The 576,716-nt window shown below is 33.0% G+C and overlaps 2 protein-coding genes and 1 non-coding gene across 6 annotated transcripts; 2 read left to right on the plus strand and 1 right to left on the minus strand.

Moving 5' to 3' along the window:
* Window positions 1–22,667: 22,667 nt before the first annotated feature.
* LOC115883967 (homeotic protein antennapedia-like) lies at window positions 22,668–472,430 on the plus strand. Of its 4 annotated transcripts, XM_030902387.1 has the most exons (6): window positions 135,833–136,124; window positions 181,383–181,429; window positions 206,699–206,749; window positions 390,428–390,488; window positions 427,621–428,534; window positions 471,617–472,430. In XM_030902387.1, exons 5-6 carry the CDS (start codon window positions 427,820–427,822, stop codon window positions 471,865–471,867), a joined length of 966 nt encoding a protein of 321 aa, XP_030758247.1. In that variant the 5' UTR covers window positions 135,833–136,124; window positions 181,383–181,429; window positions 206,699–206,749; window positions 390,428–390,488; window positions 427,621–427,819; the 3' UTR covers window positions 471,868–472,430. The 4 variants fall into 4 exon arrangements, with proteins under 4 accessions (XP_030758250.1, XP_030758247.1, XP_030758248.1 ...); XM_030902388.1 differs by lacking the exon at window positions 390,428–390,488; XM_030902390.1 differs by lacking the exons at window positions 135,833–136,124; window positions 181,383–181,429; window positions 206,699–206,749; window positions 390,428–390,488 and adding an exon at window positions 22,668–22,942.
* Trnak-cuu lies at window positions 86,799–86,871 on the minus strand. The gene has a single exon. It is a non-coding gene; the product is annotated as a tRNA-Lys (tRNA).
* On the plus strand, window positions 247,500–260,263 carry LOC115883897 (piggyBac transposable element-derived protein 2-like). The gene is made up of 4 exons (XM_030902319.1): window positions 247,500–247,606; window positions 247,680–247,873; window positions 252,088–253,788; window positions 260,115–260,263. The coding sequence occupies exons 1-4, from the start codon at window positions 247,500–247,502 to the stop codon at window positions 260,261–260,263; spliced, it is 2,151 nt and encodes a 716-aa protein (XP_030758179.1).
* Window positions 472,431–576,716: the final 104,286 nt, after the last annotated feature.

The following is a 576,716-nucleotide window of genomic DNA, read 5'->3' on the forward strand; positions in this document are numbered from 1 at the left end:
TCGGTGGTTGGATTTGAACTTGAAAAATTATGATAATATTGAGTGTATTGTTACTCGTACAACCACTTTGATTTCAGCATACAGTGATATAGGTAGAATCTAAATGTGAGTGTATACTGAGTAAATTGGGTCATTTATCCAGTATTTTTGTTGTTTTAAACTCCTGTCCTATTTACACTCCCATTTGCACTAGCTTGATCCTTTCCAGTATGAAAGACTGTATGTAATATATTTTGATTTAAAAATTTTAAGGTTTACAGTAATATACTGCAAGTTAATTTTACACCAATACACTCATTTTGTATCTAATGGCAATTTGTTCCTATTTTGGTTAGACGCAGAATTCCAGTAAGGTTCTTCTAGACAAGAAGAGATGCAATGAGTATATTACTTACATAAGATCTGTTTTGTGACTTTTTATTAACATTTATAATAAATATTATAATTATAAACACGTATTTTATTAAATTTATTAATATTTACTAACGCTTCGAGAATTTACAAAACTAATTATTGTAAATTCACTGTAATAAAATGTCTTAATTTGTTGTTACTCTATAATAATATTGCAAGAAGTTGGCGATTTTAAAAGACAAATTTAGTATGAGATAGACATTTTTTAAATTAATTCACAAAAAATATTAGTGAATATAAATATATATTATAACATCTTTATATACAGGGTGGCCCATCGAAAATGTTCCGCTAGGCAAAACGGCCAGGGTAATTTTTTTTCAAAAAATTCAAAAACACGTCAATTTCGTTTATGAGGGGGACAACGTTTGCCCCAAAAATGATTGCAAAATCTTCAACCCTCTAAGCGGGGGTGTCATCCCCCAATTTTTTTCAAATGGGAAGGGGGTCAAGTGGTACCGCAATGAAAAGGGCTTTCTATTCTCTAAACTTTCCGGCTTCGTTTTTGAGAATCGGTAGTCATTGAGAAGATATGAAGGATTGAAATTTGAAAAGTTTATTTAAACATTTATCAGAGTAAATGGTAAGGATAAATTCCTTCGACCAATTTGCTGTTTTTTTTTATTATTTCTAGATGTTTACGCATTTTTTCACTTGTCACAAGGTTGAACGATCAGGTGCGGTAGTTGCTAGATAGCTGTTCAGTGACTTATGCGTTAAAGTTCTTCATTCGTTTCTTCATATTTTCTCAATGACTCGACCGATTTTCAAAAACGAGGCGGGGAAATATAGAGAATAGAAAGTTCTTTTCATTGCGGTCCCAATTGACCCCCCTTCGCATTTGAAAAAAGTTGGGGGATGACACCCCCGCTTAGAGGGTTGATGATTTTGCAATCATTTTTGGGGCAAAAGTTGTCCCCCTCACAAACAAAATTGACGTGTTTTTGGATTTTTTGAAAAAAAGAATACCTTAGCCGTTATGCCTTGCGGAACGTTTTCGATGGGCCACACTGTATATGCCACAAACTAACTATACATAATATTTTTATTAAATTCTCAAATTAATTTTTTCAGTGTATAGGTCAAAATGAAACAAAATAACGTAAGCTTGAAACTAAAAGAATTTCGTTGACTTCCATTGCCTTTATTTGTTTTAATTAACACAACGTTTTAGTCAGAAAGATCACTAAGAAAGGAATAGTTAAAATCTTATGTTATCAAGCAAACATCATATGCAGTGACCAAGCATCACTAAATGTCCCTCTGCACGTACTATAAATGAATCACATTTAATTCAAGTAAACGGTAAATCGATAAAACAAGAACAGCATGTTAAATTTTTGGGTGTACACTTGGACAATAAGCTTTCTTGGGATGTTCACATAACTGTATAAAAAATTAACATCAATTTCTTATGCTATATACAGATTAAAACAGATGGCAGTCAAGTTATTTGTTCATCAAAATCTTTTAAAATATAAGCAGATCAAAGTATCGTGATTTCAATAGCCCTAACTGACTTAATTTTATATCTAAACCTACATACTTTGCATAAACAGGTATAAATCGTGAAATCTAAAAAAGGCACCGGTGTTTCACAAAAAAAATAACGCCCCTCATCAATCAAACAAGAAAAAAAAACGCTAGCAGCAACGAAATCCAAAGAAAACCTTTAAATCATGATTAAACTCCCGAACGACACTAACCGGAAGGGAGGGCAAAAGACCTCGGACTGTACGCCGGCGCTCAAATAACTGAAAAAAACTCGCATAAATCGTGTTTTCTTTAGCTCGGGCCTGGAACTTGCACAAACTTGAGTTAAGTCCCGCCATCGCTCACTTTGAAGCATGGCCACGGCGTTGCCTCTACGCGGATCCGCATTAATTCCAAACAGTAAATCGGAACGGGGCCTAAGCTAGGGCCCGGACTGGAATAAGCGACGTATGCGGTCTCTAACGTCGCCAAAGATAAACACTAACATTTGTCTTTGGAAAAGGAACGGGTTTCCTCTTGATTAATACCAAAGACATCTAAAAAAAGGGAGACAAAATAATTTACATTTTATCGCGATCACGAACCCTGTTCCGCAAAAATCGACGATAACAGATTTACGCGGTATGTGATAGAATACGGTTCGAGTTCCAAATGTTATTATTGTTATTAATGTTTTTTGGGTACCTACCTAAAAAAACGTTAAACTAAATATTTGTATAGGTATATAACTTTAACCAATATACATAGATTGTGCCAGGATTACACCTTTAAAATTATTTTTAGTTTTCTAATTAAATTATATTAGGGAAATTACAAAGACAACTAGCCGCATCGCTGCGGATTCATTTTTAATACGAAATTGTCAAAATCATTCTACTTATATTTGACAGCGTGCGGTTGTGAGTTTTCTGCGGTAGTTGAAAGTTTTTGTAGTTTTTGAACAACTTTCTAATAATTATTAGTGTTTATTGCAAAGAAACCTATTTAAAGTAGTTTTTAACCATCTACTATGGTCTATATACTCTGTTTTTTTTCTCAGGTAAGATTTCGACAGACGATGACAGAAAAAAAGCAGATGACGTCCCATACCAATCTATTTATTTTACTAAAAATAGTTTCTAATAATTTTTAAGTTATCTATGGATGGGTTTAAATATAAATCCGTCATGCGTCGTATCTTGTTGTTTTTAACCAGTTTTATTGGTTTATTTAAAAAATGACAGATGGTATTTCAATTTTATTGGTTTGACGGAACGATGAACGACAAACGGACGCCGATGCGTACGAACTCGCCTTTGGGTTTTTGTCATTTTTGACGCTTGTCAAAGTCTTGCCAAATTATAGGTTATAATTTTGTGTCAACTTTTGTTAAATACCCTGCGTTTTGGAAGATGATGCATTTTGATTCGTATTATTACGTGTGTTTTGTGTCTTTTGAAATCAAGTGGAGGAAAAATCGAGTGAAAATTAACTGTAGACCCAGAGCACAGTTTATGGTTAATACTCGCTGACAAGGCAGAAAGTCTTATACACCAATGAAGTTGCCATCGATAAAGTTTGTATACCATTTCGTCGTAGATAAGTGCATCTCGTATATGGTAGAAGGATCAAACTAAAACACATACTAAAACTGGAGTAGCTGTAAAATATCGACATCACACGATAGGATAAAAAGAGATTTTAGTACTGCAGAAAAATAATGTCAAAAGGTAATTGGTTTAAAAAAAATTAAGATTAAAGTTAATTAATCAACCTTTAAATTATAAAATTTGGTAGGTGTTATTATTAATAAAATAGTTTGTTTTATTTACCTATCTTGTTTTATTTATTCCCTGTGGAATATTACAAATTTATTATATTGTACAGAAGTTATATTGATAAATATAATCATAAATGCGGGTAGTTTCATAAAAGCTTGAAAGTAAATAATAGTTCTTTTTTTATATTTTTTTTTTGGTATGTAGTGTCTTTGTTCTTTGTTTGTTTTGTATTAACACATACCGTTTTTATTAAATAAAATAACTCGATTACATTTTTTTCAGTTTAATACAGTTTTTTCTCCGCAATATTTTTGAAGTAATCACTTGTCATCTTGTCAATCAAATTTTAAATATATTATCCTGCTATGCGTTCCAGTTGTACCAACTTATTTCTTTGTAAAATAAAATAAACTACTTTGAAATTAAAATGACAGACACATCTATCACTGTCAAGGATCTTCTCGTTGGACAGACTATACTTTGTTCGTATATTTGATATATTGAGTTGATATATATATAGTTTGACCAGTGAAATCACACATGGTAAATAAAACTCATTCGCAACAACTAAACTTTTGACTTTGTTGTACTTTTGTCCTTGCGGTGTGGACAATTTGTCTCAAGTTTGTCTTGTCAGAATTCCCCTTTTTTTGTCGCAAGTTTGTCTTGTTTTTGTCTCAAAATTGTGTTTACTTTTTGTCACCTTTGTCTGGATCCGGAATTATATTCAATTACAATTTAATATGTGTTTGGGTTCCTTTCACTATGTTCCAACTCGCTGGCTCCCTTGCCTCAAAAAATGGATAGATGTCTCGCTCTCGTCTCGTCAGTTCTGGACGCACCTCTATAGGGTGGATAAATAAGTCTGAGACAATCCAGACCCAAATTAACAGAGATGAATATGTTCGTCCAAAAAAAAACATTAATAAACAACGACAAGATTCTTGTTTTCTGGAATTATACCACAACCTCGTGACAAACAAGAACACTGGATTAAAAGCTCGCGATAAGCTTGTTTACGCTTCCACCAAGCTCACTCTGTCTTCGTTGCGACCGAGCGCGATAATTCATTTCCCGGCAAGATTACAATTTCCATTTCGGTGTTTCTTAGCGGCGGCAACTTCTGGAAAGACAATATAAGAAAAAAACTGGATGGAGTGAGGCGGAGCGAGAGGGAGAAACGAAGAAAAAAGAGGAAAGACGAGGCCTGTGAATTATTGTGTGCAAGATAAACGGGGGCCCGCTTCGGCCCGAAATGAAGTCTGGCTGGAAATTTATACGCCAGGCCCGCTGCAATATCTCCCCCGGCCAGGACCGGACTGGCCCGTTGGCGCTGGTGCCCCAGAAAAGGCTAGGGGGGTGCGGGGGCAGAGGGATCGTTTCGAATTAGCTTTTTATTGGGGGGTGGAAGTGGTTTTTAGGCGGAAGTAGTTGGAAAATTGGAGATATCATATAATTTGGAGTGTTCTGGATTAAATAGAACTATAACACACTATTTGTCTTTTATCTTTATTATACAGGGTGTTATTATATGTGTTATGTTTTCGCAACAAATTTTATACAAGATTTTTTGTGAAAGCGGATAATTTGAGATTTTCATGCTATTATTATTAATTATTTTTAAAGATTTTTTAAAATGTTCTGGTAATCGATTTCTAATGCATTGTTTAATGACAAAGTCTGTCAGGTCGACGTCAGTGTTCGTCGCCGTATTTCCTACAAAAATTTTGTGAAAAACGAATGATAATGACGGGTCTTTGGATATTCAACAAGCTGCTGAAACTGCGCTATCCACGTTAGTGCCCAAAATGTCGAAAAACTTATACGAACTACAACAACTTTGAAACCTGGGTCAAAGAAAAGCATGTTGAGAACTTCACAGAAAAGGTATTGCTAGCCTATTTCCTGAAGTTATCCACTACCTTAAAGCCATCAACTCTGTGGAGTAAACTCTGGCTACCCAAGCAGCATTTGGACGTCGGGACAACGTTGTGTCACGCGACCAAACGTCGAGGCGCAACGTCGTCACAACCTCTTGCCAACCCTAGGCTGCACTAGTTTGGGGAATAATTTTTGGGTCGAAACGACGTTGGATACCGACGTTGGCTAGAAGCCTAATTTAGTACAAACTGCAACGTTGTTTAAAATCCTAATTCACAGAAATACAAAACTAATATGGCGTCTAGGTCGCGTTTTATCCTAAATTGGGATAATTATAGTAAAAATATTATTTTTATGATTTAGTTTGAGAGATATGTCAGATGGTAGTGAAGGAAAACAAAACAAAAGTATTTAAGTGTGGAGGATGTTTGAAGATCATAATTATTGAAACACTTTAACCGACTCTGTAACTTGTTACCCAAGGCAAAAAAGTTAAACGCAAACAACTTTATTGATAATTGTATTGTTTCTACTTTGAAAAATACTAATGGGCCTTAAAATTAAAGAAGTTTTAAAAATTTTCTTGATTTCTTTTTTTTAGTAAAATGAAAATAAGTTAAGAATCAATGTCTACCACCTTCAAAGAATCTCCCTAGGTATCTAAAAATAAACCCACAATGTGTGTCCAGTAATTCAGAAAAGAAAAAAAGTAATTGAATCATGAAAAAAATCTAGAAAGGAAAACGCTAAGATTCCGTTTTTCCCCGCAGTGCCATCGAAGCCAAGACCGTCACAAGCAAGTCGGCTTTCCGTTGGGGCCCAAAAGGAACAGTATCGACATCTGACCATGCAAAGGGGAAATATGAGCGACGAGAAAGACGAATTGGCGCAGAGGCCGCGATGGCACCAGCCAACGACTGCTGCCGGTCGACGAAAAAAAAACAATATCTCTTTGCACAATGCAAGAAACGCTACGTTATGGACTTCTAGGATATTCTTAGGGAGTCTTTGTCCTTTTAAATGTTGATTCTCACTATACCTTCCGTTTCCATTCCATATCCGTTCCGTATTTTTTTATTGTATTAATGCTATACGTAAGCTTCCGTTCCGTATCAGTTCCATACTTTTTATTGTACAGGGTGAGTCAACGATAGAGTAAAGTCCATTATCTCATTTGTTTCGAGGTTTACAAAAAAATGTTAAATATAAAAGTTATAGGGAAGGTTAGGATACACATATTAAAATTATTATAGAGTATACAGGGTGCTTCAAAAAAGTGTGGTGGATATAACATATGTTTTTTTAAATGCAACACCCTATTTTTTATTTTATTTTTAGATTCTGTCTAAAATTTCATAACTTTTTTATATATAATGTTATATACTTAAAATTAATAGTTTTTGTAGTATTTAAATTTGTTTAAACAAATGTCAAATTGCAGTGTGATAAAAAATTGTCAGTGGTACCATTGTTTCTGAAGTTGGAATACCAAAATTTGGTATGAGAGTTTTATAAAGATGAAAAAAAAAGATATATGTAAAAATATTGTAGTTAAATGCTACAGGGTGTTCAAAATATACTTATAAATTTCAACTAGTTAAAATTAAAAATCTCAGATTTTTAAATGGTACACCCTATATATTTTTTTTTCTGATAGATTTTGCAAAGCTCTTCAACTTTTATTAAATATGTCATATACCTATTTTTAATAGTTTGCGATTTATTCCAATTTTTTCTATTTTTACCATATCTTTAATACAATTAGGTACGCTATAACATCATAGTTGCCATGAAAAAAAACAATAATGATCAAAATTTCATATGTCTGTTTAGCAAGTTAAGAACAAAACGTGAATTTTAGTGTACTTTGTTGTAATAAGTATAAATGGTAGAGGTAAAGATAATAGTTTTACAGATTTTCCTGAAAATGAATTAGTCAATGTGACTGATATACTCGAACAAGCCAAGATAAACATATTTTTTGGCTCAGTACTATAAGAATAGATGTAGATTATCTAGAAAACATTTTCATATTATATTATATTATTTTCAGTGTGTAATGGGACGGTTTCGCAGCTGTAATATTGGCTTTATGAAATGAATTATAAACCAGAATTACTACGAGAAAAAAACTTTACTGTATGACTGTATGTCGAAAAAAATTCCTATATCGGTAGTCGTCAACAATTAGATAATCTAGTTAGTATTACCCTAATCTGTGGCTATTAGCCCCGACGGAAAAATCCAAGTGTTATCTTTCATAATATAGAAATACACCAAGAAATTCACGATTACGATTTTAGTTGATTTGAGTAAATTTAATTAATCTTAACTAATAATAACAATTATTGCAATTAATTATTAAACTACTTGTTAAATATAAGTAGTAAATACTTTCGTTTTGTCACGGCAACTATGATGTTATAGCGTAATTGTATTAAAAATTAGTGTAAAAATAGAAAAAATTGGAATAAATCGCAAACTATTAAAAATAGATATATGACATACGTAATAAAAGTTGAAGAGCTTTGCAAAATCTATCAGAAAATATATAGGTTTTGAAAAATTTGAGATTTTTTAATTTTAAGTAGTTGAAATTCATAAATATATTTTGAACACCCTGTAGCATTTAACTAAAATATCTTTACATATATCCGTTTTTTCATCTTTATAAAACTCTCATACCAAATTTTGGTATTGCAACTTCAGAAACAATGGTACCACTGACAATTTTTTACCACACTGTAATTTACCATTTGTTTAAACAAATTTAAATATTACAAAAACTATTAATTTTAGGTATATAACGTTATATATAAAAAAGTTATGGAATTTTTCGCAGAATCTAAAAATAAAATAAAAAATAGGGTGTTGCATTTAAAAAAATATATGTTATATCCGCCACACTTTTTTGAAGCACCCTGTATACTCTACAATAATTTTAAAATGTGTATCTTAACCTTCCCGATAACTTTTGTATTAAACATTTTTTTGTAAACCTCGAAACAAATGAGATAATGGACTTTACTCTATCGTTGACTCACCCTGTACAATTTATATTACGAAAGTTTTATTTTAAAAATTTGTATCTTTTGAAAAAGGTAATAGATTTAATTAAGAGGTGAAAGAATAAATAAATACCACCAAATTGTTAACAGAGCTGGTACAAATGTAAGAACTTGACAACGCTGTTTCCGGTTGGCTTCAGTTCGTCCGCCAAAAAAATATATGGAAGGAAAGGATATGAACGGAAGGGAAACGGAACGGATAGTGTGCATTGTCCTGTTCATTTACCTACATGATATAATATTTTATGTAAACGGAAGGGAGCTGATACGAAAGGTATAGTGAGAATCAACTTTAATAGCACAAATAGTCTACATCATATGTTGAAGAAGGATAATGATCATATAAAATTGTTGTTTATGTTTTGGCATCGTTAATTTCACCCCAATCAACACTAACTAAGAATTTTCATTAAAATGTCATTAAGAAGAATTGTCAAGAATGTCATTAAGAAAGATTAAAGATTCTTGTTTTATTGATAATATTTTATTTTCTTTGTACACATTCTTTCTACTTTTTTAATTTAAAAAGTTTGTGAAAGTCTCCAGTCATAAATAATTTTCTTGATTAATAAATTTCATTTAATTTAATATTTTTTTTATTTTTTTATATTTAAAATAGATTTTTAAAGATCACAAACGTTTAGAATAATAATTTGAAAAGAAACAATTATATAGTTTTAAAATACAGGGTGAGTCTTAAATAAGTGCAAATATTTTCAGGTCATCTCGATAAAAGAAACATATTCTCTTTACTGTTTGTCAAATAAATCCAAAATAACTGAGTTACTTTACTTTGAAAATTTCCAAAAAAGATGATTTTTTGCTAAAATTTTGAGAACCAGTGGATCTTTTCTGGATTTTCTTTCTAGTAATTTAATCTACTACCTATGTTGCCATATTAATAATAAATTATGTTTTTTAACTAACAACTAAAAAAAATTCCAATTTTTTCTTCAAAAAATTCCAAATTTAAAAAAAAAAATTGCGGAAAAGCTCATAATTGTGTTTCTGGGATCGAAATATACTACCCCTAAAAATATTTGCACTTATTTAAGACTCACCCTGCATATACTTATTTATCTAAACTAAATTATAGGAAGATTCTCGAACGCATCTCGTCTGATATTTCCTCCAGAACACGAGAAAGAAAGACGCGAGAGGAATACAACTTATATTACGTTTCGCAGCTTTGCACAGATTTATGACGTATATCGGAGTCATGGTATTGTACGTCCTCAGCCCGTATGACAAATGGGTATTTATGGCGGTCGCGGCCGTGCCAGAGCAAACGTGAAAAATTTGTATATTGCTTCATATCGCACAATTATTCGCATTTTTTTCTTTTTCTTGAAAGGAAAGTGGCTTGAATAAGAAGTTGGATTTGTTATAATAGATTATTGGATTTGTTATATATAGAAATATTATATAAATATATATATATATATATATATATATATATATATATATATATATATATATATATATATATATATATATATATATATATATATATATATATATATATATATATATATATATATATATATATATGAAATGAACAAAATTTTACAGCTTTAGTGTATATTAATAAATAATATTTTCTTGCCTTTAGCTGTTTATTTTTTCTAATTTCGAAAAATCGGAAGTAGAGAAAAAATAAAAAAAAAAGTAAAAAGAAAATTGCCTTGCTTGTCGTAAATATATAATATAAATACCATTGACGGGAGATGCACTAATATCTCACCGACACTTTACGACATCGTCTATTGATATAGATGAAGTTTTGCTTGCCGTATCGGTGAGAACCAGCCCCTGGACAGCCCACCTGATGAAGGGTAGGCCCAGAAACCGGTTGTGGGAGTGGAGCTTGGTTCCCCCCTTTACGACAAGCAAGACAATTTTCTTTTTATTTTTTTTTTTTTTTTTTTCTCTACTTTCGATTTTTCGAAATTAGAAAAAATACACAGCTAAAGGCAAGATATTATATATTAATATTATATATATATATATATATATATATATATATATATATATATAATATATATATATATATATATATATATATATATATATATATATATATATAATACCGCTGTTGTCCCGTATCTATAATAGAAGATATGTCCCTCTTTCTCTCAAGGAGGCAATAGCCTCCTTGGATTTGAGGTCAATTCCTATTGTGAGGACCTGACCATGACCCTCCTCCCTCGAGTTGATGACTATAGTCGAAATGAATATGACTTTCAAAACTTTGACCCAAAAGATTGGCGCTTTTCAATAGGGCCAAGAACGGCGTTTCTTTGCCCAAAGCATTAACTATCTTTTCATAAGCTTTAAAAAATTACTTTAGAGAATAGAAGAATCTATCTGTCCAAAGTATTTCACTCTTGACCCAAAATTAAAATGCAAAGAAGTTCTTGCTACAAGAACAATAGTCTATTTGATTCATTCAAAAATTCTTGATTGAAAAGGGACCATTTCTTGATTAAAGAGACACTTTTCTTAAACCAATAGCGAATACCATTGACTCAACTAAAATTTATTTTGATCTAAGAGAAGTCTATACATCATATACAGGCATACAGGCATATTACGAGGTATATTATTTTCTGATAAATTTAAGTTTTCCTAGTCTGTAGTAAGTAAAGTGATATTATTTTCCTCGATAGTAGTTATTTCTGCTTCTTCACTCCTTGGTATTTTTTTGGGGTGGTTCATCACTCTACAAATTACAAAAAATGTTACATCACGATTAATCAAAGTAAAGCAAACAAATTATTAAAATTATAAGCTTTGGTCACATTTTGAATTTTTTAATACGACGACTTGAAATTCTAAAATTTTTGTAATTATTTGCATAAAAAAATCGATACCTATATTCTTATTCTATCTATAGTCAGGCATGCATTATCTAAACAGGTGCATTAGGTAAATGTCTCTTACCTTCAAATAAAGCAAATAAATGCTCTAATTTCCATTTTTTCAGAAACTCCTTTAAAGAATCCATATATCTTAAAATTTGTCCACAAAATATGACAAATACATGTTAATAACGATCACTAATTTGTTATATGATATGCGTTTAAAAAGCAAATTATGCAAAATTCCAAGTGGAAATTCGAAGCAACAAACCCCTTCCTAATATGATTTGCGACCTACGAAATGCGACGTGCCACTGATCGGACTGCCGACTGATTGTATATATCATCCTTCGTCATCGTCTTTGCGTGTCGTTATTATTTTTCATCAAAAGAACTAGCTATTGGAAAAATGGCAATGTTTCTTGAATGAAGTACTTCCTAGCGTATTTTTGTTATTGTCTTAAAACAAAGTAACTTGCACTTGGTTGAATGAAAATAGATTCCAGAAAAATTTTCGAATTTTTCAAGAGAACAAGTTTTCTTGAGTTAAGAGAGTTTTTCTTCGGGGAACATATTTTCTTTTACGCTAAAATAAATTCTCTTGCCACTAAATTTTGTTTTTCAAGAACGATGACGACTTTAGTTCAAGTCTATCTTTTTTATCAGTGTGATACCGGTGGTGTCCCGTATCTATAATAAAGGATATGTCCCTTTTTCTCTATTGCCTCCTTGGATTATTTGAGGTCAATTCCTATTGTGAGGACCTCCTCCCTCGAGTTGATGACTCGCCTACTCGATGTCCTTACATTGAAGTTCTGACCCTGGATAAGGCTCAGCAGGTAGGTTTTTTGCATCTGAGTGTAAGTAGTTATAATGAAGTAAATGAGAAATATTTGCACTTATTTGAGACTCACCCTGTATAATACAATAATAACAATGTCAGAGGGCACCCTTTTTCTTTGGGCGTTAAATTTATTACTGTCATTTTCATGTAATTGCGGTAATACTTTTACAGATTTTTTTCACAGAGATAAAATAAATCATTAACTAGCTCATTACAAATTTAAATTCTGTCAATTTTAAAGACTCCTCTCTATTCTCCGCTACTTAATTTTTATCTAATTATAATATTTTCAACACCCCATTCGTTATATTTTTCCGCTCCAGGCGACATATTCCCGAACATTCGACTTCATTAAAGGGCTATTCTCGCATTTCGGGTGCGTCCAAAGTTCCTTTTCGCCCTTTGTAAATATTTATAAGATCGGCAAAAAAGTGGGGAATAAATTTGGGGTGGTTTTCCTGGAAATCCTTTTGTGCGGCGTCGTGGCTGTTGCGAGCCATATTGAATTGGCCGTGGTGCAATTTTTTTGTCTGGAAATATAAGCGTTGGTTTTTATCCGGTTCGAGTTAAATTCCAACCGCTGGTTAAAATAAATGTTGATGTTAATGAATAGCACAGATCAATAGTGTGTTGCGAAAAAAAGTAGGTATTTCGTAAAAATTTGCTAAATCTTTCAAAACTTCCTAGGATTATGAAAAGTGTCATACCAAAATTAGAAAAAAAAATTGGTCAAGTAATTTAAAAAAAAAGGAAGAAACACATTACTAAAAATTGTATTAATCAATAATAAATAAGTAAAAAGTAAAAATAAATATGTAAAAATACGTAAAAATAAAAAAAAAGATGATTAAAAAAAGTCGCCTTGACTAGGATTCGAACCTGCCTGACTACGGCTCCAACGTCATAGCAGCGTAAAGTCCTAACGCTTTAACCACGCGGCCACCGAGGACTTGAAAGATTCTATGTAAAATTCTTACTTAAAAGATAATGATTAGTGAAAGCACTTTCTTATTTATAAACATTTATTTAATTCTGTTTTTAGTATTTGTTCTTATAGCGGCAACATAGATACATTATCTGTAAAAATTTCAACTGTCTAGCTATAACGGTTCATAAGATATATCTTTGTGACAGACGGACAGACGGACGGATAGCGAAGTCTTAGTAATAGGGCTCCCGTTTTTACCCTTTGGGTACGGAACCCTAAAAAGTCTGCTTTTTTAAATTACAATAACAATGAAATTTAACCGGGGGCTAAGCTAAATCCAACATTCTATAAACGAAAAACTGCCCTTCATATTTCCAAGGGTCTGTCTCGTATACCCTCCCGTCCTTGAGTGTTGTGGAGATCTTTTTTGCCCTTTCAAGATTTATGCTTTCGAATGCTATTGACACATTTGCGATGTAGATTTATTGGAAAAACCTTTATCATGTAAGTTGTTCGCTATAAGTCATGGTATTTGGGAGGGTCGGGTATTTTTTACAAGGGTTTTGAGGTTGGTGACGGAATATGGAGTGCCAAAAAGGGGTGTGTTGGAATAAAAAGATTAAAAATATTGAACTGAGTCTTATTTATTATAATTAGAATAAGTGGGAGGGGGGTTAATCTCTGCGACCTTAGAGATCTATTGTGTCCCCCTTTCTTGAGTAATAACTCATCATACAGTCCCAGGACTTCCTACGGAGACCCGTGTCCTTCACAGTCGAGGAGCTACGACCCAGGCCGGGTAGACGAAACGGTAGCTTGTGTCGCCTGTTGGGTTTAGAAGTAGGAGGTAGGGTCCCGACCCTTGGAGGAGGTGGTAACTTGTATGCCACTTGCGGAGGATGGTCTCACGCAAGTGTCAGCCACCTCTCCTGTAGTTCTCTTTGGGTTTGGCCCCTTGGAACTTTCATTGTTACTGTTCCCAGTGTCGCTAGGGGGTTTCCCCACAGCTTCACCGGTGATGTTTTTATTACTATTATTACCAGATCACATAATGTTCCCATGAGTCGCTAGGGACAGTCGGTCCACTTCTACAGAGCTCCACATGTAGAAGTAAGGGGTAAAATACAATGGGGTGCCCCCCGATGCAGCAAGGTTGAGGCTGTCCGTAGCCCCGCCCGGTATCGTTATATGTCTTGGTACAATTCCCTGACCACGACACTACAGTCAGGGACAAGACGATGAGTGAGATGCTTCTTAGACCAAGCCAAGTGCTAGGGGGGATTCCTCCCAGCACCTGACCAGGAGCTTCCCCATCAACGACAAGGTCTTGCATCTCCTAGGGGAAGAAGGGTGATGATAATAATTATCCTTATCAGAACATTTGATACTTTAGCATAATCAACCACACATGAAAGCATGAAATCAAAATTATTTTACTATAGTAACGCCTTTTGATTTTTAGGACTTCAACAAAATTCAACCATATTTTCATGTTTTTTAAAATTTCCCTAAAAAAATAAACGGTTAACCATTTTAGAACGAACAAACATTTTAATGATGTGGGCGAGTTTTTTTTAATTTTTTTTTTGACTGATTTTTTTAGCTTATACCGAATTTTGATACATCATGCATTAGAAACGACCCCATATACCAGTCCCTAATAATTTTGATTTATTTTACTTAAAAACAATGAACAATTATGCTAATACTCTTTTGATATTATTTCTTTCCCTGAAAGAAACCGTTTTGATACGATCAAAACATTTCGAAACAAGTCCTGAGAAGTAGAAAAATAAGCATTATCACGAGACCCGTAACCTTCCAGATACAAACAAACTCGTACAAGACCAACCACGACAAACGACGGAAAAATTGATAGTCATCGCGATTCTTGTTCCGTCCGTTTTTTTTCGTGGTCGGTAATTTATTTTGTTGTGAAGAATTTTCGGGGTGGAACTAGTGACATGCGAGAAAGATCGTCGCCTATCTCGTCGCGTCGACCAAGAAGGAGCGAGCACAAGGTCAAAGGGTTATCTGGACGGTACTTGTTCACGTCCGGTCCTCAAAATTTACGAGGTCGCCTATAATCCCCATCACACTTCTGTTGTGCTTGGGTGTCTCTCCCTCTTGTCTCTTTAAGACCCTTTCTTTTAAAAAAGACTTTTTAATTCATTTTAAGATTTGAGAGTGGTCCCCAATTAACAAAATAATATTGTTTTTTTCCATAGCAATTGTTAAAATTGCCTTATATCTATCAAAAATAAAAGATAAAATAGTACTTTAACCACAAGGGTAGATTAAATGATACTTTAACAGCGAGGATAGGTTAAAAACTTTATTTCTTCTCGCACGTTTTTTAATTACTTCCATTTCTGAAAATTGTTGTATTCCTTCCCAAGCAGCATTTGGACGTCGGAACAACGTTGTGTCACGCGACCAAACGTTGGGGCGCAACGTCGGCACAACCTCGTGCCAACCCTAGTCTGCACTAGTTTGGAGAATAATTTTTGGGTCGAAACGACGTTGGATACCGACGTTGGCTAGAAACCTAATTTAGTACAAAGTGCAACGTTGTTTAAAATTCTAATTCACAGAAATACAAAACTAATATGGCGTCTAAGTCGCGTTTTATCCTAAATTGGGATAATTATAGTAAAAATATTATTTTTATGATTTAGTTAGAGACATATGTCAGATGGCAGTGGAGGAAAACAAAACAAAAGTATTTAAGTGTGGAGGATGTTTGAAGATCAGAATTATTGATATACTTTAACCGACTCTGTAACTCGTTACCCAAGGCAAAAAGTTAAACGCAAACAACTTTATTGATAAATGTATTGTTTCTACTTTGAAAAATACTAATGGGCCTTAAAATTAAAGAAGTTTTAAAAAATTTTCTTGAATTTTTTTTTAGTAAAATGAGAATAATTTATTCGCAGTCGAAAAAATTGTTTCCGCGTGTTTTTAGGATCAAATATTTCAAGTTAATGTATTCAAAAAGCAGGAATTGCTATTTTAGGAACGAAACATTTTCTTATTTAACAACATGGCGGCTTTCACTTTGTTGTTTTGGAGATTAAGATGGAGTAGTTCGAGTAGTCGCATACTGGACTAATAAAGTCGCAGTTCGGCCTTAACAAGTAGTATACTCGTCGCAAGATTGCCTAATTTAGTCATCCTAGAGTCTAGCTTGTGCCGCACTCTATAATCTAAATAAACGAGGGAGTGGATAAATTATCGGTAATATATGTCGATGTGTATTTAAATTTAGTTTTATATGTACCTTTCTTATGTCCCATTTTAATAAAGTTTTTTTATAATAACAAAAACAGCACTGAACTGTCTGACTGAACAGAACAATGAAGTGAAAATTTAAGATTTAAGGTTATGGTTCAATACAGTTGCAAAAAGGTAGTGACTCGACGTCCTACCAACGTAAGAATAAGGAAATCTAAACAACGTTGGAATTAGTAAAACAAACGACGTTTGCATAACGTTGAATAGGTCCTGAAACTGACGTCGGAAAACTATATATTGTCCAACGTTGTAACTACGTTGTCCGAATCACCTAAAGATCACTTAAGCAAAAAGGTTAAAAGACAACGTTTATTCGACGTCGCAGAAGCTTCTACTTTGCTGTAGTACTAGTCCAACGTCGGCACAACGTTATAAAAACGTTTAAATTTATTTTAATACCCAAGGTAGGGAGCTAACTATTTTTTGTAACTAATCCAACGTTGTGTTTAGTAAACATGTGGTCGCAAGTCGTGAAAATGCTACTTGGGTTTTCATAAGTTATTCGGGATTTAAATGGAAGTAGTTTGGATATGGCGTTTGTCGCCTCAGCCTGAATATCTGTTGGTAATTTCTTCGGGAAGCATTTTAGGGTATATGATCATTGGAATTTTTTGTTTTATTTTTATCTATATTGCGTCTGAATTTTTGAAATTTCTTTCGGAGACACAGTAAATAAAGATTTGGTACTACAAAGATTTCTCTACACCTGCACTGAGTGTAATCAGCGTTTGACTGAACGCTCCCGTCAAAATTCGTTGCATTTAAAAACGGTAACGATTTTTGATTAAGCTCCGGAATGGATTACGTTTCGGAAAATCTAATTTTCCAGCGCCAGCGAACAAATCACCTGAAGATACTGAATTATGCAAGGGCGCGCGGACGCGAACATAATTCAAAAGTCCGAATAGGATTTTGATTTATGGCCGAGCGGGACGGCTTGTTTTGATTATTGGCTAGATAATTGGATGCGGTTTTAATTGGAAATACTATACCGGGCGAATTAAAACACACCGGCAAACTGTCGTGATTGGAGGTTTTTTAATAATTTTTGGTGGGTAAGCAGCTTGGCCGTCCGTGGGGGCAGTAGTGTGTCACCCAGTGTTGTCAGAATTGAAGGATTTTACAGTCAAATTTTGTCGATTGAAGGGCTTATCCAAAAAGAAGATAAAATAAAGGTAGCACAATAAAAATTGTTGACTCTCTAATTGCAGTAGTTTCTGAGATACCCAAAGAGAATATCGTAGAAAATTCACCCTGTAAATTATTTTAACCGAAAAGATATACATATATAGTACTGTGAACTTTTATTATTATTATTATTTTTTCAAACGTCACAAACGTATTAAACAAGCACTTTTATGCCTAAACATAAAAGTACGAAAATATATTGTTAACTAACATAAAGTGTCAAATTCAACGAGCATAACCATAGTTTCTCGATATATATACAAAGAGTTTTAATTTTTTTTATATTATTTGGAACGTTTGAAACTGTTTAAAAACTTTTTTGTGGCGTTTGAAAAAAATAGCATGTTCTATTCGGAGTAAAAATTCCTTTTTGTGTCTCGGCTGTATGTGAAACGTACAGCTTTGCCACAAAAAGTGTCATTTTTACTCCTAATAAAACAAGATTTGTATTAGAAAGGACCACAATTAATATTAGTCATTCACAAAAAAAGTTTCCCAAAAACGATTGGAATCAAGACCGAAGAACTGATATTTTTCCGATTCGAAACGTCATTAAGAACGAATTGAGATGTTGTTTTGGTTCGGGCCCGGTTAAAGTCAGCCCTTTTTCGCAAGGCCCGTTTTTCTCCATTCTGCCACAGATAAAAACGATCCACGGTCCGATGGATCAGCGATCCGCTCGCCGGATTTATTGCCCGCCTATTTTTATATATACGCTCGCGTCTTTTTTCTCCTTTCGATGCGTTTTTTATTATTATATATTAGACGACGTGTGTTTACGCTATACGATTCGTTCGGGCAGATTTATTCACCGACAGAAGGGTTGTGTGTCTGAAAAAATTATTCTTCTTTACTTCCTGATGGTTTCTTTAGTCTTTCGTGATATGGCCTTTAAAGCCATACATTTTAATGCCAAAGCGAATAGTCTAAAATTACTTAATAGCCTTGAAAGAGTACCTTCCACTAGGGTAGAGAGTACTACTGGCTACTGGTAGAGTCCTTTCCAACAAATGAGAATTAAAGCTTCACTGAGAGAAAAAAACGTTGTAAAATCAAAAAAAAATGCTAACAAATCAATTAAAATCAAATATATTTTGGCCTCATTAATGGTCACAATAGAATTAATAAGACATCTATTGATTTTATGCATATACTCGTACATATAAAACATACATGATCATTGTCATTGTTAGTGGTATATCATATTTAAAATAATAATGCTCCCTATTTGATTTAAAGAAATATATATTTGTTTATTAGTGATGTTTTCCTTTTGTTTTTCAAATACATTCCTTATATTTCAAGTCTTTCTCTTTATATTTTGAAATGCAATGCTTAACGATTTATTAATATGTCACTTTGTTTAAAGCTTGAGTCGATTTTAATCGAATAGGATCAGTACTAACAATTTAAATAAAATAAATATCAAATTTATTAGTAAAACAACTTTATTTGGGAATTAATCTTTTGGTGATAAGTGGGTAAATACAATAATTGTATTGAATGTCTTCCAAAATAAAAAATAATAGATACAAGGGTATCCCGGCGAATTTTGTCTAGTGACGAATGGTTTTTGTAATGTCCTGGAATTGATCTGCCTTTATTAGATTCCTTCAAAGGTCACAGAGATTCTAAAAAAAAGAAAGCAACGTTTAGTTAAACATATAGGTACTGTTCTCCATCTTAAAACTGGAGTTAACCTGAAACAGACAATTTTTCTATACAGAGTATACAGGATTTGCAAGTTTTCTAAATCGTATAATTACAAAAAACAGTATTTTTTAGGTTCCTAAGGCCACTATACAGGGTGAGTTTCCTACGATGTTCTCTATGGGTATCTTGGAAACTTGGAAACTTGGATATTTTGAAAAGAACAAATTTCGGCTATTTTAGAAATTGTCCCAATTCTATTATAAGCTATTTTAGACAAAAAAATTTCAGATAAAAGTTGTAGATATTCACATCCTTAATGAGATCGTGTCCTCTGTTTTTTTCTAAAGCCTGTCATTTTTGACATATCACACAAACATATGTTTTTTTAAATGGAAACCATAGTTGGCCCTGACTTCATAAAAACCGGCATTTTTTAAGCTTTCTAGCGATATAAGCTATAATATGTTTTCTTGGAAAAATTACTGAGTTATAGCCAATTTTTATCATTTTTAAACAATTTCACTTAGTTAGCCATGGAAACAAGTTCAATCGCCGTTACTCTCAGAAATGCGAAGCTGTCACATTCAAACTTTGTAAATTAAAATAAACAAAAATTGTAAATATGAATTTCTCAAATGAAGAAAAGCGTGTAGATACTCGCGCATCAATAGAGTGTTTCCAAAATGACTTTCATGGTGAATTTTTTTATTTCTATGGTGAAACCATAGTTGGCCATGACTTTATAAAAAGTTCCATTTTTTAAGCTTTTCAGCGATATAAGCTATAATATGTTTTCTTGGAAAAATTATCGAGTTATAGCCAATTCTTATAATTTTTAAATAATTTCACTTAGTTAGCCATGGAAATAATCGTCTTTGCTCTTATAAATGTGAAGCTGCCACATCCAAACTTTGTAAATTAAAGTAAACAAAAATTGTAAATATGATTTTTTCAAATGAAGAAAAGCGTGTAAGATTATTGGTTCAACTTAGGAACTATCGGAAACAAGAAATAGCCATCTTATCTGATAGTCAAGCAGCATTAAAGGCGATCAACTCAGTATCAATCAATTCGAAATTGGTCAAAGAATGCATAGAGAAGCTGAATAAATTAGCCAAAGAAAACAAAGTCCTCCTACACTGGGTGCCTGCTCACCAAGGGATAGAAGGCAATGAAAAAGCAAATAATCTAGCTAGGAAAGGAGCGAACACTCCACTAACTGGACCAGAACCGTTCTGCTTTCCAAGTGGTAACCAACTCAAGGCGGAACTCAAGAACTTGGAAGATTCCATCCGCAACCTGGAATGGAAATCTTGCAATGGTCTAGGACACTCGAAGAAGTTTCTGAGGGCTTATGATCAAGAAAAATCACAGATCTTCCTGGGTCTGAGTAAGAACAATCTTCGGATTGTCACGGGGTTTTTAACAGGACACTGTCTCCTCAATGAACACCTCAGTAGATTGAAACTAAGAAGAAACGGCAAATGCAGATTCTGTGGGGAAGATGGTGAAACACCAGTACACCTCATCACTGAGTGCGCCGAGACGACAACCATTCGTGCCATGAATTTTGGTACGACTGATTTGGAGATGGAGAACTACCCTCTATAAAACCGTCCCAGATACTGGCTTTTGTCAAAGCCCTGGGACTGTATGATGAGTTATGATTCAAGAAAGGGGGACACAATGGATCTGTAAGGTCGAAGTGATTAACCCCCCTCCCACTCATTCTAAATCTAAATCTAAATTGGTTCAACTTTTCTTGACCATACATTTTCGAGGATACGTTGACCGGTGAATGTTATGTTTTTTAGAGAACAATTTTCAAGACTTGTTAGAAAAGTTACATTTAGTTATAGCCAATTCTTATCTTTCTTGACTAATTTCATTTAGATTCTTATTCTTTTGTGATTTATAACTTACAAAAAGTCAGAATATATTACTAAACGGTTCTTTAGAATTTACATTACACAAACTAAAACTTAAAAAAATAATATCGCTGCAATCACTGCATACACTTTAAGTAATTTTAGAAAATGTTCAAAAAATCCGCAATTACTTTGAGTTACATCTTTTTAAAACTGAATTATTACCTATTCTCACAAAAGGACCGGTTGACTTAATTAAACTTCTCTCGTACCGCCACTTCGAGTGCCTCTCTTAATTCATAAATTCTTTTGTAAACCTTATTTTTAACCATACCGCATAAAAAAATCTAAAATGGATAGGTCAGGTGATCGAGGAGGCCCATGCAATTAGTCCACCCTCTTCCTATCCCTGAGTTTATATTATTATGATATCAATAATTTTTAACATTTCTTTCATTATGCGGGGGGGTTTCCATTTAAAAAAACATATTTTTGTGTCAAATGTCAAAAATGACAAGCTTTAGAAAAAAACGGAGGACACAATCTCATTAAGGTGATTATCGACAACTTTTATCTGAAAACTTATTGTCTAAAATAGCTTATAATGGAATTAGGGACAATTTTTAAAATAGCCGAAATTTGTTTTTTTCTAAATATCTAGTTAGCCATGAATTTTTTCAAAAATCTGAAAGGCGCATATTTATGACGAGAACATCGTAGGAAACTCACCCTGTATAATATATTAAATTCCCTGCTTTACAAAAATTGTTTCTTATGATTAGTCGATTAAATTAACCGTTTAAAAATTATTCATCGTCAAACTTCAATGCACAATAATTTACTACAACTTTGTAGATTATTCTAATAAGTTTTTTTCTCCTTTTTTTATCACTTCCGGTTCGTTTTATTTCCCCAACCACCCCCTCAATCACAACCCCATTTTTTCCCATCTTCCTTATCTCCTTCTTCGATTTCGGCGCATTTTTTTCTCTCCTCGCCGCCGCCGCGACGCCTTCCATCGCCCGCGACGCCTCGCGCCCATGTGCTCGCCGCGTCTTCGCCCGCCGATTGGCGGCGCGCGTCGCGTCACATGGCCGCGTTACGTCACCGGCGGGCCCGAGCGAGAAAGTAACCTCATAAATCGGGTGCGAACGAGAGAGAAGCGCATAAAGCATGGTTAGCGGGCAACGTCAACCATTATCTTGCCTCTGTCTCTCTCGGACCGTTCTTAATAACGGTCGGGAGGAAGAGAGAGGGGAGATCGGGACGAAAGGACACACGGTCCGCCCATAAAGCTTTTCGTCTCCCTCCCCGCAGGGTACGTCACTCTCTGGGAGCGAGCGGCCAGCTCGTAAAGCATTCCTGCAACACTTAACTTACGTATATTGCATGGGACAAGTGTACTAGAGAGCGGTATAGCCGTGCTGCGATTGTTATTTGCGATCATATTGTTCTCGTCCCGAACAAAACCACTCAATTTCTTTTTACTGATTTATTAATAAAAAATATTAATTCATCACAGAGACACACATTAAAAAAAATATTTTTTTTTTCTCGGACGTGGCAAAGACTTTTTCGACGCGTACAAATTTGTGACGTCGGCCCTAAAGAAACCTGTGACCTTCGGATGGACTTCTTCTGTCTTGGCTCCGGCGGCTTGGGAATATAGGGCGACGCATCTGAAAGGTCAGTGTGTCCCTTTCTTTGATTTGAGTAAATAAAAAGCTTTTGTAGGAAACTGTATTTTTTATTTTTCTCTTTTTGGCCTGAGAAATATATATATTTTTTTGCTTTCTTTAGTGTGTTGTTCAAATTTGAAAAGCTTCTAGAATGAAGAGAGAGATCTAATTTGTTTAAAACAAAAATAATATGCCCATCTAGATATCAACTTGATTAATTTTACCAGCATGTGCTGCTTGAGAAGTTCGAAAAATTCTATGTTATTAAGAAATATGGTAAAAACAAACTTGTATTAGTGTGATGAATGTAACCTTAATTCTGTGTCTAGGAACGTTAAATTCTCAAAATTACTTGTATTATGTTCTGTTAGAAATTCTAAAATTCGTATTTGTAGAGTTTTTGAATCTAAAAACGAGTTAGTGTCCAAATAATAAGCTGTTTATGATGTCATAACCTAGCTTTCTCTGCGGCATATTGCTTTATCCGACGGCAAGTTGATTTGTAGGCCGGTCAAAGCGTTGGTTTCAATAAGTTTATTATACACGTTATTATTTGTTTTAAACAAACTTATTTTAAGATATTTATTTAAATAATTTTATACTAAAGTTCTATAAATTAAAATGAACTTATTAAAGTTCTTTAATATTTTAATTGATAACAATATTTGTGTTTTGTTACATACAATAATGATAAATTATATTTCAAAAAATAATATAATATTGTTTATATTTATTAAATATATTTGTTACATTGTCAATAATTTCAAAGGGTATTTTTAATTTGTTTTAAAAAAAAACACTGTATGTAAAGCTTATTAAATTAAAGGTATTAAAGAAATAAAAAGCATATCCTGATGAGTTACTATTTTTTTTTTCATTACTGTTATTACTCAAATTTAAATCATCTTTTTTTTTTTTTGTAAATAATTTAAATATATGTGATTTAAAAATAATAACTGTAAATGTCCAAGATTTACTAAAAGCAAGTGGTAGTAAAAACCAACCAACCCCACCAAATAACCACCTAACCAATGCATTAACACCCCCCAAATAACCAGGCTAACCAATGCATTAACAACCTCCAAATCACCAGGCTAACCAATGCATTAACACCCTCCAAAGAACCAGGCTAACCTAATTAGTTAATGCTTTTGGTAAATCCTACACTGACAAAAAGGATCTCTCAGTCGAAATGAATATGACTTTGACCCAAAAGATTAGCGCTTTTCGATAGGGCCAAGAACGACGTTTCTTTGCCCAAATCATTAACTATCTTTTCATAAGCTTTAAAAAATTACTTTAGAGAATAGAAGAACCTATCTGTCCAAAGTATTTCACTCTTGACCCAAAATTAATATGCAAGGAAATTCTTGCTACAAGAACAATAGTCTCTTTGATTCGTGCAAAAATTCTTGATTGAAAAGGGACATTTCTTGATTAAAGAGACACTTTTCTTAAACCAATAGCGAATACTATTGACTCAACTAAAATTTATTTTGATCTAAGAGAAGTCTATACATCATATACAGGCATATGCAGACATATTGCGAGGTATATTATTTTCTGATAAATTTAGGTTTTCTGGTCTGTAGTAAGTAAAGTGATATTATTTTTTTCGATAGTAGTTGTTTCTGCTTCTTCACTCCTTGGTATTTTTTGGGGTGGTTCATCACTCTACAAATTACAAAAAAATGTTACATCACGGTTAATCAAAGTAAAGCAAACAAATTATTAAAATTATAAGCTTTGGTCACATTTTGAATTTTTTAATACGACGACTTGAAATACTAAAATATTTGTAATTATTTGCATAAAAAAATCGATACCTATATTCTTATTCTATCTATAGTCATGCATGCATTATCTAAACAGGTGCATTATCATGTCTCTTGCCTTCAAATATAGCAAATAAATGCTCTAATTTCCATTTTTTCAGAAACTCCTTTAAAGAATCCATATATCCTAAAATTTGTCCATAAAAAATGACAAATGCATGTTAATAACGATCACTAATTTGTTATACATGCGATATGCGTTTAAAAAGCAAATTATGCAAAGTTCCAAGTGGAAAATTCCAAGCAACAAAACCCGTGCGTACAATAATGTGCGACCTATGAAATGCGACGTACGACTGATCGGACTGTCGACTGATTGTATATACCGTCTTTCGTCATCGTCTTTGCGTGTCGTTATTATTTTTCATCAAAAGAATATTTAGCTATTGGAAAAATGGTCATATTCCTTGAATAAATTACTTTGTAGCGTATTTTCTTATTATCTTAAAACAAAGTAACTTGCACTTGGTTGAATGAAAATAGATTCAAGAGAAATTTTCGAATTTTTCAAGAGAACCAGTTTTCTTGAGTTAAGGGAGTTTTTCTTCAGGCAAAATATTTTCTTTTACGCTAAAATAAATTCTCTTGCCCCTAATTTTTTTTTTCAAGAACGATGACGACTTTAGTTCAAGTCTATCTTTTTTATCAGTGTAGGTTTAGCGCGCTTATCCTAGGTTTTACTGCATTTCGGACATTTACTGTAGCATATATATTAATAATAAATAGTATATTGTTTTTATTAGGAGTAAAAATTACACTTTTTGCGATGAGGCTGTATTACATTTACAGCCGACATACAGCCGAGGCACAAAAGTTATTTTTACTCCGAATAGAACATTCTATTTGTTTTCAAACGCCACAAATAATTTTTTAAGCAATTTCAAACGTTCCAAATAATATAAATATACTTCCTGGATCTTTTGTCCTATCTGCTCTATTCCTTTACAGTCCTTGTTGGTTATTCCCAGCATATTTCGTTCCATTGAGCGTTATGCGGCCTGCAGTTTCCTTATAATGTCCGTTTTTAGTGTCCAGATTAGCCCTGGCAGCAAAAAGGAGACCTTAAGTGAAATCTTTACCTTTTTAGGTAAAGTGGCGTTCTAAATTTAAATATGATTGAGTTTCTTCCATATGTACTCCATGCTAACTTAATTCTTCCGTTGATTTCTGGTAGTAGAGATCCCGAGCTATATTATTAGTTGTCGCAAAGATATATTTTCTTCTACTATTTCCAGTGATGTGTTATTTGTTAGAATGACTTTTCTGTTTACTAGTTCATTGTACATTACTTCAGTTTTTCCTAAATTAATTTTGAGACCTACTTTATTGCTGGTTTGATACACAACTAGTACAAAATAATTATTATTCTAATAGATACATAAATATTAAAATTATAAAATTATGCATACTTTTGCATTATGCATAATTTGCCAATTTGTGACGTATATTTTCTATTTAAGAAATACATGTTTCGAAAAAAAATCACTCTACTACATATTTATTCATAACTTCATAAATTAATTATTAATTAAACCACTGCATAATGCATAATTTGTCATATCATGACGTATTTCTTGTTCACATCAAATATCATTTTTCGGAAAAAAACTAAACTATCTAAGAAAAATTATGCATTCAGCACATTCCATATTAATATATTTTCTTTAAAGAAAAATTTATGCTTGACATTTTAATGATGCCCTCGTGTAAAAAACAAGGCTGGAAATTCTATTCCACCGTGCTTGTTTACATAAGAGAAATTAATGCTTGTTTTGATAGTATATTGGGGCTAATACGACGGCAAATTTGTCATACGATTTGAAGGAATGGGGAGAATTATAAATAGGCGCAGTTCAGAGAAAAAATATTGCGGGTTTTTAATAAGCTTATTACCATGGTGGTGATTTGTACATAATTATTTTATGAGAAGTAAAGTATTTAAAGAATTTAATTAGTAACGTTGAAAAATAAAAGTTAATAGTGCGGAAATTATTTGTATTGTTGTGGTGGGTTTATGATATTTCAAAGTAGAAAAAAAAAACAATCTGTATACTTGGTTTTGATGATATATTTTGTTAATTATTTTATATTTAATTTTCTTCACTTCGCAGTATATGTTTGTTGCTTTATAATCTAAGTTCAGAGAAATATTATACAGGGTGAATCTTAAATAAGTTCAAATATTTTTAGACATATTAACTCTTTACCGTTCTTCAAATAAGTCCAAAATAACAGAGTTATTTTACTTTGAAAATTTCCAAAAATATATATATTTTTTTGTATAAATTTTGAGAACCACAAATTTAATCTACTGCCTATGTTGCTGTATTATCAATAAATTATGTTTTTTTAACTAAAAACTAGCGATGGGAACTATCGAATGAATTAGACAATCGAATGGTTACTGAATGAATGATTTCAACTATCGAATGGTTTTATTCGAATAAAATCATTCATTCATTTGTACACTAAAGCATATGTGACAACCTCGCCGTGCGACTAAATTGTTATCGTTGAGCCACGACTATCGAATGCTTTTGATAAATGAAATTTAGTATTTGTTTGATTTTTGTGTGTCAGTGCATTATTAGTTCTTCCAAATTTTATAACTTCGCCTTATAAATACTGTGCTATTTTTGCGTTTATTAAAAATATTTAAAATACTAAAATTGTAGTTTTTTTTAATTGACGATTGAGTGCCGTGTGCAGGTAGTCAAAATTTTTCCGAAAATTTGTGTGATTTTCCGTAGACCGATCTTTCAATTATTTAATTTTATATGGTATATGGTATATTTTTTAATGGGATATTTTGAGAAGTAGCAATTTTTAAGAGAGATGAGATGAACTTATAATTAATTTTAAAAATACATATTTGTATTTTAGATGTTTTAATAATATGAATTAGTTGAACTTAATAATCATATTTAAGTAATGCGGTTAAGTAAATGGTTATCGAACTCAAACTATGGGGTCAGAAAATTAAATTGAAAGTATTACACTTGCCAATTTAAAAAAAAGTTAACGATGTTTATATTTTGTTTATGCTAATTCTCTTACATGTAGTTTTTTGCGAAGAAATATTTCATTTATTTTTTAAAGTACCTAAATGCCAGTAAAAGTAAATATTACTTTTAAATAGTAATATAAAGTACCTAATATAAATAATTTTCATTTCTAATTTTTTATTTATATTTTCCTTCCATTACACTGCATGCTTAGAAAATTAATAAATGTTTATATTTCATGATTTTAAAATTTGTTAATATAACAAATTAGTTCTGTAATTATTATTATTTAATAAACCAACGTTGCCACAAAAAAATGTAGAGACTATATTATTTTTAAATAGGATCTGATATAAATAATTTTGACATCTAATTTGTTGTTTATATTTTGCTACTACTTAAAAAAATGTTTATATTAAATGATTTTAAATTTTGTGGTTAATAGGTATAACAAATTATTACTGTTATTATTATTTATTAAACCAGTTTTTGCTTAAAAACATTAAAAATCATTTTCCTACATCCAAAATAACAAGTATTATTGCAGTGTAACAACAGAATATTAATAAAAAAATGCAAAATATATAGACATACTATCCCTAACTAACTAAAACCAAACAATAATATTCTTTGCTAATATCAACTAATAGCAAAATATGGCAACAGCGCCCTTCATTATGTATTTTCTGTGTAAATACTAGCATCTCAATAAAAAAAAGAATGTGTTCTTATTTTTATCTGACTCCGCAAAAAATCAAAGATGCCGGCTTCTTTCATAGCATTACCACTAGAATACAATATTTCAAGGCAGATGACGCATCTATTCGATAATTTTTATTGGTATAGTTTTCAACGAATGTTTTCTTACTAGCTATCGAATTATTCGAATGAATTGCAACTATCGAATGTTTCGATAGTATTCATTCGATAGTTCCCACTACTACTAAAAACTAAAAAAAAATCCAAAAAATATTTTCAAAAAATTCCAAATTTTCAGCATTTTTTCGCGAAAAAAACTCCATGCATAACCATGTTTCTGGGGTTGAAATATACTGCCCCTAAGAATATTTGCACTTATTTGAAACTCATCCTGTATAGAAATATACACTCAGAAGCAAAAAAACGCAACGGAAAAGTGTTTAGTCAAGTTTAAAATGTTATATATTTTTGTTTTTAGTCCTATTTCCATGATTTTTTTAGCAAACTGTATATAAAAATATCAACTTTAATTCATATACTCAGTTTATTATAAGACAGACTGGTGCTAGCAAGGCGACTTCAAGAATAAAGTGCCTGATATAGCCCACATGTTGGAGCGAAACGTCGCATAAAAAAATCCTTCATTTTATTTAAAAAAACCTCATATCCAAGAAAAAAGAAAAAAAAAATATGGATATTATCTAAAGGTTTAAGAAGTAAGAAACAATTAAAAAATTTATTATACCTAAACTTTAGTATTTCACTTATTATACAGGGTTAATCAAAGTGTTGTTTTTTATCCTATCTTAACATTTCTTATCCTTGCTTATTTCCTAATATCATGGTCCCATCTCAGGTTTGGTCTTTTTACTTCCTCGTGGATACCATGCTGTCATTTTTGTGGTCCATCTGTGTCCGTTCTTCTTGCCAGGTGTCCAGTGTCTAGCTCATTGCCACTTAAGAGATTTGATTCTGTGGATGACATCTACTATTTGGATTTTTTGGTGTATCCACTCTATTCTTTTATGGTCTTTTACGGTTATTCCCAGCATATTTCGTTCCATTGAGCGTTGTGCAGTCTGTAGTTTCCTTATAATGCCTTTTTAAGTGTCTAGGTAATACACATTGGTCGAATGTTTTCTTTTTAAATTAAGTGGCATTCTAGATTTGAATATGATTGAGTTTCTTCCATAAATACTCCATGCTAACTTAATCCTTCTGTTGATTTCTGGTTGTAGTATCCCGAGCTGTGTATTAATTGTCCCAAATATCTATATTCTTCTACTATTTTCAGTGTTGTGCTATTTAACTGTGATGGGTAACTATTAACTGGGATGTATCTCGTTATATATAATATATGAATGAGGCGGTACTGACTAGGCAATAGTATAAAGCGGGGTGTCCTCCAAAGCAACATATGTCGACGACATTGTCATCAACTTTTGTTACTATTTTCATAAATATTGTCGAGAAATGTAGATCGTACCTACCAAAGAAATATTGTTGCTCGACTTCATGTTTCGACTAAAGAGCGAAAGTTTATTTAGTGTTTATCAACATGTGGAACGAAGAGGATGTAATTATAATCTCAGCCGCAATCCCTTTTATTTCGCGAAATGAGCGTCGTCAAGCCAGACAGCACCGTCGTTTTTGGATACGTGCTAATCTCCGGAAGAGAAATTTATATAGCGGTAGTGACTTGCTCACTGATCTTTGTACAGATGAGTTAAATCCGCTCTACAATGAAATAAGAAGTAGTTTCAAGAATTTTCTAAGAACGAGTTGAGCTGACTTTGAATCATTGCTCCAAATGATTGTCCCAGGATTTGTAAAATTGACAAATTATCGAGATGCAATTCTTGTTCAGGAGCGTCTTCAAACAGATTTCTTGTTTTATCATTGCTCCACTCCATACCAAATTTATTTTTAGCTGCAGAATCAAAAACAGACTGTTGGCCTTGTGAACTACACGAATACAAATGGCAAAGCATATATGATAGGAGTTGATTCGGTGGAGACGTCTTTTGACATGTTTGTAAACATTGTCGTCGACACGAATTTTTGATGTACCGCTCCTCAACCGAAACATGAAACAAAGTCGGCGACTTAAATCTGCGACATAAAATGTCGACGACTTTACTGACTTTTCAGCAACATTGTCGACAACACTAGTCGGCGACACGGTGCCGACAAATGCTGCTTTGGTGGAGACCCGGCTTAAGGCATTCGGTATTGAACAGTCGCACAGTGCTTCGTCCTATGGACAAAAGTAAAAAAAAAGTTAAAATTTACTAATATCTGAATATGTAATTTTACACTTATGGCAACGTTCAACCATCCTATATATTATTTTTCATAAACAGCGTTTTTTGTTAGCAAATATTTTCACTAAAAATAAATTTTGCGATCATTATCTTATCAGTGAAAAGAATAACATTCATAGTATTTCTGTATATTATGGAGTTAAACGGTACGTACTTAATTGAAAGCCACTATGGATATTGTTAAACAAGGTATGTACTTTAAATTTATTTCTAAACAAGTTCGTGATTGTTTAGTTTTTATTTATTTTTTAATATGATTCTTAAATGGATATAAAAATTTTACGTTTTCAAACTTCAAAAAGGCATTTAAAAAAAACATATCAAAACATATCGTAATTATTGAATATTTTTGTTGTCATATTCATACACTTTTAATTTTTGTATAGTTCACTTGCGTCTGCTTGCGATTAACTTTATTTTATAATACTTATCAAATGGGGTAAAATTGATAAGCAATGCCGATCTGGTTAATACTTGGCTTGATCATAAGGACAAGAACTCAAAATTATTTTTATTTCAAAAAATGTATTCTTTATTAGATATTGATGAACCTTCCAGTCAAATGAGACACCCCTTGTGACTGAAAAAGCCCACTACGTCGCATGAAAAAAGTTTCCATCTTTCAATTTATTATAAAACCTCATACCCAAGAAAAGGAAAAAATAATATATGGATATGGTCTATTAAAGAGGTAACTGTAACTATTAACATCCGAACCCCTCATACCAACAAAAAGAACAGCAACAACGCGAAAAAGTAACATATTAGAAAATGATGTATAGAAATATCTTATATGTGAGGATACTTCATCTACCTGTGATTGGGATACTATAAATTTGGAAGATTCTGTCAGCAGTGATTCTTCTGAATCAGAGTAGTTACGATCTTTGCATTTTGTTGTCCTAAAGTAAATTTAGAGTATCTTAAGTTTTTTTAATTAAATATAACATTAATGTTTCTTTTTTCATTAAAGAAAACATTTTTGCTCTTATATTAGGCTTATATTGTAGGAATCATGTTCTAATGTTATTTCAATTCTTTTTTATCACAGGGATTTATTTAATACTTACACCGTTTTCATACTATAAATTATTATTTCCTTAGATGGAACACAACTCCAACATTTTTATTATTTATAAGATTTTTTTTTTCATAAACGTGGGACTAAGAACATCATCATTTATTTGTGTCAAATAAACCTAGTTTGAATAAATTGCCTACAATAAAAGAGAAGTTTTGCATTTTTGTCCTCTAGAGCCATATGTTCGAAGCACTGTGGGTCGTGCTGAATGTATTGCTATGTAACTCTTTGTTTTATTTACAATATCTTTCTAATATTCTATAACTATGATTATAGCAAACACTTCACTAACCTGCTTAGAATATTTACCCTATCAGTAATAATATTTAAAGATCCAAGTCTCTTGTTATTTTCTGTTAAAAAATATAAAGTCAACACTGCAATTAAACTGGCTTACTGCGAGTTATTCATATTGAATTTTCTGCAATTAGTACAATTTGTTTTAATTAAAGACACTCCGAAATCACCTGAACGACTTTTTGTACTAATAAATCTGGCTTTAAACACCAACCACGTAAAAAGTTTGAATTAATATAGGCTTATATTACTAAAAACCGCCTGATAAACCCGATAACAACCTATAATTATAATTAAAAACTCAACTCTCTTGTTTTTCCAAGTCGGATTAGCCTGTAAGTACGAGTCTAAATGTTCTCGGTACAAGAACTAGATTATCGCTCCCTGTAATTATAATATAAGCCATAAATTTTCAGGTGCGGCTACGAATAGCAACTTGCTGCGGCTACCGAACTGGTATTGGTAGTTCTTTGTGCCTTCTTCTTTCTTTTAGCTTCTCGTGCCTCTTCCCTTCTTCGTTTGATTCTTGGATGACTCTATTTTCTCCTTATAAATATATTTGAATGGTTTAAAGCTACACATTGCGTCCTTGGTAATATTATGTACAGGGTGGTCGAAATTGGTCTGTTTTAACAGAGAAAACCTATTTTCTGACTAGATGAAGCAAAACCGACATAGATGTCATGGGCTCGATTTTTGAGAAACGTTTAATGGTGAACGTAAACCGTCTGTTGATATTTTCACTGCCAACCGAGATACGGGGTCTTTTTGATTTTTTTACCATTTGGAAAATTGCCCATAACTTTTGTATTTCGCGGAATAATAAAATTCTCTAAAAACGTTCTTAAGGCACTTTTTTTAACCACAATTCAGTGGCGTAGTCAGTTTTTTTCTATGCTTTCTCTTTTTATCAGAAATAACGAAAAATATATTTTTTTAAATAGAAATCATAGTTGGCTATGAACTTAAAAAAATGCTGGCGTTTAACCCTTTCCAACGATATTAAGGTAAGGGTATCTATTTCTAAGAATGAGAGAAATATTAGGTTTTATATCTTTATATCGAAGGGGGCCTTGATTTTGTGTAGACCTATTTGCCTAATTATTTTTTATCACAATTTAATATTCTATATAATTATTTATCTGCATTTGAAAAGGTAAATCAACATTCTATATTAGTATTACCATTTACAATTAAAAAGCCAGGGTTACAATAAAAACGAAAGATAAAACTAAAATCATGTGTACTTCCCCGGAAAATCACAACAATGCTAAAAATAGGAGAAACACTATTGGAACTATCTTCAGATGCGTGTAAAATACTCGTCAGGGAGTAATGGTAGTAAGTAAGTTTCATGAACGGTTGAAAAACTTTATATTTTTAAAAATCTCAATTTTTGCATAAAATTTATGTTCTCTAAATCAAAAATATAAAGGTCTAGGTGTATCACAAATAATTTGGTTAACTATATAGTAGATAATACCCAGGTTTTTTTTTCAGAATATGTTTGCTGGTATCTATATCCAATTTTAAACAAACCATAACCAGGAAAATAATTTTAAAAACTCTTCAGACACAACTTACATAACAATCGTTTTTTATTTTAATAAATCATGTCCAGAAAACATTAAGTCCTAACATAGTTGTGACACATAATTTTATTCAATACACGCATAAGCTACCACTATCGAATATTAATAATATTTCAATATTCGATGCATCTAACGCTGCATTTATATTATTTTACCTCTATAGACATTTATTTATTAGTCTCACTTAAATATGTTAATTGTAGATATTTTTAGAAACACTATAATCGGAATACAACCATTTCTAACGGTACCTTTCCTATTCTTTTGTACAAATCCGCACAAAACCGAACGTCGCAAATTTTTTAACCTTTTTAAAGCCAAAACCTACCCAAAAATGCGAACAATGCTTGCAAAAATGCGGAAGATTCCCTGCTGTTGGTTATAATTAAAATAGCTTGACCAGAACAAATTGAGGGATTTTTTGACCTTCGTAAAAAATTGCAGAGCTTTGAGAGCCTGTAGCGAAAAAAGGTCTGGTAATAATAGAGTAAAAACCTTCATTTAGGGCCATAAAAAGAACATATATTTTCTTTAAAAAATTGACATCTGTTTCCTTGTTTACTGTTTATTAATTTACTTCAAAGCTACTCAAAATAATGCTTGTAGTACTTAATATCTATTTATATATAATATAACTATTTATTTTAACAGAAATAAACTGTATAAAAACCAGGAAAAATAGCATATTATATAATTATTGTAAACCAGATATTGAAGAAGTACAACTTATGAGCTGGTAACGGTATAAGCGACTTTCTCCTATTTTTAGATATTGATAAATAATTTTGACTAAACGGTCACACATTTTTAAAGTGACTTAGATATACTTTAAATACCACAAATTCCACATATTCTAGAATACTCTTACACGCTTCCATCCAGGCAAATCATTTCACCTATTCAAACAATCCCGTCCACGTGTGTCGCGAATTCAAGTTTTATTTTTAAAATCCGCTTATAACATGATCTGGTACACAACATACAATTTAAAAATTTTCACGCTCTGTTTCTACTAGTTTCGTACACATTTTTTCCTATTTCATATATTTAAATGGAGCTGGTAGTAGAGTTATAAATAGCTAAAGAGCTGACAGGTTTTGATAATTACGCATTGTGGAGTGAACAACGAGTGGATAACGTTTTTTTTTCAATTTAACAAACGCGGGGTATAAATTATTGTTGTTATCAGAGTTATTTCGTGTGATACCTAGTTGATATGTGTTTGTTAGGTGCATGCTAGTTTATAGAATTATTTGCTGTAGCACAATTTATTAATATTTATTAAGTTATTACTTATCTGAAGTCAGTAAACTATTCTGAATGATTTACAATTCTTTCAAGAAATAGCAATAAATAATAATATAAATCATAATATTCAATTTGAATATAAGATACATATGTTTAAGTCTTGTCAAGGGATATGTTTATGTTTAATTCAGTGACAAAAGAACAGAAAATGTGTAACCAAAGAAACAACAAAATTTAATTATTTTTCTAGAACAGATTTCTAGACTCTCTTGAATATTAATAGTATACAGGGTGTCATTGAAATGGTGTAAAAAAAACGGGGGGTGATAGTACTCCTAAACATAGTAAAAAAAGTTCCTATAAGTATAGGGCGGAAAATGAATATTAAGGGAGTTAGGGGCACTGAAAGGGTGAATTTAAAAAACGCTTGTTTTAAAATGGTAGGCTTAAAAAACGAGATAAAATTTCGAAAAAAAATCCTCTGCCATAAATTTTGACCCTAAATCAAATGGTGATACTGAAAAATTATTTGGAAAAATGAAAAGGGTAGTTTTTGCAAGGATAGGGTTTTTTTCGTGAATATCTTTTTTGAGGTTATTTTTTTTGCAACGTGTGTTCATTTTTTGAAAACTACATACTTTTTCCTACAAAAAAGATACTCTTGTTGCATATCGCCCAGAGCGATTTTTTTCGAGAAAATTGAAGACAAAGAGTTTGCTCTGATGGGTTGCTAACTGGTTAATCAACATAAACTTATGAAAGTTATGACGGTTCAAAAGTAACCAAGTAGTTATCAAATAATTAATTGAAAAACCAAAACTTCATGATTTTTAAAACATCTTATTGCTTTAAGAAACGAAATAATCCAATTACCAAAATTCCTTATTAAAATAATGCATTCCTTAATTCATTCATAGTAAATGTTCAAAGTGACCACCATTCATTTCAATGTAGACATCTGATCTTCTTCTTCACGATCTGCGTAGATACCCTGTGGAATATGCTTGGTGTTGTCCGAATTTGATTGGAACAATAATGCGTTGCCGTAGTTGCTTTTCAGTATTAATCGGCATTGAGCAAAACAATTTTTTTTAAAACCAAAAAAAGTTTATTTCGTTTTTAAAGCTATAAGATGTTGTAAAAATCATGAAATTTTGATTTTCCAATGAATTATTTAATTTTAACTACTTGGTTACTTTTTTTATACAAATGAGTTCGTAACATTCTTCGCCGTTTTTTGATTTCCAGTCTCCATTGGTTTCTGTCTGTCCAGAGGTTTTCGTCTATTCCTCTATGTCCCTGTATATTCCTTCTCTCCAACTCCGTCTAGGTCTCCCTCTCTTTCTTTTACCTTGTGTTGTACAATTGAGTACTTTCTTTGGGATTCTGATCTGTTCCATACTTTGTACGTACCCGTACCACCTGAGTTGGTTAATTTCGATGTCTTCTGTTATTACTACATAGTGTTTAACGCCCATGATGTTCTGGATTCTCTTATTTCTCACTCTATCCAGTTTCGATTTTTTATTTGGGACACCCTGTATATTTTTAATTAACTTTACAGACTTTAAAATTCCCTTTCCAAAATATAGCACACATGATATTTTGTTATAACCCTCTTTGAAATACAGAATTTTTAAAAGTTCGCCACTTAACTTAAGTAGGCTTTGGACCCCGTATTAATGATCTGCCCTTAATGGAACTTGAAAATATATTTTTCCAGCAAGACGAGACACCGCCTCAGAAGGCTGAAGTTATCAACAAATTTTTGGAGCCAATGTCGAGGATAATTGAATAGCTAACTAAGATCCCAGCCGTTGGCTGCCGAAGCCGCCGGACTTAGTGGATTTTTATCTTTGTGGAAGAATAAAGGTTCTTATTTTTAAATTGGCCGTATAATCGAAACAAGAATTAGAAGTACTTAGTGGTTATGCAAGGGTATCTTTCACCCCCACTGAATTAATAAATTCCGCGGTCCCACGGTCCCGTCTGTCCATAACAGAAGGTCAACATGTCGAACATCTGTAGCAAAATCTCATGTTTAATTTTTAATGTTATTAGATATTATTTAAATGTGTTGATGTTGTTAAATCTAATTTAAATTGTTATAAAATTCTGCATCTCTCATTCCAAATATTATTTTCGTTTTAGTTGCTGCTCACAGCTGGATTTTTTTTTTGTATTACAGCCGGCGCCGTTCAAAGCATCCTTATTTAAAGTGGGCGAATTTTTAAAAACTCTATATCTCGAAGAGGAATCGAGCAAAATATCAAATATGTTATATTTTTGGAAAGGTAATTTTAAATTCTTCTCAATGAATTAAAAATATACAGGGTGTCCAATATAAAAAATCAAATTTGCTATTGATAATTCTTAAATTATTAATTTAAAAAAAAATTATACTTAAACCATTAAATTCTACGTAAAAAGGTGCTTTGGAAATGTTTTCATAAAAATACAAAATTTTCCGTAGCAAAAAAGTTACAGCGATTTGTTAAAAATACACATTTTTGAAAAACACCCCGTAACTCCGAAACTGTAACAGATATCGATATGCGGTTTTCACCATCATGTTTTTGACAAAAATTGAATTCTAGACACCGATATTAGTTTACGTGTATCTCCTATAGAAAAGAGTGTTTCCCTTTAAAAGCATCCAATTTAGCCCACCCTGTACATTTTCAGCAGTCGCTGACAGTTATAGGCAGTCTTCTTCGCAGTCATTGGCAGTGGCTTGGCGGTAAAGTGAAATTTTGGCAGTGCATATACATTTTTTACACAAGTGAGACACCCTCGAATTTACCAGAGACCCATGAAACACAGCTCAGCGCTCAGCACGGAGATTCCTCGGTAGTTATTGCACAGTCGTCTTTACTTCCTTAGCTACATACATACATACAGCCGTTACTCGCTGACGAGTATTCGACACACATAAAGAACATGGTCACACAAGGCGTTTTCTTTCATGAGCTTTTCTGTGACTGAAAAGCCCGATACGTGATGTTATCTGCCTACCGCACTCCGGACATTCAAAAATCTCATTGCTTTGTTGCCTCTTTACTTTTTGGTTGCCGCTGTTAACTGAGTTTACAGCTCTTCTCCATTGAGTTTTATTATGAGCTGCTTTTTCCCACTCATTCTGCATGTTAATCCCCTTTAAGTTTTCGTGGAAATTGTCCTTGTTCCGTCTACAAGCTCACCGTAAAGCAGAGATTTTGGTATGCGGTTTTCTTGCATTCTGCATACGTGACCAGCCCATCTTAAGCGGGATTTTGTGACCATGACTTCAATACTCTCGCTTTTTCAAGGACCGATACGTTTGAGACATGATGGAACCACCGGATTCTTAAGAGTTTTCTAAGGTGTCTCTGTTGCAACTTGTTCAATGCTTTCATGTGTCGGCGGTACGGCACCCAGGTTTCACACCCATATAATATGGTGGGGATTATAATTGCTCAGTACACTGCAAGTTTTGATTTTGTACTCAAGTCATGAGTGTAGAAAACCCTGTCTTTTAATTTCCAGAATGCTCTTGAGCTCTCTCTAATCCTGTGCTGAATTTCAGAGTCAATATTGGCCTTTTCCGAAATCAAACTGCCGCACAGTAGTTCCCTCCCTTATAAAAATTTGGCCAAAACTCAATATATCGAAAAAAATTATTTTGATCATATATGATCAAATATTTTATAATATATATTTAAAAACATGAAAGGTTTGTTATAAAAATATATTTTGGAAATTCATGCACTTTAGAGCACTTATGTGATAACATTTTATATGCAATAGTCTAAAAAAGCATATATAACTGTTTTTGTATCGACAATGAATAAATTACTCACTTAGTGTTTTCAAAATAATATTAAATAGTGCATTTTATAATTAGACCATACTGCACGTATACTTTCCTCATATAATATCAGTTTTTGACAGATAAAATGAAAAAATAATTTACTAACTACTATTACTAAACTATTTAATAGTACTAACCATTTGAAAATATCAAAATTATATTGTACCTGCGAAATATATTTTATATACATAACTAAATCAAGGATATCGCAGCTGAACTAAGTGATTGTTTTTAACTTAAATGAAACTTCATAATGTCTTTTTTGAGAACCATGTCAAATTAGCTGCTAATATCTGCTATTCAGCATAAATTGTCTTGTAAACAAACGTCTTATATAAATGTTGCATGGTTTATAAATGTGCATTTAAAAATTGAAATAGAGCATTTTAAATATTTCATTGTTAGCCACGCCATAAAAATGACCGGTATAAGATAATGTGAGTTTTTCTTTCACAAATTTATTCTATTTTCTTTGGCGTTAAGAAAATATTGGTAAAGTACAGGGTATTAACATAGTATAGCATTAGATATTAACAAATATAAATTAACCTCAGATTTTAACCAATTTTCGGATATACCTACTATTATTAATGAAAATTTTAATAAATAAGAAATAGCATGGTAACACCGCATAGTTTTTCAAATATAAAATAGTGTCCTATATGCACAATTTTATGCTGAATCAAATTATGTACAGAAAAAAGGGAGTTATGATTTAAAAGCCCAGGATTTTATCATTACTTTGGGACACCCTTTATACAACAAAATATTTTTAGTATATGCACCTTAATAAAACATGCAAATATTTATATAATACTTTTTTCATATTTTCGTCTACGCAACGACGATATTGAACTTTCTCACACTTATGGGCCACCCTGTATCTTTATTAGCTTATCAACGATTTACCGCATATCTTCTAACCATTGTTCATTCTGTTTGTTGTTTTTTAATTTTTCCTAAATATCTTTATAAAGTAATACTTATTAATATTGGTAAATAAATTACGCTTTTAAATTCTAATGAATCATCGTTACTTTACCTGTATAATTGAAAACGTCTAACGATAAAGAACTTTTTTTATATGTTTGGCAACTCCAAACGCCTAAATATTTATAGATTTACTAAAAAATATTAACTGATACATTAATTTTCCCCGATATAATAATATACAGGTTTTGGCCACGTACGTCCATAAGAGCGAACCAGTGTGTGCCGAGGTAATTGAATTCCGGCACATATTCCAATAGTTCTTCTCCGATTTTTATAGCATTGTTGTGATCTTCCGGGGGCGTGCACATGATTTTAGTTTAGTCGATGTTTAGCATAAGGCCCAAAGCCTCGTATGGCCAGGTATATGTGTTCAACATTTCTTGTAATTGTTGTACCGTGTTTGCAACTAGAGCGCAGTCATCAGCGTATTGAAGTTCTGTGATAAATTTTGTACGTGTTTTTGCCCTGAGTCTTTTTATGTTGAACATTCCGCCGTCATATCTGTATCTAATGCCCAATCCTCTCTCCTGTAGTTTGCTGTCCACTATAATGGAGAGCGCTGCCATGAATATGTTGAATAGGAGAGGCGCTAAGACACATCCCTGCCTAACTGTATTTGTTAGGAATGGATCGCTCAGTGATCCATGATATGACACTCTTGACTTGTTGTTGTTATGGAGGCTTTTACACACTGTAAGAAATTTGTTGGGTACTCCGAACTTTTTCATAATTGCCCAAAGTGCATCTCTGTTCATAGAGTCGAAGGCTTTTGTTAGATCGATGAATGCAACATAAAGTTTAGACTGCTGCTCTTTTACTTTTTCCTGTAGTTGGCGGATGGAAAATATGGAATCGACGGTGCCGCGGTTGGTACGAATGTCCTTAGTTATAATCCAAGAAAGAGACACACAATAGATTTTTAAATTCGCAGTGATTAATCCCCATTCCACTCATTCTACATTCTACAAGTCCGGTCTAAATATACCTGTAACCGATTTGCCCCAAGCTACAGGGCAAATTGAAACCGAAAAACTAAAAACCGGTTAGGTCGAGGTCGGCTGAGAGAAAAAAAACGAAGAGAGCGAACAATATCTCCGGCCACAAATAACCAACGTGATGCCGCGCGTCTAGAGCCGTTTCGGCCTCATGTTTACGACGCCGGCCGCGCTTTTGACGCTTACGACTCTCTCTATCTCTATCCCCCTCGCTCTGTCGGCACTTTGAAATCGCTCTGGCTCTTTCCTGCCGGAACTTTATGCGACGTCTGCTGTATTACACACTTCTGGGGAGATTTTACGAAGGGTAAACGGGCCATTATTTCAACGCGCAACGCTTTACGAGATCGGGATATGCCGCCGTGATTTCTACGTGGCTTTTCACCTGGTTTACGTCGTCGTGTCATAATTATCCCCGTGTCCCTTTGTGTCGGATTGGTGTAATCTTGATTTAAAAAGTGTTTTCTGTTTGTATAACCACTTTTTTTTTAATATAAAATTAAAAAAGGATTTTAAGTTAATGTCTTCTGTTACGAATAAATGTCTCAGTACATCAAGAATCAAAATACATCTAATGGACACGTGTAAACTTCAAATTAGTAGTTACACGAGCGATGAAATCGCGAGTTACCCCATACAGCCACGGTACGTACTTACTTGGTACGTACGGTACGTAATGTTGGGACGAACGTCAGGTCCCTGGTACATACAAGTACGTACAGGTACGTACTATGTACGTACTAGGGACGTACATTTCCCAACGCTATGTACGTCTCCGGTACGTCCCTGAGATGTGGTAAAGTACGTACTATGGCGTTGCATGTACGTACATTCCAGGTACGTACATTTTATGTTTTGTTCCGGGCCAAAACTGGATGTAAAATGATCGAAAGTACGTACAATGAACGTACTATGGACGTACATTTTTCAACGACATATACGACCTAGGAATTTAATTAGAAATAATTCAATGGAAGTCAGCTTAAAATATTTATTAATATAAAAACTCAGGTACAGGGTCATCCCTTATGTCTTATATACATACACCCGTGAGTCTGGCTTCGGTCCGGCAACTACACCCTTAGCGCACTCTGTCTTTTATTGGATGTTGATAGATATCTTTTTTTTTCTCGAACTGCTTCTAACTAAAAAATACAAGAAGAAAACTAAGTATTCAAATATCTAATTCTTGCCTCTGTTTTGAAAAAAATGAATGAGCCGATTCTCAATCATTCGAGGTTGTGACTGTGCTAGGTGAAATAGTCACATTATATTATTACACTTTAACTTACCTTGAAACAACGAGCAACGAAGGCAACGACAAAAGAAAACAAGACGGAAGCCAAACAATCTACGGCCACCATGACACATGACACCCACTCTTACAACACAATCGAAAACTGGATCGGAGTAGGTGCGCACTCAGTGTATTGTTGTTTTTAATTTTTACGTTGATTAATAAAAGATGGAACAACCAAACCAATCCAAACCAAACCAATCGAAAACGCCATTAGAAACCGCCCGACTTCCGATTCCGACAAGACTCGAATCTGAACGAATAGCTTAGCGGGACATTTAAACATAGGACTGCATCAAAACCAAACCAAACCTCTGACGCCGTTTTTTTCGATCGTATGGTACCGTATGATCGAAAAAAAAAACGGCGTCCAGTTGGCTGAGAAATGACGATCGATGACATTCCCCATATAAAATGCCAGCGATCTTCATTTCATAGCCATCGCTGAAGCCGTTTTTTCTCGATCATACGGTATTATACCAGATTATACTACCCTTTATGGAGTCTAGCAGTTTATGTTTAGCGTCTAGCAGCAACAGTTTACATCAAAGTAAGCACACAGGATACAGGTATAATTTCTAACACCACACATTCCAGAAAGTCACAATTTAAACACAAAAATAGGATTTCAAATAGATCAATGGGTTTAGGGATAACAAAAATGGGTTTAGGGATAAAGAACAAGCGCTTTTCAATAAATTTGCACCATAATTTTGTTACAAATTTTTCATTGTGAGACCCTGAGTCGTTCGTCGTTTTTCGACATTAGTTGAGGTTAGGACAGAATTTCTGCTAGAACAAGGCTAGAACTATGAGTATAAGAAAAAACTAAGTGAAACTCAACCAGTTTTGTTAGTTTCAGTAATTTTTAAGCCCATTCAATATCGACAAACGACCGAATTCACCTCGAATTTCACTAAATTAAAGAACTGAATAATACACGATGCAAAAACAAACAACTGTCGAGATGGATTGTGGGAAATTTTTTGCGCGGGCGTTTTAAATTCTCTGTATTACTAGGAGTGGCCAAGCTCATAAATATCCAGATTATCCAGAAGATACCAACAGGATATTTTGTTGCCTTGAAGTAATATATATCTATCTGTATGGTTTATTGCATTTTATGTAATATAAAAAGTAGTGCATTATTTATTTTTCCTAAATATCTAGACGATATTGTTAGGATATTTTGTTATCATAAGCATGTTTGGATATCTCAGCTGGATGTACATTAGATACACGACAAATATATCCATAGGATATTCTATTTTGAGACATCTACAGGATTTCAGGATGTCTGGAGGATATCCTATAGATGTCTTTATAAGACGATCTTATAATGGGACATTCCGACATTCTATGACTATCCTGCGGACATTGTGTGTGATATGGGCTGCCCATTGCCACTTGAGGGATTTGATTCTGTGGATGACATCTATTACTTGGGTCTTTTGTCGTATCCACTCTATTCTCAACGCGATTCCCAGCACGTTCGTTCCATTGAGCGTTGTGTGACCTGCAGTTTCCTTATAATGTCCGTTTTAAGTGTCCAGATTCGCATGCAGAGGTCATAACTGGTAGTACACATTGTTCGAATGTTTTCTTCTTTAGATAAAGTGGTATTCTAGATTTGAATATGATTGAGTTTCTTTGATAAGTACTCCACGCTAATTTAATTTTTCTGTTGATTTCTGGTAGTAGAGGTTCCGAACTGTTGTATTGGTTGTCCCAAATATATATATTCTTCTACTATTTCCAGTGTTCTGTTATTTATTAGAATGTCTTTTCTAACTAGTTTGTTGTACATTACTTTAGTTTTTTCTACATTTATTTTGAGACCTACTTTATTGCTGGTTGTATTTAGTTTATTAAAAACAATATCACTACAAAAAGATATTTTGTTTCATAGAGCAAGAGCAAGTCTGAATCACACTAACCGTGGGCGATACGGTAAAATATCGATACCAGCAGTAGTTACGATAATTAGTCTAGTTACAGATCTCGGATCTTGGTTGGTACCACCGACGGGTACCTACGGCGATAGAACCGCCGCAATCGCTAAAACAAGACGTAAAACGATCGGACAACGACAAACCGATCGAAAAAGGCTTACCTCGACTCGGTACTGCCGCCACGGCGCGGCTCTTTAAAATTTATGAACTACTTCCTTTATTCCGTTTACCGACTAACCTAAAAACATTGGTAAATTGTCGGGAATGGCTGTCGTTTGTCCATTACGTACAAATCAATTAAATGGTTCTATAGGATACCGATAGATAACAGAGCGCATCTTCAGAGTAACAAAGACACTCACTTTTTATACTGAAACGACTGGTATGTTAATTACATCAATTTCACTAAACTGATATACTGTGTATCCCAGGCTGAGCGTGCATTAGAAGTGTCTAGAGAACTACAATATCTAGATCCCTGATTTTGTGCACATCATTGTTTCTATCGATTAATAATATACTCAATATGGCGGCACACCCGGAAATACTATTATTATGTTATACTATTATTATAACACTATTATTATGTATATATTCTGTAAAGTTTGCCTACTGCGTGATGGGTTCATTATACTTAATTCAACTTACCTTTATAAATGGATTAGATATGACATATCCCACGATTCTATTAAAGCGTCTATTGATTCTTCCGTCCAAAAGATTATGTATTTTCCATTTCAATCATGAAAACAACGCAACAAAACCACCTAAAAGAATAAGTAAAATATATTTTTAGAAGGCGGTCCTGCCACTACACAATACCAGCAAACATCTGATTCTCCCACTCCATCCAAAAAACACCACAAGTATAGTGTAGTTGTTTAAATAATACTGTAATATTTTGCATGACAGTTAAATAGATGATTCGTTGCAAGGTTAAAAGTGCTAAACTATAGATATATATCGTTTTAATGTAAGCAACGCTTTGATAGAAGTCTCTACTTGCAACAATAATATTAAAATGTCCCTACAAAATATGTAATATTAGCGTTAACTATTAGCAACATTCCATTTAATTAAAGGGATCAGTTTACCATAAATGAATATTTTTATTCGCTGAATATGTAATAATAATAAAACGTTGTTAGTTTTAACAATACCTGTATATTTAAACTAAAATTATTATAATACGTTTGTATGAATGGGTTTGCTCTCAATAATAAGACTATTGTTGAAAATACCTTATTGTTTTTTCTCTTTAAGTAAAGTAAGGTATAAAAAAACATTATTTTCAATTGTTTTGTTCTGCCATTGTAAACAGACCCTTGACCTAGACAAAGCACACGGCCAATTTCAAGAAACTGCAACGATGCCAGGTCGTGTCCCCTTGTTACTCTGAGGGAATTCCCTTTGAACAGGTGGCCAATAACCATAACCGTTATTATTGCTGGCGCACGGACACTGACTGGGGCCGTTCCCGTTCAAATGAGTGGGAATTACGAGGCCGACCGGGATGGTGAACACTCCATTATGACGGCACAGTAGTGGAAGTAGTCGTTGGAAACGCTTTTGCTTTTGAACGGTAGGAAAAAAGAGGACAGTCGACTATGGAGGGCAGTGGTGGCGTATTGAACTAAATGAGAATGTAGTTCTTTAAAGTAGTTATCAAAAATCTCGTATACTTGTTAAATGAAGAAGAATATATATTTAAAAGTCTATTACGCTGTACTGTTCGGATCGCTCTCAGGGGTAGGGTAAAGCGGGTGTGTGGCCGAAGGAAATATATATTATATTTCAGAAATCTGCCTAAGGCTTAACCTGATCCTGTTGTGTTAAGGCATAACCAAAATTCCAAACACACGTGCTTTGATTAGGGCTTGATTAAGATTTGCAGAGCTTCAGCATTTGCTATAAAACAGCGAGCAATTTGTTACAAAACCATATAAATTATATATCACTGTAATCACGAAACTTCAATCTATTTCCGTATTGTAGAAGAAGAAGAAGAAGAATTTTATATAAGCCGCATCAGCTGCTGGGCCATTTAGCGGCATTGATCAAATTAAAGTTAAATTAAACTATATTAATGAACCCAAACCCGATGCCCTAATAAATTGGAACAAAGAATGTAGGTTATCAGCATCAAGAACGGAAGCCAGATCGCCATTCAGACCAAATGATTGTCTTAAGTTATTGAAGGAGGGACATTCTATTAGGAGGTGGTACACTGTTAATTGGTTGCTACAATGAGAGCAGTTAGGCGGGAGGTCGCCTTTTAAAAGGAAAGAATGGGTGAAATAGCAGTGACCCAACCTGAGCCGATTCCAAATGACTTCCTCACTTCTGGACAGTGACCGAGCTACAGAAACTTGATAGAATTGAGGTTTACATTCATATAGCTTATTTGAATCTCCGGTCACTTAATTTCGGTCGCGTAATTTTGACCGTACGCCACTGACTTTTGGAATAGTCTTTTTGCTCTCTACATTTTGTAGCTCCTCCGGTTCGTTAAACAATTAAGCTTATTCTGTGAAAAGTGGTGAGATAATTTGGACAATTTATTGCTTCTTTATTTAGGGAAGAATTTAATTTTTAGCTCTATCATATTTTAAAAATTTAGACTTCAGATTTTAATGAAATTATATATTTTTTTTTTAAAAATATGTATTATTTTTTTGTGAAAAAATATACTGCAATTAAATAAATAAATAAATAACGCTTTATTGTGCAAAAAGCCAAAAATAGCTTCATCTACAAAGCATTTACAAAACAAACAAAAGCACAAAAATATACAAATAATAAAAAATATACAATACAAATCATACAGTTCAAAAAAAAATAAGTCATTAAAATTACAAATAGAACATACCTGGACAATAACTGCAGAACACAAAAAAGGCGTATCAATAAAATTTTACAATAGAAAAATTGTAAATGGATATAATTTTAAGAGTTATAAAATATTAAATACTCGACTTTTGACCAGTGTGTGAGATGATCAAAATTTTAAAATTCAAAATTGTTTATGATTAAACATCAACAAAAACCGCATATAGGGCTCTCTCCAGTAAGTATCATTTTAGAGCTTTGCGAAATGCGGGAAAGAATGAAAGCGACTTGATATTCAAAGGCAGATGATTGTACATTTTTTTGGCATTGTACAGTATTGAACCTTTAACTATTTCTGAGCTCGGGGTTGGCAGATAAAGATCGTGCTCCGCATTCCTAAATGGATAGTTATGAGATGGCCTTTCGGGAATAGCAGGTATGTGCTTGCGGATTAAGCAAACGGATTCAAAAATGAATAAAGAAGGAAGAGTCAGTATAATGAAATTTTTAAAGAAATTCTGGCAGTGAGTTCTACTGTTCAGCCCCAATAAATATCGAACTGTAAAATAAACAACGAATGGTAAAAGGTTAGTTATAGTACTCATAACTAAACTACAATGATTAACGCCTATATTCACAGTTAAAATAAAAGCACCTGTATATGGTATACTAAAGACGAAAACATTTCCTTTCATAAATAACGTTTTTAAATCTACAGATTGTTCGCAAGGAGTTTCACTCAAATATGAGCACACTGTTTTTTTTTCTATTTTTAAATATTTTTTTTTCTTAGATTATTATCAAATATTATGCAGATTCATATTGGATATTCCACTATTTCATATACATGTTTTCAAGATACCATCATATTCCTAGAAGAACAAACTATATTTATAGCTACCTATGTTGTTTACGCTAGCTTGAAAAATTATTCTGACAAAGTGTTTTAGCAAGTCCATAAATAACGGGCAATAATACACCGTCGTTTCGTTTATTCCGATAAATCAATTAGGGAAATAGAAAAATTTCGCTGTGCGCAATGGAAAACGGAGTAAAATGAATTGTTTTTTTCACTATTAATTTATGTGCTGTTTGAAACGGGTTCTTGAGTCAGTTTGCTAGTGATTGTTACAGACCACACATGCACGTTATTGTAGTTTATGTAAAATGCAAGGTTTCGTGATTTTGAATAACGAATGAATGACGATCTTAGTGATGCTGTACATTTTAGTGTGTTAAAATGTGAAATTTTGACAAGTCTGTGTTTTAACGTAAATACTTGAGATACTAAAAAGTTGCTGCTGAATATTATCCAAGCTATAAGGGAAATCTGCCTTTTCCGGAATCAAATTGCCGAGGTAATTAATTCAAAAAATTTTACAATTTCTAGACAAAGGTAAATTAAACAAACAAAAGAGAATACAAAACAAGTATACAAATTACATTGTCAGTCTTAATGTTTAAAATAAACATTTATAAATGTTTACAATGCCAAAAAATAAAAATATATAAATAAGATTCAAAAATATTTACTATATTTATAGTAAATATAGTAATAGTAAATATTAGACCAGTGTTTACAAGATCAAATTCTTGATTTCAAATGGCAGGTGACCGTGCATTTTTTTCGAGTTGTATAATATTGAACTTTTAACTAATTCGGAGCGTGGGGTAGGTAGATAAAGATCTTGCTCCGCGTTCCTGAGTAGATAAGTGTGAGATGGCCTTCCTTGAGAACCTGATACATGCTTACGTATTAGGCAAACGGATTCAAATACAAATAAGGAAGGAAGAGTTAATATTTTTAATTTTTTAAAAAAGTCCAGGCAATGAGTTCTGCTGTTTAGTCCCAGTGAATATCGAACAGCTCTCTTCTGGAGCTTGAAAATGCGGTCAAATTGAGTCGCACAACACGTACCCCAGAATGGAAGGGCATATCTGAGGTGCGACTCAAAAAGTGCATAATAAATAGTTCTAGCCACTGACAAGTTAAGCTCCTTAAAAACAGATCTTAATGCAAAACAGGCAGAGCTTAATTTTTTCGACAAAACATCGATATGCATGTCCAATTTTAGAGAACTGTCTACGACATGCCCTAAGAATTTTAGATGTGGTGTTGTTAAGTACAAAAGGCTGCAGCGAGTTTTTATACGACAAAGCTTTAGTTTTAGAAACGTTGAGACTCAGGAGGTTCGAATCGCACCAAGATTTAATGGTAATTAAGTCATTTGATATAATCCTATGAAGTGCCGTGACGTCCTTGTTGCTCCAGTGTGAAGCTAGTGCCGTCCGCAAATAGACATATTTTACCACTGATGTTTATGTTAGCAATGTCGTTAATAAAAAGAAGAAACAAAATTGTGGTACTCCACATTCTATTGGCTTGCTAAAGAACAACCTGCTATCCACCATCACAAGTTGACTTCTGTTACTCAGATACGAGTTAAACCATTCGAGAGATAATTAATTTTATCGATGTTCAGCTCAAGGTCCAAAGCCTCGTATGCCCGTAGTATTCGAAGTAGTTTCGCTCAACGCTAGATTACTGACCACAACATAAAAAAATAGTATAACCAAAAAAATAGTCGTTTTTGATGCTCGTATACACGTATAAAAGTGTTACAAAAAAACGTCGACTTTTATTTCGGCGCCTGACTCACGTGCACCGCTTCATCCTTCTCTCATATTTAAAAATAACAAATCTGCGAATCTCCACGTGTAATAAATTCTCCGGTCATGAAATATGAAGATTTGTATATTTGCTACGGCTGACACTTTAGTAAAATATATATCTAAAACTCTTTTCGCGAAAACTGAAATATTCAAAGGGTTTCGCGCTGCTTTATGCACGTAGGTGTTAGATTTATGGACATTGTTGTGTAGTTTTATACAAGTGCCAACAGGCCCAAGTGAAATATTATATTCGAAACATGACCTTTGCTGCGATCGGGTTCTTGTTATCTGGTGTCTTTTGTGAACCTGACACTAGTGTTGTAGTATGAAACGTTGAGTAGGGTAACGTACCCTTATAACAGCATCTATGAGTACAAACAATAACGTTTCCAAAATTAATTTTTTAAAGTGATTCTTTACTATTGAATAATTAAATAGTAATTAATTTAATCTAGAATATATATTTCGTGAGTTATAACTACTCAACAGTCTCAGGGTTTTGACAAAAGCCAGTATCTGAGACGGTTTGACAGTGGTTAGTTCTCCTTCTTCGATATCAGTGCTAAAGTTTATGACACGAATGGTTGTCGTCTCGGCACACTCAGTGAAGAGATGTTCTGGTATTACCCCATTTTCCCCACAGAATCTGCATTTGCCGTTCTTTCTTAACTTCTTTCTACTGAAGTGCTCAGTCCCCGAGACAAACCGAAAATTGGTCTTATTTAAACCAAGGAAATCTTTGATTTTTCTTGGTCGTAAGTTCTGAGACATTTATTCGAGACAGGTTTTGGAGGATTTCCATTACAAGTTACGGATTCGGTCTTCCAGGTACTTGAGTTCCGCTTTAAGTTGATTTCCATCTTTGATAAGAAGAACGGTTCTGGTCCAGTTAGTGGGAATGTTCGCCAGTTCTTTTTCCAGCTGGATCATTTGCTTTTATATTGCTTTCTATTCCTTAGTGAGCTGGCACTCAGAGTAGGAGGACTTTATTTTCTTTGCCTAATTTGTTCACTTTCTCCAGACATTCTTTGATCAACTTCCAGTTGATGGTAGAATGTAGAATGAGTAAACGACCTTAAAGATCTATTGTGCCCCCTTCCTTGAGTCATCACACAGTCTATAACCCATCATACCACCATTATACACTGTTGTAGAGGGAACAGGGTATTTCCCATCCTCCTCTGACATCAGTTCAGTCATCACAAGGTCTATAACCCATCATACCCCTGTTGTAGAAGGAACATGGTATTTCCCATCCTCCTCTGGCAACAGTTCTTCCTCCGAGGGTACACACCCTTCCACGGTTAGAGTTTGGCCCTCTGTGCCACCCTTCACAGTCGAGGAGCTTGCTTCCGGCTGAGGAACCCCTGAGGTGGATGCTGGAGGATCCGTCTCCATTTTCTCCACCTCTTTGACTTGGTCTCTCCTTAGACCTGATACCGGTGTTGCCCCTTATCTATAATAGACCATATGTCCCTCTTTCTCTATTGCTTCCATGGATTTGAGGTCACTGTGAGTCTATTGTGAGGACCTGACTTTTTATCTCGAGAAAGAGACGCTGATAGAACATTCTTGGCCGTGGACGCCGTATATGAAGTAAGTAAATTACATATGTGTAATATTCCTATGTACAATACAAATTGATAGCGTTTTTTAATAGTATAGCGAGTTACTGATGCTTAAGAAATAGGAATTTTAACAGTCCAAAGGATTGGAACTAAAGGGATCGTAACTCATGAAGAGTTCAAGAAAAAATGAATAAATGCCGAAAAAAATTGGTCAAGTGCGGGTTCCGTACCATTCATTATCTATACAACATTAGACACTATATTACTTTCCGATTTAGCTGAAATTTTGAATGCGCGTATAAGTAATTTAAAAAAAATGAAGAAACACATTACTAAAAATTGTATTAATCAATAATAAATATGTAAAAAGTAAAAGTAAATATGTAAAAATATGCAAAAATTAAAAAAAAAAACCTGCCTTACTACGGCTCCAACGTCATAGCAGCGTAAAGTCCTAACGTTTTAACCACGCGGCCACCGAGGACTTGAAAGATTCTATGTAAAATTTTTACTTAAAATATAATGTTTAGTGAAACTACTTTTTTATTTATAAACATATATTTAATTCTGTTTTTAGTATTTGTTCTTATAGCGGCAGCGATACATTATCTGTAAAAATTTCAACTGTCTAGCTATAACGGTTCATAAGATAGACCTTTGTGACAGACGGACGGACAGCGAAGTCTTAGTAATAGGGTGCCCGTTTTTACCCTTTGGGTACGGAACCCTAAAAATGGAACACGCTCAATCAATAATAAATTACTTAAAATTTTCTGAACAATATCTATGAACTGATTTCAGGCACACCCTAAAACTCAAATTTGACAAATAATAATGACGTAAAGTAAGACAGTAAGAAAAATTCGAAACCGGAGAGAACCTCCACATAATCCGCATACATATTTCATAGAATATTTACATACTTTTAATAAGCCCTCGTCGCTTGTTACGACGTTATATAACTCACTTAAATCCGCTCCCAATCGCTCATCAGCTACCGGTTACAATTTCCACCAGCTCGATAAACGACAGCTACATAATAAAATACCGTCTCGGACATCATCAATTTCGCCATTTTTGACAGATATATAGATAGATAGATATAACGGAAATCGAACTAAACTCTCCTCGTTTCGTCTCCCCGTGTCGAGTGTCCTCAATAAATATCTCGCAGCGATTTATTAATTAGAGGGAATCGAATAAATCGGGCCAGCGACGAGTATGACAGCGTTTGATTTAGAACGGCAATTTATACTGAGACAAGTTTCTGTGGTGCTTTTCTTCTTGTTTTTTTTAACTGATTTAAGAATAAATTCAGACATACTGCAATGGGGGTGTGTGATAAAAGTGTTTAAAATCTAAAGAGACTCAGAAAAGAGCTACCGATGATCAGTTGATAATACAACAAACAAACAACGCTTTATTATGCAAAAAGCCAAAACAGCTTCATCGACAAAGCACTCACAAAACAAACAAAAGCACAAAAAATATACAAACAACAAAAAATACACAATACAAATCATACAAAAAAAAAAAAATTAAGTCATTAAAATTACAAAAAGACCATACATGGACAATTGCAGAACAGTAAACAGTAAACAGATATACTTTTTAAAACGTTATAAAATATTAAATACTTGACCTTTGACCAGTGCGTGAGATGATCAAAATTTAAAAATTCAAAATTGTTCATATCTAAACATCAACAAAAATGTCGTTTACCGCATATAGGGCTCTCTGCAGTCAGTATGATTTCAGAGCTTTGCGAAATGCGGGAAAGAATGAAAGAGACTTGATATTCAAAGGCAGATGATTGTACATTTTTTTGGCATTGTACAGTATTGAACCTTTAACTAGTTCTGAGCTCGGGGTTGGCATTCCTAAATGGATAGTTATGAGATGGCCTTTCGGGAATAGCAGATATGTGCTTGCGGATTAAGCAAACGGACTAAAAATGAATAAAGAAGGAAGAGTCAGAAAATATTTTGAAATTTTTAAAGAAATTCTGGCAGTGAGTTCTACTGTTCAGTCCCAATAAATATCGAATTGCTCTCTTTTGAAGTCTGAAAATACTGTTACGGATTCCGTTGGTTCACTATTTAAACTCACGATAAAATACTTAACGAATTTATTTGTTTCACTCTGTACACACAACTTATACTATTTACAACACAACTTATGCAACTACTATTACTCTAACGGTATTTCGCGGTATTTTCAAACTTCAGACTATCTTCAGACTTTAGACTTCAAACTTGTCCAACTGTCAAAGCGCGGACCTTATATACCCCTGGCGGTTGTTTCTAGATTTTTCTAAAGAATTCTATAATTTTCTTTACTTTCTGGCGAATGCGCCAGGTTCCTCAATGCACGTTGCGATTTTTTAGCAGTATGCAGTTATGCAACCAGTAATACACCTTGACATTGCCCCCTTCTCAAATTTGATCGTCCCGATCAAGGTTTCCTGTCTGGTATCTCTTCAATCGATCCAGATGAACTACTTTCATCTTACTTCTAGGGCTGCGTTGAATCCGGTACACAACATCATTTATCCTCTTGATGACTGTATAAGGACCTTCCATGCTGGAGTTAACTTTGGGGACCTTCCTTTCTTGCGCTGTGGGTTATACAACCATACCCTATCGTCTTGTTGAAATCCCGTAGAATAAGCTCTGAGGTCGTAACGAGCTTTCATCCGGTCACTGGCTAGCGTAATCTTACTTCTCATGGCCTTATGAATTCCCAGTAACCTTTCCTTCAGTTCATCCGCGTAGTCCTCTACGTTCGTGGTGCTGTCGTCTGGTGTAAACACCAAGTCACAAGGCAACCGTAATTCTCGACCAAATAAAATCTTCGATTGTGAAAGTCCGGTGGTGTTGTGCATTGCACTTCTATATGCCTTACTGTACTTCTGCACTTCTGCACTTCTATATGCCATTAGGAATAGTGGTATATGCTGATCCCAATCTCTTTGATGTTCATCCACCATTTTCGAGAGATGTTCTTCAATGGTCTTATTGAATCTCTCGACCATCCCATCAGACTGCGGATGTAAAGCTGTTGTCCTAGTCTTGTGAATACCAAGCAGATCACATATCTTCTGGAACAGTCTTGACTCGAAGTTCCTTCCTTGGTCAGTGTGAAGCTCTAAAGGAATTCCAAATCTACTGAAGACATTATTGACTAATACTTCAGCAACAGTCGATGCTTCTTGGTTTGGAATGGCAAAAACTTCTGGCCATTTACTGAAATAATCCATCGCCACTAAAACGTACTTGTTGCCCTTGTGCGTTTCAGGGAATGGGCCTGCAATGTCAACAGCGATTCTTTCGAATGGCAGTCCAACGTTATATTGTTTCATTTTCCCCCTAGATCGAGTGCTTGGTCCTTGGCTGGCTGCACAAATTTTACATTGTCGACACCATTTCTTGACATCTTCGCAATAATCCACCCAGTAAAAGCGATCTCTCAGCTTGCTCAAGGTCTTGTTTACCCCAAGATGGGCTCCAGTTTTACCACCGTGAATTTCTTCCAATACCTGGGTAACTTTCTTCCTTGGTACCAGTAACTGAGTTGTTACTGTGCTGCCATCCGCACTTTCCCATGTGCGCTTTAACAATCCATTCTCAATAACCAGTGAATTCCACTGAGCCCAGAGAGCTTTGAAAACGAGCCCTCTATCCGCAATATCCTGCCACGGTGGTCTCTCGCCGTTACCTTCCTTGAGCCGTAGTATTGCTCCGATGTCTGGATCTTCCATTTGATCTTTCCTCAATTGCGTCGTCGTCCACTGTTCATCGGTTCCAAGTTTAAAACTCCTTATCATAACAGGGCCTTCGCGTTGTTCCGTTTTACAGCAGTGCTTACAATCGATTTGACAGGGTCTTCTGGATAAACCAACAAGCATAATTAGTTGCCATATCATCAACAAATTATGCTTTTCAAGTAATTTTTTTTTTCAAAAAATTCCAAATTTTCAAACCTCATAATCGTGTTTCTGGGGTCGAAATAGACTACCCCCTAAAAATATTTACCCTTATTTAAGACTCACCCTCTATAACTTAATATGATACTTTATGCTAACATTGTTTTTACCTTACTGCATCAAACACAATAATTAATTTGTAAGGTATTTTTGCTCAAGCTTGTATTGCATAAATTTTAATAATAATAGGAAACCATATATCTTGAAGAAAGCATTTAAATCAAGCAAAAAAGGACTAACAAATTTTCAGGTATGCACAAAAGAAAAATTAAGAGACTATGAGACGGGTCCCTGCTACAAGGTACCGCTGCAGAACCATATCTCCGATTCGGACATTCTCTCTGGGCTTTAATTTAATTTTTGTTGGGTTCGTTTTTTCGACGCCGGGGTTCATGCGACCGAACGCTGTCGCGCAGCTGTCAAATCGGACCCACGTTACGTGTTCGGTCGTGTCCCCTTTTTGAAACGGTCCTCCGCGACTTTTTGTCCCCCTTTTATTCTTCGTTATTTTTTCGCGTTTTTTGTTGCTGTTATTCTTCGTTCTTTTTTTCTTCTGGTTCTTCGTTTTATTCTTCGACGAATTTGGTTGAGACACCAAAAAGGCCGTGACGCCGGCGTTCGGTATGCGTCTCGATGTTGCCAAAATTTGTATTTTTATATCTTTGCTAGATCCAAGGATTCGACAAGTCGGCTGGATGGTGGGAGTAAATTCCTGAATGGTTGTTTTCTTCGGTATGATAGCGAGTTACGTTTTAAAAAATATTCAGAAATTATTATTTCAAGGAATTTATTACGAGTAGAAAAAAATATTGTGCTGGGTTGGTGTTGGTTTCTAGGTAATTTGACAAATAAATAAAGCTGTCTCTTTAGTTGTCAGTTTTCAGTCAATATTTTTTAATTCTCTTTCGTGTCGATTGCTGATTAAATTGGAGCCAGAAATGGCTCAAAACGAAATAAGTAAATTACCAACCGATATTCAGGCTGAGGCGACAAACGCCATATCCAAACTACTTCCATTTAAATCCCGAATAATTTATGAAAAGGAATACAAAATTTTTCAAAAATGGAAGCAATTAAAAAAAGCGCGAGAAGAAATAAAGTTTTTAACCTATCCTCGCTGTTAAAGTATCATTTAATCTACCCTTGCTGTTAAAGTACTATTTTATCTACTATTTTTGATAGATATATGGCAATTTTGCAACAGTTGCTATGGAAAAAAATATAACTTATTAAAAAAAAATCAAAAATTTTTGAAAATAATTTATTGTCTGGGAATATATAATTAATTACCCTGTTTGAATTTGAAACATTCCAAACAATTTTACAGAACGTGAACCCAGCAATTAAAACAAATCTAATATTCCGCAACGCAATTTATCGATATAATAAAGACATAATATATATCTGAAACAATTTATAACAGAAACGCAGAAAGGAACCCGAGCTATTTAGGTCGTTTGTCGCTTTGGTCGAAACAAAAAACAAACCCCCAGCTATTCTTAGATCAAAGTTAGCGGGTTTCCGTTAACATTGTACCGTGTTAACTGAGTGTAGCGCACATTTTTTAGGCCCCACTCGGCGTAAATAAATGGTATCACGCAAAATTTCCTGAATACGAAATGAGCGTAGCACGCGCGTTTTGATTAAAACGTATGAATGCCATTAAAGAAATTAAAATCTAAAAGCTTTTCGACGCGGGTTCGATATTTCCACCTGATTAGGATGTGGAAAGTCGAAAAACTGTAAAAGGAGAATAAAATTAAAGACAAATGCAGTTTGTGTTTCGTAAGAAAAAGAAAATCGTAAATTAACAACACTCTTGGTGGATAATTAAAATTTATTTGACGTTATCGAAGCTTTTTATAGTTACAGTAAATAAAACCTATTCATATAAATAGTGATGGAATATATTCACGAAGTTTGAGAATTGAAGGTAAATGGATATAGTCCACTTAATACCTTAAGAAGGGCAAGGAGCAGAACAACGAGCAGCAAAAAGAGACACATAAGATTAAATTTTCTCCACATTCTTTATTAATACTTGTGAAACATCTTTTATCTCGTGTGTTTGGTTGGTTTGAGAGAGTTGTTTTTTACCCTATTTTTAATAACCCTGTGCAATAATTTTGTCAGGAAATTTTCCTAAATCATTATTTTTCGGTCAGAACCCAGTCTCCTGAATACTTTGTTTTTTGACTTATTTATATTTTTAAGAGCGAAAGGAACTTGCCACAAACATTTTGTATTTTTTATTTTCAACTATCGTTACTTTTTGATGTTATTCTTCATAATGACGAGGTGGCTTTGGTGATTATTGTTGTATACGATTGAATATGGTTCTCCGTATCGAAGAATGTGCAAAAGTCATTGATCTTGTTGAAGATGACTGATATTATGAATATTCGTTTGGTTCTTGACGAATAATGGGAAAACATAGCACAATCTATTTGCAGCTTCATTAACAGTATGAACCGATGTCTACAGACAGTTATAGCAGCCGGGGAAGGCAATACAAAGTATTAGAGTATTTTATACAAGTTTATTACTTGTTGGTACACTTAGTTATTATAGTTATATTTTTTTATATCCTTAGCTCTGTTAGTGTTACTATTATTTATTAAAACCAATCCTGTATCGTTACTTTTTAACGTTTTTTTTAAATTTTAATGTAGAGTTCTAATCAGTGTCGATATGACATCACGACAATAGTCACCAAAGCCACCACGTGACATTAAAAAATAACGTCATAAAATAATGATAGTTGAAACAATTACAAATTGTTGGTGGCAAGTTTATTTCGGTCTTAAAAAAGATATGGTTCTGATCGAAAAATAATGTTTTAGAAAAAAATACTTACGAACTTATCGCACAGGGTGTTTTAAAGTTAGGTTAAAAAAACAAAATCAATGGTACTAAAATTTATAAAAAACTGAGTTTAAGAATTAAAGTTGATAGATTTAAAAAAGAAAAACGAAATTATCGGGCAAACCCTACAATAAGATTAGCCATGAAAGCATGACTAAAATATGACTACCCGTAGACACAGTGTTTCTGCCTCCTGGCTTCATCAATATGGGAGGAATCAGCAACGATGAACTACTGAACGAGACACGAGGCACCATTTGCAACCTGGTAAAGCAGTAGCTCACAATTCGCGAGCATTACCACCGAAAAACTGCTGCGGTGGTACTCCAACATACCTCGCTGCTATCACCTGGATAGATTGATAGATTGACATACAGTTTGCTAAAAAAATGACGAAAATAGGACTAAAAGTAAATAAATATAACAGTTTAAACTTGACGAAAAAATTCTCCGTTGCGTTTTTTTTGGATCTGAGTGTATTATTTCGCATATAATCCATCTTATCCATTCTCGCGGCACTTATTTAGAACAAAAACGCCCGAAATATACGATCCCAGCGAATCCACCGCATGTATCCGCGCACCAACACAGTCTTCGGTTACTAATTGTTCGTATCTGATACGTATTTACGAGCGGCAATTACGGAGCAGTTTCGAGTTTCTGCCGCCCGTAGTCGCTTCCGCAACGTGTCGGCGTGAATCCGACCATATTCAAGAAGTTTCTTCCGCTTCAGTGTCGTATGGGTATTTCATTAGCGGCGTTGATTTATACGGCGTATTATTTAGTGGAGAGTCGGCGAGATTGTCTCGGGCGATAATTAAAATGAACTCGGGAGATGGCGCGATGATATATAGCTCGCGCTTGTATCGCGGAGGATGTACGAGTATACTGTAGCGTCTGTTTATGTGTTTTAGTTTTTCCTTGTTGAAACTTGCTCATTAATTAGGCAAGTTTTGTGCAAGCACAAGCTTCAGTGATGCTGACTTCTACTGATATTGATCTACTCGCTATATTTTAGCGCCATAGATATTAAACAAGAATTTGTCACCAAGGCGCCGAATATGTTCATGGTTGGCAACAATGAATTTTAAAATCGCGCCCTCGATTAAGTAACTATAAGTTTAATTGATATCAAATATATATTGTTTTATTAGGAGTAAAAATGACACTTTTTGTGACGAGACTACGTTTCACTTGGTGATATACAGGCGAAGCACAAAAAGTCATTTTTGCTCCCAATAGAGCATAGTATTTTTTTTTCAAACGCCACAAATATTTTTTTAAACAATTTTAAATATTCCAAATAATATAAAAATATTTAAAAGTAATACCTTGTATGTAATTATATATCGAGAAACTATGGTTACGCTCGTTGAATTTGACACTTTAAGTTAGTTTAAGAATATATTTTCGTACTTTTATGCTTAAGCATAAAAGTGTTTTACTTTTATGCCTAGACGCTAAAATGACTTTTTTATATATTGTCAATCACGTCGCAAAATTTAATATTTTTGTGACGTTTGAAAAAAGAGTCATATTAAGCACAAACTGAGATAAAGTGTCAAATTCAACGACTCTAACCAGCGTTTCACGATATATAATAATTACTTACAAAGGTATTACTTTTAAATCTTGCTATATTATTTCCAACGTTTGAAAATTGTTTAAAAAATTATTTGTGAAGTTTGAAAAAAGATTGTATATGCTCTATTCGGAGCAAAAATGAATTTTTGTACTTCGCCTGTAGTGTCAAACGTACAGCATAGCTACAAAAGTATAATTTTTACTTCTAATAAAACAATATATTATTATATTATTATTCAATACTTTCAACATATCACAAATATACGTTAGCCAGTCAAAATGAAGAAAAGTACGTAGTTATTATTATATGTAATTAACTAAAGTTATATTGTTGTAGATAAATACATTTTTCAGTTCAGAAAACATTGTGCTTAAAATAGAATAGAAATTATATTTCTATGAAATTAAAAAGACTGAATTGAAAATATACTCCTAGCAAATAATATACAATAATTACTAAATTCCATAGTCAAGGTTTAGATGTGGATTCCTTTTAAATAGAAAGAAACTTCAAAAGTGCTACTTGTTCTTTTGAGTAAAACTGTCAACTAAAACAAGAAACTCTGTTACAAAGACTTTGATTTTTCTTTTTTGTGTAATATCCAATAGTATATAATTACTTATCCTCCAAAAACGAACAAATAAAAAACTCCCTCCCCGAAATCTTCCTCCAAAAAATGCTTAAACCCCTTCCCCATAAATAATACCTTGCACCATACGTACCAACACCGCCGTACGTATGGGGAGCGACATAAATTTTTGCCCACCAAATCCCGGATAATAAATTAACCTGCCGGACAGTTAGTAAAATCCTCAACGGAGGGCGGGAGAACGAATATCCAAAGCAAATAGTCTAATTGAGGGCAACGGACCTCCTGTTGGAGGGAAGGGGATAAAAAGGGATATATTTGAGAACGAAAACTAAAAGCAGTTACCGGGTGAATCGATGGTAATTTTAGATCGATTACTATACTGTAAACCGGGGTAAGTTTGGTTTGGAAAAAATTCTAAGCTGTATTTTAGTATGTGCACTTTAAAGTTGTTCTAATAGATATATGTATATTTCCTTTAAAAAATTGAAAAATGAAGACAACTTTTTTTTACTAAAGCACTAACAAATGCATATAGCAAATAGATAAGATTAGTTTCACAGATTCTAATGATTAAATATCCATCATAAAAATAAAACAATATTTTTCTTAGATAGGTACAACGAAAGTTTACAACTAATTGTCTAAAATATTGCAGCAAAAAAATTGTATTATTTTCAAATAAAATAGCCAATGTATATGCACCCTAATTTGTGGAGGATCCAATAACTCCATCAAAAATATCCTTTGTTTCCTCTTTTGAAAAACTGCTTTAAAAAGAACACTTCAATTAGCATGTCCAACTTTAGTACAGAATGATATTCAGGTTGGGATACATACTAAACAATTCGTAGGGCAACTTTGAGGCCAAACCCAAATTAGCCCGCAAAGATAAAATTTTGTCTAGGAGCAAATATACAGGGTTGTTCACCACATACGACACGGAGTATTGTAGCTAAACGATGAGATTTTTACAAATTGTAAGTTTTGGGTTCGTTGAAGGACTATTAGAGGTACAATTTAAAAATATTTTTACAAGATACAGAGTGTCCCAAATAAATAAAAAATATCAAAGTTGTATTTTTTTAAATGGAACACCCTGTATATTATTACATTTTTAGTTTCTACGATTAAAATAAAGGTAAATTTGATTAAGGTTTATTATACTTAAACCTGACCGTTTTGAAATATTTTCAATTTTGTGAAATTGCAGTAAAAATTTTAAGGCTTCATTTCTCCAAGGGTATCAAAGTTTTTAATACTAAATATTTACTGAAGTTTATTTACTGATCAGTTATTGTGTTGCAATAATAAAAATAATACTACCTTATACAGAGTGTCTAAAAATTTATTTTAAATAATTATTAGCTTCAAACGGCAATAACTTGTTTAATTTTAATGGAACACCCTGTATATTTTATGAGAATCAGATGTACAATTTAATTGTCTATCAAATTATATTATACCATTTTTTACCTATCTCTTTAAGTTTCCGTAGAAAATGCATTTTCTTGTAATTTAGAACTTATTTATCAATATACCCATGGACTATTGACATTTTAGATTATTTTTAAAGATGTACCAAATTTTTAAAAGTACAGATACTAAGATTGTCGATATAATTTCATTAAAAAATAAAAAAAAAACTGTTTAAATATTTGTTAAAGAGGACCAATTAATATGATTCCAGTAATCAAACTACATTAATTGACTGTTTGCGTTGATTAATAATAATTGCTCCAAATACTAAAAAACTGAATTTTGTATGGGCATTAGACAGTGTGATAAAAAGTAACATTCTAAAAATGATATTTCATTTTTTAATAAATGCTTATTTATAACAACAGAGACTTTAATTTGATAACTTATTATTATATTGATTTCTGACTCAAATCCACATTTATTTATAATAATTTATTAACGAACACAATTAAGTATGTAATTTATTAGTATACGGGCGGAAATAATGGTGTTATATTTAATTAATGGTATACTCTTTTATAAAGATTTAAATAGTTTTCTTTTTGCATACAAATGGGCTAGTAATATTATCGTTTTGCTAAAAACGATAATATTACTAGTATGTACATTTTATACATTTGTTGCTTTAAAAACAATCTAAAATATGATAAATTCCATAGATATATTGATAATTGATTGATATATGAGGTCTAAATTATAAGAAAATGCATTTTCTACGAAAACTTGAAGGGATAGGTTAAAAATAGTATAATACAATTTGATAGACAATTTAATTGTGCATCTGATTCTCCTAAAATATACAGGGCATTCCATTTAAATTAAAGAAGTTATTGCCGTTTGAAGCTAATAATTATTTAAAATAAATTTTTAGACGCTATGTATAATGTAGTATTATTTTTATTATTGCAACACAATAACTGATCAATAAATAAACTTCATTAAATATTTAGTATTAAAAACATTGATACCCTTGGAGAAATGAAGCTTTAAAATTTTTACAGCAATTTCACAAAATTGAAAATATTTCAAAAACGGTAAAGTTTAAGTATAATAAACCTTAATCAAATTTACCTTTATTTTAATCGTAGAAACTAAAAATGTAATAATATACAGGGTGTTCCATTAAAAAAAATACAACTTTGATATTTTTTATTTATTTGGGACACTCTGTATCTTATAAAAATATTTTTAAATTGTAGCTCTAATAGTCCTTCAACGAACCCCAAACTTACAATTTGTAAAAATCTCATCGTTTAGCTACAATACTCCGTTTCGTATGTGGTGAACAACCCTGTATAGAGGCACTTTAGTTCCCATTCGTAGAACAGCCACAGTGCCGGAAAAAAGCCATGTGCATATTTTGTCAGTTTAAAAAGAAAGAGCAGAACACATTTTAAGTCGGTGTGATTGGCAAATGTGATGTACTTTGTTTTAGACGATAATAGACCTTTGACAAAGAACTATATGAGTTCAGTTTTCAAGTTCGAAGTGGAACAGGCCAATAATCATATAATGAAAACTTATTAATTATTTTTCAAAGATTTTGTTCTTCCCTGGTATATTATTTAGATGTGCTGGTGGATGGAGGGGACAATGAGAAACACAAACAAATGAAAAGGGCGAGCCTTTACGTGTGCTTGGGGGCGTTAGGGGAAGCGGTGTCCCATGTGCGAGAGTGGACTTAGTAAATTGTCCGGCCGCGAATCGACTGTCCCCTGATATTTATCGTCGGTGGATTTATGAATACGCCGGTAGGGCCAGAGCTCAGTTTGTTTCTTTTGTTTGTCCGGTATTTTTGGAGAACGGACTGTGTATTTCTCTATATGCATATTTTGTTTTATAATTATTTGTATTGAATATGATAAATTTGTTTTAGGCTAGCTAAATTCTTAAATTTACTGGATTTTAAGACTTTAAGACTATACTTATACTTATAGTATAAAAAGGTATTACTTGCAAAATTTTATAATTCTAGGTCAACGGTATATAGCCTATAAATTTTGATTCCCTTGAAAGTGTCAAAATATACGTTCTTTTGTGGCATACATGGTCGTATTTTTTTAACGTTAACTTAGAAATTTGATTTTTTCGCAGCTTCAAGAGATTGTAGATTCCGTATATGGTTTCAATTTCAACTCTCTATACCTGCAAACGTTCCCGAGATAAAGGGTTTTGACAGACAGACAAATGGACGGACAGATAACATAATGATCCTATAAGGGTTCCCATTTCCTTTCGAAGTACCCTAAAAAACTATATTAATTTTTCTAAGTAAAAACTTTGATGACATGACTTTAATAATGATTTTTTCTTTTTTTTACAGGTAAGGGTACTAGTCCTTTCTGCAATAAGTAGGATATGGTAAGACAGTTAAAACAGAAAATGTTTTAAGCACTCAATATTTTTAGTTTGATATTGCGAGTTAAAAAACAGAAGGAACAGAAAAATATATTGGTACCATATTTTGTTTATTTAAAGTAAGGCTCAGCGTGTTTAAGGATCTTTGAAAGGTATAGGTAAATAGGAGTAATCAAAATAATCTAAAATCCTGACGCTATCAACAATAAAATGATTAATCGAAAGTAGTAAGATAATATTCAATAAATCATCGAGTAATTTGTCTCCGGGTATTCCCAACGGATGAAACCGCACTCCTCGGCTCTTAAACCCTAAACCACTTAGAATAATCGCGCACACGGATATATTGTTACAACTAAACATAACGTCGTCGAGGACTTGGCGGAATATTTATGCGACAAACCCATAAAAACCACCAAGACGATGAATAATGCAGCCAACACATATGAGTTTTAATAGCGGCAGCAGCGGTACCGATGGCACGTTGCAAATCTTTTCTTTCCCTCGTTGTCGGTTGCAATTGCGCCGCATAGTACCGCGTCTTCCGTCTACGTACCTAGGTACTGCCTGGACGACGTAATTGACGGTTGAGGGCGGGGACGCAATTCTGGTCTATTCAGGTCTTTAGAATTCGGATGGTACCATCGAGATTGGGGGATAGTGTCAGGTCGGGCAGATTTTATAATTGGTCTGTAGTGTGAAAGATTCAAATAACTTATAATAGATATATTTGCATTACAAGTGTGGTAAATTTACTTCGGCAGTATGAGCGAGATTTTATATGAGTACAGGGTGGGTCAAATTGGATACATTTAAAGGAAATTTTTTCCCTGTTCTATGGGAGATAAAGGAAAACTTACGTCGGTGTCTTGAGCTCAATTTTCATCAAAAACATAATGGTAATAACCGAACATCGATGTCTGTTACCGTTTCGGAGTTACGGGGTGTTTTTCAAAAATATGCATTTTTAACAAATCGCCGTAACTTTTTTGCAATGGAAAATATTGTATTTTTTTGAAAAAATTTGTTTAGGTTATATATAAGATGTTTAAGTATATATTTTTTTAAATTAATAATTTAAGAGTTATGAACAGATAAATTGATTTTTTATTTGGGACACCCTGTATATTTTTAAAATTCACACAAAAGACTTAAAACTTAGGACTAATAATTTAAAATTACTTTTCCAAAAATATAGCACACTTAATATTTTGTTCTAGTACCTACCCTTCGAAATGCAGAATTTTTAAGATTGCCATTTTTAACTAGTAGGCTTTGAATCCCTTGATTGACTGATGCTCTGCCCTTAATGGGATTAGCCCTGTATGGGGTTTGAAGCAGGATAAGGCAGGATTATAGCAGCCAAAGCAGAAACTTGTTTCAGCCATCCTGCTTTTATTGTGTTGCTATGCGTGACGTCACCAATCAGACTTAAACTTGCTGAATCTTAAAAACAGCAAGTGGTGCTGGGATGAAATTTAGAGCAGGATACAGCAGGGGTATAGCAGCGCAAGCAGGAACCAGTTTTGGCGATCCTGCTTCTTATGTGTTGCCAAGTGGGAAGTTAGCAACCAAAATAAAAGTAACTATGGCTTAACATTGGTAGGTGTGGCTGGGTTGGGATTTGAAGCAGGATTGTAGCAGCCCAAGCAGGATCGTATTTTATAATTCCTGCTTTCAATGAGTTGCTAACTTCCCCGCTCGCCGGATCTATAATAGAAGATATATTTCTCTTTCTCTATTGCCTCCTTGGAATTCTCATTGGAATTCTCCAAAACACATTTTTTCCAGCAAGACGAGGCATTGCCTCACAAATTATCAGCATTTTTTTTGGAACCAATTTCGAGACCCAGCCGACTTAGCGCCTATGGATCTTTGAGGCAGACTAAAGAATTTTATTTTTAAATTGCATAAACAGTTCTCGAATAATCCGTTAGACGTTAGATCATTAGGTGCATAGAGAAGAATGCGATATTAAAGTCATATGGGGGCGGGACATATTAGTTAGTTAGGTTATGCCGAGTTACATTATTTTTGTCAATATTATTTTTGTCAATATTTTTGTTAATTATACAAAAATACAGAAATAATTTTGGCAACATTATTTTTGTCAATATGACGAAAAGTTATTACTCTTCAAAACAGTTAAAACACATGTAGGTGGCGCCCCCTACAAATAGGGGTCATTTTGACATCAAAATCAGATTTCTCGCATCACAAAACTCCCAGACACCAATTTTCATCCGTATACTCTTGTACTCGGAGGACCAAACCCCAACTGTGGACGGGTATGTACTCTCGGAGGAGGTAGATGTCCACTCCTCGGAGAAAGAACATTTTTTGTTCCCCTGTCCCCTCTGCAACGGGAAAATCCCCACGCATGATGAGTTATAAGAAACTGCATAATTAGGTATAAGTCACGAAAGGGGGGCACAATAGGTTTTTAAGGTTGCGGTAATTAACCTCCATTCTATTTAAAATCAAAAATTTCAAACAAACAATTTTTACTACCTAAGAATAAAAATATTGTAATTGCATTTTTGGGCCTTTAATTATTTGCATACCAAAACCTACAAAAAATGTCTATGCCTCTGTGGTGGTTTCATCTCTCTAAAAAAGTCCTATGGTTATATCGCCACTGTAAGGAAATCTACAAAATAAAATAGTTATTTTTTGTAGACACTGCCGCGTTAATCCAAAGGAGACCAATTTGTCTGCAGTGATTTACTAATAAACAAATTTGTCTAACGGACAAAAAATGCTTAACGTTTCGGGAAATATATCTCTTCCCATCGTCGAAAGAAAAAAACACAAAGAACAAAGAAAAAAAATTATTTAAAATATCTAAATGCACCAGACTATTCGAGAATACTTTTGGTTTTTTTAAAACAGATAGGTACATCTATAAAAACCGTTGACGTTCTGTTAAAATGACATTACATCAAGTTAAACTTCAAAATTAACAGTTACTAACTGATAACAATTACTTAATAAGGTAAAACCAAAAAGCTTCAAACTTTCTGTACGATTATTTTCTAAATTACAATCTACAATCGACCAAACATTCCGGCTCTTCCATGGTCCATTACGTAACCATCTCCCGAGCAGATTAGCGGCATCACTCGATAACACCAAAACCGGTCCACGCACGATGGATCCTGAGATCCATCGTTTTGCCAATCGACCCGATTCCTGTTTAGTACGGGTCAGAGAGAGATAAAGATAAACAGCGACGAGATGGGCGATCTTTAATTCATACGGGCTGGCCGTTAATTTAATTTCACAGAGATATCGGACGGAGATAGAGAGACGGGACGTGTCATATTTAGTATACATCCGGCAACGCGTAATGGAGATGTCGACGTATCGTGGAGGAATTAAAGATGAATGCGTTTTAAATGGACGTCGACGATATGATGGATAGAGAGCCGAACAAGGCGATGTCGAATTCATAAATACGATTTTTCAGGTTATGTCTTTCTAACGTTCGATGAATGATGGGAAATAGGCTTTAGAAGAAATGCATATCGAAGATTTGAAGACTTGAAGTTGTTTCGCTACAAAAGTAGTTGCAGTGTACCGAGCAATTATAATCCCCATCATGTTATATGGGAGCGAAACCTGGGTGCCGTACCGTCGACTCAAGTTTCGCGGGGGGGCCATGATTGTGTCGCTACGCCACTGCTTTTCAGTCACAGAAAAGCTCATGAAAGAAAACGCATTGCGTGACCATCTTCTGGTGCGTGTCAAATACTCGTCAGCGAGTAATGGCAGTATGTATGTATGTAGTATGTATGTATGGATAGAGAGCCGAACAAGGCAATGTCGAATTAATAAATACGATTTTTCAGGTTGGGTCTTTCTAACGTTTGATAAATGATGAGAAATAGGCTTTAGAAGAACTGAATATCGAAGATTCGAAGTCTCGAAGTTGTTTCGCTACAAAAATTTGTGATATATCGTGTAAAACAAAGTCAGCTATTTTAGTGTCTATGGAAGCACGTATTTAACAACTTTGTTATAAATAATGTCTACACCTCTCAGAGCTGCAACAAGTCAGTTTTAAAAAGACTTAAGTCTTAACTTTTAAGTCAAATTCAACACAATTCAGTCTTTGACTTAAATAATTCACTTGAAAGATTCACTACGCACGCGTAACATGACAAAATAATCAAAACCGGTTCCGAAAAACTAACGTTTTATTTGCTAGTGATACTGAGCATTCTTTTTTTATTCTGTTCTATTATTAAAAAGAATGCTGCTGTTAAAAATGTATCATAAAAATATACAAAAATCTTATTTTTTTTATGACTTGAGTGTTTTGGTTTGGATAAAAAGACGTAAATCTTTTTAATGACTTAAGTCTTTTCGAAAAAGACTTAAATCTTTTTCTATTTCGTAATAAAGATTTAAATGACAAATCATTTTGAAAAAGATTTTCAAAAAGTCAGCTTTCGAATAATGACTTAAAATCAAATGACTTAAGTCATTAAAATGATTTAAATAAAAACAGACAAGAGTGCTTGCAGTTCTGTGTATTCTTATCTTTATTGTTGAGATTTACCAAGTAATCGAATAATAGACTATTCTTTTATAATTATGATGCTATGCGAGAGCCAAGTTATTATAATTATTACAATAATAATTACATTACAAATTAATTCCATGTTAGCCAGATATATTAATATCTAATAAATGCCATATAACATCGCCGTCTTATAACTGACTGCAACCGACTCAGCAAATTCGTTTCCACCAAGAGATTTACGGTCAAGATGACACCACGGCAGGCGGGACGAAATTTAATATATAACAAAAACCACGTCCAGCAAATCGCAACCCTAACTAACCCATCCTTCCCTTACCTCCTACTTCCTTTCGACCCCTCTTCCTGGCTCTCCACTGCCAGAATTTAATATCGCCAGCTTGTAGATTCTCCAACTTTCGGAATTTTTCTATTGCGTCAGTGAGTTCGTTCTCCCCTCTTTCTGTCGGTGGCTCTCAAACGTTTTGTGGTGTCGGAATTAAAAGGAAGTTAAAAGTAAGGGGATACGGTTAAATAAATGGAAAATTAATTATAATTAACAAAAAAAATTTAGTAAACAAAAGGATTAAAAATAACTAGAAGAGTAAGAAGCAGAATATATTGCACGATAAGTCGTTTAAAGATACTTGACAGTATCCCAGTGACTGTCAACTAGCGATGGGAACTATCGAATGAATTAGACTATCGAATGGTTAATGAATGAATGATTTCAACTATCGAATGGTTTTATTCGAATAAAATCATTCATTCATTTGTATACTAAAGCATATAGTCATATGTGACAACCTCGCCGTTCGAATGCTTTTGATAAATGAAATTTAGTATTCGTTTGATTTTTGTATGCGTCAGTGCATTATTAGTTCTTCCAAATTTTGATAACTTCGCCGTATAAATACTGTGATATTTTTGCGTTTTATTAAAATAGTTAAAATACTAAAATAGTAGTTATTTTTTAATGTTATTTATTGACGATTGTGTGCATGTGCAGGTGGTCAAATTTTTTCCAAAAATTTGTGTGGTTTTCCGTAGTCCGATCTTTCAATTATTTAATTTTATATGGTATATGGTCTATTTTTTAATGGTAAATTTTGAGAAGTAGCAATTTTTAAAAGAGATGAGATGAACTTACAATTAATTTTAAAAATACATATTTATATTTTAGATGTTTTAATAATATGAATTAGTTGAACTTAATAATCATATTTAAGTAATGTGGTTGTATAATCATATTTAAGTAAATGGTTATCGAACTCAAACTATGGGGTGAGAAAATTAAAATGAAAGTTTTACACGTGCCAATTTAAAAAAAAAGTTGACGATGTTTGTATTTTATATGTTTGTATTAATTTATGCTAATTCTCTTACATGTAGTTTTTTGCGAAGAAAAAATATTTCATTTATTTTTTAAAGTAAATGCCAGTAAAAGTAAATATAATTTTTAAATAGTAATATAAAGCACCTAATATAAATAATTTTGATTTCTAATTTTTTATTTATATTTTCCTTCCATTACACTGCATGCTTAGAAAATTAATAAATGTTTATATTTCATGATTTTAAAATTTGTTGTTAATATAACAAATTAGTTCTGTAATTATTATTAATTAATAAACCAACGTTGCCAAAAAATTTAGAGACTATATTATTTTTAAATAGGATCTAATATAAATAATTTTGACATCTAATTTGTTGTTTATATTTTGCTACTACTTAAAAGAAAATATTTATATTAAATGATTTTAAATTTTGTTGTTAATAGGTATAACAAATTATTACTGTTATTATTATTTATTAAACCAGTCTTTGCTAAAAAAACATTAAAAATAATTTTCCTACATCCAAAATAACAAGTATTATTGCAGTGTAACAACAGAATATTAATAAAAAAAAATGCAGAATATATAGACATACTATCCCTAATTAACTAAAGCCAAACAATAATATTCTTTGCTAATATCAACTAATACCAAAATATGGCAACAGCGCCTTTCATAATGTATTTTCTGTGTAAATACTAGCACCCCAATAAAAAAAAATAATGTGTCCTTATCTATATCTGACTCCGCAAAAAATCAAAGATGCCGGCTTCTTTCATAGCATTGCCACCGACCGCTGTCGGGTTTCTCGGAAAGAAACCTACTTCGCCGGGCGACAACTAAAATTCAGTTAATATTTTATTATAATCGATCCTGACGAATGAATGAATTTCATAAATGAATGAATTTTATAACTGAATGGTTTTTGCTGCCGAATTACTAGAATACAATATTTCAAGGCAGATGACGGATCTATTCGATAATTTTTATTCGAATAGTTTTCAACGAATGTTTTCTTACTAACTATCGAATTATTCGAATGAATTGCAACTATCGAATCTTCTATCGATAGTATTCATCTTATCTATCGATAGTATTCATCTTATCTATCGATAGTATTCATTCGATAGTTCCCACTACTACTGTCAATAGAACGAGCAAAATTTTTTCATTCGTACCAAAATTTATGACACGAATAAATCTGCATTCGCTGTTGTTTCTTACCTTTAAACTAATGAGCTGCTCATTGAGAAGACAGTGTCCTATTCACACCATTACAATCCGAAAACGATGATTTTATTTGTATTAAAATGTGGTTATATTAAGTTAAAGGACAGGATCACATTTCTAGGGACATTGATCTTTGTGATAACATGTTCGATATACGTCTAAAGACATTACTGGCTTCTTGTATCTTCTCTGTTATACTAAGCAAGAGATTTGTTGTAAAGGATAGTTGAAAATGCGAACTTTTAGATACTGTAACGTTTTAATAAAACGATACCATTGGCAACCCAACATACAGCCTACCGAATTAGTTCTGACTTATTTCGGACACTCTGTTGATCTACTTGCCCTTGTCGGCGCAGAACTAGAGCATCTTTGTGACTATCGGAAGTCACCATTTTTGATTCAGATTTCGTGGCTTAAACATCAATTATACTCATCCGAAAAAGTTTCAACCTTTTTATAATTTTAAACTTTGGAATGTAGTCCTAATGGTTCCTTGCATTTGGGGAAGGAATCAATTTTTACAATGATACTTTTGATGTACTTCTGGCCACCGACAACAACCCTCCTACGATCTTTTTCTGTGCAGTTCTTACAACAGGGAGACCCGTGTTTCCTGTCTGCACCAAGTGTCCCTATAAATTTAGCCGGTGTCCAGCTAGGACATGTTCGCTCCCTTGTAAGTAATTAGATATAAGGGTTTTGCGGGAAAACTAATTTTCTTCGAGTGGAAAATTTATCTGCCGCAAGACGAATGAGCTCGTACATACCAAGAAAATTGGTAGTTTTTCTTGTTTTTCTCGTTCTCTTTGTGCAGTAGCTCAGTTTTTGCTTTCATCTTCCTCGAAAATATCTTCTGTGGCGTGTTTTTTAATAGTGAAAAATTAGGTTGAACCGTATGCTTGGATCTGCGTTAAATTATTTTAAATTTATTAAAAATAACGATTTTATTGTTTTATTTATACTTTATTTAAAATATTTAACAATCTTTGAGGACAATGTTATTGTTTGTTATAAATTTAGAAATGAATTTCCAACAAGTTACAATGCGCAACAGTACAGAATTTGAATTATTTTGTTAAAATTCTGTTTATGATAAAACTATTACTTATTAAAAATAATTAGGGAAACCCAAGCACATGCCATTGTTACTAAATATTTTTAAATAATACGCACATATACATTATGTATACAAAATAGAGTGGATACGACAAAAGACCCAGGTAGGGCCGTTCCTAGGCGGTGTGAAGGTTGTGTTTTGCACAAGGGCGGTAAACCCCCTAGGAACAGTCCTGGCTGAAGAAGTACGTTTCTTGGATTGGGGGGTAAAAATTAATTTTTAAATAACATTATTGTCATCAAAAGAATATATTAAAACCGAAATATAACGAGAAAGCCCTCCTGGACTGGGTCCTTTCGAACTGGATGGCATGTGTCCATCAGTAGTTTACCATAAGCTGAAGAAGTACGTTTCTTGGATTGGGGGGTAAAAATTAATTTTTAAATAACATTATTATCATCACAAGAATATATTAAAACCGAAATATAACGAGAAAGCCCTCCTGGACTGGGTCCTTTCGAACTGGAGGGCATGTGTCCATCAGCAGTTTACCATAAGCTGAAGAAGTACGTTTCTTGGATTGGGGGGTAAAAATTAATTTTTAAATAACATTATTATCATCAAAAGAATATATTAAAACCGAAATATAACGAGAAAACTCTCCTGGACTTGGTCCTTTCGAACTGGATGGCGTGTGTCCATCAGCAGTTTACCATAAGCTGAAGAAGTACGTTTCTTGGATTGGGGGGTAAAAATTAATTTTTAAATAACATTATTATCATCAAAAGAATATATTAAAACCGAAATATAACGAGAAAGCCCTCCTGGACTGGGTCCTTTCGAACTGGATGGCATGTGTCCATCAGCAGTTTACCATAAGCTGAAGAAGTACGTTTCTTGGATTGGGGGGTAAAAATTAATTTTTAAATAACATTATTATCATCAAAAGAATATATTAAAACCGAAATATAACGAGAAAGCCCTCCTGGACTGGGTCCTTTCGAACTGGATGGCATGTGTCCATCAGCAGTTTACCATAAGCTGAAGTAGTACGTTTCTTGGATTGGGGGGCAAAAATTAATTTTTAAATAACATTATTATCATCAAAAGAATATATTAAAACCGAAATATAACGAGAAAGCCCTCCTGGACTGGGTCCTTTCGAACTGGATGGCATGTGTCCATCAGCAGTTTACCATAAGTTGAAGAAGTACGTTTCTTGGATTGGGGGGTAAAAATTAATTTTTAAATAACATTATTATCATCAAATAAATATATTAAAACCGAAATATAACGAGAAAATCTCCTGGACTTGGTCCTTTCGAACTCTATGGCGTGTGTCCATCAACAGTTTACCATAAGCTGAAGAAGTACGTTTATTGGATTTGGGGGTAAAAATTAATTTTTAAATAACATTATTATCATCAAAAGAATATATTAAAACCGAAATATAACGAGAAAACTCTCCTGGACTGGGTCCTTTCGAACTGGATGGCATGTGTCCATCAGCAGTTTACCATAAGCTGAAGAAGTACGTTTCTTGGATTGGGGGTAAAAATTAATTTTTAAATAACATTATTATCATCAAAAGAATATATTAAAACCGAAATATAACGAGAAAGCCCTCCTGGACTGGGTCCTTTCGAACTGGATGGCATGTGTCCATCAGCAGTTTACCATAAGCTGAAGAAGTACGTTTCTTGGATTGGGGGTAAAAATTAATTTTTAAATAACATTATTATAATCAAAAGAATATATTAAAACCGAAATATAACGAGAAAGCCCTCCTGGACTGGGTCCTTTCGAACTGGATGGCATGTGTCCATCAGCAGTTTATCATAAGCTGAAGAAGTACGTTTCTTGGATTGGGGGATAAAAATTAATTTTTAAATAACATTATTATCATCAAAAGAATATATTAAAATCAAAATATAACGAGAAAACTCTCCTGGACTGGATCCCTTCGAACTGGATGGCGTGTGTCCATCAGCAGTTTACCATAAGCTGAAGAAGTACGTTTCTTGGACTGGGGGATAAAAAAAAATTTTTAAATAACATTATTATCATCAAAAGAATATATTAAAACCGAAATATAACGAGAAAACTCTCCTGGACTGGGTCCTTTCGAACCGGATGGCATGTGTCAATCAGCAGTTTACCATAAGCTGAAGAAGTACGTTTCTTGGATTGGGGGGTAAAAATTAATTTTTAAATAACATTATTATCATCAAAAGAATATATTAAAACCGAAATATAACGAGAAAACTCTCCTGGACTGGGTCCTTTCGAACTGGATGGCATGTGTCCATCAGCAGTTTACCAGTTTACAATAAGCTGAAAAAGTACGTTTCTTGGGTTGGGGGGTAAAAATTAATTTTTAAATAACATTATTATCATCAAAAGAATATATTAAAACCGAAATATAACGAGAAAGCCCTCCTGGACTGAGTCCTTTCGAACTGGATGGCATGTGTCCATCAGCAGTTTACCATAAGCTGAAAAAGCCCGTTTCTTGGATTGGGGTTAGCTATCTAGCAACTGCCGCACCTGATCGTTCAACCTTGTGGCAAGTGAAAAAATGCGTAAACATCTAGAAATAATAAGAAAAAACAGCAAATTGGTCGAAGGAATTTATCCTTATCATTTACTCTGATAAATGTTTAAATAAACTTTTCAAATTTCAATCCTTCATATTTTCTCAATGACTCGACCGATTTTCGAAAACTAAGCGGGAAAGTATAGATAATAAAAAGCCCTTTTCATTGCGGTAACACTTGACCCCCCTTTCCATTTGAAAAAAGTTGGGGGATGACACCCCCGCTTAGAGGGTTGAAGATTTTGCAATCATATTTGGGGCAAAAGTCGTCCCCCTCACAAACAAAATTGACGTGTTTTTGGATTTTTTGAAAAAAAAAAATATCCTGGCCGTTATACATTGCGGAACGTTTTCGATGGGCCACCCTGTATATATAGAAAATATAACTTAAGAAAGTTGTATTTTTTTATTGAGTTAAAGTGATTTTTAAATGTTGTAGTTTAAACATCAATTTTTTTGGAGATTGTTTTGTGTGTCTGGTAGCGTTAACAAATTATGTGATAAAATTATTAATCAATTGTCCCTCTCCAGCCCTCTTTGACGCCGTTTTTTCTTCGATTATACGGTACATTTTAAAATCTTTCAGTAAAATGCAAGAAAACTTCGTAATTCCAACGGAGAAGTACTCCCCCGAAAACGAAACTCGAAGAGGTAAACAAGAAAGAGCGCCCGAAACTTGCGAGCCAGATGATTTACTCTCGGGTAATGGCGCTTCATCGATTTTGCATTAGGGGTTTCTTTGTACATTATACTTTGTACAATCTAAAGTTGGATATGCAGCCGGTCGTTGAATTATGGCCCCCTCCCAATCCCCCCCACTCTGCTCCTACTGCCGCCCATCCGACCCCACGACGAAAAAGTCCGGAAACTTCGCAGTCGAAAAGCGAGAAAAAACAGATAATGGGAGATAAATTCGCTCGGGGGAGACTCGCAAGCGATATTTTTCACATTATAATTAGCTTAAGAAGTTGCAATTTTTTCTTTTTATATGGGAGGAGAATATTTAGATGAGTATAATAATTTACGGAATAATATAACTAAAACGAGGAACAGTAAAAGAATAAAGAGGATGCGATAAAAGACATAGGTAATAGATAGTTACCTGGGTCTTTTGTCGATTTTATTGCTTGTGGAATTGTTATGCTGTTTTCTTTGTTGTTTTTTGAAATAGTTATAGTTTTTGTGTTATTGATTTATGGCGTATGTCACTTTAGTTGTATTAATATGTACTTTAATTTCTAATTGGATGTTGGAATTATTTTTAGTAAAATTTTATTCATGAAAAATATTATATTATTATAATGGTGCTCGGTGTCGTAGAGGAACAGCTCTCGTCTACCAATTCAAAGGTTGTGGGTTCGAATCTTACAGCCGGCATTTCAACAGCCGACTATTTTTAATAAAATAAAAATAGTTTGGGTACCTAGGTCGACTCAGCCTTAAATGAGTACTTGGGATTCACAATCCTGAGGTAATAATAAGCGGTTGAAGCGTATTGCTAGCCACATTACCTTCCTTGTATACCGAACGGCTCTAGTATGGCAAGCTGTACCTTACTACCCCCAAGGCGTTAAACGCTATATACGGGAGCTATTATTATTATAAAACGAGTACTTAGTGGTTAATGCGGTGAACTGGGAACATCAATAAAATATGCAAAATTGAAGCCGACGTTGAAAACGAACGGTAGGCGACGTGGTCTGCGTTATATTTTCCGGCGACGATTTAGTGGCGCAGTTCGTTCAAATTAAAATTTTGAGTGGAAGAGTTTTGAGGGGAAATAGCCTCACGTCCCTGCATAATTACTTCCGAAGCAACGAGGGGTAGGTATCCCAGAAACGTAATGGATGTATTTTTAACATCAGCCATTTACTCTCGAGAAATAACTCTTTAAGGATGCATTTTTTTTTAATTTCTTTTTTTCCATAGCAACTGTTAAAATTGTCTTATATCTATCAAAAATAGTAGATAAAATAGCACTTTAATCGCAAGGGTAGATTAAAATGATACTTTAACAGCGAGGATAGGTTAAAAACTTTATTTCTTCTCGCACGTTTTTTAATTGCTTCCATTTTTGAAAATTTTTGTATTCCTTTTCATAAGTTATTCGGGATTTAAATGGAAGTAGTTTGGATATGACGTTTGTCGCCTCAGGCTGAATATCTGTTGGTAATTTACTTGTTTCGTTTTGAGCCATTTCTGGCTCCAATTCAATCAGCAATCGACACGAAAGAGAATGAAAAAATATTGACTCAAAACTGACAACTAAAGAGACAGCTTTATTTATTTGTCAAATTACATAGAAACCAACGCCAACCCAGCACAATATTTTTTCTACTCGTAATAAATTCCTTGAAATAATAATTTCTGAATATTTTTTAAAACGTAACCCTTAAAATGTAATATAGATGCCATTATACAGGGTGAGTTTCCTACGATGTTCTCTATGGGTATCTCGGAAACTACTGGAGATAGAGAGTCAGTTAAATGGGGAAACAATTGCAGTTTTGTGGGGTCATAAATATGTGCTTTTCAGATTTTCGAAAAAGTTCATAGCTTACTAGATATTTCGAAAAAAACAAATTTTGGCTATTTTAAAAATTTTCCCTAATTTCATTATAATCTATTTTAGACAAAATGTTTTCAGATAAAAGTTGTAGGTAATCACATCCCTAATGAGATTGTGTTCTCCGATTTTTTCTAAAGCCTGTCATTTTTGACATATGACACAAACATATGTTTTTTAAATGGAAACCATAGTTGGCCATGACTTCATAAAAAGCGCCGTTTTTTAAGTTTTTCAACGATATAAGCTATAATATGTTTCTTTCACAAAATTACTGAGTTATAACCAATTCTTATCTTTCTTGACTAATTTCACTTAGTTAGTCATGGACACAAGTTCAATCGTCATTGCTCTCAGAAATGTGAAATTGTCACATCCAATCTTTGTAAATTAACATAAACAAAAATTGTAAATAAGAGTTTTTTAAATGAAGAACAGCGTGTAGAATTATTGGTTAAACTTTTCTTTGCCATACAGTTTCGAGGATACGTTGATCGGTGAACGTTACGTTTTTTAGAAAACGGTTTTCAAGACATGTTAGAAAAGTTAAATTTAGATACTCGCGCATTAATACAGTGGTTCCAACATGACTTATGTTGGAACTCTCTTACATGACTTCATTATGACGCACCAGCCGCCCCCCACAATGAAAGAAATGTTATTTAAAAAATTATTTATATCATAATTATGTAGATTCAGGGAGGTGGACCAATTGCATGGGTCTCCTCGGTCACCTGACCTATCCATTTTAGATTTTTTTATGCGGTATGGTTAACAACAAGGTTTAGAAAAAACTTATGAATTAAGAGAGGCACTCGAAGAGGCGGAAGAGGAGAAGTTTAATTAAGTCGACCGGTCGTTCTGTGACAATAGCTAGAAATTCAGATTTAAAAAGATGCATTTATGTACTCAAAATAATTGCGGATTTTTTGAACATTTTCTAAAATAACTTAAAGTGTACGTAGTGATATTATTTTTTTGAGTTTTAGTTTGTGTAATTTAAATTGTAAAGAGCCGTTTAATAACATATTTTGTCTTTTTAGAAGTTATAAATCACAACAAAATTTGAACACCATTGAAAACCGTTCTCTAAAAAACGTAACTAACTTTCACCGGTCAACGTATCCTGTATGATACGATATATTGATACGATATATAAGATTGGATGTGGCACAATTTCACATTTCTGAGAGCAACGACGATTGAACTTGTTTCCATGGCTAACTAAGTGAAATTAGTCAAGAAACATAAGAATTGGCTATAACTCAGTAATTTTGTGAAATAACCATATTATAGCTTATATTGCTGAAAAGCTTAAAAAATGGCGCATTTTATGATGTCATAGCCAACTATGGTTTCCATTCAAAAAAACATATATTTGTGTCATATGTCAAAAATGACAGGTTTTATGAAAAATCGGAGAACACAAACTCATTAGGAATGTGATTATCCACAACTTTTATCTGAACACTTTTAGTCTAAAATAGATTGTAATGGAATTAGGGACAATTTTTAAAATAGCCAAAATTTGTTTTTTTCGAAATATCTAGTAAGCCATGAACTTTTTCAAAAATCTGAAAGGCGCATATTGATGACCCCACAAAACTGCAATTCTTTCCCCATTTAACCGACTCTTTATCTCCGGTAGTTTCCAAGATGCCCATAGAGAACATCGTAGGAAACTCACCCTGTATATAAAGGTGCTCTGTATAAAGATGCAATTTATCTTATCTTCGAACGCGTTCACGTTCACCGCCGCGCCGTACCTATATGTAGTGCGCCATCCTGGTATACATAGGTACAAATTAAAAATGTGAATTATGTATACCGAAAAAAAACATTCTTAAATATTTACCTACAATATTTAAACTTATACAATAAAAATGTATACATATGTACTATTCAATTCAATTGCAACTCCATTTTTATCTCAAACTTATTATTTTTAATTCTATTATTTTTGTAACTTGAATCGGATAAATCATATAGAATTTTGTGTATTTTTACAGCCTTAATTAGTTGCTCTGTTAACTCCGTTTCTAAATTGCAACAAGAAAAAACACAGAAAATAACGGAAAATTCCTGTCAGTTGGGTCGCGATCACGCGATCAAACTCGACAAGTTAAATCTGATCGCCACCGCAGAATAGAACGCCGAGGGGTGGAACTCTGTAACGAAATAGCGATCGGTAGCGATGAAGAATACTGTCGCTTGCCGTTCAGTTTGTACGGCCAAGGCCAGTAGTTCCAGCCCTGGCCGCTTCGTCTCCAAAACTCGATCGCGTCAATGTGAAACGGCTCATATGTATTCTCCAGCTTTGTTCTCCAGCAACTTTTGCCGCGGCCGCGTGGTTATCATGATCGCGGCTGTGATCGCACCAGTATGCGTACAGCTTAACTATTGCACGTTAATGTCGCTCCATGTTAGAGACGACCCGTATAACGGACGCTCTAAGAAAAGAAGAAGTTATTTAGAACATTTTTTCAAGCTAACCCGAACAGAAAATAAATTTTTCGACAGCTCAAACAGGGGCGACCGATAAGACCGAGTCGAAATGAAAAAATTCGAGCGTATCTTAAAAGAAAACGCCCGGGGCAAGATAGAAAAAGAAAATCAGGCGGAAGGGGAGCAGGGGGGTCCCCACGCAGCGGCGTCGCCGAGATAAGAGGCGGTAGCAGATAACCGCATGAAAAATGGGACCCCAAAATGCCCGAAGCTATTTAATATGGTGCCGAGTGGAGAAGTGGGTCGACTAGGAAGGGGAGCAGATAAATAATGTTCTTATTTTGGTCTTGGAAGTGGAGGCGGATTCCCTCCAATGTTTTCTGAGTTTGGAAAATTCAAATTGTTATATTGGAGGACTTTTAAAACGAAAGAATCGTCGTTATACTGTTATTTGCTCTGTGACGAACGCATTGACTAACCGCCTCAACGCATAGTAAGGAACTTTAGGAGAAAACCTCCAAAAAGTAACACATTTATTGCTGGTCATTTCTCTACTACATCAATAACTCGAATTATATTACCTACTAATTGCTGGAAATACGTTACTATATTTTTTTGCTGAACTATAAACTGCTTAGGCAACAAATTCTTTAATTTCAATAGTAGGTACTACTAGTATTTGTTTTTAAATAAATATTCTTATCTAATATACAAGTATAACAAACTTGCATAATGCACATTGCATTAAAATGACTATTAATTGCAAATAATAGTTGTTAATGTGATTGATCCAATTATTAGTTCATTATAGGCCATTTAAATAATTGCCCCTTTTCTATGTACTGAATATTCACTGCTTTCCGAGCATATGTATGAGCTTATTAATAAATAATAATTACAGAAGCATTTAGTGCATTTTTAGCATATATTCATAAGTTGAAAAGTATTATGTGGTAAAAAATGTGGCGGATTCATCTCTCCAAAAAATCCTCTATGGGTATTTCGCCACTGCGCAAGAAAATCTACAAAATAAAATAGTTATTTTTTGTAAACACTTCTGCGTTAATAATCCCAAACGCAGAAGTGTTTATTATGTGGTGTATTTACTTATTTATTACTTACTAAAATAATATAAGCTTATATCGTCTTTTTTTTGTAAATGTTTTTAAAATTTATGAAGAAAAATATGTACATTTTAAAACAATGTTAAAATACTAAATTTATTTACACTTTTCGAAAAATTATTTTTAACTCTGCAGTCCAAAAGAGTTCGTTAATAAATTCAAAAATAATATAATTTGGAAGCTTTTAAAAAAAATTTAAAATTTAAGGTTAATTACTAGGTCAAAGATAGTATTCTGTCGAAAGAGGCGGTTTCGTAATTAAAGTCCATTATAAATTCAAATTAATTTATGTTAATAATGCGAGAAATCGTTTAGAATTATTAATTAGATTTTAATTAAAGCTAAAATTGAGCCGGTAATTTATGGGTTTATTTATGACATTAAAAACAGAATTTATCGCTTTTTGGAATCTGATTGGTTCGTATTGCATTGATCTAATTATGAAAATGCTGATTGATATATTCATTATTTTTTTATTTACTAAAGAACCTTAACGTGATTAAGCTTGACCGGCACAGCGTTGTCCACAAAGAAAAATAAATTGGCTCAACTGTCGTTTAGCTGAAATCTGTTATATAAAAATGACTTTATACAGGGTTTCTCACCGTAGCCGTTCGTTAGGAGTTTTTGAGGTTAGGAAAAACTTAGAAGTTGGAAATTCTGAGACTCTTAGGGTTATTTAAAATTTCCTTTCATTTAAAATATTTTCAAGGTCATACCACTTCCGGTTATACCGGAAGTCGCCGTTAACTTCCTTATTTCAAATGGAACACCCTGTATATTATTTAATTTTTGGATTTCTCAGAAAATTTTATGATGAGTTTCATTAGATTTTCCTATACCTATTTTCAACGGTTTCTCAGATATTTTGATTTATTTGAAAATTTTTACATTTTTACCCCTATTTTTAACAGTGAGTCTTTTACTCATTTTGAATTGGTGATAAACATTTTGAATTGGACTAATACTTTCGAAGTCCATATTGACAACTAATTTATCTCATACAGCGTGTCCAAAATTCGATAACTGATTAGATTATTTTCAAAATATTTTTCGATAGTTGGATGCAGAATTCCAACGGTTTACTTTTTATACTATACCCATTTTCAACGGTTTTCTTTTTAATCCGTATATTTTACTTTAATTCAATTTTTGGCAGAATCGACAATATCGTTTGTGTTTTTTAAAATAAAATAATTATGTTAAAGTGATGAAATTGAATGTAATTAGAACATACAGAGAACAAAACAAAAGTGAAAACGTATAAAATATAACATAACATAACAAAACAAACGTATAACACTAACGGTGAGGCATTAATTATTAACACTGGGCGTTAGTGTATCGCTACCATAATAAAAAAAAGTAAACACAATAATTACAAAAATTATTGTTCGAAGTGACCGCTATGAACGAAAATTTTTGTAATTATTGAGTTAACTTTTTTATTATTGTAGGGATACACTAACGTCTAGTATTAATAGTATTAATAATTAATGCCTCACCGTTACTGTTGAAAATACGTTTGATTTGTTGTGTTATGTTATATTTTATTCGTTTTCACTTTTGTTTTGTTCCTGTTTTGTTCGTATGTTCTAATTACATTCAATTTCTTTACTTCAACATAATTATTTTCTTTTAAAAAACACAAACGATATTGTCGATTCTGCCAAAAATTGAATTAAAGTAAAAAATACGGATTAACAAGAAAACCGTTGAAAATGTGTATCCATAACAAAGAGAATCCTACGAACTACTGAAATGAAGACCTTAAGAATGATAACTGGATACACATTGAGGGACAGACAGAGAAATGTAGACATAAGAGAAAAGTGCCAAACAAACGAGGTTGACAGATGGATAAGGTAGAGAAGAAGAGAATGGAACCAGCATGTCAATAGAATGGGCCCCGACAGAATGGCCATAATAATTCGCAACAACGTACCCCATGGCAGAAGACCTACTGGACGACCACCTAAACGTTGGCAAGACAGTTGGCAGTCAACCTCGCAAGAGTTGCTTAGATGAGGAGGAAACCGGAACTAGACAGGCGATACGCCTTCTAAAAGAAGAAGAAGAAGAAGAAGAAGATTTCAGTTATTCTAAAGTGCGAAATTTGGAAATTACGCATTTCCGCAGGAAAATTTGTGTTTTCCGTGGTTCACAGTAGCTTTTTAAAGACATTTTTTTTTCTAAGAACTGATTTCAGCTAAACGAAAGTTGACCCAATAAATTAATTATAAATATACAAACAGTTAATATTTACGGGAGGGGTCAGATTTCCCCTATTAATCCGGCTGTACCCTTTGGCATGGTTTTCCTCGGACAAATTAGTTTTTTCATCGAAATTTCCACCCAATCCCGTTTTTCGGCCGGAAAAATTCCCGTTCGCCTCTATTTGTGTAACATCTAAAATAGCGTGATGGATGCGGAGCGCGGAGATTGATCGCGTTCCCGTTGCGAGTGCAGCCTGCTCGCGCGTCCGTACGTGTTTGTCGTTATTTATCGGGCGGAATTGTTGAAATATGGCGCCAGTAATTTTATAAACCGTCAGGGCGCATTATTCGGCACGGGCCATTTGTTTTTGTAAGTTCGGTAAATAAATTTGGCAGCGACCGACATGGAAATAGTGGAAAAGTTTTTTTTTCCTCCCCGCGCTCGCACGCTCGTGTCCGTCGAACTAGATTTAGTTGGAAAACGAATTTTTCTAGTCGAATAAAATTAGGATGGATGGGATAGATTCCTTTGGGCGACATGGGATTGTCGAAAAATTTAGGGTTACTGTTTTTCCCATTGTATTTGATTTAAATTGATCTATGATGGAATTAGATCTATACCTGGCCAACAACACACATGATGAGCAAATGAGCAAATAAGTTTGCTGCAAAACACTCTTTTTTTTAATAGATTTTACTAGAAACACTTTCTACATAGAAACTACTTTAAATATACAGGGTGATTCACGGCAATGACACATTAGACGTTTATGGAGAACCGGTGATTTGTTACGAGCAGAAAAAATATTGTGATGGGTTGGCGTTGGTTTCTATGTAATTTGACAAATAAATAAAGCTGTCTCTTTAGTTGTCAGTTTTGAGTCAATATTTTTTAATTATCTTTCGTGTCTATTGCTGATTGAATTGAAGCCAGAAATGGCTAAAAACGATATAAGTAAATTACCAACAGATATTCAGACTACTTCTATTTAAATCCCGAATAACTTATGAAAAGGAATACAAAAATTTGCCTCGCTGTTAAAGTATCATTTAATCTACCTTTGCGGTTAAAGTACTATTTTATCTACTATTTTTGATAGATATAAGACAATATTAACAGTTGCTATGGTAAAAAATTCTAAAATTGTCATGGTAACGAAATTTCATGCATTTTGGTAGCTTAGATTCAAACTGTATTTTTCATCTAGTTATAGAGTTATAATTAATACGACTCATCAGAAAGGAACACTTCAAACAGACCAGTTAATAGAGACATATCAATCCAACTGCTTCTAATTAGCTTAATTAGTAAATGCGCACTCTTCAGACGACATTCATCTACTTTTTATCCCCCTTTTCCCAGTCCTTATTCAAAAGCATAATGGCCTCTTGGAGTCAGTCTTGTTTTTTCTAAAAGATCAAAGAGACAGTCAGGTATATGAGCAAGCCGTGTGAGAGCATCGGCCGTCTCTCTCTTGTATCTTACCTTATCTCCTTTGAAATGCGCATCCCCACCACCTCGGGTGCCAATTAGTATCCGTCTGAAATGAGCTGAAAATTTTCGTGATACAGTCAACTGGTCCTACTCACCGAATTTATAATTCAAAATTACTGTTCTTCTTGTTTAAGGATATATATAAAATATAGGCACCAAAATGTTTGTTTTTCACATTTATCATTTATTTTTTCCATATCAACTGTTAAAATTGCCTTATATCTATCAAAAATAGTAGATAAAATAGTAAAAACTTTATTTCTTCTTGCACGTTTTTTAACTGCTTCCATTTTTGAAAATTTTTGTATTCCTTTTCATGAGTTATTCGGGATTTAAATGGAAGTAGATTGGATATGGCGTTTGTCGCCTCAGCCTGAATATCTGTTGGTAATTTACTTATTTCGTTTTGAGCCATTTCTGGCTCCAATTCAATCAGCAATCGACACGAAAGAGAATTAAAAAATATTGACTGAAAACTGACAACTAAAGAGACAGCTTTATTTATTTGTCAAATTACATAGAAAAATCAAACAAGTTTTTTTTTAATATAATCTTCACATATTTAAATACTAAAAACCTTCTCCAAGAGAATAATCAAGACAAGAATAACATTTGTAATGCCCAACAATATTTGGAGATCTAGGCAGTACCCTCAACGTACAAAACTTAAAATTTTTAATTCAAAAGTCAAGTTAGTAGTGTTGTATGGTCCAGAGACCTGGAAAATTACCCCACCGTTGCTTGAAAAGCTCCAAGTATTCATATACCGCCGTCTGCGAAAAATTATAGGAATATTCTGGCCAGGCACTATTAGAAATGAGCATTTATGGAGCTCAAACAACTAGAGGCAGGTGTAGAATGAGATCAAACTGAGGGAATGGAGGTTGATTAGTGACACATTACGACGAAGACACACAAAGCAAAGAAAACCTATCCAGGTAAGATGTAGAATCAATTTGAAACAACCGAGCCATCTGGAGAGCAGTTACTGAGAGCATTTCCTGAAGCTCTATGCTCCACGTTGAGGTAAAGGACAAATTGAATGGCATTGTGCGTGTTGTTGTCATCGAACTTTCATTCGACCTGAAAAGTCTTTACTAGCCTTATTTTATAACATAAGTGTCCCAGAATTTTGAATATGCCTCCTATATAATCATAATTGGAGAAAATAAATATGTGACTAATCACTTTAAACCTTATCTGTTTACGGTACCAAAATGGTGGCGTATAAGATGGCTTCTTTGACGTTTAATATATTACTATCTCAGGTCCAGTTAGTCGAAGCCCGAAAATAACTGCCGCACAAAACACAGGCCATATTTCATCAACTCTGGCCTATGCTAATTATACCGACGCGACGTATACCCTTTACCGCTTCTTTTTTCACCGAAAACGATATTTCAAAATGAAATTTGACCCAAAAAACACACGAAAGCACGCACATATACACACATAAATTCAGGGACATGAGGATATAACACATTTTTTTAGTTTGTTGCATTTATTTTGCTAATTATTTCATCATATTTAGCTTTATTAAAGTATTGATTTCGTTATTACATACTCAGCATATTCATCTTTAATTTACACCAAAGTGTCTGTCCTATTTGATGACTGCATATTTATTTAAAGTAGTCTAATATTGGATTATGGTCCTATCTGGGTCTTTTTACCCCTCATGGATGTAAGTAATCATGGACTTTTGTGTAGTCGACCTTGTTGCATTTTTAACCTGTGCATTTTTATGTTAGGGACTTAGTTTTGTTTGGTTGAAGGACTGAATTATTTGTATCCAAAATGAACACAATATGAAGGTTTCTGGCAGTTTTGCACAATAATAATTGTTGAAATATGAAGTGGGACTATTTATTGTTTTTCCTACATCTATTTTTTAACTTTAACGGTATTTAATTAAGGATGCCTCAGTTTAAAGCAATTTTGCTTGCCACGCCCTTTTTTTATTTGAAGTTCAATAAAACACAAAGTTTACTTAATTAGGATGAGTTGCATAGAGTATAATCTCGTGGCGCCCTTTTATTAATATCTTTGAACCCCGACCACCCGGCTGTTAAAATTAAAAAGCTAGTGGCCTCTATGCAACTCATTCAGATTAAGTAAACTTTGTGTTTTATTGAACTTCGAATAAGAAAGGGAGTGGCAATTTTGGCGCCCAACGTGGGGCTCGAACCCACGACCCTGAGATTAAGAGTCTCATGCTCTACCGCCTGAGCTAGCCGGGCCCTTTCTTATTCGAAGTTCAATAAAACACAAAGTTTACTTAATCTGAATGAGTTGCATAGAGGCCACCAGCTTTTTAATTTTATCAGCCAGGTGATCGGGGTTCAAAGATATTAATAAAAGGGCGCCACAAGATTATACTCTATGAACTCGGCATAAAAGATGTGACTATTAAGTAGACTTCAACACTAACCTCGAACTGTTGAGTGTAACTACCATGAACTTCAAATATTACTATAACTATTTGTACTTAAGTGACTCTAACTTAACTATGAGACTAGACTGTAAATAATACTACTAAAAATATTTAAGCAATTTATTAAAATATCAAAAAGTTTATATTTAAAGAAATGAAATTGAAGTTAAATGAAATGTAAAGTTAAATGAAATTTAAATCAATAAGTACTAAACCTATGATGTCAAACCCCCTTATCTAACTTAATACTAGATACAAACAGGGTGGTTTACATAAAGCAAATCTAAATCTAAACAGTCTTACTCTAATCGATGTACAATCTTGAAACAACTCGGAAGTTCCTCCGGCTGAGCTACGGTGTATAGCTACAGGGTGGCTACGGCGGTGCACAGCAGCTCGGTGTACTGTCACTGGAGCCCACGGATTTCAGCAGACGTACGGATGCCGGCCAGGTGTAGGACTTCAAAAGGTGAACATAAAAAACCCTAAATAATATTGGTTGTCTTAGAAAAGAGCCTCAATTATAGAACAAGGACTAGCACAACGTGTAGGAGTTAATGAAGGTAATAAAGAAGGACTAATTAAATATGAACTTTACCTCAACGAGGGTTTATGATGTCCAACGGGTAACTCTACACACGGGCAACAGGAACGGATGGAATTCTGGACTGTTCTGTGCTATACGGTCTGGATCGGTCTTCTTGCTCTACAATTACGAACAACCAAATAAGATTTAAGAAAGATAACACTCAACTAATCTTTCTACACCACGTGGGCGTGGAAAAGTCAGAAACTAGACAACAATATGAACAAAAATCAGTTGAGCATTGACTTAGAATAGGCAGAAGAATTATAGCATACCTTGAAACTGTTCGGGGACTTCTTGGGCACGTGGAATCGGAATATCGGTCGGAAAATTTGGCTATTTAATCCCTTACGGAAATTGGTCGGTGGTCCATACAAAATCCAACCACGTCTCTAACCAAATGTGTTTCGGAAGACTTAATCCTTCTCTAGGAAGGCCTGTTAACTACCAACAGGAAATGCTTCACGAAACGGCAGCCAGTTCTTCACGACGACACTCTTCAGTCGGTGGATACACAAGAAGTAATGCAAGGATTCGATTTCCTTCACAAAATCAGATTTCAACCGGAAATCTCCTCCAGGATATAGATAGAGAACTATATATCTCGACTAGTTCAACTCACAAAAGGCATAAATAAAAACGACGTTCTAGAATATTTTTCATTGTCATATTTCATATCCGGTCAATGAACGAACTTATTCACAAATTCCCACCATTAAATGAACGAATTGCACACTGCGATCCACATCAAAATAACCAATTTAACTACGAAATTTTATCTGATAATTATAAAATTTCAATAACCAAAACAAAGGATAAATAAATCCAAAACATCTGATTTGATCTGACAGTGACAAGTGACAAGTGATGACCAAAGATAAAAAGAGGTCGACAAAAATTCTAATGCTGGGCGGCATCCAGTAACAATATTCTGTGGCTCTATAGCGCGGTGTATATCGGGTTGCATAATGGTAAAATTTAAATAAAATAATATTTAACAATAAAATTATAGTAAACATGATGCAAAAATAATAGCTATTTGCGATATTTTATGAGCTAGCACACAGAGGTCGTTGCGAGGAAATTTGACTGTTACATGCTGTAAAAAAAGTCCGCAATTCGAAAGATTTTAATATTTAACAAAAAACTAACAGATACATTTTTATCTTTCAACGCGTCTCATTACACACATACCATAACTAAACCAAAGTTCTTGATGTGGAAAAGAAATAAATGGATAAACGGAAAACATATCTAATAAGTCAGTTGGTCATAGCGTCTTGCACGATTAATTATTCTCGGTTCAAGCAGTCATTGTAAGCGATGAATTTTTTGAAACATACTTTATATTGTTGTCGCAGTGTCTGTCACAGGATTTTGAGCGTGTTATTTTTTTTAATAAAAAAATTATTTAAATAAATCGGTATCATACAAAAATTACCAGAAATAAGTTTTTAAAAATTTTCTCCAGGAAATTTGGTGATTTTTGTCAAGATCTGGAAGGTTTTTGTGAAGTTGAAGAAATACGCTCGTTCAAGAAATTCGCTCGAAAATTGCTGGGAACAAAAGTAAGCAAAAGACACAACGAGCAAATCAGAAGCTAAGCCGTAATTTATACTGTACGTATGTGTGTTTACGGGGGCTTAAAAGAGAACGCGCGTACGCCATATTTATTATTCCGTGTTTATTTTAATAATTAATTAGTATCGGTGTTAACGGGCGCAAGAATATAATTAATTTGAGCGTTTTAATTAGAGATGTGCCTGTGTATGTGTTGCTTCGCGTAATGTGGAACTTAAACAGAAGCGTTTGTTTGTCTACTTTGTTGCGTGTACTTTGTAAGACGCAAAGGAAATGAAGAATAATAAGTTAAATTTGACAAGCAAAATGCAAGAATGCCGTTTACCTATTTACTTCTTTTCGACATCAAGAACTTTGGTTTAGTTATGGCATGTGTGTAATAAGAGGCGTTGAAAGATAAAAATGTATCTAGTATTTTTTTTAAATGTTAAAATATTTCGTATTGCGAACTTTTTGACAGCAACCTTGCTTTAAACTGAGGCATCCCTAATTAAGCACCGCTAAAGTGAAAAAATAGATGTAGGAAAAACAATAAATACTCCTGCTAAAATATCTTAACAATTTTTATTGTGCAAAACTGCCAGAAACCTTCATATTGTCTTCTTTTCTGATAAAAATCATTCGGCCCTTCAATCGAACAAAACTAAGTTCCTAACATAAAAATGCACAGGTTAAAAAGTTTGAAGAAGAAAATTAATTTTATTATATTAATTCACAGTAAACCAATTCAAATCAAACGTTCTATCCTGGGAGACGCGTTCTAAATTCAAGGGGTGCAAGAGCTCGAAGCGAAACAACAAAACTGAAAACGTGTGACCAAAATAGCTAATTAAAATTTGAATTATAAACGAGATTTAATTAAACTCCTCTCGAATCGAGTTTTAATATTAAACTAATTTAAATTCGTTTGGAAACTTTTAAAACATTAAAAAAATGTATGTGTGGAGAGTGTGGTAGATTTATAATAATTTTTTTACAGATTTTTCGACGTCAATGGTGGTGTTGTTAAGTACCCAAGGCTGCAGCGAGTTTTTATACGACAAAGCTTTAGTTTTAGAAACATTGAGACTATTGGTGATTAAGTCATTTGATATAATCCTATGAAGTGCCGTGACGTCCTTGTTGCTCCAAGTGAAGCTGTTGTCGTCCGCAAAAATACATATTTTACCACTGATGTTTATGTTAGCAATGTCGTTAATAAAAAGAAAAAACAAAATAGGGCCTAGTACTGAGCCTTGTGGTACTCGACATTCTATTGGCTTGCTAGAAGACAACGTGGCATCCACTCTTACAAGTTGACTTCTGTTGCTCAGATACGACTTAAACCATTCGAGAGATGAATGATAACTCCAGAAAGGAGGGCACATAATCTGCAACATCCTTCATTGTGAATTGTACGGGAGGATATATCATTCATATTCGATATTTTTTTTTTCGCCGGAAACACGAATTAATGTATTAATGCACCAATTTCCCGGACGTCAGCGAAACAATAAAAAATTCATTTTCCATTTCGGGAGGGGGGCAACGGGTAACGCGCGATATGAAACATGGCGGTTTAAAACCTCGGCCGGCTTGTTCGCGTCGCCGAATATAATATTTTATTATTATTTACGATCGGGCGCCGTATTTTCGATGTATAAATTCTATAATTAAAACAATATAACATTGTTTCGATGCGTTAATTTATATTTACATGGAGCCGGTGGCGGTGGTGGTGCAGTTGCATTAGGACGCGCGTGATTAATTAATTTCCATAAATTCGCGTGTTCGGGAGGGCGGCGTTAGGGGGCGTAATTGATGTCTGCGATGTGGTGACGCGTTTGCAGTTTGTCTATTTTGTGTGTTTTTTTCGGATGGGTATGTTTTTGCGAGGCTACGAGCGCAAAATTGATTAATTTAACACCTGAAAAGGTATAATAAAGGTATTTATAATAATAATAGCTCCCGCATATAGCGTTTAACGTCTTGGGAGTAGCAAGGTACAGTTTGCCATACTAGAGCCGTTCGGTATACAAGGTATTTTCTTTTTTAAAGAAATTTTTTTAAAGATATTTTCTTTTTAAAAGTATTTAAAAATATTATTGCCAGCGTATGTTTATGAAACTTAGAAATCTATCCAGAGATTCCGCAATTTTGCAGGATAAAATAGTAGATTTTGGGCTAAAACAACTACCTTTACTTTCTACAGGGTCATGTCTAGACTAATAAGGTAAGAGAAAAATTAGGTAAAGCATGTAAGAAAATATGATTCTTTTATCGAGATTTATAAGTCCTAAAAATATTTACACTTATTTATAAGTGTAAACATTTTCTTTTATTATAAGACTCACCCTGTATATTCGGAGTATCTAGCAATGTTGCGTTAGCCAGGGTATCGAGGATCAAAAGGATAACGAAAAGCAGATGAAATGACCAATCAAGGCTTATCACAGTCTTCGTGTTATTAGACTTTATTTCGTGTTATTAGAACACGGCAACAGCCACCTCAAAATCTAAAAACTAACAAAATACATCATAAATTATTCAACACTCTGTATAGTTTCTTTTGTCTCAATTAAATTAGGACATAAACGAGACATTAAGTAATCCGGAATTACCAGTTGCTTCCACAACATAAAAGTGACGCTGAAGGAAAAATTTATGGTTCCTCTAATAGTAAAAGTCAATAAAAAGTACATAAAATCAATTGATTTTACGATCCGGCGAATTATTCTTTTTGATTAATGACAATTCAATTGACTGGCATGTTGTTTGTGACGATAAAAAAGTGGTAAACACGATTTTATTACCACAGAATTAGATAGCGTTTTATTTTTATTTGATATAGTAATTTTGGGGGAGACATATTAAAAAATAAGATCTCAAAAATCATGATCTTAAATATGTATTTTATATGTATTTCAATTAAAGAACATATGAAGATTATAAACAAGATATATTTAAAAAAATTGAGAGGTCTCCAATTTGGAGGTTCAAATTCTGCAACTGATGTTTCATCAAAATATTTCATTCAGATCTAGTGCTCTATTATAGTCCTATTCTGTTCTCTATGTTCCTTTCTCCAGTCCTATCCTTTTCAAAAATTCAAATAACTCGGAAAATGAACCCTCCATGTTGCTCAACTCATGAATCAATGCTCAATATCGCTCATCAGTTTCTTTACCGCTAGTTCTGTTGTAGCGTTTTTTTTTTAAACATTACCAATGCGAACGGCAGCTTTTCATCGGAGAGCAGTCGTGGGTAAGGTATTTCACTAGAGAGAAAACTAAGCAATAACAATAAACAAAAAATTACAGATATTGGGCGCCAGGCATGTACAGAGAAAGAAAACGCAGTTGTATATTACTTAAAACTAATGACTATATTTATTCAAGATGGACTGTGATGGTATAAATAGCATTGTACAATTTTAATAATTATTATAGTGGTTATATGTCAACGAAAATGGTGTTAAGAATTGTACTAAATATCTATGAAAACAACTATGATAAAATACAAGACATGTAAAGTTTAAGAGAATATATGAAATGTAGCATTACTTGTAGCTTACAATTTGATATATTTTATATGATGTTAGTGCAATAATAATATCTATAAAAAAGTAATACTATTACATGGCGTAATGTAAGGAAACCTAAAATCTAAATCATATTGTAACTACTAAATCGACATAAATGTTCTTAATAATCTAACCACTAAATATAGTCTGTACGATATTATTTAAAATGTACGTTATTAAGTTAAGACTGAAAATGTTTTAAATGTTAAATGTAAAACTTGAACTTAAATCTACACTCAGCTGTTCTTTATATAATATCTTCAAACAGTAACAGCGTGAGGTGGTCTCGCATCTCTGTACTCGGCCATCCAATACAACAAAAGGGGCCAAAATGAGGACACCATGAATTGATACAGCCGTAACTACTAACTAAGTTATAGATGGGAACGAAGCAGCATGGGGCTCAAGCTACATCGACGCTGGGGCACTTTATATGCAAGAAAAATCATTCCTACTGGGGACACTCGTCCACAGGACATCCGTACATAGGATAATTGTACAAGGGAACACTACCCGTACCTTGGACCATAACTTAGGACTATAGCCTTGGAAATAGTCCGTACCTTGGACCCTAAAAATATGAAACTCTTGTTTAAAACCAAACAAGGTCTAATAAACAAAATAAACCTACCTCGAATTACTTCCGAGGCCTCAATAAAATACAAAGAAACTGTCCTTTCTTCCATGTAACATTCTGGAGGACAAAAGAAAAGGGACGCCAACGTGCCAGCAAAATACAAATACAAGTTAAGTTGGGACATCCAAAACTCTACCCTAAAAATTTGCAGTAATAATATCGAATCTAAAAGGATAATATTTCATTTTTACCTGTTGCTTTGAAATAGCAGCTGAGTCAGATTATACAGCAAGATTTAAATAATCACCATTTCTAAAAGCCAGGATGGTTAGGTTAGGCTACAAAGCGCTAAAAGCAAAAGTGAGTCGACAGCACAGAGAGTTGACAGAAGCGATGTTGAGAGCGCCTCCACAGAGCGATAACAGGGTTGTGTCGATACTAACAATTATTACATATCCAATATACGTAATTTTTGTGTAGCTTCCTTGTTACGATAGGTATTTATTTTCTATATAAAATTTCACACAAAGGCGAATGACCACTAATTTTAAACGCCGCTACGCATATATTGCTCAAAAACCAAATAAAACACGTACCGTTCGGCATTATGCGTGTTTTTTAACACTATATAAATTATTGCGCTCGCCAGACAAGGTTTTGGCTCTGCCATGGCATTCATCACGCCTTTTTTTAGTTAAAATTTTCCTTTTTTATTATTATTTTCCGAGTGACATAGTGCGTTTTGGGCCTGTGCCAGTTTAAAGTTAGTTGAAAGAGATTCGCCTTAGAATATTTTATATTTGATAATTAGTGCATAAACATAAAAATTTCCTCTTGATTTCACAAATCTGTTTCCAAAAAAATGTATTTTAATTTGATATTTATAAAAAAAGACATAATTTTAATTTTTCTTTAAATTTGGTGTCCAAAATGATTCAATATTGACACTGTTAAAGCTTAAAAATGAATGCTTTAGATATACGCTTCAGAAGAAATCACCTGGGAACCTACAATATATTCAAATACGGCAGGGAGACGCGATATCCCCAAAGCTGTTTACAGCAACATTAGAAGAAATCTTCCGTCAACTGGACTGGACCAATAAAGGATTAAAAATAGATGGGGAATATTTTAACCATCTAAGATTCGCTGATAACATAATCATAACTGCCAATAGTCCTGTAGAACTACAAGCACAAATTAACGAACTAAATACAGTCACCAATATAGGTCTCAAAATGAATTTAGCAAAAACTAAAGTAATGTACAACGAACTAGTAGACAGAAAAGGCAGACTAATACATAACACAACACTGATGAATATAACAAAAGAATATATATATATATATATATATATATATATATATATATATATATATATATATATATATATATATATATATATATATATATATATATATATATATATATATATATATATATTTATATATATATATATATATATATATATATATATATATATGGTTAACTAATACACAGCTCGAGATCTCTACTACCAGAATTCTTCTTCTTCTTCCTACTCTATATTAGGCAGAACTGTAGGCATGCCTGTTCATTCTTCACATCATGCCTACAGTTTTAATCGATGCTAAGGTATCACACCATCTTTTTTTTGGCCTTCCCGTACTTCTTCTACCCAGTGGTGATTTGTCTCGAGCTGATCTTACTATTCTTCCCTCATCCATTCGGCTTATCTGTTCATTACATTCGCGTCTTCTGCTCAATTCTTCTTCTTATCACGCTCTCTCCTGCCGAAGGTTGGCGAACCAAATGGCAATTGTAGCTCTGAAAACTGCAGCCCGGAAGATTTCCGCAGACGAGCGTTCAAACCATCTCCTCAAATCTTTTAGCCATGAGTTCTGGCGTCTTCCTACTGATCTTTTCCCTTGCACTTTGCCCTCTCTCATGAGGCGCAGTATTTCGTATCTACCACCTCTCATCACATGACCCAGGTATTGCATTTTTGTTTCCTTGATGGTGTTCAGTATCTCTTTTTGTTTTTGCATGCGCTGGAGTACTTCACTGTTGGTGATCCTTTTTACCCATGAGATTCGCAGTATCCGTCTGTATATATACATTTCGAAGGCTTCTATTCTCTTCTCGGTCTGTGAATCCAGTGTCCAGCTCTCACATCCATAGAGTAACACAGAGAAGACGTAGCATCTGGCCATTCGAGTTCTGAGATCCGCACTGAGATTTCTTGTAAAAAATGATTTCATTCTCACGAAGATTTTTCTCGCTTGCTCAATTCTTGAAAATATTTCTCTTTTCGGGTCGCACTGACTATTGATGTTAGCTCCTAAATACTTTATTGAGGTCACTTGTTCGATTGTTTGTCCCTTGACATGCAGGTGTGCATTTATTGGAGTCTTAGAAAAGGCCAATAGTTTGGTCTTGGAGACACTGAGATGCAGTCCAAACATCTCTCTATAGTGGACTACGGAATCCTATCCTTCTGCTCAATACCCATTCATTAATGCTATCCACCTTGCATGTTTATCTTATGTTGTCGTTTCGTTCTCTATCTAGCAGCGTTTTACTTCTGATTTTGCGCAGAATTTTCATCTCGCCTGTTTCCGAGAATCCTTTTGTTTTTGCTGTATCCGGTCTGGTTTCTGCCGTGTAGGTCATTATTGGTCTGACGACAGCCTTGTATATTCTTGACTTGGCCTCGACACTTATGTATTTATTTTTCCATATGTTATTGTATTTGGATGCTGAGATTATCATGTTATAAGATTTTGCTAATAGATTGAAGCGATATACTAGTCTTTGTAGATCGTCTTCATTTTCTGCAAATAGCACAGCGTCGTCGGCATAACATAGAATTGTCATATTGCGGTCTCCCATTTTATATCCATTTAAATGGCGCACTTGTTTGATTATTTCGTCCATGATTATATTAAAAAGAATTGGTTCAGTAAGATCCCCGTGGATATTAGCCTGGATTTTGTTAGCACTGTATATATTTTCTATGACTTTAAAATTAAGTTATGGGGTATTTGTCTGTCAAAAAGTAAATGAACAACATCTTCTAATTGAACCCGATCAAATGCTTTCTGCAGGTCTATGAAACGCATGTAAGCTGGTCTGTTGTACTCAATCGATTTCTCTGCAATCTGTCTTATAACAAAGAACGCATCATTGCAAGATCTACCCGTTCTAAATCCTTGTTGCTCATCTGATAGATATAATGCTGTTTAATTTGTTCAGAATTCAACGGAAGAATTACATTAGCTTGGAGTACTTATGGAAGAAACTCAATCATATTCAAATCTATAATGCCACTTTATCTAAAGAAGAAAACATTCGACCAATGAGTAGTACCCGTCATAGCCTATGCATACGAAACCTAGACAGTTAAAACGGACATTATAAGGAAACTTTAGGTCGCAAAACGCCCAATGAAACGAAATATGCTAGGAATAACCAAAGAAGACCGTAAAAGAATAGATTGGATACGATAACAGGTACAGGTAGTTGACGTCATCCGCAGAATCAAATTCCTCAAGTGGCAATGCACAGGACACCTGGTAAGAAAGCTGGACAACAGATGGACCACAAAAATGACAGCAAGGTACCCACAAGGAATTAAGAGACCTAGAAGAAGACAAAACCTGAGATGGAATCATGATATTAGGAAATCAGCCAGGGATAACCCATAAACAGAGAGTATCTAAATATGTGAGGGAGGCTATACCATAATCGGAAATGGTTGAATAAGCTGAAAATAATGATGATAATAAAAAATTTACTGGTATTTTTTCCTTTGTTTTCTAACAATCTAATTTAGAAATCAAACATTATACAGTTTTTTTTTCTACAAATATACTCGTATATTATAAAATTAAACCAGTTACCGCCACGCCATGCCACCACCGTATTATCTTGACGTAATCGAACTAATAACGAACAGGCGAGCAGATAATTTAACGGCAGTTTATCCTTTAACCCAACAACAGTCTTCAATTTGCGCTTAAACCCGGCACCAGGAAGCGCCACCTATTGACTCGCTGTCCAGTCCATAAATTCTCGCACAGGCTGCTCGCGTTACGCCACTACATAGATTAAGCGAACGTACTGCGCCCATCATCCGACTCCATTTAGACGTAATTCCTCCTCTAAGTAGATTAATTGTTTATTGATAATTTGTCAACCAGAACATTTAGATTTATTTATTGGATATTATGTTTTCTTTAGGGTCTATTTACGCTATATATTATGTTAGGCTTTAACCGCTAAAGTGTAGTAACGATCAACTTAATAACCATCAATTGGAACTTGCCAAAGAATGCCCAGAGAACATTTCCAAACTTTTTTACAAGGGCTGCCTATAGGGACAGTTGGGATGATGAAGGCCCGCTTTCATACCTACCAACTTACTGGTGGTCGTCCAGGTAACAACGTTACCAGCCCATATAACACACAATATCCGAAGAATATTCATAGAATGTCGGAATGTCCCATTATAAGATCATCTTATAGGATATCCTCCAGACATACTGTAGATCCTGTAGATGTCTCAGAATAGAATAGCCTACCTGTCGTATATCTAATGTACATCCAGCCGAGATATCCAAACATGCTTATGATAATAAAATATCCTAACAATATCGTCTAGATATTTAGGAAAAATAAGTAATGTACAACTTTTTATATTACTTTTAAGATGCAACAAACCATATAGATAGATAAATATTACTTCAAGGCAACAAAATATCCTGTTGGTATCTTCTGGATAATCTGGATATTTATGAGCTTGACCACTCCCAGTAATACAGAGAATTTAAAACGCCCGCGCAAAAAATTTCCCACGATCCATCTCGACAGTTGTTTGTTTTTGCATCGTGTATTATTCAGTTCTTTGATTTAGTGAAATTCGAGATGAATTCGGTCGTTTGTCGATATTAAATGGGCTTAAAAATGACTGAAACTAACAAAACTGGTTGAGGTTTTTTTATACTCATAGTTCTAGCCTTGTTCTACCAGAAATTCTATCCTAACCTCCACTAATGTCGAAAAACGACGAACGACTCGAAAAAAATGAAATAAAAATGAAACTTCTATCTTCTATCTATATTCTGTATCTCCGAAACTAAGGACATCATTTTAGGACATACATTTATACGAACTTTTTTACTGATTTTTATCTGCAAAATATGTTGCCGAAGTTTCCGGGATACAGTTTGGACCACCTTGTATAAGTAAATAATTTGATTATATTTTTAATAAATAAACATTGCAATGTAGATTGATTCGTTAGAATTATTATTTTGTTTAATTCCGAAAAATAAAATCATTTCTCATAAGAAAATTCCATTACCTTAAACAGCCAGGAAATAAAACTAACAGAAACGAAGACATATCACGCAATTTCCACCATCTACCTCTCCCATGGCAATTTATCTCACCTCCCCAACACATCCTCCATCTTTTTATCTCCTCCTTTGCCTCCCTTTTGGAGGCAGAGGCTTTTCCTGGCGCCTACACGTATAAAAACTAATTTTAAACGGTTTGATCCGAATTGCCCGGAATGGAAAGAAGAACGCGCTTTGAACAGTCCAATAAAGCAGAGACATAGTCATAATTCTTTATTCGGAGGATTGTTCTTGGAGTAAGAAATAGGGTTGGGGAGATATATAGTAAAATAAAAGAATGTATATTACCCAATTTACTACCCTAGTTGGTTTTGTTACATTATAATTATCATTAATTTAGGCTTCATATTTAAAATAATTAGTGAAGATTTTATGGAAAGCACTGTTCATCAAAATGTTTTATCCTATGTTATAGGGCTTGTTTCTCCCTACAATTTCCTGTCTTACAATGTACCGTTTGTGTCCGGGAAGGGTTCATAGTTGTCGATTTTCGAGGAATCAGTACATGTATATTATTTCGTATATTTTTCATTTTATTGATTTTATGGAAAGCACTGTTCATCAAAATGTTGTGTCCTATGTTATAGGGCTTGCTTGTCTCTACAATTTCCTGTCTCACAATGTACCGTTTGTGTCCGGGAAGGGTTCATAATTTCATCGTTGTCGTTGAAGAAATCAGTACATGTATATTATTTCGTATATTTTTCATTTTATTGATTTTATGGAAAGAACTGTTCATTAAAATGTTGTATCCTATATTATAGGGTTTTGAACGTGGTTCTTTTAAAACATATAGGGTAATAATTACTTTAAAAGAACTAAATATTAGATATGCGATAAAATAGTATTCACTTTATTTCGAATGCTTTAATTTTTATTATGTATATAAAACAATATTATATTATCAGCAATCGTTTATCAAACAAAATTCCATAGAACGAGTTTATTATTTTAACGTGATTTCTTGTGCATTTTACAATGCATTTTTTTTCTGAATGCAGTATTTTTGTTTCTCTATTATTTTACTGTCCTGTACCAAAAGAAATGAAGAAATTCATCCCCGAAAAGAATCGAAAACTTTTCCCTCCTCTCCTCTCTGATAGGGCACATCCTCAGACAGCGTAGGCGGCAGTGGAGGGCTTCGAGGGGGCCAAAAGGGCCGACTCGAAGGCGAAGGGGGTGGCGATACATCACCGAAGATTTACCGAGCCAGATACGACAGGGAAATTGCAAGAATGGCGCTGGCGGCGATCTATCTTTGTTGAGAGACATCGGGCTTCGGAAAAATAAGATAAAACCGTGAAATTTGTCTCTCAAGTGAGCGGGAATGGGCCTCGCGTATACGTATACACGTTCCGTGTTCGTTATACGGGGGTGCCGGGCCCGTGATTTATGCGCCGGAGAGGGTTGATGGAGAAACAATGTACTGGGAAGCGTCGGGGGATGTAGTGGCGCGGACGCCGAACAGCTTGGAGTGGTTGCAGTGTACGTAACTCAAAATGTTCGCTGTTTGTTGCCGGGGGATGATTTCTAAGTCATATAAAATAGAGACAATAAAGTCTCAAAGTTCTCATGAACGTGATCGAACTAATATCTCTAATAAAAAAAAAAAAAATTGCGTGCGCATATTTGTAGTGAAACTTCTTATTAACAATTGAAGGATTTGAAGAATATACAGGGTAGTCCGAACTGTATTCCGGAAACTTCGCCAGCGTATTCTGCAAATAAAAATAAAAACAGTTTCTGTTGAACTTTTGGCACAAAAATATCTCAAATTTATGATTTCAGTCTAATAACTATTTAAGAAATGCTAACTTCATGTTAAAAAATGGAAACAGACGCCACCTGGTGCAGCCTGGCAGTACTAGCTAAATTGAGGGGAATTGGAGGGGCGGGGCTTAAAAAAGGGGAAATTTTTAAAAAAATATTTTTATAAGTATCACTGTTTTACTGTTTAAAGTTAATAAGCATATTTTTTATTACTTTAATATAATTTAAAGTATTAAAAATATGTCTATTAACTTTACACAGCAAATCAATGATATTATTAAAGACTTATTATTTTCAGAGAAAATTCATAGTACTTAAATAAATTACACATTTAGTAAACAATATCATTTATTTTTTAGAGCTGCGATTTATATTACCATAATATTGAAGTATATATATTTTTTTAACAATGAAAAAGAATATCCCGGAACCTGAAAAAGAAAGATGATCAATTAATGACTTAAATTAGTTCAAATAACATTTTGCAAATAACTAGTGAATTGGAAAGATAAACATACTATTAAAAATACATTTTAGTAGTATGTTATCATCTATTTACTGATAATACATAAGTACATAATAGGTAAATAACAGGCATAAGGCACTATGATAAAACTACCTAGTAGTTGTATCATAATAACACACTATCACAAAAAATATGTGCTAATTTAAATTCCTTTAATGATCTAATGGAACACTATCTAGCCTCAATGCATGCCATTCCAAAGGCAAAAAAAAACTATTATACCAAATAAATATAAGCTGAGTAAAACATAAACCAAGCCAACGTGCATAAACAACCAAAAAATGCATCAAAAAATACTTTTATCAGATCATACCCTTGGATATATTATGTATTTTATATATCGCACATCCTGTTCAAAAGTTTACTAACTCAAAATAGAGAATATAGAGAACATTGTCAAGAGAAGTAAAAGAACCATTACTCGTAGCGATTTTTACCAAGAGACATTTTTTACCTAAAAAACTTCGTGAATGTATATTTATTTACTCAGTAGTTTTATACAGGTACTGGCGAAAAGTTATTACTCTTCAAATCAGTTAAAAATATGTAGGTGGCGCCCTCTACAAGTAGGAGTCATATTGATGTCAAAATCAAATTTCTCATATCAAAAAACTCCCAGACACCAATTTCCATCCAAATGTTGACGTTACTTCATAAATTATTTGGGAAAAATTGAAATAAAAATGAAACTTCTACACCCAATATCTCCGTAACTATGCATTTTAGGACATACATTTATACAAACTTTTTTACTTATTTTTATCTGCAGAATATGCTGCCGAAGTTTCCGAAATACAGTTCGGACCACCCTGTATAATAAACTAATCGTCGTGTCGTAATACACGCGCTACTAGCTCATCCAACCGATTCAGGAAGCTAGACGGACACTCGAAATTCTACGGCAAATACATAGTTTCCAATTTTTGAAAAGTGGGATAGTTTTCGTAAAGTTTACGACAACCCTCCGAGTTCTCCTCCCTTTACCTTATAACATCGAATTTGAAGTCAAAATGAGAGCAAGAAGAAGTACATGGCGTGACGGCGTCGCACATGCCGTCCATTTCCACGCGTCCGTCTACTATTTCTTCTCCTTTTTTCCCTCTACGTCTCCATGGCGAACGGCCAACCGACATTCCTCTTCTTCGACGAAGAAACGCGCGTTTATGCGTCTCCGTCGCCGGCCAGAAATAACCGTAGGCCTCGGTCGCGCCGAGTCACCTGTGTCTGCGTCCTCTCCTGGGACCGGACGGTGTCGTTTACCTGGGCGTGCTGCCGACGATTTCCTGGTGTAGATCGTCGCGCCATTACTATACTGGTCGTCTCGGTCTAAAATTACTTCTAGAAGTCAGGAGAGACCTAAAAAAACTTATATACTATATTCTTTAAAATGTAACGTTAGATTTAGACACTCGCCAAGTGGGTAGGCTATTGAAAATGATATGGCTGAAGCCCGCGGTTCGGATTCCTCGAAAACAAAGTACCTAACTGTGTCCAGATTAGCCTTAGTTCGAAAATGAAGATGTTAACTTAAAATACTTTTATTTTACTTAACATAGAGCTAATACAGGGTGTTCCTTAATGACATGCTAACATTTAAAGGTGTGATTCTTGGACCTATTCTAAGAGAAAAACTTAATATGAATGTATGTTCTAAACATCTTAATTTCTGAAATACAGGGTGGTAAAATTTTCTTAAAAAAAAACATTTTTTTTATAATAACTCTGATTTTATTACAGATATGATTATGTTAAAGTTGTTAGTCAGCATGTCAGTGCCATTAAGGAACAACCTGTAGCTATAGAAGAAAGCGGGTCCGGTGAACTATCCTGACACACGATTTTTGCATTTTTTTTTATCAAAAAGTAACCATTTTTAATAAAAAAATTTTATGTTAGTCATTTATTTCCCCTAAACAAAAAAGATGCATGAAATTCCGGATAACTTACTAGCTGATCTGACAACCATGTATCAATTCGCAATATTTGTCAAAATTCGACCTTCACTACTGTCAGCGTAAACATGGAAACGGACTTTCATTATCGGTTATGGAATTTGTCCTGGAATTTGCTTTTCCGCATCAGATTTTAGTCAAAGAATCCAAGAAGTTCATTTTAAGGTAACATAAACTTCATTTTCTAAGAAAAATCGTGTGTCAGGATAGTTCACCGAAGCCGAAGAAAGCTTCACATTCAATAGTCCCCAAAAAAAGCCTAATTCGATACATAACCGCAATACCTCTCCCCCTAACCCTACTACCCCTTCTGAAACCGTAACGTCCAATTAATTTGGTATCAAAATATCAATAGGAGGCCCTCTGCCGTACGTGTCTTGCATAATGTTAAGGCAATCACTGCGGATTGGCATGGCGGAAAGGGTTGCTCAACACTGTCCTGTAGGACGCACCCCTACGAAAATGGAACAGCTGTGTCTGGAAAAGGGTTTAGGGGATGCTGCAGTCATTATTTCACTCTGCCAGTGGATATTTATACTGGCGCAAAATTTGGCTTATTTTTCTTGAATACATATCAGAATATAATTATTATTGAGTTGATATGTTTAATTTTTGTACTAGGTACTACTTTTGTAACGTATAGAAAGAAAAAAGAAGAAAGAACTATCAAAAATAGAAACTAAGTTCAACAAACAATTATTTTTAGCTACTAGATCACTAGATATTTCAAGCGTGTTTTTGTTTTGCTGTCTAGTTTGTTGCGCAGTGGTATTTTTGGGTTAGCTGGAAATGTCATGTATGTTTTGATGTCTGTCCGTTTAGCCTGCCGTCATGCCGTAGAAATGCGAAGGGTATACGGTACTGCCAGTGAAACTTTCCCGGCAAAAATTCTCTGTTTAAATACCACCGGTAAAAATACATCGGAGATTTTATTTTATAAAGAATTTTCAGTGAGCTGTAGGCTGTATGTATATAGTTTAATTTTTTAATCAGACCGTATATTTTAAAGAATTTTCTTTGTTTACCCAAGAAAAAAAATGTAATATTAAACTACAAAATCTTAAAATAATATTCAGATGTACGGTATTCCGTATATTGATGCACACAGATGTACACTAGAATATACTGTATGATCGAAAAAAAAACGGCTTCAAAGATGGCCACACTGCCATGAAAAAATGCTAATGAATCAAATAAAATCAAACATATTTTGGCCTCATTAATGGTCATAATTGAATTAATAAGATATCTATTGATTTTATGCGTATACTTGTTCAGATCTTGATCAGATTTAGAATAACAATGCTGCATATTTGATTTAAGGAAATATATATTTGTTTATTAGTGTTTTCCTTTTGTTTTTTAAATACATTTCTTTTATTTCAAGCCTTTCTCATTATATTTTGAAGTGCAAGTGATTTATTAATATGTCACTTTGTTTAAAGCTTCAGTCGATTTTAATCGAATATGATCAGTACTAAAAATTTAAATGAAATAAATATCAAATCTATTAGTAAAATAACTTTATTTCGGAATTAATCTTTTGGTGATAAGTAGGTAAATACAATTGTACTGAATGGTATTCTGGTGAATTTTGTCTAATGACGAATGGTTTTTGTAATGTCCTGGAATTGATCTGCCTTTATTAGATTCCTTCAAAGGTCGCAGAGATTCTAAAAAAGAAAGCAACGTTTAGTTAAATAATATGACATACTTTTCTCCATCTTAAAACTGGAGTTAACCTGAAACAGACAATTTTTTTATACAGAGTATACAGGACTTGCAGGTTTTCTAAATCGTATAATTTAAAAAAAAAACAGTATTTTGTTAGGTTCCTAAAGCCACTATAGATGAGAAAACCGCTTTATGTTGAATTTAAAAAAGTGCGGTTCTTAAATAACTCGAAAGACTCGAAAGTCAAAATAATGGAACGAGACAAAAATCATATAAAAATGTGTGGCTGATCGGGCTTATCGCGTCAATCCCACCAAACACCATCTTTCTATGTCTACCTCGAATGACTTTCTATTGGAGAGTATTAATTACGTGGCAAAAGCCTACCAAAAATCTATTTAAACTGTTAGCAATTCTTATAGAAATAAAATACTCTCGTGCTTAAAATATATATATTATAAGGACGTCTTATTGGAATAAATAGACAAGCCACCCTTTCAAAAATAATAAGGCAATGTCAGTTTATTTTGAACGTGGTTCTTTTAAAACATATAGGGTAATTATTATTTTAAAAGGACTAAATATTAGATATCCGATAAAATAGTATTCACTTTATATCGAATGCTTTAATTTTTATTATGTATATAAAACAATATTATATTATCAGCAATCGTTTAATGAAACAAAAAATTAGGTAAATCGAATTCCATAGAACGAGTTTATTATTTCAACGTGATTTATTGCGCATTTTACAATGCATTTTTTTTCTAAGTGTAGGGAACGACAATCGGTGATAATTTTGGCGAGATCAATCTTTAGACTCCATTTACTAAAAATTAACTTAAAATTTGTCAAAAATTAAAGCTAATAATTATTGAAAGATTAAAAAAGGATAGAACGCTACTCTAGGCACACAAATCTATATCCAAAAAATTATTTATTCTCGAATTTTATAACAAAGATTTAGCCAGGTAGTATTAGGTATGTCAAAGCCAAATTATTGTGATTTAATTTTTGAAACAAAATAATACCAAACCAAACCAAAAAATGCAATATAATTTATTTAAATTATATTATATTTCCTGGATGTCCCTACCATTTACCGCGATTGGTTTAAGTGACTTTCTCATAAATATTCACCGCCCTCTTTGATCAGGGACTTTTTCTGAGAGACGAGAAGGGGTCCGTGTCTCTCCCTGTCTCTTACCCCATCTAAAAAGCCACCGACTAATATCTTCGGGGTATTTTTAATATACTGCCGTGTGGTTTATGAAGTGATGACGTATTTAGATTATGATACCGGCGTTCTAATGAAATTGGCATCCTCTCTCAGTGAAGAGGAAGAAAAAAGAGACAAGAGGAAATTACTGTTTTTTTTTATTTACTGAAGTCGTTTGATGATGGTGAAATTTATGTTCAGTAGATGTATTAAGTGTCCGAAGATTTGCTTAATGGTGTTGTTTTTTTAGAACAATTCGAGGTTATTTTGTCAGATTTACTTTGGCGAAATATTCTGCGAATTCTGTCATTATCTGGTAGTTTGAATAATATCCTCACCATTATCTAATAATGCTAATATCCTACTAAAATTGACAGGTAATGTAGAAAATCCAGGAGAAAGTTCGAATAACATTTTCCAAGCAACGTATGTGCTGTACTAGACTTTCTCGTATTACTTGATTTTCGACCAAGGTGCGTGTTTTAACTTATAATTTATCTTCCTGTATATTATTAAAGACGTAGGTACTATACCAAGTATTCGGTACTGAGGATTTAGACGACGATTAATTGGCGGTTTACGTCGATCTAAGAAAGTTCTCTCGTGTTTCACTGATACGTACACAGGTAGAAATCATACACTTTAATGAGCATCATTAAATATTCGAGCTGTGAGTAAAAGAGATTATGTTGCAAGCAGATTAATAAAGACCTCGAATGACTTTTTATAAAATAAAGAACTTAAAAGAATGTGTTCGGGCAAGGGTTAGGTACAAGGCAAGCGATAGTTGCAACACAGGTGCTTGTCCAGAACTGCTACGAGCAGAGAAAGGATGTGTGCATGTGTTTCATAGACTATGAAAAGGCATTCGATCGCGTGCAACAACGCAAATTAATGCAGCTACTCAAAAGACTCGATATAGACCAAAAAAACATATAATGCATCGAAAACTTGTACTGGAACCAAACAGCACAAATAAAATTGGCCAATACCATGTCCAATCCCATACAAGTTAGAAGGGGGGTGCGACAGGGTTGCGTGCTGTCTCCACTCCTATTTAATTTGTACTCAGAGGCTATTTTCCAAGAGGCTCTAGAGGATGTGGAAATGGGAGTCAAAGTTAACGGAGTGTGGATTAATAACATCCGCTACGCCGACGATAAGGTCTTGATTGCAGATAATATACATGATCTACAACAACTGGTACAAGGTTCAGAGATGGGTCAACAAGGTAGGAGAACAGAGTAAAGTAATGGGTTTAAACATAAACATCATGAAAACTAACTTTATGATAATATCCAGAAATCCAGATATGTTTATATTACTTTACTAATTATATTTATCCATTATAACATTTAATACAAGGCCCATAGAGAGGGTAGATAAATTTAAGTACTTGGGCATCTGGCTCTCCGAATAATGGTCATCAGACAAGGAAATTAAATGTCGCATCGAACAAGCTCGGCAGGCATTCTTGAGGTTCCGAAAAGTACTTGTCTGTTCTGATTTTAACCTTAACGTCAGATTAAGATTCGTAAAGTGTTACGTGTGGTCGGTGCTCCTTTATGGTATGGAAGGTTGGACATTGAAAACAGCTGCCACTAATAAACTAGAGGCTTTTGAGATGTGGCTATGTCGCAGAATTCTGAAGATACCTTGGACGGCTAGGTTAACAAAAGAGGAAGTTCTGAGATGTGTGCACAAACAGCGCGAATTGTTTGAATTGATTAAGAAGAAAAAAACCGCATACATGGTGTACATAATGCGAAACCCCAAATATCAATTCTTGCATCTGTTAATCGAAGGCAAGATCGAAGGCCGGAGGGGTATCGGAAGGATTTTATTCCGTCTTGGCTGAGGAATGTTAGACAGTGGACAGGCCTACACGATGTACAGTCGTTAATAAACACCGCCAGGAATAGAGAAGCGATGGAAAATGTTATCGCAAACATCCATTAATGGATTTGCACTAGAAGAAGAAGAAGAAAAGAATGTGGGGGATAATTAAAAGTTTGATGAAATATTTAGGTTTTTAGACCGCTGTTTATAGTGCCCGGTGGCGTAGAGGTACAGCTCTCGTCTACAAATCTCAAGGTTGAGGGTTCGAAGCCTACAGCCGGCATTTCATCAGCCGACTATTTATAATAAAATAAAAATAGTTTGGGTACCTAGGTCGACTCAGCCTTAAATGAGTACTTGGGATTCACAATCCTGAGGTAATAATAGGCGGTTGAAGCGTAGTGCTATCCACATTACCTTCCTTGTATACCGAATGGCTCTAGCATGGCAAGCTGTGCCTTGCTACTCTCAAGACGTTAAACGCTATATACGGGAGCTATTATTATTATTATTATTATACAGCTTATATTAAAATCTATTGACACACCCTGCTCGTTCACTCAAGTTGATGATTTTAAAGTGGCATTTTCTTTAGAATCAAATTGTACCTCTTCGATGAAGCTCGAATTTGGCTCACCCTGTTCATCGCCCATCCAAATACAGTAATTCCCACAGCACAGTACACCTCCAACTCGCATAAATCACCTGGAAACTTTGCGTGTCTATTGCGAAATTAAAAGGAGCGGGAGTTGTGCCGGAGTTGCTCAACTTTGAAATATATCAAAATATTTCTTAATTATGTTGCGTTGGGAAAGTTCGGGAAGTTTCTAAATTAAGAGGTCGCGCCGCAGTGTGGCTACGTAGGAAGGTGCGCAAAAATATGTGTATACCTGCCTGTTCTTGCGTGGTATATTTATTTTTATTTTATTTTGTTGTAATGTCCTAATACGGCTACGTCGCTGTGTGTCACAATTTGGGACTTATGATTTAGATCAGATGTTCCAAAACTTTTTTTTCTCGTAGATCACTTTTAAAATTTTACTGGTTTTGTCAAAAAATATGAAGATTACTTCGAAACTTAGAACTAATAACAATTTAATGAGGTAAAACCAAAAAGCCTCAAACTTTTGGTATATGATTATATTTTATTTGTTTTTAATTTTTACTTATGTTTATTTATGTTATGTCTAATAAAATCAAAGAAACGATAGCCATACATTACTAAATTCCTGAGCAATACATTTATTTATCCTTATTAGACTGTATTAAAAAAGACTCTAAAGAATGCCGATAAATCTTAGGTTTGCAAAAACCGCATTTTTTAAATAATTTTTATGTTCTTTTTTCATCTATCAAAAAGTGTAGATAAAATAGTACTTTAACCGCAAGGATAGATTAAATGATACTTTAACAGCCAGGATAGGTTAAAAACTTTATTTCTTCTCGCACGTTTTTTAATTGCTTCCATTTTTGAAAATGTTTGTATTCCTTTTCATAAGTTATTCGGGATTTAAATGGAAGTAGTTTGGATATGGCGTTTGTCGCCTCAGCCTGAATATCTGTTGGTAATTTACTTATTTTGTTTTGAGCCATTTCTGGCTCCAATTCAATCAGCATTCGACACGAAAGAGAATTAAAAAATATTGACTCAAAACTGACAACTAAAGAGACAGCTTTATTTATTTGTCAAATTACATAGAGACCAACTAATAACAATTTAATAGCCAACCAACCATACCATTTTATCGTCTTGTATAAAAAATAACTATTAATTCGAACATTTAACGGTCTATATAGATGTTTCACCGATATAAAAATTATCACAATCACATGGTATTTTGTATATCACATATTTTGTTTCTTGTTCAGTATTTATTGGCTTAGTGTTGGGACACTAGTGTTAAACTGTGAGACTGTTAGTCTAATATTAGTAAGTAAATATTTTTAATCTAAACTAAATTTAGAGAAACGTTGGTCTTAAGCATGCTTATGCTTATTCATTCCTCTTCCGCTGTACCATGTAACGCAACTCCATCCCCATTCACATTAATTAAAACAACTTGGCTCAGAATTACAGCCGTAATCTTGGAAACCACTTTGGGCAAAGGCCCCGGCCTAAAACTCCAGGCTTTTCCCCAAATAAGAGAAGCGTGTTTCTCCGTTCCGGGAAACTCTGGAGATTGTATTCCAGCGGGAGAACGCGTATCTAGGGGTTTTCCACGACTGAAAGCTGAATTTTCCTTGCTACAGCGAGCTGAATAGGGTTTGGGATTGTTGGTAGTACAAGAAAATAGGACTTTAATTCGAAGTTTTGGTAAAAACTTGAATTTTTTATATAAGTTACTTTGAAAAATCTAAAAACGACTTTTTAAAAACGATTTTTTAATAGTTATTTTTTATACATGACGATAAAATTAGGTATTGCGATTAAATCGCGAGTGAATTAATTTCGGAAGACGATAGGATGCAATTTTATCGTCGTGTATAAAACAATATTTTTTCCCATGGGGCCCGCCCCCCCCCCCCCTAAAATCTATAAATTACGTTAAATATTTGCCTTTTTTGTTAAAAATGGCGCCTAAAAAGCATATTCTATATTACTTTTTATTTGGGCCCCCCCTAAAATAAATTTCTGTATCCGCCCATGAGGTTGCCTACCCCTCACACAAAGATTTTCCTAGATATTTTCATTTACATGATTTGATCGGTGTAGATCTTTGTTATTTGATAAATCTAGGTGGCTGTGTGATATGTCTGGCGTTACATCAACATAGCTGTCTAATTAGTCCTACTTTAACAACAGTTATCATTTTGTGTCAGTTAAAACGAAAAAAATTCTCAGAAATTTGCCGAAAATGCAAACTTATCTTACATCAGAGAAAATTGATATGACCAATTAATAGAATATCATATAAAAAATCACATAAAAATATTATATACTAAGTATGAGTTCTAACTCATACTTATTATACTAATATTTGATTTAAAAATATACTTTTACTTATTAATATTTTATTTTTAAATTTATTACAAATATATTTTGTATTTCTAATTCATTTCTCTTTTTTTCAGGTAAGCCCTTCCTAATTTCTACACCAAGGCCAAAGTAATGAAACCATTTCTTGTAAAGCTTTTACCGCCGTTTACCGTAAGTACCTTTAACCTTTTACCTTAACTTTTCAACTAAAAAATATACCTGTCGGTGTTGTTCATTTCTTACGCAACAACTTGTGATACCAATAATTCACTTTCTTCTACCTACAGGTAAAAAGAACATTTTTTAAACGATATTTTTTCTTAACCATGTTCCACAAAAGAAGCAAATAAGACCTTGGTTTATTCTTTGAACATATAACGGTAACTTCTTTGGAACGAACTTTTTTTTCTTTCTTTAAGTATATTATTCGGAGGTATCAGGTTGATTTATAGACACCTGTCAACTTACTGATAATTCTAAAACATAACACTCTCTGGGACTTGTTCTGAGTGGGACGATGTAACCAGTTTGGGAGTAGAAATATTTAAATCTTAATTTTAGGAAAAGTATCTATTATAATGGTTGATGTAATAAATTATCGAAGTTTTTTGGTCAGCAAAATTTATATCTTTTACAATTAAAAATAACGCTAATAACAAACCATTGTATCTCTGTAAAAATATACCGTAAAAATAAATTCATATGGTTCTTAAACTCTTTTCTAAAGTTAAACCACATAAACTATGAGAATTGTTTGAGGAGTTCTGAAAATATGTAACAGCGAATTTAAAAAGTTACTTTAAAAATATGAGTTCCGTGTGATAGAAATATCAGATTTTATTCTTCTCTACAGGGTGGTCTGGAGTAAAAAAGTTGGATATAGGATGTAGAAGTATCATTTTTATTTCGATTTTTTTCAAATATTTTTTCAACTAAATAATAATAACGTTTATTAAACATTTTCTCTTGAAATTAAAACAGATATAAAATAGTACAGTACAATACAACATAATATGCTACTATATCTAATACACATTATCTAAGTACAATTTAACTAAGACTATATTTAAATTTTAAGAATCAAAATAAATGTTAAAAGAATTACCACAAAGTAATAGAATTACTTGTATGTGGAAAGGAATACAACATAAGGAATATTTTGTTGATGTTTGACCATCAAAATCTTAAAAATAAAGAAGTTGTCTAAAAATGTGCTACAATACAGATATAGTATAATCCTTTATCTTTAATTTCCTTCTTCATTTGTATAAAAATATCTAGCAGTTTTACATAAAACGTTAAATGCCGAACGCTTATTTTTTCGTACTAGAAAATGGACTTAAGAAAGAAAGTTGATGATGACAGTTCAAACACAAAGCATCGGTTTGAAAATCGAATAACAACCTCTTATCCTCTTGTAGAACAAAATAAAAAGCAATGATAATGTAAAACTTATTTTGTTATATATCCATTCAAACAGAGTCATAAAAAAACATAAAATTGAAAATAATCCTTTTTTTTCAAAAATCTTTTTAAGGTACCTAGCATTTTCTTCCGAGATACGAGTGATGAAGCTCGAATTTTGGACACCCTGTACATCGCCCATTCAAATACAATAATTCCCACAGCACAGTACACCTCCAACTCGCATAAAAACAGATATAAAATAGTACAGTACAATACAACATAATATGCTACTATATCTAATACACATTATCTAAGTACAATTTAACTAAGACTATATTTAAATTTTAAGAATCAAAATAAACGTTAAAAGAATTACCACAAAGTAATAGAATTACTTGTATGTGGAAAGGAATACAATTTAATTATGACAATATATAATGTTCACTGGCACTTATGAAAATTTATTTTGTATATTTTAAGTTAACTAGGTCATTAAATATATCTCTACCTCGATCAACCATCCATTTGCATACCCCTTTTTTAAAACCAGAGTAGCTTTTAACATCCTTTAGGAAGGTTGGTTAGATGTTATATAATCGAGGTGCAAAAAACTTTGAAGATCTTTGTCCAACAGTTTTAGAGCATAAACTAGGATAAAACGCCTTATGTCTAGTTTCATATTCATGGTCAACATGTTCAATAGATATTTTCCTCTGATAAATGAATTTTAAAACATCTAGGCAGTATAGCTGACGTATATCCAGTAGATGCGCCTGCTTAAAGAGAACGTTTGAAGAGAAAGTTTTCTTTTAATTATAAATAATTTTTATGAACCATTTTTGAACAGAATACAAGCTCTTTAAATGACATTCAGCCGCACCACCCCACCCTAGAATTCCATATGTCAAATGAGATTGCACAAGGGATGAGTACAGGATTCTAAGCTGTTTGACGTCCAAAAAACTTTTCAAATAATTAAATTTCGGCAACAATCCTCGCAATTTTTTAGTTACATTATTAATATGAATATTCCATTTAAAATGTCTGTCGATTGTAACCCCTAAATATTTTATAAAATCACATTCCGGTATTACTGCCATACATGTTTGGATGAAAATTTGTATCTGAGTGTTTTTTGACATGAGAAATTTAATTTCGATGCCAATTTGGCTCCTACTTGGTGTCACTTACATGTTTATAACTGTTTTAAAGGATTTTTTAACTTTTTATTCTTATCTGTTAAATAACTACTGAGTGAAAAAAATATAGATTTTCGCCATTTTTAACGCAAATTCACATCAATCATATCATAATAATTATAACTGTATATATCTAAAAAAATGTATAGTGGAGATTCGTCTTAAATTCAGATTTTATGTTTGTTAAGCAATGACTAAAAAGTTAACCCATTAAAAATTAATATACGGCTTTATTATATACGGTTTACCGAATGGTTGTTTTTTACCTTAACTTCAAAACACCTTGTGCAATAATTTCGTGAACAAATTTTCCATTATTTATTTTTGATTATATTTGAGCGAAATGCAAGTTCATTTCGCTCTTACAAATTAACCAAGGCATGTATTGAGATGATCCAAAAAATGAAATGCCCAGGAGACATGGTTCTGACCGAAAAATAACGATTTAGAAAAATATGATCACGAAATAATTGCACAGGGTGTTTTAAAGTTACGGTAAAATAACAACCCTTTGTTTAACCCTGTATAATAAGCCAAATAAGTTATTATATTAAAGTTGATATATTTATATACAGTTTACTAAAAAATTTATAAAAATAAAAGAAATATAACACTTTAAATTTGACGAGAAAATTTTCTGTTAAGTTTTTTTTGCATCTGAGTTTATATTAGTTAAGTATTCAATAATAATCGTTAAAATATCATCATTATCCATAAATTTCTGTACTGAATATAAAGCCATTACAGGACAATAAGCACACCATAGACTTAAAATAAAATATAGACTGAGCATCTCATTCATAAATAGCTGGAACATGCGGTCAGACAACGTCTTGTTATTGTTGTGTTATTGTTTTAGGTTATAACGAGTGCGACACGAGCGATAGATAGGTTGTCTCTGTCATAACGGTCGTTCCCTGACGACTCTGCCGAGAAACACAACACTTCTTTCGTTTCTCAAGTACACCTGAACTCTCCGTATCATAGCCGGGTAACTTTTTTATTTTAATGAAGCTATAATTAAATTAAAAATATATCGTATTTAAATATTTTATTAAGATTTAGGACAGGTTTTTTGAATAAAAGTTTAGAAAAAAACGTCTTAGAGTCCAAAAAGGATAAAAATAATAAAATACACGTTATAGAAGAAATTTTATAATCGAAATTACGTAATTTTTGAAATTAATAATAAATTATTAATTTTAGTCAAACATTTACAACCCCTAATATTAATCAAAACAGGATCTATTTCACAGATATAATAGAATCGGCGACAGGGAGAGAAAAAAAAATATGATTTTTGTAATTTTTTTTCTGGTTAAGTGACGTCTTATTATGTAAATTAGAGAAAACATAAATCTGTTCCATTAAAGCAAGGAAGGTGATAGGAAGTGGATAATATAAAAACTACATTTATTTAACACGGTACTGTCTTTATTATAGCGGGTGCGTTCCAAAAGTGGCTCATCCTCAATTTTTTTTTTATATTTTCAAATAGCTATCTTATGTTAGTATATGACATAAATTAGGATTGATTGACGCATTCAATTGTTTTTGGTCACTTCCTGTTTCACCGGAAATGAATATAACTTTTAATTTTTAAACGGCACCCTCGGTATATTTCTACTTTATTCGATAGAAAATGATAACAATTTAATTTTTAATAATAATATTGATTTCTGAATAGAGTGACATAGCATAATATGTCAACTTTTGACATTTTCGCATATGGTTTTATTGTAATTGTAACACGCGGTTCATAACGACAATTTGACTCGAAATACCAAGTGTGTGGTATCAATATATTCATAAAAAAATGATTTTTCCAAATATGCTAATGAGTCTCCCTTGTTTCATTTGAAAAAATTGACATATGTATGATTAAAACTACGATTTGTACATCTTTTAACCAGCCTAAACAAGACACGAAACCCATTAGACGATCAAAACTATTTTTCCAAGGCTCCTTCATTAAAACTTAGTGTTTTTAACAACACCATGGCACCCCAGATTGAAATTTAAAATACGATTTGTTTTTAAGCGACAATGTCAAAAGTTGACATATGATAGTCATTCTATTCAGAGTGTCATTTTTTATCGAATAAAGTAGCAATATACCAAGGGTGCCTTTAAAAATCAAAAGATGTAATCATTTCGGTGAAACAGGAAGAGACCAAAAACAATTGAATACGTCAATAAATCCTAATTTATGTCATATACCTAGTAACATACAATTTTTTTTTGTATCTGAAAAAAATAAAAAGTTATAAGGGTGAGCCACTTTTGAGACGACCCGGTATATTAAAAATATTGTTTCATAATGTAATATCATTTTAAAATTCTTGTATGTTATTTTAGATTCTGAAGATAATTTTAGAATAAACCGGAATATATTTTTAATAAAAACATTATTAATTATTAACAGGGTTATAATTATGGTTTTGTTACAATGTAAGTAAGTCAATATTGTAATGTAAGAGAAAAAATCAGATTTTACATTTTACTAAAATATTATCTAAATAAGCGCCTTTCTACAACAACGCCACTGACACCTAATGGGTTAATTGAGAGTTGCCTACCGGTCGAAAGTCGTTTCAAGACTTAATTGATTATTTAAGTCAAATTTCTTGCAAATTTGGCACTGGCGAACTCATATTTTATAGTTTTGAACAGAAAAAGTCAATAAAATAAACACTTAAGGACTACAAGCTAAGAAAATGCGTTAATACAGCCGGGGAGATAGCGGCAACAAAGGTTTACCACACACGTGCGACACGTACTACAAGGTAATAAATGAATGAATAGGCTCCCTCGCCTCTAATCGGTGTTGTCATATTGTAAAGGACTTATCCTTATTAAACAGTATCCGACTTATAATTTAGTAGTATAAGGACTATTTAATACATCTATGGAATATTAAAACCTACTTTATTAAACTGTAGTATTAATATCTCAATATATGTGTATAACAAGAAAAAAAATATTGATAATATTAAAGACGTGACAACATAGGCTGGATGAGGAAGGCTCGGTCGACTGTACCCAGAAGTAAACATGTGTGCAAAAAAGGTTGTTTGTCCGCGTTGAGATGTAAATAGTGTAGTCTATATTTTATTTTAAGTCTGTGAAGCACACAGATCCTGCCTGGTCCGAAAACGTTGCAACATCGCCTCGACTGCTCTCCCTGTCGATGCCCATTCTGCTATGTGGTAGTCCTTGACTCGTATATTTTCATATCCGTGTCCCATCTTTTATAAAGGCGGTCGTCGGTCGACCAGCTGGTTGCACGACTCACGAACCTCAAGGCTCAAGGCTGACCGAAAGAACAACCGGTCGATCCCCATCGCGAACGGAACACACCACGCGCGCTAAATTATATCAATGTATTTAAAATGGCGTGTTTGAGCTTTACCATCATAATAGACCTTAATCAAAATGCAGTTAATAATTATTTACTATCTTTAAAAAGAGCACCAAAGAGTAAAGAAAAATCATTGGTATTTTTTGTAGGAATTTTTCGATTTAGTTATGATATGCTCGTTGTAATTGGCATGCATCTCTAAAAATATGTCAAGCATGTCATATTTTTTTCCATAGCAACTATTAAAATTGCCTTATATCTATCAAAAAAAGTAGATAAAATAGTACTTTAACCGCAAGGGTAGATTAAATGATACTTTAACAACTAGGATAGGTTAAACACTTTATTTCTTCTCCCACGTTTTTTAATTGCTTCCATTTTTGAAAATTTTTGTATTCCTTTTCATAAGTTATTCGGGATTTAAATGGAAGTAGTTTGGATATGGCGTTTGTTGCCTCAGCCTGAATATCTGTTGGTAATTTACTTAATTTGTTTTGAGCCATTTCTGGCTACAATTCAATCAGTAATCGACACAAAAGAGAATAAAAAAATATTGACTCAAAACTGACAACTAAAGACAGCAAACGGCGTTAGATAATTTCCAAGATATTTATTTATTTATACATTAACTTTTACATCAAGAAAAAAAAAACGCAATACAAGAAATAAATCAACAGTTTTTGCAGCAAGTTCAATAGTACTATAAATATTAACACTGCGCGAGATAATTGCGTGTTAATTATAGACAATCTTTTAATTGCACTCGCTTATGTTAAACTAGTCATTAAATAAATTAATGAGCCACTTTGTCCTGCTAACTTTATTTGAAATCAGTCGGTCGTGTTATGTAAGAGAGATATTAATGATTGTTTTATGTATAACTGTCATGAAATGATTATGTTTTGACACCCGGTTGAAATGTCAGTAACAACCTATTTTACCACACCCAGTGTAGGTAATGAGATTTCGAATGAAACTAGACTCAGGCTAGACGGTTTTTTAATACAGAGTATAGCAGTTGTAGAATAAATAATAAATAACATAAAATAAGCTCAGTATCTACAGACTGGCAAATCCGCAAAATTTAAAATCAAATTCAAATGTGTCAAATGAACCGTCAAACAACTGTCAAGGATCTCCACCCTAGGTCTACCATACATGGATACATAGATAGTTATACTCCTTCCTTAATATTTTTATTTAAAGGTGTCCTTTTATAGTTATTAATGATACAAGTTCGATACGAACATCATAATGAAACGCGTGTAACGTTAAGCCACGAGACGTTGGCCGAGTGGCTTAGTTACACAAGTTTCATTAAAAAGTTCTTATCGAACGTGTATCATTCAAAATTTAATCTACGACGCGACACGTGGGACGATCCAAAGAGATTTGATTTAATTTAAAATATCAGAGATATCCGCATACAAATTAAAATTCAAAATTATCAGGTGCCCATATTAGTCGACGCGACGCCGGCGCCGTGGTAACCGTGCTTGTTGATTGTTTCCATTTTGACTTTGACAACTCAATTATTGATGTTCAATTTTGTGTTAAACGTTCAGTTTTAGCAAAAAGCAAAAAATAATATTAATATGGGTGATTCTGATTCTGAAAGTGTACCTTCGGATATTGAAGGCATTGCGCAAAACGTTGTCGATTCCCTACTTCCCGAAAAATCAAGAAAAACGTACGAGCAAGCCTATGTAAAACTTGAAGATTGGTGTAAAGGGAAAGGAATGAAGAATAGTAGTAACGAAAAGGTTCTCCTGGCATATTTTGAACATCTTTCAAAACATAGGAAGGCTTCATCACTTTGGGTATATTATTCCATGCTACGTTCAGTTATATCAGTGAAGAAAAATAGAGATATTAGTAAGTACGTCCATTTAATTGCATTAAATGGAAAATCGGTCAGGATTTCGGTCAAAAAAATTGAGAATTTTAAGAAAAGAAGACATAAATCGTTTTTTGTTGGAAGCCGATGATAAAACTTATTTCCTGACAAAAGTTTCATTGATAGTGGGACTTGCGGGAGCCTGCCGGCGCCGGCGCGGCGTATCGAGTTGACAAATCTGCAGCTGCAAAATGTTAAAGATTCATTTTTTTCATTCATGTCATTATTCCATTTACGAAAACAAAGATATCACGAGATTTTTTATAACGAAAGGGAATGTTGAAGGCATAAATATGGTGGAAATGGGTCGAAGATATATAGCTATGCGGCCAAGCAACATAGAGCATACTCGATTTTTAGTGGGATACAGAAATGGAAAATGTATTAAGCAACCAGTTGGCATTAATACTTTAGGGAAAATGCCGTAAAAATAGCATTGTTCCTAAGTCTTCCAAATCCACAACAATACACTGGACATTGTTTCCGTAGATCGTCTGCGTCGTTGCTTGCAGATTCGGGAGTGGATTTATTAACTGTTAAAAGACATGGTAGTTGGCGCTCTAACACAGTGACAGAGAGCTATATAGAAAATTCCAAAGAAAATAAAAAAAAAGTGTCATGTAATATTTTGGGTAACATTTGCCACACAATGATGGGTCTCCAACAAGTCCAAGCACCCAGGAAATAAATTTACTTTCTAAAAATTCAACTCACCTGTCATCGTCTGGAATTAATTTAACCAATTGTACTGATATTATAAACAATGTTTACAATAAATAAACGTATTTAGGTACCTTTTTTGCTTGTTTCTTATTTTAAAATTTGCGTGTTATTATGAAAGCCATAATGACATCCAAATGCCAATGTTAAAAGTGTCATAATGGCATTATCGTAGATTAATAATATTAAATGGGACAAAATATACTAAATTAAGGAGTATACCTTTGAATAAGAAGACTAAGGAAGGAGCATATCAAAAATCTTAGGTACACCGCGATGGGCCTCAAATATGGCCGACTTAAATTCCGGTTTATCAGTGTCGTTCACATTTTATTTAAAAAATGTAAAACTATGATGTAGGGTAGACGTGGGGTAGACTCAATAATTTGTTGTTTTATTTTACGTTGTGAATAAATGTTGGTAGTTATTAAAATTGTTATAAAAATATATAATTCTAATAAAAATAGATAAGTTATAATATATATTTATTAACACAAACATCCGATACGCTACTGAAGCAGGTAAGTCAAATTAACGTATATAAATTCTTTGACATCTAATCTTTGACAAGTAATAAATAAAGGCTAAAATGCAAGAAAAATATATAATTTAGTTAATTTAAGTGAATTTCATAAATGATCGGTTTACTACACGTATGTATATTATATAGTCACTTACTAGCGAAAAGTTGTTCCATTATTTCACTCAATTTTTGAGATCTACCGCACGCTACACAACCAACTATTTTAGAGACTTTTTCGATAAATCGCGATAGTGTCACTGTTAATTTAAATTCTGCCACAATTTCCATCTAGATTTACTACCTTTATACAACTATCAGTAGTAGAATAAATAACAAATAACATAAAATAAGCTCCGTAAAGACTGACAAATCCACAAAATTTCAAATCAGATTCAAATGTGTCAAATGAACCGTCAAACAGAACTGTCAAGGATCCCCACCCTAGAGAGCTTTTATGGTGGGTTTTCCGCCCACCATGCATGAATACATGGATAGCATTATGCTCCTTCCTTAGTCTTCTTATTCAAAGGAGTATACAAACAATCTTGGGACATCCTGTATTTTAAGAATAACAGTCAGAAATCGTCATAAACATATCTCAAATATCCAGGAAGCCTGGGCTGTTTAAATCAAACTCACCAAACGCAATCCTTTAATTAACTCTGCACAGTTCTTCCTTCACATATCTTTCGAAAACGCCTCGCAAACACATAACTCATTGACTTATAAACGGAATAGTATTTACATATTATAAAACCGTTGCTTTTTTTCTCCTTTCCGTATCTATAGCCACAGAGCGACGGATGACTCCTCTCCGTGTTTTTCCCGCAATGTTATTCAAATTTTGAGCTCATTATTTAGCTGATTTATCTAGTTTACAAGCCAGCAAACTCATTAATATAAATCATGTTATCGAACGTTTCTGAAAATATTCAGAGATATGTATTTGAATAGGCTGGGTCTGTGCTCGTGTGTGCGTGTAGTGCTTCGGGTCTAGTAGAACCTTCATATTCAAATTAAGTGGTAGCCGATGGTGACATCTGCCGCGCACTTGGGTGGATTAGATGTGTACGTAGTACTTCATTGGGTGCAATTAAGTGACGTGGTACCGATTTACATATATACATATGTAGAACTAGTAGGGATTTAATTAGTTATTTGTTCTATACAAAACGCTTTGTATAAAAGCTGTTAGTGGTTCATGGTTTGTACTGAATGAGAATGTTTTTACCGAAATAGAAACTCAAAATAGATCAAACTTTTTTTGTAAAAACTATTTTTTGTTTAGACTATTTCCGTTCAAAATAAACAACCTTTTTTTGATCACTGGATTTGTAATAGCTTTAGCTAGATGTTCCTTTAGCTAGGTGTCTGACAGCCAACAAGCCATTAAGGGTCTCTAGGGTCGTAAATTATGTAATGTTTTGTTAAAAAAATATTAAATTTATTTCAAAATTATGTTTTTTTAATAACTTTTAAAAAGTTAGAATGATAAATGTGTAGTATCAATATTGGTCTAAAAATTTTATGTTAAGAACTCACACTGTAGCAGCTAGTAAAGCCAGTATAATTTATTCAAATTTGCTTACTGAGTATCGCAGGAAGCAAAATTTATTCAGAAAAATCATTATAAATTCCATGAGCATACGCAAATTGCTATTTATGGCTTCGGTACTGCTGAATATTTTATTATTGTAATTGCTCAATTTTCTGCAAGGGTTCGAAGTGAATCTTAAAAAGTTTAAAATTTAAAGTAAATCTTTGACACTCAAAAATTTTAGAAAAAAAAACACATTTTGAATTCTATTAAATTAGATCCGAACCATGAAAGTTTATTAATATTGTATTTAACATTTGTAGAATCTTCATAAAATAAAAGTATAATTAAATAGGTAGATACTATACTGAGTGATCGAAAACAATTGAATACGTCAATCAATCCTGATTTATGTCATATACTGACGTACCCATAGACTTAAAATAAAATATAGACTGAGCATCTCATTCAAAAATAGCTGGAACATGCGGTCAGATAATGTCTTGTTATTGTTGTGTTATTGTTTTAGGTTACAACTACTGCGACACGAGCGATAGATAGGTTGTCTCTGTCGTAACGGTCGTTCCCTGTCGACTCTGCCGAGAAACACAACACTGTCTTTCGTTTCTCAAGTACACCTGAACTCTCCGTATCATAGCCGGGTAATTTTTTTATTTTGATGAAGCTATAATTAAATTAAAAATATATCGTATTTAAACTTTTATATATTTTATTAAGATTTAGGACAAGTTTTTTAAATAAAAGTTTAGAAAAAACGTCTTAGAGTCCAAAAAGGATAAAAATAATAAAATACACGTTATAGTTATAATCGAAATTACGTAGGTAATTTTTAAATTAATAATAAATTATTAATTTTAGTCAAATATTTACAATCCCTAATATTAATCAAAACAGGATCTATTCCACAGATATAATAGAATCGGCGACAGGGAGAGAAAAAAATATGATTGTTGTAATTTTTGTTCTGGTTAAGTGATGTCTTATTATGTAAATTAGAGAAAACATAAATCTGTTCCATTAAAGCAAGGAAGGTGATAGGAAGTGGATAAAATGAAAACTACATTTATTTAACTTGGTACTGTCTTTATTATACCGGGTGCGTCCCAAAAGTGGCTCATCCCCCATAATTTTTTTATATTTTCAAATAAAAAACAAGATTAAGTATGTTAGTATATGACATAAATTAGGATTGATTGACGCATTCAATTGTTTTTGGTCACTTCCTGTTTCACCGGAAATGACAATAACTTTTAATTTTTAAACGGCACCCTCGGTATATTTCTACTTTATTCGATAGAAAATGACACTCTGAATAGAATGACATATCATATGTCAACTTTTGACATTTTCGCATATGGTTTAATTGTAATTGTAACACGCGGTTCATAACGACAATTTGACTCGAAATACCAAGTGTGTGGTATCAATATATTCATAAAAAAATGCTTTTTCCAAATATGCTAATGAGTCACCCTTGTTCCATTTGAAAAAATTGACATATGTATGATTAAAAATACGATTTGTATATATTTTAATCGGCCTAGACAAGACACGAGACCTATTAGACGATTAAAACTATTTTTCCAAGGCTCCTTGATTAAAACTTAGTGTTTTTAACAAAACCATGTCACCCTGGATTGAAATTCAAAATACGATTTGTTTTTAAGCGACAATGTCAAAAGTTGACATATGATATGTCATTCTATTCAGAGTGTCATTTTTTATCGAATAAAGTAGCAATATACCGAGGGTGCCTTTAAAAATCAAAAGATGTAATCATTTCGGTGAAACAGGAAGAGACCAAAAACAATTGAATACGTCCAATAAATCCTAATTTATGTCATATACCTACTAACATACAAATCTGTTTCTTTTTTATCTGAAAAAATAAAAAAGTTATAGGAATGAGCCACTTTTGAGACGACCCGGTATATTAAAAAATATTGTTTCATAATATAATATCATTTTAAAATTCTTGTATGTTATTTTAGATTCTGAAGGTAATTTTAGAATAAACCGGAATATATTTTTAATAAAAACATTATTAATTATTAACAGGGTTATAATTATGATTTTGTTACAATAATGTAAATAATGTAATGTAAGAGATAACATTCAGATTTTACATTTTACTAAAATATTATCTAAATAAGCGCCTTTCTACAACAACGCCACTGACTCCCAATGGGTAAATTGAGAGTTGCCTACCGGTCGAAAATCGTTTCAAGACAAATGGATTATTTAAGTCAAATTTCTTGCAAATTTAGCACTGGCGAACCATATTTTATAGTTCTTGAAAAGAAAAAGTCAATAAAATAAACACTTAAGGACTACAAGCTAAGAAAATGCGTTAATACAGCCAGGGACATAGCGGCAACAAAGCTTTACCGCACACGTGCGACGCGTACTACAATGTAATAAATGAATGAATAGGCTCCCTCGCCTCTAATCGGTGTTGTCATATTGTAAAGAACTTATCCTTTTTAAACAGTATCCGACTTAGAATTTAGTAGTATAAGGACTATTTAATACATCTACGGAATATTAAAACCTACTTTATTAAACTGTAGTATAACAAGAAAAAAAATATTGATAATATTAAAGACGTGACAACATAGGCTGGACGAGGAAGGCTCGGTCGACTGTACCCAGAAGTAAACATGTGTACAAAAAAGATTGTTTGACCGCGTTGAGAGGTAAATAGTGTAGTCTATATTTTATTTTAAGTCTATGGACGTATCAAATTGATTTTTTTTTATCTGAAGAAATAAATAAGTTATAGGGGGTTATATACCACTTTTGAAAATCACCCGGTATAGATAATATTAGAGCCTTTAGATCTAATTCACTTGAGTATATAAGAAAAATAGTAAAATATAATAAAATGTATGCAATTTAATACAAGCTACCTTAAGCAAGAATACAAGTAAAATTATTATTCTAGTACCGCTTGAATTGTACTCCATTTGATCTGATATCTTTTCTCTAACATAAATAATTATCATCTTCTACGGAGATATAATTGTACAACATGTCTTTTTATGGAAGAGGCTAATAAGGCCAATTGAAGGATAGTTGTACGCGATTACGTGAGGATTAAGTTATTAAGCGTGTTCGCATGTGCTTGCATAGCGATTAAATGCAAAGGATAAGGGTTTTTTTGATTTTATAATGAGAATATACAGAAAAAAATTAAGACTGCTCTATTTATAAGAGCCATAATACATGAAAAATATTTGTATATAGCTCTGAATTAGACAGGCTCAAAAAATCGACTATTTTTTTCAATTTATACTCTGGAAAAAGGTTTGTAGACCCGTCAAAAAAATTCTCTCAAAGTATGAGCTCTTAGTTTTCATAGGAAGGTCCTTCGCCTTTCAGTTTTTTATTTTTTCTTATTATTAGAAAGAAAAATTCATGTCTTGGTATCTAATATTTAGAAAAAAAATTCTCGTTTCATATTTTGTAGGAAATTTAATTTTCTACAAAAAACAAAAAAGGTCTCGTACAATTTTTTTGTAAACCTCACCGTTGGAAAGTTATCAAAGGTTGAAGTTTGATTATTTTAAAGCAGTTTTCTATTTTCTTATGAATTGAACAGCAACAATAACAACAACAATAACGACAAAAAATCATTTCAGGAAATTCACTGCTCTATAAAAATGCTTTGAATTTAGAGATCTTTTTTGTATAAAATTCAATTTTTTACAAATATGAGACCAGCTATTTTTCCAAATAGTTTGATACCGAGATATGAATTTTTCTTTCTAATAAAAGGAAAAAATAGAAAACTAGAAGGCGGAGGAATTTTTTGAGGTGTCTACCAACTTTTTTTCAAAGCATAAAGTGAAAAAATTATCGATTTTTTTTACCCACTCTAAGGCTGAGTCTTAAATTAGTGCATATATTTTCAGGGCTGGTAGATCTCGATAAAAGAAACATATTTTCTCTTTACCGTTTTACAAATAACTTCAAAATAGTTATTTTACTTTGAAAATTTAAAAAAAATTGCTTTAATTTTAAGGATCTTTTCTGGGTTTTCTTTCTTGTAAATTTAATCTACCATCTATGTTGCCATATTAGCCTTTCTACCCATCAATTTGGATTTCTAAGTAACAGTTGCACAAATGATGCTATGTTCGACCTTTTTAATAACGTATACTCTAGCCTGAACAACCATCACTCTACAGCTACAATTTTTTGTGATTTCTCTAAGGCTTTCGACTGCGTAAATCATAATATCTTAATTAACAAATTGCAATACTATGGATTCAGAGGAGTGCCGCTCGAATGGCTTAAGTCGTATCTTGGCAACAGAAGGCAGTTTGTGAGGATTGATACGTCTATGTCTTCTTGTAATCCTATAGAATGTGGTGTCCCCCAGGGTTCAGTACTTGGCCCTATTTTGTTTCTGGTGTTTATCAACGACATTGCAAATCTAGACATTAGCGGTAAAATCTGCCTCTTTGCGGACGATACTAGTTTCACTTGGAGCGGCCCAGATGTTACGGCACTATATAATACTATATCCAATGACTTACGTTGACCATTAAATCTTGGTGCGATTCTAATCTGCTATGCCTCAACCTTCCAAAAACTAAAGTTTTGTCATATAAAAGTACTATACAAGCTTTTGAACTTAATAACACCACTATTGACGGCGTGGACTCTGTGAGATTCTTAGGACTTGTTGTAGGCAACTCGTTAAAATGGGACTTCGAAGCTTTATCAAAGAAACTAAGCGCTGCCTGTTTTGCGCTAAGATTAGTTTCTAAGGAACTTAACTCATCAACCTCTAGAATGGTTTATTATGCCCTTTTTGAGTCGCATCTTCGTTATGCCCTTCCATTCTGGGGTACTTGCTGCGTGACAAAATTAGATCGTATTTTCAAACTTCAAAAGAGAGCAGTTCGATTCTTATTGGGACTGAACATTAGAACTCACTGCCAGAATTTCTTTAAAAATTTCAAAATACTGACCCTTCCTTCCTTATTCATTTTTGAATCCGTTTGCTTAATCCGCAAGAACATATCTGCTGAGCACGACATTTATCTGCCAACCCCGAGCTCAGAACTAGTTAAGGGCTCAATACTGTACAATGCCAAGAAAATGTACAATCATTTGCCTTCGAATATCAAGTCACTTTCATTCTTCCCCGCATTTCGCAAAGCTCTGAAATCATAGTTACTGGAGAGAACCCTATATGTGGTAAACGACTTTTTAGTTGATTTTAAAATTTTGATCATCTCACACACTGGTTAAAGGTCTAGTAGGTATTTAATATTTAATATTTTATAACTCTTGATTTTATGATATATAACATGATTTTATCCATTTACAGTTTTCCTTTTGTAAAATTTTCTAGATACGCCTGTATTCTGCAATGTCCATATGTATGTTTTATTTGTAATTTTAATGACGTAATTTTTTTTGAATTGATTGTATTGTATGACATTTTTTATTATTTGTATATTTGTTTTGTGAATGCTTTGTCGATGAAGCTGTTTTGGCTTTTTGTACAATAAAGCGTTGTTTTATTATCAAGAAATTATGTTTTTAACTAAAAACTAACAAAAATTTCCAAAAATTTTTCAATTTTTTTTTTGGGAACAAATCCGCATAATCGTGCCCCTAAAAATATTTGCACATATTTAAGACTCGCCCTGTATATTCAACTCATTTTTTATACCGAGCAGATTTAACTGGTTATTAATTAATTTTGACTTAAAGGAATTATTCGCGTATAATTTTTCGATATATCTCCGTTCCGGGACGTGTTTCTGTAATTATTTATGACAAAGTTACGTAATTAACGATCGAAAGCGACTACCGAAGGAAGACCTTCATCCCTCATCCTCAGATTAACTTGAATAAAATGCTTCAAATTGAAATTTATTAGCAAATGTTTACTCCGCGAGATTATAGAATTAATTTATGCAATTAGAGAATCACGAATCTAGAGAGTGAGTCTAATATTTTCACATAGTTCCTTGAAATGTGCTGTACGAATGATTTATTTTGAAGTATTGAAGTTTAAGAAAATTTAGAATAAAAAAAATTGGTAATTATTGCTTTATAGTTAAATATTGTTTTGTATTTCTCCCAAAATTTTGAGCTACTATTATGATTATGGAAATTTTTAGGTACAGAACAATAATTCTAATTCTAAGCTAGCGAATGAGCTAGATGCTTTACCTAGACTTATTCAGAAGCTACAAAACTTATGGATGAAAATTTGCATGAAAATTTCACACCTCTACTTTTCAACCAATAACATGCTTTAATGTTGACTAGTTACCATGGCAACTGAAAAAATTTCCGGAAATTTTTTCGAGGCGCCGCGAAACTTTAGTGGAAATTTTTTGACAGTTGAAAAGGTAAACATAAGATCTACAATCATAATGTGAATGAACTACAATGTCTATATATTGAAATATTACCCATTTGAGTTTTAGCATTTGATGTAACTAAGGTTGGTAATATTTTTTTATTTAAGGAAATATGTTAGATATACCTACATATGAATTTCTTCGAAATTGCCATGTTCTAAAAAATATAGTTCTGCCGCCTTTATTTAACTAAAGCTGGTATTTTTCTATTTAACGAAATATGATGGATATACACTTGATTTTGATTTTCGGGTGTTATCTGGTTTTATATTTTCAATTTCTTCTTTAATGACTTGTTGGTTTACTTTTCCAAATCGCGACATTTCGCTATACACTTCTTACTCTACGTACAGACGTTTTAAAACTAGTAATAGCTTAATGACAGAATCGCAAACAAAATGACAAAACACATAATATGTCAAAAACATCAATACCTTGGCCAACTTAACAAATTGAAATTATTTTAAAATGTCATGTTGGATTAATATTTTTTTTATTTAGGTGTGAAATTTTCTTACCTAATACCATGCAAGCTTAAATTATTCCTGGAAATTTTCTTTCGGGCACGAATATTTTAGGAAAATTATCCCTCGTCTTCGACTCGGGATAATTTTCAAAATATTCGTGCCCTCAAAAAAATTTCCGAAAATAATTTAAGCTTTTGTGATATTATAAGTGAAAATTTACTCCTAGCACACAGCCAGAGGATATTGGTACAGATCAGGTACAGTAGTAAGTTTATTCTAATGATTTTCTTAGCTTTAAATCAAAGATATTTTGGTGTTTGGGCGATCGTGCGATCTTTACCATTTTTCATCTCGCTAGTTCGTGTGTCACGGCCTTGAATTTTTACTCCCATCGCGCGTAAAAAAGTTTCACTTCAAAAAATCTAATATTAGAGTAGGGGGTTGGAACCTTACACGCTCTCTAAGTTTTAACAAGACTACACGCGCCGGACTGTAAGTCCGCACCTGTAAAAGGTGTTTTATTAAAATTAAAATGCCTAAGAATGTGGTAAATAAAAGAAATATTATTGAATAATTTTTAGCCGACCATACCAACAGATATGGTAGGCTATTAAGATCGGCAAAAAAAAGTTTTTTTAATTTCACTCAAAATGAGTTATTTTTATGACCTAAAAATATTTTCCTGGTGTCTGTCTGTCTGTCTGTCCGTCTGTAACACGATAACTCAAAAACCGCTAAACCGATTTTAACCAAATTTGGCACAAAAATACGAGAATCTGGCCATTAGTTTTTGGTGGGGGTGGGCGGTTGGTAAGGGGGTATGGGAGGGAGTTAAGAATTTAAAAAAATCGTAACTCCAAAATTACAGTAGCTAGCGAAACGCGGTTTTCAATTTAAGATTAGGAATAATATGTTGGAACAAAATTTGTAATAACATCAAAATCAGTCAAAGTCGCAGTTTTTGAGATAAAAAAAATTGGACAAATTCCTTTACTTTGAAACTAAAAGAACTGCCTACCAACTTTTTATTAACATATTTTAGTATAGGCGGCTATACGATACGTGCCTCCCGGCGCCAATTTTTATTTCGTCAGTTTCATTTAAAACTCATTCTATGCAGTTCTAAGAGCAATTTTGTAAGCACATCAATTTTCCACATATAATATAGGAGTAGGCACTAGGTTGCACGGTTTTTTTTTCCGGTCGCAGTAGCTACAACGACCCTTTTTTCTAAATGTGCCTCTGCCTATTTCCAGCCGTCCCACAGTAGGGTATTTTACACTGATAGTTGATCGAAATTTTTTTATGTAGACCTTATATAAATTATTGCTATTTTTAATTAAAGAGGAAATAATATGAACAAAATAAAGGATAATTCGTCGATTCTAAAAAAAGAAAGAAAAATCACTGTTCCAGTGTTTCCATGGTCAGTGCCAGTAGTAATATCGCAACTACTACTACTAATGCTACAACTGATCCGCGAGCAATGCCCATACCACTAAAGTCGCTACTAATGCCAAATTGTGCTATACTGCTAAGGGCACTAATGCGATCGCTTTGTACACAACAATGCCATCGCGGTTTACACCTCGCATTAGTATATCACTGATTGGCAAATTAGAGGAAACCAAGAATGTTTTTCTCATTTTATCAGCAAGATCGCAAAAAGTCGCAGTATTTTATTTTACTGTATGATTACTGCCCAATGTTTACTAAGTAAAACGTATATAGACAATATGCTGAATTCTTCGAAATGCGCAACGTAATATCTCTAAGTATAATAAAAATGTCACAAATTTAATCAAATTTTCTGAACGCCTAACTTTTAGTTGCAAAAAAAATCGTTAGTATAGAGAATATCAAAATTAATAATACGTTTTTGTAGAATACATACCTGCAGCTTGCTGAGCCATTTTCAATCAAAACGATAATATAAACGTAAAAAGAGCACAATAACAACAACAATTTATAATTTTAAACATAAAATTTAGCCATTTACCTCTTATATGTGAGAAGTAACAACTTTGACGTTTCGTTGAAACAAATGAATGCAACTAAACACACCCATAGCAACGCCATTCATGGCAGAGATGATTTAACTTATCATTTATCTTTTTTGGGAAATCTTAAACACATTTGCTTTTTCGAATTTCGATCACCTTTTTCATGCTAAATCATGCTTTTAATTTCATGCTTTCATCCGGAAATTCCGGGTAAAAATTTAGTCAATAAGGAAATAGGGATTTTTTTACTTTTGAAGTTCTAAGTTCTGAAGTTACTTCTTTAGGCGCGTTGTGAGTAAAAATTCAAGGCCATGACACACGACCTAGCGATATGAAAAGTGGTGCTGGTCGAACCATCGCGCAAAAACATTTGATTTAAAGCTAAGAAATTTAAAGAAGGAAATTTAATGCACAAAACATGTAAAAAAACAGACCACACGAATTGATGGTTCGGTGAGGTTCAAAATTTCCTCTCTTCCTAAACATACATTTTAAGGGTTGTTAACATTATTAGGCAGTTGCATAAAAGTGTGTATTTGGGTGGTATTCCAGAAAATTTGCAGACTCTAGAGGAAACAGAAAATGTACAGATTACAGAAATAAATTGAAAATAATATTTATATTAAAACAGCATTATATTATGTCACCTTTTCAAACATGTCATTCAAATCCTTCAATTTAATAGCTATCAGTAAGAAGTTTTACTTGAAATAATACGCACATAGTACACACACAATTTTTTTCTTTCTTTACAGTCTAGAAGTTAATTAAAATTCATAATTTGCAGTTTGTGACATGCTCATAGATTCAATTGTGATTCTAATGACTCTATGACTCTAATCTATGGTCTTAAAAGGAAGCCTTTTTAGAAAGTTTCTTTTTACCATCACCTTTGCTAATTTCCACTCTATATCTTAATAAAAATAAAAAGAAACGACTGTAAATCAAGCCTAAGAAAATGTTCAATGATATATCCTGTTTACTCCTTTTAAATCGTTATTTATCGTCGAAGATATTTGGGGTAAATACGGCGTAGTGCACTGATACCGTTAAGAAGGATTATTATCATAATGCCAAAACGTATTACTTTAATATGCAAAATAATAATGGTTTATTTGAGCTCGTTGAAGAATAACAGCTTAAACAATCTTTGTTTTTCAGTTTTCGTTATTGTTTCGGATTTATTCTCGAGCGTTAATCCGGACCGGAGATATAAATATTCTTTTATTGTGTTTATGTGCAACTAGGAGGATAAAGTAGTGTGTACTTACGTATAAAAATAACGGTGGTGTATTTTAGAAAAAGGTATTTTCTGGCTTTAAATGGATTGGAATTAATTTAGGGAATTTTATGAGATTTTGTATTGGTTCAAAATGTTTGTTCCAATTTTGTGATTTAGAATTTAAAATCGTAGATACTTTTGGAATTTTTTACTAGTTACACAATATTGATATAGATTAAAAATATTATTTTTTGTTACTTTTTATTTGCAGTCCCATTTTCATTAATTTTTTATATTAAACATATTTATTTGGAAGAAAAAAACACTTTGTTTTTAAAGTATAGATGCGTATTTCGCTCACTATATTAGCATCATCTACTGATGATGCTAACACGGTGAACAAAACGTGCAACCAGTGTTTAAAAGTAAAGCGTTTTAGTGTATTGTGGTGAATTAATATTTTATTTTGCTGTAGCAACACCAAAAATTCAAACCCCGAGCTATAATCATATTTATTTGGTTTATTATTTGTTTATTTTATGTTTTTTTTTAGTTTTTGTTTCTTTTACATTCAGACATAAAGTCACCAAAAAATTGATTCAACGAATTTTACTATTAATATTTAATTAGGAATATACAGGGTGAGTTTCCTACGATGTTCTCTGTGGGTATCTCGGAAACTACTGGAGATAGAGAGTCGGTTAAACGGGGAAAGAATTGCAGTTTTGTAGGGTCATAAATATGCGCCTTTCAGATTTTTGAAAAAGTTCATGGCTTACTAGATATTTAGAAAAAAACAAATTTCGGCTATTTTAAAAATTGTCCCTAATTCCATTATAAGCTATTTTAGACAAAAAGTTTTCAGATAAAAGTTGTAGATAATCACATCCTTAATGAGATTGTGTCCTCCGTTTTTTTCTAAAGCCTGTCATTTTTGACATTTGACACAAACATATGTTTTTTTAAATAGAAACCATAGTTGGCTGTGACTTTATAAAAAGTGCCATTTTTTAAGCTTTTCAGCGATATAAGCTATAATATGTTTTCTTCGAAAAATTATCGAGTTATAGCCAATTCTTATCATTTTTAAATAATTTCACTTAGTTAGCCATGGAAACAATCGTCTTTACTCTTATAAATGTGAAGCTGCCACATCCAAACTTTCTAAATTAAAGTAAACAAAAATTGTAATTATGAATTTTTCAAATGAAGAAAAGCGTGTAAGATTATTGGTTCAACTTTTCTTGACCATACATTTTCGAGGATACGTTGACCGGTGAATGTTATGTTTTTTAGAGAACGATTTTCAAGACTTGTTAGAAAAGTTAAATTTAGTTATAGCCAATTCTTATCTTTCTTGACTAATTTCACTTAGATTGCATGGCATTCTTATTCTTTTGTGATTTATAACTTATAAAAAGTCAGAATATATTACTAAACGGTTCTTTAGAATTTACATTACACAAACTAAAACTTAAAAAAATATTATCGCTACAGTCACTGCATACACTTTAAGTTATTTTAGAAAATGTTCAAAAAATCCGCTATTGTTTTGAGTTACATCTTTTTAAAACTGAATTATTACCTATTCTCACAAAAGGACCGGTTGACTTAATTAAACTTCTCTCGTACCGCCACTTCGAGTGCCTCTCTTAATTCATAAATTCTTTTGTAAACCTTATTTTTAACCATACCGCATAAAAAAATCTAAAATGGATAGGTCAGGTGATCGAGGAGGCCCATGCAATTAGACCACCTCTTCCTATCCCTGAGTTTATATTATTATGATATCAATAATTTTTAACATTTCTTTCATTATGCGGTGGGGGGGGGCATAATGAAAGTCATTTTGGAAACACTCTATTGATGCGCGAGTATCTACACGCTTTTCTTCATTTGAGAAATTCATATTTACAATTTTTGTTTATTTTAATTTACAAAGTTTGAATGTGACAGCTTCACATTTCTGAGATTAACGGCGATTGAACTTGTTTCCATGGCTAACTAAGTGAAATTGTTTAAAAATGATAAGAATTGGCTATAACTCAGTAATTGTTCGAAGAAAACATATTATAGCTTATATCGCTAAAAAGCTTAAAAAATGCCGCTTTTTATGAAGTCATGGTCAACTATGGTTTCCATTTAAAAAAACATATGTTTGTGTGATATGTCAAAAATGACAGGCTTTAGAAGAAAACAGAGGACACGATCTCATTAAGGATGTAATTATCTACAACTTTTATCTGAAAACTTTTTGTCTTAAATAGCTTATAATAGAATTAAGGACAATTTTTAAAATAGCCGAAATTTGTTTTTTTCAAAATATCTAGTCAGCCATGAATTTTTTCATAAATCTGAAAGGCGCATATTTATGACCCCGTAAAACTGCAATTCTTTCCCCATTTAACGGACTCTCTATCTCCAGTAGTTTCCAAGATACCCATAGAGAACATTGTAGGAAACTCACCCTGTATAAATGGAGATCAAGAACAGTTTTTATTTAATTTTACATATAAAATGACAGCATAGATCTGCATTTCCAACTCAACTCTAACGCTATTTTATCGATAGTATTGTACCTACATATACATATACGGATTAGATACCCACATATTAATAATATATATTATATTAATGGTAGTCTTAAATATTTTCTTTTAATAAAATTCATAAAATATGTGGTAACACACCCAACAAAAAAAAACCTCCTAATATTCTACAGCAACAAAAAGGAAGGCGCACAAAAGAATTTCTCCAGGTAAATTATCATCACAATCCAGCCTAAATTGCAATTCTGTTGTCATACCATACCTTTTATTTAATTTCATCTAAACACCTTCTCAGGTAGTAAAGATATTTTTTTTACTATTGTATTATCTCTTCCACATGTAAGAATCAGTATGGAAACCCATACAAATTAAGACTACAAATACTACTTAATGATTAGAAAATAAAATAGTTAAAATCGGCATATATGTAGGTATTTTGAAAGAAATATAATATTATGAATTACATCAACTTTCCCATCGTTTAAGCGATAAATCTACTTTAGAAAATATGAAATAATATCGTTTAACATAGTTTAATTTTGATAAAATTTGAAATATACAGGGTGAGTCTTAAATAAATGCAAATATTTTTAGGGGTAGTATATTTTGACCCCAGAAACATGAAAATTTGGAATTTTTTGAAATTTTTTTGAATTTTTTTTTAAATTTTTAGTTAAAAAACATAATTTCTTGATAATATGGCAACATAGGTATGTATATTTACTCTGAATAACTATCACAATTCACCCGGTTATGAGACACCTTTTCTACAATTCTTACAAGGCAAGGGATGATCTACTACAATGTATCTGATCTATGTATCTAATATCTAAATAATATTCTTTTGACATGAGTTTTATATGATTATATTTAATTTCTTCTAGAATATTTACTTAAACTGCCCAAAAAAGATTTTATTTTTTCATTTGATAAGTTGCTATTATATTTAAATAATAAACTTCTTGACGGATGTTTTGTAAGTATATTGTTCGTTTATATTTAAAAAATACTTCACAATAAGAACATTTAAAAATAAATTGTTATAATACGTTATAATAATAAAAATTCCCAGAAACGAAAATGTGTGTCTGTAATTTGAATGAAAAGAAATCCGTGTAAACAAAGTAGTAGAGAGTAACTATTATGCTTGCTAGATTTAACATATTTTTTTTAAATTGACAAACACCGAAAAAAGTCATAACAACAACAAAGACACGCAACTAAACTAGATAGAATACAAGAAATAAATTTTTACTTCTTTTTTTATTCAAAAAAAAATCGCAAATCATCACAAACAATTAGCCACACACAAAAAACACCCCTCACAACACCTAAATTACCACCACAAACCATTCCAAATTGCATTCTCATCACCACCTCATATCCATCTCTCTCCCAACCACTTCCGTAGGCAGGTACCACTAGCCTATCTCTCTCCGCAGTCGATGAAAGAACCGACCGACACATCGTTCAGCCGGTCTCCTCTTAAATTACCATGACACCCCCGAAATTCGTGATGTACGAGCTCATTGGTGAACGCGTCCCCCTCCCGGACACCCCCTGCCTTCGCTCCACCCCTCGTCCATCCCCACCACCGGCCCGGCAGTGATATTTCGGGATGTTTACGATGGGTCGCTTCTAATGGTGTCGTATTATTATAGGCGTGCGAGGACGTACGGCGTTCCCCTTAACTTACATCGGGCTACGTCTCTCTATCCCCTCCTACGGGCAGCGCCGTCTAGCGGCCGGCGGAGCGATTAAAGTACCGCTCACTGGGCCGTGCGCGGCAAAATCGGAATGATTTAAATTAGTGGCTGTTCGATAGAGAAACAATAAAGACGCACAATTTACGTGTGTGTACGTCGCTTTAGCCTAATCAGAGGGTTTACGAGGCATTGTTTTTACAAAAAAATTTTGATTAATTTAGTATTTTTTGTGTATTACTTTATTTAAACAAAACGGTGATTGAGTGACAAGACATTATTTCAAATTTTTAGTGTTTTTTTTTCTTGTGTTATAGAATATTAGTTTTTGTTTTGTTCCTTACTGGTGATTATTTTCTGTTGTTGTTGTGATTAGTGAATGTCCACTGAAAGGAGATTGTGAGTAACTTTTTATATTATTCTTATTTTAATAGTTATATTAATTTTAAGTTTAGTTTATTTTAAAAAGGCCAATTTTTTATTAAGGTTTAGATGAAATTGTTACAATATAAATTAAAATTTTATTAGGTTTATCAGTTTATTAAATTTAATTATGAGGATGAAAGTGGGGGTATGAGATATTAACATAAATCTATCATGAACACATATTTGAAAGAAAAATAACACCCACAATCCCACTATATAGTATAGTATGTGTGTTATTTATTCTCAAATTTGTATCCTGTTGAAATATTTATTTTCTTTTTTGTAGTTTCACTCTGTTTAAAAAAAAATAATGATAAAAAGTATCTACATTTGGAAAAAATAGTATATTTTACACTCAAATAAAAAAAACGCAACGGAAATTTTTTTGGTCAAGTTCAAAATGTATTTTTTTTTAATTGCAAACTGTATATAGATATATCAACTTTAATTCGTAAACTCAGTTTATTATAAACTAGTATTTAACTGATTATAGAAGGTTAATCGAAGAGTGGTTTTTTACCCTATTTTTAAAACACTCTGTGCAATAATTTCCCGACCAAATTTTGCTAGAACATTATTTTTGAGTCAGATTTCCATGTCTTCAGAATATTTTGTTTTTTGACTCATGTCAACACATGCCTTGATTTATTTTTAAGAGGAAAATGAACTTGCCACAAACATTTTGCAATTTCTTCAATTATCGTTACTTTTTGATGTTTTCTTCATAATGACGAGGTGGCTTTCTTCATAATGACGTGGTACGATTGATATAGTTTTTAGTATCGTAGATTGTGTAAAAGTCATTGATCATGTTGGAGATGGTCGAAATTATAAATATTCGCTAGTCCTTGAAGAAGAATGGGAAAACATAACACATTATATTTGCAGCCTCATTAACAGTATGCACCGACATCTACAGACCAGTATTAAAGTATTTTTTTATAAGTTTTTTGTTCGTACACTTAGTTATTACAATTATTTTTTTAATATCCTTAGTTCTGTTAGTGTCACTGATATTTATTAAAACCAAGCCTGTATCGCTACTTTTTAGAGTTTTATAAATTTTAATATATAGTTCTAATCAGTGTCGATATGACATTATGACAATAGTTACAAAAGTCACGTGATATTAAAAAATAACATCATAAAATAATGATAGTGGCCAGTTCATTTTACTTTTAAAAATTAACCAAGACATTTGTTGACATGAGTCAAAAAACAAAATGCTCAGGAGACACGGTTCTGATCGAAAAATAATGTTTTAGAAAAAGTTACTTACAAAGTTATTGCACAGGGTGTTTTAAAATTAAGGTAAATTTTTTTTTCATTTTTTTTCATTTCAATTGACTCTATACAATAAGCCAAATACAAAAGTTTATAAAAAACTGAATTGTTAATTAAATTTGATAGATTTTTATACAGTTTGCTAAAAAAAGTCATGAAAATAGGGCTAAAAGTAAAAAAAATATAACACTTTAAAAAATTCTGCGTTGCGTTTTTTTTTGCATCTGAGTGAAGAGTACCCTAATTATTATTATTATTATTATTAGTACCCTTATTATATGTATAAACAAATCATTTCTATACGTCATTATTTATATTTTCCATTCAAAAACTTGAGAAAACTAAAAGAAAAGTTCCAGGAACGACACGGATACTTTACGACGCTCGCGAAACTTGTCCAGTTTGTTTTAATAAAGCCGGAGACAATTTAGAAGCGGACTCGTCTTCCCGATTCGCAACATGTTCTCCGTACTTTTTACGAGCAAAATTAGCGTTTGTCGTAAAGTTACGGCAGAGAAGCTTCTTAATGCAGTCGCTCTCGCTGACGTAATAATTCACGCTCCATAACTTTATGGTCGCTTTTTTTCGCCTTAAAAGGAGCTTCTTCCACTTCTTTTAAAACTTTAACTTCGAGAGAAGGAGAGTTTAAAATTTCGTTAGGAAAGTTTTCGGTTAATGTAGTCAGTCACATATTTGGAACTCTCTAAATCATTTCCCGGATCTGTTTATCGTGTCCTATATCTCAACTTTTACATTATCTTTATTCAAGCGTAGTGCTGTTTTTCTTCCAGTTTTAAGAGGATTTAAGGTTTTTAAATAATGGCCCTAGGTGCCTTCATTTTATTTGTTGTGGTAATGATTTAATGACAATTCATTATTACTTCATTTCAATGACTTACTACTGTGTTACTCTGTAGATTAAATAAAATAAAAAAATTAATAGTTATTTTTTATACAAGTCGACCGAAAAAATTTCCGGAGACGGTAATGCAATTTTATCGTCTTGTATAAAACAATATTTTTTTCCATAGCGAGTTACGTTTTAAAAAATATTCAGAAATTATTATTTCAAGGAATTTATTAAGAGTAGAAAAAATATTGATTTGGGTTGGAGTTGGTTTCTATGTAATTTGACAAATAAATAAAGCTGTCTCTTTAGTTGTCAGTTTTGAGTCAATATTTTTTAATTTCCTTTCGTGTCGATTGCTGATCGAATTGGAGCCAGAAATTGCTCAAAACGAAATAAGTAAATTACCAACAGATATTCGGGCTGAGGTGACAAACGCCATATCCAAGCTACTTCCGTTTAAATCCCGAATAACTTATGAAAAGGAATACAAAAATTTTCAAAAATGGAAGCAATTTAAAATGTGCGAGAAGAAATAAAGTTTTTAACTTATCCTCGCTGTTAAAGTATCATTTAATCTACCCTTGGGGTTAAAGTATTATTGTATCTTCTATTTTTGATAGATATATGGCAATTTTAACACTTGCTATGGAAAAAAAATAATAAAAAATAAATTGCCATTAAATTATTACCACAACAATAAAATGAAGGTACTTAGGGCCATTTTTTATGAACCTTTAATCCTCTTAAAGTGGGAGAAAAACAGCACTACGCTTGAATAAAGATAATGTAAAAGTTGAGATATAGGACACGATAAACAGATCCCGGAGATGATTTAGAGAGTTCCAAATATGTGACTGACTACATTAACCGAAAACTTTCCTAACGAAATTTTAAACTCTCCTTCTCTCGAAGTTAAAGTTTTAAAAGAAGTGGAAGAAGCTCCTTTTAAGGCGAAAAAAAGCGACCATAAAGTTATGGAGCGTGAATTATTACGTCAGCGAGAGCGACTGCATTAAGAAGCTTCTCTGCCGTAACTTTACGACAAACGCTAATTTTGCTCGTAAAAAGTCCGAAGAACATGTTGCGAATCGGGAAGACGAGTCCGCTTCTAAATTGTCTCCGGCTTTATTAAAACAAACTGGACAAGTTTCGCGAGCATCGTAAAGTATCCGTGTCGTTCCTGGAACTTTTCTTTTAGTTTTCTCGAGTTTTTGAATGGAAAATATAAATAATGGTGTATAAAAATGATTTATTTATACATACAATAAGATAATAATTCTATGTTATATGTCTAATTGGGGTTCTCTACACTCAGATGCAAAAAAACGCAGTTTAAAGTGTTATATTTTTGTACTTTTAGTCCAAATTGCATGACTTTTTTAGCAAACTATATATATAATCTATTAACTTTAATTCATAAACTCAGTTTTTTTAAAAACTTTAGTATTTGGCTTATTATACAGAGTTAATTGAAATGTTATTTACCTTAATTTTAAAACACCCTGTGCAATAATTTCGCATCCTAAACGTATCCTAAAACATTATTTTTCGATCATAACCGTGTCTCCTGAGCATTTCGTTTTTTGACTGGTGTCAACACGTGCCTTGGTTAATTTTTGAGACGAACTATTATTATTTTATGATGTTATGTTTGAATATCACGAGGTGGTTTTGATGATTATTGTCATAATGTCATATCGACACTGTATTAGAACTCTATATTAAAATTTAAAAACGTTAAAAAGTTACGATACAGGCTTGGTTTTAATAAATATTAGTAAAACTCACAGAACTAAGAATATTAAAACTATTAAAAAAAAAAACATTGTAAAAAATAGTCTAATACTTTGTAGTGCCCCCCGGTTGTTATAAACAATTTGTAGACGTCGCACGGTGGGGTATTAGCATGAAAAAGGTGATTGAAATTCGAAAAATCAAATGTGTTTAAGATTTCCCAAGAAAAGATAAATGATAAGTTAAATCATGTCTGCAATGAATGGCGTTGCTATGGCTGTGTTTAGTTGCATTCATTTGTTTCAACGAAACGTCAAAGTTGTTACTTCTCACAGATAAGAGGAAAATGGCTAAATTTTATGTCTAAAATTATAAATTGTTTTTGTTCTTGTGCTCTTTTTACGTTTATATTATTGTTTTGATTGAATATGGCTCAGCAAGCTGCAGGTATGTATTCTACAGAAACGTATTATTAATTTTGATATTCTCTATACTAACGATTTTTTTTGGAACTAAAAGTTGGGCGTTCAGAAAATTTGATTAAATTTGTGACATTTTTATTATACTTAGAGGTTTAGTTGCGCATTTTGAAGAATTCAGCATATTGTCTATATACGTTTTACTTAGTAAACATTGGGCTTTCGTACAGTAAAATAAAATACTGCGACTTTTTGCGACTTTGCTGATAAAATGAGAAAAACATTCTTGGTTTCCTCTAATTTGCCAATCAGTGTTATACTAATGCGAGGTGTAAACCGCGATGGAATTGTTGTGTACAAAGCGATCGCATTAGTGCCATTAGCAGTATAACACAATTTGGCATTAGTAGCGACTTTAGTGGATGGGCATTGCTCGCGGATCAGTCGTAGCATGAGTAGTAATAGTTGCGATATTACTACTGGTATTAGTGGCATTGTCCGTGGAAACACTGGAACAGTGATTTTTCTTTCTTTTTTTAGAATCGACGAATTATCCTTTATTTTGTTCATATTATTTCCCCTTTAATTGAAATTAGCAATAATTTATATAAGGTCTACATAAAAAAATTTCGATCAACTATCTGTGTCAAATACCCCACTGTGCGTCGGTTCATACCGCCAATAAGGCTGCAAATATACAGTAGCGTGCAGTGGGTACAAGGGCGGGGTGTGCGAGCTATGTTGAGGGCGCCGGGTACATGCAGAGTAGTTGAAATTGCCGAATTCAAGGTGTTCAGATTATGATTCATTTTACACGATTGGGGCGCTTGGATTATAGGATTATACAGTATTTCGGATTATAGGGGAGTTGTATTGGGATGTATTTATTCATATATTATTACATTACTGTACTATCTATCTATCTATTCAGCCTCTTCGGTCCATCGTTGGACATAGGCCTCCCCCAATCTCTTCCACTCTTCCCTCTCTGTCGCCGTGCTCATCCATCTTGTGCCTGCATGTTTCCTCAGATCGTCCGCCCATCTCATCTGAGGTCTTCCTCTAGTTCTTCTATTCTCCCAGCGCCTCCAGTTTACGATGCATTTGTTCCGTCGATCATCCTTCTGTCTGACATTGTGACCGGCAAACTGCCATTTCAATTTTGCTACTTCACTTCTAACATTACTGTACTACTAGAGAGATATCGGAGAACCGAATAGCGTCATGCAGTATTTACGCGTACCTTATCATGGTTACGATATGCGCGAGTCAATTTTTAACGCAACACCCGCTTACAACGTTACCGCCTGACGTAATTTGCGGATCAATTACACAAAGCGCTATTTTTAAATAACGTTTAAAAATTGCTTAAATGGGCATATGCGGGTATTTGACAACCGGGGCCGGCCGGCGAGATCTTTTATTTTAGGTTATGTTTGAATTGTTTTGAATTATTACTTTAGTTTTATTAGGTAACTTGATATTTAAGTAGCTGGGATTAGTTTTAATTAAATAAATATGGCTCAAAATATGGATTCCACCTCTTCCAATATTAAAGAACCTATAAAGAGTCTTAGGTTTACAGCAGATGACGACTTAGCCCTTCTAAGAGAATTAACCCCACTGGCCCTAAACCCACTGGCAGACGTTGAACAATAAAACACTGGAAATAAGCACTTTAGCCCTTTAGTTTTAAAAAATACCTACTAAACAAAACAATTTCAAAGTTTTAAATTCAAAGTTAGGTTAAGTTTAAATAGCGGACGCGACGCGAACAGAATTCTTTCCGATCCGATAACTATAAATGAACAGAGTTAATACCACCTCACGTAAAGGAAATAACACCTGACCTTATTAACGTCCATGCACGCTATTCGGTTTAGCGATATCTCTCTATTACGCTGTTTATTGTTATTTTACGCGAGTTTATTTTTGCGCACAGGAAATTTTACTCGTTTGCACATCCTCACAAAAAACAATTTTCGTACCACGAATTAGGGATAAGATTTTTATCTGTATACATATAGTATACCTAATCTGAGGTAATGCTAATAATTTTTTATACAAATATACATTTTATATGCCTATAATCAGTATCGATATAATGATACTGATTAAACAGTGGCATTCAAGATTTGAATATGCTAACTTAATTCTTCTCTTGATTTCTGGCAGTAGAGGCAGAGATTTCTAAGCAGTGTGTTTTTATGCACATAATATTATAGATCCAATATGTGTTAAATAGTTTTACCGTTTATTTTTACTGAAATATTTTAGAATACACTACACGTTCGTTCATTTACACCTGTCTCTAGTAAGGTTGACGACTTTTAAAACCGTTTCCTAAAGTTAACAACTATCTGCAGGATAACACCTGCTGTCCAGATACAACCGATACGGCCATCAACGTGGTTTGAAACAGAAAATTATTTTATTTTGCTTCGGAGCAGTTAACATTGTCGCTCGCTAAGAGGCCGTAAAAGACTTTTGCCTTTATATCCTTTTCCAGTCACTTTTTATAGTCCAGTTAATTTTTTTATTTTACTTATTTTTTTCTGAATTAACTTGTATAGGGGTACGGGCTGTTCTGTTTATGAATATTTATGAATGTGTATCAAATATATTATAGGGGACATTAATTAGCTAATAGAATGCAATATGTGTTAAACAGTGCAGTTGATGAAATGAGGAAGCTTTAAAAATAGCAAAAAAGAGAGAAATATATATTTTTTTCCGTAGCAACTATTAAAATTGCTTTATATCTATCAAAAATAGTAGATAAAATAGTATTTTAACCGCAAGGGTAGATTAAATGATACTTTAACAGCGAGGATAGGTTAAAAACTTTATTTCTTCTCGCACGTTTTTTAATTGCTTCCATTTTTGAAATTTTTTTTATTCCTTTTCATAAGTTATTCGGGATTTAAATGGAAGTAGTTTTGATATGGCGTTTGTCGCCTCAGCCTGAATATCTGTTGGTAATTTACTTATTTCGTTTTGTGCCATTTCTGGCTCCAATTCAATCAGCAATCGACAAGAAACCGAATTGAAAAATATTGACTCAAAACTGACAAATAAAGAGACAGCTTTATTTATTTGTCAAATTACATAGAACCAACGCCAACCCAGCACAATATTTTGTCTACTCGTAATAAATTCCTTGAAATAGAATTTTTTTTTTTAGAATTTAGAATGAGTGGGAGGGGGGTTAATCACTTCGACCTTACAGATCCATTGTGTCCCCCTTTCTTGAATCATAACTCATCATACAGTCCCAGGGCTTTGACAAAAGCCAGTATCTGGGACGGTTTTATAGAGGGTAGTTCTCCATCTCCAATATCAGTCGTACCAAAATTCATGGCACGAATGGTTGTCGTCTCGGCGCACTCAGTGATGAGGTGTACTGGTGTTTCACCATCTTCCCCACAGAATCTGCATTCGCCGTTTCTTCTTAGTTTCAATCTACTGAGGTGTTCATTGAGGAGACAGTGTCCTGTTAAAAACCCCGTGACAATCCGAAGATTGTTCTTACTCAGACCCAGGAAGATCTGTGATTTTTCTTGATCATAAGCCCTCAGAAACTTCTTCGAGTGTCCTAGACCATTGCAAGATTTCCATTCCAAGTTGCGGATGGAATCTTCCAAGTTCTTGAGTTCCGCCTTGAGTTGGTTACCACTTGGAAAGCAGAACGGTTCTGGTCCAGTTAGTGGAGTGTTCGCTCCTTTCCTAGCTAGATTATTTGCTTTTTCATCCTTGAAATAATAATTTCTGAATATTTTTTAAAACGTAACTCGCTATGGAAAAAAATATTGTTTTATACACGACGATAAAATTGCATTATCGTCTCCCGAAATTAATTCACTCGCGATTTCATCGCTCGATTAGCTTAGTTAAGTTAGTTAGTTTAGGTTAATTAATCTTGTAGGTCGACGACAAATAACTATTTTATGCATATTTTTATGAACTTTGTTATTATCATTTCTACTCCACATTAATAAAACATATCCCTAAATAGTTTATTAAAAACATGCAAATATTATAGGCGATTCTATTTAATCGACAAATAATTTGAAAACAAATTGACCAATTAATTATTCAATTATAATAATGGATAAATTGTAATTACGAAACAAAATTGAGTACCTACTAATTAAATGTTTAGCAGTGTATTTTATGGCGGAGACAAAGCAAAATCGTGTAAACCTTAAAAAACAATAACGATTGTCTAAATTGTTCGATGTCAACAAGCGTTCCTGCTTGTATAATACTATTCTTAAGGTTGAGGTAGTAAATCTTGGATGTTTAACCAATTAAAAGAAACTTTGTATGCTAATAGCCTTAATAGAAAAATGTTAAATTTAATTTTCGCCCACACTAAAATAGTTAATAAGTTTCATAGTTCATTGCAAGGTATAGACTTTTTTATATTTATATAGATTATTATTAATTACTAGTGGTTAATAGTTTTCTAATATATTTGACAACTAAATTTCTGGCCTTGGGTGCCGATTTTCGTGTGTACGAAGAGTACGGTCAACACGCTTAGTAGGTAAAATAAAATGTACTAAATAAAGACAGAGGGCAAGTATTTTCCCAAAGCCCATGGAATCTAGCGTCAAATTAAGTGGTTAGATAATAAATACTTTGTATTTTTGCTCTCTCCGACTTACTAGATTGCCATAGCGATTCACTCCTAGACATGTAAACGCCTTGCCAGCAGGGTATAAGGGTTCCGTTTTTTTATTTTTAGCTACGACAAACTGTAAAAATTAATTAATAATTTTCTATATCCCCCCAAAATATATTTTTTTTTATATTTTACTATGTAATAATCTTAAAACTCTTTATATCTGAATACAATCACCAGATACCAACCCTGATATAACAGTTAGTTTTTTTTAGTGGGATCCTTTTTGGCATGGTAATGCGGGACAAAAAATAGGGCCAATAAAGCGTTTTTGAGGTTTTTCACTAAAAAGTTGCTCTTTTACCCGTAATTTACGGCACCATAAACCAAGATTGCTTTTTCGACTTTCGGTCATAAATCTTCAACTAGCCAAATAGGCTCGGATATTTTTAAGGGCTTTTTTACCTTTACTTTAACTTTGAAATGTCAAGTCTTATAGTATTGAAAATTATTTTTGTGACCACTTTATATTCACTTAAAAATTATTTTTAATTTGATGAAGACGGCTAGAACATAGTTTGACAACAAATCAGCATAATTAATTCTAATTTAACCCAACAAATGTCTTGTTATAGAATAAGAACATCATCATCATTACTTTCAGCTTATTCAAGCATTTCGAATTATAGAGTAGACTCCCTCACATATCTAGCTACTCTCTTTGTAGTCTTATCCAAGCTATCCCTGCTAATTTCCTAATACATATAGTACCCCATCTCAGGTTCTGTCTTCTTCTAGGTCTCTTAATTACTCGTGGATACTAAGCTGTGTTTTTTGTGGTCCATCTGTTGTCTATCCTTCTTTCCAGGTGTCCTGCCACTTGAGGGATTTGATTCTGTGGATGAAATCTATGACCTGGGTCTTTCGTCGTATCCACTCTATTCTTTTACAGGCTTTCTTGGTTATTCTCAGCATATTTCGTTCCATTGAACGTTGTGCAACCTGCAGTTTCCTTATAATGTCCTTTTTAAGTGTCCAGGTTTGGCATGCAGAATCATGTCTGGTATAGTACACATTAGTCGAATGTTTTCTTCTTTAGATAAAGTGGCATTCAAGATTTGAATATGATTGAGTTTCTTAACTGTCCTCTTCTCTAGAATAAGCAAATATACAAATTTTTATTGCCTGAATATCTCTTAGAGATAATATTAGATAAATTTCTTGAACATCCTTAAAAGTATCTAAGAATAGTATATGTATTCGAATTTTGCATATAACAAAACATTATAATATATAGTCGGGTTGTCAAGGCAATATTTTAAGCTGGACGGATTTAGATAGTGCCGATAAATAATGAGCTTTTACACTTAAATGTAAACTGTCAAAGATCCTCCGCTCAACCATAGTATGGAATGTTTGACCTTCTACCTGAAAATAAATTTAATATATTATAATTTATACCGCATCTCTTTCTTTTCCTTAAAATTTTCTAGAAATAAACAACATACAAAATTTTGAACATATTATATTGAATGCCTTTGTTTCTATGAAACAAGTTATTAAAATATCAATTTTAGGCTTGGTTAAATTATAATTAATTATTAATTAGGATAAAAACTCAACTTCTAAATTTCTTGACAGTAACAACAAATAGGGAGGTACTTGAGATCTTTGTTAAACTCTTTAAAAACAACATATTTTTTTTTCAGACGCATTGGCGTAACTACAGGGGTGACCGGGGGTGCCATGCTCCCCTAGGTACTGCTGGGCACCGACCACAGAAATCTTGAATTTTGACTGAATTATGACTCTTGGCGAAATACCTATTAATTTTATTTGCTTGTGGCGTAGTAAAAATTATTTTTTCCATTTGTATTAAGTTAATATTATTTTTCTGTGATTAAAAATGTTTATTACATTTTCACAGTTTTTACTTTTTTACAAAATTTGTAGGTATTTAAGTAATCCACGGGAACACGGGTTGATATAACCAAGTCTATCAAGTTTATTGATAGAGAAATTCATGTAAATGTTTTATTAAAAAATGTATTTATTTTTAATTATATTATTCTTCATTTTTTAACAAACAAAATACCTAGGCCCCCTGGGTTTAACCCTAGGTCCCCCCAGGATGAATTGCTAGTTACTCTAATGTTCAAACGTCACAAGAGTATTAATATTTACGAGGTGATTGACAATATAAAAAAGTAATTTTAACGCCTAGGCATAAAAGTAAAGCACTTTTACACCTAAGCATAAAAGTAAGAAAATATATTATTAAACTGACATAAAGTGCCAAATTCAACGAGCGTAACCATACTTTCTCGATATATAATTACTTACAAGGTATTACTTTTAAAGCTTTTTATATTATTTGAAACGTTTGAAATTGTTTAAGAAATTATTTGTGACGTTTGAAAAAAATAGAATGTTCTATTCGAAGTAAAAACTATTTCTTGTAAAAATTATTCTCCCCAAAAAAGGGTCTAAATTTTACTACTAACAGAACAATATACTATTTAATATTTTGGTGATGGACAGATTTGATATTATAAATCAGGTAACCTACTGAAAATGGAGTGAAGGCATGGCAACATCGCAAATCACTTAAGCCACTCGGAAACTGCCAGTCTAAACGACACTATCGAGTTTAATGGCGGCCATAAATCGTCTTAAAATTAAACAAACCATAACCACGTCGTATTGGACTTTTATTGAGCTGGCAACAATGATTTTTTTTTCAAAGCTATAAGAAGGTTTACAGGTTGCATGTTGGATTACTCGTAGCAAATTTAATTGTTTCTAAAAAGATATAGAAATAAAGAAGGCAATTAGCGATTATTAAATGATATTTTTTTATATATAAATAGTTAACAATTGAGTTGAACAAATTACTTGATTTGCCATGTCACTTTATTTTTTTGTTTATAAAATTACGATTCAGGAATGGGCTTGTTAAATTTATTCAATCAGTGTAAACAGGACTCATTTGGTATTCATTTCCGTGAAAGTCAATTTAATTCAATTTGTTGGCATCGAATATTACTAAATAGAGTAACCCAATGCAGGAAAACATCGTTTAGCAAACACTTCTTTTAACATGAAGAAAAATACTACTAGAAATGTTTTAAATAATTTTAAAAACTGATAAATCTATAATGAAGTAGTTAGTCTTTATTTTCATATTTTAATATCAGTTTTTAATGTCAGTCCATTTCACTAGTCCTAGACTAGTGTAGTAAACTAGTAAAAAAGTTTAAAAGAGTCAAGTCGGGTGACCGGGGAGGCCACTCAATTGCACCCCTTCGCCCTATCCACCGAACGGGAAAGTTATTATTTAACTAATTATGCACATTTTGAGAGTAATGTGGAGGTGCACCGTCTTGTTGAAATATTAGTTCCGCTTCAACGTATCCAGGATTGTTCTGTGTGATGTCAGTTAGGGCTGGGTCGATGGTATTTTCCAGTAAATCCAAGTACATATCACCTGTTAGATTTCCAGGAAGAAAAAAAGTACTCACAATAGAATTTCTAAAAATACCAGCCCACACGTTCAATTTCTTAGGGTTTTGTCTGTGCACCTCGTAAAAAACCCTGGGGTTGTCCTCAGCCCAGTACCGACAGTTGTGCCGATTAACTACACCTTTCAAAAAGAAAGTACACTCTACCTAACCCGATCGTTCATCCTTGTGGCAAGTGAAAAAATGCGTAAACATATAGAAATAATAAGAAAAAAACAGCAAACTGGTCGAAGTTTAACCGTTAATCCTTTTTTTAAAAAAAAACCGTTTAAATAAACTTTTCAATCCTTCATATTTTCTCAATGGCTCGACCGATTTTCAAAAACGAAGCGGGAAAGTATAGAGAATAGAATGCTGTTTTCAATGCGGTACCACTTGACCCCCTTCCCATTTGAAAAAAATTGGGGGATGACACCCCCGCTTAGAGGGTTGAAGATTTTGCAATCATTTTTGGGGCAAAAATTGTCCCCCTCACAAACAAAATAGACGTGTTTTTGGTTTGGTTCTATTAATAGTCTTTAAACGAATTTTGATCGGTACATATATTATCTATAAATCAATTAAACTGTTAACCGGTTTTCATCTGCTAGGAAGATGTTTTAAAACCAACCTCTTCAATTTTTCTTCCATCCTCTTCGCGTACATAAATTATACAATTAAACAGCAATAAGAATACTGAAAACGTTCAGTTCATCATTTATGCATTAAGATACTGAGCAAAACTGTCTGAATATGCAAACACATGCCAGCTCGAAAAATAGACGGAAAAAAGAACGAGGAAAATAAAAAATGGAGAGTACAAAAACAAACATCAGATGAAAATTAAACCACTTTGCATATTATCCCCTTTTTTAACTCTTCTGGCTTTCTGCTGACATGGCAATAACTCATTCGCTATGCTCTGACGCGTTGTGTAAAAAAACAAGAGAGAAAGAGAGAAAAGACGAACGAAAATATGCGAATTTGTATGAATATGGAACAGTTCTTCAACTCTAGGCCCTCTGTCTTGCCACTTGTTTTGCCGGAATTGCAGAAAAGCCAATTACCATACGCAAATTCAGAAGTGCTACGTTTATTTGTTTCGGGATGGATTATGTGGATAAAGTGAGGCAAATATATAACTCTATATTTAAATAAACGAAATAAATAGTTTTTTTTAGTAATATTTTATAATAAAAATTATTTAAGCAACTTTAATAAGTAGTATAAATACAGGGTGTTCCTTAATGATATGCTAATATTTAAGGGCGTGATTCTTGGACATATTCTAAGAGAGAAACTTCATATGAATGTCCTAAACATCTTAGTTTCCGAGATACAGGGTGGTAAAATTTTCTAAAAAAAATTAATTTAAAAAAAACTCTAATTTAAGCTACTCTGTATATTTATTCTCTCCCGATATCCCAGTGGCGAGAGACGAATTTGAAACACACAGTAGAGACTGGTACACTTTGTATACGTTCCTATTTCCATAAACCACACCTTTTCTTGCTCGTTGCTTTTTCGAGAAATCCAAAAGAGAAGAAAAAACTTGTTTACAAAGTTCTATCCCAAAAATAACAGTCTGTAAAATGCCATGCGTCGCATAAATCAACGGCATCCATCTTCGAGAGGACGCTGGCGCTGCTTCGTTGGGATAATAAATAAACATGGTGACGCTCACTCGCCGTTTGGTGTATTAGTGTTGCGGTGTCGCCGAATGCTAAATTTATCTAATTGAAAGTCCCCAATCATTTTTCCGGTGACTGAATTAAGATGGCGTTGAAATATCGAGGAAGGATACCGGTTGCTTTCTAATTTCGAACAGCTATCTTGAATTTTTGTTGCATTAGTTGATTTTTCGGACGTTTTTTAGTGTCTTGTTAAAAAGAAAGTGTGTCCTTAGCCCTTTAAACAACAGAGAGGAAATCAAAATAGAGATTCCGACTATCAACCATTTAGAAAGAAGAAAAATAATAAAAATAATCTTACAAGACCTGGTGCATCAGCTTTGTATTCTATAGAGAAAATTAGAGATAAAGCTCAATATTGAGGATTAACATCAGATAAACATATTAGAATAAAAATGCTCCGAAGAAAAGTAATAGAAACAATTTTACAAGACCTAGTGCATCAGTTTCGTATACTATAAGGAAAATTTGAGATAAAACTCAATAAAACCACTTTTAGCAAAAAACTGCATGTGTTTCTTGATAATTAACATCAAATAAACAAATTAAAATAGAAATGCCTCGAAGAAAAGTAATAGAAACAATTTTACAAGACCTGGTGCATCAGCTTCGTATACTATAAAGAAAATTCGAGATAAAACTCAATAAAAAACACTTTTAGCAAAAAACGGCGTGCGTTTCTTCATAATTAACATCAGATAAACATATTAGAATAAAAATGCCTCGAAGAAAAGTAATAGAAACAATTTTACAAGACCTGGTGCATCAGATTCGTATACTATAAAGAAAATTAGAGATAAACACAATAAACACTCTCCCAATAAAAAAGATTTTCTTATAGTGGCGAAATATCCTTTGACTTTTTTGAAGAGATGAATCGGCCACAGAGGTATAGACATTTTTTTATAATAGATATTGTTAAGTGCCGTAGACATATTTTCCTGTCAAAGGAAAACTTTCCCACTCCCAGAATAACATATATTTCGCTAGGGAAACCACCGATAAAACACCAATAAAAACAGCCTCCGCAAGATAGGCTTAATTAAACGTCTGAAAGATACAAATTGCCCTCGGCGTTGCCAAGTTTCGTCCCGGCCGAATCCCCGCCAATTAGTTAAATAGGTTAAGTTTCGTACGATTAACTACGAAAAAAATGTTCCTATATATCAAGTCGGTTAATTCGACTTTTGGTTAGTTTGATTGTGTTAATAATATATCAACATAAATTTATTATCTAGAAAAAGTCTACTACTAAGTGGAGAACGTACTAATCTAATTCGTGTTCTTGTGCGAAAAAAATTCTTATAATTTTATCATTCTTTGATTATCTATCTATTCTTTTGTCGTAGATTAACTACTAAAAGCATAGAAATTAATCCCTTCTTCCATAGCAACTGTATTGTAAACTGTAACACGTTTTTTAATTGCTTCCATTTTTGAAATTTTTTGTATTCCTTTTCATAAGTTATTCGGGATTTAAATGGAAGTAGTTTGGATATGGCGTTTGTCGCCTCAGCCAGAATATCTGTTGGAAAATTCTTGACTAATATAGAGGATGGTTTCTCTAGTCTTAGATATTCTACGAGTATAACGTCGATTGAGGATTATGAAGGGAAGAAAATCAACCAAGACTTTTTAGTATATCTGGCAACCCTGTTCTCCTCATATTTCTACTCCTCTATCCATTCGATCGGAAAGGGAAAAGCGGTCTCCAACACTGTGGCCCTCCAGGCGATGCGATGCCGGAGCAAGGCCATCGGTCCACCCCAGGCTTAATTGCCTTGTAATTAATGGTCAGAAACGTAACAACAGTGGACCGGCCAGTGCTTCGAGGGTGTTTTACCACCGCGTGTGCGCACAAAGATGGATGGAAGGAATTATATCACGGTTTGGTAAAAGGTAGCCGGTGTCAGTGACGTCCAGTTCGGGGAGGGGGATTAATATTATATATTATTAAAATCCTCCGATGTTATTTATGGGGAGAGGGGAGATATGAAATGGGGAAGTAATTGATGGGGTTAAATTAATGGTCAGTAGGTTAGTCCAGTTTGGATTAGAGACGGTTCAATGTTTACTGGAAGCGTATTTAAGTAATTATTTATAGACGGTGTTTAAAAAATGGCCAAATTACAGAAGGTGTATCATATTATAAAAAAATATTGGGGAAAATGTTCCTTGGTCTGTATTAATAACAATAATTAAAAAAACGTACTTATATTTTAATTATCTTATGTATATTTTTATTTTATTTACACACTTTCAAGCTCACATATTTAAATCAAGCTATAACAAATTAATTACACTACACGACCCAACTTGCGCAACCTAGCACCGTCTCCATTAATCTCTCCCCGACCAACCGGGCGATAAATCCGAGACTATTCCGATAAATCACCGGAGCAGGCAACGCTGTGCCTTGCAACAATAACAACAGCAACAACGGCATCAGGGGGCGCGCGAAACCGTTTCCTCTCGCGCGATCCTGCGAAATTCATAAATCCGCGGAGGAGGTCATGATTTATTCCTGGACGCGTTCGCTGGAAATGGAAGGCTTTCGGCAGTAATTCAGGGCGAGCCTGGATGAAAGGCGAGAAACGCCGCCGAGGCAGCTGGAGGATTTAAATAAAGACGGTAATAAGTGTGGTTCTTAGGCGAGATTGCTCGGGAAGTATCAAGGAGAGAGATGGAAGGAAAAAAGTCACAAGGAAATTGGGAAGATTAAATTTAATTGAACTGGGGCTATAGTTATAACTGTGTCTCTTGGAGTTCTTCCGCGTTTTCAGATCATCTATCACTTAAACGTCATATAAAAACAGTTTAAGATAATAGAAACTACAGAATTATAACCAGAATTGAAGTATTAATCTTTACTTCTAACATTTTTTCCGCTAAATCCTATATAGAAACATTCAGGGCAAAGAACTAAGATGACTTAAGATCTAAATAGAAAGAACTTACCGCATATGCATCTAAAATAGTGTAGAAACACACAGGAGTAGAGAAAAGTGAAAAAGTTCATTGTTCAACAATTATTGCTAAAATTTAAGGCAGATCTAATAGGCAAAGACTGAAATTGTAGTGGGTCTATTTGTTAATAGACCCACTACAACCCTGTTGGGTATGCAGATTGACTGATTGATTAACGAATGCATGTGCAGATCAATCAAAAAACAAACAATAAAATATGTTTTATGTCAGTGCTATCACTGTCAGTATATCACTGGAAACAGTAGAAGAACTAGAGTGTACCAGCGACTTCGTTCTCCTCGAATTAATAATTTGTGATAGTGATGATAAAGCAAAGCAAGAATTTCCATTAACATACAAACTGGATAAAATTTTTTGACATTTATGTCCGCATAAGAAAACACAATATGGCGATAATATTATATAACTTGGTAATATTTGAGGGGTAGTTTCATCTCGTTGGAATTTGACTTTCGAAAAATCCGTTTGCCAAAAATATGCTTTTTACGTCAAGCAGTTTAAGCAGAATTGTGGTTAAGAAATTACCCAACTTTTTGGAACACCCTGTATGATTTTTTAAAAAATTTCAACGTATGTAAAAAAACCAAATAAATTATGCTTGTCCAAGCGTTTTCCCGAAAGTCTAACCGTTTTTTAAATAACAAATATTGTAATATTTGAGGGGCGTTTTCACCCTCTTGGAATATCAGATTCGAGAAACCCCTCCTTATCGAACCTCTACACCCCACAGTCAATCCGTTTACCAAAAATCAGCTTTAAACGTCAAGCAGTTTAAGCAGAATCGTGATTACTCAATGGTCATATTTTATGAAACACCCTGTATAAATTTATAAAAAATCTTAAAATATGTAAAACAACAAAATAAAATATACGTGTTTAAGAGTTTTTCCGATAAACTCACCGGTTTTTAAATAAAAAAATATTTTAATATTTGAGAGATAGTTTCACCCCCTTAGAATTCGAGTTTCGAAAAATCCCTTCTTATCGAACCTCTACACCCTAAAGTCAATCTGTTTTCCAAGAATCAGCTTTTTACGTCAAGCGCTTTAAGCAGGATCGTGATTAATCAATGACCAGATTTTTCGAAACACCCTGTATACTTTTTAAAAATCTTAAAATATGTAAAAAACAAAATAAAATATACGTGTTTAAGCGTTTTTTTGGAAACTTGACCGTTTTTTAAATAAAAAATATTGTAATATTTGAGGGGTGGTTTCACCCTCTTGAAACTGGAATTTCGAAAAATCCCTTCTTATTGAACCTCTACACCCTAGAATCAACCTGTATGACAACATTGAGCTTCTTACTTTGAGTGGTTTGAGCAGGATTGTGATTAATCAGTATGTCAGTCACTTAAGGATTTTTTATATTAGTATAGATATGTAATAGATAGTTTGGGACAACTAATACACAGCTCTGGATCTCTTCTACCAGAAACCAAGAGAAAAAATAAGTTAACATCGAGTACTTCGAAGAAACTTAATCATATTCAAATCTAGAACGCCATTTTATCTAAAGAAGAATATATTCGAGCAATGTCTACTAGCAGTCATGACCTAAGTATGCGAAACCTGGACACTTAACTGGATTGGCGCGAATCCTGGACTTAAAATGGACATTATAAGGAAACTGCAGGTCACGCAACGCCCAGTGGAACAAAATATCCTTGAAATAACCAAGAAAGACCGTAAAAGAATAGAGTGGATACTACAAAAGACCCATGTAATAGATGGCATCCACAGAGTCAAATCTCTCAAGTGGCAATGGACTACAGTGGCAACATATATAAATATGCTTTGCTTTGCAATAAAGATATGCTTTCCTTTAAAACAGAGTGTGTAAATACGATTTTGTACAAATATTGAAGCAATGATGGGACAAAAAAAGAAAATTATGACGAAAACCATGTCTTAATGCATTTTCCTTGTGCACAACGAAGTGGGCATGTGTCAGTTTTAAACTAATTATTGAAGATAAAGATCAATATTTTAATTTAGGGTTTAGTCTCCAAGCTATTAGACTTTTTGAAAAAGATAAGACTATCGATAATCATCTCATAATAATAGAAACAAATATAAAATTAAATTTTAATAGAAGTAGTACCAAGCTTTCTTAAGCGCCGGATTCCAAGCAGCCGACGGAAGTAAACCGGCTAATCATTCGCATTCTAAGCATCAGCCAACGTCCTCCTTTTATAAATTATAGCGAAAAATAGTCCTTGCTTAGTACCCTGCTGCTGGTACTATGTCCACGACCACACACTAGCCGAGCGACCAAGACGGACGCAGCGTCGGCGATTTACGATGGATGCGATCGGCATAAAAATTGCACAAATTAATTTCGTATAAATAACAAATAGAAGTGATGAAACATAGTGTGTGTGTGTGCCATTTGTTGATTTATTCAGATGAAGTAGTCTTCGATGTGGGAGGTATGGAGTACGTGAATTCTTTGACAACGTTTTGTTGACACTTTTGGTGGTCCCTGGTTGCATAGCGAGCAAATAAGTAGGGTTTTGGTCTAGGAACGATTGCGCTCGCTTGAGTGACAGTTTTGGGTTACTGGGTCTATGGAAATTGGTTGGTAAGATTATGCAACTGGGTATTACTTCTACAGTATGTCCCCGGATTGTCTTTCTTCCTCTTCAAGTACTGTATTCCTAACGGAGGTTGGCAATCATCATAGCTGTTTTGATTTTATTTGCGGCTGCTCTAAATAATACAGTCGACGTCATTCCATATCATTCTCTGAGGTTTTTCAGTCAGAATGTTGAGATGAACCAAAAAATAAACTATTGGGAAGGTACTTAGGTGATAAAACTGTATTCTTTTATTATAAATATGTATTGATAATACACACACTGGAAAAATCTAGGGATATCATTTTATTAAAGTTAAAAATAAATGTTTTGAATAAACAACCACATATTTGTAGGCCGATTCTTTCTACTTCGATTGAAACGATGTAGTCACACTAGTTATTTCTAAATTTGGGATATTTGCAGAAGTGTTTTTGCATTTTTTGTCAAATGTATAAAAAGCACCTAGCATCAATTGTTCGAATTTAACCTGTACTGGCTATGTTTTTATGATAATTGGCCAGAATTCATTCAAATAACTCTGTTTAGTATTAAACGACATTATGGAGCGTAGACATCTTAATAGAGACTAAATGCTAAGGGCCATGGGTATGCTCGAAGCTGGAATGCGCCAAATCGAACCAGCTAGAGCATTAAATACAACGCAAAGTGTATGATCGCGATTAAGTGCACGCTAACGTGAAAGTGGTGATGTTGCTGAAAGGCACACAGGTGCATTACTACCCCTCAGCAAGATCAATTTTTACAATTAAATGCTCGACGCCGACCGACTCTTACAGCACCAGAGCTTAGTTTAATTCTCCAGGAAACACATAATGTAATCGTTAGTCCTGACACTGTTCGCAATAGATTAAGAGAGGTCAACTTAAGAAGCAGACGCCCCTGGAGAGCTCAACCCTTAACGAGAGGAAATCGAGAGGTACGATATTTGTGGGCTCAAGATCATGTTCAGTGGTCGAATGAACAATGGGCCAATGTTCTCTTCACGGATGAGTCACGCTTTGGAATTCATTCGGATTCGAGAAGGCTTAGAGTATGGAGAGAACCGGGAAATCTTATTCGGTTGGATCATGTTCAGGTATTGCACCCTTATCAAGGTGGAACAGTTATGGTCTGGGGAGGAGTCCAGTTAGGCCAAAAATCCGATCTCGTTTTTCTTATAATGTTTCTAACAGGAATCACATATCGTGATTTAATTCTTGAGCCTGTCGTGTTACCATATGCCAATGATTTTGGGAGAAACTTCATTCTCATGTATGACAATGCACGGCCTCATACAGCCAGATTGGTAAGTGAGTTTATCAATGCTCATCAATTCAACATATTACCCTAGCCGGCACAATCTCCTGACCTCAACCCCATCGAGCACGTATGGGACGCGATCCAAAGAAGAATTTTGAGAATGGGTATGCCTCGTGAAACTCGTAGTGATCTGGTTCGGGTCGTGAATGCAGCGTGGCAGGCTGTACCTCAAAGAACAGATCGACAACCTGATCAGGAGCATGGAGAGACGATGTAGGGCTGTAATGAACAGTAGAGGAGGCCATACCCTTTATTAAGTAAAAATGGTTTTATCTTTTTTTTTTAATTCACAGTTTAGAATTAAAAAAAAGGTGTGTATTTTTTGAGTTCAATAAAAATCAAGGTAAATTTGAAAAATTCAGTAAATTTCGCATTTTTATTTCCAATACGTCCTGTAAACTATTGGTTTATTTTAATTTTATTATATCAGAAACGCAAATAATAAAATTACTGACGATGGCTGGATAAAATTGTAATATCCCTAGACTTTTCCGGTGTGTGTATATAAATAAAATTTATTTACTAACATTGACAGCCTTATTAATGATAAAAAATCATTCAGCAAAATCGACTGCTTATTATCAGATCGGCGTAATCGTGTAATTATACTTAGTTATTTTAATATTCGGCTCGTATATCGCCGGGCTTTAAAAATACGATGGCGCCTCGATAGACAGCGCCAAGTTCTTATCTTCAACATCGGTTTTCGATCTGGCTTTCGATTGTTCCTATACGTCTTGTATTTTAATAAGCCAATGTCGTACAGTTATATTTTTACGTTGTCGATTTAACTATAGATAGTACGGAAAAATAAGTGACAGAGGAAGAAAGTATATACGGGTTCATCCAGTCCAATCTTTCAGAAATTACTTTTAGAGTTGCCACAATTCAAGGATTTTCTTCAATATGAAGAATTTTGGTTTGGTTTGGTTGAAGGATTTTTGTCCAAAAAAAACATATTATGAAAGTTTCTGGCAGTTTTGTACAATGAAAATTGTTAAAATATGTAGTAGGAGTAAGAGTATTTATTGTTTTTCCTACATCTATTTTTTCACTTTAACGTTTAAAGCAATGTTGCTGTCAGAAAGTCCGCAATTCGAAATATTTTAACATTTAACAAAAAATTAATAGATACGTCTTTATCTAACACGTCTTATTACACACATACTATATCTAATTACTTGATGTTGAGAAAAGTTACTTGATGTTGAGAAAAGAAATAAGTAGGTAAACAGAAAACATATCTATTAAGTCAGCTGATCGTGGCGTCTTGCACGATTAAATATTTTCGGTTTCAGCAGTCATTGTAAGCAATGAATATTTTGAAACATACTTAATAATCATCACAATTTTGATCGTGCTTTTTTTAATAAAAAGTTTATAAAAAGACATCGGTGTCGTACAAAAATTTCCAGAAATAAGTTTTTAAAAAGTTTCTCCTAATTTTAAAATCGGTAAAATACACGAAATTTGGTGATTTTTCACAAGATCTGGAATTTTTCGTGGAGTTGAAGGAATACGCAGGTTTTTTAAGGCTCTGTTGAAGAAATTCGCTCGAAAATTTCTGGCAACACTGTTATATAATAAGATATCGGTTTAGAACGACTTGCAACGTAGTTCGATTCCTAGACCATGCCTTCCACGTCGCATTGGGTCATTCCATTACCCTTCACTTAGATTTCTGGCACTCATTGCTTTTGATATGTCTTCCCGGGTTTTCTAGGGTCTTCCAACATCCCTCTATTCCTATTCTCTGACGGATTTCTTTATTTCGGACTCCATTTCTTCGGGAAATTCATGAAGTTTTTTCTGTAGGCATATATTTCTACCGCTTCCAGTTTTCTTCGGCTGGCTTCCCCTATTCTCCATTTCTTTGCACCGTAGAATAGACTCTTTACAAGATTCTCAAATATATATCGATCTTTCTTTTTTTTCCTATTTCATTACTCCGAAATACCCCATTCACACAGCCAATTTTTTTCTAGCTGGTGCTATTCGTTTTTTAATCTTTTTGTCATCTTTACTTGTATGAAATATCACTCCTATGTAGGTATAGTAATTGCAGGCTTCTATTTATTTATTTTCTAGATGTATGCTAGGTAATTCTGCGTCAGTATGTAGATATTTAGTTTTCAGTATGAGTTCTGCCTCCTCAATGAATATCTCAGTAGATTGAAGCTAAGAAACAACGACGAATGCAGATTCTGTGGAGAAAATGAAGAATTGCCAGAATACCTCATCACTGAGTGCCCCGATATGACCACCATTCATGCCATAAGCTTTGTTACGACTGATATCGGAGATCGAGAACTAACCTCTGATGTAAAACCATCTCAGATACTGGCTATTGTCAAAGCACTGAGACTTTATAACTCGTTATAACTCAAGGAAGGGGAATACAATAGATTGACATCCATCTCTCATACAATCTACATCTAGGGTTTTTTGTAGTAGGTACTTATGATATCATATCAAACAAATATATAGACAATATTATGTATTTAAAGAATCATATGTTGTGTATTCATCGCGGTGACATTTAGGCCAATTTATATGCCGCGTCCGTGACATTAAAAGGCGTAATAAAATATGTCCGTCAAAACAACATGGTCGACGCCCAAAAAATCGGTTTAATAGACCATTGACCCACTTATGAATAATATGTGTTTATATTTCTTGCGCAAGTGGACACATGTAATAAAGATATAATAATTACATAACGATCCTTAATAGACATGTTACATACTATAAAATGGACTGATCAAGTGACAGGACTTCAATTCACTTGAAGAGATATTTCGTGTTAACACATTTGATATCAAGAACCTTTCGTAGATTGTATCAAGGTTTCCACTATGTCTCAAACGTATCGGTCCTTGAAAAATCTACCTGCGACAACATTGTAAGTCATGGTTACTAAATCCCGCTTAAGATGGGCTAGTCACGTATGCAGGATGCAAGAAAATCGCCTGCCAAAATCTCTTCTTTACGGTGAGCTTGTAGACGGTAAGAGGAAACCAAAAAGTAAAGAAGCGACAACCAAAAAGTAAAGAGGCAACAAAGCAATGAGATTTTTGAATGTCCGGAGTGCGGAAGAGAGATAATATCACGTATCGGGCTTTTCAGTCATAGAAAAGGTCATGAAGAAAACGCCTAGCATAACCAAAGCATAACCATCTTCTGATGCGTGTCAAATACTCGTCAGCGAGTAATGGCAGTAGCAGTAGTAGTATTGTATGTAATTTTTTCTCTCTTAAATCCTGAGTAATTTTGCACTTTTCACAAATATTATTAAACTTAACAGAACTTTATTCTGTGAAAAGCGTATGTTAAAAGTTAAACCGCAGTCAACTGAACAATTGCAATGATTTGTCGGTTTTAGATGGTCATATTAAACTCGAATAAGTAACGTAAATATACGATCTTAAGTCGACTGGCTGTTAAATGGATAGGCTGTGGTTTTGAGAGTTTCATAACTTAATAGATGCGTTTTCACCAGTCTATTTATATTGCGTAACTGTATTCTTTCAGTCTGCGACGTTACGTCCATACCAATATGATTCAATGCGGATTTTCAACAATTATATTATGTGCTTAACGTTCTCGAGGAAAATTTTCGTTTTTTACGTGAACTGTTTCGACTTTAAAATTCATTTAAAATCAGATGGTGTGTAGTATTTTAGAAATTGAGAAGCGACATTAATATTAACGATTAGAACTATAACAATACTTTCCTTCGGTTGTAAAAATTCCGTTAGTTGTATGTAACGTTGGAATTTACAATTGAAATGAGCATAAACATTATGTTAAAAAAATAGTGTGGGCACTATGTGCGCATATTTGAAGTGAAACTTCTTACTATCAACTGTTAAATTGAAGGATATGATTTGAAATTGAAAGAATTTTCATATAAAGGCATCGGTTCGAAACGTCGTGGGCGTCATCCTGTAGCCCGTCGTCAATTATGCCGAAATCGATCCACATTTTTCTTCAATATCAAATCCTTAGTCTCACTCTGATGAAGATGTAAACGAAACGTCGCACAGTGCTTCGAGCATATGGCTCTAGAGGACAAAAATGCAAAACTTCTCTTTTATTGTAGGCAATTTATTCAAACTAGGTTTATTTGACACAAATGATGAGTACTCTCATTGTACTAAATGATGATGTTCTTAGTCCCACGTTTATGAAAAAAAATCTTATAAATAATAAAAATGTTGGAACTGTGTTCCATCTAAGGAAATAATAATTTATAGTATGAAAACGGTGTAAGTATTAAATAAATCCCTGTGATAAAAAATAATTGAAATAACATTAGAACATGATTCCTACAATATAAGCCTAATATAAGATAGAGATGATTTTCTTTAATGAAAAAGAAACATTAATGTTATATTTAATTAAAAAAAAAACTCAAGATACTATAAATTTACTTTAGGACAACAAAATGCATAGATCGTAACTGCTCTGATTCAGGAGAATCACTGCTGACAAAATCTTCCAAATTTATAGTATCCAAATCACAGGTAGATGAAATATCCTCACATATACGATATTTCTGTACATCATTTTCTAATATGTTACTTTTTCGCGTTATTACTGTTCTTTTTGTTGGTATGAGGGGTTCGGATGTTAATAGTTACCTCTTTAATAGACCATGTCCATATATTATTTTTTCCTTTTCTTGGGTATGAGGTTTTATAATAAACTGAAAGATGGAAACTTTTTTTATGCGACGTTTCGCTCCAACATAGTGGGCTTTTTCAGGCACAAGTGATGTCTCATTTGACTAGAAGGTTCATCAATATCTAATAAAGAACACATTTTTTGAAATACAAATAATTTTGAGTTCTTGTCCTTATGATCAAGCTAAGTATTAACCAGATCGGCATTGCTTATTAATTTTACTCCATCTGAAAAGTATTATAAAATAAAGTTCGTCGCAAGCAGACGCAGGTGAACTATACAAAAATTAAAAGTGTATGAATATGACAACAAAAATATTCAATAAATACGATATGTTTTGATATGTTTTTTTTAAATGACTTTTTGAAGTTTGAAAACGTAAAATTTTTATACCCATTAAAGAATCATCTTAAAAAATAAATAAAAACTGAACAATCACGATCTTGTTTAGAAATAAATTTAAAGTACAAGGTGAGTCAAATTCGACGCTTTTAAATGGAAACACCCTTTCCTATAGGAGATAGACGAAAACTAATATCGGTGTCTGGAGCTCAATTTTTGTCAAAAACATGATGGTGAAAACCGCATATCGATATCTGTTGCCGTTTCGGAGATACGGGGTGTTTTTCAAAAATATGCATTTTTAACAAATCGCTCTAACTCTTTTGCTATGGAAAATTTTGTATTTTTGTGAAAACATTTCCAAAGCACTTTTTTACGTAGAATTTAATGGTTTCAGTATAATTTTTTTAAAATTTATAATTTAAGAATTATCAACAAAAAATTTGATTTTTATATGGGACACCCTGTATATTTTTAATTTATTGAAAATAATTTAAAATTACCTTTCCAAAAATATAACACACTTGATATTTTGCTCGATTCCTCTTCGAGATAAAGAGCATATAAAAATTCGCCCGCTTTAAATAAGTAGGCTTTGAAGGGCACCGGCTGTAATGCAAAAAAATTCTAGCTGTGAGCATCAATTAAAACGAAAATAATATTTGCAATGAGAGATACAGAATTTTATAACAATTTAAAATATATTTAACCAACATCAACACATTTAAACTATATCTAATAACAATAAAAATAAATAGCAAACCAAGACATTTTTTCAAGAGATTTTGCTACAGTTCGACAGATCGACCGCCTTCTGTTATGGACAGACGGGGCAGTTTTTGAACATTTCTCGCGGAATTCATTAACTCAGTGGGGGTGAAAGATACCCTCTCATAATTGCTAAGTATTTCTAATTCTTGTCTAGATTATAAGGAAGAATAAGGAACCTTTATTCTTTCGCAAATATATCCATAGGATTAGATCCATGGGCACTAAGTCAGGCGGCATCGACGGCCAACGGCTGGGATCTTGATTAGCTATTGAATTATTCTTGAAATTGGCTGCAAAAATTTGCTGATAACTTCAGCGTTCAGAGGCGGTGCGTCGTCTTGCTGGAAAAATATGTTTTCGAGTTCCCTTAAGGGCATATCATCAGTAAGGGGTCCAAAGCCTACTAGTTAAATGTGGCGAACTTTAGAAAATTCTGTGTTTCAAAGGGGATTATAGCAAAATATCAAGTGTGCTATATTTTTGGAAAGGAAATTTTAAATTCTTTTCAGTTAATTAAAAATATAGAGGGTGTCCCAAATAAAAAATCATATTTTCTGTTGATAACTCTTAAATTATTAATTTTAAAAAAAATTATACTTAAACCATTAAGTTCTACGTAAAAAGGTGCTTTGGAAATGTTTTCATAGAAATACAAAATTTTCCATAACAAAAAAGTTACAGCGATTTGTTAAAAATGCACATTTTTGAAAAACACCCCGTAACTCCGAAACGATAGCAGATGTGCGGTTTTCACCATCATGTTTTTGACAAAAATTGAGCTCCAGGCACCGATATTAGTAGTTTAAAGTCTATGTCCTATAGAAAAGGATGTTTCCATTTAAAAGCTTCGAATTTGACCCACCCTGTACATACCTTGTTTAACAATATCCATAGTGGCTTTCAATTAAGTACGTACAGTTTAACTACATAATATACAGAACTACTATGAATGTTATTCTTTTCACTGATCAAGATAATGATCGCAAAATTTATTTTTAGTGAAAATATTTGCTAACAAGAAACGCTGTTCATGAAAAATAATATACAGGATGGTTGAACATTGCTATAAGTATAAAATTACATATTCAGATATTAGTAAATTTTAACTTTTTTTTCGATTTTTGTCTATGGGACGAAGCACTGTGCATCGGTTCGAAACGTCGAAGACGTCACCCTGTAGCCCGTCCCCTATTATGCCGAAATCGACCCACATTTTTCTTCAATATCAAATCTTTAGTCCCACGTTGATGAAGATGTAAACGAAACGTCGTATTGAACTTTGCAGGGTGGGACCGTATGCACCGTCGCTCACGTAGCCTATCCACCAAATTTGGTTGCGATCGGACGACATCAATTTTGACGTTTCTTACGCTAAAACTAACTGTCGAAGTTAAACGTGTCGTATTCGGTCAAGTTGGCCTTGGTCCATTCTATTGGCATACCAAATTTTATTTAAATCGGACGATTCTTTCGCCATTGATGATGGAGTTTAATAGTGTACGAAACGTAGTCAAAATATCATGCAGAGATGGGGTTCGCGAAGATACTACATTCCAGTTACGACGCTACAAAGACCCATCTCAACATTCTCATTGGCTTACCTATCACTTTTTCAATCGTTACTACTTTTTGTGATGTGTATCGTGACGCTAGCTCGTGTGTCACAGCCTTGAATTTTTACTCACAGCGCGCGTAAAGAAGTTTCACTTCAACAAGAAATTAACATTAACCTGTGCACATTAGAGCGAACAAAAAAATAACCTATGAAATTTATTGGTTAAAATTAACCTAATTACCTAGAAAAAATATCCCCGGAAGGCAGGATTTTTACCTCAATTTAAAAAGGTATCGGTGAACATTCAGAACTTTATTCCTTCTTGCACGTTTTTTAATTGCTTCCATTTTTGAAAATTTCTATATTCCTTTTCATAAGTTATTCGGGATTTAAATAGAAGTAGTTTGGATATGGCGTTTGTCGCCTCAGCCTGAATATCTGTTGGTAATTTACTTATTTCGTTTTGAATCATTTCTGGTTCCAGTTCAACCAGCAATCGACACGAAAGAGAATTTAAAAATAATGACTCAAAACTGACAACTAAAGAGACAGCTTTATTTATTTGTCAAATTACATAGAAACCAACGCCAACCCAGCACAATATTTTTTCTACTCGTAATAAATTCCTTGAAATAATAATTTCTGAATATTTCATAAAACGTAACTGTCTATGGGAAAAAATATTGTTTTATATACACGATGATAAAATTGCATTATCGTCTCCCGAAATTAATAAAACACCATTTTATCGTCTTGTTTAAAAAATAACTATTATCCTATGTATTTTAACAAAGCTTTTTTACACTATCCATACACAAAGCGCCATACAAAACCGCTCCGACTATTTCCATCGTCCATCGCTGCCTTTAACTCGGCCAGCTGTTGACCTGTCAACTCGTTAGATTAGGGTCTGACGCGGGTGAAAGGGGGGTGAAACGATGGTGGTATTAAAGGCACCCATATGCACGGTCGCTGGCAGACATGCCTGGGAAGACGGAGCCAAGGCAGGAGAGTCGTCGGTCTCGCCTGGAGCTAATTTTAGTTCGGCCTTAATCGTTATGGCCGATTTTTTGGGGCGGAGTGGCAAAGGTGTTAGGCTTAATGGCCGTTATTGTATAGGGCGATTAGAGAGAAGAGTTGGGTGGTTTGGTTTGGCATATTATTTTCTAATACTTACTGGAAAGTTCATATATCTTCAAAATACTATTAAGGTTGCCTATCTTTTAAATAACGATTTTTTTGGATATTTTTCATTTTTATGATTTTGCGTCAGTAGATCTTTATTATTTGATAAATCTAGGTGGCTGTGATATACCTTTTGTTAATTTAACAAAAATTTATGTATGTAAAGTAAAATATTCAACGGTAATAAAAAGATACACGTTTAAAACATATTTTAATTATTACAGAATTAAAACTAGATATAAACCTATAATTATGTGACAAAAATTACCTAGTTGAAATCAAATGCTCAAAATACTTCCTTTCCTGTTAACTGCATAAAATTATTGTCTTTTCAAAAGGATCTTTTCATTTTAAAGGGCATATGTGGAGTGCTACCTCGAAAAGCAGCTAACAATAATTTCACCAACTAATAGAATCGTATCAATTTTCTCTGATGTCGGATAAGTTTCATTTTCGGCAAATTTCTGAGAAATTTTTTTGTTTTAACTGACACAAAATGATAACTTGTTGTTAAAGTTGGACTAATTAGACAGCTATATTGAAGTAACGTCAGACATATCACAGCCACCTAGATTCAATAATAAAGATCTACTCAGATCAAATCATGTAAATGAAAATATCTAGAAAAATCTTTGTTTGAGGGGTGGGCAACCTTAATAGTACACACACACCGGAAAAATCTAGGGATATCATTTTATTATAGTTAAAAATAAATGTTTTGAATAACCAACCACATATTTGTAGGCCGATTCTTTCTACTTCGATTGAAACGAAGTAGTCACACTAGTTATTTCTAAATTTGGGATATTTGCAGAAGTGTTTGTGCATTTTTTGTCAAATGTATAAAAAGCACCTAGCATCAATTCGAATTTAACCTGTAGTGGCTATGTTTTTATGATATATATATATATATATATATATATATATATATATATATATATATATATATATATATATATATATATATATATATATATATATATAATATATATATATATATATATATATATATATATATATATATATATATATATATATATATATATATATATATATATATATATATATATATATATATATATATATATATATATATATATATATATATATATATATATATATATATATATATATATATATATATATATATATATATATATATGTGCCCAATCCAGCCCCACTTTCTCTTCTTAATTTCGATATCTATTCGATTTTGTGATGTTCTTCTCCACAAAATGCTCGACGCCGACCGACTCTTACAGCACCAGAGCTTAGTTTAATTCTCCAGGAAACACATAATGCAACCGTTAGTCCTGACACTGTTCGCAATAGATTAAGAGAGGTCAACTTAAGAAGCAGACGCCCCTGGAGAGCTCAACCCTTAACGAGAGGAAATCGAGAGGTACGATATTTGTGGACTCAAGATCGTGTTCAGTGGTCGAATGAACAATGGGCCAATGTTCTCTTCACGGATGAGTCACGCTTTGGAATTCATCCGGATTGGAGAAGGCTTAGGGTATGAAGAGAACCGGGAAATCTTATTCGGTTGGATCGTGTTCAGGAAGTGCACCCTTATCAAGGTGGAACAGTTATGGTCTGGGGAGGAGTCCAGTTAGACCGAAAAACCGATCTCGTTTTCTTTAAAGGTTTCTAACAGGAATCGCATATCGTGATTTAATTCTTGAACCTGTCGTGTTACCATATGCCAATGATTTTGGGAGGAACTTCATTCTCATGCATGACAATGCACGGCCTCATACAGCCAGAGTGGTAAGTGAGTTTATCAATGCTCATCAATTAAATATCCTACCCTGGCCGGCATAATCTCCTGACCTCAACCCCATCGAACACGTATGGGACGAGGTCCAAAGAAAAATTTTGAGAATGGGTATGCCTCGTGAAACTCTTAGGGATCTGGTTCGGGCCGTGAATGCAGCGTGGCAGACTGTACCTCAAGAAGAGATCGACAACCTGATCAGGAGCATGGAGAAACGATGTAGGGCTGTAATGAACAGTAGAGGAGGCCATACCCTTTATTAAGTAAAAATGGTTTTATCTTTTTTTTTCATAGTTTAGAATAAAAAAAACTGTGTTTATTTTTTTTGAGTTCAATAAAAATCAAGGTAAGTTTGAAAAATTTGGTAAATTTCGCATTTCTATTTCCAATACGTCCTGTAAACTGTTTATTTTAATTTTATTATATCAGAAATGCAAATAATAAAATTACTGACGATGCAGAGATGGCTGGATAAAATTGTAATATCCCTAGACTTTTCCGGTGTGTGTGTTTTGAAGAGACATGAATATCGGAGTAATATACTGGGTGTTCCTGTTCCATTTAAAATAAAAGATTAACATGCTTTTAAAGATGACCAATGTTCAATAATAATTTTGTCTCACCCTGTATAACTTTTTGGATCAAGTTTTAATTTGATTTAAAATACAATAGCTAATTTAACTACATATTAGGCTATACCGGGTAAATTCCAATTTAGGTAGCTTGTATTGTAATTTAAAAATTGTTCTGTATTTCTATAAAATGACAAATATGTCAAAAACCTTACATTTTAGTCATATACGTCTCTTATAAAACTCACGTTTATTTTTCTACCAGAATCCGAAAATCAATTAATATATAGGGTGTTCCATTGCAAAAACACAACTTTGATATGTAACTTTTTTGGGGACACCCTGTAGAACTCTCTGTATTTTTAAAAAGTGCTCTGAATTAACTTACATATGCTCACAACATTTTATTTCAATACAGTCGTTCTCCTTGGAGCCTCCCAGTGGCATGAGAGGCACGACCCTATATTTAAACTGAAATGGTTATATTTCTGTTAACTGTACTATGTTTGTATAAATTGGTTTGCTCTCAATAATAAGACCATTGTGGAAAATACCTTATTGTTTTATCTCCGTAGAACTAGAAGAAATAACATAGAGATCAAAAGAGAAACCAAAAGAAAAGGCAAATATTTACGTCAAAAATTTTATTTCCCGATCATCAGTTAATAAACTTATGAATTGCTAATACAAAATAATGATATTTCTAAGTGAACTTTTGCCCTCTTAACTAATTATCATGCCCCATCGTACAAGTTTCTAATGAGACAATAAAAATTCAAACAGTTCCGTCTAGCCTTTGACGAAATTCCTAGGTCTGCGTAGCACACCTGATACGCATCGTATTCAAAAACGCTTAAGTCGTCATTCATAAGAGATACACGTACTATTTTCAATACCGGTACAATAACAAACACGCATCTAAAAATAGTTCGGCCTTTTTCGAAATGGGGAGCCTTCAAAGCCGCACGCGCGCGCCCTCTGTGCGGCGGGCGCTGAACTAACCCACCCTTCGATCCAGGGTTGTTGAGGAGTAGAATTTGTGGTATCTTTTGAAACCACTTTTGTACTGTAATAGGTTAAAAACTATCTATTTTTAAAAGGTTTTATTTAGGTCGACCCGTACGATATTTATTTATTTGTTTGTTTATTTGGGTCAAAATTAGAAATTGAAATTTAAGTACCTTCCTGTTGTCAGATTGATCTGAAATTTGGTACACACCTTTAGTTCCGATAACAATACAATATCGTAATATCAATAACATTGTAAATCTAAGATGGCCGCCGGTACAAAATGGCGGATTTCATATTTTTCCACAACCCCCTCAATATGGGTATCAAATGAAAGGGCTACACTAGTAGAATACTGTGATTATGACAAAATTTAAAATCCAAGGTGGACGTCGTTACAAAATGGCGTATTAGGTGAGGGCATCGGTAGTCGTGTCCAGAACAGTTGTGTCCAAAATTGTGTGACGTTAGAAGGACAGATAAAAAAAAAGGTGATGAATTTGTGAAAATGTTGCGGTCTAACATTGACGTTACAAAAGGATTGGTAAATGGTGCTATAGGCCACATTACAGAAATTGTTTGGCCTCAGTTCCGTCGAACCCAAATGTACGAAACAGATGTACCATCAGTTTGAATTGACTTTGGCAGAGACGGCCTACACGTTATACACCCGAAAGCCATACAGTTTCCAGCAAAATTCAATTGTGGTACGGCTGAAAGAAGGATGTTACCCTTAATTTTGTCATGGGCATCCAGGGCAGCACAGTCGACCATGCAGTAGTGTATTTGGGCTCAAAATTGGTTGAGGAAGGGCAAACGTGGCTCTAAGTCGAGTCAAGTCTTTGGAAGGGCTATGTATTGAGGAATTAGATTGTAATAAATTATCAGGTAAAAAACCATGTAATAATGATGCATTAAATGAATTAAATAGAATGAGGAATATTCGGTAGGCATTTCCGTTAAATACTAAAAACTAGAAAAGAAAAAATCGGTAAAAAAACTTTTAAGTTAAACAGTTTTATCCTATGTGCACTGAAAACTAGAAAATAATAATAACAATTAGGTATTTTGAACTTCTAGTTCAGAAATATTTTAGTACTAGGCAGAATAGCTTTTAGGCATATTAGACTAAAATAAAAACATGGGGCCCCTCTGAAATCCTACCTATGGCAAAGCATATCTTTATACTTTGGTAGATCATGAGCTCGGCGTTCGCTGGTGAAGCCGCCACGGCTGGTTATTGATTGTCAAAATCTCCAGTTACGATTATAGTAAGTCGATGCAATCCACACTTAGTATAGAAGAAAGTATTACAGCAATAGTTAATGAGCCCCACGTTTTTATTTTAGTCTAATATGCCTAAAAGCTATTCTGCCTAGTACTAAAATTTTCTGAACTAGAAGTTCAAAATACCTAATTGTTATTATTATTTTCTAGTTTTCAGTGCACATAAGATAAAACCGTTTAACTTAAAAGTTTTTTTACCGACTTTTTATTATTCGATCATACGGTAGGTACTTATAATACAAAGTACGATTAAAGTGGTTCACCTCTCTTAATGAATAGATAATTCATAATACAGAGTATTTTGAATTGTCTTATTTTTGGATCTATTGGTCAATTACTCGGTCAATTATAACTATTAAATGCATAATTTAATTAATAAAAAAAGTAATAATAATTATTACGTCTATTAATTATTGCTTTGTCAAATGTACAGAGTGAGCCTTGTCAAATGTACAGGGTGAGTGTTAAATAAGTGCAAATATTTTTAGGGGTTGTATATTTCGACTCCAGAAACATGTCTATGAGTTTTTTTTTGAAAGAATTTTTTTTCAGAAAATTTGGATTTTTTGTTTTTGAATTTTCAGTTAAAAAAACATAATTTCTTGATAATATGGCATCATAATAGTAGTAGATTAAAGTTACAAGAAAGAAAACCTAGAAAAGATCCAGATTTAATTAAGATTAACATTAATTATATATATTATGTAAACAGTATCATATAATGTACTAAATTTTGTATAGGCTACAATCGTTACACCACTACACATCCCTGTTCTCCGAAGTATAAAATCAATGCATTGATGTAGTTTTACAACCCTCCGCTAGATGGAGCGCCTACTCAGCGCCCTCTGAGAGCGCTGTGTTACATCCCTTTCCTCCCGCCAAAATCCGATCGATAAAACAGCAGGTTTTCCTTCCTGGGCAACCTAAAAATCGATTTTTAAAAGACACGAATCCTGCAGTTGTTGCAGGATATCGATCTCTTTACATCAGCGTATCGATGCGGCAGAGTGTTTGCCGATGCGCCCGACAGATAGCGCTACGTGCTCCACACGTGCAATTTTATCTAATAAAGATCAAATCCGCGTGCTGCTCGGTCGTTTTCATTGTCTGCTAATTACGGGATAACAATGGATGGTAATTGAGCATATATAATTTATGATATATCGCCTTAGCCTTGGACGTGTGATTTATGGACTTTATCTGGCTTCAGTAGAAAGTGTTACATAATAACTTTGAAGTATTGTCGAAGAATATTTATAGATATTAGAGACTTCTCAGAATAATACGTATATTTATTGATACAAATCAACCCCAGGCATTTATTATTAGTTTTGACATAAGTACTACTTATTATTTTTGAACAAGTTTATTAGGAGAATAATATATGACTATTGATGTGATAAAAAATGTTTATACGTATGTGGCGGATTCATCCCTCCAAAAAAACCTCATATAGGTATTTCGCCACTGCAAAATATATTTTTTGTAAACACTGGTGCGTTAATTCAACTGAAACTATTTGTCAACAATTAGGTTTACAGATACTACTCTTTCCGTCGTCTGAGGCAAAAAAAATACAAAGAATTAAGAAAAAAATATTTAAAATATTTAAATGCAATTATTCGAGAACATTTTAGTTTTTTTTTAACAGATACGTCTACAAAAACCGTTGACGTTCTGTTAAAATGACATTTTATCAAGTTAAACTTCAAAATTGACAATTACTACCTCATAATAATTACTTAATAAGGTAAAACCAAAAAGCCTCAAACTTTCTGTATGATTATTTTTAATTTTTATGTAGGTATGTTATGTTTATTTATGTTATGTTCTTTAAAATCAAAGAAGCGATTGCCATACATTACTCACATCTACAGATGCATGAGCAATACATTTATTTTTATTAGGTTGTATTAAAAAAAGTCTCTTGTGTTTTTTATTTTTTTTTATTGATGTGATTCTATAACTCTTTATTACAGTTGGGGGTTTCAATCTTTGGTGTTACAACAGCAAATTAAAACACTAAATCACCACACTACACAAAAACACTTCTAATTTTGCACTGGACGCGCGTTTCGCTAACCATCAGCAGATGATTAAAATTTTATAAAAAAACCTAAAACCACATTATCAATATATCAGTACTAAATAACTTTAGATCTTGTCATGAATTTTAATATACAGAAGAATTTTTGTGTTATATTTCGACATACACACACCGGAAAAATCTAGGGATATCATTTTATTAAAGTTAAAAATAAATGTTTTGAATAAACAACCACATATTTGTAGGCCGATTCTTTCTACTTCGATTGAAACGAAGTAGTCACACTAGTTATTTCTAAATTTGGGATATTTGCAGAAGTGTTAGAGCAAGAAGCACCTAGCATCAATTGTTCGTATTTTACCTGTACTGGCTATGTTTTTATGATAACTGGCCAGAATTCATTCAAATAACTCTATTTAGTATTAAACGATATTATGGAGCGTAGACATCTTAACAGAGACGAAATGCTAAGGGCCATGGGTATGCTTGAAGCTGGAATGCGCCAAATCGACGTATCTAGAGCATTAAATACAACGCAAAAGTGTAATATCGCGATTAAGTGCACGCTACCGCGAAAGTGGTGATGTTGCTGAAAGACACACAGGGCGACATCGCATTACTACCCCTCAGCAAGATCAATTTCTACAATTAAATGCTCGACGCCTACCGACTCTTACAACACCAGAGCTTAGTTTAATTCTCCAGGAAATACATAATGTAACCGTTAGTCCTGACACTGTTCGCAATAGATTAAGAGAGGTTAACTTAAGAAGCAGACGCCCCTGGAGAGCTCAACCCTTAACGAGAGGAAATCGAGAGGTACGATATTTGTGGGCTCAAGATCATGTTCAGTGGTCGAATGAACAATGGGCCAATGTTCTCTTCACGGATGAGTCACGCTCTGGAATTCATTCCGATTCGAGAAGGCTTAGGGTATGGAGAGAACCGGGAAATCTTATTCGGTTGGATCATGTTCAGGAAGTGCACCCTTATCAAGGTGGAACAGTTATGGCCTGGGGAGGAGTCCAGTTAGGCCGAAAAACCGATCTCGTTTTTCTTGAAAGGTTTCTAACAGGAATCACATATCGTGATTTAATTCTTGAGTCTGTCGTGTTACCATATGCCAATGATTTTGGGAGAAACTTCATTCTCATGCATGACAATGCATGGCCTCATACAGCCAGAGTGGTAAGTGAGTTTATCAATGCTCATCAATTAAACATCTTACCCTGGCCGGCACAATCTCCTGACCTCAACCCCATCGAGCACGTATGGGACGCATTTTAAAGAAGAATTTTGAGAATGGGTATGCCTCGTGAAACTCGTAGGGATCTGGTTCGGGCCGTGAATGAAGGGTGGCAGGCTGTACCTCAAGAAGAGATCGACAACCTGATAAGGAGCATGGAGAGACGATGTAGGGCTGTAATGAACAGTAGAGGAGGCCATACCCATTATTAAGTAAAAATGGTTTTATCTTTATTTTTTAATTCACAGTTTAGAATAAAACAAAATGTGTGTATTGTTTTGAGTTCAATAAAAATCAAGGTAAATTTGAATAATTCGGTAAATTTCGCATTTTTATTTCCAATACGTCCTGTAAACTATTTGTTTATTTTAATTTTATTATATCAGATGTGCAAATAATAAAATTACTGACGATGGCTGGATAAAATTGTAATCTAATAATAAATTGTCTCTAGACTTTTCCGGTGTGTATTTTAATTTAGGAACATGTTTTATTTGAAATTTATCTGATTTTCTCACATTTATACTACCATTTTTATTTACCAAAAATTGGTTGGACCCTTTGGGTGCACCAAAAAAAAATGTTTTATTCTCTTTAATTACCGTGAAAATATTGTTCACGATGATGAAAAAAATCTGGTAAAGTTTGAGCTCTGAATATTAATATTAAGGTCTCATCGTGATTTTCTATTTCCCATTTAAATAACACGGGGATTTGTTTTTTTGGCCGTTTCAATATATATATATATATATATATATATATATATATATATATATATATATATATATATATATATATATATATATATATATATATATATATATATATATATATATATATATATATATATATATATATATATATATAACCAAAACTAAGAAGAAAATTCTTGGGGATATGGTCTAGAAGCAAAAAATTAAACAATTTATTACAAACGCCGAGCTTTCGGAAAATATATTTCCTTTTTCAAGGCTAAAACATCACAAAAGTCAACTGAATATAATATAATATTATATAAACTTACGTGTAAAAAGTTTAATTATAAAAATAGAAAAATATATCAATTTCTATATGGAAGAAAGGAACTAAAATTTTGTATAAAAGTTAAAATCTTCTTAAATATTCATGATTTCTGACATTACTAAAAATTATTTTGACATAGAAAGGTAAATTTAATTATTAATAAAAAAACACGTAAAAAACATATAAGGTTAATCACAAGTTACAAATAAAAATAGAGAAAAAATCAAATTTTAAATATTATTTTTATTTTTAATAAAATGGAGTAAGAAAGAATATATATTACTAGATCCTCAATATCTTTTCTTTTATTAATACAATTATCATTAATGTAAATTTCTTCCATTTCAAGAAAAAGTCTTTTATTAGTATTAAATTCAGTATCCAAAATTTTTGCATTTTTAAAATCAATATTATATATATATATATATATATATATATATATATATATATATATATATATATATATATATATATATATATATATATATATATATATATATATATATATATAGATTTTTGCAATACGCTGATTTGCCAATAAACGCAATAAAATTTTAAAAAAAAAGTTTTCCCGTGTCATTTAAATGGGAAACCGAAAATTAGGAGACACCTTCTAATGTTAATATTAAAGGCTATTTACGCTGACGTTTCGGGTCGCTCTCAGGGGTCGGGTAAAGCGGGTGTGTGGCCGAAGAAAATATATATTATATTTCAAAAATCTGCCTAAGGCTTAGCCCGATCCTGTCGTGTTAAACCACACCCAAAATTCCAGACTCACGTGCTTTAATTAAGGCTTGATTAAGGTTTGCAGAGCTTCGGCATTTACCATAAAATAGCGAGCAATTTGTTACAAAACCATAAAAATTATATATCATTCTAACCACAAAACTTCAATCTATTTTCTTATAGTAACGGAATTTTAAATTATGTCTTTATTTTCGAGAAAATTTATTCCAAACATAAGGAATATTTTGTTGATGTTTCACCATCAAAATCTTAAAAATAAAGAAGTTGTCTAAAAATGTGCTACAATACGGATATAGTATAATCCTTTATCTTTAATTTCCTTCTTCATTTGTGTAAAAGTACCTAGCCATTTTACATAAGACGTTAAATGCTGAACGCTTATTTTGTTACTTTTTCGGGCTTTCATTCTTATAAGAGCTTAATTTTTTAGCTTAGCCCTTTTAGTTGATAAATTAAATAATTCAACATAAACTTATTTTGATAAACAAGTTCCTAAACGTTAGTTTCTTCATTAGATCAGTCCTTATATAGCTCGGTCGTACCGAAGCGTAAAACTAGCGGACTTCACAAATGTGATTGCAACAGAAGAGCAAAGCGATAAATTCGCAAGACACTGGCGTATAGCGGCAAATTACGATACGATACACCTGGCTAACAGTTTAATGGAGAAAACGACAATACGCCGTGTGCACAATATATTTTACATTAGCAGTACTATTAGTGGGTTTCGCGCTTGAATAGATAGATGTATTTGAGTTATTATAGCCGGCAAATACTCAGAGTAGCGAAAAGATAAACAATAGTTGTGTGTTTCTGGTTGAAATTTATAAATTAACTAGCGTGTACCCGCGACTTCGTTCGCGTCGAATTAATCATTTGTAATGGTGATGATAAAGCAAAGCAAGCATTTCCATTAACATGGAACTAACTGGAGCAGAATCGTGGTTAATCAATTACCCAACTTATTGGAACACCCTGTATGATTTTTTAAAAAGTTTCAAAATATGTAAAAAACAAAATAAATTATGCGTGTCCAAGCATTTTCCCGAAAGACTAACCGTTATTTAAATAACAAATATTGTAATATTTGTGGAACGTTTTCACCCACTTCGAATTTTAGATTCGAGAAACCCCTCCTTATCGAACTTCTACGCCCCACAGTCAATCCGTTTGTCAAAAATCAGCTTTAAACGTCAAGCAGTTTAAGCAGAATCGTGATTACTCATTGGTCATGTTTTATGAAACACCCTGTATAAAATTATAAAAAATCTTAAAATATGTAAAACAACAAAATAAAATATGCGTGTTTAAGAGTTTTTCCGAAAAACTCACCGGTTTTTAAATAAAAAATATTCATATTTGAGGGATAGTTTCACCCCCTTAGAATTCGAGTTTCGAAAAATCCCTTCTTATCGAACCTCTACACCCTAAAGTCAATCCGTTTTCCAAAAATCAGCTTTTTACGTCAAGCGCTTTAATCAGGATCGTTATCAATGGCCAGATTTTTCGAAACACCCTGTATACATTTTTCAAAAATCTTAAAATATGTCAAAAAACAAAATAAAATATACGTGTTTAAGCGTTTTTTTTTTCGGAAACTTGACCGTTTTTTAAATAAAAAATATTATAATATTTTAGTGGTGGTTTCACCCCCTTGGAACTGGAATTTCGAAAAATCCCTTCTTATCGAACCTCTACACCCTAGAATTAACCTGTATGCCAAAATTGAGCTTCTTACGTTGAGTGGTTTGAGCAGGATCGTGATTAATCAGTATGTCAGTCACTTAAGGATTTTATATATTAGTATAGATTAGTATTAATTCATTTTTGTTTCCTAAAACTATTGTTTCCCGCAGCTCTGTCTTAGAAAACTAGAACATTTTTTAATCTTCCATTATGACTGTGTGGTAGTATTAATATTACGGAAAAAAACAGTTACAAATCAAACACATTTAACATATTGAAAAATATTTCTAAAATTTCATAACTTATCTGGTTATGAGGTACAAATACTTATTTAATCATAAATTATATTATGCCTCGATGGATTAATATTCTCCCAAAATAAATTCATAACATTTATGATTTTAACAAGAATTTTTGTATCTTTAACAAATAACTATCTTTAAATCATTAGATAACCACTAAAATTGACAAATAAATGCCAAAAAGTAAAGAAAATATATATTAAAAACTAACAAAAATTTACAAACATATTTTTTTGGTAAAGTTATGAAATTATGTCTTCAAATCATTAAAAATAAATGAAATAAACTATTCATAGGAAACAATGCACTATAAACAAAAAATCCAAACTATTTTGTATTTAACTGGAAGTATCATTAAAATATTTTAACTATTATTACCGTTACCTAGAAAATGAAACAATGATCTGTATTTCCTTCAATTAAATAGTGCCTTCCTTCTTGTCTCTCGTTAATAACTTCCTTAACATTTTTTTAAGTCATTAAATTTCTCTATATAAACATTCTAATGTAGTTGAAAGCGTCCGCAAGGAAGATTCCATCATAATAAAAACACATAGATTGGTCTGATATTCTTTTGCAAATCGTATTATTATCAGATTTTGTTAATCGGCTGTCAATGAAGAAAATAACTACAAAAAAGAACTTTAAATTCGTTTTTCTCAAAGGTACGTTTTGTGACATAATATAGTTTGCTTCTGGGGTACAGAAATTAATTTTTTCAGTTTAAATCCAATAAAAATAAACCAAAACAAAACGAAATCAAAACGGAGAAATTATTGCCCACTCGAGTCGGCCAATTACAACAAAGACACCGGCACTCTACCACCGAAAACAAGGACAAACCCGCTCAATAAAGCGGGCGGAACAGAGATGGGGATCGAGGCGCGAGTCCCACGTCGCCTCGCAATCTTTACGAGGCTATAAAGTTGATTTCGTGGCTGCGTAATGCACTAAACACCTCGTAAAAGTCATAAAAGTCAGCTCGGGATGTTTTAATAGTCATTTTCGTTACGTTTTCGTTATCGTCCAATTGAATAATCTACGATTTTGGGTTTTATTGGCCCTGGTAAAGGTCGTGCTTGCCAATTGTTCGGAACCTGTTGATTTTGGTTCTATTTACTTGTTTTTGGTGTAAATAAACAATTAGGTTGATGAAGAAAAATAGTATTTTGAATTGATTTTAAATTTTAAAACATGAATTAGTTGTTTTATCGGAATTTTATAGTTTTGTTGACAATATGGCGAAGGAAAAATTAAAATTAAACTCGAGTTGCAAAATCCGCCTTATCAATTTAAAAAAAATGGCCTAATGATATACATTAATAGTTGACACCGCAATCTACGTAAATATAGTCCCAAACTACAGAAAAAGACGCCTAGGCCTATATAAAATTCACTACAAATTACGTTACTGCAGCAAAATCTGTCTTATCCAGTTATATTTGCTTTTTACTGCATTTTTTTATAGCAAGTATAGTATTACTACTTTTGTCTTATCCATTTCAAATGGATATTTTTGTATTCCTAATTAAAATATTTTGTATTGTTAATTTGTAGCATATAAATATATTGTATTATATCTTTATATTCACTAATGCTTTTTGTGAATTTATTTAAAAAATGTGTATCTCACACTAAATTTACTTGTTCATTGTAAATTTATCTTTTAAAATAACCAACTCTATAGATAACAGACACTATAGTCTTCTTCTTCTTCTTAAAGTGCCGACTTCTTGCGAAGGTTGGTGACCATCATGACTAATTTTATTTTGTTGACTGCTGCCCTGAACAGGTCGTTTGATGTACAGTTGAACCATTCTCTGAGATTTCGAAGCCACGACATCCGTCTTCTTCCTATGCTTCTCTTCCCTATTATTTTACCCTGGATAATTAGTTGTAGAAGCTTGTATCTTGTACCTCTCATTACGTGGCCCATATATTGGAGATTTTCACCTCTTGGAACAATTCTAGATCTTTTGAGACTCTTCGTAATTGATAATTCTGTCAACGTATGATATCCGGCGTACCCTTCTGTAAAGCCACATCTCGAAGGCATCTATCTTTTTAAGCATTTGTTTTGTTAGAGTGGCAGCTTCTATACCATAGAGCATTATTGTAAATATGTAGCCTCTTAGCATTCGTATTTTAATGTGGTTACTTAAAGTTTTGCAACAAAAGAATTGCTTCATTTTAATAAAGGTGTTACGTGCTATTTCAATTCTCGTTTTTAATTCTGATGAGTAATCATTTTTGTCGTTGATCAGGGTTCCTAGATATTTATATTTATAGACTCGCTCTATTATCTGATGGTTTACGATCAGTTGAGTATTTTGATTTGGTGTTTTGGTAAATATCATGAATTTTGTTTTATTAAGGTTCATATTCAAGCCCTAATGGATACTTGTTTCATACACTTTTTGGACCATTCGTTGCAGGTCCTGTATACTTTCTGCTAGCAGTACGGTATCATCTGCGTATCGTATATTGTTTATAGAAACTCCGTTTACTACTACTCCAACTGCTTCATTGTGTAATGCCTCCCTCATGATGACTTCCGAGTACATATTAAACAATAGCGGGGAAAGTATACATCCCGTTTCGTACACCACGTTTGATGTTGCTGTTTTCCATGTATTTATTGTCTATCTTGATGTTTGCTGTTTGGTCGTAATATAAGTTTTCAATAATTCTGACATCTGTGGTATCTATTATCTTTTCTCTCAGAATTTTGATAAGTTGTTCATGACGGACTCTGTCAAATGCTTTTTCATAGTCCACAAAGCAGGCATACACATCCTTGTTAACATCCAAACAGCGCTGAGTCAACACGTTTATACTAAATAATGCTTCTCTCGTGCCAACTCCATTGCGGAAACCGAATAGAATAGAAAGAATAAATAATACTTAGAGATAATATGTTGATATAGAGAGATCATGGAAAAATTATATTTACATTAAAAAATCGCTAAAATTAAGATGCAAATAATTATAATGACTGAAGATTGTATTTTCTAAGAGAGTTGGCTTTATGTTTACAGAACAGACTTGTAAACATAATTAATATAATATACTTACTCTTAAATTATAAAAACACTAATCACCGACGCACTGAGACTCCCACCTGTTCAAAAAACTACTTAGATTAAAAAAATGTTCTTCGTCTTTCCTCTAACTACGTTTTCAATCGATTACTTAATTCGCATCAACTTCACAAGAAGTCACGTGACGTGGCGTCGTTTTTTACTTAATATACTATGGTAAATTCACACAAGTTTCGTGAAAATGTCTAGAAACGTGCAATTTTTTATTTTGATTTAAATTTAATTTTTAAACTTACAAAACTCATTGTGAAAATAATATCGTTAGTAATAATTATTTAATATTAATGAACTGTTTTGCAAAATTAATTTTTTTTGTGAAACTATGGAAAAATATCTTATTTTTACAAGTTTCTTATTAAAAATACTATAATATATCAATATTTTTTTTGGAAAATTACTTACACGTTTTCAGTGTACGGTACTATTAAAAATTATTTAATTATAGATAATAAATTTCGGATAAAATCAAAGTAGTGTTTAAATTAAATTTCTGTTTATTATAAATTTTATATTTTATTTAATCGTAATTATATTTCTATCATATAATATGATCTAAATTCAAATGCATTCATTTTTTTCTTAATCCCGTACGCTTATAATATATCAAATCTAATTGAATCGTACGGTATTTCCACTCCATTTGACAACACTGTTTATGTGTATACCATTATTTATTGCCAATGTGTGTTTATTGTTCTTTAACACAACACATTAATTATAAACCAATGATCTGTATAGGTTTCGCTCTAACATACGATTACGTATATTAATTAATGTATCGCTTTTTTTGTTTGTTTATCTAGATTGCTGTTTGTTTCTTTTACCTGTATTTAGTTCATTAATTATATCTTAGCTCGGTATATTTGTTTTGATTTTAATAACAGTTTGTTTTGTTTCAGGTAATTGCATAAGAGTAGCGATACGAGAATTTTATCTGGGACATTTTGTAAGTACTAATTGCGTACATAGTAATTCTTTATTAGTTCGATAAACAAACGTCGTTAATTATAATTAGTTTAGTATCTGGTAATAGATTTAATTTGTTTCTATGTACAGGGTGGGTCAAATTCGACGCTTTTAAATGGAAAAACCCTTTTCTATAGGAGATAGACGAAAACTAATATCGGTGTCTGGAGCTCAATTTTCATTAAAAACATGATGGTGAAAACTGCACATCAATATCTGTTACCGTTTCGGAGTTACGGGGTGTTTTTCAAAAATGTGCATTTTTAACAAATCGCTGTAACTTTTTTACTATGGAAAATTTTGTATTGCTATGAAAACATTTCCAAAGCACCTTTTTACGTAGAATTTAATGATTTAAGTATAATTTTTTAAAATTAATAATTTAAGAGTTATCAACAGAAAAATTGATTTTTTATTTGGGACACTCTCTATATTTTTAATTAACTGAAAAGAATTTAAAATTACCTTTCCAAAAATATAGCACACTTGATAGTTTGTTATAATCCCCTTCGAAATACAGCATTTTTAAAAGTTCGCCACTTTTAACTAGTAGGCTTTGGACCCCTTATTGATGATATACCCTTAATAGAACTGGAAAACATATTATTTTTCCAGCAAGACGACGCACCGCCTCTGAACGCTGAAGTTATCAGCAAATTTTTGCAGCCTATTTCAAGAATAATTGAATAGCTAACCAAGATCCCAGCCGTTGGCCGTCGAGGCCGCCTGACTTAGTGCTCATGGATCTAATCCTATGGATATATTTGAGGAAGAATAAAGGTTCTTTATTCTTCCGTATAATCTAGACAAGAATTAGAAATACTTAGCAGTTATGAGAGATTATCTTTCACCCCCACTGAGTTAATGAATTCCGCGAGAAATGTTCAAAAACTGCCCCGTCTGTCCATAACAGAAGACGGTCGATATGTCGAACACTTGGAGCAAAATCTCGTGTCTTGGTTTGCTATTTATTTTTATTGTTATTAGATATAGTTTAAATGTGTTGATGTTGGTTAAAATATATTTTAAATTGTTATAAAATTCTGCATCTCTCACAGCAAATATTATTTTCGTTTTAATTGATTCTCACAGCTACAATTTTTTTGCATTACAGCCGGTGCCGTTCAAAACCTACTTATTTAAAGCGGGCGAATTTTATATATAATTTATATACTCTATATCTCGAAGAGGAATCGAGCAAAATAGCAAGTGTGTTATATTGTTAGAAAGGTAATTTTAAATTCTTTTCAATAAATTAAAAATATACAGGGTGTCCCATATAAAGAATCAAATTTTCTGTTGATAATTCTTAAATTATTAATTTTAGAAAAATTATACTTAAACCATTAAATTCTACGTAAAAGGGTGCTTTGGAAATGTTTTCATAAAAATACAAAATTTCCCATAGCAAAAAGTTACAGCGATTTTGTAAGTACTAATTGCGTACATAGTAATTCTTTATTAGTTCGATAAAGAAACGTCGTTAATTATAATTAGTTTAGTATGTGGTAATAGATTTAATATTTTTTCTATGTACAGGGTGGCTCGAATTCGACGCTCATCATTGGGATTTCGGACACCGTAAGAGATACAGGATCGGTTAAATGGAGGCAAAGTTGCGCAATTTGATACTCAATGAAATGCCGTATTGCATTTTTATTTTTTATTTTTTTTGCATAAAATATTTTGATGATGGAATTTTCTGTACGAAACGTCGGCAAATATCAAAGTGACTATATATAGTGTTTTAAGAGCGATGAAAAGATCTAATTAAATTGAAAAAAAAAATCAGGTCCGTATTTAAAAAAATTAAGTTGATGATGGTCGCCAGAAGCCGAAACGTCAGAGTCAATATTTAATCACACAGAGTTAGCAGAAAAAGTGGCCATGAAAATGTGTTTTTCGTTTTAAGTTATCTTAACAAATAAAGCCAGGAAACAATAGAAAACAAAATTGAAAATTCCGTTTTTTTTTCGAATATATTCGGAAGTATTCGGAATTTTTCAAAATGCAATACGGCATTTTATTGAGCATCAAATTGCGCAACTTTGCCTCCATTTAACCGATCCTGTATCTCTTACGGTTTCCGAAATCCCAATGATGAGCGTCGAGTTCGAGCCACCCTGTACACTGGTCACAGCTTATTTACTAGAAAGCCGGTCGTTTTCGCTGGTTTTTTCGTGTATCCGTTCATTTGTTCTATTTTTAAATATGACTCAAATGGGGCCCTTTGTATATATTTTTTTGTTTTATTTGCCTTGTTATGAGCTTTCAAGAAATATGATATTCTCATAACATAACATATTTTCATAAATAAGGTAAAAATGCATTATTCAACTTTTTTCCATAAATCGACCTAGATGAAAAGAATATTATTTTATTTAATTTATTTTAACCTGACAATTTTGTTTTCCATCCCTTAATAAACTGCACTAAAAATGAACTTGTGCAGCTTTTAAATAACACTTCTGTCAATCAGAGTTAGTGATATTTTTGATGCATTTGTGCAATAATTTTACACATAGAAACTAGAGTGGAATAGCCAATATCCACAATTTGACGTACAATAAATTAATTGATTGTTATGATTACCTAATTTAAACTGACCGTATGTTGAAATGGGGCACACCTTAGCCATCTGAGGTTCGCAGACGATATTGTCTTGCTGAGCACCGACATTCAAGAACTAAACACCATGCTAAATGAGCTAAATGAGCAATCCTAGAAAATTGGCCTTAAAATGAAGATAATGAGCAACAATATCCATAACATTACCGTGGACAACGTTATTATTGAAAACGTAGACCATTATATATATTTAGGTCATAAAATCAAGCTGGGCAAGGAAAACCAAAATACGGAGATCAAACGCAGGATCCATTTGGCATGGGTAGCATTTGGAAATATGAGCGATAATTTCAAGGATAAAAAGTTGCCCATGAACCTAAAGAAAAAGGCTTACGACAGCTGCATTCTACCTGTGCTTACGTATGGCTTAGAGACTATGGCAATTACTCGAAAAACAGCAGAACAACTACGAGTAGTACAAAGAGCCATGGAAAGAATCATGTTGGGAGTTACCATTAGGGAAAAAATACGAAATACCCACATACGTCAAAAAACAAAATTAATAGATGTCGTTAAAAGAGTGGCAAGTCTGAAGTGGCAATGGATAGGACATGTGGCAAGACAGGATCCAGACCGATGGCCCCAAAAAATAATCCTATGGAGACCTAGGGGAACAACAAGAAGTGTGGGCCGACCAAAAAAGAGATGGGTCGATGACGTCAGGGCAGTGGCGGGAAGACAATGGATAAGATTGGCTAGAGATCGCGAAGCATGGAAAAACCTAGAAGAGGCCTATATCCAACACTGGATGGAACCAGGCTGAGAAAGAAGTATGTTGAAAAATTAAATAAGCATTATATTATATTTTTAAAAAGTCAATAACAATAACAACAAGACATAAAATAATCATAAACAAATAAAATAAAAAATATATATAGGGTATTCTACTGATCGAATAAAAACGGCGTCAGCGATGGGTATGAAATCAAGATCACTGTCATTTTATATGTAAATTTATATGGGAAATATCATCGATCGTTTTTTCGATATCATTTCCCAGCCAACTGGAAGCCGAATATAAAAAAAAAGTTTGGGTCATAATTCAAGAATGACAGCGGAGAAAAACTAGTTGCGTCAATGAATTCTACCTAAAAAACCTTACGGGACTCCTAAAAAAATAACTTCTCGATAAGTTATAATCAAAATACGAGGGGAATCAAAAAAGCAAAAATTTAAAATTCGCCCAGTATTTTAGGAACTAAGATAGCTAAGTCAAATCTCTATGTAGTATCTTGTTTCATAAAAAAATAACAACGTAATATTAAAACGGCATCTTTGTACTTATACTCATAAACGAGAAACCCTGTAAAACACAGTAAATGGGACACCCTGTACAAAAAAATCAAGTCAAACCACGCAAAGAAGTGGATGATGAAGATAAAGTGTTGTTGGAACAATGTCGAACGATAACTGCACTTCAAACCAGTGGAGTAGATTTTTAATAATTTTAATTTTAATCAAATATTTGAGAAAAATCGAATTTTAAATCGGTGCATTCACCAAATTGTCCTGTTAGAGCCTCTTGTGTAACTTTGGTCTCGGGATTAACTTAAATATCTCAGACCGCCACTTTAAGAAAATATAAATGAAAGAAGAAGATATAAGTTGAATAAGTAGAATTGATTCTTTCTGCACCTAAGCAGTAGGTACTAAAGTAAGTATATAATATAATAAAGATAGGTACACGACGATTCTAATAAAGCATTCATTAATTCTTCTGTCCAAAAGATTATGTCATTTTCCATTTAAATCATCAAAACAACAGAACAAAACCACCAAAAAATAAGTAAAATATTTTTTTTTGGAAGGCGTCCTGCCACTACACAATACCAGCAAACATGTGATTCTCCCACTCCATCCAAAAAGCACCACAAGTATAGTAGAGTCGTATAAACAATAAAAGCGTTGGGCTCACGATAGCATATCATTGAACAAAATTTGCTACGTTCGGTGCAAACCTGCGTTATATTTTACATAACAGTTAAATAATTGATTCCTTACAATGTAAAATGTGCTAAACTATATGTCTAATCGTTGTAATGTAAGCAACGCTTTGATGGAAAAAGAGCATCTCCACTTGCAGCAATGATATTAAAATAGACCTGCAAAATATGTTATATTAGCGTATAACTATTAGTTACATTACATTGAAGGATGGGGGGATCAGTTTTCCATAAATTAATGTTTTTATTCACTGAATATGTTTTGTTCTAAATCGAACAATAAAATGTTGTCAGTTTTAACAATATGTCTATATTTAAACTAAAATGATTATAGTCTGTCCAACGACAAGATCCTTGACAGTGATAGATGTGTCTGTCATTTTAATTTCAAAGTAGTTTATTTTATTTTACAAAGAAATAAGATGGTTGTAGTGTACATTTTTTAGTTAGTATTTTTTTAGTAGTGGGTACATTTTTTAATAAAATAAATAGATTGGTATGGACGTCATCTGCTTTTCTTCTGTCGTCGTCTGTCAAAATCTTACTTGAAAAAAAAAACAGAGTACAGGGTGGCGCCTCTCATACGCCGCGGAAGCTCCAAGAAAAACGACAGTTTATATCGAAATGAAATTTTGGCAGCATATGTAGGATAACTGAAAGCATTTTATAAAAATATATAGAATTATACAGGGTGTCTTCAAAAAAAGTTACACATCAATTACAAATTGAAATTTGACCCAAAAAGTTATACAGGGTGAGACGAAATTAATATGGAAAATTAATCACATTTAAAAGCAAGTTACTCATTTACTTTAAATGAAACACCCAGTATATTTTTCCGGTGTTCAATGGGGAATTTATATATCTTCAAAATATTATTAAGGTTGTCTACCCCTCAGACAAAGATTTTCCCAGATATTTTAATTTTTATGATTTTGCGTCAGTAAATCTTTATTATTTCAAAAAAATCTAGGTGGCTGGGTGATATACCTTTTGTTAATTTAACAAAAATTAAAGATTTTAGAGTAAAATACTCAAGGGTAATAAAAAATAAATGTTTAAAACATATCTTAATTATTACAGAATTAAATCCAGATGTAAACCTATAATTATGCGACAAAAATTAGCTAGATGAAATCAAATGCTCAAAACGCTTCTTTTCCTGTTAACTGCATAAAATGATTGTCTTTTCAAAAGGATCTTTTCATTTTAAAAAGCATATATAGAGTTCTACCTCGAAAAGCAGCTAAATTAATTTCTCACATGTTGTCAACACTAGTTGGTCGAGTTTTGTAAACACTATCTTTAACATATCCCCATAAAAAAAACAGGCTAGATAAAATCAGGAGCATCTAAGTATTCTATCAATTGGTGAATGCAGTGTGCATTCGCGCGCACGCCAATGATCCGGCAACCGTTCCCCCCTCGAGGGCGGAAAGTATCCAAAGGCGCAGTTATTATAATAATAATCACATGCGCGCAAACGGCGGTCAGCAGCGCCGTAAATCATCTTCGGTTGGGTCCCTGCCCCCTCTGTCCCCCCATGCCGCCCTATCGGTCTGTTGTCCAGTCACTCGGCCCTGACTGATTTATCGATCGGACCACGGGGCCTTTTCCATTTCGTCTGACGATTTTCTTCTCTCGGTTTTTCTCTCTGGTCACTTTCCGCGTCGAATTTTTCTTTTCCAGTCTGTGGCATTTTCGGATTATCCTCTTTCTTCGATTCGTCTATTGGTTTAGAAACTTTCCGAAGAAAGGTTATTTTTTTTAACTGTATAAAAATTCGTATAAGAGTCTATTACGCTGTACTGTTCGGATCGCTCTCAGGGGTCGGGTAAAGCGGGTGTGTGGCCGAAGGAAATATATATTATATTTCAGATATCTGCTTAGGGCTTAGCCCAATCTTGTCATGTTGAGCCATACCCAAAATTCCAAACACACGTGCTTTGATTAAGGCTTCATTAAGGTTTGCAAATCTTCAACATTTGCCATAGAATAGCGAGCAATTTGTTACAAAACCACATAAATTGTATATCGCTGTAATCGTAAAACTTCAATCTATTTCCGTATTCTAACGGAATTTTATATTATGTCTTTATTTTCGAGAAAATTTAGTCCAAACATAAGGAAAATTTTGTTGATGTTTGACCATCAAATCTTAAAAATAAAGAAGTTGTCTAAAAATGTGCTACAATACGGATATAGTATAATCCTTTATCTTTAATTTCCTTCTTCATTTGTGTAAAATACCTAGCCAGTTTTACATAAAACGTTAAATGCCGAAGTGTTTCTAAGATTTTTATTAACATTATTAGTTACGCTATGAAAATTTGTAGTGTTTTTTCAGCGCGAAGACAAAATAAGCGGAACTACCCCTGTCTCTCGGGCTCTCCCATAAAAGTATTAACATATTTTTAATAGAATATAGAATTCTGCACACACTAAGTATAGTTTAGATTAACTTGATATCAACTAAAAAAGAAAACTTAACTTTTAATATATACTGATATTTATAACAAATAGTTTTTAATCTGATACGACGTTACGGACATCTAATTTCTTCGTCGGGCGTCACACCAGCCACGTCCTGGAAGTGTCCCTAAAACACCATTCGCTCCATTGTCCTGTCTTCTTGGCCTTTCAAGTCGCTACGTATACGGATATCGGAAATCCGAACGCTATACTATAAGCGGACGGGATACAAAAAGATGTGCCGCGAATTCGCTCGAAGAAAATAAAGCTGCGAGAATGTCAAGCCTTAATTTTCATGGTTTTTGTAGTGTCCTCTTGTCGGATTTACATTTAATTTTTGATTTCTCTTATTTTTGTTTTTCGTTCAATTTTATTTATTGTTATACCCACCTGGCATACCTACCTACATCTGTAGTAGATCCTAGAATAAAAAAACTTGGGAATTTTGTTTAAGTACAAACCTAGAGTATGTACTAGGATGTATTTCAGGAAAATATAATATAAAAGAAAAACTTCATATGAATGTATGTTCTAAATATCTCAATTTCTGAGATACAGGGTTGTAAATTTTTCTAAAAAAAAAAACTTTTTTTCATAATAACTCTGATTTTATTAAAGACATTTTTGACCCACTGACTTCGGCCACTGACTTTTCTTAAAATAAAAATTATTTTCAAAATCTTCATTCATTTCTAAACATTTTTTGTCTCTTCATTTTTTTTCGTTCGACGCATTATTTATATTTATATTTTGCTTAAAAAAAAATCGAGTCAGTTTATTTCAGGGTCAAATAGCTGAAAATATGATGCGGTGACTGTTTCAGGCATCGGCTGGAAGGAAATTAAGAAATAAAACATTTTATTTGTATATCAAAAGAAGCATTTTGGTGTATGGAAGACGTGTATCAAATACACCATCAGAGATATTTTGAAAAAAAATAGAAAATTTTACCACCCTGTAACTGAAAAGTTAAGATAATGTATAGGACGTATATTCATATGAAGTTATTTTTTAGAATAGGACTAAGAATCACTTCCTTAAATATTACCATGTCATTTAGCATTATCACCCTGTATATTATTCAACCTTTTTTAAAAAAAATTATTACAAATACAAAAAGTGTCCTGAAATCAAAACTATATTAGGTATTTACTTTAAATGATCTGTACTTATCTTTGCTATAAATATCGTAATCTTAAATCATACAGGGTGTTCAAAATTCTACGGCAAACTTTCTAAAATAAAAAATAATTTTTCTTCGTTGTTTTAAATAGAACACCCTGTATATGATTTTTTTAATAGATGGAGAATTAAAAAATTAACATTTTCTGTATTTAGAGTATTTCAAAATTTTTTAACAATTTCGCAGATATTCGCGATTTTATATTTAATATGTCATTTTTCATAGTAAATTTTTATCAAAGCTCCTATTTTACCGTTAAAAGAACCATATGAGATAATGCCGCAAGTATTTTATTTTTTGAGAACAATTGAAACAAGATGTAAGCAAAAAAACGGTGTGCCGCCAGCACCAAACCAAACCAAACTATAGCCTATTTGAACGTTGTATAGGCATCGAATTCTTTCCGAACAGAGCGGAGAGCGCGATCTGTGTTGGCCTCGTTTGACAGCCGACTCGCATAGGAAACGCGGCTGTCACTTTGTTCCCCTATCGGCGACACTGTACGCGACAGTCGCAACGCGAAGTCCAATGCGAACCGACACTGATCTGCGGGAGATATCGCGTTGATGAGACAGGGGCGTACGCAGAAAAATAACTAAGGTCAAGAAAAAATATGTGTGAGTCGGACTTGCCCACTGAAGGTTACGTACAAATTTGTAGATATATAAAACAGTTTTTTTTCATTATTTTTCATAAATCAGAAAATAAACATCATACAAATGACCTTTTAGACGATATCCCATACGACATGGTTAACTCAATTCACAATTCAAAAGTCCCTTGCATGAAAACCCTCTTTTTTGGGATTTAATTAAAAATATACGGATTTCAGTGAGTCAGGGATGCATCTTGTCATAAAATCAATAAAATGAATATACGAAATAATGTACATGTTCTGATTTCTTTCGAAAATCGACATCTATGAAATTATGAACCCTTCCTGGTCACAAACGGTACATTGTGAGACTGGAAATTGTAGAGAGAAACAAGCCCTATAACATAGGATACAATATTTTAATGAACAGTGCTTTCCATAAAATCAATAAAATGAAGAATATACGAAATAATGTACATGTTCTGATTTCTTTCGAAAATCGACATCTATGAAATTATGAACCCTTCCTGGTCACAAACGGTACATTGTGAGACTGGAAATTGTAGAGAGACACAAGCCCTATAACATAGGATAAAACATTTTAATGAACAGTGCTTTCCATAAAATCAATAAAATGAAGAATATACGAAATAATGTACATGTTCTGATTTCTTTCGAAAATCGACATCTATGAAATTATGAACCCTTCCTGGTCACAAACGGTACATTGTGAGACTGGAAATTGTAGAGAGAAACAAGCCCTATAACATAGGATACAACATTTTAATGAATAGTGCTTTCCATAAAATCAATAAAATGAAGAATATACGAAATAATATACATGTTCTGATTTCTTTCGAAAATCGACATCTATGAAATTATGAACCCTTCCTGGTTACAAACGGTACATTGTGAGACAGGAAATTGTAGAGAGAAACAAGCCCTATAACATAGGATACAACATTTTAATGAAAGTGAAATTTTCAAAGTGCTTTCTTTTTTTTTCCTCCTTTTCAATAAATATAGTGAGGCCATCTTTCAAGAAGCTTTGGAAGAGAGAGAGTAGGGAATCAAAGTGAATGGTCAACCAATCAACAGTATCAGATACGCTGACGATGCAGTCGTAATTACAGAAAATAGTGAACATCTGCAGAACATACTTCAAAAAATAAATGTATCGTGCAAACAATATGGGCTAAATATGAATTTGAAGAAAACAAAATTCATGATTATTACAAAAGACCAAAATGCAAATACTTCAATATCAATAGACAGCACGCCAATAGAAAAAGTCCAACAATATAAATACTTGGGCACAATAATAAATAAAACTGCCGAACAATTGCAAGAAATAAAGTCCAGGATTGAGATAGTCAGAAATTCTTTTTTAAAACTAAAGAAATTTCTTTGCATTAGAGATATAAACTTAGATTTAAGAATAAGAACGCTCCGATGCTACGTGTTTTCGACCTTATTGTATGTGCCGAAGCATGGACCCTTAAAACAGCCGAAATTAACGAACTGGTGGCTTTCGAAAGGTGGTGTTATTGTCGCATGTTACGGATTTCTTGGATGGATAGAATGAATTTTTTTACAGCTCCTAGGGACTGTAGACCTGAGTATACGGTTTTAATTTCAACGTTTTGCCACACAGAAAACACCTAACGATCGTTGGAATTTATTTTCTAAGGTCATCAAGAATAGACAAGTACAAATACTAAACAAGTATTAGTAGGAAGAGTTCTAGTACTATTCATTAATTACCAACGTCATAAAATACATAAATAATTTATATTTTATGATATATTACTCTTTGAATTATTTCTGGCATTCAAAATGTGTTTACTGCATTTTTAATCTTTATTAATACAAAGGTCATAGTATAAATTTATTTTTTATTAGTATAAATTTACTATCGTACTTCTTTCTGTACATTTTCTGTTTCCTCAATAGCCTGCAAATTTTGTGGAATACCACCCAAAATACACACTTTTATGCAAATGCCTAATAATGTTAACGCCCCTTAAAATGTATATAAGAAGAGAAGACATTTTGAACCTAACCAATAATTTGTGGTTTTTAGTTTACATGTTTTGTTCATTATTTATAGTCATTTACAGTAATTTTGTTAAATTATACCAGTAGTTCCCAAACTTATTTTTCTCGTGGACCACTTTCAAAATTTTACTGGTTTCGGTGGACCCCCTGCTGCTACATTTCTACCACATTCTTAAAGTCGCCAAAAAATAAAAATTGTGTCAATTCTGAGTTCTGTCCCTATATTCCGATATGTAAAATAAAAACGAAAAATGGTACATTTTATATCACTTTATTTATTAAAAGAATAGAATTACAAGAAAAAATATTAAGGTAATATAGGTTCAGGTCATAATTTTAATTAATGGGAAGGATGTATCTGATGGAGTGTCAGCAAACGATCAATGCATTTTGGCGTTTGCGCGATCGTGCGATCCTTACCACTTTTAATCTCGCTAGCTCGTATGTCACTTCAATAAAATATATAAAATAAAATTAATAATGCACATAAATAAGTGAATAAAAAAAGCGAAACCCATTTCTACGCTACTGTATAGCACATAGCGACCACTACCAACAGATTATCATAATAATACAGACAGATGCGTGGGTCGGCAGCTATAAATTATGGAAGATGCCTCGGGCTGTTCTTGAAGATACCGCAACTGAGCTGAAAAAGAAGAAGGAGAAGATCCGCAAGGTCGCCAATCTTCTTTTGTTCTTGTTGTGTTAAGCGCGCCGATGCACAATCGGTCTGAAGACCGACTGGATTTTTATGGTGCATAGCGAGTGCATTAGTCAGGTCTCTTAAAATCTTATAGATATGCATAGTTTTTATTTTATTTATTTCTTACTGGATTAATATTGCCTTGGGTACGCTAATAGAGTTATAACGGTAACATAATAAACCATGCCATAATTCCCTCTGTCCTTTTACCACCCTGTATCCCACAAATTAATATCTTTAGGGTATACATTCATATGAAGTTTTTCTCTTAGAATAGGACCAAGAATCGCCCCCTTAAATATTAGCATGTTATTAAGGAACACCCTGTATAAGGTATTAATTTTAAATATTTTTATATTATTTAAACGCTTGAAATTGTTTGAAAAAATATTTGTAACATTTGAGAAAGAATAACATGTTCTATTCGGAATAAAAATGACTTTTAACATTGAAAATGTTTCTGTTATCCTATATAAGGGAGCCCAAATCGAATTAAAATGCTACATTTGCCACACCATGACGTCATATATACAAGGGTATAGGAAATCTCGGCGCAGGGGCGGCAGTCGGCCAGCGCACGCAAAAACCATTACATCGCTAATTGTTTATTGATATATCTTTATTAGTTTAAAAGCAAAAAATATGGGGTTTGCTTTGATACCTTGTCAAGACATGAGCGAAACTTTTAAATTGTTTCTTTTTTTCATTTAGGCCTTCGTTTTTCGTTAAATGAAAGTTATATTAAAAAAAAATCTCTATTTTTAAACCAAATTTTCGCATGATTGAAATGATTATTCATGTTTAAAGTTTTTTTTTGGTCATAAGCGCTAATGGAAATGTTTTTTTGTAAATAATTATAAAAAATTACTCCCTACGAAGACTTTATTCTGTACTGGATCAAAAAATAAGTATTTGTTTTCTCTATACGGTGGTATTAATATATCGATTTTTGATGATAGTGCCTTTTTACCCTGTTTAATTTTGTACTACTTTCGGAATAAGGGTCCCCATATCATGTACTGTGATGTACTGTACTTCCATCCCTGAAAAATTCAGCTTGTGACACCGAAGTGAGAGGTAACGTCAAAATAAGCTTTAATCTACCTACATCATCATAGGTAGGTGTAGGTACTCTAGGTAAATTCTACCTAGACAGTAGCTGAACTAGCTGACAGTAGTAATTAATTTGTTATCCGATAAGTAGTTGTCATTATATAAGTTTAATCGTCTTATACCTCCTATAACGGTAGGTTTTGGATTTTTCCTGATTGGTTTGTTAAACAAAAATATACTGGGCATATAAATGTCTGTTACAGGTTAATTCGTTAAAGAAATATGTTACACACATATTATTTTAATAATAATAGTATAATAGTAATGGCTATATTATGTTATAACACATTATTGAATTAACAATTGAAAACAGTATTGAATGTACTTATTTTAACCAATGCATTGTTTTGTTTTTTTAATCTCACAAATAAGAAATATTTTATAGTTTTTATTATAAAAAACAGTGATTATACAATTTATTTACACCCCTTACACTGTTTTCTGTAAGGGGTGTAACCAGGAGTATATTTCGTAACCTTTTACGATATAAGAGGGCACAAAGTGTTTTATTACTTAATGCTTAAAATTTAATAATATATTTGTACATAAAATAAAATAGACTAGAAAGTCAATTAATTAATATTGACGTAATTACTAAATAAGTACAAGATTTTTTTTCTAATTATTTTAGTGTATTTTTAGTCACCGAATTATAAAGGAGAGATATCCAACCATTGCATTATTTTACTCACAAATAAATGTTTTATGGTTTTTATTATAAAACAACGATTAATTTATTATACACCCCTTAACCCAAACACTCCAAGGAGGATATTTCGTGACCCCGTATTTAAAGTGGACAAGGTTTATTAGTCAATGTTTTAATTACCCAGCGTCTTTAATAAAAATCTAATGTAATTTTTCATAGAAATGATCTGACATGAAAAGCAAATTTTATCAAAAAACTTTTTGATTATCTACAAGGAGTAAACCGCTGACAAATGTCTGTATACTAATGCCAAAGTAATGCCAAAAATACAAATTAAATACCAAAATTTCTCATATAATGCCCCACTAATGCCAAGCTGATTCCAATATAATACCACTAATACCACGAATAATATGTAACACATTTGTTTCACGAATTAACCTGTAACAATACTGGTAGGTACGTGCACAGATTTTTTCCTAGGTAACTTAAAAGTCGTTAAAAAGTCTAATTATATTTAAAGAAGATATAATTCCAACAAATTACATTATAAGGCCAATAATGCACAAGTAATACCATTAAAATTTTAGCGTTTTTAACTTGTGTAACATATTTCTTTAACGAATTAACCTGTAACAATAGTGGTAGGTACGCGCACAGATTTTTTCGCTAGGTAACTTATTAAGTCGTTAAACAGGCCTATAAAAGCTATAACAACATAGGTAACTAATATTTATAATTTAATTCGAGTTTTAATCTCAAATAATAAATGTTTTTACTGGTGTATTTCTGAAGTGTTCATTATTAAAAGTAGATATTCTTCAAGTTATGCGAAGTAATAAGTAATGTTTCCGGTGAGACCGCGTATATGTCACCGGATTCTGGTTAGTATAAAGACTTTTTCTATAAAAAGAGTTTTTTCTATATTTTCCTTTCAAAATAAGACTAATTTCTTCTTATTCTTTTAAATATTACAGTGTTTCTTTTTCCTAAAATGTTATACTTAATTTTCGCTTAAAATTAAATAATAACAAATGGAGGAAAATATACGTTATTGAATAAAGTTTATACAAATCACTTTACCATAACAAAAAAGTAAAAACATGTCATGGCGGAAGATATTCAGGTGGCATTTCACACATTTATCTATTAAAATCGATATTAAAATAATAAACTTGCGTAACATGTTATACATGAGATAGAAAGTTTCAGAATCGATTAATACGCAAAACGCTACGCAGTCAACTTATTCCTATGCGCAGATGAGCGTCTTCAAGACTCTTCCATCGGCCAGGGTCACGACGCCGCCGAAGAGGAATCGGCCTACGTTTGGCTAAACAGGCTGGACACGGTGGACTACGATATTGGCGAGTCTGAATATTTATAAAAATTTGCAAACTAAAATATGTTGGAAAAATAATTAATCCATACATAAAATCCATACATATAATAAATCCATACATAAAAGCTCAAAGGTTTTTTTTTGTTGCATCCATCCCGCCGAAACCGCTTTACCAATCTTGATGATTCTTTTTTAAATGAAAGGTGTAGATTTGTTATGAAGTTTTTTTTTCGAGGTTTTTTTGCTTGCTTGTTTTACGGATAGGTGCGATCGCATAATTATTATTGATAATGTTATATTTAATGTTAATATTACTACTTTTTCAGTGAATCTTTAAATCTGTTGTTTTTTGTTAAGTTCGTTATTTAAACATATGTATGTAATACACTCATATTAACACTAATCATATTTTTACGTTTTTATTCATCATTTTCAATGCCCCCCGGTTGCATATTTGTAAAGGACTGTGAATTTTTGTGCATCGCCTGTATATCAAACGTACAGCCTTGTCACAAAAAATGTCATTTTTACTCATAATAAAACAATATACTATTATTCATTCCAACAAGTATACAAGTACGATAAAAAATATTACTTTGTAAATTTCATGAAATTAAAGTTTACAAACGAGAAAAAATCAAACATCGCACCAAACAAAACGACTATTACAATAATACCGGTGTATTCCCGAGCATTATTCAGCTTTGTACACGGTCGAAATGGATAAACGCGCCGGGCAAGAATTTACGTGTTTTAAAAATAACGCTCCAACTAAAACAAAAGGGCAAACATCCATAAATTTATTTTTACGTAGGGGCACTTTTTAAAATTATATTTCACGCGTGTGATTTTAGGCTTTGTATGTGCGGTGTTTGTGTTTGAAACGCTGCGCTGTATCAAAAATGTAAAAACACTACTAGCGAATCGTCCCCTTTCTATTTGCTTTTCGCTCTGGGAAAAGATTTATTTTTAATTTACACAATATCGCTGGCTTTCTTTTCTTTTATTTTAAATTTTAGTCAGATTTCTTGTTGTACTTATACAGAGCTCACAGAAAACTTAGTCTTTTTTTATTTAAATAATTTTAATGACATAAGTCATTTGATTTTAAGTCGTATTCCAAAAACTGATTTAAAACTTAAAATATAAGTAATTTTATAAATGATTTGGTGATTTAAATCTTTATTCAAAAACAGAAAAAGGCTTAAGTCATTAAAAAAGATTTAAGTCTTTTTATGGAAGACTTGTACGTAAGAATTTTATAGATTTTTTATGATATATTTTTAACAGCAGAATTTATTTTAATATGTTAGGTGGTAGCTAGGTAGCATAAAAACACACCCAATACCAATAATAATTCTAAAAAATTATACTTAAACCATTAAATTCTACGTAAAAAGATGCTTTGAAAATGTTCTCATAAAAATACAAAATATTTCATAGCAAAAAAGTTACCTGTAGCGATTTGTTAAAAATACACATTTTTGAAAAACACCTCGTAACTCCGAAACGGTAACAGATATCGATGCGTTTTTACAATCATGTTTTTGATAAAAATTGAGCACCCGACATCGATATTCGATATTAGTTTTTTTTTCTATCTACTATAGAAAAGGGTGTTTCCCTTTAAAAGGTTCCAGTTTGGCCTACCCTGTACATTGGCATAATTTTTTTGAAACTGACTTGTTGCAGCTCTGATACATATCCATTACATGTTCGAAAAGGCTAAGAATCCACAACATATAGAGAGATAAAATTACTTTCAATAAACTTGAATTAATTATTGACGTGTTATATTTCAACGATGTTTCACAAAGTACCAACAACAGATTTTTTACTATTTAGTAAAAATAAAGCTATAGAGATGAATTAAAATGAAAAACTATCGAGACAAGATTAATCCAGTTATGAGATTGGATACTTTTGATAGATTCATATAAAACTATAGAATTATTAAATGACTTTGTAAGATACAATAATAACTGCTGAATATAATTTAAAATCCCAAAACCTATTAACGGCAATCTAAAACCAAAAAAAAAAGCAAGAAAATAGTTCAATCAACTAAATTGTTCAAAGCTATGTCCTAACTTCCGCGCCGACCTATTATATATCTGAAACACAGAACGTTTCGAACGACTCTATAAATCAACCTCAACCGTATTATTAAGTTGGAACAAAATGTGGCCCATACAAAATGGACACCCGAAAAATAATCATCTTCTATTAGGACTAGACGCACAACAGTTTTTTTTTTCGTTATGTTTCTAAATTATAGATAAAAGCCGGAATTTAGACGTCGAAAATATGGTGCGGTCAGTAATTAGGGATGCTCGGAGCATATCGTTTTTTTTTTCTCTGTGGTTTTTGGAGCAAAGAAAGAAATAATTATTTTAATTTGTGGGAGGGTACAGTTCTGTATCTGTTTCTGGTTTTGGAAGGCCAATGGAATATAGCTATAGAAAATAGTGGGTTGTGTTTTTGGGGTCATGAGAGTTTCATGTCATATCATTAGAGATGTGTACGGTTCATCGGCATTTCTGAAAAAGACACAAGAAAGTAGGAAAAAGTGGGATTTTTTATGTAATGTAACTTGTTAATTTTCCCCTAGTGGTATCTTCATATTTTATTATTTTATAACTGTAGTCTGTTCAATTGTATCCATAAATATTGATTCTGCCTTTTTTCTGGATGTCGTCTGTCCAAATCTTCCCCGAGTATCAAAAAAACTTATCAGTAGCTCTTACTCCTAAAAAAAAACAGAAAATACTGAGATATAATGCTTTTTTAGAGTATATGCCCCCTATATCGTCAAAGACAATAAATAAAAGTAATAAAAAATAGTATATGGTTTTATTAGGAGTAAAAATGACACACTTTTTGTTGCGAGACTGTAAGTACGACATACATACAGCCGAGGCACAAAAAATCATTTTAACTCCGAATAGACAAGCTATTTTTTCAAACGCCACAAATAAGTTTTTAAACAATATGAAATGTTCCAAATACTATAAATAGTTATTTTTTATACAAAACGATAAAATGCCATTTTATTGACCGAAAAGATTAATTTCGGGAGACGATAATGCAATTTTATCGTCGTGTATAAAACAATATTTTTTTCCATAGCGAGTTACATTTTAAAAAATATTCAGAAATTATTATTTCCAGGAATTTATTACGAGTAGAAAAAATATTATGCTGGGTTGGCGTTGGTTTCTATGTAATTTACAAATAAATAAATCTGTCTCTTTAGTTGTCAGTTTTGAGTCAATATTTTTTAATTCGCTTTCGTATCGATTGCTGATTGAATTGGAGCCAGAAATGGCTCAAAACAAAAATAAAAAACTAAGTAAATTACCAACAGAGATATTCAGGCTGAGGCGGCAAACGCTATATCCAAACTACTTCCATTCAAATCCCGAATAACTTATTTTCAAAAATGAAAGCAATTAATAAACGTGCGAGAAGAAATAAAGTGTTTAACCCAAAGACATTATAAATATAGACCGAACATCTCATTCATAAATACTCGTTGGTAGTGTATCAAACATTCCAATGTGTCAAACAAGGACAGAAGAGACAGAGAAGTCTAAAATTTCCGACCCTGGCAACTAGGCGCATTTGGATTGTTCTAATGGCCAGTGGCGTATCGTTTTTTGGAACGAATTTAATTAGTAAAGAAAATGTAAAGTAATTAGTAAAATGTTTACTCCATACATTAACACTTTTTCGTCAGATGAGTTTTGTTATAAGGTCTAATATAATAATATAATTAATATCCCACATATACTTATGTTGAAACGTTAGTAGGTAGTTTTCGAAAATAGCTCCAACTTCAATTTAAACTTTTAGTTAATTCTATATAAACTTTCAGTTACTTTTAAATATTTACAGGGTGACTCAGGCCGAAACAGTTCTATATTAGGTTTGTGGTTGGTGACTTTTCTTTCAATTTTTTTTTCAGAATATGGAGGCAATGGTAAAGCACATTTTAGACATTTTTGTAAACATAGGTGGCCGGAACATATCTTCAAACTAAAGTTGTAGATTTGCCATTAAATTTCCATTCCAGAAATACCTAGGGTTGCCACCTGTCCTTTTTGAAAAGGACAGTCCTTTTGGAATAACTTGTCCTTTTTTTTTTTACTTAAAAAGTCATTTTTATTACGTATTTTCGCTGAGAAAATTACCTACAGCAAACAGAAATATTATTTTCGTCCAAATTTAATTAGAGATGTTATAAAACTTATAAATACATTTTTCTTGTTTAGAATAGGCAACATTATTTAGAACTTCCCGATTAATCTCAAATGATAATTTAGGTTTTAGTTTTACCTTTTTGATCTTAAAAAGAACTTTTTAAAATTAGTAATTAGTAACGATTTAGTTAGTTCGCAATCAGCTTCCTGTAAAGTACTATGTAATAGTTGTTTAATCTTGTATTATTAATATCTTTTCCTATACCTAAAATCAATATTTAATGAGAAAATTGTGTTTTTTTGAAAATATAAGACAAGATTTGACTTTCGGTCTTCTTCTTGTATTATGATGGCTCTGATTCGAGGCAATTACCTTTTAGTCTCTCAATAGAAGGCATTTATCATTAAAAGTATCAAATCTGTGTGCTACAGTATGGGATTTCTGTCGCATAATAATGAATATTACGTTTATTTACAAATCCATTACTTTTAAAGGTAGCTTCATCAGACAATCAAATTTTAATTAAATGTCCCAATCTTCATGAACTGTATTAAGCATATGTATTGCGGTTTGAATCACCCCGAGAATCACCCTGTATGTTGACAAAAATATTTTGAAAATGTGCGTTACAATGGCCCCCATCTTATGTAAAAAATTGAAATAAAAATTACAAAACTAAAACGTAATAGGTAAAAAGCTTTTTTGGAGGTCTGGGTCACTCTGTATATAGATATGTATAAAACTAGTAGCCTAAGAATTATTTACAGTTCGTCCCATTCTAAAAAAAAGGTAAACACACCGTACAAATAACTCTAGGAAGAGGTATTTGTACGGTGGTAAAAAATTGTTTAAACGAGGCCGAAGGGGCAGATATAATAATGCAATAAAATGTAAAAAAGGGCATGTAAATACCTTTGTTTATTTGTTGAGCAAAATTCCTTTAGAATATCGTATATAATGACCAAAATATGACGCAATTTTAAGAAAAAAAATGTCGCTTTCTGGCTTATAATAAAGTTTCAAATGCAACGTTTATATTCAAATTTGTTATGATCTACAACAGTTAAGTAGTAATTGAGACGAATTAACAAGTCGTAAAGAGTACGTTAAACAAAAGCAAAAACTACTGAAAAACACTGAAAAGTTCACTTCGGACTTGATTCCGACTTCAAACACGCTATAACGGACCAAGGGCCGTGGCGAGGGGAGGTGGGACGGACGGCTCATTTCATTCTGGAAGACTAGCAGCGACGTTGCCAATAGTTCTAGACGTTTCAGCACATTAAACAGTAAACATGTCCTTTAATAGTAACGCATATATCCTCTGGTTAATAACATATTATTACTCATGCTTCTTTAAAAATAAACTATTAATTTAATTAAGAAATTGAGATTTATTGATATCCGGTGAAGGTTTTAAAGTCACCTTTTCTGCAAATCAAACTAAGTAGATAGGCGCAAATTTGAGACGTGGCAATGTTGCCTTCTCTATCTCAGTTGGTTTTTACAGTACGTAGTCAACCTCCGATTGTTTGATCGGGTTAAAATGCACAATGTGATATCTGTTCTTCCTAAATCTATGGTTTAACCTATACTCGCTGTTAAAATATCATTTAATCTACCATTGAGGCTTAAAGTACTATTTTATCTACTATTTTTGATAGATATAAGGCAATTTTAACAGTTGCTATGGAAAAAATATATTTTTTATTCTTTAGATTTTTATTTTCAGTAAGGAAATATGTACCTAGATTTTTTCCAGTTAATTTTTATGACTTATATCAGCGAACATTTCCCTTCTTGTCGATTCCTTAAAAATAATAAAAATTTCCGATATCTCATTTATTTTTTACTCAATCTTCCAATATATTTAGTGAATAAGAAAAGAAAAAAGGAAAAAATCATTCTAAGCTTGACCGACTTGTCCTGCTTGTCACCGTGGAAATACCCGTCCAATTTTCCTTTCCCGAACAGTGTTCGACTTTCTCGGAAAACTGTACGGCCAAGAAATTACGTTGCCTCGCTAGAAGGCGGGGAGGGGGTGGTTAGAACCATCGATCACGTTTGTTTTCCCGTGCCCAATGGACCTAAAAGCTTCGTCGTCCTTTGCAAGGGCTGAAAATGGCGACTTTTCCAAAAAGGGCAGCCGAGTGAAAGGGGGTCGACTCAAGGGGGGGAAGGGCAAAAATATGCTGCGTCACAAACCGGTGAACTTTACAGGGAGAAAAGGTCATGGGCGGGAGTGAGGGTCTGGTAGCATAGGTCAGCTGAACAAGAAATAATTTTGGGATGGAAAATATTTTTTATTATACAATACGATTGAAGAAAAAAACGGCGTCGAAGACTGCTGTGAAATGAAAATCGGTGATAATTTTGGTGAGGTCAAGCCCTAGATGTTATTTACTTGCCCTTTACGATATAACCGAGTGTTTGTCATTATTTATGAGGTTATGGTATGCATATTATAATAAAAAAACAACAGCATACTTGGGTTGGAGTTATTCAAATAATTAGTAATATAAAATGGTATAAAAGTGTATTATTAACATTATTAAAAATGAATTTACTTAATGATAGCAAGCTACAATAATATAAGTAGGAATAAGTATTTTCCTACTATTCTGTTGTTTTCTGTTACTTCCTGTTTCACTCAATGATTTCCGCTACAATTTTTCATTTATAAATGGCACCCTCGGTATATTTTTACTTTATTTTATAGAAAATTACACTCGTTTTGACATTTTCGCATATGGTTTATTTGAACTTGTAATATGAAGTTCATAACGACAATTTGACTCGAAACACCAAGTGTATGGCAACAAATTGTTTACAAAAATTGAGATATGATTAAAAATACGATTTGGGCATGTTTTAACCGGCCAAGACAAGACACGAAAAACATTAGACGATCAAATCTATTTTTCCAAGGCTCCTTGGTTACAAATGAGTGTTTTTATGACACTGGTACTCTAGATAGAAATTTAAAATACGATTTTTTAAGCGAAGATGTCCAAATTTGACATCTTATATGTCAATGTATTCACAGTGTCGCTGTCTCTCGAATAAAGTAGAAATATACCGAGGGTTTCATTTCAAAATCAAAAATTGTAGTCATTTCCTGTGAAACAGGAAGTGACCGAAAACAATTGAATACGTCAATCAATCATAATTTATGTCATAGACTAACATACCCAATCTCGTTTTTTTATCTGAAAATATAAAAAGTTATAAGGGTGAACCACTTTTGAGAAACACCTGGTATAGCAGTGTATTTAAAAATATAAAATATTAGTTTAAAAATATAGTAATCAACATGTATATTGACAAAATATTTTTCTCAAACTGTTTTGAAAATCTCAAACCTGATTAAACCTGATATTGAGCTTTTTTAGAATTTTTTTTACCCTGCATATAGGAAAAACCTTTTTTAATGTAATCACCTTGTATAGGAAGTAACTAGAAGATAGACACAACAGAAAAAATAATGTAATTAATAGACAGATAAAGATTCAGATATTATAAGAAGTATGAATATGAATATTTATACCAGATTTTTTAATCTAATTAATAATTTAATTTAGCACCACAATCGAAACAATAACTCAAACTAAGATCAGCAATAAATATTAATATTTACATGATTTATTTCAGCATCGTATTTCAAAAATTTATTTGTTCCCTTTCCTGCTCATTCAATTAATAAACTCCGCGTTGCATTAGACTTGCAAAAGAAGCTGAATTCGATTCAAAAACCAGTTCTTCATTCTTCTCTCGTCCTTCTTCTGTGTGAGTCAACACCGATAAATTCATTATTTCCAGCCGGCTTAGAAATTAATCAAAAAAGCCACCGAAATATGTCCGTCCTTGTATATCGATCCTTGTTCTCTCACGTGGCGCCCTCTGAATGTGAAGCGGTTGAACTACAACCCCTGGTGGAGGTTTGATAGCTCTCCGCTAGGTGGTGCTGCGATCGGGGATGTTCTGAAAATTATTTCGGTAGGCGATAGAGTGATGAACAGATTTTATTTTGTTTTTTTTAGAGCATTAAAATTAATTTTGATGTGTGTTATTATTAGTGGAATTTTTGTGATTTATTAATAACAATCTACTAATTTATTTATGGAAGTTTCAGAACTTTTTTACAGTATTTTTGATAAATCGCAATAGTGTCACTGTTAATTTAAGTTTTGCCACAAAAAATTTCCTTCTAAATTTACTACCTGCAAACAACTACTATAAATAATAAATAACATAAAATAAACTCAGTACAGACTCACAAAATTTCAATAAATTGTCAAACAGAACTCTCAAGGATTGTCTACCATGCATGAATACATGGATAGCATTTCACTCCTCCCTTCTGGTCTTCATCATAACAATTTATTGTTCTTAAGGAACTCTTGAAGAAAACACAAGAAAAAGAGAATAACACACTAATTTATTAATTAACTAGCGTGTACCCGCGACTTCGTTCGCGTCGAATTAATCATTTATAATGGTGGTAATAAAGCAAAGCAAGAATTTACATACATACAACCATACAATACAAACTGGAGCAGAATCGTGGTTAATCAATTGTCCAGCTTTTTGGAACACCCTGTATGATTTTAAAAAATTTCAAAATATGTTAAAAAACAAAATAAATTATGCGTGTCCAAGCGTTTTCCCGAAAGATTAACCGTTTTTTAAATAACAAATATTGTAATATTTAAGGGGCGTCTTCACCCTCTTGGAATTTGAGATTCGAGAAACCCCTCCTTATCGAACCTCTACACTCCACAGTCAATCCGTCTGCCAAAAATCAGGTTTAAACGTCAAGCAGTTTAAGCAGAATCGTGATTACTCAATGGTCATATTTTCTGAAACACTCTGTATAAATTTTTAAAAAATCTCTGAATATGTAAAACTACAAAATAAAATATACGTGCTTAAGAGTTTTTCCGAGAAACTCACCGGTTTTTAAATAAAAAATATTCTAATATTTGAGGGGTGATTTCACCCCCTTAGAATTCGAGTTTCGAAAAATCCCTTCTCATCAAACCTCTACACTCTAAAGTCAATCCGTTTTTCAAATCAGCTTTAAACGTCAAACGCTTTAAGCAGTATAGTGATTAATCAATGACCAGATTTTTCGAAACACCCTCTATACGTTTTTAAAAAAAATTAAAATATGTAAAAAAACAAAATAAAATATACGTGTTTAAGCGTTTTTTCGGAACCGTTTTTTAAATAAAAAATATTGTAATATTTGAGGGGTGGTTTCACCCCTTTCGAACTGGAATTTCGAAAAATCCCTTCTTATTGAAGCTCTACACCCTAGAATCAACCTATAAGCCAAAATTGAGCTTCTGACGTTGAGTGGTTTGAGCAGGATCGTGATTAATCAGTGAGTCAGTCACTTAATGATTTTGTATATTAGTATAGATTACACTAATAACTCAAAAGAACTTTAATAATCAACAAATAATGAAAAATCAAGAGAAGAAAGAAAAGTACAAACGGTGGAAAAGGGCGAAAACGGGACCACAATAACCCTAAACAGCTAAACTGATTCAGTATAAAGTAGCGCGCCTTTAAGAACCGCTTAAACTACCATAAAATAAATTTTTACGGCTATGTAAGCAAAACCCTCAAGTATATAAATTACCGTTTACGACGTGAAGATGGGAAAGCGCTCCGAAGTTGCCACATCGACACGTTTTCCCCGCGGAAAATTTACCGATATTTTCGGGAAACTCCGCTGTCTTTTACCTCGTTTAATATAAAAGACGTAAAATATTTGTTTACATAATAGTACATCAAAATTAAAGCTTGGGTATTGACAGTGATATACCGTATGATCGACAAAAAAACGGTGTCCAGTTGGCTTGGAAATGACGATCGATGATATTCACCATATCAATCTAATACATAAAATTCTTGTGTCACAGTTTTAGATTGTGATGAAATTTTTTATGTATATTCAATAGGTCTAAGAATAGGTTGTTATCTATTTCTTATACTCCTAAGTGGTCCACCTCATTTTTTTTTTATTTTTTTTACATTAAAAAATACATACAACCCTAAATTTTTACCTTTCTACCGTCAACCCCTATTTTTTATTAGCGATTTCTATTAGATTATTTCTCTAAATAGTGAAATAATTTATCTACAAATTGTCTAAACCAAAATCTGTCTACTAGAACAAAATGTATTGAATTTTAAATTACCTGAAAACTTTAAGGTTCCCTTATTTAGTTGGTAAGGGTATATTTACAGAGGTTATTAATATTTCTTACTAATTACAATTTTGATTTAGACTTAAAGTTTACAGGAAATAAAAATATACGTAACACTAATTGTTTTGTTCTGTTTCAGGTAATGCTGTAAACTAAACATTTAGCATTAATGGCAACAATTTCTTTAATGGTAAGTCTTATTATAATGTTAATTTCGGGAGATGATAATGCAATTTTATCGTCGTGTATAAAACAATATTTTTTCCATAGCGAGTTACGTTTTAAAAAATATTCAGAAATGATTATTTAAAAGAATTTATTACGAGTAGAAAAAATATTGGGCTGGGTTGGCGTTGGTTTCTATGTAATTTTACAAATAAATAACGCTGTCTTTTTAGTCAGTTTTGAGTCAATATTTTTTAATTCTCTTTCGCGTCGATTGCTGATTGAATTGGAGCCAGAAATGGCTCAAAACGAAATACGAAAATTTCCAACAGATATTCAGGCTGAGACGACAAATGTCATATCCAAAATACTTCCATTTAAATCCCGAATAACTTATTAATGTTTATTTTTAAAAACGTTAATTTATTAATTAACGTTTGAAAACAGTTGGAAAAATATATAAAAAAACTATGGAAAAAAACTTTAAAATACATCAAAATTTTAAGGTGCCCGTTCTTCAGTCATCTTATTGTACTGAGTGTAGTGACTGTACTCTTCGTACACACGAAAATCGGGACCTAAAGCCAGACCTTGCCGATCCGGTATAAAATTATTATTGTTATTGTAAAAAAAAATTCAAATCACTAATTTTTTGTTAAACTCATACACTCTTGTTGATGACATTTTTCACAAATTTAAAAAAATGCAAACTTAGTACATACCTCCAGCAAACACACAAAAAACTTTAAAATGATTTATGACGATGAGTAATTAAAAAAAATCTCGGCGAACAGTCGCACAGACAACCATACAATGGACCAAAAAAAAACAAAAAGGGGACAAAACAACCCCCGAGACACGTAGCGGGGAACGGATTTTTCAACAAAAACTTTTCAACTTTTTCCATAGCTCATATTCAGCTGATTTATAGAGCGAGCCGCTCGTTATATTTGCCCGACTCACCGAATCTGTACTCGCGGCGATTTTATTTTTTCAACTCTAGTTTTTCCCGTTTTGTTTCATCTTTTTTCTTCGGTGACTGCCGCGCGACGGGGTTTTTTTTCATTATTTTTCCACCGAAATGAAACGCGTCTGTTTGAATAATTCGCCAGTGACATTATTCTGTTTGAATACAGGGCTACGATTTTTTTGGAGTTATTATTTTCAGCTTACTCAACCATTTCCAATTATGGTGTAGCCCTCCCTCACATACTTAGATACTCTCTTTGTAGTAGGGTCCATTTTTGCCTATTATTGGTTATGCGGATCCAAGTTATCCCTGCTAATTTTCTAATATCATAGTCCCATCTCGGGTTCGGTCTTCTTCTAGGTCTCTTAATTTCTCATGGGTACCATGCTGTAATTTTTATGGTCTATCTGTTAGGCGTCCTTCTTGCCAAGTGTCCTGCCACTTGATGGATTTGATTCTGTGGATGGAGTTCTTCTGGTTTTTCTGTTGGCCTAACCAAAATTGCCATTATATACGTTAGGTTTAGGTTAGAGTCCTGCACTCCGGTCCTCTATTAAATTTGTCCTCCGAAACACAGTCTGGAATAATAAATAATGTACTTAGAGATATGTTGATATAGATATATCACAGACACACATGGAACAATTATATTTACATAAAAGTATCGCTAAAATTATAATGCAAATAATTATAATAAATGGAGGTTGTTTTCTAAGAGTCATCATCATCATCATCATCATCATCATTTAGCTTATACCGTCCACTGCTGAACAAAAGCCTCCCTTAACTCCAGCCATTTCCTTCTATTTTGTGCCACTTGAATCCAGTTTCCAGCCACTCTCTTAATGTCATCTGTCCATCGACTAGGAGGTCGTCCTCTGCTTCTATAGGCCTCGTGTCTCGGTCTCCATTCCACAAGTCTCTTTGTCCACCGTCCATCTGTTATCCTAGCCACATGTCCTGTCCAATTCCATTTAAGATGTAAGACAGATATCACCGCATCTCTTACTCCTGTTCGATTTCGTATTGTAGGATTAGGTATTTTATCTCTGAGTGTAACTCCCAACATAGACCTTTCCCATTTTCCGTTGCATCACCTGTATTCTATGTATGTTCTTTTTTGTCAAAGTAAGCGTTTCAGCTCCATACGTGAGGACAGGCAAGACACACTGGTTAAAGATCTTTCTTCTTAAACATATGGGAATATCAGATCTCAGTATATGCCTTAGTTTGCCAAATGCCGCCCACGACAAACCTATTCTTCGTAGAATTTCGTGGGTATATATATATATATATATATATATATATATATATATATATATATATATATATATATATATATATATATATATATGCACTTGTTCCAAAGGTATGTTATTAATGTTTAAATTTCCACTTAGTACTAGGTTTGTCATGTATTGTGTCTTTGACAAGTTAATTTTCAAACCGACTTTTTCCGAAGCATCATTCAGCATATCCAGCATATTCTGTGCCTCCTGTATGTTGTCTGTTATTAAAATAATGTCATCTGCAAAACAGAGATGATTTATCAATTTGCCATCGATGTCAATTCCTGTTGAATCCCAGTTTATCATTTTTAACATACTTTCTAGCCCAGCAACGAATAGTTTAGGGGACAGTTGTCTGTGCATTGATTTGTCGATATTCTGACGTTTGCCGTGGCATTATTATATATATCTGTCATATGTCTTATGATTGAGGAGTATCGATGATCGATACGACTCTCACTTAGTGTCTCTAGAAGCTTCCACTGGTCTACCGAATCGAAGGCCTTCTCGAAATCCACGAATACAAGCATGAGTGGTCTATTATACTCAATGCATTTCTCGATAAGGACCTTGACTGTTAGAAGATGGTCATTTGTTCCATAACCTGATCGGAAACCTGCTTGTTCGCTCGAAAGAAAAAAGTCTATTTTATTTGTCAAACGCTTGGTGAGTATTTTAGTTAATAATTTGTATACGTGGCTAAGAAGGCTGATGGGCCTATAGTTTTTAAGGTCAGTAACGTCACCTTTCTTGTGTACACTAATGATGGTTGCGTTGTTCCACTGTGATGGGGTTATTTCTTCTTCAATGCATTTATTAAATAGGAGATTTAAAGCTTTGATGATTTTTGGTCCTCCTTCTTTGATTGACTCTATTACCAATCCATCGTCGCCGGCAGCTCTATTGTTTTTCATATCTCTAAGGGCACTGATAATTTCTTCCTCGGTTATTTCTGGAATTTCTTTCGACCCCTGATTTATTACCTTTCGGATGTCGGTTCTGATCCCTTGCTGTTTTGATGTGTAAAGTTCTTGATAGAAAAATTTAATAGAGTGTAGGATTTCCTGTTTGTGTGTTACTATGTTGCCGTGCATGTCCTTGATCTTTTGTATTTCTTTTCTTCCCATTTTACTATTTCTCAATACCTTCAAACTTTGATTCTTCTCTATGACGTTCCTAATTTTATCCGTATTCTGTTGCCTCCTACGCTTTCTGATTTCTTTGGATATCTCTCTGTTTAAAGTTCTATATTCTTGTGTACTCCATATCTCTTCTCTGTTTCATTAAAAGTTTTGTTCTTTGATTCAGTTTTTGTTCTTTTACTTTTTTGGGACAAAATTTTTCGATAGCTGTTTGAGTGGCCCCTTTGATGTTTTCGTATATTTCGTCTATCGTAGTAGTATTTTCATAATTTAGATTTGAGGCTATACATTCCTTATAAGAATCTTTATTTTCAGGGGCTACCCATTTCTTGTGGTTTTTCTTGAGTATCATGTTAGTTCTTTCCTTCTTTATATTTATTTTTAAAGAGTGCTGGCTTTATATTTGCAGAAACTACATACAAACATAATTAATATAATATACTTACCTTTAAATTATAAAAACACTAATCACCCACGCACTGAGACTCCCACCTGTTCAAAAAACTACTTAGATTAAAATGTTCTTGGTCGTTCATCGTTTCCTCTAACTACATCGATTACTTAATACGCATCAGCTTCAGAAGAAGTCGAGTGACGTGGCATCATTTTTTACTAAATATATTATGGTAAATTTACGGAAGAGAAAAAAAAAATGTTCCGGAGAATCCCGAAAGGGAAGTTGGATCTTATGTGCCAACGACCTCACCAAAGAATGGCTGCAGCATACTGTAGCCGGCTTAAACAATCTCTGGGAAGGGGCGGACTTGACTACGGTCAACTCTAAGGACCTTCCTAAGAGACCAAAAGTCCTCGTCTGGATACCAGAGACAGTCGAGGAAAGTGAAGTCAGGACCTGGCTTGGGCGTCAAAACCCTAGCTTAATGTGGGAGACTGGCTTACACTAAGCAGGAAGGTGGAGAAGAATGGCCAAACCATCGCCTTCTCCATCGACTTAGCGTCTTTTAGTGCCCTTGAGCAGACCCAGTTCTAGGCTTACTATAAGCTCGGACGGGTCTTCTTCCGGGCACTGAAGGGCGCTGAGTCTCGAAATGAGGGTCGTCCAGGCGAACCTGCACCACAGTAGGGCAGCTACGGCTGTCCTCTGTAAGGTAATGGAGACCTGTGACATTGCCTTGATACAAGAACCCTGGATAAACCAGGGTCAAATAAAAGACCTCAAGGGAGTCGGGGTGGAACTTATATACAGTAGAACCTCTGACAGACCTAGGACCTGCATACTAATTAAAACACACATAAAAGTACTGCCCTTACTAAAATTCTGTAACAATGATCTGACAGCGGTACACATAAAAACGAACGGAGAAGGGCCGAAGGACATTATAATCGGATCGGCTTATCTTCCTTTCGATGACCCTGATCCACCACCACCAGAGACTGTGGAAGAGCTAGTGAGGTACTGCAGAGGAAATGGATCTCAGTTGATCATTGGCTCGGACGCAAATCCGCACCACACTCTCTGGGGAAGCACAGACACAAACCCTAGAGGCGAAGCTCTGCTGCAATTCTTTATGGCAAATAATTTAGACGTAATGAATAAAGGTAACAGGCCTACTTTTGTGACCACACAAAGGCAGGAAGTTATAGATCTAACATTAGCCACCACTTTTGTTAGCAATTTCATAAAAAACTGGAGTGTGTCAGAGGAGGAGAGTTGCTCGGACCACAAACACATAAGGTTTGAAATCTCGGGAATACAAAGGACCGTAGAAACCTACCGTGATCCTCGGAATGCAAATTGGGAAGCCTTTGGGGCAGACCTAACTAGCAAACTGACGAGTATCAAATCAATGGTAAGGAATGCGACTGAGGTGGAACTGGTCGCGGAGCAATTGACTGACGCGATCAGATCTTCTTTTGAGGAAAACTGCCCCCAGACTGTCAGAAGCCACAAACGGGCAACACCCTGGTGGACCGTCCAGCTAGAGGCAAGGAGAAGGCAGGTAAGGAAAAACTGGAATAGGGCAAAAAGATCCGGCGATTGGGGGGAATATAAGACCTCTTTGACCGAATATAACAAGGAACTGAAGAGAGCAAAGAGATTATCTTGGAGGAGGTACTGCGAGGGCATTGATAGTACCTCAGAATGTGCCAGACTTCAAAAAATACTCTCTAAGGACTCTCAGACCTCAATTAACTCTCTTGTAACTAGTGCAGGAGAATACACATCCACTGGGAAAGAGACGCTGACCGAACTCTTTCGGGTACACTTTCCCAGATCAATAGCCTTGGAGCAATCCCCAGAAACCTGGAAGAGTAGTGGACTTGAGAACTTCACGAGAAGAGCCTCAAGGGAAGACTGGCAGGTTTCAAAAAGGGTGATTGACCAATCAAAGTTAAAATGGGCTATAAGCTCATTTGAGCCATACAAATCACCGGGACCGGACGGTATTTGTCCAATAATGCTCCAGAAAGGACCAGACCTACTGACGAGCAAACTTTGTACATTACTAAGAGCTAGTCTGGCCTTAGGATATATACCGAGAATTTGGAGGCTGACCAGGGTAGCTTTTATACCCAAGAATGGGCGTCTGGACTATTCTACGGCAAAGGCTTTTAGGCCCATCAGTCTTATGTCGTTCGTACTAAAGGCTCTTGAGAAACTAATGGACAGGTATGTTAGGGATGAAATAATGAGGAAAAGACCATTTCACCAAGACCAGCATGCCTATACAGCAGGACGATCAACCGAATCGGCACTCTATCAGCTAGTAAGCAAAGTGGAGTCGACGTTTGAAACAAGAGAAGTGCTTTTAGCGGCATTCCTCGACATAGAAGGGGCGTTTGATAACACCTCATTTCAGTCACTGACGAGAGCTACAAGGAACCTCGGATTAGAGGAGACCTGCTGCAGGTGGATAGACTGCATGCTCAAAAGTCGAGTGGCATATACCACCCTCCTAAATGAGACTGTTGCGGTCCGGGTGGCGGGAGGATGCCCGCAGGGGGAGTTCTCTCCCTCTGCTGTGGAATCTCGTTATGGACGGACTGCTTAATAGTCTCAACAGGGCTGGTTTCAACACTCTGGGATATGCAGACGATTTGGTCGTGTTAGTCAGAGGTAAGTTTAACACAACAGTAAGGGAGCGAATGCAAAGGGCCTTGAAGATTGTGGAATTATGGGTGACACGGGAGGGACTAAATATTAGTCCTACAAAGACCGTAATAATCCCCTTCACCAAGCGCAGAATACTTGAGGGACTAGGCCCTCTAAGACTCTGCGGTGATGAGATTTCTCTCTCGGGGGAGGTCAAGTATCTAGGAATCACGCTTGATACCAAACTGACCTGGAATCGGCATTTGGAAAATGTCACAAGGAGGGCGGTGACTACACTAGCGGTAGTCAGACGCCTTCATGGAAAAATCTGGGGCCTTAGACCACAGATGGTGCACTGGCTGTACACTGGAGTGGTGAGGCCTTCAGTAACATATGCATCCTTGGTATGGTGGCCTAAGGTAATGCAACAAACAACAATGCTCAGCCTCAGCAAGGTGCAAAGACTTGCTTGTCTGAGCAAACAGGGGCGATGAAATCAACGCCCACTGCATCAATGGAGGCGCTTCTGGACCTTCCGCCTCTTCACATAGTGATCCAGGCGGAGGCAAGAATGGGACTCTATCGACAACAAAGTGTCTTGTCTCTGGGAAATAGGACAGAAACAGGACACTCAAAGATGGGAAATCCTATCGGAGGACCTCTACTCCAAATAAGATCGGACCAAATGACCCCTCTTTATCACTATCACAAACCATTCGAGGTGAACAAAATGGATCGAGGAATGTGGACAGATATAACATTCCTTCAGGATGGACTAACCTGGTATACAGACGGGTCAAAGACCGCTGAAGGAACAGGAGCTGGAGTATTTCGGGAAAGACCAAGGGTAAGTTTATCGTTTTCCTTGGGTAAAGACTCAACCGTATTCCAGACAGAAATCTTCGCCATTCTACGATGTGCGAAAGAAAACAATAGAAGAGCTTATTCAGATAAGCTCATCAATATATGCTCAAACAGACAGGCGGCACTTGGGGCGCTTATGAGCCCAAAGGTATCGTCGAGACTCGTCTGGGAATGCCTAGGTGAACTGGAAGCTATGGCTCGACGGAACAGAATTAAATTATTCTAGGTGCCGGGCCACAGCGGCATCCAAGGCAACGAAAAAGCCGATGAGCTAGCTAGGCAAGGATCATCGGCATCTTATCTTGGTCCAGAGCCAGTACTGGGAATACCCAAATGTATGGCCCGTAGTGCACTAAAACTCTGGATCAGGAAAAAGCAGAATGTCCACTGGAGAAACCGACACGGGCACAGGCACAGCAAGGCTTTTATCCAAGGACCTAGCTCCAAAACCGCAAAAGAACTGCTAATGCTTAGCAGGAATAAATTGCGGATTACAACAGTCCTCTTGACAGGACATATGGCTGTCAAGTGTTACCTGAACAAGCTCAATCTGTATCAAGGAAGTCTTTGCTGCAGACTTTGCGCTAAAGATCCTGAAACAGCGGAGCACATAATATGTCACTGCGAGGCTCTGGATCGCAAGCGACACTTTTTATTTGGGAAAGCTAGGCTAGAACCGGAGGAACTATGCTCCCATCCTATCAAGGACCTGCATAAGTTAGTGCAGGGCACAGGGATAGGAGAATGGGTGCAGATATAGAAAGGGGACAAACACAATAGACCTCACAGGTCGCAGTGTTTCCGGCAGAGGACGGCCCCTTATTGTGGAAAAAAAAAAATTATGGTAAATTTACACAAGTTTTGTGAATATATCTAGAGAGATACAATTTTACTACAAAACTATGCAAAAATAACTTATTTTTACAAGTTTCTTATTAAAAATACTCTAATATATGCATATTTTTTTTGTAAAATTACTTATATTTTTATCACTGTAACGGTATTATTTGTCGTTCCTGAGAATTTGTCCAAGCTATGACGAGAGAGATTTTCTTGTCTTTAATATAGTAGTTCTTCCGATGTTATACGTAGTCATTTGACATGTACTCCTTCCAAGATATTTTTGAGGAAATTCGACGAAATTCGACGAAATAACAACATTTCAAAGGCTTCGATCTTCCTCATTGTAGTCACTTCCAGGGTCCAGGATTCCATTCTATATGAAGCACACAATAAGTGTAGTAAGTGTAGCATTAATTCAACACTCAAACAAAACCAGGAATATCGGGTAAAATACAAGTCCCGTTAATAAATAGTCAACGGGTTAAAACAAGCCATCAGCACAACTACCGGCAAAAATACGGATATAAACGCACACATATATTCTCCGGTATAAATCTCGTCATATCAGAACACCGTCACCGCTCCATACTCTCCCAACCTCTCCCACTCTTTCCCGTAACCCCCTCCCACTCCCTCGTAATAAATAAAAGGGAGCGATCGGCGAGGCTGCTTCCTTCCGGTCGGCGCGGCGTCCGGCCGTTCGTTGGAGCGTCGCGACACTGGAATATCGCGTCGAAACGCGTCCCCTGGGAACATCCGTCCGGCTGGCCAGCTCGCGGACGCTAATCGCCGCTGCGTCCTTTGGTTTTATTCTATTTTGTCGCCCGATGAAATAGAGAAAAATAATAGAATAGAGTTTTGGTGGGTGGTTGATAAATTTCATTTCTGTTTGACTATATGGGGTAATTGAACAGTTTTTGAAAAGATCCATTTTTATTTATTACACACTCAAAAAAAATGCATTGTAAAATGCACAATAAATCACGTTAAAATAATTAGATCGTTCTATGGAATTCGATTTACCTAATTATTTGTTTCATAAACGATTGCTGATAATATAATAAAAATTTAATCATTCGAAATAAAGTGAATACTATTTTATCGGGTATCTAATATTTAGTCATTTTAAAGTAATTATTAACCTATATGTTTTACAAGAACCACGTTCAATATAAACTGGCATTGCCTTATTTTTGAAAAGTGTTGCTTGTCTATTTATTCCAATAAGACATTTTAATAAATTTATTTTAGGCACACGAGTATTTTATTTCTATAAGAATTACTAACAATTTGAATACATTTCTGGTAGGCTTTTGCCACATGATTAATACTCTCCAATGGAAAGTCATTCGAAGTGGACATCGAAAGATGGTGTTTGGAGGGATTGACGGGATAAGCCCCCGATCGGGCACACATTTTTATATGAGTTTTGTCGCGCTCCATTATTTTGAATAATACAATGGTATTTATTGCGTATGACAGTTGTTAGTCACAAAAAGGAGAATTGTATCGTTTACAGGTAATGTGTTGTTTTAGTAGTTGTTTAGAATAATCAGATGTTAATATTAATTTAGTAACAATATGGCAGAACCAAAGTTTTTTTTCTTTAAAAGTGATGGAAATGATGCCTGGCCGAGGATATGTGAATTTAACGCTGGACGAATTCAACAATTCAAATTTGCAATGTTTTTTTCAATTCGCTAGATGATGAGAATTCAGATGTAGAGGAATACGAGCTAGCAAAATTGTTAAAAAAGTGGAACTTACTACAGCTCGTACCAATATAAAAGGCAAAAAAAATAGCCTAACCTAACATTACAGTATATTCTACAATAATTTTAAAATGTGTATCTTAACCTTCCCTATAACTTTATACAGGGTGGAAAATTTAATGTATTACGCAACTACAATATTTTTTCGCTAAAGAAGGAATGATTGACTTTCGAGTCTTTCTAGTTAGTTAGTTAAGAACCCCACTTTTTTAAATTCAACATAGCGCGGTTTTCTCATCTGTAGTGGCGTTAGAAACCTAAAAAAATACTTTATTTTGCAATTATACGATTTAGAAAACCTGCAAATCCTGTATACTCTGTATAGAAAAATTGTCTGGTGCAGGTTAACTCCGGTTCTAAGATGGAGAAAAGTATGTCATATATTTAACTAAAGTTGCTTTTTTTCTTTTTGTAGAATCTCTGTGACCTTTGAAGGAATCTAATAAAGGCAGATCAATTCCAGGACATTACAAAAACCATTCGTCAATTTTTCAAAAAATTCTAGCTCCGTTTTATAAACGTCTAACGTGCAATCGCCGTGAATCACCCTATATATTTATATAGAAATATTGCGGGATTGATAGTAAACGTGAAGAAATTGTGAAATTTAAAAATCTTATCATAAATATGAATGAAGTTAATGTGACACACCTCTAGACTAAATATCCCATTACTCTTCCTATACGATTAAGTTCGACATAATGATACCATTAAGGCGTTCTAGGCTAGTTGTAATGATATAAAAGTTAATAAATAATACTTAGTAATAATTACATGATATTAATGCGTAACTGAATGATCGCGGAAAATAAGAAGAGAGACATAGATAATGGAAAACATGTTTTATATTGTATCTCATTAGTATAATAATAAAGCAGTAAAATATTTTAAAGATTTTGAAATAATTTCTATGGTTTATACAGGGTGGTCCGAACTGTAATCTGAAAACTTCGGCATCAGCATATTTTGCAAATAAAAATAAGTAAAAAGTTCGTTTAGTTAGGTTGAGATAGAGGGTATAGAAGTTTCATTTTTATTTCGATTTTTTCCATATAAAAAAATGGTGTCTGGATATATTTCACCCAAATATTGATGTTGCTTCAGAAATTATTTGGAAATAATCGAAACAAAAATGAAACTTCTACATCCTGTATCTCCGAAACTATTTTTTTTAGGACATACATTTATACGAACTTTTTTACTGCCAAAGTTTCCGGAACACAGTTCGGACCACCCTGTATATTTATTTGTCAAACCAAAACCGTAATACAAATAAATAAAACAAGGATGGATTAAAACAGCAGTACCTTCCCCAATTCCAAACTTTAGCAAAAACAAACCTTTAAACAACAAAGAAAAACAACAGCTTCAAAGCATAAATCAAAAAAATTAAATTTTACTTTTACCCTACGATGAATCTCCATCGCTAAGTGGCATGTGTGATTCTGTGCAGCCCTCGAGAGGTCCAAAAAGGGCCTCCCTTCGCGGGGGTAATTAAGAAAAGGGCAGCGGTACCTGGGGATATTTAGCAGCTTTGCGCGAAAGCTTTCGGCAATTAGGGAGCAGGGTTTTGATGGATGACCCTTAAAATAGCCTGGGGTGATGAGAGAGTTGAATGGGATAGCGGAAATTGGGATTGATAACTGTCTTTCAACTGAGTAGGATATTTTACTTTTTTCCATAGAAACACTGAAAAAAAGGATCTCTCAGTCGAAATGAATATGACTTTGACCCTAAAGATTGGCGCTTTTCAATAGGGCCAAGAACGATGTTTCTTTGCCCAAAGCATTAACTATCTTATCATAAATTTTAAAAAAATACTTTAGAGAATAGAAGGATCTATCTGTCCAAAGTATTTCACTCTTGACCCAAAATGAATATGCAAAGAAGTTCTTGCTACAAAAACAATAATCTCTTTGATTCATGCAAAAATTCTTGATTGAAAAGGGACCATTTCTTGATTAAAGAGACACTTTTCTTAAACCAATAGCGAATACTATTGACTCAGCTAAAATATATTTTTACTACTTTACTTATTTAATTTTACTTAATTTATTTATCTAAGAGTATTTAATTTATTTATCCACTATACATCATATATAGCAAATAAATGCTCTAATTTCCATTTTTTTTCAGAAACTCCTTTAAAGAATCCATATATCCTAAAATTTGTCCATAAAAAATGACAAATGCTTGTTAATAACGATCACTAATTTGTTATATGCTATGCGCTTAAAATGCAAATTATGCAAAATTCGAAGTGGAAAATTCCAAGCAACAAAACCCGTGCGTACTATGATGTGCGACCTATGAAATGCGACATACGACTGATCGGACTGCCGACTGATTGTATATACCGTCCTTCGTCATCGTCTTTGCGTGTTGTTATTATTTTTCATCAAAAGAGTATTTAGCTATTGGAAAAATGGCCATGTTTCTTGAATGAAGTACTTCCTAGTGTATTTTTCTTATTATCTTAAAACAAAGTAACTTGCACTTGGTTGAATGAAAATAGATTCAAGAGAAATTTTCGAATTTTTCAAGAGAACCAATTTTCTTGAGTTAAGAGAGTTTTTCTTCAAGCAAAATATTTTCTTTTACACTAAAATATATTCTCTTGCCACTAAATTTTTTTATTCAAGAACGATGACGACTTTAGTTCAAGTCTATCTTTTTTATCAGTGAACTGTTAAAATTGCCTCGTATCTATCAAAAATAGTAGCTAAAATAGTACTTTAACCACAAGGGTAGATTAAATGATACTTTAACAGCGAGGATAGGTTAAAAACTTTATTTCCTCTCGCGCGTTTTTTAATTGCTTCTATTTTTGAAAATGTTTGTATTCCTTTTCATAGCTTATTCGGGATTAAAATGGAAGTAGTTTAGATATGGCGTTTGTCGCCTTAGCCTGAATATCTATTGGTAATTAACTTAATTCCTTTTGAGCCATTTATGGATCCAATTCAATCAGCAATCGACAAGAAAGCGAATTAAAAAATATTGACTCAAAAGTGACAACTAAAGAGACAGCTTTATTCAATGCCAACCCAGCAAAAAAAAACAAAAAAAACATTTTTTTTTCATTAGTAAGAAGTTTCAATTCAAATACTGCCGAAGTTTCCCTAATACAATTCGGACCACCCTGTATATTTATGAAAAAAAAACTTTCTTTTTTGAACCATTTTTTCTTTGAAATCATCTCACAGCAGCTGACCCTAGGGTGCGTACACGAAACCTCTAAAACAACCGTTGTTTCTCGCTTGACGTTTATAGCCCCATAAAATCTGTAACAAGGGACATAGAAGACTAGGTAGGCCCGATTGTCACCATTGCGCAATTTTAAAACTTACCAACCTTAAAAACTTTCACTTCTTTTATCGTTTTTACTGTTTTCAGGTTTCTTTTTGAAGGGAAATAGTTCCAAATATGTCTTCGAGTTAGTAAAATGTTTCTAAAATTCGGTATCATCTATTTTTTTTTAAAATATGAGTCAGTTAGTTTCAAACCAAGTTAAAACTGTGTAAAAATGTAAAGTGTACGTGAGAGATAGTAATATTTCGCGAAATTAAAAATATGTAACGTGTGATTTGGTGTAATTAGTGCAATAATTTTTAATGAGCTTAGACAGTTATTTGGGCAGCCAGACAGGATTACTGTCAACTTTTCTGAGGGTAATTTAATCTTAATTGTTATGTTTAATGGGTCCAATAAAACTAATATAATTGCAACATGGGCATTTTGCGGAATAGTTAGTAAAGTTACTGAGAAAATTATGAATTTTGTATTCTCACAATTTCGGTGATGGTTTTATTATATTTAGTTTTTTTGGAAAGTTGGGGATATATAAAGAAACGTTTATTACATATTTTTAAACAATTAACATAAGTGTTTTATATGTTGTACAGTTTTGTTAAAAACCACAATTTCTTAATATGATTAATTATATGAAAATAACTGGAATGGTGTGAAAAATATAGTTCTTTTTTATAACAATAGTTGACGAGAGCAAAGAGTAGATAAGACAAGAGACGACAGTGAACAAAGAAGTCGAATTTCGCGAGAGAGACGCAGATATATTAAAATTTAAAGGTCCCATCAAGTCCCATTTTGTCTGTTGCCAAGTATATTTCTTTGAAAAATAAACAAGATTTTCAGAAAATAAATTAATAATATAAGAAGGATATAAAGTAACGTATGTTAATACGGAAATGTAAATTTTTAGTTTAGGTTGGTTTAGGTTCTTTTTTCGCAATGTACTGATAATATCAAAGAAACAGAATGACTAAAGTTGGTCGATTTCAAAGATAAACAGATAAAATCTGAAAATCTGACAACTGCGCATTTTATTTATTCGAACCTAAGATTTTAGGACGCTAATCAGCTGTGCTAATCAGGCTTAAACATAAACAAATCTGATTAGTTGTTTTCTTGCATTTTTGCCTTTTTAAAGTGTGTTTTCAGAGTTTTTCGATATATTATCGTTTTGAGAGTTTTTAAGGTTTAATTTTAGTATCGTTTTTATTGCGTTCTAATTTGTAATTATTGTTAAATATGAATACTGAACAGGACACGAGTAGCAGGAAAAGACGAGATGGTGGCATTGTGTGTGCTTATAAAGACTGCAAAAATAGGTCTTGTTCTTCGACAAACATAATATTTCACTCTTTTCCAAAGGATCCTGAAAAGTATTTTTATAGAAATATACTATATAATTATGTTATTAAACTAAATGTAATCCATAGATCGAAGACATGGTTAGAAGCTTGTAATTGCGAGGATTTATTAAATAAAAATTGAGCAACTCTATTTTTTTGTACATAAACTCCACATTGTGATATTACACTTGTTCAAGTCCATATGTAAAAAAAATACACGTAAATAAAACATTTCTTACAAATCGACTTGGTCACTTTCTCTTGTTTACCAACGATATTCAAAATATTGCTTTTATTATCTTTATTCCCCGACAAATATGTTTCTAATTATAATTTATTTTATATAATATTTAGAAAACTCATTTTTTTTTCGTTTCTATTTATCTCTTTACCCACACAGTAACTTTTTATAAGCTATACAGGCAAATTTTAATAATAGTCTATTTCAAATTTCCCGCGAAAAAGTTACGAAAATTTAAAGGGACAAGCGAGACGAGGTCACTCTCCCAACCACTCAAACATGAAAGGTACCGCGCGAACTGTCGTCTCTTGTCTTATCTACTCTTTGACGAGAGTGTAATTTATGAAGAATTAATGTCATGTAGTTAATTATGGTTCTGAGATAATCACTACACTGAAAAAAAGGATCTCTCAGTCGAAATGAATATGACTTTGGCCCAAAAGATTGGCGTTTTTCAATAGGGCCAAGAACGACGTTTCTTTGCCTAAAGCATTAGCTATCTTTTCGTAAGCTTTAAAAAATTACTTTGGAGAATAGAATAATCTATCCGTCCAAAGCATTTCACTCTTGACCCAAAATGAATATGCAAAGAACTTCTTGCTACAATTACAATAGTCTCTTTGATTCATGCCAAAATTCTTGATTGAAAAGGGACCATTTCTTGATTAAAGTGACACTTTTCTTAAACCAATAGCGAATACTATTGACTCAACTAAAATTTATTTTGATCTAAGAGAAGTCTGTACATCATATACAGGCATACTACGAGGTATGTTATTTTCTGATAAATTTAGGTCTTCCTGGTCTGTAGTAAGTAAAGTGATATTATTTTTCTCGATAGTAGCTATTTCTGCTTCTTCTCTCCTTGGTATTTTTGGGGTGGTTCATCACTCTACAAATTACAAAAAAATGTTACATCACGATTAATCAAAGTAAAGCAAATAAATTATTAAAATTATAAGCTTTGGTCACATTTTGAATTTTTTAATACGACGCCGACGACTTGAAATTCTAAAATTTTTGTAATTATTTGCATAAAAAAATTGATACCTATATTCTTATTCTATCTATAGTCACGCATGCATTATCTAAACAGGTGCATTATGTAAATGTCTCTTACCTTCAAATGTAGCAAATAAATGTTCTAATTTTAATTAATTATTATTATTATTATTATTAATGCTTAAAAATATAATTGAGAAAACAGGTTATATTGAAAATCTCGAAAACCTTTTGAGTTAAAGAGCTAAAAATGTAAGTCAATTATTTTGATTCAACACCAAATCGATTCCTTGAGTGCGAGTCAAAGAATTCGCGGGGGTAGATTTTCTGTATTAATCCGGCTATATTCTGATTAGCCCTGTATAATAAGCCAAATATTAAAGTTTATAATAAACTGAGTTTACGAATTAAAGTTGATATATTTATATACAGTTTGCTAAAAAAATCAAGGAAATAGGGCTAAAAATAAAAATATAAAAATACAACACATTAAACTTGACGAATATTTTTTCCGTTGCGTTTTTTTTGCATCTTAGTGTCTTAGAGAGTCCTAAGTGTCACATAGACCTGACATATCAAGGCAAAAAGAGGAATTACTTTTTAAGTACCTACACCGGATTTAAATAAAAAGATAAACGAGGCCTCACAATCGAATGTCTTTTCGGCACGCTACCAAACAAATTTCTCAGTAATTTCGGCCTTTGTATCATTTCGATCGGGTGTTATCGGCGGATCGGCGAGTGAGTCCATTACCGAAGCCACGCGAAACACGTATTCCGATAGTCTCGAACCCATCGGCTGCCGCGGCCGATACTATCTTGATGTCCGATAATCGACAACATGTATACGGCAGGGTTGCGTCAAACAATTTTTTGATGGAGCAGAACTTGACCAAAAAAATGTGAAACATTGTGTAGCCATCCATTACCAATAACTGTATACCCAAGTAGCATAGAAAGGAGAAAAAAAAACATTAACCACGGAAAACTAATCAGTATTTGGTTGAATTTTACTTATACTTAACTTAATAAATTTTTTGGAGGGAATAAAGTGCGAGAAATCTAAAAATGAGGTCGTAAACTAGTTAATGATAACCTAAAATTATGCCTTTGAAAAGTAGCAACGTTGGAGTTAGCTGGCATTGTTAAAATCTAGTTACTGATAACCTATTGAGGGCATTAAGACTACAGGGACTTAAAGTAATAGGTCAAATGTTGCTTTATTATAACCTCAAATTTGTCTCGGGGGTCGAAGGCATAGTTTGGTTTTGAAGTTAGGTTAAAATTTAGTTGTTAATAACTTTAAATAAGACCTTATTTGAAGGAGTTCAAACTAGGTTGAAAATTTAATTTATTTCGACCTCATAAGTCGCTATTATTCTTCAAAGGTAAAAGTAACTTAGTTTTTTGAAAGTTGAAAGAAAAAGAAAAAAAAACACAAAACTTTTAAAAATAATAAGCAAAGAAAACTAATTTAGTTTTCTAGTAAGTTAGTGTTCTAGTTTAGGCCAGTTCCGTAATTGCATCGGCCAGCAAAAGGATAAAAAATTTGACATGTCACGTGACTCTCAACAAAGATTCTCATTTTAGGACACATAATTACTGTCAAAAGTTAATCGGATTGCTCGAAGATATGTAATTACCGAACTTAGCATAAAATGTCATTGTCAACTGCCACTGTCACTCAAAGAAAATAAGTTTTCTGTTTTACTGGCGATACTCCAACAATGTAGTCAAGACTTCAAGAAATGTGAGCTTCGACCTAATATAGCCCATTTTTTATCTTACACCTCGAAGGAAAAATACCTTAAGCAAGAAATCTTTACCTTTGAGGTTATTAAAGAAATCTTAACCTTATACAAAGAAAGCGGACTTTAAGGTTTTAAAATTATGGAAAACCTAACTTCATAGACGAATAGTTAAAAACACCATTTAAATAATAAAAATAAAAATATATTTTTGTGATATCGTTCTAAACTATTGAGAAAAATAAACAGACTTTTATGAATAATACTACCTACCACAAGTTAAATTAACTAATTAAGAACTTTAAAAGTGTACCAAGGAAGTCAGCTGAAAAAAAGTTAGATTAGAATCTAAAAAGTAAAGTAACGATTTATTCTAAAATTAATTGTTGAAAATACATAAAACTTTAATGGCGCATAATTTTTTAGGGCCTGTCATATTTACATCTCACAGAAAAATTTTCTTCGCATACATAATTATCTTACGAATCCAGTAATCCACTTCTTACCAATAACTTATTTACAGTTACTAGGAAGTGCATATATGTAGGTATTTCACCCATATTGGATTAATGTTCAAACGGCCATGCCAGTTATTACTACACTTGTTTGCCTTCCTGGTTCATTATTGGGAAATTCATTTACATACACATATTAAAAAGAAAAATACTTTACCTTATTCGTTCTCTTTCTTTCCCACGTTAAAATGTAGGTAGTATAAATTAGAACTATTTTTAGTAAAATTTACCTCTATTTTACCATGTTATGACCTCAGGTCAGTTATTTTTGACTTGATAGCCCATATTTCATACAAGACGTTATAACCTGTTAACCTGTTTTTAACTTCCAAATTACTTTAGTTTTATTCCCCACTTTGGAAATTTTAACGTCAATTCTTGGAAATTTCGACCAATTTCCAGTGGGTCAATAATAGTCCAGGTGGTTAAATTAACGTAATTTTAACTTCAAATGTTTGTTGGGAAGAGACTGCCAATGACTGAAAAATTATCCAGAAATATATAAAACAAATTTATTATTCCTGGGAAACTAAAGCAAACCTATCAGACCATTTCTTTTTCTCCTAAATTGCCAACTTATTGGATTTCGCTTGTTTTTCTCTCACAAGACTTTCCCATTCTCTAGGGCCATTCGGGAGAAGGAAAACACCCCACCGGAAAACGCACTCGACGATGAGAGAAAAATAAGCGCTCCGTGGACTTTTCCGGGGGGTTAGTTTTGTTGGCCGGTGGGGGAAAACCGGAGTAGGAAAAAAGGAAATGATGATGATTAAGCCTGCCGCTTCCTGGGAAACCGAACGAGGAAAACTATGATTGTCTGAAAACTGGCGAAAAACGAAAGGCCGGGCGCCATAAATAAGCAGGGGAGGGTTCAGGGACAAAGAGAAATGCGAGGGTACGTTTTAGGGGGACGGGAACAGAGGGGGGCATTAATTGAGTGCTTGGGGAATTTGGAAATTGTTTTTCTGTAGTGGGAGAAGCCATTTGGGTGTTTACGAGATAATGATTTCGGTTAAAGTCGCTGTGATAGGGCATTTAGTATTTATTGTGTGTGTGTGAGCTGAGGCGGCTTGTGGTTATTATTGTAGGTAGGTCAATATCTAAAAATATTGCGTCGATTTTTTTTAAGACGCCACCAAATTTATTTGGTTTCTTACAAGGTACTTGTACGTTTAGTTAAAGGAAAATAAATACAAATTATGTTAAAATGAAACCTACTCTTGCATTTTTAAACAGGTGGTCTAGTGTCATTTCACTAAAAATCCAGTCAATGTTCTTTACACAAATTTTCCACGTAGAAAAAAGAGTGTCACAATAATATAAATACACATACACATTTCTAAAAGTGTACCAAGGAAGTCAGCTGAAAAAAGTTAGATTAGAACCTAAAAAGTAAAGTAACGATTTATTCTAAAATTAATTGTTGAAAATACATAAAACTTTAATGGCGCATAATTTTTTAGGGCCTGTCATATTTACATCTCACAGAAAAATTTTCTTCGCATACATAATCATCTTACGAATCCAGTAATCCACTTCTTACCAATAACTTTATGTTCTTTACACAAATTTTCCACGTAGAAAAAAGAGTGTCACAATAATATAAATACACATACACATTTCTAAAAGTTTTATTTCACATTTTTTATATTTTAGGTCAATTCTTTCTCTAAACGTTTTTCGAAATTTAAGCAATTGTTTTCTTTTAACCGCACGAATTTACAAACTAAACACCATAATATGTTGTCTATTTGAAAATATCTATTCCAGAATCAGTCAACAAGAGTTCATCATTTATCCAGAACCAGAAAATTATGAATTATTACCTAGACAAATTTGGCGCTGCATCTCAAACCCTCGGCCACGACAAAGCTACGGCAACGAAAACAATTTTTTTTTTCGATATTAAAAATTTAAATATTGATTTATACTGACTATAAACCAAACATTATACGCGATACGCGATAAACGATACAAAACTCTAGGTTGTTTTATAATTTGAGTTTTTATAAACACGCGGTCAATGGCCAATATAAACTATATCTATCGCACCTTAACCCATATATTTTCGATACGTAGTATACCTTACCTTGTATGAGTCGCGGCACTTGGAGAATACGTGTAAAACATAGCGGGAACGAAGAACAAAATGAAACTTTGACCGGCAGTAGAGAAAATGGGAAAAATATAATGTTCTCAAGAGAAAATTGGACAAATTCGGGATAGTTTTGAATATTTTAGGACGAAAAAAAGTCATTTACAAAAAGTATAATTTAAGTAAGGTTTTCTAATTTTCTCCTGATTTTGATGAGGTATATGATTATTTTTTATTTGTTTTTAATTTTTACTTATGTTTACAAGACATTCTTTAAGTAAATCTTTGCTTTAACTAAAACCCCATCAAAATACAGACAAACACTAATGTTTTTGAAAGACAGTAATTTAACACTATAGATCATGTATCAGATCCTGTGATTAGACCATTATTTTTTCCAACTAAATCATCCTCATCTTGGCGTTCCCTTTTCCGAAATCCCCACTTCGGTCCCCAAGGACACAAACTGACAGGCGGACCCCTGAGTCACGGAGGAAAAAAAATGACGCGCAATCAACGTAATCGACCAATTTTTCAAAACCGATCTCCATGAAACTACCGGAACTGTGTCCGTCCCACTCTGCTCCCCCATCCCCTACTTCATTTCCCGGCCGGCTAAAGTGACGGACCGTAATCCTAGCTTAGAGTGATAAAAGAAATAGAGATTCTTTTAAGGCGGCTACAGAGACACAAACATTCTTTGAGGTATGTACCTGCCAATTCAAAGAGTACGTGCGTTCAGAAATACAGGTATTGACTGAGTAAAAATAATAAATAATATTAAGTAGTTATTTTTTATACAAGACGATAAAATGGTATTTGGTTTGGTCAGGTTAGTCTCCCGAAATTTTTTCCGAATCTATTCGGTCGACGATAATGTAATTTTATCGTCGTGTATAAAACAATATTTTTTTCCATAGCGAGTTACGTTTTAAAAAATATTCAGAAATTACTATTTCAAGGAATTTATTACGAGTATTGTGCTGGGTTGGCGTTGGTTTCTATGTAATTTGACAACTAAATAAAGCTGTATCTTTAGTTGTCAGTTTGGAGTCAATATTTTCTAATTCTCTTTCGGGTCGATTGAATTGGAGCCAGAAATGCCTCAAAACGAAATAAATAAATTACCAATAGATATTTAGGCTGAGGCGACAAACGCCATATCCAAACTACTTCCATTTAAATCCCGAATAACTTAAGAAAAGGAATACAACAATTTTCAAAAAACGGAAGAAATTAAAAAACGTGCGAGAAGAAATAAAGTTTTTAACCTCTACTCGCTGTTAAGGTATCATTTAATCTATCCTTGCGGTTAAAATACTATTTTATCTACTATTTTTGACAGATATAAGGCAATTTTAACAGTTGCTATGGAAAAAATAATATTATTTATTTAAAAACAATTTAAAAGATATTTTAGAATGATGCACGCACGGCAAACTGCTATATTTAGCTTGACAAAAATCCAAATTAATTTTTTTTCGTATATTTATCCACACATTGTTCTTCTTATTACATTTGTAGAGCTAATTTTAAATATTTTAAATGTTTCCATTCAACTAGAGTAATGCAAGCGTTACCGAAAATTGATGCAGTTCGCACCTTTCATGGAGCGCAAAAAAATGTAATTTACACCCAGCACAGCCATTTGAATTTTTTTCTACTGTCAATAATAAATGAAAAAAAGCTTGTAATAAACTTAGAAATTCATAATTTAGAATATCTGTCTTCTTAAAACTAAAAAAATCCTTTCTTGGATATCCTCCAATGAAAATGCGAGTTGTTTAACTTTAATAATTCTAATTTTGAGGTAGCAAACGAGCTAGATGCTTTACCTAGATCTTTATTCAGTAGCTACAAATGGATGAAAATGTGCTTAAAATCTTACTCTCTAGCAGACAACCAGAGGACATTGGTACACAGATACAGAATCAAGGTTATTATAATAATTTTTTCAACTTTAAATCAAATGATTTTTGGTGTTTGTGCGATCGTGCGATCCTTACCACTTTTCATCTCGCTAGCTCGTGTGCCACGACCTTGAATTTTTACTCCCAACCACGTAAAGAAATTTCAGTTCAAAAACTAAATAACTTTTTATCACTCTGGGAATTACTACCACAACCAACCAATAACAGATATATAGTTACGGATTTAAGAAAACGCGAGTTTGTCTCCCTCTCCCTCCCATCTATATACACGGCTACGTCATCAATATAGATTGGATCGGGGGCCAGGGGAACGGTTTAGGTCCGTGTCGTTGTAAGACGCCGAAGGGGGTGCGGAGGGAACACAGGGGATGGCCGGGTTTAAGGGGGCGGGTCCCCCTAACTGATGGATTTCCTCCCTTTGTGCGTAATCAGTCGGCTGTGTGCTGTGCGACCGGATCGGACCGAGTTAAATCAAATCAGCAGTGGCGTAGAGGAGGAATATTTTGCTATGGACCGAGGAAGTCATTGCAATATAAGCAGTAGAAACAGTAAAGGAAGAACAAGAATAGTTTTTGAAGTTAAATTAAAAATTATCAGGTTGTATTTGCGGATTTTGACAAGATTCTGATGTCCAATAGTACCAGAAGCCTTAGTTAAGTTATTCTTAAAAAAGTGCGGTGTTTGCAGAAATTTTGAGACGTACTTTATTGCTGGTTGTATTTAGTTCGTTAATTTGTGCTTGTAGATTTTTAAGACTATTGGTAATTAGGACTATGTGATCAGCGAATCTTAGGTGGTTAAGATATTCTCCGTCTATTTTTAATCCTTTGTTGGTCCAATCCAGTTGACGGAAGATTTCTTCTAGAGTTGTTGTAAACAGCTTTGGGGATATTATTGCGTCTCCTTTCCCAGTTGGGAACTCTGGGATTATTTTATATTGATAAGTATCATTAATCTTACTTTGGCTTTTTTGTATATATTGGCGAGAGTTTTTATACAGTATGTCCCCGGATTGTCTTTTTAAGAGGAAAAACTTTTTTATTATAGACATTTTGAGAAAAATGCAGCCTTCATAAAAAAATTTGGATGTTCTAAAATGGTTAATCTCGTTTATACATTTCCAAATTTCCATACCGTTTAGAGAAAATTCCTAAAAATATCAATCGATTTCATTTTTCGATAGATGGTTATTATTAATTTTGATCAGTGTCATACTCTTTGCTGTTGTTAAAGTATCATATTTTCCGATAACTATCATCACCCTTTCCGTAGCATTGAACTAAATAAATTTTGTTCTACTTTTAACATTTTTAAACAACAAAAACCATTACATTGATTTAAATTCTATGAATAACACAATCTATCAAAGAATGAGAACGAAGTTATTTTACTAAAAATTCAACCATATTTTCATGTTTTTCTTAATTTTCTCTAAAACGGTATGGAAATTTGGAAAAGTATAATAGTTATTTTTTATACAAAACGATAAAATGGTATTTTATTGACGACCGAAAAGATTAATTCACGAGCGATGAAATCTGAGTGAATTAATTTCGGGAGACGATAATGCAATTTTATCGTCGTGTATAGAACAATTTTTTTTCCATAGCGAGTGGTAATTAGCACCATTACTCCCTACGTCACTGACTGATCCGATCCAGAATTTCCAGTTTCCAGTTGTCAGGGCCCAGCCCCCGTCTAATCTCGTTCCCGGCCCGTGACTGTTTTCTCGTTCTCTAGCTACCAGATTCGGGAGCACTGAAAGACCGAAGATGAGGTTTTTGATTTACGAGGATTTAGGATGGTCTTGTTCCGAAGTAAGCAGAAAAGAGAAATGAGGAGGAACAATTATTTTTCATGTGTCGAACGATGCTATTTAAAAATGTGAGGAGCTTTTCATTATCTGTTTTTTTATTAATTTATTCTGATCTGTTTGATTTTCGACTTATCTATTTAGGATGGTCTTGTTCCGAAGTAAGCAGAAAAGAGAAATGAGGAGGAACAATTATTTTTCATATGTCGAACGATGCTATTTAAAAATGTGAGGAGCTTTTCATTATCTGTTTTTTTATTAATTTATTCTGATCTGTTTGATTTTCGACTTATCTATTTAGGATGGTCTTGTTCCGAAGTAAGCAGAAAAGAGAAATGAGGAGGAACAATTATTTTTCATATGTCGAACGATGCTATTTAAAAATGTGAGGAGCTTTTCATTATCTGTTTTTTTATTAATTTATTCTGATCTGTTTGATTTTCGACTTATCTATTTGGTGCTAAAAATAAATATAATGCATTTAAAAAAAAACTGTTTAATCTATGTTTTCCGGAAATAAAATTACCAACGCAATGTATGAATGTAAAATCGATGATAATTTTAGCGATTTCAATCTCTACACATCGTTTACTAAAAATTGACCTAAAACGTGTAAAAAATTAACACTAATTATAGATTAAAAAAGGTTAGAACATTTCTAGACACTCAAAACTATTTCTAAAAAATAATTTTAATTATTATTAATCAACGTAAATAGTCAATTAATGTAGTTTGAATACTGTGGGATCATATTAATTCGTCCTCTTTAACAAAAAATATTTAAACAGTTTTTTTTTAGTTTTTTTTTAATGAAATAAGCGAAATATATCGACAATATTAGTATCTGTACTCTTTAAAAATTTGGTACATCTTTAAAAATAATCTAAAATGTCAATAGTCCATGAGTATAGTGATAAAAATGAGGTCTCAATTATACGAAAATGCATTTTATAGGAAAACTTGAAGAGCTAACCTAACCAAACCAAAAATGGTACAATACAATTTGATAGACAATTAAATTGTGCATCTGATTCTCGTAAAATATACAGGATGTTCCATTTAAATTAAACAAGTTATTGCCGTTTAAAGCTAGTAATTATTAAATATAAATTTTTAGACACTGTGTGTATAAGGTAGTATTTTGTTTATTATTGCATGCATTTTTTGCCCTCTTTGCGCTGTTTTTTGTATAAAGCTAATTGTTTTTTTTATTAATTATAATTGGATAGGAATTTATTCTAACTAACAAAATAATAAATTCTTTCATAGCAAAATCACACCACCTGGATCTACTGTACCGGATATGATTTATTCCTTGGGGCCTGTCGCCGCGCCGTAGGCTTTTTATTTGTTTTTAGTGAATAAGCGCGCGCCATCATCAATATTCAATTGACAATGACTGTCAGCGACAGCGCCGATGCCGATGCGAATTATTATTTATACGCGGCCGATGATAAATCGGCTTTAATGAAAAATTTTTAAAATCGTCCTCGTTGATAAATTATTAATGGCTGGGCGCTGAGCCGGACATTTTTTTCACTTTGGGCGAATATAATAATAAATTCGTATTGGTCTCTGTCAATGATGGCCTTAATATTAAATTTCGCAGAGCGGAACAAAGCGGGGATTTTATTTATTTTTTGTCTATTGACAAATATTTTATTAGCTTAATATATTGGATTTAGTACAGTGTTGCCAGAATTGAAGGATTTACTTTAATATGAAGGATTTTACACTCTATTGAAGGGCTGAAGGCTTTTTATCGAAAAAAAAAACAATATAAAGGTTTCTGGCAGTTTTGCACAACAAAAATTGTTAAAATATGCAATAGGAGTATTTATTGTTTCTCCTACATCTATTTTTGTCACTTTAACGGTGTTTAATTAAGGATGCCATAGTTGTCGATTTACGAAAGAAATCAGTACATGTATATTATTTCGTATATTTTTCATTTTATTGATTTTATGGAAAGCACTGTTCATTAAAATGTTGTATCCTGTGTTATAGGGCTTGTTTCTCTCTACAATTTACTGTCTCACAATGTACCGTTTGTGTCGGGGAAGGGATCATAGTTTCCTGGTTATCGATTTTTGAAAGAAATCAGTACATGATATTATTTCACATATTTTTCATTTCATTCATTTTATGAAAAACACTGTTCATTACATTGTTGTATCCTATATTATAGGGCTTGTTAGTCTCTACAATTTCCTGTCTCACAATGTACCGTTTGTGTCGGGGAAAGGTTCATAGTTTCCTAGTTGTCGATTTTCGAAAGACATCAGTACATGTATACTATTTGGTATATTTTTCATTTCATTCATTTTATGGAAAGCACTGTTCACTAAAATGGTGTATCCTATGTTAGACGGCTTGTTTCTCTCTACAATTTCCTGTCTCACAATCTACCGTTTAGGGAAGGGATCATAGTTTCCTGGTTGTCGATTTTTGAAAGAAATCAGTACATGATATTATTTCATATATTTTTCATTTCATTCATTTTATGGAAAGCACTGTTCATTAAAATGTTGTATCCTATATTATAGGGCTTGTTTCTGTCTACAATTTCCTGTCTCACAATGTACCGTTTGTGTCGGGGAAAGGTTCATAGTTTCCTAGTTGTCGATTTTCGAAAGACATCAGTACATGTATACTATTTGGTATATTTTTCATTTCATTCATTTTATGGAAAGCACTGTTCACTAAAATGTTGGATCCTATGTTAGAGGGCTTGTTTCTCTCTACAATTTCCTGTCTCACAATCTACCGTAGTACACTGTATCAAAGGATATATTATCAAAAATTATTATTATTATTTAAGTTTACCCAATAAACACAGAAACCTTAGAAAACAAGCTGCTGATATCAATTCCAGACCTAATCTAAAAAAGAACCAACGCCCATTTGACAAATAATGAGGGCAATTAATAATTTATGTCAAGCCACACACACACAACCACTCTTATCTCAATATTCCTCGTTAAAGCTGATGGTAGATGATTCATTAATTACGAGCACATTCCTAAACGGACTTTTATCGAAGATAATCTCTATTTTTATCAGACACACTGGTGAACGCCTCCATTTGTAAACAAATCGAGGTTATCTCTAGATTATTTTTTTCCGTCGGATAAAAATGTATTTTTCTTAACCGTTCCGGTTCTTGATTTGATAATTTGAGCGCTTTATCTAAAGGCGATTAATTCGTTATTTAAAGAGGTAGGCATTAGATGCTGTATCTCTCCGATGGATAGTGTAATCTTAATATAAATTAATTAAAGACTATTATACTATCTATACAGGATGGCTCATCGAAAACGTTCCGCAAGGCAAAACGGCCAGGGTATTCTTTTTTTCAAAAAATCCAAAAACACGTCAATTTTGTTTGTGAGGGGGACAAGTTTTGCCCCAAAAATGATTGCGAAATCTTCAACCCTCTAAGCGGGGGTGTCATCCCCCTACTTTTTTCAAATGGGAAGGGAGGTCAAGTGGCACCGCAATGAAAAGACCTTTCTATTCTTTATATTTCCCCGCCTCGTTTTTGAAAATCCGTCAAGTCATTGAGAAAATATGAAGGATTGAAATTTGAAAAGTTTATTGAAACGTTTATCAGAGTAAAGGATAAGAATAAATTCTTTCGACCAATTTGAGGTTTTTTCTTATTATTTCTAGATGTTTACGCATTTTTCACTTGCCACAAGGTTGAACGATCAGGTGCGGTATAGTTGCTAGATAGCTATTCTGTGACTTGTGCGTTGAAGTTCTTCTCAATATCGTTAAACTTACTCACAATAGAATTTCCAAAAATACCAGCCCAACCGTTCAATTTATGAGGGTTTTGTGTGTGCACCTCGTGAAAAACCCTGGGGTTGTCTTCAGCCCAGTACCGACCAGTTGTGCCGATTAACTACACCGTTCAAAAAGAAAGTACACTCGTCCAAAAAACACACATTACACTGTAAAAAATCAGCCTGAGTGAACACATATTTCTCAGGGAGTGAATTTTTTGAGTGAAATAATTGAGTACATTTTTATCTAAAATAGAGTAAATTCATCATTTTACTCAAATATGATCTCTATTTAATCAATAGCTATTGAATAAGCTCATGTTCGAGTTATAACCCCTATCTTTGAGTAATGGAATAGAAAAAATCACTTAAAAACTCATGTTATAGTTTTACACAATAAAAATTTGAGTGAAATCACCCAGTTTAGAGTATTTTCGCTCATTACTAATCATACGTCATACGCGCTTCTTCGATACCGAATAAGCTATTTCCCTGTTCCTCAGTTTTTAATTATCTGTTCGAGTCGTAGGTTGTCTTGTTCCTTCGAAGGTGCCCAGGTTACAAGTCCATAGTGTATGTGTGTGTGATGTAAAGTGTGACAGTGGCCGCGTGGCGTGGTGAAGCGAATACGAACTCATAACTCCTAAATATGTTTTATGTTAAGAACATTTTTTTTCACATCGCAGAAATCCGCCTAACATATATTCAAATTCGACTGCGTCTACTGATTGCCGCAATGCTCGGATGTTTCCTGGACTAATTAGCGTAGCGAAAATCTAGGTACTTTCCCTCAATCTGGAACTGGGAACTGGAACATTTGGCAGAATAACATTTTTTTTTAATTTTCAGGAGGAAAAGTATCTGGATTTTCCGGAGGATTTTCGTTATTAAAAGTTAGTTTAGAAATTAGAAATATTCGAGAATGTTGGTAGCCGAGCTGACGAATGCTCTTAATAAAGCGGATTTTTGCGATGTGATGCAACTTTTCTAGACATCTAGCTTAAAAAGTTCCTGTATTTTTTCCAAAAAGAGTTGAAAACTTTTTAAAATGTTTTTGATATTATAATAATAGTGTTATATTTGGTTTTATTTGTTTTTTTGTCAAATAAAAATGACAAATAAAAATATTTTTGAAGGTTCTACAGTTTTTTATTTGGTTTGTTAAAAAAAACGAAATATTCTAAATGATTTTTTTAAAAGCTATGTAAGCTAACTTGTTATTTTATTACAAGTGACCAGATGCCTCCCAAAAGTGAATTTTAGGAAATGGACATGTTCGAGACCATGTCCTAAACTGAAACTTACCTTTGAAAGGCACCTGCCCACCTGTTATAAAATAACAAGTTAGCTTACATATAGCTTTTAAAAAAATAATTTAGAATATATTTCTCAATACTGAGTGAAATTAATACTCAGATATGAGTACTAATCGAGTTAAGTGTAACACAAATTTGAGTAAAAGTCACTCAATAAAAGGTGTCTTGAACTCAACACTTAGTGAGTTCACTCATTTTAAAGTGAATAAATTATCAAAATCGATCAAAATCCTACTCAAGGTAAACAATAATGAATAAAAAAGGAGTCTTTCGTCTAATTTCGATTGAGTGAAAACACTCAGTGCTTTTCACTCTGAGAATTGAAGATTCACTCGGTTCTGTAGAGTGGAAATTTCACTCAATCGGGTGTGGACAGAAATTGAGAAAGTATTGAGTGAAATCTGAGTGAAATTTCACTCATTTTTTTTTACAGTGTAAATAGCAAATTATTGTTAATCGCCACTCGTTTACTCATAGTTTCACAAAATTGCAAGCGACGATCAAAATCGTTTTCGTTGAGTTCTTGTACCAACTGAATTTTGTACGGGTGGAACTTCCGTTTTTTTAATATCTTTTGGACACTTTGCTACTACTAACTCGCGAACAATTTTGCCATAAAGGTGGTTGTCAGGATGGCGTTCATTGAAGATCTGCGCAGCCCGATTGTCACATTCATTATTTTTAAAATAAAGTTCGATTATTTCCACTTTTTCTGCAAGTGAGTACACCATATTAATTGTTAAAAAATTTAACGATATCGAGAAGAACTTCAACGTATAAGTCACAGAACAGCTATCTAGCAACTACCGCACCTGATCGTTCAACCTTGTGGCAAGTGAAAAAATGCGTAAAGCTCGAGTCTCATGCATCCGATATCCGATGGTACGACATCCGAAATTTGAAGTTACCCTGTGAAATAAAAATGGCCTGTCACATACATCCGAAAGTTCGTTCCGAAATTTGACACTTTTGTTAAAGTTAAAAACACACGATATCGTACAAAAGTTAAACAAAATTTAACTTTATACGACGTCGGACGATTAGTTATAAAAGTATCGGATAAAAATTGGTGTCAAAATATTTCGACCAATAGGAGCACCGTCGGATCGTCGTGTCATCGGATTTCGGATGCATGAGACTCCGGCTTAAACATCTAGAAATAATAAGAAAAAACGGCAAATTGATCGAAGAAATTTATCCTTATCATTTACTCGGATAAAAAATTGTCAAAGCTATCCTTTACTAAATACATGTGTACTAATAATGTGCGAAAGCAGCATCCACCTTGTTCCGGTCGGGGCTATTTGCACTTAAACCAAGGACTTTTTGTTACCATTTTGTGAACAACTTTTTTTTAAAAATACAGTGACAGTTTGAAAAATTAGGCTACAGGTTGGAAGAAAAAAATAAAATGTAATATACTTGTATTCATTTAAAACTTCCCAATATGGCGGACTTCAGTATGGGAGGCTTAAAAAACGAAAATCTCTAAACTGGAATCGACTGTACTTCAAATCGTTCAAATTGATAATCTGTGGTAAATCCAATTGAACTCTGACACTTGACTGGCATTGACGTTTACGGTTCCTTTTTCTAAATATTTTCATTATTTTTTGAGTTTTTATTCACAAATTCTACTTGATTTTGTTCTTTTATTTAACCTGCAACCTGCAGTACTAATTATATAGTTATATATAATCTTTTCACCGATCAAGAATTGTATTATTAGAAAACATTGACTCGTTCACAAATTCGTGAAAATAAATTAGTCCAGATGTTTGTAAAAAGGTCTCTAATTATTATTAAGTTTCATGGTATCATTAATTTTCAGGTTTGTAATATGTACTATATGATAATAAAAATTAAAACTTATATTTCAGGGAACAGCGCGGGCATTACAGATTGTTGTAAATCAGTTTTAAAATATAAAGAAGGTTTAAAACAGGTTTAAAAGTTGAGTTAGTAGAGAAGACCTAAATAAGGTAATGTTGGTAATGGGACCAAACATCAAATAACACTTGAAATATATAATTATGTACAATAATTGTAAGTAGTTTTTATGAATCTGTTTGATATCTACTGCATTGTTTTTATATATTTCTTGAAATATATATTTTTTTATTTTACAGAATACACAAAGAATAATAAAAAATACAGTTACTCACTAAAAGCACTTAAGATTTGAAATAGATGTAGTTAGAATATCAAACACCAAACCAAACCAAAAATTTTGTTTTATTTTACTGGTATTATTCACATTTGAAGGGAAAGTCAGTTCATAAATAAGCAGGACATTGTATAGTACACTCTATATTAATAATTGTTTTTTATCCTATACTTGTTAGTTAACGCATCACTTACTAGGTATAAAATTTAGTACTGATTAACCTATAGTTGTGGTTGTGATATATTCTGATGTGTTTCTGGCAATTTAAAATAAGTTAATATTTAAACAAACATTTCTGGCTTTCCTGACAGGAGTGTGGACACATATTTAATAAAGGTATAATGTGGATAATGTTCTGATTATTACAGTTTGCATGGATGTTTTTGTGTCTTGTTATTTTTAATAAAGTATATTTAATGAGATTTTGAGTATTTCTTTTTCCTTCAGAGGATTGTGTTTTAATCTTTATATATTATAAATTTTCATAAATTATATCTACAAAATTTATTACCTTATAATTTTTTGCTAAATACTTTGTAGTTGATACAGTTTAACAGTATATAAAAGAACTATTTAAATAAGATGTTTGAAAATATATAGCTGTTTTTGCACACATCAATTCAATTTGTGATTAACTGTACTGAAATAAAAACAAATTAAGAGAAATCAACTATAACATGAATCTATCAACTATAACATGAAACGCATCATCCTATTTCCAAGTCTTCTATTAATTTCACTTATTGAACAACTATAATTATTCAATAATTTTGATAATTCTAGGAACTCTCAGATATCGTCAAAACATGAAAACAAAAATTCACTTCCTATAGTTCTTACGTCCCTTTAACTGAAATATAAGAAACAGGGGAGTTAATATTCTTACTGAGAAAGTTTATAGAATACCTTTAAGTAAAATCTCTTCGGATCTGCGGTAAAATACCTTTATTCTTATTAAATAATTTCAATAATCTATGTTTTTATTTATGACAACCACCTAATAACCTAACTTTAACGTCAACTTGACAATCCGGAAAAATATTATTGTTAACCAAAGAGTAAATCAATTTCTGAATTCGCTAACGCCAACTTATTTTTCATTAAAAAAAAATTACCAATTTTCGTAACTAGGTCGGCCATATTGAGGAACTTTTAAAAGAATAGTACTATAAACTACTTGCGAATGTCTTTTTGACATAAATATCATGTACGATCTTAGCCTAAGAACTTAACACTTTTTCATTATGATAAATACATTATAAACATACCCCTACAAATCGAATAACAATAATTCAAATTATGACCATTTTAATAAAAATGTGTTACCAACTTGTAACCTAACTTTTCAAACTGTCATCTCTAGAAAAAAAATAGAAATTTACAATTTTATTCGATTTGGTTTGGTTTGGTTATATGATTTAATCTGCTGGTCTATATTCTTGTGTCAGTGTCACGTAATTTTTAAAAAATGCCTTTAACTTCAGAGCAAAAATCGATTATATTTATGCAATTAAGGGATGGGGTTCCCATAAGGGACATTGCAGAGGCATTAGGGATAAACAAAAAAACAGTGTTGTTGGCTAAATCCAAAAAATTCAATATAACTCAAATATCCTTATAGACCAGGAGTTCCATCTGGGACTACTAATTCTTGTACTTCTTTTTTTTTTATCGCAATGGTACATAGTTTATTATATCCAGATTTGCAATTACAGTAAATCATTTTCAATACAAATTCTGGTGCCACTGCGTTTGACATTATTGTTGGAACTAAGGTATCCGTTTTTTTACTCCATCCACATTCTGTTGCCTCTTCTCCGTTATTTAGCCAATACTGCATTTATAAATAGGTCCTATAATAATGATTTTCAGCTGCGTTAGTTGTTGGAGGTAAGGTAGCTAAATCAAAATTTTACTATAAGTACCTGACGAAATGTAAGGGCTTTATATTTAAAATACCTCAACTGATCTAAATCTTTTGCTAGCCTATGTCGACCATATAATGAAAATAAGAATGTATTTCCAGCTTCGACTAGCTCAGATTTTTGTGCTGCGGGATCTAAAAAAACGGATGTAATTTGTCGCAGATGAGGATCTTTTTGCAACGTTTTGAAAGTCGCCAGCTTACATTACATTTTATTTTTTTCTTCCAACCTGTAGCCTAATTTTTCAAACTGTCACTGTATTTTTAAAAATACGGTGTTTACAAAATGGTAACAATAAGACCTTGGTTTAAGTGCAAATAGCCCCGACCGGGACAAGGTGGAGACTGCTTTCGCACATTATTAGTATACATGTATTTAGTAAAGGATAGCTTTTACAATTTTTGTTAATTTTGAAATATTATTAACCCACCAATAAAAAATATTTCTTGAAAATGTCACGAGGATTGTATTTCAGTTGAATTGATGCTAAATATCCATGTTATTTGTTAATAAGCTTAAAAAATTAGTAATTTGCATTTCGGTGATTCCTTTTAAAAATTGCTCGATTTTCGTACGCCATTGCGTTAGGATAATAAACTATTTTTTATTGATTCTAATAGAGTTTTTTATTCTCTTTAATTTTTACCTCTTGAAGTTTTTCGTTATAATAAACCGTTTTCGAGTTATTTACATTTTTTCCAAAAAAGTACCAAAATTCAAGATGGCGGTCGATTTTTTTTGATGACGCACACATCAGACAAATGGGGACTTTTAATATGTTAATAAGGGTTAATTAATTTTAATTAGTTTTTGCAATTTCAACATGGTGAATGTCATAACTGCATCGGGGTATATATTGTAAACAGTGTTAAAATAACAAGCTTTTTATAAAATCTCTTCATCATGTATTTTAAACTGAAAAAAAATTGGGGACCCCAGCACGCCATAAGTGTTACAAAAATTCACAAGGCCGGTTGAGGGTTAAGAAAAGGGGACACAAAAAAGAACTCCCTTCCATACATTTTACATTCTCCATCATCTGGAATATAATTGAGTCAAACTGATAACTGTTCCACTCGTACAATCATGGCATGGCATTAACTGGGAAATTTTAATCTGCCGATATCGCGCTAAACGAAAGAATCAATAAAATACAGATCGGCTCCGGCTTAAACAAAATAAATTATACCGCTCGCATGTTGTTATTAGGTAGTCTTATATCAGAGATTATCGCATGCAGCGATCTCGCGTACGCCGAAGATTGTGGTTAGATAATCGAGGTACCACTTACCGATTGATTGCCGCCAATGCAGCAATTTAATCCTGCGTTTCTCTGCAAAAAAAGTTTTTTGGTTCGTATGAAAAATCTTCATAAATATACAGGGTGTGACTGAAATGGTGTAAAAAAATAATAAGATACAGGGTGTCATTGAAATGGTGTAAAAAAATAATAGAAAAGCAATAAGATGTTTTTAAAATCATGAAATTTTGATTTTCCAATTAATTATTTAATAACTACTTGGTTACTTTTGAACCGCCATAACTTTCATAAGTTTATGTCGAGTTAGCAACCCACCAGAGCAAACTCTTTGCCCTCAATTTTCTCGAAAACCATCGCTCTGGGCGATGTGCAACAAGAGTACCTTTTTGTAGAAAAAAGTATGTAGTTTTAAAAAAATGAACCCACGTTGCAAAAAAATTAATCTCAAAAAAGTTATTCACAAAACAACCCCATTCCCTCGCCCCCTTTTTTAAATTCACCCTTTCAGTGCCCCTAACACCCTTAATATGCATTTTCCGCCCTCTACTTATAGGAACTTTTTTTACTATTTTTAGGACTACTATCACCCCCCGATTTTTTTACACTATTTCAATGACACTCTGCATTGTATGCAGATATGTGGTTATATTATATTTTTGATAGTCTTTACATGTACAGGGTGTATAATAATATGGATATGGGTATTTACAGAGTCTTTCTTCGTGAGGTTTGCATTTATTATTGAGAAGTTGATTAGTTTTTTCGAATTGGTTTGAATCTTCCTTTTTGGATATATTGTGGTACTCTTCTGATACATTCTCCAGTCTTATGATTTTCAAAACGTCTAATAACTTAGAGACTGAACCCTCCATATATATTTCATATCGTGTTTTAAAGTTATCTACTTTTTTCCTCTACCTCTATATATGCAAAATATAAAAGTAATCTCTCGTATTTTACAAGAGGCATTGTTTTTATAAAATTGGGAATTAATATGAACACGATTGAGTATCGATTGAGTATGTTATGCCAGGCAAGGAGGAGATAAGCCTAAATATCGACTAAGTAGCGTAAACAAAGATAGAGAGCAGCGCTGCTTGTTCCATACCCTCAGAGACGTACATGGTAGGGGGAAAATAAACACAAAAGTTTCGTGCCACCGCCATAATTCATCTTCGCGACACAAAGGGCGGCTGACGAGGGGTCTTTCCGAATATATATGGTGGTGTAATATGGTAAAATGGTGGCGGATTGATCGATTATCAAGTCTATTTTGTTTGGTCTAGTTGATACCAATTTTATTTATGTTGGTGTTTGAATTTATTATTTTCTTGTCTAAGTTTGAGTATATTCATGTCAATCAATGAGGACATTTAATTCCAATTTTTAAATATTTCAATTTTAATTGTTAAGGGTTTTGTAAAGTGTATAATTTTTTGTAAGGGCTACAATTGGACTGTAGAAGACAAAAATGTTAATTTTTGCGACATGATTGACAATATAAAGAAGTCATTTTAACTCCTAGGCATTAAAGTAAAGCACTTTAACGCCTAAGCACAAAAGTAAAAGATAAAATGGTATTTTATTGTCGTATTGTTACGTTTTAAAAAATATTCAGAAATTATTATTTGAAGGAATTTATTACGAGTAGAAAAAATATTGTGCTGGGTTGGCGTTGGTTTCTATGTAATTTGACAAATAAATAAAGCTGTCTCTTTAGTTGTCAGTTTTGAGTCAATATTTTTTAATTCTGTTTCGTGTCGATTGCTTATTGAATTGGAGGCAGAAATAGCTCAAAACGAAATAAGTAAATTACCAACAGATATTTAGGCTGAGCCGACAAACGCCATATCCAAACTACTTCCATTTGAATCCTGGATAACTTATGAAAAGAAATACAAAAATTTTCAAAAATGGAAGCAATTAAAAAACGTGCTAGAAGAAATAAAGTTTTTACCCTATCCTCGCTGTTAAAGTATCATTTAATCCACCCTTGCGGTTAAAGTACTATTTTATCTACTATTTTTGATAGATATAAGGCAATTTTAACAGTTCCTATAGAAAAAATATACAAAATAACAGTGCACCATCTTAAACCAGTTTGATTATCGCGCGGATCTGAGAGACTAGCGTGAAACACTTAAAACGAGCTTGTAGAAGGAAAGAGCGGGAACTGTCCTGGAAGACAAACGGTGTGAAAAAGTCTCGGAAAAGCTGGGCGACCTTTACCCGAGAGAATTTTCCGAGAAAAACAGACTGGAGGAGAATTAGAAATATATCCTCGTGGCGCGGTTGCCGCGATTTCTCTTTTGTCTCGGTATTTTTCAGAGGTTTTTTTCTTTTACTTTACCTACTCTCGCAATGTATTGAAAAACTATTGTTGGCTAACTTTTTATTGGCTAACTATTAAAGAGTATCTTTCATAACATAAAAATAAATATTTTTCGAGAAATTTTAAATTATTTTAAAGATATTTCTGGTTAAAAGTTACGGAAAATTGAAAAATATCTCTTTTGTTGATTTATTCATATTATCATAGAACTCTTTTAGATATCATAGTTTTCTGTTTTTTTTTCACCACTAGAAGAAAATCTACACAATAAACCCAATAAAACCAATTCACGAGCAATGAAATCGCGAGTGAATTAATTTCGGGAGACGATAATGCAATTTTATCGTCGTGTATAAAACAATATTTTTTTTCCATAGCGAGTTACGTTTTACAAAATATTCAGAATTTATTATTTCAAGGAATTTATTACGAGTAGGGAAAATATAGTGCTGGGTTGGTGTTGGTTTCTATGTGATTTGACAAATAAATAAAGCTGTCTCTTTAGTTGTCAGTTTTGAGTCAATATTTTTTAATTCTCTTTCGTGTCGATTGCTGATTGAATTGGAGCCAGAATTGGCTCAAAACGAAATAAGTAAATTACCAACAGATATTCAGGCTAAGGCGACAAACGCCATATCCAAACTACTTCCATTTAAATCCCGAATATGTATATATATATATATATATATATATATATATATATATATATATATATATATATATATATATATATATATATATATATATATATATATATATATATATATATATATATATATATATATATATATATATATATATATATATATATATATATATATATATATATATATATATATATATATATATATATATATATATATATATATATATATATATATATATATATATATATATATATATATATATATATATATATATATGTATATATATATATATATATATATATTAGTCGGTTTAGAACGTTTTTCTACGTTGTCCGATACCCAATTTCCAGCCTGTTCTATTCGTACAATCCTCTGTTGACAGGTTTCTTTCACTCATCGCTTTGTGTACGCTTTTTTGCCATTCCACTTTTGGTCTTCCCTGTTTTCTTCTGCCCTTTGGTTGCCAATTGATTATTTTCTTGGGTCATCTAGTGTCCTTCATTCGCTCTACATGTCCGTACCAGATCAGCTGCTTTTTCTCTATATCCTGTGTTATCGTACCTTCTATACCCATTTGTTGTTTTTTTCAAAATAAATCCCGAATAACTTATGAAAAGGAATACAAAAAATTTCAAAAATGGAAGCAATTAAAAAACGTGCGAGAAGAAATAAAGTTTTTAACCTATCCTCGCTTTTAAAGTATTATTTCATCTACTCTTGCGGTTAAAGTACTCTTTTATCTACTATTTTTGATAGATATAAGGCAATTTTAACAGTTGCTATGGAAAAAAGATTAAAACAATTTTACCTCAAACCTAGCCTGGCTTAAACACCCTAAATATTTATATAATATTTCCTTGAAACAACTAATATAACCAATCTATTTCTCATGTTTTATACGCCAAAGAACGGACGTAGAGTCGTGACATCGGTTCAAGTTCACACGCAAGGCACTGCGTTCTGTTCGTGCCTAAAAATTCCCATCCTGTTATTATATTTTCGAACTGCCCAGCTGTCCTTTCTCATCAACTCGTTTCCTCCGCGTCGTTCTGTTTCTGTTTCACTCTATCCTATGAAGCTAGCTCTTCTTTGTCTTTACTTCGCGAGGTTTCTTCCTATAGGTCTATAAGGAGCTTAATTTTTTTATTCGTCGGTAAAATTGTTTAAAATTCAGAGCGTAATAAGGAGCCTTTAATACATAGAGGCCAATACTATCTATCTATTTCTTCTTCTTTTTTTACTTATTTAACATCTAGTCGATCTGTTAATTTTAAAGTTGCCTCTGTAGGAGTTCTTGGGAGATGGACTGCCAACTGTCTTTCCATTTTTTTCCATCTTTTACATGGGTCTCTCTTCAAGAGCTATGCGTGGTAGAAGTTTTTCTTCCATGCGTTTTACATGTGCGAACCACTGTCTTTTTCTTTGCCTACCCCATCTCACTACGTCCTGTATTCCACATTGTTCTCTGATATGTGTGTGTATAATTCTGTCTCTTCTAGTCTTCCCCATTATGATTCTTAGGTTATTCATTTCAGCGACTCTTAACATGCTTTTGGTCTTGTTTCTTTCCTCTCGGATTTCTATGCCATATGTCATTATTGGTCTGATGCAGATCTTATAAATTTTAATTTTGCTGTCTGTTCGCATAAAGGGGTTAGTCCACACTGTTTGCCTCAGACATCCTGACATGGCCGTTGCTTTGTTTATCTGGCTTCTCAGATCTTTCTCTGAATCATGGTAGTGCGACATATCTATTCCTAGGTATCTGAACTGTGATACTTGCTCGACAATTTTGTTTTCTACTACCAGTTTGCATCTTACCGGCTTCTTTTTTAAGAAAGTTAAGGATTTAGTTTTTTTTTCTGTAGAGATAATCATACTTAATTCTCGGCTTACTTGAGAGAATTTATGAAGCTGTATCGTCATCTATTTATTAAAACTATTATTACTACAATATTCATATTAAATAACTGCGTACCTTAACACACATTAAATACTTACACTAAAATGTCAACAGATATGTGAAATTAATATTTAAATTGAATTGAATTGATTGGTTTAAAAAAATTAATTTTTGATTTGTTACCTGCATAGATACTTATCGATTTTGCTGCCTCAACAGCCAACAAAATCTTGCGTAGAAACATCGTTTTTTTCTACCAAGTAAATGCTTTTTGATAAAGATTTATAGCAATTTTAAGTTTTATTTTCAATACAACATTATTATTTTCTGTTTCACTTAAATCCTTGTTTCCAATGCCTAGTATTATCTCTTCAATTTGTCTCTACCTTATTATACTCTTCAGTCAGAGCAGAGACAAATTCTTCTCCTTAAGTTCATTTACAGTATTATTTTTATTTTGTGCATGGTTTGATTTTTTTTTCAACTGACGACACAAAATGATAACTAGTTGCTAAAGTTGAACTAATTTGACAGCTATGTTGAAGTAACGTCAGACATATCACAGCCACCCTAGATTTTATCAAATAATACAGATCTATTCACACTAAATCATAGAAATGAAAATATCTAGGAAAATCTTTGGTTGAGGGGTAGGCCGGCAACCTTAATAGTATTTGGAAGTGACATGAATTTCCCATTGAATATCGGAATAATATTCTGGGTGATTCAATTAAACTAAAGGAGTTATACAGGGTGGGTATTAAAGGAGTTATACAGGTTATACCAATGTTCAGCATTAATTTTGCCCCACCCTGTATAACTTTATGGGTCAGGTTTTAATATTTGTTCTTGGTAGATATGATTTCTTTGTTCTTTTTATGTCTGATTTTTTTAAATCTGAAATATTAAATTTTGGAACAGCAAAAAATGGAATGTTACGTATCATTCCTTCCTTGCCAACGCAATAAAATCTTGTATTTTTTCAGAGTCGTCTAGATGCTCTATTTTTTTTAATTTCAATATACGATAGGGGAAACCGGGAGAATCTCGCGCACGGGGGAATACCGCGCACGCCGCTGTAGAAAAAACTACAACTAGTAATACACAGGTGTGAGGCTGGAAGTGTTGCATAAGCAATATGAAGTTTGCTCCAAAACTTTGTAATAACTGCCGGCAGTCGTTAACCAATAACGAATATTTTAGTGCTAGCTCTGTTTTTTATCTATCTTTTCGGCAATTTAATCGGTTGATAATTAGTAGTTCCTGTGATTATTAAAAGCAGCTTGATTTTATTTCTACTTACCAGTGCAACTATAAGTGTTATCATAAACGATCACCATTAAAATGTAAGTACTTTTGCTAAAATAAATTTTTAGGTAAAAAAGCGGCTCCCGGGGAAATACCGCGGAAAAACAAAACAAACAATAACGCGCTGCGCGGTATTACACCTAATGTACACTCTTCTTGTTTATTTTTTTATTGCTTGTTTCTTTTGGTTCATGATGCCCAGAACATACCAAAGGGCATCAGAGAAAGGCAAATGGTCAGCGGATGCACTTAAATCAGAATTGGAAACTATGGAAGAAAAAAGAAGAGAGAAAAAAGAAAAGTAATGTAAATTTGAAGGAAAAGAGAATAGATAAAAGGCAGAAAAGAGAAGCAAATATTGTGTTGAAAAAAAGAAAACTCTCAACAACTTTAGAAAGTAAAAAAATCAACAAGAAGCCAAAGCACATTCGCAATATTAAGTTTGATGACGATGATACTGAACCTGAGAGTTATTCTGAAAGCGAGCTTTGTGTTGATGATGACATAGACGAAGTTGATCCTTTCCCAACCCATGAAGATGACATCTGTTTAATTTGCGGAGAGTTTGGTAGGGACAACGAGGTCTGGTATCGCTATAATTCCTGCTCAAAGTGGGCCCATGCTACTTGTTGTGGAAAGGAGCAAGGAAAAATCTACCTTTGTGATATAAATGTGTTTTTTATGTTAATATACAATAATGTATTTTTACCTTTGTTCTCAATATCATCTTTTTTATTATTTGTGTTATCTATATACCTGTATTTTATGTACAATAAAGTCTTAGTTAAACTGCCTCAATGCGTGCCATTCCCCCAGACCATGCGCGGTATTACCCAAAAGCCCGGGTAATACTGCGCAGTCACACATTTTTATTTTTTTGTGTTAATAAGTACAATAAAACAAAATTGTTTAATTTTCGATGTTGCGATAGTTTGTATATTGTAGCAATACTTCTCATACAAAAAATTACCTCATAAAAAAAATTAACATCAATCTCGGAGCTATTTTGCTTATGTGCGCGGAATTCCCCCGGCTTCCCCTACTCATGACTCCTGTACTACAAAGAATAGACTACATACTGTATCTAACCTTCCACCGTCCAAGAAAATGCGGACTTTCATTCATTGGCATTTAAATTTTGTTGGTATCCAAATAAAGATTGATTCTCACTATACCCTTTGCACCCTTTTGTTTCCATTCCATATCCGTTCCGCATTTTTTATATATATATCATTACGAAAGTTTAGTTTTAAAAATTTATATCTTTTGAAAAAGGTAATAGATTTAATTAAGAGGTGAAAGAATAAATAAATATCAGCAAAATTTTAACAGAGCTGGTACAAATGTAAGAACTTGAGAACGCTCTTTCCAATACGCTTCAGTTCGTCCGCCAAAAATAATGTATGGAAGGAAAAGATATGGAACGGAAGGGAAACGGAACGGATAGTGTGCATTGTCCTATTCATTTACATTTTTTTTTTCTTATATTTTATTTTTTACAATATATTTTGGACGCATTTAATAGCCACCAGATCACCAAAATATAGTTACATTACATAAAAAATGCTAAGTAGAGTTTTTTTTTCTAAAATTGACTCCGCACATGCGTTGTTCGTGTACGACATAATAATAATAATAATAATAATAATAAACTTTATTAACTTTTAGATTAGTACATAAAATAACAGCTAACATGATATAATATTTTATGTAAACGGAAGAGAAACGGAAGGGGGCTGATATGGAAGGTATAGTAAGAATCAACCTTTAGTGAAGTTTTACTGTAGTTCTGTAAGGTCGCGATGAATTAACCCCTTTCCATACATTCTGTATATTTTATGTTGATCGATATATGTATTTCTGTGTCCTAGATCAAGTATCAATATAGGAGTATATCAACGACACCGTGAATGCACGTGGTCATATATTTTTCTCGTGCTCAAAAAGATGCCAATAAGAAACACGGCCTGGGACGACAAAGACGATCGATTTATGTCGTTGGCGCAAATTCCTTTTACGTTGTTTATCAGATCGGGGCGGATCAATTTTAATTTAATTCCGCCAGAACCGTGGGGGGAAGGAGGTTGGAAACACGGACTCCTGCCAACTTCCTGTTAAAGCAAGGGGGGCTGAAGGGGAAGATCGTAGGATAGAGGCACTTCCTCCGTTCGGGAGTTTGATTCGAATCGATGCGACGTTTACATGTTTTTGTTTGGTAATTTCGAGAAAAATCGGCTATGGATTTTCGGAAAACAGCACGGATTTATTGGTGTCATTGTTGAAAAATTGGGGAGTTAGGTGGATATCGAAGCGGGCTTGTTTGTTAGAAATTCGCGAACATGGCTTAATTCGAGCTACGGGGGACGTTTGTTTTCAAGAGATATTTTTACTTTTAAGGAAGAATAGTATCTAACAAAGATAATCAGCGAAATCTCTTAGAGTATTAAAATACTTAGTTTAATGTTATTAATTTTAAATTGAGCATATATTAGAATTGTATATATTCAAGTAAATATCTTTTTAAATGTAGAATATGCAATTCTTGATCAGAATTGCTTAAATACATTTTTGTCTTGAAAATATAGCTACATCATTTCGAGAAATGAAATCGCTTGCTCCAAAATGATGTAGTATTGAATTATGCGTTTGGCAAATTTAACTTGAATTTTCAAATTGGCAAGCCCGATATTATTTAATGAAAGATTAGATATTCTCGAGGATATTCTCAAAGCAAGAATACGTTTGAGGTTAGAAGCTATTCTCCTTTATTTTAGAAAGAATACGATGGACGATAATGTTACATAGACACGTTCAAAAATTTATGACGTCATTTTTTTTAAGAAAACGTCCAAACTTAAACGTTTTGATATTTTGACGTAACCAATTTTGTTTCCTAGCCTACTACTATAATTTTTAGAACATAATATATTCCTAAGCGGCAGCCTAACATGATTTGTTCTCTTAATATCTCCGGTTAGAGAGAAGATAGAAAGTTGCGGTTTGCGCTAATTTTTTGGAAATTTTGTTCTCTATTTAACTGTCTAAAGAGAAATATAGCCTCCTATTTAAATTTCTTATGCAAAAGCGCAAAATCTGTTATGATGTCAAACAGCGCCCTCTAGCTACCACGAAAAAAATGATGGAAACAAAATTTACAGTGGAGATCATTAAGAAAGAAAAGCTCTTTTAAACGAGCCCTAGTTTGTTTAAATCGGCTAACCGAAACCAGAGTTATCCATATTTTAATAAAAGTAAGTTTAACCTTCCCCCACCACTTTATTTTATGAGATAGAGGAAAATACTCTATATCAAAAAAATTACAAATTTCTCGATGATTACAATAGTAATACTTAAAATACCTGTTCAAGTGCATATTTTTTAGAAAAACCCTGTTTTTCGATTGGCTCTCAGAGAAACGCCCCCTAGCGGACATTTTTCGAACTTGAAAATAATTTCCAGCGATTTCTCTTGGTCGATTTACTAGTTAGAATTTTTTTCACAAAGTTATACGATAAGAAGTTTCTGAGATACAGCCGGCGTCCATTTTTAGTTGGCCACCCGATACATACTCTTCTTCTATTGTTTGACATCTTACTTATACGAGTGTATCTCAATGTAAAGATTCTTCTTCTCCTACTCTACTTCAAATTTCACTTCCATCGGATCTGCGCGCGAGTTAATCTGAAAGAGATGAATTAATCCGAGAAGTTTGCGTCAGCCAGGACGCGAAGCCATAACTCACCCAACCGAAAAGGAAACGAAATTTTGGCAGGGTTTTATCTAAATTTAAAATCTGTGCTCGTCGGTTGCTGGATCCTCTTCCTGCTACCCTTCTTCTCATTTTCTCTATATCCATCCGCGTACAACAGTCCTACTTCATTTTCAATTTTCTCATTTTGGGGGTATATCAAACGATTTTGAACCATAAACTATTATTTTTGTCTTTTATCATTATTTATTATTATCAACATCAGCTATTTATGGTCATTCAGTCAAGTCATTATAACTATTATAACAGAAATAAAAATCTCTAATATTGTTACTAACAATTTATAACAAAATTTTTGAATAGATGCTTCAATAAAAACTGAATAAAAAAACTTGACTTGGTTTTACAGGAAATCTCACAACTTTTTGAAGCGAATCTTCTTTACGCGAGCTGGCAGTTAAAATTCAAGGCCGTGACACACGAGCTACCGAGATGAAAAGTGGCACAAACACCAAAAAACATTTGATTTAAAGCTAAAAAATCATTATAATAAACTTGATTCTGTACCTGTATACCAATGTCCTCTGGTTGTTTGCTAGGAAGTAAATTTATTAATGGATAGGTTTGTAGCTTCTGAATAACGGTCTAGTTAACCCATTAACGCCCGCCGTACTCAAATGAGTACAGTTATTTTGGACAAACTCTGCCATCTGATGGGCAATATATTAAGTTGTTAGCTATCGCGCCATATTTTATTAATCTCTGGGCAGTGTTTACTGATAGTTGACAGGTATTGGTGTGTTTTGAAAAGATTAGTTACAGTTTTAAAATATGACTTATTTTTTGAACCTGGTAAGTAAAGTGAATATAATATATTTAGGAGGCTATTTGTATAATTATTGACAAATTACGCCAAATATCTATTTTATATGTATTAAACAAGTGGTAAAAATTAGCCATAGATTCATAACCTCATTTCCTGAAACGTGAATCAGCGCCAAACACGGATGTACTCAAATGAGTACAGTGGGCTCAAGTATGAATTTTTAATTTCAAGCTACGTTTTGTTTCAGAAATGGATGACGACTTTCAACCAATAACGACCACAAGTTTTTATGGTCGAAAAATATTTTCTACATTGCAAGAAGCTGCGGATGCAATTGAGAGTCACGAAGACGAGGCTGATGTAATAGTCCTGCCACCAGAACCGGATGTTCTCACCGATCAAGAAGAGTTTGATGATGATAATATTATGGAAAGCCATATTCCAAACGATGTGCCCGGATATATTGAAGTAAATTTTGGCAATACAGACGAATGGAGTGACAGTGACGACGAGCCATTATCAATATTTGTCAGCAAGCGTCCTCGTGCCGAAGAGAGAAATCCTGTATGGGAGAAAATTGAGCCGGTTTATGTTTTCTCACGTGACACAGAAAATGGCGCTAATGATCGTTTAGAAAAAGTAAAGGAAAGTTTACGTGGCTATAATCCAGTGCAAATTTTTGAGAAACTGTTTGACGATAATGTGTTCCAACTTATGATAGAGCAATCAATTATTTACTCTCGACAGAAAAATAATCATGATTTTTTTGCTACCATGGAAGAAATGAAAATTTTCATTGGAATTTTGTTGCTCTCTGGGTATCACAAATTGCCACAACAGAGGATGTATTGGTCTTTAGATGAAGATTTAGGTGTCAAAATTGTTTCGGGATCTATCTCACGCAATAGATTTCTAGAAATAAAAAGATACCTACATTTTGCAGATAATGATAAAATAAATAAAAATGATAAAATGTTCAAGTTACGGCCCCTTATGGACATTTTGAACAAAAATTTTAGACAGTGGGGATTTTTTCATAAATCTCTGAGCGTGGATGAAGCAATGGTGAAATATTTTGGGCACCACTCCGCCAAACAATTTATCCGCGGAAAACCAGTCCGCTTCGGATTCAAGGATTGGATGTTGTGCAGTTCAACCGGGTATTGCTACGCGTTTGACACCTATTGTGGCAAAAACAGTGAGAAGAAGGGGCAATCACTTGGTCTTGGTGCTGATGTGGTAATTTCATTGCTAGAACATCTAGACAACCCAGCTGACCACATAGTGTACTTTGACAATTTTTTTACCACTCTTCGTCTCATGAACCAATTGACAGCTAAAGGTATACGTGCTACAGGCACTATTCGTGAAAATCGGCAGAAGAATTGTAACATTCAGTCTTCTAAAATGATGGACAAAGAGGAAAGGGGCACATACGACTATAGATTTAACTGTGAGAATAACTTACTGATTGTGAAATGGAAAGACAATAGTGTTTGCTCAATGGCTAGTAATCACGATTTTATTGAACCTCTCAACTACGTCAAGCGATGGTCGCGAGCCAAAAAGGAGATAACTACGGTCCAACAACCTTTGGTTTTTCAAAATTATAATGCTGGAATGGGCGGCGTTGACTTGAATGACCAGGCAACAAATACTTACAGAATAAGCATAAGGGGCAAGAAATGGTGGTGGTGTTTATTCACTCATATGGTCAATGTAACCATGACAAATTCCTGGAAGTTACATCAAATTTGTGCCTCGCCGGAAGAAAAAATTAGCCTTCTTGACTTTACAAGATATGTTGCTCGGTATTATCTCCGCTTGAACAATAAAACTCGTAAAACTAATCGACCATGTCAAGTTCCTGGTGCTGTGAGATATGACAATGTTGGTCACTTCCCAGAGAAGATTGAGAAACAGCTTAGATGTAGCGTGTGCCATTTGCGTATTAGATGGCGTTGTAAAAAGTGCATTGTTACACTTTGCGTAGAAAGAGAGTGTTTTGAGAAATATCATACTTAAAAATATTTTATTTATGACCTAAGTTTTTTATTTGTATAGGTATAACAAAAATAACTAGTATATTTTCACTTATTTTGTTAAAAATACTTTAAATAGATATAGTTTTGTAGTATTAAAGGAGTAGTATTTTTATACACCCATTAGCCCAGTGTACTTATTTGAGTACGGCGCCATATTGCATTCCTAAAAGCCCAGATTGCCATTTTTTTATATTTCTAACTATTACTTACACCCAACTGAGTTACTTTTTCTAATAAAATTGGGTATTTTATTATTAATTTGCATTTGGGCCTTAATGGGTTAAAGCATCTAGCTCAGAATTAGAATTATTAGAATTAAGCAACTCGCATTTTCATTGGAGGACTTTATCATATTTATTTCAAACCAATAATCAACGAGAATATTCGTATATTTTTACAAAATTACTGTAAATCACTATAAATATTGAACATAACATGTAAACAAAAACAGACCACACGAATTGTTGGTTAGGTTCAAAATTTCTTCTCCTCTTAAATAAATTTTAAGGGGCGTTAACATTATTAGGCATCTGCATAAAATTTGCAGGCTATTGAGGAAACAGAAAATATACAGATTACAGAGATAAATTGAAAATAATATTTATATTAAAACAGTATTATACAGGGTGTTTCAAAACAAATGCGAAAAACTTTAGGGGGTGATTCGTTGTTCAAAATAAAGGGTAGTTTGCTTTATAAACGTTGGGTCAAAAGTCAACCATTAGGAAGATATCGCGGTACAAAGATGGCGGAAAAATAATGTTTTTATTATTTATCTTGAAATAGATATAGATAGACTAATGAAATTTTATGGAAGCATTACTGTTATGAAAACACACTTTCAGGTAATTTGTTTACTTTTTTAAAATGAATGGAAGGGCTTGAAATAAACTACCCCTATCATTCTTGTTAACGAAATTTAAAGAAAACTCTTATCAAACACATGCAAATACTTTAATTTGGATAGTTTAGTTTGTTTAGAAACTTTTTTACCTCTTGTGTTTTTTTTTGATAAAACTCACCGATTGGAAATTAAAAAATAAAATGTAAAGCATTACATGTCAGGACAAAAAACATTCTTAGATTAAGAATCTAGTGATAATAACGATAATAATAATCATCTAGATAATAACGTATTGCAGTAGAGTAATGTCAAATAAAATAATATTAGGGACATCCTAAAAAGTAACAGCGGCCGACTAGATTTTTTCCTAAAAAATTACAGCAGCCCACCAGATTCTTTATCAGAAAATGTTTTTTGTCCTGGCATGTAATGCTTTACATTTTATTTTTTAATTTCAAAACGGTGAGTTTTATCAAAAAAATACAAGAGATAAAAAAGTTTCTAAACAAGCTAAACTATCCAAATTAATTTTTTTGTATGTGTTTGATAAGATTTTTCTTTAAATTTCGTTAACAAGAATGATAGGGGTAGTTTATTTCAACCCCTTCCACTCATTTTAAAAAAGTGAAAAAATTACCAGAAAGTGTGTTTTCATAACAGTAATGCTTCCATAAAATTTTATTAGTCTATCTCTTTTCGTTTTCAAGATAAAAAATAAAAACATTATTTTTCCGCCATCTTTGTACCGTAATATCTCCCTAATGGTTGACTTTTGACCCAACGTTTATGAAGCAAACTACCCTTTATTTTGAACAAGGAATCACCCCCTGAAGTTTTTCGCATTTGTTCTGAAACACCCTGAATGTCATTTTTTCAAACATGTCCTTGAAATCCTTCAATTTAGTAGCTGTTTGAGAAGTTTGACTTCCTAATCAAATGTTTTGTGTTTTGTAGTGGAAAAATTGCGTTGCGAGACTCGGTATTTTTTACATTCTATGTTTTTCATGGAATTGTATTTACTATAGTCTTCTAAACATGTAGGTCTCAAAATATAATAGATTAATCAAGGTTTATCACCTACATGGAACGTCCAAACCAAACATTTCTCTACAAAGATTAAAACTAGACTCCAACACCTAGATTTTCTTTCACTTCGTTTTTTTCGTCTCTTTCGTAACAAAAACGCAGCTGTCTCATTCTCGTCACCCGAAGTCCCTAGGGCGCTTCTATCCCGTCACCCTCCTACTCCCCTAGCCTTCCTCTTTGTCACGGCCTGGATAGCTCGTCTACGACGCCATATATAATACGTCGTTGCCCCCTCCACAGCGTATCCGTCTATCTTGTATTTACAAGGTTGGGTCCGTAGTGTAAATTACTGGATTATATTTTACTAAAGTAATTTGATTGGTAAAATAAAAATTGTTATATATTTTATAGTTATAAGCTGATAGGATTGATGTACGAAGTCATGTGCAGGTTTTCTCAGCAGAGGAAGGAAGCATTATATCAGTACCATAGCCTAGAAAATATGTGGCTCTTTGTAGTGATGGGAATATCGGTTCCACATTAGTCGCGTTACAATATATGGGTATTTCGCCACTGTAAGAAAATCTACAAAATAAAATAGTTATTTTTTAACACTTCTAACTTATTTTATTAGTTATATTTGTAACACTTCTGCGATAATCCGAACGGAAATTACATCTCAGAAGATAAGTTTACAGATACAAATTTGCCTAATGATCAAAAAAATGCTTAACGCACAGTTAGCCTGGGCCAAGATGTCAAGAAAAAAAATATATAAACTTTGAGTACTTAATTTTTTAAATGCCGATACCACTTCAAAAAAATATAAAAATTAAAATCGCTGACGTACAATTGGGGTCTCTACACAAATTTAAAGAAAAACTTTTTCAACCAAAGTAAAAAGCGCGCAAGAAGTTTTGTTAATAATAAATAACGACCATCATCACCAAAAGGTATGTTTACTGTTGCCCCCCTCCCTGTTTCTAAATCCAGGAGGTTGGGTCTCTGAACAAATTTAAATAAAAATAGACTTTAATCTAATGGAAAAAGCAAAAAAAAAATTTTTTTTCTAATATTTTAGTGATAAAATTTTACTTTATGATCATAAGTATTATTAAACAAGTAAAACTACAAACTAACAATTAAGGAAGTACAATTAATAACTTTAACACACACTGAATATAGTCTAAACAGGAAGAAAATAATTAGGTACTAGCTATAAGTAAATAAATAAATTTTAAACGTGGTTACTGTTGTAGGAAGCAACACTCCTAAGGAGATTATTTTGACCAATTTGCCTGCCTTGCCAGGTGGAAATACCATTAGTTTAAAAAACGTGAACTTAGTGATGATTTCCATTTAAAACTGGGCATAGATAACGTTTCGGAAAGTTTATCTCTTTCCGTCGTAGGAAGCAAAAAAATACAAAGAATAAAGAAAAGAACTATTTAAAATTTTTAAATTGAACTATTCGAAAACACTTTTTTTAAAACAGATACGTCTACAAAAACCGGTGACGTTCTGTTAAAATGACAATAATGACATTATATCAAGTTAAACTTCAAAATTAACAATTACTACCTGATAACAATTACTTAAGAAGGTAAAACCAAAAAGCATTTTTCAAAACATCAATGGATTATGAAAAGTGTTTTCTTGTATCATGAAATGTGTGTCTTGTAAAAATACAATATTCTTGTTAGACGATAATAAGTACTCGATGTAAAATAATTAAATTTCACGACATCTACTACCCATCCCTGTTCTTCTGCCTCTTCGGGACTTCCAGTACGAGATCCAGGCGGCATAGCCGAGCTCTTAAATCAATACCGGGGTCCGATTCTCTACACTACCCCCTCGTCTACCCACCCTGTCCCCTCCTGCCCCCGCTTCCGCCATAACTAGCTCGACCCCGTCGGTCTTCTGTTCTTGGGGGCCTTATTGGGGCTAGTCATAATGGCCCACGGCTCATCGCACCAAATCGGCCAAATTGAATGTTTCTACCGTATCGGCAGGAGAAAGTTGTGAAGGTTATTTTGTTCCTATTATTTAAAAGGAATTTTGTTTTTTGTGGAAGTGCTACTTTACTTATTACAGGTGTTTTAACACAGACCTGTAATAAGTAAGTTAAGACAGGGTGGTCTGGTAGACACTGCCACGCCCTTTCTAATTCGAAGTTCAATAAAACACAAGTTTACTTAATGCAGAATGAGTTACATAGAGGCCACTAGCTTTTTAATTTTAACAGCCGGGTGGTCGGGGTTCAAAGATATTAATAAAAGGGCGCCACGAGATTATACTCTATGAACTCGGCAATAAAGATGTAACTATTAAGTAGACTTCAACACTAACCTCGAACTGTTGAGTGCAACTACCATGAACTTCAAATATGCTATAACTCGTTAAACTTAAGTGACTCTAACTTAACTATGAGACTAGACTGTAAATAATACTACTAAAAATATTTAAGCAATTTATTAAAATATTAAAAAGTTAAATAATAAAACGAATGAAATGTAAAATGTAATATGTTAAGAAATTATTTAAATCGAAAGGTTGGAAAACAAAATGGAATTTTAAATTAAATGCAATAACTAAACCTATGACGTAAAACCCCCTTATCTAACTTAATACTAGATACAAACAAGGTGGTTTACACAAATGAAATCTATATTGTACTAATCTAAACTGTCTTACTCTACTCGATATGATATACTTGAAAACTTCCTCCGGCTGAGCTACGGCGTATAGCTACAGGGTTGCTAAGGCGGTGTACAGCAGCTCGGTGTACTGTCACTGGAGCCCACGGATGTTAGCAGAGGTACAGGTGAAAGGTAGGTGTTGATATTTCAAATGGTGAACATAAAAACCCTAAATAATATTGGTTGTCTTAGAATAGAGCCTCAATTATAGAACAAGAACTAGCACAACGTGTAGGAGTTAATAAAGGTAATAAAGAAGGACTAATCAAATCTGAACTTTACCTCAACGAGGGTTTATGATGTCCAACGGGTACCTCTACACGGACAACAGGAACGGATGGAATTCTGGACTGTTCTGTGCTTTACGGCCTGGATCGGTCTTCTTGCTCTACAATTACGAACAACCAAAAAAGACTTAAGAAAGATAACACTCAGCTAATCTTTCTACACCACGTGGGCGTGGAAATGTCGAAAACCAGACAACAATATGAACAAAAATCATTTGAGCATTGACTTAGAATAGGCAGAAGAATTATAGCATACCTTGGAACTGTTCGGGGACTTCTTGGGCACGTGGAATCGGAATATCGGTCGGAAAAATTTGGCTATTTTAATCCCATTGCGGAAATTGGTCGGTGGTCCATAAAAATCCACAAAATCCAACCACGTCTCTGACCAAATGTGTTTCGGAAGCCTTAATCCTTCTTTACGAAGACCTGCTATTCACCAACAGGGAATGCTTCACGAAACAGCAGCCAGTTCTTCACGACGATATTCTCGGTCGGGGAGTACACAAGAAGTGATGCAAGGATTCAATTTCCTTCACAAAATCAGATTTCAACCGGAAATCTCCCTCCAGGATATAGATAGAGAACTATATCTCTCGACTAGTCCAACTCACAAAAAGGTATAAATAAAAAAACGATGTTCTAGATTATTTTTCAACAGCCATATTTCATATCCGGTCAATGAACGAACTAAACTCAGAAATTCCACAATTAAAATGAACGAATTGCACACTGCGATCCACATCAAAAATAAAGGATTTAACTACGAAATTTTATCTGATAATTATAAAATTTCAATAACCAAAACAAAGGATAAATAAATCTAAAAACATCTGATTTGATCCGACAGTGACAAGTGACGAACAGGTGATGATCAAAGATATAGAGAGACGGACAAAAAGCCTACTGCTGGTGGGCATCAGTGACAGTGGAGCTGAAGCTGTATAATCTAGCGGTGTATATCGGGTTGCATAATGGTAAAATACTAAATAAAATAATATTTAACAATAAAATTATAGTAAACATGCAAAAATGACAGTTATTTGCGATAATTTATGAGCTAGCACACAGAGGTCGTAGCGATGAAATTTAACTGTTACAACACCTCTATTAAATTACATAATTTTGTAGAAAATAAAATGTCTTTGTATCTCTCTATACTTTTATGAGCTTACATGAGTTAGTTAAAAATATATACATAATAGAAACAATTGTGAATCGGTGATCAAACATTATTTAAAAAAATACGTGGGGACCACATAAAAAAGGAATAATTGCAGTGCAGTGGTGAAATACCCATAAAGGATTTTTTTGGAAAGATAAAAAAGGACTATTTTCACATATTATAATGTTTCTTTTTATTTTGTAAGAGCACGTAGAGCAAAAACTTCTCATTCCTAGTCACTCCTCTTCAGCTGTTGTTTCGAATATCATAGTAGCTTTGAATATTGGATTTCTAATAGCTTTGGCTAGATGTTTAAGAAAACCTATACATCCTATTTTGAACGAATTTGTATAGCTTTGGTGTATAATATACAGGGTGGCCCATCGAAATGGTTCCGCAAGGCATAACGGCCAGGATATTTTTTTTAAATCCAAAAACACGTCAATTTTGTTTGTGACGGGGACAACTTTTGCCCCAAAAATGATTGCAAAATCTTCAACCCTCTAAGCGGGGGTGTCATCCCCCAGCTTTTTTCAAATGGGAAGGGGGGTCAAGTGGTACCGCAATGAAAAGGGCTTTTTATTCTCTATACTTTCCCTCTTGGTTTTTGAAAATCGGTCGAGTCATTGAGAAAATATGAAGGATTGAAATTTGAAAAGTTTATTTAAACATTTATCAGAGTAAATGATAAGGATAAATTCCTTCGACCAATTTGCTGTTTTTTCTTATTATTTCTAGATGTTTACGCATTTTTTCACTTGCTACAAGGTTGAACGATCAGGTGCGGTAATTGCTAGATAGCTGTTCTGTGACTTGTGCGTAACCACGTTTTTTTTTTACTAAATATGAATATTTTTAATCTATAAACACTAAAACTGATTGATTTTTGGTTGAAAATTGATTTTTTTACTTTTCAAAGCTTTCAAATATACGAATTATTGAATTGAAAAATATAAAGGATTTTTTTCCTTTTGTGGTATATTTGGATTTTGCAGAATGGATATCTTTAATGGATAATAGGAAAATCTACAAAACTTAACTGCTTAACGTTTTCAGTAGGTACATATTATATCTCTTCCCGTCGTAGGTCGGAAGCGAAAACTCACAAAGAACGAATAAAAAAACTATTTAAAATATCTAAATACAACTATTCAAGAACACTTTAGTTTTTTTTCAACAGATACGTTTATAAAAACAGTTGACGTTCTGTTAAAATGGCACTATATCAAGTTAAGTTACAACTACTTAATGAGGTAAAACCAAAAAGCCTCAAACTTTCTGAATATGATAATTTTTTATTTGTTTTTAATTTTTACTTATGTTATGTATATTAAAATCAAAGACGCGATAGCCATACATTTCTAACCTCTACAGATGCCTGAACAATACATTTATTTTTACTAGATTGTATTAAAAACTCTTTTATTTTTCGTTTCTTTTATCTATCGCTTCTTTCATAATAATTTTTGCGTTGTTAGTATCTACTCTGTGCTCCGTGTCTCATGAACGCTGACAAATCTTAGATTTGCGAAAATCGCCCTTTTTAAAGAAACTTTATGTCCTTTAATTCGAACATTTAACGGTCTAGATGCTTCACCAATATAATATATATCATATTCACACGGTATTTTGTATATTACATTTTTGTTTGTTGTTCATTGGTTTAGTGTGGATTAATATTGATCTAATGATATTAGACTATTACTCCTATACATACTTCACCGATCGATAAACAATTAAGACGTCACTTACTCTGACACAAACACGACGCTACAAATAGATTTTCTGATTTGCGATTAAATCATTTAGTGATCTGTGTGGACGAGGAACGGCCAGAGAGAGAGCGTGTGCCGGTAAATCACTCGGGCGAATGCCGGCCGCTCGGACACAAGTAAACCAATAGGTAATGGTCAAACAGGACTGCATTATTCAACTGAGCCGTCGCCGTGTGTGCCGGCGGAATGCACCGCGCATCGGGGAGAGGCGAATGGAATGCGTGTAATTGTGCGAAGGGAAATTCAGTCGGAGCAGTTTGTTAGCCTAAATGGAAACGTTTGTTGCATAGGAGTCTAAGTAATTTTATGTCCTAATAATAAAATAACTGTGTTTTTTCTAATTTTAATAATTCTTTAAGTCTAGTTGGTTTGGGTTGGAGTCGGTACTTGGAGCAAATGAACCGAATGCTGCTATACAGGGTGTTATCAAAATTCCGTGAACTACTACGTTTTTTTTGGAATAAATTTATTGGACACAATTTACCTCTATACAAAAGTGCTTTGTATGCCCGCTAGAGGGAATCAAGCTTTAAAAAATAAACACATTTTTCAGATACTTCAAGAACCGTTATTCCGATTTGAATGAGATTTTGGGTGTCTATGTTTTGCCATTAGTGCTTTAACTTTTGACTTTCGCAAAAATCACGAGAAACTACAGGAAGGGTGGTTCAAAGGAAAGGTTTTTTCAAAAAATTCCAATTTCTTTTCGCGAATAAAAACACTAATAGACGTATTTCTGAGATTGAAATATACCACTTCTAAACATATTTGCACTTATTGCACATCGAAGCTTTATCAAAGAAAGTAAGCGCTGCTTGTTTTGCGCTAGGATCAGTTTCTAAGGAACCTAACTTATCAACCTCTAGAATAGCCTATTATGCCCTTTTTGAGTCACATCTCCGTTATGCCCTTCCATTCTGGGGTAGTTGCTGCGCGACAAAATTTGATCGTATTTTCAAACTTCAAAAGAGAGCAGTTCGATATTTATTGGGACTGAGCAGTAGAACTAGACTGCCAGAAATTCTTTAAAAATTTCAAAATACTGACTCTTCCTTCTTTATTCATTTTTGAATCCGTTTGCTTAATCCGCAAGCAACTATCCACTTAGGTATGCGGAGCACGATCTTTATCTGCCAACCTCGACCTCAGAACTAGTTAAAGACTCAATACTGTACAATGCCAAAAAAATGTACAATCATCTGCCTTTGAATATCAAGTCGCTTTCATTCTTTCCCGCCATTTCGCAAATCTCTGAAATCATACTTACTGGAGAGAGCCCTATATACGGTGAACGACTTTTTTGTTATGTTTAATCATGAACAATTTTGAATTTTAAAATTTTGATCATCTCACACACTGGTCAAAAGTCGAGTATTTAATATTTTATAACTCTTAAAATTACATCCATTTACAATTTTCCTATTGTAAAATTTTATTGATACGCCTTTTTTGTGTTCTGCAATTGTCCAAGTATGTTCTATTTGTAATTTTAATGACTTCAATTTTTTGAATTGTATGATTTGTATTGTATATGTTTTATTATTTGTATATTTCTTGTGGTTTTGTTTGTTTTGTAAATGCTTTGTCGATGAAGCTATTTTGGCTTTTTGCACAATAAAGCGTTATATTATTATTTAAGGCACGCCCTGTATAAACCCATAGTTAACTTAAAAAATATTAGAAACTTTCTTTAGTGAAATAAATGGATTGATATGTACATCATCTGCCTTTCTTCTGTCATTGTCTGTAGAAATTTACCATGATTCATAAAACAGAGTATACTTCTGCTCATTCTAGTATGTAAATTATTGAAGGAGCAGGTTAATCACTATTGAGGAACAGTCATCGCCAAACTAACAATTACATCACAAACATATATATCTACTAACCAACAAAACAATTTGAATTGCCTAACTTTTTACCTACATAACAGTAGTAGGTACAGATAAAAGAACAACAGCTTTTTTAATGCGTAAGAGTAAAATAGCCACGCATACCACTGTCTCTAGGCAACGCGGAAAAAAAAACTTTAATTGGATCTATAAATTACAGCCGAGCTAGACGTGGTGCGTTAATTATTTCATTATCATATAGTTTTAATTAACTCGGTGGGAATTAACAGAATTTGGTAATTTCGCATAGATCACTGTTGCGTTCGGCCTGCCCGGGCTTGATTATAACCTCGAAAAGAACGTTATTTATAATGTTGTTCGTGTCGGTATGTAAATACCGTATTTTGTTTTGGGTCAATTTCTAAAACAGACGAAGAAAGAATAACCTTTTTTCCATAGCAACTGTTAAAATTGCCTTATATCTATCAAAAATAGTAGATAAAATAGTAGTTTAACCACAAGGGTAGATTAAATGATACTTTAACAGCGAGGATAGGTTGAAAACTTTATTTCTTCTCGCACGTTTTTTAATTGCATTTTGAAAATGTTAGTATTCCTTTTCATAAGTTATTCGGGATTTAAATGGAAGTAGTTTGGACATGGCGCACGATGGGGCCGATTGAAGAATCGTTGGCATCAACCAAAAATATATAGAATTTAACAGTTTTCGCTTAATTGAATTTCTAGCTAGTCAATCTTCAAAATTTTAGTTAATTAAATTATAGTTCACGTATACACCCAGCATATTAGCTCATCAATATAATGTGAGAAAAAATACCCGGATGGCAAAACTTTTACACTTTTGCGTTGCAAGCCAATAATTATTTTCAATCATGGTCTCACATGTCTTAAAATGAGTAGTCGGCACGTAATCAAGAAAGTATGGGCTAGATTTTTCGAGTACCTATTACAGGCAAGCATCTAAAAATTAATTTCGGATGATGAGGGGGTCCAAAAATTTTAATATCCAATTCGGGGGAAGGGTGGTTTTGGGTGTCGGAATTTTTTTTTCTCCTTCTATTTTTGGATTAGATTGTCAAATTTAGTCTAAAACGTAATATTTTTAAACATATTGCCTTACTTCAAATCTCCATGTTGTTCCATTATAAAGATAAAAAAGGAGTGGGGACATTGTATATTATCTAAGCCTCGATCTAAGCATTAATTCAGTTAAAACCCACAAAATTTGTAGATTTGAGGTGGGGTGGGACTTAAGTGTCTAGGACCCTTGGACCCCCTAACTATGTGCTTGATTACATGCGATTCATGAGTCTCAGATTTTATTAAAATCACACGAACTTAATCTAAATAAATCATAAAGACCTATAGTATCTATTACTCAAAGTACCAGGGACATACTTACATTTAAACATATTTTTTTTTAAAGTTGCGCAAAGTTGCGCAAGATGGTAACAAATACATGAAGGGTAATGTCCAATCTTTCAAAAAACATCAGCCAATAAATTAGGTAACTTTGGGCACTCAACAAAAGTCAAGGTTAAATAGCATATTCTATTATTTATATTATACTAATTTATTAATTAATTTAGTATGCATCAGTGAAAAAGTTTTTTTTTTCAAAATCTAGCTAGAAATAGTCAAGTAGTATTGTACTTCTATAAAAAATGCAAAAAATTAATTGTATTTAAAAATTAACCAAGAAATTTTACTTATTATTCGGGCCCTACAAATTGCAATTATTATACACGGTAGAACTTCGACATTACTGCCCTTCACTGGTTACAGATCTGCGTCCAAAAATGTTTTCTGTGCATAATATAATATTTAGGTCTTTTCTGTATTCTATGGTCATCAAGACTTGTTGAAAAAGCAACATCTGTTTTATAAGGTTCTGGCCGCAAAAATGGCAATCGGCCCCACTGTGTGGCGTTTGTCGCCTCAGCCTGAATATCTGTTGGTAATTTACTTATTTCATTCTGAGCCATTTCTGACTCCAATTCAATCAGCAATCGACACGAAATAGAATTAAAAAATATTGACTCAAAACGACAACTGACAACTAAAGAGACTGCTTTATTTCTTTGTCAAATTACGTAGAAATTAACGCCAACCCAGTACAATATTTTTTCTATACTCGTAATAAATTCCTTGAAATATTAATTTCTGAATATTTTTTAAAACGTAACACGGTATGGAAAAAATATTGTTTTATACACGACGATAAAATTGCATTATCGTCTCCCGAAATTAAAAAATCTTTTCGGTCGACTATAAAATACCATTTTATCGTCTTGTATAAAAAATAACTATAAGTTTGGTGCGTGTAATTAACAAAATTATAATCTTCAAAAAATCACAGCTGGAAACATCTAGATCTTTCAATTTCTTAAGATTTGTCAATGCTCATGCGAGGTGGATGCTCAGAAGAGGATCGCCATAGATTTATATAGGGTTATTCACCTCATTTTTGCCAAATAATTAGATTTTTAGAAATTTTGAGTGATGGGAAGACATTGGATTTTATATTTCTTTAAAATCTACTAATGCACAAAATGGACTGATGCTAAAAACCATAATATTGCTAGCCTATTTGTTTACAAATAGAAAACTATTTAAATCTTAGTTAAATTCGACACATTTTTTTTTGGTTGGCTATATTTAAAATGACTAACCTTTAACTTCAAAAGATCGGATTCGAATTCGTTTCTATATGTCGGCTTGTATCTGTCTAGGGTCCTACGTCAGATTTCTTGCAGCCCTAAACAGGAAGGTAATTCTGTGTCGCAGGGTGGTCTTGCGGCACGACAGCAGAGGTCTCTGATGGTCTCCGATCACGAAACCGTTTCCGACTGGCGGAAAATTAACCTAGGTAGTAGCAAGGCAAAACTTTTCCCGGAAACGGTGTTCTGTTTTCTTTATTATTTTTTGGTTAATAAAAGAGGAAAATGGCTGAAAATGCGGCAAATTTCAGTTTGAACTATGAACACACTCAAAAGTGTTTATGATTAAAGCTTCAAATATTCACAATAGTTAGGTATACTATTCAGAAACATGATTATAATAGTAACATTGGTAGAGGAATCCCAAAGGGATCAATCTCAAGGGGATCATTGGGGACCTCAAATCCCTCCATAATGCTCTTTTTCCTGATGTTATTCTAAATATTTTTGACAAATTATTTTATTAATTTTTTTCATTATTTATGATATTTTCTGTAATTTCTGTTCTTTGATTTATTAACTAATATTTGTTTCTGTTTTGTTTCCAGGTAAGCACATTTGAACGACAACATACAAATGCAGTTAATTAGTTAATCGTAAGTAAATTAATTATTACACAATCTAAAACAATCCGCTTCTGTTTGCTTGATTACGCCATTTAAATAGCGAACCAAATTTATAGCTAATCAGTGCAACTTGTTCGAAATAACTTAAAAAAGTCAGTTAGCAAATTAATTTGTCTGAAGTAATTTACGTTGTGGCGTGTCCCATAAATCTCTGTACTATAATTTATATTTATCTATTAATTACAGCGTATATTTTCATATTTTTCTGGTATTATTTATTATAGAATACTTTCTGTAAACTTAAATTTCGGATTTTTAACGATTTTTTTTATTATACTCAGGTGCTCTTTTTAGATTTGATAAAATAAGTTTTTATGTTGATTTACATTTTAAAGATGCTTTTGTTTTATTTGACAGGAGTTACTGTACTAACTAGTATCTATTAAAACACAGGAAACAAGTTATTGTGTTGGATTAATATATACACTGAGCGATACAAAAGACGGGCACTGTAATTTTTTTATGTCTTTTAAGGTACAATAGTATTAATTTACTATCTATATTGCCATAAAATCAAGATATTGTTTTTTAACGGAAAATTTCACACCTCTACTTTTCAACCAATAACATGCTTTAATGTTGACTAGTTACCATGGCAACTGAAAAAATTTCCGGAAATTTTTTCGAGGCGCCACGAAACTTTTGTGGAAATTTTTTGACAGTTGAAAAGGTAAACATAAGATCTACAATCATAATGTGAATGAACTACAATGTCTATATATTGAAATATTACCCATTTGAGTTTTAGCATTTGATGTAACTAAGGTTGGTAATATTTTTTATTTAAGGAAATATGTTAGATATACCTACATATGAATTTCTTCGAAATTGCCATGTTCTAAAAAATATAGTTCTGCCGCCTTTATTTAACTAAAGCTGGTATTTTTCTATTTAACGAAATATGACGGATATACACTTGATTTTGATTTTCGGGTGTTATCTGGTTTTATATTTTCAATTTCTTCTTTAATGACTTGTTGGTTTACTTTTCCAAATCGCGACATTTCGCTATACACTTCTTACTCTACGTACAGACGTTTTAAAACTAGTAATAGCTTAATGACAGAATCGCAAACAAAAATGACAAAACACATATGTCAAAAACATCAATACCTTGGCCAACTTAACAAATTGAAATTATTTTAAAATGTCATGTTGGATTAATATTTTTTTTTTTCAAATTTAGGTGTGAAATTTTCTTACCGAATACCACGCAAGCTTAAATTATTCCTGGAAATTTTCTTTCGGGCACGAATATTTTAGGAAAATTATCCCAAGTCGAAGACGACAAAATATTCGTGCCCTCAAAAAAATTTCCGAAAATAATTTAAGCTCTTGTGATATTATAAGTGAAAATTAGAAAATGTTTCTATTGTACTAAATGACCTCTCTTTATACATTCAAGGTTGTTGTCAATTCAGTTCAGTTTTTTGTGCCCAAAAAAGGCTTTGGCATTCAGCACACATTGGAGTACTTTTCCATTAACATGGAGGAAGTATTAAAAAAGCTGGCAATGCACGACAAGCGTTCTTCTTCTTCGGGTTCCATCTCCAATGGAGATTGGAAATCATCATGGCAATTCTAACTTTCTTAACGGCTGCTCTGAATAACTGGTTTGAAGTCATTCCAAACCATTGTCTCAAATTCTTGAGCCATGATGTTCTTCTTCTTCCTTATCTCTTTCTGCCCTTTATCTTTCCTTCTATTATGTTCTGCAGCAGGGCATATTTAGGTCCTCTCATTATGTGTCTAAAGTACTCAAGTTTTCTCTTTTTAAGGGTGTTAGTTACCTCTTCATCCTTCTGAATTCTACGTCGCAGTTCTACATTTGTAACCTTATCAGTCCATGCAATCCTCAGCATACGCCGATAACACCATCTTTTGAATGCCTGAAGCTTCTTCATTTCGGTCTTTTTAAGTGTCCAAGCCTCTGAACCATAGAGTAGAGTTGCAAATACCTAACCACTTAGCATTCTTAATCTAAGCTTTAAGTTGATGTCTCCACTGCAGAGACATTTTTTGAGTTTTACAAAGGCTGCTCTGGCTATTACTATTCGATCAACCAACTGTTTAGATATTTGTATTTTTGTACTCTCTCCATAGGTGTATCATCTATTAGAACATTGGCTTGGACATCTTCTCTCTTAGTGATTATCACAAATTTAGTTTTCTTAGGGTTCATTTTCAGGCCATAGACTCTACACGTGTTGTTTAGTCTTTGTAGAAGTGTTTGGAGACCCTCCACGTTGTCTGCTATAACGACGGTATTGTCCGCGTTACTTCTACCTAAAAATGAATCCATTTACCAAAAGGAATATGTTAGTACATTTAGTGCCTGAGACAGCAAAATAGTGTAGCAATCACCCTGTGCTTTTTAGGGTTCCGTACCCAAAAGGTAAAAACGGGAACACTATTACTAAGATTTCGCTGTCCGTCCGTCCGTCCGTCTGTCACAAAGGTCTATCTTAGGAACCGTTATAGCTAGACAGTTGAAATTTTTACAGATAATGTATCTATGTTGCCGCTATAAAAACAAATACTAAAAACAGAATTAAATAAATGTTTATAAATAAAAAAGTACTTTCACCAAACATTATCTTTTAAGTAAGAATTTTACATAGAATCTTTCAAGTCCTCGGTGGCCGCGTGGTTAAAGCCTTAGGACTTTACGCTGCTATGACGTTGGAGCCGTAGTAAGGCAGGTTCGAATCCTAGTCAAGGCGACTTTTTTTAATCGTTTTTTTTTATTTTTTACATATTTTTACATATTTATTATTAATTAATACAATTTTTAGTAATGTGTTTCTTCATTTTTTTTAAATTACTTATACGCTCGCTCTTGACCAATTTCTTTAACTCTTATCAAAGGATTTACCTATACATTTAGATGTTTCTCTTTGTCCTCAATACAGACAATTCGAAAAAAATGTATATTGCCTGGCTCGATTGAAGCAAAAACCAATACGAGACACATCCGACTTAATATTTTGCCGTGCAATTAGTAGACCATGAAAACGGTTTCCTTGTTCGCGATAACGAGCGGCAAAAATCGCTTCTCTCTAGCTGGACTTCCTATATTGATACCGAGTCCGATTCTAACGGTCATCTACGAACGTACCGTTAAGAAATTTGCCAATTTTTTCCAAGCAGAAATCGGGTTTCTCTGGGAACCGGCCAAGTGGCAAGGTTCTCCTGTTCTGGTGGTCTTAAAACGGTTTACATTCGGTTTATTTTAGATAAGATTTATTATAGTTATGTATATTGGAAATAGTAGAAGAATGCATATATTTGGACAATTAATACACAGCTCGGGGTTTCTACTACCAGAAATCAACAGAAGAATTAAGTTAGCATGGAGTAATTATGGAAGAGACTCAATCATGTTCAAATCTAGAATACCACTTTATCTAAAGAAGCAAACATTCGACAAATGTACTACAAGTCATGACCTATGCATGCGAAACCTGGACCTTTAAAACGGACATTATAAAGAAACTACAGGTCGTACAACGCTCAATGGGCAAAAGAGAAGGGAGACACTCAGTTGGAAAAAGAAGGACGTCCTAGCTCAAGAACTTGCGGGAGTGGTACGAAGTAAATACCAACACGCTCTTTTATAAAGCCGTGAATAAACAAGGGTCATTGATGCACTGAAAAAAAAGATCTCTCATTCGAAATGAATATGACTTTGACCCAAAAGATTAGCGCTTTTCAATAGGACCAAGAACGACGTTTCTTTACCCAAAGCATTAACTCTTTTCATAAGCTTTAAAAAATTACTTTAGAGAATAGAAGAATCTATCTGACAAAATATTTCACTCTTGACCCAAAATGAATATGCAAAGAAGTTATTGCTACAAGAACAATAGTCTCTTTTATTCATACAAAAATTCTTGATTGAAAAGGGACATTTCTTGATTAAAGATACACTTTTCTTAAACCAATAGCGAATAGTATTGACTCAACTAAAATTTATTTTGATCTAAGAGAAGTCTATACATCATATACAGGCATATTACGAGGTATATTATTTTCTGATTTAATTTAGGTTTTCCTGGTGTGTAGTAAGTAAAGTGATATTATTTTCCTCGATAGTAGTTATCTCTGCTTCTTCACTCCTTGGTATTTTTTGGGGTGGTTCATCACTCTACAAATTACAAAAAAATGTTACATCACGATTAATCAAAGTAAAGCAAATAAATTATTAAAATTATAAGCTTTGGTCACATTTTGAATTTTTTAATATACGGCGACTTGAAATGCTAAAATTTTTGTAATCGATACCTATATTCTTATTCTATCCATAGTCACGCATGCATTATCTAAACAGGTGCATTAGGTAAATGTCTCTTACCTTCAAATATAGCAAATAAATGCTCTAATTTCCATTTTTTCAGAAACTCCTTTAAATAATCCATATATCCTAAAATTTGTCCATAAAAAATGACAAATGCATGTTAATAACGATCACTAATTTGTTATACGATATGCGTTTAAAAAGCAAATTATGCAAAATTCCAAGTGGAAAATTCCAAGCAACAAAACCCGTGCGTACTATGATGTGCGACCTATGAAATGCGACGTACGACTGATCGGACTGCCGACTGATTGTATATACCGTCCTTCGTCATCGTCTTTGCGTGTCGTTATTATTTTTCATCAAAAGAGTATTTAGCTATTGGAAAAATGACCATGTTTCTTGAGTGAAGTACTTCCTAGCGTATTTTTCTTATTATCTTAAAACAAAGTAACTTGCACTTGGTTGAATGAAAATAGATTCAGGAGAAATTTTCGAATTTTTCAAGAGAACCAGTTTTCTTGAGTTAAGAGAGTTTTTCTTCAGTCAAAATATTTTCTTTTACGCTAAAATAAATTCCCTTGCCACTAATTTTTTTCTCAAGAACGATGACGACTTTAGTTCAAGTCTATCTTTTTTATCAGTGTGCGGTAGCCAACAAAGACATCTAAATGGGTAGACAGAACACTCCATTCATAAAACTCAATTTTTTAGAATCATATACGGTTTGACAATTTTATGAGAGTTAAAAAGAGATGGCTAAATAAATATGAGAACACGGTTGAGTTTCGTCTATCTTTCTGTCATTTGACTCTATCAGTGGCGTGATATTTTTTTTATCAAAAATTAATGAATGTTATCAAAAATTGATTTGGTTGCCTCAGACCAATTTTCTAGTTTTGCCTGAGGTCTAACTGAAGGTAACTCTAATTTCACAATCGGAAGCACCAACAAATAAGAAAATATACGTATTTTTGTAATAATCTACTTATAACTAAAAGTATCTAAATACGTTACAGTAAGCATGGCTAAAGATAAAAAAAACGTAATGACACTTACCGTCGAAATATCAATTCCGGGTTAGAATAGTCCACCTTTTTACAAACTATGCACTGGCGAACCATCGTAGATAGTTAAAAACTACTTTAAATAGTTTTCTTTGGAGTAAGCACTAATAATTATTAGAAAGTTGTTTAAAACAAATGTCAGCGTAATTCCTACATATTTCGACAATTTCGTAGTAAAGATGAATCCACAGCGATGCCGCTAGTTGTCATTGTAATTTCCCTAATATAATTTAGTTAGAAAACTAAAAATAATTTCAAAGATATTATCCTGGCACAATCTATGTATATTAATTAAAGTTATATACCTATACAAATATTGAGTTGAACGTTTCTATAGGTACCCAAAAATCATTAATAACAATAATAACATTTGGAATTCGAACCGTATTCTATCACATACCGTGTAAATCTGTCATCATCGACTTTTGCGGAACACGGTTCATGATCGCGATAAAATGTAAATTGTTTTGTCTCCCTTTATTTAAATGTCTTTGGTAGCCAACGTTCCTCGAGGAAGAGGCACATAAATCATCAAATATCTCGGTTATAGATAGTTTGGTTCTCTACGAAAACATGTTCCCATCTGTTTTTTCTTCATTGGATGGTAGAATATGTTAAAAATTTTATACTCCTATTAATAACAATAAAAAAACAAAGCTGCAACTAGCCATAGAAACTACTGGCAGCTCGTTTCTCGTTTTGTGCCGTCCCGTTCAAAGATACGTATATAGATATATAAAAAGCCGGTCTAATCTATATTACAATCAACACCTTTTTCGTCTCACGACTAACCCAAATACGGCAGACCGTCGTATATTGAGCCGTAAAACCGTTTTTACAACTTCCTCGACGGTCGCTGCCTCGCGCGGATGGCTGACTTTATTACTCTCCGAACTCGTTCCGTTTTAAACGAAAACCAGAGAAAAAATGGGTACTACGACGGTTTATCCGACGCCATCTCGGGTGCTTTCCTCGTGTTCGCGTTTTTTTTTTCGTTGCTAATTGTATCGCACCTGTTGTGTTCAGTTGAGCAAGCGCGCTTTGGATGGGTTTGGTAAACTGGCTTTCTGTTTTCGATTCAGTTTACAATAATTAGATGTAGGTAAACGATGTTTTTCTTGATCTTTTCTCAGACAAATAATACGACCATCATCATAATTATGGCAAGGGCCGGAACTGGTTGCAGTGAAGGGAGAAAACATCCCTAAAGGGGCGGCCATAGCGGTCTTTCTGCCGAGGAGCAAGTGGAAAGACACCACCTACTTTCTGAGCCTTATCCAAGGTCAGAACTGCAATGTAAGGACATCGAATTGGCGAGTCAACTCGAGGGAGGAGGGTCATCGTCAGGTCCTCACAATAGGAATTGACGTCAAATCCAAGAAGGCAATAGAGAAAGAGGGACATATCCTCTATTATAGATACGGGACAACACCGGTGTCAGGTCTAAAGAGAGACCAAATTAAAGAGGTGGAGAAAATGGAGACAGATCCTCCAGCCTCCAGTTCACGGGTTCCTCAGCCGGAGGCAAGCTCCTCGACTGTGAAGAGAGGCAAGGAGGGCCGAACTCCAACCGTGGAAGGGTTTGTACCCTCGGAGGAAGAACTGTTGTCAGAGGAGGATGGGAAATACCCCTGACCCCTCTACAACAGGGGTATGATGGGTTATAGATTGTGTGATGACTCAAGGAAGGGGGGCACACAATAGATCTTTAAGGTCGCAGTGATTAACCCCCCCCCCCTCTTACTAATTCTACATTCTACATCATAATTATTCTCAACTTATTCAACCATTTCCAATTATAGTGTAGCCTTCCTCATATATTCAAATACTTTCTTTGTAGTTGGGCCCATTGTTGTCTATTTTTGGCTATGCGGGTCCAAGTTATCCCTGCTAATTTCCTAATATCATGGTCCCATCTCTGGTTCGGTCTTCTTCTAGGTCTCTTAATTCCTCGTGGGTACCATGCTGCAATTTTTGTGGCCCATCTGTTGTCCGCTCTTTTTGCAAGGTGTCCTACCCATTGCCACTTGAGGGATATGATTCTGTGGATGCCTTCTATTACCTGGGTCTTTTGTCGTATCCACTCTATTCTTTTACGGTCTTTCTTGGTTATTTCCAGCATATTTCGTTCCATTGAGCGTTGTGCGACCCGAAGTTTCTTTATAATGTCCGTTTTAAGTGTCCAGGTTTCGCATGCAAAAGTCATGACTTGGTAGTACACATTGGTCGAATGATTTCTTTTTTAGATAAAGTGGCATTCTTGATTTGAATATGATTGAGGTTCTTCCATAAGTACTCCATGCTAACCTAATTATACTGTTGATTTCTGGTAGTAGAGATCGCGAGCTTTGTATTAGTTGTTCCAAATATATATATTCTTCTACTATTTCCAGTGTTGTGGTATTTATTAGTGATGTGTCGGTATTTGAGTAACGCGATTTTGGAGCGGTATTTTTTTCTAACGTCGTGTCGCGTTCCACAACGAATCAGGAACCTGTTACGACGATCATAATGACGACAAAATTATAAATTATTTATAATTTGCAAATAAATTATTTATAATCGCTCTTGAAGTTAGCTGGAACCGACGTAACCGCATAGCGACGTGTTTAGCTCCAGCCGTCGCGATTTCGTCGGTCGCCAACAGTAGTAACCGGCACTGGTATGTACATAGCGCCGCGCGTGTTCCGCCTGTCGCGAACAGAAGTAACTGGTAACTGCTGTAACTGATTATCGACGCTCGACCTCGACGGCGACGGTACTTCGTTCCAGCAGTCGTTGGAGCGCTTCTAAGGTTCCGGTTTTGCCTGTCGCGATTTGGTCGGTTACTATTGGCGCTGGTGCTCCCGTCGCTACGTTAATTTCGAAATAGCGATTTTTGGTATGTACTAGGCATAGTATAAAATAGCGTTGTTGGGGAAAGATAAAACCGCAAAAGAAAATAAAATAAAATGAAAATATTTTATTTGCTTTTATACATTTATATGTTTTATTGTTTATATCTATTTTTAAGGTTAAGTTAGGCCAATATATTTTTTTTGATAGTGGTTTGGACTTTTGTCTTCTCTTTTTGATTTTAACATTAAATAATTATATTGCAATACACATAAATATGAGCCGTTGATTTTATTTAAACGAAAATTGATGGAAAATAACAAGGAATGTCATCGTTTTTCTAAAAATAAGATAGATTGGCTATTCACAATTATAAACTCGATATTTGGAAAATGAGTGGCGGATAAAAGTTACATTAATCTACAAATATAGATAAGTTAGATATATTTTTAGCGATGACCGCGACACTTTGGAAGTCGGAACTTCGGTTACAAAATCGCGGTATTTTGTCGCGGTGTTTTACTGGAACGGTCGCTATTGTAACGCGACTCATGTGGAACCGGTATTCCGATCACTATTGTTTATTAGACTGTTTTTTTCTGTCTGCTAGTTCATTGTACATTATTTTAGTTTTTGTTAAATTAATTTTGAGACCTACTTTATTGCTGGCTGTATTTAGTTCGTTAATTTGTTATTGTAGTTCTTCAGGACTATTAACAATTAGGACTACGTTATCAGCGAATCTTAGATAGTTAAGATATTCTCCATCTATTTCAATACTTTGTTGGCCCAGTCCAGTTGACTGCACATCCATTTAGAAATTCAAAAACGCTAGCTAATTCCTGAATAAAATGATGGAAATCATACATCATTCTCGTGACGTCTCCACGCACCTAAACTCCGACGCTAAAACCGTCAACGACGCTCGTAAACCTGTCAATTGCAGATTCGTTTCTCGACTCTTCCCGAAACTCTCCGACGCCATCGTACATTATCTAAAAAATATTTATTGTCCAATATTTCTTCGTCTATCTCGCTCCTTATTCTGGCACAGTGTATCCGTCTGTATCTTCTCCATCTCGCTCTTTTTTCCTACCGGTCCGTATCTATTTCGTATACCAGGATATGCGGAATGATTTACGATTTGTTTGTTTCTGGTCGAACAGTTATGGTGAAAGAAACGGGATTTTATTTGAACGTATTAATAGATCATTAGTTCGTAAGCTTTATTTGAGGAAGCTTCGTAGAAAAATAAGGTGTTTGGAATAGGGATGAGCGATACGGTGGGTTTTAAATCACACTGAAACACTACTGCTCTAAAAAATGTCAAGTTGCCGCATTTATTTTTTTATTTCCTGTCATTCTCTCTTCGTTTTGACACTTCAGTTTTGTATTACGAGTTGTTCGTTTAAATAAATAGTGTTATGATACTTTAAGCGTGAAAATGTTTACTAGCAGACCTTGCAGCCGAACATTGTTCTTTTTAGAACCTCTTTTAGTGCGAAGTATACAAGATAGCCCGTAAAAAACTCATCGCAACTTTATCAGAGTATTTTGAACGGAAAAGCGGTAGTAATGGCTCTTTATGTCCCTTAAGTTAATAATAACCGTTTATATATTTATAACTAATTTATTTTTCTTCTTCTTCTTCCTTCTTCATACTAGGCGAATCGCCTGTTTGGTCTCGTCGTCTCTACCGGTTAGACTGACAAGTTGTCGGTCCATCGTTCCTTCTGCGACCTAGCGGTGATTTGTGGCGTGCAACTTTCACTAGTTGGAAAATGAGTCTAGTTTTAACGATAATAAGGAGTTGAGAAGGATAGAGTTATTTCGTGGTGGGTTGATTTTGTTTTAAGTACTGAGAGTTGAAAAATGAAACATGAGTTGTGGAGAATGCGAAATAATATACAAGAAAATGCGTGCACCAATATCTTGAATGACGCCGCAAAATGTTCTCGTCGTCTCTACCGGTTAGACTGACAAGTTGTCGGTCCATCGTTCCTTCTGCGACCTAGCGGTGATTTGTGGCGTGCAACTTTCACTATCCTTCGGTTGTCCATTATGCTGATATGGTCGTTCCATTCTTCCTTTCTGCTGAGTACCCACTCATTTACGTTTTCCACCTTGCACGCTCTTCTTATGCTTTCATTTCTCTCCCTGTCCAGAAGCGTCTTTCCAGCTATTCTGCGTAGTACTCTCATTTCGGTTGTCTCTAGTAGTTGTTTAGTTTTCGCTGTATCAGGTCGAGTTTCTGCAGTGTATGTCATTATTGGTCCTACCGTTGCCGTGTAAATTCTCGCTTTAGTTTCCACCTCAATGTTCTTATTTCGCCATATTGTATCATTCAGGCATCCTGCTATTCTGGTTGCCTTCGTTGTCCGTTCTCGCACCTCTGCTTCTACATCACCGTATCCTGAGATTTCTATGCCTAGATACTTAAACTTCATCTCTTGCTGGATAACATTGCCCTCGACTTCCAGTTTGCATCTTAGTGGTACTTTTGATGTCGTCATGCATTTAGTTTTCTGGGTCGATATTGTCATATTAAGTGATTTGGCAGTGCAATTAAATCGATGTAATAAGCGCTGTAGATCGTTCTCATTTTCAGCTACCAATACGGCGTCGTCGGCATAGCATAGAATAGTAATTTCCTGGTCGCACATACTGTATCCCTTGAGTAAACGTACATTTCCTATTATTTCGTCCATAATGATGTTGAAAAGAAGAGGGCTCAGGGAGTCACCTTGTCGGATACCACGGCCTACATTTGTTGGTTCGGTCAGGACCCCGTTAATTTTAGCTTGAATTTAGTTCGCTTCATATAGGTTTTGTATGGTTTTAACGAGGTTGTGTGGGATTTGCCTATTGTAAAGAAGATGTATAACGTCTCTTAGCTGCACACGGTCGAATGCTTTTTCTAAATCAATAAAACACATATACGCTGGTTTGTTATATTCGATTGATTTTTCTGTTATCTGTCTTATGACAAAAACCGCGTCTGTGCATGATCTGCCCGATCTGAAACCTTGCTGTTCATCTGCTAAGCATGTTAAGTCGTTAATTCTGGTTGTTATCACTTTTGTCGTAAGTTTTAGTGTGGTGCTTAGAAGATTTATGCCTCTATAGTTTGAGGGCAGCTTCTTATCTCCTCTTTTAAACATCAAGATAGTAGTGCTGGTTCGCCATTTATCGGGTATCCTGTGTTGGTAAAGGATTTTTTGAATCAGGGATGTTAGCTGCTGTATGAGACTTTGGCCGGCATATTTAAGTAATTCGTTTGGGATATCATCTTGCCCTGGGCTCTTCCTATTCTTTAACTTTCGAAAGGATGTAATTATATCGGCTGCCTCAATCTGTACGTTGTCGTTGGTCATTATTTCGGGTGTATTTAGTTCAACCTCTATTTCTTCTGATTTGTATAGTTCTGACAAATAATCAATCCAGGATTCCCTTGCTATGTGATTTGTTTCAACTAATTCGTTAATCTCTTTTTTTTTGAGTTCCTATAAAGTGCCAAATTTGTTTTTGAAGTCCGTAGAAGTCACTCTCCATTCGTTTAGAGAAAATTTCCCAATGTTGTTTTTTTGTTTGTCTTACTAGTGCTGTTGTCTCGTTTCGGATTCGTCCATATGTTTCGAATGATTCTCGTGTGCGTAATGTTCTGTAGTTGAGGTATGCTATTTTGTTCTCTCTACATTTTTCTTTAATTTCTGGGCGGAACCACGAAGTTTTATTTATTTTGGTGCTATTATTTCTTCACATGCGGCCTCTTTGATGTTGTTCTTTAGTTTCTCCCAGGAGGTATTTATGCTATCCTCTGCTTTTATTGGGTTTACTTGGATTTAGCTGGTCTGTTCTGTTAGTCTATTCTCATATAGTTGTTTAATCGACAAGTCCCATAGCGATTCGATGTTTATCTTTATTTTATAATTTATTTTTGTTTCCTAGAATATTTTGATTAAAAGAAAATATATAAAAGCGTGCAACGCTGTACCGGCTAAGCATAATCACGTGACTAAAAGTTTATTTGACATGAACTGTAAATTTTTTTTTATTCAAATGTTTTTATTTTCAGTATAAGATCGTAAGTCAAATATTAATATAAAAATATCTTTTACGATTTTGACAATTCACGGCATCGGCCACTTAAATCTGTCAATCTATCCACCAAGAAAAGACCGCAAAAGACGGCTCACCGTAAGAGACCCGACCAAACCACCACCGCCAACACAAGAGAAAGAGACGAACTCTCAGCGAGATGAAAAATAAGAACGACGAAGAGACGCATGAGCAGCAGGACGCGCTCCTGCCACCGTCGGCGTCGCGACGCCGTACGGCAAGTGCGGGTTTGGACGCGGCGCCGTTGGTCCAGCAGCAGCATCCAGAGGCAGACAACTCTGGCACGGGCGTCGGAGGAATAAGCGTGACGTCAGCGGTGTGCGACGTCGGTCGTCGTCGGGAGTGTTTGTTGTTTTCGACGGGTTTCGGAAAACGTGCTTCATGAATAGTGAAAAAAATGTATAGATAGATCGGAAAATGAGTCTAGTTTTAACGATAATAAGGAGTTGTGAGGGATAGAGTTATTTCGTGGTGGGTTGATTTTGTTTTAAGTACTGAGAGTTGAAAAATGAAACATGAGTTGTGGAGAATGCGAAATAATATACAAGAAAATGCGTGCACCAATATCTTGAATGACGCCGCAAAATGTTACGATTTTTCCTGTTATAACACAAGTTTATATCAAATAATTATAGTTAAAATTAGTTTGAAGGATAACGAATTAAATACATTTTTGAAGCATATTTTGGAACGCTTTTTTGTCATTTTTCTAAAGCAGAAGATTTTTATCGAAACCTTGAAAATTTGTTTTTTTTTTCTGATATTCATTCAAGAACAAAAAAGAAATTAAATTAATTTTTAGAATGTATATGATTGAACGCTAATTTGCTATTTTCCTGAAACAGAAAATTCAATTTGATATTTTAGAAATATTCTTGCACCTGAACAAATATTTTTATCATAACTTTATTACAAGTTTGGTTTTGGAGTATATTTTTTTGACTTTTTTGTCATTTTTCTAAAACAGAATATTTATATCGGAACTTTTAGATATTCTATGAATTCAGAATCCGATGAGTATTTTTTGGTTGTGTTTGTTACTTCATTTAAGAAACTAGTGATTTTTTCTGTCATACACATATATTTATTTTTTATAAAATTATTGTGTAACTAAATCATCTAAGAACAGAAAGAGTTAACCATATTTTTGGAGCGTAGTGTGTTTGGCTTGGTTAGGTTATTTGTCTAACGAACAAAAAAATGCTTAACGTTTCTGGAAGTATATCTGTTCCAATCGTCGGAAGCACAACTATTCAAGAACATTTCAGTTTTTTTCAACAGATACGTTTATAAAAACCGTTGACGTTCTGTTAAAATGACCTTATATTATCAAATCAAACTTCAAAATTAACAATTACTACCTGATCACAATTACTTAGTCAGGTTAAACCAAAAAGCCTCAAACTTTCTGTATATGATTATTTTTTATTTGTTTTAAATGTTTTACTTATGTTATTTTTATTTGTGTTTTGTCCATTAAAATCAAAGAAGCGATAGCCATACATTACTAACTTCTACAGATGCCTGAGCAATATATTTATTTAGATTAGATTGTATTTAAAAAGCCTCCTTTATTTTTCGTTTATGTTTTTTTTATTATTTAATGAATATTCTTATAGATTTACTGTTATGAACTTTAAGCTTAAGTTTCTACAAAAATCATCAAGTTAAAAATTATTAAATTCACTTAAAAAGTATTAAATTTATCACACTAATAAATTTTTATAATTCGTTAAATGCACATAATTTTCTAATAATTTTTGGTATCTATTTTTAATACTCAAATCATTGGAAAAAGATAAAATATTTAATATTAACTTTCAGTCAGCCAAATTGTTTCGATTACATCCCGTGGCAACCCGTGGTATGGAATAAACAAACTCAGCATGCATGTGTGTGGCGTCATTCAAGATGTGATTTACGATAGCTTAGGTGAAAATTCGTAGAATATATTTTTACTATCGCAGTCTCTATTTTTATTAAATTTGCTATAATTAGAATTATATTTATACATAAGATAAAGTTATTGAACAATAAAAAAAAATTAAGTCGGAACTTACCCTGAACTGATTATACCGTGTGGTGCATCGGAACGCGGGACATAGGAAATTCCATGTATATATATATATATATATATATATATATATATATATATATATATATATATATATATATATATATATATATATATATATATATATATAATCAAAAACCTTTCTACCCGAAGGTGCAAGGTATACTAAATTAAATAAATTCACTTAATTGCTACACTATATACAAATTGTTTCCATTTATTTTTGTCTTTTGCTAAACTTTTCGCTTCTGTTAATGTTAGTCCTCTATCCTGCACTATCTTCTCTATTGTGTCATTCCATGTTTTAGTTGGTCTTCCCCTTGGTCTCTTTCCCTACATCTTAGTTTCCCACACGCTTTTTACTGGTATGTCGTTGTTCATTTTGATCAAATGTCCATACCACCTAAGCTGACATTGCTCAATTTTATTCAGGATCGAATCTATTTTTAGTTCCTCTCTTATAAAGCTGTTCCTTAGTCTATCTTTCCTTGTTACCCCAAGTACTCTTCGTAGATATAATATCTCCATTCTTTGGATCTTCAAAATCAACGTCGGTATGAATAATGTCTTCTATACACTCTCCTCACTGCTCTCGAAATTTCTTTTATATTTAAGAAACTGTTCTTAATGGCTTGATACAAGCGGGACGTGTTGCCAATTCTTTCGATGATTTTCATCTCTTGTTCTCCTGTGCTACTGATGTTCACTCCCAAATATTTATATGAATCGACTTGATCCAAATTGATGTCATTTATCTCAATATTCATTTCAATTTCATGTAAATTTTGAAAATGTGAAATATTATCTCACCAGATGATTTTATGCAAAAATTGTATTAGACTTTTTTGAAGGGGCGTTAAAGTTGTACTGTCGTCTAGAATTTCGTTTTATTTGTAATAGGGATCTACAAGTTATTTGCAAAAATTCAAAATATGATTTTGTCGTTGTCAAATTCAATATCACATTTTTTTTGTTTCCAAGAATTTATGTGGTTTGAAAAGAGTGGTTAATTTTTTTCTCAATTTCTGATCATCTTCAAAAAGAATTAGTCGAACTGAGAATAGATTTCCTATGTTCCGATACCACCACACGTTACCTATTTTTTTTAATCTCGCAACTTTATATTATTACAGAGCTACGAAATTACGCCAGTACCACTTTCCAGTACCACTTTAACCAATCCAAACCAAGAATAATATATGTGGTATTCGCCATGTTCGGAGTGATTTAACATTACCTAATACATCAACGACCAGTTCTTCTTCGTCTCTTACTTCTTTTTACGCCATTTCTCGAAAAGACAGACGGACAGGACATACGAAAATTTGTCATTCGCGTCAGCCTCGCGATATCCCATCGAAAAAAGTTGCTCGGCGAGCGAAATAGAGACGTCAAAAGCCGGTACGTTTTTTAAAGCCAGCAAACGTGAGAAGAAAGTACAAAAATATGAGCGAAAAGAATGTAGAAAAACTGCATCTGTCCTCGATCGATTATTTGTAAATCAAAAGGAGGAAAAAGAGTAAAAATTGTTGATTCGATGGTTGTAACGGGTCGGGTTTTTCGATGGTCAGGTGACGGGTGACGATTTCGGTGACGTTTCTATGTGACTGATCGATGCCGGACGGGTCGTTTAAAGACTGGAGACGTTGTTGTTTTGTGTTTATGAAGATGCGACGCAGGAAACATCATCATCGTTATCATCGATAATCCTTTCGTTCGAGTGTTTTCTTTCAGGTGAGTAACAACAGTTCATTCATGGAGCTACCTCTTCTTGTAAATGAGGGTTTACACTCTTTATAAGTAGCCTGTATGTACGCAAACCATTTTGTTTGTTGTAATATAATTAATTCGTTTACATTCTCAGTTATCTGAAGATTTGATGGAATTTTTTTTGTCAAGTTTAAAGTGTTATATTTTTTTCCATAGCAACAACTGTTAAAACTGCCTTATATCTATCAAAAATAGTAGATAAAATAGTACTTTAACCGCAAGGGTAGATTAAATGATACTTTAACAGCGAGGATAGGTTAAAAACTGTTTATTCTGCAATCCTGTATTAAAAATATTCAAATTACAAAGAATCATCATTATTATTTGTATTCATGTAAATTTTTATAGTGCAATTGACATTACCGGAAATATGTAATGGAAAGGAAGGATCATATTTTTGTTTCGTTAGGGATACAGATGTATTGGATTCAATGGTTCGATCTTCCACACTATTAAGTATGCATTCTGATACAGCAATCTTCTTGGACACCAATAATTCTTCAATGTATATCTCTGCTACAGAAGAAGACTGCCAACCACCCAACGGCTTTACTGTGACCAAGTCTGCTCCAGAATTTGCAACTAATTCAATCAGCAATCGACACGAAGGAGAATTAAAAAATATTTAGTCAAAACTGACACCTAAAGAGACAGCTTTATTTATTTGTCAAATTACATAGAAACCAACGCCAACCCAGCACAACATTTTTTCTACTCGTAATAAATTCCTTGAAATAATAATTTCTGAATATTTTTTAAAACGTAACTCGCTATGGAAAAAAAATATTGTTTTATACACGACGATAAAATTGCGTTATCGTCTCCCGAAATTAATTCACTGGCTATTTCATCGTTCGTGAATTAATCTTTTCGGTCGACGATAAAATATAATTTTATCGTCTTGTATAACGGGTATTTTATTTATATCAAAATAGGCGATCAAGAACTGAACATAAAATTTGTCGAAGAGGTTAAGAAACACGAAGAACTCTATAAATATAAAATTCCTGGGTACTCAAGGAAATACATGACAGATAAAGCATGTATAGATGACCCAGTACTCCTGCCATGTCCTGCATTTTCTGCTGTATTGATAATCATTTATCTCCTCGTCTTATAATTCTGAATAATCGGAATTTTCGACACTGAAAAAATTATTTAATTCAACTACTACACCAACTGATTGAAACTGAGTCAAAATGAATTACATCCGTGAGCGTACTGCAGTTTCATTTTAGTAAGGTCCGACCGAACCTGGATTTTTAGTCTCGGCCGAGACCGAGACCGAGAGAAAAAGAAATTCTCGGCCGAGAACGAGACCGAGACCGAGACACGATGCAATATTTATTTAATAGTCTATTTTATGCAAAAACATCTGATAATAATGTAATAAAAACGTTATTTTCATGCAGAAACGGGTTTATCGGGATTCAGTACTATAAAATTACTAATATTAATAAAATTACTCTTTTTAGTCTATGCTAAACAATGTAATTTTTCAGCATTACATCCTTTTAAAGTATGCAGTGTTTCATCATATTCTTTCTAAATAGTTGTTTGCTAGAGAAGCTTGTTGGTGGTGCAGACTAAAAATTTATATAAGCTGCTGGTTTCTGAACTCTGTATACAGATGAATAATTATACACAACAATTTTACTTTACTTAAAGTAATAAGACACTAACGTCTAACATTTCGTTCATTGGAAATCCCCTTCGTGATTCGATCAGATCATATATGGATCAGATATAAAAGCGCGACTTTGGACGAGTAATTCATTCATCCAATTATTAGGCTCAAAAATAAGCTTATGCTGGGTCCAGACCCAGGTGACAAAAAGTAAACACGATTTTGAGAGAAAAACAAGACAAACTTGCGACAAAAAATGGGGAATTCTGGCAAGACAAACTTGAGACAAATTGTCCACAACGCAAGGACAAAAGTACACAAAGTCAAAAGTTTAGTTGTTGCTAATGAGTTTTATTAACCATGTGTGATTTCCCTGGTCTCCTACTGTTGGCAGCACACGCCATCCACACTGCGGCGACAACTTGTCTTAAAATATACGGACAAAACATAGACACTTTGATCTTTACCGACTCGAGACGGGACACTGAAAAGTCTCCGAATTTTGAAACAAAACAAAAATGAGATAAAAATATCGCAGAAATGGATTGGATTTGTCGCAGTTTTGTTGTAAAACATCAATGTTTCTGTCTTGTCGTTGTTTTGTCTGCTTGGTCTGGACCCGACATTACATTTTTAGTTGGAAACTGATTGTAGAGTAAACTAGTTTGCAACTTTTGTTTGGAACCGTGAGTTTCGCGCTGGGTTTTAAAGGTTAAAATCTTTAACGTGTATGAAATCCAGAACTGGAATTTTGTCGCGGTTTTGATCGTGCGACCCCCCAAAAAAGCCGTCCGCAGTCATCCTCTCCGGACCGAATAATACCGTCGTTCCGCATTTTGTCAGACAATGGCCCTCGCGCGGCCGTTAATCAATCCGAAATATTTAATTAAAACACGCGGACAACGGATTCATAAAGATTTATGCGCGGCGCGCATTTCATAGGCGGCGCTTATGAAAATTGATTTAATTAAATTTTCGCACCGACCGCTCACCCGCTCGCCACATTCCTACCTCGCCCGATAAATTTCACCCGACCGTCGCTTGTTTTCTTCTTTCGATATGTGGTGGTGGTGGCTTGATGCTATATATCGAAATGCTGCTGCTTTTGTCGCCATTTCATTTTCTACAGTCGAATTTAAATGGGGTGTTTAAACACAAAGTGTCCCAATATTCCGTGGACATAAAACTACTACGTATTTTTGGAATTACAATAAATTCACTAAAACATAATTTACCTCTATATAATAGTATATTAAAAAACGAGTTTTGAAAACGACGTTTTGCACACGAGTTCGACAGTTTGTTGGCTCGAGCCGCAGGCAAGAGCCACAAGTCAAGAGTGTTCAAAGAAGCTTTCGAACGAGTTTTTTACGCTATTTTTTCTACGACTACAAATTAGCAGCAGACTCACTCAGTTTTTGCCAGTTTTGTGAAATAATTTGCGATGTAACGATGACACTTTTCTGACGGCTGCGTTGCGTTTGGCCTTTTAGCTAAACATTGGAGGTTAAAAATGTTAAAATTGGCACATGTCGTGTGCAAAATGACACATGTCGTGCGCTAAATCCTTAGCACACAACAGTTTGCAAAACGCCAATTTCAGATCGAGCTTTCCGTGTGTCAAACTGCATTTTCTAGGCTAGTCGTAGAAAAAAGTGCTTTGTTTGACCGTTAGAGGGTATAAAACTTAAAAACGAAAAAATACACATATTTTTTCAGTTATTTTAAGTACCGTTATTCCGATTTGAATAAGATTTGGGGGTCCTATGTTTTGCTAAGTGCTTTAACATTTGATTTTCAGAAAAATCAAGAAAAAGTACGGGAAGGTTCAAAACTACACCCAACTGTACATAAATTTTAGTAGAAATAATTTGCAATTCCACCAACGACCGATTTTTTTTCATAAAATGATCCTTTATTTTATGAAAAAAAATTCTTCTCTTTTTTTTATTTTATGAAATGATTTTTTATGTAAAAAATGACGGAATTGTATATTTTTTTACTCAAGAGTTTTATACAGGTTCGGACGAAAAGTTATTACTCTTCAAAACAGTTAGAACACATGTAGGTGGCGCCCCCTACAAATAGGAGTCATATTGACATCAAAATCAAATTTCTCATATCAAAAAAGTCCCAGACACAAATTTTCATCCAAATATTGGTATAACTTCATAAATTGTTTGGAAAAAATCGAAATAAAAATGAAACTTCTACTCCCTGTATCTCCGAAACTAAGCATTTTAGGACATACATTCATACGAACTTTTTTACATATTTTTATTTGCAGAATATGCTGCCGAAGTTTCCGGAATACAGTTCGGACGACCCTGTGTAAGGGGTAAAAAATTCAATGTCTTTTCTTTAAGTAGATCCTGAAGAAATCTGAAGCCATACATATAAAAAATAAATGTATTTAAATGCCCGAAATCTTGCTCTATACAGAAGAATCCTTAATGGTATACATTGCCAGCAGGGAGAGAAAAAGATTACGAGCGTCTCACGCGGGGTGAAAGTTGCCTTAAAGACGAACAAGAAGAGAGACCGCTCCTTTACGCAAATTTTTGATTTATTGCGCAACTTTCGAAAGTTTTTCGCCGTAGTAATAGACGGAACAAGGTGGTCTCTCGATCAATATCGTACCGAGAAATGGTTTTTCGATGCCCGGGGCTTTTCAACTATTCAAATACGAGTAAGTTCATTTGAATAGTTTGGAGAATAATAATTGTCAAACCTGTACAGTGCCAGTCTTAAAGAGTAGGTATAATCAAAAATTGGAAATTTTAGAGGAAATTGTTTTTCGAAAATTTAGAAACAGTTTTTTTTCAGATGTGTGTCACAATAGTATTATTTTTGCGACGTGATTGACAATATAAAAAAAAGTGTGTGCATTATGTGCGCATATTTGATGTGAAACTTCTTACTAACAGCTATTAAATTGATTTGAAGGACATGTTTGAAAAAGACTTATAATGCTGTTTTAATAAAAAATATTATTTGCAATTTATTTCTGTAATCGGCACATTTTCGGTTTACTCAATAGCCAGCAAATTTTGTGGAATACCACCCAAAATACACACCTTTATGCAAATGCCTAATAATGTTAACACGTCTTAAGATTTATTTAAGAAAATAAAAAAAATTGAACCTAACCAACAACTTGTATTTATAGTGATTTACAGTTTACAGTAATTTTGTTAAATTATACGAATATTCTCGTTGATTATTGGTTTGAAATAAATTTGACAATGTCCTCTAATGAAAATGCTAGTTGCTTAATTCTAACAATTCTAATTCTGAGCTAGCAAATGAGCTAGATACTTTACCGTTACCAGAAGCTAAAAGCTACAAATCCATCGATATTCACAAATATGCATGAAAATTTACTTCCTAGCACACAACTTGAGTATATTGGTACACAGGTTAAAGGTTAAACAGTCTCAAGTTTATTATAGTGATTTTCTTAGTCGCGTATGGCACCGATCGTTACCCAGAGCGAGTTAAATTGTTTTACAAAGGAGTAGATCTACCTCGAATAGCGTAGCTGTGGCCACCACTGGTTGCCGTTACCACTTTTCTTGACGCTAGCTCGTGTGTCACGGCCTTGAATTTTTACCCCCAACGCGCATAAAGTACACTGATAAAAAAGATAGACTTGAACTCAAGTCGTCATCGTTCTTGAAAAAAAAATTAGTGGCAAAAGAATTTATTTTAGCGTAAAAGAAAATATTTTGCCTGAAGAAAAACTCTCTTAACTCAAGAAAATTGGTTCTCTTGAAAAATTCGAAAATTTCTCTTGAATCTATTTTCATTCAACCAAGTGCAAGTTACTTTGTTTTAAGATAATAAGAAAAATACGCTAGGAAGTACTTCATTCAAGAAACATGGTCATTTTTCCAATAGCTAAATACTCTTTTGATGAAAAATAATAACACGTAAAGACGATGACGAGGGACGGTATATACAATCAGTCGGCAGTCCGATCAGTCGTACATCATAGTTCGCGCGGGTTTTGTTGCTTGGAATTTTGCATAATTTGCCTTTTAAACGCATATCGTATAACAAATTAGTGATCGTTATTAACATGCATTTGTCATTTTTTATGGACAAATTTTAGGATATATGGATTCTTTAAAGGAGTTTCTGAAAAAATGGAAATTAGAGCATTTATTTGCTATATTTGAAGGTAAGAGACATTTACCTAATGCACCTGTTTAGATAATGCATGTGTGACTATAGATAGAATAAGAATATAGGTATCGATTTTTTTATGCAAATAATTACAAAAATTTTAACATTTCAAGTCGTCGTATTAAAAAATTCAAAATGTGACCAAAGCTTATAATTTTAATAATTTATTTGCTTTACTTTGATTAATCGTGATGTAACATTTCTTTGTAATTTGTAGAGTTATGAACCACCCCAAAAAATACCAAGGAGTGAAGAAGCAGAAATAACTACTATCGAGGAAAATAATATCACTTTACTTACTACAGACCAGGAAAACCTAAATTTATTAGAAAATAATATACCTCGTAATATGCCTGTATATGCTGTATAAACTTCTCTTAGATCAAAATAAATTTTAGTTCAGTCAATAGTATTCGCTATTTGTTTAAGAAAAGTGTCTCTTTAATCAAGAAATGTCCCTTTTCAATCAAGAATTTTTGCATGAATCACAGAGGCTATTGTTCTTGAAGCAAGAACTTCTTTGCATATTCATTTTGGGTCAGGAGTGAAATACTTTGGATAGATAGATTCTTCTTTTCACTAAAGTAATTTTTTAAAGCTTATGAAAAGATAGTTAATGGTTTGGGTAAAGAAACGTCGTTCTTGGCCCTATTGAAAACCGCCAATCTTTTAGGTCAAAGTCATATTCATTTCGACTGAGAGATCCTTTTTTTCAGTGTAGCCTCACTTCAAAAAAGTCATTTTAACGCCTAGGCATAAAGCAAAGCACTTTTACGCCTAAGCACAAAAGTACGAAAATATATTATTTAAATAACTGTGTCAAATTACTTCAACATATTTTTTTATAACGTTTGAAGTGAATGAAAATACAAAAAAAAGAAACATAAATTTCTTTCAAAACAAAAGACACACCAAACAATGTAAACTCTAACTACACAAAAAGAAAAATCCACTTATTAATACAAATTGTCCCCTGTCTTCCGAAACGATAAATCATAACTCGAAAAAAAAACTGTACCTAGTTTTGCCCCCGGGCCGGGAATAGTAAAATTTATATTTATTTCCCGGCAACGTGAAAAGGAAATAAAACGAAATAAAATGAAATAAAACAAAATAAAAAAAAGAGAACGACAGACAGGCAGAGTAGGAGCAGGACGCCGGCGGTGGAGGGGGGTGGGAGGGAATACCGAATCCCCCCGAAAACGAATAAATCAAGCGGGAGCCGGCGCTTAAAAGGAATAAAGCAAACAAAAGAGCGCCGCCTGCAGTATTTTATTAATCGATAGCGACGTTATTAAAACCTGGCAAAACCGAAAAATTGATAAAACTTTTTTCGGTAGAAACGACGACACGAAAGGTAAAAGTGTAAACTAAACTTAAAGGAGAGAAAATTAAAAACATTAGACTAAAATTATCTATATTTGTCATTTTTATTACGTGAATTTATTCTAACTTTAATTATAACTCTTTACTTTTTATATAGACTTTATTAAGTTTAACACGTAAATTTGATAATTACTTAATTAGGCAAAGAAAATGAAGTACTCCTACTCTGGGTACCAGCTCACCAAGGGACAGAACGTAATGAATAAGCAAACGATCTAGCTAGACAAGAAGCGAACACTCAAGGCAAGTGTGCTTCATCATTGTATTTAGTAGATCACAAGCGTAAATAAATAAAATAAAAAATCCCAAAAGTGTTGTTTCGAGATAATATTCAAAAATTGTTTTAGCAAATATTTGAAGCGTTATTTTACAAAAATCGTGCCAATTGAGTGGAAGCATTGATTTGCATCTCGTTTTTCTAGAAATAAAAATTAATATTGAATTTTTAGAGAGAACACTGATAAAAAAGATAGACTTGAACTAAAGTCGTCATCGTTCTTGAAAAAAAAAATTTAGTGGCAAGAGAATTTATTTTAGCGTAAAAGAAAATATTTTGCCTGAAGAATAACTCTTTTAACTCAAGAAAACTGGTTCTCTTGAAAAATTCGAAAATTTCTCTTGAATCTATTTTCATTCAACCAAGTGCAAGTTACTTTGTTTTAAGATAATAACAAAAATACGCTAGGAAGTACTTCATTCAAGAAACATGGCCATTTTTCCAACAGCTAAATACTCTTTTGATGAAAAATAATAACGACACGCAAAGACTATGACGAAGGACGGTATATACAATCAGTCGTACGTCGCATTTCATAGGTCGCACATCATAGTACGCACGGGTTTTGTTGCTTGGAATTTTTCACTTGGAATTTTGCATAATTTGCTTTTTAAACGCATATCATATAACAAATTAGTGATCGTTATTAACATGCATTTGTCATTTTTTATAGACAAATTTTAGGTTATATGGATCCTTTAAAGGAGTTTCTGAAAAAAATGGAAATTAGAGCATTTATTTGCTATATTTGAAGGTAAGATACATTTACCTAATGCACCTGTTTAGATAATGCATGAGTGACTATAGATAGAATAAGAATATAGGTATATCAATTTTTTATGCAAATAATTACAAAAATTTTAGAATTTCAAGTCGTCGGCGTCGTATTAAAAAATTGAAAACGTGATCAAAGCTTATAATTTTAATAATTTGTTTGCTTTACTTAGATTAATCGTAATGTAACATTTTTTTGTAATTTGTAGAGTGTTGAACCACCCCAAAAAATACCAAGAAGTGAAGAAGCAAAAATAACTACTATCGAGGAAAACAAAATCACTTTACTTACTACAGACCAGGAAAACCTAAATTTATCAGAAAATAATATACCTCGTAAAAATCAAAATAAATTTTAGTTGAGTCAATGGTATTCGCTATTGGTTTAAGAAAAGTGTATCTTTAATCAAGAAATGTCCCATTTCAATCAAGAATTTTTGCATGAATCAAAGAGACTATTGTTCTTGTAGCAAGAACTTCTTTGCATATTAATTTTGGGTGAAGAGTGAAATACTTTGGACAGATAGATTCTTCTATTCTCTAAAGTAATGTTTTAAAGCTTATGAAAAGATAGTTAATGCTTTGGGCAAAGAAACGTCATTCTTGACCCTATTGAAAAGCGCCAATCTTATGGGTCAAAGTCATATTCATTTCGACTGAGAGATCCTTTTTTTCAGTGAAGAAATACAAAATAATTCGGATAAGACGAGTTTTGTTGTACTGTGATGCATATTACGGGTTTTGCTTCCTAACTTGATTTATTACATATGCTATTTTATTAAAATTAGGTTAGAATTTGAAATGGATAATACTTCAATAGTGATATCATACTTGTATAAGAAAAATGCGAGGTTTGTAATAATCAATAGAAAGCAAAATATAAGTGGATAAGACGGATTTTGCTGTAGTAACCTTATTTATAGTGAATTTTATATAGGAATAGGTGACTTTTGGTGCAGCTTGGGACTATGCTTATGTAGATTTCAGGTACCATTATTAACCTGAGCACGTTATGTGTACCTGCCCCGCTGGGGGCAGGACCAGGTTTGAGGTGTTTGGCAAACCCACGCTAGACCTATCAGACCTAGAAGACATATCACCCTCGGACATAACGGCCTATTACTTTAGAACTAGAACTTTAATGCTCTTTTTCTATTAAAGAGCTTGTAGAACCTGAGCCACAATAAGCCCTCGCGGCCGCAGTGGAGGGTCCCACCTGGGACCCGCTCTTAGTCAAATACAATACCATTATTAATATATGTCATTAGGCCACTTTTTTTTAAACGGATAAGGCGGGTTTTGCAATTTGATGCCTCATTTATATCATAGATACCAAAAATTTGAATTTCCTAATTTTTAAAACGACTTTTTATGGAACTAAAAATTGCAAAACTGCTATAATTTGACCTCCTTTATTCGTAACACTCTGTACAACATAGAACCAAAAGTTATAAATATCGTTATCGATTCATATCCCGAGATTCCAAGAACTTATTGTTTAATTATGCGTTTTAATCCCAGCCAGTGTCACCAAACCAAACAAAATCCTCAATTTACATCCCGAAGGGAAGTGCTAAGTCCTGCGAAACTTCATATTTGCTTATTAGCGCTCCGCTTCCAATTAACAGTTCTCTATGCCCAACGGGATTAAATGCAAAAATCCCTGGAAACTTCGGCAACGATGGATCCCCCTAGCGGTTAGACCATATCCGACGACCTAGCTAGATGTTGTCAGCGACCAACATTTATACATAAGTCATGGTATATCGTAAATTTGCTAATATAATACACTTGTTGCGTTTCATTAATCATTTATACAGGGTGGCCCATCGAAAACATTCCGCAAGGCATGACGTCCAGGGTCATTTTTTTTTCAGAAAATTCAAAAACACGTCAATTTTGTTTGTAAGGGCGGCTACTTTTGTCCCAAAAATGATTGCAAAATCTTCAACCCTCTAAGCGGGGGTGTCATCCCCCAACTTTTTTCAAATAGGAAGGGAGGTCAAGTGGCGCCGCAATGAAAAGAGCTTTCTATTCTCTATATTTCTTCGTTTCGTTTTTGAAAATCGGTCGAGTATTTGAGAAAATACGAAGGATTGAAATTTGAAAAGTTTATTTAAACATTTATCAGAGTAAGTGATAAGGATAAATTCCTTCGACCTATTTGCTGTTTTACCTTATTATTTCTAGATGTTTACGCATTTTTTCACTTGCCACAAGGTTGAACGATCATGTGCCGTATAGTTGCTAGATAGCTGTTCTGTGACTTGTGCGTTGAAGTTCTTCTCAATATCGTTAAACTGACCCACAACAGAATTGTCAAAAATACCAGACCCCACGTTCAATTGCTGAGGGTTTTGTTTGTGCACGTCGTGAAAAACTCTGGGGTTGTCCTCAGCCCAGTACCGACAGTTGTGCCGATTAACTACACCGTTCAAAAAGAAAGTACACTCATCGGAAAAACACACATTAAATAGGAAATTATTATCATTCGCCACTCGTTCACTCATAGTTTCACAAAATTGCAAGCGACGATCAAAATCATCTTCATTGAGTTCTTGTACCAACTGAATTTTGTACGGGTGGGTTTTTTTAATATCCTTTGGACACTTGTACGATTCACGCCGGTCTCATTGGCTAATTTTCTTATACTCAGCGTACTATCCATGGCAACTTGGCCCAATACGAATACCTCCATAGCTTCATTTACTACAGGATTTCCCTCTGCCTCTTTTTATTCATAACGGAACCAGTTTCGCGAACTTTGGCTACTAACTTGCGAACAATTTTGCCATAAAGATGTTTGGTTAGGATGGCATTCATTGAATATCTGCGCAACCCGATATATTCATTATTTTTAAAATAAAGTTCGAGTATTTCCACTTTTTCTGCAAGTGAGTACACCATAATTGTTAAAAAGTTTAACGATACTGAGAAGAACTTCATCGTACAAGTCACAGAACAGCTATCTAGCAACTACCGCACCTGATCGTTCAACCGATCGTGACAAGTGAAAAAATGCGTAAACATCTAGAAATAATAAGAAAAAACAGCAAATTGGTCGAAGGAATTTATCCTTATCATTCACTCTGATAAATGTTTAAATAAACTTTTCAATTTTCAATCCTGCATATTTTCTCAATGACTCTACCGATTTTCAAAAACGAAGCGGGAAAGTATAGACAATAGAAAGCCCTTTTCATTACGGTACCACTTGACTCCCCTTCCTATCGAAAAAAATTGGGGGATGACACCACCGCTTAGAGGGTTGAAGATTTAGCAATCATTTTTGGGGCAAAAGTTGTCCCCCTCACAAACAAAATTGACGTGTTTTTGAATATTCTGAAAAAACAATTACCCTGGCCGATATGCCTTGCGGAACGTTTTCGATGGGCCACCCTGTATATTATAATCGCAAAATAGTTTCCGATGCACGCCCTCAATCATATCGACATTGATACTAAAGTCTATAAACCTGACTAAATGAAATTTTGGCAAAAATGTTTAAATTTGTTGTATAATTTAACATACCGAACAGCTCTTCATTTTACTTTATAGAGCAAATGATTGTAACAGATATATTTTATTTAGATTAAAGCTGCAAAAATTAGTTTAAACCCAATTTTATTACCGCTATATTGGTCACATTGCGCCGTTTTCAGGGTTGTCGTTTATTATTTGACAATTATCCTAATGTCAGTCATTATTTTGTATAATATCGTGTTGTTGTTGAATCTTTGTGAGTAATTCTCGTTTTTTTGCCTATTTTCATAGTCTTTGTTTAAAAATTTTACTTTTAAACACAAACATTTTTTTTAAGAACTCAATTTTCGAGTTTTTGTATTGCATTTCTTGAAATCGTGTGATGAAAATATGCCGAAGTCGAAGCAAAGAGCTTGTAACTTCCCTGATAAACTATTTTGAACGAGAACGTGACAACAAAGGTTCTTAATTACTCTTGAATGCAGCCAGAGAAGTAAGTTTGATTGATAAGCACATTACACCATTTTCAAAGTTATTTCTACGTTGGTTTTTATTAAATTCTGTGATTATTAAATGATGAATGAATAGATTGCCACTTTATCTAAAGAAAAAAATATTCGACCAGTGTGTACTACCAATCATAATCTATGAATCAAATGGTACCACCACATCTCAAAAGTCTCCTTGAAAGGGCTAGCTGCGAAAGCGCCTGCAGCCATGATTACTAAATCTCGCTTAAGATGTGCTATAGTTACGTATGCAGGATGCAAGAAAAACCCCTTCCGAACTCTCTTCTTTACGACGAGCTTGTAGACGGTAAGAAGAGAAACCGAGTGGAAAAATTTACAAGGATATTTTCCATGAAAACTTAAAATGGATACACAATATACAATATACAATCAGTGGGAGGAAGCAGCGCACTATAGAACGCAATGGAGAAGAATTGTAAACTCTGTTAACAACGAAAAACCAAAAAAGTGAAGAGACAACAAAGTAATGCAATTTTTGAATGTCCAGAGTGCTGAAAAACACAGAAAAACTTATGAAATAACGCTTTTCGTAACCATCTTTTAATGCGTGTCAAATACTAGTCAGCGAGTAATGACGGTAAGTAAGTAAACTCTGAATGAGTCAGACTGAGATTATAGATCCGTTACATTATTATTGTATGTTACTAACTTACAGTTCTTTTTGCATCACCGAGTCACAAAAATTTCGTCGATTTTTGACTACAACGAGATTCCATTCTTTTTATTATTATTGTTTGGGTGCGTCCGTTGTTATATGCGTTACGCACACACGCACATGAACGTTTTTGTTCGACCGTCGACCAATCATCAAACGCAATAGCCCGGCGTCCATCGTCGCATCTGCCCCGCGTAACGTCATCGCTTCCACCGCCTGATTTATGGCCGTTCGATAATTTTATAAAGCGATTATTTTATTAAACGACGCGACGTCGGCATTGGGCCTATCGAAGCGTCGATATTATTTATGGCAGATGCGATCGGAGGGGTGAGGAGAGGGAACGGGGTAGGCGCCGCGACGCATCCTGTGCCGGCAAAAGTTCCGGCTCTGAATTTTGATTTCCTTTAGGCTTCTGTCAGAGTGACTGCTAAATTGATAAAAAAATAAAGATAAATAAAGATAAAGATAAAAAAAAATAAAGATAAATAAAGATAAAGATAAATCTTGCGTTTATATTAGAGCGCATTAAAAACAATTTTTTTTCTTTTTTCCATAACAACTGTTAAAATTCCCTTATATCTATCAAAAATAGTAGATAAAGTAGTACTTTAACCGCAAGGGTAGATTAAATGATATTTTACTTCTTCTCGCACGTTTTTGAAAATTTTTAAATTCCTTTTCATAAGTTATTCGGGATTTAAATGGAAGTAGTTTGGATATGGCGTTTGGCGCCTCAGCCTGAATATCTGTTGGTAATTTACTTATTTCGTTTTGAGCCATTTCAGGCTCCAATTCAATCAGCAATCGACACGAAAGAGAATTAAAAGATATTGACTCAAAACTGACAATTAAAGAGACAGCTTTATTTATTTGTCAAATTACGTAGAAACCAACGCCAACCCAGCACAATATTTTTTCTACTCGTAATAAGTTCCTTGAAATAATAATTTCTGAATATATTTTAAAACGTAATTCGCTATGGAAAAGATATTGTTTTATACACGACGATAAAATTACATTATCGTCTCCCGAAATTAATAATAATTAATCTTTTCCGGTCGACGATAAAATTTAAGTAAAAGGGGGATTTTTTTTAAAATTTTATTGCGTTCTGTCAAATCAGCGTTTTGTAAAAATCTATAGATATTCTTGTAGGAAATTGAACGGTCTTCAAAAAAGGTCTGAAATGATTTTTCATTTAATCGACTAGTTTGAAAGTTATTGAAGGTTAAAGTTCAACTTCAAATCGTATATGATATCTTCCACAATTTTTTATATTTATGACGAAATAATGGCTCAAAAACATAAAATATCCTATTTTTCGTAAGGGTTTTTTGTTAAAGCATTGTTATTACAATAATTATTAATAATCGCTAATTACAGCAGGTAATTAGGAATCATCCTGATTCAATATAGTCATTTACTTTTAACTACGACTGTGTTTTTTTTGTATTTTGTCTGGCGTCCAATACTTTTAGTTTTAGTGTAATTTGGTTTCCTTCAATGAAATTCAAACGAACCCATGACTGCTCTATTGATCTATTGATTGATGCAAAACTGCCCTACGCAAGGGACAATGTAGCTTTTTAGATAATAATTTTTTTTATTAACTAAATCTGCTACACCTTCAATAACTTTCAAACGAGTCGATTAAATGAAAAATCATACAAGAACTTTTTTGAAGATCGATCAATTTTCTACCTGTATGTGTTGATTTTATGTAGTTTAGCAGTATAAATCAGACTTTAGGTAAATTATTATGAATATATAATTTTTCCTTTTTTGTCTGAAAAAAACTATATAGTGGTTATTTTCACCACTAGCTTTTTCAGACATATTTTCAACACTTTTTTAAACAGAGGAACCAGCCTTTATTATTTTCAAAAAGTGTTCAACAGAATTCCAGCATTAGTTTTAATTTTTGACATGATTTATGCCAATTTTTAATAAATGGCATCTAGAGATTTTGAATACAGAATTTTGACCTCGCCAAACTTATTATCGATTTTCATTCCCTAGTTGTCTTTGACGCCGGTTTTTTTTTCGATCATACAAATCTGTATCAAAAAATAAAATAACTCCCTCATTCGTAACCACCCCATTTTCCAACTACATTACACTACATTAAAAAGCGTATATTCGCCACAAAATCATGCATCTGAAAGCAAAATTTAATACTATTTATAATTTATACCTAGATCGGACAAAAGCAAAAAACCTTATTTAATAAACTATATGCAACCCTTTTAAATAGATATACCCCAAAACTACATAAATCACTAGGCATCAATACCGGATGTAAATCAGGCATATCGAGGAATAATCGATTAGACGCAAGCGTGTGACTCGTATGAATGGTTGACCTGTCAATACATCGACATAATTCATTTCATTTAGATTCTTTCTAGGCATTCTCGTTGCACCTTGGTGATGGTAAATTCATGGCGAACAAATTGTTATTCAATTCAATTCAAAACATTAATTATTCGCCTTTAGTATATTGTCGTATAATCAGATGAAAACGACATGACGGTGGGTGTAGATATACCTTTTTGTTTTGTACTTTTAAGCTTCATTGAAAATCTCCAAATTAGTGGAATAAATTGGTGGTTTCAATTAGCGTAAAAGTTTGTTTCTCTAATTTCAATGTAAGCATTCAAAACGTAAAATTAGTGGCAGTAATTTTCAATTAGTAGAAAAAGTTAACAAACTTTTAACTTTTTCCACTAATTTTACTTCAAAATTTGAGAGTATATCATTTTGGCCTTCAAATCAGTCAAGAGAAATTGTGCTTAGAAAGCAAAAGTTGATTGTTTTATAAGCTATTATTAGGCTCTATGGGGATACGACTGACTATTGCACGTTGTTGCTAGGACATTATTATTATAGGTATGCGTTAATCGTAACATTTTCCGATGTACGTCATCAATTATATCCAAATTGAATTTAATTGAATTATATCTAAACCTGACTAAATAAAATTTTAGCAAACATGTTTAAATGACAGCTTAAGAGGGAGCTTTATCTACCGACTGTTTTTATCGCTCTGAGGCCGAAAGCGACCGAGAATCGAGCGGCTGGCCGCGCGCTTCGCAAATTTATTGCAACAATTTAATAAACGATTATTCGCCGGGTGGAAAAACGCGGCCTTACATGCCTGTTAACAAGCTATAAAATTCGGCATTTGCATAAACAGACGGGAAGACGTATGGGATCGGTGCCGCGTTGGGGATTTACCGGCCGGCGCGGCGGTGGTAGTGCACTCGATGCAAATTAACCGCTATCTCTATAGAATTACACTTAATAGTTTTCCGTGGTGACGATGGAAGGAGCGGCAAAAGAAAAAATATATAGATATCAACCGTGTACCCGCGACTTCGTTCGCGTCGAATTAATCATTTGTAATGGTGATGATAAAGCAAAGCAAGAATTTCCATTAACATACAAACTGGATAAAATTTTCTCACATTTATGTCAGTATGAGAAAAAACAATATGGCGATATTATTATATAACTTGGTAATATTAGAGGGGTAGTTTCATCTTGTTGGAATTTGACTTTGGAAAAATCCGCTTGCCAAAAATAAGCTTTTTCAGTCAAGCAGTTTAAGCAGAATCGTGGGTAATCAATATTATTTATTCTTTTTATTTATTTAATTTATTTATTTTTGCACCCTCTTGGAATTTGAGATTATTATTAGCCTTTTTATCGGTCCTCTACACCCCACAGTCAATCCGTTTGCCAAAAATCAGCTTTAAACGTCAATCAGTTTAAGCAGAATCGTGATTACTCAATGGTCATATTTTATCTTAAAATATATAAAACAACAAAATAAAATATACGTGTTTAGAATTTTTCCGAAAAACTCACCGGTTTTCAAATAGAAACATTCTAATATTTGAGGGGTGGTTTCACCCCCTTAGAATTCGAGTTTCGAAAAATCCCTTCTTATCGAACCTCTACACGTTAAAGTCAATCCGTTTTCCAAAAATCAGCCTTTTACGTCAAGCGCTTTAAGCAGGATCGTGATTAATCAATGACCAGATTTTTCGAAACACCCTGTATACATTTTTAAAAAATTTTAAAATATGTAAAAAAACAAAATAAAATATACGTGTTTAAGCGTTTTTTCGGAAATTTGACCGTTTTTTAAATAAAAAATATTGTAATATTTGAGGGGTGGTTTCACCCCCTCGGAACTGGAATTTCAAAAAATCCCCTATTATCGAACTTCTACACCCTAGAATCGTGATTAATCAGTGAGTCACTTAAGGATTTTATATATTAGTATATATTAAAATCTAGTTTTTACAAAGTCAGAGGTTTGCTTCAGTCGTATATAGGGTTCAGAACCGGGAAATCCCGGTACCAAAAGTACCGGTTCTTTTGAGACACCAGGACTCGAAATTATTTAGTCGTTTTCTATATACCGCCATACCACCACCGATTAAACCCTTAAACCCCATCCCGTCATTGTACTCCCGCTTCGCTCACTCTCTCAAATCCCTCGGGATAAACACACTCTCAGCCCCATATCCAGAAAAATAAAGCGCAAACTAAAAACATTAGACGTCGATAGATCCCTTTTGCGCCTCGGAGATCCTTCGGCCCTCCATAAATTTGCACCCGCGATCCGCAGCCTTATTGCAAAACAGCGGGATTATTTTTAATCCCCCTAAAACTCTTATTAACTTTGCCCTGCTTGCCGCACTGAACGCGTTACGGAGACGCGACATCCCATATCTGAAGAGACAGTGTTGTCAGTTTTAAGGCTTTGTTACAATATTTAGGAGAAAAATGCTATAATATATTTTCATCGATATGTTTGTAGCGTCTGAATAACGGTCTAGGTAAAGCATCTAGCTCATTTGCTAACTCAGAATTAGAATTATTAGAGTTAAGAAACTTGCATTTTCATTGGAGAACATTATCATATTTATTTCAAACAAATAATCAACGAGAATATTCGTATAATTTAATAAAATTACTGTAAATCACTATAAATAGAAAAACGTAACCACACATACGTATTTTATCTACGTCTAACTATAAAAACACACAATGAATCTTGAAAATTATTGTACTTAACTATATACGTACCCTAAAAATCAATTACCGTAATACCTATCTTCAAATAACACCATGCATGGCAATGTCAATATGACAGTAAATAATATTGATGTCACTAGTTTAAAAAATGAGCGATTCGGAAAGTATTCCCTCTGACATTTGAAAAAGTGGCATTCATTGCCATTTCTGGGTTGCTTCCAGCAAGATCTAAACAGAAGTATGAATCTACATACTAAAGTATGAAAAATGGTGCACCGAAAAAAAGGTACACAACTATGGAAATGAAAAGGTACCAAACCAAACCAAACATATTTTTCCAATTTAGTTTAAAATAAATGTTTTACAAATTATTTTTTCCTATTTGGTAGTCATCTAAACAAGGAGTGCGGTAATGAAAATACGTGTAAATAAAGATACTTTTTCTAGTAATTGGCAACCCTGTCCAGGAGATGATCAAATGAATAGGACAGAGACGGGTCCAGGATTAAATCTCCGGTTGTGATCCGCCGAACCTCCACCGCCGTCACGGCAGGGGGTCTCTCTTTCTCTCCAGCGACCCCTAACTGCGTCCCCCCGCTCCCCTAGCCAACCGTGACGTTTCGCCCACACTCCCCCTCGATCCGCAAAACTGTCGGGATGCCACGCAACCATGGCAACGACGGAGAGAGCGGCACTACGCTCCGGCCTGTCTCCTGTCTCTTGATTTACGAGCGATAGAAAATGCGAGAAATGAAGAGCGGCTGAGGCGGACAGCCGGGAGCGGGCGACGTTGCCAGTTCGGACGACGCGACGGGGATAAAAAGAGATTGATCTAGTTTTCATAGATTTTGGTTTTTATTGAAGCGAAACTTTTTTACGCGCGATGGGAGTAAAAATTCAAAGCCGTAACACACGAGCTGGCGAGATGAAAAGTGGTAAAGGCTTATTTACATTTGTCACTTGGATGAATCATCCAAAGTGAGAAGTACACTGATAAAAAAGATAGACTTGAACTAAAGTCGTCATCGTTCTTGAAAAAAAATTTAATGGCAAGAGAATTTATTTTAGCGTAAAAGAAAATATTTTTCCTGAAGAAAAACTCTCTTAATTCAAGAAAACTGGTTCTCTTGAAAAATTTGAAAATTTCTCTTGAATCTATTTTCATTCAACCAAGTGCAAGTTACTTTGTTTTATGATAATAATAAAAATAAGCTAGGAAGTACTTCATTCAAGAAACATGGCCATTTTTCCAATAGCTAAATACTCTTTTGATGAAAAATAATAACGACACGCAAAGATGACGAAGGACGGTATATACAAATGACAATCAGTCGTACGTCGCATTTCATAGGTTGCACATCATAGTACGCACGGGTTTTGTTGCTTGGAATTTTCCACTTGGAATTTGGCATAATTTGATTTTTAAACGCATATCGTATAACAAATTAGTGATCGTTATTGAGATGCATTTGTCATTTTTATGGACAAATTTTAGGATATATGGATCCTTTAAAGGAGTTTTTAAAAAAAAATGGAAATTAGAGCATTTATTTGCTATATATTTGAAGGTAAGTGACATTTACCTAATGCACCTGTTTAGATAATGCATCCGTGACTATAGATAGAATAAGAATATAAGTATATCAATTTTTTATGCAAATAATTTTAGAATTTCAAGTCGTCGTATTAAAAAATTCAAAACGTGGCCAAACCTTATAATTTTAATAATTTGTTTGCTTTACTTTGATTAATCGTAATGTAACATTTTTTTTGTAATTTTAGAGTGATGAACCACCCCAAAAAATACCAAGGAGTAAAGAAGCAGAAATAACTACTATCGAGGAAAACAATATCACTTTACTTACTACAGACCAGGAAAACCTAAATTTATCAGAAAATAATATACCTCGTAATATGCCTGTATATGATGTATAGACTTCTCTTAGATCAAAATAAATTTTAGTTGAGTCAATGGTATTCGCTATTGGTTTAAGAAAAGTGTCTCTTTAATCAAGAAATGTCCCTTTTCAATCAAGAATTTTTGCATGAATCAAAGAGACTATTGTTTTTGGAGCAAGAACTTCTTTGCATATTAATTTTGGGTCAAGAGTGAAATACTTTGGACAGATAGATTCTTCTATTCTCTAAAGTAATTTTTTAAAGCTTATGAAAAGATAGTTAATGCTTTGGACAAAGAAACGTCGTTCTTGGCCCTATTGAAAAACGCCAATCTTTTGGTTTGGTTTGGTTTGGTTTGGTTTGGTTTGGTTTGGTTTGTAATGAAAATATGTAAACAAGGATGTTCAATTTGGATGAATTCAATCTGAGCGAATCATTTTGGTTGTACATCCAAAGTGACACAGTGTAAACTCTGCTTAAGGATCGCGCAACATCACAGAACAGGGCACAGAATCGCGCAACACAAAAAAACATTTGATTTAAAGCTAAAAAAGTCATTATAATAAACTTGATACTATGCCTGTGTACCGATATCCTCGGATTATGTGCCCGGAATTAAATTTTCATGCATATTTTTATCGACAGGTTTGTAGTTTCTGAATAACGGTCTAGATAAAGCATCTAACTCATTTGCTAGCTGAGAATTAGAATTATTAGTGTTAAGCAACTCGCATTTTTATTGGAGGACATGGACATAATCAACGAGAACATTTGTATAATTTAACAAAATTACTGCAAATCCCTATAAATAATGAACAAAACATAGTATTAACGCTAGACTCTAAACTGATAATATCTACAACATTACACATTAGCCCCCGGTTTTTTCAGGTACGGATAGCGTGTTATAATCTGCCAGATATATTTTATTTGACGGATAGCAGAAAAACGCGTATCTTCACCTATAGATAATAGTATCTATTAGATAAATTAAACTTATCTCCCAGATATCCTATCTGGCGCCCGAACTGCCAAATAGTGCTTTATTTGTCGGATAAAAATTTGACGCATGAGCAAAGGCATGAGGAGATATTGATTTTATTTGATATTTGACAAAATTGCTTAACATAACCAAGACATTGTTATTATTGAAGATTTCGTTTATTCCAATAAATTCGATTTTAGATTATTTGGAAAAGACTTACCTATTCTGAGTATGTAGGCTATAATCATTTTAGAACGTATGGGGTATAAACACCAATAAACACATTGAAATGGTGCAAAAAACTATTGTTGCTAGTGCCGGACTTTATAAGGACTGTTACAAAATAAAGAGAGTCTCTGTTCTGTTAGAGCATCAGAACGAAGAGAATGCATTAAGTTAGGATAATAGTGATAAAACAGTAATTTATAAATTATTTTATTTAAATCCTTTCAATTATAAACCATTACTACATATTATATAAAATGCTAATGTTTATCTGTGTCGTCTCTACTGAAGTAACGACTTGCTCTAGAAAGTTGCTTTTTTTACTAAAAGATAGCTAAATGGCTCTTCTAAAAACTGTCGTCGCCGGATTTTTTGTTTTTCATTTAATTAAAAAAAATAAAAAGTTTTTTTTCCTGATCTCGTGGCGGATGCGCCAGGCTACAACTAGTTTTTAATAAAGCTCTAAAGTAGGTAAAAAATAAATAAAACTTTTTAAATCAAACTATTTATTTCTATTTAATTCGCATATCTTAATTCATTAATATTATAACAGGAACCTTATAAAACCTGTTATTCAACTCACATTTGCTTTTATTTCTTTTGTGTTACAATTTTAGTTTAATTTCTTGCACTATGTACCTTATACCGTATGATCGAAAAAAAAAACGGCGTCCAGTTGGCTGGGAAATGATGATCGATGATATTTCCCATATAAATTTACATATGAAATAACAGCAATCTTTATTTCAAACCCATTGCTGACGCCGTTTTTTTCGATCATACGGTACATATCTTCTCCATGCTGTTTTTTAAGTAACTCTCTAGCTAAACCTTGCTAAAACACCTGTATTGTGGTCCTTTGAATTCCAGTTAGTTCAACTTTGTTTAGACAAGATTTTTCCTTTATTTTTTCTTTTTTTTTTTGAAGTTTTAGGCCATCACTTTGAGTTCTTAAAAATGAAAGTAATATGACAAAATTGTTTTTATTTAATTTTTTTTATTAAATAATTTGTACATATAATGTGTAAATGTAACAATTATTTTAGGTACTGTTCATTTATTATTATTAAGACAAACGTATAAGTGCATTTATCTATTTTGTAAAATAAAAACTCACCTTAATTACTATCCTACCTATTTCTTTACTATGAGAAGCCCTAGGACAACATATTTGTTATTACTAACAGTCTTATGCTATTTTTAATTTTCAATATTAATAACTTACCAGATGGTGGTTTTAGGATTGGTTTATAAATCTCTGCTTGCACTTCACCGTCCATATTTTCTATTATCAATTGTACTAAAATGTTAATATAATAAATATAACAGTAATATCATGTAATTAAACTATAAATTATTTACAGATTATTTCTTCTTGTTTTAATTTCTTATAAATCGCATTCCATCAATAGATCTATTGCACCACCACCACTGCTCAAATTGAATTATCCTTCCCTTTTTCCATAAAGGTAAATTTAAATAGCTTATACCATAATAGGACTAGTTGGAGTTGAACACAAAATATATTTTAGTTGAATTTTATTGTTTTTATTTTCATTTTGACGATCTTTTGACAACTGAACAATAACCTCACTTTTTAAATTGGAATTGAAATGCCGAGTTTCTGTCTCTGTCTGTTGTATCGACTTTTCATATATAACCATCTCAATTTCAGATATCTTATATTGGCAACACTTTCTCTACGGAGTGTCTAACGGTCCGTAGGCGGCCGTCCTCCAAATTGTTATCTATTGGATTATTTTGTATGAAAATACCCAAATGCTATATCCTATAGATATCAGGCTCTAGATTGTTTATCTTTTAGATGGTTATTTGTTAGATAAAAGTTATTTATTTATAACTGAAGAGACCGCGCCTAGGGAATATAAGTGTCCCAGACATAGCGAATCGTCCATTGTTGCCACAACAAACCGTACTTTCACGCGTTCTATATTTATAGAACACAGCCACTTTCGAAAATTGCCACCTGGAAAAAACTGACAGCCTCCGACAAGAAAAAGAAAGGGCAAAAAAGGAAAAGAAGGTAAAAAGGAGCAGAAAGAATTCAGACTGAAAAACCTTAAGCCATAAATCACCTTCAAAAATAATATGATCTTTTTTCTTGCTTATGTGCGGCGATGCGTTCGCTCTGGTAAATTGCTGAATCGCAAATCGCGCTTAAAGATACCGCCACGTGAAGAGAAAAAATATTTTCTTTGTCAGATGTTTTCAATAATATCGAGAGTGTAGGGATATAAAAATAATAACACTTTTGTTTTATATTTTACACATTAAAACATTCATTTTAAAGTATAAATAAAGCGTAATGTGTCTTGGGGTGTAAAAATACCCTTAAGTTGAGAAAAATTGTCAAGAAATAATATAAGAAAATACAAAGAAATAAAACTAAACTTAGTATAAACAGAATAAGGAACCATTTTTTAGGAACTTTGATATTACTGTCTAATTGTCTACCAGGAACAAAATAATAAACATTTTTAAATCTATATATATTCATAGTAAATATAGCCACTACTATACTGAAATAAATATGCCAGTTCAAATAAAACAAAGAAATGCGATTCATACTCCACTGAATTATGCTACTATAAATAAAAAATACAGGTTATTAAAACATTAAACAGAAAAATATATTTTTTATTCAAAAGGTTTTTATTCAAAGCTGAAATTTAAAGAGAAAAAAATTAACAATACGAATAAATATTTGGAAAATAACAACATTCTAGAAAGCAATAAAACCAACCAAGTCGTTTTACTCATTTTATTTTGCTAGTCCTCCGAATTAAATTGACATTGCTGACAGTCATATCAAAGTTCTTCATCATTTTAATGAGTATTTATTTTATTTGTTTTAATGTTTTTATTAGTTTTTATCTGTTGTAGATTATTTTTGCTGTAGAGTGTTTATTATTCCGATTTGACATAACAAAAAAGGTTTTTCATTATTTCTAGTAAAATTCTGGATATTTTGCCACAGAAATATAAAGAAAAAAAATGTTATTTGTTAATATCACTGTGAAAAATGCAAAGGAAACCAACTTGTCTGGTTTTAATGTTTTTTAGACATGGAAAATCTATTAGAAGTATAATTTCCTATATATTTTTGATAAAAACAGTATTTGGAGTAATAATTCAATTACAAAGACTATATTGAAGTTAGCAAATTATACATGAATTTACATTGTTTTTTTTTATTTTATAAATATAGACGCGTCTATAGCGTCCTTAGCATCCTTTCACGTTTCTAGGTCACTGTAACAAGTATAATTTGACCAATATTTCACTTGGCGAATCTACCAACCGGTCCAGCGTGCTCTCGAACCGGATTTCTTTAAAGATAATGGACCGATGCCTCCGATGTTTGACTTTTTTCCGTATAGTAATCGACTACAGATGATAATTTGTAAAGCGGAAAAGCGTTTCGCGACTTTCATTAAACCAGGCTGGTTAATAATTTTTTGTTTGATTGAATCGAATTCAGAAACAAATCGATTTCAATCAGATGGGTGTCATTAATGGGGAGAAATAAATTATTAATTAAAAACAATAATTAGGGCTTTATCAAGCCAGCTTTCTAATGTCAAAAAACTCCCAGACACCAATTTCTATCCAAATATTGACGTTAATTCAGAAATTATTTGGAAAAAATCGAAATAAAAATGAAACCTCTACACCCTGTATCTCCAAAACTAAGCATTTTAGGACATATATTTATACGAACTTTTTACTTATTTTTATCTGCAGAATATGCTGCCGAAATTTCCGGAATACAGTTCGGACCACCCTGTATTACTACGATTTCTGCTACTTTCAAATAAACACATTTTCAATGTTGAACTGAGTGAAAAAAGCAAAGTCAATCCATTTCCACCTATAAATCTATCAAAACCACTCTTCCCTTCCAGACATAACAACAACAACAACAACAACGGCACGAAACAACAAAAAACGACCATTACCGATCGGCGTTGAAATTTCCACATCCACCCACGTTAACACCCCCTGACTTACGCTCTGCTGGGTTTACACTTCCCCCCACCGACCCCGTGAGCGCATTATTCCGCGTACACGAGTTTTAATTGAAAAGTCGCCTTCGGCGCCCCCTACCCGTGACGTATTTCATAGGAGCGTCATCGGCAAAGCGGCCATTAATCAGCCGGTCGGCGACTTGGCTCTGTTCGCGCCACTAGCGAGCGCTAGGCTGGGAAAGGGAGGAAAAATTGCCCGGCGTGGCGGAAACGTTGATTTTGGGGGCGGGGGATGGCAGAAAATAGAGAAAGAGTCAGTTTTAGATACAAATTAATCGATTGGAAGAGTCAAAGGTTAAAGGCATTTTTAAAAAGACTATACTAAGTAAGCAGTGCGAAACAATTATTGGATAGCAAAATAAAACACTAAATCACCACAATACGACAATACACCAAAACACTTTTTCTTTTACACTGGACGCGCGTTTCGCTAACCATGTTAGCATCATCAGCAGATGATCAAGACTGAAATTTTTAGTCTTTAGTGTTTTATTTTGCTGTATAACAGCAAAGGATCCACTGTAATAATTATTGGATATCTTAATACCATCTGAAAGGATCTCGAAACATATCTGCTACAACTAAAAAAACACTTGGACAAACTTTGATGGAGTCAGTTCTTTGCTATGGCTCGCAGCTCTAAAGGGTCGTCCAGACCGGATCAGCGAGCAAAAGCGAGCAAGAATTCGGGTATGTTCTTTGGGAACGCCTAACTGGTGTGGACGGCTCTGCGAGCGAGCAAATTATTGCTTGCTCGCGCTAGACGCTGTTCCACGCCGTGTCGGTACATCAAAAAAAATTCGCGCTATTGCACGTTCGGTTTGGATGGGATTTTGTTTACCACGTTTGCGATCGAATATCAAAAATGGAATAGAACTAATAGAGGAGTACAAAAATCGCCAAGACCCGTAAGGTTATAGCTAGCCTTTCTCTAGGTGAAATTGATTTTCGGTAATTAGTATCACTTTTCATTATTTTTATGTCAATTAAATCTAATAAGGTATTGAAATCTGTAAGTGACATCCGACAAAAGTTCCTAATTTTTCCAGAATCTTCTGTTTCAACATCGTTTAGTAAATTGTTACCACCATGAGAGACTCGATTTTTAAAAAGTTATGCTCCACCATCTCCTCTGCAGTCGTTTTCTCTTTTGACGTTTCAACAATTTATATAATACAATGAAAGACGCACAAGCAATATTTTTTTTCGACATTATGAACATGAAATGCCACACACCGATCAACGCCGAACATACAAATAATCGCTAGGTCTGGACGGAAGCTGATCATGTGCTCGAGAGCAGCAGAAATCAAGAGCGAATTTGAATAAATGTTTGCTCGCGCTCGTTACTGCTCGCTCATCTGGTCTGGACGCCCCTTAAGAGCAAACACTAAGCTGAAAATCTCTTCAGCTGATATACCTGCATCTTAGAAAAGGTGCAGATATATCTATACTCCTCAGCACAAAATTTCGCCACCCTAAAAATTTGACTAAGTTTGGTGTTTTATAACTTTCTATTTTGTAATCCAATTTTTATGATTATGGTATCAGTGTGAAGATGAATTTATTAGTATTTTTTTATTATTAATCAAAAGGTAGGTAAATCAAAACGTTCTTTTTATCAATAAATTCAAAACACCCTGTGAAAAAAATGAAACAGGCATTTTGGATAAAAAAAACCCTGTAATCTTAGATGTATTCCTAACATTTCATTTTCTGAATTTTCCCATTATCTCTATTCATTTATGAGCTATACATTTTTAAGTAAAGTACTGATGTCAGAGATTTTTTATTGACAAATATTTTTATAATAATTTTAATAGCGTGTATGTCTATCTTTCGCAGCAACAATAGCTCGAGATCCTCGTCTTATCGAAAGAATAAGGGTAGTTATTCTTTCTTGATCTGTAGCTTGATGAATATCAAGCTATAGATCAAGAAAACTCTTTACAAGACCTAAGGCTAACATTAACGGAGTGCTAGCCATTATTCTCTCTGCTCTATTCTGTCGGTTCTTAAGATATCTTAAAAAATGTGTTGATTTTTGTTTAAATTTGTTGCTCTCTGAAGGGACCAAACGTAGCTTTCTATATAGAGATAAATTGTATTCAATTAACTTATTTTGATTACAAAAATACACACACATTCGTCTGTGTGTGAATATTGGGACACGCTGTATATTAGCCTGCAATAATGATATACTATTTTAATTTTTATAAATATAGTATAGTGATTTCATACTAAACCGTTTTTTTCTTGTTCCAGGTAAGGAGAAAACTGTATTGATCACTGCGTATTTTTGGTGATAGGGTAAGATTTTTAACAATATAAAAGTATATTGTTTTATTATGAGTAAAAATGACACGTTTTACATACAGCCGAGGAACAAAAAGTCATTTTTACTCCGAATAGAACATGCTATTCTTTTTTCAAACGCCACAAATAATTTTTAAACAATTTCAAACGTTCCAAATAATATAAAAGGATTTAAGAGTCATACCTTGTATGTAATTATGTATCGAGAAACTATGGTTACGCTCGTTGAATTTGACACTTTATGTCAGTTTAATAATATAGTTTCGTACTTTTATGCTTAGGCGTAAAAGTGCTTTACTTTTATGCCTAGGCGTTAAAATGACTTTTTTATATTGCCAATCACGTCGCAAAAATTAATACTTTTGAGAAGTATATTCTATATTTATTTTTTGTGCTTTCTAAAACAATTTATTTGTGTTAACTATATTATGATAAATTACAAATTAAAATTTCAGCTTCTATAATTTCATTTAAAACTAATTTAATACATAAAACGGTTTCATTTATAAAAAAAGCAGATAATATATTCATTACGAGAAATAAATTAAATGCAAGATTACTTTCTTAGCAGCACATTAATCCACTCAAAATCAATTACCGCACTTATAAATAACTGGCCAGCGTCCGCGTCCATCGCGCCATTTTTCTCGGTCGCGTCCAGCCGTTCGACCATGTAATTATAGGACATATGTTAAATTGTCCTCATTATCTGTCCGGACCAGTATTTCACTGTAATATTATACGAACGGTCTTGTAATGTTGTCCTAGAGGGTATAATGTTGCCTGTGTAGTATTCGGTTATAATATGTTCTAGTAGTACACATGGACTCGGCCAAGAATACATTTGATCGGGTTAGTGTAGTGTAGTCTAAAATTAGATTCTAAACAATCTATTTGTATCGTTTTAATACATTTTTGGCGTCCATCCTTCTTGCCAGATGTAATAGTAGCCACACTGTCGAATTTTTCATCAAATATCTTTTATAAAAGATCTTTTAAAACGAAATTTAATAGTGTAATAGTGGCTTTAATGATCCGGTGACAAAAGCTTTTAAAACACAATCATTACCTGTATCATTGATATATTAGAAAAAACTGGCAAGTGCGAGTCGGACTCGCGCACGAAGGGTTCCGTACCATTCATTATCTATACAACATTAGACTCTACTAAACTACTAACACTAAACTTTTTTTTCCGATTTAGCCGAAATTTTGAATGGGCGTATAAATAATTTAAAAAAAATGAAGAAACACATTACTAAAAATTATATTAATCAATAGGTAATAAATATGTAAAAATAAAAAAAAAACGATTAAAAAAAGTCGCCTTGACTAGGATTCGAACCTGCCTTACTACGACTCGAACGTCATAGCAGCGTAAAGTCCTAACGCTTTAACCACGTGGCCATCGAGGACTTGAAAGATTCTATGTAAAATTCTTACTTAAAAGATAATGTTTAGTGAAAGTAGTTTTTTATTTATAAACATTTATTTAATTCTGTTTTTGGTATTTGTTCTTATAGCGGCAACATAGATACATTACCTGTAAAAATTTCAACTGTCTAGCTATAACGGTTCATAAGATAGACCTTTGTGACAGACGGACGGACGGACGGACTGCGAAGTCTTAGTAACAGGGTTCCCATTTTAATCCTTTAGGTACGGAACCCTAAAAATTAATCAATGTCTTTTAAATAAAATCTTTCAGTTAACACTTTTAATTATCTATCAGGACAAAAAAAATAATCGATGTGAGGATATTAATTAATAATGGGTAGTACTGTAGACTAAGGCACCAAGATAAGTATACAACAATTATGCAAAATATGGAGAGAATAATAAATTGCGGTAATCAAGAGAATTTCATGAACTGCATTATTTGTGTTGTGCCTGTAAATACCACACATATCAAAACGGAAGTTCGGAATATTTGAGCAAACATTCGAGAAATAACTGTAATACTCCATTGTATCGTGGTTTGGGATGAAGTATTTTTTTCTTTAATTTATTTGGACCTAAATATTTGCTGCTATATCATCTAATGTAAAGATCCATTGCCATTTAAAGTTATATTTGACATTAAAAGAATGTAGAGTTTCATTCTCTAGTAATTTTTACTCTGGTTACTTGGTATTATAAAAGAACGTTTTTTTATAATACCAAAAAAGGAACAGTTATAATTTTAACAGACCCTTCTCTATAACATGGATAAATTAAAATTACTATTCTACATTTTTAACAGTATTTCCCGTTAATGGAGAAAGCTCAATTCCTCATTAATTCAAACCGAGTTCAATGGACTTCCACTGATCCAATTTAAAGTAGAATTTTTCCATCTGTTAAAATCAATCGGTTTTTTTCACATCTTTCCCTCTTTTTTGCCTCGATAGAAATAAATTTTATTAGTCGTTTCGAATCGGTAAAAATTCTTTCATAATCAGAGATAGAGATTTACGATGGGTACGAGGCTATCGTTGTAAATCAAACTCTTGGACGGGTAGATCAGAGAGAAAAAACAAACAGCTGATATTTTTCTAATAATTTATTCTTGTTTTCGTAAACGCCGTGTAAAATGAGAGAAAAAAAGCAAATGAGAGGCGTTTAAATTCGCAGGACCTGCCATAACAAGCTAGCAACTTTTTATAATAGCAGATAAATAATGTTTCGCTAAAATAAAACTATTTCATCTACGTCAGTGAGATAAGAAGCTCTTAACTCATGCATTTTGAGTGAGTTAAGAGCTTCTTAACTCACGCATTTTCATTACCGCACTCCTTGTTTAGATGACTACCAAAGAGAAAAAAAATATTTTGTAAAACATGTATTTTGCACTAACATGTATTTTGCAGCAATAACATGTATTTTGCAGCAAAGGCATGAGGAGATATTGGTTTTATTTAACAAAATTGCTTAACATAACCTAAGACATTGTTACTATTGAAGATTTCGTTTATTCCAATAAATTCGATTTTAGATTATTGGGAAAAGACTTACCTATTCTGAGTATGTAGACTATAACCATGTTAGAACGTATGGGGTATAAACACCAATAAACACATTGAAATGGTACAAAAACTACTATTGTTGCTAGTGCCGGACTTTATAAGGAGTGTTACAAAATAAAGAGAGCCTCTGTTATAGCATCAGAATGAAGAGAATGCATTAAGTCAGGATAATAGTGATAAAACAGCAATTTGTAAATTAGTTTATTTAAATCCTTTCAATTATAAACCATTACGTATTTAATAAGTAAGCTCTAAAGTACGTAAAAAAAAATAAATAAAACTTTTTAAATAAAACTATTTATTTAATTTTTAATTAGCTTATCTTAATTCATTAATACCGTATGATCAAATAAAAACGGCGTCCAGTTAGCTTGGAAATGACGATCGATGGCATTTCCTATATAAATTTACATATAAAATGACAGCGATCTTCATTTCATAGCCATCGCTGACGCCGTTTTTATTCGATCATACGGTATTATAACAGGAACCTTATAAAACCTGTTATTCAACTCACATTTGCTTTTATTTCTTTTGCGTTACAATTTTAATTTAATTTCTTGCACAATGTACCTTATACCGTATGACTGAAAAAAAAACGGCGTCCGGTTGTCTAGAAATGACGATCGATGACATTTCCCATATAAATTTACATATGAAATGACAGCAGTCTTCATTTTATAACCATCGCTGACGCCGTTTTTTTCGATCATACGGTACATCTCTTCTCCATGCTTTTTTTTAGTAAGTAACTCTCTAGCTAAACCTTGCTAAAACACCTGTGTTGTGGTCCTTTGAATTCCAGTTAGTGCAACTTTGTTTAGACAAGATTTTTCCTTCAGTTTTTCTTTTTTTTTTGAACTTCGATCACTCGAGTTCTTAAAAATAAAAGTAATATGACAAAATTGTTTTTATTTCAATTTTTTTATTAAATAATTTGTACCATATAATGTAAAAATGTAACAATAGTTATAAGTACTATTCATATTATTATTAAGACAAAAGTATAAGTTAATTTATCTATTTTAAAAAATAAAAATTCACCTTAATTACTATCATCGATGTTATCCTACCTATTTCTTTACTATGAAACGCCCTAGAACAATAACATATTTGTTATTACTAACATTTATCTATTTTATAAAATAAAAACTCACCTTAATTACTATCATCGATGCTATCCTACCTATTTCTTTACTATGAAAAGCCCTAGAACAATAACATATTTGTTATTACTAACAGTGTTATGCTATTTTTAATTTTCAATATTAATAACTTACCAGATGGTGGTTTTAGGATTTGTTTATAAATCTCTGCTTGCACTTCACCAGCTTCTTCCATATTTTCTATTATCAATTGTACTAAAATGTTAATATAAATATAACAGTAGTATCATGTAATTAAATTTTAAATTACTTACAGATTATTTTTTCTTGTTTTAATTTCTTATAAATCGCATTCCATCAATAGATCTACCTATTTCACCACTGCTGAAATTGAATTATCTTTCCCTTTTTCCATAAAGGTAAATTTAAATAGCCTATACCATAATAGACATATTTTAGTTGAATTTTATTGTTTTTATTTTCATTTTGACGATCTTTTGACCACAGAATAATAGCAAAATAAAAACACTAAATCACCACAATACACCAAAACACTTTTACTTTTACACTGGACGCGCGTTTCGCTAACCATGTTAGCATCATCAGCAGATGATTATAAACTAAAGTACAATCTACAAGTTGAGCGTTTATATACTCGCCCAGTGGGCACCGAGTGGGCGTGGCAAAAACTAGCCAACCGAGTCAGAGCCAACTGAGCGTAACAGTTAGATTTCCGCCACTAGAGTAGTAGGAACAAAAGAACTTGAAGGAATTGGACCGTTGTCTCTGTTCATACTATCTTTACATTTATTAATTCTGATGCTTTCATATGCATCTAATTGCCTGTAATTTGAGACTTGTTTAATTAATTTTAAATTATTAAGATCTATACAATGTTCTTTATCAACAATATGTTCGGCAACGCAAGATTTATCCGGTCTACCATATCTTATCTGAGCTAAATGTTCTTTAAATCTAGTTAATATTGATCTTCTAGTTTGCCCAACATATTTCTGATTACAATCTTTACAAGAAATTTCATAAATACCCGACCTTTCCAGTGGAGATGTTTTATCCTTTGGATTACCTAATAATTGTTGTAATTTATTATTAGCACTATACACAAGTTTATAATTGACATTCTTAAAAATTCCTTTTAGACCACGGGTTAACTCTTTATCAAACGGTATCGAAAAATATTTAGACGTATCTTTCTCCACTTGAAAAAGTCGAATTTTCAGAAATCATTAACCTATACCTACGTTTTCTAATTAATTTATCAACTAGTGAAGGAGAATATCCATTACACTCAGCTACATTCCTAATGTAATCTCTTTCTATTTCATATCTTTCGTTGGAAAGTGGGAAACTAAGTAATCTATGAACTAAGAAATTTAAACTAGCCATTTTATGTTAAACACTATGATGTGATTCATTAGGAATATATCTGCGTGAGGTCGTATTTTTCCTATAGATATCAAATTCCAGGCAATTATTAGCATTTCTAATAACTAATACATCTAGAAATGGTAATCTGTCGTTCTCAATTTCATGAGTAAATTTAATGGAAGGAAAACGATTATTTAACTTAGAAATAAAATTATCTATGGTGTCTGAATGTGTGTCAAAAACAGCAGAAATATCATCCACATACCTAAACCAAACTCTTGGAAAATACTCAAACTGATTCTTAGCCTCCACTTCAAACCTGCTCATGAATAAATTAGCCAAAAATGGAGACAATGGATTACCCATTGCTGTACCTTCCCGCTGTTCAAAAAAGTTGTTATTAAATTGAAAACAATTTTGTTTCATACATAACGATGTAAGCTCAATATATTCAGTCACAGTTTTGATGTCGAGACCATTTGCGTTCAGTAATTCCTTCAAGTAGCCTAAAGTATGTGGAATTGGAACACTTGGGAACAGCGAAGATACATCAAAGGAGACCAAAATTTCACCTTCATGCAATGTTATATCTTTAATTTTGTTAATGAATTCAATATTATTTTTAATTGCGAAAGAAGGTTCCTGATCAGGTAAATTTTCGAACTCCCTTGATAACCATTTTGCCAAGTTATAAGTCGGAGAACCTACAGCCGATACAATTGGGCGCATAGACTTGTCCGGTTTATGAATTTTTGGCAAAGCATACAATTTTGGTAATGCGGGATTGGATACTTGCAATTTCCTCTTTAAAGAAAGATATATAGGTCTAAAAGGAATTTTTAAGAATGTCAATTATAAACTTGTGTATAGTGCTAATAATAAATTACAACAATTATTAGGTAATCCAAAGGATAAAACATCTCCACTGGAAAGGTCGGGTATTTATGAAATTTCTTGTAAAGATTGTAATCAGAAATATGTTGGGCAAACTAGAAGATCAATATTACTTTAAAGAACATTTAGCTCAGATAAGATGTGGTAGACCGGATAAATATTGCGTTGCCGAACATATTGTTGATAAAGAACATTGTATAGATCTTAATAATTTAAAATTAATTAAACAAGTTTCAAATTACAAGCAATTAGATGCATATGAAAGCATCAAAATCAATAAATGTAAAGATAGTATGAACAGAGACAACGGTCCAATTCCTTTAAGTTCTTTGTTCCTACTACTCTAGTGGCGGAAATCTAACTGTTACGCTCAGTGGGCTTTGACTCGGTTGGCTAGATTTTGCCACGCCCACTCGGTGCCCACTGGGCGAGTATATAAACGCTCAACTTGTAGATTGTACTTTAGTTTATAATCATCTGCTGATGATGCTAACATGGTTAGCGAAACGCGCGTCCAGTGTAAAAGTAAAAGTGTTTTGGTGTATTGTGGTGATTTAGTGTTTTTATTTTGCTGTTTAACACCAAAGGTTCCAACCCTCAACTGTAATCACAGAATAATAACCTCACTTTTTAATCTAACGATTTGAAATTCCGAGTTTTTGTCTCTGTCCTTTGCATAAACTTTTCATATATAACCCTCTCAATTTCAGATATCTTATATTGGCAACACTTCCTCTACGAAGTGTCTAACGGCAAGGGTCTAACGGTCCGTACAGGTCCGTAGGCGGCCCGTCCTCCAAATTGTTATCTTTTGGATTATTTTATATGAAAATACCCAAATGTTGTATCCTATAGATAGCAGGCTCTAGATTGTTTATCTTTTAGATGGTTATTTGTTAGATAAAAGTTATTTATTTATAAGACACGGGGCCTTAGAGTATAAGTATATTCATAGTTCTGTTTCAATCTTGCTGGAAACAATCCAGAAATGGCTCTGAATGCCTCTTCTTCAATGACAGAGGGAATACTTGCCTAATCGCTCATTTTTTAAACTAGTGACATCAATATTATTTACTATCATATTGACGTTGCCGTGCATGGTGTTATTTGAACAAAGGTATTAAGGTAATTGATTTTTAGGATAGTTATATAGTTAAATACAATCATTTTTAATATTCATTGTGTATTTTTATAGTTAGACGTAGATAAAATATTGTGCAGTTAACAGTGAGTTAAGATACTTCGAACATGATATTTATATAACGTGATTTTAAGATATATGGTGTAAATACGGTAGCAGAGAACTAGACACGCCATAATATTATTGAGGCTCGCGCCCTCTGTCAACTATTCAGTCAACTGCTGATAGGTGACGTCACAATTTTCTACGCGTCATTTCAAACCAGTGAAATTTGTATTGAATTTGATTTATTATTCATTCCTTAATTGTAACTTCGTTGCATTTCTTTTTGTATTGAGGGAGTACTTTTTAATCACTTCAGTTGAATTTTGTATTAAAAATAACAAAAATTTACTATGGTTAAACACCGGATTAAACGAATTTCCACGAAAAAATCTAATAACCTGTACGCTTTCCCACCACTTTGCGCTAGTGTGCATGTCCCTGTAACGTCTTGTTGAATAATGGCGAGATAAATGGCCGGTCGGGCGAAACTATTCTAGGAATAACTCGGACACGGGCACGCTGAGTGAAAGAATTGCGGCAATTATTTCGAGAGATTTATTGTCATTTCGTCAGGAGTTTTGCTATATCATGTCGACGGAATAATTTCAAGTCTTGTCAACTTGTTACCTACACGTTTCGTGTATGTTGTCTGGTTCGTTATTCAATTTGGATCAAATTAAAAGTCTTTTCTGCGCTACCTGCATCGTATAATGTGTCTACCGCTCATATCTGTCAATGTCGTGTGTGGAAGAAATTGCAGGGTTTACTTCGGTTTTGTCGTTTCATAACTTTACTGTTACAGAGCCAAAGATACACAGAAGAAAACTAAACTAACTTAAAATACAACTGTGATAATTTTTAAGAATATTTGTTTATACTTTTTTGGACTTGGACCATTTTATCTCACAAAAAAAATTGAAATTTTAGATATAAATTGGTTCGTCGGTTCATTCTTCTTCGTCATTAAAGGGATTTGTTGACTTCACATTGTCTATTAATAGTGTTTTCTTCGATTTTTATAAAAAATTATGGTATAGAGACGGGATAAAGGGAAAAACAATTCTTTTCTCTGTGCAGTCAGTCTTCTTCAGTGAGATTTACCTTCTAACATTTCAGTCTTATATTACATTTTATTTTATTATTTTCTTAGTCTGTAATTATTATAATAAAGGTATTTTTCGAAACAAACCCAAACAATTTATAATAGCAGTGCGATTTCCACCCCCTGGTAACCAATTAAGGCGATAGACATCGGTAGAAACGTCTCTCGGGCCCGAGACAAAGAAGTTATTAAGTTTGACAAATAACTTCATTACGCCGGTGCGGAGAATAAAAAGAAGTCGGTCGTCCTCTTTTGATTATTTTCCCTCAAAGATTAATATGCCTTATAATTTTCGAAAATTAAACTGTAATGGGCGGGTCGGAGACACAATGCCACGTTGCCGAGTTGTCAAATACTATTTTATTTGCTCTGCTCGCGTCTCTTTCAATAATTTTGGTCTAAATATTTTCGAAAAATAATTTCATTTTTAAAAATTTGAAACAACTGTTTCATTACATTTAAGAGTACCAGGTTTTAAGTACATCTTTTAAGCCCCTATGAATTTAAACTCTAATTCACTCTAAAACACTTTAAACTAACACACTTTATTCAACACTAAAACACTTTATTTTCGTACTGGACACGCGTTTCGCTAACCACGTTAGCATCATGAGCAGATGATTAAAACTGTTTTTAACGTATTAAAACATTTTTTTCCATAGCAATTGTTAAAATTGCTTTATATCTATCAAAAAGAGTAGATAAAATAGTACTTTAGCTGCAAGGGTAGATTAAATGATACTTTAACAGCGAGGATAGGTTAAATACTTTATTTCTTCTCGCACGTTTTTTAATTGCTTCCATTTTTGAAAATTTTTGTATTCCTTTTCATAAGTTATTCGGGATCTAAATGGAAGTAGTTTGGATATGGCGTTTGTCGCCTCAGCCTGAATATCTGTTAGTAATTTACTTATTTCGTTTTGAGTCATTTCTGGCTCCAATTCAATCAGCAATCGAGACGAAAGAGAATTAAAAAATATTAACTCAAAACTGACAACTAAGAAGACACCTTTATTTATTTGTCAAATTACATCTACTCGTAAATAAATTCCTTGAAATAATAATTTCTGAATATTTTTAAAACGTAACTCGCTATGGAAAAAATATTGTTTTATACACGACGATAAAATTGCATTATCGTCTCCCGAAATTAATTATAATTATAATAATAATTAATTCACTCGCGATTTTTTTAAATTAAAGCTGTTGGGGAAGGCCAATGGCACGAGGAGCCATCAGTAACATCACTAGAATATGGAAAGATCGTTACATTAGAAGAAACACAAATATTATGTTAGTAAAATCCCTCATATTCTCAATTTTCCTCTACGGTATGGACGAAGAAAACATCAGACATTCGAAGAATGAATCCTTTTGAAAAGTGGACTGTCATGGACAGAGAAACGCACAAATGCATCTATAGTGAAGGAGTTGAAGGTCACAGGCAGATTGACTACAATATATTGCCGACTAATACTGAAATATTTTGAAGATATTCAATAACGCCAGGAAGATAACCTAGAAAAATGAATTACTATTAATTACTACTGTACTCAGGGAAAGGTAGAATGAAAATGAGACAAGTTTCTCTAAATACTTTTTTCAATATCGCATATCTAATTTATCTTTGTTAATCAAAATTTCACATAATTTTTTATTGATTTAACAGTATAATTTTAACTGTATGGTCCAATATGTTATTCTAGTTAGTGTCTATGTCGCACAAATCGGCAACAACGCCGTCCCGATAAAACCGCTCTTTAAATCCGCATCATTTCGACTTTTGACGTTTGACAAATGATGTTTTTTAACGTAGCCAGTGGCGCGCGGAGAGAGGGCCAACTAGAGGCGTCCGGTGGAGGTCGGTCTTGGTTTTGATTGGCGTTCGCCGCCGGTGATCATCAGTCACTGTCAAAAGTTTTTAGACCTGTGCGTTGGAGATGAGAACTGGCTCGCCTCCTTGCTGGTGAACGTGGGGTTTGGGATGTGTTTAATCTGTCGGGTTTGGATGATGATTTAATTTGTAACTTCCTGTATAATGTTTTGGTTAATATTGGATTCGAAATATTAATTTACTGACTCGAGAGCATTTGATGATTAACTACTCCGGAACATTTTGATTGTAATTGTTTACCTGATGTTAATAATCAAGAAACTCATATCATTTTTTGTTAAAAGTGGTTTTTATTGAGTTTTATCTCTAATTTTCTTCATAGTATGCGAAGCTGATGCACCAGGTCCTGTAAAATTGTTACTATTAGTTTTCTTAGAGGCATTTTTATACAAATTTGTTTATCTGATGTTAATTATCAAGAAACACATGTAGTTTTTTGCTAAAAGTGGTTTTTATTGAGTTTTATCCCTAATTTTTTTGTAGTATACGAATCTGATGCACCAGGTCTTGTAAAAATTGTTTCTATTACGTTTCTTTGGGGCATTTTTATTCTAATTTGTTTATCTGATGTTAATTATCAAGAAACACATGTACCTTTTTGCTAAAAGTGGTTTTTATTGAGTTTTATCTCTAATTTTTTTGTAGTATACGAAACTGATGCATCAGGTCTTGTAAAATTGTTAGTATTACTTTTCTTCGGGGCCTTTTTATTCTAATTTGTTTATGTAATTAAAGCATTTTACAGCTATATAACGGCGATATTTCTAACGTTGTTCACAACTTTTCCGGTTTTGATCAATTTTTATTTGGTTACCTTCCGTCTGAAACAGAGCTTAAGAAGGGCCGTAATTCTTCTTGCGGAACGGGCCTAAGATCTGCCGCGCATTCTCTTATGACTGCTATAGCGTTAATGAGATTAGTTTTGATTTATGAATCGGCCCGTTTGAACAAGACAAAGGCTAATTGCCCGGTGAGGTGCGACTGCTTTCGCACAGCTTTTGCAGCTTTTTGAAATAACCGAAACAAAAAAGATGTGTGGAATTTACGCTACTTTGTATATGTTTCGTTTGTATGAACGGATCGAGGGTTCAGATTCATGTTTAATCATGAATAAGCAAATCTTCTATTAGATAATTCACTACCTTTGTGGTAATTGGTTAGCGTGGCTACAATAAAGCAGATAAATGCGAAAATTTATGGAATAGTCTTTTTCTAAACCAATCATCTCTCTAAGGTGAATTATGTGCAATTAATTTATTTTGATTCAAATAATACGTAGTTGTTCTATGTCTACGGAATATTGGAAGTCCTTGTATATTTTGTAGGGCTGCTTTAGAAAAATAAATTCTCCAAAAAATGTTTTCTCAAAAACTATGCGAAATGGCGTTTTTTTAACAAGAAGAATATTTTACGAAAAGAAAATCGGTCGTCGGTTGAGTTGGAAAATTTTTATACTAAAATATTTGAAAAATTGTGTTGATTTTTTTAAAGGTTGATGCCCTCTGGCGGACAAACGAAGCACTTTTGTATAGAGGTAATAGAGGTAAATTAAAAAAAATACGTAGGAGTTTTATGTGCACGGAATATTGGGACACCCTGTATAGATAATCTCCCTGTAATTGGACCCACTGTTGTGTCTATTGCTGGCTATGCGAGTCCAAGTTATTACATCTAATTTCCTAATATCATAGTCCCATTTCAGGTTTGGTCTTCTTTAAGGTTTCTTAATTCCTCGTGGATACTATGCTGTAATAGACTGTCTCTAAGCATGCTGTAATAATCATGATTACCTTGGTCTTGGTCTAGGAGGTCCAAACGCAGATCAGATGAAATATATAAAGGTTGATTCTCAATATACCTTTCGTTTCCATTCCATATTCGTTCCGTATTTTTATTGTATTGATGCTATACGGAAGCTTCCGTTCCGTATCATTTCCAACTTTTTATTGTACAAATTACAAAGATTACAAAGAAATGTTACATCACCATTTCAAAGTAAAGCAAATACATTATTAAAATTATAAGCTTTGGTCTCATTTTGAATTTTTTAATACGACGAATTGAAATTCTAAAATTTTTGTAATTATTTGCATAAAAAATCGATACCTATATTCTTATTCTGTCTATAGTCACACATGCATTATCTAAACAGGTGTATCAGGTAAATGTCTCTTACCTTCAAATATAGCAAATAAATGCTCTAATTTCCATTTTTTCAGAAACTCCTTTAAAGAATCCATATATCCTAAAATTTGTCCATAAAAAATGACAAATGCATGTTAATAACGATCACTAATTTGTTATACGATATGCGTTTAAAAGCCAAATTATGCAAAATTCCAAGTGGAAAATTCCAAGCAACAAAACCCGTACGTACTATGATGTACGACCTATGAAATGCGACCTACGACTGATCGGACTGCCGACTGATTGTATATACCGTTCTTCGTCATCGTCTTTGCGTGTCGTTATTATTTTTCATCAAAAGAGTATTTAGCTATTGGAAAAATGGCCATGTTTCTTGAATGAAGTACTTCCTAGCGTATTTTTCTTATTATCTTAAAACAAGATAACTTGCACTTGGTTGAATGAAAATAGATTCAAGAGAAATTTTCGTATTTTTCAAGAGAACCAGTTTTCTTGAGTTAAGAGTGTTTTTCTTCAGGCAAAATATTTTCTTTTACGCTAAATTAAATTCTCTTGCCACTAAATTTTTTTTCAAGAACGATGACGACTTTAGTTCAAGTCTATCTTTTTTTATCAGTGTGATATAATATTTTGTGTAAACGGAAGGGAGCTAATATGGAAGGTATAGTGAAAATCAACCTTTAATCATAAAAGAAACACAGACGTCGGATGGCTTTGGACTTAATTTGTTGCATAAAATGTATTCACTACCAGCTAATACTACAGGCCTTATATTTTTTTATTATATTTTCTATAGATACTCCTCAGGGTATTTAATAGCCCCCTATACACCAGCGGATTTGGTCTGCAGACTTCTTGCTCGTCACGTACCAAAATTCCCGTCCGCAGATTTTATCCTTATATAGTTTTTTAATAATCTGTTCTTTTTATACAATCGATTTAGCTTCAATAACACTATATCCACCGTTTCTTCCACTGAATTCGACTCATACAGTCCCCCAGCAGGACCACATACCTTCCAGCCCCGCACGTATCTATCCCGTAAATCGCCTTCATGGTTTATGTCATCGCGACCAGGTCCCCGTTAGGCCGCGGTCCGGTAATTACCCGGTGCGGTCGACCGACTCGCTCGGAAATTAACTTTCAATTAAAAAGGTCCGCCGCCGGACGCTGTGGGGCTTTGGCGGAATGGTGCGGTGCAGAGCCGTAGATACAGCCAGGTGAGAGAGTCGGGAAGAGAAAGGAGAAATTGTGGAAATAGAAAAACCTAGATATAAAATATTCCAAGTTGTAAAAGTTTGAAACAGCGATAAAACAAAATCGACTTACCACTAGACGTCGTCGACTAAAACCTAGTTTATCATCACTAGGTCCACTCCTTAATTACTAGTTGAGGTTTACTAAATCATGCTAAATGTACTAGTACAGTAAAACTCTGGATCACGAAAAAGCTTCTCCACTGGAGGAACAGCCAGGGACACAGGCATAGTAAGTATTTCATTCAAAAATCTCTTATATAATATAATATTTTCTGTACCGGAAGGGAGCTGATATGGAAGGTATAGTAAAAACCAACCTTAATACTGACCAAGAAAAACTGTTAAATGCACAGACAACAAACAGACTTGCACAATAATTAGAGCAACTTTAGTCAGCCCAGCAATAAAATCAAGAAAAAAATCTTAAAAACTAGGTACCTATATGGCATGGATAGTTTTTGCAATATTCTTCAAAAATTACCACTTCGGTAAATACAAGATGCCTAATGGAAATACTTTGCGTAATCAACGTTCAACACGTATAATCATTTATCAAGCCCATGGCGGTACAAATCCCTTTTAGCAAACAGCGGCTCGACATGTGCCCGGGACGAGCGCTTGTCCATCCCTTCTCAATTTGCATAATTAATTAAACAAATTTGGGGTCGAATTCACCCTTTTTCGGACGGGAAAAAACGCGGACAGAGGCAGATAAAGATGATTCATGAGGATTACGTAATAACGCGCATAGTGTGTCTGTGGCACTGTGTTATTTTACCTTTTTTTTGTTTCTAGTTTGTGTTGCAGTAATGTTCTTGATATGCCTAAAAATAGGGGTTGAAAATTAAGGGTATGCGTTTTTTTTTAAATTTAAGAGTATACATTTAAGACATTTTAAATATATACTCTTGAACACATACCGGCTTAAACAATACAGAATATTTTTAAACAAACTGCCAAAGCGGTTATAAGCTAATAAAGAATAACTTTAGCCAAAGGCTGTTTACAGCAATACTAGAAGAAATCTTCCGTCAATTGGATTGGTCCAAAAAAGGATTGAAAATAGATGAAGAATATCGTAACATCGTCCTAAGTAGGTCTCAAAATGAATTTAGCAAAAACTAAAATAATGTACAGTTGGGTCAAATTCGACGCTTTTAAATGGAAACAGCCTTTTCTATAGGAGATGGACAAAAACTAATATCGGTGTCTGGAGTTCAATTTTTGTCAAAAACATGATGGTGAAAACCGCACGTCGATATCTGTTACCGTTTCGGAGTTACGGGGTGTTTTTCAAAAATATGCATTTTTAACGAATCGCTGTAACTTTTTTGGTATGGACAATTTTGTATTTTTATGAAAACATTTCCAAAGCACCTTTTTACGTAGAATTTAATGGTTTAAGTATAATTTTTTTAAAATTAATAATTTAAGAATTATCAACAGAAAATTTGATTTTTTATACGGGACACCCTGTATATTTTAATTAACTGAAAAGATTTTAAAATTACCTTTCCAAAAATATAGCACACTTGATATTTTGTTATCATCCCCTTCGAAATACAGAATTTTTAAAAGTTCGCCACTTTTAACTAGTAGGCTTTGGACCCCTCATTGATGATATGCCCTTAATGGAACTCGAAACCATATTTTTCCAGCAAGACGACGCACCGCCTCAGAACCCGAGGTTATTAGCGAACCCGAAGAAGTTATCAGCAAATTTTTACAGCCAATTTCAAGAATAATTGAATAGCTGACCAAGAACCCAGCCGTTGGTCGTCGAGGCCGCCTGACTTAGTGCCCATGAATCCTATGGATATATTTGCGGAAGAATAAAGGTTCCTTATTCTTCTGTATAATCTAGACAAGAATTAGAAATACTTAGCAGTTATCAGAGGGTATCTTTCACCCCCACTTAGTTAATGAATTCCGCGAGAAATGTTCAAAAACTGCCCCGTCTGTCCATAACAGAAGACGGTCGATATGTCGAACACCTGTAGCAAAATCTCATGTCTTGGTTTGCTATTTGTTTTTATTGTTATTAGATATAGTTTAAATGTATTGATGTTGGTTAAGTATATTTTAAATTGTTATAAAATTCTGCATCTCTCATAGCAAATATTATTTTCGTTTTAATTGATGCTCATAGCTAGAATTTTTTTACATTACAGCCGGTGCCGTTCAAAGCCTACTTATTGAAAGCGGGCGAATTTTTATATACTCTATATCTCGAAGAGGAATCGAGCAAAATATCAAGTGTGTTATATTTTTGGAAATGTAATTTTAAATTCTTTTCAATAAATTAAAAATATACAGGGTGTCCCATATAAAAAATCATTTTTTCTGTTGATAACTCTTAAATTATTAATTTAAAAAAAATATACTAAAACAATTAAATTCTACGTTAAAAGGCGGTTTTCACCATCATGTTTTTGATGAAAATTGAGCTCCAGACACCGATATTAGTTTTCGTCGATCTCCTATAGAAAAGGGTGTTTCCATTCGAAAGCGTCGAATTTGACCAACCCTCTACAACGAACTAAACAGAAAAGAGATCACAACCTCACACCTACCTTAGTAAATACCAATACAAGCAAATTAACCGTAACATAATACAAGTAAGGTTTGAAACAAGTCACAACTAGTAAAATTTTCATTTTTTGTAAAACGGAGCGTCTTGCCTGTCTTAGAGAAAGTACCGTAACCATCATCAAAACTCTAAAACATCTTAAAGACAAGAACAGCAACATCACTTTGACGCTGTTCTTGGCTCGCTGACAAAACGCTAGCGACACAAACTGGTCGGGGAGTTATTTATCGCCGCGGCCGATTTGAATTGGAGAACGTCGCGCGGTCTTTGATCTATTTTTCTCTTTTTTTTTTGTCATAGGCGACGCCGCGCGACGTGTTTTCATCCGTGAAAAAAATATGGCCGGCCCAGCGCCCGATCTTCTGATGTCAGCGAGGTAGGAATATGAAGTGTCGCGCGGTATTTTTTCGAAATATATCGTGGCTATTTTCGGAGTTTTTTTTGAGAGTCGATGTAATTTTTGGACGTAGAAATATGCGAGAAAATATGTTATTTGACTAGGTGCAGGCTATTTTTGTACTTAAGGATTAACTCTTAACGGCTACACTGAATAATTCTCCTTTAAACGCTACAGAGTGGTCTACACCTATTATATTTTTTTATTTTAAATTGTTGTAGTTTGAACTAATAGTAATAATATTTAATAATAAATTATTTACCTAAAATATATAATTTACTAGCGTGTACCAGCGACTTCGTTCGCGTCGAATCAATCATTTGTGATGGAAAGAAAAGCAAGAATTTCCATTAACATACAAACTGGATAAAATTTTCTCACATTTATGTCAGCATGAGAAAAAACAATATGGCGATATTATTATATAACTTGGTAATATTTGAGGGGTAGTTTCATCTCGTTGGAATTTGACTTCCGAAAAATCTGTTTGCCAAAAATAAGCTTTTTACGTCAAGCAGTTTAAGCAGAATCGTGGTTAAGAAATTACCCAACTTTTTGGAACACCCTGTATGATTTTTTAAAAAGTTTCAAAGTATGTAAAAAAATCAAATAAATTATGCTTGTCCAAGCGTTTTCCCAAAAGACTAACCGTTTTAAATAACAAATATTGTAATATTTGAGGGGCGTTTTCACTCTCTTGGAATTTGAGATTCCAGAAACCCCTCCTTATGGAACCTCTACACCCCACAGTCAATCCGTTTACCAAAAATCAGCTTTAAACATCAAGCAGTTTAAGCAGAATCGTGATCAATCAATGGTCATATTTTATGAAGCACCCTGTATAAATAATCTTAAAATATGTAAAACAACAAAATAAAATATACGTGTTTAAGGGTTTTTCCGAAAAACTCACCGGTTTTTAAATAAAAAATATTTTAATATTTGTGGGATAGTTTCACCCCCTTAGAATTCGAGTTTCAAAAAATCCCTTCTTGTCGAACCTCTACACCCTAAAGTCAATCTGTTTTCCCAAAATGAGCTTTTTACGTCAAGCGCTTTAAGCAGGATCGTGATTAATCAATGACCAGATTTTTCGAAACACCCTGTATACATTTTTAAAAAATCTTAAAAATATGTAAAAAAACAAAATAAAATATACGTGTTTAAGCGTTTTTGCGGAAACTTGACAGTTTTTTAAATAAAAAATATTGTAATATTTGAGGGGTGGTTTCACCCTCTTGGAACTGGAATTTCGAAAAATCCCTTCTTATCCAACCTCTACACGCTAGAATCAACCTGTATGCCAAAATTGAGCTTCTTACGTTGAATGGTCACTTAAGGATTTTATATATTAGTATAGATTAATTTTATTTTTATTTTTATTTTATTAATTGTGATTAATATAATTTGAAACACCCTGTATAACGCAATTCTGCGGTATTTATACATCCATTTGAAGCTTCTAAACTCCTTTTTATAAATCTATACTACCACCCTCCCTCTCACATCGAAATTCTTTTACGTTTTGTAAAGAGGTATTATCCCCACGCTGAGCTTTGGAGAATTCGAAGACCATTGTTGCCAATGCCGTTCGCTTTTCATAGGCGATACAATGAACTTGGCGCGATGGTGGTGTGATTAATAGGGGTTGATCGAGACGCGCGTACGGAATATACAATAACGAATTATCCATCCCTCTTACTTCTCCGCGCATACGAAAGCTTACATTTAACAGGGATGAGTAAAGTTTACACTTTATTTTTTGAAGTGAAACTTTAAGCGCGTTTGGAGTAGTAAAATAAAAACACTAAATCACCACAATGCACCAAAACACTTTTACTTTTACACTGGACGCGCGTTTTGCTAACCATGTTAGCATCATCAGCAGATGATTATAAACTGAAGTACAATCTACAAGTTGAACGTTTATATACTTGCTCAGTGGGCACCGAGTGGGCGTGGCAAAATCTAGCCAACCGAGTCAGAGCCCACTGAGCGTAACAGTTAGATTTCCGCCACTAGAGTAGTAGGAACAAAGAACTTGAAGGAATTGGACCGTTGTCTCTCTTCATACTATCTTTACATTTATTAATTCTGATGCTTTCATATGCATCCAACCTAATTTGATTCTAGTAATAATTGAGTAATAAATAAAACCCCAACCCTGTTTGAGGTCCAAGATTACGAACAGTTCGCCCTGGTGCTGTCGTCGGAGCAGTAGGCATTCCGGATATTAGGAATCCGGGGTAAATCCGCCCCGATCGACCTCCGCGTGGTGCTGGAGACTATAGAAAGACGATTGTGCTCCCACTAATCCACAATGGGAGATGGTGGCCGGGTAGGGGAAGAAGGAGATTTGCGTTAGGGTGACGATAGTGGTCCTTTTGTTTTGAGATTGCTATGAGAAATTTGGTTTAATGAAACATGCCCCACGGTGGCGGTCTTTGTAGACTTTGTATAGGGGGTGAAATTTAGAGTATTTGCATCTTTTATATTTTAGTGTTTTCTATTCTTCGGTCTGTGATATATTAATACCTATAAAATGTAAAAAAACATCCAATTACAGATATATTTCAAATAATAATACTATTATGCTATTTTTTTGATGACCAATACTAATTTTTTTGCAAATGGTTGACGTTAGTACCATAAATGCATATATTAGACACCAAAGCTATATCAATCGATTTTATTAGACATCCATCCAAAGCTATTACAAATCTAATGATCGAAAAAAGTTGCTCAGACAAAACATACAAAGAAAACTTTAGACTAAGAGATAAATCTTTTTTATTTAGACTAATCTTCTTTTTTATTTAGACTAATTTAGACTCTAGATCAACTAAGACTAAGAGAAAAATCCGCCACAGAGGTATAGACATTTTTTTATCTCTGAACTTTGTCTCTCAATCTTCTTTCTCCCTTGACCATTACCCAATTTACCGAAACCCCTCCCTCATTAGTCCAACAGACCACTCTCATGACCATCGTAATGGATTCATTACAGAAACATCGTACCCTCAAAGGGCTCAAAGCATTACTCATCTCCACCTCTCGCAAAAACCACCCCGTCATGGCGTCGCTAGTCGCTTCCCAACCCCTCAGGCCCTTTCTCGTGTCCGAACCGCCCTTTTGCTGTCGCTCGTCCGTCCTTAAACCGGCTCACCGGCCACCCTCCGCTATATTAATTGAGTCTTTCTTTTTGGGAGCCCTTTAGGGCAGCAGCAAAGCAGTCTAAAAGGTTTTTCAGGCAGGCCGAACGGGTATGATTTAGTGCGTCTTGGTTGTTAGTTATAATTTTATTCCTCTGCTTTATTTCTATGGTTGTGTCTTCTTCGGTTGAATTCGGCTTTGATGTTGTATTTGGGGTTAATTAAATCGTTCGTCTCGATTGAGTTGTTGTTTGGAACTGGTTTTTGACGTTTGAATGGACAGGATGTACAAACCAAACCAAGCTGGGATGTCTGTGAATTATTTTTAAGTAAATTAATATTTATATTGAAACTGTTGGGTTAATCAAATTATAGGGATTACTTGTAAAAATGTGTTGGAAAGCTAATTTTTGTTTTGATTGGTTCACTAGAAGAAATCTTCTGCCAACTGGACTGGACCAAGAAAGGATTAAAAATAGATGGAGAATATCTTAACCATCTAAGATTCACTGATGACATAGTCCTAATTGCCAATAGTCCGGAAGAACTACAACCACAAATTAATGAACTAAATACAACCAGCAATAAAGTATGTAGATCTCAAAATGAATTTAGCAAAAACTAAAGTAATGTATAACGAACTAGTAGACAGAAAAGATATTCTAATAGATAACATACCACTGGAAGTAGTAGAAGAATATACAGGGTGACTTTTCTACGATGTTTTCTATGGGTATCTCAGTAATATTTCGAAAAAAAAACATATTATAGCTTATATCGCTGAAAAGCTTAAAAAATGGCGCTTTTTATGAAGTCATGGCCAACAATGGTTTCCATTTAGGGTTTCCATTTAAAAAAAACATGTTTGTGTCATAATATGTCAAAAATGACTGGCTTTAGAAAAAATCGGAGAACACAAACTCATTAGGGATGTGATTATCTACAACTTGTATCTGAAAACTTTTTGTCTAAAATAGATTATAATGGAATTAGGGACAATTTTTAAAAAATCCAAAATTTGTTTTTTTTCGAAATATCTAGTAAGCCATGAACTTTTACAAAAATTTGAAACGTGCATATTTATGACCCCACAAAACTGCAATTCTTTCCCCATTTAACCGAGTCTCTACCTTAGGCCAGTGCAAATAATTTTGAATTTGCAAAAAATTTTATAACGCTGCGACCATTGAAAATAGTTAGCCTTAGTAACCCTTATTAACATACTAAAAGTCCCCATTTGTCCGATGTGTGCGTCATCAAAAAAAATCGGCCGCCATCTTGAATTTTGGTACTTTTTGGGAAAAAATGTAAATAACTCGAAAAAAAGGAATTAAAGAGAATACAAAACTCTATCAGAATCAATAAAGAATAATCTATTATCCTAACGCAGTGACCTACAAAATTTTTTTTGAAAATCGAGCAATTTTTAAAAGGAATCACCGAAATGCAAATTACTATTTTTTTAAGCTTATTAACAAATAACATGGATATTTAGCATCAATTCAACTAAATTACAGTCCTTGTGACATTTTCAAGAAATATTTATTGGTGGTTTAATAATATTTCAAAATTAACAAAAATTGTCAAAGCTATCCTTTACTAAATACATGTGTACTAATAATGTGCGAAAGCAGCCTCCACCTTGTTCCGGTCTGGGTTATTTGCACTTAAGCCAAGGTCTTTTTGTTACCATTTTGGAAACAACTTGTTTTTAAAGATACAGTGACAGTTTGAAAAATTAGGCTACAGGTTGGAAGAAAAAAATAAAATGTAATATAAACTGGCTACTTTGTATCCAAAAAAAAAGTCAATATAATTCAAATATCCTTATAGACCAGGAGTTCCATCTGGGACTACTAATTCTTGTACTACTTTTTTTTATCGCAATGGTACATAGTTTATTACATCCAGATTTGCAATTACAGTAAATCATTTTCAATACAAATTCTGGTGCCACTGCGTTTGACATTGTTTTTGGAACTAAGGTATCCGTTTTTTTACGCCATCCACATTCTGTTGCCTCTTCTCCGTTATTTAGCCAATACTGAATCTATAAATAGGTACTATAATAATGATTTTCAGCTGCGTTAGTTGTTGGAGGTAAGGTAGCTAAATCAAATTTTTTACTATAAGTACCTGACGAGATGTAAGGGCTTTATATTTAAAATACCTCAACTGATCTAAATCTTTTGCTAGCCTATGTTGATCATATAATGAAAATAAGAATGTATTTCCAGCTTCGACTAGCTCAGATTTTTGTGCTGCAGGATCTTAAAAAACTGATGTAATTTGTCGCAGATGAGGATCTTTTTGCAACATTTTGAAAGTCGCCAGTTTACATTACATTTTATTTTTTTCTTCCAACCTGTAGCCTAATTTTTCAAACTGTCACTGTATTTTTAAAAACAAGTTTTTTTACGAAATGGTAACAATAAGACCTTGGTTTGAGTGCAAATAGCCCCGACCGGGACAAGGTGGAGACTGCTTTCGCACATTATTAGTACACATGTATTTAGTAAATGATAGCTTTTACAATTTTTGTTAATTTTGAGAAATATTATTAACCCACCAATAAAAAATATTTCTTGAAAATAACACAAGGATTGTATTTCAGTTGAATTGATGCTAAATATCCATGTTATTTGTTAATAAGCTTAAAAAATTAGTAATTTGCATTTCGGTGATTCCTTTTAAAAATTGCCCGATTTTCGGGCAGTATTTTGCAAGTGTTGTGGCAAGTTTTTTATTCTCTTTAATTTTTACTTCTTGAAGTTTTTCGCTATAACAAACCGTTTTCGAGTTATTTACATTTTTTCCCAAAAAGTACCAAAATTCAAGATGGCGGCCGATTTTTTTTGATGACGCACACATCGGACAAATGGGGACTTTTAGTATGTTAATAAGGGTTACTAATGCTAACTATTTTCAATGGTCGCAGCTTTCTAAAAATTTTTGCAATTTCAACATGGTGAATGCCATAACTGCACTGTGGTATCTCCAGTAGTTTCCGAGATACCCATAGAGAACATTGTAGGAAACTCACCTTGTATATATTTAGGACAACTAATACACAGCTATCTACTACCAGAAATCAAAAGAGAGTATCTAAATATGTGAGGGGGGCTATAACATATGAAAATGATGATGATTATTCTTTTAATCTTTATAATAACTCTTGTATATTTCAATTAATTGCATTTAAGGTGAGTTTCCTTAACACTCAGCGGTCTAGATCGCAAGCTGAAAAATACCTGTCGATTTAATGGCAAAGCGAACCGATTAAAATATGCCACATTCACGATCGCTATCGACAAAGCTCGACCGCAATAGTAATTGTTGTTGCAAGTTTATTCATTACTTCCTTTTGCTCGCAGCCGCGGCAATTAAAGAACGAAAGAGACGAAGAAGAAGAAGCGAGACATACTAAACGAAGAGAGAGAAACGGGCCAGACACGCGGATACGGTCATGGGGGCCTTTGCAGTTGCCTGGCAACGCTAATTGCCACCTATTGTTTAATGGGACTTTTCCTTGTTGCCGGCGTAGTATTCGAAGTGTGTGATTTTTGTCTTTAAGTTGTTTAATTTTGGAAAAATGATGTAGAATTCTATTGAGTCCTCCTTTTTTGAGTTTGGTTTGGTCGTCATAGAGTCTCGGGGTTTTGACAAAAACCAGTATCTGAGACGGTTTTATAGAGGTTAGTTCTCTATCTCTGATATCAGTCGTTCCAAAGTTATTGGAACGAATGGTTGTCGTCTCGGCGCACTCAGTGATAAAGTGTTTCTCCATGTTCTCTACAGGATCTGCATTCCCTTTTGTTTCTTAACTTCAACCTATTGAGCTATTCGTTGAGGAGACAGCGTCCTGTTAAAAACGGGCTAATACGAAGATTGTTATAACTTAAATAAAAGAAAATCGTTAACTTAATAAATGCTATGTTTAGCTTGATAAAAATCGAAATTACAAATATTTTTTTTTCCTATGTTCACCCCACTTACTGTCGTTCTTATAAAATCTGTATGACCTAATTTTAATAAATATTATAATTTTTTCGGAACAACTATAGCCAGCGCTACCGAAAGTTGATGGATTTCCACACTTTCTGCACAAACATGGAGCGCAAAAGAGTGTCATTTACACCCAGCACACTCATTTGAAAATTAATTATCATTATTGACAATATAGCTACAGACATATAGTACAATTAAATAACATCGATATAATAAATTTAAACTGTTTTGAATGTAGATAAAATATATTTTAAACAACTATTTTGTGTTTATTTTTTACAATTTTGATTTCATAATGAGCTATAGTAATGAGTTACACCAGGGAATAGGTACATTAAAGAAATGCTAACTTCATGTTAAAAAATGGAAACAGACGCCACCTGGTGTCGCCTGGCAGTACTAGCTAAATTGAGGGGAATTGGAGGGGCGGGGCTTAAAAGAGGGGAAATTTAAAAAAAAATATTTTTATAAGTCTCACTGACTTACTGTTTAAAGTTAATAAACATATTTTTTATTACTTTAATATAATTTAATGTATTAAAAATATGTCTATTAACTTTACACAGCAAATCAATGATATTATTAAAGACTTATTATTTTCAGAGAAAATTCATAGTAAATAAATTACACATTAGTAAGCAATATCATTTATTTTTTAGAGCTGCGATTTATATTACAATAATATTGAAATATATATATTTTTTAACAATGAAAAAGAATATCCCGGAACCTGAAAAAGAAAGATGATCAATTAATGACTTAAATTAGTTCAAAATACATTTTGCAAATAACTAGTGAATTGGACAGATAAACATACTATTAAAAAGACATTTTAGTAGTATATTATCATCTATTTACTGATAATACATAAGTATATAATAGGTAAATAACATGCATAAGGCACTATGATACAACTACCTGTATCATGATAACACACTAACATCACAAAAAATATATGCTAATTTAAATTTCTTTAATGGTCTAATGAAACACTATCTAGCCTCAATGCATGCCATTCCAAAGGCAAAAAAAACTGTTATACCAAATAAATATAAGCTGAATAAAACATAAACCAAGCCAACGTGCATAAAAAACCAAAAAATGCATCAAAAAATACTTTTATCAGATCATACCCTTGGATATATTATGTATTTTATATATCGCACATCCCGTTCAAAAGTTTACTAACTCAAAATAGAGAATATAGAGAACATTGTCAAGAGAAGTAAAAGAAAATTTAAGTTAAGGCAATATGCTCCTTTTTGGATATTAATGGCCAAATAATATAATGTTGATTTAATAAAATTTTACTGGCATCCTTCTGAGGTATAAATCAGATTAAAAGGACATTGTTTTTGTAATAATTGTTTGTTTTGTAAACATTTTTTGAAGACAATACAGTTTTGAACGGGCTGTGCGATATAAACAAGGATCTTACTATTATTTGAGGTTAGAAAGTATTTAAATAACATAAAACATAATCAAAATCATTTGTCATCATAAATTATAGAGGTACTTACGTGTTTTGATATTATTATCAGGAAATAATACGTTTAGTTAAACAGGTACGCTGCCAGGCAAGTTCTATCGGCGGGTCTTTGCAAAAGTTGAAATCTAAAAATACAAAACTACGTTTACATCTTAGTTGTATTTACGAATAAAGTATTTGTGTGTAATTTCTGACTTACCAGTTAATTGAATAATCGCATTAAATACATCCAAATGGTAATTTAATATTGTAAAAAGCAAAATTGTTTTAAATCACTTGCCAGGACAGCCCGGTCAGCTTCTTTGTTGGCAAAATGGCCGCGGTATCATGATTTAAGCAATGTGAGTGACAAAGAAAGCCAATGCCTGGCAGATGTTGCTTTCTTTGTCGTTGGTCCTGGCACGTTTAAATTTGACTGTTGCCTGTTTTCCCATACAAGTGACACCCCCGTGAGTTACACGGAGTTCCGCTTTTAATTTACTAAAATTTAAATCCCTAATGTTTGTTGATACATGTATAAAAATATCATCAGCTTTCCCAAATCTGCCCTTTTCTTGAAATAGCCCTTTATTTGCAGAGTCGCACTGATTTCTATCATCATCATCATCACGCAGCCCCTTTTCACGTCCATAGTTGAACATAGGCCTCCTCAAACGTCTCCAGTTCTCGCGGTTTTTAGCTGTTGCAATCCAGTTAGTTGTTATTCGTTTCAGGTCGTCGGTTCATCGGGTGAGAGGTCTGGCCTTGGCTACGCTTGTCGGCTCTTGGTCTCCACTCTATAAGTTTTTGGTCCATCTCCCGTCTGCCATTCTAGCAATGTGTCCAGCCCATCTCCACTTTTGTTTTGTGATTCGCTGGATAATGTCATCCACTCCCGTACGTCGGCGTATCTCTTCATTTCTTACTCGATCTCTCAAAGTCAGCCCAATCATAGATCTCTCCATCCGCCTCTGTGTCACTCTCAATTTTTCTGCGGTTCCTTTTGTTAGAGTGAGTGTCTCTGCGCCATAGGTCAAAACCGGGAGGATACATTGGTTAAATGCCTTTCTTTTCAGGTGTATTGGGATATTTGCTCTAAAGATGCCACTCATTTTTCCGTAAGCCGCCCATTCCAAGGTAATTCGTCTAGCCAGTTCCCAGGTTTGGTTATCTCTGCTTATTTTGATCTCATGGCCCAAGTATACATATTTGTGGACTAATTCTATTCTGTTGTTGTGAATTTGTATGTGTTCGCTGGACACCATATTAGTCATTATCTTAGTCTTGTCAAAATTTATTGTTAGTCCAATCTCGTGTAATGCATCGTTAAGTTCTTGAAGCATGTCTTTGATCTCTCCCAGACTATCTGACACTATAACGATATCATCCGCAAAGCGTAGGTGGTTGAGTCTCTCTCCATCGATAACTATTCCTTTTTGTTGCCAAGCCAGCATTTTGAATGCATGCTCAAGAACAGTAATAAACAATTTTGGCGACATGGTATCGCCCTGCCTAACTCCCTTTTTTATTTTTATCTGGTTAGTTGTGGAATGTATATATGTGATTTGAATAAACTAAATAAGGAAATATCAAGAGAAATCAGAAAAGACATAAGAAAGCACAGAAACGAAAAAATTGTATCTAAACTATCGAGGATAATAAGAGCATGAAATGAAAATAATGAGACGCAAGCTCACTAATGAAAAAAAAGAAATCGTCAAACTCAAGGACAAAAATGGTAATATAACATCTAATAGAGAACATTTATTACAAATTTTGGAAACATTCTATGAAACACTATACACCAACCATTCTACTCTAGACTCGAGGAAGTACCTACAAGCAAAGGTTCAAAATCAGGGTTCTGAGGATGTTCCGAAAATCTCTGTAAGTGAAATTTACAATGCTCTAAAAAAGATGAAGAACAATAAAGCTCCGGGGGATGATGTTGTCATCACAGAAGCGATAAAGATGGGAGGAACAGTATTAATGACCAATATTCAACGGCTGTTCAATCTCTGTCTGGAAAATCAAAATATCCCTACAAAGTAGAATAACTCAATAATTATCCTCTTACATAGCCCTTTTCTTCTTATATACCCGAATTATAACAAATAGACTAGAGGCAAAATTGGACTTCTACCAACCTTAAGAGCAAACTGATTTCTATACCAGTCCTGTAATATCAAGAAAGGATTTGTTTTAGGAATTGTTGAAGGATGATGGGATACGTGCCCAATATTTGACTAAATACATGCGCAATAGATGAATACTTGGTCGAAAAACGTATTACTATCATTTTTTTGTCTTTTACCAAGAGAAAGGGCTGTTATTAGGGAAAAATGACGACACTTTCGACATTAAATTGGCATACCTATGTAAAATTGTAAGAGAAACCATCTTTTCCATTAAAGTTTTTCGAAATTCGAACAATTAACCCATTTTTAGTAGTTTATTTCTTCAAATTACATATTTGACAGATTCCGCAAAGCCACAGGTTATTTTATTACAGAATTTTTAGCCCTATTCAATGCAAAAACCTCATCTTGTGCAAAAACCATCGTTTTTGTAAACTGTAACACTGTATCTATGACTTTAATTCAGGAGCAATTTGCTATCACATGCATATTATTTCATTCAAGTAAAACGCGTTCTGAATTATCCAATTTATTGTTTTTATAAAATCATAATTTAAACTGCCATTAGATGAGATATCGCAGTTATTAACAGTAAATTTAATTGATTTAATTAAGGTATTACCGTGATGGTTTTCTTATATCTGTTTCATATTACCACAGCATTTAATGTCGTTTTTGCCTTTCTTGCTAATAGCTTAATGAAACTGAAAACTATTAGAAACCAATTTATATGCAAATCGGGAGAAAATAGTTAAATTTAAATATATAGACCGGTGGCAATCAAAATGATGATTATTTATGATAGGTAGTTATATTTAGAAGAAAAATTGAATTAGATAAATTCAATAAATTAAAAATTAATTATTAATAATCATTAATAGTTATTTTTTATACAAGACAGTGTCAGTGACAAGCGAGAATTAATTTCGGGAGGCGTTAATGCAATTTTATCGTCGTGTATAAAACAATATTTTTTTCCATAGCGAGTTACGTTTTAAAAAATATTCCGAAATTATTATTTCAAAGAATTTATTACGAGTAGAAAAAACATTGTGCTGGGTTGGCGTTGGTTTCTATGTAATTTGACAAATAAATAAAGCTGTCTCTTTAGTTTTCAGTTTTGAGTCAATATTTTTTAAGTCTCTTTCGTGTCGATTGCTGATTGAATTGGAGCCAGAAATGGCTCAAAACGAAATAAGTAAATTACCAACAGATATTCAGGCTGAGGCGCGACAAACGCCATATCCAAACTACTTCCATTTAAATCCCGAATAACTTCCCGAAAGGAATAAAAAAATTCAAAAATGGAAGCAATAAAAAAACGTGCGAAAAGAAATAAAGTTTTTAACCAATCCTCGCTGTTAAAGTATCATTTAATCTACCCTTCCAGTTAAAGTATTATTTTATCTATTATTTTTGATAGATATAAGGCAATTTTAACAGTTGCTATGCAAAGAAATGAATTTTTTATATTGTCAATGACATCGCAAAAATTACTACTTATGTGACGTTTGTTAAAAAAAATGCATATTTTCTTCTTTTTGAAGCTTCTAAGATATATATTTTTTTATAAACATTTTTTTATCATTCATTATCAATAATTGTATTTTAATCTGTTTCATGTTTCGTATCCTATATTATATCAAAAAAAGATGTTACTTGGGTTTTAAATCAGTCATAAATCTCTACAAACGACAAACGACTTGCCAGGGCCGTTTTGCCAATTAAACTATAAAAAAGCGACAACCGACTTGAAAAACTTTCACCGAGAACACGACAGAATTTTACGGCCCACAGCCATAAAGACGAACCCGGGTTCATAAATCATCGGATCTCCGTTCTCTGTTTGGACAATTTTGCACAATTCGTAATAATCTCGACGACTAGCGAACGCCGCTCGAAAATTTGCATTTTATTTCAATAAAACGGCTTATCTGAAACATGTGCACCGTTTTCAGGAGGTACAGTATAATAATAATCGTCGTAGTCGGTATAAACAGATGTGCCTCACTGGTAAAAACAAGGTTTTCAGCTTTCAAGGCGCCCGAACGCTGTCGAAAAGGAAACACCTTGTCTGTTTGAGATCTATAAATCAATTGAGTGTTGCTTTAAAGAATGAGTATTTTTTTCGAATGTTAAATTTGGATATTTTAGGATTTCTTAAAATTTCGGAAAAGAAATGATGTCAGAGAAAATCAACAATAAATCTCTAGAATGGTGGAGAGACAGGCAAAAAAGTTCATAGTAGAACATTCGTCAATATTCACAACACACCTGATCAGCAAAGACAGAAAGACTGTCAAAGCTATAATGATAATGGGCAGAAACGTCTGTCCAGCAGTTAAAAGACCATACCATAACTTGGTATACTGATGCTTCCAAAACCAATGCGGGAACAGGGATAGGAGTATTTGGGTCGAGAAATAAATACTCCGAACCAATGGGCAAAATCTACGCTATCGAAAGATGCGTACAACTTATCATAGATAGGAACTGTCGGAAACAAGAAATAGCCATCTTATCTGATAGTCAAGCAGCGTTAAAAGCGATCAACTCGGTATCAATCAATTCGAAATTGGTCATAGAATGCATAGAGAAACTGAATAAATTAGTAGTAGTTGAACCAAATGTATGACTATAAATGCATATTTTTCGAAAAAAAAACTCGTATTTTCCTTAAAACAAAAAATTAAAAAAAAACACCAAATTGTTTTTTTCTAATTTCAATACAGATTAGTCGTACATAGTTAAAATTTCGATTTTTCAAAAATTGTAAATTTTCGGTAAAAAAATTCTTGACCAAATTTGTACACTATTATAAAACACTCTGTATACGAGAATTCGCTAAATATATTTTCGAAAACCGCATAGCATCTTAATCACAATCGATGCGTCTAAAACCTGGCCCAAACCTCATCCCAAAATAGGAGAGAGAAAAGAAGAGCATTTATTGTTTACAATCCCGCAATTTTGCTGATCCGCGGGATTGATTGCTATAATCCCGCAGGTTTGCGGGATTGAGATTTTGGTGCGGGATTGCATTCTCTAATTACGATAATAGTCATCGAAGCCACCTCGTGATATTAAAAAATAATATCACAACATAATGATAGTTGAAAAAATTGCAAATTGTTGGTGGCAAGTTCATTTGGCTGTTAAAAATTAACCAAGACGTGTGTTGACATAAGTCAAAAAAGAAAATACTCAGGAGACATGGACATCTAATCGAAAAATAATATTTTAGAAAAAGTTACTAAGGAATTTACTGCACAAGGTAAAAACAACCCATCAATTAACCCTGTATAATAAGCCCAACACTTAAGTTTATAATAAACGGATTTTAGGAATTAAAGCTAATACATTTCTATACAGTTTGCTTAAATAAAAATCATGAAAATAGAGCTGAAAGTAAAAAAAAGTATAACACTTTAAACTTGACTTTTTGTATCAATTTTTTTGTAAAATTACTTAAATTTTTTTCAGTGTACAGAATAATTCAGGTCTGCATGACAAAGGTCCGTTATTATTATATTCTCTGGCTATCTGTTATTCGTTCTCTTTCGGTCCCTGTGATCTTACAAGCCCGATTGGCCAGTCTAAATCTAAAAATTCACTGTTGTCGGCGTTCTCCTTTTCGACATAATTATGTAGGTGTCGAGGTTAATCTAACGGTTCTATCTCGAAAATTATACGCTGCGCCGATCTTTGGACTGTCGGGATGCGTGCGTGTATCATAAATATAAAAAAATAAAATTGAGTGCAGTGGCGGTACATTAATAAGTGAATATTTGAGACTTCTGATATCAGGAACTTCAAAAATTACATCGGCGTGCAATATCCGAAGACACCAAATTTTAGTAGAGATGATTTTTTCCTTTTTCTCAGCTTATTCAACCATTTCCAATTATGGTGTAGTTTCCCTCACATATTTAGATACTCTCTTTGTAGCTAGGCCCATTGTTTGGCCATAAAATTCACTTCAACTGAAGCAGCGATTAACTCTGCTTTCGAGTCCTTAAGTAACGTTTATTAAATTCTGTAATTCGTACTTTAAAATTGGTACACCATCCTCAATAATTTGTACCGATCTGTATTATATGGCATTCTTTATTTCGAACCATATAATAAACATCAAAACGTATATCATTTGTTTTATTGCATTAAGAACCTTTAATTAAGAATGCATTTTTCTCGAAATGTTTAATATAAATAAAAAAATATCCTCTAGTATAGACAATCCGGGGATATACTGTATGTCATGAGTTAAGTCAAAAAGTGTTCATTAGCACAATGATTTCTAAACATCAATTCACTAACTACTGTAATTTTGACTTTGATCGAATAACTATCATTCTATATATTTGAATAATAAATTCGTATATTTCTAGCTTGAACTTACGTAAAAATCAACGTGTAATAAATAAAACAGCGTTCTCCAGCAGTGTTTCGACCCACCTGACCAAATAAGTAAAGTGAAATCAAAGAAGTTGCGTGATGCGAACCTACGAAAGAGACCACCTCCTAGCTAGCCTATTTCGTTTCTAATAGGACGCCATTTCTTAATATTCTTGGTTATGTAACTATCCCACGGCCATGACTTAGGCAGCCTTGGAGAAAATAATGATAGCATACCTAACGAACCGTTTTCAATCATGTAAATATTTTTTTTTGTGTAAATTAAATTTTTAGGACAAGAAAATAGTTTAATAATATATCCTATTTCGGAAAACACTTCTTTTTAGTTTCAAAGTCAATATCTGTTTCTCCAAGAGTCATTTGGAAGATATGCAATATTGTCTTATGCCGGGTCCAGACCAAGCAGACAAAACAACGACAAAACAGAAACATTCATGTTTTACGATAAAATTGCGACAAATCCAATACATTTCTGCGACATTTTTGTTTCATTTTTGTTTTGTTTCAAAATTCGGAAACTTTTCAATGTCCCATCTCGAGTCGGTAAAGATCAAAGTGTCTATGTTTTGTTCGTATATTTGTAGACAACCTAACCAGTGAAATCACACATGATTAATAAAACTCATTCGCAACAACTAAACTTTTGACTTTGTTGTAGTTTTGTCCTTGCGGTATGGACAATTTGTCTCAAATTTGTCTTGTTAGAATTCCCCATTTTTTGTCGCAAGTTTATCTTGTTTTTGTCTCAAAATCGTGTTTTACTTTTTGTTGCCTTGGTCTGGACCCGGCATAAGATAGGCATAACGAAAGTTTACGGCTTATTGTCTAAAATATTGCAGCAAGAACAAACATTATTCTTAAATAAAAAGGCCAATGTATGTGAACCCTTATTTTGGAGATTCAATAACTCCATCCAAAATATCATTGTTTCCTCCTTTTAATCTCTTGTAATTCCGTGATCTGGGTAAACGCCGATATTTACGATACGTATTTATTTTCTAAAAAACATCCTGTTACCTGTTACTGACATTAGGTTGTTTTGCTTAGTACTGTATCCTTAATAATTAAAAATCACATATACAATAGACTAAATAACTGCTTTAAAAAGGACACTTTAATTACCATGTCCATCTTTAGTACAAATGATATTCAGGCTAGGATACATACTAATTCGTAGGGCTTTTGAGACAGTACTAAAATTGGCTCGCAAAGATAAAATTTCGTCTAGAAGCAAATATATTTTTCTCCCAGTGTCGTTTTATTAAAACGTTTTTTTACGTAATGTAAATATGAGGGAAATAATAGTGTTTTAAGATATACTAACTAGTTTTTCAAAAAACATTACAGTTCTGTTTGTAGCTTAGAAAGTATACAGAATTTGTAAAATACACCTATTTGTAGTTGACTTTTTGAAATGTTAATAAACATGCAGTATTCAATGCAGAATGGCCAGATGGGGTTATTTAGCCGTATTTTAGTTACTCTTTAATAACATGTAGTAGAGATAACTTTATTTTTGAAAATGACGAACTACATTACACAATGTGAAGATATGAGGAATGTACCAAAATTATGCTGCATTCACAAAGATATCAGTTTACTGTCCTTTATTAGCCGACGATATCAACAGGTATGGTAGGCTATTAAGATCGGCAAAAAAAAGTTTTTTTAATTTCACCCAAAATGAGTTATTTGGCTCATAAATGACCTAAATACAAAATATTTTCATGGTGTCTGTCACCCGAGAATCGGAGGTTGGTAAGGGGGAATGGGAGGGGGTTAAAAATTTAAAAAAATCGTAACTCCAAAATTACAGTAGCTAGCGAAACGTGGTTTTCAATTTAAGATTAGGAATAATATTTGCAACTAAATTTGTAACATCAAAATCAGTCAAAGTCGCAGTTTTTGAGATATTCCGTGTTTCCGTAGTCCGTTTTTGAGAAAATCCGTGTGGAGAACTTCAAACTCCCATCGGACGCGACCCCAGGTGGCGCAAATAACCGCAGAATAAAATTGGAAAAATGCCTTTACTTTGAAACTAAAAGAACTACCTACCAACTTTTTATTAACATATTTTAGTATGGGCGGCTATAATACGGGCCTCCCGGCGCCAATTTTTTTTCTTCTGATTACCTACATTTTAACAAAGGAACAAATTTGCAACCAATGTTATTGGCCAACTAGTGCTTGTACGTCTATACAGAACTTCGTTGTTCTTTATGTAGGTATGTTATACCTTTCTTGTTCGATCCTTCTCTATAATTTTCTTGTCAAATCATTTTTCTTCTTTCGTACTTCCTTCTTCGAGGGATAATTGAGAAAAATGAAATATATATATACGCAGCTACAGACCTGGTGGTACAGATTATCACGGTACCTACAGAGTGAAATATAATTGACGTCCAGCAAGAATATGGGGGTATTAATGATAAATATATATAATTTTTACATAAGCAAGTTTTTATGGCATACATTTCTGTTTCTTGAAATAAAAATATACTATAATATTGAAGCTAGGAGTTGGGTAGAGATATATAGATATCTATGCTTTTATTTGTATTATTAAATTTAATAATCGAAATACAAAAGTAAGAACGTAAACGGTTTTTGTAGACGTATCTTAAATCTAACTTGTATCTAACTTGTTTTTGTAGACGTATCTAAAACTAACAGCGTTTTCAGATGGAGCAGACCGTACGCGCGGAGCGTTCGCGCGGATTTTTTTTCAGTATGGCTCATCCGGACGGAGCATATGCGACACATGTGAAATCGTTCATATAAACTCAAAGTACTTGCACAAAGTCGCGGACGGTCCGTCGCGGACGCTCCGCTCCATCTGAAAACGCTGTAAAGTGTTCTCGAATAGTTGAATTTAAATATTTTAAATAGTTTTTTTCTTTAATCATTGTATTTTTTTTGCTCCCGACGACGGAAAGAGATAAACTTTCCGAAACGTTAAGCATTTTCTTTGTTCGTTAGGCAAATTTGTATATCTGTAAACTGTTGGATTAACGCAAAGTGTTTACAAAAAATAACTATTTTATTTTGTAGATTTTCTTGCAGTGGCGAAATACCCATATAGGATTTTTTGGATAGATGAATCCACCACATAGGTATAGACATTTTTTTTACAAAAGTAAACTTCAACGCCTCCACAAGGAAATGATACAATTGGCTTAATAATCATGTGGGGAGATAATATTTGACATTTTCTCCCGTGTTCCAATGCATCACACGGTATATAACTAGCAAAGAACTACCATACTTACGAAATTTAAACCGAGGTCGACGACTGAACTAACGAGTTACATTCTGCAACCCCTAAAAAACCTCTGTCCAAATGCAAAAAAACCTTCTTTAACTAAAACTAGCTATTGAACATGAGATCATAAATCAATTCCCTAAATACATAGACACCATTTGTGGCCTGTTAAAGAGCAAGCAAAAGAGAAATTTGTTTCACATGGACTCGAACAGGAAACGGAGTCGACTTTTTTATGAAACGACGAGGGTATGGCCTCTTAACAATGGCCAAAAGTCTATTTTACTTCAATTTCAGGTAGCAAAAACACGCTTGCTTCAAAAATAACTGGAAACTGACAGTCCTGGCTGTGAAAAGAATATTTTGAGTTATTTATTGAACTCTTTTGCAATTCTGTATTTCTAATTTAGAGCCTTAATGTATCATTATTATAAACTAACATAGATACTGTTGATACTGGCGTGAATACAGCTATGTTTAGCTAAGTTTAACTTCATGCAATATAACCCTAACAGAAGGTCAACGATTTAAAATAAACGTGCTTGTTAAAAAATAAAGTGTTCTTTAAAAGTTGAATTTAGACATTTTCACCAGAGTTTTTCTCTGTGTTTTTTTAATTTTTACTAGTAAAAAGCCACTTTCAAGCTGGTTTCCATTTGGATTCAAAGCAGTTTGTTGTTTTACAAAAAATACATTTTTGTTTTGTAGATTTGCCTCTCAGTGGTGAAAACCCCATACTGTTTTAAGGATTCAAGTGTGTTTTAAACTACTTATCTAGTAATATTATTACAGTCGGGCATTGGAATCTTTTGTTTTACAACAGCAAAATAAAACACTAATATAAGGGTACACATAAGGGTACACTAACACATAATTCACCACAATACACCAAAGTATTTTACTTTTGCACTGGACGCGCATTTCGCTAACCATGTTAGCATCATCAACTGATGTCACCTGCTAGTGATGCTAACATGGTTAGCGAAACGCGAGTCCAGTGAAAAAAAGTAAAGTGTTTTGGTGTATTGTGGTGAATTCGTGTTTTAATTTGCTAAAAATATTATTTGATTTTTTTTTTACTTTAGTGTACTTATGCATTTTCTTTTTGTTACAGGTGAGTCCTCAAGTTTCATACCAGAAAAATATTTGTAAGTTATTATTAGCTATAGTTTTAATTATTTTTTAGCATTTATAAAAATATTTTTTCAAATATCAAAGTATTAATTTTGTGACGCTATTGTCAATATAAAAAGCCGTTTTAATACATCGGCATAAAAGTAAAGCACTTTTACGCCTAGGCGTTCGAATGACTTTTTAGATTGTCAATCACGTCGCAAAAATAATACTTTGTGACGTTTTAAAAAATATCATTTTTATTCCTAATAAAGCAATATACCTACTATTTTCGTCTTCAGCAAATACACATGTATAAATATATATGTTCCTAAGACAAAAAAAAATGATTCATGAGAGCGAACCCTCCTGCAGTTGAAATTTATATCGTGGGGATCTTGATTGCGCTTCAAGGACACTTAATAACATTAGTAACATGACACTCGACAACACTAAGGGTGATGCACTAGTCATACGGACGATTTAGTTTGATATTTAGACGTGTAATCGAGCAAGACAGAATGGAGCATGAAAATTAAATGAACAAATTAATTACAGCTGTTTTAATTTATGTGTATTAAGTTGTGACAAACAAACAAGTAAAACTCTTATAAAGTGTGCATTTTTCTCAAAAAATGTTCCTTATGTAAAGACAATCCGAGGATATACTCTATATAAAGCTATACCGAGTGTTGCATCGTCGAGCGGGACATAGGAAATCCCATGTAAATTTTAATGGGGTCAATTATTGACTTCCCTAATTATTTTAGAGAATAATTCTATTTATAGGTTTATTGAAGAGCACTAAAACCCACATTCAAAAGAATAACTTTAGATATTTTTGATTAGCCCGTTTACGAGTTATCGCCGATTTCTTTTTAAATATTTCTCCTTTCTTATGGCCCTGTATTTACTTATGAGCACCAGTCAAGGTAAAAGATAACTGTCAAATGAAGTTGTCATTTAATAGTATCTAAATTAATAAGTTATTGAATATTGTAATAATACTATAATTAACCTTGTAATTGATTACTTTATTTTACTTTAATGCATATTAATTTGTATTTATAAATACATCTTTAAGATTTCCGATGTAGGAATGAGTTTTCAATAATAATAAAGCAATAAATAGGTAAATTTCTGAAATGACAATTTCATTTGACAGTTATCTTTTACCTTGACTGGTGCTCATAAGTAAATACAGGGCCATAAGAAAGGAGAAATATTTAAAAAGAAATCGGCGATAACTCGTAAACGAGCTAATTAAAAATATCTAAAGTTATTCTTTTGATTGTGGGTTTTAGTGCTCTTCAATAAACCTAAAAAGAATTATTCTTTAAAATAATTAGGGAAGCCAATAATTGACCCCATCAAAATTTACATGGGATTTCCTATGTCCCGTCCGACGATGCAACACCCGGTATATTCAAAATTAAAAGTTAACACTAATTAATAATTAATAGCTATTTTAATTAATTAATTATTAGGGTAATAAATTCATATTTATTTTATTTACTAATATCCGTTTTCTCTTATCTCCAAATTTGTCTTACAGTTATTAATATTAATTCATCTGTTATAACGCACAATATCCAAAATTGGCACAGTCCCACTTGTTATAAGCCCATAAACAAGATAAACCGTAATCGTCCTCATAAATATCGCACCTCATAAAAAACTCATAAAACCCTACTTCCTTCTCTCTTGCTGCCATATTTCTATCATCGGCACCCATATTTCCATATTTTTCGCCTAAATGCCGGCATGGGTCTATCATAAATTATCTGTTTATTAGGCTATTTATATTGCCATTCAACTGATTTTTATAAGGCAATAAAATATTTGAACTTGAACTGAAAATGGGTAAATCTATTATTATAATTTTTATATTATAAAGACGTATTTTATTCTTAAATATGAATATAAATAAATAAATAAATGCCTTTATTGTCAAAAAATTTTACAATTTGTAGACAAAGATAAAGTAAACAAACAAAGTAAGCAGACAAACAAACAAAAGAGAATACAAATCATTATACAAATTACATTGTAACTCATATTGTTTAAAATAAACATTTATAAATGTTTACAATGTCAAAGAAAAAAAAAATAAAAATAAGATTCAAAAATACTTAGTAAGTTTATAGTAAACAACTTTGTAAATAAAAGACTCCCTAGTGTACGTGTATACGAGCCCTAACAACTAAATGTTCGGACAAACAAAAATTTATTAAAAACCTTTATTCTCATTAACTGAATTATTTACATTTAGGAAATACATTAAAAATATATTAAAATCTAACATTTCTAACGAGTATTCAAATAGTTTAGTTTCTATAAACATTAAAATAAACTGTAGGCCAATAAATAAACAAAAATATTGCACAATATCGTGACAACTAAATGTTCGGACACTTCAAAAAATAACTGTTCTAATATGGCGTTACATCGGCATGAACTTTTGCAACAACTGCAAGCCTGTTTGGCATTGTTTTTATTAATGATTTACATACGCGAGACTAAAAATTTTGCCACAATTCACTGAATATCATCGTCAAATCGTCAGCGGTTTCTTGGGGATCGTGAATCGAGGCACAATTATTTTTGTTTTGTTTTTTGCCACATGTCTCGATAACATTAAGGTCCGGACTGTGCGAAGGCAATGAAGGGACCTTGATGTTCATGTCCTGAAACCATTTTTTTGTAGTTTTAGACGTATGGAATGCCCCGCCATCGTTGAACTTGCAGATTGCGATTAGAATTATCAGCGTCGGATTGGAACTTCTGATGTCACAAACTACAAAAATGACATTAAGGTAAAATATTTAATTATTTCCCAATCCGACGCTAATTATTCTAATTGCAAATGCTCGCATTACATGTGCACATGAGCCAACTTAATATCGATATAATAAATATAACCGAACACCGCTAGAGTGTCTATTTGATAAAGATTGCCTCAAAAGGACAGTGAAATTTCTTAAAGGCATTATGATTTGAAGGTGTATGTCCAAAATAGGCCCAGAAAAGTATGAGGTAGTAGAAGGCATAATTGATGCGTCAAAAAATCAAAAATTTTGAAAAATATTCTTGTGTTAAGTGGGAAGGTCCTTGTAATCAATTGTTCTGGTAAAGACCAGGACAATAATTTTATATTTCAACAGGATGGCGGGGCATGTCATACGGCTAAAACTACTAAAAAATTGTTTAGAGACATGAACATCGAGGTCCTTAATGTTATCGAGATATAAACATAGGTACATGGCATAAAACAAAACAAAAATTCTGCCATGATCTTCAAGAAACTGTTGCCCATTTGACGATGATATTAAATGAATTATGGCAAAATTTTACTCTGGTATATGTCAATTATTAATAAAAACAATGCCAAACAGACTTGCAGTGGTTGCAAAAGTTCATGCCGATGTAACGCCATATTAGAACAGTTATTTTTTAAAGTGTCCGTGAACATTTAGTTGTCACGATATTGTGCAATATTTTTGTTTATTTATTGGTCTACAGTTTATTTTAATGTTTATAGAAACTATTTAAATACTCATTAGAATTGTTAGATTTTAATATATTTTTAATGTATTTATTAAATGTAAATAATTAAGTTAATTAAAAGAAAGGTTTTAAATAAATTTTTGTTTGTCCGAACATTTAGTTGCTAGGGCTGGTATATACTTGTTCCAAAAGTATGTTATTAATGTTTAAATTACCACTCAGTACTACGTTTGTCATGTATTCTGTCTTTTATTTAGTATTCTAATCAACTAAATATTGATAATTTACAGTGAAGGTCGACTGATTAAAAATGCATCGATATTTTTAATCCTAATCCTGCTAAAACGTCTCGCACTTTAGTACAACAAAACGGCAAAACTACGAGCGCGGAAAATAGAAGGGTGTCCCATAATATTAACGTGGTAGGAGAGCGGCAAGAGTAGCGTTTCCACGACCGAGCGAAGCGAGAGCGAACATACCCGAAACCCACCAGTCTAACAGAGACGGCAACACGTTCCGCGTGCGTGCGACGTCTGAATACGCTGACAGCTCGCCGGTGCCGTTGCCGGCGCTCGGCCAATCAGCGCGGCGCATTGGACGACCAAACATCACGGCGGCCGTGCCGCTTTTCAATTTTGACAGTTGCGGCCATCAAAAGAGCGCGTAAGTTCGGGATTTACCAGTGCGCCGCGTGTTGTATATTTCCTTAAATAAAAACAACTATTTTTCGCGTATTTTTGTTTTCGGATAAAGAAAAAAATCTTTAGAATATATAATAAACGTGTTATAATGTGAAGTAATATTAAAAACAAAAAAAAATTATAGTGTAATGAATTGAGTTTAAACAAAAAAATAAATTGAGACAGTGTATTAGTGTGTATATAATTTTATTTATGAGAAAAAAAGGGAGGTATATGAGGAGGTGATTAAGAAAATGCAGTGGTGCAAGTTTGGGACTACTTGTGTGGTCTGTTATGTGAAGAATGTGGATCGCTCTGATTGATATATCAGTGGGAATGCGAAATGTAACGCTGAAGGTAATGATCTTGTCTGAGAGTTTAATTGATTGAATTTATTTACTAATTTGTTGAGCATGCTATAAAAATTTATCTCAAAAGAATCTAAAAGTAATTATATTTGTTTTTCAAACGTCACAAAAATATTAATTTTTGCGACAATCACAAAAGTACGAAAATATATTATTAAACTGACATAAAGTGTCAAATTCAACGAGTGTAACCATACTTTTTTCGATATATAATTACTTACAAGGTTTTACTTTTTATTTTTTTATATTATTTTCAACATTTGAAATTGTTTAAATGATTATTGTGATCTCAATTTGGAGTAAAATGACTTTTTGTACACTTATCTGTAATTTCAAACGCACCTACAGCCTCACTACAAAAAGTATTATTTTTACTTCTAATAAAACAATATACTTTTTTTCAATTTATATTTTATTTTTATTCAATTATAAGTACGATATTATTTTTTTGAAATAGTTTATTAATTTACTTACAAAGATTTAATCATTATGTGATTTTGTTTTGTAAATTCATTCTGAACTATTCCTAAACCACATGAGTTTGCTTTTAAAATTCTCATATCTCATAATATATTATTTATATATTTTTAGATATTTGTGAGTTACTTATATATAAAATACCTTTCAAACATAACTATATCAATAACTAGTATATTTTAATCCAACCATAGAATTTCTAATATTGAAAGAACCATATGAAAGAAAAATATAAAGTGTGTATCATAGCGTAAAAGATTATGCACAGAAGGACAAAAAAATAAATCAAAAAAAACACAGACTCTTAGTACTACTATAATTTTTATTTTTATCTAATGATGTGCAAAATAAAAGCTTTTTATATTTAAAGAAAGGTAATATAATTTAGTCACAAGGATAATGAAAATTTAAAAATATTTGGTTTAATATTATTGAAAGAAATTTGAATATTAATTTTAATTTTTTAAAAACAGTTATACAAAAAACATATTATTAAGAGTTTAACGTAGAATTTAAAATTTAAATAATATACAGTGTGTTCTGTGAGCTTGCTAAAATCGTCATTTGCATATATCTATGCTAAAAGTATATTTTATGAAAAAAAGTTTCAACCTTATATTTTTTATATTAACAATTAATATTTTACAATATTTTTACATCTTATTACCCGTATCGTTGTATATTTTCAGTCTTATCAATACGTTTAAAACAAACTTCGATTAATACTAAATCTTATAACATAATAACAGAAATAAAAAATAATTACAGAAGATAAATGTTTCTTCGTCTTTGATTGTTATTTGTTTATTGTTTAATTAATCAATAATCTTTAATTAAACTAAGAAACACTGCACAGAATGTAAATATACCATAAAATATTTATGTTAACTTTGACACTTCCTAAGCATAAACAAAACGATATGTTTTAATTTATTGTAGCGAGTTTATTCGTAAAAGAGCGAAACATTTTGTTACAGAACTAGCTAAATAATTTTGAATTGAAAATTTCAATATAATATAAGGATAATTTATCATTTTAAAAGTTTATTCATATAAATTATATAAATTTTAAATCTCTGAAAGAGGGATACCAAACAGTTTTATAAAGTAGACTAGATAATTCGATATACGTAATTTTGTGTAGAACATTGTGATTAATGGGAGGGGATCTATTTAGTTCTAAAATTGATCTTTTTAAAATAATATAAAATAATAATAAAATAAATTTTTATTTTTTTTTTCAAACGTCACAAAAGTATTAATTTTTGCGACGTGATTGACAATATAAAAAAGCCATTTTAACGTCTAGGCATAAAAGTACGAAAATATATTATTAAACTGACATAAAGTGTCAAATTCAACAAGCTTAACTAATTTGGAAAGTTTAAAATTGTTTAAATTTTTTTTTTTTTAAATAGCATGTTCTATTTGAGGTAAAAATAACTTTTTGTGTCAACAATAGAAGTATCATTTTTAATCCTAATAAAACAATATACTATTATTCTATAAAAATATTGTCTATCCACTTGTTATACTGAATGATTATAGTTAAATAACTTGTTCAAAATAATTGAGTCTTTTAATGTCTGGACAAGCATTCAAAAAATAAATCTAAATAATTTCAATTTTCACGGTTTTGGCTCTGCCTTTCTACAGCCCTATGTGTACCTATGGATGTATCACTGAATGTAATGAACTAATAGCAACTGCCTCTGTATAAAAACCGGTTTTTCGTTTTGATAAGTCGTTTGGTGATGTTACAGGCCGAGGAAAGGAGTTTATAGAAATATATGAGTAGATATTATGTATCGTTGATATTATATATTGTAAAAGAGGTGTCATTAGTATAGAATGCCACTGTATGTCTTCATTTGATTGAGTGAGTTTCTTGATAGTGTCAATTGTAAATGTCTTTAGTTAAAATAATATTGTCGTTAATGCTATACAATTTTTTATTAAACAATATGTGCTTTAGTTCATTAATTTGATATTTATTTATTAGAATTTAGGTATAAACAAATTCATAGAAATTTTTTGATATACATCTACATATATAGAGTAACATTTAACGGTTAAGCAAAAAATATTTAGATGTTGTCTGTTTTGTATTGGATTTCACATTCATCTACAATAACAATTTTTAGGGTAGATTTTTTTACCTTAAAAGCCATTTTAAGTTTATTAAAACAAACTCTTTTTAATTTATTAGATCCGATGAACCTAATATCAAAATTGATCCTTTTATTATAGAATATACAAATTAAAAAGGTAAATTATCAAAAATAATGCATTATAATCTTCGATATAGATTTTTAAAAAAATATTTTTGTTTTAGTATTTTATCGCAAACCATACTTAATAACAGGCATTTTTTATCTCTAATTACTTGAAAACATTTTTAATTTGCCTGTGTTACGTGTGTTGCATAATTGACCTAAATAGGGTAATAGAGAAAACGTTGAAAATTGCTATTACAATTCTTTTTCGGTTAAGTTCATATAGATACGTATAATATATTGTTTTTACCAGCCTGGAACATTTATAAAAAAACATCTACGTTTAAGAAATTTATTTTAACAAGCAGTGAGTTGCATAGCAGGAATATATTGGTGGCATTGAAAATAGAAACATGTGCTAGAGAAATTCCTAGAAAATTAGATTATCAGTTATAAATATTGCAAGGCAATAAATAATATACAGCGGAGCTGCATTAGTTTTAAAGCAACCATACATAAGATTGATCAATTATATAAATAGTTTTTTATTAAACATTTTTTTGCTTCATAATTTTGATTTACTGAAAATTGAATATGGTGTTTGATGAAACATTTAAGTGATATATTTTGTATATTTTTTAAGCCCTAGCGAAACAAGGTATTAGCCTTATATAGAAATTAAATAATATATACAGTGGTGGCCAAAAGTATGGAACCTTTTTACTTTTTAAAATATCACAGAAAATATCGCTATGCTTAAACTCTCAGGAATGTAAATGAACAGCTTATCAGCAAATAAAAGTATTCCAAAAATTACACAGCGAAAAAAATCTGTTTAGCAGTTTTTGTAGGAGAACAATAGATTTCTTGTGGCCAAAAGTATGGAAACCATAAATAAATACATTAAAATTATTTAGTTTAAGCTGATAAACGGTACGATTTGCTTCAGATAAATATAAACATCATGCCCAAGTCTAAATATTTCTCTACGGATTTAAAAATAAAATAGTTGAATTATACAAGAGCGGTTATAAACAAATTCAAATAAGTAAAAATTTAAACATTTTAAAAGGCACCGTTTCGAAAATAATTCGTAAATTTAATAAAACAGGGAAGGTTTCAACAGCTTTTAAGTCAGGAAAACCAAGAAAGTTGTGCAACAGGACAATGAAAGTAATGAAGAGAATATCAATGGGAGATCCAAAAAAACATCCACAGACATTTCTCGAGAAATGGGTGAAAGGGGAATATCGGTGTCTGCACGCACGGTGAGAAGAAGGTTGGATGACATGGGACTTTTTGGAAGAGTTGCGGTGAAGAAACCACTAATACCAAAGAAATATAGGATGGCCCGCTTTAAATTTGCTCAAGATCATCTCACCTGGTCTTATCAGAAATGGAATACTGTACTGTTTAGCGACGAAAGTAAGTTTCAACTGTTTGGTAGTGACGGGAGACGTTATGTCCGAAGACCAAAAGGTACACGGTACAGCCATAAATACCAGATGCCCACAGTAAAATATGGGGGTGGGAGTATAATGGTATGGGGGTCAAAGACATATTGGAGAATAATATGCTGCCTCATGCTGATGAAGAAATGCCACTCAGATGGTTGTTCCAGCAAGACAATGATCCCAAGCACAAATCTCGGTTTGTTCAAAATTGGTTAAATGAACATAATGTTCCACTAATGGATTGGCCCTCACAGTCTCCGGATCTTAACCCTATAGAAAATGTATGGGACCATTTGGATAGCAAAATTCGAAGCCATTCTATTTCAAATAAAAATGAATTATGGGAAGTGCTAAAAACGGAATGGGCGGCCATTTCCAGTAAAGATTGTACGAGATTGATCGATTCGATGCCACGAAGATGTAGAGAAGTAATTAATTCAAAGGGATATTCCACTAAATATTAGTAATTTTTATATTATCTTGAATTTTAATAAACATTCTTCTTAAGTTTCCATACTTTTGACCAAGAAAATATTCATAATTTTTTATATATTTTTTGATAGCTGTAATTTTTTATTTAAATGTATTAGGTTTTGTAGGAAATTATTTGTAGGTCACGATTATATAAGTCGTTTTATTTCATATTTTAATTTCTCAGCATAAATGACAAATTAAAAAAGTTTCCATACTTTTGGCCACCACTGTATATTCTACAACTACTCTATTCTATAATTTATTCCACTTTACAACTATTCCTTTAAATGGCGCTGTAAACATGAAAAGTAGTCTATGTTTACTATAGGTACCATCAATTTTTTTTCTTTAAACCATCGTACCGCCTTCTGGTAAAAAACGAGCCAGCCACATTTAAAAACGTCCATAGCTTCACACTTAAACATCAGAGATAAATCTCGCCCGAATTTAAGGTAATTTTTCCCTTAAGGGCCATAAATTATTTTAAACAGTGGCGCACAGATACGAGAAGGAGATCTCTTGATTAAGTCAGTTGTTGGGTGCCTTCCATTAGGTCATTACTATCTAGCGTTTTGTTGGAGGTTTAAGTCTTTTATTTTTTTACCTGAGCTGCCTATTTGTTTTTTTTTGAAGGAATTCCTTGTTCGATTAAGATATTATTATTTAATTTGTTATGTTTTTCGTTTTAATATTGAATGAAAATGAATACATAACTGAATGAATGGATTGATGAAAAAATAATTAAGTTAACTATACTCTTCGGCACAAAATTCCGCCACCCTAAAAATTTGACAAAGTTTGATGTTTTATAACTTTTTATTTTGTGATCACTTTTTTATGATTATGGTATGAGTGTGAAGATAAATTTATTGGCATTATTTTTTATTATTTTAATGACTTTTATTTTTCAGTTAGGTGGTTTTATACCTGGGTAAATCAAAACGTTGTTTTTGCAAAAAAATAAACACGCTGTGGAAAAAATGAGACGGGCATTTTGAATAAAAAACACTTTACTCTAATCTTAGATGTATTTCTAATTTCCAACGTTTCATTTCTTGAATTATCCCATAATCTCTATTCCTTTATGAGCGACACATTTTTAAGTAAAGTATTGATTTCAGAGATTCTTATTCTTATTGACAAAAACAATAATTTTATAATAATTTTAATAGCGTGTACGTCCACCTCTCGCAGCAATAACAGCTCGAGGTCTTCAGCGTATCGAATGAATAAGGGTAGTTATTTTTAGAAAACCCTTTACAAGAGCTAAGGATAGCATTAACGAATGATAAAATGTCAGTTTTAACAATATGGCTATATTTAAACTAAAATTATTATAATATTTCTGTTAACTGCATTATGTTTGTATGCATGGGTTTGCCTAATTTGTTCAGCTTTTCAAGATCATACGGTTAGTCTTGTAGATCTGGATGTGAATTTGAGTCGTTTAGGTTAGTATTTTGATGTATTTTTTGCTGGGTTTGCGCATCATAGGACATTAGATCGGTATTAGAAGGGATAATCAGACACACGAAATTCTATAAAGAATAGGTTTGTCGTGGGCGGCTTTCGGTAAACTAAAGCATATAGTGAAATCTGATATTCCAATATGTTTGAAAAGAAAGGCATTTAACCAGTGTGTCTTGCCTGTCCTCACGTACGGAGCTGAAACACTTACTTTGATAAAAAAAACACACATAGAATAATACAGGTCATGCAACGGAAAATGGATATAGGTCAATGTTGGGAGTTACACTTAGGGATAAAATACCCAATCATACCAAATCAAACATTAGTAAGGGATGCGGTGATATCTGTCTTACATCTTAAATGGAATTGGCCAGACCATGGTGGCTAGGATAACAGATGGACGGTGGACAAAGAGACTTGTAGAATGGAGACCAAGACACGAGGAGAAGCAGAGGACGACCTTCTAGTCGATGGGCAAATGATATTAAGAGAGTGGCTGGAAACTAGATTCAAGTGGCACAAAATAGAAAGAAATGGCTAGAGTTGAGGGAGGCTTTTGTTCAGCAGTGGAACAAGCTAAATGATGATGATGATGATGATGAATTCATTGAGCAATTCTCATATTCGAACCTGTTATTTTTGATATTGTCGCGACCTAGCTGGGGGTTGTTTGCTAGGGTCGCTATACCAAGTTCTCTCTCTCAATCAAAACAACCATTGGATAAAATATGCATTTATTTAATATAAGGTTTACAGTGTATAACAATGTTGGGAAATGCCAAGACTTAACGGTTTACTTAAAGAAGTACTTACAGAAACATCTTCACTCTGCGCTGTTTTCTACTAACGGACTGATAACGCGAATTACTGACCGTAATAATGCGACTCACATCGACGGACTAACTTCCGACTCTCTTCAGCATACATTTTTATATTTTCTATCCCTCGTGGTCATCGCCGGTTACGTCGTTCAATCTGTTTTCATCTAATTACATTCACCCGGCTATGACCATGAGGAAATCGAACTTTGGTAGCCTGCGTTTGATTATCGACCCGAGATTGTTGTATTTTAATTGTTTAATTATCATTGTTATTCAAAAACATATCTGGGTCGATGTCATGCAGGTAGCCGATCTCTTGGGCCTATATCAAATTGGTTTACTCGAATTATATTTTATTTACTAGAATTATATTATTTGTATTTTTTTCTCAATTTGATCTAAACCCAAGTTGACATCTATTTAAGTCTTGACAATATATTAAACCTTCTGTATATTTAACTAATTACCAGATTTTGACCTATTTGTCAATATTTTAGACGCAAGTCGTCTTCCTTCTGTTTCATTCCATCCCAAAATCTGAATCAATTTGAATAATAATTATGTTTAATTTAAATATACAATACGACCATAAATCATGACATAATTAGAAGCGGCAGTAACCCCTGTTTCCATTTTTTGCGCTCGGCATCATCATCAGTAACGGCACTCCATGGGAGAGAGGAGAGAGGATTGAAACCTCCACCGCGCCATGCATATGCATGGCTCTCGTTAGGACTCCCCTTGAGCTGCTAGGCCTAATCAGCCTGGGGATCCTTACACCGTATAAATCATGGCTGTATGTTTAGTTTATTCGTTATTTTTTTGCCTTCGACTGCGGACTTATAAATCAAAAAGGAGAGAGGACTGTGACGTGAGACGTGGTAAGACCACTAGTTATTTCCGTAGTTTTTGCTTATTTAAAACAGGGCTGTGAAATCTACATTCTGCTGTTAGAAATTTCGGTTTTATATTTGCTGTTAGCAATGGTCAAAGGACATCATTAATAAAAGAACTCTACAATATCAAAGTATTATTAAAATTGTGATTCTGAAAAAGATATTTCTTCTAATAGTACTGGATCCGGCTGCAGGATTATTATGCTCATCATATTTTTAATCAATACCTCAATTTTACGAATATTTATAAATAAGGGTAGATACTTTTAACAGGGTACCAATCAAAAAGTTACCGGAAATAGGGGTTGCCACAGTTCAAAGTTTTTCCTGCTACTTTATACGGGTCAGGCAACATTGCGTCGGGCATCTGTAGTTCCTATTATAAAAGACTTAGGAATTTTGGATAATTGTAAACCTAAAGTATGTATCAGGATGTATTTTGGGAAAATATTTTAACTTCTACAAGATGGCTCAAAAAAGTGTGAGTGGATCGGGATGATTTTTTTTAAATGGAACACCTTGTATGTTTGGTATTTACTATAGTTGGTCTGTACTAACTTTGCTATAAATGTCGTAATCTGAAAAAATACAGGGTGTTCAAAATTCTATGCCAAGCTTTCTGAAATATAAAATAGTTTTTCTTCGTTTTTTTTAATGGAACCGCTAAAAATTCTGAAATTCTTTAAATACAAATACTGTTCATTTTCTAATTCTCCATCTAACAAATAAATAATACATTTATATTATCTTCTTCAGTGCTGGTATTCTCAGAAAACAGCCTCAATTAACATATAAACATTAGGTTCTCAAAATTATACAGTGTATAATTTTAAATTACATTAAAATCAGGTTAAAACGTCATTATTTTACAAGTTAACTGTATTACACGAAGAAATTTACAATCAATCTTTACTCGTTTACGAACTAAATTGGCCAAAAAGGTCTGTTAATGTTTTTAATGTCTGCAACCGCGTCGCTGCCCACACGATCGTTTACTTTATTTATTTCGGTCATTTTCCAATCGCCGTAATTGTTCTCAAGACGAATACAAGACGTCTTTACTAATTGGAAACCAAATAAGCCCTAACCGTGATCTTGGTCTTGTTCTGAACAGATCCGGACTAATAATATTGTAAAGGAGAGAATTAATTTAAAACGATTTTCTGAAAATTTGTTTTAGGGGTCGGCTAAAGCGGGTGTGTGGCCGAAGGAAATATATATTATATTTCAGAAATCTGCCTAAGACTTAGCCCGATCCTGTCGTGCTAAGCCACACCGAAAATTCCAAACACACTTGTTTTTATTAAAGCTTGATTATGGTTTGCAGAGCTTCAGCATGTGCCATAAAATAGCGAGCAATTTGTTACAAAACTATATAAATTATATATTACTGTAATCACAAAATTTCAATTTATTTCCGTATTGTAACGTATGGAATTTTAAATTATCTCCTTATTTTCGAGAAAATTTAGTCCAAAGATAAGGAACATTTTATTGATGTTTAACCTCCAAAACCTTAAAAATAAAGAATTTGTCTAAAAATGTGCTACAATACGGATATAGTATAATCCTTTATCTTTAATTTCCTTCTTCATTTGTGTAAATATACCTAGCCAGTTTTACATAAAACTTTAAATGCCAAACGCTTATTTTGCTACTTTTTCGGACTAGTCAACAGTTTCTTGCAATGTAATTATCAGAAACGATACATTAGGCAAAAAGGAAAGCAAAGTTGTGTTCATGCATCCTCTCCTCGAGTGATATTGGTGAGAAAGGCCACATGTGTTCACAAAAGAGGCGAATGATGAATCCGCATTTCCAAAACATCTGCTTATTTTTTCTAGTTAAGGGGGAGGGCAGCGTGTAGGTTTTCGAATAAATTTTTGTCCAGAGTGACGGATGCAGGCTTAATCTCAATTTATATTTATCTAGAACTTTAATTAAGCTTTATAATCCTTAGTATATGTATGTGCACATGAACCATTAAATTTAATGCCCATTTTTGAGAAAATAACTTATTTAAATTTTTTAATTTTTTATTAGCTATATTTATTCCAATAACCGTCATTACTATGTAATAAATAATTGTATTGCAATTTTTACCTACGTAAATTATATATCGACTATAGTCCAAAAATTATTTTGAAAAAAAATAAATTTTAGGAACTTTTTTACTTATTTTTATCTGCAGAATATCCTGCCGAAGTTTTTCGGATACAATTCGCTCCACCCTGTATATTTCTACTTTCATTTTTTCTTCATTCCCATAAACATCTATACGAAGGCGTGCGTATATGTCATATTTCTCAACCAGTCTCAAGTGAGATAGGATCTCTCAATTCTACCTCGACCCTCTTAGATAATTGAATTCTTTAAACGTAACAGGCCGAAGATTTTTTCACAGATGAACCATTTAGATATCTCTTTTCTCTGTAGAAGTCTTATTTTATTCTTAATCTAAGATGGAGTCCAAGGACTGTCGCGCTCGCTTGCCAATGTGGAAATATTAGATGTGTATCTTCTCGAATATGGCTGTGCTTATGGAAGGAATATGGTAATGGAGTGAGCTTTTGCTTACTTTTTTTGGGTCGATGGTTTTGTTTTATTTCGAAAACATAGAAAAATTATACGAAAAGCTTATGCTTTTGTGAATTGATTAGATTGGGTGTATAACAAATTGTTTGGAATGGAAATGCAAATTGGAGATTATAAATAGTTCGTTTTTTATTAATTTTCCGGGACCGTGCTACAAAAAGTTACGTTTCAGGCCGTGTGGGGTAACTACGATACCCCACTGAAATATTTTAAAAACTATTAATATTTTGACACTCGGTAAATTATTAGTAATTATTTGTAAAGTTTAATAATAAAACGTCAATAATTTAAATGTTTTGTATTTGTTTAATATAAAAAAAGATTTAATTTTAAAATTAAACTCTTATTAGTTTTCTACACATTATTTTGGCAGTCAGAGCATAAAAATGTTTTACATTCTTTACCGAGAATATTAAAAATGGGATTTTTGCATGTATTATATAATATTTCTGTTTGTGATCTGGCGCAAAAGCCTCATCTTTGGTTTGAATTAGGTCGAACCTCTTTAACAGGATTTATAGGAACTCTGCTTTTGGCAAGAAATAATTTTATTGCTGTTTTTACAGTTTTGTGAAACTTGTTACTATTTTATTTACTTCTTAGAACGTTTAGAAGTACAAGTCCTTGTGCTGAAGGATTGCTCTTCGCAGCTCTCGAAGCGAATTCGGCAGGAATTCCTTTTTTGTTAGCCCATCATCAGTATATTCCTTTTGCGCCATTTTCCAATAAATACACACACTAACTTACTACATCACAGTAAATACCGACACTAAACTAAATATAGAACTTGTTTACGTCTTCATACAAAGTCACCAACACGAAAAAACATGAATAGTGCGTGTAGGACTTCGAATCCCTGCAGGCCGTGCGGGGTAACGGTCTATCCCAGGCAGTAAATTTCAGTTTTTCGCCGAAAATAAAAAAATTATTTGGCTATTTTTGTTAAAAAAGTGTTTTGTAATATATATTCTAGGATTACCTGATAGGAAAAAAGTGAGAAACAACAATTGTAAAAGTTATTAAAGAAAAAATGCATCTGGGGTACCTAAAATACCCCGCTCGGTCCCGGAAAGGTTAACGAGTTTTTTTCGTGAAAATATAACTTAGCTTCTTTGGTGAAAAAAAATGTGTTTTGTAGTATAAACAATTTAAATGTTGGTATAGCTATAATATAACATTCGACCGATGTGTACTACCAGTCATGACCTATGGACACATAAAATGGACAATATAAAGAAACGGCATGTCATACAACTAGGGTTGTGCCACTTGAAAATTTCAAATGAAATTTTCATGTCGGCAACTTTTCCATCGTGAAATTTTCACTATTTTAAAAAAGTGAAATTTCATTGAAATTTCAAGTGAAAGTTTCAATTCGAATTTTTCAGCATAGAGGTAAAATTTTCAGAAACGCATCGTGAAATTTCAACTTAGGTGAAATTTCAAGTGAAATTTGCATAAACCTCGCGAACTCCTTTATCGTATTCGTATGTTGACCGTATCGACGTAGGTATCGATCGTTAATTTGCTCGATTTGGTTGCGCGTCTGTAGAGGACCGGCGCTTGATCTTGACAAATGAAAAACCGCAGTAGATAGATAGAGGTTATGATTTTCGTTGAAAATGTTGATGTATTATTAGATTTGTTATTTTTGTGCATTTTTTGTGTTTCATATTTCATAAAGTTTATTCTGTGACCTGTTTACCTACCTGTGACCAGTGTTCTGTGTTCCAATTTTTAAAGAAATAATAGTTAAGCCCAAAATTAGTATTTGGAAATATTTATCTAATTATCAAAATAATACCAAAAAAGTAAAGTGTTTACATGTTTTTATTACATGTTTTTCTAAAACTTCTTTACAGTAAAAAATTGTATAAAAACGCCGAGATCCATTAAATTACAACTAAAAGGGACCACCTCGGGAACAGCTAATAATATTACTCACCACATCATTTTTATAATTTTTTTTTAAATTTCATAATTTTCATGAAAGTTCAGTGAAATTTTTGAGGTGAAATATTTAATTGTCAATATTTCAGGAAATTTATCAAATTTTCACTGAAAATTTGAAATTTTGAAATTTTCACTGAAATTTCCGAAATTTCAATCTTCTAGTGAAAATTTCATTATGAAATTTCAACATAAAGTGAAAAATGAAATTCACCCATCCCTACATACAACGCTCAATGGAACAAAATATGCTGGGAATAACCAAAAGAGACCGTAAAAGAATATATAGAGTGGATACGACAAAAGACCTAGGTAATAGATTCAGCAACAGAATCAAATCCCTCAAGTGAACCATTTACCCATTGGCAATGGGTAGGACGCCTGGCAAGAAGGACGGACTTTTTTAGAAGGAAAATTTACAGCATGATACCAACGAGAAATTAAGAGACCTAGAAGAAGATTAAACCTTAATAGAACCATGATATTAGGAAATTAGCAGGGATAAGTTGGTCTCGCATAGCCAACAATAGGCACTAACTACAAAGAGTATCTAAATATGTGAGGAAGGCTACATCATAATTGGAAATGGTAGAATAAGCTGAAAATGATGACGATGATGATAGCTGTAATAAAGTTTTATGAGAAATACCATATGATCAAAAAAAAAACGGTTTCAAAGACGTCTGGGAATGACATAAAACTTAAACATTAGCACTGATTATAGAAAGATCAAAAAAGAATGTAACGTTTCCAGACCCAGAAATCTAAAAACCTTCAAAGCCAACGGTTTACAGTAGACGTATCTGCGAAAAAAAAGTATTATGTTCGAAAATATAATGCATTCATAAAAATTAAAATTAATAAGATTTGATATAATTTTTAAACAAGTCTGCATATATAGGTTTACAAATCAGTACACCTGCTTATAATTTAATAAACATTCAACATATTTCATATCATGCTTTAAATTAAAGGTTCTTATTGCAATAAAAGATATGATATACGTTTTGATGTTTATTATATGGTTTGCAATGTACGAAATAACGAATGCTATAGATTACAGATCGTTACAAATTATTGAGGATGGTACCAATTTTAAAGTACGAATTACAGAATTTAATAAACGTTACTCAAGGGCTCGAAAGCAGAGTTAATCGCCGCTTCAGTTGAACTGAATTTTATTTTCTTTGAGTAACTTGATTTCGAATATTTTTACGTACGTATCATTATGTTATATTAAATTTTGAATATCAGGTATATCAATTGAACTTAAATTGGTTAGGTGAAAATTTAACTATTTGATTTAAGTTTATCTTTTTTATTTCAATGCATGTGTTTAGGTGGCAATGATAAAAAAACTGTTACCTTTTAGTTTAGTTTGTTGTATCTCTCAAAAATTAATGACAGGCTTTCACAGCCAACCTTGTTTTGTTTAGATACACATATCTATAAATAGATGAAAAAAGAAAATAAATACCTACTAAGTAATCTATAACACCCACTAAAAATGATTAATTTATGACAATCTATATACTATATACTAATACATAAAATCCTTAAGTGACTGACTCACTGATTAATCACAATTCTGTCCTGCTCAAACCACTCAACGTAAGAAGCTCAATTTTGGCATACAGGTTGATTCTAGGGTGTAGAGACTCGATACGAAGTGATTTTTCGAAATTCCAGTTCCAAAGGGGTGAAACCACCCCTCAAATATTACAATATTTTTTATTTAAAAAACGGCCAAGTTTCCGAAAAAATCGCTTAAACACGTATATTTCATTTTATTTTTTACATATTTTAAGATTTTTTATAAACGTATATAGGGTGTTTCGAAAAATCTGGTCATTGATTAATCACGGTCCTGCTTAAAGCGCTTGACGTAAAAAGTTGATTTTTGGAAAACGGATTGACTTTAGGGTGTAGAGGTTCGGTAAGGAGGGATTTTTCGAAACTCGAATTCTAAGGGGGTGAAACCACCCCTCAAATATTATAATATTTTTTATTTAAAAACCGGTTAGTTTTCCGGAAAAACTCTTAAACAGGTATATTTTATTTTGTTGTTTTACATATTTTAAGATTTTTTAAAAATGTATACAGGGTGTTTCAAAACAAATGCGAAAAACTTCAGGGGGTGATTCCTTGTTCAAAATAAAGGGTAGTTTGCTTCATAAACGTTGGGTCAAAAGTCAACCATTAGGGAGATATTGCGGTACAAAGATGGCGGAAAAATAATGTTTTTATTTTTTATCTTGAAAACGAAAAGAGATAGACTAATAAAATTTTATGGAAGCATTACTGTTATGAAAACACACTTTCTGGTAATTTTTTCACTTTTTTAAAATGAGTGGAAGGGGTTGAAATAAACTACCCTTATCATTCTTGTTAACGAAATTTAAAGAAAAATCTTAATTTGGATAGTTTAGTTTGTTTAGAAACTTTTTTATCTCTTGTATTTTTTTGATAAAACTTACCGATTTGAAATTAAAAAATAAAATGTAAAGCATTACATGTCAGGACAAACAACATTTTCTGATAAAGAATCTAGTGGACTGATGTAATTTTTTTAGGAAAAAATCTAGTCGGCCGCTGTTACTTTTTAGGATGTTCCTAATATTATTTTATTTGACATTACTCTACTGCAATACGTTATTATCTAGATGATTATTATTATCGTTATTATCACTAGATTCTTAATCTAAAAATGTTTTTGTCCTGACATGTAATGCTTTACATTTTATTTTTTAATTTCCAATCGGTGAGTTTTATCAAAAAAACACAAGAGGTAAAAAAGTTTCTAAATAAACTAAACTATCCAAATTAAAGCATTTGCATGTGTTTGATAAGATTTTTCTTTAAATTTCGTTAACAAGAATGATAGGGGTAGTTTATTTCAACCCCTTCCACTCATTTTAAAAAAGTAAAAAAATTACCTGGAAGTGTGTTTTCATAACAGTAATGCTTTCATAAAATTTCATTAGTCTATCTCTTTTCGTTTACAAGATAAAAAATAAAAACATTATTTTTCCGCCATCTTTGTACCGCGATATCTCCCTAATGGTTGACTTTTGACCCAACGTTTATAAAGCAAACTACCCTTTATTTTGAACGAGGAATCACCCCCTAAATTTGTCGCATTTGTTTTGAAACACCCTGTATAGGGTGTTTCATAAAATATGACCATTGAGTAATCACGATTCTGCTTAAACTGCTTGTTTTGTTTAAAGCTGATTTTTGGCAAACGGATTGACTGTGGAGGGGTTTCTCGATAGTTTTTTCTCATGCTGACATAAACGTGAGAAAATTTTATCCAGTTTGAATGTTAATGGAAATTCTTGCTTTGCTTTATCATCACCGTTACAAATGATTAATTCGACGCGAACGAAGTCGCGGGTACACGTTAGTTATTTATAAGAATGCTTATTATTGTATGAATGAGAAATGTTTAGAAGCCATCAACACGTTATTTTTTGTCTCCAGCATGTCTTTTTTGTTAAAATTTCGATCATTTTTATATACAGGTCACAAGATTGACACAATTTTTTTTACTTATTTACTTCTAAATACTCGAAACCAATGGACACCGGCTCCAGTATTCTTCAGACAAAAATCTACGGTAGCAGGGACTTCTCCTATTTCTTGGAAGGTATATGACAACGCATTGCTACGTTCAAGACTGTTTTTCCAGTAAAATGCAGTTTTAATTTCCTTGCGTGTTGTTTCTATACCGATCGTCATTTCCCAAAGAAAGAGGAAAAACAACATTAAATTTGGTCGCTTTCCAAAAATTTCGGCGTGATTTAGTGAGGCGATATCGAGCTTAAATGGTTCCCTGTAACCGTCTGGTTATTAATCTGTTTAGTTTTCCATCTTCTTCGCTTTTCGACGCTGCCGTTCTACAAAACGATGAAAAAATAGAGATAATTGCGGCCATATTTCATAGCCCAACCGAGTTTGAGGAAATTTTAATAACACTAAGAGTCATGTTACACAGATTTAAGCTCTAATATGCCGGCTAAAGGAATGAGGTGTGTAAAGTACGGTAATATCTACTTAGAATAACCGTCTGAAAGTTTATTAATTTCTATTTGTTAAAACTTATGGTTGGGCTATTTTTTTGTTGAAACATTTTTCGTCAACTTTAAAGTGTTGTCAATAATGTAAGACTAAAAAGCTAATAAATTATAGAATTTTAACCATAATATTCAAGCTTCTACTAAAACCTGATCAAAGTGGTGTGTTCTTCCAACCACAAACCCACACGCCATCTCGCACAAAACAGAAACTGGCAAACCTGAAACCCACACATAACAAATCGCTGCAATTAGCCGGCAATACGTATACATTACGTCAAAATCCATGCGTGATTTCCGTATACGAGGTTTTTTCCACGGACGAGGCGCTTTCCCCCTTCACCTCCCGCACTCCCTTTGATTTTACTTCCGCTCTGTGGGGTCCGTCCCCACTCCCAGACCCACGGAAGACGCCTGCCACTGGCTATCGGCGGCCGCCGCAGGCCGTGCAAAGCTCGGGGCGAACCCCATGGCCGCCGTAATGACGTTTTGACATGCGAGGGCCCGTCAAAGTCGTCGCGGGTAAAGCCAGCCATGCCGGTACATAGGCGTAGGTAACTAGAGGGATTAGGGGGTTTTATGTTAGTATACTAAAGCCGAAACTATCCTCGTGAACTTGGAAATCTAGCGGAAAAAAAACAAACAAACTAAATTGGTATAGACAGTTCACACAAAAGGAACACATCATTAATAAATAATTACTCTACACAGCTTTTATGATGATGACACTCAACTTGTAAACTCCTTCTATCCCAGTGACATTGATGGAGCCGTAGAGTCTGATAACGATGATTTGGAGAAATTGTGTCAATTTTCTCACAAACATCAACTTGAAATTAATGCAACAAATCATGCTATATGTATTTGGTAGAGCTTTTTTAAGGATGCAATTTTGATATAATATATAAACTATACTTATCTATTAATATTATTTGCAGATTTTTTTTCCTTTAGTATACTTATGTATGTATTTTCTTTTTGTTACAGGTTAGTCTTTTTATACGTTTTCATACCGGAGGAAACTTAGTAAGTCACTATTAGCTGTTTTTTTTTTGCTTATTTTCGTCAACAACGTCACAAAAGTATTAATTTTTGCGACGTTATTGACACTATAAAAACTTCATTTTAACGCCTAGTCATAAAAGTAGAGCACCTTTAGACCTAAGCGCAAAAGTACGAAAAATATATCATTAAATTAACATAAAGTGTCAAATTTGACAAGTGTAACGATAGTTTCTCGACATATAATTACATAAAACGTATTACTTTTAAATCTATTTATATTACACACACCAGAAAAATCTAGGGATGTTATTTTATTAAAGTTAAAAATAAATGTTTTGAATAAACAACCACATATTTATAGGCCGATTCTTTCTACTTCGATTGAAACGAATTAGTCGCGCTAGTTATTTCTAAATTTGGGATATTTGCAGAAGTGTTTGGTGCATTTTTTGTCAAATGTATAAAAAACACTTAGCATCAATTGTTCGAATTTAACCTGTACAGGCTATGTTTTTTATGATAACTGGCCAGAATTCATTCAAATGACTCTGTTTAGTATTAAACGACATTATGGAGCATAGACATCTTAACAGACACGAAATGCTAAGGGCCATGGGTATGCAAAGTGTAATATCGCGATTAAGTTCACGCTACCGTGAAAGTGGTGATGTTGCTGAAAGGCACACAAGGCGACATCGCATTACTACCCCTCAGCAAGATCAAGACCGACTCTTACAGCACCAGAGCTTAGTTTAATTCTCCAGGAAACACATAATGTAACCGTTAGTCCTGACACTGTTCACAATAGATTAAGAGAGGTCAACTTAAGAAGCAGACGCCCCTGGAGAGCTCAACCCTTAACGAGAGGAAATCGAGAGGTACGATATTTGTGGGCTCAAGATCATGTTCAGTGGTCGAATGAACAATAGGCCAATGTTTTCTTCACGGATGAGTCACGCTTTAGAATTCATCCGGATTCGAGAAGGCTTAGGGTATGGAGAGAATCGGGAAATCTTATTCGGTTGGATCATGTTCAGGAAGTGCACCTTTATCAAGGTGGAACATTTATCGTCTGGGGAGGAGTCCAGTAAGGCCGAAAAACCGATCTCGTTTTTCTTGAAAGGTTTCTAACAGGAATCACATATCGTGATTTAATTCTTGAGCCTGTCGTGTTACCATATGCCAATGATTTTGGGAGAAACTTCATTCTCATGCATGACAATGCACGGCCTCATACAGCCAGAGTGGTAAGTGAGTTTATCAATGCTCATCAATTAAACATCTTACCCTGGCCGGCACAATCTTCTGACCTCAACACCATCGAGCACGTATGGGACGCGGTCCAAAGAAGAATTTTGAGAATGGGTATGCCTCGTGAAACTCGTAGGGATCTGGTTCGGGCCGTGAATGCAGCGTGGCAGGCTGTACCTCAAGAAGAGATCGACAACCTGATCAGGAGCATGGAGAGACGATGTAGGGCTGTTATGAACAGTAGAGGAGGCCATATCCTTTATTAAGTAAAAATGGTTTTATCTTTTTTTTTTTAATTCACAGTTTAGAATTAAAAAAAAATGTGTGTATTTTTTTGAATTCAATAAAAATCAAGGTAAATTTGAAAAATTCGGTAAATTTCGTATTTTTATTTCCAATACGTCCTGTATACTATTTGTTTATTTTAATTTTATTATATCAGAAATGCAAATAATAAAATTACTGACGATGGCTGGATAAAATTGTAATATCCCTAGACTTTTCCGGGGTGTGTATTTGCAACTTTTGAAATTGTTTAAAAACTTATCTGTGAAGTTTGAAAAAAAAAATAGCCTGTTCTATTCGGTTCTATTCAGAGTAAAAATGACTTTTTGTGCCGCGCTTATAATGTCGAACGTACAGCCTCGTCACAAAAGTATCCTTTTTAGACCTAATAAAACAATATACTGTTTTGAACTCGGAGTTTTGAGCTATTTTTAACTGTGGTTGAAAGTTTTCCTAAACAGAAAGGTCGCAATGACCTATATTTTCGTACTCTATGTTAATAAAAGAAGTTTTATTAATATTGGTGAATTTGGGGCCGTGGAAAAATGGTAAACGTAATAGTAACTCATGAAAATTTTAGGTTTTAAAGAAATTTTATGTGGTTTAGGAATACTTACGACTTATGTCTATAGTCAACTAATGTCGATTTTGAAAATAGCTGTCAAAAAAGTGTCACTAGAAAATTGCCATGGGGACCAGCCATCTTGATTACAATTTTATTGAAAAATCGTTTTTTTTTTCATCTCGTTGTCAATATATGACATGGTATTGAACGATGGCTGAACATTCTCGATTTTTGTCCACTTAATTTATATACAATACAGTATTGTATGGCACTGATACTTTTAAAAAAGGCATTCTTTATATCTTAAAATCATTCGACGCCTCTGTTCTGGTTCTACGTCGGTATATGGCCGACGTTATTAGAGAAAAGGGAAACACGACAACACACACACCAACACACGTCCTACCGCCACGCCACCCGAAATTCTCTAATCTTATTATCTTAATTCCACCTTTGTAAAGTTATTATTTTAAATTAGGTTTGCTTTGTTACCCCCGGCAGTTCTGCCTTCGTCGCGCCGTTTTAAATTTACCGCCCCGCTGCTCGCAGACGATGTTTGATCGATAGTCGTCCGTTGTTTCGTTGCTTGTTTTCCCATTTCCTCTCTTTTTTTCGGTCGTTTTATTTTCCCGAGCTGCACAACGGAAATTCTGTAGGAAAATGGTGACACGAAATGGGGGGTTCGAGTTTCGTAAATTTTAATGGGTTTGTGATAATGAATTATAAATATTTATTTTTAATAAACTTTTGATTGTATTTTTTTGTAGGTTTTTTGTTTGCCATCAACAATCAAGCAAACTTCATCACTGAAATTGAAAATCAACAATTAAAACAAACATTAGTACTTAATTAACAATAATATCAATCATATTTCAAAATAACACTAACATGCATGATATGTGGGTAACGAATTAATTTATCTGTGAATAATAGAATCACCATTGTCCTTATCTACAGTGGCGAACAAAAAACGCCAAACAATAGAAAATATTACCGAAATGGTACCCGGAAGTTTGTCTTCCGACCACTCACGGCACTCACATATACACACCTATTCGCTGTTTCGTCATGTCGTTAATACATGTGGTTTTTCTATCTTGCTACGGGAAAATATTATCAATTGTACTTTGTTGGTTATGCGTATTTCCGATATCAGCTTTGTTCTTCACGGAATAGTCCCAGTTTTCGAATGTTCTTTCCAACAACTCTATTAACACCTGAAGGTAATTAAAATTTAGGCCTTTCAGAGCTAAGAAGAAACATTTTAATTATACATATGTTTTCGTTTTTGTATTTCTTCCTCGATAAATAGATCTCCAAAGCGCCAAAGCAGTTTATAGCAACACTAGAAGAAATCTTCCGACAACTGTACTGGACCAACAAAGGAGTAAAAATAGGTGGAAAATATCTTAACTGATGGCATAGTCCTAATTGCAAATAGTTCTGAAGAATTACAGGCACAAATTAATGAACTAAATACAGTCCCAAAATGAATTTAGAAAAGAAAAATGAAGTAATGTACAACGAACTAGTAAATCTGGACACTGGAATTGGTAGAAGTATAAATATATAGGTATATGGGACCAGACCACAAATACACAGCTCGCGATCTGTTCTATCAGAAATCAACAGAAGAATTAAGTAAGTATGGAGTAATTATGGAAGAAACTCAATCATATTCAAATTAGTTCATCACTCTACAAATTACAAAAAAAATGTTACATCACGATTAATCAAAGTAAAGCAAACAAATTATTAAAATTATAAGCTTTGGTCACATTTTGAATTTTTTAATACGACGACTTGAAATTCTAAAATTTTTGTAATTATTTGCATAAAAAAATCGATACCTATATTCTTATTCTATCTATAGTCACGCATGCATTATCTAAACATGTGTATTAGGTAAATGTCTCTTACATTCAAATATAGCAAATAAATCTCCATTTTCTAATTTCTATTTTTTTCAGAAACTCCTTTAAAGAATCCATATATCCTAAAATGTGTCCATAAAAAATGACAAATGCGACGTGAGACTGATCGGACTGCCGACTGATTGTATATAGGTACCGTCCTTCGACATCGTCTTTGGGTGTCATTATTTTTCATCAAAAGAGTATTTAGCTATTGGAAAAATGGCCATGTTTCTTGAATGAAGTACTTCCTAGCATATTTTTCTTATTATCTTAAAACAAAGTAAGTTGCACTTGATTGAATGAAAATAGATTCAAGAGAAATTATCGAATTTTTCAAGAGAAGCAGTTTTCTTGAATTAAGAGAGTTTTTCTTCAGGCAAAATATTTTCTTTTACACTAAAATAAATTCTCTTGCCACTAATTTTTTTTTTCATGAACGATGACGACTTTAGTTCAAGTCTATCTTTTTTATCAGTGTGGTAAATTAGAGGTATTTAAAGTTACCCCGTCAAAAATACCGACTCCCCGACACTGAAATATTAAAAAGCGTAATTAATTCCGAACGCCGCGAAATAATTTCCATTTTGGAAACGGCACAGAGTTGGAAAGAGCAGGGGGAAAACGCGAAATATTGTTTCGGTTGCGGTGGGCCGACGTTTCGATCGATGCGAACAATTAATTCATCGCCGAATGCATATCGGCCGTGAATGATTTATCGCGCGCCATTTTCGACTATTATGTTTGAATTATAATTTTAATGCCAGCGAGCCGGGACGCGACGGACGGCACCGGTGTCCGGTTTTTCTGTAGGGACGCGATGACAGACGATAGGGACGATTTGAATATTGATTTCGTGCTGCCGGGTAGAAAAATTAATCAATTTAAAATTGTTCTCAAACGATTCAATATTTAGTTTTAAGTATATATAAGTATATTAACTAAACGGACAAAAAAATGCTTAACCGTTTTGGAAAATATATTTCTTCTTGTCGTCGGAAGCAAAAAAAAAACACAAAGAATAAAGAAACAACCGGAAAAATCTAGGGATAGCATTTTATTAATGTTAAAAATAAATGTTTTGAATAAACAACCACATATTTGTAGGCCATGGGTATGCTCGAAGCTGGAATGCGCCAAATCGACGTAGCTAGAGCATTAAATACAACGCAAAGCGTAATATCGCGATTAGGTGCACGCTACCATGAAAGTGGTGATGTTGCTGAAAGGCACACAGGGCGACATCGCATTACTACCCCTCAGCAAGATCATTTTTTACAATTAAATGCTCGACGCCGACCGACTCTTACAGCACCAGAGCTTAGTTTAATTCTCCAGGAAACACATAATGTAACCGTTACTCCTGACACTGTTCACAATAGTTTAAGAGAGGTCAACTTAAGAAGCAGACGCCCCTGGAGAGCTCAACCCTTAACGAGAGGAAATCGAGAGGTACGATATTTGTGGGCTCAAGATCATTTTCAGTGGTCGAATGAACAATGGGCCAATGTTCTCTTCACGGATGAGTCACGCTTTGGAATTCATCCGGATTCGAGAAGGCTTAGGGTATGGAGAGAACCGGGAAATTTTATTCGGTTGGATCATGTTCAGGAAGTGCACCCTTATCAAGGTGGAACAGTTATGGTCTGGGGAGGAGTCCTGTTAGGCCGAAAAACCGATCTCGTTTTTCTTGAAAGGTTTCTAACAGGAATCACATATCGTGATTTAATTCTTGAGCCTGTCGTGTTACCAAATGCCAATGATTTTGGGAGAAACTTCATTCTCATGCATGACAATGCACGGCCTCATACAGTCAGAGTGGTAAGTGAGTTTATCAATGCTCATCAATTAAACATCTTACCCTGGCTGGCACAATCTCCTGACCTCAACCCCATCGAGCACGTATGGGACGCGGTCCAAAGAAGAATTTTGAGAATCTCGTGAAACTCGTAGGGATCTGGTTCGGGCCGTGAATGCAGCGTGGCAGGTTGTACCTCAAAAAGAAATCGACAACCTGATCAGGAGCACGGAGAGACGATGTAGGGCTGTAATGAACAGTAGAGGAGGCTATACCCTTTATTAAGTAAAAATGGTTTTATCTTTTTTTTTAATTCACAGTTTAGAATTCAACAAAAATCAAGGTAAATTTGAAAAATTCGCTAAATATCGCATTTTTATTTCCAATACGTCCTGTAAATTATTTGTTTATTTTAATTTTATTATATTAGAAATGCAAATAATAAAATTACTGATGATGGCTGGATAAAATTGTAATATCCCTAGACTTTTCCGGTGTGTGTATTTAAAATATCTAAATACAACTATTAAAAAACACATTACTTTTTTAAAACAAATGCGTCTCTAAAAAACCGTTGACGTTCTGTTAAAATGACATTACATCAAGTAAAACTTCAAAATTAACTATTAGTACCTGATAAAAATTACTTAAAGAGGTAAGCCTTAAACTTTCTGTATGATTAATTTTTAATATACCTATGTATTTTTAATTTTTACTCATGTTATGTTTATTTATGTTGTGTTCATTAAAAATCAAAGAAGCTATTGCCATACATTACTAACATCTACAGATGCCTGAGCAATACATACCCTGCTGGCAAGCGAAACCTTGGGTCGGCGTTTACATGTATAGGAGTGAATCGCTATGGCAATCTAGTTAGACGGAAAGAGCAAAAATACGAAGTATTTTTACATAATCTCTTAATCTGACGCTAAATTCCATGCGCTTGGGAAAATACTTGCCTTGTGTCTTTATTCAGTACGTCTTATTTTACTAAGCGAGTTGACCGTACTCTTCGTACACACGAAAATCGGCACCCAAAGCCAGAAATGCCGGTTCTAGTATATTTTTATTAGACTGTATTAAAAAAACTTCTTATTTTATTTTTCGTTTAGAGGTTATCGATTCTTTCATAATAACTTTTTTGCATTATTAAATTCTACTCTGTGTCCTGTGTCCCGTTAATGCTCACAAATTTGAGCTGACTTTCTTGGCGAAATACCCATAGGTTATGACAAAAATTTAGTTGCTAGGGCTCGTAATACTTCACTCTCATCGATCTTATATCACCACTGTAATTAAATTCCTTGAAAAAAGATCACAAAACAACTGCCCGCGCCGCTTATAGACACCCCGTTATTTCGCCTAGCCTCGACGGCAGACATCTTTATAATCCACAAAAACGAAGCGAGAGAGAGACCGAGGGCACCTCCCTAATAAGCGGGCTGTCAGGATGACGTATGGTTGATCTGTCACTCACAAATGATCGCCGCTCGCAACGGCCTATCAGAAAAAGGCCTCGAACAACTGTTCCCGCTCGTTCTAAGCGGGCTGAAAGGTTAAAAAGCGATATTAGAGCCTGGGAGAAGAGTGGAAAAAGATTAAGTTGCGTCGTGGCCGGGCTTAAAGACTGGAAGTTGACGCTGTTTCGATGACGTCTTTATTTTTTAATTCCGGACGAGATGGATAAAGTTAATGGATTGGTCGAGCACCTGTCTTTAAAGTCAGTGATATTTATGTTATGTTTCTTTTGTTGAATATAGCGCTGGGAGTAAGATGAAAAGTGGTAAGGACCGCATGGTCGTGCAAACACCAAAACACATTTGATTTAAAGCTAAGAAAATCATTATAATAACCTTGATAATATACCTGTGTACCAATATCCTCTGGTTGTGTGTTAGGAAGTAATTTTTTATGCATATTTTCATCGATAGATTTGTAGCCTCTGAATAACGGTCTAAGTAAAGCATCTAGCTCAGAAATAGAATATTACTAGAGTTACGCAACTCGTATTTTCATTGGAGGACATTGTCATATTTATTTTAAACCAATAATCAACGAGAATATTCGTATAATTTAACAAAATTAGTGTAAGTCGCTATAAATAATGAACAAAACATAAACAGAAACAGTAATAAAAACAGACTACACGAATTGTTGGTTAGGTTCAAAATTTATTTTCTTCTTAAATAAATTTTAAGAGGCATTAACATTATTAGGCATTTGCATAAAAGTGTGTATTTTGGATGTTATTCCACAGAGGAACCAAAAAACAGTACAGATTACAGAAATATTTTTATTAAAACAGCATTACATGTCACTTTTTCAAATATTTCCTTCAAATTCTTCAATAGCTGTTAGTAAACGTTTGTAGCAAACCAAACCAAATCTTAACTTCAGAAGTAGAGAGAGCTATAAAAAAGTAGTAAAGTAGGAAAAGCCTGGATGAAATACATATTGAGATGCTCAAATTGATCAATGAAGAAAACATCCCTATGCTAACTAGACGGTTAAACCAAATCTACAAAAGCAGTGTAGAAAGATCCCATGAGATTGGCTGAAGTAAATTTTTTCCCAATTCCAAAAATTAACACCGCAAAAAAATGCCAACACTTCAGGTTAATAAGCCTAATGAGCCATGTTTTAAAAATACTTCTTAAAATAATTCAACACAGAATATTCAAAAAATCTGATTTAGATGATGGCCAATTTGGCTTTTGAGAAGGAACGGGGACCAGGGAAGCAATGTTTGGCCTGTTTATTCTCTTACAGAAATGTAGAAACCAACAAAAAGACACACATTTGTTTCATCGACTACGAAAAGGCCTTTGATAAAGTAGAACACACAGTGCTGTTTAACATCTTGCAAGAAAAAGGTCTAGACAAGAACGATATTCCTAAAAAAAAATATATTGGAATCAGACAGCATACATAAGGTTAGGGCAAGACGAAACAGACGAAATGCCAGTACAATGTGGAGTTCGTCAGGAATGTGTGCTGTCTCCCTTATCGTTTAATATACAGGATGGTCCGAACTGTATTCCGGAAACTTTGACGCTTAAAGTGAACACCATGAGACGGTTGGCAGCTTTTGAAATGTGGAGAAGACTCCAGGGGTGGATGGGCTATATGGGAAAACGGGAAAATTCTCGGTGGGCCGCGGCCGGTGGGCCGGTCCCGATCAGAGCTCAAAAAAGATTGGAATAGCAAAAATTAAATGGTTAATCTTCTAACTAAAGTGACGTAAGATGCTTAGTGACTCCATAACTAACTAATCAATTTGCATCAGTATAATCGTCAGTTGCTTTTAAACATAAACACCAATTTTTAAAATAACTATTGTAAAATGTCTTTCTCTGGGACATTTATAATTTTAATAATCATCTGTTGTTTCTTCGGTTTGAAAATTTTTGTTGTACAAGGTGAGTCTAAAAGTGCAAATATTTTCAGGGCTAGTAGTTCGCAATAAAATAAACATAATATATTCTCTTTATCGAGTTTCAAATAAGTCCAATCGAGTTACTAAAGTTTGGAAATTTAAAAAAATAGATTTATTTAAAAAAAAATTGAGCCACCTCAATTTTTCGGTATTTGCATCTCTTTTAGTGCCGTAATATCAGAGATTAAGAAACTATACCGTGGGAAAATTTGCGGTGAACAGGAAGTTCTAAAAAGTTTTCTAAAATATACAGGAAAATATAAAAAAATGCTCGATTTCGATTTTCGATCGAAACATCTTTTTTGCAAAAAAAACCCTCATAGACGTGTTCCTGGGGTCGAAATATACCACCCGTGAAAATATTTGCACTTATTTAAGACTCACCCTGTATAGTTTTACCCACTATTCTTTTATTAATAACTAATAAATATGACTGACTCTCAGCAAAAAAAAAGAATGAATAGCATTAGGTAAATTTAAATAGTCTCGATCTAAATGTATACTAAGAATACGGTAGCGTAGATTAGATTGACAACTGGGGGCCTCGGTGCAATATTTTTCGAGCTCCCCTGTGTAAGAAAGTAGAAGAATTTGACGGGGACTCTGCGGTTGAAGGAGAAAACATATCTATGCTTGGCTTAAATTGACGGACTAAAAGCCAAATCTAAATTGTTATTTAAAATGTTGCTAAAATGAATTTGCTAAAAATTACTGAGACAGCAGAGAGAAGTTAAATAAGGTTTAAACTAGATTAGATAATAAAATATTAATATGTCTCGAAAATCCAAATATTCTTGTTATGGACTGTAACATAGCATTACATCAGAACACATTTATATCCATTCCCCAGGTATTGCCTAGGTTTTTTTCGTTTGGGTCATGACATTATCATACAAGATGCCAAATGTAGAAAAGTGTAGAGGAAAAGGTTCGTGATAAGAACTATATAATAACCTAAAAAATGCTGCAGTTTTAATGGCGACCGCGGTTTATTCAGTTAAAAACACGTGTACACGAGGAGGCTGTTGCTGTAGCTAAAAAGAGAGAATTTCTTTCTACAGTGTGTAAGAAAGTATATACCCAAAAAGCTAAAAGTAATGTATTTCACAGAGGATTGGGTCAGCTGAACTGAATGAATCGGGAAGTCTTAAAGTTTCTCAAAATCGTAGCCTATTCAAGATCAAATGGAAATAAAGCAATAGAACTCTGTAAAACTGAGCCATTTTGTAGTAAAAATTCAGATGTCCGACCCAATATTGGCCTTTACGAATATTTTGATCAAAAAGACAATTTTTAATTAAAAAAAAAAACCGGAGGCAAAAGAGCTTCTTCGCACGAGCGAAAAACACCCTTACTTTTATATTAATAAAGAAAATATGTTTCTTCGTTATGGTCACTTTGTTTTTGTGGATTTGGACAGGTTGCCTGTTTTTCCCGGGCCAGTTTCCACTTCCCCATCCATCCCTGGAAGACTCTTGAAAATACCCTGGACAGATCATGTACAAATTGAAGAGGTTAAGTTTTTTTTTCAATAGTGAAATACACAAACTTCTTTCAAGAGACACAAATATATTAGTCATAATTTTGTAATATTTCAAAAATACCACATCATTTTTAAATTTAATCAACAGCTGTGCTCTATGTAAATTTTTCTCCACTTTATTTATTGGGTCTCGGTTCTGTAGGAGTTAATGCTTACATTTGTCGCTCGTATATAACATCGAAACCGTTCGATGTCACTTAAATAGATATAGATTCCCGTTGAATATACGTAACGCCGTTTTTCAGGAGAAAAAACGGGATTCGACAAGGCTTGTTAAACGTCCGTGAAAAATGTTAAGTCGTTTGATTTAGAGGCCGGGACATCGATCAAACGTTAATGAGGAGCATCTGAAAAATGTCTCTGATCTCGCGATTGTCGGCTGTTTCGACAGAGGTGGCCTTTTATTTTCGGTAGCTGCCTACGGTTAATATTGCGTAAGTATAATATACAGGGTGTCCCAGTATTCCGTGAACATAGAACTACTACGTATGTTTGGAATCAAAACAAGTTAATTGTTCAATCAATTCATCAAACAATCAATTTACCTCTATATAAAAGTGCTTCGTTTGTTACCTTACCTTAGAAGGCATAAAACTTTAAAAAAATAAACACATTTTTTCAGATATTTTAAGAACCGTTTTTCCGATTTGAATGAGATTTTGAAGAATTGGAGAACCCACAATCGTCAAATTAGCTTATTTTTGAGCGTATCGCTCCACATATCGATGCGTGGATGAATGAGATACTTGTCCAAAGTCGAAAAAAAAAGAATGGATCATATCTGATCCACCATCTGATGGGGATCAGATGGTGGATCAATCACGAAGGGGATTTTCTTCGTATTTCGATGCGTAAACAATAAACGATATGTTAGATGTTAGTGTCTTATTAATGTAAGTTTTATAAATTTAACAGAATTGTGCTTTTATATGAACTAGCGTGTACCCGCGACTTTGTTCGCGTCGAATTAATCATTTGTAATGGTGATGATAAAGGAAAGCAAGAATTTCCATTAACATACAAACTGGATAAAATTTTCTTTTTGGAATTTGACTTTCGAAAACTCCGTTTGCGAAAAATTAACTTTTTACGTCAAGCAGTTTAAGCAGAATCGTGGTTAAGAAATTACCCAACTTTTTGGAACAGCCTGTATGATTTTTTAAAAAATTTCAAAATATGTAAAAAAACCAAATAAATTATGCTTGTCCAAGCGTTTTCCCGAAAGACTAACCGTTTTTTAAATAACAAATATTCTAATATTTGAGGGGCGTTTTCGCCCTCTTGGAATCTGGGATTCGAGAAACCCCTTCTTATCGAACCTCTACTACACCCCACAGTCAATCCGTTTGCCAAAAATCAGTCAAGCAGTTTAAGCAGAATCGTGATTACTCAATGGTCATATTTTATGAAGCACCCTGTATAAATTTATAAAAAATCTTAAAATATGTAAAACAACAAAATAAAATATACGTGTTTAAGAGTTTTTTCGAAAAACTCAACGGATTTTAAATAAAAAATATTGTAATATTTGAGGGGTGGAAAAATCCCTTCTTATCGAACCTCTACACCCTAGAATCAAGCAGGATTGTGATTAATCAGTGAGTCAGTCACTTAAGGATTTTATATATTACTATAGATTATTCGATGTTTTTTTTCATATATCTAATAAATTATTAAATAAATATTGCATCGTGCCTCGGGCTCGGTCTCCAGGTTCGGTCGGACCCTCGCCTCGGTCGGACCTTAGTTATTTTTACATGAATTTCTTGAAACATCCTGTATAAGATATAACAATCACTGACTGACCTACTTAACTCCATTTATTTATGACCAAACGTCAATTCCTATTAGAACCATCATAAAACGATTATTTCCAGCGTTAACCCACTTTGCACAATTTCCACCAGTAATTCAGGTACAAACTTTCTAATTCTTTCTTCGCCTAGCCTGACGGTCCTTTTTTCCCACCTGGTTTTGCATAATCTGCGGTTTAGAGGCTGTTCTATGAAAGAAGGAGTTCAGGAATTGGGTCGCACGGTTGTTAAGAACTTGGAACAGGTACGAAAGAGAGGATAAAGTTTACTTTTGGAAAGTTTAGAGGCATAAATTTTAGAAAGCGACACTTATTGATAGAATAAAGGTATTATAGGATGAATTATCTTAAAGTATTTTGTTTGGTCTTTGCAATTGCGAAATAATTTGGTTTTGTTTTGGACATCGATATCTTTATAGGGTTGCGTACCTCAAACCTTGTGAATTTAATAACAATATTGCGGGTTATTTCTTGCCACAGATTATTGTAGTAAATTCACCCTCCGTTTTTTAGTTTTGCAACTCGTTTGTAAAATCGCTATATGGCTAGTTTGTGGCATGTATGTAATTATGTTATAATATATCGCTTTATATTCATCAGTATTCTTTGTGAATTTATACACATTATTATGTGTATCTCATAGTAAATTTACTTATTCATTTTAAATCTATATTTTAAAATCGCCAGCTTCTTGTACTATTACTATTAGTTAAGTAACAACAAATTATTATTATTATGTTCTTGAATCTCGGGCTTTCCGGTATTTAACGTAGTCGCGGACTTAAGTCAAGCGTCAACGCTTTTTACTGTGTATTTAAGACTTGTCGTGTAATATTACATGTATGGAGGATAACTGTTTTTTGAATGGGTATATAAAGTTTTGGTGCAAGTTCAAGGCCTTTCAGACTATCATGTAATGATTTTGGGATCAATCCTGTTGATGACACTATTATTGGTATAATTTTTACAATGTCCTGGTGCCACATCTGCCTTATTTCTTCTGCTAGAGGTATATATTTTTCAATTTTTTCAGTGTGTTTCTTCTTGACATTTTGTGAATTTGGTATGGATATCTCTATTAAGTATGTCGTTTTGGTTGGTTTGTGGATGAGCGTGATGTCGGTTTGTTGTGTGGTGTGGTTTTGTCTGTGATTATATCCCGGTTCCAGTAGAGCTTGGCTGTCTTATTTTCTAGAACGTTAGCTGCTTGATATTTGTAGTATGGTGTATGGTAGCAGATGAGTGAATATTTCTTTGCTATTTCCTGATGGATTATTCTGCAAACATCGTCGTGTCTTTGGGTATATTGTCTGGAAGCAAGTATAGGGCATCCTCCGGTTATGTGTTCTATTGTTTCGGTTTGTGTGTGACATAGTCTGCATTTGTCTGTAGGTGTTTTGGGGTCTTTGATTATGTATTTCTGGTAATTACGTGTGGCGATGATCTGGTCCTGGATTGCTATTATGAAACCCTCGGTTTCTCCAAACAGGTTACCTTGAGTAAGCCATGCATTGGATGCTGCTATGTCAATGTGTGGTTGTGTTAGTTGGTTTGCATGTTTTCCATGTAGGGCTTTGGATTTCCATTTTTCAATTTTAGTCTTTGTTGTTGTAATTGCATCAACTTGTAGCGTTTTTTAAAACAACTACCACTGCGAACGGCAGCTTTTCATCGGAGAGCAGTCGTGGATAAGGTATTTCACTAGAGAGAAAATTAATCAATAATAATAAACAAAAGATATCTAGATATTGGGCGCCAGGAATGTACAGAGAAAGAAAACACAATTGTATAATACTTAAAACTAATGACTATATTTATTCGTTACGAATTCTGATGGTGAATATCATTGTACAATTTTAATAATTATTATAGTGGTTACCTGTTGAATAAAACTATATATGTAAATAATATTAAATACGTTCTATGTAAAGACTATAAGGAAAATACAATGCGTGTAATATTAGAGAAAATATAAGAAAAGTAGCATTACTTTATTTAAATTGTTAAATTTATACGGTGTTCAATCAGATGTGTTGCAACCTGTAGATTCTAGAATCTATCTCGTCATTCATCTATTAGTATAGCGTAATAATGATGTCTATAGAAAGTAATACCATTACAATGCGTGATACTATGAAATCTAAAATCTAAATCACACTTTTACTACTGCATTGACATAAATATTCTTAATAATCTAACCACTAAATATAGTCTGTACGCTATAGTTTAAATGTACGTTACTGTTTAAGACTGAAAACATTTTAGGTGTTAAATGCAATACTAGAACTTAAAATTACACTTAGCTGTTCTTTAATGTAACCCTGCTTCAACCAGTAGCAGCGCGAGGAGGTCTTGCATCTCTGCACTGTCTGTCGGCGATCCAGGCTTAGAAATGGGGGTGAAGCAGCACGGGGCTCAAGCCACACCCACGCTGGGGCACTCTATGTGAAGACAAATCAATCCTACAGGGGACACTTGTCCATGGGACATCCGTCCATAAGACAGTGGCACAAGGGAATACTAGGACCTTGGATAATGCCCGTACCTTGTAAATAGTCCGTCCGTAAGATAGTGGCACAAGAGAACACTACTAGGATCTTGAAAAATAGTCCATACCTTGGACACTTGTCCGTAAGACAATGTCCGTCCGTAAGACCCTAAGAACATGAAACCCATGTTTAAAATCAAACACCGTCTAATAAACAAAATGAACCTACCTCGAAGTACTTCCGAGGGCTCAATAAATAATAAATAATCTGTCCTTTCTTCCAAATGACATTCTGGAGACCAAAAGCAAAGGGACGCCAACGTGCCAGCCAAATACAAATACAAGTTGGGCCATCCGTAACTCTACCCTAAAAATATTCGCTAATAATAACGAATCTAAAAGGAAAATAACTCAGCTTTACCTGTAGCTTCGAAATGGCAGCTGATTCAGATAATACAGCCAGATTTAAATGACCACCATTTCTCAACACTGGGACTAATGGCGTCTAAGAGGCCGAACGGTCCAACCAAAAGTGAAGTTAGATCACAGAGAATTGACAGAAGCGATGTTGACAGCGCGCGCTCCCTGAAGCGATACCATAAATCCTTACAGCCGTAGCTACTGAATAGGCTTATAGCTGGGAACGTAAAAATTGCGCGTCAAATAAGCTATCCGGCTTGAACGAGAGGGAATCCGGTGATGATAGGCCAGACATCATATATCATATGTAAAAAAGACATGTAACGAACTAAAAACGTTACAAACTGGTATGCATGCTTTATTGTTGAATTGTAACGGTGTACCTGATGTTGTTAGGTTAACAATGCTTCGGTGTAGTGGGCTGGTAGCTGCTTTCTCTCTGAAATATTCTCTGAGTGTGTGTATTTGCTTGTAGTTCATGTTCTTTAGATCCATAAATCCCCTTCCTCCTTCTTTTCTTTTTAGTGTAAATCTTTCTGTTGCCGCGTGTATATGGTGTATTCGGTACTTGTTACATGTTGTTCTTGTTAACCTGTTTAGTTCTTCTAATTCTGTGTCACTCCATTTTATAACGCCAAATGAATACGTCAGGACGGACGCTGCATAGGTATTTATTGCTTTCACTTTGTTTCGACCGGACAGTTCTGTTTTGAGTATTGTTTTATTCTGTTTTTGTATTTGCTTTTTAGTTGCTGTTTTATGTTGGCATGCTCTAATCCTGTTTTTTGTAGGTATCCGAGGTATTTGTATGTCTCATCCATTTCCATATTCTGTATGATATTTGAGTCTTGTAGAATGTATTCTTCCTGTATCGAGTGTTTTCCATTTATAATGCTGTTTATTTTACATTTATCTGTTCCTAGTTTCATTTGGATGTCTTCACTGTATGTTTCTGTAATATTGAGAAGGTTGTTGAGTTGTTTTCTGGTTGCTGCATAAAGCTTTAGGTCATCCATATATAGCTGGTGCGAGATGGTAGATGGATGTGTGAGTGAGGGTATTTTATAAGCATCTTGGGGCGTTTTGTTGAGTAGGTTCGATAGGGGGTTGAGCGCAATACAGAACCAGAGTGCACTGAGGGAGTCACCCTGAAAAATTCCTCTATTAATTTGAATTGGTTCTGTTCATTATTATCTCATTATCATCTTTATTATTAGTTATTATTATTATTAGTTAAGTAACAACAAATTAAAACATTTTATTATAGTGAATTTACAATTATTTTTGTAAATTCACACAGCCGTAAGTAAATATTAATAAATTTAATAAAACACGTGTTTATTTTTATAATATTTATTACTAGCATGTACCCGCGACTTCGTTCGCGTCGAATTAATCATTTATAATGGTGATATGATAAAGCAAAGCAAGAATTTCCATTAACATACAAACTGGAGCAGAATCGTGGTTAATCAATTGCCCAACTTTTTGGAACACCCTGTATGATTTTTTTAAAAATTTCAAAATATGTAAAAAACAAAATAAATTATACGTGTCCAAGCGTTTTCCCGAAAGACTAACCGTTTGTTAAATAACAAATATTGCAATATCTGAGGGGCGTTTTCACCCTCTTGGAATTTGAGATTCAAGAAACCCTTCCTTATCGAACCTCTACACTCCACAGTCAATCCGTTTGCCAAAATCAGCATTAAACGTCAAGCAGCTTAAGCAGAATCGTGATTACTCAATGGTCATATTTTATGAAACACCCTGTATAAATTTTTAAAAAATCTTAAAATATGTAAAACAACAAAATAAAATATACGTGTTTAAGAATTTTTCCGAAAAACTCACCGGATTTTAAATAAAAAATATTCCAATATTTGAGGGGTGGTTTCACCTCCTTAGAATTCGAGTTTCGAAAAATACCTTCTTATCGAACCTCTACACCCTAAAGTCAATCCGTTTACCAAAAATTAGCTTTTTACGTCAAGCGCTTTAAGCAGGATCGTGATTAATCAATGACCAGATTTTTCGAAACACTGTATACATTTTTAAAAAGTCTTAAAATATGTATAAAACTAAATAAAATATACTTGTTCAAGCGTTTTTTCGGAAACTTGATCGTTTTTTAAATAAAAAATATGGTAATACTTGAGAGGTGGTTTCACCCTCTTGGAACTGGGATTTCGAAAAATCCCTTCTTATCGAACCACTACACCCTAGAATCAACCTGTATGCCAAAATTGAGCTTCTTACGTTGAGTGGTTTGAGCAGGATCGTGGTTAATCAGTGAGTCACTTAAGAATTTTATATATTAGTATAGATTATTTGAGGGGCGTTTTCACCCTCTTGGAATTTGAGATTCGAGAAACCCCTCCTTATCGAACTTCTACACCACACAGTCAATCCGTTTGCCAAAAATCAGCTTTAAACGTCAAGTCAAAACGTCTGTTAAGCAGAATCGTGATTATTCAATGGCCATATTTTATGAAACACCCTGTATAAATTTTTAAAAAATCTTAAAATATGTAAAACCACAAAATAAAATATACGTGTTTAAGAGTTTTTCCGAAAAACTCACCGGTTTTTAAATAAAAAATATTCTAATATTTAAGGAGTTGTTTCACCCCCTTAGAATTCGAGTTTCGAAAAATCCCTTCTTATCGAACCTCTACACCCTAAAGTCAATCCGTTTTCCAAAAATCAGTTTTTTACGTCAAGCGCTTTAAGCAGGATCGTGATTAATCAATGATCAGATTTTTCGAAACACCCTGTATACATTTTTAAAAAATCTTAAAATATGTAAAAAAAGAAAATAAAATATACGTGTTTAAGCGTTTTTTCGGAAACTTAACCGTTTTTTAAATAAAAAATATTGTAATATTCTACCCCTCTTTTTAACCCCTTAGGGGATGAATTTTAAAAAATCCTTTCTTATCTCACGTAAACATCATAAAAGGAATCCCTGTGCAAAATTTCAGCTTTCTAGGGTCAAGGGTTTGGTCTGGGCGTTGATGAGTCAGTGATCAGTCAGGACTTAGAGATTTATATATATTGATAAAGGTTAATAAAAAGTTCCAAAACATAACTTATGTATGTAAGATACTCATGCATTCTCTTCTTGTCTAGAAGAACCTTACTAGAATTCTGCGCCTAGCCAAAATAGGAAACTTTATTTTTACTAAATTAATTATGGTAAATTCATACAAGTTTTGTGAATATGTCTAGAGTCTAGAGACAGGCAATTTTACTACAAGATTATATTACTGATTTAAATTTAATTTTTACACTCCCTAAACTTATTGTGAAAATAATATTCCTTAGTAATAATAATTTAATATTGATAAACTGTTTTGAAAAATACATTTTTTTGAGAAACTATGCAAAAATATCTTATTTTTACAAGTTTCTTATTAAAAGTACTATAATATATCAATATTTTTAGCCGTCCATACCAATAGGTATGGTAGGCTATTATTAAGATACATTTGGGTCATAAATGACCTAAATACAAAATATTTTTATGGTGTCTGTCTCTCTGTCTGTCTGTCTGTCTGTCCGTCTGTAACACGATAACTCAAAAACCGCTGAACCGATTTTAATCAAATTTGGCACAAAAATACTGTGGCACCCGAGAATCTGGCCAGTAGTTTTTGGTGGGGTGGGGGGTTGGTAAGGGGGTATGGGAGAGGGTTAAAAAATTTTAAAAACCGTAACTCCAAAATTACAGTAGATAGCGAAACACGGTTTTCAAATTAAGATTAGGAATAATATTTGCAACAAAATTTGTAATAACTTCAAAATCAGTCAAAGTCGAAGTTTTTGAGATATTAACATATTTTAGTATGGGCGGCTATACGTGCCTCCCGGCGCCAATTTTTTTTTGTACACTTATACTTACTTACTTACTTACTTACTTATATTTTTTCAGTGTACCCAAATATCTACAAGTTCACGATGATAACCCCCTCCCATACACTCGACATTTTAAATCTAGTGGAGTATACACTAATACTGTGGATATTTAATTATTCAAAATATTTTCTTGAAACCTTAATGAAATAACCGCATAACATTCCCCAATTATGTAAATAGGCTAGCAATTAATTATAAAACGGTAATTATTAACAAAATAGCGCCTAAGAACCCATTAGACAAAAACATATCGAATTAATGAAACACTTGCTAGACATGCGAACGAACACTGCTTCTCATGAAACGCTGTGCCTTGTATTACAGTAGAATAAATGATCAAAGAGAATTATTCAAACTAATAAATTGTGTTATGTTAAAGGTTTTTTTAGTCTGTAGTTTCGTTTAATGAATTTTAATAACTATATAATATTCAACATAACATTAAAATGTATACCTGTGTAGAATTTGATTTTATATTTGATATGTTCTTATTTTATCATTTCTCTTTTTATAATACAATAATAGTTATTTACCGATAAAATACAATTTTATCGTCTTGTATAAAACAATATTTTTTTCCACAGCGAGTTACGTTTTAAAAAATATTCGGAAATTATTATTTCAAGGAATTTATTGCCGTAGAAAAAATATTGTGCTGGATTAGCGTTGGTTTCTATGTAATTTAACAAATAAATAAAGCTGTCTCTTTAGTTGTCAGTTTTGAGTCAATATTTTTTAATTCTCTTTCGTGTCTATTGCTGACTGAATTGGAGCCAGAAATGGCTCAAAACGAAATAAGTAAATTACCTACAGATATTCAGGCTGAGGCGACAAACGCCATATCCAAACTACTTCTATTTAGATCCCGAATAACTTATGAAAAGGAATACAAAAATTTTCAAAAATGGAAGCAATTAAAAAACGTGCGAGAAGAAATAAAGTTTTTAACCGATCCTCGCTGTTAAAGTATCATTTAATCTACACTTGCGGTTAAAGTACTATTTTCTCACACTAGTTTTATTCAAAACTTTCAACTGTACAGGGTGTGCTATTTTCGTGTGTTTTACAGTTTTCTTTATTTCCTAAATTCCTCTATTGTCGGGCTACATACGCCACTGAACCGACTTAGCCGCATTAGGGCCCATTTACACGACTCCGTTCCGATTATCGCCTGGCCAGTTCACACGACCGGTCATTTGCCGATTCAGCGGCTAGATGGCGCGCTACGTGCCGGCCTGCGATAACGTGCGGACCGTAAGTCACGCAGAATGACAGATAGTTCCGTTCCTAAGACTTTCGGGTCATGTTCCTGCCGTGCGGAGGCCAGAAGTGGAAAAGGAAAAAGCAGGGAGAAAAAAGAGGAAATTTGAAGAATGGAAGCAGTAAGCGGAAATTATTTTTCGCTGATTAATGTTGGAACGGGCTTTTTAGGTTGATGAAAGATGGAAAATTATTAGGCTCTCTGTCATAATACGCATTAGTTTTTCATAATTACGAGAAATAATGTTATCAAAAACATATCAAATCTTATAACTTATCAAAAAGGTGATTTAAAGGGTATACCATGTATGTTTAATGTAATTTTATTTTATTTGCCTTGTTATGAGCATTCTAAAAATATAACATACTCTATACTTCTTTTCATAAACAACAATCGGTTTAAAATAGGATAGGAAAATTCTTCTTAAGGAACATTTTAGGGCTAAACTAATATTCATAATTTGAAGTAAAAAATGATGTACTTGATTTACTTAAATTTATTAGGATACTTTTAAATTTTTAAGGAATAGCTACGCTCCCCTGCCTATTCCGTTATATATTATCTATTCTAGAATTAAAAAAAATGTATTTAACGGCCTCCTAAACTATACTAATTAGGTAGTGAAAAAAATTAATTAACAAGGAATCTATCGGAAACGCATTTTTTATTTCTTTGACACTAATTATGTGAAAATATTTATATTAACAGTTTATTTCTTTCTTTCAGGTAATGGCGGAACTGGGAATATTAATATAGTAGCAGTTAGTTAACCATAGAAAATTATTAAGTAAGTATAACGAAAATATTTTAAAATCGAAGAAAATTGTTAAATTTGTTTGAAATTTGTTGATTTCGTATACTTTCTAGATTTTTTTCTTAAATCAATATATTTAATATAAATTAAATTTCTAACTACCTTTCTTCAATTTTTTTATATAATTTTTTCCATAGCAACTGTTAAAATTGCCTTATATCTATCAAAAATAGTAGATAAAATATTACTTTAGCCGCAAGGGAAGATTAAATGATACTTTAACAGCGAGGATAGGTTAAAATCTTTATTTCTTCTCGCACGTTTTTTAATTGCTTCCATTTTTGAACATTTTTGTATTCCTTTTCATAAGTTATTCTGGATTTAAATGGAAGTAGTTTGGATATGGCATTTGTCGCCTCAGTCTGAATATCTGTTGGTATTTTACTTATTTTGTTTTGAGCCATTTCTGGCTCTAATTCAATCAGCAATCGACACGAAAGAGAATTAAAAAATGTTGACTCAAAACTGGCAAATAAATAGACAGCTTTATTTTTTTGTTAAATTACATAGAAACCAACGCCAACTCAGCAGAATATTTTTTCTACTCGTAATAGATTCCTTGAAATAATAATTTCTGAATATTTTTTAAAACGTCACTCGCTATGGAAAAAAATATTGTTTTATACATGACGATAAAATTGCATTATCATCTCCCGAAATTAATCAATTTTTACGAAAAACATTTTTCTCCAATATTACTAAAAAAGTATTTTCTCTAGCAAATATGATCCGAGGCAAACTGTATCCTAATCATTAACCACCACGATTATACTTTCAATTTACTCCCATCCAAAATAAACCACGAAACCAAATTTCACTGCCCGCATTTAATAAAGCACAAACCGAAAAAAAAATAGCCACAACCGCTCACACACACCAACTCGCAGCTCCGAAATTGGCTCCCGTTTTAATTCCGCTCCAGACGCGTCCCGAAAATCCAATTCGATCTAATTTATTCCGAGAGCATCGCATCCTCTGCTCTTCTCTGCCTCGGCGGCGGCGGCCGCGTTCCTTCCCCCACCCCTCTGCGGGAGCCATGATGATGGATGGCAGCCATGATTGTTTTGAATTTTTCCCTTTTTCCCCGATTAAGCCCTAGACTCCTCCCGCCACTCACTCCACCCTTCGGCGGTCGCTCAATCGTTCGCTTGGCCCTACGCGCCTTGCTTTCGGGAGTTTTCGCAAGGCAAGATTGTTCTTAAACCTAGAATGCTAAACATTGGTCAATTTTACGAAAACTATCCCACTTTTCAAACATTGTAAACTATATGTACAGGGTGGCGCCTCTCATACGCCGCGGAGGCTCCAAGGAGAACGACAGATTGTATTGAAATGAAATTTTGTGAGCATATGTAGATTAATTCAGAGCACTTTTTAAAAATATAGAAAGTTCTACAGGGTGTTCTCAAAAAAGTTATATATCAAAGTTGTGTTTTTTGTAATGGAACACTCTTTATATTAATTCATTTTCGATTCTAGGAGAAAAATAAAGGTGAGTTTTATAAAAGAAGTATATGACAAAAATGTAAGGTTTTTACACATAGAGCATTTATAGAGCAGACATATTTAGCATTTTGTAGAAATAAAGAACAATTTTTAAATTACAATAAAAGCTACCTAAATTGAAATTTACCCGGTATAGCCTAATATGTAGTTAAATTAACTATTGTATTTTAAATCAAATTAAAACTTGATTCAAAAAGTTGGGTGGGACATACAGGGTGGGACAAAATTAATATTGGACATTGGTCACCTTTAAAAGCATGTTATTTTTTTACTTTAGATGGAACATCCAGTATATTATTGTGATATTCAATGGAGAATTCATGTCTCTTCAAAATACTATTAATGTTGCCTACCCCTCAAACAAAGAATTTCCTAGATATTTTCATTTACATGATTTGATCCGAGAAGATCTTTAATATTTGATAAAATCTAGGTGGCTGGTGATATGTCTGGCATTACTTCAACATAGCTGTTAAATTAGTCCAACTTTAACAACTAAAAATAATTTTTAAAAATCATTTTATCATTTTGTATCAGTTAAAACAAAAAAAATTCTCAGAAATTTGCCGAAAATGCAAACTTATCCTACATCAGAAAGAATTAATAGAATAGTTAAATGCTCCTGATTTTATCTAGTCTGGTTTTTTTTTATGGGGATATGTTAAAGAGAGTGTTTACAAAACTCGACCAACTATTGTCGACAACATGAGAGAAATTATTGTAGCTGCTTTTCTACGTAGTAAACTCCACATATGCCTTTTAAAATGAAAATATCCTTTTGAAAAGACAATCATTTTATTCAGTTAACAGGAAAGAAAGCATTTTGAGAATTTGATTTTATCTAACTATTTTTTTGTCACATAATTATAGGTTTATATCTAGTTTTAATTCTGTATTCATTAAAATGTGTTTTAAACGTGTATCTTTTTATTACCGTTGAGTATTCTACTCTACAATCTAATTTTTGTTAAATTAACGAAAGGTATATAACACAGCTACCTTAGATTTTTTCAAATAATAAATATCTACTGACGCAAAATCATAAAAATTAAAATATCTCGGAAAATCTTGGTCTGAGGCGTAGGCAACCTTAATAATATTTTGAAGATATGTAAATTCCGCATTGAACACCAGAAAAATATACTGGGTGTTCTATTTGAAATAAAGGAGTAACTTGCTTTTAAAAGCGACTAATGTTCCATAGTAATTTTGTCTCATCCTATATAACTTTTCGGGTCAAATTTCAATTTGGTTTAACATACAATGGTTACTGTAATTAAATATCAGGCTATACAAGGTCAACTAAAATTTAGGTAGCTATTATCGAAATTTAAAATTTACTCTTCATTTTCACAAAATGTGAAATAAGTAAGGTATATGCTTCTTTAATAAAACTCCCTTATATTTTTTCCTAGAATCCAAAAATCAATTAAAATATAAGGTGTTCCATTAGAAAAAACACAACTTTGATGTTTAATATTTTTTTGGGATACCCTGTATAATTCTATATGTTTTTGTAAAATGCTTTCAGTTAACCTACATGTGCTGCCAAAATTTAATTTCGATATAAACTACCGTTCTCCTTGGAACATCCGCGGCGTATGAGAGGCGCCACCCTGTATAAAGTGTTTTTTTTTTTAATTTTAGAGTAACGGTAAGGATTTATACATATAAACGGGATTTGGTTTAAGTATTTAATACTCATTTCCAACTACAGCCTATTGCTGCCTTCCCGTTACCCTACGCCACACATCTCGATTTAGGGCGTCATCAACTTCTAGGTTACGAGCTTCCATTGCTTCCGTAACCGTTCCGTTCCAGGATTTTCTAGGTCTACCTCTCTTTCTTCTGCCCTGGGGAGCCCATTGAAAAACTGTTTGGCCACCTGTTCTCCGCCATACGCAGAACATGTCCAAACCATTTTAAGCTGGATTTTTCGATTCGATCTAGTTCTGTTTCCTCCGATGCATTCATGATACGCCTGACCTCGATGTTTGTCTTTTTTTCCATCCTAGATATACCTGCACTTTTTCTAAGGTAGTCCATTTCAACAACTTGGATTTTGCGCTTCGCGTCTGCACTCAGAGTCCATAGCAAAGAACTGACTCCACCAATATTCTTCCAAGTCTCTTTTTAGTTGTTGCAGAGAAGTTTCTGTCCCACCAGAGACTGTTAAGACATCCAATAACTTGTTTGCTCTTCTGAATTCGGGTTTGTATTTCTACTTTGCCCAAACCCTCGTTGTTGATAGTAGCACCCACGTATTTAAATCTGTCTACTTGTTGAATCTGGACGTTATCATTAATGAAGACTTCAAAACAAGCGTTGGAATTGACAGCTCTAAGTATTCGGTCTTCTTTAGACTAACCTGAAGTCCCCATTTGTTGTATTTTTGATAAAGTCTCTTAGTCATGAACTCTAGATCGTATGAGTCCTGCGCAATCACGAGCTGATCGTCTGCAAAGCTCAGGGTAAGGACGGTAAGGACTTAAGAAAATAATTCAATAAAAGCTGCCCTCTAAATTCTAGCCACCCTATCTCAGTTAATTTTGATTTGAGCAAAAAAAGTATAGAGATCATTTTAATGTAAAATTAGATGCTCTAGAACTTTTATTTTCTCACCTCTTCTCGGGGGTGAATTTAAAAATGAATTTTTCACAATAATTATTCTTTTTTAGATCTTTCAAAGTAACTTAGTATATCAAAAATTCAAGTTTTTACCAAAACTAACGTATTTAAAGACCTATTTTCTTGGACAACTTTATCATGTTTCTATTTTACTCTCTAAACGAGTGCATTTAAATCAAGATTCGACAAAGATCGGACTCTAACGAAGACCCGAAGATATAAAACCATGCGAAAACTCCCTCAGGGGGAAAGTTTCGAGTACCCATTCTGCCATCTCGCGGTGATTCATGATAGTTTTGACCTCGCAAGGAGTTTACGCTCGATTCTCACGTGCTCTAAGTTAATAGTTTATCGGCCCTTTAACAGATGGGACTAGGATCGTTCGATTTCGATGCAAATTGAATCGTTTTTTTTTCTTTCTCTCTTTTCTTTTACACTGGTTTACAGTATTTTTTTTATTTGTCGGTGATTTGCAGCGCGGTTCTTCTTAATGTTGTTTCGAGTTAATTTTACGTTGTTTTAACGTTTAGAGGCTATTATTTGTATGTTTGAATTATAAATTATAATATTAAGAGGAGAAGCATAATTGTATTGGGTATGATATCCTAATTTTTATTTTTTATTTAAATTTTATTCGATTTTATTAAATAGACTCCTACATTGGCTCATTTTGTAGCTCTACTTTTAACACTTTTAATAGTGAGAGATTTCCATGATTTGGGTGGATTGGCGTGAGATAAGTGCATTAAGCATTAAAAAATGCGCACAATTTCATATAGTGTCGTTTTTTTTAATTTTGTTTTTTTCCATAGCAACTGTTAAAATTGCGTTATATCTATCAAAAATAGTATATAAAATAGTGCTTTAACGGCAAGGGTAGATTAAATGATACTGCACGTTTTTTAATTCCTTCTATTTTTGAAAATTTTTGTATTCCTTTTCATAAGTTATTCTGGATTTAAATGGAAGTAGTGTGGATATAGTGTTTGTCGCCTGAGCCTGTATATCTATTGGTAATTTACTTATTTCGTTTTAAGCCATTTCTGGCTCCAATTCAATCAGCAATCGACACGAAAGAGAATTAAAAAATATTGACTCAAAACTGACAACTAAAGAGACAGCTTGAAACTATGAACCCTTCCCGGACTCAAATGGTACATTGTGAAACAGGAAATTGTAGAGAGAACAAGCCCTATAACATAGGATACAACATTTTAATGAACAGTGCTTTCCATAAAATCAATAAAATGAAAAATATACGAAATAATACACATGTACTGATTTCTTTCGAAAATCGACAACTATGGTCGCGTTCATCAGGACGTAGCGCTACCGCAGCGATCACTAATTTTCTGCTGAACGCGCCGATTAGTTGTGAGCGCTCTGGGATCAGTCGCCATTTTTTCTATCAGATTTTAAATACGCTACGCTACCGATGCATGATGGATTAAAGGTCACATACGCCAAATGTCACAAAATGTTTTGGAAAACAAAAACAAACCATTTTGTTTATTGTTCTCTCTTGACTAATCCCCTCGATTTGTGCCAAAAATGGGTGAAAACAATTTAATATGCATTATTTATGATTTTGATCTAAAAAGCACTTCAGCAGGACAACCAATCGATGGTACATCGCTCACTGATCAACTTGTCCTGATGAACGCGACCTATGAAACTATTATCCCTTCCCTGATATAAACGGTACATTGTGAGAGAGGAAATTCCCTATAACATAGGATACAACATTTTAGTGAACAGTGCTTTCCATAAAATCAATAAAATGAAAAATATACGAAATAATATACATGACGCCAACCAAGCACCATATTTTTTCTACTCATAATAAATTCCTTGAAATAATAATTTCTGAATATTTTTTAAAACGTAACTCGCTATGGAAACAAATATTGTTTATACACGACGATAAAATTGCATTATCGTCTCCCGAAATTCTATTCGGTCGACGATAAAATACCATTTTATCGTCTTGTATAAAAAATAACTATTATTGATTTGTACACTTTCATTATAATGATTTTTTAGGTCTGCTTAGTTGTTAGAATTATATATTGAGTGAAAGTAAATTTTGAGTTATCGTCACCTTTTTGTTGCTGGGGCTAATATGGACGGGACTCACTTTGTTTACGCGGAATCTGAACCGCGATACTCGGCCATATGATTGTCAATGGCCCACTAAACTGGAGAGTGTCTAAATCGACTCTTACTCATGAGATATCCGATCTCATCTGTCCTTGAATCAACGTGAATGAGCAGTGTGTCTCTATAGATTTTACAAGAGTTTCCATCCACTAGCATGTGATAACCAACCTCTGTTTTTCCATCGCCACGGAAGTGTTCTAGACATATTTATTATTGGCCTTTATGAGTTTTATTTGTTCATTTAACTTGCCTCTTCGTTATCTTTGTAACTCTCGTGCCCATACTACTTTATGGACTACATCATTAACATTTTGAATTCAGAATTCTCTGTCACCAAGTTCACTAATTCTTACCGTTGATGGCCAAGACGCGAAGACTAATCGTCACATTTATTCCAAATACAAATGTGAATAAATTCTTAAATGCGGTCCATTATTCCGCGCTTCTAAGCCACCAATGTCCCGCTGGGTCTCACGTCGTCGCTTTGTCGGCCTGCGGGACCGCGAAATATCTCCGGATATTATAAATATTAATTTTGGAACGTTGATATTAATATTATTTCGTCGAAGTTTCGTTTGTCATCGATGCCGAAGAATCCGCTTAGAAACGAAAGAAGAAAAAAGAAACGATATGTCGGTCGGTGATTAGAATTTTAATCAAATTTTTTTCAATGGCTTAGACGTCTCTATTGTCAGACGGATTGATTTTTTCTTTATATAACGTATTGAGTAGTATGTTAAAAGAGCTAAAAGAGCAAAGACAAACAGATGAACCCAGTAGTTATTTGTGTAGCTAGTGTAAAAAGGACGTATTTGTTACACGATGCATTAGTTTTGCAGCTCGGGACAAAGTCGAGAACTGCAATCATGCTGAGTGCGACAAATATGCTTTTTGCACATGCTGCACACAGAATTTTTTCTACGATCGAATTGAAATTCTTATTTAAATGTTTATTAAAAAGGTTCAAGTAATTCACACAAATATTACGACTAACAATGACACTATAAACAAATATTATTTTTATTTTTTTTTTAATAATTTATTTTTGAGTATATTTTAATTTTAATGTCGCGGTTTGAACAATTTATTAAGACAATTGATGGACAAACTTCATTTCCAGTGGTATTTGAATTTTATTTTCATTTTCGCTCGTGGAGGCCTCGGGTGCTTGTTCTTCATTTAAAACTCTTTTCCGGAATTCTTCTCTTTACCTATGTCAAAATTTTGTTGAAATATCACTTTCTTATATTCGCTGTAGCAGTTCTAGATACTTAAAAAAAAATTCCAGCACTCACTCAAGGTACCTTTTAGATTTTTTCTGTAATAATATTTTCCAAAATACAACTCTACGAGTCATTCTTAGTAGGACACTCGGTACAAAGATCCTTTCGAAGTTCCTTCCGATTACTTTACCCTCTACATTTCCAAAAATTGTGAAAAGGACTTAAACCTATCCCCCACGCCATTCTAATAAATCTTTTGTGTGCCGTAGTTTCGCCTTCGTGATAAAACCCGAACGGCTAGACCGGAAGTACCGGAAGTGTGGCCCGGAGTTCCGGTGTATGTGCCTTTCACGTACTCCGATACCGTTTTAAGGAGCGTTTTGAATTCCGGGCGTGTAGCGTCGGCCGGAGTGGACTATTGACAGTTCGGGAATTAGTTTTCTGCTGTTGTAGGAAGAGGTTTTGGAAATGTTTGAGATTTTGCTTTTAATGTACTTATTATGCTTTTTGTTCTATTTTTTTTCTAGCAAATTGTTATTTTTTTACTTTATCCGATAGAAAAACACACTCTGAATAGAAATCATATATCATACTTACATAACTTTTGACATTTTCGCATATGAACATGCGATTCATAATGACAATTTGACTCGAAATACCAATTGTGTGTTATTAAGTTATTCGTAAAAAAAATATATGGGAGAGGCACCATTAGGAGGGGCATTATTGTATCATGGCACAAGAGCAAATTAGAAACCGCTGGAAAGAGCATTGCAGCCATATCCTTAGCCAAGACAACAACCCCAATATGGAAGCACTAAACACAATACCTCAGTATAACAGCCTCGATGTATTAGATACCCCAATAACAGAACAGGAAATAATGGCATCCACAAAGCAGCTTAAAAACAACAAATTAACTGGCTGTGACGCGATCCCGGCGGAAATCTATAAGTGTGCAAGTAAAGTACTTATTGGCAAAGTTTACAGAATAAAATATAAGTTCGATCACTTAGCATCGGCACTTTGAAAATCGCGTATCAAAAGCCAGAAGCCGCCTCGTCCGATACGCCGGACTTCGATGAAAACAGGAGTGGAAGCCGGGGTAAATAGACGCCGCATTTTTACCGATCGCAATGTGCGACAAGGTGCAGGGGAACGTGGGGTATTCCAAAAATACCTAATAGTAAATCTACAAAAGAAAAAATATACTATCAGTTTATTGGTGTATTACATATAAATATTTAGACATGGCAAGATAAAAAAAGATATAGCAAAAATAAAATAAATTTTAAAAACAAACACAAAAAATAAAGCTACACAATATCAACAGTAAATAATGTAAAAGTATATTACGTAACGAGTGTTTTGGAAAAAATAATATTACACACGAGTGCAGTATTCCATGAGTGCGTAATATGGGTTTCCAACACGAATTACGTACACTATAAAATTTAAAGCTGAAACTATTAAATGTCAACAACTTTTGACGTTTAAATGGTATCTTCGGTATTTTTTTACGTTATTCGATAGAAAATGATACTCTGAGTAGAAAGACATATCATATGTTAGCTTTTAACAGTTTCACATATGATTTATTTGAAAGTGCAACACGCGGTTTATAACGACAATTTGACTCGAAATGTGTGTGGCATGAAATTATTCGTAAAAAAATACTTTTTCCAAATATACTAATGAGCCACGCTCTTTCCATTTGAAAAAAAATAAGATATGGTTAAAAATACCATTTGGGCATCTTTTAACCGGCCAAGACAAGACATGGAAAACATTAGACGATCAAATCTATTTTTCCCAGGACTCCTTGATTAAAGTTTTGTTTTTAAAAGAGCTATGGCACTCAATATTGAAATTTTAAAAGATTTTTTTTAAGCTAGAATGCCAAAAGTTGACATATAATATGTCATTCTATTCAGAGTGTCATTTTTTATCGAATAAAGTAGAAAAATGCCGAGGTTGCCGTTTAAAAATCAAAAGTTGTAGTCATTTTCGGTGAAACCGGAAGTGACCGAAAAAAATTGAAAACGTTAATCAATCCTAATTTAGGTCGTATACTAACACACCAAATCTCGTTTTTTTATCTGAAAAAATAAAAAAGTTTTAGGGATAAGCCACTTTTGAGACACACCCAGTATATGATTTTTCGTGTAAAAATATAAAGTGTTCTTGAATAATTCTAATTAGATATTTTAAATATTTTTTTTCCAGTGGCGAAAAACTCAATATTATTTTTAAGAAATAATAAAAATAATTAAGCTTTTTTTATAATAAACTAATAAAATAATTAACTAAGGCTAGTGTGATCAGTAATATTTTGCAATGAAAATTAAATAATCACTTGAAAAATAATTTCATAGGCATGCGAGACCACTCTGTAATAACGCCAAAATCAGAGTAATACGCCGAACTTGATCCGCCGTGTATGCTGGGTCCCAAGTCCACACACTAGTAATACACTGGGAAACACGTGCGTGAAGCGGCTTTTGATACCTGCCGCCGGTATATATTATAAACTTTTTGTTATTGGTCATTTTAAGGCTCTCTTCGATGTTATATGGGAAAGCGGAGAGGTACCTCAGGACTTTTACAACGCGAATATAGTGAATGTATATAAGAACAAAGGAAATGCATCAGACTGCGGTAATTACCGAGGAATTTCACTATTGGCTATCGGAGGAAAAATTCTTGCAAAAATTATGTCAAATCGCCTTCACCCACATATAGAAAAAATCCTTCCAGAATCGCAAACGGGTTTTCGCACCGACTGTGGTACCGTCGATTCCACATTTTCTATCCGCCAACTACAGGAAAAAGTAAAAAAGCAGCAGTCTAAACTTTATGTTGCATTCATCGATCTAACAAAAGCCTTCGACTCTGTGAACAGAGATGAACTTTGGGCAATTATGAAAAAGTTCGGAGTACCCAACAAATTTCTTACAGTGTGCAAAAGCCTCCATAACAACAACCAGTCAAGAGTGTCAAATCATGGATCACTGAGCGATCCCTTTCTGACAAATACAGGAGTTAGGCAGGGATGTGTCTTAGCGCCTCTCCTATTCAACATATTCATGGCAGCGCTTTCCATTATAGTGGACAGCAAACTGCAGGAGACAGGATTGTGCATTAGATACAGATATGACGGCGGTCTGTTCAACATAAAAAGACTGAGGGCAAAAACACGTACAAAATTCATCACAGAACTTCAATACGCTGATGACTGCGCTCTAGTTGCAAACACGTTACGAAATGTTGAACACATATACCTGGGCATACGAGGCTTTGGGCCTTAAGCTAAACTTCGACAAAACCAAAATCATGTGCACTTCCCCGGAAGATCATAACAATGCTATAAAAATCGGAGAAGAACTATTGGAATATGTAGCGGAATTTAATTACCTCGGCAGTTTGATTTCGGAAAAGGCCAATATCGACTCTGAAATTCAGCACAGGATTAGCAGCGCCTCAAGAGCATTATGGAAATTAAAAGACAGGATTTTCTACAATCATGACTTGAGTACAAAAACGAAACTGGCAGTGTACCGAGCAATTATAATCCCCAGCATGTTATATGGGAGCGAAACCTGGGTGCCGTAGACGGTAAGAGGAGGCCGGGTGGACAACTCAAAAGGTACAAGGACATTTTACTTAAAGGGGATTAACATGCAGAATCATTGGGAGGAAGCAGTTCACAATAGAACTCAATGGAAAAGAATTGTAAACTCAGTTAACAGCGACAACCAAAAAGTAAAGAGGCAACAAAGCAATGAGATTTTTGAATGGCCGGAGTGCGGTAGGCAAATAATATCACGCATCGTGCTTTTCAGTCACAGAAAAGCTCATGAAAGAAAACGCTTTGCGTGACCATCTTTTGATACGTGTCGAATACTCGTCAGCGAGTAATGGCAGTATGTATGTAACTCAAAAACCGCTCTACATAAAATCAGTCAAAGTCGCAGATTTTGAGATAAAAAAAATATCAAGTATGGGCGGCTATACGTGCCTCCCAGCGCCATTTTTTTTTGCTCATCTCATTATGAGTATAATATTATTTCCGCAATTGACTGTTATAAAAAAATATCCAATAAACTAGACAATTTGCAAGTTACTCTCGTTGTTTCATCATGATTTGATAACGGGGTCAAGTGTGAAGCAGTAAATAAAAAGTATATCAAAAATTTCAAGTTAAATTTGTTCCTAGTTAAAAACATGTATATTTTTAATAACTGGCCGGTGTTACTAGTTTGCTAGCTACCAGGAAATGTTATTACATAACCTTATCTCACCCAAATCTCGAAAAAAAAACGAAAAACTTGTCGGTATGTATATAAAACAACAACCGAAAAAAAATCTCTATTTCTACACCGTTTTTAATGCGCCGGTTTTCAGAATTTCAACCAAAGGACGCGTAGAAATTTCTAGTTCTTTTTTTATTATTTTCGACATAACCTCTTTCTCGGAACACTTCAATAACCGCGGCAGAATGTCGTATACATCACGAACCGTACCGTGACATTTATGTCGACGTTGACCTGTGCAGCCGTCATCGCAATGGAGATCTTGAGAACTCGATGTTAACTTGGTGACGGTGGTGGAGATTTGATGACAGATAAGGTGTCGTTATGCGTTACGGAGTCCGTGGAATTGCAGAAACGTCTCTGGAGATTGATCTGGAGTTGTCTGATTCGTTTTTGTTTCACCGGAGTAACAAAATAACCGAATAATTTTACAAATGCTTTGTTCGATAGGTGTTCTTTATCCTCTGTGATGTTGCTAGTAGAAGAAACGATAAAACTGATAACCTCGGATTGTATATCGATTGTATCTTCTATATATCCGATGCACGTGATCAAGTTTGAGTGAAAAGCGATGACGAGAGCGCTGCCAGATTGTGATGGATTGATGAGATGAATTTCAATTTAAAATTGACAAATAATATATTTATTATATAATTTTTTAAATATTTTTGCGTTTTATTTTTAATTTAATAAATAATATTTTAGTAATTAATTGATTTATTTGTTTTATAGCTTATTTTACTTATTACATATTGACAAAACTAGTCCATTTTGAAGCTTATTTTAAGCGTTATTATGGTTTGGTTTGGTTTTGGCTATTTATTCATTTATTGATGTACCTACATCTTACAACACCATAAGCGGTAATGATAAGTAAGAGGGTGCTATTAATGCACAAACTAATAATCACAGAATTTGATAAAAACTAACGTAGAAATAACGTTGAAATAAGTTGTATAATGTGCTTATTAATCAAACTTACTTCTCCGAGTGCAGTCAAGGGAATAAAGGATTATTATCACATATTGGTTCAAAATAGTTTATCAGAGAACTGCTCTTCGCTTCGGCTGTTTAAATGCGTCGGCATATTTTTAACATATTAGTATTTTAATAAAACACGCTTTTAAATGTATCAAAAAACTTTTAATAAGAGTAACTTTAACTCTACATATATGATTCGGCTTGTTAGGCCTTTTTCAAGAGTTTTTTAAGAACTAATCGTCTAACTACACTGTAACTATATATATATTTGCTATGGGGGAGGGTTCAGAGAGTTTACAATTGGGGTAATAAAAAATGTGTTTAGAAATCCTTGTTGGTCGTTAACATTATTTTCGTTTTTAACAGATTTTAGTATTTCTAACTGTTCAAGGTAATTTTAAGTTCAAGGCCTTTTGTTTCTTTGTATAGTAACTTATTTTTAGTAGTAACGTTTTCATTAATTTTGTGATTATTTACTATACAATGAGTTGCAAGACCAGAACTATGCTGGAGATTATTAATAGACTTTACATGTTCTTTAATCCTTATATCTAAATTTCTACCCGTTGGCCTATGTACACGGCATCACAATCATTGCAATCCACCCTTTATACACCCGACTTATTTTTGACATTAGTTTTGTCTTTATTATTTAATAAAATTTGACCTAAATTTCTTTTATTTATGTTAATAGTTTTGCATACTATTTTATTGAGATTATTTGATATTTTGTTAGTTAAATTAGGAATGTAGTTTAAAAGTCGATAATTGCTATTGTCTTTAGAATTAGCGGAATAAAAAATTTTTATTAATATTTTCTTTTGTTTTTTCTTTGCATATTATCAATAAGGGAACACTTATATCCCTTGTTGATGGCGATTTGTTTAATAATATTTAATTCTTTTTTAAAATTCTCTGGGCTCAGTGGAAACATTACTAATCTATGAATTAAACTATGAAAGGGTGACATTTTGATTTGCCAGGATTGGTGTGATTTACTATGTATTACAGTGTCTGTGGTAGTGTGTTTTCTGTAAATATCAAATTGTAATCTATTAGACTGTTTTATAATTGTAATGTCAAGAAAATTGATGGTATTAATACATTTTTCAATAGTAAATTGTATTCTCGGGTTAATTGAATTTAATTAAGGAATTTAAAAACTGTTTAAATTTCTCTCGGTGCCTGACCAAATACAAAAAATGTCATCTACATATCTTGCCCAATAATTTATTTTTGATATTAAACTACTCTTGTTTTTAAATAACTTCTCTTCAAAGTCTGCCATAAATATTTCTGCGAATAACGGTGAAATTGGGGAACCCATCGATAACCCATCTTTCTGTTTAAATATTTCATTGTTATACTGAAAATAGTTTTGTTCTAAACCAGTTTCAATTATTGTTATTAAATCTGATTTTACTATTATATTAAGATTAGATTTATCAATTAGTTCATAAATAACAGAGGACAATTTATGGGTTGGGATAGAAGTGAACAGGCTTTTGACATGGAAAGAAACGAGTCTTTCAACGATGTTTCACAAGGAACCAACCACACCTGCAGTACTATTTTTAACAGTCAATTTCAAGAAATGCAATACAAAACTCGAAAATTTAGTTCTTAAAAGAACTGTTTGTGCTTAAAAGTACAATTTTTAAAAAAAGACTATGAAAATAGGCAAAAAACGAAAATTACTCACAAAGATTCAACAACAACACGATATTATACAAAATAATAACTGACATTGGGATAATTGTCAAATAACAAACGACAACATCGCTGAACACTGTGTATTGTGACCAACATAGGAATAATAAATTTCGTTTTAAACTAATTTTTGCAGCTTTAATCTAAATAAAACATCTGTTACAATCATTTTCTCTATAAAGTAAAAAAAAACTAAGAAGAAACGGCGAATGCAGATTCTGTGGGGAAGATGGTGAAACACCAGTACACCTCATCACTGAGTGCGCCGAGACGACAACCATTCGTGCCATGAAGTTTGGTACGACTGATATTGGAGATGGAGAACTACCCTCTATAAAACCGTCCCAGATACTGGCTTTTGTCAAAGCCCTGGGACTGTATGATGAGTTATGATTCAAGAAAGGGGGACACAATGGATCTGTAAGGTCGAAGTGATTAACCCCCCTCCCACTCATTCTAAATTCTAATTCTAATTCTATAAAGTAAAATGAAGAGCTGCCCGGTATCTTAAATTATACAACAAATTTTAACATTTTTACAAACAATTTTATTTAGTCAGGTTTATAGACTTTATTGTCAATCGGACAATGTTTTGCGATTACCGTAGATGCTGGTATAAGCTAAACTGACATTATAAAAAAAATAGCTTTGAATATGTGTATTTCAGATGTTTAAAAAAAAACCGACCTTCCAAAGCGCTCAACCGATATTCTCGATAATTTATGATGCCACCGATATCGGAACATTTCTATGAAAAACAATAATTCAAATTACGTGTGAGACTGCATGTACACCATTCCGTGTGTCTTTGACCCGCGAGCTGATATCAGCAAAGTTTGCTAACAACAAAAATATAAACTTATTAAACCGTGATGTTTTTGTTGATTAGACACTGTGATCGCGATTTCTGTAACCTTCTCGTATCTTTGTTTTGGTTCGAGTTAAATAAAAACACGACCAAATATTCGTATTCGGTATCCACTGGGTGTTTCCATTCGGTTCATAAATTAGAAGGTTATTATGTTTATGTCAATCTTTGAATAAAAAAAATAAGAAAGGAGTATAATGCTATCCATGCATTCATGCATGATACATGGAGGTTGTTTGACTGTTTGGCGATTTATTTGACACATCTAATATACAAGACGATAAAATGGTATTTTAACGATAATGCAATTTTGTCGTCGTGTATAAAACAATATTTTTTTCCATAGCGAGTTACCTAGCTACAGCTTTAAATACAACGCAAAGTGTAATATCGCGATTAAGTGCACGCTACCGTGAAAGTGGTGATGTTGCTGAAAGGCACACAAGGCGACATCGCATTACTACCCCTCAGCAAGATCATTTTTTACAATAAAATGCTCGACGCAGACCGACTCTTACAGCACCAGAGCTTAGTTTAATTCTCCAGGAAACACATAATATAACCGTTAGTCCTGACACTGTTCGCAATAGATTAAGAGAGGTCAACTTAAGAAGCAGACGCCCCTGGAGAGCTCAACCCTTAACGAGAGGAAATCGAGAGGTACGATATTTGTGGGCTCAAGATCATGTTCAGTGGTCGAATGAACAATGGGCCAATGTTCTCTTCACGGATGAGTCACGCTTTGGGATTTATCCGGATTCGAGAAGGCTTAGGGTATGGAGAGAACCGGGAAATCTTATTCGGTTGGATCATGTTCAGGAAGTGCACCCTTATCAAGGTGGAACAGTTATGGTCTGGGGAGGAGTCCAGTTAGGCCGAAAAAACGATCTCGTTTCTCTTGAAAGGTTTCTAACAGGAATCACATATCGTGATTTAATTCTTGAGCCTGTCGTGTTACCATATGTCAATGATTTTGGGAGAAACTTCAATTCTCATGCATGACAATGCACGGCCTCATACAGCCAGAGTGGTAAGTGAGTTTATCAATGCTCATCAATTAAACATCTTACCCTGGCCGGCACAATCTCCTGACCTCAACCCCATCGAGCACGTATGGGACGCGGTCCAAAGAAGAATTTTGAGAATGGGTATGCCTCGTAAAACTCGTAGGGATCTGGTTCGGGCCGTGAATGCAGCGTGGCAGGCTGTACCTCAGGAAGAGATCGACAACCTGATCAGGAGCATGGAGAGACGATGTAGGGCTGTAATGAACAGTAGAGGAGGCCATACCCTTTATTAAGTAAAACTAGTATTATCTTTTTTTTTTTAATTCGCAGTTTGGAATAAAAAAAATGTGTGTATTTTTTTGAGTTCAATAAATATCAAGGTAAATTTGAAAAATTCGGTAAATTTCGCATTTTTATTTCCAATACGTCCTGTAAACTATTTGTTTATTTTAATTTTATTATATCAGAAATGCAAATAATAAAATTACTGACGATGGCTGGATAAAATTGTAATATCCCTAGACTTTTCCGGTGTGTGTATAAGGCAATTTTAACAGTTGCTATGGAAAAAATAATGTTTATTTTATAGACTGCTTATTCCTCGCACCAATACATATTATCAAAGTTTGCTAACATTGAAACTGACATAAATCTAATCCAACAAAAGAGGGAAAAAATCACCGGATTTCTGTTTAATCAATGTCGAATCACTATCGCCATCCGTATTCCCCTGATATCCACTACCGAAGCCGTTCCATATGATGAATAGTTCTTGTCTCTGGCTATCGCTTGTTGGATTTCAATTGGCTTTTCAATGGGCCACCGATACGCACACCGGTAAATCACGCGCCGGCTATCAAGCGGCCCAACGCTGGCAATAGGGTGTCCGTTAGATGTCAGATTTGCACTCTCTATTGTTGCCTAGTTTCGACTAAAACAGGGAGTCGTACTTTATTCTGAACCGGATATGAGAATACTGGAATATTTTATAGTTCTCTGAAAAAATTAATTTGAATTTAATAACAATATTGATGGTTATTGCTTGCCACAGATTATTGTAGTAAATTCACCATCCTTTCTTTAGTTTTACAATTTGTTTGTAAAATCGCTTTATGGCTAATTATTTGTGGCATGTATGTAAATATGTTATAATATATCTTTATATTCACCAATATTTTTAGTGAATTTATTTAAAAAATGTGTGTATCATAGTAAACTTACTTATTCATTGTAAATTTATCTTTTAAAATCGCCATCTTATTGTACTATTACTATAGAGTAACAACAAATTAAAACATTTTATTATAGTGAATTTACAATGACTTTTGTAAATTCACAAAACATTAATAAATATTAATAAATTTAATACGTGTGTACGTATTTATTTTTATAATATTTATTATAAAGGTTAATAAAAAGTTCTAAAACATAACTTATGTATGTAAGATACTCATTGCCACCCCTTCTTGTCTAGAAGAACCTTACTGGAATTCTGAGCCTAACCAAAATAGGAACAAAATTGCTATTAAATACAAAATAAAAAAAAACATGCAAGAAAAGGGTATCTAATCAAAACAGTTACCAACTTAGAGACTACGGATGTATAGAGTCCTATATTAAATTTGTCTCTCAAAAAGTATATATTTTTACTTCTTTTAAACGCGTATTATCAAAATATATTCGTATTAATAAATATCGGTTATTTTAATAACAGGACAATCTTAATTGTGAAGAAAAAACCTCGTGGCGTTATCACTTATTAAACAAAGCCGGCATAGCGCTAATGAATAAGTTAATTGATTTTAGTAATACTACATACGAGGCTTAAAGTCGACGGATTTGTTTTAATTGACACGGTTCGCTGCAAGTGAACTTGTAACACTGCACAATAAAAGTTCTAATAACACTAAAGCAAAACATTATCAATTATATGATGCTAGAACACGTAATGCTGACAATATTTTTTAACAATTTTTATTTTTCCTTCATAAATAATTAGTAAAATAAAGATTGTATAGAGTTATCTTTGATTTTTGATTCGAATGCTTAGGAAAGTGTAAAAGATATAGTACAAAAAAGGTTCCAAAGTAGTAACTGTTGATAGAAAATTTGGAGAACATATTTTAGCTATTTTTTATACAAGACGATAAAATTTTGGGAGACGATAATGCAATTTTATCGTCGTGTATAAAACAATATTTTTTCCATAGCGAGTTACGTTTTAAAAAATATACAGAAATTATTATTTCAAGGAATTTATTACGAGTAGAAAAAATATTGTGCTGGGTTGGCGTTGGTTTCTATATAATTTGACAAATAAATAAAGCTGTCTCTTTAGTTGTCAGTTTTGAGTCAATATTTTTTAATTCTCTTTCGTGTCGATTGCTGATTGAATTGGAGCCAGAAATGGCTCAAAACGAAATAAGTAAATTACCAACAGATATTCAGGCTGAGGCGACAAACGCCATAAAAAACTACTTTCATTTAAATCCCGAATAACTTATGAAAAGGAATACAAAAATTTTCAAAAATATAAGGAATTAAAAAACGTGCGAGAGGAAATAAAGTTTTTAACCTATCCTCGCTGTTAAAGTATCAATAATTTAATCTACCCTTGCGGTTAAAGTACTATTTTATCTACTATTTTTGATAGATATAAGGCAATTTTTGATAGTTGCTATGGGAAAAAATAAATTAATAACTCACAAAATACGCGTAATAACATTAACCAAAACGCAAAACCAATGGTTAAAAACAACAAGAGACGACGCATGATGGATTTTTGTACAAACCCATCCATAGTTAACTTTAAAAATTAATTTTTTGTGAAATAGTATGGACGTCATCTGCCTTTTTTCTGTCATCGTCTGTCAACTACAGAAGTTAAAATCAATCGCTGATTATTCTTCATGAAATAACCTATATTTCGTCGATCATAAACCCCATTTCACCATACGAACGGCCCGTGTAAAGAAACCTGTAAACGGGCTATTTCGTCCTTTTGCCCTTAGGCACCGCTCGTAAATAACGTTTAACGGGTTTTAAAGCTAGCTGTTTTACCGACCTGACGGGCTCATCGAACCGAAGGATAAAAAGTTGAACGGTGAGCCGCTAGGTGCGGTGGTGTTGACCGTTGATGAAGAATGCTGATTTTCTTTTTAATTTGTGTTGATATACATTTATTTTTAACAGATATTTATTACAAAGGAAGTTAAAAGTGTTATTTTATATTATTGCAAAGTTAATTTCTTTTAAATAAAACTGGGAAAATAAGTACCAAGTTAAAATACAATAAATTTCATACTATTTATCTTAAAAATATGGGGAAATTCAAATTACTAAACCATTTTTACAATACTTTATTTTTTTTAATAATTTAAAAATTAAGAATATAATGGAGGGATATTTCATTTTATTTTGTCGCACATTTAAATGACTATAACTTTCTTATTTTTGGTGATAGAAAATTCATTGAAAAGGCAAATTATTGCGTTTTTAGTCAAGTTTTATTGTTTATTAGCAAAAATGGGATATGTTTTATTTGTTATAGTTTTACTTAAATTTTAAATGAATGTGTCAAAATAGTATAATATGTAAAACCAACAGTATGGCCAACTATCTAACTAATTTAAAACCAATAAATATTAGTGTATATTTCATCTAAATTCCTTACAGCTAATAAAAAACGTATGTATGTTGTATATTCTTGAACTAAAATAATAGGGGGTTACTACATTACAATTTTTTATTGAATGTTCGGGCTCCAAAAAAAAAATGAAATCACTGGATATAACAAGAATTTCTATATATATGATAAATTATAAGTAAATATATTCAAAGCATACATTATAAGCAAATGTAGTATTAAAAAGATATTCTGTTTAACAAAACAGTAAAAATAAAAGTGCTGGATGATTTATAGCAAAACTAACTCTATGAATATATAACGAGCGCTGTGGGTTGGTATGATTTCGTTTGTGATATTGATTGTAGCACACACTGGCTAGTACGTGAAAACAAACTGAAACAGGAAAAGCGTGAAAAGGACAGCGGCGCGGCGTTCATATATTATCTAATATTTCCAAATTATTTATGTGGAATTTGTTCTTTTTAAATACCTGCTTGGACGTGAAAAGGTTAATTTCAACTGGATATATCAGAACTAAAAAAGACATTGCTAGAAAATTTACTAATATTATTGTAAAAAAATACTTAAATCATTTTTTAAAATATTTATTGGTGTTTTTTAGTGACAGAAATATAATCTATACCGTAAAATGCATTTATTGTTTTAATGGAAAATAACCAGTAAAATATAATAAAATATATGTGTCTAAAGAGACAATAGCCTCTGTTTTAGAATTTCTATATCTATTATTATAATATACAGTAGAAACAAATTACATAGATACTACTATAGTTTTACAAAATTAAATTTGTTATTTTAATATACTTAAATACATCTTATAATTAGTTTTTAAAACTGTCGGTACCTTGGTAAGACTTGAAATTACTATATAAAAATCTCGTTTTAAAAATCGCCTTCACCATATAGACAAGATTTTTTTTTCGGTTATGGTATCGCATGAAAATGAATTTAAAGCCTTTAGTCCAAGCCTTTAAACAGTTTTGTAAATAATATTTTTAATAACTCATGATCAAATTGTTTTATACAGGGTGGCCCATCGAAAACGTTCCGCAAGGCATAACGGCCAGGGTAAATTTTTTTTCAGAAAATCCAAAAATACGTCAATTTTGTTTGTGAGGGGGACAACTTTTGCCTCAAAAATTATTGCAAAATCTTCAACCCTCTAAGCGGGGGTGTCATCCCCCAACTTTTTTCAAATGGGAAGGGGGTCAAGTGGCGCGGCAATGAAAAGGGCTTTCTATTCTCTATATTTTCCCGCTTCGTTTTTAAAAATCGGTTGAGTTATTTTGAAAATATGAAGGATTGAAATTTGAAAAGTACTTTTTGCAAAAAAACGCATAAATTGAATTAATTAAAAAAAACTTAACTTATTAATGAAGCAAATGTTGAAAATGTTGCCCGTCAACCTCCATACAGTAATACAAATTATTTTCAAACCGTTCTCGAACACTCTGAAGAACTTGCGGGGTCACTTCGCGACAAACATCAATAATTCGTCTTCGCAGGTCTTCTAATGAGGCGGGTGGAGAGCTATATACTTTACTTTTTATGTCTCCCCATAGAAAAAAGTCTAAAGGAGTCAAGTCGGGTGACCGGGGAGGCTACTCAATTGCACCCCTTCCTCCTATCCACCAACCGGGAAAGTTATTGTTCAAAAATTACGCACATTTTGAGAGCAATGTGGAGGTGCACCGTCTTGTTGAAATATTAGTTCCGCTTCAACTTATCCAGGATTGTTCTCTATGATATCAGTTAGGGCTGGGTCGATGGTATTTTCCAGTAAATCCGAGTACATATCATCTGTTGGATTTCCAGGAAGAAAAATAGGACCTACAATAGAATTTCCAAAAATACCAACCCACACGTTCAATTTCTGAGGGTTTTGTGTGTGCACCTCGTGAAAAACCCTGGGGTTGTCCTCAGCCCAGTACCGACAGTTGTGCCGATTCACTACACCGTTCAAAAAGAAAGTACACTCATCCGAAAAACACACATTAACTAGGAAATTATTATCATTGGCCACTCGTTCACTCATAGTTTCACAAAATTGTAAGCGACGATCAAAATCGTCTTCGTTGAGTTCTTGTACCAACTGAATTTTGTACGGATGGAAGTTGTGTTTTTTTAATATCCTTTGGACACTTGTACGATTCACGCCGGTCTCATTGACTAATTTTCTTGTATTCAGCGTACTATCCATGGCAACTTGGCCAAATACGAATACCTCCATAGCCTCATTTACTACAGGATTTTCCCTCTGCCTCTTTTTATTCATAACGAAACCAGTTTTTTGCTACTAACTCGCGAACAATTTTGCCATAAACCTGTTTGTCAGGATGGCGTTCATTGAATATCTGCGCAACCCGATTGCCACATTTATTATTTTTAAAATTTAGTTCGATTATTTCCACTTTTCCTGCAAGTGAGTACACCATAATTGTTAAAAAGTTTAACGATATTGAGAAGAACTTCAACGCACAAGTCACAGAACAGCTATCTAGCAACTACCCCACCTGATCGTTTAACCTTGTGGGAAGTGAAAAAATGCTTAACATCTAGAAATAATAAGAAAAAACAGCAAATTGGTTGAAGGAATTTATCCTTATCATTTACTCTGATAAATGTTTAAATAAACTTTTCAAATTTCATACTTTCATATTTTCTCAACGACTCGACCGATTTTCAAAAACGAAGCGGGAAAGTATAGAGAATAGAAAGCCCATTTCATTGCGGTACCACTTGATCCCCCTTTCCATTTGAAAAAAATTCGGGGATAACACTCCCGCTTAGAGGGTTGAAGATTTTGCAATCATTTTTGGGGCAAAAGTTGTCCCCCTCACAAACAAAATTGACGTGTTTTTGAATTTTCTGAAAAAAAATTACCCTGGCCGTTATGCCTTGCGGAACGTTTTCGATGGGCCTCCCTGTATATATTTGGACATTGATTATCTGACCATCATAACCTATTAAATTATGATTTAATGAAAAGTTTGTATATGAATGTTTGTTATAAGTTTTTGACTTTGATTTGACTTCACTATTTAGAATAAAATAAAATACGGTAAATTCTTTTTTGAAATAAAATACGCAGCATGTGTTTAATTTCTGTAGAAGCAATCAGTAACCATCAATTTGAAGTTGGTCAAATTTGTGAATAAGGTTGTTTTGTAGCTTCTGAATATCGGTCTAGGTAAAGTATCTAGCCCATTTGCTAGCTTAGAATTAAAATTATTAGAGTTAAGCAACTCAAATTTTCATTGGACGACATTGTTATATTTATTTCAAACCAATAATCAACGAGAATATTCATATAATTTATAAAAAAAAACACTATAAATAATGAACAAAACCTTTAAATAAAAACAGACCACGCGAATCGTTGGTTAGGTTCATTTTTTTTTCTCTTTTAGAATAAATTTTAAGGGGCTTTAACATTATTAGGCATTTGCATAAAAGTGTGTATTTTGGGCGGTATTCCACTTGTTCAAACATGTCCTTCAAATCCTTCAATTTACTAGCTGTTACTAAGAAGTTTTACTTCAAATATGCACACACATTTTCTTATTGAGGCTTATCAATAATGTACACACACCGGAAAAGTCTAGGGATATTACAATTTTATCCAGCCATTGGCAGTAATTTTATAATTTGCATTTCTGCACATACACAATAAAATTAAAATAAACAAATAGTTTACAGGACGTATTGGAAATAAAAATGCGAAATTTACCGAATTTTTCAAATTTACCTTGATTTTTATTGAACTCAAAAAAATACACACATTTTTTTTTATTCTAAACTGTGAATTAAAAAAAAAAAGATAAAACCATTTTTGCTTAATAAAGGGTATGGCCTCCTCTACTGTTCATTACAGCCCTACATCGTCTCTCCATGCTCCTGATCAGGTTGTCGCTCTCTTCTTGATGTACAGCTTGCCACGCTGCATTCACGGCCCGAACCAGATCCCTACGGGTTTCACGAATCATACCCATTCTCAAAATTCTTCTTTGGATCGCGTCCCATACGTGCTCGATGGGGTTGAGGTCAGGAGATTGTGCCGGCCAGGGTAAGATGTTTAATCGGTGAGCCTTGATAAACTCACTTACCACTCTGGCTGTATGATGCCGCGCATTGTCATGTATGAGAATGAAATTTCTCCCAAAATCATTGGCATATGGTAACACCACAGGCTCAAGAATTAAATCACGATATGTGATTCCTGTTAGAAACCTTTCAAGAAAAACGAGATCGGTTTTTCGGCCTAACTGGACTCCTGCCCAGACCATAACTGTTCCACCTTGATAAGGGTGCACTTCCTGAACATGATCCAACCGAATAAGATTTCCCGGTTCTCTCTATACCCTAAGTCTTCTCGAATCCGGATGAATTCCAAAGCGTCACTCATCCGTGAAGAGAACATTGGCCCATTGTTCATTCGACCACTGAACATGATCTTGAGCCCACAAATATCGTACCTCTCGATTTTCTCTCGTTAAGGATTGAGCTCTCCAGGGGCGTCTGCTTCTTAAGTTGACCTCTCTTAATCTATTGCGAACAGTGTCAGGACTAACGGTTACATTATGTGTTTCCTGGAGAATTAAACTAAGCTCTGGTGCTGTAAGAGTCGGTCGGCGTCGAGCATTTAATTGTAAAAAATGATCTTGCTGAGGGGTAGTAATGCGATGTCGTCCTGTGTGCCTTTCAGCAACATCACCACTTTCACGATAGCGTGCTCTTAATCGCGATATCACACTTTGCGTTGTATTTAATGTTCTAGCAACGTCGATTTGGCGCATTACAACCCATGGCCCTTAGCATTTCGTCTCTGTTAAGATGTCTACGCTCCATAATGTCGTTTAATACTACAGAGTTATTTGAATGAATTCTGGCCAGTTATCATAAAAACATAGCCAGTACAGGTTAAATTCGAACAATTGATGCTAGGTGCTTTTTATACATTTGACAAAAAATGCACAAACACTTCTGCAAATATCCCAAATTTAGAAATAACTAGTGTGACTACTTCGTTTCAATCGAAGTAGAAAGAATCGGCCTACAAATATGTGACTGTTTATTCAAAACATTTATTTTTAACTTTAATAAAATGATATCCTTAGATTTTTCCGGTGTGTGTAGAACCAACAAAATGACTTAATATCCCTACGCCACTGACTACGTCCGTATTTTCCAACCGTATCACCGGGACCTACGGGCGAATATTAATTGCCCCCCAACGCCTCACCGCTAAAACCGACATCATTTGCACCTCCACCCTCACCTCGCTTTCGTCCCCCCTTTTCCACCCCTTCGCTCTTTATCCTTTCGCCACCAGGTCAAACAACACTCCCCCCAGTGTCCCAAGTTCTTTGATTAAATTAAAAGTTGGTCCTCTCGGGAGGCCCGTTTCACTATTTACATGCAAATCTCATTTTCTCGTCCGGTTGTGAACATAAAATGGTTGGCATTGTCGCGTGGGGGACTAAGGGGGGATGTGGAAGAATCTGGGGGAGGTTGTGTGTAAAAGCATTATATATTTTAATTAATTACGCCCAAAAAAATTATTAGAAAAATTGTATTTTTTTGGAGCTGTTTTCTCTGTACAGGGTGGTCCGAACTGTATTCCGGAAACTTCGGAGGCATATTCCGTAGATAAAAATAAATAAAAAAGTTCTTATAAATGTATGTCCTAAAATGCTTAATTTCGGATATACAGGGTGTAGAAATTTCATTTTTATTTCGATTTTTACCATATAATTTCTGAAGTAACGTTAATATTTCGATGAAAATTGGCGTCTGGGGTTTTTTTGGCATGAGAAATTTGATTTTGATGTCAATATGACTCCTATTGTAAGGGGTGTCACCGACATGTGTTTTAACTGTTTTGAAGAGTAGGGTAGGGTGTTCAGCTTTTAATAAAAGCTGAATAATAATAGAAACCTAAATATAAATCCCAAATACAATTATCGACCAAGACTACCACTCTGAACATATACCGTCATCAAATTTTCCTTCAGTTGAGAAAACTAATATAGAAAATAATATAGATATAGAACTAAATAGAATAAAAATGAACGAATGCGATGGAAATAAAAATTACGAGAATTCAAGCGAAGATGATTCAGAACCACTAGACCAAACCATGCAGGAAAAGAAGACTAGACATAATTATGAACTTCAGGAAATTGTTAATCTTTAAAAAGAAAGAGGCTACATCTACCATCAGCCATTTAGCTATGATAAGTGAATTGAATTAATGAAGGGAAAGGAGAAAAAAAACAAGAACTGGCAATAAGAACTTTACAAAAAGGAAAACAATTAAAACGAAATTTAAAAAAAATAAAGACCTTTCTAGTAGAAATGAAAAAGAGAAACTAACGCCAGCTTAAACTTCTGTGACATCTGCTGAAATAAATATAGGAAATTTTATTATTTTAAAGTACGGGAATCAGTTGTATCCAGGAAAAATATTACAAATTGAAAATAATGAATATTATAGCTGAGCAATGGTTGAAATCTCAAATCTGCGGCAATTGGAAGTAAAAATGACTTGCTTTGGTACAAACTGAGTGATATAACAATAAAAATTGATGAATCAATCAATTCAAGAGGCATATAATATATGGTACCTGAACTAACAAATATTCAAGAATATTCTGATAAATTAGTGTACTTTGTTTATTGTTTCTCAAATTAGTATTAATATGTACCTAATTCTTACTTAACATTTGTATAATATAGACAAAAAGCAAAATAAGGTATCACTTGATTTGTTTTAAAAATTATAGGAATAAAAAGAGAAACTAACGCCAGCTTAAACTTCTGTGACATCTGCTGAAATAAATATAGGAAATTTTATTATTTTAAAGTACGGGAATCAGTTGTATCCAGGAAAAATATTACAAATTGAAAATAATGAATATTATAGCTGAGCAATGGTTGAAATCTCAAATCTGCGGCAATTGGAAGTAAAAATGACTTGCTTTGGTACAAACTGAGTTATATAACAATAAAAATTGATGAATCAATCAATTCAAGAGGCATATAATATATGGTACCTGAACTAACAAATATTCAAGAATATTCTGATAAATTAGTGTACTTTGTTTATTGTTTCTCAAATTAGTATTAATATGTACCTAATTCTTACTTAACATTTGTATAATATAGACAAAAAGCAAAATAAGGTATCACTTGATTTGTTTTAAAAATTATAGGAATAAACGTTCATGTTTTTTTGTTAAAAATAAAAACAATTACCAAATGTCTCTTTTTAAGTCTTTTTTTGAGAAATTAATAAATTAAATAAATTATTGTTTTTTGCTTAGTTATCTGCAAAACTCAATATAGAGAATAGTTTTGCAAGAATGTGGCCACAAATGGTAGTAAATGTGGCCACATTTGGCACAACGTGGCCACAAATGGGAAAAATCGTATGTTTTTATAAAATGCTTATTTTCTATTTATTAAGAATACAGATCTTTATAATAAAAGCAGATTTTGAAAGAAAAATGTTTGGAGAAGCACCAAAAATTTAGTTTTATCTCCAAAATTAACTACAAATATTTTTTCTGATAAGTCAAACTCTCAAAATCCCTTAACCTGGCCATAACTGGTGCTTCTACCCGAATAACTTTTCATCCGTACCTCTATAAAACTACTGAGTGAAAAAAGGAAACTTCACAAGAAAAATTACCCATGTAACGATGAAAATGTTTTTTTATGTAGCCAGCTTTTAGATTATTACTAGTAGCGATTTTTACCAAGAGACCTTTTTTACGCCAAAAAATTGTAAATTTATATTTTTTTACTCACTAGTTTTATACAGGTACGGACGAAAAGTTGTTACTCTTCAAACCAGTTAAAAAATGAAATTTCTCATGACAAAAAACTCCCAGACACCAATTTTCATCGAAATATTGACGTTACTTCATAAATTATTTGGAAAAAATCGAAATAAAGATGAAACTTTTAGACCCTGTATCTCCGAAACTAAGCATTTTAAGACATACATTTATACCAACTTTTTTAAAGCCGTCGAAGTTTCCGGAATACATTTCAGACCACCCTATATTTTTCTCACTGTCTTCATTTTGTAGTATTGTTCCACACACTTATATTAATTGTTTGTAGTAACTAGGAAATATTGAAGAATGAATATTCGTATAATCTACATAAATAAAATGCTAATGTTTATCTGTGTCGTCTCTACTGTAGTAACGACTTGCTCCAGAAAGTTGCCTTTTTACTAAAATATAGCTAATTGGCTCTTCTAAAAACTGGCGTCGCCGGTTTTTATTTAATTAAAAAAAATAAAAAGTATTTTTTTCCTGATGTCGTGGCAGATGCGCCAGGCTTCAACTAGTATTATATAAAAATCTTAAGCGAAAAGAGCTGTAAACAGAACAGGGCTTGTAAATTCACTTCAGCGACTTGTCGCTGCTCGGGATACCTAGTCGTCTACATATTATTCGCCTTGTTCTCCTCTGGTTTTATGGCCCAGACTTGTTTTCCTCTGTGTTTATTAAGTCATTCACTCTGCGTTTGAGGCCTTAAACGAACAACTTGGCGGGGTCGCTTGTTTTTTCCTGGAAAATACACACTCGCACACAAATTCGGGTATTGTTCTTCTTGAAAATACATGTACCCTGTTTTTCGTTCAAATGTTCGACTTTTTATCGTTTTTTTCATAGCAACTGTTAAAATTGCCTTATATCTATCAAAAATAGTAGATAAAGTAGTACTTTAACCGCAAAGGTATATTAAATGATACTTTAACAGCGAGGTTAAAAACTTTATTTCTTCTCGCACGTTTTTTAATTGCTTCCATTTTTGAAAAATTTTGTATTACTTTTCATAAGTAATTCGGGATTTAAATGGAAGTAGTTTGGATATGGCGTTTGTCGCCTCAGCCTGAATATCTGTTGGTAATTTACTTATTTCGTTTTGAGCCATTTCTGGCTCAAATTCAATCAGCAATCGACACGACAGAGAATTAAAAAATATTGACTCAACACTGACAACTAAAGAGACAGCTTTAATTTTTGTCAAATTACATAGAAACCATCGCCAACCCAGCACAATATTTTTTTTATTCAATTCTTTTACTTTTTCTATTCAGCTCTTGAATATCTCCACAAAAATAAAATGAATTTTACTTGCCGGAAAAAGCATTTCAAGGCGATTTCTTTTAAGCGTCGCGTCATCTGGCATAAAACAAAAAAAAACTTCTCTAAGTGAAGTCCCTCAGCCCTCCGGGATATTCCCTTATTAATCTCCCCCAGATTTCCTATTGAAAAGAAATGTTTATTCAAGCGTAAGAGAAAGTAATTGCGAAACGATGGAAGGAGATGGCGACTGGAGCGAGGGTCTGGAAGTTTTTTCGCTGTCCCTCGCTGCCTGAGGACGATTTGTCAAGCTCGAAACGTTCCGCACTCGTACACACATACACACATACACGTAATTCGTTAGAAGCGGCAACGTGGCGCCCGCACCGTCGCCGATGCGACTGCTTTTTGCCAAACTAACATTTTTTAACAACACTTAACGCAGTAGCGTAGCGTAAATTATTTTATTTTTCAGCACAGTTATTCATTTTTATATGTTTGTATTAGTGACTTTTTTTAAACTTTTAATCACCATTATCTACTCTATGGTGCACAAAAAATAGTACACCGGGTGTTGCATCGTCGGACGGGACATAGGAAATCCCATGTATATTTTAATGTGGTCAATTATTGGCTTCCCTAATTATTTTAGAGAATAATTCTATTTAGGTTAATTGAAGAGCACTAAAACCCACATTCAAAAGAATAACTTTAGATATTGTTGATTAGCTCATTTACGAGTTATCGCCCATTTCTTTTTAAATATTTCTCCTTTCTTATGGTTCTGTATTTACTTATGAGCACCAGTCAAGGTAAAAGCAGATAGCGTTTCGAAATTGACAGTTTTTGATATTTATTTGAGATTCGAAATGACATTCTTTTAGGCACTAGTATCTAAAAGTGACACTTGTTTAGGCACTAGTGCCTAAAAGTGAAAAATTAAACGTTAGAAACAATAAAAATATTTATTTATTATGAATCTTAAAGGTACAATTATTATTTAAATTATTAAAGTGAATATAAAAGGCATCCAACTTTTCGTCTCTAACAGAAATGCAGGTTGTAGGAGTCGGAATAAGTAAATTTCTTGTACTGGCAATGCTGGTAGCGTCTGCTTCTACGTGAACTGCTTTTAATTTCTTATTTGGCGTATCTTTCTGTCCCATGATTCTTTTTGTTATTTCGGTTTTCTGTTCAATTGAATTTTCAATGTAACCTTCAGCAACCGAGCTTCATCGCCAACCTCCATGTCGCTTTAAAACTGTCATGTCCGCTCCTGAATCTGCCAGCAATGTTGCAGAGCTGCGCCGGAAACAATGACCAGTGTATTCAATGGCGTTGGAGAGTCCAAAAAAGTCCGCTGTCTTTTTTGGCATACCCCCGATTGTATTGATTCCAACTGGAAGGGTACAGCATTGATTTTTTCGATACGTCAAGAAAAAACGCCGATGTGTCGCATTGAGTGGTCGAAGTTTTGCGTACTTACGAAATACAGGTAAGAAATTGAGGCCATCTATTGATCCTTCTGTAATCGTAAACACTCTTGGAAAATGAGTTTTTGTATTCGGAATCTTCACACTAATAAATGACTGACAATCTTTAATGGCATCTACGGTCAAAAACGTGATTTCTTCCCTCCAGCATGCTCCAAATACACCAACGATTGAGACAACTTTAGCTAACAGGAATTCTTTGTCATCGGCTTCTTTCATAAAGCGTTCTAGTTCCAGTTTTGTAAATACTTTTGATTCTTTTGCCTGATATCCGCAAGCTTTTCTTTTTAAAAATGCAATAAGGTTTGTGAATTGGCTAATATCTACGTTTCTGTTCAGGTAAATCATGGTGCGGTGCATCGAATATTTTGGAATTTACATTGGCTTTTGCTCTGTTTATTTTATTTGGCTTCTCTAATCTTTCTCTGGATCATGGTAGTACGACATATTATCTATTCCTAGGTATCTAAACTGTGATGCTAAATAATTTTGTTTTCTACTACCAGTTTGCATTTTACCTTAAATTAAATATCAATCAACCTAAACTTCCTGGAACCACATATAAAGACCTCTCTAAATTTATTGCTGTATCATCGCAAAAATCTACACCAATGATCCTTTTTTCACCGACATCCACCAGTCGACGTGCTGCTTTTCGTTCCACTCTTCCCTTTCCCATCTCTATTCCTTTTCTATCCCATTTTACCTCCTCTTCAATCCCATATTCCTCTCTTTCTCCCGCACATACATCCTCGTGCTCGTCTCTCTGTGCTTTTTGTCTTTTTTTCGTGCTTTTCCTCTCCGGCCGGACGCGGAGATTTATGGCTCGGGAGAGGAGTCGGCGGCTCTGACGTCGTTTGAGATTTGAAAAATTTAAAGGGTGGTAAATTGAAAACTTTCGGGAGAGCAGGGATTATATCGTGGAGAATGGGGAGAGCGAGGGGGACAACAGGGACGTCGCTTTTTAATTGATTTTCTGGGTTAAATTAAATTATGGTGTTGTTCGGGTCTGTAATATCCGAGGAAAAATGGCCAGAAATTAAAAAAAAATTGTATTTTTTCAGACCTCACAAAAGTATTATTTTTTGTGACATGATGGACAATATAACGGGATTATTTTTGTTACTAATCAAAAAAAACAAACTACTTTTGTGCTACTAAGCACAAAAGTTCAAAAATATAAAAATGTCTATACCTCTGTGGCGGATTCATCCTTTCAAAAAAGTACTATGGATATTTCGCAACTTATATTGTAAGAAAATATACAAAATAAAATAAAATATTTTTGTAAACACTGCTGTGTTAATTCAACGGAGACCAACTTGTCAGCAATTATTTACTGATAAACAAATTGTAAAAAAAGGTTTAAAGTTTTGAGAAGTACACCTCTTCCCGTCGTCGGAAGCAAAAAGAACACAAAGAACAAACAAAAAACTATTTAAAATATCGAAATACAACTATTCAAGAATACTTTACTTTTTTCAAAAGATATGTTTATAAAAGCCACAAATATCTCGGGATGAAAATATCCAAAGACGAAACACTGGATGAAGCAATATTGGAAAGAAAGATGCAAAGGAGAAAAGCATTTTCGATGCTAAATGGAATACTATGGGATAAGAATATAACTATAGAAAACAAAAAAGGAATTTACAATTCATAATTACCTACGGCTCTGAAGTATGGCCTTTAAAAGAGAAAGCTAAAATCCACGGAGATGGACTTTTGGAGAAGATCGGCTGGAAAATCCAGAAAAGATAAAATACTAAATGAAACCATAAGACGCCAAATGGAACTAAAATACGACATCGTAGATGACATTAGAACTCAGCAATTAATATGGTATGGACATGTGCAAAGAATGGAAGAACATCGAATCACAAAAAAAAATATTAAATTGGAATCCTCAAGGTAGAAGAAAAAGAGGAAGACCGCGCAAGAAGTTTTGCACAGAGGTTTGGAAGTAGATGGATGGGGAGATAGAGAGAGGTGGTGATTAGGAATCGGAAGACGGGGAAAACGTTGTAACCCGATTATACCGGGCGTTGCATCGTCGGACGGGACATAGGAAATCCCATGTAAATTTTAATGGGGTCAATTATTGGCTTCCCTAATTATTTTAGAGAATAATTCTATTTAAGTTTATTGAAGAGCTCGTTTACGAGTTATCGCCGATTTCTTTTTAAATATTTCTCCTTTCTTATGGCCCTGTATTTACTTATGAGCACCAGTCAAGGTAAAAGATAACTATCAAATGAAGTTGTCATTTCAGAAATTTACCTATTTAGTGCTTTATTATTATTGAAAACTCATTCCTACATCGGAAATCTTAAAGATGTATTTATAAATACAAATTAATATGAATTAAAGTAAAATAAAGTAATCAATTACAAGGTTAATTATAGTATTATTACAATATTCAATAACTTCTTAATTTAGGTACTATTATATTGTTAGAACTTTAGGATTTAAGAAGATTTTCAAATATTCCTCCATCGACTGCTAGACAATAATCCAGGCGATCATATAATTCTCTTTTTACATACGCTAGTTGGTAAACTGAAATTCTATTGCATTCGGCAGAAATAGCATTTTTTAACTCGTCTAGATTTGGGTATTTTTTATCCTTGTATATTCTGTTTTTTAAATGTCCCCAGAGAAAGAAATCATTTGGCAAAATATGAGGAGATCTTGCTGGCCAATTTCCTATATGATTTAGGCCATTAACGTTTTCGTTAAAACTATTGTCTAAATATTCCCGAACAGCCAGGGTACTATGTGCCGGGCAGCCATCCATTTGGTACCAAACTTCCTGATTTTCCCTAGCAGCATCATGTAAAGCAGGTAAAATATGATTTTGGAGTAGTTCCAAATAATATTCTGCATTTAAATTTCGCGTAAGAAATAATGGCCCGATAATATTGTGTCCGAATATCCCTGCCCAAACATTTACTTTCTGTGGATATTGCGTCCTTGTTTCGACAAACCTGTGTTGGTTTTCTTTGTTCCAATATCGATAATTTTGAACATTGGGTTCATTATTTAAGGTAAACGTGCATTCGTCAGTGAAACATATGTTTTTTTAAAAATTCCCTATCCGTGTTTGCTCTTTCCATCATATCAAAACAACACGCCTGCGCCGTATTTGCCGGTGCTTTTCATATTTGAAGGAATAGTATTTATGTCGTTTCAAAATTCGAAACGCTGTAGTGTGATCTATTCCTATTTCATCCTCAAGTTTCCTTGTGCTGATCTTTCCATCATTCTCTTCCAGGCAGAATAAAACTTCCAAGTCGGTATCATTTCTTGCATCTTCTCTTTGTTCCTGCCTTGCTTCACAACTGCAGTTATTTATTAGGGTACCTTTGGTCTCAAATCTCTGGGTATTCCTTGCGATTGTAGATTTTCCAGGTATCGGTCTATTCGGATACAGAGCAGGAAACATGTCCGACACCTTTTGATAACTATTTCCTTGATAATACCATTTAATCATCAATACTTTTTCTTCGGTAGTGTAATTCATGGCTAATATATTCGATGTAGGTATGAGTTTTTAATAATAATAATAAAGCACTAAATAGATAAATTTCTGAAATTACAACTTCATTTGACAGTTATCTTTTACTTTGACTGGTACTCATAAGTAAATACAGGGCCATAAGAAAGGAGAAATATTTAAAAAGAAATCGGCGATAACTCGTAAACGGGCTAATCAAAAATATTTAAAGTTATTCTTTTGAATGTGGGTTTTAGTGCTCTTCAATAAACCTACATAGAATTATTCTCTAAAATAATTAGGGAAGCCAATAATTGACCCCATTAAAATTTACATCCCGTCCCGCTCGACGATGCAATACCCGGTATAATATGTATACGTCTATAAAAACCGTTGACGTCCTGACATGATATCTAGTTAAACTTCAAAATTAACAATTACTACCTGAAAACAATAATTACTTAATGAGGTAGCCTTAACCTTTCTGTATATCATTACTTTTTATTTGTTTATATATTTTTACTTACGTTTATTTATGTTATGTTCATTAAAATCAAAGAAGCGATAACCATACATTACTAACCTCTACAGAAGCCTAGGCAATACATTTATTTATATTAGACTGTAAAAAAGCCTCTTTTATTTTTCGTTCAGAGGCTATCGTTTTTTCATTCTAATTTTGCCGTTGCGTTGTTAAAATCTCTTCTGTGCCCTGTGTCCCATGAATGCTGACAAATCTTAGATTTGCGAAAATCTCCCTTTCTTAAATAATCTTTATGTTCTTTAATTCGAACATTTAAGGGTCTAGATGTTTTACCAATTTAAAATTAACGCAGCAGTGTTTACAAAAAAAAATAACTATTTTATTTTGTAGATTTTCTTAAAATGCATGTGGCGAAATACCTATAGCACTTTTTTGAAATTTCGTATTTTTATTCATATCATACATTGGTTAAGAATAACTTTATTCTATATGTTTGAAATACACAAACACAAAATTATATTTTCACTGCGCACGCGAGCAAACGTATAATATACATAACACGTATTTGTTGCTTACAAATTAATCTCGTAAAACAAAACACAAATTTATTAGTTCAAATAAATCTAAACTATCGTTTGACCCGATTTCGACACGACAATTTAACAAAATGCGACTGTAATAAAACGGTCCATGCCGAAAATGGGCGGTATTATTGTTACCAGAACCCCTCTATTTTTTTAATAATCTGTCAGGGATTAATCGGGTACCATGTCGTAATCAGTTTAAGAGAACAACAAGAACAACGGTCAACGGAGTGTATGGACGTAGGTTGCGTTGGTCATTTTTCAATAATAATAACGTTAGGCGGAGGCTTTGATGTTAAAATTGATATTTAACTGTATACAGGGTGTTAAAAAAATTGTGTATCTAATTTCGGTGGGCAGTTCTACATATAAACGAAACCAGATCAGTCTATATGGATTAATAACTAATAATTAAGACACAAAGAACAGAGAATGACAAACGACGTTTCAATAAAGTCATGGAAATAAGTTTTGGAAAAAAGCGACTTTTGAAGTAATGGTTTAAACGTCATAGTCTTATTAGGTCAACATTTTGATAATTTCAGAAGCATTTTGCATCGTTTGATTACCTCCTCAAAATGCCTCTATTACTTAAAGAAGCGGTTGATATAATTGTGGCATATTTTGAATGCTTTTAAGGGCATTTTGTTCATCTAGAAAAGTAAAAAATCGTTCACTATAACGATTTTTTAATATCGATCGTGATTAACCTTGTATATACACTAATACTTTTTATACAGTATGTCCCCGGATTGTTTTTACAAGAGGAAAAACTTTTTGAGTATTGACATTTCGAGAAAAATGTATTCTTCATAAAAATGTTTGCTTATTCTAAAATTGTTAATCCCGTTTATACCTTTCCAAATTTCCCTACCGTTTCGGAGAAAAGTAAAAAAAAACATTTTTTCCTAATAATAGTTTTTGGGAATCGTTAATCAAAATTAATTATAATCATCTATCAAAGAATGAAATCGAAATTATGTTATCATAGAAACGCGTTTTGATTTTTTGAACTTTGGAAAAATTCAACTACATTTTCATGTTTTTTTTTAATTTTCTCTAAAACGGTATGGAAATTTGGAAAAATATAAAGGGGATTAACCATTTTAGAACAAGCAAATTGTTTTATGAAGAATGAATTTCTCTCAAAAAGTCAATAACAAGAAAGTTTCCTCTTGTAGAAACAAACCGGGACATACTGTATACTTATATGATAAATAGTTATAATTCAAAAGTTTAATTCTGGATATTCCTTGATCTAATATGTATCGGTCTGTTTTGAAACTACAAATAACAGCAAAAAAAAACGATTAATATAAGAAAATATATTTGACTTTGATTAATCACATTCAGACAAAAGTATTGCATCATTTCGCCAGAGAACCAAAATTAAAAAAAAACTCAATTTTGTTTCTCTAAACGAAATTAGTTCCAGCCGCCATTAATCTCCCGCTATTCCCGTTTCGTCCCCCCTCCTTCCCTCTTCCAAAGAATCCCGATAGATCGTGAAAATTCCAATTAATCTCGATCAAGATTTCTGACAAAAATTCGTCTGGATGTCCGGAAACCGACGCAAATTAACTAACTACCCGAAAACCACACCACATGTGGATCTGGACCGTGAAAAAATCTAATTATGAGACTCGTAACATTTTCGCATGTGTCACTCATTTTGTCACTCTGGCTCACGTTTGTTCAGTTATTTGACGGACATAGAGACAGCAGCCATCATGGCCTCCGCGGCATCGCATTTACTCTTGTTAACGCTAATTATGAGTGTAACGTGTGAAAGCACCACTGCATTCCGCCTGTATCGCGCTCTATATTTTGCATAACAATAATATTATACCCATTAGAGAGATGACGTCGACTAATAAAGCTATTTTGTTTCTGTTGCAGGCTCCCGTGAATCGTTAGTGTTTTCGCACCAAGAGACTCCAATCCTTCCCATCTCATCAGCCGTGTCCTGTGATATCTAAAAATCTCTAATATATAGGTGTGAGAGTGCGGGAGTGCCATGTAAAATAGTGTGTTCCGCAGTGTTCCATTCGAGGCAAAAGTGTTTCAAACGAGTCGAGTGATCGAATCTTTCGGTAGCATGAGTTCGTACTTCGCCAACTACATGCCGGACATGAGGAACGGAGGCGTGGTGTCCGCCGAGCACCAGCAACACCACTACGGACAGGTACCGCAAGGTGGCGGTGCTGTTCAGGACCCCAGCGCCTGTGCGGGGGATCCTTCCGTAGTGGGGTTACGGCAAGGGATCCCCCCTCATCACTATGGAGGTCCCCCGACGGCCGGGCAACCTCCCCAAGGCATGCCTTACCCTCGATTCCCCCCTTACGACCGGATGGACATTCGAAATGCCGGATACTACAATGCCCAGCAGCAGATGGACGGTGCCCAAGGTTATAGACCGGACAGTCCGAGCGCTATGGGTCATATGGGAACGACGCAGGCACCTAACGGTCACCAAACGCCGGTTGTTTACGCTAGTTGTAAACTGCAAGCAGCGGCGGTTAACCAGAACGGCGTGTTGGGTCCTACGGGTAGTCCGCCGTTAGATGCGACGCAGAACCTCACCAATCATCATATGACGCATCATATGCAGGAGCAGCACCCGCAGCATCACCAGGCGCATCACCAGCAGCAGCAGCATATGCTGTACGGCGCGCAACAGAATCCCAACATGCACCAGCAGGCGCCGCATCAGCAATCGCCGATGCAGCAACCGCCGCAGGGTCAGCAACCGCCTAGTAATACGGCGGCAGCGTTACCTAGTCCTTTGTATCCTTGGATGAGGAGTCAGTTTGGTAAGTTCCTAGTATTTCTACTACATATAAAAAGAAATACTCCTATTAAAAAAAAATCTAATTTAATTAGGGACAAAGTTTTTATCTGTATACTTATAGGATACCTAATCTGTGATATTAATTCCGGGTTTATACAACATTTGCATAAGTCGTAATCATAATCACAGTCTTAATCATAGTCATAACCACAACGCAATTTTAATGTACGTTTATAGAACATTTTCATAATCATAATTTTTATATCAGTGAAGTTGGGTAACATAATTAAAGGTTAAGTTCATGGTAGATGTCAACAGGTTTATAAGAAGTGGATAGTTTAACTTTTATGATTATGACTATGATTGTGACTACGACTATGTAAATGTTTATAAACCCGGCATAACTTGCACAAAGACCCAAAATGTATCCTTTCTAAATTTCAAGAAATCTTGCAAGAGTCTTGAAGTTTCCTGCATATTAAAGTCTTGTCTTGTCTTGAAATTGAAGACAAAAAATTTTAAAAGTCTTGTCTTGAATTTCTTGCAAGAGTCTTAGTCTTGCAAGACTTTTTCAAGACTCTTGTGCAACACTAGTCAAAATCAGTAGTATTTCGGCATCTTTTGATAGGCATGTTTACTCGTTGTTGCAGTCACTGCATCAGTATAGTGATTGAAGAACACAATTTATTCACACTCTTCATTGCAGTACTATGGATAATTGTACTGCTTATGGCTTGAAAACGGAGCTATTCTAGTGCATTTATTGCGATAAATAATTTTAATTTAGCACAGAACTTATTTATTGTGTCTGTTAGACTAAGGGAAAAGCAAGAAAGAATCTTTGTATGTTAAATCTTTTTTCTTCCGGAGTGAAGCTTAAAAACATAATTTTTTTGGGAAAAGAATCTCAAGATTGACAGGATTCTTTTAATATTTTGAAGAGTTGTTTAATAAATATACCATATTATACTCTAGTAACAGTGCTATATGAAAAAAAATATCCATGACTTTATTTTATTTTGTCTATTTCTTTATAAAAAAATCTATCACAATTCGGTCCCTCTGTTTGGTTACAATCAAATATTTTCATTCAACTCTTGAAAAAAAAACTATACTTTATTAGACATAGTTGCCAGGTGATTTAGCATTGAATTTGTATGCTTTTCTTTTGACATATTTAACATATTGTCCAATAAATCTGTCAAATTATATTTGATAGATTACCATACAAATTTTTTCATGTTTAAATTTCGGTAGATGAATATATTAAGCTTACAAACTTTTATGAATTACTTAAGAGAAATACTTTTAATATGATGATATTAAAATAAAACGTCTTATATATAAAATATGATTTTCTAAAATATTTATAAAACCAGACCTTAATGAAGGAAACTACTTCCTTTTTCATAGTAGAATGTCCGTAAAAAATACATTTATTTCCCATTAATTCCTTTTCGTTTTTCCTTCCATAATATCCTTAGGAATATTTATTTCCTTTTAGGATAAACCTCCCGCAGGCTTGTAATTGACGTAGATTGAGAAATCGCGTGTATACTAAATTACCTTCAATTAAAACGCGCTGTTATTAAGAAAAACGAAGTTTTTAGGCTACGAAAAAACAAATCTCTAATTTTTTTTTTAATATTTATTAATTTTTTTGGGTTGTTTTTTTACTTCGATCCATAGGTTTTTGACATTATTGGAAAGAACATTTCATTATCATGATTATTTTTAGCTTATTCCACCATTTCCAATTATGGTGTAGCCTCTGTCACATATTTAGATACTCTCTTTGTAATTGGGCCCATTATTGTCTATTCTTGGCTATGCGGGCTTGATGGAAAAGATATAAGGCTCATCAGTAATTTGTATTGGAACCAAAAAGCTGAAATTCGTATACATAGCGTGGGAGTAACAGAAGATTTTGAAATAAAAAAGGGGGTAAGGCAAGGGTGTATTCTGTCTCCAATGTTGTTCAATTTATATGTGGAAAGAGCATTCACTGAGTCAATGTCCGATAGTCCCATTGGTTTGAAAATAAATGGCATTCCAATTAATAATATCCGATATGCGGATGACACAGTGATATTGGCAGACAATGCAAATGATCTCCAAATCCTTCTAAATAAGGTTAACAGTGAAAGTCAAAGACTGGGTTTAACCATAAATACTACAAAAACTAAATTTATGGCTGTTAGCAGAAACAATATTCCGAACACTAGAATTTACTTAAATGGATAGGTCATCAAGCAGGTCACACAATTTAAATATTTGGGATGCATGGTTAACGAAACGTGGGATCCAGATCAGGAGATCAAATGCAGGATCGAACAAGCAGGATCTACTTTTCTGAGACTGCGAAGATTTCTCACAGATAGGAATTTGAACTTCGGCCTTAGATACAGAATGGTGAAGTGCTATGTTTGGTCCGTTTTGTTATATGGTGTGGAAGCATGGACACTGAAGGTAGCAACAATAAACCGAATTGAAGCCTTCGAAATGTGGACCCAACGACGAATGCTCTGGGTGGACCGTGTGAGGAATAAAGACATTCTCAGAAGAGCTGGTCTGGAACAACGTGAACTCTTCGAAATCATCAATAAGAGGAAAATAGCCTATTTGGGACACATACTACGTGGAGAACGCTATCACTTTCAGCGTCTGATTCTCCAGGGTAAAATGGAGGGGGGCAAAAGGGGAATAGGACGAAGGAAGCTATCCTGGCTGAGAAATATTCATCATTGGACAGGCATACAGGACTTCCAAGCACTCCAAGTCGCGGCAGTTAACAGAACCATCTGAAGAGGAAGAAAAAGATGAACGCCTATGCAGGAACCTGCACGGCACCTTAAGAAGAAGGCTATGCGGGCATGTTATCCCTGCTAATTTCGTAATATCATGGTACCATCACAGGTTTGGTCTTCTTTTAGGTCTCTTAATTCCTCGTGGGTACCATGCTGTGATTTTTGTGGTCCATCCGTCCTTCTTCACAGGTGTTCTGCCCATTGCCACTTGGGGGATTTGATTCTGTTGATAACATCTCTTGCCTGGATCTTTTATCGTATCCACTCTGTTCTTTTACAGTCTTTCTTGGTTATTTCCAGCATATTTCGTTCCATTGACCATGGTGCGAGTATGTAGTTTCCTCATAATGTGTCCGTTTTAAGTATCAATAAGGTTTCGCATGCATAGGTCATGACTGGTAGTATACATTGGTCGAATGTTTTCTTCTTTAGATAAAGTGGCAATCTAGATTTGAATATAATTGAGTTTTTTCCATAAGTACTCCATGCTAACTTAATTATTCTCTTGATTTTTGGTAGTAGAGATCCCAAGGTGTGTATTAGTTGTCCCAGATATACATGTACAGAGAAGACCATCAGGCTACTAGTAACATAATTTCCGTTTACCCGTTTTGCATTCGTACACGAGATTCACTGCCGGCTAGTCGGCTGGTCAGGCAGTACCAGTGATGCCACTTCTACCGATTTTTCGGTAGATCTACCGATTTGGCAGGCCATCTACCGATCTACCGAAAATACTATATTTTCTACCGATTTTCATTCTTCGGAATATTTTAGTGTCATAGATATTAAAAAAGAATTTTATAGTACAATTTGTACAAAATTTCTAATGAGTTATATTTTCTTGACTCACAAATACGACCAATGACATATAAACAACCGTCGGGAAATTACCGTACACCTATTATTATCAGAGAAATTTTCATTGTTTTGTTGAGGGTAACCTCTTTACTTTTTACACTTATTTTCGTATAGATGTTCCTAATCCTAATTATTCCATTACGGGAGGAAATCCCGATCTTTGAAACCTATAAAGAAGACTAAGTAGAGGTTGTGCTTTTTTAAGGATAAAAGGATGAAAAAGTCTCAAATTTCCAAAAAATAGTTGTATTAGTAGTAAACTTTCTACGTATCTAGTGAATTCCACTGTTGCTAAACGATTATTAACTTTGAATTATTAAGTACCTAGATTAAAATTAAAATTCCTAAAAGTATCCAAAAATATGTTGGAATAATTTTAGGCAATATACTTATATTTGGAGGGGCTTTGCAAGACGGTCTATAGGAAAAAATTCTGATTTTTTGCAACTAAAACGATATTGTGTTGTTTGTATTTTTCATGTATCTTTTTTATACCCCAAAAATGACTTACTTTTAGCACATCTTAATAGAAATACGTGTTAAATATCGCATCTACCGATTCCTGCCGAATTTTGACCAAGTTATCTACCGAAAATAAAATTTTGGTAGTGGCAACACTGGGCAATACGCAGTTGCAGTTGTGCTTGGACGGGTCGGTCGTGACAGACTAGGAATACGATGCGAGGAGTGCCGAGTATTTATTATTTTCATTTTAAGTGTTTACCTTCACTTTTATTTCGGTAACGTTTAAAATGAAAATACTTAAATATTAATTATTTGAGTGTGTTTACAAGCCAAAACTAAAAATAATCAAATTCTCTAAACCCCAAAAAACTAAAATATTACTCTAAATAAAAAAAAGTTATAATAAGTGTTCAAAAAGACCATCTTCTTGTGCTAGACAGAAGCCTAGGCAGTCGTAAAATCCCCATCTGACATTGGCTAACATATTAGGGCTAATAATTTGGAAAGCCTCTCGTATTTTTACTTGAAGCCCATCCAGATTATTAGCCCTATTATGACCATACACTTTGGATTTTACATAACCCCACAAAAATAAATCATTGGGAGAAAGATCTGGTGATCTAGCGGGCTACAAAATAGTTCCATGTCGACTAATTAAACAGTTGGGAAAAGTATTGTTCAAATATTCTTGAACAATACGGGCATTATGGGCAGGACAACCACCTCAGCAATTTGATTACTTGAAAACGTGGGATTTTGATCCACGGTAGCACAAATGAACACTTGCTTTAACTCCTGTTCTTCATTAATCAACACATCAGGCTTTTTGTGTTTTTGTGGGAACACGCACCCATGTGTTTCAAAATTATTAATAACTCTTGATAGAGTAGGTAAAGATGGAATTGGCCTGTTTACAAAAGTTTGTGGAAAAATTGTTTGTATATCCCGATAAGACCTATTTTGGAAATACCATTTTACAATTCGAATTTTAACATCGTAAACATCCATTATTTTACTTAAAAAATAAATTTTACACGAGAACTGTCGCGAGAATCTATGTATTCGTTTTGGCTATTAAAACACGAATAAATACAAATTCTGAAACATTCTTATCACATATCTACCTATTTTTATTTTATCGCATTTTTTCGCCTGCTTTTTATCCGGCGGACGGGTATACGCTAATTCGTCCGGTTCTGCCTATGTTACTACTACGGTGGGCCGGTCTGTATATCCTTCTACCATATCCAGTGTTGTGTCCATCCATACTAGTATCTTTATTATCTACTATCTTTAATAATACTCTTATATTATTTCATACAAATATTCAAGAAAGAAAGAATATTCATTCAATTCTACAATTTCTTTGATAAATTTTTCGAATTGACATCGAAATTTTACAAAAACTGTTATTCTTTGACCATTAAATATTATGTTTCTATTAAGAAATAAATTCTACAGTTATGTTGTTTGACCAAGGAACAACTAGGCAACATTTTTGAAGTCTACAGCGTAACGAGGAATGCTACCCCGGTTATCATAAATCACTTTTGGATTTAGAACAAATTCCGAAACCAACCGTATCTAATTAAATATTAAACCGTTGTTATGCTAAGTTTAATGATCTTTTGTATATTTAATTAGGTTAATAATTTTGTTTAGATCATTAATAGTCTATTTGCTTTCTAAGTTATTCAAGCCATTTCAAAAATATCGATATATCTGTTTCGCTTTATTTTATTACTAACTAAAGGCTCCCATACACGGGACAGTTAAATCTGCGCGTGAAGGAAACACGAACAAGCAATCTCTACACACTCTCTCATAATAGTACTACTACCGGTTAGTCTAGACACAAAAACATAGTAAAACTAGTCAAAAAGAAAATCTGTCATCGGTGGAATTATGTTCATTCAGTGATGTTCATTCAGTGATGATAAAGCAAAGCAAGAATTTACATTAACATACAAACTAGATAACATTTTCTCACATTTATGTCAGCATGAGAAAAAACAATATGGCGATATTATTATATAACTTGGTAATATTTGAGGGGTAGTTTCATCTCGTTGGAATTTGACTTTCGAAAAATCCGTTTGCTTTGAAAAATCCGTTTACTTGAAATAAGCTTTTTACGTCAAGCAGTTTGAGCAGAATCGTGGTTAAGAAATTACCCAACTTTTTGGAACACCCTGTATGATTTTTTAAAAAAATTCAAAATATGTAAAAAAAGCAAATAAATTATGCTTGTCCAAGCGTTTTCCCGAAAGACTAACCGTTTCTTAAATAACAAATATTGTAATATTTGAGGGGCGTTTTCACCCTCTTGGAATTTGAGATTCGAGAAACCCCTCCTTATCGAACCTCTACACCCCACAGTCAATCCGTTTACCAAAATCAGCTTAAAACGTCAAACAGTTTAAGCAGAATCGTGAGTACTCAATGGCCATATTTTATGAAACACCCTGTATTAATTTATAAAAATCTTAAAATATGTAAAACAACAAAATAAAATATACGTGTTTAAGAGTTTTTCCGAAAAACTCACCGGTTTTTAAATAAAAAAATATTTTAATATTTGAGGGATAGTTTCACCCCCTTAGAATTCGAGTTTCGAAAAATCCCTTCTTATCGAACCTCTACACCCTAAAGTCAATCTGTTTTCCAAAAATCAGCTTTTTACGTCAAGTGCTTTAAGCAGGATCGTGCTTAATCCATGACCAGACTTTTCGAAACACCTTGTATACATTTTTAAAAAATCTTAAAATATGTAAAAAAAACAAATAAAATATACGAGTTTAAGCGTTTTTTCGGAAACTTGACCGTTTTTTAAATAAAAAATATTGTAATATTTGAAGGGTGGTTTCACCCTCTTGGAACTGGAATTTCGAAAAATCCCTTCTTATCGAACCTCTACACACTAGAATCAACCTGTATGCCAAAATTGGGCTTCTTACGTTGATTGGTTTGAGCAGGATCGTGATTAATGAGTATGTCAGTCACTTAAGGATTTTATATATTAGTATAGATTTACGTAGGGATGGTTAGGTTGTAGATAGGTTGCAGGTATTAAGAGGACGAGTCAAAACTACCCCTGAGCCTTCCTCTTAATTTTCTTGATTTTTGTAAAAGTCAAATGTTACAGCACTTAGTAAAACATAGACAGCCAAAATTTCATTCAAGTCGGTATAACGGTTCTTAAAATATCTGAAAAATTTGTTTATTCTTTCTAAAGTTTGATGCCCTCTTGCGGACAAACTAAGCATTTTTGTATAGAGGTAAATTGTGTCCAATGAACTTATTTTGATTCCAAAAATACGTAGTAATTCTATGCCCACGGAATATTGGGACACCCTGTATAATGCTCAGAAATTTTTCTGAGTTTATTATATTATAGGAATCAAATTATGTGAACTTTCAAGACAATTATAAAAAACTATTTTTATTCTGTCTGGGTTATGTTTCGTTGTTGGTCAAAACTATTTACATTTGCATTTTCGAACCGACTACGACTATCCTAATTTCGAGCAAGAAATCTAAATACCTAATCTTGAACTGTCAATAAATTATCTACGAGAATTGGAACAAAAACGTCTCTAGAAACGTCCAAAAAAACCTTTCACCTGCGGCTGTCAAAACCAAAAACGACAGAATTCTAGACAGGCCTTTCTTTAGTTAGTATCTACACAGATAGAAATATTCCTCACGTTTCGCTTCAAAATGGAACTTTTAATATATGGTTGTAATTTAAATGACAGAGTACGTTTTACATCAATCAAAACACAAATTAGTTTATATGATTGCGCAAAAAAAACAATACGAATATATTTAGACAATGATGATGAACAAAGGTATAAATCACTGACAAATTGGTTTCCATTGGACCTACACCAAATAAAAAGTTATGAAACATCAAACGTAGTTAAATTTTTAGGGTGGTGGAATTTTGTGCCGAACAGTATACAGACCGGACCACCGTAGTAGTAACATAGGCAGAACCGGACGAATTAACCTATACCCGTCCGCCGGATAAAAAGCAGCCGAAAAAATGCCATAAAATAAAAATAGGTAGATATGTGATAAGAATGTTACAGAATTTGTATTTATTCGTGTTTTAATAGCCAAAACGAATACATAGGTTCTCGCTACAGCTCTCGTGTAAAATTTATTTTTTAAGTAAAATAATGGATGTTTACGAAGTTCGTGAGGAAATTCAAATTGTAAATTGTAAAATGGTATTTCCAAAATAGGTCTTATCGGGATATACAAAGAATTTTTCCACAAACTTTTGTAAACAGGCCAATTCTATCTTTACCTATTATATCAAGAGTTATTAATAATTTTAAAACACATGGGTGCGTGTCCCCACAGAAACACAATGTTAATGTGTTGATTAATGAAGAACAGGAGTTAAAGCAAGTGTTTAACCGTTTAATTAGTGGATATGGAACTATTGTGTGATCCGCTAGATCACCAGATCTTTCTTCCAATGATTTCTTTTTGAGGGGTTATGTAAAACCCAAAGTGTATGGTTATAATAGGGCTAATAATATGGATGAGCTTCAAGTAAAAATATGAGGCTTTCCAAACTATTAGCCCTAATATGTTAGCCAATGTCAGACGGGGATTTTACGACCGCCTAGGCTTCTGTCTAGCACAAACAGGTGGTCTTTTTCAACACTTGATATAACTATTTTTTTATTTAGAGTAATATTTTAGTTTTCTTTGGGTTTAGGGCATTTATTTATTTTTAGTTTTGGCTTGTAAACACACTCAAATAATAAAGATTTAAGTATTTGTATTTTAAATGTTACCTTAGGTGAAGGTAAACACTTAAAATGAAAATAATTAATACTCGGCACTCCTCGCGTCGTGTTCCTAGTCTGTCACGACCGACCAGTCCAAGCACAACTGCAATTTCGTACTGCCTGACTAGCCGGCAGTGAATCTCGAATACGAACGCAAATTGGGTAAACGTAAATTCGTCCGGCAACTTGCTATGTTACTAGTAGCCTGGTCTTCTCTGTATATGGACATTATTTAAGCTGATCAATGTCTAGACAAGGAGAAATTGCTCTAGATCGAAATGAACATTTCTATCAGTGTACTAAACCAAGATATACGAAAGCTGCACCTTTCTTTGTCCTTGTTAGATAATTCCTTCAGGTGGTACCGCGGCACCACCTTGTCACTGCCGTCTGACGTAGATTTACTGCCTCTTTTCATCGGTCCGGTCTAGTTCTTGCGTAACGTCTGCGGGGTGCACGTCTCAATTTTGGGGGGCTTCGCGCAACAGGACGTCCTTTCGAGCTTCAAATTTAATGTGGCACATTTGTCAGTGTTCCGAAAAGCTTTTTCCTCTTTTTTCTTAATCAAAATGGTCGACTTGGCCGGATTAAGCATTCTGACAGGGCTGGAGCTGTAACAAATCAATAATTTTTTACTTAGGACAGAGTATCTTAACCCTTGAATTTTAATCATTAGTAAATTTTAAGAAAACTATCCGAGTTTTCAAAAATTGGAAACTATCAATTATAGATTAGATGATCAAATCTATATTTCCGAGGCTCCTTGATTAGAACTTCCTCCTTGAAACGTACAGTCCTGGTTTTAATAAACATTTATAACGACTACAGAACTAACGATATTAAAGAAACATCTGGATTAATCAAATAACAAAAAAAAATTGTAAAAAATATCCTAATACTTTGTATTAGGGTATTTTCCTCCTGCCTCCTACCAAGCATTTCCCAAACGTCGAACACGATGGGCAGTTCATGGTAGTATATAGTTCACAATAATCACCAAAGCCACCTTGTCATATTGAAAATTAACTTAAAAAAAAAGATGATAATAGGGCTAAAAATTTTCGCATTTGCATTTTTTTGCATCTGATGTTACGGTTAAAGTCCGATGTCTGGTTAATGTCGACATTAACGAGTTAATGTTTGGATATGATTTTGTTTTTGGTTGTTTTGTCGTGTGTCATTCTCGAGATTAACCGGGTAATGTCGATATTAACCGAATATCGGACCTTAACCATAACATATATAGCAAAATAAAATTACACTAAATCACCACAATACACCAAAACACTTTTACTTTTACACTGGCCGCGCGTTTCGCTAACCATGTTAGCATCATCAGCAGATGATTATAAACTAAAGCACAATCTACAAGTTGAGCGTTTATATACTCGCCCAGTAGGTACCGAGTGGGCGTGGCAAAATCTAGCCAACCGAGTCAGAGCCCACTGAGCGTAACAGTTAATGGAGAAGGAATTGGACCGTTGACTCTGTTCATACTATCTTTACATTTATTAATTCTGATGCTTTCATATGCATCTAATTGCCTGTAATTTGAGACTTGTTTAATTAATTTTAAATTATTAAGATCTATACAATGTTCTTTATCAACAATATGTTTGGCAACGCAAGATTTATCCGGTCTACCATATCTTATCTGAGCTAAATGTTCTTTAAATCTAGTTAATATTGATCTTCTAGTTTGCCCAACATATTTCTGATTACAATCTTTACAAGAAATTTCATAAATACCTGACCTTTCCAGTGGAGGTGTTTTATCCTTTGGATTACCTAATAATTATTGTAATTTATTATTAGCACTATACACAAGTTTATAATTAACATTCTTAGAAATTACTTTTAGACCACGGGATAACTCTCTATCAAACGGTATTGAAAAATATTTAGACGTATCTTTCTCCACTTGAAAAGTCGAATTTTCAGAAATCATTAACCTATACCTACGTTTTCTAATTAATTTATCAACTAGTGAAGGAGAATATCCATTACACTCAGCTACATTCCTAATGTAATCTCTTTCTATTTCATATCTTTCGTTGGAAAGTGGGAAAATAAGTAACCTATGAACTAAGAAATTTAAACTAGCCATTTTATGTTCAACACTATGATGTGATTCATTAGGAATATATCTGCGTGTGGTGGTATTTTTTCTATAGATATCAAATTCCAGGCAATTATTAGTATTTCTAATGAGTAATACATCTAGAAATGGTAATCTGTCGTTGTTCTCAATTTCATGCGTAAATTTAATGGAAAGAAATGTATATGGTGTCTGAATGTGTGTCAAAAACAGCAAAAATATCATCCACATACCTAAACCATTCATCTTGGAAAATACTCAAACTGATTCTTAGCCTCCACTTCAAACCTGCTCATGAATAAATTAGCCAAAAATGGAGACAATGGATTACCCATTGCTGTACCTTACATATATACGTAAAACTAAAAGTAAAATTAGTATCGCTTATATACAATATGTATAAAAAAGATTACGAATTCTACCCATCCCTGTATACAGTATTTATTGAAGGAATGACGCCATCAGAAGGAAGAAATTTAATACGAACTTTATAATAAATGAATAGATTAAGTTATTATCAAGGAGTATGCGGGTTTATGACGGATAAGGATGGATCTTTTCCGTGAATTTGTGTCTGTGGGCCCGGCATGCCATGTTATGGCGGCATGGATTGAGGTTAGACGTCCAGCTGTTTGAACCATTTTGAAATATTGCACCTATTTATTTTTATTGCTCTATTGTCCTGGCTGCAATTGCACAAAGATGGGCAATTTTTGCTGGTCCGGGTACACTGAGGTTTGGTAGGTTTATTTTTGTCAGTAGTTTGAAGCAATTCGGCGACTAGTGATGATAGGATTGTATCTGAAATTAGAAAAAAAATAAGGTTAATTTTTTGTGCCACTGAAAACTACCAGTATCCAAAAAATATAAGGTATGCTTTTTAATTGTTCTTTTTCATAGTTCAATCTAGATTTCTTTGAGGCGTCAAGTTGCAAAACCAGCCTTATCGCAAAAATATTGTTTTAAGATAATACGCAAAAACTGTTTTAACAAATATTTGAAGCGTTATTTTACAAAAAAAAACGTGTCCATTGAGTTGAATCATTGTTTTGTAACTGGTTTTTCTAGAAATAAAAATGAATATTTAATTTTTATAAAGAAAAAACACAAAAATAATTCGGATAAGGCGGGTTTTGTTGCAGTATGATGCATATTGCGGGTTATGCTACAGCAAGATATTTGCATCCTAACTTGGAATTATTAGGTGTGCTATTTTAGGTAAGGATGTGAAATGGATAAGTGGTCGGTAGTAATATTATACTTGTGTAAAATATCTATGAAAGAGCAAATACAGGGTGGCCCATCGAAAACGTTCCGCAAGGCAAGGTTCCAAAAACACGTCAATTTTGTTTGTGAGGGGGACAAATTTTGCCCCAAAAATTATTGCAAAATCTTCAACCCTCTAAGCGGGGGTGTCATCCCCCAACTCTTTTCAAATGGGAAGGGGGGTCAAGTAGCACCGCAATGAAAAGAGCTTTCAATTCTCTATATTTTCCCGCTTAGTTTTTGAAAATCGGTCGAGTCATTGAGAAAATATGAAGGATTGAAATTTGAAAAGTTTATTTAAACATTTATCAGAGTAAATGATAAGGATAAATTCCTTCGACCAATTTGCTGTTTCTTCTTATTTCCAAAAAACTATAAACAAACATTCTTAAAAATTACCACAGTTCTATTTTGAGTTACTTTAGTTTGCTATTATACAATTTAAAATAAAATAAAGCATTGTGTCAAGTTTTCTTCTCAAGCTTGTTTAATTTTAATTAAGTTACTCTCATTTTCTCCATAATTATTTTCTAGGGGTTGATCCAGTTCTCTTCTGAACCCCTCATATCTCTATCGTCAGAAGCAAAAAAAAAAAAGAAAAAAAACGAAATCAAATAGCACTTTAGTATTTTTAGCAGAGACTTCAAATTAACAATATTATCTAACGAAATACAACCAAAAAAACATAATATTTCTATCTATATAGGGTATAAGTTGGTTGATGTGTTGATATAAATAACACTACTTTGTTACTAAATAAACTAAAAAATAAAAGTGTTAATACAAAGCAGGAACCCAGGACTCGTATCTTTAAAACAATTGCAGTAAAAAGCCCCACGAGGCTCGTGGTTCTTTGTAAATTACACGTTCTTACCGAGATGTAAGAGCGATAATAACGGCGAATTTCTTTGCGCGATGATGCGGATCCGAAACGATGAGAGAGCGACGCGTCCGCAAAACGGCTGGGCAAATTATCGTTCAATTTCGAAATATAAATCATATAAATCGAGCGCTTGTCGTTGCCTAGTGCAATAAGTAGTCGTGTCATCGATGAGGTGTGTAATTTGATAGAATTTTTCAGCCAAATGATTTGTTTAGAGCTTGTGTGGTATCTGGTGAATTTTCTGTAGGTTATTTTGCTTTTGGATGCTTATATTCACCATATTCTATATGGTAAAACAACAGTATCTTACCACTATAAAATTAAATCAAATAATGATCTAATTGATCACAGATACTTAACTAAACACCGAATTGAAAAAAAGTCAAAAACCGTCACTGCTAATAGAACTATTTTCCAACGGTCTCTTACCCCCATATCTCGGCCCTAGCCCTAGATTATACAGGGTTGTTCACCACATACGACACGGAGTATTGTAGCTAAACGATGAGATGTTTACAAATTGTAAGTTTGGGGTTCGTTGAAGGACTATTAGAGCTACAATTTAAAAATATTTTTACAAGATACAGAGTGTCCCTGTATATTATTACATTTTTAGTTTCTACGATTAAAATAAAGGTAAATTTGATTAAGGTTTATTATACTTAAACCTTACCGTTTTTGAAATATTTTCAATTTTGTGAAATTGCAGTAAAAATTTTAAAGCTTCATTTCTCCAAGGGTATCAATGTTTTTAATACTAAATATTTATTGAAGTTTATTTATTGATCAGTTATTATGTTGCAATAATAAAAATAATACTACCTTATACAGAGTGTCTAAAAATTTATTTTAAATAATTATTAGCTTCAAACGGCAATAACTTATTTAATTTAAATAGAATGCCCTGTATATTTTAGGAGAATCAGATGCACAATTAAATTGTCTATCAAATTGTATTATACCATTTTTTACCTATCCCTTCAAGTTTTCGTAGACAGTGCATTTTCTATAATTTAGACCTCATTTATCAATATATCCATGGAATATGAACATTTTAGATTGTTTTTAAAGCAACAAATGTACAAAATGTACAGACTAGTAATATTATCGTATTTAGCAAAACGATAATATTACTAGCCCATTTGTATGCAAAAAGAAAACTATTTAAATCTTTATAAAAGAGTATACCATTAATTAAATATAACACCATTATTCCGCCCATATACTAATTAATTACATACTTAATTGTGTTCGTTAATAAATTATTATAAATAAATGTGGATTTGAGTCAGAAATCAATATAATAATAAGTTATCAAATTAAAGTCTCTGTTGTTATAAATAAGCATTTATTAAAAAATGAAATATCATTTTTAAGGTGTTACTTTTTATCACACTGTCTAATGCCCATACAAAATTCAGTTTTTTAGTATTTGGAGCAATTATTATTAATCAATGCAAACAGTCAGTTAATGTAGTTTGAATACTGGATCATATTAATTGGTCCTCTTTAACAAATATTTGAACAGTTTTTTTTTATTTTTTAATGAAATAAACGAATTATATCGACAATATTAGTATCTGTACTCTTTAAAAATTTGATACATCTTTAAAAATAATCTAAAATGTCAATAGTCCATGGATATATTGATAAATAAGTTCTAAATTACAAGAAAATAAATTTTCTACGGAAACTTAAAGAGATAGGTAAAAAATGGTATAATATAATTTGATAGACATTTAAGTGACAAAAATTTACAAAAAATGTGCATCTGATTCTCGTAAAATATACAGGGTGTTCCATTTAAATTAAACAAGTTATTGCCGTTTGAAGCTAATAATTATTTAAAATAAATTTTTAGACACTCTGTATAAGGTAGTATTATTTTTATTATTGCAACACAATAACTGATCAGTAAATAAACTTCAGTAAATATTTGGTATTAAAAACTTTGATACCCTTGGAGAAATGAAGCCTTAAAATTTTTACTGCAATTCCACAAAATTGAAAATATTTCAAAAACGGTAAGGTTTAAGTATAATAAATCTTAATCAAATTTACCTTTATTTTAATCGTAGAAACTAAAAATTTAATAATATACAGGGTGTTCCATTTAAAAAAATACAACTTTGATATTTTTTACTTATTTGGGACATTCTGTATCTTGTAAAATTATTTTTAAATTGTATCTCTAATAGTCCTTCATCGAATCCAAAACTTACAATTTGTAAAAATCTCATCGTTTAGCTACAATACCTGTGACAATACTCCGTGTCGTATGTGGTGAACAACCCTGTATAACTTCCTTCTCAAGGGGATTAGGCATGACATTAACTCAATGGCATTATTCAAGAAGAAAATTAAGAAATTTACGCTAGAAACAGAGAGATTAAAAATGAACCACGATATGATTGATCCCTAAAACGAAAGAAGAAAATAGTTTATAATAAATTAAGAAAAAAAAAAGAATTTGGTATACATTTGTGCTTAATTGATTTTTTTTGTTTATATTTTGCAATTTGTCATGGTAGTTATAAATATTGTATTTCTCTATGTGGGTATATCTTTTGTGTATTTTTCTGTATGTTGCATTAATGAGAAGAGATCTTGTACTGAATACTAATTATACTTCAGATCATGTGAGATGTGAGGTTTATTAACGAATAATTCATTCCCTATGCGCAATCGTAGATTTATAGTAAGTTGTTTTTGTTTATTTGCTGTACATTGTTAGTAATTATCAGTTCATATAATTTACAGTTATGCTGATTTATAATCAATCACTGTAATAATTATTGTACTATGTGAATAAACTATATTATTATTATGATATGCCAAATAATTTTCACTCTACGGCATAACTTTTTGAGGATTCATTTTTATCAACAATCGCAATCAGTATGTGAAGCGTTTACTAGGGTTGTCTTTCATATTTTGCATATTATAGAAAAATAATAGGTGCTGGTCAACATATACAGGGTGGTCCGAATTGTATTCTGGAAACTTCGGCAGTATATTCTGCAGATAAAGATATGTAAAATAGTTCGTATAAATGTATGTCCTAAAATGCTTAGTTTCGGATGTACAGGGTGTGGAAGTTTCATTTTTATTTCGATTTTTTCCAAATAATTTCTGAAGTAACGTCAATATTTGGATAAAATTGGAGTCTGATAGAGTTTTTTGGCATGAAAAATTTGATATTGATGTCAATATGACTTCTACTTGTAGAGGGCGCCACCTACATGTGTTTTAATTGTTTTAAAGTATAAAACTATTGAGTGAAAAAATATACCTACATTTTCGTGATTTTTTACGTAAAAAATGTCTCTTGGTAAATATCGCTACGAGCAACCGTATCATTACTCGTAGCGATTGTTACCAAGATACCTTTTTTATGTAAAAAACGTTGTAAATGTATATTTTTTTACTCAGTAGTTTTATACAGGTACGGACGAAAAGTTATTACTCTTCAAACCAGTTAAAAAATATGTAGGTGGCGCCCTCTACTAGTAGGAGTCATATTGATATATAAATCAAGTTTCTCATGTCAAAAAACTCCCAAACTCCAATTTTAATCCAAATATTAACCTTACTTCAAAAATTATTTGGAAAAAATCGAAATAAAAACGAAACATCTACACCCTGTATCTCCGAAACTAAGCATTTTAGACTTGCATTTATAAGAACTTTTTTACTTATTTTTATGTGCATATACATACATTTAAATAAAATAATAAAGTGTGTATATAATGTACGAAGGACTTAAAATCGTGTCAAATTGATGACACAATCATTACCGACATGATAAAACATTAAAAACGATGATCGTTCGACGCAGCGAGAACAACTTCCCAGCTCGAATCGACGTCGTATATCTTCTGTTCGCTCGTAAAACCGTTTAATTCGACCACACAACTTAATAATTACCCTATGAAAAGAGTTAAATAATTTACAGCACTATCAAATCTCATCGCGTCACCATTTATCACCCGAAATGCTTATTTAATGGCGTCGGGAGTCGGCGGATTTGCACGAAGTTGGGGTTCAGGCCGCGGCGTTGCCGGATCGTCGGAAATGTCTCGTAAAACGGGAGAAGTTTACTTGAAGTGAATATTCAGATTTTGTTACGTTAGAAAGGATTTTAAATTTGTTTCATTGGTTGTATTTGATCTTTACAGCTTATATTTACCCTATTTTCAGATTTTTTTTTCAATATCACGAAATTATTAATTTTTGCTACGTGATTGACAATATAAAAAGTAATTTTAATGCCTATACATAAAAGTAAAGCAAGTTTACGCCTAAGCACAAAAGTACGAAAATATATTATTAAACTGACATAAAGAAAGTGCCAAATTCAACGAGTGTAACCATAGTTTCTCGATACATAATAATTACTTGCAAGATGTTACTTTCAAATTTCTATATTATTTTCAACGTTTGAAATTGTTTAAAAAATCATTCGCGACGAGCGAAAAAAATATAGAATGTTCTATTCGGCGTAAAAATGACTTTTTGTGCTTCGCCTGTATGTCAAACGTACAGCTTGGTCACAAAAAGTATCATTCACTTCTTATAAAACAATAATATTGTCGCGACCTAGCTGGAGGTTGTTTGCTAGGGTCGCTATACCAGGTTCTCTCTCTCAATCAAAACAACTATTGGATAAAATATGCATTTATTTAATATAAGGTTTACAGTGTATAACAATTTCGGGGAATGCCTAGACGTAACAAAAAATTGGTTTACTTAAAGAAGTACTTACAGGAACATCTTCACTCTGCGCTGTCTTCTACTAACGGACTGATAACGCGAATTATACTGACCGTAATAATGCGACTCACATCGACGGACTAACTTTTTGACTCTCTTCAGCATACAATTTTATATTTTCTATCCCTCGTGGTCATCGCCGGTTACGCCGTTCAATCTGTTTTCATCTAATTACATTCACCCGACCATGAGGAAATCGAACTTTGGTAGCCTGCGTTTGATTATCGACCCGAGATTGTTGTATTTTAATTGTTTAATTATCAATGTTATTTAAAAACATATCTGGGTCGATGTCATGCAGGTAACCGATCTCTTGGGCCTATATCAAAGTGGTTTACTCGAATTTTATTTTATTTACTAGAATTATATTATTTGTGTTTTTTTCCCAATTTGATCTAAACCCAAGTTGACATCTATTTAAGTCTTGACAATATATTATAGTTGTGTTTTTAGAAAGCAAAGATATGATTTTCCAGAGAGATATTTCAAAATCAAAATAATTAGATACCTAAGGGAGTAAAATAAAATTATGCAAATGATCCAAAGAGGCTTATGTTAGATTTCCAGTTTTCCTTACCTAATATTAATTGTGGCTGTTCATAGAATATGTATATTAAACTGTGACATAATATACAGGGTAGCCCATCGAAAACGTTCCGCAAGGCATAACGGGCAGGGTATTTTTTTTTTCAAAAAATCCAAAAACACGTCAATTTTGTTTGTAAGGGGGACAACTTTTGCCCCAAAAATGATTGCAAAATCTTCAATCCTCTGAGGGGGGGTGTCATTCCCCAATTTTTTTCAAATGGGAAGGGGGGTCAAGTGGTACCGTTGCTTTGAAGTTCTTCTCAATATCGTTAAATTTTTTACAATTATGGTGTACTCACTTGCAGAAAAAGTGGAAATAACCGAACTTCATTTTAAAAATTGAGTTCTTTTACCAACTGAATTTTGTACGGGTGGAACTTTTTTTAATATCCTTTGGACGCTTGTACGATTCACGTCGGTCTCATTGGCTAATTTTCTTGTACTCAGCGTACTAGGCAACTTGGCCTAATACGAATACCTCCATAGCTTCAATTACTACAGGATTTTTCCTTTTTATTCATAACGGAACCAGTTTCGCGAAATTTTGCTACTAACTCGCGAACAATTTTGCCATAAAGGTGTTTGTTAGGATGGCGTTCATTGAATATCTGCGCAACCCGATTGCCACATTCATTATTTTTGAAATAAAGTTCGATTATTTCCACTTTTTCTGCAAATGAGTACGCCATAATTGTTAAAAAGTTTAACGATATTCAGAAAAACTTCAACGCACAAGTCACAGAACAGCTATCTAGCAACTACCGCACCTGATCGTTCAACCTTGTGGCAAGTGAAAAAATGCGTAAACATCTAGAAATAATAAGAAAAAACAGCAAATTGGTCGAAGGAATTTATCCATATCATTTACTCTGATAAATGTTTAAATAAACTTTTCAAATTTCAATTCGTCATATTTTCTCAATGACTCGACCGATTTTCAAAAACGAAGCGGGAAAGTATAGAGAATAGAAAATCCTTTTCATTGCGGTACCACTTGACCCCCCTTCCCATTTGAAAAAAATTGGGGGATGACACCCCTGCTTAGAGGGTTGAAATTTTGCAATCATTTTTGGGGCAAAAGTTGTCCCCCACACAAAAATTACCCTGGCCGTTATGCCTTGCGAAACGTTTTCGATGGGCCACCCTGTATACAGTTTTTCATTATAGATAAATTAATTTATGTTTTTTTTTAAACGTAAACATAATTCATCCATGAGCCAACAAAAAGTATATCAAATTTTTAGGACGCACAATACCATTTAGGGAAATTTTCAGGCGAGGAACCGGCAACGTGGGAGCGCGCCGTCCTCTGTTCATAAATTCAAACTCAACAAGTAGTCCATATACCGTGGCGGTTATATTGTTATTACCCTGCTTATGGCTGCCAGCAGATGTAAATTCAGACTCTATTAGTTTAATCGCTGTTTTATGGCCTTACCGAACCTGATTTCACGGGCTCCCGACCTATTTTAAAAGGCCTTGGAATTGATTAATGAAAGAACTATGAGCCTTGCGTAAATTTGTTCGACATTTTTTTTGTTGATTTTAGAAATTTTAAATTTGATAAATTTATTTTTTGTTTTTTTTTCTGTATTTTGAATTTAGCTAAGAAATGTTACCGGATTGTTTAATACTTTATATTATTATATGATTTTTCAAGGTTTCGTTTCGTTTTTGCAATGTTCAGTTTTAAGAAAAAAAATATACCTAGGTTCTTTGAAAAATCAACTCACAAATAAATTATTATGATTCTACCTTCATTTTGAATTTTTACAATTTGTTCTTATAGTTGGTTGTTGGAATTTTTGGTGTTAAATTTAGTACAATATATACCAAAACATTTTACTCTTAACACTATATGCGGGACTTGCTAACTATGTTAGTATCCTCGGTAGATGATTCAAACTGTTTTAAAAGTTTTAACATAGTTAGCGAAATGTGCATCCAATGTTAAAGGTATAGTATTTTGGTGTATTGTGGTGAATTAGTGCTTTATTTTGCCATTTAGTCCTTTTTATTTTTAGTAAGGAAATTTTATAACAGTCTGTAAGGTCTGGAAGTGTCTTTAATAAAAAATAACACAATTTGATAGACAATTAAATTGTGCATCTGATTCTCGTAAAATCTACAAGGTGTTCTATTTAAATTAAACAAATTATTGTCATTTAAAACTAGCCATTATTTAAAATAAATGTTTAGAGACTCTGTACAACGTAGTATTATTTTTATAATTGCAACACAACATTTAGTAAATAGAAAAACTTCAGTACAATATTTGATTTTAAAAACTTAAATACGCCTAGAGAAATAGGGCATTAAAATTATTGTTACTGTATATTTTCACAAAAACCTAAAATATATCAAAAACGGTAAGATTAAAGACCGGTAACCCTTAATAAAATTTACCTTTATTTTAATCGTAGAAACTAAAAATGTAATAATATACAGGGTGTTCCATTTTAAATTATATTATTTATATATGACACTCTGTATCTTTTGAAAATAATTTTAAATTGTAGCTTTAGTAGCTCTCCAACTATACCATTACTCACAATTTCGAAAAATCTCGTTTTTTTTTAACATATTTGCTACTTTTTATTTTTAACATAGAAATTCAGTTGTTGCTATTTTCTCGTAATTCTTTTTTGTCTCTGCGGAATTTTTATAGTTTTTATGTGTTTTCATTATTTAAGTTCTCTATAAGCTCGAAATTAGATTAGTCTTAGTAGAGAAATTAGATCTCACACTAGTCTAGAAGATTGTGTGCCTGTTTGACATAAGTAATTACCATTACATTCCAAAATCAGCTGATGTAGAATGTTTAGGACGGGAGTTTACAGATCTATTGTGTGTATAACGAGTTATAACTCATCATACAGTCTCTAACAAAATCCAGTATCTGAGACGGCTCCAAAGAGGTCAGCTTTCCATCCTCGACATCAGCCGTACCAAAAATCATGGCACGAATGGTCGTCGTCTCGGCGCACTCAGTGATAAGGTGTTCTGGTGTTTCCCCATCTTCCCCAGAGAATCTGAATTCGCCGTTGTTTCGCAGCTTCAGTCTACTGAGGTGTTCGTTGAGGAGACAGTGTCCTGTTAGAAACCCCGTGACAATCCGAAGATTGTTTTTACTTAAATCAAGGAAAACCTTTGATATTTCTCGGTCGTAAGTTCTGAGGAACTATTTCGATTGTCTTAGACCGTTGGAAGATACCCATTCCAAGTCTTCTAGATTCTTCCCATTCCAAGTCTTCTAGATTCTTCAGTTCCGCTTTCAGTTGGTTCCCGTTTGGAAAACAGAACGGTTCTGGTCCAGTTAGTGGAGTGTTCGCTCCTTTCCTAGCTAGAACATTTGCTTTTTCATTGCCTTTTATCCCTTGGCGAGCAGGCACCCAGAGTAGGAGGACTTTTTTTTCTTTGCCTAATTTGTTGAGCTTCTCTAGGCATTCTTTGACCAACTTCGAATCGATGGTTACTGAGTAGGATGGCAATTTCCTGTTTCCGATAGTTCCTATCTAAGATAAATTGTACGCATCTTTCGACAGCTGATATAGAAATAATAATTCATGTTGATTAAAATATAATCTATGACGATCTATAAATCTCTTTTTTTCATAAAAGAATCATCGGTACGTAAATCAATCGAAACACGCCGATTTAATTAAATCAACGGGCTAGAGAACTTAATTTCGAAAAAGTAGATTTTGTTATTCAGCCGAACGGCCAATAAGCTGCGATTAATTACCGCCTCTATTAAATTTTTGATTTATGCGAATATCGGACAATAAATACATATCACAAAGGAGATTTATAACCCGCCGTTCACCGTTGGTAGGTCGGCTGGTACACCCCGTCGCGTTGTGTAGCTTGGATATGCGAGCTGATGGGATTTATTTTAGTTTCAGTTTTGTTAGAAGGAGAAATTAAAAAAAGAATTATATATTTACAGTTATTTTAAGCATATCGAAATGTATTGCAGAACCAATTTGAAAGTCTAATAATTCTAAAAGTTCTGAATTTTTATCCAAAATTGCATTAGCAAGCTTCTAAATTCTATTGGAAATCGTGAAATCCCAAGAAAAGTTCTAAAACTTGCAACAATTGAATTTTTCATAATTGTCTTATCCCACAAACCTTGTTTTGATATTTAGCAAATGTTGTGATAATCAATGCGATATTTTACAAAAAAAAACTTGTTCTAGAAATAAGTATTAATATTTAACTTTGAAGGAGAAAAAACACAAAAAGTATACACTGCTAAAATACTGGGAGTACAGCGAAGGGGCATTCGAAATGAGATTTACAGATGTCGTTATATCGAAAAAGCTAAGATTAATAATGAATATTAATATTAGTAATTCATTATTTTTTATTCTACTTCTGTGTTTTGTCTGTCCTCACATAACAAGACTGTAACCGCCCAAAACATCTTTGCCAACATAACACTACTTGACGTCCACTTAAAAATTCTTCCACTCCCAATACACAGACATAACAATTCCGAATAAAACCGCCTAAAGCTTTTCAATTTCCGATCCCATGAAAGATCGTTTTCGGCAAAACTTAAGACTCAAGGGAGCAGCCCGTGTGACGTATACAAATTCACACACATGTTGTGAGGGGGTGTCTCTGCCTCTTTCTCCTCACCCTTATTTTTTTCCTTCTTCTTCTTCTTTGTGCAAACGTGGCCTCTGGAGAGACGGAAGCTGCCATCTGTCAATGCCAGAGTGGGTCTACGAAATTTCGGTTCGGCGTGAGGGTTTTGCAGCCTTTCGTGGATTTAGTCTGGCTGTCGGGTTGTTTTTAATATTGTGGGGTGGAATTTGAGGTTGGGACGCCATGATGTTTTCTTTTTTAAGAAGGAACGGGGGTGTTTAAATGAGGATTTATGTCTTGTTAGGGATTAAATTAGAAGAACGATGTTAAAGAATGAGAAGTATTTTTTATTTTTATTCAATTGATAATATTAATTTAAATGAAGACTTCAACAGGATTGTACAACAAAGTTGAAGAGGTAAGATTTTAGCCAATCGTATAACGAACGTTGTTTTAAAAATATTCTATTCTGGCTTACCTCGGATACGCTTGACAGAAGCAATATTAGGGAAATTTGGGGAGAATAGGTTATGCAAATCAAACGCTAAATTTGTAAATATCCTTATTTATTTTAATAAATGAAATGTAGAATGCCGTACTCCGCCTGAAATTCACAAGGAAAAAGCACGGTAGAGGAAACCTTGATCGCTATTCCAAAGAATTCAACTAAGTTGTTCTAAATTTATAGAAAGGTAATATTAATAATATAAATACTCTTCCTATACCAAGGTTTGTAGTAATACATTCAAACATTACACATTTATTACATATAAAGCTATACGCACACTGGCGCGATCACGGCTGCGATCACGATCACGATCAGGGATTTAAGTGTACAAACACTTTATCGCTGCCCTGACCGTGATCGTGATCGCGGCTGTGATCGCAATAACAATAACATTATTATCATCAACAGAATATATTAAAACCGAATTCTATCGAGAAAACTTTACTGGACTAGGTCCTTTTGAAGTGGATGGCATGTGCCCGTCAGCAGTTACCAATAGCTGAAGAAGTATGATTCTTCGGTTCGGGGGTATAAATTCATTATTAAATAACATTATTATCATCAAAAGAATATTTTAAAACCGAATTATAACGAGAAAACTTTCCTGGACTGGGTCCTTTCGAACTGGATGGCATGTGTCCATCAGCAGTTATCAATAGCTGAAGTAGTATGATTCTTCGGTTGGGGGGTATAAATTCATTATTAAATAACATTATTATCATCAAAAGAATATATTAAAAACGAATTATAACGTGAAAACTTTCCTGGCCTGGGTCCTTTTGAACTGGATGGCATGTGTCCATCAGCAGTTACTAATAGCTGAAGAAGTATGATTCTTCGGTTGGGGGGTATAAATGCATTATTAAATAACATTATTATCATCAAAAGAATATATTAAAACCGAATTATAACGAGAAAACTTTCCTGGACTGGGCCTTTCGAACTGGATGGCATGTGTCCATCAGCAGTTACCAATAGCTGAAGAAGTATGATTCTTCGGTTGGGGGGTATAAATTCATTATTAAATAACATTATTATCATCAAAAGAATATATTAAAACCGAATTATAACGAGAAAACTTTCCTGGACTGGGTCCTTTCGAACTGGATGTCATGTGTCCATCAGCAGTTACCAATAGCTGAAGAAGTATGATTCTTCGGTTGGGGGGGGGTATAAATTCATTATTAAATAACATTATTATCATCAAAAGAATATATTAAAATCGAATTATAACGAGAAAACTTTCCTGGACTGGGTCCTTTTGAAGTGGATGGCATGTGTCCATCAGGAGTTACCAATAGCTGAAGAAGTATCGTTCTTCGGTTGTGGGGTATAAATGCATTATTAAATAACATTATTATCATCAAAAGAATATATTAAAACCGAATTATAACGAGAAAACTTTCCTGGACTGGGTCCTTTTGAAGTGGATGGCATGTGTCCATCAGGAGTTACCAATAGCTGAAGAAGTATGATTCTTCGAAAGTGGGGTATAAATGCATTATTAAATAACATTATTATCATCAAAAGAATATATTAAAACCGAATTCTATCGAGAAAACTTTACTGGACTAGGTCCTTTTGAAGTGGATGGCATGTGTCCATCAGCAGTTACCAATAGCTGAAGAAGTATGATTCTTCGGTTGGGGGGTATAAATTCATTATTAAATAACATTATTATAATCAAAAGAATATATTAAAACCGAATTATAACAAGAAAACTTTCCTGGACTGGGTCCTTTCGAACTGGATGACATGTGTCCATCAGCAGTTACCAATAGCTGAAGAAGTATGATTCTTCGGTTAGGGGGTATAAATTCATTATTAAATAACATTATTATCATCAAAAGAATATATTAAAACCGAATTATAACGAGAAAACTTTCCTGGACTGGGTCCTTTTGAAGTGGATGGTATGTGTCCATCAGGAGTTACCAATAGCTGAAGAAGTAAGATTCTTTGGTTATGGGTATAAATGCATTATTAAATAACATTATTATCATCAAAAGAATATATTAAAACCGAATTATAACGAGAAAACTTTCCTGGACTAGGTCCTTTTGAAGTGGATGGCATGTGTCCATCAGCAGTTGACCCAGTAGAGCAAGTGTCTTCATACAAGTATTTGGGGTGTATTGTAAATGATCAATGCGACCCGAAGAAAGAAATTAGAAGCCGCATAGAACAGGCTAGAAAAACATTTATAAATATGAGACAATTTCTCACAAGGTCAGATTTGAGTTTGGAGCTACGGGTACGCATGGTCAGATGCTACATTTTTTCAGTTCTCCTGTATGGGTGTGAGAGTTGGACTCTTGACATATCGTTAGAAAAAAAACTAGATGCCTTCGAAATGTATATTTACCGCCGTATATTAAGAATATCATGGGTCCAAAGAGTTTCAAATGTGGAGGTTCTTAATCGAATGAGAAAACAGAAAGAACTCATGCTTACCATCAAAGAAAAACACGCTACATAGGCCACATAATGAGGGGTAAAAAGTATGAACTTCTCAGATTAATAATTGAAGGCAAAGTCCAGGGCAAAAGACCTATCGGCAGACGCCAGAATTCCTGGCTAAAGGACATTCGTAGATGGTTTGGTTGCTCATCAATCGACATATTTCGTATGGTTCCTGCCCCAGTTTTCTGTCCCTGATGGCTGTAAATACGTGTATTTATTTACAAATTACTGTAAGTCATGCTTATAGCTTACTAATTTACGTTAAAATTGCATATAATTAAGTAATTGCTGTAGAAATCATTCAATTCTTTATTTTTTATATTTACGAGGATGGTCTGAAAAGTTTCCAACCTCAACGTGAAGATGGCAGCACTCGTAGATAAAAGCTAGTGAATTTTCATTGTTCATCTGTTGACCGTTATTAACCAACATTTCAATCATTTTTGATGCGCAGTTGTTATATAACAGCCGTTTGACTGAGTTGATGTGAGTGTTTTTGCGAAAATGGACAAAATCGAGTATCCAGTATCATCAAATATCTGGTTTTGAAAGGCAATACGTCTACACAAATTAAACATGAGTTGGATTCTGTGTATGGGGTCTCTGCACCATCATTTACCACAGTGAAATTTTGGGCAGCTGAATTTAAACGTGGCCGTAAGAGCTTGGGAGACGATGAACGTTCGGGACGTCCAAAAACTGCAACTATCGATAATATCGCCAAAGTTCACCAAATGGTGTTAGACGACCGCCGAATTAAAGTGAGAGAGATAGCAGAGATTATGAACATATCAATAGAACGTGTTTGTCACATATTAAATCAAGATTTAGGCATGAGAAAGCTGTCCGCGCGTTGGGTGCCGCATTTGCTCACGTTAGACCAAAAGCGTGTTCGAATGAACATTTCCAACGTTATGTTGGCGCAGTTTAGGTGCAATAAATCCGAGTTTTGGCATCGATTAATTACTGTAGATGAAACTTGGATACACCACTACACACCAGAAAGAAAAATGCAGTCCAAACAGTGGACGGCAAAGGGAGAACCGGGTCCAAAAAAAGCAAAAACTGTTATTTCGGCTGGGAAAGTGATAGCGACTGTTTTTTGGGATAGTCATGGAGTTATTTTAATTGATTATCTCCAAAAAGGAAAAACCATCACAGGAGCATACTACGCATCATTACTTGACAAGCTAAAAGCAGAACTTGCGGAAAAACGGCCACATTTACAGAAAAAGAAAATCCTGTTTCATCAAGATAACGCACCGTCTCACACCTCAGCGGTTTCCATGGCGAAAATCCACGAATTACGGATTTGCACTGCTTGACCATCCGCCTTACTCACCAGATCTAGCCCCTAGCGACTTCTTCTTGTTCCCTCATTTAAAAATTGCGCTCGGGGGACAGATATTTTCGTCAAATGAAGAGGCAATCACCTTCGTGAACCACTATTTTGCAGAGAAAAACGCCGAATACTATTTGGACGGGATACAGAGATGGGAGCATCGCTGGGAAAAGTGTGGTGAGTTACAAGGGGACTATGTTGAAAAATAAAAACAAATATTCAGAAAAAATGTCTTGCATCTTTGTTAGGTCGGAAACTTTTCAGACCACCCTCGTATATTGATTAACCAATAAGTAAAAATATGAACAAGGGAGGAGACAATTATATTTTGTACAATTATATAGTGTGAATCAGCCTTTATAGTGTAAGATATTCGATTCTCTTCCGTTTGACCGAATATGAGAAATGGCGTGAAAAGGTGAACGAGGCGGAGTTGGTAACGTTATTTGTAAATGTCGTACGGAACCGCTAATCTGCGCCCGAGATCGCGGCGCGGCTCGCTGCAAAAGGTCTCTCGCAGACTCTTAAGACCCCCTCCCTTCCCCTCCGAAGAGTTTAATGGTCGGGTTCTGGATTTTTCCGAAAGCGGACGGCCATTTGTCTGTGCATTGGTCGTGGCGCAGTTGCCAAGTTTGGTAAGATTCCATCTGATTGTTCGGGAGAAAAAATCCAGCTAGTTTATGTGAAAAAAGTAATTTTTTAGTGATTTTTACATTACATAAAATACCATTTTATCGACTATGATACGATAATGCAATAATTTTATCGTTGCGTATAAAACGATATTTTTTCCATAGAGAGTTACGTTTTAAAAAATATTCAGAAATTATTATTTCAAGGAATTTATAACGAGTAGAAAAAATATTGTGCTGGGTTGGCGTTGGTTTCTATGTAATTTGACAAATAAATAAAGCTGTCTCTTTAGTTGTCGTTTTGAGTCAATATTTTTTAATTCTCTTTTGTGTCGATTGCTGATTGAATTGGAGCCAGAAATGGCTCAAAACGAAGTAAATAAATTACCAACAGATATTCAGGCTGAGACGACAAACACTATATCCAAACTACTTCCATTTAAATCCCGAATAACTTATGAAAAGGAATACAAAAATTTTCAAAAATGGAAGCAATTAAAAAACGTGCCAGAAGAAATAAAGTTTTTAACCTATCCTCGCTGTTAAAGTATCATTTAATCCACCCTTGCGATTAAAGTACTATTTTATCTACTATTTTTGATAGATCTCATCCCCTAGTTTCTAGTCATCATATCTCGGTTAATTTTGATCTGAGTAAGTATAGAGACCATTTTTATGTAAAATTTGACGCTCCATAACTTTTACTTCAACTTTTTTTTTTAGTTCTTCCCTTTTCTATTTTTCCCCTTTTCGGAAGTGAATTTAAAAAATCTTTAACAATTAAGTCTATCAAAGTAAAGCTTCATTCAGAACCTCGCAATTAGTGGTTTCAATTACACTTTATACTTTTTAGATTACGATTATTCACAATGTTTAAAAAACACAATTAAAATTAGTAGAATATCCTAGCAACAGTTTGCATTAGTCAGTTGTATCCATCTCTATCTATCTATTCAGCCTCTTCGGTCTATCGTTGGACATAGGCCTTCCCCAATCTCTTCCACTCTTCCCTCTCTGTCGCCGTGCTCATCCATCTTGTGCCTGCATGTTTCTTCAGATCGTCCGTCCATCTCATCTGGGGTCTTCCTTTACTTCTTCTATTCTTCCAGGGCCTCCAGTATACGATGCATTTGTTCCATCGATCATCCTTCTGTCTGACATTGTGACCGGCAAACTTCCATTTCAATTTTGCTACTTCACTTCTAACATCCCTTACTTTAGTTTTTCCTCTGATCCACTCATTTCTTTTTCTATCTGCCAGCCTTATATGTAGCATTTGTCTTTCCATAGATCTTTGAGATTCTGTTACCTTATCCATATTTGATTTTGTCAATGTCCAGGTCTGGGATCCGTAAGTAAGTACAGGGAGTACACATTGATTATATACTTTAGTTTTGAGGTACTGTGGATATCTTTTGTTTTTTTAATATGTAACTTAATTTTCCAAATTCTGCCCAGGCCAGTCTTACTCGTCTCTTTATTTCAGCTGTTTGGTTTTCTTTTTTCAGTTTAATCATTTGTCCCAGATATATATACTCTTCAACTATCTATAAAAAAGCTTAATATTTAGTTTATAAAACAATCAACTTTTGATTTCTAACCACAATTTTTCTTGACGGAAAATAATCAAAGGCCAAAATGACAGTTCTCGCAAATGTTGAAGTATAATTAGTGGAAAAGTTAAAAGTTTGACAACTTTTTCTACTAATTGAAAATATCTACCACTAATTTTCACGTTCTGAATGCTTACATCGAAATGAAATTTTATTAATTTCAATTCTTCCTTTTATTCCACTAATTGCGAGGTTCTGAATAAAGCTTAACTCATATCAAAAATTTAAGTTTTTACCGAAACTTCGTATTTGAATCCTATTTTCATTTCCTTGGACTTATTCTAGTACAAGCTAAAGCGTTGTCATTTTCTTCGTGTAAAGACAATCCGGGGACATTTTCCAGATACAAAAACAAAAATCCTCCATGTTTAGACGTTAAAATATCGGCCGAGACCGGCCGTTTTCTTTCGAAATTCCGTTAATTAGAGATAAAAGAGGACGAGGCTACCCAACAGGCCAGACCTAATCAGAACCCGGGGCCCACTAGACGAATAAATCAAATTCAAAAACGGCCTTTCCCAAAATAATTACGCGTCTTCGTACGGACCGAAAAACGTCAGTCACGGGGCCGGCTATCCGAATCTAATATCCTTAATTAGATAAAAAGAAACGAGGCAGGAATTTTGCAGAAGATAGCTGCGAATACGATATAAACTTTAAGAAGTTAAGTATTTTTCTATGGAACACATCATGAAAAGACATCAGATACATGTACAGATTTTTTTCTAGAGATAGAGCGATAAAAAGTGGAGATATATGTACAGGGTGTCCCACTAAGAATAGCTCTCGGCTGTATCTCGGAAAGTATTAGCCGTAAGGGCCTACGGAAAAAATTATAACTAAAGGGGCTATGAGAAATTGCTGGAAATTATTTTCAAGTGTGTAAAATGGCCGCTAGAGGGCGCAACTGTTATGGAAAATAAGAAAATAGAATTTTTATATTGCTTAGATAATGGGTACTATAAATAATAGCTTCATAATCTTTTTCAAAAATGCCCAAACAATCTCAACTACTTCAAATAATAAAGGCATTTTGAAAAAGCAATTAAAAGATAAAAAACGCTGCTAAGACTGAAAATTTTGATCTAATAACAATTTGACGTTTATACTATTACGTCAAAAGCAACTTTTTTCCATAGCCTGCCCTGACTTCACTGTATCATCGTTTCTTGTTCACTGTTATTAGTATCTTAATTATTAGATATTAATACATCTAGTATTATGGTATTCTGGTATATCATCGATTTTAAAATAAACTAACTGTTTCTATATTATTTTTTATATACAGGGTGTTTCAAAACAAATGCGAAGAACTTCAGGGGGTGATTCCTTGTTCAAAATAAAGGGTAGTTTGCTTCATAAACGTTGGGTCAAAAGTCAACCATTAGGGAGATATCGCGGTACAAAGATGTCGGAAAAATAATGTTCTTATTTTTTATCTTGAAAACGAAAAGAGATAGACTAATGAAATTTTATGGAAGCATTACTGTTATGAAAACACACTTTCTGGTAATTTTTTCACTTTTTTAAAATGAGTGGAAGGGGTTGAAATAAATTACCCCTATCATTCTTGTTATCGAAATTTAATGAAAATTCTTATCAAACACATGCAAAAAAAATAATTTGGATAGTTCAGTTTGGTTAGAAACTTTTTTATCTCTTGTATTTTTTTGATAAAACTCACCGATTTGAAATTAAAAAATAAAATGTAAAGCATTACATGTCAGGACAAAAAACAGTAATAGTCGGCCGCTGTTACTTTTTAGGATGTTCCTAATATTATTTTATTTGACATTACTCTACTGCAATACGTTATTATCTAGATGATTATTATTATCGTTATTATCACTAGATTCTTAATCTAAAAATGTTTTTTGTCCTGACATGTAATGCTTTACATTTTATTTTTTAATTTCCAATCGGCGAGTTTTATCAAAAAACACAAGAGGTAAAAAAGTTTCTAAACAAACTAAACTATCCAAATTAAAGCATTTGCATGTGTTTGATAAGATTTTTCTTTAAATTTCGTTAACAAGAATGATAGAGGTAGTTTATTTCAACCCCTTCCACTCATTTAAAAAAGTAAAAAAATTACCAGAAAGTGTGTTTTCATAACAGTAATGCTTCCATAAAATTTCATTAGTCTATCTCTTTTCGTTTTCAAGATAAAAAATAAAAACATTATTTTTCCGCCATCTTTGTACCGCGATATCTCCCTAATGGTTGACTTTTGACCCAAAGTTTATAAAGCAAACTACCCTTTATTTTGAACAAGGAATCACCCCCTGAAGTTTTTCGCATTTGTTTTGAAACACCCTGTATATACCGTGTTGTAAAAATAAAGTAATTAAAGGCTTATTTTTTGGTATTTATTATAATTTTGCTAATATCTTCGGTTTGAAAGAAGATATCAAGATGCGGTTTTCGCTGCCTTTTTAAGCTTTTACTACTCTTTACTATCAGCTAAAATTACATATACTATCGTATTTAATTTTTTTGAAAAAACGCGCTTTGTTTGTTAAGTTGTAAGAAAGCGTTCCCTAGCGTCTATGTTCAAAACTATTATTATTATTATTATTATATATATATATATATATATATATATATATATATATATATATATATATATATATATATATATATATATATATATATATATATATATATAGACAGACATATTTAAATTTTTTTTTTTGGAAAAAAAGGTTTATACCTCTGTGACGGATTCATCACTCCAAAATAGTCCTATAGGTATTTTGCCACTTGCACTCTATGAAAATCTACAAAATAAAATAGTTATTTTTTGTAAACACTTCGATTAGGAAAAAATAAGAAGGGGTAAGAACACAATATAACATAGTATTAATACTAGTAGACCACTGCTGGACAATAAAATTAGTCTCGAATAATTATTTTATTTTGTAGATTTTCTTATATTGGTGAAATACCCATTGGACTACTTTGAAGAGATGAATCTGCCTTAGAGGTATAAATCAATTTTTATTTTTATTTTTTTATTTGTTATATATATATATATATATATATATATAACAATTATATATATATAACAATTATTTTTTTATTTGTTATATATATATATATATATATATATAACAAATAAAAAAATAAAAATAAAAATTGATTTATACCTCTAAGGCAGATTCATCTCTTCAAAGTAGTCCAATGGGTATTTCACCAATATAAGAAAATCTACAAAATAAAATAATTATTCGAGACTAATTTTATTGTCCAGCAGTGGTCTACTAGTATTAATACTATGTTATATTGTGTTCTTACCCTTCTTATTTTTTCCTAATCGAAGTGTTTACAAAAAAATAACTATTTTATTTTGTAGATTTTCATAGAGTGCAAGTGGCAAAATACCTATAGGACTATTTTGGAGTGATGAATCCGTCACAGAGGTATAAACCTTTTTTCCAAAAAAAATTTAAAAAATGTCTGTACCTATGTGACGGATTAATCTCTCCAGTAAATTCATATATGGGTATTTCGCCACTGCACTGCAAGAAAATCTACAAAATAAAATAGTTATTTTTTGTAAACACTTCTGCGTTAATATCAAACAGAAACTACTTGTCAGAAGTTAGGTTTACTGATAAACAAATTTGCCTAACTAAAAAAAATACAAAGAATAAAGAAAACAACTATTTAAAAATTAGAAAATTAATTTAAAGATTTTTAAAATTTGTTAAGGTTACCTTGTGAGAAAAATAATTTTAATTAAAATCAAAATTCCAAGCGAAAAAACAACCTTCTACCGGTAGTACCTCGCGTTCCCACTGGGCGCGAAGGTTAATTGCCCCACAAATTAAACCTAATCAATCATAATCATCGGGGAAACTTCGACAGTTTTCCTATTAGCCCGAACTAATCGTAATTATTACGCGGCAAGAAACCATAGAGGAAGAACCAAAAGACGAAGAAGAAGAGCGAAAAGGAAGAGTATTATAAAAAGAGGAACAGAGCTAGCTTGATTTACGAGTCGTTTATAAACTCATTATCTTAGGAGAGTGAACGCCTACAGTCCGGGATGATTGGCGTCGGCAGTGACGTAGACCAGGGACCTCGAGCTGTGGACGCTCTGTAATTATTTCTGGGAGTTTTTGTTGGTAAAAGTAAAGGTACCTTAGTACTGCAAGGTTCAGATCTATTATGGCCCCTCTCCTGATACTTAGGTCATATTCTTCAGTCCTATCCTTTTTAAAAAGTCTACCAATTTGGAGACTGAACCCTTAGAGCCCTCTATCATTGCCTATTACAAAAAAAAAAACGTTTGCCAGGGTCTCACCGACATAGAACATATTTTATGTCGTTTCTTGTTGAGATTGGTTCAGCTTTAGATAACTATTCAGCTTACAGTGTATCTTAGTGCTTAGTACAGTTAAAATCTGTTTGCGAATTTTAGGACTGGTCTGTCTTTGGCGTATTATTTTGTAACTTTATTGTCACATTCATATTTATGTTCCACTGTGTATATTTATTTTTGCATTTAAAAATAAATAAACACAATATACTTGTATACGAAAACATTCATCATGACCATCATTAACTTATTCAACTATTTCCAATTATGGTGTAGCCTCTCTCATATATTCAGATACTCTCTTTGTAGTTGGGTCCACTGTTCTTATCCCTGCTAATTTCTTAATATCATGGTCCCATCTCAGGTTTGGTCTTCTTCTAGGTCTCTTAATTTCTCGTACCATGCTGTAATAATTTTTGTGGTCCATCTGTTATTCGTCCATCTTGCCAGGGGTCCTGTCCATTGCTACTTGCATGCATAGGTCATGACTGGTAGAACACATTGGTCGAATGTTTACTTCTTTAGGTAAAGTGGCAGTCTAGATTTAAATATGACTGAGTTTCTTCCATAAGTAGGTACTCCATGCTAACTTATTTTTATTTTGTTGATTTCTAGTAGTAGAAATCCAAACTACACTTCCCCAATAAATTAACGCATCACAAAAAAATAACCAAAAGTTTAAGTTAAGTTTTTGTCAAAACCACTTATCCGATTTAGGCAATTTTTTTTTGAATGATAGGTTATTCTTTCCACAATGTTGCTATTCTAACTGTATTTTGATAGGAATCCTTTTTATACTAATACCGGGTGCAGCAATTTTAACGTTTTTTTTTAATAAAATTTGTGACAGCCTGTAGAGTTGATCAGTTACAGTATCAAGTTAAAATTGAAATCACATTTTAGCCTTACCTTTTTTTTACATTTTGTTTTTTATTTACTCCATTATCTTCCTTATTACACGAGAAACAACATTTTATAGGATGACATGATTTAATATTGGTTTTAATTAACATTTTTCCATTTTACTCACTAAAGTAAGTAGCAGGCTATGGAAAAACACGGATTACCAGTAAATGTCAAATAGAGATGCTAGTTTCTGTGCAAACTTGTAGACCATTATTATCTCTGAGCTGAGTTTGAAGGGTCCGAGCTATTACGAAACGTTGTCTTAATGTTGAGAGTTTTAAAAATCGTTCCTGAATCGGATTGGTTCTTCGATTCCTGCCTTGTCCCGGCCTGCGACAATTACTCCCAGTATCTCTACAGCGTTGTATAACTCGTGAAATGGTTGAGTGAGTTACATTAAATCGTTCACCAATTCTTCGGTAGCTCCAACCTTCCTCAGACAATATTAATGCTTTAGCACATTCTTCGCCAGTAAGATTTCTTGTTTCACGTGCACGTTGCATATTTTTTATATAATAAAAGGACGAAAACGACTGACACTGACAACAAGCATCTCTATTTGACATTTACTGGTAATCCGTGTTTTTCCAAAGCCTGCTACTTACTTTAGTGAGTAAAATGGAAAAATGTTAATTAAAACCAATATTAAATCATGTCATCCTATAAAATATTGTTTCTCGTGTAATAAGGAAGATAATGGAGTAAATAAAAAAACAAAATGTAAAAAAAAAGATAAGGCTAAAATGTGATATCAATTTTAACTTAATACTGTAACTGATCAACACTACAGGGTATCACAAATTTTATTAAAAAACACGTTATAATTGCTACACTCGGTATTAGTATAAAAAGGGTTCCTATCAAAATACTAATAACTAATAACTAAATCGGATAAGTGGTTTTGACAAAAACTTAACTTAAACTTTTGGTTATTTTTTTGTGGTGCGTTAATTTATTGGGGAAGTGTATTTCCAATGTTGTTATAAATCAAAATGCGAACAAAAAAAATCTAAATGTCATAGAAAAGTTTCAGCTGCTTTTTTCCTGAATACAGTACATTGTCAACCAGTTCCGTACTTCCTTCTATATATCCATTTCTTTATTTTCCATAGTTGACAACAGTCAATTACTGTCGAAAATTCTGAAACCGCGACCAATTACAGACCCCTATATATACAGGGAAAAGGAAAAAAAGAGTTGTAACATTATATATAATATTATGGTCGCCCACATCAAACGATGTCTTTTCAGTTCAGCTTTTGCCGCACTGCCAATTCATGTAATTGCCACTTCCTATTAATGGAATAACGTGCATGGTGTAATGCAAACTATACAGGTGACATTCATATTATAGCCGGTGTGTGTATTTATTTATATAATAGAAGATGAATTTGACATTTCTGTAAAGAAAATGGAATAATACTAGTCTTGAGGAGTTTAATTGTTCATTTGCGATACGTCAAATATAAAAAATTTCAAGATATGTTCCAAGTGAGGACTGTAAGAGCTTGTAACTTTCTCAGGAAACACCTTAGGGTATGTTTTTATCTTTATCTGGTAGTATAATCAAACTGAAGTTTGGTATACATTTTTTTAATACCACCTATAAAGCTTTAATCCATATTCTTCCAAAAAATAACTAATGAAATAAAAAAAAACAATCCCAAAACATATCCAGCAATATTAATCACTTAGACCGTTCCAAAACTCACTAATCTATTTACCTTCTCCATCACATTCTACCCGACCTTTTGTACGGGGCCATAACCGACGACAGTCGAATTAATGCACAATCCGTGGAATCGTGCAATGGAAGAAAGCCCTGGCCATTATCCTTTGGCTCCGTACAATGGTACGTTGACGTACAATACGAGCCGATTTTTCATTGTCCTGGGTCCTTTTGTGGGAGTCCTGTGATATCTCTGTTAGACCGTTGCGTTGATGGAAGGTCGCTAAGCGAATAAAAAAGTGTGGAAGAAAGGGAAAAGTCGAGATCAGAATAGCTAACGATTTTTTAGATTTTTTTGTGTGTTTGGGTTGAATTTAAATCGGCTTCAAGCTCGGAAATCTTTGGTCTACAAAGGACATAGAGAGGATTGCAGGGATGCTTTCATAACTTGCGTGTATACTGAAAAAATTAATTTGTGAATCGAATAACAATATTAATGGTTATTTCTTGCCACATATTATTGTAGTAAATTTACCATCCGTTCTTTAGTCTTAAAACTCGTTTGTATGGCTAATTATTTGTGGTATGTAAATATGTTATAATATATCTTTATATTCACCAATATTATTTGTGAATTTACATAAAAATGTGTATCTCATAGTAAATTTAATGTATACAGGGTTGTTCACCACATACGACACGGAGTATTGTAGCTAAACGATTAGATTATAACAAATTTTAAGTTTTGTGTTCGTTGAAGGACTATTAGAGCTACAATTTAGAAATACTTTTACATGATACAGAGTGTCCCAAATAAGTAAAAAATATCAAAGTTGTATTTTTTTAAATAGAACACCCTGTATATTATTATATTTTTAGATTCTACAATTGAAATAAAGGTAAATTTTATTAAGATTTATTATACTTAAACCTTACCGTTTTTGAAATATTTTCAATTTTGTGAAATTGCAGTAAAAATTTTAAGGCTTCATTTCTCCAAGGGTATCAAAGTTTTTAATACTAAATATTTACTGAAGTTTATTTACTGATCAGTTATTGTGTTGCAATAATAAAAATTATACTATCTTATACAGAGTGTCTAAAATTTTATTTTAAATAATTACTAGCTTCAAACGGCAATAACTTGTTTAATTTAAATGGAACACCCTGTATATTTTACGAGAATCAGATGCACAATTTAATTGTCTGTTTCCGTAGAAAATGCATTTTCTTGTAATTTAGAACTTATTTATCAATATACCCATGGACTATTGACATTTTAGATTATTTTTAAAGATGTACCAAATTTTTAAAGAGTACAGATACTAATATTGTCGATATAATTCGTTTATTTCATTAAAAAATATAAAAAAAACTGTTTAAATATTTGTTAAAGAGGATCAATTAATATGATTCCAGTATTCAAACTACATTAACTGACTGTTTGCGTTGATTAATAATAATTGCTCCAAATACTAAAAAACTGAATTTTGTATGGGCATTAGACAGTGTGATAAAAAGTAACACCTTAAAAATGATATTTCATTTTTTAATAAATGCTTATTTATAACTACAGAGACTTTAATTTGATAACTTATTATTATATTGATTTCTGACTCAAATCCACATTTATTTATAATAATTTAATAACGAACACAATTAAGTATGTAATTAATTAGTATATGGGCGCAAATAATGGTGTTATATTTAATTAATGGTATACTCTTTTATAAAGATTTAAATAGTTTTCTTTTTGCATACAAATGGGCTAGTAATATTATCGTTTTGCTAAAAACGATAATATTACTAGTCTGTACATTTTGTACATTTGTTGCTTTAAAAACAATCTAAAATGTCAATATTCCATTGATATATTGATAAATGAGGTCTAAATTATAAGAAAATGCATTTTCTACGAAAACTTGAAGGCATAGGTAAAAAATGGTATAATACAATTTGATAGACAATTTAATTGTGCATCTGATTCTCCTAAAATATACAGGGCATTCCATTTAAATTAAAGAAGTTATTGCCGTTTGAAGCTAATAATTATTTAAAATAAATTTTTAGACACTCTGAATGAGGTAGATGATTTTTATTATTGCAACACAATAACTGATCAATAAATAAACTTCATTAAATATTTAGTATTAAAAACATTGATACCCTTGGAGAAATGAGGCTTTAAAATTTTAACTGCAATTACACAAAATTGAAAATATTTCAAAAACGGTAAGGTTTAAGTATAATAAACCTTAATCAAATTTACCTTTATTTTAATCGTAGAAACTAAAAATGTAATAATATACAGGGTGTTCCATTTAAAAAAATACAACTTTGATATTTTTTATTTATTTGGGACACTCTGTATCTTGTAAAAATATTTTTAAATTGTAGCTCTAATAGTCCTTCAACGAACCCCAAACTTACAATTTGGAAAAATCTCATCGTTTAGCTACAATACTCCGTGTCGCATGTGGTGAACAACCCTGTATATCTATCTGTATGGTTTATTGCATTTTATGTAATATAAAAAGTAGTAAATTATTTATTTTTCCTAAATATCTAGACCATATTGTTAGCATATTTTATTATCATGAGCATGTTTGGATATCTCAGCTGGATGTACATTAGATATACGATAGAGATATCCATGGGATATTCTATTCTGAGACATCTACAGGATTTCAGGATGTCTAGAGGATATCCTATAGATATCTTTATAGGATGATCCTGTAGTGGGACATTCCGACATTCTATGGATATCCTGCGGATATTGTGTGTTATATGGGTAGATATAGGTAAAAATAATGTGTGTACAAGTAAGATACGCCTAAAATACATTTGCCTAATATAACACCTCATACATGACAGGTTACATATCGCACCGTCCTCTTCAATTTCCTTCTGTTACTTATTCCAAAAATAACGGCTTACATGCCTTCATATCGCCTCTAATTATACACCACCATAGCCGAACGTTTCCGTTCGACCGAAATTCAAAGGACAAATTTATTTTCCTAAATTGGGGACCCACTTTCATCTAATTGGATGTAAAAAACACAAAACTAGCCGTCTAAATTACCATTATTACTGGCTTGTTAAGACTCGGTTCAAATTAGGAGGTTATAATTAATATCGGGTATTTATATTTTCTACATTTCAACAAAAATATTTTTTACTACAAACAAAATAATATTTTAGTTGATTTTAGATTAATATAATAAATGTATATTAAAACTAAACTGTGGAATTTTCATTTCTATTGTACCGTACGAAAAAATGGCGTCGGAGATGACTTGGAAATGAAGATCGCTGTAATTTTGTATGTTTTTCGGCTATACAGTATAAAAATGCAATGACATATATATTCCTATGTTAGTTCAAAGTTGGTAGAAAATATGAAAACTTAAAAAAAATTGAGAAATTAAAATCTAGAGTATAAGAGATAATATCAGTTGGTAAATAAATAAGTAACCCTTTCAGTGATCAAACCTTTTGCAAATTCATGTACACATTTAAAAGAAAATTGCATATTTTAGATTCCTTAGTTATATCACTTTTTCTTTACATTTCTTGAAAATAAAACTAAAGCTAATTTGCAGTAAACAAAATTAAAAAATAATAATATAAGATAGTTTTACCGAAAAAAAAGACTTAATGAGTGGCTGGGATCAAAGCCGAATATCAAATAGAGAAAAGAAACAGAAAGATTGGATCACTTTATTTTAGAAGGAAATATGTTTAGTCTGTTCTTACATACTTTCTAACCATTACTACAACTATTTTTCTACGAACGTTAGGAAAAGTCTAAAAACTTATTACAAATTATCGTTGGAATTTAATTATAATGATGAATTGTGATGACTATTTTATGTCTGGAACAGTCCAGAACTTACAGATGTTTACAGAGTAAATACTTACTCTGTAAATCTTACAGAGAAAAATATTTACTCTATAAATCTTACAGAGTAAAATGCTTAATCTGTAAATCTTACAGAATAAAATACTTACTCTGTAAATCTTACAGAGTAAATACTGACTCAGAAACACACCTATGCGATTTTAATTAAAAATAGCAAGAATAAAAATCCCATGATTTATATGATTGTTGTTCTACAGCTAACGTTCTTTTGCATTTTAAAGGCATTTATTGATATAAATATTAAGAATAACGATACTTACAATAACTAGAAGTCAATTTTGCTTTACTCTTTCTAAAATAGGTGATCCAATTTGATGCCTAACGAATATTTTATAATTTTTAGTTAGTATTATTTAGACCAGACCCCTCAAAAATTATTTTATGTAAAAGGCCAGTGCGATGTGCAATTTTTAGTGAAATGCCCCCCCCGCTGAGAATAATATTATTACATTTTTTACAAAAATTGCGTTTTAATAGAAAAAAAAAATCAGACCAAATATATAACGACCAACACCACGACAGAACATATTTTATGTCTTGGTCGATAAAAAAATGTGGCATAATGTTGGCGCCAAAAACATTGGTACCTATTTCAGTCGACAAAATAATTAGTTAAATTACACCAGGCCAAAATTCACGTAAATTCATTCCTACGTCAGCTGATTAATGAGTGGCTGGGATCAAAGCCGAATATCAAATAGAGAAAAGAAACAGAATGCTTCATGATAAATTGGTTCCACCCCTTCTGTATTAATATTTCTTGATAGGTTATATATCACTAGAAGTGAGATTCTTAAACGTATATACATACTATGTATAACTCTGTGGATGTCTGTGCAAACTTAATAGGTAAAGAAGTTTGTTCTGTTAAACCTAGAGAAAATTGAATACTATGACTCTTTTATAACGCAATTATTAATGATCCAATGCTTTTTTGTAGAATGTAGAATGTTTGGGGGTATGTCTTCATTTCTTGAGTTATAACTCGTCATACAGTCTCAGAGCTTTGACAAAAGCCAGTATCTGAGACGATTTTACAGAGGTTAGTTGTCATCTAATAATTTACCAATATGCCTAGTTGAAATATTTCTCTGTAAAAAATTTAGAATTATTTTCATTTAAAGGCATTTATACTAATTAGTTTTAATACTTTAAGCTGATTGTATGATTAAAATAACCATTTTCTTCAAAATTAAACTATGCATTTAATATTAAACACTCAGAAGTGTGATAGAAACAACTTAGAGAATCTAAATACCCATTAAGGTACTACCATTAGCTAAATTTTGAACCGCCATTGCATGAGAACCTTTCGACTATTCGATTTGTTGGGGTATACAATCATTAATCATTCTTGACGTTTCATTAAGGCAAAGAAAATGGTTGCCTAATGACTTTAATAACAAAAATATCCTTTTGGCTTATATTTTCTGTTTTTTATCGTTATAGTTTATCGTTATAGTTTTGTACTCAGGATGAACCTTAAATACCTGTTACTTGTTTAATTTTTTTTGTTATGTGGAATAAAGATTGTTGGGGCACTCTGTATTCTATTATACTCTATTACCTAAATTACATTGATTTGTTTGTTTAGATTTAAATAATGAAATATGGGCGTATATTTGAAAGAGTTCTCAGCATTAATTGGCATGTTTACTATCGATGTTTGGGAAAAATAACAACTATTATAAACCTGCTGTTTTCATTTCGTTGATAGAAAAGGATATTTAGTCGATATATTAAACTGTTTGATATAAATAAATATTGAAATGAGAATAGAAAGTGATTTATTGTTTTGTTGTATTGGATTTTCCGAATTTGTAAAGGCTAAAAATTATAATATACATAAATAAATGTCAATATTTTATAGGTATATTGATAAATGAGGTCTAAATTATAAGAAAATGCATTTTCCACAAAAACTTGAAGAGATAGTTAAAAATGCTGTAATACGTTTTGATAGACAATTAAATTGTGCATCTGATTCACGTAAAATATACAGGGTGTTCTATTTAAATTAAACAAGTTATTGCCGTAAAATATCTCGAGAACCTCGTAGCGATTTTTACCAAGAGACTATTTTTACATAATGAACGTCCTAAATGCATATTTTTTACTCAGTAGTTTTATACAGGTACGAACGAAAAGTTAATACTCTTTAAACCAGTTAAAAATATGTAGGTGGCGCCCTCTAAAAGTTATATTGATATCAAAATCAAATTTCTCATGGCAAAAAACTTTGTGATACCAATTTTCATCCAAATATTGACGTTATTTCAGAAATTATTTGGAAAAAATCGAAATAAAAAAGAAACTTCTACACCCTGTATCTCCGAAACTAAGCATTTTAGGACATACATTTATACGAACTTTTTTACTTATTTTTATCTGCAGAATATGGTGCCGAAGTTTCCTACAAGTTTTATTCAAGTTGACTACAAGTTTTATCACCAAGAAATTACGTTATGGATGTAAATTTTTACAAAAAAAAATAAACAAATGAGGAAGATTTTTTTAAACTTCTTCTCATTTTTAAAGTGTAAATTTTGTTTCTAACCGTTTTTCTTCGTTTTCCAGAAAGAAAAAGAGGCCGACAGACGTACACGAGGTACCAAACGCTCGAGCTGGAGAAGGAGTTCCACTTCAACCGGTACCTGACGCGGCGACGGCGGATAGAGATCGCGCACGCGCTCTGCCTCACCGAGCGACAGATCAAGATCTGGTTCCAGAACCGGCGGATGAAGTGGAAAAAGGAGAACAAGACCAAGGGCGAAGTTGGCTCGGAGGGGGGAGGGGACGACATCAGTCCCCAGGGCTCGCCGCAATGAGAGCCCTCACCACCCTTCGTGTCCAACGAGCCCAACCGAGTACCTAATGAATCCACGTAGTCATGTATTGCATTTCAGCAGGTTCGAAGACGGTAGCTGATTAATCCTGTTGTCCTTTTATTGTAGGAAACAGCTGGGTATTTCGTTTTAGTCGAAATACAGCGAAATACACAGTTTTTTTTAGTAATGAACCCACTACAAAGATCTACACTGACCGGTAAAAAAACGGACATCATTATTTTTTTACGTTTTACCAATTAGAAAATATTGTTTTCAGAAATGTTAAAATATCCGGGTTAACTAAAAAGCGAAGTTCCTATCCATGAGCTTATTAAATGTTCTAATATTAAATAATGCATTTAAAATATTAATGGTAATTACAGTAAGGTACTTAGTATAATTTTCGCGCATTGTAGAGGAAGAAAAAAAAAAGGATTATACAGTGCAGATTAAAAAGAGACTTTAAATATGCTTTTTTATTTTTTGCCATCGAAACTGGAAGCTATAATAACAGGTATCATTTAAGTTTCCCTTTGATCTAGTCTGTATACTATTTTTTTTGGGTTTTCTGCACGTGCGCAAAAACTACACTAAAACACTTTATCTTATAGAAAATTTTGCGTTTTCATCTGAAAAATTATTAATTTGGGAGAAAAGCGGCAACAAGCGGTAGAAAATAAAAATATTTTAGTACAGCTGACTGGTTGCAGCGATCAGCTCACCTTAGTGCGCGTTGTATCACAACCACATCACAACATTCTGTTTTCTCAGGTATAATAGACATGAAAATTTCAATTTTTAATGTATTAAGAGGTTAATAAGTCAAATAATTTTGATACAAATTGCTTTAAAATTTTTTAAAATACTTCAAATTAACAGAAAATTATTAGGTGCCTGTTTTTTTGCCGGTCAATCTACCCTCCCCTATTTTTAACTTCCCTCCTTCCCCTAAGTACCGTAGTCGAACTGTTCGTTTGTTTTATTATTAATAATATAATTTTTATTGTTTTGAATCTGTCAGGGAATAATCGAGCTTTGACAGCAAGACGACACACAAAGAGACATAGAAACGCTAAAGCTTGCTGTTAAAACTCGTTAATATTATATTATGATAAATATATTATTTTTATTATTTTGTGGAAAGTCATAGAGACGTAACCGTATAGACCTCTTTTTACTGTGTATAATTTAGTTCCAAAACGCGTACATAGTTTTTTTTTATTTATTATTTATATATTTGTAGATAAACATATTATATAGATTTTTTATATTATCGAGAAATGATGGAAATAATCTTTAACATTACCCGCGTGATTTTTTACTTCTTTATTATTTTTTTAACTCATGTTAGTCAGATTGGATCACTCAATTTTAGAAGGAAATATGTTTAGACTTAGTTCTTACATACTTTTTAACCAAATACTGCACTATTTTTCTACGAATGTTAGTAAAAGTCTAAAAACTTATTCCAAATCATCGTTGGAATTTAATTATAATGATGAACTGTGATGGCTATTTCATTTCTGGAACACTCCAGAACTTACAGATGTTTACAGAGTAAATACTTACTCTGTAAATCTTACAGAGTAAAATATTTACTCTATAAATCTTACAGAGTAAAATTCTTACTCTTTAAATCTTACAGAGTAAAATATTTAATATGTAAATCTTACAGAGTAAAATACTTACTGTGTAAATCTTACAGAGTAAAATACTTACTCTGTCAATCTTACAGAGTAAAATATTTACTCTGTAAATCTTACAGAGTAAAATTCTTACTCATTAAATCTTATAGAGTAAAATATTTAATATGTAAATCTTACAGAGTAAAATACATACTGTGTAAATCTTACAGAGTAAAATACTTATTCTATAAATCCTACAGAGTAAAATTCTTACTCTTTAAATCTTACAGAGTAAAATATTTAATATATAAATCTTACAGAGTAAAATACTTACTGTTTAAATCTTACAGAGTAAAATACTTACTCTGTAAATCTTACAGAGTAATATACTTAATCTGTAAATCTTACCGAGTAAAATTCTTACTCTGTAAATCTCACAGAGTAAATACCCACTCACAAACATACCTATGCATGTAATAATTTAATTAAAAATAGCAAGAATAAGAAAGCAATTGACATGATTTATATGATTGTTATTCTACAGCTAACGTTCTTTTGCATTTTAAAGGCATTTATTGATATAAGTATTAATAATAACGATACTTACAAAAACTAGAAGTCAATTTTGATTTAATCTTTCTAAAATAGTGATCCACTTTGATGTCTAACGAATATTTTATAATTTTTAGTTAGTATTATTTAGACCAGACCCCTCAAAAATTATTTTATGTAAAAGGCCAGTGCGATGTGCAATTTTTAGTAAAATGCCCCCTCCCGCTGAGAATAATATTATTGAATTTTTTACAAAAATTTCGTTTTAATAGAAAAAAAAAATCAGACCGGCCAAAATTATGAAAAAAGAAAATATTGTTTGTGTTTTTCGATGATCTGATTATAGTTTTGTGGTTTTGGTAAAATAGTGATATTATGTACTACAGATTTCTTCTTCCCCTCCTAATCTTTTTTCGGGTAATTTGGGAAAAAAGACTTATAGGATTTTTGCATTCTCTTTTATTTTGTTGGTTATTAGAGATTCCTTTGCGAGTACCTTCAACGTTATTTTGTGATGTTGCACAGGATCAACAAAAATTCAAATAGAATCCTATATAAAAGTAATTAAAAAAAAGTATGTAAAAAAATTAAAACTTGAAAATGATTTTGCTGATTCTATTTGGATTTTTTTGGGAAGAATTTTCGTAAAATATTTTACGAAGAAAAATTAAAAAGTAGAGTTATTTACTTAAAAAAAGGAAGTGTAGATATTTTCATTGTATATGTATATTTGGTTATGAGGAAAAAAAATGACGTCGAATCAGTTCAAAAATTTTGTATATATAATTCCGGTATATGAAGTAAAAAAAAAAAGGATATGGAATATACGATATTACTAAAATTATGCACTTTCATGCCAAAGTTAGAAAGTAATGTTACTAGTTCGGCAAGTTATTTGATTTTGACACTTAACATCCAATCGCAAAATATAACTGTCATTTGTATGTAAAATTATATGGTGAATGACATCGATCGTCATTTCCAAGCCAACTTGACACCCATTTTTCTTTTCGATTGGAGGATATTTATTTACAGTAAATTTTAGTTGTACCGAATAAATTGAAGTGTACAGGGTGTCCCATTTTCGTAACTAATTGCAAAGGTAAAACACTGCGTCTCGTACAGTTTTTCATGTAGAATACAGTGGCGTAACTATTGTAACTAATCAATCTAATTTAAAAGAGTATTATTTTATTTTATTTAATTGTCTATAAAAATAAGTATAATAGTAAATTATTTTATTAGGGGTAAAAATGATATTTTTTTGTGGCGATGCTGTACGTTTGACGGACATTACAGGTGAGGCACAAAAAGTCATTTTTACCCCGAATAGAACACGCTATTTTATTTCAAATGTCAAATAATTTTTTAAACAATTTTAAACGTTCCAAATAATATAAAAAGATTTAAAAGTTATACCTTGTAAGTAGTTATGTATCGAGAAACTATGGTTACGCTCGTTGAATTTGACACTTTGTGTCAGTTTAAAAATATATTTTCGTACTTTTATGCCTAGGCGTTAAAATTACTTTATTATATTGTCAGTCACGTCGTAAAAATTAAAACTTTTGTGACGTTTGAAAAAAAGGTGTATTGTATTTTTAAAAATCTCATAACAAGGCAAATACATTAAAAAAAATATACAGGGTATCTCATTTAAAAGAATAAATAAATTTGCGAACACTAATTTCCCTATATTTCAGGAACTAAGAGGGTTATTACAAATATGTATGTAACATCTTTAGTTTCATAAAAAATAACATAGTAATGTGAAAACTGCATCTTTGTATTTTTACTCCTGAATGGGAATCCCTGTAAAATACGCGAAAATGGAAACACCTTGTTTAAAACTTTTAACTAAAACAGAAGCAAACTAAATGAATCTCATAGCTGGAGTTTTCCAGCTTTTCTCTTTGTAAATTTGAAAAGTTTGTACATAAACTGTTAAGTGTATTCTCAAAACTTGCCGAATTTCCACTGTAAAAAATTATCCATGTAGGATATTGTTGATATATGAACTACTCGAAATACGTAAGGTAAACACTGTGAATTTTTTACTCGATATTGTTCAGAAACATTGTTTATTATGTCAGAAATCTGGAGAAAAAACAATAATCCAATCGAATAGTAGAGGAAAATTTATTTTTTGTATATTGGAGGTTTTACATTTAGATGAAGTAAAATATAAATTTAGTGATAAAAATTGTAAACAAGATACGTAAAAAAACTGAGCTACAAAATGATGTATACGTTCACACATCCAGGGTGGATACAAGAGGTTGCTAGATGTAATATTGAATCTATAAATTTTGTAAATTTTTTAATTAAATTTTGAAAAACCATTTCTTTAGACCAGACAGAATATAATATTTTATTACATACTAATCATTGAAATTTGAAATTGAAAACCCAGAATCTGAATTTATAATAATAATGCCAAAATTTGCCATGTATTATTTGATCTCAGTTAATTCGAAGAAAAATATATATAAAAAACGTTTTTGTATTGTTCAGGTTTCTGGTTAAGTAAATTAATAACACATTCCAAAGAAAATACTAAACTTCAGATTTACCAAACTTGTAGAATCGATAAGGCCAACTTGTATTTTTAACCACTCTGTATATTTTATATCTTACATACGTATTTTCTTGTAAAAAGTTTGTAGAAAAAAATGAAAGTTAGATTTTCTATTACGATATATTTATTATTAACAATATCGTCGTGACCATTGAGATTTAATTTGTTAATAGGTGATTTTGGCAATACGTACTAATATGTTTTTTTGAGAAATTATTGTTATGAAAGATTATTAATAAACCACATATAGATGTAGATTCAAATGTGTAAAATTAGAAAATATTTAGTTACCCAATGGAAAACTTAAAATTGTTTAACTAAATTCAATACAATCTGTATTACTTTATATTCTAAAAAAATGAAGAGGATAATTCTAATAATTGATTTTTTTAAATATTTTTGTATGTATTGTAGTGAGCCGATTTTGATGATTTTTTTAGCATTATGTAGCTAAATTATTTGGCTTTTTAGTATCTTTTTCTAAATTAAAAATGAAAGTTTCCATCTGTAAATTATACGAGGGAAAACAAAATGTTGATATTTTGGTGAAAGCTTGAAACGCACTGTGGAATATGTTAATACAAAAAGGAATCTAAAAATAACTTTATCATCTAGCTTAGACTGGGACCAAAAGCAAACGCATGGCTTTAATGTAAAAATTACGAAAAAATGTTATTGTCTTATTCAAAAACAAATATATCTCCAAAAAATAGAGCTATTAAAATGAACTAAAAAATAAACTATCGAGAAAGGATGCGTCTAGATGACAAAATAACTTTCAAATTCCTTTTTTTAACATATTCCACAGGGTGTTCCAAACTTTCACCAGAATAACAACATTTTGTGTTTTCTCGTATAATTGACAGATGGAAAATTTCAGTTTTAATTTAGAAAGAGCCGCTGAAAAGTCAAATAATTCAGCTACAAATTGCTTAAAAAATCATCAAAATCAGTCCACTAGAACACAATATATAAAACTGTAAAATACATCAAAATTTCATGTATCTCATATAATAATTGGGGTATACCGTGCTGGCAACTGTTACTTTTGGGTCGGCATTTACATGTGTGGAAGTAAATCGCATAGGGATCTTATTAAGTCGGAGTGAGAGAAATGCGACCGACCGACGCGACGCGCGACGGTGTGCTGTTGCGGCGTTGCCGATACGCCTTTCCCTATCAAATAAAGTAAAATCACGATCGCAAACCGCTTATTTTTAAAAGACTTTGTTTCAAGAGATAACTAGATAAAATAATTAGGTTTGTAATGTTTCTGAGCATCTGAAATGGAATTATAAGGATATCGTTAGGGTGTCATTTTTTTATAACGAGAAAACGTCAGTAATCGCGATAATTTAAAAACTTTTTAACACATAACAGGCCATAACTCAAGAACCACTTTAGATATTGAAACTTTTTTTTATTTTCAAGATCGGATATTTTACAATATGTTTACATAAGAAAAATTCGATAAGGTTGTTTTTTCCATTCAAAAATTGTAAACAATCCATCCATTTACTTTTAGAGCATAGCAATTTTCAGCAATTGTGTAATTTTTTTATTGATAAAGATTTTCACATACTGTCTACAAAGAAAATACAGCAGAAATATTAACAAAGTTCTTGAAAAAACTACAATCTATTATTTCTAATAGATTTCGAGATATCGATTTTTATATCGATTCAGAGTTCTAATAGCGCTACCACTATCGAACACCTACTCAATTCCACTTATTTTTACCAAAAATGCAAGTGTTTCTAGCTTGCACTTAAAAAAAGTCAAGCTATAGGGAAAATTACAACGACTCGTTAATAAATAAACAAATCAAGTATTACGAGACGTAATTAAATCGTGAAGCTGAACGCATGACGTACACCTTTCCGTAGAACTTTAAGTACTGACAAAGATATTGATTGGGTCAACTGGTCAACTGCGACAAATCTGCTATATCCCCTTCCACGTCTCTTAGTAATGTGCACAGTTTCTCAGTTTATTTCATTCGTTTGGCAACGTGTTTACTGTCCTCTCTTTGTTCAGTACATTATAAACGCATTGTATTCTTCTTTCATACGGAAATCTCGACCCTAGACTAACTTTTGCCAGCCCTTAGTATAAGATACAGTATAAGCACAAATTACCTGTACAAGTAAAGACTTTCTTGTAGTAAGCATCATTAATACTTAGTACATATTGTGGTTTATTAATAATTTTATAAAATTAAGTAGCACATCGTTTATTTGAACAAAAAAGAAGAAAACACAAATTTATACCGCATTAAAGATAAGAAGCGAACCATTCTACAGTGGCATGCTGTATATTTGTACCTATATGGATAAAAACATAGAAATATAATAGTTATTTGTGCTGTGTTGTAATATTCTAGAGTACTAGATACTAAGTTTTTTGACATAACGCATATTGATTTCAATATATAGAAGATAAATATATATTTAAAAGAGAGAATGGAACGAAAAACAAAAATCGTTTTTGTTTTATTTTGTAAATGAACGACACTTTATTGTAATATAAATTTAAATAAAAATATGATTTTCACCCTCATATAAATTATATTTTCAGTCGAAAAAAGAACCTTTAATACCTAAATTTTGTCTTGTGAATTTCATCTTATATATACATAATTAATATATGTATAAATAAATAATACTGTAAATTTACCTGATTGTTTTCTTCTGTAACACCCTGTATATCCTCTACATAGTTTATATGAAGTTCTTTGGTGATTAAAATACTCTGAGCAAAGTGTAAAAATATTAAACGTTATAGTGTTTAATATAAGTTGTATAAAGTGATTTAAAACTAAACAATGGAGTGTTTCACAATAATAAAACATGCTTTACTGTGGATTATCCAATCTCAACAGTGATGGAATTGATGGAATGGTTGGATACCTAAAAGCTGGTAATAACGAGTTGAAAATTAGTGTTTTGTAGATAACTGCATGCATGCCTGTCTCGATGCCTGTATGTTGCATGTGACATATTTTATTTATATAAAAAATCAATTAGTTTGGCATAAAAGCTTTTGCTTTTATTATGCATCCTTGTAGAGAATTAAAAGAGATACTAAAAATAGGTAAAATCGACAACCTCGTACTATGTGTTCCTAGAGACAATAAAGCATTTCAGATATTGAACAAGAGCTAATAATTCAAAAAAATCAACTGAGCAAATAATTGAGTACTATACCAACGAGTTACAACGAAGAGCTAGATTATTTTTGAAAAAGGCTAATTAAGGCCCAAGTAATTAGGATAGAGAAGTGCCCTTTATACCATTCTATAGAGAATTCAGTACCAATTCTATCTGTACACAAAATTTGGTGCCAATAGGGCATACTTTTTTTTTCTTACCAAATATGAGGGAAGGTTTGCTTCATTTTTCGCCAGAATTATTTTTGCTCTGATTGCGCCGTAATTTTGCAGCCTTATAGAAGGTTGAATTCCCTATCAAATTCCCTATTCTGTTCCTCGATATCACTTAGATAGTTTTCGAAATAATGTGGCTTTAATTTTTGACACGAGGTCGAAATGCTAGAGTCAACAGAAATAGAGAAAAAATACCACAGACCACACAAAACAAATTATTGGTTAGTAGTAGTCAGAGATATAGATGTAGTAGTATCTTCGTTTAGTGGTCCAGCTGTCAGGTGAATTATCGTTTCTTAATAAAAATTAAAAAAAAAACATTATATATATATAAAAACATTCGCTATGAACCGCATGTTATAGTTTCAAATTAACCATATGCGAAAATGTCAAAAGTTGACATATGATATGTCATTCTATTCAGAATGTCATTTTCAATCGAATAGAGTAAAAATATACCAAGGGTGCCATTTAAAACTCAAAAGTTGTAGTCATTTCCGGTGAAACAGGAAGTGGTCGAAAACAATTGAATATGTCAATCAATCCTAATTTATGTCATATACTAATATACCTAATCTCGTTTTTTTAACTCAAAAAATAAAAAGTTATAGGTGTGAGCCACTTTTGACACGCACCCGGTATAATGCAAGCAAGTAATTTCACTAATAAATCATTACTTGACTCGATTATTAGGCGTTAAAAAAGTAATTTGGAAAAAAAGGTAGTAAAATTACTACGTAAACTGCAGAAGATCGATATTTCCTTTTCAATATATTAAGACAATCTAGTTGATTGAGTGTAATAAAAAAGTAATAATTTAATAGTGCAATAAAATAAAAAAACAAATTTTTTTCTAGTGCCGCCAAAAAACTGACCAAACCACACAGGATAAAGACAGCATTAGAGAACGAATAGAGACCGCAAAGTTCTGTTAGAGCCTCGATCCCTATTTCAGGCCATTAGTCATCGTCACCGAGCAGTCAGAGGCGTCCGGGAGGGGGGCGGTGCCCCTTTTACTAACCAATAATAGGCCCATGACGAGGGGGCTGCCATGATGGGGACTGGAAGACAGATCCGGTTCTGGGCCTTTTTACAGAGGGTATTGTGTGTCAGTTTATGTTATTGTATTTCAGTTGTGTGTTATAATTAAAAACAGATTTTTGGGGTGACGTAAGTTTCAAAAATTTGCCAGGAATAATTTGTGTCTATCTTTTTTTAGCTGAGTTATAAAGTCGATAATATGAGATAGTTGATGATGGCAGTCGTCAACGTTCACTAGGAACATTACACTTGAATAAGATAAAGCCTGGAGGTTAATTAAATATGTTTTTTCCATAGCAACTGTAAAAATTTCCTTATATCTATCAAAAATAGTAGATAAAATAGTACTTTAACCGCAAGGGTAGATTAAATGATACTTTAACAGCGAGGATAGGTTTAAAACTTTATTTCTTCTCGCACGATTTTTATTTGCTTCCATTTTTGAAAAATTTTCTATTCCTTTTCATAAGTTATTTGGGATTTAAATGGAAGTAGTTTGGATATGGCGTTTGTCGCCTCAGCCTGAATATCTGGTTGGTAATTTACTTATTTCGTTTTGAGCCATTTCTGGCTCAAATTCAATCAGCAATCGAGAGATAATTAAAAAATATTGACTCAAAACTGACAACTAAAGAGACAGCTTTATTTATTTGTCAAATTACATAGAAACAACGCCAACCCAGCACAATATTTTTTCTACTCGTAATAAATTCCTTGAAATAATAATTTCTAAATATTTTTAAAACGTAACTCGCTATGGAAAAAAATATTGTTTTATACACGACGATAAAATACCATTTTATTGTCTTGTATAAAAAATAACTATTGTCATTCCATTTTTTTAACTCCAGGTGCTTTATACTTTATACCCCTGTATCTTAAAAAAACTCTCCATCCATAATAGACCTTAGCCGAAAACCTGTCCCAAGAAATTCCATAAAATTTACGACACTGGCTGAAGCACCTTGTAAACACACCATTAAGTGACGAAAAGACAAACGAAACTCCATATCTTAAATCATCATCTATGAATTTATGGATGCTCTACCCCATCTCTAATACATCTCGCTCTCTTTCTTACACATCCCGTTACTCTGTCGGGTTAGAGCGAGACGTCAATAGGGAAAATTTATTGCGCTCGTCTGCCGACCGATCGCGAATCGGTGTTTGTCTCTGTCTCGTTCTCGCTCAAGGCGAATAAAATGGGAGGAAGCGAGAGAGATATAGGGAATGTGTTGAGAGAGCGTGTGCTCTCGGGGTGTGATTTACGACGAGATTAGGTTAAGAGGCCACTTGTTATTTGGCCGTAAGTTTGATTCAAGTGTGTTAGTAACAAGACAAGGACGATTTGGTGAAATGAGTTGCATGGAGAAATTGGCAAAGGGTTAAAAGGGTGATGGAATTTGTCAAATAGGTCATTTTTAGCAGCGGCGAACTAAGCCTATCGGCGGCCCGGGGCGGCGAAGCTAAATGTGGCCCCCGGTCTGTTCAGATAATGATATACTTCTAATGCACATTTTGTAAAAATTGAATGACTTATGTATAATGGTTGACAAAATTGAAGTATTTATACAGGGTGTCCCCGGCTGAGCCTGCATTAGAAGTTTCTAGAGAACTACAATATCTAGATCCGAGATTTTGTGCATATCATTGTTTCACAACGAGATCTATCGATTAAAAATATTTTCAATATGGCGGCACTTTCGGAAGTACTGGAAGTTGACAGCAACTTTCTTATTTCAAACGGGTGACCGCATTTTTTATTACTTACTTAAATTCTCTGTAAAATAATATGGATTTTGATATTAAACACTCTAACCTAACGTTAACCGTTTTTGAGCAAAAAAAAATATTTATAATTAGGAAAAAACTGCCTGTCAAAAATATGTATATAGCCTAAACGTCAAATTTAGTGATTGCCACAGCCACTGTGCCATAAAGAGAAGACATGTGGCTATCTATGACAAAAATTAAATAGTCCGAATGTCATATAATAATGGCCGCAGATGTCATTGAATTGAGCGATTAAAAAATTATTATAAATCATTTTTTTTTCAAATGGAAATCCACTTTTTATATTTACACCATTTAAAATAAGAAAGTTTCTGTCAAATTCCGGTATTTCCGGAAGTGTCGCCATGTTGAAAATATTTTTATTCGATAGATCTTGTTGTAAAACAATAATGTGCAGAAAATCTTCGATCTAGATATTGTGGTTCTGTAAAAACTTCTAATGCACGCTCAGCCTGGGACACTCTGTATACTGTAATAATAATAATAAAAATCGATATAGATATAAATATGTTACTCATCAGCAGTGCCGTCTTTACGTAGGGATCTGATGGGCCCTGGCCCCAGCAGTATTAAGGGCCCCAGCTCTAAAAAGACTGCAGAAAAACGATAACATCATTTTTTTAAATATAATATTAATATTTTGAAATTGAAAAACGAATGCAATTTGATGTAATAAAACAATGTTTGCATGTATTTAATGGCAACTTATGATGACAAAGTTATGAAAATACCGGTTCCGGTTATGAAAATACCGGTTACTTTCGCTACCGTTCCAGGGAAATACCGCGACAAAACATTGCGATTTTTTAAGTCCTCCAAGATCCGAGGGGCCCCTTCTCTGTCTCAGGCCCGTGGCCCCCGTTACACTAAAGACTTCACTGCTTATCATCGGTTAAAGAAGCTAGAATACAAGTTATGCTGTGCATTGGATTTAATTTAAAATGTGTATTCAATAAAAATAAATAATGAAACCATTGAAAAATAACTTAAAAGCTAAAATAAATAAATTCAGTCTTAAAATATATAAAAAATAATAATTATTGGATATTTTAAACAAAGAAAATTTCCCTTTATTTAATTTCCTAAATAGAAAATGCCAATTATAACTACTGGGGCCTGATAATTGATAATTAAGTAAATATCAGCTTCCATTTATACTGTTTATAGTTGGCGTATACGTATGGTTTGCATACTCCACCTACAAACTGCTTCCTAACTATTGAACACATATTGGCCTTGTTTGCCAGTTGAGTAAAAAAAATTACTAAGATTTGGAGGCCCCCTAAAAGACGGGGCCCGGGGCGGACCACCCCTTCCGCCCCCATCTTAGTCCGCCACTGATTTTTAGGGTTCCGTACTCAAATTTGATACTTTGATATTGTTTACAGTTGAAATTTTTACAGATAATGTATCTATGTTGCCGCTATAAGAACAAATACTAAAAACAAAAATAAATAAATGTTTATAAATAAAAAAGTGTTTTCACAAAACATTATGTTTTAAGTAAGAATTTTACATAGAATCTTTCAAGACCTCGGTGGCGGCGTGGTTAAAGCGTTAGGACGTTACGCTGCTATGTCGTTGGAGCTGTAGTAAGGCAGGTTCGAATCCTAGTCAAGGCGACTTTTATTTAACCGTATTGTAGCACATTTTTAGTCCACTTCTTTATTTTTAAGATTTTGATGGTCAAACATCAACAAAATATTCCTTATGTTTGGACTAAATTTTCTCGAAAATAAAGACAATTTATAATTCTGTTACAATACGAATATAGACTGAAGTTTTGTGCTTACAGTGATATATAATTTATATGGTTTTATAACAAATTGCTCGCTATTTTGTGGCAAATGCTGAAGCTCTGCAAACCTTAATTAAGCCTTAATCAAAACACGTGTGTATGGAATTTTGGGTGTGGCTTAACACGACAGGATCGGGCTAAGCCTTAGGCAGATTTCTGAAATTTTGAAATTTTTGAAAAAAAAAACAAAGATTTCTTCCACACACCCGCTTTACCCGACCCCTGAGGGCAACCCGAGCAGTACAGCGTAATATACTCTTAAATAACACGCACTGTTGATTATGGCTGACTTGGATGTGCATAATTTGTCCGATCATGAGAGACATTTTGTCGTAGATGTCCTCAAAAAAATGATAATCTTCGATCACTAAAAAATTTGCTAGAAATACTATATAAGCAGTGGCAATCACACTCACACGATTGAAACTTCTAACAAACGTTTCAATTTCGAAAAGTTCGTCATCAAAAAAAATTGCTTCAGGAAGAAAGGAGTTGGTTTCCTGCACAATTGAACACAGATAACGCCCAAGATAATATAGGATAATAATTAAGGTGTTTTGATCAGTAATAAAGAGATATGACAAAGTTCAATACTGCCGTTATTCCGCTATTAGCGCTGACGTTATTTTGACATTTGCGTTTGTCGAACTTCGAGTTATGCCAACACAGAATAGCGTTGATTGATTTTGACGATTACGCCCAAGGATACTTAGAGATAAGGATGGTTTGATTCCTATCTTCCTGCACTCTCAGTTTTTTTACGTCATCTACTGACCGAGTTGAAGTTGGCGCTAAAGATTTTAGACAGTGGCAGTTATTTTTGCATTTGACGGACGAGCGCACAGTGCGTTGGAAGATAAATTTAGCGGGACAAAAGCGTTTGGTTAGAATTAAGGCAAAAATTGTGTACTGATAAGAATAAATAGTAGACATTCCAATTGATACAAAAATGCATGAATATTCTTTGTACTTCGATACATTTTTATCAACCAAATTTGGTCGTTTTCTGCTCAGCAAGGCAGAGATCATACGAAAACAAAATATTTACAAGTGCTTATACATTTTATTAGAAAGCCAAATTATGTTGAAGATTGCCAAAGGTATGTACTTTTTTACTGTACGTATATTATTTGTTAAAATCCTTCGTGCCTTTGTTCTGCACATATCAAACATCCACTTTTTTTCAAATATCGATATAATGAATGATGTAGATCTTTTGAGTTACCATAAGTTACCAACACAGGTAGTCACAGTCACAGGGAGTTCAAGCTTAACAGGTGAATGCCCAAAAAGATTCATTTCAATCGGATAGTATAAAAACAAAACAACTCCATCAAAAGGCACTGAGTTTAAAAAATTGTCTTAGATACTATATATGAATTTACAATTACCGAGTGTTAAAATTAAAATTAAAATATCTATCTTATTTATTATTTTCAAAATAAAATATATTTTTTTAAAATAAATTATAGAGGAAAAAAAACTGCTAAATAGTTTTTTGATATGGACAATACGGTTTTTGTGTGTCATGTACGAATAATATCATAGATTTATTATCTTGTATTTATTTATTAATAAATTAAGTTGTTAATAAATAAATAAATTTAACCATATAGTTGCTATATATTAGACCATTTGCTACGTTCATAGATTTTAAGTCCCAAACATTGCTCTTGAGATTTAGTCCCGCTAGAATAACCATCCCCCGCACTGTGGAGCGCTGGTCAGCGCGTGACGTAGCATTTCACGGCGACTACGACAGCGGCGATTTGACGCGATCGAACAGTCCTTTAGAATATATACAGTCCTTGGATTACGCCAACATTTTTAAAAATTTAGCCTTAACCTAGTTTTCTGATTTTGCCAATCGAAAGAGCATCTATATTTATAATTTTTCTTTATTTTTATTAAAAAATAGCTGTTAAATATATCAGGAGTTTTAATTAGTATCTAAAAGAAAGTGTGTCTAAAAAAGAGTTATCTCAATTTTCATAAAAATACAGTATCTCAACTGATAAAGTAACGTTCCGAAACTGTCAAATTACCGCACGGCGTCTTCTCCACCTGAATACCGGCATGCGGTAACATTAATAGCGTCACAAACGCTTATTATGACACTTTAACTGTCATAGTTACCAAAATAACGCCTTCGTTAATACCGCATATCGTTGCCATATTTCTCTATTGTAACTTTAATTATCCTTATGTAGATTTTTTTCGCAATAAATACTTGTAACATAATAACTGTATACTATATTCAACATAACATAATTATGCTGTTCATAAACAAAATATTATGAGAGATTGGTGCACATTATATTCATAAGATAACAAATATGAAGAAAAGAAGTAGGATAACTGAATGCTACTTTTCTTACAAGTAAGATTGTAGGTATTCTCATGCTCAGTATGTATCAAAATCAAAAAGAAAAATATTCTTTATTGCGATAATACTCTATAACGAAGTAGGTATTTCCTGAGACCACAAAAATAACTGCTTCAAAATCAATCGACCACACAGCTCGTTCCATTTCCATTTAAACCTATTTAAACCGTCTGCAAATCTACATGGAAACACTAGCCGCAAAATTAACGGCCCTCCTAATGGATATATCGGCGGGAAATCGCCGTAACTCAGCCTGGAAAAACGAGGAAAACCTTATCGGTTGGCGCTAAAGAGCGAGAGAGATAGACAGGTGGGTGACTCCATATTAAGTGTAGTTATTTTTGTCCTGTATTTTATTTTACCTTCTACTATTTTTTTATCTTTGACAGTTTTTTCAGTTTCACATTACTGAGAGCAACGACGATTGAACTTGTTCCCATGGCAAACTAAGCGAAATTCTCTCCAAAAAATCCTATATTACGGGTTTTTCGAAACTGCAAGAAAATCTACAAAATAAAATAGTTATTTTATGGAAACACTTCTTAACTCAGTAATTTTTCGAAAGACACAATCATTATAGCTTATATCGCTGAGCCAACTAGGCCAACTAGGGTTTCCATTTAAAAAAAACATATGTTTGTATCATATGTCAAAAATGACAGGCTTTAGAAATATAACGGAGGACACAATCTCATTAAGAATGTGTTTATCTACAACTTTTACATGAAAACTTTTTGTCTAAAGTTAGGGACAATTTTTGAAATAGCTGAAATTTGTTTTTTTTTTCAAATATCTAGTAAGCCATGAACTTTTTCAAAAATCTGAAAGGCGCATATTTATGACCCCACAAAACTGAAATTCTTTCCCCATTTAACAGACTCTCTATCTCCAGCAGTTTCCGAGATACTCATAGAGAACATCGTAGGAAACTCACCCTGCATAAAATCTCTAGTTTTTCCAGGCCGAATATAGACACAATTTATGAAACTATTATAGAATGACCCACACTGCAAACAGCAGCTTTTATTGATTTACGAGCAAGTTAGCCCGGACCGTGCGCTTTCCATAAAGCTGTTTGCGGTTCGTTTTGTGTCTTCGGAACTGTCTCCGTCCTTTTCCGTTTTAAAGGAAAAGACAAAGAGAGGACTCGATGAGATGAGGGAGATATCGAGGGAAATATACGACCGAATAAGTGTTTAGTAGGTACATTCAGGAATCAAGTTTTCGATTTGGAGCTTTATTGAAAGACTCTTTAAAAGGATGGGATTTGATTATGGTTAAGAATGGGTGTATGCGTTTATTTTAAGTGTTATTAATGCTAATTAAATGAAAGAATGAATAAAAGTTTGTTTAAAAAAAAACAGTGTTTGCACTTATTTGACGTGAAACTTCTTACTAACAGCTATTAAATTGAAGAATTTGAAGGACATATAATGCTGTTTTAATATAAATATTATTTTCAATTTATTTCTGTAATCTGTACATTTTCTGTTTCCTCAATACACTGCAATTTTTGTGGAATCCAACCAAACTACATAATTTTATGCAAATGTCTAATAATGTTAACGCCCTTGAGAAGAAATTTCGAACCTAACCAACAATTCGTGTGGTCTGTTTCTGTTTAAATATTTTGTTCATTATTTAGAGTGATTTACAGTAATTTTGTTATATTATACGAATATAATATAACAAAATCGTTGATTATTGGTTTGAAATCAAGTTGCTTAACTCTAATAACTCTAATTCTGAGCTAACAAATGAACTAGATGCTTTCCGTCTATCGCATAGACTTTTAAAGAAAAAAATGTTGACTCAATATAATATATTGAATAAAAAAAAATTTCGTTATATTCTAATAATTTTTTTGAGTTTTATTAGCATTAAATTACTAATAATACTATTTACTTAAGTTTTTTTATGTAGAAAGTACCTGTAACAAAAATCTATTAAAAAGTGCTTGACTTTGACTTGCAAGAATATTGCTGCAAGACCACGACCAAGATCAAAGGAGTCTTGGTCTTGTACCATCTGATGATCAGTTTCTTTTTCATAATTTTAGTATAAATCTTTTACTTTTTTATAAGAAATATCTTCTTTTTTTAGAATACCTACTTACTAAATATTTAGCTAAAATTTGTATGAATCTACTTTCATAAATTGGAGTTAGGATTTTTCCCATCATTACCTATATCGCGTGAACTAAACATTAGCAAAAATTGGCAAATCATCATTTTACCGAATGCATTTAGTAAATAATTTACGTTTTTTTGTAAATTGCAGGCAATTATATGTGCATTATCATTATATGCTAGTATGGCGTTGCATTCGCTGTTTTATTTCGATTTCCTTGTTTGCCTGCTATAATTCAAACACGACCTTTTACATCAAAAGCTTTTTTTTTTAAAAGAAAATTGCGGTTCGTGTTGAAAAAAAGTTGTTTTTTTTGATCCACGAGTGTACGTAAAATACTATTACACACATTAATAACAGTAGATAGAATTTTTGTACGTTTTTTGAGACTTACCCTTTTTAATATAAAAATAAACTATTTTTTTAATGTTTTGTTATGATGAGCTTTGATAAATGCAAAACCTAGACCAAGACTTTGTTCTCGGCTTTGGTCTTTTAAGGAGATTAATTAAAAAAAAATCTACTGGACATGTTTATTTTTTTGCCAATAATGACATGTATTGGTTATTTTTATTCTAAATATCTTGAGAACGATTGCTCGTAGCGATTTTTACCAAGAGACATTTTTTACGTAAAAAAACGTCGTAAATGTGTATTTTCTCATTCAGTAGTTTTATACAGATACGGATGAAAAATTATTACTCTTCAAAGCAGTTAAAAAATGTGTAGGTGGTGTCCTCTACAAGTAGGAGTCATATTGACATCAAAATCAAATTTCTCATGTCCAAAAACTCCTAGACACCAATTTTCATCCAAATATTGACGTTATTTTAGAAATTATTTGGAATGAATCGAAATAAAAATGAAACTTCACACCCTGTATCTCCGAAACCAAGCATTTTAGGACCTACATTTATACGAACTTACTAATATGCTGCCAAAGTTTCCGGAATACAGATTGGACCACCCTGTATAGATTTCGGTGAAGCTAGTAAAAAAAAATAATTAAATCATAAATAATCTTCATATACCTACACACATTTTTGTTAAAAAAAAATAATGTATGCCTCATAAAAAAAGACACGGTAGTTAGTTCAAAAGTGAATCTTCACACTTTCAGCTTTAATCTTTAAGCTAACTCGCCGTCCCATTATGGCAGTACTTTGTTTAACGTTCTCTCATTAAAGATAATGTACGAGTATTAATTTTAAATTGCACACATCGTACCGTTGATTTCTCATATTTTGCGAAATGACGCGTTAAAGTAATCGTCGATGTTACTCCATAGGTATATAGTTTTATTAAATAAAGTGCAACAGGTTATTACTTTTGCTTTTTTCTTTTTGTGGAAGTTTCATTTAGTGTGGTTGTGTATGTATTTAAATGTCCAGTTTGCGTGCTTATAGTAGTTGTAGAAGTATAAAATAAGTTTAAGTGATTTTAAATGATATATTATTGATGTAATGATCAAAAACAACATTACTGAAACCCTTTCAGAGTAGTAAATTAATGTTTTTACAATTTTCATTAGGATTTATGTCAAGCCACACATAAAGTTTAACTTATGTCTTATCTGTTCAGTTTACTTAAACAAAGTTTTACTTAAACTGATTTAAGACAGTTTAGGGACCTGACAAGATCATGAGACACTGTATTTGTATTTTATAAAAGTTAGTTTGAACTGTTTGTAGCTCTAGTAGTCCTTCAACTATCACAATACTTATTTTTTTAAAAACGGATCATTTAGCTAAAATACTTATTGTCTAATAGCATAAATGTTTTCTTAGAGAGACATAAAAACTTAAAATATTTCTTATAAATTTTTATTTACTTCAAGTTAGTTATTTTTCACATTGCATTAATGTACATTTTGTTCTAGCTTCACAGTTTGCATTTCTATCAGCCAGTCACCAACAAAATGCTACTCCAGGCATCAAGTAAAGAAAATTTACCCCCAAAAATTACTTCTGGAATAAACAGGAATTAGGTATAAATTATTATTAATCTAATTTCTATAATTATTTATTAAGTAATTTTGATAAAATAATAAATATATTCCATTGACTCTAAATATAGCTTCATAACAATTAAAAAAATAAACAAAATAGGGGTAAAAATCATAAAAAACTAATAAATTTCTTTACTCTGTATCTTTTTCTTCGCCATCTTTTTTTTCGCTGTCTTCTTCGTTATTCTTTTATGAAAAATCTTTGCGTTATTTGTTCTCATTAAGCTCGGTTTTCTTTGACACTCTCTAGCTCTCTTTATCTTTTATTATTTCTATTGTTCTTTATTTTATTTGTCTCTTTATTTACCTTTTATTTCAGCCTATCTTTTCCTTATCTGTGTTTTTGTCTCTTTTTGTGTTTCTTACATCTTTTCTTTGTGTTTCTTGTCAATTCTTCTGTCTTTCTATTCTGTTTTATAATAGCTTTAATTTTTTGTTTGTTTATTTTTGCCTTTCTTCTTGGTTTTCTTTATCTTGTTTGTCTTTTTCAGGTAGTTGTATCCTCTGCATCCTATTCTTCTCCATCTTATCGATTCCCCTCACCATCTTCTTTGTCTTGTAAATTTTTTCCGTGTTTTTGCCTCCATTTTCTCTGCTTTTTTTTTGTTTTCATTATTTATTTCAACTTCATTATCTCTATTTTTTTATTTTTTCTGTCTTGCGAATTAAAAATGTACAATTTGAGAAGCATAAAATAATATCAGTGTGTAAAGGTAAAATAAAGATACATAAATAAATAAAGTTTGAAACAACATAAAGATTAAAAATAGAAAACAAATAACTAAAAAACAAACAAAAAATTGATTGTGATGTATAAAAACGAGAATATAGAAAACACAAAAGTAAATGTTAGACTAATAGAAAATAAAACTTAATGATTACGATAAAACGAGAAATAATATTAAGCAAAATTACTCATACATTTGATGATTTCCTCAATAAACTCTTATGATTTTCTTACCAATTTTGATCAACTTTGTTTATAAATAATATAATGATAACTTTAAATAATATGTATATTTTTTAAAAACAAAAACACAATAATCGAAAAATTCATCAAAAAAAAGAAGAAAATAATGAAAGCCTATAAGAAAAATGGCATAAAGAAACAAATGTAATAAAACAGACGTATAAGATAAAAAGAATAAAAGAACTAAAACAATAATATAAATATGTAATATTTCTTCTACATTTTTTTTATTTTTGATATTTCCTTTTATTAACAAGAATATGTGCTGTTGTACCATATCATCAATAAGATATTATTTATAAAATATAATAATTATTTTATAAAAAAATAATATTAAATTTATACAAAAAACATAATAATGAGATAAAATAGGATAATATAAAAGCAAAAACAATTTCTAAATTATTTTAATAAGTGGGTCTTGTTTGATGGCCGGATATTAATTTTATTTTATTAATGGTTTTAGTTAAAAATTTCAATATGTACAGTTTTTTCCCTGATCTATCAACTAAGTCAGGAAAAATTAAAAACTTCTATTCCTGGATTATGTAGATTTAAGCAAATTTAAATAACAATTTGTTAGTAATATACATAAAATACAACAACTAGTACACATATTTCTATATTTTCAGGACTAAATCCCGACTTCTACATCGATCACACAGCGTAAAAATGACAAAACCTCACATTCCTGCGATCCAAGCAGTATCGACCCGCCACACCAGACCTGTGTATATTCCTGCCGCTTTCAAATTTGGCGCCCAGATGGGAACCATTTCGATATGGGCCGGTCTTCGCTCGCCCCTCCTAAACTACTTAGTAACTGTCAGACGAGTCCCGCGGTGGCGCTGCCCACAGATTTGTCAAAGCGTGACTGGTACCGCCCATGTGCGACGCTAAGGCACGCCATTGGCGGAAATCGGCCTTGCAGAGCCGCTTTGTTGCTAAGACGTATCGGTGCGCTGTCTCCTAGCGCCACCGCCGGCTTTTGCGACAGATGCCGGAACTAAGTAGTTGGTGGATGGGATGCCGATGGGTCCGCTTCGGTATACCCGCAAGATGATACCGTTTCCAGCTTGTATATTTAAGTCAATATTGCTGGTTTAATTCTATTTGAAACGCTGTGTTTTATTTAATTAAATTTAACCATAATAGTTATTTGTTTATCAATAATTGCACGAGGTTATTACCACTTTATTATAAATAGTACATTGATAATTTAATTTCTTACTGAATTTAGTACATTTTGTCCCATTTTAAAACGACACAAATGTTTCAGGTATATTTGTATTAACCCTGCTGGCAGGAACTTTGTTTGTTACCAAGTTACTATTGTATTAAATGGCCTGTTCATAAAATGACGGTTGTTGTCAATCGAGTTCAGTTTTTTTGATTAAAAAACGCCTTTCGCACGTAAAATACGCCTACCCATTAAAGTGGAGGAAATATTAAAAAAAGCTTCCACCTAAAAGTGAATCATTTACCAAAAAGAATATAAAAAATATGTTCAGTGGTTGGGACAGAAAAATATTGTAGCAGTATATCCATAAAACTCTTGTAAATTTATTATGTGACATTAAGATGTAAATAAATTATTATATATTAGTTAGATGAGTGTCCATTTTTATTTTATATTATTACTCAAAATCTATATTGCATTTCATGGTTGTTACGCTATTTATGGTTAACACAACCAAAACGATATAGGTAAGCTGAAGTTAAAATTCAGTAAAAAATAAAAGAAATTATGTTTCCTATTTTTTCTCTACTTGTATATACATATGCTAATAATTACTTGATATTAGTTGATGTTGATAAAGTATGGTACAAAATGTCTTAAAATACCTCCTCATAAACTGCCGTTTTTACAAAAAAAAAAACATTGAAAATTTTTCACAATTTTTTAATATATGATAACGATGTTTTTATTTAAAAAAAAACATAATCTACTCACAAAAATGTTGGCCCAAAGATATAAAATATTAGTATAAAAGAAAATACTAAAAAATATGTTTAAAATTCTTCTTTTTGCCCATCCGACGGATACTGGGATGCCCAAAATACAGGTAAGTAAAATCATTCTTATATTTAACTTTTATTAAAACACACATGACAAAAAAAAACGAAAAAGAAATGTATTTTTTGTCAAATAACGTAAATAAATTTTGAATATGTTTCAACGACTGATGCACAACAAGATATGTATATATGTTTTTAATATAAAAAAATATAATAATTATCTAATAATAAAAACTACAAAAAAAAAACAAAGTAAAAGGTCAATAAAGTAAAAAAATAAAATAAAAATAAAATAAAAAAAATATAAAAATAAACAAAAATCTGTTTGAGCTACCCCACATAATGTAGAACAACGTGTCTATGCTTAGAGATTTTAATTTCCAAAAGCTGGAAGAACGAAGGCAAATCCAAGCTGTGATATTTGTATTTAATATAGTTAATAACCTAAGATATGGCGATTGTTCGTTGATCAATTTTATACCATTTTATGTACCAAAAGTAGGATTAAGAATGAGAAAGGAAAAACTATTTCAATGTGAAATAAATGGTTGTTCACCCATAATTTTATGCTCCTCCAGTGCAATGAATTGATCCTTAAGACTGATATTGATATGTTTAATACTAGTGTTGGGAATATTGTTGCAGCATTTAATGTCATAGTCTAATAGTTAAGTTTATAGTATTGTTGTTGATTTTTGTTTGTTTACCCTCTCTTACATGTAATTACCATATACTGTGTGTTTGTAAGATTTTCTCTAATAAATAAATAAATAAATAATACGATTAAAAAGTTAACTCAGTTCAAAATTTGGACCTCTCTTCCTTGCATAAAGGCCCTGGTTTTTGTGATTTAATTACAAATGTATAGTTTTCAGATTTGTCCCTATATTTTGTAGTATATGACGGTATTACTTGCCAAATTTCATAGTTCTAGGCCAACAGAAAATACCCTATGAATTTTTTATTCTTCCTGAGTGTCGAAAAATACGTTTTAGCAGCATAGAAATTTTATTTTTTCTCAATCTTAAGGAACTTAGACCTGCGTATATGGTTTTAATTTTAACGCGATATCTCCACGTGTTCTCGAGATAAAGCTTGTCTAGTGATGTAAAATTACCGGTAATTTATAAATTGGTAATATTGCGGTAACATTGGTAATTTATAAAAAACAGATTTTTAAATAATATTATTTTTTCATTTCAACTCTGTTAAGATATTACAGAAAAAAACAAGAATGTTCTTTAATGTAGTTAGAGTCAGAGTGACCTGTGTCAGAGTGACGTAATAGAGTAGATAATGGTAAATCATCCTCAATCTCCTCATCTGGTTCATCTTACTTTTCGTTATTTAGTCAAGTATAATATTTCGAAATCGATATTTTTTCTTCTTCCATTTCTTTCTCAGCAGCTTCTACCATTCCTGGATGGTCTTCTCCGTTTAGTAAATTATAATTAGGGGCAATATAAGTAAGTTTCCGGTCCTTTCCACTGTAAGTTTGTTTCTTCTTGGCCGATGAACAAATCCATACATACTAAAGGTTTTTCTGTTGCGATTGTTGACGATGGAAAATTTAAAATTTCTATAGCCAGCATACCTACTTATTTTAGTGCTGGGTAAATGAGTAAACGAAAATATAAACGACTTACCAACTGTGCTATGCCATTCTGAGTGCCTACTCTTTGCTGATGACTTCAAGGTTTTTAAGGCCATCTCGACTGAACAGGACTGTTTAGATTTTCAAATTGATTTGAATGCAGTATCAAAATGGTTTGTTGAAAACGAAATGTCACTCAACGTTGAAAAGTGCTGTACTATGACCTATACTCGGAAGAACAAATTTCTTGAACATGAATATTTAATAGAGAATAGACCGCTTCAAAGAAGAGATGGTATTAGAGACCTGGGAGTCAATATGCAATCTAATTTAAAATTTAATGACCACTACAGACATATTGTGAATAAAGCACTTAAGAAACTTGGTTTTGTGATTAGAAATTCAAGGAACTTTGTAAACTGTGATACTGTGATCCTACTGTACAATGCCCTGGTGAGGTCCCAGTTGGAGTATGCCTCCATCATTTGGTCGCCCCGGACGCTGTCCAGCTGTGACCTCATCGAGCGTGTACAAAAAAGGTTTTTGAGATATTTGTATGTGCGACAGAATAATGCTTATCCTTATATGATCTCATATGTGTCTATGCTTAGAGATTTTAATTTCCAAAAGCTGGAAGAACGAAGGCAAATCCAAGCTGTGATATTTGTATTTAATATAGTTAATAACCTAAGATATGGCGATTGTTCGTTGATCAATTTTATACCATTTTATGTACCAAAAGTAGGATTAAGAATGAGAAAGGAAAAACTATTTCAATGTGAAATAAATGGTTGTTCACCCCTTAATTTTATGCTCCTCCAGTGCAATGAATTGATCCTTAAGACTGATATTGATATGTTTAATACTAGTGTTGGGAATATTGTTGCAGCATTTAATGTCATAGTCTAATAGTTAAGTTTATAGTATTGTTGTTGATTTTTTGTTTGTTTACCCTCTCTTACATGTAATTACCATATACTGTGTGTTTGTAAGATTTTCTCTAATAAATAAATAAATAAATAATACGATTAAAAGTTAACTCAGTTCAAAATTTGGACCTCTCTTCCTTGCATAAAGGCCCTGGTTTTTGTGATTTAATTACAAATGTATAGTTTTCAGATTTGTCCCTATATTTGTAGTATATGACGGTATTACTTGCCAAATTTCATAGTTCTAGGCCAACAGAAAATACCCTATGAATTTTTATTCTTCCTGAGTGTCGAAAAATACGTTTTTAGCAGCATAGAAATTTTATTTTTTCTCAATCTTAAGGAACTTAGACCTGCGTATATGGTTTTAATTTTAACGCGATATCTCCACGTGTTCTCGAGATAAAGCTTGTCTAGTGATGTAAAATTACCGGTAATTTATAAATTGGTAATATTGCGGTAACATTGGTAATTTATAAAAAACAGATTTTTAAATAATATTATTTTTTTCATTTCAACTCTGTTAAGATATTACAGAAAAAAACAAGAATGTTCTTTAATGTAGTTAGAGTCAGAGTGACCTGTGTCAGAGTGACGTAATAGAGTAGATAATGGTAAATCATCCTCAATCTCCTCATCTGGTTCATCTTACTTTTTCGTTATTTAGTCAAGTATAATATTTCGAAATCGATATTTTTTTCTTCTTCCATTTCTTTCTCAGCAGCTTCTACCATTCCTGGATGGTCTTCTCCGTTTAGTAAATTATAATTAGGGGCAATATAAGTAAGTTTTCCGGTCCTTTCCACTGTAAGTTTGTTTCTTCTTGGCCGATGAACAAATCCATACATACTAAAGGTTTTTTCTGTTGCGATTGTTGACGATGGAAAATTTAAAATTTCTATAGCCAGCATACCTACTTATTTTAGTGCTGGGTAAATGAGTAAACGAAAAAAAGCAATATTTACAATGTTCAAAGATCTTGTGATAATATTACGTAATATTACTAAAATTAAATCACTAGTCTTGACAGACAGACGGACAGACAACAAAGTAACCCTATAGGCGTTCAGTTTTTTTCTTTTAGTACAAAATCCTAAAAATCACGTATTAGTATCTCAAAAATTACTATTTGTTTCAAATACAGACTGAATAAAATGTTTAAAAATAAAAATAAAACAAAAATAACAAAATAATTCCAGTATTTTATTCAAAATTCCTAGAATTTTGCGTTTAAAACAAATTACTTTTAGATATAACCAAATCTTTCAGATACGCAAACAAAGAACAAAAATCTAATTAAGCAGATATAGTCCAGCTATCTAAACCCTCACGCAATATACCTACCTTAAAAACTCCTACAAAAAAAACAGACGTGCGTAAAGAGACTTGTTTGTGTCCTTGCCTGTCCAAATTAAAACACACCTTGTATACGGAACACTATATATCAATCCTTATAAAGTAAATGGGAGGAAGATATAAATCTTTCAAATAAAAATGTCAGGCCTTTTGAACTCGCTTGTATGTTTTTGGTTCGAGAGGCAGTACACTATAAATATTTGAAGATGCCGACCCGATAAAGACGCGTGAAGTGGTTGTTTTTGTTGATTAAATTATTAATTAATTAGTAAATTATTTAATTGAAAGGTGTAGATTAACTATATTAATATTTAATAATGTTAAATATAAAATTTTATGGCTGGTATATTTCTAAAATAGCGAGCAATTTGTAAAACCATATAAATTACCTATATATTACTGTAATCACAAAACTTCAATCTATTTCCGTAATGTAACAAAATTTTAAATTATGTCTTTATTTTCGAGAAAATTTTTTCCAAACATAAGGAATATTTTGTTGATGTTGACCATCAAAATCATAAAAATAAAGAAGTTGTCTAAAAATGTGCTACAGTACAGATATAGTACAATCCTTTATCTTTAATTTCCTTCTTCATTTGTGTAAAAATTCCTAGCCAGTATTTTGCTACTTTTTCAGATCAGTGAAATGGACTCTTAAGGGTTAAAAACACTAATATATTCCGCAAATTTTGAGGTTTTTAATGAGGCTAAATTATAAAGAAATTTATAATCCTCTAAATTATATAATTAATTACTATTTTGATCAATCTATTATTGAGCAAATTCTAGCTAATTTCGAAATATCAACTAAAATAATTTAAAATCCGTTAAAAATAGCCCTCGTCAAACGAAATTAATGTTCCTCGATGTCGGAGCAGCGAACATCATTAGTCACATCGATTAGAACATCTGGCAAAGCCGCGGAACATTCTTTTATAAATTTAATTCGCTTCTGATTATTTATTTTTATATTTATTTCCTCTTTATATGGCGCGAAATAAAATATACTGGCTGGAGTTACTGAGTCGTTTACATTTAAGGCTTGAAGGAGAAATAAATTTATTAGACTTAACGTTCCAAGATGTGTAAGAAGAGGGAATATTTTAAGAAAATTATAAAAAAATTCAAATTTTTTTATTCCAAAAATGCCTCAAAGATTTAACCAAAATGAACAAGAGCTCATTGCTAAGCTTATAAATTATTTTTTCTCGGGAAAGAGATGCTTGTAGAACACTCTTGGCCCGTGGACGCCGTATATGAAGTAAGTACAATGCAAAGGTGTAATATTCCTATGTAAAATATAAATTGATACCGTTTTTAAAAAAAATATAGCGAATTGGTGATGCTTTAGAAATAGAAACTTCAACGGTCCAAAGGATTGGAATTAAAGGGATCGTAACTAAGAAAGAGTTCAAGAAAAATGACTGAACTCACTCACTCAATGATATAGGAACCTACTGTTGCGGACCCGTGTGGACTCGGCCATAACCTAACTAGCTAAAATTTCCCGCTCCCATATGACCTTAATATCGCATTAAAGAATAGACACCGTAATGATTCATTCGAACGTTCGAGAACAATCGAGCTCCGCTGGAATGGAGTAGTACATACGAGAACATTCGAAACGTTCTCTGTGCACGTAATGATCTATGGATTATTCGAGAACTCTTTAGCTGTGGGTATAAAAGCCGGCGGCTGGGGCCTGAAGAGGACAGAAATAAATAGACGAGTACAGTTGTCGCGCTAAATTCAAAATAAATTCTTTCTAGATAAATAGTTATAAATAGTTTGTATAAGTCTTTTAATTGTTATTGTTTGTTACTTAGTGTAAATAAATTCTGACTTTCTATCCGCACGAAACCGAGGAAAAACGTAACAGTACTTAAAATTTTCTAAACAATATGAACTGATCTCAGACACATCCTAAAGTTCATATTTGACTAATAATGATAACGTAAAGGTTCAAGAGTCTTTACCTCATCTTCGCCTATCCAAAAAGTAATTTGAAAAAAGAGACAATAAATTATTCTGTTGTTTTTTCTTTTGCGGCAAATGATATCATTTGATGGCATCACAATTTCATTTATCTTCTTTCCATTTCTATACTCTCTCTCTCTCTCTTTCAGTCTAAATGAAACGCAATTAGCTCGAACAATATTATCGTTCTCGAGGCTGCGGCCATCTCACACAAAGTGGCGGCATCTGACCCGACCAAAGAAAGGCCGAGGCTCTGATTTGGCGGCAGATAAGCCAAAAATGAAGACGTTTAATGCGATGGATTTAATTTCCACGATATATCTCCGAGTCATTGTTTGATTTAAATTAATTTGTTGCCCGAGCGTGTACGTTGAGCGTCCCACGCGTTCTAAACGAGTTCAGTAATTGTTTTGAGGTAGAAACCACCGAACATGTGGAATATTTATGAAAAAAATATTGAAATAAAGGCGTTTAAGCAAAAAACATGCAATGCGTAAAGCTATAGAGGGTCCCTGTCTGAATTTTGATCACAGAACTACCAGATTTAGATTTCAAAAATAAATTTATATTAGTATTTAAAAAAAAAAGAATAGATCCAATGGTTATTAGAAATATAAGCGAAAAATCAGATTTTTTTGAAATTTTCATAGTAAAATATCTCGGTTGTTTTAGACTTGTTTGAAAAACGGTAATTAGTAAACAGAAAGAGAGAATATGTTTTCTTATGGAGATCTACCAGCCCTGAAAATATTTTTTACTTATTAACTTATTTAAGATTCACCCTGTATTGTTTCTGTTTAATCTTCATCAATGTTCATATATTTTAATTACGAAATATATCAGAGTATAATACAACAGATAAATATTGTGCAACCATCTGGAACTCCCCCTCGAGAACAAACGATGGCCCATTTTTCATAGTAGCACCTTTGTTATCATCCGTCAGTCACACGGAAAATGAATAATGATCGTGACGAATATTATTTCCTCGGTTTTCTAGAAAGGCTGCCTATTCGATCGGCGTGGCTGGAGATATACCGAGTGTTCCAAAAGTTATGCAACAAACCGGAAATAATTATTTACCTAGATATATCACAAAATGACTATAAATCACTATAAATCACGAACAAGACATGTAAACAAAAATAGACCACACAAATTATTGGTTAGGTTCACAATTTCTTCTCTTCTCATATAAATTTTAAGGGGCGTTAACATTATTAGGCATTTGCATAAAAGTGACTACATTTTGGGTGGTGTTCCACAAAATTTGCAGGCTATTGAGGAAACATAAATTTAAATTACAGAAATAAATTGAAAATAATATTTTATATTAAAACAGCATTATATGTCACTTTTTCAAACATGTCCTTCAAAATCCTTCAATTTAAGAGCTATTAGTAAGAAGTTTCAGTTCAAATATACGGCCTTTCATGCCGCAAAAAATATATATTTCGACGACTCTCAAGAGAATCAAAATTTATAAGGTACTTTCCGCTCGAGCAGTGCCAATATAATCGTACACTAACTCCCTTCTAATTTTTTAGTACTCTGAGGCAGTTAAGGCAACAAACGATGAAGATTAATGAACGAAGAGGCGTTGTTTTGGCACGCCATAGTAATGATAGAGCGGCTCAGATTCCGATTTATTATCAGAAAATCGGCTGGCGTTTAGGCAATAGAACTATCTCACAGCTGGGTTTAGCTCTGTGTGATTGTATTAGATATTAAAAATTATCACCAATCGCTATATAGTCTTTCATATGTTTACTAAGAATTCTGATAATAAGTAAATTTTCCGCTACATTATATAAAAATCATAGCTTGTAATTTCTGTCATCAGAGTTTCATTTAGTTAAACTAGAATGTAAATATCTTGAGAAAAGAGAAAATAAAATGTATAAAAAAATAAACGTCCATATGCTCACTAAATATCCTCTAATAAGGGAATACAGGGTGTTTCAAATAACATATATCAAAAAACATAGGTCCGATTCTACTTTGTTTTGTAGCTACAGGGTGTTAAAATCTTAATAATTTTTCGATTTATTATAATTTTTTTCCAAGTACTTTTGGTGATTCCAATGAAATTTTGAGGGTAAAAGTTACTATATGAGTGCTACATATTTTAGTGCTAAAAAAATGTCGATAAATTTATGAGGAACGTGCATATGGAGTTTTCACCGGAATATTTAAAAAAAAACATATTCGCCACTGATTTTTTTCTTTTGATATCAAAATTGTGTCGGCCGTTTAATGCCAATTAAAAGTTATCTCTTGATATTTTGTCGAATTCGGCATCCTTGATGAGATAAACGCAATTAATTTATTAATCACAATTAATAAAATTAAAATAAAAATGAAATTAATAAATTATATATTTTACTTAATTTATTATTAAATATTATTGCTATTAGTTATTATTACTATTAGTTCAACCTACAGCAATTTCAAATAAAAAAAGTATGCTATTTAAGATAATTACAAAAAAAACTAATTTTACAAAGTTTTAACATCCTGTAACTCTAAAGGTGCGTACTCACTAGAGCATTTTGCTCCGAATGAACCAAACGAGACGAGCGCGCAGAGCCCGAATTTGGCAAGTGAATACATGTTCGCGAGCAAAATTTCACCGAACATGCGTTTTGCTCAAAGGGGATGCGTTGTTCAGTGAATATGGAGGCTCGTTGCGTTCATGGTGTTCGTCCTATTTGGAGCATTCGCGGCTAAAATTTTTCATTGTTTTGATTTTTCTTTGCTCAAACGAAATGGAGTGGAATAGAGAAAAGTGCCTTCAGTTAATAGACATTTATGAACAATATCCAGTGCTTTGGAATCCAAAGGATGGATTATACTATAATAAAGTTAAGAAGTTTGATGCGTGGAGTTAGATAGACGAGGTCATGGGATGTGCTTCTGGAGAAGCAAAGAACAAAAATTGAAAATATTCTGGCAAGTTTCAGAAGGGAAAAGGCGAAAGGAAAAAATCTATTGGAACGGGAAAAGGCACATTTACACAAATTATAACGAATATAACAATAAAGTTTGTTTTTTTTTAACGGAAAGGTTTGGCAAATGTCACATGATTTCTAACCTAGCTGTAAAGAAGCAATCACGTGAAAAATGTCTAATTTTTATTTAAAAAAAACGGGCTTTACAGCTTGTTAGCAAAATTAAATAAAATTAAATACAACTGAACGTGGGAACACAGCGAACGCAACAAGCACTCTGAACATCGCGATCTTTTCCTTATTGAATTCGTTCGTGCGCGCTCGGCTCGCTTGGTCCGTTTGGACCAAAATGCTCTAGTGAGTACGTACCTTAAAACATTTGCATATCCATGTTTATAGGAATTTGTTTTCATATTTTTTGATGAGGAATCAATGAATACTTATTTTAAAAGAAAGTTTTTAAGAAAATCACTATAATAAACTTAATATTGTACCAATCTTGATGTGTACCAATATCTTCTGGTTGTGTGCTAGAAAGTAAATTTTCATGCATATTTTCATCGACAGGTTTGTAGCTTCTGAATAACAGTCTAGGTAAAGCATCTAGCTCATTTGCCAGCTCAGAATTAGAATTTAGAGTTAGTAACTCGTATTTTCATTGGAAGACACTGTCGTATTTTTTCAAACCAATAATCAACGAGAATATTCGTATAATTTAATAAAATTACTGTAAATCACTCTAAATAATGAATAATAAACAAAATATTTAAACAAAAACAGACCACACAAAACAAATTGTTAGTTAGTAGTAGTTAGAGATATAGAGGTAGTAATATTGTGATTTAAAGGCCACAGCTGCCAAGACTATCGGCCGAGTGATAGAATTATCGTTTTTTAATAAAAATTAAAAAAAAATATAAAATTATAAAGCTAGAATAGTATACGGTAAAGCAGTATAATATATTACATAATTTTCCTGAGATTTTAATTATTCCGTAGACGCCACGTCATACTTCATCTAGAAATATTAATGAGCCCGTCTGAAGCCTTCTAAAGATGTCACTGTCGTCTCCACTCTCCTCCGGAAGATGATGGAAAGATTAACGAGAATATTACAGGCCCTAGCGGCGCCTTCTTCTCTAATTAATTAAGCCCTTTTCTGCGGGTAGGCGTCGCGACGCAATCACGACCTTTTCAACCCTTTCCGTTGCGAAGTTTGTTCGATTGTTTGCTGATTGCTCGATTGTTTTGTTCGGTGTCTTGTCGCTGTCAGAATAAGAAGGCTTTATCTCGTTTTGAGATGATTGATCAGCTGGTTGTTTCATTGGGTAACAAATACTTGTAATAATTTCATTTTTAGTAAATTATTATTTACCTTAAAATTTTGATGTGTTTTAAAGTTTTATATATTGTGTATTAGTGGACCGATTTTGATAATTTTTTAAGCAATTTGTAGCTAAATTATTTGGCTTTTTAGTGTCTGTTTCTAAATTAAAAATGAAAGTTGCCATCTGTCAATTATACGAGGGAAAACAAAATGTTTAAAACCAAACCAAACCAAACATTTTGTTTTCCCTCGTATAAATGACGTATGTTAATTTAGATTAGATACTAAGAAGCCAAATAATTTATATATTGCTTAAAAAAAAATCATCAAAATTCGCCTACTAGAACAAAATATATTAAACAAGAAAAAATTATAAGAGTTTAAAATTTCTCTTAGCTTCAAATTAGTATAAAATTTAAACCAAAATTTAAAAAAATCGACTAAACAAAACATCCTTTATACTATACCCTTCCAAATCCCCTACCCATCAAACTACCATCCCTATCCCTTTTTTTCCTTCCCCACACTTCAATCCCATGATCGGTAATGAATAATGGAACAGCTACCGGCGTCAGACCCAAGAAACAACGAGCGACGCCTTATTCTAGCTCTCTATTCCTTCACCCGCCTCCCCTACAACCCTCCGTCATCTACGCCGTCCTCTAACTTTCTTAAACCTCCTAAATCTCCAAACGCCATAGAAATAAGTTATTACAGATGTTGCCTAAGTTAAGGTATCCTATCATCATCATAATCATAGTTATTTTTGAGAAGAATCTACCATTGGAAATATTATTGTACAGACGTTAATAACTTAAAATTAATCAAACAGGTCTCAAATTGCAAGCAATTAGATGCATAATTTATATATAAATAAACTAGCGTGTAACCGCGACTTCGTTAGCGTCGATTTTCTCATTTGTAATGGTGATGATAAAGCAAAGCAAGAATTTCCATTAACATACAAACTGGATAAAATTTTCTCACATTTATGTCAGCATGAGAAAAAACAACCGAGAAACCCCTCCTTATCGAACCTCTACACCCCACAGTCAATTCGTTTGCCAAAAATCAGCTTTAAATGTCAAACAGTTTAAGCAGAATCGTGATTAGTCAATGGTCATATTTTATGAAACACCCTGTATAAATTTTTAATAAATCTTAAAATATGTAAAACAACAAAATAAAATATACGTGTTTAAGAGTTTTTCCGAAAAACTCACCAGTTTTTAAATAAAAAATATTTTAATATTTGAGGGGTGGTTTCACCCCCGTAGAACTTAGTAGCAGAGTTTCGAAAAATGCCTTCTTATTGAACCTCTACACCCTAAAGTCAATCCGTTTTCCAAAAATCAGCTTTTTACGTCAAGCGCTTTAAGCAGGATCGTGATTAATCAATGACCAGATTTTTAGAAACATCCTGTATACATTTTTAAAAAATCTTAAAATATGAAAAAAACAAAATAAAATATACGTGTTTAAGCGTTTTTTTCGGAAACTTGACTAAATAAAAAATATTGTAATATTTGAGGGTTGGTTTTACCCCCTTGGAATTGGAATTTCGAAAAATCCCTTCTTATCGAACCTCTACACCCTAGAATCAACCTGTATGCCAAAATTGAGCTTCTTACGTTGAGTGGTTTGAGCAGGATCGTGATTAATCAGTGAGTCAGTCACTTAAAGATTTTATATATTAGTATAGATTAGTAGAGATGTAAAGATAATATGAACAGAGATAATGGTGCAGTTCCTTCCAGTTCAATGTTCCTATTTCTCTAGTATCGGTAACTAATTATTGCTGCGCTCAATGGTTTTGACTCGTGTTTCGTTAACCATGTCATATTTAATAGCATCATCAGCAGATCATTATAACTAATACTAGCTTTTTAACTAGCATAATCATCTGTTAATGATGCTAATATGGTTAGCAAAACCCACGTCCAGTATTAAAAGTAATGTATTTTAGTGTATTGTGATGAATTAAAATTTATTTTAAACTTTTTTGTAATATCTTCCAAAAGTGTGCAAAATGATGCAAAAAAACCGTAAAAATATGTCAATTTTATCAATGGCTATAGTCTGCCCAACGACAAAATCCTTAACAGTGATAGATGTGTCTGTGGTTTTAATTCCAAGGTAGTTTATTTTATTCTATAAAAAAATAAGTTTTAATTTAATATTTCAATGACAAAATATTACTTCAAATTATGAAAAAATCTGTATAAAACTGGAAAAATTTATAGTATAATAATACTGGGTCACGCTGGGAAATGTTTAGCTAATTTTCTCAAGTGACTTATATGTTAATAACAGGCGAGTGCAACACAAAATTTTATCCAACAGCAGAACAGTTTCATATCCAATCTCTAAAGAATAATTGATTTAAAAGGATCTACCAGTTCTACTTTCATTGTTGCGAATTAACAAATTATTAGATCACTATAAAAGCACTGTTCATTAAAGTGTGGTATCTTATGTTATAGGGCTTGTTTCTCTCTACAATTTCCTGTCTCACAATGTACCGTTCGTGTCCGGGAAGGGTTCATAGTTTCATAGTTGTCGATTTTCGAAAGAAATCAGTACATGTACATATATTTTTTCGTATATTTTTCATTTTATTAATTTTATGGTAAGCCCTGTTCATTAAAATGTTGTACCCTATGTTATAGGGCTTGCTTCTCTCTACAATTTCCTGTCTCACAATGTACCGTTTGTGTCGGGGAAGGGATCATAGTTTCATAGTTATCGATTTTCGAAAGAAATCAGTACATGTATATTATTTCGTATATTTTTCATTTTATTGATTTTATGGAAGGCACTGTTCATTAAAATATTGTATCGTATGTTATAGGGCTTGTTTCTCTCTACAATTTTCTGTTTCACAATGTACCGTTTGTGTCCGGGAAGGGTTTATAGTTTCATAGTTGGTCGATTTTCGACAGAAATCAGTACATGTATATTGTTTCGTATATTTTTCATTTTATTGATTTTATGGAAAGCACTGTTTTCATTAAAATGCTGTATCCTATGTTATAGGTCTTGTTTCTCTCTACAATTTCCTGTCTCACAATGTACCGTTTGTGTCAAGGAAGGGATCATAGTTTCACGTCATTTAGATAAATCGTGATTTTTTAACGATAAAATAGTAAATTATCAACCAGCAAGTCAGATTTTAAAGGAAAATTATTCAGGAAGATCCTGCTCAAGAAATTATTAACCAGGCAGAGGTGACTACAGCACAAATACTGCCAGAAAAGTCTTTTATGACATAAAAATTACATATACCCAAAGAGAAAGAGAAACAATTGGTCAGTCAGTGTCAAAGACAAAGTTAAACAGATAGTCGAATGTCGCTGACGTGCCTTCAACAAAAATGAAACAAATTTACTTATCTACGAAGTTTACAAGATCTAAGAGTAAAACAGAGTAGGTACGAGTATATTATAAACCTCCTCTAGATTGACTTATGTCTCTGATCTGGGTCCGATACGTCTTTCACAATCCTCCAAGTCTTCTTTCGTTGCTCGGCATCGACCGCCATCGTGATTGAGAGATCCGGAACGATTTTGGGGTAGCTGGCAGGGGGTTGGAGGGGGTGAAATGGGGGGAAAGAACCGAAGATCGCGACGGAATATAAAAAGGAGATCAGAAATCGTTCTGCGGGCGACAAAAACTGATAAATATCCTGGAGATTTTCGGGAAATCGCGATAGAAAGGGGTGGAGTAAGAGATAGAGAAGGGGTTTTTGTGGAGTTGGCTGTCTGTCGTTTTGCTATTTTTTTAACAACGTTTGATGGTAAAGTTATCAATTTTTGTTGTATTTACAAAAAGAAGCTATGATTGATCAAAAACTTGATTATTAGAACTGTAAAAAATATTTATAGGTACCTCTCTGGCTAATTCATCTTTTCAAAAAAGTCCTAGATATTTTTTGTAAACAATGCTGCGTTAATCCAACGGTGTAGCATGAATAATAAAATATGCGGGAATTATTAAATATAATTTATTATTAATTTTAAAAAGAATAAAGAATTTATCGGGCAAGCCTACAGTAAGATTAGCCATGAGACATGACTAAAACATGACTACCCGTAGACACTCAGTGTTTCTGCCTTCTGGCTTCATCAATACGGGAGGTATCAGCAACGATGAACTAGTGATCCTGAAAAAGAAAAAGGGAAGCAAACGAGGCACAAGGCACCATTTGCAGCCTGGTTAGGCAGTAGCTCACAATTCGCAAGAGTTACCACCAAAAAAACTTTATTTTATTTTCATGTTTTTATTAATCTTCTCCAAAACGGTATAGAAATTTGGAAAAATACAAACGGGATTAATTATTTTAGAAGAAGCAAAATTTTTTATGAAGAATGCATTTTTCTCAAAATGTCAATAATAAAAAAGATTTTCGTCTTGTAAAGATAAATCCACCACAGAGGTATAATAGAATTTTTTTGGAATATGTAGTATTATAAGGTATAACACCACTATTGACGTCGTGGACTCGTTAAAATGGGACTTGCACATCGAAGCTTTATCAAAGAAACTGAGCGCTGCCTGTTTTGCGCTAAGATCAAAGTTTCTAAGGAACTTGACTTATCAACCTCTAGAATAGCCTCTTATGCCCTTTTTGAATCACATCTTCGTTATGCCCTTCCATTCTGGGGTACTTGCTGCGCAACAAAATTTTATCGTATTTTCAAACTTCAAAAGAGAGCAGTTCGATATTTATTGAGAGTAAACAAACAGTAGAACTCACTGTTGCCAGAATTTCTTTAAATATTTCAAAATACTGACTCTTCCTTCTTTATTCATTTTTTAATCTGTTCATTGCTTAATCCGCAAGCACATATCTGCTATTCCCGAAAGATCACCTCACAACTATCCACTTAGGAATGCGGAGCACGATCTTTATCTGCCTACCCCGAGTTCAGAACTAGTTAAAAGCTCAATACTGTACAATGCCAAAAAAATGTACAATTACCTGCCTTTGAATATCAAGTCGCTTTCATTCTTTCCCGCATTTCGCAAAGCTCTGAAATCATACTTACTGGAGAGAGCCCTATATGCGGTAAACGACTTTTTTTGTTGATGTTTAATCATGAACAATTTTGAATTTTAAAATTTTGATCATCTCACACACTGGTTAAAGGTCTAGTATTTAATATTTTATAACTTTTAAATGATTATATCCACTTACAATTTTCCTATTGTAAAATTTTATTGATACGTCCATGTATGTTATATTTGTAATTTTAATAACATATTTTTTTTTTGAATTGTATGATATTTTTACTACATACTTACTACACGGTACTTTTGTTTATTTTGTAAATGCTTTGTCGATGAAGCTATTTTGGCTTTTTGTACAATAAAGCGTTATTTATTATTATTAAAGTAAATTTTAAATTAAAAAAATCATTTATTCACCACACTCTTTCCCCCTATCCCAGCATCCAGCAACGGCAACAGCATCTCGTATCGACATGACAGGTCCGTAATGACGCGTCCTCCCTTGCCCCTCCGTGTCCCGTCTTCCCCTACCCCCCTTTCCTTAGACTGTGACACTGTTTCCGCTCAAGCGACCGGTTGCGGTCACAGTCTGAGGCGCGGCGGTGCTGTTTTGTCCCACATGACACAACTTCGGTGCCGCCAACTGTGCCGGCGACACTGACAAATGACGAACTGTCACGGCGCGAAAGAAGACTGATATGGCCGCTGGCTGGATGGCTGGCGAGGTGCGGCGTTGCCGGATCGCGCGGAGGGAGCAGATAGGGGATCAACGTTTTTTTTTGTTTGCTATTGCGAGAGAGAGTGACTATAGATAGTAAAGATAACTATTTCCTTGATAATACCATTTAATCATCAATACTTTTTCTTCGGTAGGGTAATTCATGGCTAACATTATATATATATATATATATATATATATATATATATATATATATATATATATATATATATATATATATATATATATATATATATATATATATATATATATATATATATATATATATATATATATATATATATATATATATATATATATATATATATATATATATATATATATATGTATAAAGCACTAAATAGGTAAATTTCTGAAATGACAACTTCATTTGATAGTTATCTTTTACCTTGACTGGTGCTCATAAGTAAATATAATACAGGGCCATAAGAAATGAGAAATATTTAAAAAGAAATCGGCGATAACTCGTAAACGAGCTAATCAAAAATATCTAAAGTTATCCTTTTGAATGTGGGTTTTAGTGCTCTTCAATAAACCTAAATAGAATTATCCTCTAAAATAATTAGGGAAGCCAATAAATGACCCCATTAAAATTTACATGGGATTTCCTATGTCCCGTCCGACGATGTAACAACCGGTATATTCATTCACTGGAATTTCTACAAAATAGGAAAAAAATAATTCTGTACTTCTCTTGATAGTTACTTGATACGATTTTTTTTCTAACCACTTTTTTATTATGACAGGTATTAAAAATGATCTTTAAAAAAAGAATCTCATATTTTCTTTTCATTTCTATAGGAAATATTTCCCCAAATCCATCTCACCCTCGCATTTGGTTTACATTGCCACATACCATCGCGTTCAACGCGACGCAAATTGTTTTTAGCACCAAGCGCCGGAAAAACCAGGATAAATACGTGGCATTTTTCGCCGCAATAATTATAAGAGAGAGGCTGTCTCTAATATTTTTCAATTTTGCCTGGCCAGTGATTAATCTGAGCCCATTATTTATGCGGATATTCTTTTTGAAGCGGAATAAAAAAAACGCGAGAATAAAACAAAGGGTGACAGTGTCGCCTCTATGCGTTAATTCCACGCTACCAGATTTACCAATGCTTTTATACCAAAACAGTGGCGGTCACATATATTATTAAAAAAGGGTTGAAATCTTCAGAAAGTAAAAATCTCTTCCTTTAGAATAAATAAATAATCTTTTTTCCATAGCAATTGTTAAAATTGCCTTATCTTCTTCTTCCTGTGTCTTGTGCTTAGCCGCACGTTGGCGATTTTCTGTACTCTTCATACAATGTGTAGAGTGCCGTTTTCGGCTCTTCGAAATATGGTGGCTGCGTCGCTGATGTTACACCAATCCCGTATGTTTCTTAGCCAGGAATGTTGTTTTCTTCCTGGGCCTCGCCGTCCCTCTATTTTTCCTTGTAGAATCAGCTTAGGAATGTAATATTTGTCTCCTCTAAGGATATGGCCGAGGTATGAGACTTTCCTTTCTTTAACTATATTAAGCATTTCTCGTTCATAGCCTGCAGTTCTTAAAACTTCTTCGTTGGTTGCATGTGCGGTCCATGGCACACGTATGAGTCTCCGGAGAGTCCACATTTCGAAAGCCTCGATGCGGTTCAGGGTTCTAACCTTGAGGGACCAGGTTTCTGCGCCGTATAGTAAGATGGGCCATATGTAGCATTTCACTACCCGTAGTCTAAGTGTTAGCGGGAGACTGTGTGCTAATAGGAAGTTTTTTGGTTTAAAAAATGTTGACTTTGCATAATTCGTTCAAAGTTTAACTTCCTCATCGCAGTCCCATATTTCATTGATCATGGCACCCAGATATTTAAATCGTGGAACTCGCTCTATAATATTTCCATCCACGGTCAATGCGGTGTTGATTGTAGCCTGGCGTCCTATTACCATAAGTTTGGTCTTAGCAGCGTTGATTTTAAGACCGAAACGATTTCCCATGTCCCCTATATTATTTATTATTTGCTGGAGATCCTTTAAAGTTCATGCTAGTATTGCCGTACCATCTGCATACCTTATATTGTTAATTGGAACTCCGTTAATCTTAATTCCTCCACTTTCTCCTTCCAGGGCCATTTGAAATATTTTTTCGACGTATATATTAAATAGTATTGGTGACAGTATACAGCCCTGGCGGACTCCTTGACAGACATTGAAGCTGTCTGTGGATAAATTTTTGTTAACTCTTATCTCTGCGGTTTGGTTCCAATATAGTTTCTGTATGATTCTAATGTCTTTGGCGTCTATTCCTATCTCGAGCAGTCTGTTTAGGAGAATATCGTGTTTAACGTTGTCGAAAGCCTTCTGATAATCTATGAAGCACACAAAGACATCATGGCGTTGATCATAACATTTCTGGATTAGTAGCTTGATTGAAAACAAAGCCTCTCTGGTACCCAGTCCCTTAATGAAGCCGAACTGTGTATCTCCGCTTTTTTCTTCACATTTCGAGTATATACGAGCATGCATGACTCGAAGAAAAAGTTTCAGAGCATGACTCATTAGACTTATAAGTCTGTAGTCACTACAGTCTTTTGTTATAAAAGTTGATTTTAGCCAGTCGATTGGAATTTTACCCGTATCGTATATTCGATTGAATATATATTATAATATATATAATTAAAATTGCCTTATATCTATATATATATATATATATATATATATATATATATATATATATATATATATATATATATATATATATATATATATATATATATATATATATATATATATATATATATATATATATATATATATATATATATATATATATATATATATATATAATTAAAATTGCCTTATATCTATCAAAAATAGTAGATAAAATAGCACTTTAACCGCAAGGGTAGATTAAATAATACTTTAACAGCGAGGATAGGTTAAAAACTTTATTTCTTCTCGCACGTTTTTTAATTGCTTCCATTTTTGAAAATGTTTGTATTCCTTTTCATAAGTTATTCGGGATTTAAATGGAAGTAGTTTAGCTATGGCGTTTGTCGCCTCAGCCTGAATATCTGTTGGTAATTTACTTATTTCGTTTTGAGCCATTTCTGGCTCCAATTCAATGAGCAATCGACACGAAAGAGAATTAAAATATATTGACTCAAAACTGACAACCAAAGAGACAGCTTTATTTATTGTCATTGTCTGTGTCCACCTGGACCCCCAATACGAACGCCACTGTCTCTCCTCCGCGTTATCGTCATTGTAAAAAGCTTTCGTGTCCGCCCCACCGAGAATAATTAGAATTTTTTGCGTGCTAATGGGGATTCTGGGAAATCACTGGATGTCCCGCTCGACTGGTGCTATACCTTTTCCCGCGATTTTTTCCAAAAAAATAAAAGAAAAAATGGAAAATGAAAAGCTGGTCCTAAAAGGATTGCTAAATGAGCAAATATTTGTTTTTTTATAAAATGGAATTTTACAAAAAAAATATGTCGACGAAACTATGAAGCACTGTTTGTGTACCTGCTCCGATGGAAGCAGAACCAGGTTTGAGCTGTTTGACAAAATTATGCTAGACTTATCATAGATTAGTGACGTATCACCCTCGGATTGTAACAAGTTCATCAGTCATTACCTAAATAAAAAGAAAAAAGTATCCGTTGCTCAGGGATAGAACAAAGCTGGTTTCGTATATAGATAAGGCTTCTGGCTTGCGGTGACACGTACAGATATTGTCAAAGACAGTAAAAGGGCGCCACTTTGTTTACGAAAAAGGTAAAGTAAAAAACCAAAGAGAAGAATAATATTTTATCACTAGATAGCTAGCATGAGCTAGCTAACACCAATAACATGATCAGCACAAATAAGAGTCTATTATGTCTATCTGGAATAAAAGTCAAAGATAACTATCTTTCTTCTACTAAACATTTATTGAAAAACGAACACAAGTATCAGCTAGTTTCAAGGATTCCAATAAAGCCCCCCATAGCCTCCCATAGCGAGGTACGTTCTAAAAAATATTGAGAAATTATTATTTCAAGGAATTTATTACGAGTAGAAAAAATACTGTATTGGGTTGGCGTTGGTTTATATACAGGGTGGCCCATCGAAAACGTTCCGCAAAGCATAACGGGCAGGGTAAATTTTTTTTCGGAAAATTCAAAAACATGTCAATTTTGTTTGTGAGGGGGATTGCAAAATCTTCAACCCTCTAAGCGGGGGTGTCATCCCCCGAAGGGGGTTCAAGGGGTACCGCAATGAAAAAGGCTTTCTATTCTCTATACATTCCTGCTTCGTTTTTGAAGATCGGTCGAGTCGTTGGGAAAGTATGAAGGATTGAAATTTGAAAAGTTTTTTAAACATTTATCAGAGTAAATGATAAGGATAAATTCCTTCGACCAATTTGCTGTTTTTTCTTATTATTTCTAGATGTTTGCAATCGGGTTGCGCAGATATTCAATGAACGCCATCCTGACAAACACCTTTATGGCAAAATTGTTCGCCAGTTAATAGCAAAATTTCGCGAAACTGGTTCCGTTATGAATAAAAAGAGGCAGAGGGAAAATCCTGTAGTAAATAAAGCTATGGAGGTATTCGTTTTGGGCCAAGTTGCCATGGACAGTATTCTGAGTACAAGAAAATTAGCTAATGAGACCGGCGGGAATCGTACAAGTTCATACAAAGGATATTAAAGAAACACAAGTTCCGCCCGTACAAAATTCAGTTGGTACAAGAACTCAACGAAGACGATTTAGATCGTTGCTTGCAATTTTGTGAAGGTATGAGTGGCGAATGATAATAATTTCCTATTTAATGTGTGTTTTTCGGATGAGTGTACTTTCTCTTTGAACAGTGTAGTTAATCGGCACAACTGTCGGTACTGGGCTGAGGACAACCCCAGGGTTTTTGACTAGGTGCACACACAAAACCCTCAGAAATTGAACGTGTGGGCTGGTATTTTTGGAAATTCTATTGTAGGTCAGTTTATCGATATTGAGAAGAACTTCAACGCACAAGTCACAGAACAGCTATCTAGCAACTACCGCACCTCATCGTTCAACCTTGTGGCAAGTGAAAAAATGCGTAAACATCTAGAAATAATAAGAAAAAACAGCAAATTGGTCGAATTTATCCTTAATTATCATTTACTCTGATAAATGCTTAAATAAACTTTTCAAATTTCAATCCTTCATATTTTCTCAATGACTCGACCGATTTTCAAAAACGAAGCGGGAAAATCTAGAGAATTATTTTATTATTTTTGGGCAGCTCTTTTCATTGCGGCGCCACTTGACCCCCCTTTCCATTTGAAAAAAGTGGGGGGATGACACCCCCGCTTAGAGGGTTGAATATTTTGCAATCATTTTTGAGGCAAAAGTTGTCCCCCTCACAAACAAAATTGACGTGTTTTTGGATTTTTTGAAAAAATAAATACCCTGGCCGTTATGCCTTGCGGAACGTTTTCGATGGGCTACCCTGTATGTAATTTGACAAATAAATAAAGCTGTCTCTTTAGTTGTCAGTTTTGAGTCAATATTTTTTAATTATCTTTCGTGTCGATTGCTGATTGAATTGGAGCCAGAAATGGCTCAAAACGAAATAAGTAAATTACCAACAGATATTTAGGCTGAGGCGACAAACGCCATATCCAAACTACTTCCATTTAAATCCCGAATAACTTATGAAAAGGAATACAAAAATTTTCGAAAATGGAAGCAATTAAAAAACGTACAAGAAGAAATAAAGCTTTTAACCTATCCTCGCTGTTAAAGTATCATTTAATCTACCCTTGCGGTTAAAGTACTATTTTATCTACTATTTTTGATAGACATAAGGCAATTTTAACAGTTGCTATGGAAAAAATAAAATTAAAACACTGTATATGAGTTAATCTAAATTTAGTTATTGCTAATAAAAGTTATCTCGTCTCTGTTTTCTGTCCCGTTTGATAGAAGGCAATTGCGCGCATTTCCATTTCCACTTGATGGCTATGCTAATATATTCATGGAGTCTAGATTAGATTTTCGTAAGGGAGAGTGCATTGGGAGGTTGAGGTTTTTAGTTGATGGTGCGTTAAATGCAAAAGGGCAGATTGTTTCGTTGGAGCGATAGGCTTTTTTTTCTTCTTTCTCTTTTTTAGGCGGTATTTGCATTCTTTCTATGAATGTTTTGTCAAAACGGATAATTAGGGAACAAAAATTGGAGAAAATATTGTACTAAATACACTATTTAGAAAAAAGCAAAATTGCGTCAAAATAATTTATAAGCAGATTTGAAAAATATTCAAAATAAATCAAAATCATCTTTATTTAAATCTACACGAAATATACAGGGTCAGATATAATTTCGTAATAACAATAACAAACAAATCCTCTTTGGTAACTAAAAGAATACCACAATCGTTTGTCATTTTCCGTATTCAAGCATCCTTCAAATCTGTCCCTGTCGGCTATCCATCAGACATCAGGCCAGGCAATAAATCACAACACCATGTAACATTCCATTTTTTTACTCTTCAAAAAAGAAGAACGAAGAACGACCATAGAGAACTAAGAAAAGGAGGAGAACATACATGTATAATATAGCTTTTTCAGTTGAGAAGACGAAGATGGAGATAGTATGGTTTGGAGCAAAGGAAAAAATCGTGTAGCAAACACAATACACAATCGTGTGGAAGGTGTACGAGCGTTTTGTTGTGCGGGAATGTAGCCACAAATCATGTTTTATTATAAAATATCGCTGTCAAAATGGAAAGTTAATAATCTAACTGGTTTAGGAATCTAACGCTACCCACAGACACCGGTACTACTGACGTAGAATAAGCGTTTATTCGTCGAATTTTGGGCTTGTGTGACGTAGTGCTACTACGTAACCAAGCAGAACAAGCAAATTATTATTATATATAGTGTGTAACTGTAATCTGTTATGCTAATCGGAATGAATTATATGTTACAAATTAATTCAATGTAACACAAATACCATTTTTTATAAAATAAAATATTATTTATTTACTTCCATAGCTCGCTGTTATATTATATTATATTATATATATATTATATTATATATATTATCCTTTTAAGTTTTCATCCTTATAAGTTTCCACCCAGTTTCCTCTTACCGTCTATAAGCTCTCAGTAAAGAAGAGATTTTGGTAGGCGGTTTTCCCAGCATCCAGATTTTCCTGCGACAGATACGTTTGAGACATGGTCGAAATTTTACTGATTTTATGGAAAGCACTGTTCATTAAAATGTTGTATCCTATGTTATAGGGCTTGTTTCTCTCTACAATTTCCTGTCTCACAATGTATCGTTTGTGTCCGGGAAGGGTTCATAGTTGTCGATTTTCGAAAGAAATCAGTACATGTATATTATTTCTTATATTTTTCATTTTATTGATTTTATGGAAAGCACTGTTCATTAAAATGTTTTATCCTATGTTATAGGGCTTGTTTCTCTACAGTTTCCTGTCTCACAGTGTATCGTTTGTATCCAGGAAAGGATCATAGTTTCATAGTTGTCGATTATCCAAAGCAATCAGTACATGTATATTATTTCGTATATTTTTCATTTTATTGATTTTATGGAAAGCACTGTTCATTAAAATGTTGTATCCTATGTTATAGGGCTTGTTTCTCTCTACAATTTCCTGTCTCACAATGTACCGTTTGTGTCCGGGAAGGGTTCATAGTTTCATAGTTGTCGGTTTTGGAAAGAAATCAGTACATGTATATTATTTCATATATTTTTCAATTTACTGATTTTATGGAAAGCACTGTTCATTAAAATGTTGTATTCTATGTTATAGGGCTTGTTTCTCTCTACAGTTTCCTGTCTCACAGTGTACCGTTTGTGTCCAGGAAGTGATCATAGTTTCATAGTTGTCGATTTTCGAAAGAAATCAGTACATGTATATTATTTCGTATATTTTTCATTTTACTGATTTTATGGAAAGCACTGTTCATTAAAATGTTATATCCTATGTTATAGGGCTTGTTTCTCTCTACAGTTTCCTGTCTCACAAAGTACAGTTTGTGTCGGGGAAGGGATCATAGTTTCATAGTTGTCGATTTTCGAAAGAAATCAGTACATCTATATTATTTCGTATATTTTTCATTTTACCATTTGATTCTTTGAAACAGTTGCATATGGTGCCTCTGTTGCAATTTGTTTAATGCGTTGATGTGCCGGCGATACGGCAACTAGTTTCGTTTCCATATAACATGGTGGGTATTGTTATTGTTCGGTACACTGCAAGTTTTGTTTTTGTGCTCAAGTAATAATTATAGAAAACCCTGTCTTTTAATTTCCAGAACACTCTTAAGGCCCTGCTCTTAAATTCTGTACGAAATTTCGGAGTCGATATTGGCTTTTTCCGAAAGTAAACTGACGAAGTAATTGAATTCCACTACATATTCTAGTAGTTCTTCTCCGATTATTATAGCATTTTTGAGACTTTCCGGGGGAGTGCACATCATTTTAATTTTATCGATGTTCAGCTTAAGGCCCAAAACCTCGTATGCTCAGGTATATGTGTTCAGCATTTCTTGTAATTGCTGTAACGTTTTTGAAACTAGAGGGCAATCATCAGCGTATTGAAATTCTGTGATGAATTTTATACGTGTTTTTGCCCTAAGTCTTTTTTATGTTGAACAGACCACAGTCGTATCCCTAACTAATTCCTCTTTCCTGCAGTTTGCTGTCCACTATAATAGAGATCGTTGCCATGAATATGTTGAATAGGAGAGGCTCTAAGCCACATCCCTTAGCGTAGTTTTTTTTTATCATTTATGAATAATTTTATCATTGCAAATATTTTTCGATTCTGTCATTTCTTCTTTAGATTGACAAAATTGACAATTTGTCTGTTAATCTCATCAGTTTTGGATGCCTTTTAAGCTGACAGTGTTCTGATAGTAGACCCACTATAGCTTTGACACTGTTTTTTCCCAGTTAGGAAGTATTACTGGTTTAGAAGAGAAAATTCAAGTTGATTGTCTATATTATGCACTACAATCCTCAAAATATTTAGTCAGCCCATAATTGACGAATGAAATAAAAAAAAACGACGTTAGAGAAGACATGCAAATAAAGATCGCTGTCATTTTCTATGTAAAATTATACGAGGAATGTCATTGATTGTGTCACTCTCACATCTGTAACTACGTCACGACGTGTCCTTTATCTTAATTTTAGAATCCCATGCCTATACACGCCATCAAAAACATGTTTAATCCTCCAATAATAATCTTTTGCATAAATCCTCGAAACCCAGCTACCTCATTCGAAAGTCTATCAAAAGTTTCGCATTTCCGACGCAGAACAGGGTTTGACAGATGACCGATACGTCGCAGACTGGTCACCCGGCGGTCATAAACTCATTTATACTTGCGACGGAAGACAATTGACCGCAAATTTGGTGGGGAATCCGAAATTGCACCGACGACTACGGAATTAACATTTTCGAAGCGGCTTCTACCAAGCTTTAATAGCTACCCAGCGCTTTAACAGTGGCAGTCTGTTTTGGATAAAGGTGTTAATATACCTGTACAATTATTAAGAAACTACTATAGTTAATTTTGATTGAAACACTTTTGGTGTTAAAGAATAAATTACTTAAATTGACCAAAATACACTCAAAGGCGTTATTAAGCAAACTGTTTTAACTTCAACACCATCGGCAGATGATTAGAGCTACATTAAATTGATTACTTGATAGTAATAGAGAGACTGTAGTCAATGGTTATTGTGAAAATAAATTAGTTGGGAGTAAAAATAATGAGATACAAGAGCTGGTTAAAAAATTAAGCTCATAGTGGCGGTTCTTCGATAAGTACTTATGTGAAATTATTGGTAAAAAATGATTTTTTTTAGTTGGAAGCTTAAGTGTTCAACAGAAAATTACATAAATTATGTGCAACGCCCTCAAAAGCTTTATAGGCAAGGTATGATCGCTTAATATGCAATCCATTTCAGGATCATCAACACTTGATTAAAACTAAATTGTTATATTGAAATTATTAATTTATACCAGGTGCATCTCAAAAGTGGCTCATCCCAATATATTTTTTTATTTTTTCAAATAAAAATACGAGATTTGGTATGTTAGTATATGACATAAACCAGGATTGATTGACGTATTCAATTGTTTTCGGTCACTTCCTGTTCTACCGGAAATTACTACAACTTTTGATTTTTAAATGGCACCCTCGGTATATTTCTACTTTATTCGATAGAAAATGACACTCCGAATAGAATGACATATCATATGTCAATTTATGACATATTCGAATATGGTTTATTTGAATTCGATCCTATTATTCAGTTATAACGACAATTTGACTCGAAATAACAAGTGTGTGATACCAAATTATTCGTAAAAAATGCTTTTTCAGAATATGCTAATGAGCCACCCTCGATCCATTTGAAAAAATTGAGATATGATTAAAAATACGATTTGAGCATCATTTAACCAGCCAGGAAAAGATACACAAACATTAGACCATCAAATCTATTTTTCCAAGGTTCCTTGATTAAAAATGAGTGTTTTAACACAGCCATGGCACTCAATCAATTAAAGTTAAAATACAATTTTATTTTCAGCAAAAATGTCAAAAGTTTACATATGATATGTCACTCTATTCAGAGTGTCATTTCCTATCGAATAAAGTAAAAAAATACCGAGGGTGTCATTTACTCAATAGAATATCTCAATCAATCCTAATTTATGTCATGTTGGTGTGCCTACTAAAACATACCAAATTTGTTTTTTTATCTGAAAAAAATTATAGGGGCACCCGGTATAGACGCAGCTCTAAAAATACTCTTTATCAACAATATATAGTAAATATCACCAACAAACAATCTGTTCTTGGGAAAACAGTTATAATATGATTTTACTGTATGTTTATTTTTATTATTTTTTCCTGAAGAATGGCTATAAATAAACAAATTAACTATAATGGAACTAACGATAGATCCGCGATACTAGTTATTATGCTTGTCTTTTTTAATTCACAGATCAATTGTCTTCTCTGTCATTTTTTAATTTTTCCTAGCTCATCGGATAAAATCTATCCAAAATATAATTGTGTTTTCTACAGAATTTGTTGATTTTTTAACATTGAAAATGTTTCTGTTATCCTATATAAGGGAGCCCAAATCGAATTAAAATGCTACATTTGCCACACCATGACGTCATATATACAAGGGTATAGGAAATCTCGGCGCAGCGGCGGCAGTCGGTTAATTCGTTAAAGAAATATGTTACACACATATTATTTTAATAATAATAGTATAATAGTAATGGCTATATTATGTTATAACACATACATATGTACTGAATGTACTTATTTTAACCAATGCATTGTTTTGTTTTTTTAATCTCACAAATAAGAAATGTTTTATAGTTTTTATTATAAAAAAACAGTGATTATACAATTTATTTACACCCCTTACACTGTTTTCTGTATGGGGTGTAACCAGGAGTATATTTCGTAACCTCTTACGATATAAGAGGGCACAAAGTGTTTTATTACTTAATGCTTAAAATTTAATAATATATTTGTACATAAAATAAAATAGACTAGAAAGTCAATTAATTAATATTGACGTAATTACTAAATAAGTACAAGATTTTTTTTCTAATAATTTTAGTGTATTTTTAGTCACCTAATTATAAAGGAGAGATATCCAACCATTGCATTATTTTACTCACAAATAAATGTTTTATGGTTTTTATTATAAAACAACGATTAATTTATTATACACCCCTTAACCCAAACACTCCAAGGAGGATATTTCGTGACCCCTTATTTAAAGTGGACAAGCTTTATTAGTCAATGTTTTAATTACCCAGCGTCTTTAATAAAAATCTAATGTAATTTTTCATAGAAATGATCTGACATAAAAAGCAAATTTTATCAAAAAACTTTTTGATTATCTACAAGGAGTAAACCGCTGACAAATGTCTGTATACTAATGCCAAAAATTCAAATTAAATACCAAAATTTCTCATATAATGCCCCGCTAATGCCAAGCTGATTCCAATATAATACCACTAATACTACGAATAATATGTAACACATTTGTTTCACGCATTAACCTGTAACAATACTGGTAGGTACGTGCACAGATTTTTTCCTAGGTAACTTAAAAGTCGTTAAAAAGTCTAATTATATTTAAAGAAGATATAATTCCAACAAATTACATTATAAGGCCAATAATGCACAAGTAATACCATTAAAATTTTAGCGTTTTTAACTTGTGTAACATATTTCTTTAACGAATTAACCTGTAACAATAGTGGTAGGTACGCGCACAGATTTTTTCGCCAGGTAACTCATTAAGTCGTTAAACAGACCTATAAAAGCTATAACAACATAGGTAACTAATATTTATAATTTAATTCGAGTTTTAATCTCAAATAATAAATGTTTTTACTGGTGTATTTCTGAAGTGTTCATTATTAAAAGTAGATATTCTTCAAGTTATGCGAAGTAATAAGTAATGTTTCCGGTGAGACCGCGTATATGTCACCGGATTCTGGTTAGTATAAAGACTTTTTCTATAGAAAGAGTTTTTCTATATTTTCCTTTCAAAATAAGACTAATTACTCCTTATTCTTTTTAAATATTACAGTGTTTCTTTTTCCTAAAATGTTATACTTAATTTTCGCTTAAAATTAAAAAATCACCAAATGGAGGAAAATATACGTTATTCAATAAAGTTTATACAAATCACTTTACCATAACAAAAATCATGGCGGAAGATATTCAGGTGGCATTTCACACATTTATCTATTAAAATCGAGATTAAATAATAAACTTGCGTAACATGTTATACACGAGATAGAAAGTTTCTGAATCGATTAATACGCAATACGCTACGCAGTCAACTTATTCCTATGCGCGGATGAGCGTCTTCAAGACTCTTCCTTCGGCCAGGGTCACGACGCCGCCGAAGAGGAATCGGCCTACGTTTGGCTAAACAGGTTGGACACGGTGGAGTACGATATTGGCGAGTCTGAATATTTATAAAAATTTGCAAAGTAAAATATGTTGGAAAAATAATTAATCCATACATATATAAAAGCTCAAAGGTTTTTTTTGTTGCATCCATCCCGCCGAAACCGCTCTACCAATCTTGATGATTCTTTTTTTAAATGAAAGGTATATATGTGTAGATTTGTTATGAAGTATTTTTAGAGTGCTTAATGGCTATGTCTTTGTGTAAAACGATTAAATACTAAAACATACCTGAAAAACACCTACACACAATACCTCCAGAAATAAATTATTTGTCATTGTCAGTGGTGTGTCAGTTAGATTATATATTACGTTTTTAGATATTTTAGAGTGAGTTCATGCCGCCAGCTTTACATACATTATTACATATATTAGCACAAAGGTTCGTTTAAACGACATTAGTGAATTAAATACACAAAGCGATTTTAGGAAATTCATCCTCTTAGAGAGTAAAATTATCTCGGAACATTTTGTTTCATACAACAAAATGTTCCGATTAATAAATAATTCCTTACTCTTTGGTCTATAATAAATTCCTTACTATTTGGTCTAGAAGAATGAAATCCTACAAAAAGAATTAGAAGAAATTTTTGAAATTCATCAACCAAATGAGTAAAGTCAGTAAAAATTTATATAAAACTTGGTGACCTCTGGATTATACACATAAAAATTGGCACAAAGGTAAAGCGAATTTATGAAATTTATACCCTTAGGGAGTAGAATAGGAAATGAAAGTTTGCTGTACGAAAATGCAATATTATAACATTATAAACCAGACAGTATAAAATTTTATACAAGGGTTTATTTAGTGACATCATAACGAAATATATCTTCCTCAATTATCCTTCAAAGAATAAAAAATAACCTATAAAGAGAGTATTAGTGCTCTTAATAAATAAAAAAAGATGAAAATAAAAACATCTATGCTCACTAGCTCTCTATAAAGAAGTAAAAAATCATTTAAATCAATGCATGAACGATTCGAGGTGTAACGCGAACGTAGTCGCGAGAAAAAGCTAGTAATTTATTAAATTATTTTATTTAACTCATTAATTTTCATTGAAAAGGAATTTTTCTAATTCGCCACCATATTAGTTAAAAACTAAGAAACTCATATCAAATTTAAGTTTTGGGATTTTGACTTATACTTTATACAAAATCTGAACACATTTTAAAAGAAAAAAAGGTTTTGATAATATTTGTGTAGATTGACTACAAGTTGTATAACATAAATTTCTACGACCGGTCTACCTAGTGGTCTGCAGCATCGCCTTGTTGTGCAAACGTGGGCCTGTTAATCTGTGACGTGACGCACAACAGCCAAGAAAAACAGAAGCGTGGCTAAGAATTTAGTAATTTAAAAAAAAGTGTTTTAGATACAGTAGTAGGTATTAAAATGTTTTGTGTTTAAATGGGGTTTGCCTTTAACAGTTAAAAAATTATATCGTAAAGTGTAACTTTCCGTAAGAATTCTTTTTTTTGCTTGCTTGTTTTACGGATAGGTGCGATCGCATAATTATTATTGATAATGTTTTATTTAATTTTAACATTACTACTTTTTCAGTGAATCTTTAAATTTGTTGTTTTTTGTTAAGTTCGTTATTTAAACATATGTGTGTAATACACTCATATTAACACTAATCATATTTTTACGTTTTTATTCATCATTTTCAATGCCACCCCGGTTGCATCTTTGTAAAGGACTGTGAATTTTTTTTCATATAGAGGTAAATTGTATATAAAATAAGTATGGGAGACGCCACTGCCTTTGAGTATTAATTTCCCGATGGTAATCGCTTTCGAAAACTAATTATAAAGTTAGTTTTCGGGTAAGCTACGAAGGATAGTCGGTCTTCGCTAGTGCAATAAACGTTTCGTTTATTTTCCATGTCAGTACAAGCCTGAAATTTGATTAAATATGGAGTACAGATAAAAAGCTTGTCAGGATATTGTCATATCCTAACAGAAAATTAGATAACTTTTTCTTCTGAAAATGAGAATTAATTTAATGTAAAATACAGGCTGTCCCAGAAATAAGTGCAAATATTTTAACTGGTAATATAATTCAACCCCAGAAACACGCCTATGAGTTTTTTCGCAAAAAAAATTTTTTGAAAATTCGAAATATTTTGAATTTTTTTTTGGATTTTTTTTAGTTTTTAATTAAAAAACATAATTTCTTGATAATATGGCAACATAGGTATTAGATTAAATTTACAAGAAAGAAAATCCAGAAAAGATCCAGTGGTTCACAAAATTTTAGCAAAAAATCATTTTTTTTGGAAATTTTCACTTATAATATCACAAGAGCTTAAATTATTTTCGGAAAATTTTTTGAGGGCACGAATATTTTGAAAAATATCCCGAGTCGAAGACGAGGGATAATTTTCCTAAAATATTCGTGCCCGAAAGAAAATTTCCAGGAATAATTTAAGTTTGCGTGGTATTCTGGTAAGAAAAATTTCACACCTAAATTTGAAAAAATATTAATCCAACATGACATTTTAAAATAATTTCAATTTGTTAAGTTGGCCAAGGTATTGATGTTTTTGACATATTATGTGTTTTGTCATTTTTGTTTGCGATTCTGTCATTAAGCTATTACTAGTTTTAAAACGTTTGTACGTAGAGTAAGAAGTGTATAGCGAAATGTCGCGATTTGGAAAAGTAAACCAACAAGTCATTAAAGAAGAAATTAAAAATATAAAACCAGATAACACCCGAAAATCAAAATCAAGTGTATATCCATCATATTTCGTTAAATAGAAAAATACCAGCTTTAGTTAAATAAAGGCGGCAGAACTATATTTTTTAGAACATGGCAATTTCGAAGAAATTCATGTGTAGGTATATCTAACATATTTCCTTAAATAAAAAATATTACCAACCTTAGTTACATCAAATGCTAAAACTCAAATGGGTAATATTTCAATATATAGATTGTAGTTCATTCACATTATGATTGTAGATCTTATGTTTACCTTTTCAACTGTCAAAAAATGTCCACTAAAGTTTCGTGGCGCCTCGAAAAAATTTCCGGAAATGTTTTCAGTTGCCATGGTAACTAGTCAACATTAAAGCATGTTATTGGTTGAAAAGTAGAGGTGTGAAATTTTCAAAGTAAAATAACTCCGTTATTTTGGACTTATTTGAAAAACGACAAAGAGAGAATATGTTTCTTTTATCGAGATCTACCACCCCTTAAAATATTTGCACTTATTTCTGGGACACCCTGTATATAACTTCATATTGTCTTCGGCCTCGCCATGTAATATCTGCATCCTTATCATTCTTTTAGTATACAGGGTGGTCGAGCTGTAATCAGGAAACTTCGATAGCATATTCTGCAGATAAAAATAACTAAAAAAAATCGTATAAATGTATAACCTAAAATGCTTAGTTTCGGAGATAGGATGTGGATATAGATGTTTCATATTTTGTTTTGAAGAATAATAACTTTTCGTCCGTACCCGTATAAAACTACTTTGTGAAAAGATATACATTTCCGTGATTTTTTACGTAAAAAATGTCTCTTGGTAAAAATCTCTACGAGCAACCGTTCTCGAGATATTTAGAATGGAAATAGTCAATATGTGTCATTATTGACAAAAAACAAACATGCTGTGTAGATCTTTATTTGACTGAAATGATTAATTTTGGAACATTTTATTTTTTTAAATTAATCATAAATTTTTCATCAAAAAAATGATAAAAAAACAATTTCTGTTGAACTATTGGCACAAAAACATTTCAAATTTATGATTTCAGTCTAATAACTATTTAGTCAACATGTTTAATTTATGTCAAAGATGACAGAAGTTGATAATTTCGATTCCAAATATCTCAAAAACCATTACTCTTTTTTAAGTAAAAAAAGTCTTAATTGACATTTGAATTGAAAATTTTAAGTTTGTTAAGTTGAGAGCAATATTTAGGTTTCCAAATATTGTTGAGCATTCCAAATGTTATTCTGGCCTTGTATATTCTCGAAAAAAAAAGGAAATCTCCATGATACGTTATGGTTTGATACACGTTAAGTGTTTTTTCTGTTTGATAGTGAGGCAAATTTTTGTTTGTATTGTTTAGACTACAATATAAAAATCTGATTTTATAAATCTGAAAACCTAAGACCGAGAAAATTCATAGTTTTTTCTTGATTTAAGGAGGAACAATCTCTTCGGATCTCCACAGGTTTTTTAACAGTATACTATCTCCTCAATGAACACTGAGTGCGCCGAGAGGACATCCATTTGTGCCATCAACGTACATACTACTAATATCGAAGATGAAGAATTTACCTAGGTAAAACAGTCTCAGATACTAGCTTTATTAAAAGCTCTGAAAATATATGATGAGTTATATCTGCATAAAATCTGAATCTCTATTTCGTTTTTTAGCTGTTTACCAATAATACTTGGATAGATCGACAATATACTCTATCGTACATTGTTTCTATTTGAGGAAAAACGATCGCAAGCGGGGAATTGGACGTTTGTGGCGTCGCACCGACTACGTGATATGATAAACGACGCCGCTAGACTGCGTCGTTTATTTGTTTTGCTTCTGGTTTCACGCCGAATAACCGTCGAAACAAATCGGCTGTAGCACGTAGATTGATGCGGACAACGGGATAGTAGGTTGCCGCTGTTGCCGATGCCGCTCTTGCCAATTTCATACAGTGACATCAAAGGTGATGAATATTGTCAAGACTTAAATAGATGTCAACTTGGGTTTATATCAAATTGAGAAAAATCATGTAAAATATAATTCTTTAGGTTATCTGCATGCCATCGACCTGGATATGTTATTAAATAACATTAATAATAAATAATATTTATATTTTATACAAGGCGATAAAATACCATTTTATCGACCGAAAAGATTTCGGGAGACGATAATGCAATTTTATAATCATGTATAAAACAATATTTTTTTCCATAGCGAGTTGCGTTTTAAAAAATATTCAGAAATTATCATGGCGTTGGTTTCTATGTAATTTGACAAATAAATAAAGCTGTCTCTTTAGTTGTCAGTTTTGAGTCAATATTTTTTAATTCTCTTTCGTGTCAATTGCTGATTGAATTGGAGCCAGAAATGGCTCAAAACGAAATAAGTAAATTATCTGAAAAAGTAAAATAAAAAAGGTATAGGGGTCAGCCACCTTTGAGACGCACCCGGTATAAAAATATTAACATTAATAAAAATTTATTGGTTCCGAATTAAGCAAACTACAAATTTCTAAGACCGTTAGAACATAAAAAACTACTTAAATTTTCTTGTAACAGCCTTATGTCATTCACAAAACAGAACAATACGAATCGCTGGTCATTTTTTCACGTCAAAATCACAATTGTCCAAACCCAATTGGTCCTCGTGCAACAATAGACCGAATTTGCATAAAACATATCATAAGTCATAACTTACAGCATTTCTTAACTACGAACAGATGGCGAGGACAACACAGTTTTAAAAAATATGTTTCTTAGATGCAATTGATAGTAAAATATTTGAAAATGCTTTACCAACAATGAAAAACATATTTTTCTTAACGTAAATGATAGAAGAAGTAGATAAAGAACGTTATATAAAAGTATTTTTTCCATAGCAACTGTTAAAATTGCCTTATATCTATCAAAAATAGTAGATAAAATAGTACTTTAACCGAAAGGGTAGATTAAATAATACTTTAACAGCGAGGATAGGTTAAAAACTTTATTTCTTCTCGCACCCATTTTTAATTGCTTCCATTTTTGAAAATGTTTGTATTCCTTTTCATAAGTTATTCGGGATTTAAATGGAAGTAGTTTGGATATGGCGCTTGTCGCCTCAGCCTGAATATCTGTTGACAATTTACTTGTTTCGTTTTGAGTCGTTTCTGGCTCGAATTCAATCAGCAATCGACACGAATGAGAATTATAAATATTGACTCAAAACTGACAACTAAAGAGACAGCTTTATTTATTTGTCAAATTACATAGAAACCAACGCCAACCCAGCACAATATTTTTTCTACTCGTGATAAATTCCTTGAAATAATAATTTCTGAATATTTTTGTAAAACGTAACTCGCTCTGGAAAAAATATTGTTTTATACACGACGATAAAATTGCATTATCGTCTAAAATATATAATGAAAAATAAATTTCTTGCAGTTTTTAGGTGTATAATAAAATTATATAAGAATTTCTTGCCTTGAACTGGTAATATAGAAATTAAATTAATTATTTTGGGCTAGCCGAAAAAAGCCTTTATTTACTATCGATAGTTGTGCCTCGGTGGTACGAAAGTACTACCATTGCACACAGGCCGCTATCTCGCGCTGCGGGACTTAATATCTTACCGCTACTTTACGACAAGTCGTATGTATATACTCTGCGCTGTGCTCGTCGTTTTGTGGAAATACCCAAGCTCACCTGATGATGGGGTAGGGCCCCGAAACTGGTAGTGAGAGCAGGTTGATCCACATTATGACGAACACAGCGTGGAATTAATTTCTATATTAGCAGTTCAAGGTAAGAAACTCTTATATAATTTTATTATACAGTGTGTCAATTTTAAAACTTCCCACCCTTAATATCTTTCTTGCAGTTAAAAATATGAAAAATCGAAAAAACACGTCAATTTTATTAGTAAGGGGGACACTTTAAATGACTATTTTTGGCCTTTTTCCTTCAAACCCTTAGGAGGGGTAGATGTCACCCTTGCAATCTTAAATGGGAATGGGGGTCAAGTGGCACATCGTTTTAAAGGGCATTTAATTATCTTTTCAGTGGTATCCTACTTTGTTGCTTTTTGTCCAGATATTTCCGAATAATCGCGTTTCAAAGTTGCAGAAACAATAAAACATACCTGCATTGAGATTTTGGTTTTCAGGCTAGTGTTTACACAAAAATTATTGCAGTAAATCTCCATGTAGTACTAGAAGATTAGGGGTAACAAGGATGTAGCCATTACATTTTTCTAGGGGGTCGAAATTCGAAATACTAATAAACAAAAAATCATCATAAACATTAATGTTTCCTTTCTCAAATTCGAATGAGTTGCAACCTCTAATCAGTTTCACAGGAGGATTTGTTAACATTCCAGCAGGACGGTGCTATAGCTCATTATTTTTTTGCGGTCCGACAGTGGTTAAACGAGAGATTTCCGGGTACATGGATTGGCAGAAGGAGACCAATTGAATGGCTTTCAAGATCACTTAGACTTTTGTTTTTTGGGGGGACATCTTAACTCCATTGTTTATAAAACACAATCTACTGATATTGACGATCTTAAATTACAGCAGAATGCCAGTCAAATCCCGGTGATTTTTTCCGAAATGTTAGGGAGACGTTTGAAAACATACTTTATTACTGTTTACAGCAAAATGGACAACATTTTGAACAACTTATAAGATAGGGCGTAAGTGGTGTAACCTAATATTCTAATCATTTGTACTACAAGGAGATCCATTGCAATAACTTTTGTGTAAACACTAACGTGAAAACCAAAATCTCAATGCAGGCACGTTTAATTGTTTCTGCAACTTTGAAACGCGATTATTCGGAAACCTCTGGATAAAAAGCAATAAGGTAGGATACCACTGAAAAGAGAATTAAACGCTCTTTAAAACGATGTGCCACTTGACCCCCATTCCCATTTAAGATTATAAAGGTGATATCTACCCCTCCTAGGGGGTTGAAAGAAAAAGGCTAAAAATATTCATTTAAAGCGTCCCCCTTACAAATAAAATTGAGGTGTCTTTCCAATTTTTCATATTTTTAACTACAAGAAAGATATTAAGGGTGGGAAGTTTTAAAATTGACACACTGTATATAATTACTTAGAGGGCATTCCTTATAAATCTTTTTATATTTTTGGAAACGTTTGAGATTGTTTAAAAAATTATTTGTGGCGTTTGAAAAAAAAACATATTCTATTCGGAGTAAAAACGACTTTTTGTACCTCGCCTATAATATCATCCTCATCTAAAACAATATACTATAAAATATGATTATACAGGGTGTTTCAAAACAAATGCGAAAAACTTCAGTGGGTAATTCCTTGTTCAAAATAAAGGGTAGTTTGCTTCATAAACGTTGGGTCAAAAGTCAACCATTAGGGAGATATCGCGGTACAAAGATGTCGGAAAAATAATGTTTTTATTTTTTATCTTGAAAACGAAACGAGATAGACTAATGAAATTTTATGGAAGCATTACTGTTATGAAAACACCCTTTCTGGTAATTTTTTCACTTTTTTAAAATGAGTGGAAGGGGTTGAAATAAACTACCCCTATCATTCTTGTTAACGAAATTTAAAGAAAAATCTCATCAAACACATGCAAAAAAAATAATTTGGATAGCTTAGTTTGTTTAGAAACTTTTTTATATCTTGTGTTTTTTTAATAAAACTCACCGATTTGAAATTAAAAAATAAAATGTAATTAATGAATAATGCATTACATGTCAGGACAAAAAACATTTTTAGATTAAGAATCTAGTGATAATAACGATAATAATAATCATCTAGATAATAACCTATTGCAGTAAAGTAAAGTCAAATAAAATAATATTAGAAACATCCTAAAAAGTAACAGCGGCCGACTAGATTTATTCCTAAAAGAATTACAGCAGCCCACTAGATTCTTTATCAGAAAATGGTTTTTGTCCTGACATGTAATACTTTACATTTTATTTTTTAATTTCAAATCGGTGAGTTTTATTAAAAAAACACAAGAGATAAAAAAGTTTCTAAACAAACCAAACCAAACCAAATTAATTTTTTCGCATGTGTTTGATAAGATTTTTCTTTAAATTTCGTTAACAAGAATGATAGGGGTAGTTTATTTCAACCCCTTCCACTCATTTTAAAAATGTGAAAAAATTACCAGAAAGTGTGTTTTCATAACAGTAATGCTTCCATAAAATTTCATTAGTCTATCTCTTTTCGTTTTCAAGATAAAAAATAAAAACATTATTTTTCCGCCATATTTGTACCGCGATATCTCCCTAATGGTTGACTTTTGACCCAACGTTTATAAAGCAAACTCCCCTTTATTTTGAACAAGGAATCACCCCCTGAAGTTTTTCGCATTTGTTTTGAAACACCCTGTATAGCAAACTAAATTAAAGTTTGACTTGCTCAAGTGCTTTCTGTTAAGTACCTTAATAAATTTCAATCATTATCATTAAAATTTTCCAAAAGAAATTTTATAAAAAATTACTCAACAGCGTTCCAAAAATGTTATTTTACACAAATCATATTTAAATTCCAAAACTACAAGCCTCTAAACTACCATAGCCCCTTTATTTCTTTTATTCTATTATTTCTTAAAACCAACTGTTAAAATCCCAAACTCACTGTCCTACTTTGTGATATTCCTGTTTTGCATATTGTGCAATTTTATTGTACCTCACTGCTTGATACTTTTTTATGGCCTCCTATAATGTCTTCTGGTCAACAAGAAAGGGAACAATTTTAAGTAGTTCGGCACAGCGAGCATTCAAACAGACCCAAAAGAATTTTGCATGCCATATGCCGAAAGTAGGTCACAGAATTTTAAGAAAATTGGGCAATTACTTTCAGGTTTTTAAAAGGTTTTTGGAGAAATTTACCGCCAAAAGATTAGCTTAATAAACACATAAGACCAAAATACCTTAAAATAAATAATAATATATCATAATGAATAAATATTCTAGAGAATTTAAACCTAATGCCTATCTAATACACAGTCAACGCATTTTTTTGAGTATTGGATGCATTCTGTCCTTTTGTACAATACGCATCAATAATGAGTCGTTTTTCAAAAGCTTGGTTGATATTTATAGCAGGTTGTTTTAGGAAAGAATAACTTTCTTTTGTACCTACAAAAGACACCTTAAAAATATTTACTTAAAATTTTATGATTATCACTTTCAGGCTATACAGGGTGTCCCAATGTTTCGTTGACATATAACTACTACTACTACGTATTTTTGGAATTAAAATAAGTTCATTGGATATAATTTACCTCCACACAACAGTACTTCGTTTGTCCGTAAGAGGGCATCAAACTTTAAAAAAATAAACACATTTTTTCCGATATTTTGAGAACCGTTATTCCGATTTGAATGAGACTTGGGGTGCCTGTGTTATGTGTGCTAAAACATTTGACTTTGACAAAAATCAAGAAAAAGTAAGGCAAAGGTAAAAACTAACCCCACCAGAGCCAGAATTTTATGTAAGTATCACAAATTATATTTGCCAGTAAGCTTCCTAAATTTTAATTAACTAATTAACGTTCGAGCTTTTTTTTAATTGATGTTCTCTAACGAACCAAGGAATTCATTTTGTCCAATGGACTTATTTTGATGATTGCTTTAACCCTTTCAATATATTAGACATATTTTCAGACCATTTCAGAAAAACAAATCTACCCAAAAAGCATAGAGATATTATATATTTATTAACAATAAACCTAATACAACGTATCCTTATTATAGACAAAAAAATCAGGTTTTAAAAATATAAATTCAAAAAATTATCCGAACCAGACCGAAATTATCTAAGGGCAAGACCCCATGTCGCGACACGGGGGCCATAATTCTTCTCGGAGCAGTCGAAATGCAAAATAGAAAATTGGTGTTACGCAAAATTGTGTCACACCGAGCGCCAAAAGACTTGCTGGCCAATATCCCTGTGGCCACTTTCTCTTTTGAAAGAATTATTGCACAAACCCTAGCGAAAATGGGGGTTGCGTTTAGTAGAGTTCGGTGGTGATTTGGTGGTGTTCGACCCTTAGAAATTGTGCAATTTTCGAGTTTGATTTTGAACTGTATTCCAGGGTGAACTTTAGCATCGTAATTTTTATAAGATGTCAAATTAAACGTTGTAACTATGTGTTTTAGAGTGATTCACTAGTGCGTTTTCTCTATCGCAATTGTGTTTACTATGGAATATGGCATTAATAGTGTAATAAAAAAATTCTGCGGAAATGCATCCTTTTCGAGTTTTTCAACTTTAGAATAGCTGAAATCAGGTAGGTAATACTTTCGTTTACTTGAAATCAGTTGTCAGAAATATTTGTTTATTTAGTATTTGGAAGCCTTTTTAAATATCGTTACCCAACTCTGTCAGTAGTATGAAAGAAAATAAAAAAATTCTACTTTAATACTCATTGTGAACCGAGAATGAACAACCGCGGGCCTAAATATTCTTCTATCAACCATCTACACCCCGCTCTTGTTATTATTAATATGAGTAACGTTATAAGTAAACAACGGTATTTAATACCAAACATTTACACTGCTCACCAGAGCATAACGCTCTCTTTTACAGATAATAAGGAAACTCTTTCGCAATGCGTTAATGAACCCATTCGTCCCAACACCTCCTAGACTTATTAGCGCTTCTCTGTTAAACGCCGCGGCTAATTTTCATACAACGCGTGGTCGAGTCTTTATCCGAGACCCCTCTAGTGTATCTAATACCTTCCTTCATAAATTGTTGGGCAAATCATTATGCTAATCGCCATATAAATTACTCTCCTATAGAAATTTAAATTATTTCGCGTTCTCTTTTGTTTGAGAGATACGGTCGGCGTTTTTGCTTGTTGGTGAGCTTCATTAAAACTATATGTAACATTATGTTAAACATCTTGTAATAAATGATTTTCGTTTGTTATGATATAAACAATTATTAATATTTTAATGCGTTTTAATTGCCAATTACTCGCCTTTGATGTAGAATTGTTTTTTGCGTTTTTTTTTTCGTTTAAAGCTTGATTTTTATGCATCCGTTATGCCATTTTTCATCAGTAAATTTTTACTCCAGCCTGTCAAAAGAGAAAGATCGTCCGATAACGGACGTTTTGACACTTTTTTGACAAATTTAATCTAACCTTAATAAAAATATAATAGTACCAGAGCTAGCACCGTCGGGAAAACGAGAATTTTAAGAAAGCAGGTTCTTTAATATACTCTCAAGTTAGTATACTTTTTTTCTCAAGTAAGATTTCGACAGACATTGACAGAAAAAAAAAACAGATGACGTCCATACCAATCTATTTATTTAACTAAAAAAAGTTTCTAATATTTTTAAACGGTTTTATTAAACGGTTTTATTTAGCTTGACCCGTACGGTATTTATTTATTTGTTTGTTTATTTGGGTCAAAATTAGAAATTGAAATTTAAGTACCTTCCTTTTGTCAGATTGATCTGAAATTTGGTACACACCATTAGTTCCGATGACAATACAATATAGTAATATCAATAACATTGTAAATCTAAGATGGCCGCCGGTACAAAATGGCGGATTTCATATTTTTCACTAGTATGACAACATTTAAAATCCAAGATGGACGTCGTTGCAAAATGGCGTATTAGGTGAGGGCATGAGTAGTCGTGTCCAGAACAGTTGTGTCCAAGATTGTGTGACGTTAGAAGGACAGATAAAAAAAAATAGGTGATTAGATGTACCTACGTAGTTAGCGGTAGCTTTACCACCCAAGTTAAGGTAATAGGTTAAAACGTGCTGAGGACTGTATGGCATTAGGGTTGCTAAAAATGTAATGTCGCAAGCGTTTTCCTCTCAAGATTGGACGCCTCTTGTTGTATATTATAGCCTTGCCCCTCTACTGAACCTCTGGGGGGGTCGACCGTTAAAATGTCCATTACTCGTGGGAACAACATGGAAACAATAAATAAAAAAACAAACAAAAATAAAAACGAAACTGCTACACAACGAAAAAGAAGGCTCGAAAAGGCGAAAGAAAAGTATAGAACGAAACATGCAAAAGAAAGTGAAAATGAAACCTATAGTCGACTACAGAAACGAAGAGAACGGTTAGCAACAAAAACACCTGAGCAACATGATGCCAGGTTAATAGCACAACGTGAGAGACAAAAGCAGCTGGTAGAGTCAGAAACACCTGAGCGTCATGAGTCCAGGCTAGCATCACAACGTGACAGACAGAGAGAGTTGTTAGCGGCAGAAACACCTGAGCGTCATGAGTCTAGGCTGGCATCACAACGAGAGAGACAAAGAGAGTTGTTAGCGTCAGAAACACCTGAGCGTCAGATTGTAATAAATTATCAGGTAAAAAACCATTTAATAATGATGCACTAAATGAATTAAATAGAATGAGGAATATTCGGTAGGCATTTCCGTTAAATACTAAAATCTAGAAAATCAAAAATCGGTAAATAAACTTAGTTAAACGGTTTTATCTTATGTGCAATGAAAACTAGAAAATAATAATAACAATTAGGTATTTTGAACTTCTAGTTCAGAAATATTATAGTACTAGGCAGAATAGCTTTTAGGCATATTAGACTAAAATAAAAACGTGGGGCCCATTAACTATTGCTGTAATACTTTCTTCTATACTAAGTGTGGATTACATCGACTTACTATAATCGTAACTGGAGATTTTGACAATCAATAACCAGCCGTGGCGGCTTCACCAGCGAACGTCAAGCTCATGATCTACCAAAGTATAAAGATATGCTTTGCCATAGGTAGGATTTCAGAGGACCCCCACGTTTTTATTTTAGTCTAATATGCCTAAAAGATATTCTGCCTAGTACTAAAATATTTCTGAACTAGAAGTTCAAAATACCTAATTGTTATTATTATTTTCTAGTTTTCAGTGCACATAAGATAAAACCGTTTAACTTAAAAGTTTTTTTACCGATTGTTTATTTACCCTCTCGTCCTCTATTTTTGATTTTCAAAGTTGCCAACCCTATACTAATGTGTACTAATTTACTAATGTGTACCGTGTTATCCACTTTATACCTACCCATACATATATACTGAAACAGTAGTTAATTCTAAAAAAAAGTAGTTAATGTTTCCAAAATAAAGTAATTTTCTCCTAACAAGGTATCGGTAATGACCCTTATCAATTACATCAAAATTTTACTGTCCAAACAAGCTATGTATATATTTTTTTCATATATAATGAAGGTTTTTTTGTCTATCTAGATCAAGAGTAATTGGTCTAATGGTTCAAATTATTTCCGTTTGTTATAATGGCATAGTTATGGTATTCCCATAGACGATAGAAATAATATATCTACATAAGCCATAGTATAGATAGCTTCTAAAGACTCAAAATCAGTGATGTATGGCACTTATTTGTAAAAATACTACTAAAGAGAGGTATCTTAGTAAGTATAGAACTTTGCATCTAGAATCTTTGACAATTTGACAACAATTTGACAAGAAAACAGGTCTTAAAATACGAAGTTTTGGTAAAAACTTGAATTTTTGATTAGTTACTTTGAAAGATCTAAAAACGAATCTTGAAAGATTTTCTTAAATTCATCGCAGAGAATGGATAAAATAAACAAATAAAATTATTTTTTCGATATTTCGGATAAACGGTCAGGACTAGAAATAAAAAGTTCAAATAAAAGTTGTAGAGCGTCTAATTTTCTCTGCGTTTTTTTGCTAAAATCAAAATTAACCGAGATCAGATGGCTAGAAGTTAGGGGACAGCTTTTATTGATTTTTTTTTTCAAAGTCCTTACCGTTTTCTCCGAAATTTGAAAAAAAAACACTTTATTTATATTTTTCACCCCTTTTCGGGGTAAATTAAAAAAAATCTCAATTAAACTATATAATTTTTCAAGCAAATTAAATAAAAATGTTAAATATATGAATTTTTCAGCAACTTCTATTTTTTTTTAAATTTCTACTATCATCCCCTAGCTTCTAGCCATCATATCTCGGTTAATTTTGAACTGATCAAAAAAAGTATAGACATCATTTCTATGTAAAATTTGACGCTCCACAACTTTCATTCGAACGTTTTTTTTCTAGGCCTTACCGTTTCTCCGAAATTTCGAAAAAATAATTTTATTTATTTATTTCACCCCTTCTCGGGGGTGAGCTTAAAAAAATCTTTCACAATATCACCCATTTGCATCTAAAATAAGGAGACACTTTGGCCATAACACCGTGAAATTATTTATAGACAAATAAGGTCAAAATTACATTTTTCCATAAATTACTGAAGCAATGCATATTATGCGTTATTAAGTATTTACCGGAGAATTTTTAAATTTTTTTAACCACCCCGCAATTATAATTCGACGCTTCCACTAACTGTTCTTCGCAGAACCACCGCCATGTTTATATACACATACATAATACACATAACCATCGTCATTATTATAATGGCCGTTATTGCTCAATTATCATGGTATACGCAAAACGGCAATTTTAATGGGGTATAATCGTCCGTGCGCGGGGGCAAGAAACTCAAAAACTTCGCGAATCAACATTTAATAAAGTTAATAGAGTAATTTTCCTAATAAACAACTTCATTATTCTCGCCGTGACAGAAACTGGTAGTGGAAGAAGAAGCAGCAGAAGAAAAAAGGAGGAAAAGAAGATAGATGGAGTAAATTGGCAGGTCGGCCTTGGAATGGCGTATTTATAGAGTTCTTCATATTGCCATCGATTGATCTTATTCGTGCGAGCTAGTGAAATTGACTAATTAATGAATGAAATTGTAATTAGTAATGTAATATTGTTACTAAAGCACACTGAAAAAATTAATTTGTTAATTTAATAACAATATTGAGGGTTATTTCTTGTCACAGATTATTGCTGTAAATTGACCATCCGTTCTTTTTTCAGTTTTACAACTCGCTAGTAAAATCGCTATATGGCTAATTTGAGACATGTACAGGGTGGGTCAAATTCGACGCTTTTAAATGGAAACACGTTTTTCTATAGGAGATCGACAAAAACAGCAGAAGAAAAAAGGAGGAAAGAAAAAATAATTTTATTTATTTGGAGGAAGAAAAAATAATTTTATTTATAGCTTTTTATTATTTTAAGTTTTCTGTTATCGGTGTCTGGAGCTCAATTTTTGTCAAAAACATGATGGTGAAAACCACATATCGATATCTGTTACCGTTTCGGAGTTACGGGGTGTTTTTAAAAAATATGCATTATTAATAAATCGCTGTAACTTTTTTACTATGGAAAATTTTGAATTTTTATGAAAACATTTCCAAAGCATCACCTTTTTACGTAGAATTTAATGGTTTAAGTATATTTTTTTATTAAATTAATAATTTAAGAATTATTAACAGAAAATTTGATTTTTTATATGGGACACCCTGTATATTTTTAATTTATTGAAAAGAATTTAAAATTACCTTTCCAAAAATATAACACACTTGATGATCCTCTTCGAGATATAGAGTATATAAAAATTCGCCCGCTTTAAAAAATAAGTAGGCTTTGAACGGCACCGGCTGTAATGCAAAAAAATTCTAGCTGTGAGCATCAATTAAAACGAAAATAATATTTGCTATGAGAGATGCAGAATTTTATAACAATTTAAAATATATTTAACCAACATCAACACATTTAAACTATATCTAATAACAATAAAAATAAATAGCAAACCAAAACATGAGATTTTGCTACAGGTTTTCGACATATCGACCATCTTCTGTTATGGGCAGAAGGGGCAGTTTTTGAACATTTCTCGCGGAATTCATTAACTCAGTAGGGGTGAAAGATATCCCCCCATAACTCCTAAGTATTTCTAATTCTTGTCTAGATTATACGGAAGAATAAGGAACCTTTATTCTTCCGCAAATATATCTATAGGATTAGATCCAGGCGGCTTCGACGGCCAACGGCTGGGATCTTGGTTAGCTCTTCAATTATTCTTGAAATTGGCTGCAAAAATTTGCTGATAACTTCAGCATTCAGAGGCGGTGCGTAGTCTTACTGGAAAATATGTTTTCGAGTTCCATTAAGGGCATATCATCAATAAGGGGTCCAAAGCTTACTAGTTAAATGTGACGAACTTTTAAAAATTCTGTATTTCGAAGGGGATTATAACAAAATATCAAGTGTGCTATATTTTTGGAAAGGTAATTTTAAATTCTTTTCAGTTAATTAAAAATATAGAGTGTGTTCCAAATAAAAAATCAAATTTTCTGTTGATAACTCTTAAATTATTAATTTTAAAAAAAATATACTTAAACCATTAAATTCTACGTAAACAGGTGCTTGGGAAATGTTTTCATAGAAATACAAAATTTTCCATAGCAAAAAAGTTACAGCGATCTGTTAAAAATGCACATTTTTGAAAAACACCCCGTAACTCCGAAACGGTAACATATTGATGTGCGGTTTTCACCATCATATTTTTGATGAAAATTGAGCTCCAGACACCGATATTAGTTTTTGTCTATCTTCTATAGAAAAGGTTGTTTCCATTTAAAAGCGTCGAATTTGACCCACCCTGTACAGGGTGGACTATTTTGGTTGTTTCTATAGGGTATCTAGGAAACCGTGAGAAATATTCAAATTTTGATAGTGCAGTTTAGAATTTTGATAGAATGCAGTAGCGTAGTCAGACTTTTTTCAAAAAAAATATTTTTTTAAATATTAACTATACTTATGTTTTTTTTTAAATACAACCCTCTGTATATTTTTAAATTTCCTGATTCAGTTTATATAACACTATATATTTATTTTCACTATTAACTTTAAAATTCCAATTTATTTAAAGATATCGACTTTTCTCTTGGTAGGTCATGCCGAGTATTAATGGAAACAAGCGAATATCTACTTTCAAATTAATCCATGTATTAGCAATTAAATAAATTCGAACAATAGGAAGCAAATAAAAATAAATGTGACAGAAACAAAAGAACATATTTTAATACAAACTTAACAGGTTACTTCAATCGGGCTTATAAAAACACAAAGACTACATTAAATGTTCAAACTGCTGCCCATTATTATCTAGACGGAGTTGGCACCGTCTCTGCACGCAGCCGTTAACAGCATTTTGAATGTGTATGTTGGTTACACTTTGCAAAGCCACAACAAAACTATCTTGCAACTCTTCTAATGTTCTATTTGCATTTCGATAAATTTCGTTTTTCAGAAAGCCCCAGAGAAAGAAGTCCAAGGGAGTGATATCAGGTGATCTAGGTGGCTAGGATTAAACTATTTTCTGACCTTTTAAAAATGGCTGGGTTTGGTTGCTCGCGCTCAAAATACCGCTCAAAATATAAATCAGCTGCCATTTGCTTCTGTTTGTTAGACTCAATATAACATTCTAACAAATAATATTTCTCAAAATTTTCAAATTTACTCATTTTTTATTATTTAAAATACAAACACTTCAATCTGTTGAAATGAAATGTCATCAAAGCTATGTCCCGATCACCATGACAACCGTTTACTTTGTTACTCGGCGCGGCCTACTACTAACTGAATATTTTAAGAAAAAATTGAAATGTTGAGATTAATAGTGAAAATAAATATAGAGTGTTATATATTTTCGAGAAGTTCATGCCAAGCTGAATCAGGAAATTTAAAAATATACAGGGGTTTCTATTTAAAAAAAAACATAAGTATAATAGTTGATATCTAAAAAAATATTTTTTTTCGAAAAAAGTCTGACTACGCCACTGCATTCTACACAGAAAAGTGCCTTTAGAATGTTTAATTCATTTTTGCGTAGTTGTTGAAATAAACAAACTATCGAATATCTTCAAAAGTACAAAATTTGAGAATCCCCCTGTAGCTTCGAAACCGATCAAGATAGCCACGATCCGTTTGCGGCATTGTGATTTTTTCAAAAAAAGAACCCGAGACTGCAGTATCAAAATTTGAATATTTCTTACGGTTTCCTAGATACCCTATAGAAACAACCAAAATGATCCACCCTGTACATAAATATGTTATAATACATCTTTATAGACACAAAATAAAAAAAAAACATGCGGGAAAAGGTATCTATGATCAAAACACTCAACTTACCAACTTAGAGACTACGGATGTATAGACTCCTCTATTCCGGTCTTCTGTTAAATTTATCCTCCGAAACACAGTCAGAAAGAATAAATAATACTAAGAGATATATTGATAATGAGAAATCATGGAACAATTATGTTAACATTAAAAGATCGCTAAAATTAAAATGCAAATAATTATAATAATTGAGTTGGTTTTATATTTATAGAAACTACATGTAACCATAATTAATATAATATAGTTACTTTTAAATTATTAAAAACACTAATCACCCACACACTGATGACTCCCACCTGTTCAAAAAAATTGCTTAGATTAAAATGTTCTTCGACTTTCCTCTAACTACGTTTTCAATCGATTGAATAATTTCAATCAGCTTCACAAGAACATGACGTTGCGTCATTTTTTACTAAATATATTATGGTAAATTCACACAAGGTTTTGTGAATATGTCTATAAACATGCAATTTTATTACAAGATTGTATTTGTGATTTAAATTCAATTTCTAAAAAAAACTTATTGTGAATTTAATATCGTTTAGTAATAATCATTATAAATATCAATAAATCTATGCAAAAATATTTTATTTTTACAAGTTTCCTATTAAAAATACTATAATGTATCAAAAAAAATTTCTATGCAATTGTAAAAAAAAAATTTTGAAAAACAGATTTTCCTCGGTAAATATGGACCTAAGTATAGAAAGTGCTTAATATTAGAGATTACAGAAAATTGTATTATCTAATTTATATAAAAGACTATACACAGATATAGTAAGTTGTTTGTAAGTAATAAAAGAACTCAACTTATTCGGCCATTCGTATTTGGCTGACCTGCAAAAGAAAATTAAGATGTAGAAGACAACAACACCGAACATGAAAGCGTTTAATTACGGAATGATTTATAATTGGAGGTGTCCAGAGGTTTATACCAGAAAATATTGGTAGGGCGTCGATTAAACTCATCGATAATACGACCGGATTGGATAAATTATATCCCCCGGTATTAAAAAAAAACGAAACCCGCACAAGAAACGAGTAGGATACCATACGGTTGGTGCTTTATTTACGAGATGCTCTAAATGTTCCTTGTAGAGCAAGATTCGAATTCTTATAAAGACATCATACACACACCGGAAAAATCTAGGGATATCATTTTATTAAAGTTAAAAATAAATGTTTTGAATAAACAACTACATATTTGTAGGCAGATTCTTTCTACTTCGATTTAAACGAAGTAGTCACACAAGTTATTTCTAAATTTGGGATATTTGCAGAAGTGTTTGTGCATTTGTTGTCAAATGTATAAAAAGCACCTAGCATCAATTGTTCGAATTTAACCTGTACTGACTATGTTGTTATGATAACTGGCCAGAATTCATTCAAATAACTCTGTTTAGTATTAAACGACACTATGGAGCGTAGACATCTTAACAGAGACGAAATGCTAAGGGCCATGGGTATGCTCGAAGCTGGAATGCGCCAAATCGACGTAGCTAGAGCATTAAATTCAACGCAAAGTGTAATATGGCCATTAAGTGCACGCTAACGTGAAAGTGGTGATGTTGCTGAAAGGCACCCAGGGCGACATCGCATTACTACCCCTCAGCAAGATCATTTTTTACAATTAAATGCTCGACGCCGACCGACTCTTACAGCACCAGAGCTTAGTTTAATTCTCCAGGAAACACATAATGTAACCGTTAGTCTTGACACTGTTGAAGCAGACGCCCCTGGAGAGCTCAACCCTTAACGAGAGGAAATCGAGAGGTACGATATTTGTGGGCTCAAGATCATGTTCAGTGGTCGAATGAACAATGGGCCAATGTTCTCTTCACGGAAGAGTCACGCTTTGGAATTCATCCGGATTCGAGAAGGCTTAGGGTATGGAGAGAACCGGGAAATCTTATTCGGTTGGATCATGTTCAGGAAATGCACCCTTATCAAGGTGGAACAGTTATGGTCTGGGGAGGAGTCCAGTTAGGCCGAAAAACCGATCTCGTTTTTCTTGAAAGGTTTCTAACAGGAATCAAATATCGTGATTTAATTCTTGAGCCTGTCGTGTTACCATATGCCAATGATTTTGGGAGAAACTTTCATGCATGACAATGAACGGCCTCATACAGCCAGAGTGGTAAGTGAGTTTATTAATGCTCATCAATTAAACATCTTACCCTGGCCGGCACAATCTCCTGACCTCAACCCCATCGAGCACGTATGGGACTCGCTCCAAAGAAGAATTTTGAGAATGGGTATGCCTCGTGAAACTCGTAGGGATCTGGTTCGGGCCGTGAACGCAGCGTGGCAGGCTGTACCTCAAGAAGAGATCGACAACCTGATCAGGAGCATGGAGAGACGATGTAGGGCTGTAATGAACAGTAGAGGAGGCCATACCCTTTATTAAGTAAAAATGGTTTTATCTTTTTTTTTAATTCACAGTTTAGAATTAAAAAAAATGTGTGTATTTTTTTGAGTTCTATATAAATCAAGGTAAATTTGAAAAATTCGGTAAATTTCGCATTTTTATTTCCAATACGTCCTGTAAACTATTTGTTTATTTTAATTTTATTATATCAGAAATGCAAATAATAAAATTACTGACGATGGCTGGATAAAATTGTGATATCCCTAGACTTTTCCGGTGTGTATAGTACAATATAAAGTACACAGTATAAAAAAAAATCGAATTAAAGAACCTAAAGATTATTTAATAAAGGGTTTTTTTTAAATTTAAGGGCGATTTTCGAAAATTTAAGATTCGTCAGCATTTATTGGGAACAGGGCACAGAGTAGATTTTAGTAACGCAAAAATTGCTATGGCGAAATACCCATAGGACTTTTTGAAGATATGAATCCGCCACAGAGGTATAGAATTGTTTTATAAGAAAAATATGTTTTAATAATTATTTTAAGCAGAAGTAATCTCGTATTTTTTTAACACTGAAAATGTTTCTGTTATCCTATATAAGGGAGCCCAAATCGAATTAAAATGCTACATTTGCCACACCATGACGTCATATATACAAGGGTATAGGAAATCTCGGCGCAGCGGCGGCAGTCGGCCAGCGCGCGCAAAAACCATTACATCGCTAATTGTTTATTGATATATCTTTATTAGTTTAAAAGCAAAAAATATGGGGTTTGCTTTGATACCTTGTCAAGACATGAGCGAAACTTTTAAATTGTTTCTTTTTTTCATTTAGGCCTTCGTTTTTCGTTAAATGAAAGTTATATTAAAAAAAAATCTCTATTTTTAAACCAAATTTTCGCATGATTGAAATGATTATTCATGTTTAAAGTTTTTTTTTGGTCATAAGCGCTAATGGAAATGTTTTTTTGTAAATAATTATAAAAAATTACTCCCTACGAAGACTTTATTCTGTACTGGATCAAAAAATAAGTATTTGTTTTCTCTATACGGTGGTATTAATATATCGATTTTTGATGATAGTGCCTTTTTACCCTGTTTAATTTTGTACTACTTTCGGAATAAGGGTCCCCATATCATGTACTGTGATGTACTGTACTTCCATCCCTGAAAAATTCAGCTTGTGACACCGAAGTGAGAGGTAACGTCAAAATAAGCTTTAATCTACCTACATCATCATAGGTAGGTGTAGGTACTCTAGGTAAATTCTACCTAGACAGTAGCTGAACTAGCTGACAGTAGTAATTAATTTGTTATCCGATAAGTAGTTGTCATTATATAAGTTTAATCGTCTTATACCTCCTATAACGGTAGGTTTTGGATTTTTCCTGATTGGTTTGTTAAACAAAAATATACTGGGCATATAAATGTCTGTTACAGGTTAATTCGTTAAAGAAATATGTTACACACATATTATTTTAATAATAATAGTATAATAGTAATGGCTATATTATGTTATAACACATTATTGAATTAACAATTGAAAACAGTATTGAATGTACTTATTTTAACCAATGCATTGTTTTGTTTTTTTAATCTCACAAATAAGAAATATTTTATAGTTTTTATTATAAAAAACAGTGATTATACAATTTATTTACACCCCTTACACTGTTTTCTGTAAGGGGTGTAACCAGGAGTATATTTCGTAACCTTTTACGATATAAGAGGGCACAAAGTGTTTTATTACTTAATGCTTAAAATTTAATAATATATTTGTACATAAAATAAAATAGACTAGAAAGTCAATTAATTAATATTGACGTAATTACTAAATAAGTACAAGATTTTTTTTCTAATTATTTTAGTGTATTTTTAGTCACCGAATTATAAAGGAGAGATATCCAACCATTGCATTATTTTACTCACAAATAAATGTTTTATGGTTTTTATTATAAAACAACGATTAATTTATTATACACCCCTTAACCCAAACACTCCAAGGAGGATATTTCGTGACCCCGTATTTAAAGTGGACAAGGTTTATTAGTCAATGTTTTAATTACCCAGCGTCTTTAATAAAAATCTAATGTAATTTTTCATAGAAATGATCTGACATGAAAAGCAAATTTTATCAAAAAACTTTTTGATTATCTACAAGGAGTAAACCGCTGACAAATGTCTGTATACTAATGCCAAAGTAATGCCAAAAATACAAATTAAATACCAAATTTCTCATATAATGCCCCACTAATGCCAAGCTGATTCCAATATAATACCACTAATACCACGAATAATATGTAACACATTTGTTTCACGAATTAACCTGTAACAATACTGGTAGGTACGTGCACAGATTTTTTCCTAGGTAACTTAAAAGTCGTTAAAAAGTCTAATTATATTTAAAGAAGATATAATTCCAACAAATTACATTATAAGGCCAATAATGCACAAGTAATACCATTAAAATTTTAGCGTTTTTAACTTGTGTAACATATTTCTTTAACGAATTAACCTGTAACAATAGTGGTAGGTACGCGCACAGATTTTTTCGCTAGGTAACTTATTAAGTCGTTAAACAGGCCTATAAAAGCTATAACAACATAGGTAACTAATATTTATAATTTAATTCGAGTTTTAATCTCAAATAATAAATGTTTTTACTGGTGTATTTCTGAAGTGTTCATTATTAAAAGTAGATATTCTTCAAGTTATGCGAAGTAATAAGTAATGTTTCCGGTGAGACCGCGTATATGTCACCGGATTCTGGTTAGTATAAAGACTTTTTCTATAGAAAGAGTTTTTTCTATATTTTCCTTTCAAAATAAGACTAATTTCTTCTTATTCTTTTAAATATTACAGTGTTTCTTTTTCCTAAAATGTTATACTTAATTTTCGCTTAAAATTAAAAAATCACAAATGGAGGAAAATATACGTTATTGAATAAAGTTTATACAAATCACTTTACCATAACAAAAAAGTAAAAACATGTCATGGCGGAAGATATTCAGGTGGCATTTCACACATTTATCTATTAAAATCGAGATTAAAATAATAAACTTGCGTAACATGTTATACACGAGATAGAAAGTTTCAGAATCGATTAATACGCAATACGCTACGCAGTCAACTTATTCCTATGCGCGGATGAGCGTCTTCAAGACTCTTCCTTCGGCCAGGGTCACGACGCCGCCGAAGAGGAATCGGCCTACGTTTGGCTAAACAGGCTGGACACGGTGGAGTACGATATTGGCGAGTCTGAATATTTATAAAAATTTGCAAAGTAAAATATGTTGGAAAAATAATTAGTCCATACATATATAAAAGCTCAAAGGGTTTTTTTGTTGCATCCATCCCGCCGAAAGCGCTTTACCAATCTTGATGATTCTTTTTTTAAATGAAAGGTATATATGTGTAGATTTGTTATGAAGTATTTTTATAGTGCTTAATGGCTATTTCTTTGTGTAAAACGACTAAATACTAAAACATACCTGAAAACACCTACACACAATACCTCCAGAAATAAATTAGTTGTCATTGTCAGTGGTGTGTCAGTTAGATTATATATTACGTTTTTAGATATTTTAGAGTGAGTTGATGCCGCCAGCTTTAGATACATAAATATTAGCACAAAGGTTCGTTTAAACGACATTAGTGAATTAGCTACACAAAGCGATTTTAGGAAATTCATCCTCTTAGAGAGTAAAATTATCTCGGAACAGTTTGTTGTATGAAAATTCCTTACTATTTCGTCTAGAAGAATGAAATCCTACAAAAAGAATTAGAAGAAATTTTTGAAATTCATCAACCAAATGGGTAAAGTTAGTAAAAATTTATATAAAACTTGGTGACGTCTGGATTATACACATAAAAATTGGCACAAAGGTAAAGCGAATTTATGAAATTTATACCCTTAGGGAGTAAAATAGGGAATGAAAGTTTGCTGTACGAAAATGCAATACTATAACATTATAAACCAGACAGTATAAAATTTTATACAAGGGTTTATTTAGTGACATCATAAGGAAATATATCTTCCTCAATTATCCTTCAAAGAATAAAAAATAACCTATAAAGAGAGTATTAGTGCTCTTAATAAATAAAAAAAAGATGAAAAATAAAAAACATCTATATGTTCACTAGCTCTCTATAAAGAAGTAAAAAATCATTTAAATCAATGCATAAACGATTCGAGGTGTAACGCGAACGTAGTTGCGAGAAAAAGCTAGTAATTTATTAAATTATTTTATTTAACTCATTAATTTTCATTGAAAAGGAATTTCTGTAATTCGCCACTATATTAGTTAAAAACTAAGAAACTCATATCAAATTTAAGTTTTGCGATTTTGACTTATACTTTTTATAAAATCTGAACACATTTTAAAAGAAAAAAAGTTTTAGATAATATTTGTGTAGATTGACTACAAGTTGTATAACATAAATTTCTACGACCGGTCTACATGGGCCTGTTAATCTGTGACGTGACGCACAACAGCCAAGAAAAACAGAAGCGTGGCTAAGAATTTAGTAATTTAAAAAAAGTCTTTTAGATACAGTTGTAGGTATTAAAAAGTTTTGTGTTTAAATCGGGTTTGCCTTTAACAGGTAAAAAGTTATATCGTAAAGTGTAACTTTCCGTAAGAATTCTTTATCTGTCATTGATCATGATCTGTCATCATGTTAACCTGATGTTTTGTATGTTATTTTGTTTTTTTCGAGGTTTTTTTGCTTGCTTGTTTTACGGATAGGTGCGATCGCATAATTATTATTGATAATGTTATATTTAATGTTAACATTACTACTTTTTCAGTCAATCTTTAAATCTGTTGTTTTTTGTTTAGTTCGTTATTTAAACATATGTATGTAATACACTCATATTAACACTAATCATATTTTTACGTTTTTATTCATCATTTTCAATGCCCCCCCGGTTGCATCTTTGTAAAGGACTGTGAATTTTTTAAATATACATACAACAGTTGCCGCCAATTTTTTTTTTCTCTTTATGTAGCTAAATCTTCTCACTCAAAGTTATCAGGAAGGCTCGAAAAACTATATATTCATTCGTTCATATACATTTAAGTAATTTTCTGTGTAACGTCATCTCTAGTGTCGATTACATCTTAAACACTTGAATTATTGACTGATCTATGTGGCCAGTCACTTCAAAAAATGAACAAAAAAATCTTAGAAATTAAAATAAATCTATCACCGGTTACTCAGATTGTGTCCCTCTCTCCCATCTTATCTAAAATTGAATTTCTTATTAGTAGTAGGTACTTAACTGTAGGAATCTTAATACAGGAACGCAGCATCTCAGTACATCTGACCGACAAAGAAACGAGAAAAACTTTAAATCTCGACGCGGCAAAAAGAAGAAAAGTATGGCGGCTGTGGCAACGGCATCCTGTCCGATTCTTCCTTTCTTTTTATTTATTAAACTCGCTTTAATTAAGTTGTACGCCATTTATAATCTAGTTTAATTAATATAATCATCGTCGTCGCAACAACAACGTGTACACTCCTACGATAAATATACGACGCGTCATTAATTCCGATTCAACGGTTATTCTCGCGATTATTTATCGCTTGTTGTGGCTTTGGCTTTACCGCGCTCAGAGGAACACCCTTCGTATATCTGTTTGTAGATATAAATAATTGTAACGTACGGTATCAGTTATCGGTTTAGTTAATGCCGAGATTTCACTTTTTGATTAATAATACTTTTTTTATTTTCTTGTGAATTTTTTGTTCGGTAGTAAAATCACGATTGTCCGGTAATTTTCATTCGATCCAAGAAAATAAAAAAGCAGAATGGAAAAACATACCCAGGACAATGTTGGTAATTTAATAGAAAGCATGCCAGCGCGGATAGAAGCTTGCATGAGGACTAGGGGTGGCTTGCATGAGGGCTAGAGGAGAATACATAGGTGGGGTGTCTGTCTGTCTGTCTGTCCGTCTGTCCTTCAAATTCAAATTCAAATTTCTTTATTAGACCCCATTAAGTTTTACAGAATAATATTAGTATTAATAAATGTGTGTCTAAAGGGATCGCACCGCGATTAAAAAACCGATACAATGATACAAAGTGCCAGAGTGGTGCGACCCCAAATACAAAATAGAAATAAATTAAATTATAAAAATAAACAGAATTAAAAAAATTAAAATTATATAAAAAAAAGTGAAAATATAATTTTATCAGGGATGAGCGGAGATAAGCAGAGAGGCATAATGAAACAGTGTAAAAACCGGAACAGCAACCAATGACGGGCATATCAGAAGAACAAGATCTCACAAATCAGTCGAAGAAATTATAATATTTACGCATTTAGTACATGATTTTTAATTTGTTTTTTATAATCTCTAAAGGTTGAAATTTAAAGTTATTAGAAATATTATTCCACAAATGTGGCGCTATGAAACTGAAAGATTTTTGGAAGTTAGCTGTTCGGTGTTGAGGAATTTTAAAATAATGCACTTGTCTAGTCGAATGATCATGGTCAACGTAGTGAAACAATGAGAACAAATAGGGAGGCTGCTCTGTAGTTAAAATTCGATAAATGAATGTCATTAAATGAAATTGTCGTCTGTTAGTCACGGATAAAATAGATAAATTTTTAAGAAGTGGCGTTTTATGATCTCTAAAACGAATGTTAAAAGAAAACCGTAGACACGAGTTTTGAAGTATTTGGATTTTTCTAGAGAATCTAGCGTTTATGGATGTACCATAAACAACATCGCCGTAATCAAATAAAGATAAAATAAGTGTGTCACATAATTGATACTTAGTCTTTGATGGTATATATTTCTTAAGACACGAAAAATTCTTCAACCGTATATAAGCAGCCTTTAATTTAGTAGTTATATGTGCCTGAAAAGAAAGCTTCGCATCAAAACAGACTCCAAGATTTTTAGCCTCTGTAACAATGGGTAACATTATCTATATGGATATTCATGTTACCAGCCGTATTTGTAATTTTGTTTATATCACTACCAAATACTATAACACAAGATTTACCGGCATTTAATTTCAAATTATGATCCAGTGCATATTTATTAATTTTATTAAGATCGTCGTTAAAATTTAACTAAAATTGTGCCAAATTATTAGTATCTATTTTGCAATAAATTTGAGAATCATCTGCATATTGCTGCAATTTAGAAAACGGTAATTCCTTATCCATATCAGCTACATATAACGAAAATAAAATTGGCCTCAGAATAGATTCCTGAGGAACCCCAGAAATCATAGGAATATAACTAGATTTTTGTTTTAAACTTCCCCGTTTCATGACAACACAATGTGATCTATTTTTTAAAAGGTTTTTTTATCAATTCTAAAGAGCCGTCTGAAAATCCAAAATACTGTAATTTTGCTAGGGGCAATGAATGGTCTAGAGTATCAAATGCTACTAAAGTCTAGTAAACTAAGACACGTCATATTTTTGTTTTCTTGATTTGTTCTAATATCATTAACCAGCTTCAGTAAACAAGTGGTAGTGCTGTAGTTCTTACGAAAACCAGATTGGCATTCAGGTATTAGTTTATTTGAATCTACAAATGAAACGATTTGATTATGTAGATGTTTTTCTATAATTTTAGAAATTTCTGGCAAAATACTCACGGGTCTGAGATCGTTGTTATGTAAAGGTTTGGAAATTTTACAGAGAGGTGTTATAATAGCTTTTTTCCATATTTCGGGATAGACATTGTCTAAAATAGAAGTATTAATTATATTTATTACCGCTTTACCACAGTAAGGCATGCACAGCTTTAGAGCTTTAATTGATAAATCATCATCACCGACAGCATTAGACCGAATAGAATTTAATATTTGATGTAACGATACCTCATCTATTAGTTTGAAATTTAGAACATCATTCCATGCTTATTTTGTCTATAAAAATCTATTTTTTATTTGATGTACTATTAATGCAATTCTGACAGTTCGAAAAAAAATATTAAGCTTATCTACATCCGTTAAGTTTTCAGGAACTTCCGGACTTGATTTAAATGTTAACTTAAGTCGTTTAGCATATTTCCAGAAGTCTTTACCAGCCTTTTCCGATAAGCCCTTAAAATAACTAATTTTTTCTCTCACTATAGCATGTTTTGTAAAATTCCTGAGTTGACGATAATATTGTAATTTGGCATCAGAACGTTGTTTTAAATATTTTTGATGTGCTTTGTCTCTAAGTTTGATTAATAATTTAATGTTATCCGTTATCCAGGGTAAATATGGTTTATCTGCGATTTTCCTCTTTTGCAACGGTGCATGTTTATTGAGGAGATAAAAAATGTAATTGTATAAAGTTTTGATTTTAATATTAATATCCGCTATATAAAAAATATTTTCCCAAGGTAACATAATTGCATCTTTTTTTAAATTTTCCTGGTTCATATGAATATAATCTCTATATTCAATATATTTCGTAGAGCTATGAGATATTTGTAGAGTAAATATAACATATCTCAAACAATGATTAGAAACTGACTTAGATACAGGGACGGAAGTACTGAAATCATAATTAAAATTATTATTTGTGATCATTACATCAATTAGGCTGCAGGCACCATCCGGTCCTTCTGGTCTGTAACACGATAACTCAAAAACCGCTAAACCGATTTTAACCACATTTGGCACAAAAATACTGTGGCACCGGAGAATCTGGCCATTTGTTTTTGGTGGGGGTGGGGGGTTGTTAAGGGGGTATGGGAGGGGGTTAAAAATTTTAAAAATCGTAACTCCAAAATTACAGTAGCTAGCTAAACGCGGTTTTCAATTTAAGATTAGGAATAATATTTGCAACAAAATTTGTAATACCATCAAAATCAGTCAAAGTAGCAGTTTTTGAGATAAAAAAATTGGAAAAATTCCTTTACTTTGAAACTAAAAGAACTGCCTACCAACTTTTTTGCTTTATGGATAATTTTTCATTAAAAATCTTCGTTAAAAATACTCAGTTCATTGTTAAGTGATACAAATTTAGTCGGTTTAGCTAGTTCTCCATATTGTTTATACCTCTAAAATATAAAGGTTTCAGCTTGGTCTCATGTACGAAATACCGCTATGTGATTAATCTTGAACCGTACTTTTTAAAAGGCTTCTTCAGTTACTCTCCGAAAAGATTATGGTAATTTTCGACGACTCTGTATACATAAACATGCATCCGCGAGGGTCCGTGGAGAATTTAAAAAATGGCCGTCTTTAGTGGGATCCCGATTATTACCATTAACCCATTAAATTACCATAACTTCTTTGCAGACTGCAACGGTTGATTGAGATTGAAGAGCCACAGTATTTTAATAAAATCAAAATAAAAAATTGTTAAACTATAAGATAATTCTCCTTGATTATTGGTTTGAAATAAATATGACACTGTCCTCCAATGAAAATGCGACTTGATTAACTCTAATAATTCTAATTCTCAGCTAGGAAATGAACTAGATTCTTTACCTAGACCGATATTCGAAAACTACAAACCTCTCGATGAGAGTATGCATGAAAATTTATTTCCTAGCATACAACCAGAGGATATTGGTACACAGATAAAGTATCGAGTTTATTATAATTATTTTCTTTGCTTTAAATCAAATGTTTTTTTGGTGTTTGCGCGATCGTGCGATCCTTAAAACTTTTCATTACGATAGCTCGTGTGTCACAGCCCTGAATTTTACTCCCAGCGCGCGTAAAGCAATCTCAATTTTTTAAGGGGTTTTATTAAAATCTCTGTCTCTAATAATATCTATAAATGATTCCTATCGTCATTCGTCTATATTTGAGGGATCAGAAGAGAAACAGAACAGGATCAAGTCCTAGAACATAATTATGGAGAAAATGTGAGTTAAAGTTTTTTAATTTAAGAAGAAAAGTTGACACGATGGTTTATTATATTTTAAATTGTATAATTTCAAACTAAAGTAACTCAAAATACAACTGTGGTCATTTTTAAAAATGTTTATAGATATATACTTTTTGACTCTGAGAATATTTGAAATTTTAGATATAAATTGGTTCATTGGTACATTTTTCTTCGTCATATTAAGGGAATTGTTGACATTGTCTGTTGTGTATTCTTTGATTTTTATAAAACATTATGGTATATAGGCGGTGTTTAGGAAACTCTCAAAATATATTTAATTTTATCTTTCTAAACGTTACGTCTATATGAAATTATAAGATATTTTTTCCTCGTGGAACATGTCAGATATCTAACTATCTGTAAGAAAAACAGCCTCACTTATTGATGTAGTAATAGTCAAAATAATGATAAATCAAACCAAACTTTCAGAATCGATAGAATCAGACCTTTCAGATGGCTGATAATATAATTCACTTGGTGCAAATGGTTCAGACATTGTTTCATTGTCATCTATTTTATAAAAAAAAACATATTTTAGCTCTAAACTTTAGCACGCGTGTTAAAATTGCGCATAGCCTTAAATTTTATGGACTTGGTCCAATTCACTTTTGAAAAGAATCAACAGAATATTCAGAAACCAAAGAGAAATAAGCTATAGCTGCTTAATGCGTGAAGTATGACTTGATTCAGTTCTCTACCGAAAAAAAAACAATATTTTATAAACGTATAAAAACGATTATCTTAAAATAGTAGGAAATTGGACTTGATCCATTTTAATTCTGACCACTCCATTTATCTGCCTCAAAACATTTAAACAATTTGGAAAGCAGATAAAATATATTTTTATTTTATTTTATAATAAAGATGCAGATGTTTAAAACAAGTGGGTCACTAGTTAATCATAGTAACTAATAAATTAGTTACTATAATTAAAACTAGTAGCTGATGATGCTAGCATGGTTAGCGAAACGCGCGTTCAATGCAAAAGTAAATTGACCATCCTGTATAAATAATATCTATACATTTATGACTGCAAACTTTTTTTTGCAACAACATCAATTTTCTTCCATATTCTTGCAGTCTTGTTTTCCTTTTCTTCTCGACAAACCAACCAGAAAACTCGTAATGGCCCAAAGATTAATACAATTAGGACAAACGAGCTTTTAATAGCCCACGCAAACCAGCACATACGGGGAGGTGAAATTAGAGGTGAAACGATGGCGATCTGCGTTCCCATTGGTCGAGAGCGTGGTCGTCGGGTAGTTAAAATCTCGTTTTGGAGACGGTGACTTGGGGAATTGAACTTGGCAATGGTGATGCAGTTTTTCGAACGAGAACATGCATGCGACGGTTCGTTTAGTGGCGACTGAGTCTCGACTCGCTGCTCTTTTACAGGAACCTGTAATTTTTTTCGAATTAGGAACGAATTTGTTTATTTTTCTTTTAGTGTTTTCGCAAGAGAAAGATTGCAAAAATTCGATTAAGTTTTTTAATTTTTTTTTATTAAGATTGTGCATTACATACGTTATAGTAAAAGCAAGGAATAATCTAACACGAGACATACCAACCCCAGAAGGCATTAGAAAAGGAGACAGCCTTAGTCCCTTCTTATTCAATATTTTAATGGACATTATCATAGAAAAGGTGACCTCGATGAATATCGGTTATCGAACGGGACACACCAGAGTTAGCATGGTGTGTTACGCTGATGATGCTGCCATTATCGCGGAGACAGAGGACGATATGTAGAGACAAAATATAATACAATATGATTATCTCTACAGAAAAAAAAACTAAATGCTTCACTTTCTCTAAAGAGCCAGTAAGATGAAAACTGGTAGGAAAACAAAATTATTGAGAAAATATTACATATTAGAAACCTAGGACTATATATGTCCTATTACCATGATCCAGAGAAAGATCTGAGAAGCCTAATAAACAGAGCAACGGCCATGTCAGGATGTCTGAGGCAAATAGTGTGGACTAATCCCTTTATGCGAACAAACAGCAAAAATAAAATTTATAAGAAAAAAGATGGAAAAGCAGTTGGCAGTCCATCTCCCAAGAACTCCTACAGAGGCAACCTTAAAACTAACAGATCGACTAGATCTCAAATAAGTAGAAGAAAAAGAAAGATGCCTTATCGGCAAGCGAAGTCTCGGGTCGGTGTTTATATGCCAATGAGTGAATCGCTATGGCGATCTAGTAAGTTGTTGAAAGAAAAATGCTAGGTATTGCCTTTCTTTCTTTATGCAGTACTACAACTTATTGTAATGAGCAATGTACTCTTCGTACACAGGAAAATCTACACCCAAGGCCAGAAATGCTGACCCGATTTTTGCTAAAGTATCTTGAAAAAATTTTGGGTTTTTGAAGTGAAACTTCTTTACGCGCGCTGGGAGTAATTTTTCCTTTTCATCGGAATTCAATTATAAAACATCGAGAAAGGGTAGAATACACTGAAACGCCTGTCCATGAAAACAAAAAATAGAACCTAAGATCATTATATAATGAAAGCACCAAGTATCTGTTTAAACAGAGATTAAAGCATGCCTTAGAAACCCATAAAATAAGTGAAAACATTGAGACGGAACATGAAAACATCAAAAAAGCATTATATCAAGCGGCACATGAAGCTTTGGGATACGAAGATGGAAGACACGTAAAAAGGCAGCCGTCGTGGCTCACTGACGAAATTAAATACTTAATAACAGAAAAACATAAGGCTTATAACAACTGGCTTACAAATAGGAAAACGAAGAACAGGTACCAATACAAACTTAGAAACAACGAAGTCAGACAAGCAATAAAACAAGAAAAAAACAGAACTTTGGAAAACAAATGCGTGGAGATTGAGAGCACAGAAGTCTGGAGAACTATTAGAGAACTAAAATCAGATATAAAGGTAAGGAACAACATGGATTGACCTAAAAACCTGGACATCCCACTACAAGGCACTATTAATTGAAAGTAGGCCAGAGGACATAGCAAGCGAGGTAGACCAAGAAGGTCGTGGAACAACACAATTAGGCAAGCGATGGCATCCAGAGAGCTGGAAGAACTGGATGCATTTGATAGAGAGGTTTGGCGAAGGCGAACGGGAAAGCAGCAGTACTTGCCGTACAAGCAGCAACGGCAATATTCGTATAATTTAACAAAATTATTATAAATTACTATAAATAATCAACAAAACATGTAAACAAAAACAGTCATTGATTTTGGTACATTAGAAGCTCTTAAAATTCATAAAAAAACACTAACTGTGCTTTGTATTGTAAATGGATGTTCCTATGATATAAACCACAATAATTTTAATAATTTTTAATTGAAATAATTAAACACACCCATAAATTCCACCACTAAAATAGATATACCTTAAAATGATCGTCTTTAAATTCATTCTCCAACCACAAACCGAGACGCCCTATCGACCATCTTTCAAGGGCCTCGACAAATGACAGAAGCCGGCCTTTTTTAGGGCCCTTGACGTAACCACCATCATGGTCTTTCTCCCTTTCCATTCATACGTCTAGTGTCTGCTGATTTCTTTATGGTCCTCGGCCCTTTAAGCGTTTTTTTTTTAAGTTTAGGTCGTTTTATCTCTATTACTCTATGTGGTTTTTAACTAAGAGATGTTTAAGTGTTACTTTAATAAACGAATTGACTATTTCTTTATACCATAGTTGAACGAAGAGGTTAAGATGTAATGTCTTAGATTAATGATAATGGGAATTATATAATATATTTTTTCCATAGCAACTGTTAAAATTGCCTTATATCTATCAAAAATAGTAGATAAAATAGTACTTTAACCGCAAGAGTAGATTAAATGATACTTTAACAGCGAGGATAGGTTAAAAACTTTATTTCTTCTCGCACGTTTTTTAATTGTTTCCATTTTTGAAAATGTTTCTATTCCTTTTCATAAGTTATTCGGGATTTAAATGGAAGTAGTTTGGATATGGCGTTTGTCACCTCAGTCTGAATATCTGTTGGTAATTTACGTATTTCGTTTTGAGCCATTTCTGGCTCCAATTCAATCAGCAATCGACACGAAAGAGAATTAAAAAATATTGACTCAAAACTGACAACTAAAGAGACAGCTTTATTTATTTGTCAAATTACATAGAAACCAACGCCAACCCAGCACAATATTTTTTCTACTCGTAATAAATTCCTTGAAATAATAATTTCTGAATATTTTTTAAGACGTAACTCGCTATGGAAAAAATATTGTTTTATACACGACGATAAAATTGCATTATCGTCTCCCGAAATTAATTCACTCGCGATTTCATCTCCCGTGAATTAATCTTTTCCGGTCTTGTATAAAAAATAACTATTAGTTTTATTATAAAATAAATAAAAAATATTTTAGCTGCTTAAAAATTTGTTTAAATGTCTTGAGGCAGATAAATATAGACGAATAACGATATGAATCATTTACTAGATATTATTAGGAACAGGGATTTTAATAAAAACTCTCATTGAAGTGAAACTTTTTTACGCGCACTGAGAGTAAAAATAAGTTAGAAGTTTGATTTTTTCACAGTTTCAAAGAACTGTAGCCCTGAGCACAGTTTAGGGAATAATTCCTTAAATTGTGCCCTGAGTATATGGTTTTAATGTCAACTCGATAACTTCACGCGTTTTCCAGATAAATGGTCTTGACACACCGACAGATGGATAAAGTGGTCCTATAAGGGTTCCGTTTTTTCTTTTTGAAGTACCTACGCAACCTTAAAAATGAATTAAATAACATTTTCTATTATAATAACATTTGTACGACGCAAAACCAACAGATTCAGAAACCAAAAAGAAAAACAAAACAAACAATAGATAATCACCACCCCACAAACCTACACACGCAGCAATCCAATGTATCTTCCCCCGAAACGACCCAAAGCAATACCCGAATTCCATTAGCTCGCGCGTCCCGCCGTTGCTTACGTAATTCCCCCGTCTCCCCTATCCCGTCCGCGCGTCCGTCGTCTCGGCAAACATGTCTGAAATAGCAAAAGCTTCCCCCGAAATTAACATTCAACGTTGCAGCTCCCGACGGAGGCGAGGCAAAGATCTGTGCAAGGGGGAAAGAGATGGAGGAATAGAGGCAGAAGCAGCGGCAGCTTTTGCTGAAATATGACTCGATCACGCGCCGTGGATAAGATGAGGGACATCAATCATCGGGACGAGTCGGTGTCGGAGGAGAGGACGTCTTTGTTGGGTCGTTTTGTGGTGCAGAGTAACGAAACTTGCAGAGATGTCCTATTTTACTTAAAACAATACTTTAGTTTTCTTTATTACAGTGAAGAATTATTTTGTGTAAAATTGAATCTGTCTGGGCCTTACTCAAAAGTGTCTCGCATTGTAAATTGCATAAAAAATTATTTTGAATATCTGCAAGCTTATTAAACTTTTCGACAGTTATAGGATCGGAGAATAAAACCTAGATACATGAAGATGGCCATAAAGGTTGATTCTCACTATACCTTCCGTTTCCATTCCATATCCGTTCCGTCTTTTTTATTGAATTGACGCTATACGTAAGATTGACGCTAATTGATGCTAATACATTACGAAATTTTTATTTTAAAAATTCGTATCTTTTGAAAAAGTTAATAGATTTAATTCAGAGGCGAAAGAATAAATAAATATCAGCAGAATTTTAACAGAGCTGGTACAAATGTAACAACCTTTGAATAAGAAGACTAAGGAAGGAGCATATCAAAAATCTTAGGTACACCGCGATGGGCCTCAAATATGGCCGACTTAAATTCCGGTTTATCAGTGTCGTTCTAATTTTATTTAAAAAATGTAAAACTATGATGTAGGGTAGACCTGGGGTAGACTCAATAATTTGTTGTTTTATTTTACGTTGTGAATAAATGTTGGTAGTTATTAAAATTGTTATAAAAATATATAATTCTAATAAAAATAGATAAGTTATAATAAGTATTTATTAACACAAACATCCGATACGCTACTGAAGCAGGTAAGTCAAATTAACGTATGTAAATTCTTTGACATCTAATCTTTGACAAGTAATAAATAAAAGCTAAAATGCAAGAAAAATATATAATTTAGTTAATTTAAGTGAATTTCATAAATGATCGGTTTACTACACGTATGTATATTATATAGTCACTTAATAGCGAAAAGTTGTTCCATTATTTCACTCAATTTTTGCCGAGATCTACCGCACACTACACAACCAACTATTTTAGAGTCTTTTTCGATAAATCGCGATAGTGTCACTGTTAATTTAAGTTCCGCCACAATTTCCATCTAGATTTACTACCTTTATACAACTATCAGTAGTAGAATAAATAATAACATAAAATAAGCTCCGTAAAGACTGACAAATCCACAAAATTTCAAATCAAATTCAAATGTGTCAAATGAATCGTCAAACAGAACTGTCAAGGATCCCCACCCTAGAGAGCTTTTATGGTGGCTTTTCAGCCCACCATGCATGAATATATGGATAGCATTATGCTCCTTCCTTAGTCTTCTTATTCAAAGGTAACAACTTATATGGAACGGAAGGGAAACGGAACGTATAGGTGCATTGTCCTATTCTTTTACATGATATAATATTTTATGTAAACGGAAGGGACCTGATATGGATGGTATAGTGTATATATCAACCTTAAAAAAGATGGCCACTCAAATGGCCACACAATTGCCAGCTCAAAAAATCTAACTTAATCTATTTTGTGACTTTTTTTGTAATTTACAAATATGTGTCCTATACCGAAGGACTGTATATTATATTCTAAAGGACGGTTTGCGTCAAATCACCGCTGTCGTAGTCGCCGTAGAATGCTACGTCACGCGCTGACCAGCGCTACACAGTGCGGCGGATGGTTATTCTAGCGGGACAAAATCTCAAGAGCAATGTTTGGGATTTAAAATCTAAGAACGTAGCAAATGGTCTAATATATAGCAACTATATGGTTAAATTTATTTATTTATTAACAACTTAATTTATTAATAAATAAATACAAGATAATAAAACTATGATATTGTTCGTACATGACACACAAAAACCGTATTGTAAACTATTGCCAAATACATAAAATTATGATATCAAAAAACTCTTTAGCAGTTTTTTTAATTAATTTGTAATCTTGTGACACCCTCTATAATTTATTTTAAAAAAATATATTTTATTTTGAAAATAATAAATAAGATAGATATTTTAATTTTAATTTTAATTGTAAATTCATATATAGTAAGTATCTAAGACAATTTTTTAAACTCAGTGCCTTTTGATGGAGTTGTATTGTTTTTATATTATCCGATTGAAATGAATCTTTTTCATGTCAGCATTCACCTGTTAAGCTTGAATTCCCTGTGACTGTGACTACCTGTGTTGGTAACTATTGGTAACTCAAAAGATCTACATCATTCAATATATCGATATTTGAAAAAAAAGTGAAAGTTTGATATCTGCAGAACAAAGGCACGAAGGATTTTAACAAATAATATACGTACAGTAGAAAAGTACATACCTTTGGCATTCATCAACATAATATGGTTTTCTAATAAAATGTATAAGCACTTGTAAATATTTTGTTTCCGTATGATCTCTGCCTTGCTATAATACAAAGAATATTCATGCATTTTTGTATCATTTAGAATGTCTACTATTTATTCTTATCAGTACACATTTTTTGGCTTATTTCTAACCAAACGCTTTTGTCCCGCTAAATTTATCTTCCAAGGCACTGTGCGCTCGTCCGTCAAATACAAAAATAACTGTCACTGTCTAAAATCTTTAGCGTCAACTTCAACTCGGTCAGTAGATGACGTAAAAAAACTGACAGTGCAGGAAGATAGGAATCGAACTATCCTTATCTTTATAGTATCCTTGTCCTATACCTACATTTTTTACTCCTCTGAAGTTTGCGGCCACTTCTCATTGGAACAAACGTCACATTCCCGACCCGAATGGAAATTCGTGCGAATTTTCCATGGCTTTTCTCATGGGAAAGACAGACAGCACGGCGGAAAAAGATTTTCCCAAGGAAAATAGCAGGCGTTTCGACCGGAAACCGGAAAAATGTCCGATCCGGAAGAGAAGACGCCGGAATCCATCAAACGTCGAACGTTAATGGGGTCGTTCGATTTTTCCGGCGGTGACGAATGTCGATTCTGGAACAAAAATGTATGTTTAATGTTGAAAGAAATTGAACGGTGCGTTTTTCGCTTTATGGGCAAACATTTCATTTTTTATCCTATTTATTATGGGAACTACTTAATAATGTCATCTTTCTATCCTCCTTATTGTTTATTAGGGTGCTTCAAAATAAAAAATAACATTTCTTATGGTGTTCAAATATATTTATTTGTCAAATTATATAGAAACCAACGCCAACCCAGCACAATATTTTTTCTACTCGTAAATACATAAAATACCATTTTATCGTCTTGTATAAAAAGTAACTATTATTTCACCAAAATTTCTCATTTAAAGGCCTATTTTCTTAGACTAATAAGGTATTACGTTACTTCAAGCGATATCGATGTTTCGGTGTCACGATTTTGCGGTGTCGAGGTCACGTTTCGTAGCTAATATTAATTTTACAAAAAAGTGATTCGAGTAGTATTCCAAATACTAAAAGTAAATGTAGATAAATCCAAAACACCACGTTTTTGGTGTCTTAATAATATCTGTCATTACCGAGACGTGCTGTCAAGCGAAGCGTATATACAAGTTGTCGTTTAAGCGGGAATCTATAACAAACAAAACGTACTTCATCATGGGGGGAGCGTGTTTATTTTCGAAACGTCAACTCGTTCGCGGTTTTAACCGAACGGCGATGACTGAGACGAGTATGTGTTTGATAGGATTGAAAAGTACAAGAAAATATACATGGAGGCAGGCTTGAGGCATTCGAGCAAGACGGTTGATAATTTGGGATGTCTCTTTAGTTGTCAGTTTTGAGTCAATATTTTTTAATTCTCTTTCGTATCGATTGCTGATTGAATTGGAGCCAGGAATGGCTCAAAACGAAAGAAGTAAATTACCAACAGATATTCAGGCTGAGACGACAAACGCCATATCCAAACTACTTCCATTTAAATCCCGGATAACTTATGAAAAGGAATTCAAAATTTTTCAAAAATGGAAGCAATTAAAAAATGTCTTCTTCTTTTAGAAGGCGTATCGCCTGTTTAGTTCCGGTTTCCTCCTCGTCTAAGCAATTCTTGCGAGGTTGACTGCCAACTGTCTTGCCAACGTTTAGGTGGTCGTCCAGTAGGCCTTCTGCCATGGGGTACGTTGTTGCGAATTATTATGGCTATTCTGTCGGGGCCCATTCTATTGACATGCTGGTTCCCTTCTCTTCTTCTCTGCCTTATCCATCTGATAACGTCGTTTGTTTGACACTTTTCTCTTATGTCTACATTTCTCTCTCTGTCCCACAATGTGTATCCAGTTATCATTCTTAAGGTCTTCATTTCAGTAGTTCGTAGGATTATCTTTGTTACTGATGTTTCAGCTCTGGTTTCCGCACCATATGTCATCACTGGTCGTATGCAGGTTTTGTATATTCTTGACTTACATTCTGTACTCAAATGTTTGTTTTTCCATAAGGGATATTTAAGATGTCCTGATATTGCGGCAGCTTTATTGGCTTGTTTCCTTACTTCTTCTTCCAGGAATCCTGAGCTTGTAATTTTGCATCCGAGGTATTCGAATGACTTTATCTGATCAATAGTTTTGTTTTTTATTACCAATTTGCACCGTAGAGGCTCCTTTGTAATGGTCATGCATTTGGTCTTATTTGTGGAAATTTGCATGTTAAGTTTTTCTGCCTGTCTGTTAAAAGCTTGTAGCATTCTTTGGAGGTCGTCCTCTAACTCTGCAATAAGTACTGCGTCATCGGCATAGCATAATATGTTTACTTTATGCATTCCCATTCGATATCCTAATCCAGTATTCTTGACGGTTTTTATTACTTGATCCATGATTGCGTTGAATAACAGAGGGCTGAGACTGTCGCCTTGGCGAATACCAGTTGTAGTTCGAAGATGCTGCGTTAAGGTAAAGTTTGTTCTTATTTGGGTTGTTGTGTTTGTGTTTAAGTTCTGTGAGTTCTTTCGAGACATTACTGCTTTCCAAGATGGTGATGATGTCCTTTAGTTGGACTCTATCAAAGGCCTTTGTTAAATCTATAAAACCTAGATAGGCTGGAGAGTTATATTCTAAGGATTTTTCAACTAGTTGCCTGAGTATGAATAGTGCATCGGTAGTTGATTGGTTTCTTCGGAATCCTTGTTCGGAATTAAAAAAAAAATATATATATAAATATGTATATATATATATATATATATATATATATATATATATATATATATATATATATATATATATATATATATATATATATATATATATATATATATATATATATATATATATATATATAATATATATATATATATATATATATATATATATATATATACATATTTATAAATATATTTTTTTTTTTAATTCCAATAATAATAATATTTTTTTATTATTTTATTTTTTTTTGTAAAGAAGAACGTCGTTAGACGTATATATATATATATATATATATATATATATATATATATATATATATATATATATATATATATATATATATATATATATATATATATATATATATATATATATATATATATATATATATATATATATATATATATATATATATATATATATATATATATATATATATATATATATATATATATATATATATATATGTACGTCTAACGACGTTCTTCTTTACAAAAAAAAATATCAAAAATAAATTGCTACATTGTTGTTTCGAGCTCGATCAAAGAGTTACTTTTTCATCAAACTGTCCTGATGATGGGAATAAAATTCTCGAAAGCTTGACAAATTGTAAAAGTTGTTTTATTAGGCTACGTGGTGATTATTGACTGCATCCTCACTTGAATTTTGAGTTTTTTGTACGTATGTATGTATGTTTTTCAGTCGCAACCAGCCGCGATAAAAATTCATCTCCCCCGAGTCAACTTTTCCTTGTAAATTATTCAAGGCAAATATTTCCCGACCGGAAAATTCATCTAATTATTTTTCGTGTAATATCAGGTCGACTGGCCGCGAACAGGCAAACAAAGACCGAAACCCCGCGGTCATAAATCGACTTCAGGAACGATTTCCCTTTCATTATTCACGTGAGTCGAGTGAGGGGGCGAGAAAAATGGAAAATGAAAAATTCGTCTGGATTTCCTCCCTCCTACCCTCTCGCTGTAATTATTAACCGACGACGCACGGTGGGGTATTAGCATGAAAAAGGTGATTGAAATTCGAAAAAGCAAATGTGTTTAAGATTTCCCAAAAAAAGATAAATGATAAGTTAAATCATCTCTGCCATGAATGGCGTTGCTATGGGTGTGTTTAGTTGCATTCATTTGTTTCAACGAAACGTCAAAGTTGTTACTTCTCACAGAGAAGAGGCAAATGGCTACATTTTATGTTTAAAATTATAAATTGTTGTTGTTCTTGTGCTCTTTTTACGTTTATATTATTGTTTTGATTGAAAATGGCTCAGCAAGCTGCAGGTATGTATTCTACATAAACCTATTATTTATTTTGATATTCTCTATACTAACGATTTTTTTTGCAACTAAAAGTTAGGCGTTCAGAAAATTTGATTAAATTTGTAACATTTTTATTATACTTAGAGATTTAGTTGCGCATTTCGAAGAATTCAGCATATTGTCTATATACGTTTTACTTAGTAAACATTGGGCTTTCATACAGTAAAATAAAATACTGCGACTTTTCTTTCATACTGCGAGAAAAACATTCTTGGTTTCCTCTAATTTACCAATCAGTGATATACTAATGCGAGGTGTAAACCGCGATGGCATTGTTGTGTACAAAGCGATCGCATTAGTGCCATTAGCAGTATAGCACAATTTGGCATTAGTAGCGACTTTAGTGGTATGGGCATTGCTCGCGGATCAGTCGTAGCATTAGTAGTTGTAGTTGCGATATTACTACTGGCACTGACCGTGGAAACACTGGAACAGTGACTTTTCTTTCTTTTTATAGAATCGACGAATTATCCTTTATTTTGTTCATATTATTTGCTCTTTAATTGAAAATAGCAATAATTTATATAAGGTCTACATAAAAAAATTTCGATCAACTATCTGTGTCAAATACCCCACTGTGCGACGGTGCAGCCAATATAAATATAAAAATAAAACTGCGGCTTATAATTCATATTTCTTTATACAGAGTGCCCCAAAAATGAGTGCAAGTATTTTAACTGCTACTACTATTCGACATCAGAAACACGCCCGTGAGTTTTTTCCCAAAAGGCATTTTTCGGAAAATATTGAAAAACTTTTGAGTGCAGCTTGTTCAGTTTCCGCAAATTTGTTTCTAGTGCTTCGAGAGAATGCAATGTTGCCACCTCCTACGTTATTCACATGCTCTATGTTCATAAATTATACGTTCACATTTTTAAATTTCTACAAAAAAAACTTAAATAATTAATTTGATTCAATGTAGATTTTTTAATCATTGTAGATTACTATTAAGTATACAGGGTGGTCCGAACTGTATTCCGGAAACTTCGGCAGCATATTTTACTAATAAAAATGAGTAAAAAAGTTCATATAAATGTATATCCTAAAATGCTTAGTTTCGGAGATACAGGGTGTAGAAGTTTCATTTTTACTTCGTTTTTTTTTCAAATAATTGCTGAAGTAACGTCAATATTTGGATGAAAATTGGTGTCTGGGAGTTTTTTGACATGAGAAATTTGATTTTGATGTCAGTATGATTCTTATTTGTAGGGGGCGCCACCTACATATGTTTTAACTCTTTTGAAGAGTAATAACTTTTTGTCCGTACCTGTATAAAACTACTGAGTGAAAAAATATACATATCCGTGATTTTCTACGTAAAAAATGTTTCTTGGTAAAAATCGCTACGAGCAACCGTTCTAAATATATAATATATAAAAAATAAACATGTTGAGTAAATAGCTATTTGATTGAAATGAGGGATTTGGGAACTTTTTATTTTTTTAAACTATGAAATCATAAATTTTTCTTCAAAAAAATGATAATAAAATAGTTTCTGTTGAACTTTTGGTACAAAAACATTTCAAATTTATGATTTTAGTCAAATAACTATATGTTTAATTTATGTCAATGATGACAAATATTGGTAATTTCAATTCCAAATATCTCGAGAACCATTACTCGTAGGTATTTTTACCAAGAAATCTTTTTTATGTAGAAAACGTCGTAAATGTATATTTCTTAACTAGCTAGTTTTATACAGGTACGGACAAAAAGTTATTACTTTTCAAACAAGTTAAAAAATACGTAGGTGCGCCCTCTAAAAGTAGGAGCCATATTGACATCGAAATAAAATTTCTCATGTCAAAAAACTCCCAGACACCAGTTTTCATCCAAATATTGGCGTTACTTCAGAAATTATTTGGAAAAAATCGAAATAAAAATGAAACTGCTGCACCCTGTATCTCCGAAACTAACCATTTTAGAACATACATTTATAGGAAGATTTTTACATATTTTTATCTGCAGAATATGTTGCCGAAGTGTCCGGAATACAATTATTGAATTTAAGTTCTAATACTCATTAAAAAATTTTAAATGAGAAAACTGATCAGAACGAATCCAGAGTGAATGTATGGAAAGAGAGATGGAGAAGAAAAGACCTCGAAGGAGAAAAATCACCCCCATTCGAGCATGGCGCCAAAAAAATAGTGTGTCGAGAACGGGAACAGTCATCAATAGGTTTATCAGTCACCCCGAAATTCCCGGATAATATAGGGTGGGAGATCGAGCGGTGATTTTTCCAGTGGAGAAAAACCGTGAATAGAAGGGGGGAATGGGTGGTAGAGGGGGGTATTTGTTTCCTTCCCGGCGATAAGAGACCTTTGTGTCTTTGAACGGCTCGGCCATCAATAATGAGCTTTTTCTTGCGAGGCTCCCGGCTAGCAGCCATTTTGTTTACGAATCATTTACTCTGCGCGCTAACGGGCTTCCATTACAGGCTTTTCCTTTCAACCTGAGGGGTAAAGGAATTCACTCAATTTTTTTTTTCTTGGGAAAAAAATAATTTTCACATTATTAGTATTATTTAAATTTTCAATATCTAAAGTTTTATTTTAGGCTTCTATTCTTTTATCCACTGACATTCTTGACATTGTCAATATTTACTTCATAAAATATGTATTTCAACATGTCGAGATCAACAATAAAAGTCGACACGTCGCACAGAGGGCCAGAAATACCCTTTAATATTGAATAAGTCCAAAATATTTTTATTAACATATCTGATAACTTAACACTTGCATAAACTTAGTAGACTTTGATCCATAAAAAAACAAAATAATTATTTCGATTGATCGTCATGGAGACGTCAAATAACGCGTCATTTTACGACAGGTTTGCCTTTCGCATTTGAAAAAAGTTTGTCTTTAAAAGTTTCAATTTCATATTTTTTCTGTGGGAAATTATAAGCAATCAAATTTTTGTGATGGATGTAGGTGAAAGAGGTAAGTGTAGTCTGCTTTAACATATTTTATTTTGTTAGTAAATCTTACAACAAAAGGCACTTTAAAGGAAGACTCCTGAATTGGTAAAAATATGCCTCAAATCGAAAAGTTCAAATTTGCCACAGACTTTTTTTAAAATGAGGAAATATCATATTTTTGAAACTTATATTTTTGGAATATATAACAACTATATTTTATTTTGATAAAAAAAAATTCTGCCCCAAAGTGCCCCCCATTGAAAAATGAGCGTTTTTATTTGCTATGCATTTGTTACGAAAAGGTCAATACGCTTATTTTTATAGTATTGTGAGTCGTTTTTTCGGGTTATTATTATCTAAAATAATAATAATAATGCCGTGAAAGCCTACATTTATTATACAGGGTGGAACTTTTAACTGGAATAAATTCTGTATTACAAAATACTATTCATCTCGTAAGAAATTAAAAAAAATACGGGTCAATTTTTTTTCAATTTGCCACATTTTTTTCATGTCCAAATGACACTCACCCCCCATTTGGGGGTAAAAACAACCCCCAACTTTTTCTTTTTAATGTAAATGCCTTGTGGTAGCCGAAATCTAAAATTTACGTAACGAAATCTGAAAATTTGGAAGATAACACAAGAAAATAGACAAATAATCCCAGAAATAATACAGAATGTCGGAAATGAGTTTCATTTTAGATTAAGGTTCTGTCAGGAAAAAAATAGTGAACATTTTCAACAATTTTTTGCAATAAATAATATTTTTTTTACGAGTTTAATAAAATACAAAAGTAAATAGTGGGTCATATTCCTTTTTTTGTGCCCTTTCCAACGAGCTACCACAAAACATACGTTTACATTTGAAAAAAAGAAAGTTGGGAAGAATGTAGACATGAAAAAAATGTGGCAAATCGAAAAAAAATTGACCTTATTTTTTTATTTCTTTACCAAATAAACGCTGTTCTTAATATATAATTTTGATGGAGTTCTAATAGTTCTGATGGGTTTTTGCATTTTTAGAACTTGAATCCCATACGATTCAGTTAAGACAAATATTTGAAAAAGGCATAGAGAGGATCAAAATCAAAGAGACATTAAACTCTATTTTATGTATGAAGTGCATGAAGCAAAACAAGGCAAGAGTAATGCAATATTCTCGTCTTTATTCCCTTGATTTTCGAAGGAAATGGCTGGCTGCAAAAAGGACCAAGAGTAGATTTTTAGACTGGAACAAAACATGGCTTGACAGGGTCATAAATTTTGCTTGTGTTAAAACAAAAACTACTGGAAGACCCAAATCTGAGTTTCAAAATCTCAGTTACTCTGGAAAATTCCGAAGAACGGAACAGTTACGAAAAACGGAAACAAGCGAGCTGATTTTTGCTACTGAATTAAGATTAAGGTCTGATGGAAGACCAGAAGCTGCTAAATTATTATCTCGATCTCGTACTGTTTTATCTCCGAACCAAGAAATAAAAAAAAATAATCAAACTACTTCCAAAAACGCACAATCTCCATTAAGTTCAGATCAAGCTTTAGCGTTATTTCTTGACGCTAAACTTACTAAGCGATCATACCAACTTCTAAGAAATAACGCTAAAGAAAACAATTTCGACATCTACCCCAGTTACAACAAAATAAGAGAGGCAAAGCAGTTATGTTATCCGGAGAATATTTCTGCGCAGGAACATTCTGTGGTGTTACCTTTACAATCGCTACTAGATCATACAACTTGTAGGCTTTTGTCGACTTTGGATCTAGAAAACCAACATTTTGAAAACTTAAATTTTACTTTAATTACTAAGTGGGGAATGGACGGAAGTAGTGGACAAAACGAATATAAACAAGCATTTGAAGGCAATTATAGTGACAGTAATTTGCTGCTTACATGTCTGGTTCCTTTACAGTTAAATACCACAAACGGTCAAAGCGCAAAAATTTATGTCTGGCAGAACCCCCACCCTGCATCTACGGTTTATTGCCGACCTCTAAAAATGCAGTTTTTGAAAGAAACTATCGAAATTTCAAAAAAGGAGAAAAGTCATATGGACCAAGAAATTTTAAATTTATCACCGACTAATTTTAGATTAAAAAATAATTCGGTTATTTTGGTAAAACATGAACTATACATGTCAATGGTAGATAATAAAATGATTAACTCAATAACAGGTACATCATCCCAAAAGTGTTATTTGTGCGGTGCTTCACCCATTGAGATGAACGATATTGATGCAGTTCTGAAAAGAACTGTAGATAAGAACCATCTTTCCTTCGGAATTACATCCCTACATGCATGGATTCGATCATTCGAATGTATTTTGAAAATCAGTTATCGATTACAGATACAAAAGTGGCAAGCACGAGGTGATGATAAAAATGTCATTAAGCAAGAAAAAAATAGGATCCAAGCAGCCTTTCGATCTCGTTTGGGGATTATTGTGGATCAAACAAAACAGGGAGCAGGGACGACTAATGATGGCAACACAGCCAGGACATTTTTTCAAAACTATAAAGTGTCCGCTGAAATAACCAATATTGACGAAAATCTAATATATCGCATTTATGTGATTTTGCAAGTCATTGCTAGTGGCTTTGATATTAAAATTAGAGAATTTAAATATTACTGCATTGCTACAGGAAGACTTTTTCTGCATCTATATCCATGGTATAGAATTCCTGCTTCACTACATAAAATTTTTATTCACAGTGCAGAAATAATCAAGTCTGTTCCTGTGCCTATTGGGCAACTGTCAGAGGAAGCCCAAGAGGCCAGAAATAAAGAGTACAGAAGGGCTAGAGAACAAAACTCTCGAAAATGCAATAGAGTATCAACAAATAGAGATGTTTTTAATTATTTGCTTGTTACTTCCGATCCAAAAATTACTTCACTAAGAAAGCATAGTACACCAAAAAAGAAAATATTTTGCCCAGAAGCACTTAATATGTTCAAGTCATTTAAAACTACTTCTTCTAACCACAGCAGCGATGATGATTCGGATTAGCTTAGTAGTTTTGTAAGATTCGAAATAATTATTGTTATACTTTTTGTTCCTGTAGGTATTTATTATATTTGTTGTGTTTGTTACTTTATAAAAAAGTTTATTTTGTTTACTTTAAATTTGTTATTAAATTCAATATTGTTTCACAAAAATGGTTGGTGTTTCTTAAAGAATGGCATTTTTACATTTAGAAAAGTAATAGTCTTAAAGTTTTGGCAAATGACTTTGACATTAATACATAGTATTAGATCGAAAATTAAAATAAACTAAAATAAAAATATGTCAAAAAGTACCAGTTGACATATTATTGTACTAAAAATGTAATTTTTTATCAAACTGGTAAAGAAAGTTTGGGTGTGCCATTTAAAAAACGAAAGTTAGGGTCACTTCCGGTCAAACCGGAAGTGATGTAAAACAATTGAACACGCAGAAAAATCCCGATTTTTCTCTTATATACGCTCCCCAAATATTATTTGTTTACGTCAAAAACAAAAATGTTATAGGGGCGAGCCACGTTTGAGGTACACCCGGTATTATATTCAGTTCCTACTATACCCTATATAATTATGTTTCTACTTGTCCAATTTAGATATTTTTCACATTTTAATCAATATTAGCTTTTGTATCACGTTCAAGACCAATTTCTACGCGAACAATAATTTTTCAATAAAATAAGGCTACGCTGGCCCACTGTGCGTCGCGTCGTTGTCGAGTCCCAACTCTGAGAATACAATACTTATTTTTTATACAAGACGATAATGCAATTTTATCGTCGTGTATAAAACAATATTTTTTTTCCATAGCGAGTTACGTTTTAAAAAATATTCAAAAATTATTATTTCAATGATAAATTCATTGACGAGTAGAAAAAATATTGTGCTTGGCGTTCGTTTCTATGCAATTTGACAAATAAATAAAGCTGTCTCTTTAGTTTTCAGTTTTGAGTCAATATTTTTTAATTCTCTTTCGTGTCGATTGCTGAATGAATTTTAGCCAGAAATGGCTCAAAATGAAATAAGTAAATTACCAACAGATATTCAGGCTGAGGCGACAAACGCCATATCCAAACTACTTCCATTTCAATCCCGAATAACTTATGAAAAGGCATGCAAAAATGTTCAAATATGGAAGCAATTAAAAAACGTGCGAGAAGAAATAAAGTTTTTAACCTATCCTCGCTGTTAAAGTATCATTTAATCTACTCTTGCGGTTAGGGTACTATTTTATCTACTATTTTTGATAAATATAGGGCAATTTTAACAGATGCTATGGAAAAAAACAAAAAGTTTTTTTTCAGAACTTCGAAATAAAAGTGTAATAAATATCAGTGGACTATAATTGTATTTTTTAGAGATTGTGCATGATTGTATATCCTTAAGTAAAAAAGTATAATTGAAACTACTAATTTAAAGATTCTAAAAGAAAAGCTTCAAGAAAAAGTGTTTCAACAACCTTAAAACCAAACAAAGTCCCGAAGCTGTCAATATCAAGTACGACTATGAATTATGCGAAACTGCAGCTCAAAAAGAGTACCTAGGTATATACTGGGAACGTGTTTGGGCGTTCCCCTCAACGCTTAATAAGGTTTTAATGGCGGGCAATTTAAAATTCTCCGCGCAGAAAATAGAGACCTGCAATTTAACGGTCGATGCGTTTCGAGTCACCTCGAATTTTTCAGCCAATTATATATCGTTGTTTCAGTTTGTGGCCAGAGAAAGTGAACGACCTAAACAAAAACGACCTTTAGGGTAACGTAATGTAAAATATTTGTGTAATAATATCATTAGTAATAGGTATTTACGTTATTAATCCGGTAAATCACAAATTTTACAGTATGAGTGAGATGTTTTTTTAGAATTTCGAAACGAATACTCTAAAAAGTAAAAAAGTAAAATGCTATCCATGTAGTCAAAGTAAAATTAATCAAATATACGCCAATTAATGTTTGCTTTCCTCCTAACTAATGAACACATTTTCTAAACCCTATTACCGAAAAAGCTTTCCAACATGCAACCGCTAAAAACCTACAAAAAAAATTCCCAAACAACGAAGAGAAGAAACTGGAAGAAAACGAAGACGAAGAAAAAAATTGAGAAAAGTGCGGGAAAAAACCGGAACGCCGCGCCGCCAGAGGCATTTCTTATCCCGATATATAAATGACGTACGTCACACGGCTTCCGAAACTAGAAAAGATGAAAAATGCGCGCCGAACAACGAACACAAAGAGAACGAGAAAAAGCCCGGGGAAGGGAATTAAGGGGAACGCGCCTGCCTCCTCCCTGGCGTATCCCGCGGGATACAAGGGTGAGGAGGAAGAGGGAGGAGGGGGGAAGGCATTGATACTCCGTCCGGTTGATAAATGAAGGCGATAATGCCTCGCCGTCAATTGTAGCGCCGCAAAACGCGTTCGTTGCGAGGCCCACAATACCTAGCGGGCGAACACTGAAGAGACGCCTTTTGTAATTCGCTGTGTTTTCCTAGTCCTGTCCAGGGATGGGTTAGGGTTCATTAATCCATTGATTTATTACGTTTGTTTCTTAATATCACTTATACTATCTTTTATATTTGAAAAAATTGGTTATATGTATCGCTGATCATGTTTTTAGCGGGATATTGACTGCTCAAATGACATCTCAGTAGATTGCTGAAGCTGCACTAGAAGCTGAGAAACAACGGCGAATGCAGATTCTGTGGGGAAAATGGGGAAACACCAGAACACTTCATCACTGAGTGTCCCTAGACTAGTGTTGCGCAAGACAAGAATTCTTGTCTTGAAAATCAATTTCTTGTCGTCTTGAAATTCAAGACAAGAAATTTTCAAAGTCTTGTCTTGCAGATTTCTTGAATAGCAAAGTCTTTTCTTGTCTTGCAAGACTCTTGAAATTTCTTGTCTTGAAAATTTTTACATTCTAACAAAAAAGTAATAATATTTCTATATTTTATTTCATAGAAAGAGTCATATACAAAACGTAATACGGAAAAATGAACAACAACGATGCTAATTTTAGCCAAAAAAATCTTAAAAGATCGCAAACTACGTCAATATATAAGGTTAAGTTCATTTTTTAATTCTTCTATTTTATTTTTTTATTATGGAAGATTGGTTGGAAAAGTTTGGCTACAGGGTGTACGGAAAGGTCATGCTAGAGTGTACTATTTGCGCTATTTGATACTACTTTTTGTTCGCGGAGCAATTTCGTGTATTAAGTGTAGTACCAAATAGCACAAATAGCGTGCTTCACGAACCAACCATTAGTTTCAACTACCATTAGTTTTTTTTATAATACCATTACACCAATATAATTTTGTGTATAATACCAATTACCAATACCTATACGGTTTGTTGCCTCGACTTTATTTTATTTCATTCTCAATTCTAAAACACTGGCTGTAATAGAAACACAATGAACACTGGTCAATATTAATGCCGGATTTATACAACATTTGCATAAGTCGTAATCATAATCACAGTCTTAATAACCGTCATAATCACAACGCAATTTTAATGTGCGTTAAAAGAACATTTTCATAATCATAATTTTTATATCAGTGAAGTTGGGTAACATAATTAAAAGCTAAGTTCATGGTAGATGTCAACAGGTTTATAGGAAGTGGATAGTTTAACTTTTATGATTATGACTGTGATTGTGATTGCGACCATGTAAATGTTGAATAAGCGCGGCATAACTTGCGAAAAGACCTAATTATCACTTAAAAAAATGTATAATTTCTAACTTTCAAGAAATCTTGAATTCAAGAAATCTTGCAAGACTCTTGAAATTTCTTGCATATTAAAGTCTTGTCTTGTCTTGAAATTCAAGACAAGAAATTTTGAAAGACTTGTATTGAATTAATTGCAAGAGTCTTGGTCTTGCAAGACTTTTTCAAGAGTCTTGTGCAACACTAGCCTAGACGACAACTATTCGTGCCATAAGCTTTAGTATACGACTGAATTCGGAGATGGAGAACTAACATGTGTAAAACGGTCTCAAATACGGGCTTCTTTCAAATCCCTGACTGTATGATGAGTTATAAATCAAGAATTACTTTAATTATGAAACAGAGATATCATGAAGAACATCAAATTTTCAAGATTTTATCTTTCTGATTAAAGATAAAAAGACGCTTGGAACTGACACGTTTGCCTTGTTCTGCATTTAGCAATTGAGGTTTTTGTATATCGTTGAGTAATTATTGTCTATATACCTATTCTTGGCTTGAGCCTTAACATCAAATCTTGAGCCTTAACATAAATAAGACTCCTATTTGTAGGGGCACCACCTACATGTGTTTTAACTGTTTCGAAGAATAATAACTATTCGTTCGTACCTGTATAAAACCTACTGAGTGAAAAACTATACATTTCATAGAGTCTCTTGGCAAAAATCGTTACGAGCAACCGTTCTTAAGATATTTAGAATGAAAGTACTCAATACATGTCATTATTGACAAAAAAATCAACATCTTGAGTAGATAGTTATTTGACTGAAATGATAAATTTGGAAACTTTTTATTTTTTTAAATTAATCATAAATTTTTCTTCGAAAAAATGATGATAAAACGTTTCTGTTGAACTTTTGACACAAAATTATTTCAAATTTATGATTTCAGTCTAATAACTATTTACTCAACATGTTTAATTTATGTCAGTGATGACAGATAATTTTGTTTTCAAATATCTCGAGAACCATTATTCGTAGCGATTTTTAAGAGGCATTTATTACGTAAAGAACGTTGTAAATGTATATTTTTTTACTCAGTAGCTTCATACAGGTATACGGAAGAAAAGTTATTACACTTCAAACCAGTTAAAAAATATGTAAGTGGCGCCCTCTTCAAGTAGGAGTCATATTGACATCTCAATCAAATATTTCATGCCAAAAAACTTCCAGACACCAATTTTCACTTATAATATCACAAGAGATTAAATTATTTTCGGAAATTTTTTTGAGGGCACGAATATTTTGAAAATTATCCCGAGTCGAAGACGAGGGATAATTTTCCTAAAATATTCGTGCCCGAAAGAAAATTTCCAGGAATAATTTAAGCTTGCGTGGTATTCGGTAAGAAAATTTCACACCTAAATTTGAAAAAAAAAATATTAATCCAACATGACAT

Source organism: Sitophilus oryzae, unplaced genomic scaffold (assembly GCF_002938485.1).
Source record: "Sitophilus oryzae breed Bouriz unplaced genomic scaffold, Soryzae_2.0 scaffold_2006_pilon_pilon, whole genome shotgun sequence".
Taxonomy (NCBI): domain Eukaryota; kingdom Metazoa; phylum Arthropoda; class Insecta; order Coleoptera; family Curculionidae; genus Sitophilus; species Sitophilus oryzae.

Coding starts and splice junctions, on each gene's coding strand:
- LOC115883967 (XM_030902390.1), top strand. CDS start 427,820: ATGAGTTCGTACTTCGCCAACTACATGCCGGACATGAGGAACGGAGGC. Junction 428,535..471,616: donor TTGGATGAGGAGTCAGTTTG/GTAAGTTCCTAG, acceptor TTCGTTTTCCAG/AAAGAAAAAGAGGCCGACAG.
- LOC115883897 (XM_030902319.1), top strand. CDS start 247,500: ATGCCCAGAACATACCAAAGGGCATCAGAGAAAGGCAAATGGTCAGCG. Junction 247,874..252,087: donor TTTAATTTGCGGAGAGTTTG/GTAGGGACAACG, acceptor GTTTTGTTTCAG/AAATGGATGACGACTTTCAA. Junction 253,789..260,114: donor ATGTAGCGTGTGCCATTTGC/GTATTAGATGGC, acceptor TTATTTTGTAAG/AGCACGTAGAGCAAAAACTT.